Below are 485,061 nucleotides of genomic sequence, written 5' to 3' on the forward strand. Positions count from 1 at the left end.
ATGTTTCTTGGTTGTTTTGGCTGAGTGGTTAATTGCTTGGCTTCTGAACACGGTGTCTTGGACTCGAATCTCGGTGAAAACTCGGATTTTGTATTTTAGGATTGTTAAGGCGTCCTTTAGTCCAACAAATCCTAATGGGCACATGACTTTAGTTGGGAAAAGTAAAGGTCGTTGTGCTGGACACATGATACCCTTCTCGTTAACCGGTGGTCAAAGAAACAGATGATCTTAGCAGCATCTGCCCTATAAATCCCAAGGTCTGAAAGGGATACTGAAATCTTTTTGTTTTACTGTACACAAACCTGGGTTGCAGAATTCACCATGACATGTCCATGGAAAAGATGAAAAACATGTCTAAAGAAGGCTGTCTAAACGTTGATATACTAGGGAGGTCTACCACGCATGCACCCTGAGTATGACAGCAAGTAGACATGAAGTACAGCGTCAAATCAAGAGCTCAGATACAAATGTATTCCACGTGTGCTCTCTACGCCGTTTCACGAAGTCATAAGTTAGTCACAACATTGAGACACTGGCGTGAAATCGTCAACCCAATAGTTGACGGAGGATCTTTTGTCATGGAAAAAAAGTGATGAAAAAGTCTAAAAATGAGGTAGTGATGATCACATTCGAAAAAAAATCTGACGTGTAAAGAATGGACTAAATTGCGAAAAGTGATGTCCTTTCCAACTGTTCCAACAGTGTGTTACTACTGTGGTGTAAAGAATGAAAATTCAGTCAAAAGTCTATAAGGGAGAGAGTTTCTATGCAAGTAAGAAAAAAAAACGTGGGGGTCTGGAGAGAAAAAGAGAAAACGAGAATGAGAGAAAGTGAAGAAACATGAAATGGCAGGATGAAAAAAATCAGGAGAGAGAGAAAAGAGAAATGAGAAAGAGAAGGATAGAGAGAAATAGTCTATAAGAGTGGGATGTTCAAATGAAACATAACAGATGCTAGAATTCAAGGGCTAAAAAGTAGGCCATGTTAAGGGAGCGTTAACAAGTGAGCAGTTTATTGGATGTGAAAAAAGAAGAAGACAGGGAGCAAATGAACGTGCGTGACAGGTGGATATTTTAGTTTTCTAATATTTTTAACATTGGAGTTAACAGTATTAATAAATATTATTTTTGTTTATTTGAAGAGTCAAACTTTTGAATTGACTGTTTCTTTAATGTGTAGGTTGTATTTTTTATCTCCTCAGAATGAAGCTGAAGTTGATATTATTTGTTTCTTTTCTTGTCTTTCTAGAGTGTCAGGGGTAAGTGCTATTTAAATATTCAATGCATGTTTAGTGTATAGTTCTGGAAACAGGTCTACTTCAGTATTTACTATAATTCTAACTATATAACAGCTTTTCACCCAATGGAATGAATGTAGATCACTTAGATCATGCGTTTTTAATTCATTTTAATAAAGCTTATATCAATTCTCTCTCTCTGGTCAAACGTTTGTCGACACACACTCCCTCGGTTGGTTACCTAAGAGAAGGAAAACTCTGAATCCAAACATCCGCTGCCTTGCAGCTATACCCAAACATAGGAAAGGCTTCCCTAAGGAAAAACAACAAAAGCTGATGTCCCTTAGGCAGTTTGTGGCACGCTGTGCTACACGCTGGGTCTACTCTGAACTTTATCTTTGAGTGTTTGAAGTATTTCGAATCTTTATCTATTTTATCAGGGTGCTATCTTCTCAAATGATATTCCATCTTAGATGTTTTCATGGAGTAATTACTTAAAACTTTGTTGCATACAAGACCCACAGACAATGAAAAAAGGAATGAAGCTAAATTTAAAGTAACCAACACTGTACTGTCTAAATTTCCTAAATTTTAATGTTAGTTTCACGTAGACACTTAAGATACTTCAATAAGATGTTGACATAGGAAGAAATAAATTGACAGGGTTAAATTTCAAAGGATTAACTAAGATACAAATCATATATGTGTATAAGTTATTTCTTTTTTGGGGGAAATACAATTTTAAGTCTCGACAAGCTGAAATGATACCCTCTATAGTAGACCCCCATTTACATCTTAAAAACATTCAATTCATTATTTCACTCTCGATGACCCCTTGGAAGTCGCCTGGGGGTCTAGATAGACCACTTTGGGAATTACTGGTTAAGAGAGTGCCTCCATGTGCAGCAAAGTTAAATTGACCGGTTTGAACAAGACACTGATCTCCAAAAACCTTTATAAAAGAAAAACTACAAGGAGAGCTGCCTGATTTCGAAACCACTCCGCAATGGATCACGGATGTAGGACTGAACCTTCCAACATCATAACGAGATCTTGGGGAAAAAAGAGTGCTGAGTACATTGATTCATGTTTGTTGAATAAATTGGAATATTGTAAGATCTAGTACATCTATTCATTAGCTTAACAAGGATTCTTTCTCGGGGATGGGGGAGGAGAATGATTAGAATGGGGTGGGGTAAAAATGATCCATTGTTTTTTAATCTTACATTCATTAATTATTAAGAAACAAAAAATCGCTCTATTAGTTTAATTAAGGAGGTATCGTCTTTTCTATAAAAAAATAAAATTTTAATGTTTTTCTTTTTTTTTAGTTAAACTATGTATTCCCATTAGAAATATCTCAATGTCTTTTCTGATAAAATATTAGACACCATTAACTTACATGTAGGATTTCATCAATGGCAGTCAACCCTAACCCTAACCCTAACCGACTTATAAGAACACATTTTGTTGAGACATCGATAACATTTCACACACCTGTTTTCCTCAGGGGAAATTATTTTATTTCGGCGCCACGTAATGTTGTGAAGGGCACCACGTATGACATTAGTGTTGACATCTTGAAACAAAATATTGACAATGTGACAGTAGAAGCAATACTACAAGATCGTGGCAGCTACTATGAATCTAAGGACCCAAAAACGTTACTAACTGCAAATGGCAAATTTTCACCAGGTGAGAAACATGATGATGATTGAAAAAAAAAAGTGAAACAAATATCTGTAGCGCTTGTCCATACGTCTCCGCAACACATAGCCTCCAGAAAGTGAGAACTAAATTTTTTTTTCGGCTTAATAAAAAATGCGGAGGTGAACAGACTGTTTTCTGTTGTATTATATCATACCATTTTTATTCACAATAAACACCCTTGCATATGCAGTTTGGCCCATTACTGCGGAAGTATTATAGTTTAATTTCTTTTTTTAAATATTTTTTTTCAATAGGAGTTAGAGGGACTCTGTCAATGCCAGTAAGTTATTATTTTATTATTTATATTAGCTTTTAAATCTATATCTTATCTTTCAATTACATAAAAAACACATAAAAATAACTACGTTTCTAGACTCGATCACTAGATACTAGGTACTAGTTCCAGTAAGTTTATAATGTTACTTGAATGCATAATTAGAGCGTCTTTTATTTGCATTTCTGTTCTGTGAAAGGATTTGAAATGTACAGACACCTTCCCAAGAGTGTGCAAGCTGTGTCAGGCTGATAGAGGGCTCTCGATTGTTTTGTGTTTTGGTCATGAAATACATTCTTCGGCCGGACAAACAAGTCAAGATGGTTTTTATTTAAAACTGGGGCGGGCAACCTTTTTCTATGGAGGGCGCATTAAAAACAATATATATATATATATATATATATATATATATATATATATATATATATATATATATATATATATATATATATATATATATATATATATATCTTATCTTATATAAAACAGACGTTACTTTAAAAGAGAAGATGATTACGTCCTACGCGTCATGTATTTAGTCATGCGTATTAACCAATGACTTAAATTCTGTCAAGTCACTGGTTTTCCTGGCTAGCTCAGGCAACCCATTCCATGCTCTAATAGCACTAGGGAAGAAGGAGTATTTGTTCAAATTTGTCTTAGCATATGGGACGAGGAATGTGCCTTTATCTTTGTGTCTTTCAGAGTATTTTATTAAATTCTGTCTTTGTATTTGAAGATTATGGTTCAGTGTTTTATGTATTATTGCTACTTTACTTTTGAGTCTTCTGTCCTGAAGGCTTTCTAAATTTAGTGATTTTACTAAAGGTGTTACTCTAGTCAAATGTGAATATCCGTTTGTTATGAATCTCACTGCTCTATTTTGTGTCTGTTCCAGTTTCTTAATGTTTTCTTGAGTTGAGGAGTCCCAAACGGAGGATGCATATTCTATTATTGGCCTAACCAAGGTTAAATAACATTTTAGTTTTATGTTCTTATTTGATTTATAGAAATTTCTTTTAATAAACCCTAATGCTTTGTTTGATTTTTTTATAGTTTCATCAATATGTGGATTCCATGACAGTTTTTCATTTATTATAACACCTATGTATTTTGCGTTTTTAGTTTGTGTTACTAGTTTGCCATGAATAAGATAAGTGGAATTAATTTGTTTTAGTTTTTTTGTTACTCTTAACAACTGACATTTTTCTGGGTGGAAAGACATGCTCCAATTTGATTCCCATTTCTGTAATTTATCTAATTCTCTTTGTAAAATATCTGTGTCTTGTGTTGTTTTTATTGTTCTATATATTATGCAATCGTCTGCAAATAATCTGACTTTTGTTCCTGAACTAATGCAATTTGGTAAATCATTTATGTAGATTAAAAATAGTAGTGGACCCAAGACTGTTCCTTGAGGTACACCTGAGTTTACTGTTATCGGTGTTGATTTCGAGCCATTTATTATTTCAGTTTGTCCTCTCCCTATCAGAAAATCTTGAATCCACTGATGCAGTGGACCATTAATGCCAAAATATTTTAATTTTTTAAGCAAACTATGGAGGTGAACTTTGTCAAAAGCCTTAGAAAAATCTAGTAAAATAGCATCTATTTGTTCACTATTATCTAAACCTTTTGAAAAATCATCAATTATTCCTATTAATTGTGTTTCACATGATCTATCTATCTATCTATCTATATATATATTATGTTCTTACAAAAATACGCTAGTAAACTATGTATAATGTCTTTTAATTCCCATTTTTACAGTATTATACATTTAGATTTCATTTTTCACGCTCCCACTTAGGAAATACAAGAGCTCCACCGAAGAAGCGACTTGAACTTCTTTTTCAGGTCATAATTTCCTTTGCGACATATTCTGTGGAGCTGGATCAGCTTCTGTAATTAATGGTGAACTGAGGGTATTGAAAAACTGATTCCAAGTTTTTGGCGTCTTAAAATTCGCTTTAGGCTACAAATTCTACAATCAAGGAATCCAAATTATTATTGTACTTTTCAACCATTTCACTAGAAATGGTTTCACCTTTCGGAAAAAAAAAAAAAAATAGAATGACAATTCCTGTTTCTAATAGCTTGCCGGGAGAAATAGGAGAACTGTGTTTGATAAGAATTGAACATGCACATACATTTCATGGTTAAACATCTATGAGAATTTCGTACGTAAAAACATGAAGTATGTATTCCACTTTTAACTACAAAAATTAGTAAAGTCACAGTCAATGTCCTTCAAGGAACATAGCAATTTCTTCATAGAGATATTTTTCTCACTACTTTGCCATTGCTAAGCCAGAGGATACTACTGTGGTACGGAACTTTGGAATGTTTTGTTACTAAATTTCAAGTACTTCTCGGAACTGCCTGTGATTAAAAAAACTCTGAATCTGATAAGTTTCATCCCTTAAATAATTAGGTTACTAAATGCAGCTTTATTAAAGAACGAAACTTTTTAACAAATCAGGTTAACCCGTTTTTTTCAGTATTTTATATTTGACTAGCCGAATGACCCGCGGCCTGCATGTTTACTTACAGGTTTTATTTCATTGATTGCATTCTTTACTATGCATCTTTCAACTTAAATTACCAGATTGACTTCAACTTAGACTGTCGTTCCTGTTTGATTCTTCTAAGAGGATATAATCCACTGCAGTTTGAAGAGAAAATTAATATTCAAATATCTTCTGATATTTTATCAATATTGATCCAAACTGATAAAGCCATCTACAAACCTAAAGAGCGAGGTAGGCATTTACTAATTAGCTATTTTCAATATAGCCTATGTAATGTAGATCTTATAAAACTTACAGGCTACCAGCCGGATAGAAGAAAGAGTATAGATATGGAGAATAAATCTGGAAGATTCAGCCCCGTCGCTTCATCGTGGCGCCTCTGTTGAAACGTCTAGTAAAGTGGAACTGAAAGCGAACAAGGCCTTTTTCGGGCTACCTGGGTGAGCTTTTTATTAAATCTCACTCAGGGTGGGATGGAACAAATAGCCCGGTGACCCAGTCCAAAAAGTCTGCCCTTGCAGCGAATAGTAGCGGTTGCAGTATACTATAGAAATATAAGACAAACTCCCCATGGTTAGTGTAACGCTCGGTCGCTTAAAATTATAGCGAGTGGGTCAAGGACCGAAGCGCAGTCCGCTGTGTACACAGTTCACGGATGTTGTTCCCTTGATCAGTTCATGACCATTACTGTTGAGAGATCCCAGACAGGACTACGGAGAGTTCCCGTCCATGTCTGGATAAAAGCCTTTCAATCAATCAATCGATCGGGATAGTGGCGCCTTTGGATTTAATCGAAGGTAGAAGAATTCACTAAAATGTGATTTTTTTAAACTAATGAATTTTAAAATGCCGTATAAATAAAAGACATAAAAAATATAATTTGTAATTTTTTTTTTTTTCAAAACATGTTCACCATTAGACAAAAATGATTGAGTATTTAGAAGCTGATGATCCATGGAGAAAAACTTTTAGATCTTAATCGACTTTAAAAAAAACCTTTTGAATTTTATAACTTTTGAAAGATTATTAATAAAATAAGCATTTTAGATTTTATAAAGTAGCTTTTATTTTTTTTAATTGCATACATTATAACTTACCAGCCGAATATTACCCTCGGCCCGCGAGACTTAATTTTCGTATCACTGATATAGTCAATGATCTAGTGTATTAGAAACAATAAAACAAAATAATAATAAGTAAAGTGATAGAGTGAATGTGAAAGTATTACTAAAGTTATCAAAACATTCGACATCATATACACTATTACATAGATATCTATATTTAGATCTATACCTAGAGTCTAGAAACTATTTTAATAGATGTAGATCTAGATGTAAATTTATGTTTAATCATGATCTCTGATACTTTATAGTTTATATACCTACTTACTTACTTCTCAGATTTATAAAGATCTATATATATAGGCTATGGATTTTTTATAGGCTACTATAAGAAATATGCTTAGATGGTTTACCCAAGCAAAGAATGATCTTGTCTAGGTCTAGATTGTAGATGTAAAATCAACATGGGCGTAGCACTGCGATCTACTACTTGGCGCTATCGGCTCTACTTGCCTGCCTATTCGACAGCCCACCTGTCACATTATTAGACACGACGTCCCTATAGACTCCGTGTCTGTGCGAGACGTCATAGCTCCGCCAGATCCCCGCAACTCACTGGAATTATCCTGCTCACTACGCTGCCCACAGCAGATCAGCTCTGCCCGCAGTATACGCGTGCCCACGGTAGCCGGCCATCCACCCTACTGTGCCCACTACAGATATCAGAACTTTGGGACTCCACAAGAACTGTATCACCGGCGTCCCTCTACCCGCTAGAGCGCCACTTCCAGCTGCAGAATCTCAAGCCAGGACACAGCCAGCTGCGACCCAAGCAGGACAACCAGCTAAGTTCAGAAGACAAAGTGACATACTCTCTTATTAAGTGCAAGAGTGGTGATTAAATATAGTACTGATTAGAGATAGATGCAAACCCTCCAAACCTTTTTATTCTTCTATGTAAATATTTATGTAAATAAATATTCTTCAATTTTTAACTTTGTATCTCTCTTTCATTGCTTGTCTCGTTGCGTGCCTGCTCCCGATTTATATGCTGATAGTTCGGTGTGTGATAGCTTCAAAAATAATCATCCCCTAGACATTAAACAAGCTAAACACACGTCACACGCGAAAATCTGTCACAGGAGGTCCTCAGACTGCTGTGAAGAGGCTTCAGATTTTACCAGTTTAGAATTTTGTGGAAACAGCTTTCCGCCCACGGAGCCGAACGGTGCGGAAGGATCTAAGTTAGTAAAAATAGCACAAAAGGTTTTTAAAATAAAACTTTTGAATAGATAATAATATCTTTTTAAAAGATAATACATGTAGACATGGGCGTAGCCAGGATTTTTTTTCCGGGGGGGGGGGTTGGGGGGATTTTTCTACCCCCCGCACCCCCCCCCCGCAAAAATATATTTATATGTATGTATGTGTGTGTGTGTACATTATCTTTATTACATTCTGACACTTCATTCTTTTGGAAGACGTTTATTGTGCCCTAGAATTTCTTCCTGGAGTTAGTGGACAAATTGCAGACTCCCCGCCATTGGAAGCCAGTGGGTCTGGGGGAGCGCTAGGAGCTCCCCCAGCGCGGGGCGGAGCCCCGCCGCCAAGCACTATTTCTGGTATTGAAAGCCAACAAAATGCATATTCTGAGGTATCTATAGTGCATTTTCCTGCTATTAAAAAGTTTTTTTTCAAAAACCTAATGTGCTATTCTTACTGACTTAGACCCTCCCGCGCCGTTTGGCGCATTTGCCGTCAAGCTGTTTCCACAAAAATCTGTCACTGGTAATGTCTGAAGCCTCTTCCCACCTGCTCTGAGGATCTCCATGAATGTGTGGCGCCAAGTTGTACTTAATAGAATGCCATCGCAACTCTTATTATGCGTAATTCATTTTGTCGGAGAACATGTCCCGCAAATCTCATGCGACGCTCTGTCACAATCTTTCTAAGGGGTTGACTCCCAGTTCGGCAGAGGATTTCCTTGATTTAGACCCGATCTCTATAACTGACTCCTAAAATCTGTCTTAGCCATCTTTGTTGAGCGACATTTAGTGTTTTTCAATTTCGCAGATGAATATTCACTGCACTTTATTAATGGAGCCCCGCCACTTGTAGAAATGTTTAACCTCTCTAGAATACGCTCTTGGAATTAGGTAGCTCTTGGAACTGTAGTTTGCTTTAGATTTTATATCGAAAAGGGAAGTTTTATCGTCAAAATCATCTGTTGGAGGTTTTAAACTAAAAAATTTCTAGAGTTATTTTTTTTCTAATTCAAAAACACCATTTAGCTACGGTCATAGAATTTGGTAACTGTAGTTTGCTTTAAAAGTAAGTAAAGTAAAGTAAAGTTCCCCTTTCAGACCTTAAGGTCAATAGGGCAGATGATGTAAAGGTCATCTGTTTCTGTGGCCTACGGTTAACAAGGGTGTCATGTGCACAACGACCAACCGCCTTTACTTTTTCCTAACTAATGTCAGGTACCCATTAGAGCTGGGTGGACTCAGAGGCGCCCGAAGATCCCGAAATTTAAAATCCCAGTCTTCACCAGGATTCGAACCTCGGTCCCCGGGTTGGAAGCCAAGCGCTTTACCGCTCAGCCACAGCACAGAGTATCTTGGCGGCATCCTCGCTCCAAACACTGGCACCAACTAGACCTAATCATGGTAAGACAAAAGTGCTTAAAATTTGTCAAGCTTACCAGGTCCTATCACAGTGCAGACTGCGACACAGATCACTCCTTTGTATGTTGTAAGATCAATCTTATCCACCAAAAAATCCACCATACCAAGCAGATTGGAAGACCCCAATCGGATGTAAGCAAGATGTGTCACCCTGATCTCCAGATACAGTTTGCGGAATCTTTTGAATGTGAGTATAAAAATATCTCTGGAAATACAGCAACAGAAAAATGGGAACACCTTAAGTCCAACATACAGAAAACTTCCCTGAAAATCTTTGGAAGAAAAATTACAATACAAAATGATTGGTTCGACCCTAAAGCAGCTATTTTAGCACCTGTCATCAGAGCAAAGAGAGATGCACTCGCTACTTACAAGGCAAAACCCACCCAACACAACCTGTTAAGTCTGAAAGAAGCTAGAGCCAATGCACAGAGGACAGCAAGGATCTGTGCCAATGAATACTGGGTAGAGCTCAGTGAGAATATTCAGCTCGCAGCCCAAGTGGGCAACATAAGAGGGATGTACGAAGGAATCAAAAAGGCTCTCGGACCCTCCCAAAACAAGACAGCACCTCTTAAATCAACCACTGGGGAAATTATCACTGACAAGTGCCAACAAATGCACAGATCATTACTCTGAGCTCTACGCCACAACAAGCTCAGTCTCTGACTCAGCCCTTAAGGCCATCATACAATTACCCACAATGAACGAGCTAGATGAAACACCCACCCTGTCAGAGCTCAACAAAGCCATAGACAAAATTGCTGCCCTCAAAGCACCCGGATGCGATGGTATCCCCACAGATTTTCTAAAACAAAGCAAAACTACTCTAATTTAACCTCTACACGAACTGCTTTGAAAATGTTGGCAAGAAGGTGCTGTGCCACAAGACCTGCGGGATGCTAAAATCATTACACTGTATTAGAACAAAGGTGACAGAAGCGACTGCAACAATTACAGGGGAATCTCCCTCCTAAGTATTGTAGGCAAAGTCTTTGCTCGAGTGATACTTCCCAGGCTACAACAACTCGCTGATCGGGTCTATCCAGAATCACAATGCGGCTTTCGCTCAGGGAGATCCATGATTGACATGATTTTCTCCATCCGCCAACTCCAGGAAAAGTGCAGAGAACAAAGGATGCCTTTTTACATTGCGTTTATTAACCTGACAAAGACCTTCGATCTAGTTAGCAGAGATGGCCTCTTTACAGATAATAGGCTGTCCACCCAAGCTACTAAATGTAATCATATCTTTCCACCAAAATATGATGGGTACAGTGCAATTTAACGGTGCCAGCTCTGAAAGTTTCAGTATAAACAGCGGAGTTAAACAAGGATGTGTCCTGGCACCAACCCTCTTTGGAATCTATTTTCACTGCTAATCCACAACGCGTTTGACAAATCCACCGAAGGCATCTATCTCCATTCCAGATTTGATGGCAAACTCCTAAATATTGCCAGACTGAGGGTCAAAACTAAAATCAGAGCCTCCCTCCTAAGAGATATGCTATTCGCGGATGACGCAGCGGTAGTGGCACACAAACAATAGAACTTCAGTCACTAATGTCCCACTTCTCTCAGGCCTGTAAAGAATATGGCTTGACTATTAGCACGAAGAAAACAAATGTTATGGGACCACCTGCTAGAGCACCACCCTCCATCCTCATTGACGATAACAAGCTGGACGCCGTAAACGAATTCTGCTATCTGGGATCCACATTTACAGATGACCTGTCTCTAGAAGAAGAGATAAAAAAATGCACAGGGAAGGCTGCCTCGACCTTCGCTAGACTCAGGCCAAGAGTTTGGGAAAATCATAACTACGGTGACCAAAATGGAAGTAAACAAGGCATGCGTTATGAGTACACTGCTGTATGGCAGTGAATCATGGACCACCTACGCAAAGCAAGAGAGAAAACTGAACTCATTCCATTTGAGATGTCTCCGTAGGATCTTGAATGTCACATGGAAAGAAAAAGTGTGCAATACTGAGATCCTTGCGCGATCATGTATTCCCAGCATCTTTACAGCCCTCAGACAACGCCGTTTGTGCTGGCTTGGACATGTTCGCGGGATGGAGGACGAGCGCATCCCGAAAGTCATCCTCTATGGACAACTCGCGACTGGCACAAGAAAAACTGGTCGCCCCCACCTCCGTTACATAGATGTAATAAAACGTGACCTCAAATCAGTGAACATCAATACTGACAATTGGGAAGACATAGCTCTAGACCGCAACAGATGGAGAGAGACAGTGACCAAGAAAGCTATGGACAGTGAAAGTACATGGGTCTCAGCTCAGGAAGAAAAACGTACAATCCGAAAAACGGCCAGCTCCTGTACCACCGAAGCATAAGCCACCTTAACCTGCGCTATCTGTGGACGCTATCTGTGGACGGGAGTGTCTCTCCAAATAGGGCTCCACAGCCACATGAGGAAGTGTGCTCTGAGATGAACCATAGTCGTTCTACTACCGAAAGAGGCCAATGGAGTTTGCTTTAGAATAATATTGAAGATAGAGGTTTTCTACCTCAAAACGCTCTGTAAGGGGATTTTAAACTCAAAACCATCTTGAGGGGTTTTAAACTTTAAAAAAAAGCCATCTATAGGAGAGAGATTTAAACTCGAAACCCCCAATTGGCTTGGCTACGCTCAAATAATTTTAGTGTGTAATTTGATGTTTGTTTTATGTTGAAGAAGTATTTTTTAGCATCGAACCCCTCTGAAGGGAGGTTTAAACTCAAAACCCCTTTTGGCAACGCTCATAGCATTTTGAGTGTGTAATTTGCTTTTTATAATTTTAAAACCATCTGGAGGGTTAAAACAAATTGGAAAAAAAAACTCTGGAGGAAAGGGGGGAATTAAACTCAAACCCCCCTTTTTTTGACTTAGCTACGCTAAAAGAATTTTAGTGTATAATTTACTTTATTTTTATATTGAAGAGGTATTTTTTAGCATCAAACCCCGCTAAAGAGGGGTTTTAAACTCAAAACCTTCTTTGGCTACGCTAATAGCATTTTGAGTGCGTAATGTGCTTTTTATAATTGAAGAGGTATTTTATAGCTTCAAAAGCCGCTGAAGTGAGGTTTAAACTTAAAACCTCATTTTGAGTGCGTAATTTGCTTTTTCTTTTATAGATTGAAGAGGTATATTTTAGCTTCAAACCCCGCTGAAGGGAGGTTTAAACTCAAAACCCCTATGGCAACGCTCATAGCATATTGGGTGCGTAATTTGATATTTTTTTATATTGAAGAGGTATTTTTTAGCTTCAAACCCCTCAGAAGGGGGTTTAAACTCAAAATCCCTTTAGCAACGCTCATAGATTTTAGAGTTTGTAATTCGCTTTTTTTATGTTGAAAGGGTATTTTTTAGCTTTAAAATCCACTGGAGGGGAGTTTAAACTCAAAACCCCTTTGACTACACTAATAAATTTTTGAGTGTATAATTTGCTTTGTTTTTAATATTAAAGAGGTATTTTTTACCTTCAAACGCCGGTGAAGGGTAAAGGGTTAAACTCAAAATTGAATAAAAAAATCATTTAGCTACGCTCATAACACTTTGAGTGCGTAATTAGCTTTTTTTTTTATATTGAAGAGGTATTTTTTTAACTTCATACCCTACTGAAGAAGGGTAAACTCAAAACCCTTTAAAAATTTGAGTGTGTAATTTGCTTTTTTTAATATTGAAGAGGGGGTTTCTCGTAAATTTTGGAGGGGTTTTAAAATCAAAATTTGGAATTTGGGAATTGTTTTTTGCATTTATTTATTTTTTTTTGGTTTTGTTTTATAGAAGAGGGGGATTTAACTGCTAAAACCCCTGGTAGGGGTTTTAAACTCAAATCCCCCTGGTAGGGGTTTTAAACTCAAATCCCCCTGGTAGGGGGTTTTAAACTCAAAACCCCCTGGTAGGGGTTTTAAACTCAAAACCCTCTGGTTGGGGTTTTAAACTCAAAAACTTTTGGCTGTGCTGGGGCAAGTGATGGTTTAGTATTAAAATCTCACCTAAAATAAACAAAATCAAAGCAAAAAATCAGTCACTAAATTCCGATTCCCCCCCCCCCTGCGTAGGTGGGGGATTTCATTTCGGGGGGGTTTGAACCCCAAAACCCCCCCTGGCTACGCCCATGCATGTAGATACCTCATAACATGTATTTTGTTGGTTTTCTATACCGGAAATAGCGCTTGGCGGCGGGGCTCACAGCGCTCCCCCAGAGTCCCTTGCTGGCAAGAGCGGGTAGTCTACTCCTGGAAAAACCTATTGTAGGAAACAATAAACGTCTTCCGAAAGAATGAAGGGTAAGTATGTAATAAAGATTAATTATGTGTGTGTGTACGCACACATATATATTTTTACGGGATTATGCAGTGTAGATTCCTCAGAATATGCATTTTGTTGGCTTTCAATGCCGGAAATAGTGCTTGGGGGCGGGAGCTCATAGCCAGCAAGGGGGTGTGTACAATTTTTCCACTAACTCCAGGAAGAGCCTATTCTCGGGTACAATAAACATCTTCCGAAAGAATGAAGGGACAGAATGTATTAAGATTATATATACACACACAAATACACACACACACACACACACACACATATATATATATATATATATATATATATATATATATATATATTTTTTTTTTTTTTACGGAGGGAGAGAGAAAATACCCCCCCCCCCCAAAAAAAAAAATCCTTGCTACGCCCATGAAAATCAATGTTATTTTTATTTATCATGTATCCTATATGACTAAATAAAAGTCCCTACCAAAAGAAGTAAAAATATTTTCAGTAAAAAGTTTAAATCTATAATAGATCTAATTGTCTTGTTTACGTTTGATAAACTTTTGAAACCACTCCGCACTGAAACTGAAAAGTTATTTTTAGGAATATAAGAGACAGTTAGCATCCAATCAAAATATTACATATTGAACTCTCAATGATTTAAAATATCGTGAAATGGAGTTTATTTAGCAAATATTATTTCATTTTTTCAAGCTCTGCAAGTTCATGACCTTAAGACCAGTTGCCATAGGAAATATCGTAGGTGACGACAACGCGATGAAAAAAATGTTATAACTAAAGTGAAAACGCCAATCTTATTGTTGAAATAAAATTTAGTTGAATGTACATCTAGATTAATCTAGGATCTAAGAAATCAATGACTAAACATTTTGAATTCATCTTGCGATATTCTGACCTTTGACGATAATTTGATTTGTATCACTGAGTAGTTGTATCATTTAGTTTGGATCAGTCATGTCATTAAATTCGTAATAGATCTAGACTAACAATAATAAATCTGTGCAATTAGAAATATTTCTACTAATTGTTTTTGTTTAACGCAATGTCATGCTTCAAGCTTTCTCAATACGCTATGATACTATCACTTGTTTGGATCTGTTGGAAAAGGGTAGGGGGAGAAAGAATGGGGTATCTGAGTGATCGCTTTTAAAATGTATTTATTAAAAAAATGTGAACTACCTGATTTGAACTTGTAGACTAAAGCCTTCTCAGGCTTCTCAAGCCAACGCGGTAACCAATCTGCTTGTGAAGAGTTTATGAACATGATAGATTATAGAGTTATCTAAGCGTTTTTATCTCATGTTTGTGTTCACCAAGCCTCAGACAACGACCAATAAAGTGGAATAATTCAGCTTAAACCACAACTTCAATCAAGTACGAATTGATTCCCTTGTTTGAGATACCTAATTAATTACCAATAGTTAATTAAGTAATTGATACGTTATTTTGTATTGATCTTGTGTTGTCAGGTAGAAGAAATAATAGTGTAAAACGTCAGCTTGATCCTAGACTGGGTGTCGGAGAAATAACGTAGACAAACATTTTACCAGACAGACAGAGTCAATTAAAACTTTTATTAGACAGACAGAGTGAATTGATATAAGCTTTGTACAAATCTAAATCTAAAATAATAATGATTTTTTATTATGTTTAGATACCTTTAATGTTTCTGTCTGTTGTGTTTTTGTTTATATCTCAAAAAACTAAATGCTCATTACTAGTACATTTAATTACTGAAAACAAGTGTAACGTCTACTTTTGGTATTCTAATAGTACATACTTTGGTTTTCAAAGTAAGTATAGGGGCCTACACCATTTTTAAAACAATTAATTGAAAGTATAATATTATATGTATTACGGGAAGTGAATATCCAGAAACTGAAAGGTATTGCATTCTATCTACATAAAAAGAAAAAAAAAGTTTTAGGTGTTCTGAGGCACATTTATAATGATGATGCTAGTATATTGAATGAAAAAGACTGTTTAAACAGGTTGGATATATGTTTGAACCGGCAATAGTTTTTTTTACGGTCTTTTGAAAACGTAATTATCAATTTTGTTTGAACATTTAGTTCAAAAGATTTAAAATCTTCCACTTCAGATAAGCTAGCCTCATTTAAGTTAATAATAATAATGATAATAATCCTTATTATCCGTAAGGAAATTTGTCTTACAATTTGTGCATTACACTAAACAAAAAACATTATAACTATAAGAAACCAAAGTGTACATTCACACCAGACTCACTCATAATTTACATGTGACAAAGTTTATACCAGATTGTTATTATTTAATGATTTGATTGCCAGGGTAACAAAAGAGTGTTTGTGTCTGTTTGTCTTTGCTATCGGTGTCTTGTATCTCTTTTGTAATGGTAAAATCACAAAATCCTGACATAAAGGGTGATTCTTTATTTCGAGGATCTTGTTAGCTTTTTTATAGATGTTTGTCTCAAACAACTGCCCAAATGGGGTTTGTTTTTTGCCAATGATTTTGCCAGCAGCATTGAGGATTCTATTAAGTTTATTCCTATTTTTAATGCTCAGATTGCCATACCAGGCAGTGATATTGAAACTGAAAATATTGCAGATGTGAGCGTGATAAAACATAGCCAAGGCCTTTTCGCTAACATTAAACGAGGACAGTTTTCTTAGTAGTCGTAATCTTTGCTGCCCTTTTTTGCTGATATAATCAGTATTTGCAGTAAAATTTAGTTTATTGTCTAGGATAGTACCAAGGTATTTAAAGGTTTGCACAATTTCAATAGTCTCTCCAGCTACAGAAACAATATCATTTTCCTTCTTGTCCCTGCGAAAATCGATTATCATTTCTTTGGGGTTTTTTACATTTAATAATAAAAAATTATCTTTACAGTATTCCTCAATGTGTTCTAATTCTTTGAACTACTCATTTACGTCTGTGAACTAAATGATTTGTGTGAAAGTACGCCTGACCCTATTGTGTGGCCTACGAGCTCATATTTTTTTAAATATTATCAAACGTCCAAAACAAATAAAATTCTAAACGTTTAAATATTTTTTTTTCTCATTTCTATAGTTAACTTCAGAATCCTGGCAGTATATTACAACTTACAACTTTACACTGGAACATTTCATTATGAAATTCTGGTAAATTTTGTTTTGTTTCCCACATTGCATCTTGCTGTTGACGTTAATCAAATCAAAATAAATTGATGACTTTATTATTATGAAATGTGTGTTTAATCAAACTATTGCTTGCCTGTACTCTTTTATTTAGGATCCTTATGATAATAAAATCAATGTTTTGAGTGGAGTCAGCGGAACATTTGGTGTAGTGGAAGGTTTCTTTGATTTAAGTGATGAGCCTTCTTTTGGAACATGGAAAATAAATGTCAGAACTGAGGTGAATATTTCTCAAAGAGCATATTTTTAGCAGCCTTTGTTAGGGGAAAATCCGCTATTAGTTTTGTGTTCGCCCATCGAGCCATTAGTTTTGTGTAGACTCTAAAATGTTCGTCTATCAGGCCTTTAGTTTTGTGTAGACTCTAAAATGTTCGTCCTTCTAGCCACTAAAGGCGTGTTGATCTTATCTTATCTTATCTTATATAATACAGACGTTACTTCAAAAAAGAAGATGATTACGTCCTACGCGCCATTTTGACCATGTTGTGTCGATCTATGATTAGATGCAACGATTATTTTGTTATTTACCTAAAATGAAACATTTTTGTTTTTATAATAATTGAATATGCAGACCATTTATTCATCTAGACACACAATTAGGCTTTAACACACAGTTGTAGCATGATGTTGGCCTTAAATATTGCTACGTAGTTCAAAAATAGCAATATATATATTTTTTAATTTCCCCTTTTTTAAAATTACATCAATTTGATTCATATTCATATCACATAATGTCACATACGATACAATACTTTTACATTACTTTAATTCATATTCATATCACATACTATACTGGATGGCTGCCTGGTCGTGCGGTTTGATCGCTGGACTGTCGTTCGGATTTATCGACGGTCGAGAGTTTCAACCCAGCCCGCTCCCATCCCCCGTCGTCCTGCGGGAGGTTTGGACTAGGAAGTAAACTATCTTCAACTCTGAAGGAACATCCGAAACATATAAAACATTTTACAAACATTTATACAAAACTTTAAAGTATAAATTTTAAAAAATTGATGGGAAAGCGGATTGCACATTTAATTAAAAAAAAAACAACAACGTAGGAATTTCATTTCAGAAACTAGCCACTGCACTTAATTCTAACACGCTTAAGATTAGGGTAAAGTCGGATTTTCAATGGCGCTTTTAGTTTATGAGACCAGAACGTGACATGCCGACAGACGGACGACAAATAAACTACAGTGGCATTTTTAATTTGGGGGCGTCTAAAACATAAAGTAACTAGACATAATAAAGTGTAAAAACTTTATTGACCTTTGTTTCTTGTAATATTTTACAGACTGTTTCAGGAGAGAAGAGACAATCATTTGAAGTAGCAGAGTATGGTACGTACTTTTATAAATAATAAATGTACAATGGGCTTATATAATATAAAACCACATACCTATATATACTACAATAAATATGGGTATTTGCTCTCTATTTACAATTTATTTAGGTAGGTGCTGTTTTTCTATTACACACTAAGTATCATAGTTTAGAAATACCTAGGTTCGTTTTTTTTTTTTTTTGTTGTTGTTGTTGTTTTTTGCAACGCTATTTGCTAACAACGTATAGAGCTAAATTACAACTCTTTATTAATATAATTAAATCTACATATTAAATTCTGTATGAATGCATTGGTAAAATAGTAGATCTAGAGCTACTTATTATAAATGAGATTAATAGATTTATGTTAATAAATTAAGTGGAACAGATCTATTGTTCTAGAACTTTAGAATCTACATATTTTTTGGCATCTCGTACAGCACAGCAGACAAATTTACAAAAGCCGTCAAGTCGCAATAGGTTCTGCGTATATGTATACAGTTCACGCCATTCACGGTTCTGCGTAAGCCGTAGGCGTAGTCATATCACCACATGGGCACATGTGATTCGTAAAACATTAAAATACATAGTAAACACTTCATTCATCATTTATCTTCGGAATCACTGACATTGTCATTAAATAGACTCTATATCTAGATCTACATTTCAGATCGAATCTAGTTTAGAAATCTAGATGGTATCTTGAGGCTAGATAGGTCGATTAAGATTTTCTTTTCGCCGTCTGCGTCTGTCCTCGACAGCGGATTTCCTTTTGGTCTCCAATGTGCATTCCGCAGCCTTTGTGAGTGACCTCCAGCTGTTTGTCTCACTGACCAAAAGAGACTTGCTTTGGGCATACGTTCGTCCCACATACTTCTGCTTTCCCAAGATGAAGGGATAAACAGAAAGAAACGGGGACCGTATCTGGAGATCATGTTCATTGTGGGCTAGCAGGGGCTAGCGCAATCATCGGCATAGAGAAGCTCTGACCATTTCTTTTGATTGCCGTCCAAACGAAACGTGATGTTGATGACCCAGCATTACGCCAAATAAGATTGCGAATAGAGTTGGGGCAAGTACACAGCCTGCATCACGCCATTTTCTATTGGGAAATGATCAACATGTCACCATTATGCCTTTTTGTCCCACATGAAACTGCTTGAGAATGAATAGGAGCGTAGTTAAGCATCCGAGCCTGGCCGAAATCCTCAATTAATCATTGACCATTGACCATGTCGAAAGCCTTAGTGAGGTCCACGAAGGCAGCGTATATATATATAGGATTCTATAGTGTTCTAGACTTAAATTTAGTCTAAAATCAAGACTGTCTAAGACTCTAGATCTAGAATACCAGTAAAATCCGATTATCTTGGATTCTGTTTCTACTACATGTATATCCTAGATATATATTCTAGAAGTAGATCTTTACTGATTCTATAGTTACAATTGGAATTCAACTTGAATATTTATGATTATAAAGATTACAAATTATAAATTGATTGTATAGATCTATGACGATTGTGACAAGGTCTATGTCATGTGTGAAATCAATTTTTCAAAGCAACTATAATTAATGGACTAAAACAAGTTCATTCATATATTCACATGCGATTTTTTTAATATTTATAAGCTTAGTATTATTTTAAACCAATGTCTCACAACAACTGATAAGAAAAATCAGGTATAAACGTCAGGAGAAAAAACGACCCCTTAACTCAAGAAAACATTAAGAAATTAAAACAGACACAAAATAGACAGTGAGTTTCATAAGAAACGAATATTCACAATTGATTACAGTAACACCTTTTTAAAATAACCTTTTAAAAAATCATTGAAGGTTTTAAAATCATAATTTTTAGCGGCCCCCGTAAGGGGAAAAAGCCGCTATTAGGTTTGTGCAAAATGTCCGTCTGTCCATCTGTCACATTCAGATCTTGAAAACTAAAAGAGATATGAAAAATATTGTTTCAACATTAAATGCGGCTTGAAAAGTTTAAGTGCAACGACTACTTTTGGTTTTCTAAAAGCAAACCGTTTAATTTATAAAATTAATTATGCTAGCGATTTTTTCATTAAAATACATCAATTCTAAAACAATTACCCAAATGTAAGGGAGGTAATGTTACAATATGCTTACAACGTAGGACTATCTTTTGTGTATTTCCAGTAAAACTAAGTCTAATATATTTATAAAATGTACTAGAAGTGTTTACAACAGTGGCGTACCTAGAGTATATGATGCCTGGTGCGGTACCTCATCTTGATGCCCCCCCTCCCCCCCAAAAAAAAAACACAAAACAACTAACTAATTAATAACATTGCAAAACCTTACTTTTTTTTCAAAATAATATGTAGGCCTATTCATTAATCAAATATTGTTAATTCTTTCATGACCTTAATGACCTTTCATGACCGCAGCATTATCATAGCCTTTGTGTCGATGAAGTCAACAAAAGACTCACGAACCTGCACCCTGTCATGACAACATACCGTAAAATTTGAGAAATTTGATCCAGCTTTGAGATGTCAGGTGTACTATCAAAAATAATAGAGAAATATTTGGCTTGTTTTACTTGCTGTATGATTTGTTTTTTAGCGTGATCCCCCAATATTGTAATAAATTCATTTTGTATTTGTGGAGACATGTATATATTCGATATGGAACAAAGCTTAGTTCGAAGCACATGCTCCCTCAAGAGTGGATCGTACTTTGATAGTAATTTTACTAACTCTCCAGGTTTTCGTCTCTTGTATAATCAAATCTTGGGCCTTGTTGTCTATATTGTTCCCTACTCTCAGGCAAACTTCAAGTTCCCTCCAAGCAAGCGATGACTGAATGTGAGCTCTGCTGGTCTCATGTTTTTCTATTTTCGGGGATAACCTCCACCACTCATTGAATCCATCTTTGGATTTAAATGAAGATTTGGTACTTGATCTTGTTGAGAAGAGCATGCAGGGGAAGCAAAATAATATTTTTTTTTTGGCGAATAACACATCCACTTTCTAAGAACTTTCTCGCCGTTTGATATTTGCCGGAAAAACCAAGCCTTTGAAAGCTTTCTAGCCTTTCCTTTTGCTGATTCTTGATGTCTATACGCCTCTCTGAATTGACTGTCCATACGCTGAACTGTTTCAGATCCTTGAGTGAAAAGGTGTATGCGAATATTATCTGTGATGACATCAGGCCAATCTCCAATGTCGTTCAGTCTAGAGTTTATTATCCTGCTTTCTGTATTGTTTACACTGTCTGATGGTTCAGCTTCTTCAGTATGAATTTTTGAGGACATGCTTGTGTGCTGTCCTTTAGTCTCTATAACCTGCGGTATTGAAGTATTGATGTCGGCCTCATCCTTTTGTTCTGAATTCAATGATAACCGTCTCATCTTGCTTTGTTGCTTTTAATTGTTCAGTTAATTCATACCCATTAACAGCTCGCCTATAGTCGGTGGACTCTGGCAATGATGTGACTTGAAATTGTCTCGATGCATCTTTAGACTTAAGAAATTTAATTTATTTAATAAACGCACCTCACTGCGGTCAAAGAAACTGCTTTATGCGGATGACATTGTCCTCTGGTCAACCGGCAATAAAGCCGACCAAATACAGGCGGCATTACAAGCAGACCTCCAAACCATCTCCTCGTATTGCGACAAATGACAGATTCAGATAAACATTGCCAAAACGACCTGGTCCCTGTTCAGCCTATGGATCGACATTCTTAAGGCTCCATTCGAGCTTCAACTTAGTGGGCTGCGACTCCAACGTGAAAACACGCCAAAATATCTAGGGGTGACCCTGGATAGAAAGTTGTCAATGCTCCAGCACGTCCAGGAAGTTGAAAGAAAAGCCTCGGAGAAGTTAGTGTTACTAAGAAAGCTGGCCAGCACAAAGTGGGGTGCCAAAGCTTACATGCTACGCAAATTGTACTTAGGGGCAGTCAGATCACACATTGAGTACAGCTCAAGTATATGCTAGTAAAACTGCCCTCGAATCACTCGACCGAGTACAATCACAGGCACTAAGGTTCATTTGTGGCACCTTTCGGACAAGCCCAACAAACGCTGCTGAAATCTTAACAAACGAGGCCCCTTTACATTTAAAGAGGGAGAGGGCGGTACTTACAGCCTATGAGCGCTATAAAAGGGGCGACAACATGTACCGTGTGTCCGAAATAAATCTAGTAAATTAGAGTCAAACTGTTCTATAGCTTACATTGTATGGAAGAAATAGTCAAGGAGATGAAACAAAAGAGCGACATGACTAGTTTATAAATCGTTAGTTCATGTTTAAAATACAGTAGTTTAAGTTGGTTCGTGTCCATACAATTAGTCGTTTTTACTGAAAAGCTCACGGAAATAGGAAATTAATACACACTGGGGGAATCTTGGTGCCCCTCTCCACTTGGTGCCCTGTGCGGCCCGCACCACCCGCACATTGGTAGCTACGCCACTGGTTTACAACAAACATAAATAATAGTTAAAGGTGTTTTTTCTGGTCAACTAGCTGCTAAAAACATTTATTTAAAGGCTAAGAATGCACTTTGTATGTAAATATCACGCACAATTTTTTAAATGGACATTTTATGCTGCGACTTTCGTGTAGTAGCGTAAAGCCCAGCCATGACATGGTGCTAAACCAATTTCTTAAACTTGTTTTAAAAATCAGATTTTATTTACTTTTTGTTTAGTGCCCCCATCAGAATGAAAGAAGCTTATTTTTGTGCGTTTTGTCTGTTGGTCGGTCTGTCCGTCAGTCACGGTTAGATTAGAAAAAAAAATTGCACTAATTAAAATTTTTTAAACAAGCAGATTTTTTTTTTTTTGTTTAGTGCCCCATCAGGATAAAAGCCGCTTATTTTTGTGCGTTTTGTCTGTTGGTCGATCTGTTCGTCACGTTTAGATTTTAAAAAAATAAAACTAAAAAGAATTTAAAATCTTATTTAACCTTTAATGTTTCTTTCAAAACATTTATATAGTTTTAAGTATCTATAACAGGTTGTTGCGGATGGTTTTGTAGAAACAAATCAATGTCAACCAATGTATGTTTGCTCTTCTAATTTATATTATATATTTACTTTTTGTGCTTAAACGTTGCAAAACACTTTATCAATCATATGTTGTTCCGTTTTTTTTATGTAAATAGCATATAAATGCTATATGAAAATCTCTATACATTAAATATGAAGTTGTTCCTGAAACTATGTCAAATGATTGTTTGAAATCGTATTGTTTGAAAATACGTCAATATAGTTTAATTATCGATATCAAATCTTTCAGTATTTTCAACTTAAAACAAATTTATGTCAAATGACTTTTTTTTAAATATCGACAATAGGTCGTTCAGAATTATTAAGAAAGGAAGTAATTTATTAGAAACGATTATAAAAAAACACTTTTTAGACTTATTTTACATTGAATTTTCTTGCTGAAACATAACAGAGGTTTTTTTTGTATATGTTGACAATGTTCCGGATTTGATTTTGAAAAGAAATCAACCTACATTACTTAAATTTTTTTACCAATCGTCGCCAAAATTGTTCCGAATTTTATATAAAAACTCTACTAACACAAATATCTGTTTGAAATCCCTATTGTAATAAATAAAACAAATAATTTTCTTCTCATTTACGAATATCGGTTGTTCCGGATTTTTATGAAAAACATTCAAACTCTATTTATGTAAAATGTCACTTCTGTCGTACATTAAAGTTAATTTTCTAGGTAAAAGTTTTAAAATCTAATTAATATTATTTTCCGATTTTAAAGGAAAACAACTTTCTAACACCGAAATATAGTTTTAAAAAAATATCTCCGGAAGGCTATGGTATATCTAATTTTTTATACGAAACCATTCCAAAAATTTAATTAACAGTTTTAGATTTATCTAGAATTCTCTTTTTCTCTCACTATATATACAAACATCCGGAACAATCTATTATAGATACTTAAAACTATTGCGATGTTTCGGAAGGAAAATTTAAGGTTAATCAAATTTTCAATAGTTTTTGTTTTGTTTTTTTTATATTAACATGACGGACGGACAGACTGACAGACAAAATGCACAAAAAATGCGGCTATAATCTAAATAATAATTTTAATATCTTTAAATGAGTTCTATTAGAACTCTGTGAAACAGAGGTCATGCACCCTCAAGAAATATCTCTTGTTAAAAAACATTTTTTTTACTAGCCCATTGTGACATAATGGATTTTTTTTCTTTTAACGTCATATGAATGAATTCTTCAAAGTTAATTCTAAAAGAACTCACTCGGTGCACCGATGTCTATGATCCCTCGATAACTGGCTCGTATCGATGAAACCATTTTTTAGTCTAACTAGGCCGTGTGACGTAGGGGATGTTTCCTTTGACGTCATATAGAAAAATTTCTTTAAATGAAATGCTAAAGGAGTTTAATCCGTGCATTAATATCTATGATCCCTCGATATTGATGAGACATATTTTAGTCTAAGTAGGCCGTGTGACGTAATGGAATTGTTTTCCCTTTGACATCATATAAATGAATTCTTTAACTGCAATGCTAAAAGAACTCACTTGGTGCACCAATGTCTATAATCCCTCGATATATAGAATCAACATTTTGTAAAATTAATACCACCTCAACATCACTAATAATAGGCAGTATTTACAGACCACCAAATTCTAGTTTAGAATACATGCAGGAACTATGCAATCAGCTTACTACACTTAAAGAGACAAATAAAAATGCCGTTTTTTTATTATGGGTGTCACAGCTTTCCTGTTATATAACTCTATCTACTTATAACTCGATAGAATCTACCTCAGGTCTCGATACATCTAGGTGTCCCTGGTTCAGTTCTAGTTAACGAAATAAAACAATTAAACCACTAGATCAAACACATAAACTTTAATCAGCTTTACTGCATATCACACACACTGGTCTCTCTCTGACAAAACAACACACTTCGGGTCATTCGCGCAGATTGTAAAAATAGATTATACATACATACACACATTCATCAGTGACAATGGGTGATTTCAACCTACCTGATATAAACTGGAAAACACTAACCATAGATAAACACCAAAACCTTAAGGATATAAATGTGCTTTTCATAGAAACTTTACACAACCTAAGTTTAGATCAAATCATTAAAAAGCCAACTAGATTAAACAACACATTAGATCTCTACTTAACCAACAGACCTGGATTAGTAGTTGATTAAGATATTATCCCTGGTCTATTAGACCATGAGATCATAAAAATACACAGTCAGATAAAGGCAGTAGCCAATACAAAACCCAAAAGAAAAATCTTACTCTGGAATAAATGCAACCTACACAACTACAAAAATCTGCATTAAACTTTCAACAAACATTCTTATTAGAAAAAGACATTAACCAACCAGTCGATGACCTCTGAAATTTCATTTAAAACCATCTTAAAAGCATTATAGAAAATCATATACCAACTAACAAACACAAGAAATAAATGCTGGTTTAATAATACACTAAAGAAGCTTTGTAAACAGAAGGAAAACCTATATAGAAAATTTAAAGAAACTAAGGCAGAAAGAGTTTACAAAAAGTATATAAAAATTAAACACCTAACCCAAAAACAAAGCAGACAGTTGCAGAGTGAATACATAAACAATGTAATATCTAAAGAAAACAACAAAAACCTATGGTCATACATTAAGTCTAAGAAAATGGCAACAACAGGCATAGCGCCATTAAAAGATGAACATAACATAATATATAATGATAATGGAACTAAAGCAAACATCCTAAACAAATACTTTGCATCAGCATTTTCAGCCCCTGGAGACTAAAACATACTACTGAATTTGAACCAAGTAGACAACATAGAAGATATAGTAGTACAAGAAAATGGAATTCAAAAACTATTAGCCAACACCAAACGAAATAAAGCATCTGGACCTGATGGTATTCCAGCTAGATTACTCAAAGAACTAAGCTACTATTTTTAATTTACATAAATAATTTACCAAATTGCATTACTCCAGGAACAAAAGTCAGATTATTTGCAGACGATTGCATAATATATAGAACAAAAAACAACAACAACACAAGACACAGATATTTTACAAAGAGCATTAGATGAATTAAAGAAATGGGAATCACATTGGAGCATGTCTTTTCACCCAGAAAAATGTCAGTTGTTAGGAGTAGCAAAAAACCCAACTAAAACAATTTAATTTCACTTAACTTGTTCATGGTAAATTAGTAACACAGACTAAAAACGCAAAATACCTAGGTGTTATAATAAATGAAAAACTGTAATGAAATCCCCATATTGATGAAACTATCATAAAATCAAACAAAGCATTTGGGTTTATTAAATGAAATTTCTATAAATCAAATAAGAACATAAAACTAAAATGTTATTTAACCTTGGTTAGGCCAATAATAGAATATGCATCCTCTGTTTGAGACCCCTCAAGTCAAGAAAACATTAAGAAACTGGAACAGTCACACAATAGAGCAGTGAGATTCATAACAAACGAATATTCACATTTGACTAGAGTAATACCTTTAGTAAAATCACTAAATTTAGAAAGCCTTCAGGACAGAAGACTTAAAAGTAAAGAAGCAATTATACATAAAACACTGAACCAGAGCTATTAGAGCATGGAATGGGTTGCCTGAGGTAGTACCCAGCTGTAATGAGTACCTGACATTAGTTGGGGAAAAGTAAAGACGGTTGGTCGTTGTGCTGGCCACATGACACCCTAGTCAACCGTAGGCCAAAGACCTGGGGAGCTTTGCTTTATTTTTATATCTATATCTAACAATTGTAATTAAAATTAAGAAAACAAGTACCTGACAACTGGTAGCAAGAATTTTACAATAGAATTGATTATTTATATATCTTTTAATGGCATGACACTGTTGGTTAACAATATTATTATACTTATACAATATTATTATAAATATCTATTAGTGATACTTTATTTCATTTTCATCGGTAGGCTTGCGGTCTTTTATTATTCTATTCACAAATTGATATTGCTAAATAAAATGAGAAAGAATGCCTGTGACATCGATAACCCCAAACTGATGGATGGATAGATAGAATAGATAGATAGATAAATAGATAGATAGATAACATAAGTGTTTTTTTTAAATATGTTTCAAGGTAGAGTTCCAGGTCCCAAAGAAATATGTCTTAAACAGACGCAGAATATTCTCGTGAGATTGATAACAAATAAATATATACAAAATATACATAAAATATACACAAAATATATACACAATCACTAATTTTTAGGACAAACGACTAAAATTTAAACTACCAAAACATAGAACCATAAGTTTAAAAGAAAACAAAAACTCACGATATAATAGATTAATCAGAAATACACAAAGATAAAGGCGCATTCTTATACTGTACTGTAATAGCTTAAGGGAAGGCGACTCAACGAGACATATGTTTATTTACAGGACATCACAAATACATGTTGAACAACATGTCTTGATCACAACATCTTTAGCTCGGCTCTCAACTTGAGCGGAAATGGCAGAGTTATAACATTGCCCCATTCTTATGGCTTTTCGTCCCGAAAAGAAACAGTGCTGTGGGGGTTTGACAGTTCAGGTTGAGGTCGATCGGTGGGAACCACAGACAGTAGAGTGCTTGTTGCCCACGAAGCCATCTGCACAGTTTTCCGCGGCCGTCACTTTCTCTTCTTTCAGTTGGCCAGTCTCTGCTTGAGAAGACATCGTGGTCGCTGCTTCGACCTCATGACGATAGTCGCTGATGCCTTAAAGCTGACACAGGGAGAGCTAGTGGTTGCCAGTCACTTAACAATAATGGAGGTTGAGGCGATCACTGTAGATTCCGGGGTTGTTGTTCTAAGACGCTGAGTCATATGACCTTTTCCATGGACGTTTCGTGACACAGTTGTAGGCCCATTGGTAGCATATAGTCTTTATCAGCCTCATCTGTAAGGTATGCCCATGAAGCATCCTTGTAATGTTCATCCATCACTACTACATCAGGTTTCGCTGGAATTAATTCACCACCGTTCAAGTCACTCTTACTGATGTGAGCAGAAGTACAAATTTCTGTAACTGGGTTTCTTGGCATGGGTCCTGTCCCCGCAGGACGCCGCATTTACAGTTCATGTTAATCGCCTGGATGCAGTTGCCGCAGGCAAAGTCAAATTAGTTGTTTCTGTCTCGGCCATTGTTGGGGCCTGTATTCGCGATTTCACCCGACGACATCCAAGGACAGGAATTAGAAACGATCTTGAGGCTTTCATGGTTTGAGTTCTTATCAAAGGTACTGACAGATAAACAGAGATCTTTAAAGTCCACAGCAGCAAGCTTGGACGCAGACCCAACGTTGTTTTTGATCTGTTCGGCTCATTGAGGTAATCGTTGCAGATACATTAGGAACAAAATCTTCAGGCACATAACAGACTTCTCTTGTTTCTTCCTTTGTTTCTTTTGTTTCGATTTGAAACATCCCGTTGAGATCGTTGCAGCAATTGTCGTCAAGTTTCTCGTCTAGAAAGTCACGCCCACAAGACTTGCCCACAACACAGCCACAGACGGCGCTCCAATCCCCAGCGTCTCTGTCACCACTGTTTGTGCAGCCACAGTCCTCACCATGCAACTTCTTCACCAACGAGTCTACGGGCAACTGCTTCTTCACCAACAAGTCTATTCCTTCTTTAGCTTGAGACACCTTTATCTACCTTGTTCCTCATGCTGTTAATTTGTTCATACATTGCAACAATATCTTCATGCATCTTGCCAATGACCTCATAAAACTCCAGTTTAATTTCAAATAGGTAGGTATCCGGTTCTTCGTTCATCTTCAGGGCTCGCCTGAGACGCGTTGTAAGCACATCCTTGATACCACTAAGCTTTAGATATCGGTAACAGAGTTCCCGCCTTATCTCTGTAACTAAGAGTTGGTCTAGTTGTTTAAAAGATGCCATTGTGATCAAATCCTACCGCCTCTCGTTGAGTTGCCTATAATCCCACTTCAACACCAATGTAGTAACTTAAGGGAAGGCAACTCAACGAGACACCACAAGATGTTTATTTACAGGACATCACAAATACATGTAGAACAACATGTCTTGATCACAAAATATTCATCTCGGCTCTCAACTTGAGAGGAAATCGTTCTTCTTTCTCTGCACTAGCCTGGATGGCGGTGCGCATGGCGGATTTATAACAATACGATAGGACAAGCTGATACAAGTGTTTTCTCTTCCCTAGTGCCATTAAAACTTGGAGAGTGTTGCCTGAATCAGCTAGAATAAGCAATTACTTAACATTTTAAATTAACACAATGATGCGCGAAGGACTTATTATCTTCTCTTTTGAAGGAACGTCAGCAATTTATAAGATAACATAGCAGTAACTGAGTAAATGTAGACAAGTGATAGTGATTTGGCCTATAAACAAAGCTAGCCTGTTAACATTCTTATCTGAGTGAAACTATGACGTCAAATAATCGCGGATATAACTCGTTTGACGTTTCTACTTGTCGCCTTTTTAAAACAAATTTCTTCTTTGACTGGTTTACTTTAGTTATCTATCACTTTAACCTCTTCATAAGTGTGCTTCTAATGTTTTTCTCTATAAAATAACACTCAATGTCTTCATTTTTTCCCTTATTGCACAGTAGTGCACCTGTGTTTAAAGAAAATAAATGATAGTATTAATGTAGTGCTCTTTATACCCAGAATTAATTCCTTCACCATTGATTGATTCACTGCTTGCCCAGATAAATCAAACTAAAATGCATGTCTCTGTTTCCCTCAGATTTACCAAGATTTCAAGTGGATGTTGGGTTACCTCCTTTTGCTTTACTTTCTGATACAACACTATCAGGCTCAGTAGTGGCCAAGTGAGGGATTTTTATTACTTTAGCCTCGTTTTTGTAACGTTAACAAATATTAAATTTCACATTTCTCATTTACAAACTTTTTTTTTACTATAATCTAGTGTCACGAGTCACACGAGTAAGTCCATATAGATCTACACTTTTTAAAAATTTAGAGGATCTCCCTTATGGGAAAAGTCGCTATTAATAGTGTGTTGTTTGTCTGTCCGACAGTCTGCATGTCACTTTTTGATCTCAATAACTAGAAAATAAATTTAAAATCCGATTTCAACATATTTTGAAGTTTTAAAATGTTTGGGTACAAAAGAGACTTTTCATCTTCTAAAAGTCAGTTCGTTAAACCTTGAGATTTTTTTTTGTTCATAAAATACACCATTTTAAAAACTATTTAACATTAGTAGTGAAACGAGGTTTTATAGGGAAATATCAATTACATTGTTTATTATAATCCTGTACATGTAAACAGTTTTTCCAACAATAATGTTATATATAATTGTTATAATATATACCTTATAGCTCTAATAATTTGCCAAATATTTTTTTTAAAATAGAAAATAGAAAAGAAAACTTATTTTGTTTAGGAATAATTTTTATACACTTTTCAAAAATAAGATTTAATACGCAGTGATTAGTGTTATTTGCGGCTTGTGTACCAGTCTATATAGAAGTCAAAGGCCACGTCGACACTTGACCAAAGGGAAAGAACTCTTCCAGATGCCCTAAATGAGACAAAGGAAATTGATCAAAACAATTTATTCGTAGTTTAAACATCCATTAGATGATCCTTCGAGCTAGGCCAGACTGTGAATTATAGCTTCATAACTATAAGTTCATTGAATACATTAAGAATATTAACAATGTAATAATACTAGTTTTGTCAGCCTTCCAGACAATACAATTATGTCAACTAAACTTTAGCCCCACAATGTTTGGAGGGATGTAGGATTATGATACTTGATCGGTTATGGTGTACTTCAGAGCTACTGATATTCGTGCTGAAATAGAGAAACCTGCCGTTTTACGTGGTCGTTTACTAGTATATAACCCATGAATAGACCCTTCGGGGTAGTCTTTGAGTTTGTGTGAAAACCACAACTCTTTTTGCTATCTTGGTAATTAAATTTGTTTTAAAATTAGTTAATAAAATAGGTTTGGTGCCATAGTGAATTACATTTCATGATTAGGACTTGTTCATTTTGTATATCTTTTTTAGTTTGTATATAGTTACACCTTAGGCCAACACGATACCTTGGCAAGGCTCCAATACTAGAGTCAGAAGCAGAGGAAGCAATAATATCCTCTAAAGGTGGCAAGTCGCATGGAATTGATAACATACTATTAGAGCTTTTAAAAACATGTCGGCTCACATATAACTCAGTGTTTTTAGAAAATCTGCCAGAAAATATGGGACCAAATCATGGCCAAAAGAATGGACCCAATCTTTAATTATTCAACTGCACAAGAAAGGAAACTTGAGACCAAAACTAGAGAACGATAAGTCTGATTCGAGCAAGATAAAGAATAATTATCAAAAGACTTCAGAGAAAAGCCGAACGGGAAAGCTTCATAGAAGGTAAAAGTACTGCTGAAAAGTATTTAACATGAAAAATGCCTTTCAAAAGAAACTGGTTCACAACTTAGTAGTCTTAAAAAAAAATCTTATGACTAGATTTGGCAGGATGGCATGTAACAAGCGAGGAGGGAGGTTAATACAGATACAAAACAACACATCGTTTTTAAAGCCCCATACTGAAATGTTAATGGCTCAGTAATTCTGAAAAAAAAAAAAATTGAATAAAGTTTTATAACAAGCTTTCTTTTTTCCAGCTGGTTTTAACATATTTCTAGAGGATCTACTCGTAGATGACCCTAAACGTGCGGTCCTTTTCCCATCTCACGTTTGAAGATGATATAGACTTTAGTGGAGAAAATGGAGACCAGGTAAAGAATTACTTCAAAACTGAAATCTGTAGCTAGAGCTGTTGCCATGGAAATCATAGTACGAGATGTTGCATACAGTTGAATAGCCAATCGTTAGAAGAAGTTGACTCATATAAGGCTCCAACATAACAAAAGAGTGTGGATCAAAAAGAGGTAAAAACCTGTTTAAGCTTAGCATCCGTCGTCATGAGCAAACTGGAGAAATCTGTAAGAGCTACATCAGCTTTCAAGTCAAATTAAAACTAGTATTTGCTATTGGTCGCTGTACCGCTATATGTTTGTGAAAGTTGGACACTGAACGCTGAGGCAGAAAGAAGAATCCAAACTTTTGAGAGTAAAAGCTACAAAAAAATGCTGGGTATTAGATACCAGGAAACAATGAACATTTACAAGTCAATACTGGGAAAAATGAGAAACACCTCAATACTGTAACAAGACGAAAGCTGGTTCTATCATATTGTAAGACATGACTTACAGTCAAAAGTCATTCTTCAATGTACAGTGGAAGAAAAAGTCAACCAAAGAAAAGCTGGATGAACAAAAGAACGTGCCTTTCCACTCTCTTGAAATCCTGATAAAAAAAGCTGCTGACAGGGAAAATGGCGGGATTTGGTTACGCGAACTGTCACCAGGGCCGGTCCTACAGGTTGCGGGGCCCTATGCGAAAGGATAGCGCGGGGCCTAATTTGGGTTGTTATAAGGATAGTAAGTGAAAATTAAGATTTTGTATTAGAAAATAAATTCATCTTTGCATTTTATTTATACTTTACTAAGTACAAAAGCACTTTCAAGTTAACTTTACGAGCCATCTACAGTAGATAGTAGTTTTCAAACAAAAAGCCGATAAACATTCAGATCTGCCTTTTAGATTTACTATCGACTATCAAAATATCGCTTTTGCTTTTTTTTTTATATAAGAGGTCGAGATTGATTTAGATCAATACTTGTATGCCAATGACTATTGAAGTATATTAAGTATTTGAAGTTCTTGTTTTGGTTAAAATTCGGCTTATTATTACATTTTTATTAAATGAAAGCTGACAATGCCTTTTTTTTTAATCGCAAGTGTTTTTGGCGTTTTCCATATTGAATGACATCGAAATGACAAATTTGTCTGTTTTAATATTTGCATCAGTTTTCAGAAGATTTTTATAATCTCAGGACATTTTCGTGACTTTTTCTTAAATTTTATAATTTTGGAGAATTCCAGGAATCCTTTAATAATAAGTTAAAATGGTTTAATTTAATAATTTACACCTAGAATTCGCATCGCGCGGGGCCTATGAAAGTGCGGGGCCCACTGCGGCCGCATGGGTTGCAGTGGCCTAAGACCGGCCCTGACTGTCACAGCACCCTTATGACAAATGTCAAGGGACATATGGTGATCATGATTATGAAGATGTAATTTATTTATTATAATAATAATAAGGCTTGTCTTCGAGTCCAATTGTTAATTAAAAATGCAGTATTTCCCGTGGATACGCAGCCCCAGCTGTGACCTACATATTTTGCCACATTCAGGGCAAGCATAACCATTGTCCGCCTGTGTTTGATTATGATTTTCTTTTTGCCCATTAGTGTTCACTTTAGATGTTTCTTGAAACTTCGCCAGTCATCACTGTGGACCGTCGTAACTAATCACGGTTGACCACTCGTCTAGCGCTGGCCTGAGGCGATTGGCATCGGTTGACTACACACACACAAATACCCCTATCCACATCACCACCACCAAAATTATAAGAATATATACAAAGATATATATGTCTCATTTAGAATTTTATCATCCTGGAATACTTTAACTATGGGTGAAATACTTTTCAGATACACGTTCGGCCAGCCAGTATATGGTTTAGTGCTACTTCAAATTGGTGAAAATGTTGACACAATAGACAAATGCAATGTCAACAGAAAAGTGACAGAAATTAATTTTGAGGTGAATGAAATAAAAGCTAATGAATGATTTATAAATTATACATTTACAACTTTTAGTTAACGAAAAAATAACAAAATATACAAAAATATTCTTTTAATCAAAGCTTATGAAAGGGGAAGAGCACAAAAGCTATATTTCTCAATAATGTACTATTTATTTCCCTTTTTGACATCAAACAAAATATTTAATTACCTATAATTAATTGACTAATTGGTTAAATTTCTTTTTATTGATTCGTTTAATGTCTTCTGCAATGAATAATTGTGTAAAGTTTTAACTTTTTCCGACAATGGGTGTGAGACAAATCACGTGCTGAGGCTTCTGACCCGACAGACAGTGTGAGTTGATAGAAGTTTTATACAAATAAATTACTATATACTTAAGTGGTTTTTATTTTCTGTTCCTGGCTTAAGATCAAAGGAAAAGGAAACTTCAGTGTACCTTTGGAGGATATTCGGAGAAGCGTTGATCTCAATGAGAAAAAGAAAATTAAAATCACAGCTTTCGTTACTGAGGCATCAACTGGTAAAATAATTAGATTTGTTATGACTGATTATTTAATTTGTTTTAACTTTTTTTTTCCAAAACATATTTTGATCTAAATCTTTAGCATGTATATTTTCAAAGAAATCTTTAGTATGTATATCTTAAAATGTTATCTCTGAAAGGGGGTGAACTTTGGTAGGAAAATGTGATACTTAAAGAATTGGGGATTTTCATGATTAATGCTAATTTTATTCATTGTAAAGATTTGGTCAACATTCTTTAATCCTTAAATAGGGGGAAATATAGTCAAAGAATAGATATAAATATAGAGGAATGCCGGGGTCGAAATCATGAATTTAAAAAAAAGTATGAAAAAGAAGGGAGATATTGGAAGAGATTTGAAATAAATGAAGCAATTCCAGGAGCACTAAATGACAACATTTCTGTATTGATGCCAAATATGTATTTCAAAGGGTAACAGTTGATGTTTGTATAAACTATACTTTATTGTACTTCACTTTTTTGCAGGCATTAAGCTAAATGGCAGCTCGGTCATTACATACTATGGAAACAGATATCAGATCAAATTTTTAGAAATGACTCCAGCTGTTTTCAAGCCAGGTCTCCAATATACTGCATACGTAAGTACGACTGGAATTTTAAATTAAAGGACACACAAACTTTAAATACCATAATGAATGTATTTGTGACTAAAATAATACATTCTATTTCATAAAGCCTTAACATCTATTTGTACATTACAATTTAGCTAACGGAAAGCGTTCATGTATTAGACCAACAATGAGAAGCATTTAGCCAAACTATATAATTACTACTTATAACCTAATACAAGTGATACACACCATTTTAAAGAAGACTTTGTTACTTATCCATGTGTTAATCTAGTACTACACTTTATTAAAGATTAAAACTCTGCAAAGTATTTGATTAGTTCAGGCTCTAGCCATTTCTTGCACTAATAGCACTAGCAACGACGATCAGTTCCCTAGCATTATGGAATAAGAAATATGCCTTTACCTTTGTATCATTTAAAATATATAATTAGACGTATAAGATTCTGTGTAGTATGTGTTAGTTATGATTTAGTATTATTGCTACTTTACGTTTTGGCATTCTGTTCTTAAGTGTCTCTAAGTTAAGTAATTTTTTTAATGGTGTTACTCTATTCAAACCTGAGTAGGCCTTAGTCAATATAAAATCAGGGTTCTGGTCACTCATGCACTCACTAGTAGTTACTAATTCTCCAACTTGCTAAGGACAATAAAATAATGTTACGAATCTCACTATCCAGGCTCTCTGCAAACTACACCATACATCACCAACTTAAAGAACTTGACAACTCAGGGCTGCAAAGTAACGTAACACTTTAATAGTTGAATAAATAACAGCTAATACTGTACAATTGGCAACACGTACACTGTACAAATATCTCTCCGATAACACCGTACCGCCGTATCAACTCTTGCACTGGCCTCTCCGTCTCGTTCCGGGCTTGCACTGGGTTCAACAGTTCAGGACTGACTTCACACACTAGGCTCGTTGTGTCGGATCAAGATCAAGACGCCAGTCGTCTCAACTGTACTTGACAGTACTCCGCACTGAACCGTCGTAATGCTCCGTACAGAACCGCACCGTTGAACTGTGCTGTAGTCGACCGTGTTCTGCACCCCTATCGTGAACCGTCTCTCGTGTACCGTCTTGACTGCGACACCTCCACTCTTTATATAGGGTCCCTGTTGACCTTCTAGAACCGGGCAGAACGTCGCTCGACCATTCTGGGTGATCATATGACTACATCCCTCGTGACGCTCCTGAGCTCTGTTCACGACGCCGATCCTACTCGAACCTTCATGTTGATACTCGTCTCGGCTGACCGTCGTAACTCGTCACGGTTGACCGCTCGTCTAGCGCTGGCCTGGGGCGATTTGCGTCGGCTGACTACACTCACACCACTACCCCCATCTGTGCCACCACCAGGTTTATAACAGTACGAAAATTTAACCTGTTATTTCTTAACTTAAGCCTACAAGTCATTTTCACTATCGAGATCGCAGTGGTTAAATTTACCTAAATCGATTTTTTATTCGAAATTTTAACTCAGTATGTTTTTTATGCCAACATTGAAGTGTCTTTTAAAAGTATTTGCTTCTGCTTTAAGCAATTATTGTTACTTTATTTTGGTGCGTAACATTCTTTCGTTCCAGTTTTTTTTTTTATACTTATGTTTATTACTACACATATCTAGATTTAGACCTAGATTAGAATTAGGAATGATCCTTATATCTGTGTGTTTATCAAATATGTTTGTACAAAGAACACGGAAAATCTGTGGTTATGTGTATGTATGTGTGACTGGAGAAAATATCCACAGTTTGAAATGTAAAGAGTGTAGCTAATGATAATGTGTAGCAAAGCTTTAGAACCACTAGATTACAAGTAGGTCTCTATTCTACATTAAGTGTGTGTGTGTCTTTTTTTTTTCTAAATCTAGATTTACAATTAAGGATCTATGTTCATTATTTTCTAAACGGATGTCAACAATTGAAGCTATTTGGCTACAAAAATTAGCCCTTTTTAGCGCCCCCGAAAGGGGAAAAGACGCTATTACTTTTGTATGGCCTCTCTGTCCGTCCGTCCCATTTAGATCTCAGAAACTAGAGAAAATGAAAATCGGACATCATGATATTTTAGATCATTCAAAGTTCTGATGCAACGGTTACTTATTTCCTTTCCGAAAGTTAACCATCTAATTTTTTAAATTACATATGCAAACAGATTTTTCAAAATATTACACCACTTTTCAATGAAAAACTTCAGGGGAAGTAAGTCCTATTAAAAAGGTCCCAGGCTTCTTCATTAATAAATCAAACTTTATTCATAGATTCACGCATTGATAAAAAAAAAATTGAATCAAAGGTCGCAATGGAAAAATTATCAATGGATCCCTATAAAATATATTTTCCATTTATTAACTAACTCATGGAATAGAATACTAATTCAAATGTTGTTTTTAAAATTAAAAAAGAGTTTTAACACTTTCGTTTCAATTGTAATTAAAAAAAAATACTTTTTACCGCGCAGTTTTCACACATCCTCATTAGTCTATACACTTGGCAACAATCTGAATCTAAATTACAATAAATAGAGGCCAGATCTACATAGGTCTATATACGAGTTTTAGTCTTGATATAGTAGATTCTATATCAAGATTCTATATCTAGATCTAAAAGTCTTAGATCTAACCCTAGATATAGACTTAGTTGACTTACATCTAACTCTAGATCTAGACTTAGTTGACTTACATCTAACTCTAGATCTAGACTTAGTTGACTTACATCTAACTCTAGATATAGACTTAGTTGATTTACATCTAACTCTAGATATAGACTTAGTTGACTTACATCTAACTCTAGATCTAGACTTAGTTGACTTACATCTAACTCTAGATCTAGACTTATTTGACTTACATCTAACTCTAGATATAGACTTAGTTGACTTACATCTAACTCTAGATATAGACTTAGAAACTGAGATCTATTTCTATAAGGAAAGATTTCAAATATATTGTATATTTGATATGTGTTTCCGTAGTGTATTAGTTATCACAACTGCTTGACACGCAGAAGGTCTTGGGTTCGAAACCCAGCTTGAACACTATTTTGTTTTATTAGTTAATAAATATTTCAACATTTTTTTTGTGAGTCACATTTAGTAAAAATATCAGGTGACCGAGCCTCACTCGGATGAATAATATTCAATGAAGGATATATCCCCGAAGTCATGTTTGGAATATTGTAGTAATTCCGAAAATGAACGATCGGGTAAAGACTATCAATGCGAAGAGTTGCATTTTCGTTCTGTCAGTTCTCTATGTAATTGTACATGGCGATTAGAATAGAAAGTCCGCCCAGCAGTAGGCCTATAGAAAACCACAGCTCACGTCTTAACGTTTTACATTGCTTCTTTCGCGTAAAACTATTGGGCTACTATAGGCTTGGAAGAAAGTCTTTGCAGTGTAATTTCTAAAATTGTTACTTTCTGACATTTAATATTGCAATTACTATATTCATTATGGCTCTGAAACATGGACACTTTACAGAAAACAACTAAGACTTCTTGAGTGCTTTCACCAAAGATGCTTGCGCTCCATCATAGACATACGGTGGCAGGACCGCACTACAAACAGCGATGTCCTTGCCAAGGCCGGTATAGACAGTATACAGGGACTTCTTATGGTCCGACAGTTGCACTGGGTAGGGCAAGTATCCCGTATGGGAGACGAACGTATGCCAAAGGCCTTATTATTTTTTTTTTGGTGAGCTAAAAGGTGGTCGACGAAACAGAGGCGCCCCACGAAAACACTTCAAAGACCAGCTTAGGCGTCAACTTTCCTTGGCTGACATAAAAGAGAGCACCTGGTTGTATGCGGCCTCCGAACGAGACAGCTGGAGGTTACTCACAAAGACCACGGGATACACATTTGCTGGGGCTGCGCAGCCACGGGAAATACTGTATTCCTCGGACTCGAAGACAATGCACAATCTCTACGTTATAGTGTAAAACGTGCAACTAGTAACAAAGTAAAATCGCGCATTTTTTCCTTTGAGACTTAAAAACATCCGCGTTAGTATTATAAAGAAGCGTTATTGTGAGGAATCTCTGTTACTCCGACAACCTTTCAGCTTACTAAAAATAAAAAGATTGCCAAAAATATGTTTGTGGTCTTTAGTGAAGTCGTTCAAGAAGTCTTAGTTGCTTTCTATAAGGTACTCATGTCTCAGATCCACACAGAAGGGTTGAGAGAATCACTGGTTGACACTGATTTTTGTAGACAGGCGGAGCAATTTATTTCGCCACACTCTCGCTTGGAGGCGTCCAAAAGCACGACTATCCCTGATCACATATCAACCTCTATTTAAAGCAATGCGTCATTTGATACTATGCTTCCCAGATAATGTGAAGTTATCTACCACTTTAAGGGATGTCTATGCGCGGTAATCTTTGAGCTGAGTAAGATTTATTGGGTGGCTTCTGGAACATGACTTCTGTTTTACCGAGGTTTATAGGTTAACCAAAAAAAGCAGCAGCGTGATGAAAATTCGTTGACCGCGAGCTGGATATCATCAGGGCCAGCCTTAGGCCTATGCTGCCGCAGTGGACACCGAAGGTTCAAATGACCCGCGCTAATTCTAGGTGTAAATTATTAAATTAAACCATTATAATTTATAATAGGGTTCCCGTGGTCTCCTTGTTTTCAAGGAGCTCCTGGAAATCTGAAACTCATAAAAATGTCTTTAAAAAGACAAAATTGTCATTTTGGGGTGTCAATCAATATGGTAAACGCCAGTCCTACGCGTGATATAAAAAAAAACGGCATCGTCAGCTTTCATTTAATAAAAATGTAATGCAAATACGAATTTATTTTCTAATACAAAATCTTTATTTTCACTTATTATCCTTATCCCTACCCTTACTGGTCCGCGCGCAATCCATTTCACATAGGGCCCGTAAATGTTACGGCCGGCCCTAGTTGTGCAAGTAAGGCTGTGTTATGACCATTTCCTATGTTTTGGTATGGGACAGTAGACTTCGAAACTTAAACACATTGCAATAATTCACCAGCAAAATAACAAAGTAAAATCTACATACGGGTGCACGCAATTTAAATGTAAACAATTTATAAAGCCTACATACATACATAAAGATATTTAATTTCATTATTTTTCTTCCATAGTTTCATAATGAATCAATGTACAATAAGATGGTGCGCTAATGTTTATTTACGCCAATAGAATCATTAAAACTTTTTCTTGTTTGCGAAGAAATGTCTTAGTGTACTGCTGTGAGCCTAGTGACACAAGAGGTGTCAAGTTTTTTTCCCATTGACGTCATATAGAAAATTTCATTCCTAAAACATTCTAGCCAAAATTAATTTTTCGATAATGAGCCATTTTCAAACCGACATAACGGTCGACTTCGAGTTTTCCCGATGTGACCAATGAGTTGAGAATTTTTTTCTCACTATTATGCACATACCGTAAAATTTTAAAGAAAATCGTTAGAGCCGTTTTCGAAATAAAATTTATATATATATATATATATATATATATATATATATATATATATATATATATATATAGGCCTATATAGGGGAAGGTGGGGCTAGTTGTCACAGTTTTCAGATTTTGATGTTTTAAATATATTTAGAATTCATTGATTCTCACCAAACTTAACATGCTGTAACTTAAACATTCAGACAACAATTAGAGTAAATGAAATAAACTTTATCTCTTTATTTATCAAAGTTATACAACAAAAAAGTGGCTGGGTTGAGGTTGTGACAATTTGCCCCACACCGGGTTAAGTTGACACAGGCATGGGGTAAAATGTCACACATTTAAAAAATCACCATATCTTGCTATGTCTAAAAGAAATAGCATATTAAGTCAGGACTTTGTACTTGTTGTAGTTTCCTTGACTGGCCGTCGTGAAATAATGATATATATGTGGAGGTTCTGAAAAGTTTTGGACCTAACAAGGAAAGCTGTAGGTTTTTCTTCAAAATAATGTTTATTTTTTTCTATATAATATTTGTAAAATATCTGTTCACTTCTTTCAGCAATGCACCCACTTCCAACATATCTAAATAGTAGGGCTAGGTAACTTCTTTCCTAAAATAAATGTTGCGCTCGGAGGACATCTTTTCTGTATGTTGATGCTGGCATAACCTTTGTAAACAGCATTATTTAAAGAGAAAGTCGCTTAATACTATTTAGGTATCTATTTAGGTATCACCATAAAAAGGAATCAATAAAACAAAAAATTATTAATAAACAAATATTAATATTAAAATTTGTTTTCAAAATGCTTAATCTTCATTGGGGCAAGTTGTCACAACTGTGACAAATTACCCCAACCTGTGTGACAACTTGCCCCACAACAATTTTCAGAACATTTATTTTAATAACATTTTATTGGGTCGAGCTTTAAGAAGAAAACTAATTTCAATGTGTAACTAATACACAGGGATATGAAACAGTGTAATGTTAGACAATCATCTCAAAAGTATAAGTGTTTTTCAACAAAATTACACAAAAATAAAATTCCACTTTCCGAACAGTCAAAAGCAATGAATCATGATAATTATAAAATGCGAAAAGGTATCGACTTCATTTTATAACTATTTGTAAATGCTTCCGTAAACATCTCAGCTGTAGTTTCACATTTGTGATAGCGCATCACATTATATCGATATAGTGTTTGTGACAACTTACCCTTGTGACATTTCACCCCACCTTCCCCTATATATATATATATATATATATATATATATATATATATATATTTAAATATATATACAAGAATTGCTCGCTTAAGAGTATAGGATAACTAATCATACATCGGCACATTTAATTTCATTACTTTTCTTTTAAGTTCTATAATAAATCAAGTAAGATGGTGCGCAAATGTTTAATTAGGTCTAATGGTTCTTTAAAACTCGTTCTTGTTTGCAAAGAAATATTTTAGTGTACTGCGATAAGCCTAGTGACGTAAGCAGCGTTTTTCCCGTTTACGTCATGGAAAATTTTCATTCATAAAACATTCTAGCCAAAATTAATTTTTCGATAATGAGGCATTTTCAAACCAATATAACGGTCGACCTCGAGTTTTCCCTATGTGGCCAATGAATTGAGAATTTTTTTTTTCACTAATATGCACATACCTTGAAATTTTAAAGAAAATCGTTAGAGCCGTTTTTGAAATAAAATGTATTTATATATATATAAATATATCTACATACATACATACATACATACATACATACATACAAGAATTGCTCGCTTAAGAGTATAGGATATACAAGAATTGCTCGCTTAAGAGTATAGGATATACAAGAATTGCTCGCTTAAGAGTATAGGATATACAAGAATTGCTCGCTTAAGAGTATAGGATATACAAGAATTGCTCGCTTAAGAGTATAGGATATACAAGAATTGCTCGCTTAAGAGTATAGTATAGATACGTATTTTTTGATGATTTTTTTTAAGTATATTTTTTTTTACAGCCTAACATGTTCTCTCCGCTACCAATGTCTAGATCTGTCCGTCTGTCTCTAGGTGGACCATTTCGGGGGCCGATTTTAGTTTGTGTGTCCACATGAACTGTCTTTGTAAACTTGTTAATTTTACATTAGAATACCATTAAATTTAAAAACTAGATCTGGAAATGTATTAACAAGTTATAAATTAAAATATGAATTAGTGTGTGTGTGTCCGTATAAAATTACTACAGTTTGAAATGGAAAAACTGCAGATAATGAAAAAGTGTACCTGTGGCATTTTACGTCTAGAGAGTTGATCTTTTCCCTTTGCAACTTCTTGTGTGACTAAAGAGACCAATCCTTCATACAAAGCAGCGGCCACAGGTTGAGCATATGTATGTAGATACCATGCGCAGTTGCATTTTCACCCTTCTTTCTACTACTGTTGAGTATGGCATCTGCAATCCGGCGCCATTTCTTGATGCTCGTTCTTCATGTGGATCTATCCAGAGCCACTTTTCCCCAGCTGCTAGTGTCGATTTTGAAGAGCTTCGTATCGCGTTTAAATACATCAGTATAACGTAAAAGTGTACGACCAGTAACACACTTTTTAAATGACTAGATCAAGACCATAGACTATATGTAATATATAGTCTATGATCAAGACGTAGGCCTCTGTGGTAAATCTATATAAGCGTAAAAAAAAATCACTTTGAATGTAAGGGCATTATAAAACTGAGTGTGTTTTGTTTTTGAGAGGTGTATTATATGGTTTGTGGAGATGGGTTATCTCTAGACAAAGTGCGCCTCTAGGTAACAATTGGATGTTAAGTCTAGACTGTCTAGACCACTAAATGACAAAAGTAAAATATTAAAAAAAAGTCACGTATAAAGAGAGCGAGCAAAATTGCGAATTACGAGATACATTAAAAAAATGGGCGGCCAAAAAGTTCGTTGCTAAAGATGAGAGCATCTTCTTATCTTATATAATACAGACGTTACTTCAAAAAAGAAGATGATTGCGTCCTACGCGTCATGCATTTAGTCATGCATATTAACAAATGACTTAAATTCTGCCAAATCACTGGCTTTCCTGGCTACCCATTCCATGCTCTAATAGCGCTAGGGAAGAAGGAGAGTTTGTACAAATTTGTCCTAGCATATGGAACAAGGAATATGCCTTTATCTTTGTGTCTTTCTGAGTATTTTATTAAAATTAAATTTTGTTTTATGTATAATTGCTACTTTACTTTTGAGTCTTCTATCCTGAAAGCTTTCTAAATTTAGTGATTTTACTAAAGGTGTTACTCTAGTCAAATATGAATATTTGTTTGTTATGAATCTCTCTGCTCTATTTTGTGTCTGTTCCAGTTTCTTCATGTTTTCTTGAATTGAGGGGTCCCAAACAGAGGATGCATATTTTTATTATTGGCCTAACCAAGGTTAATTAACATTTTAGTTTTATGTTCTTATTTGATTTATAGAAATTTCTTCTAATAAACCCTAATGCTTTGTTTGATTTTATGATAGTTTCATCAATATGGGGATTCCATTACAGTTTTTCATTTATTATAACACCTAGGTATTTTGCGTTTTTAGTCTGTGTTACTAGTTTACCATTAACAAAATAAGTGAAATTAAATTGTTTTAGTTTTTGTTTTTGCTACTCTTAACAACTGACATTTTTCTGGGTGGAAGGACATGCTCTAATTTGATTTCCATTTCTGTAATTCATGTAAAGCTCTTTGTAAAATATCTGTGTCTTGTGTTGTTTTATTGTTCTATATATTATGCAATCGTCTGCAAATAATCTGACTTTTGTTCCTGAACTAATGCAATTTGGTAAATTATTTAAGTAAATTAAAAATAGTAGTGGACCTAAGACTTTTCCTTGTGGTACACCTGAGTTTACTGTTATTGGTGTTGATTTAGAGCCATTTATTATTTCAGTTTGTTCTCTCCCTATCAGAAAATCTTTAATCCACTGATGCAATGGACCATTAATGCCGAAATATTTTATTTTTTTAAGCAAACTATGGTGGTGAACTTTGTCAAAAGCCTTTGAAAAATCTAGTAAGATATCATCTATTTGTTCACTATTATCTAAACCTTTTGGAAAATCATCAATTGGTCCTATTTGTGGTGTTTCACATGATCTATATTTCCTAAAGTTATGTTGGTATGGAGTAAGGATACTATGTTTGTCTAAGTGGTTTCTAATGTTTCTACATATTATGTGTTATAGGATTTTTTTATGTGATGCTGGTAAGTGATACTGGTCTGTAGTTTCCTGGGTCAGATTTTTCTCCTTTTTTAAATAGGGAGGGGGGTGACATTAGCTTCTTTCCAGTCCCTTGGTTCTCTGCCCTGGTTAAGAGATGACTGAAAAAGTATTTTGAACACTGGTGCTATCTCATTGCTTAGTTCTTTGAGTAATCTAGCTTGAATGCCATCAGGTCCAGATTTTATTGAAGAATGACACAAAATTTTGCGACGCCATTGTAATGTTGGCTGTTACATCAAATAATTATTTAAAAAAAAATGCAGGTCAAACTAACTAAGGCTTTTGCGCAATTGGAATTCCAGGGCAGCTGTTCTATTGAAAGATACAATTAGGGCCACAAAAGTGTATTGTTGGAAAGGTATGTTTTATTCCAAATAGTATTGGGGAGATTATAATGTAGTCAGGTGAGCACTGATGAACACAGTGTTTGTACATACTCTATATTGGGTTTGCGGGCGGTTTGATTGAAGGATGCAAGAGACCAACAGGAACTTAAAGAATTTGGGAGCTGTGTTGGTGGATCACACTTTATATAGTGTTTCTCAGGTTTTAATACCATTCTAAATGTGTTACAGGTTCAAGTAACAACTCCAGATGGACTACCTCCAACAGAATCAAATCTTTCTCTCAGTGTATACACTACAGTCACTTATGAAATGACTGTACCAGATCAGGAGTTGTACAGTCCTTCCAGCTTCTCTGGATCTTATCCACTACCTGGACAGAACATGAGCCTGCCAGCTAATGGAATACTGTCTATTGATATAGATATCCCCTTGAATGCTACGTCTATTGATATCAAGGTAAATATGCTTACGAATATATAACACTTTTTTAGTGGCCACCGAAATGGGAAAAGACGTTATTAGTTTTGTGTGGCTTGTCTGTCCGTCCTTCCGTCCGTCCCGTTTAGATATCAGAAACTAGAAGAGAAAATGAAAATTGGACATCATGATATTTTAGATCATTCAAAGTTTTGATGCAACGGCTACTTTTTTCTTTTCCGAAAGTGAACTATCTAATTTTTAAAATTATATATGCAAGCAGATTTTTCAAAAAAAATTACACCACTTTTAAATGACAAACTTCAGGGGAAGTAAGTCTTATTAAAAAGGTCACAAGCTTCTTCATTAATAAATCAATCTTCATTCATATTATAGATTTGCGCATTGGTACAAAAAATGCATCTAAGATTTTAATGGAAAAAGCAACAATGGATCATTATAAAATAGATTTTCCATTTATTAACTAACTCATGGAATAGAATACTGATTCAAAAATTGTTTTTAAAAAGAATTTTAATACGAACTTTTGTAACTTTTGTAAAAGAAGAACTACTTTTATATGCGCAGTTTTCACATATCGTCATTAGGCTATACACTTGACAACAATCTAAATTACAATAAATTGAAGCCAGACATAGATTTAGATTTAGATTTAAATTTATTAAACGATTTGAACAAAATGTACATGTTTAATTCATTAAGGAAATAGTTAATCTTCTAATAGCTTAGGGGTGCAGATTTATTTATTATGTAAGCACTAGTATCACATCCACAAGTGAATCTGATGCGAACAGCACAAGTGCACTATAATCCAGTAGTTGGCCTCCTAATCCTGATCATAATATCTAGCTCTAATAGATCTACGTTCTATTTCTTGATTTCTAGATCTGTTTTAGATTCTAGTCTAGATTAGACTATAGATTTAATTCTAGATCTTGATCTAGAGCAGGGGTTCTCAACCTGTGGGTCACCACCCCATTAGGGGTCGAATGAGAAAATGCCAGGGGTCGCCTAAGGCTAATTAGAATTGTGTTTTTTCGACTGCCCATCCTAACGAGCTGTAACAAAATATTTGAACCATAGTTGGTATTCAAAATATTTCTAGTAACAAAACAATAGACACTACTTTCATCGCATTTCGCAACTATCGCCTAACGTCAATAAAATAAATAATAAGTGGGGGTGACATATATAAGAACACGGAAATGCTGCTAGAGCACACATAGGGTATTTTGAGTGAGTGTAGCATCATTGATGGAAGATACACATGTTTTTCTGTATAAATATTTGGAATTAATCATCATCGTACGTGCGGCGTATTGACTTTGCAAGACCAAATTATATTTATTTGTTGAAAATTTAAGCACATCGTGAAGTAATTGAAGTACGTTCGATGTTGTCCCCATGTAATAAAGCCGGGAATTTTCCGTGAAGTGTTTTTTCTTCCCGTTGGCGAATCTCATGCCCTACGTCGTCCAGGCCCACATTAACATCAACATTGTGTAGGTTCAGAGGGGTTGCATCGGAGTCGTATTTCCGTAGGAAGGAAATTAAATCATTGCTGGAGGCATGCAGTTTTGATCGTATTTTTGAAACTTGCGTCTTACACAGTTTGAAGATGTTCTGCAATCCACGCCCTCCATCCTTCCTAGGCAGGTATAACCTTATGGTGGAGGACTTGGGGTGTAAACATCGAAATTTGGTTAATAATTTTCTTGTGAGTCTGTCAATGTCATGTAGGTTGGTGTCAGTCCATTTGATGATACTAATGTTCTATGCAGCACTGGAGCACTGGGACGGCCCAGCTAGTTATTGCAGTGATGAGGTTACTACCAGACAGTTTTGTGTTGAGAATTTTATTTACTCTCTGCTTGTATTTACCAAGAAAGTCCTCTTTTAATTTTTATGGTTTATCGTGACATTCTGGTTTATTCCAATATATTTATAAAGAGAGGCAAAGTTCAGCTCTTCGATGCCTTCAAATGCAATGTTTGTGTTGGCTGCCTTGCCTTTTTATGCTTATAATACCACATTTATCTAAGCCAAAAGACATGCAGATATCGTCACTAAAGCGTTTTACCGTTTTAATTAAGGTGTGTAACTTTTGCTCGTTCTCTGCATATAGCTTTAAATCATCCATGTATAACAAGGTGAGACACATTACATCGCATAAATAATTAACAAACAATATCATTCTAATTGTAAATGTTTACAAGTTTATTTGTACACGTTTCAGGTCTCGTTAAACAAACAAACAACTGAAGAAAAAAGTGTTTCTAAATCTTATTCAATGAGTAACAATTATTTACAATTGTCTTTGCTGAGTAAACTGGTAAAAGTAAGTTTTTTATTTTTCCTTTGTTAAAGAATGAATTCTTCTAGGCAATATGCTAGTCGAATAGTTAAATGGGATTTAAAAACATTCTCTGACTACAAATAATATCATTAATTACGTTAACTTGTGTTTTTTTAAAACAAAGGAAACCAAGTGAAAAGGTTTAGACCATTCTTAAATCTTGTTTCTTATGATTTCTAGGCAGAATCAGATGTACTTATTAAAATAACATCAACAGAAGCAATCGATTCATTAGCATATGAGGTAAGGTTGATGACAATTTTATAGTAATTATGTTAATCATGATATGTGTTATATGTTATTAGAACTTTTTCTCGCACTAATTTCTGTAGGCTACGTAGTTGTGATACTAACTGACTCTAATAGACATTTGTTTTTAAAGGGGATTGAAGTACATTTGGACTGCATTTATTGTTACCTTGTCATGTCTTTTAATTTACTTAATACATTTCTTGATGCATGCATTCACTAATGATAATGATCACTAATCTTCCCACTTGCCGTGGACGATAAAATATGATAATTTAACCTCTTCTTACCGTTTGCAAGCCTCCATCCACTAAGGCTGAGATTTATCCCTTAGACTAGAGCATAGTTCAGATATCTGGCTGTGTTCTGTAGGATTCGCCTGTCTACAGGGCAAAACCCCGCATGCACCAGTTCTATCGGTTACAAGACTAGTGGTAACTTCTACTGTGTTTTTGAGCATCTTGCAGTGGTTGAGGATGTGTTCAACTATCTTGTTTTCCATCTGACAGTGTCGACATCTGGGATCGTGGTTCTCTCGGATCCTAGCGAAGTAGGCTTCTATCGAACAGAATCGACATCTGGGATCGTGGTTCTCTCGGATCCTAGCGAAGTAGGCTTCTATCGGACAGTGTCGACATCTGGGATCGTGGTTCTCTCGGATCCTAGCGAAGTAGGCTTCTATCGAACAGTGTCGACATCTGGGATCGTGGTTCTCTCGGATCCTAGCGAAGTAGGCTTCTATCGAACAGTGTGGACATCTGGGATCGTGGTTCTCTCGGATCCTAGCGAAGTAGGCTTCTATCGAACAGTGTCGACATCTGGGAACGTGGTTCTCTCTGATCCTAGCGAAGTAGGCTTCTATCGGACAGTGTCGACATCTGGGATCGTGGTTCTCTCGGATCCTAGCGAAGTAGGCTTCTATCGAACAGAGTCGACATCTGGGATCGTGGTTCTCTCGGATCCTAGCGAAGTAGGCTTCTATCGGACAGTGTCGACATCTGGGATCGTGGTTCTCTCGGATCCTAGCGAAGTAGGCTTCTATCGAACAGTGTCGACATCTGGGATCGTGGTTCTCTCGGATCCTAGCGAAGTAAACTTCTATCGAACAGTGTGGACATCTGGGATCGTGGTTCTCTCGGATCCTAGCGAAGTAGGCTTCTATCGAACAGTGTCGACATCTGGGATCGTGGTTCTCTCGGATCCTAGCGAGGTAGGCTTCTATCGGACAGTGTCGACATCTGGGATCGTGGTTCTCTCGGATCCTAGCGAAGTAGGCTTCTATCGGACAGTGTCGACATCTGGAATCGTGGTTCTCTCGGATCCTAGCGAAGTAGGCTTCTATCGAACAGTGTGGACATCTGGGATCGTAGTTCTCTCGGATCCTAGCGAAGTAGGCTTCTATCGAACAGTGTGGACATCTGGGATCGTGGTTCTCTCGGATCCTAGCGAAGTAGGCTTCTATCGAACAGTGTCGACATCTGGGAACGTGGTTCTCTCTGATCCTAGCGAAGTAGGCTTCTATCGGACAGTGTCGACATCTGGGATCGTGGTTCTCTCGGATCCTAGCGAAGTAGGCTTCTATCGAACAGTGTGGACATCTGGGATCGTGGTTCTCTCGGATCCTAGCGAAGTAGGCTTCTATCGAACAGTGTCGACATCTGGGATCGTGGTTCTCTCGGATCCTAGCGAAGTAGGCTTCTATCGGACAGTGTCCAGGAGTTGAGAGTTAGTACAAGCTCCGTAAGGCGAACTAGAATGTCAGTGGATATAGATTTGTGTTTGTTTTCTGGTATATCAAAAAAGTAACGGATGGCTTTAAGGCCGTCAGCATGTGGGATGGAAGTGTAAAGGGAGCTGACATCTAGGAGGAAGAGTAGGTATTCTTTGTCAGGTTGTAGTATGACTTTTGCTAGTGTTGACAGGGCGTGGTTGGTATCTTTAATGAATGTAGGTAACTTTTCGACTATAGGTTGAAAGATTGTGTCCAGAAAGCGGGAGATAAGTTCAGTGGGTCAGGAACAAGCGGAGACAATGGGTCTGCCGGGGTTGTTAAGTTTGTGAATCTTAGGTAAGAGGTAGAAATATGGTTTTCCTAATTCACTATCATGGAGTCGTAGTTTGTGGGCCGATCGTGGAAGTAGGTTATCAGTAATAATTTTATCTATTTCAACCTTAACTTTTTTATTATTAGAGATGGTTCCGTCAGTTTTTCTGGGTGCATAAAAATCTGAGGGCTAGAAAATTGTATGGGGAAAGCGTTATAATGCGGGTCGTTATATTGGGGGGGGGGGTCTAAGAGTGTTCCAGGCAAAATAAGCATATATACCAACTATTTAATTCATAGAGTAGTTCGGGTATCAGCTGGAATAATAGAGGCCTAAATACACATGTAACAAATTTTAATGTCTTATGATTATTTTTTTTTACTAATAAAATATTGAACACATTCAAGGAGGAGTAATGAGTAGATCCGTTATAATTAAAATACTGCTAGAGAACAAATGGTACTATACTCTAGCAGTCTACCTGCTTGTGCACACTGGGCCCTACAGTTAATACAATAAAGTGTCTACCTGCTAGTGCACACAGGGCCCTACAGTTAATAGAATAAAGTGTCTACCTGCTTGTGCACACAGGGCCCTACAGTTAATACAATAAAGTGTCTACCTGCTTGTGCACACTGGGCCCTACAGTTAATAGAATAAAGTGTCTACCTGCTAGTGCACACTGGGCCCTACAGTTAATAGAATAAAGTTTCTACCTGCTTGTGCACACTGGGCCCTACAGTTAATAGAATAAAGTGTCTACCTGCTAGTGCACACTGGGCCCTACAGTTAATACAATAAAGTGTCTACCTGCTAGTGCACACTGGGCCCTACAGTTAATAGAATAAAGTGTCTACCTACTAGTGCACACAGGGCCCTACAGTTAATAGAATAAAGTATCTACCTGCTAGTGCACACTGGGCCCTACAGATTAATAGAATAAAGTGTCTACCTGCTAGTGCACACTGGGCCCTACAGTTAATAGAATAAAGTGTCTACCTGCTAGTGCACACTGGGCCCTACAGTTAATAGAATAAAGTGTCTACCTGCTAGTGCACATCAACCAAGATGATTGGTGTATATTTTGATTCTTAAAAATGTAAAGATATTAATATTTACCAGTTTTATAAAATAATTGAACTTATTCATACATTATACTTGTTATTAGTTAATGATGATACTTTTATTGTATTGGTGAGTGTTGCATTATAATCATTCTAAGATCTTAGAAGCTGCGATTTGGACTTTTTCTAGTAGTATTTCTTTTTGTTATTCTTGTCCAGACCTGTGTATTCAAAGAAATGTTTAATATCTCAATCTAATATTACAATAGATCAGATCTAGGAGTGATCGTGTGAAGTCTGGAGTATTGGAGCTGAACGGTCAGAGAGAGTTTAACGCTACATTCAAAGTTGAGCCTAGCTGGGCTCCCATAGCACAGTTGTTGATGTATTACATTAGACGAGACTCCAATGAAGTTGTAACTGATAGTTTGGCTTTTAATGTGGAGGGAATGTTCGAGAACAAAGTAAGTAAACTTAGCATTTAATGAAAGACTATTTTTAAAGAAATGGTTCCGGTCATTTCATCCCCTGGTCATTTCATCCCCTGGTCATTTCATCCCCTGTTTTTTTCCTCATCTGATCATTTGATCTAACAAAGAGTCATTGTTGAAATCATGAAATAAGCAATATTTAATATATTCATTTTTATTTACATGACAAAAAGTGTAACACATAAGATAAGAATAGAATTAAATGACATTAAAAACTATTAAAATTTAACATGTATAAATGTATATGTACATAAAGTGTTTTTGTTTTCATCTCCATCACTATGGTAGTTAGGTTTATTGATTGTAAGTACAGAAGACGAAGACGATTCTCTTTGCCTACAACACAATTTGTAGCTTTCATGTTTAAAAGGAATTGAAGCTAAACTTATATAGGCGACATGATATCCTGAGCATGGGTGAAGTCAGCCATTATTATCTAAAATAAAACCTTATTTCAAGGCTAAAAGTGATGCGCCCGTTTTCAAGAAAGAGCGATTGAAAAAATAAAATTAAGTGAAAGATGGTCTTTTCAGGAGCTATCAGTGGCATGATCATAAGTATTCTAATCGTTCTCATCTCTTAAATATTTCCACCACACCTTGGCCCTTGATTATGAGGTCATGAGAAGGACAATATTACCTCCTCTTCCATCCAATAGAAGCGCTATTGCTAAGTACACTCCCAGATTTACAATATATTATAAGATTTCTTATCAAGAATGTAAAGTGGAAGGTGAAACACTATAAACACATTAATAACATGTCAAAAATTATCATAAAGCATTCTACATAATCATATTTATATATAAGATGCAAAGAGGGCTTAAAGTCAAAGCCTTAACAGCACGTTCAAACAATAAATAAGAAAAAATATTTACTTAGGGATGAAATGACCGGGGATGAGATGACCGATCACCAAAAAAAAAAACAAAAAAACAACAACACAGGTATACCATACTTTCTTAAATCACCTTCATTATGTTCTGTTTATACTTTGATTGAGAGGGATATTGTGTAGAAGAGCAGTTGGGGCTAGATCAGTGGGGGCGCAAACTTTGACTCTCAAATCGCATGTGTCTCTTTGACTTCTTGCAGACAAGGAAATAGTATTTATGTCAAGAGCGTGTGTGTGTAAGATGTGAGATTGTGTGTGTGTTTGTTTATTTTATTAGTTGGTGTGTGAATTGTTTTAATCACGGGATTTTCAAGGGGGGACAATAAGGTTTTCTAGCGGTCAGTCTAACAGATGGAGAGCTGACCTGGTCTGAGTAGGGTGCTGGTGTTTTGTGTATTTCATAAGAGTGATGTAATTGTGTGCTTTATCAAGTATTAAAGTATTATCGATATTCGTGAATATAAGGAGTTAGAGTTGATGTATACTAAGTGTTCGTATTTGAGTTCAGCAAGTATTGACAAGAGTAATTGAGAATCATACCCTAGATCATCGAGCCATATGTATGTATTAAAGAACTCACCCCGAGTTCCCTTACAGTTGGGGGCTCTTGTGAAAGAAAACCAGGACCTCTCGCCGCAGAAATTGTATAAGTAGAGCAGTTATAAATTGTTATTAATGTACTTAAACTTACAAATACATGTTACATGTTATATTGTTGTTAATTTGACACTCATTCTATTTTAAAACATTTTTCCTCATGTGTTATGCCCCTTGATTTGGCCTGAGGAACGGCGGTGGTTTGAAGTACCAGTACAGAGAGGACAGCGACAGCCCTAAGTTGCATCACGAGGACAGGTTGGATCACGTGCAGAGAGTGGAAGTTAAGTGATTTGTGTTACCTCTCGTGTAGCTGAACCCTCTACTCTCTAGTCTCTATTTTCTTGCTCTATTATAATTTGTTTCAATCTGACTATCATATATATTCCTGCTTTTTTTTTCTTTGCTGTCATACTAGCCTCTCAATTTAAGGCTTCAGTCATTTCATTCTGATTTTATCGTTGCCAATTTAAAAAGCAAGAGTCTTTAAATCAAATTATTCTAACTTCCTATCTGAATCTAATAATCTGATCATTTTTTTCAATTTGTATTTTTCTGTCTTGATCATTTACTTGCCTAATCTATTGTATAACTAAAAATATTCTTCAAAATTAGGATTGATTTTATTTTCTTATTGTATAGTATAGAGCACTATAATTATTCTTAAGGTAGTAATTTAAGGTAAAAGAAATACTAGGACTGTTATTTTAACATTTTCTGTAAAACTTAGTGTAGCAAACGTACTGAGTGCTGTGTATTATAAGGATTAGAAAGTGAAACATGGAAAAGAAAGTGAGGCAGAGAAACAAAGAAGAGAAAGATCTGAGAGGGTGGAAGAAAGAGAAATGTCCAAGCTGCAACAGATAAGATTAAAAGAACTGGAATTGGAGGAAAAAGAGAAAGAAAGACAGGAGAAAGAGAAAGAAAGGGAACACGAAAGAGAAATGAAGAAACTTGACTTACTAATTGCCCAGGAAAAAAATAAAACACAATCAAGCGCGACAACCGGAGTCACAGCCCAGAGACCAAGACTGAGTAAAGGTTTCCCTGCCATGACAACCGAAGATCTACCCTGTTACCTCGACACTTTCGAGATGGCAGCTAGGAGAGACAAGGTTTTAGAAGAAGACTGGGTGGCACAGTTGCAGGAGAAAATAACACCTAAACTAAGGCAATTCCTGACACAGAGAAGATTAGTGGACTGCACTGACTACGAGAAGATAAAAAAAGAACTCCTAGACTATGTGGGAATGACGGAGGAAGCCTGCAGGAAAAGATGGCATGAGACTGTCCCAATTGAAGACGGCCCAAGAGAATTTTTTGTAGCATTACAAAGGAACTTCCGACAGTGGTGCGAAGCGGCGAAAATAGAAAGGAACTTTGATCAGCTGGAGGAGTTAATATTGAAAGACTCTATACTCAGTGCCCTAAACGAGGAAGTAAGAGAAGAGATCCTAGATAAAGAACCTGAGTCATTGGAAAAGCTAGTTGATTTGTTGGAGAACAGAAAGATAATCTTCCCATAGAAAGCATTTTCAAGAAATCGAGAATTTATCAGGCCAACGCAGTGAGTGACAAAAATTTGAATAGGCAAGATTACCACTACCGAACCAGTCCTAGCAGACCAAACTACATCAGGCCAAACATTCAATACAATGAGCCCAGAAGAAATTTTATCAGACCCCGCTATAGCAATTCTTACAACAGAGCAAGAGGGAGAGGGACATAGGCCACATTACACATTTAGCAACCAAGTTAACAACAGAAGAAACAACTATGGAAATGTAGTGTACCAGAATAACCAAGGAAGGTATAGGAATGAGACAAGAAGGAACTACTCCAATCAAGCCGAATGTGCCGTGGTGCAATTGCCTGAAAGACAAGGGACTTGCAATCTGATTTACCATAATCCAGAAAGTGTGGCTAACTTCATTATGAACGACAAGTCCATTGGATCACTAAATATAGAAGGAAAACTGAATGGAAGAAAGGCGTCGAACCTGAGAGATAGCGGCTGTAGCGTTATCGCCGTAAGAGAGACACTTGTCAATAAAAAAGATATTTTGCCAGAGAAATGCTCTTTGTGCTTAGAAGACGGGCAAGTATTCAGATACAAAACCGCAAAGGCAATGCTTGACACACCATACCTTAAAGGAGAATTCATAGTTGTACTGTTTCCTCAGCCGGTCGCTGATGTGTTAATAGGAAATGTGAAAGGTCTGTTTGTGTCAGCCGTAGAGACGAGAGGAATGAAGGAGAGAAAAAGGGAAGAAACTCAAGTAAAGACTCCTATCATAGGAACAATAATAGAAGGGAGTCTAGAGAAGGAACAAAAAGAAGATGAAACTCTGGCACCACCGAGCAAACAACACAAGTTGTTAAGCCTAACAAATTACTAATTGGGTTCCAAACTATAACATTCCTAGGCCATAAGATTGGCCAAGGCTTTCTTCAGCCTGAAAATTCCAATGTCAGTAAGATTCTGCAGCTACGGTACCCTAAATCGAAGAAGGAAACCCGATCATTATTAGGTCTGCTCAATTATTATCTCTCCTTCATTCCAAACTTTTCAAGCTTGTTGTCTCCCTTTACTGAAATTCTTAAAAAAGGGCACCCTTCTAAAGTTGCTAAGACTGTTGAGGGGGAGGTTGCATTGGAGTGTATACAAAGATACTTGACGTCTCACCCCATTTTAATGTTGCCTGATCCGGATAAATGTTTTTATCTACAGTGTGATGCTTCGGACAAGGCTGTTGCAGTTGCTGCTCTACAGTACGTGGGAAACAAATTGCATCCTGTCCGTTTCCTCAGCAGAAAATTACTCCCACGTGAATGTAAATACAGCTTAATGGAGCGTGAGTTGTTAGCATTAACATGGGGAATTAAGAAGTTAGAACACTTCTTGTATTCACGTAAGTTCATTGTTTGGACTGATCACCTGAATCTCAAGTATCTCAAATCTGCAACCACCAATACTCGTATTGCTAGATGGATATTATACCTTATGGACTTTGAAATTCAGCATATAAAAGGTACAGACAACTTTTGGGCTGACCCATTGTCTAGGCTTACAGTTTGAACTCACATTATTGTCTCTGTCAGAAGCATACCTGGTATTGTAACGTTTTCAGACAGTGCACGTTTCAGCAATCCAGTATGTACGTTCAACTTTTTCAACTATGATCGTCTCGTCAGAGAAGTTACTACTATTACTACTACTACTACTATTATTATTGCTAAATGACATGGACTGAACTGTTCATCTCTTTTGTTTTCTAATTGTACTTTGAACAAGACGCGTCGTCTCATCCAGTATTGAGAAGCATCGGAAGTCAGACTTAAACTCTATATTTACAAACAATAAACAGTACATTGTAATCTGATGTCACAAGGGAAGGAACTGGACAAGTGGAACAGATGAAGATTAGTTTAGTTATATTATTAGTTTACTATTCCATATGCATTATTATTGATGAATTTGTATTGTTGTGTTAATGGAAATATGATTTGATTTTATTAATGTTGATGCATAGAAACAAAGTATTCATTATTCCATACTTAAACTCATGGGTGTAGTTTCTTGAATTGAAACAAATTACTTCCGTAAACATAGTAAGCTGTACTGTGTATTTGTAAGTAGTATTTTTTTTATCATGTTGTACTTCAACAATCAATGTCATTTTTTTTTTTAGTGTACATAATATATAATTAGATTTTTAGGGAAAATCTTGGGGAAGTAAGGGGGAGATGTCAAGAGCGTGTGTGTGTAAGATGTGAGATTGTGTGTGTGTTTGTTTATTTTATTAGTTGGTGTGTGAATTGTTTTAATCACGGGATTTTGAAGGGGGGACAATAAGGTTTTCTAGCGGTCAGTCTAACAGATGGAGAGCTGACCTGGTCTGAGTAGGGTGCTGGTGTTTTGTGTATTTCGTAAGAGTGATGTAATTGTGTGCTTTATTAAGTATTAAAGTATTATCGATATTCGTGAATATAAGGAGTTAGAGTTGATGTATACTAAGTGTTCGTATTTAAGTTTAGCAAGTATTGACAAGTGTAATTGAGAATCATACCCTAGATCATCGAGCCATATGTATGTATTTAAGAACTCACCCCGAGTTCCCTTACAATTTACTCCTTTGCGTGATAAGATAAGAAAAAACTTATTGAAACGCAAACCTACAGAAAAGAGAGATATTTTTTAGAAAGTAACAAAATCACAAATTGTAAATTATCGTTTTAAAATTATTCGATCGATTGAATGACCGGGGCGGTGTAGGGGAGGTGCATGCAATTCTAGTGTGAGTTATAAAACGGGTGCAAAAAGTGGGCATGTCGCTACTTTGAAAGAAAATATTTATCACATGATACGAGCATTGTAATCTTCATCAGGAAGCACCATGTGCACAGACATTTAATAAAGAAATGTGTAAAGTAATGGACTCGGTGGTTAAGATAATCCACTCAATTGTAGCTCTACCTTGTTGCTATCGCTAATTTAAAGAATTTCTACTTGATATTCTGCTGCTTAATCGTTGCTTATCGTGAGGAAAAGTTTTTAAGCCACAATCTAATTCTCTATATATAAAATACAAAGGGACTAGTTCAACTTATGTCACATCTTTCTAGTAAAATTTCTTTTCCTTGTTCGATACCAAACAGAATAATAAATGACCAATTGTTAATTAGCTAATTGGATATTTCTTTAAATTGATTCTTGTTTTGTCAGAAACAAGAAATAAGTGTGCAAAATTTCAGCTTGATTCGAGATTGGGAGAAATAGCGTGTACAAACTTTTGTCTAAACAGAGTGAATTGCAATAGATATAAAAGAAAATATCTCAAATATAAAATTAAAGATATAATATCTTCCTTTAATTAGTAGAAAAGTATTATATTAGTATTATTAGACAGTCATTTTATATCACTTAGGAATATACATAAAACAATCTTTAAAATGCTTCGAAATTTTAATTAATAAATGTACAACATATTTTTTCATGTAGGTCACCGTCTCTTTAAAAGAAAACCCATTCTTGACACCTGTCACACCTGGACCTGGAAATCAAACATCAAATATTTAGGTAACTTTCAGGCATACACTGTTTTAATGTAGAAAATGTTTATTTCACTACTATTTTAGTTTTGAATGAGTACACACTAATTCATTCATTACAAACGTGAATGTAAATACAGCTTAATGGAGCGTGAGTTGTTAGCATTAACATGGGGAATTAAGAAGTTAGAACACTTCTTGTATTCACGTAAGTTCATTGTTTGGACTGATCACCTGAATCTCAAGTATCTCAAATCTGCAACCACCAATACTCGTATTGCTAGATGGATATTATACCTTATGGACTTTGAAATTCAGCATATAAAAGGTACAGACAACTTTTGGGCTGACCCATTGTCTAGGCTTACAGTTTGAACTCACATTATTGTCTCTGTCAGAAGCATACCTGGTATTGTAACGTTTTCAGACAGTGCACGTTTCAGCAATCCAGTATGTACGTTCAACTTTTTCAACTATGATCGTCTCGTCAGAGAAGTTACTACTATTACTACTACTACTACTATTATTATTGCTAAATGACATGGACTGAACTGTTCATCTCTTTTGTTTTCTAATTGTACTTTGAACAAGACGCGTCGTCTCATCCAGTATTGAGAAGCATCGGAAGTCAGACTTAAACTCTATATTTACAAACAATAAACAGTACATTGTAATCTGATGTCACAAGGGAAGGAACTGGACAAGTGGAACAGATGAAGATTAGTTTAGTTATATTATTAGTTTACTATTCCATATGCATTATTATTGATGAATTTGTATTGTTGTGTTAATGGAAATATGATTTGATTTTATTAATGTTGATGCATAGAAACAAAGTATTCATTATTCCATACTTAAACTCATGGGTGTAGTTTCTTGAATTGAAACAAATTACTTCCGTAAACATAGTAAGCTGTACTGTGTATTTGTAAGTAGTATTTTTTTTATCATGTTGTACTTCAACAATCAATGTCATTTTTTTTTTTTAGTGTACATAATATATAATTAGATTTTTAGGGAAAATCTTGGGGAAGTAAGGGGGAGATGTCAAGAGCGTGTGTGTGTAAGATGTGAGATTGTGTGTGTGTTTGTTTATTTTATTAGTTGGTGTGTGAATTGTTTTAATCACGGGATTTTGAAGGGGGGACAATAAGGTTTTCTAGCGGTCAGTCTAACAGATGGAGAGCTGACCTGGTCTGAGTAGGGTGCTGGTGTTTTGTGTATTTCGTAAGAGTGATGTAATTGTGTGCTTTATTAAGTATTAAAGTATTATCGATATTCGTGAATATAAGGAGTTAGAGTTGATGTATACTAAGTGTTCGTATTTAAGTTTAGCAAGTATTGACAAGTGTAATTGAGAATCATACCCTAGATCATCGAGCCATATATATGTATTTAAGAACTCACCCCGAGTTCCCTTACAATTTACTCCTTTGCGTGATAAGATAAGAAAAAACTTATTGAAACGCAAACCTACAGAAAAGAGAGATATTTTTTAGAAAGTAACAAAATCACAAATTGTAAATTATCGTTTTAAAATTATTCGATCGATTGAATGACCGGGGCGGTGTAGGGGAGGTGCATGCAATTCTAGTGTGAGTTATAAAACGGGTGCAAAAAGTGGGCATGTCGCTACTTTGAAAGAAAATATTTATCACATGATACGAGCATTGTAATCTTCATCAGGAAGCACCATGTGCACAGACATTTAATAAAGAAATGTGTAAAGTAATGGACTCGGTGGTTAAGATAATCCACTCAATTGTAGCTCTACCTTGTTGCTATCGCTAATTTAAAGAATTTCTACTTGATATTCTGCTGCTTAATCGTTGCTTATCGTGAGGAAAAGTTTACAGTTGTCTTAACTGTTTACTGAAATCAAAGCATTTCTTCTTGATAATAGTGTTCACTATGCAGTGTTACTGATCTGTGGATCCGAACATTGTATTTCATGGTAGATATTACTTCTATACCAGCTGAATTATAAGTTACAAGAAATAAGGACACTTTTTTTTGCTAGAAGAAGTAATTTCAATTGAAAACAAATTTACACTTTTTTGAAAAGTGAAGCTCTAATAGTTCTGATTATTGGCAGCTTTGAAATGAGTTGCTGAGAAAAGAAATTTCTAATTCGAGCGTCTATGTGACGGCTTAGATTGGTCTGAAAGATCTGGACCGGGAGAATATGTTATTATCATGTAATTGGTACTCATTGCTTATAGTGTTTTTATATTGTCGATTTACTAGGTGTTAAGCCGAGTTTTTGTGTTAGATTGATGTATGTAATCTTGCTAAACACTTTTATAAAATATAGATCTGTCTTTGTTAGCAGGCATATACTTTTTGTTATGAAGCATTAGTTTATATTTATAGATTTAACTATTGTTTTGAAACTATAATCTCCAGGTCAGTGTAGCCTTCAAAGAAAATGAAACTGACATTAAAAAGAATGTTTCCCTTGAGCTGTCTGCTGACTCAGATTCACAAGTCTATGTCCTGGCTGTGGATCAGAGTGTCCTTCTTCTGAAGACAGGAAATGATTTAACACCAAATAAGGTGACTTTATTTCAGGAAGTAGTTTGTACAGCATTAGAACTAGACTTTTTGATTTAAAAAATAATTTTATATTAAATGGTCAAAAAGACTAAATTTATTTTTAGCTGGTTACAAAGCTTATATCTACTCACTTTGTCTGTCTGTCTGGTACTATGTATGTACACATTATTTCTCTTACACCTAATCTTGGAGGAAGCTTAAACTTTGCACAATTATTTCTTTACTTGCCAACACAAGAATCAATTAAAAAAAAACACCACAAACTAATTAATTATTTTGTTTGGTATCTCGAGAAAGGAAAGGAAATTTGACTTGTCTGATTAGTTGGTATAAGTTGAATTAGTCCCCTTTATTGTTTGTAGAAATAAAAGTTTGTAAATAACTATAAAACCTATTTTCATAAGCATCTCTCTGGCCCAGTGGTTAAAATATTGGCTTGAGGATGCTGAAGAGGCCTTAGCCCCAGAGATCGATTTCAGGTCGCTCACCTTTTTTTTCTATAAATTCACTTAAAAAGCGATCACTCAGAAACGATCTTCTTTCTCCCCCGAACCCTTTCTAACTGGCCAGACAAGAGATAGAAACATAGCGTAGTGACAAAGCTAAAAGCATGACATTGCGTTAAACAAAACTATCGTTAAAATATTTCTAATCCCACAGACTTATTATTGTTAGTCTAGATCTATTACAAATTTAATGACATGACTGATCCGAACAAATTCCACTTAATACAAGTTTATTAAAAAAAGTATTTTTTTATTGTACGTGTTGATTGAGTCCTAGAGTGTACCATTAGAACTGAGACACTGCTACACTACGAGTGCTCTCAAACCCAAACTGTTTTTAGAATATGAAGCCGAACATCCAAAGACCAAACTGTTTTAGAATATGAAGCCGAACATCCAAAGACCAAACTGTTTTAGAATATGAAGCCGAACATCCAAAGACCAAACTGTTTTAGAATATGAAGCTGAACATCCAAAGACCAAACTGTTTTAGAATATGAAGCTGAACATCCAAAGACCAAACTGTTTTAGAATATGAAGCTGAACATCCAAAGACCAAACTGTTTTAGAATATGAAGCTGAACATCCAAAGACCAAATTGTTTTAGAATATGAAGCTGAACATCCAATGACCAAATTGTTTTAGAATATGAAGCCGAACATCCAAAGACCAAATTGTTTTAGAATATGAAGCCGAACATCCAAAGACCAAACTGTTTTAGAATATGAAGCCGAACATCCAAAGACCAAACTGTTTTGTCACATGAGTTACATTTTGAGTTAGGCCTAACTCTCTGATGGACAAGCTAATATTCTAGCCATTATTTACAACTGTGTTCTAATTCAACTCACTTTCTATAGGTCAAAGATTCATTCATCTCCAAGTTTCACAAAGGAGAAATTCCTACAGATTCAAACTTTGCTCTTTCCTACAGTGGAAGTTCAATCAATGAAGTATTCTCAGTAAGTACATGACTACTACGCTTGACATTCATTCATTGTTCATAGTGGCCTATTGCAATAATTGTTAAATATATTTTGTTGAGTTATTTTTCAACACTGTTATGCTATAAATGATTTATTAAAACTTCTCTTGACAGAATATGGGCTTAGCGATTGCAACAGATTTTTACATTTTTGCTCCTCCTACGCTTATATCACGTAAGTTTCCGCAAAGATGGAAAGGAACTTATGTTAATATTTATTTTCATTGTTACAAATGTTTTTTTGAAAGAATTTGTTACATGTAAATAATACAAATCTAAAAGCAAAGAAAACGTTTAAAAATGTCATAAATTTGCAATCAGATCGCTACATTTTGTGAAGCTTTAGTCCATTAAAAACGTGCAGTAGCAGTTCTGTCAGATGAATGTCTGTAACAATCAAACAACGATTAGAAATAACCTATTTGTGTCTCTGTTGTTTTCTCTACAGCTAAAGTTGGAAGATTGTCCTCAAGTAACTTTGAAAGTTCACCCTATGCAAATGCATATAGAGCAGACAATGCAAAGCAAAGCACTTCATTTGAGATGGATGTAGCGACATCAACTAAGCCTGTTGAGAGAGTCAGAAGCTTTTTTCCAGAGAGTTGGCTCTGGACAAGTGTAAAGAGGTAGATAACTCGCTACCGAATGTCTAGTCTTAACAGCGTCACTGGGGTCGATGTCTGCCGGTTACTTCAGAGTTCTCCCTCCCAATGCCTCTCTCCCCCCTTTCCTAAACAAAATCTTTCATTAGCTAGTTTGTAAATGTCAAGTTGATTAGTACAAAACTATATATACATTGACTAATGTTTATGAGTAGTAATTATTAAAATGATAAATTATTACAATTATTTGTATGTTGTTCTAATTTGAGAAGAGCCTTCTCAATACCAATTTGAGATCACTTGTCCCTCTTGTTGATACGTGAAGCACATTTATCTCTTTATCAATAGTTCATTAGGCCATGGTTGGAAGGTAATTGTTTATATTTTGTTCATTTCTTCCATTAAATCTTCTTCATAAAAAGGTAAAGAAGTCCGTGCGTTTCTACACTTTCAGAATGATTGCAAAAAGCTTTAGTAGCCATCATATCAGTGTTTCTCAAACTTTTGTTTGTAAATTCTCCTCCAAAAAATGTTAGAAAGCACAAACCAAGGCCTCTGGTGAAAACGGTGGGAAATGATAATTAATACTTTTACTTTTTTTTTAGTTTGTTAAACCTCGTTTTACGTCATCGATTCTCAAGTTTGGAGTTATTACTAAATACACACATTTTTTTAGGGGGGGGGGATCGCCCTACTGGTTGAATAACACCAACATAGATCAACTGAATTGAGTACACGTAAGTTAAAACTGTTTTATTTAAAAAATCGAATGCCCTCTTCCATTGATTCCAGAAGAAGCTGAACTATTATATTCCTGAGCTAGACAAATGAACAAGCCCATTCTAATGCAGATCTTTTTAAAGCTCTCAGAACTGATCTCGTCAGCTCTCGTTTCCCAATTAAATGTGTTCTTTTAATGTATATTTTGTCGTCAATGTTGTTATGAATCGTCGACTTCTGCTTTGCTAGAAACAGTGTGATATCATGTAATATTTGCCTGATTTCTAAGAGGTCACACCATTTTCGCTTCTTGACTTTATCAATGCATTGACTTCAGTGTCAAATGTTTTCCTCTTTTCAAAACCGGATCAGTCTTTTTCAGTCTAGTTTTTTGTAAGCGAGACATTATTAACTACAATTTGTGTGTGTGTATATTGTGGCCTACAGTATAACGTTTTGGTGATTAATCATTTAGTTTCAATGAAATATATGCAGATTATGATTGGACATTTAGTTTCAATGAAATATATGCAGATTATGATTGGACATTTAGTTTCAATGAAATCTATACAGATTGTGATTGGACATTTAGTTTCAATGAAATATATGTAGATTGTGATTGGACATTTAGTTTCATTGAAATCTATACAGATTGTGATAGGACATTTAGTTTCAATGAAATCTATGTAGATTGTGATAGGACATTTAGTTTCAATGAAATCTATGTAGATTGTGATAGGACATTTAGTTTCAATGAAATCTATGTAGATTGTGATAGGACATTTAGTTTCAATGAAATCGTTGTAGATTGTGATAGGACATTTAGTTTCAATGAAATGTATGTAGACTGTGATAGGACATTTAGTTTCAATGAAATCTATGTAGATTGTGATAGGACATTTAGTTTCAATGAAATCTATGTAGATTGTGATAGGACATTTAGTTTCAATGAAATCTATGTAGATTGTGATAGGACATTTAGTTTCATTGAAATCTATGTAGATTGTGATAGGACATTTAGTTTCAATGAAATCTATGTAGATTGTGATAGGACATTTAGTTTCAATGAAATCGTTGTAGATTGCGATTGGACATTTAGTTTCAATGAAATCTATGTAGATTGTAAGATCATCAATTCTTTTGTGTTTTTTTAACGTGTTTGCTTTGGAACACATATTTTCCCTCTTGATTGTTGAGACCCAATACGATTCGCACTCCCATAGTGAGGCCACTGTCTTGTGTACATTTTAAATTATATCTCTAGGCTTCAAGATTATTCTCTTTTAATAAATATATGAGGCTCTGCTCTCTGTCTGTCTGTCTCTCTCTCTTGATTTATGCCGATTGCTGTCAGGCTTGTGGTTTAAGAAAAAAAATAGCTTACTTTTAAATTAGAAATCTATACAATGTAGTACGAGCATAGCCAGGTTTTTTTTTCGGGAGGGGGGTTTGGGGGATTTTTTCATTTTTTCTCCCCCCTCCCCGGCCAAATATATATATATATATAATATATATATATATATATATATATATATATATATTGTTAGAACTATGGAATTGCGAACTTGGGACGAACACATAAAGGTCTATAGGGTGCAATGGAAGACGCGGCAACAAAAACCAGGAGAGACCCTACAAGAGTTGATGGCTTATCCGACCTTGACCCAGGAGATCTTAGGCGTTCTTGTAACGGACGCGTTTATCAATGGTGTTCATGACCCCGAATTGAAGAAGGCCATCCGATTGAGTGGGAAACGAGAGGCAAGCGATGCTTTGATATACGCCTTATCTTTTGAGGCAGCTAAAGACACAGCGAAAACATACTATTTCAGTCGGGGTCTCCATGTGCAGAAGGAGGACCTCACCCATATTATCAGACAGGTGGTGGAAACTATAGAGGACCGGCGGTCTCAGCAGATATCCAGGCAGAACATATCGGTCTTTCGCTGCTGGAGTTGCGATGGTCCTGGCCATATTCAAAGGAACTGTACTCGAAGAACTGCAGGCCGTCTGAGAGGAAGAGATGGATTGGGTAACCAGCAAGCCACCGCCCAATCTCAGAACCAGGAAAACTAGATTCTGCCGGTCTCGTGGGGCAGAGACAGGCAGCAAGATTCACAGGAAGCCCTAAACTTATTATCCCAGTGGCCGGGTTAGGTAAAAATAGAAGTCTGAGTGTACAATGGAAAGTAGGAGTTCGTTTCTGCAGATTTCTGCAGATTTCTATTAGATCAATAATTCACCAATAATTCACCATAGTCTCGTAGAGAATCTCGTGATTCATGAAACAAGTGGCTATTCACTAAAAACAGCTAGTGGTGAACTGTTGCCGATTTTAGGACAGACCTTTGTAAAGTTTGAGATAGCTAACCAACCTTTTAGTCACGAATTCTTGGTCGCCAATATCATGGATGAGTATATTCTGGGACTAAACTTTATGCAATTATTTGGATTAACGTTGAACATTTGGGGTGGCACAGTACAATATGGAAATCTAGAAATTCCTTTGCTGGGGGACAACCTGGAAGAGGAACAGATTAAGAGGGTCTTGGTAACAGAAGACACCGTCATACCCCCACAGTCTGAAGCCATTATATGGGGAACAATAGAAGGTAACGATCCCATATCTATCACAAGCCTCATAGAGCAGTCAAAGGAAGCCTGCAGAAGGCTGCCTGTTGGGAGAATATTGGTGGTTAGCAGAGAAGACAGGAGAGTACCTGTTCGCGTTATGAACGTTGACACTCAAGCTTGCAACCTACAAAAGAATATTGTTATAGCCACCTGTTGTCCAGTGGAAAAAGAACGTGGCCGGGCTAATATGGTAACACTAGACAAATCCGGCAAACACCGCGGCGACTACCATTAGAAAAGCAACAAGAGGCCGCTCACATGTTGGAAAAAATTAAGGAACAAGGAATTATAGAGCCGTCTAACAGCCCATGGTGCTCGCCTGTTGTTCTAGTTCAGAAAAAAGATGTCTCTCTGCGTTTCTGCGTTGACTACAGGACTTGAAATAACTTGACACAAAAAGGCAACTATCCTCTGCCCCGTATCGATGACACATTAGACATTCTTTCTGGGGCTCATATATTTTCAAGCCTAGATTTCAAAAGCGGCTACTGGCAAGTAGGTTTACACCCTGATGATAAACAGAAAACAGCTTTCTCCACTGGAAACGGACTATGGCAATTTACGGTTATGCCTTTAGGGCTCTGCAATGCAGAGGCAACTTTTGAAAGACTGTTGAAACGAGTTTTGCGGGGTTTAAATTGGAATGCTTGCCATGTTTACCTAGATGACATTATAGTCTTCGGAAAGACATTTGATGAACACATACATACCTTGAGGGGAAGTGATGCAACGTATTCGAAGTGCGGGAATGAAACTAAATCCGTCCCATTCTTTAAGAGGAAAGTTAAATATCTGGGACATATTGTATTCAAAGACGGGGTAAGCACGGATCCAGAAAAAACGGAAGTCGTCAAGCACTGGCCTACACTGGCCTACACTTACTAATCTTCATGAGCTCAGAAGCTTCTTGGGTCTTTGCAGCTACTACAGACGCTAGCGCCCTTCACCAATTGACCGAGAGGAAGACGCAATTTCAATGAACGCCAGATTGCCAAGAAGCTTTTGAGAGATTGAAAGAGGCTCTCGTCTCATCGACCATGTTTTCTTATGCTCTACACGGATGCTAGCAATACAAGGATCGGTGCTGTTTTATCACAGGAAGTGGACGGTAGCGAGAGAGTGGTAGGCTACTTTAGCCGAAGTTTCACAAAAGCTGAACAAAATTATTGTGTGACTAGACGTGAGTTGTTAGCTGCGATGGACTACATTAAGCATTTTCACAAGTATCTCTGTGGACAAAGATTTAAGTTTAGAACAGACCATACGGCCCTCCAATGGCTGATTTCTTTCAAGAATCCGGAAGGTCAAGTAGCTAGATGGTTAGAAAGGTTACAGACTTATGATTTCGAAACACAACACAGGAAGTGGCAAGCCCATTTGAATGCTGACACTTTGTCACGACGACCTTGTAGCAGGAGTGTAAGCATTGCACAAAAGTAGAAGGAAAAACAAGAGCCCTGGATTGTGGAGCTAAGTGCATCGGAGTCTTGGTCTGAAGAAACGATACGCAGAGAACAAAAGGATGACAAAGATATAGCCCCAATTTTGCAATGGAAGGAAGTTGGACAACTCCTTGATTGGCATCAAATTTCTTGCACGGGAGAGATTACCAAGGCTTACTGGGCACAATGGGACTCTGATGATAGACAACGGCGTCCTAAAACGGATGTGGCAATCCACCGATGGGACCTCGACACGAGTACAACTAGTTTTACCAAAGATTAGAATCCCAGAAGTGCTACATGAAATGCTCAACGGCTCCACAGGTGGTCACTTAGGCGTTAACAAAACGTTAGATAAAAGTCAGACAAAGGTTTTATTGGTGTCGGTACAAGGAAGACGTAGAAGATTGGTGCCGGAAATGTGACCGGTGTGAGGCAACTAAAGGCCCGCAACGTCGAACTAGAGGACCCTTACAACAGTACAACGTAGGTGTACCATTTGAGAGAATCGCACTGGACGTAGATGGACCTTTTCCTGAGACTAACAAAGGGAACAAATACATTCTAGTGGTAATGGACTATTTTAGTAAATGGCCAGAAACTTTCGCGATGCCCAACCAGGAAACCACAACAATAGTTGATATTTTGGTAGGACATTGGATTAGTTTTTTTCGTGTCCCAATGGAACTACATTCAAATCAAGGACGCAACTTTGAATCTTATATTTTGGGAGATTTGTAAACTCTTAAATATTGAGAAGACGAGAACGACACCACTACGACCTCAATCGGATGGGATGGTAGAACGCTTCATCGGTACGTTGGTACAGCATCTGGCTAAAATGTCAGCAGAACAGCAAAATGATTGGGATGACTACATTCCCCTATTCCTCATGTCTTATAGAGGAGCAGTTCATGCAACTACAAGTTACACGCCAGCCAAATTATTGTTTGGTCGAGAACTTAGGATGCCAGCAGATCTCTTATTTGGACAGTTAGGACACCAATCAACAACAGCAAGGGAATATTTAACAGGACTTCGGAGGAGACTAGAAAAGGTTCATGCTATTGCACGGAGTAGGATAAACCAGATACGATAGAAGGGCCAACTCTGCGGGTTTTGTAGAACATGATCTTGTCTGGCTATATAACCCCAAGAGAAAGAAGGGAAAATCGCTTAATCAAAATTTCAGCAATTAAAACTATAAAATTGTACAAAACTTTTGAAAACTATGACTAAGACTTTGAATTTAAATAGAACATAAACATATACGACACTAACAAAAGAATATGTATCCTTTATTAAGTTTAGGGCGTGAGTGGAAGTGGTCATATATATAAGCCTTCACTACTGAGTCCAGCGGAACTGTTTTTACTAACAGGTTAAAGGGCGAAGGCGACTAACTGGCTTCGGGCAGGAGGGGCTCGTTAGCCATGACTGGCTTTGTAAAGGAAAACTGAATTATAACCTCTGCTGCCATTCAGCTTTACCCAATCATGGGAAAGGCTTCGGGAATCAACAATTTAAAAAAATCATGAGCCCAGCAGAGCCTGCTGCGCCACTGACCCTAAATTGTATCGGTACTTGCCTTTCCTTTGGATATATCAGCTGCATGGAGAGGGGGGGGGAACTGATGTGTATGCGACCTCGTTTCGACTACAGCTTATGCTCAGGCATTCATCTTATTTCCATGAGATGATCCTTCGCGACTGAAGGAGGCCATTAATTAATAATTAGCATAATAATTTTTTACTAAATATCTTTAAGTCCCCCCATTCACACACATACATATTGACTCGGCCTACATCATAGGGGGCAAGTATATGAGTATATGTGTGTTTTTCTAAAGCCCCCATATATATATATATTAAGTTATGCAATACATTTTGTATAAAACATACTCAAGACCACAGGAAATAATTAATTTGAATTTGTTTAGCATCAATGGTCATGCCACACTTACTACCACAGTACCAGACACCATGACTTCGTGGATTGTTAGTGCCTTTGCAACTAACCCGAACACAGGTCTCGGCGTGGCACCAACTACTTCAAAGGTTTGCAATAAACAAAAAGTTATTTACAACTTTTTGTTTTCTTTTCTAAATATTAGTTATTACTGTGTTTATCTGTATTTTTAATAAATATATATATTATACATCTGAATAACAGTTTAAATGTAAAAGTACTCTAGGTCTATCAATATAAAAATCGTACTTTCATTTAATCTACAGCTTCGTGTGTTCAGACCATTTTTTGTAAGTCTGACTTACCCTCGCTCAATCACACGGTATGAACAGTTTATTGTCCAGGCCACAGTTTTTAATTATCTTCCAGTGGATGTAATGGTAGGAAACAAAGAACATTTATAAATATCAATTTCTTTAGAACAAATGTCATTAAACTCGTAATAGATCTAGACCAACAACAATAAATCTGTGCTATTAGAAATAGTTTTACCCATTGATTTTGTTTAGCGATTACATGCTTTTAGCTTTCCCAAATACAGTATGATCTTATCGCTTGTCTGAACAAATTGGGAAAGGGGGAGGAGAATAAAGAAGGGGTTATCTCCCTCAATGCTATGGTGATCGCTTTTAAATGGATTTTATAAATTAAAAAAAATTGCGTGAAGAATTCGAACTCGAGGGCTCAATCCTCATCAGGTCAAAACACTAACTACTGTGCCAACGAAGTGCTTTTGATAATATTGTCAGTTTGAAACTTTTAAGCCACAATCTAATTCTCTCTATATAAAATACAAAGGGACTAGTTCAACTTATGTCACATCTTTCTAGTAAAATTTCTTTTCCTTGTTCGATACCAAACAGAATAATAAATGACCAATTGTTAATTAGCTAATTGGATATTTCTTTAAATTGATTCTTGTTTTGTCAGAAACAAGAAATAAGTGTGCAAAATTTCAGCTTGATTCGAGATTGGGAGAAATAGCGTGTACAAACTTTTGTCTAAACAGAGTGAATTGCAATAGATATAAAAGAAAATATCTCAAATATAAAATTAAAGATATAATATCTTCCTTTAATTAGTAGAAAAGTATTATATTAGTATTATTAGACAGTCATTTTATATCACTTAGGAATATACATAAAACAATCTTTAAAATGCTTCGAAATTTTAATTAATAAATGTACAACATATTTTTTCATGTAGGTCACCGTCTCTTTAAAAGAAAACCCATTCTTGACACCTGTCACACCTGGACCTGGAAATCAAACATCAAATATTTAGGTAACTTTCAGGCATACACTGTTTTAATGTAGAAAATGTTTATTTCACTACTATTTTAGTTTTGAATGAGTACACACTAATTCATTCATTACAAACGTTCTTACTCCCACTGTGGTCCGAGTCATGTTTGTGAGAATAAGCCCCACTGATATTTAACTCATTTATCCCCCTTAGTATTCCTCACAAAGACAAAAACTATACATTCAAGATCTGACCGTCCATCTATCTTCCCCTTTCAGAGTCATATTCCTATTTTATATTCACTGAACTAAAGCCAAGTTGTAAGTCAATATCCGACAAGAAAAAATGCAAACGATTTCACAGACCATCGTTCTATTTAACTATCCAATGTTTTTGACTAAATAGTCAAGCGGTCATTTCTTGTCCCTACGAAAGTCAGGTCACTACTTCTTCTTTGTCTATCATATTTATTTTCAATAACTTTCTGAGTTCACCTATTGCACTTACCACTTTCTGAGTTCACCTATTGCACTTACCACTTTCTGAGTTCACCTATTGCACTTACCACTTTCTGAGTTCACCTATTGCACTTACCACTTTCTGAGTTCACCTATTGCACTTACCACTTTCTGAGTTCACCTATTGCACTTACCACTTTCTGAGTTCACCTATTGCACTTACCACTTTCTGAGTTCACCTATTGCACTTGCCACTTTCTTATACATGTTGTGAACTCACAATGACTAGATTTAATTCTGAACATAGAAGTTGAACACTTTCAATCCTCTATTCCAATCTATTCTGTTTTTCTATTTGATTATATTCTAACTATTGACATTAGTCATCCAATATCTAAATGTGAGCATGCTAATTAATTAACATTTACCACATGATGACATTTACATACTTTCTATGATGTTTTATTGAACAAGATCTCTCATCAATGTATTTATTTATGCAAAACTTTTCCTTGTCCGATTTTCTATTATCGACTCTGCCGAACCTAACCTTACTCTAACGCATAACATACTAATACCATAAATAGAATGTATTAACACGTCCCCTTGCACGCAATATCATGCAAACTAAAATTCATTTCTTACAACAATTAGTTTCCTGAATATGTTTTATTATTTGTTGTTTGTTTGGTGAGTTCTTTACATTTATCTACATGTAACTTTGTATGTATAATGACATAACATGTAACTTTGTATGTATAATGACATAACATGTAACTTTGTATGTATAATGACATAACATGTAACTTTGTATGTATAATGACATAACATGTAACTTCCCTTTCCAAGTGTATGCCCCACCCGACGAAAAAAAATTCTTTTGCGCCTTAGCTCTCCTTTTATCCAGCTAAAGTCTCTGGAGGACGGTGTAAGTCGGGAGAGTCCTGAGGCTTTTTGAAAATATAATATAAAAAAAGAAATTTAAACATTTAGGGTCTAATTATAATAGCTATATTATATTTAGAAATGCCCTGACTGATTGATTCATTGACTCACCTTTCACTAATTTTCCCACTTCCATAAAGCGAAAATTTAACTTTATATTTCATACCTTGGAACTAGGAGAGCAGGATATATTCATTATCGAAACCGCAGCGGCTAAATTAACTATAGACAATTCTTTATTCGCAATTTTTACCCAATATGATTTTGTAAAAATTACCTCGTCCTGTTCGCTCTAGCTTATAGGCCAAAATTATATTCTAAACATTTACTACTTTCTAATAAGACTATCTTCTGTTAAAAGGAACGCCTGTATTTTGTAATAAAAGATTAGATCTAGATGGACATGTATTAGGCCTATACGTCTATAAATAACAAGCAAAAATATAAAAAAATACTTAAAAAGAAAGAGCTTATATTAAGTGCATTATTTAGTTTGGATCAGTCATATAATTAAATTTGTAATAAATCTAGACTCTAGATTAACAATAATATATCTTTGCGATTAGAAATATCTTTACCAATTGTTTTGTTTAGCGCACTTACATGCTACAAGCTTTCTAAATACGTAATAATATTTTCACTTGCATGGACCACCTGGAAAGTGGTGTTTGTGTGGGGGTGGGGGGTAGGGAGAAAGAACGGGGTATCTGGGTGATCGCTTTTTAAATGAATTTATAAAAAATAGGTGAACGACCTGAATTTGAACTCGTGGCGTAAAGCCTTCTCAAGTTTCTCAAGCCAGCACTAAGCCTCAAAACGGTACTAATTGAGCTTATACCCCAACTTCAGTACAATTTCTTTCTCTTGTTCGTGATACGAAACAAAATAATAAATTACCATAGTTAATTAAATAATTGGTAAGTTATTTGTATTGATCTTGTGTTGTCAGGTGAAAGAAATAATTGTGCAAAACTTCAGCTCCGAGATTGGGTGTCGAAGAAATGACGTGTAGAAACTTTTGAACCAGACAAACAGATTGAGTTGATGTAAGCTTTGGAAAAATTTTTTAAAAATTCACATTAAATATGAGGCATACTAATCTAAATAAAAACTTTTTTTGTATTGTAATGACCATGTTCTGTAGTGACTCTATGGTTGCGCACTAGCGCACGAGGATAGACTAAATGAATGGGGAGAGAAGAAGAGGAAGTACGAGAAGATTGAGATGGGCCCATAGACATAAATAAATATAGACTGGAAGTAGGAAGTTATTTTTATTTGGGGGAAGTCAAATATGTTTTATGTACTATATCTATGTGAAAAAAAATGGCGGCAATTGAGCTATAAATTTTTGGACCAACATTTCAGCCAATATATAATTATGATCTTTAGTTTTGAAAAGTACAAAACTGCCATATTCCCAATATTTTGCCTTTGTTTCATAATCATAGACATAGGCAAATATATATAGGTTTGTGATGTGGATCTATGTTTGTTGACATGGCTTCTTTATTAATGTATGGCGGTCGTCTTATCGATTCAAATTGTTAGAATTAGTTTTTAGTCAAAAAAGTCAAAGAAAATGAGCAGAACGTGCTCTAATGTTCGTAGTACGATAGGCCAAGGATAAATTCTAAAGGTTGAAAAAAAATGAATATTATACACAGTAACTTTCAGTTTCAGTAAGTCAAAATAATTCAGTATCACTGTGACTGACTAAGTTAATATTGATAGAATCTAAATCAAATAAATATGACTAATATTTGTAATAACTAGGTCTAATACTTTTCATACTTTTTACTACTAACTATTAAACTAGTCAGTCTATCATCTATGCATGCAGACTATAGACTAGATCTAGTATAAGTATAGATTATAGATCTAGTGACAATCTAGTCTAGACTATAGTATAGTAGTATAGTACTAGTAGTATAGTACTAGTAGTAAGTAGTATTTTTTTTTTACTATAGTATTTATATAGACTAGATCTAAATCTAGTATTTAAAACTATTTATAATTATTTTAATTATGTAAATTTAATAGTAAAAAAAAACATGGCATCTATTAACGGATCTTTTTTCAGCAGAAGACCCAAATAAGCTAAAATGAAAACATTTTATAACAAAAGATAATCAGAATGCTCGCCTGACATAGAGTCTAGATTTGGTAGGCACGATTAGAGATATAATAATACAGAAGGGGTTCTATCAATTGTATAGGTTATGGCTGAAAAAAAAAACCAACTATAAATACTTTTAATTTTACACTGCTCATAACTGCTGTATAGCTCATACAAACTTATCTTTTCCCAAATGTTTCCCATAATAATTTTTACTTTATCGTCCAGTCTATATATATATATGTCTATGGATGGGCCTTGTTTTTGGTGATCTATGTTGATTAAACTTTGTATTGACTTTGTTCCCATACCTCGTTGAGTTGCCTTCTTTAAATGTTGTAACATTGGTGTAGAAGTGGGATTGTAGGCGACTCAACGAACGGGAGGCAAGTTAGTAATGGCTTCCCCTATTATGAAACAACTAGACCAACTCTTGATTAAAGAATTAAAACAATAGCTTCGGTATCGAGGTCTAAAGCTTGGTGGTAGCTAGGAGACACTTACAGCTCGTCTCCGGCAAGCCCTGATTGAGGAAGAAGAAGACCCGGACAGTTATCAATTCGAAGTAGGGCCAGATATAACTGAACTCCTAGGTAAGATGCAGGAAAAGATGGAACTCCTAGGTAAGATGCAGGAAAAGATGGATACACTTGATATAGGGATTAGAACCATGCAGGACAAAATAGACACACTGGATTCAGGGATCAGGACTGAATTGGTATTGGTTAACCAGAAGATAACCACGATGGAGGTCACCATGAACCAGAGAGTCGATGTGGTTGAAAAAGACATAGAAGAACTGAAAGTTCAAGTTAGAGAAGGGCTCAGCAAGGCGCCGGTGAGTAATACAGGATCAATGTTACCCGAAGGGCTTGTAAAGATGAATACAGGATCAATGTTACCCGAAGGGCTTGTAAAGATGAAACCTCCTGTGTTTGATGGGTCCGTCTCCTGGTCAATCTACAGAAGACAGTTTGAGGCAGCTACTAAGGTCAACAAATGGGAAAGCGAGGAGGAAAAAGCGACCGCTTTAGTACTGGCCCTTAGAGGAAAGGCTTCCGAAGTACTCCAATCCATTCCAAACCAGCAGGATTATGCTGCTCTCGTCCACGAAGAAGGACGTTTTGTCGCCGCCGTTTTGGCGACGCCGTTTTGGCCCCGCCGTTTTGGCGCGAAGGTCGTTTTGACGCGAGCCGTTTTGGCGACGGGACGTTTTGGCGCGAAATACATTATGTACGTTTATTGTATTATTTATTTTAAAAGAATTATTCATATCTATGTTTTGCATGAGTGTTTGTGTTAAGACATATTTTTCACGTACTAAATGTAATTGTGTGTTTGTTTTTCACATCATTTTCTTTAATAAACATTTTGGCTTGTGTATGTGTGTTTATTAAGAGGCACACTTTTATTTTCAAAAAAAAGTTTTTTAAGATATTACTTTAAAATTAAAAACAAAAAAAAAAACAAAATGAAACGATGATAGACTAAAAATTGATGCAATTATTTGTTTACATTAACATTGGTTTATTTAATGACTGTATGGTATCTCCAGCTATACATACCAAACACTTGCTAATAATAAGTCTTCGTTTGTTCAACTCTACCTGCGTCAAAGCGAGATGTGTCACCCAAATCACCCCTACCCAATTTCTCAAAATATATCTTTTCAAAGTATCTTAGTGTCGTGAATTTGTTTCTATCTATTGTCGCCCAGAGTGTTTGTTTATATTTGTGGATTCACATTAGAGTTTGTACTGACCACATTCCGTGTCTTGATCTTTACTATGTGTGGAGTTATTGTCGTCATTCAGCGTAATAGAGCTTTAGATGTTAACATGGTTTTTGTTATACGAACTAGCTAAGTGTCACACTTTAATATATTACACTAATGTCAAATAGAAAAAAATATTTTGGAAAGAAATCGAAAAATGTCATCCAGTGCGATTAGCAGAACTCACATATAGCATGTCATTACCATTCAGGAATCTGACTTATTATAGGCCTATATTCATGAAATAAGCAAAACCTTTATAATTGAAAAAAAAAACAATTCGCTGAACGGTGTTAGAATTCATACTATACATACAATATTATGGTAGAGTGAAATGAACATTGTTATAAAAGCTACGTGCTTATTAAATTATCGTCAAATGATATCTCGCGCCAAAACGTCCCGTCGCCAAAACGGCTCGCGCCAAAACGTCCCGTCGCCAAAACGACGGCGCCAAAACGGCGTCGCCAAAACGGCGGCGCCAAAACGGCACGTACCGCTCGTCCAGGCTATGGAGCTTCGATACGGGACGAGCACTTACAGGAAGTTTATAGGGTCCAGCTGAAGACCAGACAACAGTGGGTCAGTGAAACCCTACAAGAGCTAAAGACGGACATTGCACGACTTGCCCATCTGGCATACCCCACAGCAGCACAGGAGTTCCTCGAAGTAATCGTCACTGATGCCTTCATCGATGCCGTTCGAGATCCAGAGCTAAAAAAAAGTTATTAGAGTTAGTGGCAAGCGTAAGGCCAGCGAAGCCCTTGTGTACGCTCTGTCCTATGAAGCCTCTAAGAACGCATCCATTAACAGTCATCATGGTCTTAGACTGGAAGTTCAGGAAGAAGATCTAACCCAAGTACTCAGACGGATGACGGAGGTTCTCGAAGAGTATAAGCCAAGCCGGTCACAGGGAGCTCATCGTGCGACCAGGATCCGTTGCTGGAACTGTGGTGAATCTGGGCATATATAAAGGATGTGTAGAAGAACACCTAATCAGCAAGAAGCGACTCAGCACAGATCAGAAACGGGTGCATGGCCTGGAGCCAATGGCTATCAGGAAAACTAACATTTGTCGGCTTCAAGGGGCTGAAACCGGCGATCCAGGAAATGGGAGCCCCTGTCAATGTCACTCCAATAGCTGTGCTGGGACGCTAAAATTCTAACATCAAAACGGGTGTGACATAAGGGTGTCTCGTATACCTTAATTAATGCTCTTACTTGTACTTATCGACGATGTCATAAAAACACATGAAACAGGCTGCTTTTGGGTTTCCATGACGTAAACCAGAGTTCGATTTTGCAGACGTCATAGAAGTATTTTGAAATAATATTTATGTAAATATGAGATGACAGATAAAGACGCCCATTTTGGCTGCAGGTGACCAAGTATCCCCATCACCATTGGTCTTATTGTTCTTGAACAAATAGAAAAGTTAATCTATTCAGACAGTGTTATCTCAAGCGACGGAGGTGCATGTCATGGTGCTGCATGTTGGATTTGAAAGACGGAGCAGTCAAACAATAAGTAGGGGAAGATGGGGCGAAAAGTCACAGGGGCAAGTTGTCACAAACACTATATCGGTATAATTTGATGCGCTATTAAAAATGTGAAACTACATTTGAGATGTTTACGGAAACATATACAAATAGTTATAAAATGAAGTTGATACCTTTTCACATTTTGAAGTTATCAGGAATCATTGTTTTGACTGTTCTGAAAGTGGAATTTTAATTTTGCGTAATTTTGTTTTAAAACACTTATACTGTTGAAATGATTGTCTAACATTACATTGTTTCATGTCTCTATGACATGTATTAGTTACACATTGAAATTAGTTTTTTTTTATTAAAGCTCGACCCAATAAAATGTTAATGGAATAAATGTTCTGAAAATTGTTGTGGGGCAAGTTGTCACACGGGTTGGGGTAATTGGTCAAAGTTGTGACAATTAGCCCCAATGAAGATTAAGCATTTTGAAACAAATTTGAATATTAATATTTGTTTATTAATAATAAATTTTTTTATTCTTTTTTGTGGATGCTACCTAAATAGTGTTCATCGACTTTCTCCGTAAAAAATGTTGTTTTCAAAGGTTGCATCAACATACAGAAAATATCTGTCCTCCGAGCACAACAATTAGTTTAAGAAAGAAGTTCTCTAGTCCTACTATTTAGAAAGGTTGGAGGTGGATGCATTTCTGGGAGAAGTGAACAGATAGTTTACAAATATTATATAGAAAAAAAAAATATTTTGAAGAAAAACCTACAGCTTTCCTTGTTTGGTCCAAAACATTTAAGAATTTCCACATATATATAATTCTTTCACAACGACAAGTCAAGGAAACTACTACAATAACCAAGTTTAGTAAAATAACTAAATTTAGAAAGCCTTCAGAACAGAAGACTCAAAAGTAAAATAGCAATTATACATAAAACACTGAACCATAATCTTCAAATACAAAAACAAAATTTAATAAAATACTCTGAAAGACACAAAGATAAAGGCACATTCCTCGTCCCATATGATAGGACAAATTTGTGCTAATACTCCTTCTTCCCTAGTGCTATTAGAGCATGGAATGGGTTGCCTGAGCTAGCCAGGAAAACCAGTGACTTGGCAGAATTTAAGTCATTGGTTAATATGCATGACTAAATACATTAAGCGTAGGACGTAATTATCTTCTTTTTTGAAGTAACGTCTGTATTATATAAGATAAGATAAGATAAGACAAAGCAAGATATGGCGATTTTTTTAATGTGACATTTTACCCCATGCCCTTTGTCAACTTATCCCAGTGTGGGGAAAGATGTCAAATCCTTAACCCAACCACGTTTCTTTTGTATAACTCTGATACATAAAGCGATAAAGTTAATTTCATTTGCTTTAGTTGTTGTCTGAATGTTTAAGTTACAACATGCTAAGTTTGGTGAGAATCAATGAATTCTAAATATGTTTAAAAGATAAAAATTTGAATATTGTGACAACTAGCCCCACCTTCCTGAACAGGCCTATCAGGCTGAAAAGAGGCTGAGCAGTGATGGCTGAGGAGAATCCTACAATCAAATACCGAGATAATGTTACCAATAGAGAAATCTTTTCCCGCAAAGGCTTTGTCGTCTAAAAGCTTAGTGTTGAAGTCAAAATTTTTTAAATCATCTTCTATACATATTCAACAATTTACTGCATGCTTTGCATTCTCTCTAATAGACAAGTGTTGTTGTTTTTTTTATTAATATTATATGACACTGTATTGTTTTCTGTTTGTCAGTTGTAATAATGACATTCAAACGACATTACCTAATAGACAAATCAATACAGACTATCTCTCCTATCTGACCATTAGGTAAGATATAATGAACAAAGAACAGTGTATTTCTCCTTATCAGCACTGATTGTGGGCGCTTTGGACATTGAAGTTTCAGCTAGAAGTAATATGGCAGCTGATGCTATTGTAAGGCAGATTCTCGTCAGAGTAAGTAGATCTAGTCAACACTAGAGTTTATTGAATGTTTTCATGGTAAATTAAAGGTTTATATATATATGTCAATGAATTTATAGAAATCACTCCTTTGTCCTTTAGACTTATATATTGATACTTTGAAATTGTTTTTAGCTTAACTAGGACCATCTGAACAAAATAAATTTCACACAACCACACTGCGCCCACCCTTATGAAACCGTAAACCATATCCCCTTTGAATGCCCCTTCCTAATCCACCTTAGGCAGACCCTACTTCCACTACAGCCCAACATAACCAACACCCTGTACAGCAAAGCTGAACAAATTAAGAAAACAGCACACTATTTTTCCTTGGCAAAGTCTGCAAAAGAACTCACAGCTCAGCAGCAATAAAGCTGGCTAGAAGAAGAAGAAAAAAAAGAAATTGAAGAAACAAGACAAAGTGTTACTAGAATTCACTTGCCCAAATTGTTTGCTTGGGCATACAATTCTAATACCTGCCCATTTCTCTGAGGGATAAAACAAAACAAGATGTTCATATCAGACAATTATAAGAAACTAAATAGTGTTTGAGTGTGGGGAAGGTATCATAATGCAGGCTGTTTCATTGAAGAATTTATTTTATTTATTTGTGTATTATTTTTATTTATTTTTGAATTTATTTATTTATATTTTCAAAAGTGCAAATAACTCACTATAAATTGTAAAATCAGAAAAATGTTCAATACCATGAGTATGACTGTAGGACTTAACTTGACCTCTATTTGTTGTTTCATGACAGCATGAAGGAGCTCCGGTTGTTTACAATAATCCTATTTTAATAAGCTTGTCCAACAACCAGTCTACTTTTGAAAAAAATATTGCCTTCACACTTCCTGACTCTTTGGTTCCAGAATCTCATAGAATTAGAGTTAAAGTGACAGGTAAGGAAATTACAACAGCAACAAAAAAAAATAATTACATGTTATTTACAGAATGTTATTTTTTCTTGATTTTCAAATTCTGTAGGAGTAGATATGATGCATAAATCACTTACTAAATCTATAACAGTACAATATGTTTTGCATTAATTGATTCAGTTCAGGGAAAAAAATTGAGGCTCTGCATTCCTAAAGTTGTTTACTTATTATCTCATAGACAACACAAAGTGTATTTCTTATTATCTCATAGACAGCACAAAGTATATTTCTTATTATCTCATAGACAGCACAAAGTGTATTTCTTATTATCTCATAGACAGCACAAAGTGTATTTCTTATTATTTCTAATTATCTCATAGACAGCACAAAGTATATTTCTTATTATCTCATAGACAGCACAAAGTGTATTTCTTATCTCATAGACAGCACAAGGTGTATTTCTTATTATCTCATAGACAGCACAAAGTGTATTTCTTATTATCTCATAGACAACACAAAGTGTATTTCTAATTATCTCATAGACAGCACAAAGTGTATTTCTTATTATCTCATAGACAGCACAAAGTATATTTCATATTATCTCATAGACAGCACAAAGTATATTTCTTATTATCTCATAGACAGCACAAAGTATATTTCTTATTATCTCATAGACAACACAAAGTGTATTTTTAATTATTTCATAGACAGCACAAAGTGTATTTCTAATTATCTCATAGACAGCACAAAGTATATTTCTTATTATCTCATAGACAGCACAAAGTGTATTTCTTATCTCATAGACAGCACAAGGTGTATTTCTTATTATCTCATAGATTGCACAAAGTGTATTTCTTATTATCTCATAGACAGCACAAAGTATATTTCTTATCTCATAGACAGCTAAAAGTGTATTTCTTATTATCTCATAGACAGCACAAAGTGTATTTTTTATTATCTCATAGACAGCACAAAGTGTATTTCTTATTATCTCATAGACAGCACAAAGTATATTTCTTATTATCTCATAGACAGCACAAAGTGTATTTCTTATCTCATAGACAGCACAAGGTGTATTTCTTATTATCTCATAGACAGCACAAAGTGTATTTCTTATTATCTCATAGACAGCACAAAGTGTATTTCTTATTATCTCATAGACAGCACAAAGTGTATTTCTTATTATCTCATAGACAGCACAAAGTGTATTTCTTATTATCTCATAGACAAAGTGTATTATGTATAAAAATATATAATAACATTTTGTCAAGAGCCTGATTCTTGTCCATCATGATTTAATCACCAAACTTTTCCTCTGTTTTTTAGGTGACCTAATTGGATCAACTGTACAAAGTCTCACATCTCTTTTAACATTACCAACTGGGTGTGGGGAACAAAGCCTGGTCAAGTTTACACCTAACATCCACATAGGCAGATATTTAAAGGCTACAAATCAACTATCTAAAGAACTGAATAAGAAGATCATTGATCTGTTAAATAATGGTAAATAATTTTTTTTATTTTGTCTCTTTTTGGAGCTCTTATAAAGACTGTGGAATTATTTAACAACAAAAAGTTAAATAAATTCAGACTAAGACTAAGACTGCTTTATTGATCCTTACGGAATTAATAAATTAATAAATTGATTAATAAATTCCAAGCAGACAAGAGTTTTTGTGTGTGTCATGTATTACAAATTATGTAGGTCATAGCTGGGTTTACACATCCATAAAAAATGCTATACTCTTCTTAGTCAGCGATTTCAGCAATTGTTACCACAGAATCGAATATGATATATGATTAAAAACTCCTTCTCCACACTGATATATATGTATATATGTGTATATATATATGTATATATGTATATATATATATATATTGCTATGACTCCGCCATGCGCACTGCCAACCAGGCTAGTGCAGAGGTGTGCACTTCTAGTAACCAGACTAGAAAAGGATGTTGATATTAGGAGACAAATGATTTCCGCCCAAGTAGAGAGCCACTATGGAGAGATTGTGCCTAAGATAGATGTTGTTTGTGTACCTGTGATGTCTTGTCAATAAATATCGATGTGCCTCGTTGAGTTGCCTCACTTAAGTTATTACAATATATATGACAATGGTAAAGTTAACCAAAAATAAATTTTAAAAAAATGACTAATATAGTTAAAAAGAAAGTTACGAGTATAGAAATAATATTTTGATATCAACATCAACAACATTTCTCATTTAAACAAATCAATTAAAGGGAAAAAAAAGATTGTTTGAAAAATTCTAATAATTAAAGACATGCTAATACTTTAATTTATTCTTTTAGACCTAATATTTATGAAAAATGAATTTTTAAAATGTATTTTAAAAAATCTACCCAATATTACTTTTAGTACCAGGTGACCGAGCCTCGCTCGGTTAAATAATTTTTAATGGAGGATGTATACCCGAAGTCATTTTGGGAATATTTTGTGTAATTACGAATATGAACGTTCGGGTAAAGACTATCAATCTGAAGAGTTGCTTTTTCGTTCTGTTAGTTCTCAATGTAAGTTTACATGGCAATTAGAATAGAAAGTTTTTTAATTCCCCCCCCCCAACAGTGAAGAAAAAACACAGCTCAGGTCGTAACGTTTTACATTGATCTTTTGAGCTAAACTATTGGAATATTATTGGCTTGGAGGAAAGCCTTTGCAGTGTAACTTCTAAAATGGTTACGTTTAAACATTTAATATTGCAATTAGTATTGTTATGACTTTTCCATGCGCACCACCATCCAGGCTAGTGCAGAGATGCGCACTTCTAGTAACCAAACCAGAACAGGATGTTGACATGAAGAGAGAACGATTTCCGCCCAAGTTGAGAGCCGAAGTGAAAAAACTGTGACTAAGATAGATGTTGTTTGTGTACCTTTGATGTCTTGTCAATAAATATCGATGTGCCTCGTTGAGTTGCCTCACTTAAGTTATTACAATTGGTGTCAGAAGTGGGATTATAGGCAACTCAACGAGAGGAGGTAGGCTTTGATTAGAATGACATATTTAAAGCTATTACATCAGCTCTCAATTAAAGAGCTACGACAAGAGCTTCGGGACCGAGGTTTAAAATCCCTCGGTAGCAGGCAAACGCTCACGGATCGTCTGCGGCAAGCCTTGGTCGATGAAGAAGAAGATCCTGAGACCTACAAATTTGAAATTGAACTTGGGATTGTTGAGTTCTTTGGCAGGATACAGTAAAAAATTGATACAATGCGTGAACAAATTAATAGGATGGGGAGTAAAGTAGATGAAAGTGTATTGCAAGTAGAAGGCCAAATAGACCAAAGTGATAAAATTGTGTCGCTAGCAAAAGGAGGAATAAACTCGTTAGGGAAGGAGCAGTTGCCTGGTCAGGACTGTGGCTGCACAAACAGTGGTGATGGAGGCGCTGGGGATTGGAGCGCTGTCTGTGACTGTGTTGTGGGCAAGTCTGGCGAGGATGACTTTCAGGGCGAGAAACGTGACAACGATTGCTAGACGATCTAAATGGGATATGCAGAATTGAAAGAAAAGAAGCAAATGAAGAAACTAGAGAAGTCTGTTATGTGCCTGAAACTTTTTTCCTGGTATACCTGCAACGAGCCGGACAGATCAATACAACGTTGGGTCTGCGTCCAAGCTGGCTGCTATGGACCTTAAAGACCTCTGATTATCTGTCAGTACCTTTGATAAGAACTCAAACCATGAAAGCCTCAAGACCATTTCTGATTCCTTGCTTTGGATGTCGTCGGGTGAAATTGCGAATACGGGCCCCAACAATGGCCGAGGCAGAAACAACGAATTTGACTTTGGCAGTGGCATAAGAGAGAACTCCATACTTGGCAACTGCATCCAGGCGATTGACATGAACTGTATATGCGGCGTCCTGCGGGGACAGTGCTCATGCCAAGAAACCCAGCTACAAGACCTGAACTTGACAGAAATGTGTACTTCTGCCAACATCAGTGAAAGTGACTTGAACGGTGGTGAATTAATCCTAGCGAAACCTGATGTAGTGGTGGATGAACATTACAAGGATGCTTTATGGGCATACCTTACAGATGAAGCTGAGAAAGACTATGTGCTTGAAACCATGGCTAGCTGAGGGCCTACAACTGTGTCACGACACGTCCATGGAAAAGGTCCGCTGACTCAGCGTCTTAGAACAACAAACCTGGAATCTACGGTGATCACCACAACATCCATTTGTGTTACGTGGCTGGCAACCCTGACCTCCACTAACTCTCCATGTGTCAGCTGGCTGGCATCAGCGACTTTCGTCATGAGGTCGAAGCAGCGACCACGATATCGCCTCAAGCGTAGACTGGCCAACTGGAAGAAGAGGAAGCGACGACCATGGGAAACTGTGCAGATGGCTTTGTGGGCAACAGACACCCTAACGTCTGTGGTTCCACCTGAACTGTCAAAGCTCCACTGCAGTGTTTCTTTTCGGGACGAAAAGTGCTAAGAGGGGGCAATGTTATGACTTTTCCATGCGCACCACCATCCAGGCTAGTGCAGAGATGCGCACTTCTAGTAACCAAACCAGAACAGGATGTTGACATGAAGAGAGAACGATTTCCGCCCAAGTTGAGAGCCGAAGTGAAAAGACTGTGACTAAGATAGATGTTGTTTGTGTACCTGTGATGTCTTGTCAATAAATATCGATGTGCCTCGTTGAGTTGCCTCACTTAAGTTATTACAGTATATTCATTATGGCTTTAGTACGGAGCATCAAGTGATACAAAAACTCTACGTTATATGGTAAAACGTGCACTTTGTAACAAAGTAAAATAGCGTTTTCCTAAGATACTTAAAAACATCGAGTTAGTATTCTTAAGAAGCGTTATTGTGGGGCATCTCTGTTACTCCGACAATTTCAGCTCACTAAAAAAAAGATTGCCTTTAGCATATGTTCGTCCAGGATACGGGATAAGTACCCTTCCCAGCGTGACTGTCGGACTATAAGAAGTTCATACCACTTCGCAAGAACATCGCTGTTTGTAGTGCGGTCTTGCCACCTTCCATAATGGTGTGCTTTCTATAAAGCACTTATCTTATCTTATCTTATATAATACAGACGTTACTTCAAAAAAGAAGATGATTACGTCCTACGCGTCATGCATTTAGTCATGCATATTAACCAATGACTTAAATTCTGCCAAGTCACTGGTTTTCCTGGCTAGCTCAGGCAACCCATTCCATGCTCTAATAGCACTAGGGAAGAAGGAGTATTTGTACAAATTTGTCCTAGCATATGGAACGAGGAATGTGCCTTTATCTTTGTGTCTTTCAGAGTATTTTATTAAATTTTGTTTTTGTATTTGAAGATTATGGTTCAGTGTTTTATGTATGATTGCTACTTTACTTTTGAGCCTTCTGTCCTGAAGGCTTTCTAAATTTAGTGATTTTACTAAAGGTGTTACTCTAGTCAAATGTGAATATTCGTTTGTTATGAATCTCACTGCTCTATTTTGTGTCTGTTCCAGTTTCTTAATGTTTTCTTGAGTTGAGGGGTCCCAAACGGAGGATGCATATTCTATTATTGGCCTAACCAAGGTTAAGTAACATTTTAGTTTTATGTTCTTATTTGATTTATAGAAATTTCTTTTAATAAATCCTAATGCTTTGTTTGATTTTTTTGTAGTTTCATCAATATGTGGATTCCATGATAGTTTTTCATTTATTATAACACCTAGGTATTTTGCGTTTTTAGTCTGTGATACTGGTTTGCCATGAATAAGATAAGTGGAATTAATTTGTTTTAGTTTTTTTGTTACTCTTAACAACTGACATTTTTCTGGGTGGAAAGACATGCTCCAATTTGATTCCCATTTCTGTAATTCATCTAATTCTCTTTGTAAAATATCTGTGTCTTGTGTTGTTTTTATTGTTCTATATATTATGCAATCGTCTGCAAATAATCTGACTTTTGTTCCTGAACTAATGCAATTTGGTAAATCATTTATGTAAATTAAAAATAGTAGTGGACCCAAGACTGTACCTTGAGGTACACCTGAGTTTACTGTTATCGGTGTTGATTTAGAGCCATTTATTATTACAGTTTGTTCTCTCCCTATCAGAAAGTCTTTAATCCACTGATGCAGTGGACCATTAATGCCGAAATATTTTAATTTTTTAAGCAAACTATGGTGGTGAACTTTGTCAAAAGCCTTAGAAAAATCTAGTAAGATAGCATCTATTTGTTCACTATTATCTAAACCTTTTGAAAAATCATCAATTAGTCCTATTAGTTGTGTTTCACATGATCTATATTTCCTAAAGCCATGTTGGTATGGTGTGAGGACATTATGTTTGTCTAAGTGGTTCATGATGTTGCTACATATTATGTGTTCTAGGATTTTACATGTGATGCTGGTAAGTGATACTGGTCTGTAGTTCCCTGGGTCAGATTTTTCTCCTTTTTTAAATAGGGGGGTGACATTAGCTTCTTTCCAGTCCTTTGGTACTCTGCTCTGGTTAAGTGAAGCCTGAAAGAGTATTTTGAACACTGGGGCTAGCTCATTACTTAGTTCTTTGAGTAATCTAGCTGGAATACCATCAGGTCCAGAAGCTTTATTTGGTTTGGTGTTGGCTAATAGTTTTTGAATTCCATTTTCTTGTACTACTATATCTTCTATGTTGTCTACTTGGTTCAAATTCAGTAATATGTCTTTGTCTCCTGACTTAGACTATGTCTCAGATCAACAAAGAGGATTTAGAGAACCATTGTTTGGTAGACACTGATTTTTTGTAGGCAGGCGGAGCAATTGATTTCGCCACACTCTCGCTTGAAGGCGTTCAAAAGCACGACTAACCCTGATCACATATTAACCTCCCTTTCAAGCAACACGTCATTTGATACTATGCTTCCCAGATATGTAAAGTTTTCTACCACGTTAAGGGATGCCTATTCGCGCTGATCTTTGGGGCTAAATAGATTTTATTGGGTGACTTCTGAAACATGACTTCAGTGACTTCCGTTTTTCCGAGGCCTATAGTTAAACCAAAAGAGGCGGCGGCGTAATGAAAATTCGTTGACCGTGAGCTGGATATCATCAGGGCCTTCCTTAGGCCACTGCAACCTATGCGGCCGCAGTGGGCTCCGAACTTTCATAAGCCCCGCGCTAATTATAGGTGTAAATTATTAAATGAAACCATTATAACTTATAATAGGGTACCGTAGTCTCTTTATTTTCAGGAGCTCCTGGAAATCTCCTGAAATAGCAAAATATAGTAGCGTCCTGGCAATCTCCTGAAATTATTAAAATCTCCTGAAAACTCATAAAAATGTCCTTAACATAGACAAAATTGTCATTTTAGGGTGTCAATCAATATGGTAAACGCCAATCCTAAGCGCGATAAAAAAAAAGTCATTGTCAGCTTTCATTAAATGAAAATGTAATGCAAAGACGAATTTATTTTCTATTACGAAATCTTAATTTTCACTTATCTTATTCCTACCCTGACTGGGCCGCGCGCAATCCATTTCACATAGGGCCCCGCAAATGTTAGGGCCGGTCCTTGGTATTATGTTCAGTGTGTGCAAGTAAGGCATAGATAAGCTGTGTTATGACCATTTCCTATATTTTGGTATGGGACAGTAGACTTCGAAGCTTGAACACATTGCAATAATTCACCAGCAAAATAATAACAAAGTAAAAGCTACCTACGGGTGTACGCAATTAAAGTGTAAACAATTTATAAAGCCTTAAAACACAATAACTAATCATAAATAAAGATATTTAATTTCATTATTTTTCTTCCATAGTTTCATAATGAATCAATGTACAATAAGATGGTGCGCAAATGTTTAATTACGCCAATTGAATCATTAAAACTTTTTCTTGTTTGCGAAGAAATGTCTTAGTGTAATGCTGTGAACCTAGTGACGTATGCGATGTCAAGTTTTTTCCCTTTGATGTCACAATGAAAAATGGAAAAAAACTTCATTCATAAAACATTTTAGCAAAAATTAATGTTTCGATAACGAGACATTTTCAAACCGTTATAACGGTCGACCTCGAGTTTTCCCGATGTGGCCAATGAGCTGAGAATTTTTTTCTCATTAATATTCACATTCCTTGAAATTTTAAAGAAAATCGTTAGAGCCGTTTTCGAAATATATATATATTGCTCGGTTAAGAGTATAGGAAATACATACATTTTACAATAATTGCTCGCTTAAGAGTATCGGATTATATGTTTTGTTAAATTTGTATACAAATAAGTAAATATTTTGTAAATGTATTTGTTATCATGTTTTTATTATTTATTTTAGGATATCAACGACAACTAACCTACAAGAGATATGATAATGGTTTTAGTGCATTTGGAGATTATGATTTAAGTTCCAGTACTTGGTAAGATTTTTAAAAACATTTTTTTTTGTAAAACATGCTTGGTGATTGCTACATATACATATACAAGTTAACTTAAGTATTAATAGTTTTCTAAGTTGTAACTAGTAAAAGTAAACAAACTGGAAACCATTTTGATCTTGAACAGCATTTGTATGTGAATAAAATTAGAATCACATTCCTCAGTTTTATAATCTTTTAGAGTCTCATTACCTAGTAGTCATCCCAGACAGTTGTAAATCAAATATGTATAGATTATATGTGTGTGCTGGTATGAAACCATGATGAATAATGTGCACATCTGCTGGAGTGATCATGTCTCCAACCAGGAAGTTTTGAAACTGGACAATATGCAGTTCACACAGAGAAAACTACATTGGCTAGGGCATGCCAAACAAAAAAAAATCTTAAGGACATATTCTATGCTAAGCTTGTGGAGAGAAGGAGACCCAAGAGGCGCCCAAAATTATAGGCGTAGTGAGGGGGCATGATATCCCGGCACCACTTTCAGAAGGGCGCCACATGCCACATTAGTCCCTTAAGAATCTGACCTGATTAAACAGCCAATTCTTGAGTGCGAAATTTGCCACAGTTTGTGCATGTGAATGCCCCAGTTTTAGGGCTATTTGGTGGAAAAAGTTTTCTTTCTCGTCCTCTGGTCTAAGGCTGCTTTATTCCATTTTCTCTTAGTGAGGTCTGTCTTCATGTTGTCCAATCTTGCACGATTTCCTCCCACATATTTTTACTGATGCCTTTAGTCCTCAGATCTTACTTGAAGACATCTCTGTAGGTTAATCTTTGGCAAAGACGTAGTGAGCATATCTGGAGCCCGATGCTTGGTACTTTATTGGCACCACTACTCACCAGTTTTCCAGAAACAGCACATAGGAATATAGATTGACATATAGAAAATGTATTTAATAATAAGAATACATAACAAACAACACTAAAATGTATTACCTACCTAAAATATCTACAATATACATGTACAATAAACAATCTCTACACTTTGCTTCTACAAAATACTAGACTGTTTTTCTTGACTGATGCTCCTCAGGCTTATATATCAACTCACTCTGTCTGTCTATCTAGTAAAAAGTTTGCACACGTTATTTCTCCCTCACCCATTCTCGGATAAGGCTGAAATTTTGCACAACTATTTCTATAATATACATTATAAATATATGTGTGTGTGTGTGTGTGTGTGCATGCGGCTGTGTGCGCATGTGAGTGTGCGTGCATGCATGTGTGTGTGTAGATGTGTTACTTTTCTGCTCTTGATAAAAAAAATATACATAGACTAATAATATGGATAGAAATATCCCTTTTTGATTAGAGAAACTGAATAAATTTGTGTGGAAATAGCTGGTTTCAGTTATAATTACAACCTAAGATAATGAAACTCCAATGCACTCTATTTTTTAAAACTATTATATTGTATGTTTATCTTATAAAATTCTTATACAAAAAGTCATTGCACTTTTTTTTTAGCATTTTTTATTAAACCAACCATTCAATGACCTCTGGAATTTCATTAACAGTATAGAAAATCATATATCAACTAGTTGCACATGAAACAAAATAAATAAATAATCTAGAAGCTTTATAAATAGAAGGAAAACCTATTTAGAAAATTTAAAGAAACTAAAGCAGAAAGAGTATATTAAAATTAAACCCCTAACCCAAAAAGCAAGCTGACAGTTGCAGAGTGAATACATAAACAATGTAATATATAAGGATATATAAGGATAACAACAAAACTTATGGTCATAAATTAAGTCTAAGAATATGGAAACAACAGGCATAGCACCATAAAAAGAAGATAACTTAACACATATTGATAATGAAACTAAAACTAACATCCTTAAAACAAACTTTGCTTCATTAGTTCTCTCCCACAAATCGATAGTAGTTATCCTTTCTGGCCACATAATTCCTAATATCCGGCGTATGCATCAGTTAACAAAAGTCTGGCGCTTTTCCATATTTGTTTTAGTGACTCTCCAAATTTCTGAAGGACAGACTTAACGTCTGTATTATAGATTCGTATTTTGTTATGTAGAGATAGTGCCTTAGAGCGCGAGATTGTATGAAGAGTTGAAAAGGCAGTGTCACCACCTCAAAGTTGGTTCCATAGTGTAGAAACCCTATTTCAATGTTGTGAATGTTATTTCAATATTGTGAATGTTATTCACAACTCATGTTGCCCTAAGGTGAACACTTTTGACCTTAAGTGAACCAGGGTTAAGGGCAGTCAATCAAAATAGGGAGTTGGTAGCAAGCACTTGATAGAGTCACTTGATATAGTCAGTTGAGTTAGTTGCTTAAAGGAGTTGATAATAGACAGTTGAGAGAAAGAGTTGTTAGAGTTACTTATTGGTAGACAGTTAATACAAGGAGTAAGAATAGTTACTAAGTTATTATTATATTCGCCATATTTCTATAGAGGATTAATACTGATCATTCCTAAATTGAATTGTGTATCATATTCACTATATGGTGTTATTGCTTATATTAAAATTATTATTTATGTCTGCTATATCAAGTGTCATTTCCTTATTCTGTGCAAGTGAAGTATGATCGCATTATAATATGAACCCAATGTCACCACCACGCCTACATCGATAAACCAACAGTAATATCCCAGTATCAAAATATAACTACCCGGTGACAGGCAGACCTAGCTTCATTGATCCGAATTAGTATATCATCATCAGCTCCGCCGTCTTTACTAACTCTACTTCCCAGATAAATAGTGAAGCGGTCCGTATCAAGCATGTTCTCTCACTGTAGCATGATTGGGTTCTCTTGTCTGTTGTTGTTCCTCATAACTTCTGTTTTCTTTTTGTTGATTAGAAGTCCAGTCTTTTTCGCTATTTCTGAGAGTCTGGTGAGTTTGGTCTGAACATTTTGTTGTGTATGGGAGAGGAGGCAGATGTCATCGGCGAAATCCAGGTCCTCTAAATGTTGTGTTAGTGTCCATTGTATGCAGCTTTGATTATCTAAGACTGTCTGTCTCATGACCCAATCAATCACCAGCAAAAATATCAAGGGCGAAAGCATATATCCCTGTCGTACTCCTGTTTTTACTTGAAAAGGGTTGGATAGCTTACCATTGTGTATTACTTGGCATGATGAGTCATCGTATAACTGTTTCATGATATTGGTGAATTTTGTTGGAATTCCGTAGTGATCTTATTTTATTCATGGTAAACCAGTACACAGACTAAAAACGCAAAATATTGTAATAATCTAAGGGAGGCAAATTAACGAGGCAACGATGTGTCTCGTAATACAGTTGTAGGCCCACAGGTAGCCATATTTTCAAACACATAGTCTTTCTTAGCTTCATCTGTAAGGTTTGTCCATGAAGAACTCTTGTAATGTTCCATAAGCGAATGTTCATCCACCACTGCATCAGGTTCTGCTGGAATCGATCCACCATCGTTCAAGTCACTCTCACTGATGTAGGCAGAAGTACAAATGTCTGCTAAGTTCAGACCTTGTTGCTGGGTTTCTTGGCATGGGCACTGTTCCCACTAGGCGCCGCATTTACAATTCTTGTCAATCGCCTGGATGCAGTTGTCAAGCATCGAGTTCTCTCTTATGCCGCAGGCAAAGTCAAATTCGTTGTTTCTGTCTCGACCATTGTTGGGGCCTGTATTCGCAATTTCACCCGACGACATCTAAGGCCAGGAATCAGAAACTGTCTTGGGGCTTTCATGGTTTGAGTTCTCATCAAAGGTACTGACAGATAAACAGAGGTCTTTAAAGTCCACAGCAGCAAGCTTGAACGCAAACCCAACGTTGTTTTTGATCTGTTCAGCTCATTGAGGTACTCGTTGTAGGTACACCAGGAACAAAAACTTCAGGCACATAGCAGACTTCTCTTGTTTCTTCATTTGTTTCTTTTGTTTCGATTCGAAATATACCGCTGAGATCGTCGCCTCCATCACCACTGTTCGTGCAGCCACAGTCCTGACCAGGTAACTGATCCTTCATTATTCCTTCTTTCGATTCCAAAACCAATTTATCACTTGGGTCTATTTGGCCTTCCTTTTTCAATACAATCTCATCCACCTTGTTCCCGATCATGTTCACCATCGTTTTCATTTTTTCATGTATCGAGTCGTATATGTCTTGTAGCGATTTCATAGTTTTCAGAAACTCACCGATATCTGGATAGACTGGATCCACCTCAAACAAATATGTTTCCAGATCCTCCCCTTCATCAGCCAGAGCTTGCCAAAGACGTGCTCTAAGAATGTCTCTATTCTTTTCAAAGCGTTTCAGACGCCTCCACTAGAGCTCTACTTTCAGATTCTTCAATTCCAGCTCGTCTAGCCGTTTCATAGATGTCATTTTAAATAATCTCCTACCTGAACCCTCCGTTGAGTCGCCCGATCCCACCTCTGACACCAACGTAACAATTTAAGGGAGGCAACTAATCAAGGCAACAATATTTATTTACAAGACATCACAAATACATTATAACAACATCTGCCTTAAGGCCAGTCTCTTCATATCGGCTCTCGACTTGGGCAGAAATCGTTCTTCTCCTAATATTGACATCTTTTTCAGTCTAGTTTCTAGAAGTGCGCACATTCTGCACTAGCCTGGATGGCGGTGCGCATGGCAGATTTATAACAATATTTAGGTGTTATAATAAATGAAAAACTGTCATGGAATCCCTATATTGATGAAACTATAAAAATCAAAACAAAGCAGTAGGGTTTATTTTAAAAAATTTCTATAAATCAAATAAGAACATAAAATTAATTTTTTTATAACCTTTGTTAGGCCAATAATAGAATATGCATCCTCTGTTTGGGACCTCTCAACTCAAGAAAACATTAAGAAACTGAAACAGACACAAAATAGAGCAGTGAGATTCATAACAAACGAATATTCACATTTGACTAGAGTAACATATTTAGTAAAATCACTAAATTTAGAAAGCCTTTAGGATAGAAGATGCAAAAGTAAAGAAGCAATTAAATATACAAAATCTTAAAATACCAAAAAAAATCTAACAAAATACATTAAAAGACACAAGGATAAAGGCACATTCCTCGTTCCATTTGTACAAATGCTTCTTCTTCCCTAGTGCTATAAGAGCATAGAATGGGTTGCCTGAGATAGCCAGGAAAACCAGTGACTTAGCATGACGCGTAGGACGTAATCATCTATTTTTTTGAAGTAACATCTGTATTATATAAGATAAAAAAAGATAAGATGATAGTGAAATAATTTTTTCAATAGCTTTTTTAGTTGTTTTTTTTTAAATCTGACTTTGACTTTCAAGCAGTCAACTCAAAACACAGTGATGCTTCATTCACAGGCTAACAGCTTTAGTGGTAACATCATTTGCTGAAGCTCAAGAGTTTATTTTTGTGGATAAAGAAATCATTCTTAAAGCATCAATGCTGTTAATAGACAGACAAAATCTTGATGGATCCTTTAATGAATTTGGTAAAGTTTTAGACAGAAATACTCAGGTAAGCACACAATTGTAAAATACATCAGAATAGATTTATTTTTTTTACTTATAAATAGTTTTATATTTATTAGTAAAGTATTCCCGACCCTCTTTAATTTTCGGACTCGAAGACAAGCCTTATTATTATTATTATGTATCTAAAAACAGTTTACATATTGTTTGTTAGGAAAAATTTTTTTTTATTATGAATATAATTTAAACTGTTTTTATGCTCAGGTTATTTCATAGTTGTTGGTACTGTGATAGTTATTATTTCTAGTTTGAGATTCAACCCTTGAAAATACAATTTTTTACCCACTCCTCAAATTTGATCTTATTATTATGATATTGCAAAAGATATTAATATTATTACATTATAACGATTGACTTAAGGTTGGGTTTTTAACTATGTGTGTGCAGTGGTGTTAGTATGGGTGGGTGTCAGCCGATGCAGTAAGTTCAGGGTGTCCCCCCAAGCTTTCTCCTCAAATCTTCCCAAATAAAAAGTTATTGTTTAGTTCTTTGTGTTGTGCCATAATACATTACCAATTACCATTAATTAATTAATTACTAATTACCAACATTCGTTGATAGTTGTTCTGAATGTTAAAAAGAGTGTCGAATTTTGTTTTTTTTCTAACATTTTAACATTAGTTACTAAAAGATAAAAATGTAAGATTTTAAATTAGAAAATATTAAACATCAAATGAACATGCTTTCCTTTATAGACTTTAAAGAGCTCCTTATTGAAATAGTTTAACATTATAGCGTTAGCTTTATATAGACGACTAATTAACTAATATGTACAAAATAATAATAATAATAATAATAATAATAATAAAATGTAATATTTAAAAGCATAAAAGAACTTTTCAGGATTTCAAACTTGAAAACTTATAAAGTCAATATTTTTTGTGATTTTTTTTTTAAATGGACAGAGGATTGCCTGATTTGAAATGTATGTCTGAAAAGTTCTCTATTAATACATCTTAATTATCTTTAGTTTTGAAAAGCTTCTTCATATGACGCCACGTTAACAAAATACATTTGGCAAGAAACAAAGGGCTAGGTTCCTTAAATCTCATCGACATTCCATTGGAAAAGTTATTGACATTTACAATAGTATGTTGTCTATGATAACTATGTACTAGAATATTAATTGATTTTATATACTTTATAATAAATGCAAGCTATCAATTAACTTACAATGTAAAATATGAATAAAAACATGTTGAACGGAATGCTATTTCTTCCATTTTCAAAAATTCTATTTGGTCTAGGGAACAACTGCTGGTCCAGCCTTAACTGCATTTGTATTAGTTGCACTGCTCAAAGCCACGGAGCTTGCTGATGTTCAGGTATTATTTGACATAAACAGAATAGAGTTTTTTTTATTCTGTTAACATTTACAACTTAAAAAGAAATCGAAACGATAGGCTTAACCTGAAGTAATGCATTTTAAATCCAAAAATAATGCTAAATTGAGAAATCGTATGGGACAATAAATATTCATTTATGAATTACTTATTTTACCACAAATAAAGCAAACAAAAGCTTTTAGGGCTATTCAGTGACAAAACATTCTACCTTTTGAAAGACACACATTAAGATTTTTTTAAAATGATTAGCTTTAATTTTTTATTGGATTATAAGTATTTAGCTTGATCACTTCAAAGCACAATTAAAAATTGTAATACCATTACAAAAATGAAAAAAATTAGCACATATATTTTGACACTTTAAGAGATTTTTTTTTAAAAATTGTAAACCTTTTCAAAGAAGTTCTGTTTTATCTTTATAGTATTGCAAAAACAATAACAAGTGTAGATACTATCTATTGGGTAATGCGACTCTAAATGCTACAAGAAATTTAGAAAGGCTGATGCTTGCTGATTCAATTGATGACCAGTTTTCTCTTGCTGTGACCAGTTATGCTTTAGCTGAAGCAAAAAGTCAACTTGCTCAATCAACATTTGAAAAGTTGTTGACATTTGTTAAACAAGAAGGTAATTGAATGCTTATATTTATTTCACTAGATCTATTTTTTAAAGGTTTAAGTTTGTAGTAGGCTTATTTATGAATGATTCCCTCTTATAATAAAAATAAAAACTTTATCTAGAAGCTATAGTACCAGTAAAGTAGGTTAGTAAATTTATTAATTAAATTGTTGAGTTATTTCGACATGCTTGTTATAAAATTTGGGTAAAGCGCTGGTATATAAATTGAGCAAGTGCAATTTTGATCGTATAAGTTCTATATCTGAATTTTATAAGACCTTATGTAATAATCAATTCATCAGGAGGTCTTGAGTACTGGAGTGCCAACAGCACAGTGAACAATGAAGAGTTAAACAGATTTATCAACTGGCGCCCTCCTCGTCTTCAGGCCAGACCCATTGACATTTTGATTACATCATATGCTATATTGACCTATAGTTCTCTGGGGCGTCTTGATGAGGCTCTTCCATCTGTTAGGTGGTTAACATTACAGAAAAATGCACAGGGAGGTTTTGTGTCTACTCAGGTAAATTTAGTTGGAGAATGCACACTTTGAACTATTTAGATAGCCATGTTATGTTTGCCTGTTTCCTCCCATGGAACACTTACTTTTCACTTTTGCTCTTTCTTTGGAATAGGCTGTTTATTTTGTTCACATTTTGTTAACTCCCTAACCCTAACCCAAACTTCCACACTTTGTCATCAGTTTATCTATAATTATGAAATGCCTTTGTACTTTAGTGACCTGATCAATCTAATATTCCCTAGAAAGCCCTGCACCCTACTGACTCATCCCTTCTTGTTGTTACCATGTTCAGGCTTTTTCAGTACACAAACCAAAAATTTGGAATGTGCTTCCCATTGATCTGACAAATGAAATGTTCTATTGAGAAAATCATCAAGAATTGCCAATTAAAAGCTCATTTTGATTTATTTGCTTTTTTAAACTCTTGTTTTATTTTTCAATGTCTGTTATAGAGCACCTTTGAGCCTAAATTACAGTTGCTAACAGTATTATAAGCCTATTATCAAATTATTATTATAATTTTAAAAAGCACTAAATGTCATTATCTGTATCTGCTGGATTTAAATTTATTTAAGGGAAACAAATTTATTGTAGTCTTATTATTATTATAATACATCTGCAACAAGTTGAAAACAAAGCAAAAATACTTTCTTGACTGTACTACTTCAGTGATCAGTGACTTTGATATAGCCAGTAGTTAAAGACAATATAGGCCTAACTGATTCATTAGCTTCTACCATACAATCCGCAGGACACAGTTGTAGGACTACAAGCACTTTCTTCTTATGGCAGCAAGTCATTCAGGCCTGATACTAACATTACCATTTATGTGTCAGACATGAACACACATCTGACAATGAATGTGAACAGTGAAAATGCTTTATCACTACAAATTCAAGAGGTATTGTGATATAGTAGACAAAAACATTTTCTGATATAAATTTCAAATTTTAATGATTTTTAAAGAATTATTGAATTACCAACAGCCAAGAATTTTTCTCTCAAATGTTATGTGTGAGCGGTGTTTATCTTAATGGGAAAAGCTACAAACCATTAATTAATTCTACAAAATTTATCTTGTATTTCAGTCATTTATTTTTGTTTCCAAAATTTGACACTTTTTGTTGTTTTTTTAAACTTTCTCTAGATTCAAAGCAATAGTCAAGATTTTAGTATCACTGCTTCTGGTTCAGGCCTTGCACTTTTAGATGTAAGTAAGATTCTATGTAATTATTATTTATTTATATATTATAAAAAAAACTAGATTGCAATATTGTAGCATGAATGCAATGTTCACATCTTAGTTTTTTTAATTAGACTAGGTAGACCTAAATGTAAATATTATAATAAAAACATGAGTATATTGCAGAATTCATTTTACATTAAATCTTGTTAAAATATCAAATAATTTTCTAGATTGAATACAGTTTTAATGTCCTGAAAGAATTGTCCAAGCCTGTTTTTGATGTGAACACAGTTCTGTTAGATGACAAGTTGGATTCTTTTAATATAATGGTCTGCACTAAGTAAGGAAGTTTTTTTTTTTAATTCATTTTCATTGAGCACAAAATATCTAGGTTTGTAGCTCCAGTGATATCCAAAAATGGTACATGCTAAGTTCCAAAGAGAGGTAAATAGTTATCCAAGTAGTTTACATAAAAATTATAGAACTAGATGGTCTGATGATTAATTTTACATCTATATTTTACTTTTATTTTCAAATTTAAAAAACTTTAGTTTTAGAATCATTCTCTCACTCCCTATTCCAATGCCAATTCTAAACATTTTTTGTGTAAAGTCAGAGAGAAAGTTTCATATCAAATTTGTAACTAACAATGTACCATTTATTAACAGCATTGCGTCAGGTACTGCATTAACACAGGTGCTACTTATCTTCAGTCATTACATTTATAGTTATAATGGCTGTCTGAAATTTGTTTCACTTGACTTTTTTGTGTGAAAATAACACTAACCATTTTGATACACGTCACTATGTCTACATTTTCATGTATAACCATTAGTGATGGGAACTAAACTAAATTTTAAAAGTTAAACTAAAACTAGTTTTCAACTAAAATAAAGTAGTTTAACTAAATGTTTATCATGAATTTCAAAATATAGTTAAAGTAAACTAAAAAAAATTAATTAAACTATAACAAACTTTTTATAACTTATTTTTTTTTCGGGGGGGGGGGGGGGTGGTGTTGAACTAGAAATTATTATCCATAATAAAATCAGTAATAAGGAATATATTTCTTACATAAAAGTTAATGCACAATAAAATAATAAAAAAAAAAGATGTCTCAATAAATATGTGTGCTTGTATTTTTGCCTTCAATTAAAACCTTTAGAAAAAAATGGTAGGCCAACTTAAAAAAAAAAATCTATTTATTATATTATTAATGGAAACTTTTAATTACTTATACCGGTAAAGTTTAAATCTCATTAAATAACATACAATTAAAGTTTACAAATGAGATCTAGTAACCAATAAAATAGAAACGAAATTGTTGGAGTTTTAAGAAACATTTTACTTGTATAACTATTTTATATTGTAAAATACATTTCATTTACATTTTCATTTGTCCACTATCTTTCAAGTTAGATCATAAGATCATTCTCATTGCAATGTATTTATAAAGCGATACTTAAATTAAAATAAATACAGAAAATGAAGTTTTAACATATCATTAGAAATAAAGGTATTCTTTAAGTACTATTACACCAAGACTCTTTTAACACATTTGAAAGACATAATTTGTTTTCTCTAAAATATCTTTAATAATAAAACAGTCAATATTTGTATAAAATTGTGTATTTGTGAAGGGTAAATAAAAAATTTGGTCAACAGTTATAAAATATCTTTGTTTTTAAAGTCTATGTATATTCATAATTTAAAATTTTAGTTAATTTAAGCATAATAAAAATATGAACGTTTTTGCAACTATTTTCCTTTAGGCACTAATGGTTTTGTTATAGCACAACCATTACAAGATTAAGCCAATATCTATCATTGTTTTAGTTTTAAATAACTAGCAAGATCTTTTAAAGCCACAGTGTTTTATTTCTAGATTTTTGCTGAAGCATGATACAGGCATGGTTGTCCAAGAAGTTAGCATTCCTTCAGGGTTTGTGCCAGACCTAAGTACTTTGGGACAAGTAGCAGGTGTAAAGAGATCAGAAAGAAAGGGCTCTATTGTAGCAATATACTTTGACAAGGTGAATTATATTCAAATTTTAAGTCAATTCCTTCCTTGGCCATAACCTTTTACCATAGGCGTAGCCATGATTTTAAAAATATTTTTGGTGGGGGCACTAGCAGATTCAGGGGAGACTATATATATACATAGCGTATGTTCTTTCTGGAGTTCAGGGAACGACACTCGCGAACAAAGCTACTCTGCCTTATCGTGGCCCTCGTGTGGAAACGACCATTAGAGGAAGTGGTTAGGCTAAATGGGTAGCAACACAAGACTCCTGTGGGGATGCTCACGGGTAGGCGAGAGTCGACCCATTGTAAAAGTTGTAAAAGAGTCCATTACATAAATGGCAAGTCCCCCATGGTTAGCTTGGTATAACGAAGGAAAATGGCGGAGGCTTCTGGTGGTCTCGGCCTTCGGCCATGACCAGCCAAGCATGCGTCCGAGGCCAAAGGCATCGAAAACAGCAATGCTTTATATAGGCATTGACTTGGGTCTCTCCCAGACAGAACAGTGGTTCAGACAGGTTGTTTTTTTTTACTGTTTGACGCTCAAACAGGCTTTTTTTCAAACTTAGAGCTCGAAGAGCCTTCGGCTCAGCTCTTGGACGATCAACAAGGGAACGACACTAGACATTCTTTCCTTGCTCCGGTTCTCCAAGAATTATTTCCTGTATTTGAAACTAAAAAAAAATCATATCCTGATGTGTCTACATTGCAATTCAGAGACTAAATATACTTCAGTTTTTCTATTTCAAAACCCCTTTGTAGCTTTTTTTATGCTATTTAGAGACTGTAGCATTGCTTTTCTTTTTATTGGAAGGGGCATTCAACCTGAAAAACTCCTTGGCTACATTTACAGAATTTATAGAGTGTAGTTTTCTTTTAGTTTTTATTGGTGGGATTTAAAAACTCAACCCTCCTCATGGCATTTGGTGACCGTTGTTTGCTTTAGTTTTTATCAAAGAGGGCTTCAAACCCCTGAAGAGGGTTTTTAATTCAAAACACCCTTTGGCTATGCTCATGGACTTTGGTGTCTATAGATTACTTTATATTTTTATTGAAGAGGGAGTTTTTAACATCAAAATTCCCTGAAGGGGTTGGGTGGGGGGGGGGGGGGTTAAACTTTTGGAATTTGGTGACTAAAGGTTGTTTTATAGTTCTTATTAAAGAGGGAGATTAAAACCTCAAAACTTCCAGAAAGGTGCCCCCCCCCACACACCCAAGCAACATTTATGGGATTTGGTGATTGTAATCGCTTTAGTTTTTTTTACTGAAGAGGGGATTAAACCTCAAAACCCACTGGAGGGGGGTTTAAACTCACAATTCTCTGGAGAGGGGTTAAAACTCGAAACCTCCTTTTGCTACTCTCATGGAATTTGGTGACTGTAGTTTGCTTTAATTTTTCATATTGAACCTCAAACCTCCTCTCAAAATCCTCTGGATGGTGATTTTGAGCCTAAAACCCTCATTGGCTACGTTAATGGAAGTTAGTGATTGTTCTTTGTTTTAGTTTTTTCATTGGAGTTTTTAACCTCAAATGCCCCAGGTATTGCTGGCTTAACATTAAAATATCCCCTCTAATAAAAAATAAAGCAAAACAACATTCACAAAATTATTTCATTTTGGAACGATAAATTGAACCATGAATCTCCCCCCCCCCTCCTCAGGCTACGCTCATGCTTTCAAAAAAAATGAGTGATTAATCAATTTGATATCAATACATTAACTCCAAAATATGTCATAATTTTGAACATTTGATGTCTGTCAATAACTTTGCATATGTTTTTCTTATATTTCTATGTTTTACAATGAAACAGATCAGTGGGTCTTCTCTGTGTTATAGTATTGTTATGACCCGTGAAGCTAAAGTAGCTAAGTCCCAGAAGAGCTATGTCAGAACCTATGATTATTATGAACCAGGTAAAGTGAACATTTTAGGGTTTGGCATTAAATTTACCTACATGTAAATATTCATAGAAAATAAGGCTTAATGTTCCTTGCATTAAAAAAGAATAATTATTTAGAAAAAAGAAAAATAAAAAACAAAACTTTATTTGTACCAAAAGAAAACAAAACTATCTATTCCCAACATTGTGTGAACATTGAGTAGTTTATATTCCATACTGTTCTGTGCTCTATGATACTTATTTAATATCAGTATTTTCTTTATTGGTCCCTTACATTAGCGCTAATCAGCAAAATTGAATAATTGTGTACTGAAATTGGCCGGTGAAACAAACTAAAATAAAATACCTCTTTATTGGAAGTTACATATTATCCTATAGATATTTAAAAATGATTTTATCACAATTTTTATAGTGGTCTTATTTTTATGTTGTTTTTTTTTTAAATAAAAGCTAATCAAGCAACAGTGTTCTATCAGCCCCGAACTTTAAGAGACTCAACTGTCTGTGATGTTTGCCTCAACTGTTGCCCATAGATGAAGAGGACACAATAGGACAAACTTCCAGCACTAATCATGCTAACTACTAAACAGAATAAATCATTATTAAACTGTATAGAGGTTGTTCTGTGTTATTTAATTTGAACCAACAATGTTTACAATGCACACTTCTGTAAGGTGTATATCAAGTGAAATAAATATAATATCATGAATATTAAATGCGAAATCATTATTTGTAATAAAAATATATATCCAATAAAATGAATACCTTCAAAGATTATGTCATTTATATATTGTGCCTGAGCATGTAATTTCATATACAAATATTGACATTTAAAATAATGACATTAAAAAAAAACTAAATTCAATTAAAAATAATGGGCACAGTAATAGATTGCACTAGATCAGCACTGGCCCATCACTAATTCTCCTACTTCCGGATGATTAAAAATTCGACATTTTTAACTATTATTTATTTATAATGAATGTGAAACAAAGTTAACACTTTTCTCATTCAAAATTATAATATAGACCTATATATATAAATCTTGTCTTCCGAAGATTGATGTGGAGTGCAGTACATCGTAGAAGATGGTGATTTTTAGAAATCAGTTCGCTGCTAGCACACATTGCACAACACTTTTTTTATGGGGAGGGGGGGAGTAGGCTATAGCATACTAGAATTTATGGGCCAAAAGTAGTGTGGGGAAGTGTTTGAATGCATGTGAAACATGAGTAACATGTAGCCTATGTCTAGTAGCTAAGAGTAGAATTCAGACCACTTCTAGAGTTTACTGATCCTATAATTCCACGTTTTTGAAAAGTGAAAGTAGATCTAATCCAATGGCATACACGTTTTGTAAAGTTTGTTTGAAACAATATCACAGTTCAAAGTATCACAAATAGTAATATCTATATAGAAATATTTATAAAATATAGACAATGTAATTTTGTATATAAACTGGTCAACACTGATGAAGCCTTAAAGAATCCAGTGTATCAAGAACTCCTTTTATTCTGTTTATTGTTTAGCTTCTCAGACAAAGCTACTGGCATAAAAGGAAGTTTTTCTGGTGCAACATACTGGACCTGAAGAGAAACAAATGTTACATTTTATGTACACAGCTTTTAGGCCTAATTGTTGTTGAGCTCTCTAATAGAACAAATATTTACAACTAGTCTGTCTTTATAAGGATGATATAATTTTGAAAAATCTGCAAACATTTATTTGTTTAAATAATAATAATAATTTAATTTAATTGTGTTGTTAAAAAACTTAATGAAGAATCAAAACGTTTTGACGGAGCAGCGCTGTTTTGAATTCACTGCAGCATGTTGACCTAGTCATTAAATGTAGGCCTACCAGCCATTGTAGAAATCAAGGTTGGATAACTGCCACAAGCTCGTTTAGATAACTCTGTGTACTCTCTTATCAACTACAAATGTTCCTTCCAACAAGAAATAATTACGTCCTACACGTATTTATGTTTTAATCTTGTTTTTTCACATTCATCTTTCCCTTAGTCTATTGGACTCTTGGGGCACTACGCCAGAATTGTCCACTGTCTTTCTCCACTACTCTGTCTTTTGCTTTTGATAGAACCTCTTTCAATGTCAGGCCCATCCATATTTTTAGGTTTTCTTCCCAAAGTTTTCTCTGTCTGCCTCTTCTTCTTTTCCCTGGTACTGTTCCCCGAAGGAAGGTCCTTGTAAGCTCCGAAGAGATGACCTTTTAATATAACCATAGAATTTTAGTTTCTGTATTTTAGTGGCCCCCGAAAGGAGAAAAGAAGCTATTATTAGTTTTGTGTGGAATGTCTGTCCGTCTGTCCTGTTTAGATCTCATAAACTAGAAAAGATAGTGAAAATCCGACATCATAATATTTTAGACCATTCAAAGTACTGATGCAATGGCTACTTTTTTTCTTTTCTGAAAGCAAAAAATCGAATTTTTTAAATCGCAAGTAGGTTTTTCATAAAAATAAAACAATTTTACAACTATTCACTATTAAACACTGGAGGCATTTAAGTAGGGGAGATGATTATTCACCATATTTTTAACACATTTATGCAAACGGTTGTAAATTTTTTATCAAAAAAATATTTTTTTAAAAAATGTATTGCTAAGTTAAGTAAGTTTTGTTATACTACTACATTTACACACAAAAATCTATTTAGTATGCATACAAGTAGGACACAATTTAAAACAGCAATTAATAAGTAGTTTTTCATATTATTGCATGAAGTGCAGAGCTGCACTATGGCTATATTTTTTTTTTCAGAAATGTTTTTTTTCTTAAGGAATAAGAGATTGACCATTTACAAAACAGTTAGATCAATTAGATATTCATTATAAGACATCAGATAGGCCAGATTCCCATCTAACTTCACATATACTTTCACCTATCCTTTGTTCTGCTGGACCACTGAGGCACCACACAAGATCTGTCAATCTTCTTTCTCCATTCTTCTCTGTCATTTGTCTTTGATAGAATTTCATTCTGATGTTCTTTCTGAAAATATTGAAACCTGCCTTTTTACCTGCTTGGGTGGACCACTTCTGGCGCCGATTTAGAGTTTTTGTGTTTCCACAGAAACTGTCTTTATAACCTTGTTTTTAATAGTTAGCATGTTTTTGTCATTTGTTTGTGATTCTTCTGTACCATTTCAATTCCATTGCTAGGATCCTCCTCACTAGCTCGAAGTGTTTACTAGAAACTCAAATACTGCTAAGATAATTGTATTCCTGCCTGATTTCATGTTCTATAATATCACTAAAGAAGAAGAACTTGTAGGTTGTTAGAACTGGCCTCATTTACGCAGCTGCAGACAGAGACTCTTTCAATGCCGACCACATTGTACGTCGGATCACTAAAGATTAAGAAAAGATAACTCCAGAAGTACAAATAATAATGATAATGTAAACCTGGCTATTTGTGATGAGAATTAAGGCTGGCATCTCAACCTTTGTTTCAAGTGCTGAATTCAATTAAAAGTGTGAGAATTAAGGCTGGCATCTCAACCTTTGTTTCAAGCGCTGAATTCCATTAAAAGTGTGTGACATGTTGTGTAATGTTTCAGAAACAAAATTGGATATCATTTATTAATTCAATATTAACTTCATAGTACTGATGGTTCATTAAATCAATTTTAACTTTTCAATATTAACTTCATAGTACTGATGATTTATTAGTTCAATATTAACTTCATAGTACTGATAATTTATTAGTTCAATAGTAACTTCATAGTGCTGATGATTTATTAGTTCCGTAATAACTTCATAGTGCTGATGATTTATTAGTTCAATAGTAACTTCATAGTACTGAAGATTTGTTAATTCAAAAGTAGCTTCATAGTACTGAAGATTTGTTAATTCAATAGTAACTTCATAGTACTGATGATTTATTAGTTCAATATTAACTTCATAGTACTGATGATTTATTAGTTCAATATATTAACATCATAGTACTGATGATTTATTAGTTCAATATATTAACATCATAGTACTTAAAGACTTTGCATGAAGAAAAGTTGGTTGTGAAGATGTAAAGAGGCCAAGCAGAGAGCATTAATCTGGACACAACTTAGCAGCACCCTTAAATCTAGGATTTAATAGTGATGATAATGCATTAATGTATTGGTTAGTGTAGGTATGCATTAGATAAGATAACACTAGACTAATGAATGAACTGACCTCTCTTTGGTGAATAATATCTGCTGCCTCACTGGGCAACATAAACCACCTGAGTTCATCGGCATCTCCCTTGTATTCCAATGTCTGATCACTAAGGTCATATTGATTGGGCTAAACAAAAATTAGGTTTATAATTGAAATCTTCAAATATAAAAATAGTTTAAGAAGACAAAATCAGCTTGAGTTCATTAAAGTTCAAACTAAATTTTATATTTTTCTACTTTAAAAAACCAAAACACATTTATGCATATAAAACAATCTCTATTATAAAACAATGTCTACTATAAAATCAATCTCTAATCTAAAACAATCTCTAATAAAAAAAACAACTTACTTTACTGACATCATTTAAAATGTATGTAGCTCTTTCAATAATCTCCTGTTGATTAAGAAAGAAATGTCATTCTTTTAATCAAAGTAAATGCCTGATCTAATTTGTTATAAGTATAGTATAATAATAGAGGCTGTCTCAGTATTTTTCAACGCTTTGCTAAGTCTTCTCACTGAGCACAGTCGACTTGTGCCATGCAATTTAATGCATTTTATGGATGGATTAAAAAGTCATAGCCAAAAGGTTGTTTTATTGTGACCAAGCGTCATGTGATTTTTGCTGAATATGCCCTCCAACAGAATGAATTATGCATACCAAGAGTAGCAGTAATACTGAGACCAGTACAAGGAAAGCTCAATTAGGAATGCCCTTGTTTAACATGCCTTCAAACCTTTATGGAGAACCTGCAAGAAAGAAAGCTTGCCGGCGATATCGGTTAACCACGCAGGAGGATCTAAGCCTAAGGAAGTAACTACAGCTGTCCTTTGTGTTAGTTATGATATTTACAAATTGTAAATTTTTCTTAAGTGAATTACAATTATACCTTTACAGTGAATTAAAAATTAAACCAAAGGCAAGATAAAACATATTTACATCATAATCCAATCCAGGGAATCTCTTAAATATTGGTGTATTTGTGTCTTTATATCTCTCTTGACTGCTTGATGATTTCATGCATGAAAATCCCTTAGTAAAGTTGATATCTTTAAGGCTTTTGTCTGGCTGAAATGTCTGTCAGTAAACAGAAAACAAATACAATTTACAAACAATAAAAGCACTGATATTTTCAGGGAGAATGTTGCTAGTTCTAAAATGATTGCTGAAACTCAATAGCCCCAAAATGGAAACTAATTAATAAAATCTTCAAACATACCTGCTCTTCTCTGTACCACCATTTACCAGTTTTTCTCTCAAAGTCAAACTGTAATGATGTAATTACACATTTTCTTTTTCATTTTAAAGAAGACAAAAAAAAACAAAAACAACAAAGAATAGTCATATTTCTTTGAACTTAATTATTTAAAGCATCAAACTTTTTAAAGATTGAAAACTTGCCAGTGGTAATAGTTTCCAGCCATGATCAGCCATCAGTAAAATGGCTTTCTTGATAAAATTAATGCATTTTGCTGAAGCAAAAAATGGAAGATTCAGACGAACAAATCCAGGTCTGGATAATAAAAAAAAATGCCCATTTCTAAATGTTCCACAATCTTTTAAGTTAATGTCTTGTACATTTGTTTTATAAGGTATCAGAAATGACCATGCATTTTGGTTTTTATTATCACATTTAGGGTTAGGGTTATTGTGCATATTAAATACCTTTACTACTTCTATTTTCAAACAACAGAAATGACAAGAGTGGTTGTTACTAAATTTAGAACTGAAAGGATGTTGCGGAGAACTTCTCACTTGAAACTAAAATAATAATAATAATAATAATAATCTTTATTATCCGTAATAAATAAATAGTTTCTTAAAAATAATTTTCCATTTTTGCTTTAAAATCCAAAGTTCTATAAAATTAAAAAAAAATCATCTTTAGGCAAGACTTACTGTTTTAAAAAATAAAAGTATCTACGAATTTACAAATGGACACAAAAGAAAGGTTCACTTTTTCCCCATTTTGAGCCAATCTCTTTAACATCATCCATATATCATTACACTCTGTCCTGATGTCCCCCTTCCCATAGTAGGCCTACTGTTTTGGTTTGTGGTATATATTTAGGCTTTAAAGTTATATTAGCAAGCTAAAACAAGTATCCTTCATTTTTATAGTTAAAATAATGGTTTCTAGATTATCTTCTCCTAAAGCAGAATGTAACCTTGTAAAAATAATAATAAATAAATAAATAGCATATAAAAGTTTTGAAATTTCTGTAAAATAAAACTGCCCCCTAAGTGTCAGTTGAGTGGGGGAATCGACCCAATTCTCCCCCTTTTTTATTCAAAGGATTCGCCAGTTAGTTTGAGACACAAATCTTACATTTTCCTGATCTTTTATCTCTTAATGAGTTATTGTATTACTTGCATATAATGAGTTAGTGTATTACTTGAATATAATGAGTTAGTGTATTACTTGAATATAATGAGTTAGTGTATTACTTGAATATAATGTTATCAAGTCCATCATAACTTTCAATGTTTGATTCACTGTTTTTTTCTCTATCTGCTGTCCTATTGGATTCTGTGATAAATTTTTCATATCTTTGGGCAACTTCTTCTGACATTCCCATCAGTTCCTGCAAGAAAATTAATTTGTTATGAGAATTTCATTTATGTATTGTTCCCGTCTTCTGTTGTGCATGTATATATGGTGTATATAAAGATTCTAGAAATAAAACATCACCCTTTGGGTCAGGATTTTGTGATTTTACCATAACAAAAGAGATATAAGACACCGATGCCAAAAACAAACAGACACAAACACTCTTTTAGTTCCCTGGCAATCAAATCATTAAATAGAAACAACCTGATATAAACTTTTCACTTCTAAATTATGAGCGAGTCAGGTGTGAATGTACATTTTTTTTTTTATAGTTACAATGTTTTGTTTGGTGTAATGCACAAATTGTAAAACAAATTTCCTTACGGACAATAAATATTATTATTATTATTATTATTATTATTATTATTATTATTATTAATAAATTAATGTTTAGGAATATTTTGCGCATCGTCTTCTAAGATACAGAAATTTTACAAAGAGAATTAGATAAATTACACAACTTTTACAAAGAGAATTAGATGAATTACAGAACTTTTACTAAGAGAATAAAGATGAATTACAGAAATTGTACAAAGAGCATTACATGAATTACAGAAATTTCACAAAGAGAATTTGATGAATTACAGAAATTTTACAATGAGAATTAGATGAATTACAGAAATTGTACAAAGAGAATAAGATGAATTACAGAAATTTTACAAAGAGAATTAGATGAATTACAGAAATTTTACAAAGAGAAATAGATGAATTACAGAAATTTTACAAAGAAAATTAGAAGAAATATGGAAATTGTACCAAGAGAATTAGATGAATTTCACAACTTTTACAAAGAGAATTAGATTAATTACAGAACTTTGACAAAGAAAATAAAGATGAATTATGGAAATTGTACCAAGATTATTAGATGAATTACAGAAATTTTACAAAGAGAATTAGATGAATTATGGAAATTGTACCAAGAGAATTAGATGAATTTCACAATTTTTACAAAGAGAAATAGATGAATTACAGAACTTTTACAAAGAGAATAAAGATGAATTACAGAAATTGTACAAAGAGAATTAGATGAATTACAGAAATTTTACAAACAGAATAAAGATGAATTACAGAAATTGTACAAAGAGAATTAGATGAATTACAAAAATTTTACAAAGAGAATTAGATGAATAACAGATATTGTACAAAGAGATTTAGATGAATTACAGAAATTTTACAAAAAAAATTAGATGAATTATGGAAATCGTACCAAGAGAATTAGATGAATTTCACAACTTTTACAAAGAGAATTAGATAAATTACAGAAATTGTACAAAGAAAATAAAGATGAATTACAGAAATTGTACAAAGAGAATTAGATGAATTACAGAAATTTTACAAAGAGAAATAGATGAATTACAGATATTGTACAATGAAAATTAGATGAATTACAGAAATTTTACAAAGAAAATTAGATGAATTATGGAAATCGTACCAAGAGAATTAGATGAATTACAGAACTTTTACAAAGACAATAAAGATGAATTACAGAAATTGTACAAAGAGAATTAGATGAATTACAGAAATTTTACAAAGAGAATTAGATGAATTACAGAAAATGTACAAAGGAAAGTAGATGAAATATGGAAATTGTACCAAGAGAATTAGATGAATTACACAACTTTTACAAAGAGAATTAGATGAATTACACAACTTTTACAAAGAGAATTAGATGAATTACACAACTATTACAAAGAGAATTAGATAAATTACACAACTTTTACAAAGAGAATTAGATGAATTACAGAACTTTTACTAAGAGAATAAAGATGAATTACAGAAATTGTACAAAGAGCATTACATGAATTACAGAAATTTCACAAAGAGAATTTGATGAATTACAGAAATTTTACAATGAGAATTAGATGAATTACAGAAATTGTACAAAGAGAGTAAGATGAATTACAGAAATTTTACAAAGAGAATTAGATGAATTACAGAAATTTTACAAAGAGAAATAGATGAATTACAGAAATTTTACAAAGAAAATTAGAAGAAATATGGAAATTATACCAAGAGAATTAGATGAATTTCACAACTTTTACAAAGAGAATTAGATTAATTACAGAACTTTGACAAAGAAAATAAAGATGAATTATGGAAATTGTACCAAGATTATTAGATGAATTACAGAAATTTTACAAAGAGAATTAGATGAATTATGGAAATTGTACCAAGAGAATTAGATGAATTTCACAATTTTTACAAAGAGAAATAGATGAATTACAGAACTTTTACAAAGAGAATAAAGATGAATTACAGAAATTGTACAAAGAGAATTAGATGAATTACAGAAATTTTACAAACAGAATAAAGATGAATTACAGAAATTGTACAAAGAGAATTAGATGAATTACAAAAATTTTACAAAGAGAATTAGATGAATAACAGATATTGTACAAAGAGATTTAGATGAATTACAGAAATTTTACAAAAAAAATTAGATGAATTATGGAAATCGTACCAAGAGAATTAGATGAATTTCACAACTTTTACAAAGAGAATTAGATAAATTACAGAAATTGTACAAAGAAAATAAAGATGAATTACAGAAATTGTACAAAGAGAATTAGATGAATTACAGAAATTTTACAAAGAGAAATAGATGAATTACAGATATTGTACAATGAGAATTAGATGAATTACAGAAATTTTACAAAGAAAATTAGATGAATTATGGAAATCGTACCAAGAGAATTAGATGAATTACAGAACTTTTACAAAGACAATAAAGATGAATTACAGAAATTGTACAAAGAGAATTAGATGAATTACAGAAATTTTACAAAGAGAATTAGATGAATTACAGAAAATGTACAAAGGAAAGTAGATGAAATATGGAAATTGTACCAAGAGAATTAGATGAATTACACAACTTTTACAAAGAGAATTAGATGAATTACACAACTTTTACAAAGAGAATTAGATGAATTACACAACTATTACAAAGAGAATTAGATGAATTACACAACTTTTACAAAGAGAATTAGATGAATTACACAACTTTTACAAAGAGAATAAAGATGAATTACAGAAATTGTAGAAAGAGAATTAGATGAATTACAGAAATTTTACAAAGAGAATTAGATGAATTACACAACTTTTACAAAGAGAATTAGATGAATTACAGAACTTTTACAAAGAGAATAAAGATGAATTACAGAAAATGTACAAAAAAATTAGATGAATTATGGAAATTGTACCAAGAGAATTAGATGAATAACACAACTTTTACAAAGAGAATTAGATGAATTACACAACTTTTACAAAGAGAATTAGATGAATTACACAACTTTTACAAACAGAATTAGATGAATTACACAACTTTTACAAAGAGAATAAAGATGAATTACAGAAATTGCAGAAAGAGAATTAGATGAATTACACAACTTTTACAAAGAGAATTAGATGAATTACAGAACTTTTACAAAGAGAATTAGATGAATTACAGAAATTGTACAAAGAGAATAAAGATGAATTACAGAAATTGTAGAAAGAGATTTAGATGAATTACACAACTTTTACAAAGAGAATTAGATGAATTTCAAATTTTTACAAAGAGAATTAGATGAATTACAGAAATTTTACAAAGAGAATTAGATGAATTACAGAAATTGTACAAAGAGAATTAGATGAATTTCAAATTTTTACAAAGAGAATTAGATGAATTACAGAAATTTTACAAAGAGAATTAGATGAATTACAGAAATTGTACAAAGAGAATAAAGATGAATTACAGAAATTGTAGAAAGAGATTTAGATGAATTACACAACTTTTACAAAGAGAATTAGATGAATTTCAAATTTTTACAAAGAGAATTAGATGAATTACAGAAATTTTACAAAGAGAATTAGATGAATTACAGAAATTGTACAAATAGAATTAGATGAATTACAGAAATTGTACAAAGACAATTAGATGAATTACAGAAATTTTACAAAGAGAGATGAATTACAGAAATTGTACAAAGACAATTAGATGAATTACAGAAATTTTACAAAGAGAATTAGATGAATTACAGAAATTGTACAAAGAGAATTAGATGAATTACAGAAATGGGATATGATTGAATAATAATAGTAATAATAATAATAATAATCTTTATTGTCCGTATGGAAGTTTGTCTTACAATTTGTCCATTACACCAAACAAAAAACATTATAACTATAAGAAACCAAAGTGTACATTCACACCAGACTCACTCATAATTTACATGCATGACGCAGAGGACGTAATCATCTTCTTTTTTAAAATAACGTCCGTATTATATAAGATAAGATAAGATAAGTCTGGATCTAAATGTCTATCATTGGAATATTATAAAACCTAGTAGGCCTATATCTATACTTTTTCTTAACCAGGATTCTCTCTCGGGGAGGAAAGGAGGATCTGATGGAGTAAAAAATGTTCCATATTTTAAAATCTAACATTCATTAGTTATTAAAAGAAAAAGTATCGCTGTATAAGTTGCACAAAGGCAGTATTGTCATTTTTTAAAAAGTTTTTTTTTTTAGTTGTTGTTTTTCTTGTAACTTGTTCTGTCCCTTTATTTACAGCAGAAGTTTTGTTAACTATGGATACACACATTATAGGTGGAATACAATATATATAAATCATGGGCGTAGCCAGGGGGGGGTTCTTGGGGTTCAAACCCCCCCGAAATGAAATCCCTCCCCCCGAAAGGGGAGGGGAACGGAATTAAGTGACTGATTTTTGCTTTTATTTGGTTTATTTTAGGTGAGATTTTAATACTAAATCATCACTTACCACAGCACAGCCGAGGCAGTTTTGAGTAAAAAACCCTCTACCAGGGGGTTTTGAGTTTAAATCCCCCTACCAGGGGGTTTTGAGATTTAAAAAAACCCTATCAGGGGGTTTTGAGATACAAATCCATCTACCAGGGGGCTTTGAGTTTAAAACCCCCTACAGGGGGTTTTGAATTTTAAACCCCCTACCAGAGGTTTATGCAGTTAAATCCCCCTCTTCTATAAAACAAAACAAAAAAAAAAGGAAACAACAATCCCCAAATTCCAACAGCACAGTTGAGGAAGATTTTAATTTTAAACCCCCCGCCAAAATTTACGATAAACCCCATCTTCAAAATAAAAAAAGCAAATTACACACTCAAAATTCTATGAGCGTAGCCAAAGGGGTTTTGAGTTTCAACCCCCCCCCTCCAGTTGGGGTTTGAAGCTAAAAAGTACCTCTTCAATATAAAAAAAAGAAAATTACACACTATAAAATCTATGAGCGTAGCCAAAGGGGTTTTGAGTGTAAATCCCCCTCCTCCAGATAATTTTGAGTTTAAAATTCCCCTACAGAGCGTTTAGAGTTGAAAACCTCTCTCTTCAATATTATTTTAAAGCAAACTACAGTCACCAAATTCTATGATCGTAGCTAAATGGGGTTTTGAATTAAAAACAAAACAAAAAAAAGTCTAGAGATTTCTTAGTTTAAAACCCTTTAACAGATGATTTGACGAAAAAACTTTCCTTTTCGATATAAAATCTAAAGCGAAATACAGGCATGTAATTCCAAGAGCGTAGTCAAGAAAGGTTACAAATTTTTACCAGTGGCTTGGGCTCCATTAATAAAGTGTGAATAGTCTTCTGCCGAAATTGAAAATCATTACATGTATCTCAACAAAGATGGCTAAGAAAGATTTTAAGAGTCAGTCATAGCGATCGGGTCTAAATCAAAGAAATCATATGCCGAACTGGGAGTCGAATCCTTAGTAATGTTGTGACAGAGCGTCGCATGAGGTTTTGCGGGACATGTTCTCACACAAAATGAATTACGCAAAATAAGAGTTGCGGATATAGCTTGCCGGAAAATACGCCGAACGGCGCGAGAGGGTCAGTAAGAATAGCACATTAGGTTTTTCAAATAAAACTTTTTAGTAGCAAGATAATGCACTGTAGATACCTCAGAATATGCATTTTGTTGGCTTTCAATACCAGAAATAGTGCCCGGCGGCGGGGCTTGGCCCCGCGCTGGGGGAGCGCTGCGAACTCCCCCAGAACCTCTTGCTAGCAAGGGCGGGGAGTCTACAATGCACAATAAACTTCCGAAAGGGTCAGATGTAATAAAGATTAATTATGTACACACACACACACATATATATATATATATATATATATATATATATATATATATATATATATATATATATATAAATTTTTCGCGGGGGGGGGGATTCCCCCAAAACCCTCCCCGAAAAAAAATCCTGGCTACGCCCATGATATAAATAGTTTGCTTTTGATGCCTTTGGTGAATTGATTATAGATATTGTTGATAAGCTATGTATTTTCAATGATATATGATTATTTTTTTTATATTTTTTTAGCACTATTAAGTTGGTAACTATGTTATTTAATTTATCGAGCTTATCATTGTTTATTTTACCATCTGTTCTCTTTTCATTGTTTACGATTTTCTAAAGGTTTTATTATATGAGCTCAATCAGCATTTGAAAAATCAAAATGTTAGCAAAGAGCAGATAACTTTCATAACAGTTATGTTTGAATCTATTAGGGACTTACACTTGTGAACCCGATTTTGTTTTTAACAGTGCTTGTAACATTAGCAAACTTACAGTATTCTTTATCCTGTCTTCTTTGTTTAACGCCTATCACTTGGGACTTTTTGTTTTATTTAACATTGTGATTTCTGATTGAACCAATCGCACGCATCCATCCTTGTCGTGGATTTCCCCCATTCAATATTCTCGGAATGAAGCATTAAGCCAGTTCCCCAACTAAAATGTGAGCGCTCCTTGTAAAATGACTTCCCTACTGGCTTCCATTAAATAATCAATGAGTGCATGTCATCTGTCTACCTATTTCCTCCCCCACTTTATTTAACTCAATGAGTGCATGTCATCTGTCTACCTATTTGCTCCACTTTATTTAACTCAATGAGTGCATGTCATCTGTCTACCTATTTGCTCCACTTTATTTAACTCAATGAGTGCATGTCATCTGTCTACCTATTTCCTCCCCCACTTTATTTAACTCAATGAGTGCATATCATCTGTCTACCTATATCCTCCACTTTATTTAAAATTGGTCAATGAATACTATTAGACCCCTAGATCTATTACATCTAAACCTCAATACAAAAAAACTAGTGTAAGTCAAAATCATAAAACAAAAATTGTAATCACTATTTATAAAATACTTACTAAGCCATACAAAGCTGCGCAAGCACACCCGCTGCGTACTTGAAGGCCAAACAATTGATTCAACACCAGGGCTACAAAGTCGTGGTGCAGTAGTCTGCCGGTGTGAGGGTTGCGAAACAATAAGGAAAAAATTGGAAGCCTCTCCACTTTGATACAGCCCAGTATTAGAAGGTCTGGATGTTTAGACCAGGCAGACAAGGCCTGTCTAAGGGAAAAGGAGATAACAATATAACTCATTCATATTGTTTATGTAGAGAAAAAAAATGTTCGCATTCCTAAAACCAAAAGTAGTCGTTCAACCTATTTTTAGCATGGTACAAAGTATAATGAAACCAAATTATAGGGGGGGGGGGGAGGGGGATCGCTAAAAACATCTACATCCACTGTCATCCAAAACTGAGGAGTCAAAGAATTTTCAGTTTTTACTTTCGTTAATATAATATTTTGGATAGTGGTGTTTTTGTTACAGCCTAAATTGAGGTCAACACTCTGGCTGGCAATACTGTGAGGAGACAAAATTTCTAAAAAGGCATCCTTCAAGCAAAGCTGGCTAAACAACGTAAAACAATGGAGCGGCCTCTCAGCTGCTGGCCAGGAGAAGTGGAGGGATTTGGTTAACGAACTTTCACAGCACATTTTTTATGTTTTGAAAAACAAAAAGAGAACGACTTTGAATGAGATGAGGTTCTGGGCCTTAGCTCTGGTAGTAACGTTGTTACCAACCAATCAGTTCATCCTTCCCCCAGAGTTGGCTCTAAAGTCTATATTATAGTCTTTAGGAAGGGTAACGATACAGTTTTAAATCAACACATTGCAGGTCAGCAGGAGTGTAGCACTCAGGAGCTGGGTGACCCTCTTATATATAAAGCGTTTCGTAATTCAACTGATTCAGGTCCTCTGAGATATTACTCGCCATATTGTTTTTAACAATTTTTAACAAAACATTCTTTCTAAATTTAATAATGACTTACTGGAAGTATTCTGTTTCTCTCTCCATAATAAATTGCGAGGTGAACGTATCCTTGAGTTTAAACACCAGACCAGCCCTAATAGATTCAATGATTGCAGGAGTGCCGCCTTCCTCTCTGTGCTCAGGCTCAGCATAGTATTTGTGATTTTGTCGGCGAACCTTGAATAGGTCAAATAAATAAAGAAGTTACAAAGCATTGATTAATTTAGTTCTATTTTAGTGGACGAAAACAAAAGTATACAAATTAAAATACATTAAAACATTTATTTAACATAATACTCATTTTTAAGGAATTCATAATTTTTATTAAATTAAAAAAAAACACTTTCTCAGAAAAGGTCAATAAAAAATTACTTACAAAAACAACTGTTCCTCCTCCAACACCATGGGGTACTTGATTTCTAAAGACCCATTTCTTGGCTATAAGAATCCCTGTCAATAATTTTAAGAAGATCATTAGTACACTATATCCGCCAACTGACGCTCCTACGCAAGTAAATTAGAAATAGTGGTAAACATTCCAACAACGATGAACATCAGAAAATGAGATTAAGAATGAAATAGAAAAGAATAAAAGCGATTCCCCAGGAAGACAGAAAAAGAAATTTGTCTCCAAACTATGTGTGTGTGTGTGTGTAAATCAAGTGTATGAAAGTTAATGAAGTCAATAAACTTGTTCAACGTGTTTAGTAGGGCATTTCATTTTATCTAGAGCTAGTTGTTTTCTAAATAATTGTGACTAAAAAGCGATGGTGGAGGACCTGAAGTCATTCTCCAGAAAACAAAAATGTAAATTTTATGGAATTTAAACCTAACAAGGTTACAAAGACAGTTTGTGTGGAAACGCAAACTCAAAATCGGCCCCGAAGTGGTCCACCTAGAGTTTTCACCAGGATTCGAACACGGGACTTCCGGTTCCAAGTGCTTTACCCCTCAGTCACAGCATCTCCATATTGAGTCCATATATTCATTTAGCGTACACTTATATTTTTAAAATAATAATTATTAACCTTATTCATACCTTCAAAATTAATAACATGTTACATGTAATAGAGAGAAACTAAAAAATATTTATTTTTCTAACAAAATTAGATACCTTGGCAACACGAAAAAAAAATTTCTTGACCTACTTTAAGCTACAATTGTGTACAAATGACTAAAGAAGACTTTCCCTCGAAAATAAAAATTAATATCTTCATTGATTGTCATTTGTCATACGAACTAGACAATGACTCATGGGCGTAGCCAGTCTCTCCCCCCCCCCCCGCGAATTTTTTTTTAGATGTATGTATGTGTGTGTACATAATCTTTATTGCATTCTGACCCTTCATTCTTTTGGAAGACGTTTATTGTGCCCTAGAAAAGGTTCTTCCATGAGTTAGTGGAAAAATTGTAGATTCCCCGCCACTACTAGCAATGGGGTCTGGGTAGTGCTAGCGCGGGGCGAAGCCCCGCCGCCAAGCACTATTTCTGATATTGAAATCCAACAAAATGCATATTCTTAGGTATCTACAGTGCATTTTCCTGCTATTAAAAAGTTTTATTTCAAAAACCTAATGTGCTATTCTTACTGACTTAGACCATCCCGCGCCATTCGGAGCATTTGACGTCAAGCTGTTTCCATAAAAATCTGTCACTGGTAATGTCTGAAGCCTCTTCCCAACTGCCATGAGGACCTCATTGAATGAGTGGCGTCAAGTTCTACTAGGATATCACTGCAACTCTTCTTATGCGTAATTCATTTTGTCGGAAAACATGTCCCGCAAACCTCATGCGTCGCTCTCTCACAATCTTACTAAAGGGTCGGCATAGGATTTCCTTGATTTAAACCCGATCTCTATAACTGACTCCTAAAATCTGTCTTAGCCATCTTTGTTGAGCCACATTTAGTGTTTTTCAATTTCGGCAATTTATTAAGGGAGCCCTGCCACTGGCAAAAATGTGTAACCTCTCTTGAATACGCTCTTGGAATTAAGTGACTGTAGTTTGCTTTAGATTTTATATCGAAAAGAGAAGTTTTATCGTCAAAATCATCTGTTGGGGGTTTTCCACCTCAAAATGCTCTGTAAGGGGGATCTTAAACTCAAAACCATCTGGAGGGGTTTTAAATTTAAAAAAAAACGCCATCTGTAGAAGAGGGGTTCAAACTCAAAACCCCCGATTGGATTGGCTACGCTCAAATAATTTTAGTTTGTAATAAAATAAACAAAATCAAAGCAAAAAATCATTCAATAAATTCCGATCCCCCCCCCCCCCAAGGGGAGGGGATTTCATTTCCGGGGGGGGGGTTGCTAGACATAGATCTAGCTAGATCTACACCTAGTTTTGGATCTAAATCTAGATTCAACATCTAAGTCTAGGTCTAGAACTTGATCTAAGTCAAGGTCTAGAACTAGATCTAGGTCTAGATCTAGAAATACATATACTGTCTAGAGTTAAGAGTACTCTTGAGTTAGATCTAAGACTAAGTCTATATCTAGATCTAAGCTAAGTCTAGATCTAGAATTAGATATAGAATCTTGATATAGAATCTACTATATCTAGACTAGAACTCGTATGAATTTACACGTTTAATCTTAAAATTACTAGACATAGGCCAATGTTATGATCATTTCCTCTTCTAGTTTCTGAGATCTAAACGGGATGGACGGACGGACAGACAGGCCACACAAAACTAATATCGTCTTTTCCCTTTTCGGGGGCCGCTAAAAATTGATTTTATTCAAATGTGATTTATGAACTCAGTAATATAATTTTTTAATTAAGAAAAGGCAGGAACGTAAAAAAAGAAACTAATTAAATTTCAGCTTATTTGTCCAAATCATTCTTAAATATTTCTTTTAAGTTCTAACAAAACATTCTCTCTTTATACTAAATATTTCAGTACATAGGAAGTGGACAAACTGATAGATCTAGCAGCCCATCAAACTCAAATATTTATTTACCACTGATTCCCTATTGTAGACCTGCTCGCCTTAATTAATTTATGATAGTTGTTGCGTGTGTGTGGATATAATATACAAAATCGGTGGAAAAAAATGATATATTTGAGTTGACCTAAAATAAATATGTTGTAATTTTGTTTATAAAAGTGTGTCCGCAACTCGAAGAGTTAGTGTCGGTCAAGCATGACTCGAGAGTTGGGAGAGAGTGTATTGACCAAATTCAATTCCTCCGGCTATCCGCCTGCACTATTATCGATATATTGGTTGTTGTTTTTTTTTTATTCATAAAACAGGTAGGCTTAGAGGTAGGGCCTATCTCTTTCTCTTCATTTGATATCTACTCATGATTCCAAGATTTCTAAATCTGTTGTCTACCTGCTTAGCATGGTGTGCGACAGAATACATATATGGATTTAAAGTATAAGAAAAAAGCAAATTATAGGCTTATTTAGATTTAGATTATTACGTCCTACACGTCCTACGCGTCTTCATAGGTCAATCTAGTCCTGCAAGTTTATCAATGACGTACTCTGCCAATGCATTCAAAAAAAAAAATGTAAAAAGCACAACGATAGGTGGACTGTGTTTGGGTGTGTAGACTCTACTGCTCTACCACACTGCCAGTGTCTTCTCATAGAGCATTCTAGTCAACTTATTTTTTAACAATCATACACTATTTAAAAATCAAAACAGTTGTATTAGGCAAATACTTCACAATGTTTATATTTACCTGGAGTCTGGGGACCTCCTAGAAATTTGTGAGTTGAAATAAAGATGGCATCTTTGTAAGCATCAGGCCTGAGAAAGAAAGACATTTGTCTAACAATCATTTGACAACAAAATAGAGAATTACAAACTCGATAATATTTTAACTATTGGAAACCAATAAGTGCTATAAATAAAACACAAGTTTATTCCATCTAGTGAACACTATCTTACCCGTCTTGGACGCAATTCATGTCTATCTCCACATATGGGGCTGCACAAGCAAAATCAAAGAACGCTAATCCTCCATATTTATGCATCATTTTAGAAATAGCTACAGTGTCTGTTAATATCCCTGTCACATTGGAGGCAGCTGAAAATGATCCTATTATGGTTCGTTTAGGACCATCCTGAATGTCCTGTAGAAAATAGTTTAGTACATTTGTTTAGTAGATTAAAAAAATCGAATTCTTGAATTTTCTTGCTTTAAAAATAATTTGTAAAGTGGTAACACCGACAGATATTTGTATAGAGAACCAGGACTGAGAGCCCATACACAGATGTTTGCTATAGAGCATCAGGACTTGAAGCCATACACAGATGTTTGCTATAGAGCATCAGGGCTTGAAGCCATACACAGATGTTTGCTATAGAGCATCAGGACTTGAAGCCATACACAGATGTTTGCTATAGAGCATCAGGACTTGAAGCCATACACAGATGTTTGCTATAGAGCATCAGGACTTGAAGCCATACACAGATGTTTGCTATAGAGCATCAGGACTTGAACCCATACAGAGATGTTTTCTATAGAGCAACAGAGCTTGAAGCCATACAGAATGGTTGTAAAAATACCAGATGTTTTGAGTACATGCTTATTTGGCCAGACACTCCTTGAAGGTAGCCAGAAGTTCTGCTGGCTCTAAACCAGACGGATTTCTATTCTCTCGATAGTGCTGCATGAATGGCGATGTGAACAGAGTAGAGGCACTAATTTTTGTCTGACAGCTGCACTGGTAATGTATTCCATGTGATAGATGACCAAAGTGTGTTTAAGAGGACGATATACACACTACACAGTGCTTTTTAACCGGATAACGGTTAAGACCAGCTAAGGCATCAGTTTGTCCACATTGAAACCAAGTGACAATATCTTCAGAGATAAACTTGTATACATCAGTCAGGTCTAAGTATAACCTAACAGCTATTCACTTCATAGTTATTTCTGGATTAAATTTCGATTTCAGACAAATTAAAATTTCAATACACAAAATTCTATTTATCACTAGAAAGTACACATTACACTCAGAAGAATGAAATGTTAACCTACCTTTAATTCTTGTTCTAAATGCTGCAAATTAATTAAACCCTCATGTGTTTGTTTGATGTGAATGACCTGAAGATATCATAAGATCAAAAATTTTATTGACTTTAAATTGATGAGCTACCCAGGCAAAAACTAAATTAACATGGTATAAATATTGAATATATTTGAACATTGATATATATATATATATATATATTACAACTACATGTAAAGAATTATTTGAGATGTGAAGAATTTTACTTAGAAAGAGAATTATTTGAATTGCCTTAGATGAATATGCTAGACTTCAGAAATTTGCCCTTGTATGAATTTTTTGGGGTTCAACAAATATTTTGTGTAACATTTTGTTATATTGAGAATCATTTTCCACGTATATTTATTTGAATTTTGTAGTTCTCTTTGAACTCTGCAATTGTACATTTCATAGATACCACTAAGCAATTAGATTTCAATTGATACCTACTTATGGCAATTATTTCGTCAAGCTGAAAATTTTTTTCAATTTTTTTTTTCAAAAGGGGGGTTATAGTTAATGTCACCACCTCAAAGTTGGTGACATATAGTTGATACAGTATTTTGATGTTGTGAGTGTGATTCACAACTCATGTTGCTATAAGGTGAACACTTTTAACCTGGAGTTAACCAGTGACTTGATAGCAATCAGTTAGAGACAGTCAGTCAGTTAGAAACAAGCAGTAAGAACAGTCACTTGATAGAGTTACTTGAGAGCAGTCAGAGAGAGTCAGTAAAGTTAGCTACATACATTAGGGTCTTCAGAGAGGAAGGACATATGTTTTGGAGAATTCTATTACATGGAGTAAAGAGTTAAGGAGTATCATTATGAAATGTATTTGATGTTGAATTTTACAAATAGTTCTGGAAGTTATTGTTTATTGATTCATTGAGCCATACGGCTGGATTGCCTATATATATATATATATATATATATATTATTTCATCTTACTAAATGTCTTGTCTGCTGACACGGTGTTAGTCTGTGAATTTCTATGTTCGTCATTATTTATAAGACTTAAAACACGCGCATAAGAATCCAAAGTAACATCCAATAATATGAACCCAATGTAACCACGCCTACATCTGAAACCAGCACAGTGACATTTATGGTGTCTAAAAATTCACATCGGTGACACAAGGTTATAAAGACAGTTTCTGTGGAAACACAAAAACTCAAAATCGGCGCCAGAAGTGGTCCACCCAGGCAGGTAAAATGGCAGGTTTCAATATTTTCAGAAAGAGCATCAGAATGAAATTCTATCAAAGACAAATGACAGAGAAGAATGAAGAATGTTGACAGAAGCGGTCCACCAGACCAAAGGATAGGTGAAAGTGAAGTTAGATGTGAACCTGGCCTAATTGATGTCTTATAATGAATATCTAATTGATCTAATTGTTTTGTAAAGGGTCAAATCTCATTTGTGGGGGAGGGGGTATCTAGGACAGTCTGCCTTTAGGAGCTCAGTAAACACAATTCTGCCCGAGTCGGGTGTCGAACCTCGAGCCCCCTTCTATGTAGCCAAGACAAGCCAAGTTGAAGCGCACTTAGCCTCTCGACCACGCTTCCCACGCAAATCCTCAAGAAAAAACAAGATTACAAAGAGAGTTTGTGTTACACAAACTCAGAGGCGGCCCCCGTCGAAGTCGGATCCCTGTCGGATCTGCATATTCGCAAATAATATTCAAGAGGTGATTTAATTTTGATGGTCAAAAGTAATAATGTTTCAAAGATTCATTTGCCGTAAATTTAAATTTAAATTAAATAAAAAATAGTAGATTAGTTTTAGTATATTAAAACATTGCAATATTGATCAAAACGTTTGCAAATGAAAATATACACTTTTTTTTACACTTTAAGTTTAGAAATTGAAATTCTACATTTTAATCTAGTCTATTTTAGTCTAAACTAGATGTAGAAATTCTAGATCTAGACTCTAAAATAATTTTAATTAGAATATAAATCCAGATCTAGATATACTGTAATAAAAATCTAGATCTATTTTAAAAAATCTAGATTAGATCTAAATCAAGATATCATTCCTTTTTTAAACGCGAGTCACATAACGAGGCTTAATAAACATTACTATACCGAGTTCTTTTTTCATTTCATTTGAAGAATTCATTCCATATGACGTCAAAGGAGAAAAAAAAACACTACGTCACACGGCCTAGCTAGACTAAAAATCGCCTTCATCATTACGAGCCATTTATCGAGTGTTCATAGACATTGGTGCACCGAGTGCGTTCTTTTAGCATTTCTTTTAAAGAATTCATTCCATATGACGTCAATGAAAAAAAAAACACCACGTCAAACTAAAAGTTATTAAAAATTGATTAACCTTTATTTTACGTTTCAAAACATCGCAATAATTTTTAGGTATGAACACAATTGAAAAGTTTATATAATACATTGTTCCGGATGTTTGTATAAATAGTAAAAGAAAAAGAGAATTTCAGATAAATGTAATACCGTTAATTAATTTTTTTGGATGGTCTCGTATAAAAATTAGATGTACTACAGCCATGTGGAGAGATTTTCATACCTTACTTTGGTGTTTGGATTCTGTTTTCCTTAAAAATAGGAACATAATATTAACGATAATTAGATTTTTTAATGTTTTAGGTAGAAAGTTAAATGTACTGTAAGAGAGTAGTGAGTTAAAATATTTTTCATAAAAATCCGTAAAAACATTTTTTCGTTAATGAGAAGATTATTTGTTTATTAATTAGAAGAGGGAGTTCAAACAATTATTTGGCGTTAGTAGATTTTCAAATAAATTCGGAAATTTCTGGCGACGATTTGTAAGAAACAAAATCCGGAACATTCTTTATCGATTACAAAACTTCTATGTTATGTTTCAGCAAGAAAATTAAATGTCTAAAAAGTAATTTTCAGTAATCAATTCTAGTAAATTACTTTTTTTTTAAAGCCCTGAACAACCTATTGTCGATATTTTTAAAATTTGTTTAAAGATGAAAATACGGAACAATTTGATATTGATAACCAAATTATAGTGACGCATTGTCAAATAATATAAGTGTAATATTAGTAAATTATGCGATTTCAAACAATCATTAGGCATAATTCATGTTTTATAAAACAATATCCGGAACATTTTTACACTTAATGAAATATAAGTCAGTATAGATATTTTGATTTAGCATTAATATGCTATTTACATAAAAAAACGGAACAACATATTATTGATAATGTGTTTTTGCAACGTTTAAGCATGGAAATTGAATGTAATATAAATTAGAAGAGCAAACAAACATTTGTTTGGGGTTGATTAGTTTTGCACAAAAAATCCGGAACAATCAATTTTTAGATACTTAAAACTATTGAGATGTTACGGGAGGAACATTAAAGGGTAAATCAGATTTTCAATAGCTTTTAGAGTTCTAGTTTTTTTAATCTAATCGTGACGAACAGACCGACCAACAGACAAAACGCACAAAAATAATATTCTTTTATTCGGATGGGGGCACTAAAAAAATAAAGTCTGATTTTAAAAAAAAGTTTAAAGGAATTGGTTTAGCACCTGATCATGTTGCGACGTTACGCTACTGCACGAAAATCGCTGCATAAAAAGTCCATTTAAAAAAATGTGCGTGATATTTACATACAAAGTGCATTATTAGCCTTTATAAACAAACAGAAATGTTTTCTTTTAATTTTAGCAGCTAGTTGACCAGAAAAAACATCTTTAACTATTATTTATATTTGTTGTAAACATTTCCTGTTCATTTTTAAAATATATTTGACTTAGTGATACTGAAAATACACAATAATTGTCCATCTTTGTTAGCATATTGTAACATTGCCTCCCTTACATTTACGTAATTGTTTTAGAATTGGTGTATTTTTATGAAAAAATCGCTTGCATAATTAATTTTATAAATTAAACGGTTTGCTTTTAGAAACCAAATGTAGCCGTTGCACCTAAACTTTTCAAGCCGCATTTAATGATGAAATAATATTTTTCATATCTCTTCTAGTTTTCGAGATCTGAGTGTGACAGACGGACAGACGGACATTTTGCACAAACCTAATAGCGGCTTTTTCTCCTTACGGGGGCCGCTAAAAACATTTCCGTAAAAAAAAAATTCCTTAAGATCTATGGCAGTAGTCCAGCACTGCAGTTCACGCGACAATATGAAAAACATTATTTTTGATGAAGTCACCAGTAAATGTAGTAGTTAGTAGGACAGAACTTACATAACGTAGCAATACAAAAAGTCTAAAACCATTTGCATAAATGTGTTAAAAACATGGTGAATAATTAATTTGCCCCCCCCCCCAACTAAGGAGCCTCTCGTGTTTGTTACTATTAATAGTGTGTAGTTGTAAAAGTGGTGTATTTTTATGAAAAACCTGCTTGCATAAGTGATTTTAAAAATTAGATTTTTCGCTTTCAGATAGAAAAGAAAAAAGTAGACGTTGCATCAGAACTTTGAATGGTCTAAAACACTATGGTGTCAGATTTTCACTATCTTTTCTAGTTTACTAGATCTAAACGGGACGGACGGACAGACGGACAAAACTAATAGCGTCTTTTCCCCTTTCGGTGGTCGCTAAAAAGTATAACCCCTAAACACAGAGTTTAGCTGCATGGACCTCACATTTTCAGATCATAGTGTTAGCTGCTATTACACTGCACTGGTGATTTACCTTTGCTTTGATTTCAATCCAAGGTAAAATATTGGAATGATGTTCATAAGGTCCCAAAAGTACAATCTAAAAAATAAAAAATATATAAAATGTTCCGTTTATTTGATATATATGAATTCGCAATTTTAAATGCACCAAAATATTTTCTAAGGACTTAACAAAAGTTACAATTAAGAACATTGAAATAGTGGCGATGCGTTACAACACACATGCCATAAAAATAATACTACATATATAATCTTATCTATATCCACTATTTCAAAATGTCCACAGATGTTACATATGGAGGCTATATGTAAATTATTAAAAAAAAACCAAATGTCTCGATTTTTTAAATATTAAAAGATATGTTGTTGATATGTCAATATTTCATCAGATCAATATGCATGATTCATATCTTACAAATCCAAATAGTTTTATCCATTTCGAGAAAGATGACTATACCACATCATTCTGTCTCCTGATATGACAATGACATTGAGATCCCATTTGAAAGGAAATCTTGACATTAGAACAAAAAATCTTTTGTGTATGTGTGTTTGTGTTAAAATAAACAGTATTTTAAATGTCTGTTTAGTACAGCCCAAATAACAGAGCTTTGCTTTCAAAACAATACTTGCCGGAGAAAGCATGTAGGTTGACTTTTTGAGATCCATTGCATGGATGACCTTATGAAAGGCTGAAGTAGAACCACTACCACAAAAAATAACTGCGTCATTTTCTGTCGCATGAACTGATTCCTTGATTATCTCCCTGTCAAGGACAAAATGAGTTAATTAAATCCGTTGCTTGCTGAATGTGTTGATTGTATGCAATCTAGTGTCTTATCTTATCAATTAGGCCTACATTGTCTTATCTTATCAATTAGGCCTACATTGTCTTATCTTATCAATTACATTGTCTTATCTTATCAATTAGGCCTACATTGTCTTATCTTATCAATTAGGCCTACATTGTCTTATCTTATCAATTACATTGTCTTATCTTATTAATTACATTGTCTTATCTTATCAATTACATTGTCTTATCTTATCAATTACGTTGTCTTATCTTATCAATTACATTGTCTTATCTTATCAATTACGTTGTCTTATCTTATCAATTACATTGTCTTATCTTATCAATTACGTTGTCTTATCTTATCAATTACATTGTCTTATCTTATCAATTACATTGTCTTATCTTATCAATTACATTGTCTTATCTTATCAATTACTGACGTTACTTCAAAAGAGGAAGATAATTACATTCTACTCATTTCTTGTGTCAAACTAGACATACATGTTCATCACTAACTTAAACTCTGCTGGGTCGATGGTTGTCCTGGCTGACTCAGGCAGCCCATTTCATGCTCTAACAGCACTATGGAAGATGGAACATGTAGGAACTACTAACCGCGGTAGAGTCATGCTCGAAGGTCATTCAAAAGTAAACCCTAGTGTAGACTCTGCATGTAAAAATGAGTGTGTTGTATCTACGTTGCTCTTTCTTTGATGATACTCATTATGCTGAATTCTTAATTGTCTGCTTATTATTCTTATCAGCTTAAGTTTGACATGTGGTTGAGAGTTGTTTTTTTGGGGGGGCTTTTGGAAATTTTCATTTTAGTCTTGAGCTGACCGTGTCATTATGTAGGCCTATCTGTTATGTTTGTGTTGACCGTGTCATTATGTAGAGGCCTATCTGTTATGTTTGTGTTGACCGTGTCATTATGTAGAGGCCTATCTGTTATGTTTGTGTTGACCGTGTCATTATGTAGAGGCCTATCTGTTATGTTTGTGTTGACCGTGTCATTATGTAGAGGCCTATCTGTTATGTTTGTGTTGACCGTGTCATTATGTAGAGGCCTATCTGTTATGTTAGTATTGACCGTGTCATTATGTAGAGGCCTATCTGTTATGTTAGTGTTGACCGTGTCATTATGTAGAGGCCTATCTGTTATGTTTGTGTTGACCGTGTTCTCTTGGCAGCAATGCAAAGTGTTAGTTTGCGTGCAGCAGCAGAGCGTCAGTGAAATGGGAGAGGTAGAAACACAAAATAAAAATAGACTGTTAGTGAAGAGAATTCCAAGGAAAGTGGACCGACCTTATTTTCCAGCCTGTGCTTGCTTTGCAATGAAAGTGTGGCTGTTTATTTGTAAGAAGATAACCTTCAACGCTATTAGGAAACAAAACTCAAAACAAGAATAACGCTATTCTAGTTTCGGATCGAGTAGTGAAGATTGTCAAGAAATTAGAGATGTAAGGTAAGTGTAAGGTAAGTGTAAGAGGTAAGTGTAAGGCATGTGTAATGTAAATGTAAGAGGTAAGTGTAAAGTAAGTGTACGGTAAGTGTAAAGTAAGTGTAAGGTAAGTGTAGAGTAAGTGTTAGGTAAGCTACAGAGTTGCAAAGAAGTAAAGTCATTTTCCGACGTAGAATGAGTAAATAAAAAAAAAGCAATTGTGACAGAAATTTCAGCCATCATAGAGAGTCTAGTTCTTACATAGCAAATATTAGCGAGACTGACTAGTGACTACTTATGATTCTAGAAGTATGGCTGAATGCGCTTGCAGACTGCCAGCAAAATATATTAGAAAAGATGTCGAATCCAAGTCTATAAGGTTTTATTACATTTTTGGGGCAAGTTATTGAATCTGGACAATGTGATGATAATTTGTGGCAGGTTATTGAATCTGGACAATGTGATGATAACTTGTGGCAGGTTATTGAATCTGGACAATGTGATGATAATTTGTGGCAGGTTATTGAATCTGAACAATGTGATGATAATTTGTGGCAGGTTATTGAATCTGGACAATGTGATGATAATTTGTGGCAAGTTATTGAATCTGGACAATGTGATGATAATTTGTGGCAGGTTATTGAATCTGGACAATGTGATGATAATTTGTGGCAGGTTATTGAATCTGAACAATGTGATGATAATTTGTAGCAAGTTATTGAATCTGGACAATGTGATGATAATTTGTGGCAAGTTATTGAATCTGGACAATGTGATGATAATTTGTGGCAGGTTATTGAATCTGGACAATGTGATGATAATTTGTGGCTAGTTATTGAATCTGGACAATGTGATGGTAATTTGTGGCTAGTTATTGAATCTGGACAATGTGATGATAATTTGTGGCTAGTTATTGAATCTGGACAATATGATGATTATTTGTGGCAGGTTATTGAATCTGGACAATGTGATGATAATTTGTGGCTAGTTATTGAATCTGGATAATGTGATGATAATTTGTGGCTAGTTATTGAATCTGGACAATGTGATGATAATTTGTGGCAGGTTATTGAATCTGGACAATGTGATGATAATTTGTGGCTAGTTATTGAATCTGGACAATGTGATGATAATTTGTGGCAGGTTATTGAATCTGGACAATGTGATGATAATTTGTGGCTAGTTATTGAATCTGGACAATGTGATGATAATTTGTGGCTAGTTATTGAATCTGGACAATGTGATGATAATTTGTGGCAGGTTATTGAATCTGGACAATGTGATGATAATTTGTGGCTAGTTATTGAATCTGGACAATGTGATGATAATTTGTGGCAGGTTATTGAATCTGGACAATGTGATGATAATTTGTGGCAGGTTATTGAATCTGGACAATGTGATGATAATTTGTGGCAGGTTATTGAATCTGGACAATGTGATGATAATTTGTGGCAGGTTATTGAATCTGGACAATGTGATGATAATTTGTGGCAGGTTATTGAATCTGGACAATGTGATGATAATTTGTGGCAGGTTATTGAATCTGGACAATGTGATGATAATTTGTGGCAAGTTATTGAATCTGGACAATGTGATGATAATTTGTGGCTAGTTTTAAGTTGGGCCTTCTCTAACGTTTTTTTTTAAATTGACTAGAGTAACAACAAGTCTCTGTGGGGTTAAACAAGTCTCTGTGGGGTTGAACAAGTCTCTGTGGGGTTGAACAAGTCTCTGTGGGGTTGAACAAGTCTCTGTGGGGTTGAACAAGTCTCTGTGGGGTTAAACAAGTCTCTGTGGGGTTGAACAAGTCTCTGTGGGGTTAAACAAGTCTCTGTGGGGTTGAACAAGTCCCTGTGGGGTTGAACAAGTCTCTGTGGGGTTAAACAAGTCTCTGTGGGGTTGAACAAGTCTATGTGGGGTTAAACAAGTCTCTGTGGGGTTAAACAAGTCTCTGTGGGGTTGAACAAGTCTCTGTGGGGTTGAACAAGTCTCTGTGGGGGTTGAACACATTTCTTTGGGGTTGAACACGTCTCTGTGGGGTTGAACAAGTCTCTGTGGGGTTGAACAAGTCTCTGTGGGGTTGAACAAGTCTCTGTGGGGCTGAACAAGTCTCTGTGGGGTTGAACAAGTCTCTGTGGGGTTGAACACGTCTCTGTGGGGTTAAACAAGTCTCTGTGGGGTTAAACAAGTCTCTGTGGGGTTGAACGAGTCTCTGTGGGGTTAAACAATCTCTGTGGGGTTGAACGAGTCTCTATGGGGTTGAACAAGTTTCTATGGGGTAGGATATTTTATTCGAAACCACTTAATAAGTATTATTTTCGTTGAAACACTAATTAGTTGAACGAATACTCACCTGGCTTCTTCTCTAAACTTGGTGGTCTGCGCAGCGTAGTAACTGACCTCTGTGTGTGTGTTGGCGTAGTTGGGCATTACATGCTGGCGTATAAAATTTTCGATACTTCTAAGAGGTCTGAAAAATATATGCTAGTACTATTTTATTTGAACAGAATTGTATCTACTCGTTCGTTTTATCTGAAGAGTAAGAAAGTCAGTACAGAAACTAATCTTGGACATAGTGATAATAGCAAGCTTCTTCATGTTTTCATGAGTCGACGTGTGCGAGAATCTATCAATCAAATCATAAAGGATTTGCTTGCCTATAATAAACATATAGGCATTCTCATTATAGAAGAGACGTGCTCATCGACTTTGTTTCAACTCAACCATAAGCCTGAAGACCACAACCTCCACTAGAAGATTTATGTTAAATATAGTTATTCTGTGACTGTCATACAAAGTATTTACGATTGCCTCATAATTAGTATTTGTAGGGCTCTTTCTGTTTGGAACGACATATGAATTACAATGTCAGTCTTTCCTAAAATGGACACAGAATCTGCTGAGAACAAACAAGCCGAGCCCAAACTTTGCCACAGTTCATGCATTTGAATGCATCGTTTTTTATGGAACCCGGATAGGGCAGCTTACTTCCTAGTTTGTCTTTCAAAGGTATTTTGGTCTCGACGAGGTTCGTACCAGCCTGCACGTGCTGTCTCCATGTTGTCTGATCTTGTGCCATTTCCTCTGATGTACTTTCCTTGATATCTGTAGTCCCAGATCACTCTTGGGTCTTCCTTGACAAGCTTAGTAGAGTGGCTGTCTTTGGGAATGTTTCCCTCTGCCCAAGCCAACGTAAACTTCTCTGTGTCAATAGATACTTGAATCTACGTATTGGCCTAATTTCTTAAATTCCATATTGGAGACACGACCTCTCCAGGAGATGCACTGGGAGTGCGAGTAAAAACCTTTAAATCTACGATCTACTTGCACGTTGACCAGCGTCACTACTATTAAGTATAATGCTCACTACCCAGGCGTTTTAGAAAAGCCTTTTAGTCGCCATGGTCAATTTGAAATCATCCCAGACTCGTTTAGAATCTTAGATACTTTTGCCATGGCTGCAGAAGCCTTTCTATTTCTTTTTCTCACCGCAGTGTCTAGATTTTGATTGTTTGCGATAGTTGATCTCATGTAGGTCAATTCTTGCACCGCCAAGAAGGATCTCGGATATTTCTGTGGCGTCTTGAACTAGAGTATCTTGTTGAGACTTACTGTAAGACTCTAAGACAGAATACTTGAGGTACAGCTTACAAAGCATTCACTAGCCTAGGTGAGCTTTACGTCTTTAACATCTTATATGCTTCCACTTTTGTCTGTTATATCCACAGTCTCCGACACTGTCAGTCTTATTACTTTACAAGCTAGAGCAAGCGCTCAATACTGATAGTCTTATTACTTCATATGCTAGATCCGTCTCCAGTACGCAGAGCCTCAACATTTGAGGTCAAAATCCAAGTATTCCCAGATAGAACTACAAAAAAAGTTCGATGAAGCCTCTAAACAAAACAAGCCCGAGTTCCAGATACAATTTCTAATGACATGCTACTTTACTTGGGTTCTCGAGACAAAAACAAACTGCTTCAAATCTTTATGGCGATCTTGAAATCAGGCGGAATCCCAAAAATCTGGGAAGAAGACATCAGGATCCCCAAACTAAAGCATGGCAAACAAAGAACGAAGAAGATGTTTACCAGCGGTGTGCATGTCAATTATATCCTTTATGGTGAACAAGACAAATAACATTTACAATTTCTCAACTCGCGACAGTCACAAATAAAGTTGCAAAACATGTAACCAAATCCTTTTCATGTGCCTGCTGCTTTTCAGGCTGACACAAAGACTCACACGGCTCTGCTGTAGTCAATGGAAAAATTGGTCAAAAGATTGGATATATCAAATAAAAATATGGCCCAAAAACTATTGACCTTGACATGTCTTCTTATGCATGTACGTAGGGAATAAAAAAAAAACTGTTGATCTAAGAATGATATTGTCGTCATTAAAAAAAAGTTTAGTATTGAAAGAAAAAAAGGTTGTTGTTTTTTTTTTCCGCTAGTGGGATGAACTTGGAAAACATTCTGTTGGAAAACATTCTGTTGACTATTAGAATGGAACATCTTAAAGTTTAAATCTCAAGTTTACATTTTTGGGATTCCGCCTGATTTCAAGATCGCCATAAAGATTTGAAGCAGTTTGTTTTTGTCTCGAGAACCCAAGTAAAGTAGCATGTCATTAGAAATTGTATCTGGAACTCGGGCTTGTTTTGTTTAGAGGCTTCATCGAACTTTTTTTGTAGTTCTATTTGGGAATACTTGGATTTTGACCTCAAATGTTGAGGCTCTGCGTACTGGAGACGGATCTAGCATATATTTATCTAGATAGATTTAGGTTCAGATACAAAATGAGAAACCCACCCAATGGAAGCTACAAGTTGTTATCAATGAACCCTTCCTTTCTTTAAAATAAATTTGCATATCCCATAACTCATGACTCATTTGTGTAGTGTATTTTACAAAACTTGTCATGGCACGATTAGGAATTTGTTATTTATTTCGTAAATAGGAGACGTTTTGACTTAGAGACAATGGTGCGACCAGTAACAACTAGACTAGGTTTTGAGGAAGAATACCGAACCATAAACCGATGTAAGCAGACGACTTTTGACGGCTTTAGAGAGGGCAGCTTTTTATGAACGTAGAGATTTAGCTTGACGACATTTGACGGTTCCCTTTGTTATGACTAAACTTGTTCGACATTCACCACCATCTTCGACTATCTTATCTTATTGGCCTTTCGCCTGTGATATGGGATTGTGTTATTTGAGTGTTGCCTTCGTTTGGCTTAGATGCATAATAGGCAGCGCGGAAGCGCCTAACAACCTGCATGCTAGTATTCAAAACAATAAGTTATAGTAGGTTTAAGTAATAACTGGTTAAAATGGATTATAGATATTAATATGACTAGTTGCACTATAGAATTCAATTCGGGATTGGGAACTAGACTTTAATACAGCCTAATGCAGTATGTTCTAATACTGCCTAGTAAAGTTAGTGAAATAGTAACACATCAGAAAACATTTACTCGTTCGACTTAGTGTAGTCCTTAACACTTAATGTCTTTTGCGTTCCATTATTTCAATACTTAATTACGTTCATTGTTTAACATATAATATGGTGAAATCAGTTGAAGGTTAAAAAATCATACCTTCCAGAAGCAACATAATCCAAATAAGTTACTGAAATATACAAAAAAATGATTTTACAAAATTATTGAGATAGTGTCTATGTCTTATTTAAAAAACTAGTCAACGTTTAATGCACAAACAGCATGCATATATATAAACACGTAACACTACAGACATTAACAACGGAAAACTGTTCTCACCTGTGGCGTAGCAAGGTACTCGTGGGTCCGGGTTCAAGAAAATGTTGATGGGCCCCACCCCCCAAATGACAGAATCATTGAAGACCATGTTGAAGTACTATTTAGCACACTGAACATGATGCTCCCGTGGGTGCTTTTGTTGAAACAATAACTGAAGGCTATTGTACTGTCCACTCATATTGGAGAACCATCATGGTCTTAGCATCGTAAGTAATTTAAAGAAAGATGGTGATATTTTATTAATTAAGAGTATTTGTTCAGTCAAACCTGAAGACTTCTGGTTCGGACAAATATGAAAACCTACAAATGACTCTCTGATTTCAATTTCTTTGGGTAGTTCGTCATTGGAGTTCGCAAAACATTTTCAGAAAATGCAATTTTAATAAATTTGTAATTCTCTTTAAGGGCTGTAAATCATGATATCAAATTGGATCTCCTTTAGTATTTTTTTCTAAAAAAGCATTGCCCAACAGGTCTATTATATCTTTGAATCTGTGGGTTCAGGTAAAGGCTTATGTTTTTGATTTCTTAAGAATTTATGTACTGCTAAGACATTGTCGTTGTTACTTTTGTCACCAAAACGATACTCTTCGCGATGACCACTAAATGAAAGATTGTTGCTAAAGTTAAAACTAACATTCACTATGCGATTAATTACTTTCAGCCAGCAATTATCAACTTCTTCAATGTGCTCATTGTTTGCATCATCCACCGTTCTCAGTCTTTCATGTTGTCTGTATGTTTGGCAAGCTTGTTGCTGAAGTTAAGTCATTATTAGGCCTATCATTTTATTGACGATATGGTTGAAAAACAAACAACATTGATGCTGTGTCAAGGTCCGAGACCATCCGAACGACTGTCCAGTGCACATACTAGACGACAAGGCAGCCATTCAAGGGAAAGACACTGTTCCATGATAAATGTAATTATCACTCTATCTTAATTTTGTTTGTTTGTTGTAAGCCTCCTCCCTAATTCAGTCATGGTAATTAGCTTAAAAGTCAACAGTTTTAACGTTTCCGTAAGTAACTGGATATGATGTCTCTTTGCATGTTTAATATCTAATTATAAGTCTAGGCCAATGTATAGATTTCTGGTAATAGAAAAATGAAAACAAAAAGGATGTTTACTTTCTAAAAAAAAAAGCACTAAAACGGTAAAGCTATCAATGGTTTAATTAACATAGAGGAACAAAAAGAAATAATGGGAGTATGGGACCCAACGGTCACCACCAACGCACCGTCACCTACAATAAACCTGATGAAGGCAGTTCCTTACAACACGGGTTAATGTTTTGAAGCTAATATGATGTTTGATATGAGGTTTAGGATATTTTAAGGAGACTTTTAAATTTTGAACCATTTGTTACAAAATTACAGTGTAGGACAGGCCACATTAGTCATGGGACCAAGTGATATGAAACCCCTACGCGCCATGCAGTGCCGTATTTAGAGCTGAAAAAGTCTTAACCTATTTGAGATATTATTATTATAGCTTTTATATATATTATAACTTTCATGCTTAAAGCATGCTCAGAGCGCTTTTGGTCCAATCTCATTTGTGGACCAGTGGGGGGGGGGGGGGGGTATCTAGGAGTTGGTTTTCCGTGCTGCCTTAAGGCGCTCAGTAAACACAACTCTGCCCGAGTTGGGTGTCAAACCTCGAGCCCCCTTCTAGGTAGCTAAGCCAAGCCCCATATAAGTTTAAATATTGTATGTATCTGCTAAATATTTCTTGGAGGCCCTAAGCTAGAGTTTATGTTGCATAGAGGTAAATCCGACCCAGGCCCATGGTTTTTACACCATCGGGTGTGAGCCCCTAAATGGTTGTGGGCCCGGGTTCATTGAACCCCTTCGCGCCATGGATGCTACGCCACTGGTTATTACCCAAACTCCTAAGTGGCCCAGGTGGCTCGATTGTTGAGTACGCATTGCATATGAAAGAGCAGGCTTTGATTTAAACCGTAAAAGTATGAAGGCACAAATACAAATGAATGTCGGCACTAGTGATCTAGTCTTGTACATTTCAATCTAAAACATTGAGTGTACTTTGGGGTTAAAAAAAAATAGTTCAACAGAAACACTGTTTTACAAACAATCAATTATCATATTCCTTTCTTCATACTAATAAGTCGGAATAACGATTTACATACAGCGCATATCTGCAGATCTCTTCCTCAATACAAATGTACACCATAAGTGCACTCTCACTAAATGCATGAGGAATTTTGTACCGATCCGAAATCAGTCATGCGACAAGCATCTAGACAAGCGTAGAGATCTACATATTGATAGCTATTAGCGTTAGCTCACATACTTCTTTTAAATAACACTCATGTCAGACAGGACTACAGATTAACTCATGTCAGACTGGGCTACAGATTAGCTCATGCCAGACAGGACTACGGATTAACTCATGTCAGACAGAAGTTCATATTAACTTTTGGGTATTAGTTTACGTGACTAGAAACGCTAAATCAGATTTCTCTTATATTCTAAGAATATGCAGAAAAAAATGCAGATTACAAATATGTAATTTGATTTCCTCGGAGATAAATAGTTTTTAAAATATAAATTTTTAAGTTTTATTTCTTATTACCATATATTGTCATTGGAAATACGCCATTTTGGTTTTAAGGCTTAATACTAGACTATCTCCCTTGAATTACCAACATTTTTCTGTTGCTGTTTTGTCTTTCTTTCTAGCAGCTATTAGATCTAATATTAAAATTCATTTAAAATGATAGCATAAGAACAAAAAACTCTCTTAAAAAAAGTTATTGAAAAAAGAAGAAACAACTTCATCAATTTATTATTAACATTTTTTTTAGACCTTCATTTCAGTAAATACACTTAAAAATGCATAAGTTGACAGCATAAGAACAGAAATCACTTTTTAAAAAGTTATTGAAAAAAGAAGAAACATTAAAATCAACATGGTGGTCAGTAAAGGTATCTGGGCATCTAAACTATTACCAACTTTTGAGAGAGAGGCAGGTGACACCCAGTGCTGTTCGGCCCCCGAACCCCCTAGTGATGTCATTGTTTAGACATAATTGATATATTGATACATTTTAAATATTAATATATAATTAATCAATAGTTGCAATTTTGGGTTATAATTTATAATTATTGATTACTATCATACACCTGTATTTGTTAGGTATTTCTTAAAAGCATACAATAATGACAAGGCACTTACTTTTGGTGGGTCCAAACCCCATTGTCCTGACTTCATCACCTCCTATAATATCCTGCTCTACGAAATCACAAAGTTCTAACTTGTGATGAGTGGGTTGGTCGAGAACATGTCTATGGGTTACGTCCCTTCTCTCTGCTCTAGTGACAGAAGTTTTAGCAAGAGCCTTCCCGCCTTTGGTGGTTCTCTCGTGCCCAGGTCGATTGGACAAAGTGTTACGTGCTTGTGGAATGTTGGAGTCTGCAGTTCTATTTCTGATCAGATTAGGTACTTTCAATTTAGTAGAAAATTTAGAAGTTTTGTCTCCATTCTGATCCTGTTTATTTTCCACATTTTCTTTACGGTCGCTTAGTAAGTTATTGTTCTTCACTTTGTTTTGTTTCGTTCGAAAAGCTTTTGTTTCTTTTGAACTTGTCAGATTTACATCGTGAAGATAGTTCACTGAGTGGTCAGTTCTAACACTATGCCCTGGTCTCAGAGCAATGTTAGGTAGCTCCACTGCTTGAGGATTGGTTTCCTGTTTTCTGATGTTGCAGCCATAAGGTTGATTGTCCACTGACATACAACTTCTGTTCTCAGCACTGGAAGATTTGGAGCTATCCTCACTGTTTGTTTTCTTATAGCTAATAAGTTGTATTGTTTGAAGTTGATCATTACTTTTAGTCAAATGTTTGAACACTTTCAGGCCATTATGTTTTCCAAGATGGAGTTTTTGTTCCGTAGTACCATCCATTTTCAACAACAAGCTATTTAAAAGAAACGTTTCTTAATACTAAGTAGTGCAGAGGAATTGTTTCCCTACTTTCTGGTATCAAAATACTTTAAGAGTAGAATGAAAACATCAAATCTTAAAATTTCTTCTATGGAAATATTCAATCGTACATTAACTATATCGCTGAATGAAATAATCGCAAAAAAAAAAAAGAATAATAACTTGAGTTAGCGTTACATAAGGTTTTTTTTCTGCTAAAATATATTATTGAAACATATATAGTCTTCTTATGATTAACAAAATCTACTACAACACACAATGAAAAGTTGAAAAGGTGTGCTGTCTTCACTTGGCGGGCAGAGATTGGTAGACAATTAGGAAACACCGTCCTCGTGGCTAAGTTCATATAGTAAGGTTGGTGATTATTTGGATCCTTCTGATTGGTTGACATGTGCTAGTGGGAGAGGCTAATGTTTAAACTGGGTCTAAGTCTTCTTTGCTCGAGTTGGCCGAATACTGTAGTGACGCAAAGGACCAGGAACTAGAAGGGATTAAAACACCCACACCCGTCGCCTGGTCACTTATTACTTGAACTGTCTGTGGACCCAATGTAGGTTCAGCAGAAGTGTACAAGCATTGTAAACGTACATTTCTGTGACTAAAAACAACAACTTAAGATTACAATGAAGGCTTCCTGTGGAGCGAAGATTCATGATATTTTTGTCCAGGCCTTCCATTGACCTACTTAAAAATGTTTTTGTCGTTAAGTGGATCATTGGATGCACTCTACGTCAGCTAACTGGAAACTGCTGTTGACCCTATGTCATGTGAAAGACTACTTAGATGTCGTTGTCCGTCTCCAGTGCTACATTAGCTACAAGTGGAGGGGAGGGCACATTGGGAGACTGGTAACTTCATAAGAACAATTAGTTAGTGTCGTTAGGGCTATTCGCTTGTCTTTACTTTGAGGTGGTTACTGGCAGTGCTGAGAATGTGTGGGGTACAGAGGGGAAATCAAATCAAATTATAATTATTCTAATCGCACTTCTATCTCTCAAAAGATTCCCACTACTTGCACCACACCTTGGCCTTTGATCATTACGCTATAGATAAGTACACATCTAGATTTCGTGTCTCGAAACTTAAGCCAATGATAAAACTCCTGTCCACTTTCCTAGATGGAAGCATTCTTTTTGGTCTGTGAGGATTTCAATTGGATACAACTATGTTGTACCGCGTTTGATGGACTACTCCAAACCTTGACCACTTCAAAGTCTAGAGAGCGTGAACGAAAAATCAGCACGCGGCATCTCATTTGTATTCTCTATACCACCAATGCTGTGGGAGATGGGTGATTGTGAAAACAGCCCATAAGAAACGTAGAGTTGGATACTGATAGAAAGATGAGACTTTCATCCCCGTCAAGTGATGTGATCAGTTTCACTTTCCCTTCACTTGAAATGTTAAGGCTTAGACAATCGTTGCTTGGAGTGAGGGGAGTGAACTCTAGTCAAACATAAGACGTAATAAGAACAACAGTTTAACAAAATACTGACAAAGAAAAAAGCTTTTACGAAGTGTAATGGTATCAATTAATTTGGATCAGTCATGTCTAGACCAACAACAATGCAAATATTTTAACCAATTGATTTTGTTTCGCGCTATTTCATGTTTTTAGCTTTCTCAATGCTCTACGATCCTATCACTTATCTAGGAGGGGGGGGGGGGAAAGAAAGGGATATATGTGTGAATTTTACTGTAAATGATTTTTTAAAAGCAATTATAAAAAAAAACAACTCACAGCTCAAGCCTCTTCAGGCAAACATATAAACCACTCTGCTGGTGAGGTGCTTTTGACTATAGAATATTGTATAGTTATTTGTTGTAGGTTTCAAACCTACATTAAAGCGGCGAACTATAAAGGGGACTAATTCAGCTTATACGACTACTTCAGTCAAGTACTGACTAATGAAAATAACGAATTACCAATTTTAAATATTTTTTTTTTCATCGATCTATGTGTTGTCATGTAATAGAAAAAAATTGCCTAAAATTTCAACCTGTTCCGAGATTGGGTGTCGGAGAAATAACGCGTACAAACTTTGTACCAGACAGACAGGATAAGTTGATATAAGCATTGTAAAAAGAATGTGTAGATAGCTGATATAAGCAGTACAAATAAGAAAAAAACATGCATTGAAATATAAGGTTTCAGTAATCACAGTAAAATGTAAAAACAAACTATGTACCATTCTCTTTCGTTCACATTTGTCTTATTCTGAAAACTGGGTCACTCGGTACATCTGAAGAGCTCGTTCATTTACCACTAAAACAAAGCATGTGTTCTAAAAATACATATCCTGGACTTCATACGTATACTGTGAACATTAGAAACTGTAGTTCAAGTACACTTACTGCAGAAACGCACGTACACGGTTCACAAATATTTCAACACATTAAAAACAGGGGTATTCAACCATCTTAATGGGTCAAACTGATGTTTACAAAACATGCTAAAATATCTATCTTATAAGTCAAACTGTAGACCTATAGCACAGGCTTACTGAGATACCATGGTGACACATATTGGAAAACTATCGCACAGCCTTTACTTTTCAAACTAAAGTCAGTACCCATCAGAATTGGGTGTATTCAGGGGTGTCCTAAAAATCCCGAAATTCAAATTCCATGTCTTCACCGAGATTTGAACTCCAAACCCTGTCTTTATGGAATTCAAGTGCTTTACCACTCAGTCCCCACGCCCCCTTAACCATCACGTGACCTTAGAAATAAAAGGAGCAATCTATCTATCTATCTATTTATCAATCTATCTATCTCTATCTCTATATATTATACATTTAGTGGCCAACTGACTCTGACTCATTACATAGTCTAAATTTGTCACTCTAAACGATGTAGCCCACAAAGTAGTTCCCCCCCCCCACTTCCACGTAGTGATGGGCCAAAGTTAACTAAAAGCTCGAAACTTTTTGTTGAACTAAAATAATTTAATAAGATTAAAGTTTCATTAAAAAATGTTTAGTTAAAATCGTAGTTCAAATAATTTTTAGCGGCCCCCGAAAGGGGAAAAGACGCTATTAATTTTGTGTGAAATGTCTGTCCGTCTGTCCATCTGTCCGTCTGTCCGTCCGTCCAGTTTAGATCCCGTAAACTAGAAAAGATAGTGAACATCCGACATCAGAATATTTTAGACCATTCAAAGTTCTGATGCAACGGCTACTTTTTGTTTTCTGAAAGCGAAAAATCTAATTTTTTAAATCAGTTATGCAAGCAGTTTTTTAAAGAGAAAAAGCTATTTAGTATACATTATAAGCTATACCTAATTTAAAACGAATAGTAATCTTGTAAACTACATTTTCACTAAAAAAAATTGATTGCAACAATAAAAATTACTTTTTTTTTTTCTGGGGGATTCGAATTAGAGATTGAGCCTTTTCAAAACAATTACATCAATTATAACACTTCAGTTAGGCCACGGGAGGCGCGGTAGGGTAGCTGAGCGGTAAAGCGCTTGGCTTCCGAACTGGGGGTCCCAGGTTCGAATCCTGGTGAAGACTGATATTTTCAACTTCGGAATCCTTTGTCGCCTCTGAGTCCACTCAGCTCTAATGGGTACCTGACATTAGTTGGGGAAAAGTAAAGGTGGTTGGTCGTTCTGCTTGTGACAAGTCAAAAACTCGCTGTCAGAGTCACTCTAAATTATCACAGCATTAATTATTATTTTTCATTATTTGTTTATTTTATTTTTAATTATTTGTCCATCCTACCCCTAAATCATTCACCCGCACCACCTTTTCCGCTCCAGGCTAGACTTAGTTGACCACCTTGGAGATAGCTAAGGCGCGTCCTTTCATTTATCTGCCCTTGATCGGGGAAAGGTAAACACACAATCTCTTTTGTCTTGCCCGCCGGATGTCTGAAGGACGGTCGCGGTTGACACCACCTTGGTTTGAATGCAAGCTAATCCTTCTCCCCACCCCCTTTCTCACGTCTCTCTTTGATCTAAGAGATTACACTGGTCAACACACCGCGTGATATTCCAAGGTGCGGCTCCCACCTCGAGTCAAATCCACCCACGCCTAAGATAATTCTTAGCCTAGGACATTTCCTGTGTCCGCCCACATTCTCCAGGCCGGTATATAAGTAGATTCAAATCAAGCCAGTCCCTTTCACTCCTCTATCGCTGTCGATCGAGTCTGGACTATATCATTTATTCTCCCTCCTAGAGGAATACCTGGTGGTAAGCCGAACTTAATCACAAGTTCCATCTTAGTTACTTTGTGCTATTTCCACTGGATATCATCATGTGTACTTTGCTTAGTTCATTTATATTTAATTAGTGCATTGTGTATTTCTCACTGGCGTAAGTAGAAAACATAAACATGTGCTATGTATATATTTTAGTATTGCATTAATCTATTAATGCTACGTTGCTCAATTGATCATTGATGCAACCATGTATATATTTGTACACCTTATTTTATTTCCTTTATCTCGGTTGACAGCCTTGATAATTTTACTATCGCACTAATACTGCGCTTAGAAAGGAGATATGAGTTATCTCCCCTGTATTGAATTAACTCCCCTTTACTCATTTTACTCTAATGAGGGTTGCGCCGCTTGAACGGACACACCATTCAAGCGCGCTCCATTGTTCTCGACCCACGGTCATATGTAAACAAATCGTCTGGGTCGCTGACCACCGTCCATTCCCCCCCCTCTCTCTTTCTCTATCCACCTCTGTTGTTTATTTGAGACTATTATTTCCCCTTCTATGTACATTTTATATTATTATTTCCCCTTTTATGTACATTTCTATATTGCTACTATCTGCCATCTATTTTCCCAAATCCCATTTGTCATCATCTCCTCATTGTGCTCTAAAGCAATTTCCCCAATCTGACGAATGCACCTCAGTCGAGGGCATCGATAAGATGCATGAGAGACATGTCCTAACTTGTCTTTATTTATCCGCAGCCTCCCTCAGGTGTCTGCCTATTTATCGGATCACTTACCTGCCTATTTGCCTACTGGCCTATCTATGTGCTTAGTGCTAATCAGCGCTGCACTTGCCTAGTTGCTATCAAGAATCACCTATTGCCTATTTACCTGCCTATTTATTTGCTATCGAGAACCGCCTCCTATTGGTGTGCTTAGTGCTATTCAGCACTGCACTTGCCTACTGAGATCTACTCAACTCTACCACTTGGCGCTATCGGCATTGCCCGCCTATTCGACAGCCCACCTGTCAAGCTATTAGGTGCGACGTCCCTATAGGTTCAGATCTGTGTGAGACGTCATAGCTACGCCAACCCTCTGCAACTCACTGGACATATCCTGTCAACTACGCTGCCCACGGCAGATCAGCTCTGCCCGCAGTAACCTTGTGCCCACGGTAGCCGGCCACCCGCCCTACTGTGCCCACTACAGATATTAGATTTTGGGGATTGAGACTCCACAAGAACTATATCACCGGCGTCCCTCTATCCGCTAGAGCGCCACCTCCAGCTGCAGAACCTCAAGCCAGGACACAGCCAGCTGCGACATCAACAGGAATACCAGCTAAGTCAGAGGACAAAGTGACATACTCTCTTAATAGGTGCAAGAGTGATGATCAAAATACCTTACTAATTAGAGATAGATGCAAACCCTCCCTCTTTTTATTCTTATATGTATATTTATGTAAATAAATATTCTTCATTTTTAACTTTTGTATCTATCTTTCATTGCTTTGTCTCGTTGCGTGCCTGCTCCCGATTCATATGCTGATAAGTGGGGGTGTGATAGCTTTAAAAATAATCATCCCCTAGACATTAAACGCGCCAAACACACGTCACATTTCCCCACCTGTCACACTGCTGGCTACATGACACCCTCGTTAACCGTAGGCCACAAAAACAGATGAACCTTATATCATCTGCCCTATAGACCACAAGGTCTGAAAGGGGAACTAGTTAGGCCAGGTTCACATCTAACTTTGCATTCACTTGCACCTATCCTTTGATCTGCTGGACCGTTGGGGCACTACACAAGATCTGTCAACCTTCTTTTTCCATTCTTATCTCTTATTTGTCTTTGATAGAATTTCATTCGGATGTTGAAGCCTGCCTGGGTGGACCACTTCGGGGGCCGATTTTGAGTTTGGGTTTCCACACAAACTGTCTTTGTAACCTTGTTTAAAGTTACAAACTAGAAAGTTGAATTGAAATTTGTAAAACTTTTCAACATGTGGTAGCGGTTGAAACCGTGAAATGCACATCCATGGTTATGTGATATCAACAACTTTGATTATTAAATAATGATGCAATTAACAACTATTTTGTCAGTCTGCAGATAAAGAGGAACTCGTAAAGTAAGATGATGGTAGAAATTACTGAGTCAATAGCTACACTTGAATGTAGCAGCATTATAAATGTTGTATATTTCGAATGGGGTTGCACCTTTTTTTTTCTGAGTCACGTGGTGGTGTTTAATTTATGTTACTTTAGTGTGGGAATCTGATAAGCATGTAAGATCAATATTGAATGGTTTTAATCAATTCATTTGCGGCAAACGATAATTTATTTAACTGAAGGAACATTAAGTACACACTTTCTTTAGTTTAAACCTTAGATGAAGCTGATGCGTATAACAGATTCTAGTGTTTAAACCTTTAGACTAGGTCGATACACTTTCAGATTGGCGGCGTGTCAGGCTCAGCACTGGAACATATTTAAGATTGAACTAGTTGTTCTAACCTGAGTCTCAAAGCTGCCCAAAAATATATGAAGACTTAGAAATAATTGAAAAATACATGGCAGTTAAAATAATTACATCTGCAAGTATGGTTTCCTAATTTTAAAGGCATAATGAAAATATCTACTTTTCTACATTTAATTTGATCACGTGACAGATAAAATCTGGGAAAAAAGCAATTAAGAAAGCCACGCCGAATCTTCAAATATATCCCGTTCCGCAGTCCAAGTCTCTTCATGTAAGAAATAAATTACTTTTCAGTTCTTAAACTTGCTTGAAGACGTCTCTTGCATTTAGTTATGTTACTTTCGTGTAGTAAATCTCAACAGAGTGTTCACATACAATGTTATGTAAGCATTTACAAGTTTCACTATTACACCTGTGACCTGTATATATTGGGCAGGGCACTTATCCCGTAAGGGGGGCGAACGTGTGCTAAAAGCAGTCTTTTTTTGGATAGCTGAAAGGTGGTGGATGTAACAGAGGTGCCCCACGGACACGCTTTAAGGGCCAGCTTAGGCGCTAACTTGCCTTAGCAGACATAGAAGAGCGCGCCTGGTTGCATGCGGCTTCAGTACGAGACAGCTGGAGGTCACTTACAAAGGCCGCGGATCGCGGGATCTACATTTGAGACCAAAAGAAAATCTGCTGCCGAGGACAGACGCAGACGACGAAATGAAAATCTTAATGGACCACCGGCGGACAATGGTTGTGCTTGTCACGGATTGTCAAGACTCCTTTCCTCTCCAATATACGTATGTGTACTCCAATACTGATTACTAAATGTACCCAAGTCCTGGGCAATACCCTAACGACACATACAACGACAGAATAAAGGCTCAGAACGCCAATTCACAGACATTCAACATGTTTATTATATACGCTGTACTATAATACAGGCTCAGTTCAGACAATTGAAATATCCAGTATCAATTAAAATATAACAGCTTAATATTCCATAGACTGAATAGTGACAACACAGAAAAATAATTAGAGTCTACACTTCGACTCTATCTATATCCAAAAAGTCCAACTGTCCTGGACTAGGAACAAAATCACACTGCCTTATTATGAGTTACATTATATTCAACAAAAACATCTCACAAAGTAAAACAATCCAAAACAAGAACAGTTTTAAAGTCAACAACCTGAATTGCACCCCTTCTCCTCTACAGTAAACAGGAGACCCAGGCTGACCAGAACTCAGTCCTGACACGGATGTGGCTAAATATGTAGGTCACAGCTGGGGCTGCGTGGCCAAGGGAAATACTGTATTCCTCATTAATCTTCCGACTCGAACACAAGCCTTACGATTATTATTATTGTATATTTAAAGTACTTTAAAATAAGATATTTTGATACATCATTTTAATAACTTCTAAACTCAGGAGTAATGCCCCCAGCTGATTTATCATGCTTTTGATTATTTATCCCCCTTTCTTTTCCTTGTACACCACATGGATACCCCGCACCCATGTTGATCATCTGGACTGATATACCCTGGAACGACAGTCTTTGTCTTTGTCGCCCACAGATCGGTGATTAGTGCGCTGTCCATTTTTTGCTAATCTGTTGAATCTTAAGGGTGCGGCCAGGTTTTTCGATCTATGGACACACTTCCTTTGTCTAAGCCCTGGGCGCACTTGTCGCATGACCCTCATATCTTCCGCCCAGGTGGGTTATAAGATCCACCTTTATCTCCTTATAGTCCACTGGCGGATCCAGGGGGGGGGCGGTAGGGGCGATCGCCCCCCCCCCACTCGGCCGACAAATTTTAGTATAGAATTCACACAATTTGTATACAAATTTATTACTTATGTTAATAATATATACTAATTATTTATATTTCAACCTATTTTTGTATTATTTCGCCCCCTCCTCTAGTATGTTGACCGATTTGGTGGGGTCGGGAGGGGGCGACGGTATCAATCCCGCCCCCCCCCATACACTTTCGAGTGGGGGGGGCGGTCCAATTTATTTGTAGAAATCACAGCTTGCTAACAGAATCAATTAAATATCTATATGATTAAAACTTGTTATTGATATTTTAACCGATCTTTATATTATGTCGTTCCCTGTTTACCGAGGGGGGGGGGGGGCGAATACCTCTACTGCCCTTCCCACCTAAACCATTTGAGTGGGGGGGGGCGGTCCTACTTTTATGGAGAAATCATAGTTTGTGAACAAAATTAGTTGAATTAATCTATAAATTTTATATTATGTCGCTCCCTTTCTGGTATCTTGGTCGATTCGGTGGGTTTGGGGGGAGGGCGATTGCAAGTACTGCCCTTCCCACTCTAGCCCTCTGAGTGGGGGGGGGGCGGTCCTATTTTTATGGAGAATCATAGTTTATGAACAAAATTAGTTGAATATCTATATAATATAAACTACGTATTGATATGTGAACCCATTGTATATATGTCGTACCATACTCTAATCTCAAATTTTATCATTAGTAAATTTAAATGAAAAAAGGTTGCAATAGGTGGGAAGGGCGATATATGCAATTGCATTTCCCCCATCGGACAAACCAATACTTTTTCTTTTAGTATTATAGTTTGGAAATTACAAAATGTAAAAAATCTGCCACTAATATAATTTATATATACTATAAATTAAATTCTTATATCGAGTCGCCTTACTTTTTTTTTTTATTCTTTAATGTCAAATGCAATCTTTAGCAGAAATTATTAAAGGAGCGAGGATTAATCGTTTTCATTCTACCGCCCCTCCCATTTCCAGAGTTTATGTAATTTCACATGAATTTATCATAATTATTGTAAGAAAGACTTTGCATTGGAAAAGTTAGAATTCAAACGAAATTTATTTTTCAGTATAAGAATCATGATTGAGATGAGTTCTAAACCGAAAAAAATACATTTATAGTCGCCTTTTCCCAACCTTTACTCAATCGGATATTTTTCTAGTTAAATAAATTTGGGACTATAACTCACAACTTATACTACAATATTATTCAAAAGGTCCTTTTTTTAAAATATTATGAATAATGAGCTTTAGGTCAGGAGAATGCGTTTCTGCAGTGAAGAATACAAGAAAACTCTTTTGTCGTCGGGGCTTCGCCCCGAACTCCATTGATGAATAATAAGCGTAGATGTCAGGAGAATGCGTTTCTGCAGTGAAGAATGCAAGAAAACGCTTTTGTCGTCGGGGCTTCGCCCCGAACTCCATTGATGAATAATAAGCGTAGATGTCAGGAGAATGCGTTTCTGCAGTAAAGAATACAAGAAAATGCTTTTAGCGTCGGGGCTTCGCCCCGAACTTCATTGATGGATAATAAGCTTTAGATGTCAGGAGAATGCGTTTCTGCAGTGTAGAATACAAGAATATGCTTTTGTCGTCGGGGCTTTGCCCCAAACCCCACTAGGGGGTAAGAAATGCTGCTTATATATATATATATATATATATATATATATATAATAATAATAATAATAATAATAATAATCTTTATTATCCGTAAGGAAATTTGCCTTACAATTTGTGCATTACACCAAACAAAAAACATTATAACTATAAGAAACACACTATATATATATGTGTGTGTGTGTATGTGTGTGTGTTCTGTACACACGTTTATGCATAGGGTTAGGGTTTACTGGGCGTTAGGGTTAGGGTTTGGAAAAAAATCTCCCCCCCCCACTCCAAAGTTCTGGAACCGCTAGTGTTATAGTCAGTGTGCAGTTTTAAATTCTCCTTATCCGTTCTAATATTTTCGAAACAAGTGCACATAACCGTGAGGCTCTGTGTACAAATGGTGTCTAATGTATACTATGCTTTTACGCCCTGCTCCCCTTTAGCTTCTACGCTCATAATCTAGGCTCTTTATCAGGTCATAGATTCTCAATAGATCTTATTTTTTTAAGAACACCATTCTCAGCTAATTGACTAGATGACTCACTTCAATCTTTGCATTCACCGAATGTTTTCCGGGTCTTCTAGCTCTGCACCTGAAGTTAGTGGCCAGTTTTACATAACTGCAACCGTCAAGCGGACCCTCTATCAGCCACCATGAGATGTTAGATGGCAATATCATCTCCCGCCATACTTGCTTCGCTTGCACCTAAAAGGGCGCTAAGTAGTTTGCTGTGGCTCTAACAGCGAGACCACATCACGTCTCAGACTACAACGTATTGAATGTGTAGCCTGTCTCCAACGTTGTACCTCTTCTAACAGGCTTGGACTCACCCAAACAGGCTTGGACTCACCCAAACAGGCTTGACAAACCTACAGCATCCAAGGCATCAAGAATCGACTCTTTAAGAGCAATACTGGACACTGAAACAATCGAGCAGCAGCAGTCCTGTAAAAATTGTGTTTTCTGATCTATTTATGCATATATAAATTACTTTAAGTTGTTCATTTTTCAAAGCTATTGATTTGCCTCCCACACTTATATTTGTTTCCTTCATAAAATCTTTTATTTATTTGAAAATAAAGTAATTCTACTTTAAATGTCGTAAGTGTGCCTGCTTCCTTAAGTTTGAATGTGCGCTTTGTCTATGGCTCATTGCTAGAACAGCCTAAACCTAACAGTGCTTTCACCATCTCTATTTAAATAACGAATTAGTTAAATTATGATGCAGTTCTAGGAATGCAGTATAAAAAAAATTTTTTTTTGGTTTGTTTCAATTGAAGATTCAGATATTTTCTGATCTTACTGAGAGCTTCAGATATTTCCTTGGTAAGCGTATGTTTATTCTTTTGTGCGTATTCAACATTTTAGACCTTTCACAAATGAATACTAAAAGTCTGTCATCTAACACAGACTGATTGCTAATGAGACATGGTGGTTTGTCTAAAAAATGCACGAAAAAGGACACAGTTTAAAAAAAACACGACATTTTGATTTTTTTTTATTTGACATTTGGAATTTGTATACAGCATTTAGAATTTTTCATTCAACATTTTAGAGTTGAAATATTTTACAAACATTGGCAATGAAATGAAGAACAACTAAACCAAAAAAACTCAACATTCTTTTGTTTGAACAACTTTTTAGCTCACCTGTACCGACATTGTGTTGACGACGTTTGTGTGACTTTCACATCAGAAGATGCACCAAAGAGTCAGTAGTGTGTCACAAAAATCTAATTCGCAATGTTACTTCAATATTTGTTTTACCGTATTAATAGACTTGAAATTTTTACACTTAGTAAAATAAGTTTTAATAGTGTATCACCCAGTTTTAACATATCACTATTTAATACCCATCTCAAAGGCTAGGAGTGTGGTACTATTAGACCACCCCTCACTGATCCTAACTCCTAGAGGAGAGCCGCTTATCCAAGAGTAAAAAAAAATAAGGTACTAATCTTTGATCAATACTGTACTTATTACTTAATTATTACGCCCACATCTCTCTAAAGCTCAATGGAAATGTAAGTCTGTTTTATTTCTGTTTTTTAAATGTTTATTTTGTTTATGTAAATGCTTGTCTGTTTTGTTTCAGTTTATATAAATGTATTTTTTTGGTTTCTGTTTATGTAAATGTTTGTCTGATTTGTCTCTGTTTATGTAAATGTTTATCTTTCTGCTTGACAGATTCTGTTTGAACTATTTTGGTGTTGACGAACTAAAGAAATCATGTAAACGCCTTTGTCAATTGTGTTTGAAATCAATTCAAGACAGAACAACAAACTCTTATATAAAACACGTCTCACCTACTTTGTGATCAAAGTTAAAGTCGTAATGGTCAGAGCAATCAATGGAAATAATTAGTTTGTTCTAAATACGTGACTATCTGCAATGTCAAGGACACTTGTATATATATATTTATATATATGCACTTTGTGAAATGTTACCACGTGTGACTGTGTCTGTGACTGTGTGTGTGTGTTCATTGTGTATGGCAACATTTTCCGAATCAACACTTCGAGTCAAAAAGTTTGATTCCCTTCCAAAGAAATCCAAGTTTCCAAGACATGTTAATGTGTTCAGGGCCTCGAGAGACTCATTCGACCGTTACTATCTCTCCAATCACGACATTATCAGCAAGCAGACTGGAACCAAATGGAATGCTCAGGAAAGCTTTATGTTCTAGGCATTTCGCTATGGCGTTGTCAGATTTAGGACAGGTTGACAAATGTATTCATAAAGTGTATCAATGATGCATTTAGCCCCAAAACGAAATGGCATTGAATCAGATTGACAAGATCCCGTAGGACTCCTGCAGAGAAACAAGCTGATACAAACAAACACAAAGTAAAGTTGTCCAAGTGACTTAAATTTAGGGCGGCTCCTATCTTGAAACTTGTTCTAGCATTCCAACCTGAATTGTGTATAGATATTATTTAGATATATATTTCTTGTTCAATAGCAGGATAATAAAGCATACAAATACATGCATGGGATCTGTTAAGCTAAACATTGCTCTTTTGACCACTTTATCCTTGAATATTCGCCTTAAAAAATAAGATAACATAAGATAACTTTTGGACAAATATCCAACATTTAACAGTTTTCGTAACAAAATAACAGCATATAGATACGGATGAATAAATTGATTTATCTATTTATATATATATATATATATATATATATATATATATATATATATATATATATATATATATATATATATATATATATATATATATATATATATATAAGCCCTTTTTGTAGAATAAATATAGCCACTTTTGCATGGTTATTCCTTAAAAAAGAACTTATTACACCAGTGGCGTAACTAGGGGGGGGGATGGGGAGGGAGAATTTTAAAATCCCCCCGGGCCCCCACCAAGAGGGTCCCCTAAATGGGTGTCCGAAATTTATTTGTAAATACATAAATTAATATATTTGATTGACAAATAGTGTCAACGGGTGTCTTTTCTTAATCAACATTTATGGATTAAATTTATCACAAAGACTAAACCTAGATATTTTAAAAATATTTTTGCTGCACAGATCAGTTTTTATAGTATGGGTGGATTTGCTATTTTAAACTTTGTTGCCACGAATAAAACTGCATGATATACAGCGAATTCCAGGTATCTTGTTACCTTTACTAATAATAGATCTAAATGGCGAGTATTATATGGCTACACTAATTAACCTTGAAGCAAAATTTACAGAATCGAGTATAACTAAAAGTTATTCTTAACAATGCTAAAATTGTCCATTATTCGGGTTTGGCGTCTATAATTTCAGAATTAAACTTCACACTCGAGTTATTACCCCTTTATTCATCTTTCCTCAATCCAATGGAAACTCTCTCTCTTTATTTACATCTAATGATCTAATCCTTTTGCTTTCGCACAAAACATAAACAAAAAATAATGACGTAATATCATATAATATTAATACATCCTTCCTATTGAAGTTATTATCACACTCTTCCTTTTAAAGTTCTTAATAGTGATATCTACTAGCAGGGCCGGCCCTAGCATTTGCGGGGCCCTATGCGAAACAGATCGCGCGGGGCCTAGTCTGGGTAGGGATAAGCATAATGTCAAAATTATTATTTTTTGAATTAGAAAATAGGCCTACTTTCGTCTTTGCAATAAATTTTTATCAAATGAAAGCTCACAATGCCACTTTTTATTTATTGGCACCCCAAAACGTCAATTTCATCTATTCTTCAGGAGATTTGAATAAATTTTAAAAAAGTTCAGGACTTTATCGTATATTTTGCCTTTTCATGAGATTTCCTGGAGGCCCTGAAAAATCAGGAGGTCGCGAAAACCCTGTTATTTTATATACGTTATAATTGTTTAATTTAATAATGTACACTTGGAATTAGCGCGGGGGCTATGAAAGCGCGGCGCCCACTGCGACCGGCACTGTCTACTAGGAACTTTAACAATTCGTCCACTTCTGGTTGTCTTGATTGAACAAGTTCTCTAGACGTTAGTCTATAACTGTCTGTTTCGTTTGTAGCAACAGTTTGCAGTTTATTGTCTTCATCGGTATCATAGTACCCAGAGATGTCTTCATCGAAACTCTTAATGAAAAAGCGTTGATTTCTTCTGTATGTTATTCCATTGTTTGTCTTTATGATGTAAGATCTGGGTGCTGAATTTTTTTTAATGACAACTGCTTTCTGCCATGTTTGACCTAGACGAACTCTCCGACAGAATAATCTTTAGGTAGTCTTGCGTTTGCATCGTATATCACTTAGCTTTTCATCTGTCGTTCGTTGAGTAATGTCTCTGCATTTTCAGCTACCAATGGTTTCAATAGTTTGTGATCAGTTGGAATGATTCCCTGAGTCTTCTACTCGTCAGCAGTTGTGATGGTGAATACGGCAGTTCACTTATCGGAGTATTTCTATACTCGAGCATAACGAGATATGGATCTTTCCCACTTTTGTATACTCTGAATCCTTTTGCTTTCGCACAAAACATAAACAGCCAACAATGACGTAATGCCATATAATATTAGCACAGAATTTTCTTCATGCTTTGGAAAATTACGAATTTTTTGCCTATCTTGGTCAAAGCTCCTGTGCCCAATTAATATAGTTCGGAAGAAACTACAAAAGTCTGGACTGCATATACGGGAATCTGCTAAAGAAATTAGAACCCTTTCATGCTTTCTGCAAAATGATGAGAAACTAATGTGGTGGGTTTGTCACAGAACAAACTAAATGACATGACGAACTCGTATGACGATTCCAAACTGTTTATTATATACTAAAAACCTGCAGCCATCCATAAACACATGGTGTAGAACCAGGCACAAACATTGAATGGAGACGACGTAGGTCCAGTAACGTACGGACACTACAGCGACAAGAGATGCCGGTCGAATGGACAGTGCCCACGTTGGTCTGCCTTGTTATGCGCGGACACAAGGTGCCATCTAGGGGGAAGGGTCACGTGGATATCGGGGTGGCCTGTGTTTTCTGAAAAGGTATCTCCACTACACTGACAAAAACCCAATCCATCGAAAAAGCAAAAGAAGGTAGTGAATACTATGGATTCCCTGTAATCAAAACAACCATATGAAAGAAAAGACTTGATGGGAAGTTGAGTTCTAATGTAGGACTGTCAATACAACTGCAATTCAAACGTGTTGCGACAGAAGTACTGGACAGATTTCATATGGAGATGAAGGACAGATTCCAAAGGCTGGAAAGAAAATGGATACCTTTGGGTTTCTTCTTGAACCAAGACACCTGTTAGAAGACACGCTTGTGACAAACTGTGCTACTTTTCCTGTTTGTATGATGAAATAAATGGAAAATCGCTTTTTCAATGATGTCATAGATGCACGAGCACTTTTCATCAACAAACCAGTAATACAATCACCAATAGACATATTGAGGAAACAGGCTTCATATGGGAATTACGTGTGCTCAAACCTTGCAACCTCCTCCGAATACCGCTAACTCAGGCCACTTCCATTACGTCATGTCAGAGATCATTCTCAAAGCTCAAGCTCATCAAAAAATATCTCAGGAGCACAATGACACAAGAAAGGCTTAGCAGCATGGCATTAATGTCAGTGAAGTCACAAATACTAGAAAGTATCGATGTAGTTGATGTTATAGATGTCTTTGCTGCACAGAATGCACGACGTGAAGCGATATCAATTAAGATTTGTCACTTGTGCATTATTTAACTAATAAACAACGGTATTATTCATTAAAAGAGTCTTGATGATTACTTTTTGTTAAGTTTACTGATATACTGAACCAATTTGATTTGGGGCTTATATATTTTTGCGTACATCATCTCATGTCATATGTCGAATGTCAAAATGCAAGGGGCCCCCAAAGAGGTCAATCCCCCCGGGCCCCCAAATCCCTAGTTACGCCCCTGAATTACACTACTTCTATTCAAGTCAGAACTTCATGGAAGCTGAAGGGTGGGTGGAGGGTGTGGAGGCTGATCTCATAAACGATGTTCCTAGAAAGTGAACAGTGAATGTAGAGTGCTGAGATAAGAAAGACTAGCTCGTTATTCACTTGGGGGAAAAAAATATAATCTGACCGTTATCATTTTTTAAAGTATACACAAAAATTACATTTGACTAGAGAAATAGACCTAGATCTAGATCCAGCATCGGTTTAAAAAAAAACTATCGCGTTCTTGAAAGGACTATCGGGTCCGAGTGTAAGGCATTTTTTAGTCAAGAGTTTAATAAAAGAATGTTCAGGAAAATTGTGCGACTCATCTTGTAAGTCTAGATCTGAAGCACTAGGATTGAAATATTAGAAAGTCTCGTAGATCTATACATTCAATACATACAAACAGGTCTTTTGGCTCAGGGAAAGGAGGGGGTTATTGGGTGGGTTAAACTATGTTTCATGTTTTTTTTTTCACTAACATTTATTAGTTATAAAGATAAAAACAATCAATTTATAAGCAGTCTAAAAGAGGTATTGTCATTTTGTAGGGAGCACTTTTGTATGTTTTGTTTTTGGCTTTTACTCTATGTTTTTTGTTGTTTTTTTAGTTGAGAGCAAACAATCCGTTTTACTGAAGGAGCATTACTAGGTAATTATTTTTTCTATATACCGTCTACTTAATGACAGTCTGACGATACGAAACTTGCATGCAAAAGTTCATTTGAATTTTTCCCAGCAAATCGTGGGAAACTTTTATTTAACTTAAAACAATTATTTTCCTGTCCACCCATAACTAAATTCTTATAGAATTTATCTCCCCTTGCACTGCTTCTCACGGGACGAATCTCGACGTAAAACATTAACTAGCTTCTCTAGGGCTAACTTTTCATTTTTGACCTCTGTACAGATGACCAGCACACAATGGCGCTACACGCAGCGGCTTAATAACTTTTCACACCTATCCCCCCCCCTTCCCCCCCCCCCCCCGCAGTATACGCATCGCTCTAAGAATAGCGTTGCACTCGGGCTGGACAGATACATATTCGGCCTTAGTCCCTACTCTCACGGTACAGGCCATAAATCGGACATGACGCCTGACATGTCCAGTACATAGATACATGTGAGAAAATCCCCTAGCTTTCTTCCCCACCCGTTAAACAAAATGCCCCATCTATATATATAGAGAGACCAAAGCATTCTAAGTTAGGCCCACTAGAATTCATTCAGTCTCCTCTGTTAGGAAGTAAATTTGTGAGGTTTCATTAGGGACAAACGGGTGAGTGTAAATATTTTACTATACTTATTTTATCTTATAGGAATGTGTGAGTACACATTAGTACACAACCACGTTCCCCGTCATTACATTGTGACTTTATTATGTATGTACCTTGTACTATTTTATGTCGATGCTATATCTCCATATAGTATTACTAATGCCACTATGGTTGTCTACATTTGAAACCATAGTTATTATATTTGATTTGTTATGTTTCATCCATTCCTGTATCTTAGTGATTGATGTAAACAATAACCTTTCGTGAATCTAAGTACTGTCTAAGAACTTAGATCACAGTGTTCTAAACTTACAGAGCCCATGTGAAATTAATCATTTCACATTTCTATTATATCCCTCATACATATTATTATGTCTCACACACTTGTGAACTTATAGTTCCTTGGATGAGTTTAATTTTGATTAATTATATCAAACCCTTATTATTGTATCTCGATCCCTAGAATTTTATTTTCATCTTATCCTTTAGTATACTATGCTCATTCCCATTTTACTATAACTGATTACTTATCGTCGTAATCAAATTTAATGGATGAATCTTGACTAGTATCACCCTACATTGTATGATGACACATTTATTGTGGTTATCTTACTTGTATCTTTTTGTTATTGAGTTATATGCATGCTTTAAGATTTTATACTTAATTGTCTTAAATGCCTTATTGGGATCGATACCAATGCCTACATCTGATTGATTGCAAGGCATTTGGGAATCCCTGCTCAATGCCTTTAAGAGGTTCCTAATTGTCTGTCTTATCCCCAGCCTGGTTGCTACCCCTGGTTGATTCACACGATTGCTACACCCGATTGCTACAACTACCAGATCTCCACCCAAAGATGTAACCGGAGAAGACCATACCAGATAACCCCCCCCCCACAATTATATACCTGTTAGCAAGAAGGCATTTGCCTACTGTCCTTGGCCTTAACATATTGCCCAGTGTCCACAGTATCATCTGCCCAGTACCCGGCCCAAACTGTCCACTGCCCAATAGCTAGTGCTTAATGCCGACTGATTAGAGCAACCTTCGCTACAGAAGATAAACTGGTGTTGAGTTAGCACGGCTCTAGCACTAGAGATCACAGCTGAGAGATCACCCCACTACAACTTAGTCTGCAGCCAGCACCAACCCTCTCTACTGCTAAACAGGCAGCGGCCTCACCCTAAAGCCAGCTTACCTAAAGCATAGAGAGTATCCCGAGCCGACGTCCTAAGACAGAGTCGGATGACTCATCCTTCTGAGTGCCAGTCCTTCGACCGCCAGAAGACGACCCACGGGCTAGCAGCTAAGAATATAAGTAGCCAGGCATAGGAACATTCTTCTCTTCCAATCACTCACCAATTAGCAATCCATGATGAGCAGTTATGTTAGATATTAGCACCTTCATTTCATTTCTCGATTATAATTTTATTTGATCATTTTCTTTTGTAAACTTTCATTCATTAAATTATTTTTATTTATGAACTTATAATATTGGTCTGTTCTTACTGTTAGTTGCGGTGTGCCTGTACAAAATCTTGTATGTGAGCGGGATAAAATTAATACAATTTCACCTAGACTTAACTAAACTAGCAAAATATTAACTAATTAAACATCTCGTCATAGACAGAACCTTTTTAGTGTTTATAGAGTATATTACGATTGGAGAGACAATGGTAGCTACATTCGAAACATATTTCTTGATTACTAGAACATGAGCTGAAACCTAACAGGCTTTTAAAAGAAGGATAACAAAGCAACTTGGTGATTTCAAAGCCTACCAGCGTTGTTTACAAGAACATGTCTTTAGCACGTCAAGTATAATTTCAAGGAAAAAATGCTTGTATTGAATGCATAGATTGTGGCAGTGATACCGCCATATTTGTTTATTTAAACCGTTTATATGTTGTTGTTGTTTTTTTTAAACAGCTATACATTCCTTATAAACCAACATGTAGGCTTACTATCATGCTCCACAAATTAGGATCCGTTCAATTTACCTGGTAGATTTTACATTCAGAAATGTTAAAGGTCAGAAAACCAATCCATTCGATAAAAATTGAGGGCCCTAATTTTAGGTAAAGATACATTTTTCACCTTTTTTTTTTTTGGAAAGATTTTCTACACTTTGTGCAGACGTTTCGGCGGGCCGGATGGAACTACTTCTCGAGCCGGATTAGGCCCGCGGGCGTATTTTGGGCATCACTGGATTATGGCATTGTTTTCGATTCCTTCCAAATATTACGGATTAGTGCAGTGTTTCACAGTTGCGACCTGTATATTTTTCCGCATCTCGTGCAGACAAAGTTGTCCGCCGACGGTCTATTTAAGTTTTCTTTTCACCTTTAAGAACATTTTTGAAATGGTCTCCGCTAGCACAATTCTACCGATTTTATCACATCAAAACGTCAGAGTTTCTCAGGTACAGAGTTTAGATGATGACTTTTACATGATAATTAAAACTAAAAACAAACGAAGTCATCTACTCTATACGAAGAAGACTTTACAACGATCGCGCCCAGACTTGCGTGTGTACGCCTAATGTCCATCGCATTTCAGTCCCATTTCTTTTCACTTTCTCTTTATTCCCCAGCGCTCTTTTTACTATGCCTGGAGCCCGCTGGGAAGTTTGCAGGTTAGTGTAGGCTTTGTAAAACTATAGCTCACTGTTGGAAATTCAGTGACAATCGGGCCGTCCTCGAGTTTTGGCCCCACCAAAAATAATGAACGTGGGTACAAGCAGGCCCAAACAGTTTCCGTAGGCGGCGGACAGTAGGCTTGGCAGCGAGATAAAATTTATATTTTTTTCCTTCGTTACTTAGGTCTCGACTAGTGGGGAAGACGTGTCCATTCTCTGCCAATTTCTCTCTCAGATTTCTCTTGGAGTTGAGTGCCTTTACTTACAGGTATCTATTAGTGTACACTACCAACTGCAAATCGACCAGTGTCAAGAGCCCGATGACCACAGCCGTGCTCTCGCAGTCCTCTACCAGATAGAGGCCTGATTCGCCAGAGCAAACATCTACATCCAACCAGACAATCGCTGATTGTAACACAATCAAATTTTATGATGAAAACCTATGCCAGTTTTTTATCTAAATACATACACCACCTTTTCACTTACACTTTTTATATTTTGTTTATTTATTTTATATTGAGCATGTATCTCTCGAAAGTTTGGTCATTGCCTGTATTGTGGTGTCTGGAAATGTAGGCACCCAGAAATTTAGGCACCCAGAAATTTAGGCACCGATAAATTGGGCCTTTTTTGACCAGGCGGAAAATTTTGCATCGGAAAATTAGGTACTCTGTATTAGCGACCTTAATTTTGAACATAATTGTACAATTTTAACGTCTATTTTATCCTTAGCCAATAGTTTATTGGTGATGCTATTAAAAATACTTACTAGAATCATTTTTACGTGCATTTTCATGATAGGAAAGAAAATGTAACAAAACGGAAAAAAAATGACAATCATGAGAATGTGGAGAAAAAATGGCTAAAAGTCATAATATATAACAGATATTACTGGATTCAGGGGAGGGGCGGTACAAATGATTCCTCGCCAATTCCTAAGGTTGACGGGTGATTTTTGGTATTAATAATTACGAATGTGTGTATATATTTAGTTACTAATGTTAATACCTTAGATTAAATATTAATACTATAAAATATTTATTATATATTTTGTTGGTACCCTTTCTAATGTAAAATTTAGCAACTTATTAAACCCTTAAATGAAAAAGCTAAGTATGAGTGTAGTACAGTAAATATTATCAGGACAGCCCCCAACCCCCACCTTCAACTATAAAGCAAAAGAGTATGATGATAGATGAAAACTGGACTCTTCATCGAGCGGGTACCATAGGACAACGACAATGACCTGCCCTTCCTTCAATACGAAGCAACAGGAGAGTTGCCCATCATACCTTAGGCTATATAACTATGTTCAAGCCTGGGGAGGTCCGGTCATTAGTTGCTCTCACTTCCGCGGGCCTTGTGGGACTTGTCCTAGTCTTTAAACAATGTTTTCTACTTTTCTTGTTTGGATAAAGTGTAGGCTACTTCTAGCTGATGGACGAGGCTCCAACAGTTCATCTCTTAGTCCTAATTATTAGAAGAAATCTTTTATTTTTTAAAATAAAGGTTCAAATGGGTTTTAACCAGACCTTCATTGAGCAGTACAATAATCCTAGTGTATTATGTCACAAGTTTAATTAACGAGAGAGCCCATTTGGTCAATCAATACAAATGATTAAAACTGTAATGGTTTTGTATGCAATGGAATGAATGTGTGGACAATAACTTTGAATGGCCGATGAATCGTGCAATGAATAATTACTGGCTGTAGCTCTAATTACCACGACAATATTTTAATTCATATAGTAACAACGCGACTGATTTAAAGGGCGTGTTTATTTTCAAGAAATTCAATCTTCAAACATAGACAAATGACTAGAAAATGAAAAACGTGGCTAGGCTTACATAAACTATTGACATCTTACATTCTAGCCCCACCAGCTCTGTATGCGAGATTTACGAAGCAGTCCTACATTCAACTAATCTCACTCTACGTGCATGGATAGATTTCAGAAATGTGTGAACAAATGTCACGATAACACCAAATAACACTGGTAGTAGCAGACGAATCGAATACACAAGTAGAGGGAACATATATCAATGCTTTTATTGCTAAATATTTGAATACTTAGGTTTAGGCCTGTTTCTCCACGTGATTAAACACCTGTTGGATTTATAAATAACTCGGAGGTCATATATATATAAAGTAAGGCGTATGTATGTATGTATGTATGTATGTATGTATGTATGTATGTATGTATTTATGTATGTATGTTACGAATAGGAATCAAAACCGTTTGACCAACCTTGATAAAACTAGGCATAAATGCTCCTTGGGTACTAACTGGGACCGTAGTGTAGCCCTAAAACAAACTTCAGACCCTCAAAATAAAAGTTTACCAACTCTATAAATGTATTATAATTTCATCGATCTAGGCATGTTTACCATTTATAAATAGAAAGGATCTAGATCTAGATCTAATTTTTAAAACTACTCTTTGCACATATAGTTTTTACTTTGACACATGAAAATTAAAAATATATTCTATTGATTTCACTATTTAATACAATTAACCCTCAAATTTGTGTTTCAAAAGAATTTTTACTTAAATTTGTTCCTTATATCTGCGAATTTAGAATTCCTGACGTACATTCATTCATTAGACAATATTCGAAATGTTACACATCTTTCTATTCCTAGGTCTAAAATTCTAATTTAACTCTAAGATGATAGAACTTCTCTTCGCAAAGATAGTTTTATACATTAACACATGAACATACTAATTATAGTCCTTTCATTTCATATTTTAATCAAATTAACATTCAAATTTGTTTTTCTAAATCATTTTTCATACATTTGTTCGCTATAGCTGCGAAGCCGTGTTGACATTCATTTTAATAGTTCCATTCATGAGTCGCGTAAATCTAATAAAAACAAGATTACAAAGAGAGTTTGTGTTACACAAACTCAGAGGCGGCCCCCGTCGAAGTCGGATCCCTGTCGGATCTGCATACTCGCAAATAATATTCAAGAGGTGATTTAATTTTGATGTAAAATGTTTTACACGTTTCGGATGTTCCTTCAGAGTTGAAGATAATTACTTCCTAGTCCAAACCTCCCGCAGGACGACGGGGGATGGGAGCGGGCAGGGTTTGAACCCTGGGCCATCCATAAATCTGAACGACAGTCCAGCGCGCAAACCGCACGACCAGGCAGCCATCCGATGGTCAAAAGTAATAATGTTTCAAAGATTCATTTGCCGTAAATTTAAATTTAAATTTAATAAAAAAATAGTAGATTAGTTTTAGTATATTAAAACATTACAATATTGATCAAAACGTTTGGAAATGAAAATCTACACTTTTTTTTTACACTTTAAGTTTAGAAATTGAAATTCTACATCTTAATCTAGTCTATTTTAGTCTAAACTAGATCTAGAAATTCTAGATCTAGACTCTAAAATAATTTTAATAAGAATATAAATCCAGATATAGATATACTGTAATAAAAATCTAGATCTAGTTTAAAAAATCTAGATTAGATCTAAATCAAGATATCATTCCTTTTTTAAACGCGAGTCACATAACGAGGCTTAATAAACATTACTATACCGAGTTCTTTTTTCATTTCATTTGAAGAATTCATTCCATATAACGTCAGAGGGAAAAAAAACACTACGTCACACGGCCTAGCTAGACTAAAAATCGACTTCATCTATAATAGCCATTTATCGAGTGTTCATAGACTTTGGTGCACCGAGTGCGTTCTTTAAGCATTTCATTTAAAGAATTCATTCCATATGACGTCAAAGGAAAAAAAACACTACGTCACACGGAATAGCTAGAATAAAAATCGCCTTCATCATTACGAGCCTTTTATCGAGTGTTCATAGACATTGGTGCACCGATTGCGTTCTTTTAGCATTTCATTTAAAGAATTCATTCCATATGACGTCAAAGGAAAAAAAACACTACGTCACAAGGCCTAGCTAGACTAAAAATCACCTTTATCAACACGAGCCATTTCTCGAGTGTTCATAGACATTGGTGCACCGAGTGCGTTCTTTTAGCATTTCATTTAAAGAATTCATTCCATGTGACGTCAAAGGAAAAAAAAACACTACGTCACACGGCTTAGTTAGACTAAAATATGTTTTCATTAATACAATCAATTTTTTCGAGGGTTAATAGACATTGGTGCACCGAGTGCGTTCTTTTAACATTACATTTAAAGAGTCCATTCATATGACGTCAAAGAAAAAAAATTCCATTACCTCACAATAGGCTAGTACCGGTACCATAAAAAAAAATGTCTTTATTTACACGAGATATTTAACGAGGGTTCATAGACATTGGTGCACTGAGTTCTAATAGATATTATTTAAAAAGGATCAAAGCCACATTGTTTTTGCGTTTTGTCTGTCAGTCGGTCTGTCCGTTATCTTGATATAAAAAAAAACAACTAAAAGTTATTAAAAATTGATTAACCTTTATTTTACGTTTCAAAACATCGCAATAATTTTTAGGTATGAACACAATTGAAAAGTTTATATAATAGATTGTTCCGGATGTTTGTATAAATAGTAAAAGAAAAAGAGAATTTCAGATAAATGTAATACCGTTAATTAAATTTTTTGGATGGTCTCGTATAAAAATTAGATGTACTACAGCCACGTGGAGAGATTTTCATACCTTACTTTGGTGTTTGGATTCTGTTTTCCTTAAAAATCGGAACATAATATTAACGATATTTAGATTTTTTAATGTTTTAGGTAGAAAGTTAAATGTATTGTAAGAGAGTAGTGAGTTAAAATATTTTTCATAAAAATCCGTAAAAACATTATTTCGTAAATGAGAAGATTATTTGTTTATTAATTAGAAGAGGGAGTTCAAACAATTATTTGGCGTTAGTAGATTTTTAAATAAATTCGGAAATTTCTGGCGACGATTTGTAAGAAACAAAATCCGGAACTTTCTTTATCGATTACAAAACTTCTATGTTATGTTTTACAAGAAAATTAAATGTCTAAAAAGTAATTTTCAGTAATCAATTCTAGTAAATTACTTTTTTTGAAAGCATTATGCGATTTCAAACAATCATTAGGCATAATTCATGTTTTATAAAACAATATCCGGAACATTTTTACACTTAATGAAATATAAGTCAGTATAGAGATTATGATTTAGCATTAATATGCTATTTACATAAAAAACGGAACAACATATTATTGATAATGTGTTTTTGCAACGTTTAAGCATGGAAATTGAATGTAATATAAGTTAGAAGAGCAAACAAACATTTGTTGGCGTTGATTAGTTTTGCACAAATAAAATCCGGAACAATCAATTTTAGATACTTAAAACTATTGAGATGTTATGGGAGGAACATTAAAGGGTAAATCAGATTTTCAATAGCTTTTAGAGTTCTAGTTTTTTAAATCTAATCGTGACGGACAGACCGACCAACAGACAAAACGCACAAAAATAATCTTCTTTTATTCGGATGGGGGCACTAAACAAAAAATAAATAAAATCTGATTTTTAAAAAAAGTTTAAGGAATTGGTTTAGCACCTGATCATGTTGCGACGTTACGCTACTGCACGAAAATCGCTGCATAAAAAGTCCATTTAAAAAAATGTGCGTGATATTTACATACAAAGTGCATTATTAGCCTTTATAAACAAACAGAAATGTTTTCTTTTAATTTTAGCAGCTAGTTGACCAGAAAAAACGTCTTTAACTATTATTTGTATTTGTTGTAAACATTTCCTGTACATTTCAAAAATATATTTGACTTAGTGATACTGAAAATACACAAAAATTGTCCATCTTTGTTAGCATATTGTAACATTTAATTCTAGATTAGTCTAGAAATCTAGATCTAGATCTATCTCTAACTCAAGATCTAAATCTAATTCAAAGATGTTAGATCTACTTTATACTTTAACACATGAACATACAAAATTAAGTCTATTCATTTCAAATTTTAATCAAATATATGTAGACTCACAAGTAAATGTTATCACATGACTGCAGCCCTCGTGACGCTCCTGAGCTCTGTTCAAGACGCCGATCCTTCCCGAACCGTCATGCTGACACTCGACTCGGCTAACCGTCGTAATTCGTCACGTTTGACCGCTCGTCTAGCACTGGCCTGGGGCGATTTGCGTCGGCTGACTACACACACCACTACCCCCATCTGTGCCACCACCAGGTTTATAACAATATATATATATGTTATACATTATATATATATAATAAGGCTTGTCTTCGAGTCCGAAGATAAATGAGGAATGCAGTATTTCCCGTAGCAACGCAGCCTCAGCTGTAACCTAAATATTTTGCCATATATATCTATAATATATATATATGTTGCTGGCAAAATTCAAAATTCTATAGAATGCCGGGCGTTTTTAGGCAAAGTACAAAATGATTCTTCATTTCTACTTTGCCTTGGTATTCTATATAAGGCAAAAAAAAAATTGTCTCATTTAAAAAGCTATTATACATTATATATAAATGAGTGAAAAAGAACAACAACAAAGAAACAACAGGACTTCTTAAGACCAAAATTAACTTTGAAGACCCATGTTTTTATACCCTATGTTTAGTGCAATTTCAATTTTTAAATAATTTAAAGAAATTAAAAGACAGAAAAAGCGATGGGAGGACAACATTAAAGAATGGACAAGCCTGCCATTGAGAGAGGTTCTGAACAAGGCAAAAAAAAGGGGGAATGGAGAAAGACGGTCGACAAATCTTGCCTGGTGCCCCAACGGTCCAACAGACTAAGGGATAGGTAAAGGTAAAGGTAAAGGTAATCTACACATCGTCTTTAAAAATAGTAATACACATTAATAAATACAAATTCCTTAGTGTTTTCTAAAGTAGACTAAAATGATAGATAAAAGAAGCCAAAACAATGAGCGGGTAAAACTGTCTACACGTAACGGCAAAAGAGAATCAAAGTCATTTCTAAACTGTTAAAAGCTGCTCTCATTCTTACAAGCACTTTTTTTTTACAAAGCTTATATCAATTAACTCTGTTCGTGTGTGTGTGTTTTTCTGTCTGTCTGTCTGGCCAAAAGTTTGTACACGTTATTTCTCAGACACCTGATCTCGGATCAAGCTTAAATTGTGCACAATTATTTCTTTTACCTGACAACACAAGAATCGATTTAAAAAATTAAACAATTAGTTCATTAACTATTGGTAATAAATTACTTTGTTCGGTATCTCAAACAAAGGAAAGAAATAGTACTTGACTGAAGTGTTGGTATAAGCTGAATAAGTACCCTTTATAGATTGTCTTGTGAGTCTTAGGCTTAGTGAACACAAACAGGAAATAGAAACAATGGATAGCTCTACAATCTTCCATGTTCATAGACTCTTAGCTAGTACAGTGCTTACCGAGTTGGCCTGAGAAGACTTTAGCTCGAAAGTTCGAATTCAGATGGTTCCTTTTTTTTTAAATTTATTTTTATAAATCCTTTTTTATTGTTAGTCTAGATATATTACAAATTTATGTACATGACTGATTCAAAATAATTGATACAAGTAGGCTTAATATATTTTTAAAAAAATGTTTTTCATGGTTTTCAATGCCCTGAAGCCTTAATTAACATGATAAATTAACTAATGTTTTCCCCGATCATCACAAAAAAGTCTTATTAGCTTTGTCGATATCAATTCAAGTGGTTCCTTCTAAGTAGCCGTATTAGCCTTGATTAAATAATAGATCTATTTTCTTTCACCTTTTATACAAGACAATAAGACACATCTTTTATCTTATCTTATATAATACAACCGTTACTTCAAAAAAGAAGATAATTACGTCCTACGCGTCATGCATTCAGTCATGCATATTAACCAATGACTTAAATTCTGCCAAGTCACTGGTTTTCCTGGCTAGCTCAGGCAACCCATTCCATGCTCTAATAGCACTAGGGAAGAAGGAGCACTTGTACAAATTTGTCCTAGCATATGGAACGAGGAATGTGCCTTTATCTTTGTGTCTTTCTGAGTATTTTATTATTTATTTTATATCAGTTTTCTACCTAGTACTATTAAATAAAGTTGTAGAAAGCATGCACACTTAGACAGTCGTAATTAAACAAACTTCACATCTTAAAAACAAGACTAAATTATTTAGACTAATGGCGAATATAAATATTATTCCGAGAAATGTATATTATTAATGAAATACTTTAGGGTTTAGATCATCATAGAACACTTTACCTAAAGCAGCTGTAGTCATGCCGGTTTTCGCACTTTGCCCGTAATATGTATGGGAAGCGTGGTCGAGAGGCTAAGTTTTCAAACGTGGCTTGTCTTGGCTACCTATGAAGGGGGCTGGAGGTTCAACACCCGACTCGAGCAGAGTTGTGTTTACTGAGCACCTAAAGGCGGCACGGAAAACCTTCTCCCAGATACCCCTTCCCCTCACCGGTCCACAAATGAGTTTGGACCCTAGCGCTCTGAGCATGCTATAGGCATGAAAGTAGCGCTATATAAAAGCTATAAAAATATTATATATATATATATATATATATATATATATATATATATATATATATATTAAAACCGGAGTATAGCGAAAAGAAAAATGATACTACTCTTACGTAAATTTCGAACGAGAAACTACTTCTATTCCCATAATTATGTTGACTTACGTTTGAGAGTAGATTAAAACATTTCATATCAATTTATATCGCAGGTTCCGGGTTCGAATCTCGGTGGAGACAGGGATATTTTATATTGGGCATTTTTAGGACGCCCCTGAGTCTACCTACCCAACTTCAATAAGTACACGACTTAAAAGCAAAGGCGTTTAAACACTGTGCTGGCTCACGACACCCTCGTTAGACGTTGTCCATTCAAGCAGATGAGATTTACATCGCAAGGTCTAAAATGGGAACTTAACTCTTTTCCTTTTAGCTCTCGGTAAACATTTTAAAAGATTAGAGTTCTGCCTTCATGGAGGCCTCAAAGATTGGACTAAAGATGAAACATAAAATGTGTTAAACTCTCTAGGCTGCCTATTATTAGGTATCCAATTGACTCTCAAACTTTTACTAGGGGTGACACCTAAAAGAAAAAAAAACTCGTTTGCCCCTCCCCCCCTCCTTAAGCCAGTTGGGAATCCTGTGGAGCGCTGCTGATCGTTACAATGGGGCCCGGAAGGTTTTTAAGACTGTAATGATCTAGTTGTAAGGTTTGGTTTCCAATACATTTACATTTTGAATGTGTAATGAGGCTTGTCCGATTTTGGTTTTTTTTTCGGAAAAAATGTTCAGTTGATAATTTTTAAGACTTTTGTATACCGGTCGACAAATCTTGCGTGGTGCCCCAACGGTCCAGCAGACTAAGGGATAAGTCAAGGTAAAGTTAAAAAGGTTTCCTTACGGCGCCATGCGTTTTCCTGTGTTCGGACTTCAGAAATTCATTTTTTTGTGTGTTAAGAAAAACTCATGTAAAAAAAAAAGTGGAACTGGCTCATCAGTGTGGAAAGTAAGGTCTGATACAAGAGGAGGCAGCACTGGTCAATACTGCTACAGGACATTCGAGCTACAGCGTGATCATCTTCAAGTACGACGTCTTGTGTTAAGTAAAACGTCTTGTGTTAATTAAAACGTCTTGTGTTAAGTAAAACGTCTTGTGTTAAGTAAAACGTCTTGTGTTAAGTAAAACGTCTTGTGTTAAGTAAAACGTCTTGTGTTAATTAAAACGTCTTGTGTTAAGTAAAACGTCTTGTGTTAAGTAAAACGTCTTGTGTTAAGTAAAACGTCTTGTGTTAAGTAAAACGTCTTGTGTTAAGTAAAACGTCTTGTGTTAATTAAAACGTCTTGTGTTAAGTAAAACGTCTTGTGTTAAGTAAAACGTCTTGTGTTAAGTAAAACGTCTTGTGTTAATTAAAACGTCTTGTGTTAATTAAAACGTCTTGTGTTAATTAAAACGTCTTGTGTTAATTAAAACGTCTTGTGTTAAGTAAAACGTCTTGTGTTAAGTAAAACGTCTTGTGTTAAGTAAAACGTCTTGTGTTAAGTAAAACGTCTTGTGTTAAGTAAAACGTCTTGTGTTAAGTAAAACGTCTTGTGTTAATTAAAACGTCTTGTGTTAAGTAAAACGTCTTGTGTTAAGTAAAACGTCTTGTGTTAAGTAAAACGTCTTGTGTTAATTAAAACGTCTTGTGTTAATTAAAACGTCTTGTGTTAATTAAAACGTCTTGTGTTAATTAAAACGTCTTGTGTTAAGTAAAACGTCTTGTGTTAAGTAAAACGTCTTGTGTTAAGTAAAACGTCTTGTGTTAAGTAAAACGTATTGTGTTAATTAAAACGTCTTGTGTTAAGTAAAACGTCTTGTGTTAAGTAAAACGTCTTGTGTTAATTAAAACGTCTTGTGTTAAGTAAAACGTCTTGTGTTAATTAAAACGTCTTGTGTTAAGTAAAACGTCTTGTGTTAAGTAAAACGTCTTGTGTTAAGTAAAACGTCTTGTGTTAATTAAAACGTCTTGTGTTAATTAAAACGTCTTGTGTTAATTAAAACGTCTTGTGTTAAGTAAAACGTCTTGTGTTAAGTAAAACGTCTTGTGTTAAGTAAAACGTCTTGTGTTAAGTAAAACGTCTTGTGTTAAGTAAAACGTCTTGTGTTAATTAAAACGTCTTGTGTTAAGTAAAACGTCTTGTGTTAAGTAAAACGTCTTGTGTTAAGTAAAACGTCTTGTGTTAATTAAAACGTCTTGTGTTAATTAAAACGTCTTGTGTTAATTAAAACGTCTTGTGTTAATTAAAACGTCTTGTGTTAAGTAAAACGTCTTGTGTTAAGTAAAACGTCTTGTGTTAAGTAAAACGTCTTGTGTTAAGTAAAACGTCTTGTGTTAAGTAAAACGTCTTGTGTTAAGTAAAACGTCTTGTGTTAAGTAAAACGTCTTGTGTTAAGTAAAACGTCTTGTGTTAAGTAAAACGTCTTGTGTTAAGTAAAACGTCTTGTGTTAAGTAAAACGTCTTGTGTTAAGTAAAACGTCTTGTGTTAAGTAAAACGTCTTGTGTTAAGTAAAACGTCTTGTGTTAATTAAAACGTCTTGTGTTAAGTAAAACGTCTTGTGTTAAGTAAAACGTCTTGTGTTAAGTAAAACGTCTTGTGTTAAGTAAAACGTCTTGTGTTAAGTAAAACGTCTTGTGTTAAGTAAAACGTCTTGTGTTAAGTAAAACGTATTGTGTTAAGTAAAACGTCTTGTGTTAAGTAAAACGTCTTGTGTTAAGTAAAACGTCTTGTGTTAAGTAAAACGTCTTGTGTTAAGTAAAACGTCTTGTGTTAAGTAAAACGTCTTGTGTTAATTAAAACGTCTTGTGTTAAGTAAAACGTCTTGTGTTAATTAAAACGTCTTGTGTTAAGTAAAACGTCTTGTGTTAAATAAAACGTCTTGTGTTAATTAAAACGTCTTGTGTTAATTAAGCAAGCATTTGTTTACGCAAACGTCGTCAACATAATTTGAAACAGTCGGGAAACATTCGACCCTTCAGATATTAGTCGAACAAAAATCAAGTAATCAGAGACGTTTTGAGATGTCTTCTTCAAACAGATTTCACTCACTATTTCTGAAGACGACTCATACAAAAAATGGTATACATTTGAAAAAGTCATACTAAAAAGATGAAACAAAGTCTTACTTAAAGTAAATGGTTGAAACTTGGTAATAATGTACTTTTATTTGATTTAACAAACAAATTTAAAACTACAATAAAAATGCTTTTTTTTTTATTGAAAAAATAAATCCCCCCCCCCCTCGAATGTAGTCAGAACGTTGGCCGTCTATTTGGGCAGTTTGAGAAACGCTGATCTAGATAGTATTGTTATTTCATCTGGGTTTTCCTTGAGATATCAAATTCAATCTGGGTATTATTTGTAGATATAAAATTTAATCTGGGTATTACATGGTTTATTAAATTTAAGGCATTATTTTACATTTTTGACACTAAATAGAACTACCTCTATTTCAATGAAGGTATTAACTTGTCAAAACAAAAAATTGTATTATGAAAAAGACTTTTTTATTTCAATAACTTTATTATTACACGATGAAATGTCTGAAATAACAATGAAAAAATACACAAAGGGAAACATTGCAATGTTAGTGACATCAAACGTGTGCTTACAGATATGCGAGGGGAACCAAGGAACATACAATTGTGTTTGTTTTTTTGAAAACCAATCCCTCATTTATGGGGCTGATAACTTTATGTAAAAGCGACTATTTCGCTCTCAATAACTAATGAATGACTGATTTAAAAAAAAAAAGGGAAAATTTTTAACCCCAAACTAATTCCTACCCTGCACCCCCCCTCCCCCCGAAAAAATCCTGGTTACGCCTATGTATAAATCTTCTCAGAATGTAGAAAATTATTGTATGATATGGAACCAGACTTGAAAACATTATAAGACAGTATGTTAAAGTCAACAACACCAAATCCTCAACTCGAGTACTATGTACGGGTGCTCCACAAGGTTGTGTACTTTCTCCTGTACTGTACACTCTTTACACTAATGACATAAGAAGCATCTATGACTCAGTTAAACTCATTAAATTCGCTGATGATACTGCCATAGTCGGTCTTATTTAAGGAGACGAAACTCAGTATGGAAGCTCGATAGAAGAGTTTACAAACTGGTGCACCGACAACTTTCTAGAACTGAATGTCACAAAAACTAAAGAACTTAAAATAGATTTCAGAAAGAAAAAACAAACTATACGTGAACTGCAAATTATTGTATGATATGGAACCAGACTTGAAAACATTATAAGACAGTATGTTCTATAGAACAAGTGAAGGCATATAAATATCTAGGCGTCATAATTAACAACAAGCTTTCATGGGAAGACCACCTTGGAACTCTGACAAAGAAAACAGCCCAGCGACTTATTTTTCTATACAAACTCAATAGCTTTAAACTAAACAAGAAGATCCTTGAGACTTTTTACGGTGCGACTATACAAATTCTACTAACATACGGAATAACTTGTTGGCAAGGCAACGCCTCATCTAAACTGTTGCGACGTTTAGAAATATCATTAGTAAAGCATCAAAAATTACACTCACAACATGACCACATTTAAAGGAACTTTTTGAACAAAAGACAACGGCCACCCGCTCCATCAGAACTACGTCAGGTCGACGCGAAGTGGGCGACTGCTATCAATCAAAACAAGAACGGAGCGGTACAAAAACTCGTTCGTACCTCACTCGGTCAGACTCTATCACCGCCACTCATTGATCAGGGAACATGAAATGCACCAAGATACCTGTGTGTTGTCGCTGAATGAACTCTTTATGTTGTGTCTGTTGTATTTATGTGTATTTTTCTTTTGTGTTGTCTTTATATGAGAAAATAGTCCTTGTAATCACAACAAATTTCCGTAAGGATCAATAAAGCAGTCTTAGTCTTAGTCTTAAGACTTTAATCTAGACTAGAAATCTGAATCTAGCTACAGATATTGATCTAGTATTAATATTGTGTATTGATAAATTGTACAAGTATTAAATACATATTATAGTGTCACAAACTATTTCTAGCTAAATACGACGACGCCTGGTGATTACAGATGCCCAACCTGTAACCGCAGCTGTGTATCAAGGATTGGCCTCCTTAGTCACACAAGAAGTTGCAAAGGGAAAAGATTGTCTATCGATGCGTAAAATGCCACAGACAGATTTCTAGCTAATGATTTGTACATAAAATTATGCGCAAAATCTTCATATTTGTCTATTTATTTAACTCTTTAATGAATACCAAGAAACAATTGAGTCGAGTGCGAAAATACCCGCTGAATGCGTGTTAACAATAAACATAATGTGCGTCAAGTGCGGGAGTGACCTCTGACACATGTTCAAAATAGAATAAATTGAATTTTAAAATGATTCTATTTTGCAAATTGTAATGGTCATACAAAATTTCATATTTCTGGGAAAATCTTTCGAGCCTTTTTATGAAATCCGTATTTCAAAATGTCATATTTCTGGGAAAATCTTTCGAGCCGTTTTATGAAATCCGTATCTGCGTATCTACCCATCCAGAGTCCTGCTTCCCACACTCACAGATTGCAAGCTAATAATAGAAGACTTGTTAGAAAGAGAAAGTTGTATAGACTAGAAACAATTCAAATCTCCCTGTGTTCTTGTTGTTGTATTTCCACTTCATAGTAAGACATATTTACAAGTAATGTTTTCTAAATTTTAGTATATATCTCTATTATCTAGACATATTGTATTAGTTTAAATATAGAGGGCCTTTTTGAAATGTGCAAGGAGAATCAGCATTCTAGAAAAATAACCGCAAGATCTAACGTCACAGGATACATGAAACGTGTATTTTTTTTTATAATAGTGCTTCCACTTCCACGTAGATTTGTTGCAGAGATAGTGTTGATGATCAAATAGTTGTGATTCTAGACTTAGAGCCCGGTACATGCAAGTTGTACAGAACTGATCGCGCAGACTCTATCTACGATGTTGTTCAAACTTAATTAACATATAATTTTTTTTTTGAAATATTTCAAGTTACATTTTTTTAATATATTTTTTTTTGCAATAAATTTTAAACATAAAAAAGTAGGTCTGAAGTTGAACAAGTCACATAGTAGATGATAATACTTATCTGAGACAAAATGTACAATGAAATAAAATGTCCATAAAAACTACGTCAGGATTTTTTAAAATTCAGAGACTCCACATAGTACACCAAGTATTTGAAATGTAGATTGATAAAGACAAACAACAAAATAAAATAATAAAATCAATATCATTGAAAAGAAATAAATACCCTAAAGAATGAAATATCCTAAAGAAAAAAAAATCCTTAAGAAATAAATATCCTAGAGAAATATGATCTCGATAGAAAAGTAGAAAATAAACAACAGTGTGCGAAAAACAAACTAATTGCCACTTTTAATTTTGTTTAAAAAATCATTTAAACGAATGTCATACTTTTGTTTTTTACGCACACTTCTAGAAGATCTGAAGTAGCCGTTTTGGCACTAATTTAGTCTCAGTTAAAGAAAGATTTTCCAGGAAAGAAAGATGAACAGCAGAAATGAAAGTAATTACTTTGTTTTGGTTCCTACTTACATAAAAGTTGTAAAGTTGTCAACAATAGAGAGAGTTACATTCCTACAATTGAAATGACTAGACATTCTTGTCCGTAGTGCAAACTTTAAACTCTAATTTACTTCTTGCAATACTTAGATAAGGTCAGACAAATCAGAAAATAAGACATATAATCTACCAATACAAATTAATATGACTTATTATACATACATTTGAAATATCCATATAGTTCTTCTATTCATGTATATATATATATATATATATAATGTAAAAAGACAAAAAAAAACCCCAACAACAAACAAACCAAAGCACCAAGAAGAAGTATAAATATTACATTCAATAAGCTCTCATACAACGTTGCCATTTGTGTGTGTGTGTGTGTGTGTGTGAGGATGTACTGAAAACATAAACACACTCTTCTGTTTCACAGAGCACAAAACAAACTTTAAAACCTTCTTCGATATCTATGGTCTGAAATATAAATTCCTTGATTTGTTCTGAGTGAAGGTTCACAGGTACATGGCAGGACGTGGTCAATCTTGTACAGGACTCCGTTGGACGTTAGGATATCATTACTGACTGCCACTGCATGCTTATTGACATGCAAGCGGCGGGAGCGCTGGTGGAACTCAAAATCTGTTGGATCTGTTTGCATGGATCGAGTCGAGTAGATGCCGTGTTCAGGGATGTTACACTTTAGTATCAGTGAAGAAATGATATGTCGGCCAACGAACTGAAATACAGCAAGAGAAAGAAATAAATGTTGTAATAAAACTCTACGAAGTTCTACAGCAAACTGTTAGGCGTGCTTATTTACCAAGGCAAAACACAGACATCTATCATCAAAGAGTCTTATGTCTATTTCCAGCAGTCCTTTCCCCAACAAACCTAAATACGAACCAACGACAGCCTTCCCCGCGTCGCTACAGGTCCCCACTACAGTCTTTAGACAGCACAAAGGACGGCTCCTTAGTTCCAAACTCCGGCTCTTCCCAATCTACTGATGTATATATAATAAACACTGTTCTTTCTGTCTCAGCGTCTTCCTGTTTTTTGTCCCATTGAGCGCTCTTACGCACCACAACGACCGGTGCAAACAGGGTTACAACAATATTAATATTGTAATTGTTGTAGAAGGAATCTTTTTAATACTTTTTTCTACATCTATGTCTACACTAGTTTTCGTCAATAGCTCGTAATTGTCCTTAGAGTTAATTTTAAAACTGTTGGAAGTCTAAACCTATGAAAACTTGCCAGCATTTGTATCTCTGAACAAACTTCTGTCTGGGAAAGATCCAAGCAGATGTAAATTACTACATCCCTATTACGTATTTCATATACCTAGAGTCAAAAGCACACTGGGGAAACTTCCCATTTTCTTCTTCTCTGTATCACATCAGCTCTGCAGGTACCCTCCATAACAAACGGCCCTTGAGGAAAGGTGTGAGGATAGTGACTTTTTGTTACCCCCCAAAAAAGGGTTATTTTTTTTTTTTTTGCTTTAGTAAGCGTTACCTCTAACGATCGTTTCCAACCGAGCGCAACGTTAAGGCTGAAAGGAGCCCGGGACACCGAGCAATAAAGTGCTGACGAACATAAGTCTTGGGCTGATAGATCTATTTCAAAAGGATGGAAATTTAACGTACAAATATGAGGTCGTCATAGTGCAAATGTTGGTGAAAGAAAATCATGAATTGGAGTGCTATTTGTCGCCCCAATAAACTATTGGTCCATGGAAAAGAGAAACATCAAAGTCCTCCTCATAAATTTCTACGGACAATTTATTCGGAGTTGGTGTAAATAGTCATCGTGGTACTATTAAGCAAACAAAATATATGTAATTAAAAACTATGATACTTAGTATTTGAGATATTTAATACTTGTATAATTAGATATGTTTATAGTTAACATATGAATGTATATAAATCTGTTTTTTGTGTGTAGTCAATGAGCTAACATACTTGGTGTCAATGAGCTAACATACTTGGTGTCAATGAGCTAACATACTTGGTGTCAATGAGCTAACATACTTGGTGTCAATGAGCTAACATACTTGGTGTCAATGAGCTAACATACTTGGTGTCAATGAGCTAACATACTTGGTGCTTATCGAAGCATGAGGGGAACAAGTGGAACGTTTGTAGGCTAGTAAAAACGAATAGTCTCAATTTAAAGTGACGTTGTAGATAGAGAACAAATACATTGTTTTATCCATACGATCAAACAAAATTTTAATTTAAAGGATCAACATCTAGTTCAGAGTAAATACATATATAGCAGACCTAACACCCGAGTGAAGGATTGAAGGTAGAGATTTGAACCCTTACCACCTGACATTTTTCAGGACCAAACTAAAACCTTACCACTCAATACCTCACAGAAAAACTGAACCCTCACCACAGAGTAAGTAGATATACAATCTCCTAAGAAACATTTTGAAATGTATACAAACGTGATACTCAATTGAAGTCTACATAGAAGATATGACTGTTTTAAAAATAAAGACATTTATTGTTGTTTTTACAAAATTCCTCTTATCTGATTGAAAATTATTCTTTGGTTAAAAAAAAAAAAAATTAATTCACACAACTCCTTCTTTACGAGGCTGATGACTGTTTCGTAAGAGCGAACATTTTACTCTTAATGAAGCATTGATATAAAAAAAAATGGAACATTAAGTCCCTATTCCCCATCCCACAGCACCCCAAGAAAAACATCTTGGTAAAGCGTATACGTATAGATTTTAAGACAGAGTATACACACTTCTAAATGTTAGGCTTATAGATCTAGAAACAGAGTATATACACTTCTAAATGTTAGGCTTATAGATCTAGAGACAATATATACACTTTGAATGTTTGACTTATATAGACCTAAAGGACGGTGCGCAAAATGTTCCTGAACGTCTATTAATGTATTAAACTCTTTAATACATGCAGAAATACTCAGTTCAAGATGAAGATAGTCTGTAGAAAATTTATTTATTTATTTCTACATTTACTTATGAAATTTTAACGGTCAAACTAGAAATTTCTAAGTGTGGCCTAAATAGCGTGTAATTCTTTTCACACATATAAACATGAACTGTAAAAATTTTAGAAAAATCGTAAGAGCCGTTTTTGAATCCATGAATTTGCAAGTTGAATAGAAGAATTGTATAAAAATGCACCTTTTTTAATCTGACGGGATCTTCAATGATCTTCTGAAGCAGTTTTTTATCGAGCATTGAGAACGCTTTATTTGTTGGTGCAAGAACTGTATAGGATCCACTGGGCAGTAGCATTTCCGTCACTCCTGATTGATGCAGCATGTCCAAAAATCCACTGCAAGTAAAGAAATAGGTTTAGAGCAATGTACATTGGATACCAAGGACAATCTTTATGCAATACGAGGCTAGGATACAATAACAACATTTTACGACTTTGGATTCATCTCGAGACACAACGAGATGGGGGCTCTGGATGAAAGGATCAAGAATCTCCAATGCATCGCGGGCCCTTCTCACGACCTATCGATTACACTTGACACAAGCTTACAGAACAAAATACAATAGTTGATTTTTGTAACCAGTTCGTATTTCTCCTCAATCTTGACTTCTGAAGTCTTAGCACTACAACGCAGCAGGTCATCAATGTACCCATGATAAATGACTAAAAAGCTCCTAATGCCTGAAGTTCCCGGTTTTAATGGAGCCTTAAACTCTTTACCTACATTTTTGTGGGGCCTAGTGTCCAAGCAACACGGTCTCAACTTTGTTGTCAGAGGTTATGTCAGACACATGCGGTTTAGAAGTAATGCATAGACAATGGAAGCTTAAGAAAGAAAATAATAAGTACAAAATTAACATCGAATTCATCATCATCATATGTCCCTTGACTTTCGTCGGTGTTGTTACAGTTCGTCATAGGGGGTGTTGTTACAGTTCGTCATAGGGGTGTTGTGACAGTTTGTCGTAGGGGGGTGTTGTTACAGGGGGTGTTGAGACAGTTCGTCATAGGGGTGTTGTGACGAGTTCGTCGAATGGTGTTGTGATAGTTCGACGTAGGGGTGACAGTTCGTGTGACCAAATCCCTCCACTTTCCCGGTCATCAGCTGTTCTTAGCAGGATAGCAAGAGGTAGGCCGGTCCATTCTTTATGTTAGCAAGCCGACTTTTCTTTTGACGACCATTTCTTCCTGCTCCATCCACTGTACCTTGAGGAATGTCTTTTGATAGTGAGTTCTGGTCATGTCTTACACTAGGACCAAACCACCTCCGTTTTTGTTCTTCACAGTATTTAAGAATTCCTCCTTTTGTCAGCCAGAGTGTTGGCTTGTAAAAGTACAATTTCATTTTTCCTCTTTTCCTGGTATCTGATACCCAGCATTTTTCTGTAGCAATTGCTCTCAAAGGCTTGAATTCTTCTTTCATCCTTATCGTTCCGTGTTTAAGTTCCACAACCATACAGGAGTACAGTGTTTTAATTTTAATGGGAAGCTGATGTTACTCTTCCAGATTTTCCATGACAGTGGATGTCATGCTTAAACTGGTTTTTATCCATTTCATTCATCCGCCGTCTCATGTTATGTTTGACCCTAGGTCAACTTCTTGTAACGTTTAGCCTTTCAACTGTATGCAACATCTCGAATTATCTCCGCCTTCTTAATCCATCGTAATTCCCAGCTAATTAATAACGAACTGGATTTGTAGTTGAGCGAAATAATAATGAAACCTGATGAAACTTTAATTTTTACCTTAATTCTGTGTCTCTAGATATTTCGTTCACGAGAGAATTCTGATTTGGTACCAATACTTGATCAATTTTGTGAATGATAGCGTCTTGACATTCTCTCGTTTCCTCGTCCACAGTCGCCTTGTCCACAGTAACACCCTGCAGAAAGTCAATACCTAAAGCTTCAATGAGGAAAGAATCGACGAAAAGTGGGATGGGTCACGGAGGATCAACTATCTCTCGGCTACCTAGCAAGGGGGCTTGAGTTTGAAACACGACTCGAGCAGAGTTGTGTTTCCTTAGCGCCTAAAGGCAGCACGGAATACGTCCTCCAGATACCCCCTCCCCCCTCCACCTGGTCCACAAAATAGACTGGACCTTAGGACTCTGAGCATGCTTTAAACATTAAAGTTGCGCTATACAAAGCATTTTTTTAAAGGTAAGATCTAACTATTTTGAACAGAGTTATTCCAAGTCACAGAACTCTTAAGCAACAAGCCAAAAGGTCCTGGGTTCAAAAAGTCGTAGAAATAGGACTATTTAACTCATGATTTGAATACATCTTTAGTACGAGCCATTCTAGTAGGTACATGAGATATAGCGAGCCAAGTGAATCGCAGTTATTATTTGCTAACATTGCTCTAAGGACCTTATGTTGTTCTTTAGGCAAAACTTGACATAGAGACTATTTGGTATGATAAGGTACACATTTACGTGATTTCTGTTTGAACTCATCAGCCATAGAACATTTGCTGAATCTTTAGTTGATCACGTCTGGTATAGGCCTACATTGAACTTGACTGAAAGTAGGGCCTACAACGTCTCTGACAGCCTGTAAACACCATTCTCTAAAGTTTGAACAACATCTGATTGTCTGTTTGTGTGAGTCATTTCCTGCTATTATTTTTTCTGCTGTAGTTCAGTGCATTATTACATGATACTCATTAGTGCATTAAAATAAACTAACCTTCCTGGAGATCATGATCTTAATTTTGACCGCCAAAGGTGACAAGGTGTCTAATTGATGTTCACCAACTATATTGTCGTTAGTAATTTTTCCCGGAACCATGTGATATTTAATTAATGTCTGCAAATCTTCTTTGGGCAAAGCTGAAAGATACCCTCGAGGTAGATCTACAATGGAACAAGAAAAATGCCATTCAAAACGTGTAAGTTTTAGCTGGTGTTCCAGACCCAAACTACAACTACAAACTATTCCGACATTTTAAAATGCCTTTCGTCATAATATGCATAGATTGAACAAAGACTAGAATAGATTCTAAATACATTGTTGGAATTCATTATGCTAAGTATTGCAAGTACTTGCCTTTAATAGCTTTATCAGTTGGCGTAAAAATAGTGTAGTTACTGCCCTGTAGAGTTTCGTTCAGACCAGCCATGTCCACCAAAGTGAGAAAATCATTGAGAGACATTTCTTTCATCAGATCTTCGGCTGTTTTCACTGGTAACAACAGAACCAAGAAAAAATAGAGCATGAAATAGACTACATATGTTTTAGATATTGCCCATGAATGTTTTAGATATTGTCCATGTATGTTTTAGATATTGCCCATGTATGTTTTAGATATTGCCCATGTATGTTTTAGATATTGCCCATGTATGATTTAGATCTTGCCCATTTATGTTTTAGATATTGACCATGTATGTGTGCCTAATGTTTCGCCTTGTCAAAAAGTGCCCAATTATCGGGTGCCTAAATTTCCGGGTGCCTAAACATCCTGTGCCTAAATATCCAGTGCCTAAATTACCAGTGCAACATTTCCTAGATTCAGTGTACATAATTACTTGTTTTATCGTCTTGGAATATTGCTCTATTGCAGTCGAGTCAGACTCTATTTAGCTACTTTAGTTACACATCTCTAAATAGGCCATATAGCTATACTTGATACTAGCCTCAACAGAATTTTGTCTTTAAATAGACCATATAGCTATACTTGATACTAGCCTCAACAGAATATAGTCTCTAAATAGGCCCTATAGCTATACTTGATACTAGCCTCAACAGAATTTAGTCTCTAAATAGGCCCTATAGCTATACTTGATACTAGCCTCAACAGAATTTAGCTTCATTTCAGACTAGTGTAAATCAAACTCCACATTTACACATATGTATATATATATATATATATGGCTCCTTTTGTCTATATAGATAGATAGATAGATAGATAGATAGATAGATAGATAGATAGATAGATAGATAGATAGATAGATAGATATAGATATAGATAGATAGGTAGATACATAGATACATAGATAGATACATAGATAGATACATAGATAGATACATAGATAGATACATATAGATATATATTGTAAGATTAATTTCCCTTTTCGATATCAAACCAAATTAATTATTATTATTAGGGTAACTAGTTTGATAATAATTTTATTGATTCCAGTTTAGTTAGGAACAATGAATAAATGTACAAACAAAGTTTCACATTGATCCAAGAATAGGAAGTGAGAGAAATAATGAATTCAATAGTTGTACCAGACAGACAGACAGAGTGACTTGATATAAGCTTTTTAAAAAAACAAAAACAAACAATAACAATTGGAATAATCCAATCAACTGAGTCAGCGTTCTGTAACTTGAGTGTAGATAAAGCAAAGAAACCCATTTAGTTATCAGTGACGTCGCTGTGTTCGTAGATGTTTTGTTTTCCGGTGAAATAGTTTCACTTTTCTTTTATACAAGTCTTTATGCATTGTACATTTTTTTAGGTAATACATAGTAACCTTTATTTAATGATTTGGGTCCTTCATTTAGGTTTTGAAGTGTTAAACAAATAAGTAATCTTAGATCTTTAGGGCACCTATGAATCCACCAATATCTACTGGGTACACGACATTAATTGGGGAAAAATAAAGGCTCTAGTTGTGCCGGCCGAAAGATACCCTAGTTAACCATGGGCCACAGATGACCTTTCGTCCCTCAACTGCCCTATAGACCGCATGGTCTGAAAGGAGAACTTTAATTACTTCTTTCTTAGATTTAAGACAAACAAAATAGTAAAAAACACAAACTCAAAATCGGCCCCCGAGGTAGTCCACCCAGGCAGATAAAAAGGCAGGTTTCAATATTTTCAGAAAGAACATCAGAATGAAATTCTACCAAAAACAAAAGACAGAGAAGAATGGAGAAAGAAGGTTGACGTATCTAGTGTGGTGCCCCAGCGGTCCAAAGACCAAAAAATAGGTAAAAGTGAATGTGAAAGATGTGAACCTTCCCAACTAATGTCTTATAATGAATATATGATTGATGTAATTGTTTTGTAAAGGGACAATCTCTTAATCCTCAAGAAAAAAACATTTCGGTTAAAAAAAAAAAAAAAAAAAAAAAATCCATTAGTTCAGTGTTTTATTAAGTTAAAGAGGGATCAGTTGGGGAACTGTTGGGAGAGGGGAGGGGAAGAAGAGGGTATCTGTGTAAAGGTTACCGTGATATCTTTTCAAATGCAATGTATAAGAAAAAAGTTGTACTACTTAAATTCGAACTCGAGAGTTCAAGCCTCCTCAAGTCATGACACTAACCACCGTGTCAGCGAAGTGCATAAGAAAATAAAAGATTTCGTAACAATCTATTGTTAATTTCAACCTTTTTCAGCGCCGAGCTAATTCTCTACTAGAAGTACATAGGGAACTAATTCCACGTACACCGTTACATCACCCGCTATTTCAGTCCCTAATTGGTGAATTGTTTCTAGTGATGAATGTTTTGTGAGGAACAATAAGTAATTGCGTGCAAGTTCTCCACTTTTTCGTAGAAAGTAAAGTGGAAGAAATAACTTGGTGGAAATGTGTACGAGCCAGTCAGACCAACCGGCGCCTTCGACATAGACGGAGGTCACGGACCAACAGACAAGAGTTCCTTTCATATAAGCTTTGATAGACATTCAGCAGTGTGGCAATGAGACTTTACACAGAGAGAGCATTGAATTTGATCTTCATTGTATCTGCATTGTATCTGCATTGTATCTTCATTGTATCTGCATTGTATCTTCATTGTATCTGCATTGTATCTGCATTGTATCTGCATTGTATCTTCATTGTATCTGCATTGTATCTGCATTGTATCTTCATTGTATCTGCATTGTATCTGCATTGTATCTGAATTGTATCTGCATTGTATCTTCATTGTATCTGCATTGTATCTGCATTGCATCTGCATTGTATCTGCGTTGTATCTGCATTGTATCTGCATTGTATCTGCGTTGTATCTGCATTGTATCTTCATTGTATCTTCATTGTATCTTCATTGTATCTGCATTGTATCTGCATTGTATCTGCATTGTATCTGCATTGTATCTGCATTGTATCTTCATTGTATCTGCATTGTATCTTCATTGTATCTTCATTGTATCTTCATTGTATCTACATTGTATCTTCATTGTATCTACATTATATCTTCATTGTATCTTCATTGTATCTACATTGTATCTTCATTGGTTGACGGATCTAGTGTGGTGCCCCAGCGGTCCAAAGACCAAAAAATAGGTAAAAGTGAATGTGAAAGATGTGAACCTGGCCCAACTAATGTCTTATAATGAATATATGATTGATGTAATTGTTTTGTAAAGGGACAATCTCTTAATCCTCAAGAAAAAAACATTTCGGTTAAAAAAAATAAAAAAATAAAAAAATCCATTAGTTCAGTGTTTTATTGAGTTAAAGAGGGATCAGTTGGGGAACTGTTGGGTGAGGGGAGGGGAAGAAGAGGGTATCTGTGTAAAGGTTACCGTGATATCTTTTTAAATGCAATGTATAAGAAAAAAGTTGTACTACTTAAATTCGAACTCGAGAGTTCAAGCCTCCTCAAGTCATGACACTAACCACCGTGTCAGCGAAGTGCATAAGAAAATAAAAGATTTCGTAACAATCTATTGTTAATTTCAACCTTTTTCAGCGCCGAGCTAATTCTCTACTAGAAGTACATAGGGAACTAATTCCACGTACACCGTTACATCACCCGCTATTTCAGTCCCTAATTGGTGAATTGTTTCTAGTGATGAATGTTTTGTGAGGAACAATAAGTAATTGCGTGCAAGTTCTCCACTTTTTCGTAGAAAGTAAAGTGGAAGAAATAACTTGGTGGAAATGTGTACGAGCCAGTCAGACCAACAGACAAGAGTTCCTTTGATATACGCTTTGATAGACATTCAGCAGTGTGGCAATGAGACTTTACACAGAGAGAGCATTGAATTTGATCTGCATTGTATCTGCATTGTATCTGCATTGTATCTTCATTGTATCTACATTGTATCTTCATTGTATCTTCATTGTATCGGCATTGTATCTGCATTGTATCTTCATTGTATGTGCATTGTATCTTCATTGTATCTTCATTGTATCTGCATTGTATCTTCATTGTATCTGCGTAGTATCTGCATTGTATCTGCATTGTATCTGCATTGAATCTTAACTGTATCTTCATTGTATCTTCATTGTATCTGCATTGTATCTTCATTGTATCTGCATTGTATCTGCATTGTATCTGCATTGTATCTGCATTGTATCTTCATTGTATCTTCATTGCATCTGCATTGTTTCTTCATTGTATCTGCATTGTATCTGCATTGTATCTTCATTGTATCTGCATTGTATCTGCATTGTATCTTCATTGTATCTGCATTGTATCTGCATTGTATCTTCATTGTATCTACATTGTATCTACATTGAATCTGCATTGTATCTGCGTTGTATCTGCATTGTATCTTCATTGTATCTTATTTGTATCTGCGTTTTATCTTTATTGTATCTTCATTGTATCTGCGTTGTATCTGCGTTGTATCTTCATTGTATCTTCATTGTATCTGCGTTGTATCTTCATTGTATCTTCATTGTATCTGCGTTGTATCTGCGTTGTATCTTCATTGTATCTTCATTGTATCTGCATTGTATCTTCATTGTATCTTCATTGCATCTGCGTTGTATCTTCATTGTATCTGCGTTGTATATGCGTTGTATCTTCATTGTATCTTCATTGTATCTGCGTTGTATCTTCATTGTATCTTCATTGTATCTGCGTTGTATCTGCGTTGTATCTTCATTGTATCTTCATTGTATCTGCGTTGTATCTGCGTTGTATCTACATTGTATCTTCGTTGTATCTGCATTGTATCTTCATTGTATCTGCGTTGTATCTTTATTGTATCTTCATTGTATCTGCGTTGTATCTTCATTGTATCTTCGTTGTATCTTCATTGTATCTGCGTTGTATCTTCATTGTATCTTGGTTGTATCTGCATTGTATCTTCGTTGTATCTGCATTGTATCTTCATTGTATCTGCGTTGTATCTTCATTGTATCTTCATTGTATCTGCGTTGTATCTGCGTTGTATCTTCATTGTATCTTCATTGTATCTGCGTTGTATCTTCATTGTATCTTCATTGTATCTTCATTGTATCTGCGTTGTATCTGCGTTGTATCTGTATTGTATCTTCGTTGTATCTGCATTGTATCTGCGTTGTATCTGCGTTGTATCTCCGTTGTATCTTCGTTGTATCTGCGTTGTATCTGCATTGTATCTGCATTGTATCTGCTTTGTATCTGCATTGTATCTGCGTTGCATACTTTTCACCTTAACGTTTTTTATTTAGTATTTCATTTTTGTTTAACAAACGTCATCATCATCATCTGTCTTAATCATTTGTCTTAATCATCTGTTCTTATCAGTTGTCTTAATCATTTGTCTTAATCATCTGTCCTAGATATATCTCTTCTCCGTTTCTTCTGTTCCTAATGTCAATCCCTATTAGATATGCATGCATGAACACACAGACACAAAGAAGTATCAATTTTTTTTAATTTTTTAAATGAAATGGAAACAGCCCCCCCCCCCCCCCCCCGCGTTTGTAAACAATGAAGTATAAGTAGGTCACAGATATAATTATAGGCTGTAAACTATTTACAAGTTATTAACTATTTAAAAATAATTTTTAATCATGGCAATTTTAATCATCAAATTTAATCAGACAAACTTGAGTCTTAATTTCATTTGTATATATAATATATCGTAGACAATAGAATCAAAATGAGAAAAAGACAAGAGAAACAGAATCTCAGGCTAAAAATCAACGAGTAAGCCTAACTATCAAAAGGTCTACAGGTGTATGTGACTAATCTGATCACAAGGGAGACAGTTCCATGTGACTAATCTGATCACAATGGAGACAGTTCCATGTGACTAATCTGATCACAATGGAGAAAGTTCCATGTAACTAATCTGATCACAATGGAGAAAGTTCCATGTAACTAATCTGATCACAATGGAGAAAGTTCCATGTAACTAATCTGATCACAATGGAGACAGTTCCATGTGACTAATCTGATCACAATGGAGAAAGTTCCATGTGACTAATCTGATCACAATGGAGAAAGTTCCATGTGACTAATCTGATCACAATGGAGAAAGTTCCATGTAACTAATCTGATCACAATGGAGACAGTTCCATGTGACTAATCTGATCACAATGGAGAAAGTTCCATGTAACTAATCTGATCACAATGGAGAAAGTTCCATGTAACTAATCTGATCACAATGGAGAAAGTTCCGGGGGTGGAGCGCTTACTTTCTATCTTTTGCCATTTAGAACACGAAACTGTGATTATGTCAATTAGTTCAAACTAACATCTCAAGAAAATAAATCAGATTTTTCGGCTTCGTATCCGTGTTGGTAGAGAAAGTGGGGCGGGGAGGAGTGGCTGTCAGACCACGGAAAGAAGGCACATAGTAATGAAGGAGACCCAGCTAGCACACAAAGCTGTGACTATACCGTGTTGAATACATCAACTCTTGTGGTGTGTTCAGTCTAGAAGGTAATGATTGACTAAATGATTCTGATTGACTGAATGATTCTGATTGACTGAGTGATTCTGATTGACTAAATGATTCTGACTGACTAAATGATTCTGATTGACTGAGTGATTCTGATTGACTAAATGATTCTGATTGACTGAGTGATTCTGATTGACTGAATGATTCTAATTGACTAAATGATTCTGATTGACTGGATGATTCTGATTGACTGGATGATTCTGATTGACTGAATGATTCTGATTGACTGGATGATTCTGATTGACTGGATGATTCTGATTGACTGAATGATTCTGATTGACTGAATGATTCTGATTGACTGAATGATTCTGATTGACTGAATGATTCTTATTTCCTGTTTAGAATATGTGTACCTTTAAAGATAAAGATAACTTGTTAGAAAATATACACATGCTCAAACACTGACAACTCTTGTCATTGCCATGTCTCTCAAGACTTCTCCTTTTCTCTATACAAATAAACATTGAATGAAAAAAGTATTCATAAGTGGAGAATAATTAACCAGAAAGGAATGACAAAGACAAAAATATTAATCAGAGGCGTATCTCTACATGTCCAGAAACTTAATACACGTACCTTTGTAAAAATAAAAGTCCACATTTGTATTTTCCATATGCCGGTCAACATGGGCGTAGCTAGGATTTTTTTTTTGGAGGTGGGGTTTGGGGGGTAGTTAGTGATTAGGTGCCGGTACTCAGTAGTTGATTGCCTAACTTTTAACTACTAAAAATTAATAATATACGTTAAAATACAAGAAAAGTAATAATTTTTTAAAAGGTGTCAATAAGTCGTCACAAAAAAAAAAACCTGTACCATGGGCGTAGCCAAAGGGGGGGGGGGTTGGGGTTCAACCCCCCCCCAAATGAAATCCCCCTCCCCCCTGCGGGGGAGGGATCGGAATTTAGTGACTGATTTTTTGCTTTGATTTTGTTTATTTTAGGTGAGATTTTAATACTAAACTATCACTTGCCCTAGCAGAGCAAAAGAGGTTTTGAGTTTAACCCCCCCCCACCAGGGGTTTTTGAGTTTTTAACCCTTACCAGGGGGGTTTTGAGTTTAAAACCCCCTACCAGGGGGTTTGAGTTTAAAACCCCCTACCAAGGGGGTTCAAGTTTAAAACCCCCCTACCAGGGGTTTTCGCAGTTTAATTTCCCTCTTCCATAACACAAATAAAAAAAAATGCAAACGACAATTCCCCAAATTTCACGCACACAGTTAAGGAAGATTTTGATTTTTAAACCCCCTCCAAAATTTACGATAAACCCCCTTTGCAATATAAAAAAATTACACACTCAAATTCAATGAGCGTAGCCAAAGGGGTTTTGAGTTAGCTAAAAAATACTTCTTCAATACCCGGTATAAAAAAACGGGATTTGAAGCTAAAAATACCTTTTCAATATGAAAAAAATGCAAATTATACACTCAAAATGTTATGAGCGTAACTAAATAGGTTTTGACTCAGTTTTGAGTTTAAACCGCCCTTCAGCGGGGTTTGAAGGTAAAAAATACCTCTTTAATATTAAAAACAAAGCAAATTATACACTCATCATGTTATGAGTGTATTCAAAGGGGTTTTGAGTTTAAACTCCCTTCCAGTGAACTTTGAAACTAATATAAAAAAAAAAAGAAAATTACAAACTCAGAAATCTATGAGCGTTGCCAAAAGGAGTTTTGAGTTTAAATCCCCCTTCAGAGTGGTTTGATGCTAATAAATACTGTAATAATAATAAAAATAATGTAATAAAGATTATATACACACACACACATACATACATATAAACATATTTTTTCGCCGGGAGGGGGGGAGCAAAGATCCCATCCTAAGCCCTCCCCGAAAAAAAATCCTGGCTACGCCCATGCCCTGTATATATATATATATTTGTGTGTGTGTGTGTATGTACATAATTTATCCTTATTATTTTCTGACCCTTCATTCTTTCCGAAGACGTTTATTGTACCCAAGAATCGGTTCTTCCTGGAGTTAGTGGAAACATTTTAGACTCCCCGCCCTTGCCAGCACTATTTCTGGTATTGAAAGCCAACAAAATGCATATTCTGAGGTATCTACAGTGCATTATCCTGCTATTAAAAAGTTTATTTTCAAAAACCTAATCTGCTTTTTTTTCTTTCTGAGATCCTCCCGCGCCGCTGGACGGCAAGCTGCTTCCACAAAAATCTGTCACTGGCAATATCTTAAGCCTCTTCCCACCTACTCTGAGAACCTCCATGACAGTGAGGCGCCAAGTTGTACTAGAATGTTCCTGTTTGCGCTTTCCTCGTAATTGCCTCAATGTCAACGTAACTATTATGAGTAATTCATTTTGTCGGAGAACATGTCCAGCTGGGGCGAGTGATGGTTTAGTATTAAAATCTTACCTAAAATAAACAAAATCAAAGCAAAAAATCAGTCACTAACTTCAACCCCCCCCCCAACTGAGGGGAGGGGGGAGGGGAGAATTCCTGCTGTTCAACGTTCCAACGTAAGGGAGATGATATTTTTCTGTTTCTCCTTTCCCATCCCGCTTCTACTGTCTAAATATCAAAGTTTGTGATCAGGTCTAGTTCACACTGTAGCCTACATTGAACGCTATATTTAATTCTGACTTCTTAAATATGATTGATTAAATTCTAGATTTTGTATGAAGATTCTCTGAATGGTCAAATAAATCTCTAAACTGTATGATACATCCTGCAAACTATGTAATAGCCTACATCATTCTGTAAGCTTTATAATAATACATCAGTCTATCCAACTTTGAGTTTCAGACCGACATCTAAATATAGAACTAGACTAAAGAAACACGAAAATGAAGTGACCATTTAGAAAGCACAGTACACACACACACACACAAAATTGCGTCATGCTTGCGTGTCAGTTGTACTAAACATTACGTAGCCCCACGTTTGATCTCACGCGAGTAGCATATCAACATGAAGTACCAATTAAATCTTGTTGGAAATATTCAAACGAATGTGCATATATAATATAGTATGTCTATACAACACTTGCGTGCACGCTATCAGTCACTGTTGCACGAATGCATATTTAACTTTTCTGCCCTTTTTTTGACATATATATTTATTACAAAATACAAAAACAATTATTCCAATAACATTATATAATAATTATACACTATTAGAATTCTAAGTTTTGTAATAAGAAATAGTAAATAGTATAAGCAAAAAAGAAAGTTTGATATATAACTTATAGACAAAGTAGTTTGGTTTTAAGACCTTATAGATTATTTACCTATTTGAATCACATTATAGGTGAAGGTGAGATCGTTTGTTCAGTAATGTATATGATTTGCGGTAGAGTGATTCTACTGTTAGAACAAACAGTTGCCGAGCATCGGTAAGGTAGAACACTTATCTAGGGCAGCCAAGGTGCTGGAAAACAGTGCGCACACCATGAAAACAGTGCGGACACTATGAAAACAACGCGGACACTATGATATTATCATAGATGTAAGCAAAAAGTTTACGAGTAAATTTTGTTCATACTTTTCAATTTCTCTCTCTTGTCTTGTTATTTCGTTGTACTATTGCAGTCTATATTTTCTTCTTTTTTTCTTCGGCTTTTTTTTTTAGGAGTGAGCCATTCTTCTTTCCTACATCGCCTACGCCTCTGTCTGTCCAAGTCTGACCATGTTCTATCTGTTGCTGAGATAGAAGGCTTCACGTTTTGTTTCGTCCTTGGGTAAGGAGACTTTGACCTTGTCCGTGCCATTTCTGTGACACCGTCTTGCTTCATTAGTCTTCAGCCTCAAATCAAAAAGTACCCAAGAAGTATTTCTATTTATACACCATAAATTTTTAAGGTCAGATTTATTGGTTCATAAAATTAACCTACATCTAATAGAATACCTATTGGATCTACCTATTAAATGACTATCATAAAACACGGTACATACATAGTGAACAAAAAAAAAAAAAACATCTACCAGATATGTCAATAATTGATCACAAGATTCGACCAAAAGTGACTGCCTGACGAGAAAGAAGTTGACAAAGCTTATATCAAAACAGTGGCGTAACATCCATGGGGCTAAGGGGTTCAATGTATTTGTATACATTACTATACAATCAACTAAAGTCATAAGCACCTCATTAGCAGAGTGGTTAGAATGTCGGCTTGATGAGGCGTGAGACATGAGTTAGAATTCAGGTCGTCCCCAACCCTCCGCCCTTTTTAAAAATGTTTTTAAAAACCGATTACGGTCAAAACGACCCAGATATCCCTTTTTTTAATCCCCCTTTTGTCCTTTATCCCTAGAGGTCCAGACAAGTGATAGGATCCTAGCGTACCGAGATAAGCTCCAGACAAGTGATAGGATCCTAGCGTATCGAGATAAGCTCCAGACAAGTGATAGGATCCTAGCGTACCGAGATAAGCTCCAGACAAGTTATAGGATCCTAGCGTACCGAGATAAGCTCCAGACAAGTGATAGGATCCTAGCGTAGGCCTATCGAGATAAGCTCCAGACAAGTGATAGGATCCTAGCGTACCGAGATAAGCTCCAGACAAGTGATAGGATCCTAGCGTACCGAGATAAGCTCCAGACAAGTGATAGGATCCTAGCGTACCGAGATAAGCTCCAGACAAGTGATAGGATCCTAGCGTACCGAGATAAGGATAAGCTCCAGACAAGTTATAGGATCCTAGCGTACCGAGATAAGGATAAGCTCCAGACAAGTGATAGGATCCTAGCGTACCGAGATAAGCTCCAGACAAGTGATAGGATCCTAGCGTACCGAGATAAGCTCCAGACAAGTTATAGGATCCTAGCGTACCGAGATAAGCTCCAGACAAGTGATAGGATCCTAGCGTAGGCCTATCGAGATAAGCTCCAGACAAGTGATAGGATCCTAGCGTACCGAGATAAGCTCCAGACAAGTGATAGGATCCTAGCGTACCGAGATAAGCTCCAGACAAGTGATAGGATCCTAGCGTACCGAGATAAGCTCCAGACAAGTGATAGGATCCTAGCGTACCGAGATAAGGATAAGCTCCAGACAAGTTATAGGATCCTAGCGTACCGAGATAAGGATAAGCTCCAGACAAGTGATAGGATCCTAGCGTACCGAGATAAGCTCCAGACAAGTGATAGGATCCTAGCGTACCGAGATAAGCTCCAGACAAGTGATAGGATCCTAGCGTACCGAGATAAGCTCCAGACACGTGATAGGATCCTAGCGTACCGAGATAAGCTCCAGACAAGTGATAGGATCCTAGCGTATCGAGATAAGCTCCAGACAAGTGATAGGATCCTAGCGTACCGAGATAAGCTCCAGACAAGTGATAGGATCCTAGCGTATCGAGATAAGCTCCAGACAAGTGATAGGATCCTAGCGTACCGAGATAAGCTCCAGACAAGTGATAGGATCCTAGCGTACCAAGATAAGCTCCAGACAAGTGATAGGATCCTAGCGTTCCGAGATTAGCTCCAGACAAATGATAGGATCATAGCGTACCAAGATAAGCTCCAGACAAGTGATAGGATCATAGCGTACCGAGATAAGCTCCAGACAAGTGATAGGATCATAGCGTACCAAGATAAGCTCCAGACAAGTGATAGGAACTTAGCGTACCAAGATAAGCTCCAGACAAGTGATAGGATCCTAGCGTACCGAGATAAGCTCCAGACAAGTGATAGGATCCTAGCGTACCGAGATAAGCTCCAGACAAGTGATAGGATCCTAGCGTACCGAGATAAGGATAAGCTCCAGACAAGTTATAGGATCCTAGCGTACCGAGATAAGGATAAGCTCCAGACAAGTGATAGGATCCTAGCGTACCGACATAAGCTCCAGACAAGTGATAGGATCCTAGCGTACCGAGATAAGCTCCAGACAAGTGATAGGATCCTAGCGTACCGAGATAAGCTCCAGACACGTGATAGGATCCTAGCGTACCGAGATAAGCTCCAGACAAGTGATAGGATCCTAGCGTATCGAGATAAGCTCCAGACAAGTGATAGGATCCTAGCGTACCGAGATAAGCTCCAGACAAGTGATAGGATCCTAGCGTATCGAGATAAGCTCCAGACAAGTGATAGGATCCTAGCGTACCGAGATAAGCTCCAGACAAGTGATAGGATCATAGCGTACCAAGATAAGCTCCAGACAAGTGATAGGATCCTAGCGTTCCGAGATTAGCTCCAGACAAATGATAGGATCATAGCGTACCAAGATAAGCTCCAGACAAGTGATAGGATCATAGCGTACCGAGATAAGCTCCAGACAAGTGATAGGATCATAGCGTACCAAGATAAGCTCCAGACAAGTGATAGGAACTTAGCGTACCAAGATAAGCTCCAGACAAGTGATAGGCTTTTGGCGTACCGAGATAAGCTCCAGACAAGTGATAGGATCATAGCGTACCGAGAAAGTTTAAAGCTTGAAATAGCGCTAAACAAAAACAATTGTTAAATATGTATATCTAATGTCTATGGCATCTGAGACTGTTTATTTCTCCATTGTATTTATGCTTTGACTATCTCTTCTTGTGATATATGCATAAAATTTAAATGTGAATTTGTTTGTTTATATCGATTGTCACCCCTAGTTTTTGTTTACATTGCTGAGATGGTGAACTGACTATTTTCCGTGTCTTGACCTATACTGTGTTTAATTATTTTCTTCATTCAGTATAATAAAGCTGTAGATGTTAATACTGTTTTTTTCCTATAGTGCAACAAGTACAAACAGGTAACAAAATTCGTAAACAATAGGTCACTATCCAGGTATCGAAAGTGAAAGTTCTTTGTTTTTTTTTCTAAATCCTACTTTATCAGCAAACAGGTGAACTACGGGGTATTATGATCAAGTCCTAAATCAGGAACAGGAAATAACGTCAACACTGAGTTACAGTCAAGGTCGTGTTTTGAAATGAACAGGACAGGCGTGAACTGAAGCTCATTAACCTACTAAGTTGTTACACTTGATTGACAAGGTAAACAACTAGGTATACCAATAAATCTAGGCTAATTTTGTGGTAGCCTCCCTTGGTAAGCTATTAAACAAAAACAAGAAATAATAATAAAGAAAAGCTTGCTTTAGCATTTATCTTTTAGACAGAGTCACCTAGGAGAGGGTTGTGTGGGCCACAAGCTACAAAGGGGCATCAACATTTTACATAATAATAATAATATTTTGATGTAGTATATGAAATTCATCGAACTGATTATTAAAAGACCATGCCCTATCAGATTAGGCATCACTACATCCGTGATGAAGAATTGAAATTTCAAGGTATATCTTCTAGAACTAGTCGAATAGTTTAGAAATTTGATCCAGCCCTGAAAAAACATATGCTTCGAAATAAGATTGATAGAAAGCCGACTTTGCATAAAATGTTGAGCGTGGGCGACTTTTTTAAAAATCAAGAACAAAAAAAGGTTTTATTTGCATTTGTATATGAATATTATCAAGAAAAAGTAGACTTCAATCAACACTCTCTGTACCAACAGGATAATCATCGTTTCATGTCACAATTATATTATTTGTTCAGTGCCTAGCTATCGTTCTGTTGAAGTCTTGAACGTATCCAAAAACAAAAAAAAAACAAAACAGGTCTACTACTGGGTGCCTGGCTTTACACGCAATGATAGGACGATGAGAAAGCCTACCGCTATTACAAGACAAACGCTATCTCCTTGAGCTCTGAATGTCCCTCACACAACAACATCAGCAGTACCGGTGTTTCGAGGATGAATTGCGGGCTATAGAGGTCAGAGTGCTCGGTGCTGGGAAAAGACAGATTTGATCTTCTGATGCTCAACTAGACCTCCTAGCTGCCTCAGAGTGTCACAGGCAAAAGTTTGCTGTTTTGAAACAATTTTGTTTAGTGCTTTATTTCGTCTTTTGGAAGGCATCAAAGGAGCTGCAGCACTGAGCCTCAAATACTTGAGGTATGCCTCTGCTATTAGGGCTACATTTAGCGGTTCTCAAAAGTTTTAATGCGACTATCGCTTTAAAAAAAAAGATTATTAGTGCGCATTAAACGACTGTAGAGTGCATTTCAGCAGCTACGAAGGCAAGAAAAATTGAGACCACTAGATAAGGACGTGAAAGAAGATTTGTTTTGACTTAACAACGTGAGTGGTAAAGGTTTGAAAATCCCTAATGTAGAGAGAGATATAAAGATCTGATGTCCAACTTTTTAGAGATATCATTAGAATCTCTATGTTACAGATTTAGGAAAAGAATATCTTTTTTGAGACCCCCCTAAGTGTGGGAGTAAAAATTGACATATCACTTGATATCAACTATGATCATAAATGTCAGGATAAGGTTAATTAGATTAGATGTTGGCGTCTCTAAGACATGCTTACATACATAAATCATTGGCCTCCTTCAGTCGTGAAACGACTATGGTTCATCTCGAACACTTTTTCATATGGCTGTTGAGCCATATTTTGGAGAGACACTCCCGTCCACATATATTGCATGTCAAGTGGCTTTCGTATTGGCCATTTTCCGTGTGGCACGCTTTTTTTTTTCAAGAATCGAGGCCCATGTTTTCTCGTTGTCTATAGCTTTCTTGGTCACCGTCTCTCTCCAACTAGTGCGGTCTAAGGATATGTCTTCCCAATGGTCAGTATCAATGATTTTAAATCCCTTTTTATCACATTCACGTAACGAATGTGGGGTGACCAGTTTTTCTTGAGCCAGACGCAAGTTGTCCGTACAGAATGATTTTTGGGATGCAATTGTCCACCATCCGTCGAACATGTCCGAGCCAGCGCAGGCGGCGTTGCCTGAGGAACGTACAGATGCTGGGAAGGCCCGTTCTTGCGAGGATCTCCGTATTACACACTCTTTCTTTCCATGTTATTTTTAAGATCATTCGAAGGCAGCGCAAGTGGAATGAGTTTAGTTTTCTCTCTTGTTTTGTGTAGGTTATCCACGACTCACTGCCATACAGTAGCGCGCTAAGAATGCATGCCTTGTAGACCTCCATTTTGGTCGCTGTAGTGAGCTTCTGGTTTTCTCAAACTCTTGGTCGGAGTCTAACGAAGGTTGATGCGTTTTTTGATCTCCTCTTCTAGTGACAGGTCACCTTGGATTGTAGATCAGAGGTAGCAGAATTCGTTTACGGCATCTAGCTTGTTATCGTCAATGAGGATGGATGGTTGTGCTGTAGCAGGTGGTACCATATCATTAATTTTCTTTGTGCTAATGGTTAGGGCATACTCTTTGCAAGCCTTAGAGAAGCTGGACATTAGTGACTGAAGCGCCTATTGTGAGTGCCACTACCGCTGAGTCGTCCGCGAAGAACATATCTCTTAGGGTGGTTCTGGTTTTAGTTTTGGCCCTCAGTCTGGCAATATTTAGAAGTTTGCCATCAAATCTGGAAATCGGTGGATTTGTCGAACGCGTGGTGGATTAGCATTGAAAAGAGTATTCCAAAGAGGGTTGGGGGCCAGGATATATACTTGTTTGACTCCACTGTTTATACTGAAACTTTCGGAGCAGGCGCCATAGAACTGTACTGTACCCATCATAATTTGGTGGAAAGAGACAATAATATTTAGTAGCTTGGGTGGACAGCCTATTAACTGTAAGATTTTAAAGAGACCTACTCTGCTGACTAGATCAAAGGCCTTTGTTCTTTGCTCTCTGCACTTTTCCTGAAGTTGATGGATGGAGAAATTAATGTCAATTGTGGATCTCCCTGAGCGAAAGCCGCATTGTGATTCTGGATAGACTTACCAGTTGCTCGCCTTTGCCCCTTCTCCTGTTGGGAATAATAGTTCCGCCGGGCTCAGTATCTGAACCAGAAGTGAAGGCCAGGTGTTGGACTGGTTGTCAGAGGCTATTTGAGACGCGTGCCATTAGAAGCCTAAACCAGTAAGCTTCTGGCAGGAGGGGCTCGTTAGCCTTGGTTGGCTACCCATCCAGGAGAAGGAAAACTCTGAATCCAAACCTCCGCTGCCGTGCGGCTGTACCCAAACATGAGAAAGGCTTCGGGAGACAACCCTGGGGAAAAATCAGGAGATGGTGACCCTTAGGCAGATTGATGCACATTGTGCTACAGCCTGACAGAGCCTGTGGCGCTACTGATCCCAAACTGTTTCAGATATTCCGTTCCTTTGGTCTCATCACCTTCGCGGAGAGGGGGAAATGCTGTGTGGACGACATAACTCAGACCATAGACAATGTCCAGACTTTCATGGTTCCACAGGGTTTTTAACGCCGGAAGTGGTAATGGTTCTAGGCCCAACATTATCTATACATACTGTCACCACTGTTGGTCAAAGTTGGTGCCATAGAGTAGAAACCCTAATTCTATATTGTAAATGTTAATTCCATATTGTGAATCTTATTCACAACTCATTTTGCCCTAGGGTGAACACTTTTGACCTTAGGTGAACCAGAGAGTTAAAGGCAGTCAGTCAACATAGATATCTTGTAGCAAGCACTTGATAGAGTCACTTAATATATAAGCAGTAGAGTTAGATGTTTAAAGTAGTTGGTTATAGAATAGTTACTAAGTTGTTATATTGGTGATATTTCTGTTGGATTAATACTGACCATTCCTGGGTCGAATTGTATACGGTATTCACCATGTGATGTTATATTAAACTTATTTGTATATAAACTTATCCAGATATCAATAACACTTAAAACGTGTATCAATAGGAAACACGACAGAAGTTTAAGATATCTTTGATAGTTTGACTTTTAAAAACACGACAGAAGTTTAAGGTATATCTTATAGTTTAGCTCATGGGCGTAGCCAGGATTTTTTTTCGGGGGGGTGGGATTTCCCCCCCCCCCGCCCTCCCTCCTGCGGAAAAAAATTATATATGTATATATATGTGTGTGTGTGTGTATGTACATAATTAATCTTTATTACATTCTGACCCTTTCGGAAGACGTTTATTGTTTATTGTAGACTCCCCGCCCTGGCTAACAAGGGGGTCTGGGGGAGTTCGCAGCGCTCCCCCAGCGCGGGGCGAAGACCCGCCGCCGCGCACCCTTTCTGGTATTGAAAGCCAACAAAATGCATATTCTGAGGTATCTACAGTGCATTATCTTGCTATTAAAAAGTTTTATTTCAAAAACCTAATGTGCTATTCTTACTGACATAGACCTTCTCGCACCGTTCGGCGCATTTTCCGTCAAGCTGTTTCCGCAACTCTTATTTTGCGTAATTCATTTTGTCGGAGAACATGTCCCGCAAAACATCATGCGACGCTCTGTCACAACCTTACTAAGGATTCGACTCCCAGTTCGGCATATGATTTCTTTGATTTAGACCCGATCTCTATGACGGACTCCTAAAATCTGTCTTAGCCATCTTTGTTTTTCAATTTCGGCAGAAGACTATTCACACTTTATTAATGGAGCCCAAGCCACTGGTAGAAATTTGTAACCTTTCTTGGCTAGGCTCTTGGAATTACATGCCTGTATTTCGCTTTAGATTTTATATCGAAAAGGAAAGTTTTTTCGTCAAATTATCTGTTGAGGGGTTTTAAACTAAAAAAATCTCTGGAGTATTTTTTTTTTAATTCAAAACCCCATTTAGCTACGATCATAGAATTTGGTGACTGTAGTTTGCTTTAAAATAATATTGAAGAGAGAGGTTTTCAACTCTAAACGCTCTGTATGGGAATTTTAAACTCAAAACCATCTGGAGGGGTTTTAAACTTTAAAAAAAAAGCCATCTGGAGGAGGGGGATTTAAACTCAAAACCCCTTTGGCTACGCTCATAGATTTTATAGTGTGTAATTTGCTTTTTTTTATATTGAAGAGGTACTTTTTAGCTTCCAACCCCAACTGGAGGGGGGGGGGGGTTAAACTCAAAACCCCTTTGGCTAGCTCATAGAATTTTGAGAGTGTAATTTTTTTTTATATTGAAGAGGAGGTTTATCGTAAATTTTGGAGGGGGTTTTAAAATCAAAATCTTCCTTAACTGTGCTGTTGGAATTTGGGGATTGTTGATTGCATTTTTTTTTGTTTTGTTTTATAGAAGAGGGGGATTTAACTGCAAAAACCTCTGGTAGGGGGTTTAAAATTCAAAACCCCCTATAGGGGGGTTTAAACTCAAAGCCCCCTGGTAGAGGGATTTGTATCTCAAAACCCCCTGATAGGGTTTTTTTTAAATCCTAAAACCCCCTGGTAGGGGGATTTAAACTCAAAACCCCCTGGTAGAGGGTTTTTAACTCAAAACCCCCTCTGCTGTGCTGTGGTAAGTGATGATTTAGTATTAAAATCTCACCTAAAATAAACAAAATGAAAGCAAAAATCAGTCACTTAATTCCGTTCCCCCCCCCCCCCGCCGCGGATTTCATTTGGGGGGGGGGTTGAACCCCATGCTACGCCCATGGAGGCTAGCTTTTGAAATAAAAAAAACAAGATCTTTGTCCGCCAGTGTCGCAAAGAGAGACAGTTTTAGACTAGATTTCTCCTAATGATGGAAACACGTGGTTAAAGTTTTCTGTTATCTGGGTTAAAACTGTTGTTTTTTTATTTACAGGAGGGACAGGTTAGGGTTAATATAATACAATCTAAAATAAAGTGAGAAAATCAAACATTACATACCCACGTCTGGTAGAAGTACTTTGTCTATTCCATGAATAACTCCATTGGATCCAACTATGTCTGGGTATAAAACCTTAGCCTCATTTACCAGGAGACCATCTCTCTTACATCGAAAGAGCAGACGAGTATCATCCAGTGTTTTAAGTCCCACAGAAACGACAATGGCATCTGCACAGAACACGCCCCTGACTACGTGTCTTTGAAGTACTTCTAGAAACAAATAGAAATGTAGCCACTTGTGACCTTTTGTCCAGTACAACAGGAAAGAAAAAGAACAAGTATTATCTCACTACATGTAAGGCCAAGAATTTTAGACTGCTACGGGGGTCCCTACGAATTTTAGACTGCTACGGGGTCCATACGAATTTTAGACTGCTACGGGGGTCCCTACAAACTTTAGACTGCTATGGGGGTCCCTACAAATTTTAGACTGCTACGGGGGTCCCTACAAATTTTAGACTGCTACGGGGTCCATACGAATTTTAGACTGCTACGGGGGTCCCTACAAACTTTAGACTGCTACGGGGTTCCCTACAAATTTTACACTGCTATGGGGTTCCCTACAAATTTTAGACTGTTACGGGGTTCCCTACAAATTTTACACTGCTATGTAGTTCCCTACAAATTTTAGACTGTTACGGGGTTCCCTAAAAATTTTAGACTGCTACGGGGTTCCCTACAAATTTTAGACTGTTACTAGGGTCCCTACAAACTTTAGACTGCTACAAGCGAACAAAACACGAACGTCTTTTTCTCGTTATTAATCTTTCTCCAATTTTAATGTCTACACTGTGATGTGAGACTTTTGTTTAGAGCCAACAGAGGCCAGCTTGTGATGCGAGACTTTTGTTTAGAGCCAACAAAGACCAGCTCTGTGATGTGAGACTTTTGTTTAGAGCCAATAGAGGCCAGCTCTCTGATGCGAGACTTTTGTTTAGAGCAAACAGGGGCCAGCTCTGTGATGCGAGACTTTTGTTTAGAGCCAACAGAGGCCAGCTCTGTGATGCGAGACTTTTGTTTAGAGCCAATAGATGCCACATCTGTGATGCAAGACTTTTGTTTAGAGCCAATAGAGGCCAGCTCTGTGATGCGAGACTTTTGTTTAGAGCCAATAGAGGCCAGCTCTGTGATATGTGGCTCTTGTTTAGAGCCAATAGAGGGTAGCTCTGTGATGCGTGACTCTTTTTTAGAGCCAACAGAGGCCAGCTCTGTGATATGTGGCTCTTGTTTAGAGCCAATAGAGGGTAGCTCTGTGATGCGTGACTCTTTTTTAGAGCCAATAGAGGCCAGCTCTGTGATGCGAGACTTTTGTTTAGAGTCAACAGAGGCCAGCTCTGTGATGCGAGACTTTTGTTTAGAGCCTATAGAGGCCAGCTCTGTGATGCGAGACTTTTGTTTAGAGCCAATAGAGGCCAGCTCTGTGATGGGTGACTCTTGTTTAGTGCCAATAGAGGCCAGCTCTGTGATGCGAGACTTTTGTTTAGAGCCAATAGAGGCCAGTTCTGTGATGCGACACTTTTGTTTAGAGCCAATAGAGGCCAGTTCTGTGATGCGAGACTTTTGTTTAGAGCCAATAGAGGCCAGCTCTGTGATGCAAGACTTTTGTTTAGAGCCAGTAGAGGCCAGCTCTGTGATGCAAGACTTTTGTTTACAACCAATAGAGGCCAGTTCTGTGATGCGAGACTTTTGTTTAGAGCCAATAGAGGCCACCTCTGTGATGCGAGACTTTTGTTTAGAGCCAATAGAGGCCAGCTCTGTGATGCGAGACTTTTGTTTAGAGCCAATAGAGGCCAGCTCTGTGATGCGAGACTTTTGTTTAGAGCCAATAGAGGCCAGCTCTGTGATATGTGGCTCTTGTTTAGAGCCAATAGAGGGTAGCTCTGTGATGCGTGACTCTTTTTTAGAGCCAACAGAGGCCAGCTCTGTGATATGTGGCTCTTGTTTAGAGCCAATAGAGGGTAGCTCTGTGATGCGTGACTCTTTTTTAGAGCCAATAGAGGCCAGTTCTGTGATGCGAGACTTTTGTTTAGAACCAACAGAGGCCAGCTCTGTGATGCGAGACTTTTGTTTAGAGCCAACAGAGGCCAGCTCTGTGATGTGAGACTTTTGTTTAGAGCCAATAGAGGCCAGCTCTTTGATGCGAGACTTTTGTTTAGAGCCAACAGAGGCCAGCTCTGTGATGCGAGACTTTTGTTTAGAGCCAATAGAGGCCACCTCTGTGATGCGAGACTTTTGTTTAGAGCCAATAGAGGCCAGCTCTGTGATTCGTGACTCTTGTTTAGAGCCAATAGAGGCCAGCTCTGTGATGCGAGACTTTTGTTTAGAGCCAATAGAGGCCAGCTCTGTGATGCGAGACTTTTGTTTAGAGCCAATAGAGGCCAGCTCTGTCATGCGAGACTTTTGTTTAGAGCCAATAGAGGCCAGTTCTGTGATGCGAGACTTTTGTTTAGAGCCAAAAGAGGCCAGTTCTGTGATGCGAGACTTTTGTTTAGAGCCAATAGAGGCCACATCTGTGATGCAAGACTTTTGTTTAGAGCCAGTAGAGGCCAGCACTATGAAGCGAGACTTTTGTTTAGAACCAATAGAGGCCAGATTTGTGATGCGAGACTTTTGTTTAGAGCCAATAGAGGCCAGCTCTGTCATGCGAGACTTTTGTTTAGAGCCAATAGAGGCCAGCTCTGTGATGCAGGACTTTTGTTTAGAGCCAATAGAGGCCACCTCTGTGATGCAAGACTTTTGTTTAGAGCCAATAGAGGCCACATCTGTGATGCGTGACTCTTTTTTAGAGCCAACAGAGGCCAGCTCTGTGATATGTGGCTCTTGTTTAGAGCCAATAGAGGGTAGCTCTGTGATGCGTGACTCTTTTTTAGAGCCAATAGAGGCCAGCTCTGTGATGCGAGACTTTTGTTTAGAGCCAATAGATGTCAGCTCTGTGATGCGAGACTTTTGTTTAGAGCCAATAGAGGCCAGTTCTGTGATGCGACACTTTTGTTTAGAGCCAATAGAGGCCAGCTCTGTGATGCGAGACTTTTGTTTAGAGCCAATAGATGCCAGTTCTGTGATGCGAGACTTTTGTTTAGAGCCAATAGATGTCAGCTCTGTGATGCGAGACTTTTGTTTAGAGCGAAATGAGGCCAGCTCTGTGATGCGAGACTTTTGTTTAGAGCCAATAGAGGCCAGCTCTGTGATGCGAGACTTTTGTTTAGAGCCAATAGATGTCAGCTCTGTGATGCGAGACTTTTGTTTAGAGCGAAAAGAGGCCAGCTCTGTGATGCGAGACTTTTGTTTAGAGCCAATAGAGGCCAGCTCTGTGATGCGAGACTTTTGTTTAGAGCCAATAGAGGCCAGCTCTGTGATGCGAGACTTTTGTTTAGAGCCAATAGAGGCCAGCTCTGTGATGCGAGACTTTTGTTTAGAGCCAATAGAGGCCAGCTCTGTGATGCGAGACTTTTGTTTAGAGCCAATAGAGGCCAGCTCTGTGATGCGAGACTTTTGTTTAGAGCCAATAGAGGCCAGCTCTGTGATGCGAGACTTTTGTTTAGAGCCAATAGATGCCAGCTCTGTGATGCAAGACTTTTGTTTAGAGCCAGTAGAGGCCAGCTCTGTGATGCAAGACTTTTGTTTACAACCAATAGAGGCCAGTTCTGTGATTCGAGACTTTTGTTTAGACACAATAGAGGGTAGCTCTGTGATGCGTGACTTTTGTTTAGAGCCAATAGATGCCAGCTCTGTGATGCGAGACTTTTGTTTAGAGCCAATAGAGGCCAGCTCTGTGATATGTGGCTCTTGTTTAGAGCCAATAGAGGGTAGCTCTGTGATGCGTGACTTTTGTTTAGAGCCAATAGATGCCAGCTCTGTGATGCGAGACTTTTGTTTAGAGCCAATAGAGGCCAGCTCTGTGATATGTGGCTCTTGTTTAGAGCCAATAGAGGGTAGCTCTGTGATGCGTGACTGTTTTTTTAGAGCCAACAGAGGCCAGCTCTGTGATATGTGGCTCTTGTTTATAGCCAATAGAGGCCAGGTCTGTGATGCGCGGCTCTTGTTTAGAGCCAACAGAGGCCAACTCTATGATGCGTGACTCTTTAGAGCCAATAGAGGCCACCTTTGTGATACGTGGCTCTTATTTAGAGCCAATAGAGGCCAGTTGTGTGATACGTGGCCTTTGTTTAAAGCCAATATAGAGGCCATCTCTGTGATACGTGGCCTTTGTTTAAAGCCAATATAGAGGCCATCTCTGTGATACGTGGCTCTTGTTTACAACCAATAGAGGCCAACTCCAAAATTTTATAGTCTGATAGACTTCAACAAAAAGTCAAGAAAATTATATTTCGTATACTTAAATTAGTGGATTATTTTTATCGTGAAATTAAAGTTATATTTTTCAAATATTTTTCAAAACTTGTGTATTTTGATTCATATAATGATTCATTAATCTGAATCTTGTTCCTGAATAAAGAACGAATAAATTCACGTTTCAAAGACACGTGTTACACATTTGTCTGATTCAATTATGGTTTTGATTCTAGTATCATGCATGTTTCTGGTTAAAATGAAAAAAGTTGTATAAAACCTGCTTTTTTTTTAAAAATTGTTTTAAATCGTTTTTTTCCTTTTCGACTACTCCATTATTTCCACCCAACAGTTCTATGTCAGTACTGAACGGTGACATCAGATTGGAATTTGTTGTCTATTGGAAACTTTTAATCCTGAACTATTCACGCAGAATTAGTGTTGGATTATTTTATTTTCGAGCATATAACTTGCCGGTCATACACGCTTTTAAAAACGCATGGCGGCTTTGCGTGTATACAAAGGTGCGCTGTTTACCTATTTGACTAATAAACCTATCATAATGGAAACTATGGAAATACCGGGGAGTAGTTATTACTTCCTCTAGTTCACTGTGTGGTTGGGAAGCGTACATTGGAAAGGTTTAGAGTAATCTCATTATAAACCTGAAGAAAAGAAATAGTACCAATGATAGTACTTTAGGTACTTTACGGCAAGTCACGCTTTGAACATGTGGGGGTTTATAAGAGTGCGGGTTGCAGGAGTTTGTTTTTACTTTTTTTGTAATTCGTGTGGGGTATACGTGTGTGCGGGCTACATGCGCGAAAATACGGTAGCCAACTGAGGAAAATTGATTAATTTAGCCAATTCTCAAGGAACATTGATAGTTAGAGACATTATATCCTAACTAGTCGACCCACGGCGTAGTATACGCCGCTATTTTGCAGGGCTGGCCTTAGGCCACTGCAATCTATGCGACCGCAGTGGGCACCGCACTTTCATAGGACCCGCGCTAATTCTTATTGTAAATTATTAAAATTAAACCATTTTATAACTTATAACAGATTTCCCTCGGAGCTCCTGGAAATCTCCTGAAATTGCAAAATCTTTTAAAAACTTATTAAAATCTCCTGCAATATATAGACAAAATTGTTATTTTGGGATGTCATTCAATATGGAAAACGCCAATCATACTCGCGATTTTAAAAAAAAACGGCATTATGCAATACCCATACTTGTGGAATCTGGTGAAAGAAGCTTCTCGCGCCTCAAACTAATGAAGAATTACTTGAGGTCAACAATTCTCGTAGATAGATTGAAACATTTGGTAATTCTTGCTATTAAGCCGGATCTATGTAGGAAACAGAATTTTCGCTATACGCAAGGCTCATAAAGTAATTCTGTACGTAGTAAAGAATTAATAAAATGCAAAGACAAATTAATTTTCTAATACTAACACTTAATTTTCACTTATTATCCGTATCCCTACCCAAACTGGGCCCTGCCCAATTCGTTTCGCATAGGACCCCGCAATGGTTAAGTCCGCTCCTGCTATTTAGTAACGGGTGAATACTACTTGTTATCCCCTCCCCCCCCCCCGGCTTCTTTTTTTTCGCCGCGAAAGTTACGTGGGGTAACTTTAGTCCGACTTGCAGAAATATAAGAATGATCTTTCCATGACTTCTTGGTGGTGTCAGGAATGGTTGAGCCATGAAGAGAATTATATAGAGAGATTTTACAGTAAATACTAAATTGTAAACATTTGAACACTAATGTTCTCCAATTATCTGATAGATTTCTCACTTTCTGCTGTGTCAGCATCTGTTAAAATTCGGTTCAGGAGATCTACAGGCAGCTTGGCAAAGGCCTGGTCAGTAGGCGCAAGGACAGTAAAGCTTCCCTTTTTAGTCTTGAGTTTCTTGGACATATCCGAGACTAACATGGCCAGATTGAACTGGGAGAAGCGCTCATCAGCTGCGAGTCTCTCGGCCACAGTCCCATGAACGTCCAGTGGAGTTATGACCTTTAGAATGGATAGACACATTGAACAGTGTATGCAATGATTTGTCTTCATAAGGAAATGTATACACAAGTATACACTGGGCAAGACACAGACACTGGGCAAGACACAGACACTGGGCAAGACACAGACACTGGGCAAGACAGACACTGGGCAAGACACAGACACTGGGCAAGACACAGACACTGGGCAAGACACAGACACTGTACATAAAGCATAAATCCCATGTAAATATAGGTTTTTATATAGGTGTACATCGTACAGAACTTTCGCGAATAAAATATATATATAGTAGTTCCAAAAAATTAAATATATTTGTAGGTATAATATTTACTAGAGCTTTCTTGTTACTAAGAGTAACACTGCACGTCAAAATGTCATAAGAAAATTCCTGAGCTATTTTAATCTTATTAGGAACTGCTAGAAAACATGATGAAGTGAAATCACACTCATTCAAATATTCACTCTAAACATTTTATTTGTCACGTGTTGGGAGCGGGGATGTTATATATTTGTTCCCTTTTCAAGAGTGACTTATTGAAAAATGTATTTTGATTTAAAGACGCAGTAAGGATGTGACTCTATTATAGATGCAAGTTTTTTTAGCGGCCCCCGAAAGGGGAAAAGACGCTATTAGTTTTGTGTGAAATGTCTGTCCGTCTGTCCGTCCGTCCCGTTTAGATCTCGTAAACTAGAAAAGATAGTCAAAATCCGACATCACAATATTTTACACCATTCAAAATTCTGATGCAACGGCTACTTTTTTCTTTTCTGAAAGCGAAAAATCTAATTTTTTAAATCACTTATGCAAGCAGTTTTTTTTTTTCATAAAAATACACCGCTTTTACAACTATTAACTATTTAACAATCAAACACTCGATGCTCTTTTTTTAGGGTAGACTACTGTTTTCCACATTTCTAACACATTTATGCCAACAGTTGTAGTATTTTTGTCAAAATGTTTTGTTTTTATATTTGTATTGTTAAGTTATGCATGTTCTGTTATACTAAGTACTATATTTACACACAAACAAATGTTTACTATTTTTTTAAAGAGAAAAAATCTATTTAGTATGCATTATAAAGTAGACATAATTTAAAATAAATAGTTATCTTGTAAAATGCATTATCTTATCCGTTTTTATGTGTCATAGGAAGTATCGAAATATTCGAACAAGATATTGATCCTTTTCAAAACAATTAGCACACTAGTATGAGATCAGTTAGGCCAGGGGAAGCGCTGTGGCTGAGCGGCATATCGCTTGGCCTCCGAACCGGGGGTCCCGGGTTCGAATCCTGGTGAAGTCTGGGACTTTAAAATTCGTAATCTTTGGGCACCTCTGAGTCCACCCAGCTCTAATGGGTACCTGACATACGTTGGTGAAAAGTAAAGGCGGTTGGTCGTTGTGCTGGCTACATGACACCCTCGTTAACCATAGGCCACAAAAACAGATGAACTTTACATCATCTGCCCTATAGACCACAAGGTCTGAAAGGGGAACTAGTTAGGCCAGGTTCACATCTAACTTTACATTCACTTTCACCTATTCTTTGATCTGCTTTACCGTTGGGGCACTACACAAGATCTGTCAACCTTCCTTTTTCATTCTTATCTGTCATTTGTCTTTTGTTCCCCTGGCAATCAAATCATTAAATAAGAACAATCTGGTATAAACTTTGTCACATGTAAATTATGAGTGAGTCTGGTGTGAATGTACACTTTGGTTTCTTATAGTTATAATGTTTTTTGTTTGGTGTAATGCACAAATTGTAAGACAAATTTCCTTACGGATAATAAAGATTATTATTATTATTATTATTATATAATTTCATTCGGATGTTCTTTCTGAAAAATTGAAGCCTCTCTGGGTGGGCCACTTCGGGGGCCGATTTTGAGTTTGTGTTTCCACACAAACTGTCTTTGTAACCTTGTTAAATATTGATTTTCTAGGTTCCAGTGTTAGGGGGGAAGTCCTTGTAAAGTTGAGAAGTTTTCCTTTGTTGAGAGGACATTTTGTTTAGAGGACGTAGTTCGTTGAGAGGACGTAGTTTGTTGAGAGGTCGTACTTTGTTGAGAGGACGTACTTTGTTCAGAGGACATATTTTGTTGAGAGGACGTAGTTTATTGAGAGGACATACCTTGTTGCGAGGACGTACTTTGTTAAGAGGACGTACTTTGTTGAGAGGACATATTTTGTTGAGAGGACGTACTTTGTTGAGAGGACATACTTTGTTGAAAGGACGTACTTTGTTGAGAGGACATATTTTGTTGAGAGGACGTACTTTGTTGAGAGGACGTACTTTATTGAGAGGACATATTTTGTTGAGAGGACGTACTTTGTATAGAGGACATACTTTGTCAAAAGGACGTACTTTGTTGAGAGGACATACTTTGTTGAGAGGACATATTTTGTTGAGTGGACGTACTTTGTTGAGAGGACATATTTTGTTGAGTGGACGTACTTTGTTGAGAGGACGTACTTTGTTGAGAGGACATATTTTGTTGAGAGAACGTACTTTGTTGAGAGGACATACTTTGTTGAGAGGACATATTTTGTTGAGTGGACGTACTTTGTTGGGAGGTACGTTGTTGAGAGGATGTACTTTGTTGAGAGGATATATTTTGTTGAGAGAACGTACTTTGTTGAGAGGACGTACTCTGTTGAGAGGACGTACTTTGTTGAGAGGACGTACTCTGTTGAGAGGATATATTTTGTTGAGAGGACGTACTTTGATGAGAGGATGTTCTCTGCTATGCTCCAGAAAAGTGTACTCTATCAACTGCATTCTTGTACTAACTGAGATGTTTTGACTGCATTGTACACTAGACTACATACGTAAACTAAGAGTTTATATTTTAAACCCAAATGGTTTGTAGAGAGTTTGTTGTAAATAAATATTTATATCAATTTCATGAGTTGTCCGGTAATATTTTTACATTATAGAACCTTTATACTGATATTTAAAACAAGTTAGTATTTCTCAAGCAAAAGGTTTTATGTTCAACCGTTTGAATTTTGATAAAAAGGTTGTTGGGTAATATCTTTGGACAGCTAATATCCACATTAATTCTCTACGTCTATAAATTAATTTTGAAACGAAATTAGTAAAACCGCTAAATCTTCTTTTCACAACGCAATAAACTTTTTTTGTTTCTGTCCTAGCGAATTCTTACCGGCTTTCAGTCTGAGTGTTTAAATAGACCAAATAGAACTGAAATGACAAGGGTTAGGACAAGGTTCCAAACTAGCTGTCTCTAAACTCAGAGAACAATGTCCTCGGTATTCAACATTCACTTCTGTCTGTTTCATCATCTCTTCACCTTCTTCTATGTAACATGTCCTCAATCCTTCTCACCATTACATCAGCCAATACATACAGATAGATACACTTGATAAAACAAAAGTTTCCCATTGTCCTAACTGCCTCTGGATACATACACATATACTTGATAAAACAAAAGTTTCCCATTGTCCTAACTGCCTCTGGATACAGACACATATACTTGATAAAACAAAAGTTTCCCATTGTCCTAACTGCCTCTGGATACATACACATATACTTGATAAAACAAAAGTTTCCCATTGTCCTAACTGCCTCTGGATACAGACACATATACTTGATAAAACAAAAGTTTCCCATTGTCCTAACTGCCTCTGGATACATACACATATACTTGATAAAACAAAAGTTTCCCATTGTCCTAACTGCCTCTGGATACAGACACATATACTTGATAAAACAAAAGTTTCCCATTGTCCTAACTGCCTCTGGATACATACACATATACTTGATAAAACAAAAGTTTCCCATTGTCCTAACTGCCTCTGGATACAAACATAAAAAGATAAAAAATAAGACGTAGACTGAAATCATGCCGGATATCACGTGACTAGAATCGAAATGCATTTTGGTTATATAAATTATATAATTATGTAAATTGGTTATATAGTCAAACTTTCTATGACTTTCATTTCTATGACTTTCATAGCCAAATAATGTAAACACTCTTATTTTAAATTAACGCTCCAACCTTGACCTAGATATCTAGTGACCTACGTTTCTCCTGGAACAGTCTAATGTTGATTACCTTGTCTATAACGTGGACAATGCCATTAGTTGCGAGCTCATCAGGTCTGGTAATTCTGGCACAATTGACTGTTGCTACCTGACAGTGGGAGGGGATAGAATGTAACGTTTGGGTAATAACTTCATTAACACACACAAGCAAGAAAACACACACGCTAATACATCTTTTTAAGGAAAATTTATAGGAGACAGAGACAGTGAGACAGAGACAATAAGACAGAGACAGTGAGACAGAGACAATAAGACAGAGACAGTGAGACAGAGACAATAAGACAGACAATAAGACAAACAATAAGACAGAGACAATAAGACAGAGAATAAGACAGACAATAAGACAGAGACAATAAGACAGAGAATAAGACAGAGACAAAAAGACAGAGGCAATAAGACAGAGACAATAAGACAGAGACAATAAGACAGAGACAATAAAACAGAGAAAATAAGACAGAGACAATAAGACAGAGACAATAAGACAGAGACAATAAGACAGAGAATAAGACAGAGACAGTGAGACATAGACAATATGACAGAGACAATAATACAGAGACAATAATACAGAGACAATAAGACAGAGACAATGAGACAAACAATAAGACAGAGACAATAAGACAGAGAATAAGACAGACAATAAGACAGAGACAATAAGACAGAGACAATAAGACAGAGAATAAGACAGACAATAAGACAGAGACAATAAGACAGAGAAAATAAGACAGAGAATAAGACAGAGACAGTGAGACAGGGACATTATGACAGAGACAATAAGACAGAGACAATAAGACAGAGACAATAAGACAGAGACAATAAGACAGAGACAATAATACAGAGAATAAGACAGAGACAATAAGACAGAGACAATAAGACAGAGACAATAAGACAGAGACAATAAGACAGAGAATAAGACAGAGACAGTGAGACATAGACAATATGACAGAGACAATATGACAGAGACAATAAGACAGAGACAGTAAGACAGAGACAATAAGACAGAGACAATAAGACAGAGACAATAAGACAGAGACAATAAGACAGAGACAATAAGACAGAGACAGTGAGACATAGACAATATGACAGAGACAATATGACAGAGACAATAAGACAGAGACAATATGACAGAGACAATAAGACAGAGACAGTAAGACAGAGACAATAAGACAGAGACAATAAGACAGAGAATAAGACAGAGACAATATGACAGAGACAATAAGACAGAGACAATAAGACAGAGAGAATAAGACAGAGAATAAGACAGAGACAGTGAGACAGAGACAATATGACAGAGACAATTAGACAGAGACACTAAGACAGAGACAATAAGACAGAGACAGTAAGACAGAGACAGTAAGATAAAGACAATAAGACAGAGAATAAGACAATAAGGCAGAGACAATAAGACAGAGACCTTAAGACAGAGACAATTAGACAGAGACAATAAGACAGAGACAATTAGACAAACAATAAGACAGTGACAATAAGACAGAGACAGTAAGACAGAGACAATAAGACAGAGAATAAGACAGAGAATAAGACAGAGAATAAGACAGAGACAATTAGACAGAGACAATTAGACAGAGACAATTAGACAGAGACAATAAGACAGAGACAGTGAGACAGAGACAGTGAGACAGAGACAGTGAGACAGAGACAATAAGACAGAGACAATAAGACAAACAATAAGACAGAGACAATTAGACATAGACAATAAGACAGAGACAGTGAGACAGAGACAATATGACAGAGACAATTAGACAGAGACAATAAGACAGAGACAGTGAGACAGAGACAATATGACAGAGACAATTAGACAGAGACAATTAGACAGAGACAGTAAGACAGAGACAGTAAGACAGAGAGAGTAAGACAGAGAATTAGACAGAGAGAGTAAGACAGAGAATTAGACAGAGAATTAGACAGAGACAGTGAGACAGAGACAATATGACAGAGACAATTAGACAGAGACAATAAGACAGAAACAGTGAGACTGAGACAATGATTATAGCGAAAAGAGCTTTATGAGTGTCAGACGAATTCGGTGAAAAAATAAAGCACCAAACACACACACATCTACACATGCCCAGAAGGAGTAAACAGAGAGAGAGAGGAGAGCAGTGGTAGACAGACAGACAGAAACTAGATAAATAGTGTGAAAAGGGAAACTGAGAGCCATAGTCGTCGCTGAGAAAGAAAAGAAAGTAGACAAAACACATGATCATAGGGACAGAGAAGTGTCGCTGAGAAAGAAAAGAAAGTAGACAAAACACATGATCATAGGGACAGAGAAGTGTCGCTGAGAAAGAAAAGAAAGTAGACAAAACACATGATCATAGGAACAGAGAAGTGTCGCTGAGAAAGGAAAGAAAATAGACAAAACACACGATCATAGGGACAGAGAAGTGTCGCTGAGAAAGGAAAGAATTGACAGAACACATGATCATTAGGACAGAGAAGTGTCGCTGAGAAAGGAAAGAATTGACAGAACACATAATCATTAAAGCAGAGAAGTGTCGCTGAGAAAGAAAAGAAAATAGACAAAACACACGATCATAGGGACAGAGAAGTGTCGCTGAGAAAGGAAAGAATTGACAGAACACATGATCATTAGGACAGAGAAGTGTCGCTGAGAAAGGAAAGAATTGACAGAACACATGATCATTAGGACAGAGAAGTGTCGCTGAGAAAGGAAAGAAAATAGACAGAACATATGATCATTAGGACATAGAAGTGTCGCTGAGAAAGGAAAGAAAATAGACAGAACATATGATCATTAGGACAGAGAAGTGTCGCTGAGAAATAAAAGAAAATAGACAAAACACACGATCATAGGGACAGAGAAGTGTCGCTGAGAAAGGAAAGAAAATAGACAGAACATATGATCATTAGGACAGAGAAGTGTCGCTGAGAAAGGAAAGAATTGACAGAACACATAATCATTAAAGCAGAGAAGTGTCGCTGAGAAAGGAAAGAAAATAGACAGAACATATGATCATTAGGACAGAGAAGTGTCGCTGAGAAATAAAAGAAAATAGACAAAACACACGATCATAGGGACAGAGAAGTGTCGCTGAGAAAGGAAAGAAAATAGACAGAACATATGATCATTAGGACAGAGAAGTGTCGCTGAGAAATAAAAGAAAATAGACAAAACACACGATCATAGGGACAGAGAAGTGTCGCTGAGAAAGGAAAGAAAATAGACAGAACATATGATCATTAGGACAGAGAAGTGTCGCTGAGAAAGGAAAGAAAATAGACAGAACATATGATCATTAGGACAGAGTAGTGTCGCTGAGAAAGGAAAGAAAATAGACAGAACATATGATCATTAGGACAGAGAAGTGTCGCTGAGAAAGGAAAGAAAATAGACAGAACATATGATCATTAGGACAGAGAAGTGTCGCTGAGAAAGGAAAGAAAATAGACAGAACATATGATCATTAGGACAGAGAAGTGTCGCTGAGAAAGGAAAGAAAATAGACAGAACATATGATCATTAGGACAGAGAAGTGTCGCTGAGAAAGGAAAGAATTGACAGAACACATGATCATTAGGACAGAGAAGTGTCGCTGAGAAAGGAAAGAAAATAGACAGAACATATGATCATTAGGACATAGAAGTGTCGCTGAGAAAGGAAAGAAAATAGACAGAACATATGATCATTAGGACAGAGAAGTGTCGCTGAGAAATAAAAGAAAATAGACAAAACACACGATCATAGGGACAGAGAAGTGTCGCTGAGAAAGGAAAGAAAATAGACAGAACATATGATCATTAGGACAGAGAAGTGTCGCTGAGAAAGGAAAGAATTGACAGAACACATAATCATTAAAGCAGAGAAGTGTCGCTGAGAAAGGAAAGAAAATAGACAGAACATATGATCATTAGGACAGAGAAGTGTCGCTGAGAAATAAAAGAAAATAGACAAAACACACGATCATAGGGACAGAGAAGTGTCGCTGAGAAAGGAAAGAAAATAGACAGAACATATGATCATTAGGACAGAGAAGTGTCGCTGAGAAATAAAAGAAAATAGACAAAACACACGATCATAGGGACAGAGAAGTGTCGCTGAGAAAGGAAAGAAAATAGACAGAACATATGATCATTAGGACAGAGAAGTGTCGCTGAGAAAGGAAAGAAAATAGACAGAACATATGATCATTAGGACAGAGTAGTGTCGCTGAGAAAGGAAAGAAAATAGACAGAACATATGATCATTAGGACAGAGAAGTGTCGCTGAGAAAGGAAAGAAAATAGACAGAACATATGATCATTAGGACAGAGAAGTGTCGCTGAGAAAGGAAAGAAAATAGACAGAACATATGATCATTAGGACAGAGTAGTGTCGCTGAGAAAGGAAAGAAAATAGACAGAACATATGATCATTAGGACAGAGAAGTGTCGCTGAGAAAGGAAAGAAAATAGACAGAACATATGATCATTAGGACAGAGAAGTGTCGCTGAGAAAGGAAAGAAAATAGACAGAACATATGATCATTAGGACAGAGAAGTGTCGCTGAGAAAGGAAAGAAAATAGACAGAACATATGATCATTAGGACAGAGAAGTGTCGCTGAGAAAGGAAAGAATTGACAGAACACATGATCATTAGGACAGAGAAGTGTCACTGAGAAAGGAGCAAAAACTAAGGAAGAGAAAGAGTAAATGAAAGAAACAGTTCAACAGAGTGCAGGAAAAAGAAAGTCAAACACATGAAAGAAACACTTCAACAGAGTGCAGGAAAAAGAAAGTCAAACACAAAGTGAAAGAAACACTTCAACAGAGTGCAGGAAAAAGAAAGTCAAACACAAAGTGAAAGAAACACTTCAACAGAGTGCAGGAAAAAGAAAGTCAAACACAAAGTGAAATCCATAGGATAATGTAACTTTTAATCTGCGCGTGCACAACTGATCTAAAACAAACAATGTGGATTTACTTACACCATACGCATACTTGTTAACCCTAACCCTGGAGCCATCATGAAGAGTGACCAGTTCTTGGTCACGTTCTTTGAAGTTAGAAATGTTCAGACGACCTGGAGCAATGTGGTAGCGTATCAAGGGACTTCCTCCTTTAGTATCACTCAAGGAGGACCTTGAAAAACAAAGTGTGAGCAATACTAACAGTTACAAAAGTATCGAGTCACTATTATATTGATCTTTTCAAGCTTTTGCTTGTACTATATAATCCTTGACCAAGAGGCTGCCAAGTGCATAGCGAGGATGTTTCAATTTAAATTTGGTCTATGTAAAGTAATACAGCGTTGTATGCGAGGGGGCGAATCAAAGTCAAGTACATCCTAAAAGCTTGAATAGACGTGATGCAACACAGACTTGGAAGAACTAAACATGGTAATAGATTGATAGTCTAGTCTCGAAGAAAGTTAGAAGAAAGGAATCAAAGTACACAAATAGGATCAAGAGGCACGCCTAAACAGTTCACAGCAAAAAAGATCACAATAAAAATAGACACAACTACAGTAAGCTTTAAACAGTATAATTGATCCTCCCCCCCCCCATTAAGACTGTACGACATACAAGGGAAAGAGAAGGAAGTCAATTGAAAGAAAATGAGTGTATTGAACGTTTCAGAAGACTCAAAGCTCTATGATGGGCACATAATGGACATTCTAAAATCTATTCTTAGTCTCGATTGAATACAGCAAAACAAAACAAAAATTATATAATGTCATTAATTTTATTAATCTCTATAGGTTATCAACTATGCGTTTAAATACTACTACTACTAATGACAATGTTTTCTATTGCAAACATTAAGTGCAGCAAAGCCAGTTGGGACCTGAATATTTTCACGCATCTTATGCAGACAAAGCTGTTGTCTGCCGGCGATCTATTCCAGTTTTCATTTGGTCTTCTGCCGCTGTCCTCAATAAGGAAAATAATTTAAATTCAATGGCATGAAAATAAAAACTCACACAAGAGCTGGAGCCGCGTCAGCTATTGCTTCATCTGAAGGAACAAATGCCGTGTAGGGTCCATACTGCATCAGGTCTGTAGTTAGACGTGCTTTCTCAGCTAGAGCAATAAACTTGTTCAGTTTCAGCTCGCGAGCTGTGCCTATGATATTATCGAGTGGCTTCTCTGAAGTAGAAACATCCAAGGACATTAGACAATATGGACACACACACACACACACACACAAACACACACACACTTTCTAGCTAGATTAACATGTGAATACATAAAATCAGGTTATAAACAATCACAATATTTGTTTTTTGTTGTTTTTCAAGATAAATGAATAAAATGTAATAAACAAGATTAAACCTACAACAATAACAAATCATAGGTGACACTTATAGATTCACACAAAGGTGACACTTATAGATTCACACAAAGGTGACACTTATAGATTCACACAAAGGTGACACTTATAGATTCACACAAAGGTGACACTTATAGATTCACACAAAGGTGACACTTATAGATTCACACAAAGGTGACACTTATAGATTCACACAAAGGTGACACTTATAGATTCACACAAAAGTCTGCCGTTTAATAACTAGTGCAGATAAAAGGACAGCTTTCAACAATCACAACTATCGATAACGTCAACCCTCTGTATAAAGTAAATATTTGAAGCCTAATTGCCTGCTATCTCTAGCACCCAATGCACGCGGTCCTGCTTGTTGATTGTTTGAATACCGCCTGCATGACAAGGGTTAATTTAATGAACCCATTTACTCTATTTAATCAAGCACATTTAGTGTATAATGTGCTGATTTGTATGTCCATCTCATTAGTAACTATAGAGTGAGATGTAACTAACCAATGGTACAACCAAGTTCTCTGCTTCTCTTGGCAAATCCAGGACAGCAGTCCCATCTCTCATATCTGTAAGATCATTCAAAAATGTATTGCTACATTAAGAGCAACGGTTTTAGAATTCGGTCATCTTGTAGTCTGTCTTGTAGTCTGTCTTGTAGTCAGTCTTGTAGTCTGTCTTGCTGTCTTGTAGTCTGTCTTGTAATCTGTCTTGTAGTCAGTCTTGTAGTCTGTCTTGTAGTCTGTCTTGTAGTCTGTCTTGTAGTCTGTCTTGTAGTCTGTCTTGTAGTCTGTCTTGTAGTCAGTCTTGCTGTCTTATAGTCTGTTTTGCTGTCTTGTAGTCTGTCTTGTAGTCTGTCTTGTAGTCTGTCTTGTAGTCTGTCTTGTGGTCTGTCTTGTAGTCTATCTTGCTGTCTTGTAGTCTGTCTTGTAGTCTGTCTTGCTGTCTTGTAGTCTGTCGTGTAGTCCGTCTTGTAGTCTGTCTTGTAGTCTGTCTTGTAGTCTGTCTTGTAGTCTGTCTTGTAGTCTGTCGTGTAGTCTGTCTTGTAGTCTGTCTTGTAGTCTGTCTTGTAGTCTGTCTTGCTGTCTTGTAGTCTGTCTTACTGTCTTGTAGTCTGTCTTGTAGTCTGTCTTGTAGTCTGTCAGCATCACATTAGGAACAATATTCAAGATTTTCAGAAGTGCGTTTGAAAGGAAGATATGCCAATGAATTACAAAGTAAATATTTAGCAAGCCCGAGCTTTAGGGAGAATCAAACTATGAACTATGAAATCTGACATTAAATAGCAAAGTATAAAAAAAAGGAAAACATCATAATTAGGAATACTAGAAGTTTTGACGACCTAATGCTCTGAGGTCATTGAGTTCATTAATATTTAGTTTTAAGAACAAATAATCCTGTTCACATATGTATACAAATTTGATACATGGATGTTTTGTGTTTTATGAATTTTAAATAAATTCTTGTTTCAGTAAGTCAATTCAATAGTCATACAAACAAAGGAGTAATTGTATATTTTTTGTTTAGATGACACTAGAAGTCAATACCTATATCTATATTACAAGCACAAAGAGCTCTGACTGACGCATCAATATTTCTGCCACTTGCCACGGACGAAAAAAAAACACGAAAATGTAACCAGTATTGGCGTGTGCCTGTAACAACTAAGAATCATTTACGATCGAAACCGCAGCATTTAGATTTACCGAAAACGATTTTCTATAAGTAACTTTTTTAAGTAAATCCACCATTTTAGTTTTTGTGCGTAATTTTCAGATTTTTAAAAAATAGTGTATTTGCACAATTTAATTGAGTAATTCTATCTACAAAGAAGTTGAAACGGAATTGATAACCTCGAGACGAAGATAAGTTGTAACATGATGGTGTTGGACAGCCTTTCAATTAGTTCAATAAAATAATGAGAAGTCGAAGAAAATAAATATATTGTCTTTTGTATGGGATTTATAAGGCTCAGAATTGGGTGTGGGGAATACGTGATATTGGTAATCGAATTCACAGGTTTAACAAAAATATGTGTTTGCGAGGGATAGCGTGATAATAGTAGATATTAGATACAAAAATTTAAGTGTTTTGAGGGGCGCTGAAAGGGGGAGGGTGAAAAAAGGGAGGGGTTGAAAAGTAATATAGAATTCACAGATCAGAAGAGAGCTGTTTGGGAGAAATATTTAAAGTAGGTCATTCCAATTAAACGTAATATATACTATTATTATACTTTTATATACTTACCAAACGGGGCAGTTTTGTGGGGATACGACCAAAGTATTATGTGAGGATTTGCAGGGTGTAATAAGCAAATAAACAATTTATAGAATTGGGACAGATCAATGTGAAAGTTTAGATAGATAGATAGATAGATAGATAGATAGATAGATAGATACTTTTCTGGTGCTATTTAAAGCTTTCTCTTGAGCTCTAAGCTAAAGTAGGCCAACAAATATTTAATGAAATGTTTACTTTAAATAAATGTAAATAAAAATGGCGTAGCCCTAAATAAAATGTCAACCCTTTTTTAAACTTCTATTGGCTAAAATATTAACGTTTTTTTTAACGGAAAGTTATTTCACATAAGCTAATGTATTGCTTCCCCTTTCTATAACCAGGAAATGTGAGGAGTATCACACTAGTGCAGCTATCAACTGGCATGGCTCACATCTGCAGCATACAACTGTTTAAACACAGTTTCAAAAATCTCAGATCATTAAATTTCAAAATCAAGTTCTTGTTTTTTTAAATTCATTAAGTTATCTTTTTTTTTAAATTAAATGCTGAGTTCTTTTGTAAACCAAAAATTAACACTGCATACAAAATAAAAAAATTCCAAAAAGTTTATGTTTATTTATTTTAGAATGAATCCTAGTATGTTGCTATGGTCTTTTTCAGGTAATTTATTTTGAATAGAAACTTCAACAGGAGTTTAAGATCCTGAGCATCAAATTTGTATGTCTTGTATGAATAACTAATCACATTATAGATCTATTTAATCACTCAAAAGCTAAAATAACTCATATAAAGATCTAGAAACTATTATCGTAAAAGGTCTAGCTGGTACTCATGTAAAGTGTCTAGTAAGCACTCATGTAAAGTGTCTAGCAAGTACTCATGTAAAGTGTCTAGCAAGTACTCATGTAAATTGTCTAGCAAGCACTCACGTAAAAGATCTAGCAAGTACTCATGTAAATTGTCTAGCAAGTACTCGTGTAAAGTGTCTAGCAAGTACTCATGTAAAGTGTCTAGCAAGTACTCATGTAAAGTGTCTAGCAAGTACTCATGTAAAGTGTCTAGCAAGTACTCATGTAAAGTGTCTAGCAAGTAATAACGTAAAAGATCTAGCTGGTACTCATGTAAAGTGTCTAGCAAGTACTCATGTAATAAGTAAAGTTTCTAGCAAGTACTCAAGTAAAAGATCTAGCTGGTACTCATGTAAAGTGTCTAGCAAGTACTCATGTAATAAGTAAAGTTTCTAGCAAGTACTCACGTAAAAGATCTAGCTGGTACTAATGTCAAGTGTCTAGCAAGTACTCATGTAATGAGTAAAGTGTCTAGCAAGTACTCACGTAAAAGATCTAGCTGGTACTCATGTCAAGTGTCTAGCAAGTACTCATGTAATGAGTAAAGTGTCTAGCAAGTACTCACGTAAAAGATCTAGCTGGTACTCATGTCAAGTGTCTAGCAAGTACTCATGTAATGAGTAAAGTGTCTAGCAAGTACTCATGTAATGAGTAAAGTTTCTAGCAAGTACTCATGTAAAAGATCTACCTGGTACTCATGTAAAGCGTCTAGCAAGTACTCATGTAATGAGTAAAGTGTCTAGCAAGTACTCATATTAAGTGTCTAGCAAGTACTCATGTAATGAGTAAAGTGTCTAGCAAGTACTCATATAAAGTGTCTAGCAAATACTCATGTAATGAGTAAAGTGTCTAGCAAGTACTCATATAAGTGTCTAGCACAGTGTTTCTCAAACTTTTTTGTCTGCCGGCACAGTAAACAAACTACAAAAATGTCGCGGCACACCAAGAAGAGCAACAGTTGTTTTATAATAAAAAGAATAAAAGATTTAACCTGTTTTTAAGTATTACATTTAATGTGAAGGGTGTGCCTGTTTTTGAGTGCAAATACGATCTAATATAGGCTCCAAAGTCGACAAACAAACTCGCATTTCATCGTCTATTGTAAGAAATCTCTCTCTTTTCTTAGACTTGATTTCAGTCAGTGCTGAAAATTCAAACTCACAAAACCATGAAGATGCAAATGGAATAATTATTTTGATTGCTTTTAAACTGATTGCAGGATATAACTTGTTGATTGAATCCAAAACACATCCAGGCTTTCTCGGCAAAACGTGACTTAAGAACTGCATCGTTTTTTAAATCAATGAGCTGCTCTTCTTCTTCAGTTGTCAGATTTGTAGCTTCATTGTTTCCAAATGGAGAGCTGACCCATCCATATTCATTGAGAGCATCTCTGCGGATCATGCAGTGAACAACTAATACATTTGGATTTTCTTGACGCACAAGAGTGACGAATCCCTTACTATTTCCCTGCATGGAAGGACAGCCATCGGTGCAAACGCTGACACAGTTTTTCCACTGTAGTTTCAATAGCAAAATGTTTTCGTTCACCACTTTGAAAATATCTTCGTCTTTGGTCGTAGTTGGTAATTCTTTGCAAAATAATAATTCGTTGACACATTTTTCATCCTTTATGAACCGAATAAAAGCTAGCAGCTGGGCTTTGCTGCTAACATCAGTGGATTCATCAACTTGAAGAGACCACAGGAGAGACACTTCATCGTCAGTCACGTCGAAGTGTTCGCAGATTTGATCTCGTAAATCTGACGATAAGTCTTCAATTCTGCGCAAGATAGTACCATTTGACAAAGGAACTTTTTTAACTTTTTCGGCGGCATCGGGTCCAAGGATAGTTTCAACAACTATTGCTAAAGATGGTGCAATGGCTGATTCAGCCTCTGTGTGTGCTTTCTTGCGTTTTCCTAATAACTGAGCAACCTTATAACTTCCAATTAATCCATTTCTGGCAGCTTTAGGTAGTTCGTAAGTTTCTTAGCTTGTTTATTTTGTTGAGCCCTGACGTTTTCCAAGTATTCCTTCGGTTGCGCTTTTACAGCTGGATGTTTTGTTTCCAAGTGTCTCTTCAATTGGCTTGAAACAAGCGCCTCAGAGTTGCATTGCAGATCAGACAGAATGGAAATGGAGCATCTTCAGGTCTAGAAGATATGAAACCATATCCGATGCAATCTTCTTTGTACCTTCGATTGGTTCCTTGCTTTTCATTGAACGCTTTCGCAGTTTCATTTTTGCTAACGTATTTCTCCATGGATAACAATGAATAAGGCTTAGTGATAATTTGTTATTAGTAGCATACACCTAAACAATTTACAAGAAACACATCGCTTATTATTATCGTTACCAATTCAAGAACTGCTGTGCGTCTGCTAAGGTGGCCTAAATTTGAGTCATTATAATAATATATGTATAGTGGACAATTCCATAACCTGAATAGCTAACACCCCTTTCCGTCACTATGGAGCAATCCACTACTATTACTGGTCGTTGCAAGTGGAGATGTCGTTGCAACGTAAAATAAAAATTTAATATTATGCAGACCTGTGTAACGCTGCACGTGTGGCGTTCTGAAAACTCCCGCGGCACACCTGCAAATCTTCGGCGGCACACTAGTGTGCCGCGGCACACAGTTTGAGAAACACTGGTCTAGCAAGTACTCATATAAGTGTCTAGCAAGTACTCATATAAAGTGTCTAGCAAGTACTCGTGTAATGAGTAAAGTGTCTAGCAAGAACTCATATAAAGTGTCTAGCAAGTACTCATGTAATGAGTAAAGTGTCTAGCAAGTACTCATATAAAGTGTCTAGCAAGTACTCATGTAAAGTGTCTAGCAAGTACTCATGTAAAGTGTCTAGCAAATACTCATGTAATGAGTAAAGTGTCTAGCAAGAACTCATATAAAGTGTCTAGCAAGTACTCATGTAATGAGTAAAGTGTCTAGCAAGTACTCATATAAAGTGTCTAGCAAGTACTCATATAAAGTGTCTAGCAAGTACTCATATAAAGTGTCTAGCAAGTACTCATATAAAGTGTCCAGCAAGTACTCATGTAAAGTGTCTAGCAAGTACTCATGTAATGAGTAAAGTGTCTAGCAAGTACTCATATAAAGTGTCTAGCAAGTACTCATATAAAGTGTCTAGCAAGTACTCATGTAAAGTGTCTAGCAAGTACTCATGTAATGAGTAAAGTGTCTAGCAAGTACTCATGTAAAGTGTCTAGCAAGTACTCATGTAAAGTGTCTAGCAAGTACTCATATAAAGTGTCTAGCAAGTACTCATGTAAAGTGTCTAGCAAGTACTCATGTAATGAGTAAAGTGTCTAGCAAGTACTCATATAAAGTGTCTAGCAAGTACTCATATAAAGTGTCTAGCAAGTACTCATATAAAGTGTCTAGCAAGTACTCATGTAATGAGTAAAGTGTCTAGCAAGTACTCATATAAAGTGTCTAGCAAGTACTCATATTAAGTGTCTAGCATGTACTCATGTAAAGTGTCTAGCAAGTACTCATATAAAGTGTCTAGCAAGTACTCATGTAATGAGTAAAGTGTCTAGCAAGTACTCACGTAAAAGATCTAGCTGGTACTCATGTCAAGTGTCTAGCAAGTACTCATGTAATGATTAAAGTGTCTAGCAAGTACTCATGTAATGAGTAAAGTGTCTAGCAAGTACTCACGTAAAAGATGAAGCAACTACTCACGTTGGTCGCTCACAAATCATCTTCAGATGGTCAGCAACACAATGAGTGAAGTATTTATCTTGCCTCCCGTAGACTTGCAGGACTTTACACATGTTTGGTCTGAAAGAATACACAGATCAATATCATTACAGGCTCACTTCACTTGGATTTTTTTCGAATGCACGAATTATCTTATCTTATCTAATATAATACAGACGTTACTTCACAAAAAAAGATGATTACGTCCTACGCGTCATGCATTAAGTTATGCATATTAACCAATGACTTAAATTCTTAAATTTTTTAAGTCACTGGTTTTCCTGGCTAGCTCAGGCTCTAATAGTACCAGGGAAGAAGGAGTATTTGTACACATTTTTCCTAGCATATGGGACGAAGAATGTGCCTTTATCTTTGTGTCTTTCTGAGTATTTTATTAAATTTTGTTTTCGTATTTGAAGATTATGGTTCAGTGTTTTATGTATACTACTTTACTTTTGAGTCTTCTGTCCTGAAGGCTTTCTAAATTTAGTGATTTTACTAAAGGTGTTACTCTAGTCAAATGTGAATATTCGTCCGTAACGAATCTCACTTCTATATTTTGTGTCTGTTCTAGTTTCTTAATGTTTTCTTGAGTTGAGGGGTCCCAAACAGAGGATGCATATTCTATTATTGGCCTAACCAAGGTTAAATTCTCCTTTTAATGGCGCTATTCATGTTGTATACATTTTCTTAGACTTAATGCATGACCATAGGTTTTTGTTGTTATCTTTAGATATTATATTGTTTATGTATTCACACTGCAGCTGTCTGCTTATTTTTTGGGTGTTTAATTTTTATATAATTTTTATAAACTCTTTTTGCCTTAGTTTCTTTAAATTTTCTATATAGGTTTTCCTTCTGTTTACAAAGCTTCTGTAATCTATTGTTAAAAGAGCATAAAATAAAATTTTGTTTGACTAAAATTGTGTTCATCTGGACTGCTAAATACTTCACGCTTTCTCTTTGTTGGTTTTACTTACTTTACTTAATCCTGTGTACTCCCAGGAGAGCATAAGGCCGCAACCACACCTCTCCATCGAACTCGGCTCTGAGCAGTTCGTTTTGATGAGTTCTTCTTATATCTTAGTCTAGTTTGGTGTCTTCTTATTATATACTTGTCTAGTTTAATGACTTCTTATTATATCCTAGTCTAGTTTAGTGACTTCTTATAATATCTTAGTCTAGTTTGGTGTCTTCTTATTATATCTTAGTCTAGTTTAATGACTTCTTATTATATCTTAGTCTAGTTTGATGACTTCTTATTATATCTTAGTCTAGTTTGATGACTTCTTATTATATCTTAGTCTAGTTTAATGACTTTTTATTATATCTTAGTCTAGTTTAATGACTTCTTATTATATCTTAGTCTAGTTTGATGACTTCTTATTATATCTTAGTCTAGTTTGATGACTTCTTATTATATCCTAGTCTAGTTGGATTTAAGTAAATAACAAAAAGCTACGTTTTTTAACCGTTACTATTTGATTATTGGTTTGTAACTCCGGATATGGTCAAATTGACTAATTGAATTGTCAACTTTGATTTTGTGCATATGTTAATATTTATATATTTTTTTTCTTCTATATATATATATATATATAGAACTTGATTCAAATTCAAAGAAACTTCTAAAAAATGAATGTAACTTTTATTTACAATAAATACGCAGATTTCAACTTCAATGTAGATGTATGTAAAAAAAAATGAAATGTTCAGCAATTGAATCTAGCCAACAACTTATTTTAAACTACACTCCTTATTGCACCTCGTCTCCCACGCTCATCTTCTCTACCCTCTTTATAAGCTCAACTGCAATGGGCTTACTCGTGGTTACATTAGAATCTATTCAACCTTTACAAATTATCCGCTACATCAGAATATAACGGCTCACACACTGTACTTCAAAATAATGTTATAACCCTGCCATGCACACCGCCATCCAAGATAGTGCAGAAGGTGCGCACTATTAGTGACTAGACTAGGAAGGAGGTTGGCATTAGACAGAAGAGAAGGATTTCCGCCTAAGTCTAGAACCGATATGAAGATGCTGTGTTCAAGGCAGACGTGATGTCCTCGTGTAGATAAGCATCTTTATCTCGTTGAGCTGTCTCCCTTCAGTTACTGCATTGGTGTCTGCCTTGAGCTCAGCATTTATTTTCATATCGTCTGTAGCATCTCAATTCCATTGCTAGGATCCCCCTCTCTAGCTCTGCAGTCAGCGTCCAAGACTCATAAGTATATAAAAATGTGGCCATGACCAGGGAGAACATCAATCTGATTTAGGTGCCGAGGGCCAAGCCCTTGTCTTTCCAAATTATTTTCAGTTTTGAAAGGACTGCTGCGGACTGTGCTTTTCGGGCGAGAAAGACAGTCGACAAATCTTGCTTGGTGTCCCAACGGTCCAACAGACTAAGGGATAGGTAAAGGTAAGGTAAAAAGCTGCTGTCAGGTTTAATCAGTCGTCTGCTTTTGCTAAAGGAGATTATTACCACTTTGGTGTCACCCCTGATGGGTGTCACCCGGTGCAGGCAGCACCCCCCTTGTGATGCCACTGCGGTATAGTCTGATTATTTCACACTCAACTAATAGCGACGTAGTTCCTTATCATTATTTCGTTTTATCTATTATCTTGTAGATTGTTTTTTTTTTTAGTGTGTATTAGCGGTATACATCTCCTTCATTGATTTTCCCATGCAGAAAGCGACAAGTGTACAGGTTTGTGTGGTTTAATTAAATGAATGTAAGTGATATCTTCATACAGGTTTCCTTTGAACTAATAATTAGTTAATGCCTTGTGTAAATGTAAATAACTTACATCTAAGACACGTTTAATTGCCACACATGCTTTCATGCTCAAGGACTATAATTTATATTAGAACTCGAGGTCTCGAGCCTCCAAAAGAGAAGGCCACAGAGCAAGTCAAGTACTTATTAAATAAAAGGATTTATAGGCTTTTATTAGTTTTAATTTTTTAGCAAACGACCTAATTCTCTACACAGGGCTTATCTCCCCTAAGCTTTGTACATTTTGTAAATAAAACCAAATGAATTCATTACGACTTTCAAGTGGATAAATCTCATCAAATCTCATCAAATCTCTCGGGTGACTTTGATGTCTCGGTAACATGCGTGCACTTTAAATGTTTTATAACTGACTGACTGATTGCCGTGATTGTAAAGTAGAGATGCAATAGAATCATTTTGCAGACGATAGTTTATTAAAGTATTCCACTCTTCAAGAATGTGGACCATAGCAAAAATTATTAGACATTCGCAGATATATATTGTTACCAGTCACAAAAATTATGAGATAAAAAGACATATAGGAAGTAGTTATTGTTGAACGTTACATCGAAGGACTTTATCTGTTTCTGCAGCAAAAATAAAAGTTGACAAGATTCGAACTATGTCGATAGTTTGAACAGATGCATATAGTCTTACAAAGACGTTCGATTTGAAATATTGTTGTAACTGTATTGGCGGAGTGATGAGTTAATTTTCATGTGACCAACTGACATATGCAACACAATGTCACGTGCTGAATGGCAGTCAACTGTGTCAATGGACAAGGGACAGTACTAGTATGGCCATTACAAGCAAAAATCGCACGTGATTGGTCATTTGATCGAAAACCTTCAGGAAAAAAACAGAGGCTGAGTGTGTAAGGCAGTTCATTTCAGACAGCGAGGAGACTGGACTGTTTAAGAAGTCAGTCCGGGTGGAGTGAGTCCTCCAATGAAGCAGTACGAGTCCTGGACGAGATAGAGAGACAGAAGAGTTAAGTACGGCAGTACTGTGATGTACAGTGTAGTCAGTTGATTGTGTAGCCAATTGTGTCGTATTGGCTGTTATTGGTTTATTTACTCCTTCAACACAAGCTGCTCATATCAAACACTATATTCAGACTCTCAACGTGAAAGGAACTTCCTGGATGCATCCCCCGCTCAAGACATTGACACCTTAAAGACTAGTGTTTCACAAACTTTTGACCTATGTGTACACCTTTTATAATTTTTGTGATGCTAAGTACCCTCGCCCAGCCCCCACCCTCGCCCAGCCCCCACCCTCCCAATGTACTTGCATCTATGAGAAGAATGAAATTGTTTGTGTTGATAAGACGCTAAAGGAAACCAAGCTTGTCATTCAACAGCTAGCAAGGAGAAAAGCCTCAGGAGTTAACTCCATTCCCGCAGAACTCTACAAAAAGGGTGGATTAGCCCTGATTGAAAGACTTCATGAGCTGTTCTTAATTATGTGAAAGCAAGAGTCAATAGCACAAGACTTTAAAGGTGCTACAAGTGTTCATCTATACAAGCCAAAAGGAAACCACCAAATCTGCGACAACCACAGAGGAATATCTCTTCTCTATTGCTAGGAAAATTCTCGCACGCATCCTACTAAATCGGCTCATGCATCATCTAGAACATGGTCTACTACCAGAAAGCCAATGCGGCTTCTGAAAGGAGCATGGAACCATTTCGTGATCTTTGCGGCAAGGCAGCGCCAGGAAAAATGCCAAGAACATATTGCTGACCTCTTCTCAATATATGTCGACCTAACAAAGGCATTTGACACTGTTAGCAGAGAAGGAATCTGGAAGATCATGTCTAAGTATGGATGTCCACAAAAGTTCATAATCATAGTGAGACTTATTCATGATGGCATGAAGTCTCGTTTCCAGGAAAGTGGAGAACCATCAGAGCCATTCGAAGTATCAAACAAGGCTGTGTCCTAGCACCCAAACTGTTCAGTATTATGTTCTCTGCTATGCTGATAGGTGCATTCACAAACAGAGATAATAACGGGATAAATCTAACATACAGAGTTGATGGTGGCCTATTCAACCCGAGGCAGCTCAAAGCAAAAAACAACAACAAAATCAGCAGTAATCATGGACCTGCTATTTGCTGACGATTGTGCCCTAAATGCCTACTCTGAAAATGATCTTCAGAGCATCGTCAGGGATTTTTCAAGAGCACGTTCAGACTTTGGCCTAACTATAAACACAAAAAAGACTGAAGTCTTATATTTGCCTGCTCCAGGTAAAGCCTACTCGGATCCAAGTATCTAGATAAATGGACATGATATAAATGCAGTGATAGGGGTCTATCGAGCTGTCATCCTTCCTACATTGCTCTATGCCTCAGAAATGTGGACGTTAAAAATACTGAATGTTTATTGGCAAGACAAAATACCAGATACTGAAGTCCTTCCAAGTGCGAGCATGCAAAGCATCCTCATAATCCTGATACAGTCCCAGCTGCGATGGGCAGGACACGTCTGTAGAATGGAAGACCGCCGCATCCCTAAACGACTCATGTATGGCCAATTAAGTGAAGGAAAGTGCTCACAAGGTGGACAAAGAAAACGCTTCAGGGACACCCTCAAAGCTTTCCTGACCGCCTTCAGCATCAACCCAGCCACCTGGGAGACAGAAGCACATGGCAAAGCATCATGGCGTCGTGCTGTGAAAACTGGCGCATAAAATGCTGAGGACAAGAGAACAGCGCTGGCAGAAGAAAAGCGTCAGAGAAACAATGTTACAAAGACAGCTTGTGTGAAACACAAACTCAAAATCGGCCCCCTGAAGTGGTCCACCAAGGCAGGTAAAAAGGCAGTTTTCAATATATTCAGAAAGAATATCAGAATGAAATTCTATCAAAGGCAAATGACAGAGGAAAATAGAAAAAGAAAGCTGACCGATTGTGTGGTACCCCAGCGGTCCAGCAGACCAAGGGATAGGTGATGATTTGAAGGTGAGGTTAGATATGAAACTGGCCTGATTTCTTATAATGATTATAATGATTGTCTAATTCTACTTGTTTTGTAAAGAGTCAACCTCTGATTTTGTAAAGAGTTAATCTCTGATTCAAAGCCTCAAGAAAACGAAAACATTTCCGTAAAAAACAAGATTACAAAGAGAGTTTGTGTTACACAAACTCAGAGGCGGCCCCCGTCGAAGTCGGATCCCTGTCGGATCTGCATATTCGCAAATAATATTCAAGAGGTGATTTAATTTTGATGGTCAAAAGTAATAATGTTTCAAAGATTCATTTGCCGTAAATTTAAATTACATAAAAAATAGTAGATTAGTTTTAGTATATTAAAACATTACAATATTGATCAAAACGTTTGGAAATGAAAATCTACACTTTTTTTTTTACACTTTAAGTTTAGAAATTGAAATTCTACATCTTAATCTAGTCTATTTTAGTCTAAACTAGATCTAGAAATTCTAGATCTAGACTCTAAAATAATTTTAATTAGAATATAAATCCAGATCTAGATATACTGTAATAAAAATCTAGATCTAGTTTAAAAAAATCTAGATTAGATCTAAATCAAGATATCATTCCTTTTTTAAACGCGAGTCACATAACGAGGCTTAATAAACATTACTATACCGAGTTCTTTTTTCATTTCATTTGAAGAATTCATTCCATATGACGTCAGAGGGAAAAAAAACCCACTACGTCACACGGCCTAGCTAGACTAAAAATCGCCTTCATCATTACGAGCCATTTATCGAGTGTTCATAGACTTTGGTGCGCCGAGTGCGTTCTTTAAGCATTTCATTTAAAGAATTCATTCCATATGACGTCAAAGGAAAAAAAACACACTACGTCCCACGGCCTAGCTAGAATAAAAATCGCCTTCATCATTACGAGCCATTTATCGAGTGTTCATAGCCATTGGTGCACCGAGTGCGTTCTTTTAGCATTTCATTTAAAGAATTCATTCCATATGACGTCAAAGGAAAAAAAAACACTACGTCACACGGCTTAGTTAGACTAAAATATATTTTCATTAATACGTGCACTTTTTCGAGTGTTAATAGACATTGGTGCACCGAGTGCGTTATTTTAACATTAAATTTAAAGAGTCCATTCATATGACGTCAAAGAAAAAAAATTCCATTACCTCACAATAGGCTAGTACCGGTACCATAAAAAAAATGTCTTTATTTACACGAGATATTTAACAAGGGTTCATAGACATTGGTGCACTGAGTTCTAATAGAATTTATTTAAAAAGGATCAAAGCCGCATTGTTTTTGCGTTTTGTCTGTCAGTCGGTCTGTCCGTCATCTTGATATAAAAAAAGAACCACTAAAAGTTATTAAAAATTGATTAACCTTTATTTTACGTTTCAAAACATCGCAATAATTTTTAGGTATGAACACAATTGAAAAGTTTATATAATAGATTGTTCCGGATGTTTGTATAAATAGTAAAAGAAAAAGAGAATTTCAGATAAATGTAATACCGTTAATTAATTTTTTGGATGGTCTCGTATAAAAATTAGATGTACTACAGCCACGTGGAGAGATTTTTATACCTTACTTTGGAGTTTGGATTCTGTTTTCCTTAAAAATCGGAACATAATATTAACGATAATTAGATTTTTACATGTTTTAGGTAGAAAGTAAAATGTACTGTAAGAGAGTAGTGAGTTAAAATATTTTTCATAAAAATCCGTAAAAACATTATTTCGTAAATGAGAATTCTCGACCTGTATGGCGACATTCATGCACTACGCAAGACAGCAGGGTTTCTGTCCAGGGCTTTTGCAAGAGAGGATTTAAGCCTCTCAAGCCCTCACTCTAATGGAGTTTGATGATGATGATGATGATGAGTAAATTACTTTTTTTTAAAGCCCCGAACAACCTATTGTCGATATTTTTAAAATTTGTTTAAAGATGAAAATACGGAACAATTTGATATTGATAACCAAATTATAGAGACGCATTGTCAAATAATATAAGTGTAATATTAGTAAATTATGCGATTTCAAACAATTATTAGGCATAATTCATGTTTTATAAAACAATATCCGGAACATTTTTACACTTAATGAAATATAAGTCAGTATAGAGATTTTGATTTACCATTAATATGCTATTTACATAAAAAACGGAACAACATATTATTGATAATGTGTTTTTGCAACGTTTAAGCATGGAAATTGAATGAAATATAAGTTAGAAGAGCAAACAAACATTTGTTGGCGTTTATTAGTTTTGCACAAAAAAATCCGGAACACTCAATTTTAGATACTTAAAACTATTGAGATGTTACGGGAGGAACATTAAAGGGTAAATCAGATTTTCAATAGCTTTTAGAGTTCTAGTTTTTTTAACCTTATCTTGACGGACAGACCGACCAACAGACAAAACGCACAAAAATAATCTTCTTTTATTCGGATGGGGGCACTAAACAAAAAATAAATAAAATTTGATTTTTAAAAAAAGGTTTAAGGAATTGGTTTAGCACCTGATCATGTTTCGACGTTACGCTACTGCACGAAAATCGCTGCATAAAAAGTCCATTAAAAAAAATGTGCGTGATATTTACATACAAAGTGCATTATTAGCCTTTATAAACAAACAGAAATGTTTTCTTTTAATTTTAGCAGCTAGTTGACCAGAAAAAACGTCTTTAACTATTATTTATATTTGTTGTAAACATTTCCTGTACATTTTATAAATATATTTGACTTAGTGATACTGAAAATACACAGAAATTGTCAATCTTTGTTAGCATATTGTAACATTGCCTCCCTTACATTTACGTAATTGTTTTAGAATTGGTGTATTTTTATGAAAAAATCGCTTGCATAATTAATTTTATAAATTAAACCTTTTGCTTTTAGAAAACCAAAAGTAGCCGTTGCACCTAAACTTTTGAAGCCGCATTTAATGATGAAATAATATTTTTCATATCTCTTCTAGTTTTCGAGATCTGAGTGTGACAGACGGACAGACGGACATTTTGCACAAACCTAATAGCGGCTTTTTCCCCTTACGGGGGCCGCTAAAAAAAATAATTCTTAAGTCGCAGTGTTCTATGTGACTGCCGGGGCATGATGACCTCTTGCCCTTCCCCCTCTCTACACCTTTCCCCGACATTCCTTGTTGTTATTTTTCTTTAGTCATAAACTGTAGTACCAACCCTATCTTCTTAATATCAACCATCTCCGTCATTCATCAACTATCTTCCTACAAAATGAACAATTTACATAATTCTATTTTGTAACTGTTCCCAATTTTTTGTTAGGGAAAAATGTCAGGCAAGTATTAAATCTATCCAACGTTTTACCTGTTTCCCTTTTCACAAAGTTCTAGACAGTTTCTCTGACAATTATTCAATTTCTTTTTGTAATCAAGATACATTTATCTTTTAATTTCTCTGGTGTGGGAACAACAAATGTCACTGTCCCAGACTGAATAACACTGACTTCACCCGAAACTCCAAGTTCATTTGTCAAGAGGTCAAGAGATCACAGTTTGACCCTAAAGTATTTAGGTGCCATAGCGAACTTTTGCAAGTTTCATTAGATGAAAGGTAAAAAGGAAACAGGTGTTGTCAATATCGATCTAGCCCTGAAATTAACTGTTTCTCTAGGTGGGGGGAAAGAAAAGAGGAGGGGGGCGTTCAGGGGGAAAACAAAGTGCAAAGTCTATAATGGAGGGGAGATTGGGTGCCAGGCGAAGATGTGTGGATGAGTGTTGTCAGCTACATAAAGGGCGCCAGTTTGAGCAGCACACAGACTGCCGGCAGGGGAGAGAGAGGAGGGTGTCTACTGGAAAAGGATTACAGTTGGGGAAGCAGACAAAGGGTGGCGGTGTACAAGGTAGAAAAGAAGACTGCAGTGTAAATACATTTTAACCCATAGAGTTCTGGCATTTTTTCCCAAGGTTCAGAAAACGATTTGCTTTATGCCCAGCGGGTTCTCGAGACAAAGCAACCAGCATCATGTGTTCTGTTTGTTGTGACGTTCATATAGATTTAACCTTTCACCAAATAGCTGCATCCTTCAGCTCACAGAGCAAAAACAAAAAGAGAAAAAAAAACCAGCATGAAAAGGTAATGACTCTTTAACATTCCAGCCTCTTTCTTAACCCAAACAATGATCAATTAGGAGATGTAATGATGTAGTGATGGTAGATTGAGGATGGAATATAATTTATATTATCAACAGAACTCAGCTAAAAGCATTCATTATGGGTGCAGTGGCGTAGCTAGGGATTAGGGGGCCCGGGGGGGGGGAGGGGGGGCTTGACCTCTTTAGAAGCCAGGGCATTTTGACATTTGACATCATGACAGGAGGTAATGTACTAATTGAAATTCGGAGAAGTCTCAGGGGAAATTATCCTCGAGCACGGCCTCCCCCAGGGCTCCGTCCTGTCATGCGTCCTTTTCACGGCCTTCATAAATGACCTACCGGCTCAGCTAAAATGCCAAAAGCTGCTATATGCTGATGATATTGTCCTTAAGAAATCCGGAAGGAGCGCAACCACTACACAAAAAGTGTTGCAAGAAAATCTCCTCACGCTCTGCTCATATACACAAAAAATGGAGGCTAGAAATAAGCACCTTCAAGACGGCCTATTCTCTGTTCGTGCTCGGGACTGGCATTCTAGAGCAACCTTTCCGACTCTCTCCCTTAACGGAGTATCTCTCAGCGTGGAGCAGCTACCCAAGTACCTTGGTGTCACTTTAGATCGCAAACTAAAAATGTGTGAGCACATCCAGGATGTTGTAAGAAAGGCCTCAGGGAAACTTTGCATTGTGCGGAAGCTGGCATCCACGAAGTGGGGAGCCCGAGCAAACATTCTTCGATCACTGTATTTAGCAGCAGTCCAATCACAGATTAACTACAGTCTACCTGTGCCAATCTATAGCTCTAGGACAGCTCTTGAACAGCTTGATAAGATACAGTCCCAAACACTAAGCCCAGTAAATACAGCTGAAATAATGGCTAATGTATGTCCAATAAACCTTAGGAGGGAACGGTCGATACTGACTTTTTTGAGCGGTATAAAAGGCTGGATGAATACCTCCCAGCAAAAAAAAAACTAGTGGATGGTTGGAGATGCAGAAGACGTATCAAGATGCAGTCTTTTGTGCATCATGCCGATAAACTATCTGATAAAGCTGGCCTCTCTACCAATCGACAAAACATTCAACGTTTTCATTGCCTTCTTCCATGGTGTCATCCAACAACATACGCTGGAAACTATTAGACCCTAACGTCAATAAGCTAAGTCATTCCCCTAACGACCTTCAAATTATAGCACTGGAGACCATCAATGTTTTCAAACCCAGTGCAATTTTTGCATATACTGATGGCTCGGCGTTGATAGATTCTGGAAGAGCAGGCTATGGAGCCTTCATCGAGTTTCTTCGCTAGAACTCAGTTAAAATCGTTGGGCCATGTGGTAGTGTTTGCAGTTTTGATGGCAGTCTGTGAAGCCTTAAAAGTCATTGACTCGGCGAGGAACATTTGAGGGCAACACAGATTGTTGCGGTTATTGACTCTAGATCTGTACTACAGGCTTTGTAAAGCCCTGGACCATGGCCTCCCAATTTCGACACTGTCATCATGACTTCACACAACACAAGAAATGCTATAGCACCCCTGCAATAATGCAGTGGGCACCGAGTCACATAGGTGTGACTGGCAACACCATTGCAGACTCCTCTGTCCACCAGGGAGGGCCAACACCACCCACCGAACAAGGTTGTAAGTTTTCATCATTCTCTGGCTATAATAAAAAAAAAGGCCTGAGCAAGCCATAATAGCACAGTACAGGACAGGCCACTGTCTTGTTAGCTCATATTTCTCACGGCTATGGCCAAACTTTGACTCACGGTGCCCCCGCTTTGGGGAAGAAGATGAAACCGTGTCTCATATTCTGTTTGACTGCCACAGACTTGCTGATCTCCGTCTCAACCGGTCTGGGAAACCAAAAATTCTCAACCTGTATTGGTGACATGTATGCAAAACAGCAGGGTTTCTGTCCAGGGCTTTTGCAAGAAAGGATTTGAGCCTCTCAAGAAGAGATGGGAATCGAACCCAACCCAAGTTCTCAGTCAAATGGAGTTTGATGATGATGATTAAATTTGTAATAAATCTAGAGTTCTAGACTAATAACAATAAATCTCTGCGAATACACAATAGAATAGAATAGAAATATTTTTAGCGGCCCCCGTAAGGGGAAAAAGCCGCTATTAGGTTTGTGCAAAATGTCCGTCAGTCCGTCTGTCCGTCTGTCACACTCAGATCTCGAAAACTAGAAAAGGTATGAAAAATATTATTTCATCATTAAATGCGGCTTGAAACGTTTAGGTGCAACAGCTACTTTTGGTTTTCTAAAAGCAAACCGTTTAATTTATAAAATTAATTATGCAAGCGATTTTTTCATAAAAATACACCAATTCTAAAACAATTACGTAAATGTAAGGGAGGCAATGTTACAATATGCTAACAAGGATAGACAATTATGTGTATTTTCAGTATTACTAAGTTAAATATATTTATAAAATGTACAGGAAATGTTTACAATGCTCTTCTAACTTATATTAGATTTTATTTCCATGCTTAAACGTTGCAAGAAACACATGATCTTTAATATATTGTTCCGTTTTTTTATGTAAATAGCATATAAATGCTAAATAAAAATATCTATACTGATTTATATTTCATTAACTATAAAGTTGTTCCGGATATTGTTTTATAAAAAATAAACACATCCAGATAATGTCAAATCACATAATTGACTAATATTACACTTATATTCTTTGACGCTACGTCACTATAGTTTATTTATCAATATCAATTGTTCCGAATTTTTAATTTAAAACAAATGTATGTCAAAAATATCGACAATAGGTTATTCAGGATTTTAAAATAAGAAAGTAATTTACTAGAAACGATTATTGAAAATCAATTTTTAGACTTATATTACAGTTAATTTTCTTGCCGAAACATAATAAAAGTTGTTTAATCGGTAAAGAATGTTCCGGATTTTGCTTCGAAAAAGAAATCGACCTACATTACCTTAATTTTCTTACAAATCGTCGCCAAAAATGATCCAAATTTTATATGAAAAATCTAAAAACGCTAATAAATGTTTGAAATCCCTTCTAATAATGTGATGCCTGGTCGTGCGGTTTGCGCGCTGGACTGTCGTTCGGATTTATCGACGGTCGAGGGTTCAAACCCTGCCCGCTCCCATCCCCCGTCGTCCTGCGGGAGGTTTGGACTAGGAAGTAAACTATCTTCAACTCTGAAGGAAAATCCGAATTATGTAAAACAATTTACAAAACATTTTACAAACAATAAATAAAACAAATAATTTTCTCATTTACGAAAATTGGTTGTTCCGGATTTTTTATAAAAAAATAGTTTAACTCTATTTATGTAAAATCGCACTTCTCTCTTACACTACACTTAACTCTTTCTCTCCGTTGTTATTTAACACGTTATGATGGAATCAACGTTGGTGTCGTCAGTTAGGAGAGAAAGAGTTAACTTTCTAGCTAAAACGTTAGAAAATCTAATTATCGTTAATATTATGCTCCGATTTTTAAGGAAAACAACTTCCTAACACCAAAGTATGGTTTGAAAAATCTCCATAAGGCTATGGTACATCTAATTTTCATAACAGACCATCCCACAAATTTAATTAACGGCATTTGATTAATCTGGAATTCTTCTTTTCTCTCACTATAAATATATAAACATCTGGAACAATCTATTATAGAAACTTAAAAGTAATGCGATGTTTCGGAAGGGAAATTAAATTTTAATCAGATTTTCAATAGCTTTTAGTCTTTTTTTTCTCGCTATTAACATAACGGACAGACAGACTAACAGACAAAACCAAAAAAAAAAAGCGTCTTTAATCCTTGTATATATGTATATTAAGTCTAACTAGCCCATCAAATGAAATGCTAAAAGAACAAACTCGGTGCACCAATGTCTATGAATCCTCGAGAAGCTGCTCGTATAGATGACATTTTTTAGTCTAACTAGGATGTGTGACGTAATGGAATTTTTTTTCCTTTGATTTCATATGGAGTTAATTCTTTAAATGAAATGCTAAAAGAAATCACTCGGTGCACCAATGTCCATGAACCCTCAACAAGCTGCTGTATAGATGATATTTGTTAGTCTAACTAGACCGTGTGACGTAGTGGATTTTTTTCCTTTGACGTCATATGGAATAAATTCTTTAAATGCTAAAACAACTCGGTATAGTAATGTTTATTAAACCTCGTAATGTCACTCGCATTTTAAAAAGACAAAATAGCTAGATTAAGATCTTTTCTAGATTTTTTACACTAGAGCTAGATGTTTTAGAATGAAGTTTAATGTACATAGTGATGTTTTAGAATGAAGTTTAATGTACACAGTGATGTTGTTATAGAATGAATTTTAATGTACATAGTGATGTTTTAGAATGAATTTTAATGTACATAGTGATGTTTTAGAATGAAGTTTAATGTGTATAGTGATGTTTTAGAATGAATTTTAATGTACATAGTGATGTTTTAGAATGAATTTTAATGTACACAGTGATGTTTTAGAATGAATTTTAATGTACATAGTGATGTTTTAGAATGAAGTTTAATGTGTATAGTGATGTTTTAGAATGAAGTTTAATGTGTATAGTGATGTTTTAGAAGAAGTTTAATGTACATAGTGATGTTTTAGAATGAAGTTTAATGTGTATAGTGATGTTTTAGAATGAAGTTTAATGTACATAGTGATGTTTTAGAATGAAGTTTAATGTACATTGTGATGTTTTAGAATGAAGTTTAATGTGTATAGTGATGTTTTAGAATGAAGTTTAATGTACATAGTGATGTTTTAGAATGAAGTTTAATGTACATAGTGATGTTTTAGAATGATGTTTAATGTGTATAGTGATGTTTTAGAATGAAGTTTAATGTACATAGTGATGTTTTAGAATGAAGTTTAATGTGTATAGTGATGTTTTAGAATGAAGTTTAATGTGTATAGTGATGTTTTAGAATGAATTTTAATGTACATAGTGATGTTTTAGAATGAAGTTTAATGTACATTGTGATGTTTTAGAATGAAGTTTAATGTGTACAATGATGTTTTAGAATGAATTTTAATGTACATAGTGATGTTTTAGAATGAAGTTTAATGTACATTGTGATGTTTTAGAATGAAGTTTAATGTACATAGTGATGTTTTAGAATGAAGTTTAATGTGTATAGTGATGTTTTAGAATGAAGTTTAATGTGTATAGTGATGTTTTAGAATGAAGTTTAATGTGTATAGTGATGTTTTAGAATGAAGTTTAATGTGTATAGTGATGTTGTTATAGAGTAGAGTCCGTTACTTAGAAGAGCAAGCACACGTTTTCGTTTCGCATTTACTCAGGAATACATTCATATCTAGGTCTACTAGTTAATTACCCCAATAGTTACAGAACACTAATAGTCCAAGGACAACAGTCTGGGAAACACTGATCATTATTATTACTGGAAATCTATGTCTGACCACTTCTCTAAGAAACAAATTCTATTTTAAAAATGAAGCCATCGCCTTATTTGTTTTACAAATTTGATTGTTATTTAATATTTTACAACACACCCCGTAAAATATCTAAAATATATATATATATGTATATGGCGTGACCTTACAGAACTCATTCCCACACCAAACACACATAAACATACACATCCCCAAACACATTAACCCTAGCCTGCGAACTAACGGTTTCCGGACTAGAAAGATCAAACTTTTACTGCCCCAGGGAATACTTAACACTATCAAAATACCAAGTTCCGATGTTTCCATCAGACCAATGTCAATCATGTTAAGAGAGAGACTAGGAATGTACTTAAAACAATCTGACTCTTCCAAACATGGCCCATTCTCCTTCACGCATTCTTTGACTTCCACAATGCACATACAGCAAGGGAAATGTATTTACATTCCTTTGACATTTAAGTCTGTTCTCTGACACAGTAAGATAATGTCACACGGCCAGTACAAGTAAATACACAAATAAGTATATATATATATATATATATATATGTGCGTATGTGTTCATGAATTTATGTATGTATGCATGTATTATGAATTATGTGTTAGGTATTGTGACTAAATGTTTAGAAAACATGACAATGTCATGCTTACATCTGCAGTATTTTAAATTTTAATATCACTGTCTGATATGGCAATCTGAACATTGGAAATAAAAAATAAACTTCCTAAAATTCTAAATGCTGCTAGTATGATCTTTGGTACAAAAAATCAACAACAGCATTTGGGCAACTGTGTGAAAGAAACATTCATAAGGAAGCTAAAAAGATTTTAAAAAGAAAACACACCCACACTTAGGATCACGATATAAAGATTTGACCATCACAATACACCGTTTACAAAAACAGAAACATTTACTCCTTTGTTCCACAGGTAATTATATATTTAAATAAAATTTATCTATTGGATATAAAGTTTATAGAGATTTTGCATGGGTGACTTTAGTGCAAATGTGCACTTTGTTTTTTTTTTTTATAGTTATTTATGCTTTGTTTGGTATAATGCACACATTGTAAGACACATTTCTGTATGAATTATAAAAGATTATTATTGTTTGAAAAACGAAATCACATTCCTTCTCTGGCACTGCCTAGTATTATTATTATTATGTATGTATACATTTACTAATAGTTTCCATTTCATTTTACTTAGTATCTATAAAGACGAGTGTTATTTGCGTTAATTCCATCGAGTACATTGTTATATCCCCTTCCGCCCCTACCCCCCTATTCAAACATGTTTCTACTGAAGTGTACAACTAACCTGGGTCTAGTTACATATTTCTACTGAAGTGTACAACTAACCTGGGTCTAGTTACATGTTTATACATAAGTGCACAACTAACCTGGGTCTAGTTACTACGTGCTATCTGTGCCAGACTTTTAATGCATAATCTTGGTAATGGAGCTGCATAATAGAATAGACATGCACAATTCTTCATTTTAAACATGTTTTGAGTTTAATGAATTAGTTTCTATTGTAAACGTGGAATAGGACTTTATTTAAGTCCTACTATATCTACATATATTCAAACTAATTCATAAGAGCATACATACAGCTCCTTTTATATTTACATCTAGAAAACGTTTCAAATGTTTCCAGGAAGTGGTCAAACTAAAAAAGCAGTTCTCAACTATTTTCTGTCTCCCTTGTTTTGTTGCAGGATTGGTTCTTAATAATAAATTGAACAGCAAGTATCCCAGCATTCCACTTTGAATGGTGAGCAGAAATGGCCAAGAAGTGAGCTCACATTACACGTACATTCCTGCAGACAAAACAAGGGGGAGGGGGTGGGAGGATGTGTCTGGGATCATCATGACATGGCATTGTACATAGGTAATGTCTGCATTGACCTTTACCTTGGTTCATGATAACAAAGTCCAGATCTCAGGGGTAGTTAGTTAAATACGTTTAAACTTGAATAAAACACCCACAGCAGAAAGAAAGGCTCACGATGTTAGTGCGCGAGTACATGCCTCGTTTGATAATGTATGCAATCGTATAATTGTTAGTTTCAGTTGAACTATGACCTTATTGTATACGCAGGTTTCCAATGTACGTTTGAATGTCAGGGAAAGAAAGAAGGAAAATGACTAAATACTTTTTTTCTTTCATGTTAACTACATTAGGAGTTGACCAATTGATGTGTGTGTGTGTGATAGAGCAGGCTGTCATATCAGGAGAGAAGACTAAGAAAGGGAAATTATAAAGATACATACATACATCCATACTTACATACATACATACATACATACATAAATACATACTTACATACATGCATACATACATACATACATACATGCATACATACATACATACATACATACATACATGCATACATACATACATACATACATACATACATACATACATACTTACATACATACATATATACATACATACATACATACATCCAAACACTAAACACAATCTATTATATATAAAAAAAAATGTAAACTTTCCCTTTCAGACCTTGCGACCTATGTGTCTCTATGGCCAACGATTAACAAGCAGGGTGTCATGTGGCCAGCACAACGACCAACCGCCTTTACTTTACCCAACTAAAGTCAGGTACCCACTAGAGTTGGGTGGACTCTGGCCCTAAAAATCTCGAAATTCAAAATCCCAGCCTTCACCGAGATTCGAACCCAGGACCTCATGTTCGGAGGCACCGCGCCCCTACAAATACAAATGTTCATTTAGTTTGATCGATTATTGAAATTTCGACTACGATTAAGCACCAAAGAACAGTAACAGGGAAAGCCGGGTAACGACCATCGACTTGTCTGTTCTTCCAGCCCCACGACCCCGCCAAGTGCAATGCATCCGGCATGCTAAAGGTTAAGGTCGTTTCCGAGTAAGTCAATTCATTTCTCCTTTGCCTGCGCTGGATGTGACAAAATATGTGCGGATAACCATGGTAAATACTGCATTGCACATTAATCTTCGAACTCGAAGACAAGCCTTAGTACTATTTCCATTTCCATTAGGACAGCCATGCTGTGTTCAGGAAAAAATGTATCCGTGGTCTTTCTCCCACTAAACTTAAGTCCAAACTTTCTTACCGCACCATTCATCACCCTCTGTCTCTTCTCTAAGCCTCTTCAATGTTTTTTTTTATTGTCTGACAATGTTTGATCAGATTCACCTTTACCCCTCTGTTTAAAAGACTTGCTGACTGAGTAGATGAGAACGTGCCATTGTTCAGTTACGACACAATCTTTTCGAGGTAAAATTAGAGCGAGGTAAAAACCCAGAGAGAGGTAAAAACTTAGAGTGAGGTAAAAACCTAAAGAGAGGTAAAAACCCAGAGCGAGGTAAAAACTTAGAGGAAAAAAAAAGCAACAGCCACAACGTTGTAAAATATATACCGAATTTGATTGACTTAGAGAATGTAGTGTTATTAATAAATGTCATTTGATTTGAATTCTTCAGAGACACACCCGTGTCTGACCAATGACTAAATAACACAAATACAAGAAGGTCAGATCGGACCAATGACTAAATAACACAAATAAAAGCAGGTCATATCGGACCAATGACTAAATAACACAAATAAAAGCAGGTCAGATCTGGCCAATGACTAAGTAACACAAATACAAGCAGGTCAGATCTGACCAATGACTAAATAACACAAATACAAGCAGATCAGATCTGACCAATGACTAAATAACACAAATAAAAGCAGGTCAGATCTGACCAATGACTAAATAACACAAATACAAGCAGGTCAGATCTGACCAATGACTAAATAACACAAATAAAAGCAGGTCAGATCTGACCAATGACAAAGTAACACAAATAAAAGCAGGTCAGATCTGACCAATGACTAAATAACACAAATAAAAGCAGGTCAGATCTGACCAATGACAAAGTAACACAAATAAAAGCAGGTCAGATCTGACCAATGACAAAGTAACACAAATACAAGCAGGTCAGATCTGACCAATGACAAAGTAACACAAATAAAAGCAGGTCAGATCTGACCAATGACAAAGTAACACAAATACAAGCAGGTCAGATCTGACCAATGACAAAGTAACACAAATAAAAGCAGGTCAGATCTGACCAATGACAAAGTAACACAAATACAAGCAGGTCAGATCTGACCAATGACAAAGTAACACAAATACAAGCAGGTCAGATCTGACCAATGACAAAGTAACACAAATAAAAGCAGGTCAGATCTGACCAATGACAAAGTAACACAAATACAAGCAGGTCAGATCTGACCAATGACAAAGTAACACAAATAAAAGCAGGTCAGATCTGACCAATGACAAAGTAACACAAATAAAAGCAGGTCAGATCTGACCAATGACAAAGTAACACAAATACAAGCAGGTCAGATCTGACCAATGACAAAGTAACACAAATACAAGCAGGTCAGATCTGACCAATGACAAAGTAACACAAATACAAGCAGGTCAGATCTGACCAATGACAAAGTAACACAAATACAAGCAGGTTAGATCTGACCAATGACAAAGTAACACAAATAAAAGCAGGTCAGATCTGACCAATGACAAAGTAACACAAATAAAAGCAGGTCAGATCTGACCAATGACAAAGTAACACAAATACAAGCAGGTCAGATCTGACCAATGACAAAGTAACACAAATACAAGCAGGTCAGATCTGACCAATGACAAAGTAACACAAATACAAGCAGGTCAGATCTGACCAATGACAAAGTAACACAAATACAAGCAGGTCAGATCTGACCAATGACAAAGTAACACAAATAAAAGCAGGTCAGATCTGACCAATGACAAAGTAACACAAATACAAGCAGGTCAGATCTGACCAATGACAAAGTAACACAAATACAAGCAGGTCAGATCTGACCAATGACAAAGTAACACAAATAAAAGCAGGTCAGATCTGACCAATGACAAAGTAACACAAATACAAGCAGGTCAGATCTGACCAATGACAAAGTAACACAAATACAAGCAGGTCAGATCTGACCAATGACAAAGTAACACAAATACAAGCAGGTCAGATCTGACAAATGACAAAGTAACACAAATAAAAGCAGGTCAGATCTGACCAATGACAAAGTAACACAAATACAAGCAGGTCAGATCTGACCAATGACAAAGTAACACAAATACAAGCAGGTCAGATCTGACCAATGACAAAGTAACACAAATAAAAGCAGGTCAGATCTGACCAATGACAAAGTAACACAAATACAAGCAGGTCAGATCTGACCAATGACAAAGTAACACAAATACAAGCAGGTCAGATCTGACCAATGACAAAGTAACACAAATACAAGCAGGTCAGATCTGACCAATGACAAAGTAACACAAATACAAGCAGGTCAGATCTGACCAATGACAAAGTAACACAAATACAAGCAGGTCAGATCTGACCAATGACAAAGTAACACAAATACAAGCAGGTCAGATCTGACCAATGACAAAGTAACACAAATAAAACCCGGATACTACTTTTGGTGTTTCTGAATGTTAAATCCATTTTCTCTAAAAATACAATATGAAGCAAAAATCTATTGCAACTTATATTAACCTGCATAAAGTATAGGATTCTACAATTCTGTCTCTAAATGTAAAAGGAGATTAAAACCTGAACTTGGTTGGCCTATCTTGTCACTTCTATCAATTCATCTTTTCAATGTCATGGTACAGTCAAAAACTAATCATACTTACAACCACTATCTCAAAACGGGTTTGTTCACCTTCTGGGATCCACATAGAAAACACTTTATAAGTGGCACTAAATGAATAAAATTAGGAACTTTATTTGACTCGACCTATGTTATCTCTTATCGAAAGTAAAGGTCAAAAGTCTTTAGCTATGAAGATATTGTTTTTTCACTTAGGAATCGATTTTGGGGATTTATTGACCTACACTCTAAAGATTTCATTGTCGGTCGTTTCGGAAGATGAATTATGAGTGCAATGTTTCAGATGTTTACGTAGACCCAGTTGCGACCAACATATTTTTGTGCAGGTGATCAAACTAAAGTCTTTGTACGCTAGGGGTCTAATTAGGTTTACTTAACGTCTGCGCCTGTCTTCTACTAAGACTTTGTTCTGGGCCTTAAATGTGACTCGTCGTGCGCCTTCGTGAGAGTTCTACAACTGTCTCTTTTAGAGACAATCTGCTGACAGCTACTTTCCACTATGCCATGAGTGTAAAATGGCGCCTGAGTTGTTCTGGATAAGGCTTACAAGGAGTATCTCTGTTACGTCTAAAGAGTGGTTCTAGTCTGCACAGTCCAAAGTACACCTCACGCAGACTGGTAGTATAAGCATTGATCATATCCTTTTATTTGACTCACACTCAAATCTGGATTATAACTACATTGTTCTTGAGAAAAAAGATAAAACTAACATAGCACCCCTTTGACAGCACCCTAAGAGGCGAGGGGGGATCGCCCCACAGTTTGAGAAACACTGGCCTAAGAAATTGAACAACTCACAAAAAGAAAAACTTACATTATTTTAAACTGAAAAATATTTGATTGTTGATCAAGATGAAACGAAAAATTATATTTTTATTGTCCATCAAATTATTTTAGTGAACTCTTATAAGTTTGACTTCTCTACTGTCCATCAAATTATTTTAGTGAACTCTTATAAGTTTGACTTCTCTACTGATCATTGAATTATTCTCTATAATAAGATTTGATATTTTATTGAAAATGAGATTATTATTGTAGATGCCAATAGACATATTTGTATAAACAAATCGCATTGTAGCCAACACTGGCGAATACATCAGATTTATCGCGAGTGGAAGTCTATTGTAGAATTTAAATAAGCATTACGATAACTTGTAAGACAGATCAAGTCGTGCAGAAGTAATTATTTCTATGCTAAAATGTTTGTTAGTTAAAATAATTTATAATTTTGAATACATGGACGCAGCAGTTCAAGAGATAATATGAAATACTACTTGTGAATTGTTGTTTTAAATTATGTCCAACTTATATGCATACTAATTAGAATTTTTCTCTAAAAGAAAGAAAACATTTTTGTGTAAATGTAGTAGTTAGTATGACAGAACTTACATAACTTAGCAATACAAATGTAAAAAAAATAAATTATTTTGACAAAAAAAGCTAAAACCGTTTGCATAGATATGTTATAAATATGGTATACTACCATCGCCCCTACTAAATAGTCTCCCGTGTTTGTTACTATTAATAATGAATAGTTGTAAAAGTGGTGTATTTTTATGAAAAAAACTGCTTGCATAAGTGATTTTAAAAAATTAGATTTTTCGCTTTCAGAAAAGAAAAAAAGTAGCCGTTGCATCAGAACTTTGAATGATCTAAAATATTATGGTGTCAGATTTTCACTATCTTTTCTAGTTTAAGAGATCTAAATGGGACGGACGGAAAGACGGACAGACATACCACACAAAACTAATAGCGTCTTTTCCCCTCTCGGGGCCGCTAAGAAAACGAAGACAAACTGAAAAAAAAATCTTTGGCCTCCTTCAATCGGAATCGACTATGGATTGTCTCATAGAAATGTGGTGAATACCTGGGCATTAGCTATGGTCGGAACGATGTCGCCTACACAATATTCCTCCCCCCTTCCGCAGGCTCTGCTAGGGTGTTTTACTGTGTGCTACAAGCTACCTAAGAGTCACCAGCTCCAGATTTTCCCCCTGGGTTGACTCCCGAAGCCTTTCCCATGATTGGGTATAGCTGCAAGGCAGCAGAGGTTTGAATTCAGAGTTTTCCTTCTCCTAGGTGTGTAGCCAGCCACGGCTAGCGACCTTCTCGTGCCTGTAGCTTACTGTTTTAGGAGTCAGTTATTCCCCTTTGCCACTTCTGCTAGTGAAACCAGTTCCGTCAAAGCCAATACCTAAAGCACACTTGAAGGTCAGAAATTGGACTGGTTGTCAGAGGCTAGATGAGACGCAAGTCATTGGAAACATTTTATAAGTAGTGGAGTAGTTACATCCATTACAACATCCTGTTCAGATAACTCTGACAACTTACCCCTCAGCACCGTTACGTGTTGACCGCCGTTGTCTTCGTTTACCAGACTTTGTTTGACAATCTGTCAGGAGGAGGAGGTTTACAAGCATGACTGACAGAGTCAGCTGGGATAAGAAAGATGTCATTGTTGTGGAGACAATCTCAGAATAGTTGCTTTTTCTTCAAATAAATCCAAAACTAGAAAGTAAATGAGATCTGAAATGAAAGAAAAAAGGTTGAACTCTGAAAACTTTACTGTCTACAATTGTGTATGTGTTTCAATGTTTTGAAAACTTTACAGTCTACAATTGTGTATGTTTCAATGTTTTGTGTTTCAAAAAAATCGTAAACGTTCTTATTGACATCTCTTACAGAACTTTTTTTTTGTAATAAGATTCGTTTATTTGTTCATTGTATTTTTTTTCTCCAATACATAAAACTGTTCTAATGGGATGGTTTCATGACATCAAACATCTTATACATTGGCACTACATTTGTAATGTATAAATAGTTATCAGGGCAGCTCATAAGAGACATGTGACTTGATGTAATTAAAGGTATGGCCTACTAAAAGTCTCGCTGTTGGAGGGACACGCAGCTTCTAGGACATCCCTAATCTAATTACGATTTAGGATTAAGTCCCCCTCGGAGGATCCGCCAATCTCAATCTCAAAAGTTAACATTTAAAGAATTTAGCAAGCTACGTTAAAAGCCTAAAAAAATATTAGAATTTTAAAATCTCTTCCTTCGGATCCAAGAGGCAGGAAGTTGTAGATATTTTTAGCAATTCTCGTGGGCGACCAACATGGATTCAAAATCGAAATGTCTTTCCCATTTCTCATTACGTTTTGACATTTCAAACCCAAGCAGAGTCCTGAAGAGATGACCTGTAATGAGTCAATACCACTAGTTATAAGTGTTGTACAGCAGTGGCCACGGAGTGTTTAGATGTAGATTTAGCAATGTCAAAATCACAAGAAGGTCAGTTAAAATCATCTAAAATGTATTTTCTTCACACAGAGTCCAGAAAGGGCAGGTATTTATAAATATGTCTGAAGTTATAGACTATCAGCTGTTTCTATCTCCCAAGGCGTATCCACAGAATTCCTTTGAAGGCATGCTTTTATTTTGTATTATTATCTTGTTTAGGCTTGAACACTTTTATTTATAAACATAAACAAATAAAAAAAAAAAGTTGTCATAGCAACTGTTATCGTTTGTTTAAAATCCTCACAAATATAACAAGTTTGTTGCTATTACCAGGTAAACACAACAATTATCAGGTCATATTTCAGCGTTGTAAGACCGTTGACCAGACTGAGTAGACTCCACCCGTTACAAACTTGAACTCTATTGTCTGCAGAGATAACATTTTTTTAAAATTGTTACGCTTGTTTCTCTTGTTGTTTGAGTACTTTAAAACCAAAGGAAACGTACGAGTTTCTATTTCTTGACGTCATCTATTCTTAGAGAGCATATTTTAATGACAATAGAATAAACAGACTAATGAGTTTTGTGTGTGGAATATCTTTATAACTGCTTTTCCATAAGATGCCAATCTTTACTTCTCAAACCAAGTGGATCTATAATTTTAAGTTGTTGGAAAGTTGCTTGAACATATTTACCCCAAAATATCTGAACTTGAATATTCATGTGCAGGTAAAAAAAATCAAAAGAAGTTCTGCAAGCGCCATGCCAAATTATGATCATAAGGCAGACAGAAAAAGACGTCACCAAGTGGGTTGATCTGTTCTTGTCAGACTTAAGATAGACAGAAGAAGACGTCACCAAGTGGGTTGATCTGTTCTTGTCAGACTTAAGGCAGACAGAAGAAGACGTCACCAAGTGATTTGATCTGTTCTTGTCAGACTTAAGATAGACAGAAGTAGACGTCACCAAGTGATTTGATCTGTTCTTGTCAGACTTAAGGCAGACAGAAGAAGACGTCACCAAGTGGGTTGATCTGTTCTTGTCAGACTTAAGATAGACAAAAGAAGACGTCACCAAGTGGGTTGATCTGTTCTTGTCAGACTTAAGATAGACAAAAGAAGACGTCACCAAGTGATTTGATCTGTTCTTGTCAGACTTAAGGCAGACAAAAGAAGACGTCACCAAGTGGTTTGATCTGTTCTTGTCAGACTTAAGGCAGACAGAAGAAGACGTCACTAAGTGGGTTGATCTGTTCTTGTCAGACTTAAGATAGACAGAAGTAGACGTCACCAAGTGGGTTGATCTGTTCTTGTCAGACTTAAGGCAGACAGAAGAAGACGTCACCAAGTGATTTGATCTGTTCTTGTCAGACTTAAGATAGACAGAAGTAGACGTCACCAAGTGATTTGGTCTGTTCTTGTCAGACTTAATGCAGACAGAAGAAGACGTCACCAAGTGGGTTGATCTGTTCTTGTCAGACTTAAGATAGACAAAAGAAGACGTCACCAAGTGGGTTGATCTGTTCTTGTCAGACTTAAGATAGACAAAAGAAGACGTCACCAAGTGATTTGATCTGTTCTTGTCAGACTTAAGGCAGACAGAAGAAGACGTCACTAAGTGGGTTGATCTGTTCTTGTCAGACTTAAAGCAGACAGAAGAAGACGTCACCAAGTGATTTGATCTGTTCTTGTCAGACTTAAGGCAGACAAAAGAAGACGTCGCCAAGTGGGTTGATCTGTTCTTGTCAGACTTAAGGCAGACAGAAGAAGACGTCACCAAGTGGTTTGATCTGATCTTGTCAGACTTAAGGCAGACACAGACCACAAAAAGAACTTTTAAAAAAAATAACTTGACGAAATATAGAATAAAAAATATAAATCCGCACGCACTTAAAAGACCTTTTTTGAGCATCATACATGTTTTACAGTTTAGGTAACTAAGAACTATTTAAGAGAAAAACATCGTAGAATATTCATAGAAAATATTTTTAAAATATCTATTACCTAAGTTTATTAATATATAAATGCCATTTAAATATTCAGGATACAGACAGTATTTAAAAATAGCGCTAAAATAAAAACTTTAAATTCTGAAACAATTTTTTTCCTTTTTTTCCCAATAAGAACGTATAATGAAACAAACTTGATAATAAACTGATACGATTCTTGGAATGTTAATATTCGAACAATTAATTTGTACCCTATAAGTAAAAGTACCAGACCTTGAGATCTATTGAGCAGATGTCACATAGTCAGTAGAACGGCAAACACCTTTAATTTCTTCAACTAATTTCAGGTTGAGTTGGTTGGACTCAGGGGCGCCCGAAAACTCCCGAAATTCAAAATCCATGTCTTCACGGATATAAGAGTCCAAGACCCTTCGGTTCTGAAGCCGAGCGCTTATCCCTCAGCCAGCACGCCCCTCGTGTAGTCTATGTATATACATAATTTTAGGTTGTTGTTTTTTTTTTAAAAAGGACTATGAATCGTTTCTAATTCACCTAAATGAAGTCTTTCAGTCAGTTTTAAAACTCAAATGTTCCAAACTTCTTAGATTTAAATACAACAAGAAAACATTCTAAAAGCAAATTAGAAAAAAAAAAAAGAAGCTTTATCTTGCGAGGTATAAATACTTTACGAGCACAGTGCTTAAGAGCATTGCTTCGCTACAGAGTTTATCTGTAAAAATGTTTATTCTTGATACAGTGCACCATAATGAGAGAAACTGAGTCAAACATTTATCGTTCTGGTTACATTAGAAGAAAAATTGGGAAACACACACACACCTCTTAAACATTTCTAAGAAATAGGTTTTCTAAAGAACACTTCAACAAAAGAATGCTTTCTAACTCGTGGAAAAGGTTCCATTGGTTCACAAACAAAACATGATTTAAAAATAGAAATGAAATTTTTTTTATTAATTTACCAGTTCGTTTGTGTACGTATAATGAAAGTCCTTACAAAACACAACTTCTTTTAGTCCTTATAACCAAATTCACAATTGACCAGTCCAAATCCAATGTCTATTTCTAAGGGCAAGCTCTTAGAAAAACGCAAATATATTTTTATCCTATACGATGAACTGACGTCATTAAGTTGGCACATTGAGCGTATGTACAAGAAAAATATACTCCCGACGAAATTCCAAAATCATTGTCTCTATATCAACTTATAGGTCTGCATTGTAACGAACGGTAACCCAAAAATTGCATTTATACTGTTTCCTGCTCACAGGTCTTTAACGTGCACGTGGCTTTGCCAGATTTATTCCCCTCTCTAGACCACAATCACGCGAGAGATTATAATAGATCCACTTTCGTTTTCTAGTTGTTTCTATAACCTTTGTCATGGTCAGCAATTTGATCGAGATGTAAAATGCATTTTAGCGGCCCACGAAAGGGGAAATGCAGCTATTACTTTTGTGTAGTCGGTCCGTCCATCCATCCGTCCGTCTGTCATGTTTAAATTGCAAAACTTGAAATCCGATATCATAAAATGAAAACAAAAACCATGGCTTGAATATTCCTTGAGCTTGTATAACACACATTCTCTTTGTAGTCTTGTTGTTTCAAATCATTAAGTACAAAAGAAGTAGGAACTGAGTGAGGGCTGATGGCTGGCTGGCTCTATGGCTTGCACTTCATCTCATGAACGTGATGTTTTTCGGTTCAAGTCTCTTCCTCTCGTCTGAAGAGAAACTATAGACACAATTGTAGCCTAGATATCAATGAGTTCTTTGTACACGACAGCTCGGGGACTTATTATATTAAACCTCTTGTCTTATAAAGTTCTATATATCACGGTCTTAATATAATAGTTGAATTAATACGGATATTTCAATTATGTTTTTGTATTTGCCAACGTGACAGCTGCTGTATATATATATTTAGAATGTCACCAACATTGACTAGCTAGCTTGGTCTTGATAGTTTGTTGTTATAATTAGTTAGGTTTATGTTTATTATGTTTATTCATGCACTACAATATTTTAGTCATTTCGGGTACTTTCAAAGGGCAATAAAACTACTGTACACTAGGTTCAACTCTTGTACTTTCAAGATGTTCACATTATAAACGAATTCGTTAGTGAACTAATTCAATGCTCTAGCTGTCCGACTCGCTCGTTCGTTTTATTTCAACGCTAAGACATGGAAGAAAAGAAGAAAACCAAAAGCTGACTCTAGCAGATGATGAAGTCACGATAAGTCATGAATGGAATTTCTGAAACTACTTTTTTTACAAGGCTTTTATCAACTTACTGTCTGTCTGGCCAAAAATGTGTACACGTTATTTCTCCGACACCCAATCTCGGATCAAGCTGAAATTTCGCACAATTATTTCTTTTACCTGACAACACCTGAATCAAATAAAAAATTAACCAATTATTTAATTAACTATTGGTAATACAATATTTTGTTTGTTATGTCAAACAAGGGAAAGAAATAGTACTTGACTGAAGTGTTGGTATAAGCTGAATTAGTCCCCTTTATAGATTGTTACAAATTTAATAACATGACTGATCAAAACTAATTCATACACTTAATATAAGCTTTGTTTTTCTTTTTAAGTATTTTTTTTATATTTTCCTTGTTTAAATTCTTTCCTTACTATAAGAAATAAAGATGAAAAAAAAAGAAGAACGTTCTGCAATGGTATACAGAGAACTGAATGGAGTGTAAGCGTAAGAAATGATCATTTTGAACCCAATGTTTCTCTTACATCTGTTGAGATTTAGAGCGAGGTTTTCTAGATTTGTTTTCAATCATGTAGCAGAATGTGTTCATTGAGGGTCCTCTATTCTAAACAATATTTGTATGTTTGGTAAGAAAGTTACCTGAAGTCTACTACATGACCAGTTAGAAGAGCAGCATCAGAAATAGTGTACAGCCTTGTAACATCAATAGTGAGAAGAGCAGTATCAGAAATAGTGTACAGCCTGTAACATCAATAGTGAGAAGAGCAGCATCAGAAATAGTATACAGCCTGTAACATCAATAGTGAGAAGAGCAGCATCAGAAATAGTGTACAGCCTGTAACATCAATAGTGAGAAGAGCAGCATCAGAAATAGTGTACAGCCTGTAACATCAATAGTGAGAAGAGCAGCATCAGAAATAGTGTACAGCCTGTAACATCAATAGTGAGAAGAGCAGCATCAGAAATAGTGTACAGCCTGTAACATCAATAGTGAGAAGAGCAGCATCAGAAATAGTGTACAGCCTGTAACATCAATAGTGAGAAGAGCAGCATCAGAAATAGTGTACAGCCTGTAACATCAATAGTGAGAAGAGCAGCATCAGAAATAGTGTACAGCCTGCAACATCAATACTTTCATCCTGACAGTAGGTTCAACTTACAAACGCACAATTACGCATGCAAACAAACAAACAAAGATTCTAGATTAAATAGATATTTATTTTGAAACCTTTTATTTCTGCTAACTTGTTGATGTTTTTTAGAAAGCTTACACCAACTGACTCTGTTTGTCTGGTAAACAAAAAAGTCTGTACACGTTATTTCTCCCACACCCATTCTCGAACCAAGCTGAAGTTTTACACAATTATTTCTTTTACCTGACAAAATAAGAATCAAAAGCAACAAAAAAAAATTGTTAATTAACTATTGGAAATTAAATATTTTGTTTAGTATCGAACAATGTAAAGAAATTGTACTAGACAGATGTGGTAGTATAAGTTGAACTCTTTGTATGCGTAATTCATTTTGACAGAGAACATGTCCCGCACTCCTCATGCGACGCTCTGTCACAACCTCACTAAGTGTTCGACTCCCAGTTCGGTACAGGATTTCCTTGATTGAGATCCGATCTCTATAACTGACCCCTAAAATTAGTCTTAGTCATCTTTGTTGAGCCACATTTAGTCTTTTTTTCAATTTCGGCAGATGACTTCCTTGCTATTCACTGCACTTTATTAATGGAGCCCAGCCACTGGTAAAAAATAGTAACCTCTCTTGGCTACGCTCTTGGAATTAAGTGATTGTAATTTGCTTTAGATTGTATATTGAAAAGGAAGTTTTATCGTCAAAATCATTTTTTTTGGGGGGGGGGGGTGTAAACTAAAAAATCTGTGGAGTTTTTTTTTTGTAAATTCAATACCCCCCTAAGCTACGCTCATAGAATTTGGGAACTGCAGCTTGCTTTAGAATAAAATTGATGAGAGAGTTCAACCTCAAAACTCTCTGTATGGGGGTCTTTAAACTCAAAACCATCAGGAGGGGTTTTAAACTTAAATCCCTCTGGAGGAGGGGGGATTAAACTCAAAACCCCTTTGGCTACGCTCGTGGAATTGTAAATGTGTCATTTGTTTTTATTTATATTGTAGAAGTGGTTTTTAGCTTCTAATCCCGCTGGGGGGAGGGGTATTTTAAACTCGAAACCCTCTGGATGGGGTTTTAACACAAAACCCCTCTTGTCTACGCTCATAGAATCTGGTGACTGATGTATGCTTTCGTCTTATATTGAAGAGGGAATTTTATCGTAAAAAAAATTCGGAGGGGGGTAACATTAAAATCCCCTTTGGTATGCTCTTGGAAATAGGGGATTTATGTTTGCTTTATTTTTGTTTTATATAAGAGGAGGGTTTAATCACAAAACCCCCTTGGAAGGGGATTTGAAACTCAAAACCCCAATTGGCTGCGCTGGGACAAGTGATGGTTTACTATTTAAATCTCACCTAAAATAAACATAATCATAGCAAAAAATTAGTCACAAAATCCCACCCCCACCCTTGCGGAAGGGGAATCTCTTTTCGAGGGGGATTTTGAACCCCAAGAACCTCCCTCTGGCTACGCCCATGATATTAAAATATATAAAATTTAACTAGTTGGCGTTATTTCGAATTGAAAAAAAAAAAGACTCTAATCCAATGTAAAGAAATATACTAGATTAACACAGTCAAGCCCTACCAAATAATTCATTAGCTTACATTAGAATGCCATATCTTGAACCCTTGCCCTGCCTGGAAGTATCCACTGCTCCAGGACGTGATATCTTCTTGTTAGCTGACGTCATTTAAAAGATATCTTAGCATGTCGGCTAAATATAACTTCTTAGTTTGATGCCAATGTTTTTATTTGTCCAGACCTGGTTACATTTGGTCGCGACAACTCGTCCAAAAAATAAAAGTTATATAAAAGGATTGAGTCATGGCTCTTGGCTTTAAAACCTCACTTAAAAGAGGATAACAGTTCAACACTGTGGACTATCTGTCGTGAAATGTGTGGCCTCATTGTATTGACTAGTTAGTTCAATGTTTCTTAGATTATCTCTTTCTCTCATGTTTCAGGGTGGGACGTGAGTTCCATTGAAGATCCTGGCGGAACATGGGGCCCTTCACCTAAGTTTGCAAGTATTTGTGGCTTACAGGAGTATAATGTGACTAGCAGAATGTTCCGTCCTTTCTTCAACTAATGTTAAGTACCCTAAAAGTTTGTCATACAAATCTCTGGTGCCACCGTGACATGTGTTCAGTTATAAACTCTGTTATAAATATTACAATTGCTTTGTACACAAGACTTCATTGTTTGATGACGTATGTTTGTCAGGAGACTTCATTGTTTGATGACGTATGTTTGTCAGGAGACGGTGCTATCATGTGTATTTACGACTTGTGTTTTTAGAGTGAGGGGGAGGGCTTGGTAAAAGTGCACTGAGAAAAAAAAAATACTATCACAAAATGAAAACTATAAGAGAGAAGTTCTGAGGTGAAAAGAAAATGTTCTATTGTTAAAGTCAACTAAGCCATTCGTTTTGTCCTGGTTGAAAGATGTGTTGAACCAATGTGTATGTGTACTCAAGTCCTCCTTGAGTTTAGACTAAGAGCTTGATGGGTTGAAGACTTGAAGTACACGTGTACTTTTCTATGAGCATTGGATTAAGAAACAAGGAGTTAAAATAATAATAAAAATAATAATTGTATAACTTTTAAATAATTCATATCCTTTTCTTTTACACAATATTTCATATTTAATGTATTAATTTGGTAACGAATATCTGCTCAAGTTTCTATTTCAATGACAATATTCAAACTAATACAATTCTCAACACAAGTATTAGAACACGAAGCATGTTGACCAACAGATTGACTAACTTCACTTATTAGGTCTGCTTTTGTTGTTACAGATGTCGTTATATGGTGACATTAAAAGTATTTATCAAGCTCATTAGAAAGGTCACAGAGAATTGTTTTTTTTTTTTAATTAAAGCTTATATTGAATGAAATTACAGCAATTATTTTGAATCAATCATGTAATTGGTTTATTACGAATCTAGACTAACAATAATTAATTTATGCGATTGGAAATATTTTAATGATTGTTTTTGTTTAGTTTTCAATCATTTTTGTGGACCAGTCTGGGGGGGGGGGGGATAGGTTTGAAAAGCTGCTTTACAAAAACAAATACAAAGTTGTTCGAGTCTCAATTCGAACTCAAGCCTCCACGATGGAAAGCCGACTTGTTAACCACTGAGTTATCCAAGTACTTATAAAAGTAGAAGGTTTTATAGTCTATTGTTAGTTTTACCATTTAAGCGAACGACCAAGTTCTCTACACAAGGCTCTAAATAAAACAAAACTAATTAATTACAACTCATTGACTAATTAATTGTTTCATTTTTTTGATTGATTCCTGTGTTATCATCGACAATCTGAATTTGTCCGAAATTTCAACTTGATCTGAGCCTTGGAAGTAGTTCAAATAACCTGGACATGATTCCACCCAGACAGACTGAGTTGATATAATATGGAATAGTGTTTCAATTAGGGCATTACAAAAATGGAGATTATTTTTAAACTTACGAAAAAAAAAAGCTAAAATATCTCTTGTTTTTAGACTCAGTGTTTCCATTGAGTTGAATCTATCAACTCGGGCTTCAGAGAGACTAAGGCTGTGGAACACTCACACATCAAGGTTCAAGTAGACCCAAAACAAAACCTGTTGATTTTTTTCATTCAGTTCTGAAGAGGTAACTTTCAATGTTTAGGTGAGGGGAAAAGTCGGTGTGGAGAGAGAGAGAGAGGGGGGGGGGGAAGGTCAAGGCTATGAAGAATTAGGCGGGAGCAAAAAAAAAGGTAAGGGTAGAGATAGGTCAAGGTCATACACAGTTTGTCTCCACCCGTCTGAGTAAATCCTGTTTCCGTTCAGGACATTGTTATAACCTAAAGGTAAAGAGTGAATGTTTTATGGAAGAAATACAACTTGAGCTTTTAATATAATTTTAATTCTGGCTTCTAATACTCAGTGTATTTAATAAAGAAAACAAATGATTAACAAAACATGCCAGAAATATCTAGAATCCAACACTAACAGGCTTATATGTATACACCGCCAACATTCTTTACTTAGACACCATTACATATGTTTTTACCACTTTGAGAGTAGAATGAATCGTTCGAATGTTCTATTGGAATGTGATCATAAATGTTCCTGTTATCGTTTTGCCAAGAGTGATAGAGAAATGTGTTGAATAGATTGTGAAACTGACAAAAACAAAAAGTGTGGGGAAAAAACCTGGCACAATAGCTAAAGAAAGAAAGACATCTGCTACATAAAACTGAACGTCTAAAATCAAGCCTTTGGATAGATCTCTATTGCCTTCCTTTGGTTTCACTGTCAGATCTAGCTTAGAGAGTGCGTTTCTTTCCAATCACTTTTCCTTGAGTTTCTCTAATGTTGGAGTTCAAAGTAATCTAAAGATTTTGTTTCTAGTTATTCTAGATGCAAGACTCGGATGAAAAAGTCAAAGATCTTGCAGCCCATGTCAACAGATCACGTTGTTAGTTGTGTCAACATTGTTTCAGTGTTCAACTAAGATCTGTCTTAGACACCAGAATGAAACATTTGTCAAATTATTGTATTTTCCTCAAATAAATACAATTTCACACACAATAGTTGTTCTCAAGCTATGGAACAGAGCTCTAAGCTCTTTCAGTATTTATCAGCGAATATATTCTCTTCATGCTCAGTACATCAGGATTAGCGGAAAAGATGTTAAGCTGGAAATAAAGCTAGTTGTAAAGCTGTATTTAAAGCTGGGTGTAAAGCCTGGCGCAAAGCTCGGAGTAAAGCTGTTTGTAAAGCTGTTTGTAAAGCTGTGTGTAAAGCTGTGTGTAAAGCTGTGTGTAAAGCTGTGTGTAAAGCTGTGTGTAAAGCTGGGTGTAAAGCTGGGTGTAAAGTTTGCGAGGGTGACCAGCACAACGAGTGGCTACATCAAAACTTGTCCTTGTAAAGACAGAGATTCAAACTCAAGTGCTTTATTAAGAATCTAAGTGTCTGACTACTCAGCTATTTTGTGCTTAGTTCATTTTTTTTGTTGTTGTTGTTGTACCAGAGATGTTTAGATCTTGTATTATAAAATAAAATTATATTTATGACTAAAAAAGAGAACAAAGTGAGATCCCTGTGGCTACACAGCCATTACATTCAAACGTTCTTACACACACGTGGTGGCGAAGTAATCGCTTTTTAATTCTAATATCAGGTGACCGAGCCTCGCTCGGATGAATAATTTGTTAAGGAAGGATATATACCCGAAGTCATTTTGAGAATATTTTTGTACCAGGTGGCCGAACCTCGCTCTGTTAAATAATTTCGGAAGGTTATATACCCGAAGTCATTTTGGGAATATTCTTGTAATTACGAAAATGAACGATCGGATAAAGACTACTAATCTGAAGAGTTGTTTTAGTGTTCTGTTAGTTCTAATTGTAGGCCTAATTGTACATGTCGATTAAATTTAAAGTCTTTTAAGTCCTCCTACAGTCTAGACAAACTACAGCTCACGTCCGTCTTATAGTTTTACAATCTATCTTTTGCGTAAAACTATTGTAGGCTTACTATTATTGGCTTGGAAGAAAGTCTTTGCAATGTAACTTCTCTACGTTATAGGGTAAAACATGCACTTAGTGACAAAGTAAAATGGCGCATTTTTTCTTATTAGACTTAAATCATGGCATTAGTTTTCTAAAGAAACGTTTCCGTGGGGCACCTCTGTTACGCCAAACAATATGCTCGTTACCCATACGGGATACGTGCCCTGCCCAGCCTGACTGTCGGACTATAGGAAGTTCATACCGGCTTTTGCCATCCATCCATCCTTGTGGTACTATGGCCTGCTTTTACACATCCATCCATTCAGATCTCTCCTGGCCCTAACTCCAAGCTTTTTACCGAGGTTTATAGTTAAATCAAAAGAGGCTGCAGTGTACTCAAACTCGTTGACCGCTAGATGGATATCATGTTTAGTGTGAGCAAGTAAGGCGTAGAGAAGCTGTGTTATGACCAGTTCCTTTGTTTTGGTACAGGAGAGGTAGACACTGAAGCATGAACACATGGTAATAATTCACCAGCAAAATAATAATAATAATAAGGCTTGTCTTAGAGTCCGAAAATTAATGAGGATTGCAGCTGTGACCTACATATCTTGCCACATCCAGGGCAAGCATAACCATTGTCCGCGATGCTCGATTAAGATTTTCTTTTAGCGTCTGCGTCTGTCCTCGGCAGCAAATTTTCTTTTGGTCTCAAATGTGTATCCGCGGCCTTTGTATAGAGGGAATTCTTTAAGTCCGACAGTTACGCTGGACAGAGCAGTATCCTATATGGGAGACGAATCTTAGACGAACGCATGCCAAAGGCAGTGTTTTTTTTGGTGAGCTAAAAAGTGGTCGACGTAACACCGAAACCCTTAAAAGACCAGCTTATGGCGCAAACTTGACTTAGCTGACATAGAAGAGAGCACATGGTTGCATGCAACCTCAGAACGAGACAGCTGGAGGTCACCAGCAAAATAAACAACAAAGTAAAAGGTATCTACACCGCTCTACACAATTAAAGTGTAAACAACTTATTAAGCACTTAAAACACAATAACTAATCATATATCGGCACATTTAATTTCATTACTTTTCTTTCATAGTTCTATAATAAATCAATCTACATTAAGATGGTGCGCAAATGTTTCATTAGGTCTATTGATTCTTTAGAACTCGTTATTGTTTGCAAAGAAATATTTTAGTGTACTGCGGTAAGCCTAGTGACGTAAGCAGCGTTTTTCCCGTTTACGTCATGGAAAATTTTCATTCATAAAACATTCTAGCCAAAACTAATTTTTCGATAATGAGGCATTTTCAAACCGATATAACGGTCGACCTCGAGTTTTCCCGATGTGGCCAATGAGTTGAGAATTTTTTTCTCACTAATATGCACATACCTTGAAATTTTAAAGAAAATCGTTAGAGCCGTTTTTGAAATAAAATTTATATATATATATATATATATATATATATATATATATATATATATATATATAAATATATATACATACATACAAGAATTGCTCGCTTAAGAGTATAGGATTTATTCTACATGTGTGCATTCAACATACAAACTTAGTTTGTAAACTAGCAAACAGTCACACACGCATTCAGAAAGTTAGACATAATTGTGTGGTGATAGATGAGAGAATTAAGGACATAGTTAGAATGTTTTTTTTTTTATTCAATGATCTTCTTATATGTTGTATAAATACAGACGTGACTTAAAAAAGATGATTACGCCCTACGAGTGTTCCTAGATCAATCTAGTCATGCATGTTACTAATGACTTAAACTCTGCAAGTTATTGGTTTTCCTGGCTGACTCAGGCAACCCATTCCATGCTCTAATAGCACTAGGGAAGAAAGAGCGTTTGTACAAATTTGTCCTAGCATATGGAAAGAGGAATGTGCCTTTACCTTTGTGTCTTTCTGAGTATTTTCTTAGCAACAAACAGTTTTGAAGAAGCTGTTCACTAAGTCAACGTAGTAATACCTTGTGATGGAATGTCTGATGTTCTATTTAGCTCAGTAATACCTTCTCATGGAATGTCTGATGTTCTATTTGGCTCAGTAATACCTTGTGATGGAATGTCTGATGTTCTATTTGGCTCAGTAATACCTTGTGATGGAATGTCTGATGTTCTATTTAGCTCATTAATACCTTGTGATGGAATGTCTGATGTTCTATTTAGCTCAGTAATACCTTGTGATGGAATGTCTGATGTTCTATTTAGCTCAGTAATACCTTGTGATGGAATGTCTGATGTTCTATTTGGCTCAGTAATACCTTGTGATGGAATGTCTGATGTTCTATTTAGCTCAGTAATACCTTGTGATGGAATGTCTGATGTTCTATTTGGCTCAGTAATACCTTGTGATGGAATGTCTGATGTTCTATTTAGCTCAGTAATACCTTGTGATGGAATGTCTGATGTTCTATTTAGCTCAGTAATACCTTGTGATGGAATGTCTGATGTTCTATTTAGCTCAGTAATACCTTGTGATGGAATGTCTGATGTTCTATTTGGCTCAGTAATACCTTGTGATGGAATGTCTGATGTTCTATTTGGCTCAGTAATACCTTGTGATGGAATGTCTGATGTTCTATTTAGCTCAGTAATACCTTGTGATGGAATGTCTGATGTTCTATTTGGCTCAGTAATACCTTGTGATGGAATGTCTGATGTTCTATTTGGCTCAGTAATACCTTGTGATGGAATGTCTGATGTTCTATTTAGCTCATTAATACCTTGTGATGGAATGTCTGATGTTCTATTTAGCTCAGTAATACCTTGTGATGGAATGTCTGATGTTCTATTTAGCTCAGTAATACCTTGTGATGGAATGTCTGATGTTCTATTTGGCTCAGTAATACCTTGTGATGGAATGTCTGATGTTCTATTTAGCTCAGTAATACCATGTGATGGAATGTCTGATGTTCTATTTGGCTCAGTAATACCTTGTGATGGAATGTCTGATGTTCTATTTAGCTCAGTAATACCTTGTGATGGAATGTATGATGTTCTATTTAGTTCAGTAATACCTTGTGATGGAATGTCTGATGTTCTATTTGGCTCAGTAATACCTTGTGATGGAATGTCTGATGTTCTATTTAGCTCAGTAATACCTTGTGATGGAATGTCTGATGTTCTATTTGGCTCAGTAATACCTTGTGATGGAATGCCTGATGTACTATTTGGCACAGTTCAGTTTGTTTAAATACTTTGCATATTTGATTATATATAATATATATTAATGGCATAGAGTTCACTTTCAGAAGGCCAAGAGGAATCCAGTGCACATACTTCCAACACAATAGAGTGGTGAGTGTTCAATCAGACAATCAATGGCTGTTGTTAGGGTTTGAGATCTAAACAGACGGACTCATACAAAAACAATAGTCTCTAGCTTGCCAGGTAAGAAAGAGTTTTTATTTTTTGTTTAAGTGTGATGTAAACAATCCGTTCTAAAGTAATACTTTTGTCACTTTAAATTATTGTTTTCTAAGCCATAAACATCGTCAATCATAATGTTGTCATAAAAGCTGCACTCTCACAACTTCCGGCCTGTTCAAGAAAAGGGGAAAGCACCTTAACAATACGTTTATCAATGAGGTCAGTAAAACATTTACAAATATAAATGAGACTTTTTTTTTTGTTAACTTGTGAAGAAAATAAAATAATTTTGTTCATCCATAATGTCTTGGTTGTGATTTTCACTTTAAAAAAAAAATACAAGCAAAACAACATTACAAAGAGAGTTTGTGTTGCCACACAAACTCAGAGGCGGCCCCCGTGGGAGACGGATCCCGACCAGACATTGCTCTTAATCTAATGACAAACTGCCTACACATCACGGAATGACAACTACCGAATATGTACAATATGTCAGAAGAGCGATTTTAGATAATCTTTTGGTATTGAGCATTTTCATTTAAATGGAACTAGAATGAGGATGTAGATCTACCTAAATTAAACTTCTAATTTAGCACTCTCATTATCTATATCTACTAGATCTAGATCTAAAATATATATATTTGGGATAATGTAGATGCAATTTAGATAAGATTTATATAAAAAAACACTAGATAATCAATTAATAGTCTAATTGCAATATTAATTTTTAAAATAGTTGATTAGTTTTAGTATTTTATATTGCAATATTTACATATTGACAATCTAGACTTTAGAAATAAAAATCTACACTTTAAGTCTAGAAATTAAAATTATAGATCTTGATCTAGTCTAAATCATGGCTGTTTGGTAGTGCGGTTTGCTCGCTGGACTTTCGTTTGGATTCATCGATGGTCCCAGGTTCAAACCCTGCCCGCTCCCATCCCCGGTCATCCTGCAGGAGGTTTGGACTACAACTCTGAAGGACCATCCGAAACATGTCAAACAACAAACATTATAAACTAGACCAAGAAATTCTAGATCTAGATTCTACAATGATTTTAATTAGAACCTAAATCTAAATCTAGGTTAAAAAATTCAGCTCTAGTGTAAAAAAAAATCTAGATCTAAAACAAACCAAAGACCCTAAAAAAAAAAAAAGTTGTCCGACTCTATTACAGCTATAGTATTTTATGGATCTAGGCCATGACTACAATGTTGACATGAGAAAAGATCGAAAGGATTTAGACCTAGATCTAATTTTAAGAAATACACTTTGCGCAAATAGTTTTTTACTTTGACACATGAAAATACAAAAGAAGATCCATTGATTTCATTATATAATAAAATTAACCTACAATTTTGTGTTTCAAAAGCATTTTTTACATAAATTAGTTACTGATATCTGTGACTACAGATTTCCTGGCGAACATTCTTTCATTAGACAATACCGTAATGAATCGCGTACTAACAATTAATTCGTTTAATTGTTTACTTTATAATCCCATCCCTAGATCTAAAACTCTAATTCAACTCTAAGATGATAAAACTTCTCTTCGCACAGATAGTTTTATACTTTAACACATGAACATACTAATTATAGTCCATTCATTTCATATTTTGATCAAATAAACATTCAAATTTGGTTTTCTAAAGCATTTTTAAGAGACTACATTCTACATTCGTTTACGAAAGCTGCGAAGCCGAGTTGAGATAGGCCTAGATCTATATTCATTCATGAATCGCGTACTAAAAATTATTTCGTTTAATTGTTCACTTTACAATCCGATTCATTTAACAAAGCTGTCGCTCTTTTCGTTTTTAATAGATATGAATGTATCGGCTTCGGGTAAACCTATTTTCGTAAACGTAATTTTATCTTCGTAGCGAAAGAGGAAAAACTTGAAAGAATCATTAGCTAAGTTTAACATACATCTAAATCCAATCCACTAGATTAGTAAACACAAACTTAGACCCGCAGGCCGCGGGTAATGTCAGGCTAGTAGCCTATATAAATATAAATATAAATAAATATATATATATATATATATATATATATATATATATATATATAAATATATATAAAAGGATTAAAGGATTTTTTTTGTTTTGTCTGTCAGTCTGTCTATCCGTCATGTTAATAGCGAGAAAAAAAAGACTAAAAGCTATAGAAAATTGATTAAAATTTAATTTCCCTTCCGAAACATCGCATTAGTTTTAAGTTTCTATAATAGATTGTTCCGGATGTTTATATATTTATAGTGAGAGAGAAAAAGAATTCCAGATTAATCAAATACCGTTAATTTAATTTGTGGGACGGTTTGTTATGAAAATTAGATGTACCAAAGCCTTATGGAGAGATTTTCAAACCATACTTTGGTGTTATGAAGTTGTTTTCCTTAAAAATCGGAGCATTATATTAACGATAATTAGATTTTCTAATGTTTAAGCTAGAAAGTTAAATGTAGTGTAAGAGAGAAGTGCGATTTTACATAAATAGAGTTAAAATATTTTTCATAAAAAATGCTATCAACCAATTTTCGTAAATGAGAAAATTATGTGTTTTATTTATTAGAATAGGGATTTCAAACATTTATTTGCTCTATTAGATTTTTTATATAAAATTCGGATCATTTTTTGGCGAGGATTTTGTAAGAAAGTTAAGGTAAAATTAAGGTCGATTTCTTTTTGGAAACAAAATCTGGAACATTCTTTACCGATTAAACAACTTTTATTATGTTTCGGCAAGAAAATTAACTGTAAAATTATTCTAAAAAGTGATTTTCACTAATCGTTTCTTGTAAATTACTTATTTTAAAATCCTGAACAACCTATTGTCGATATTTTTGAAAAAAAAATTATTTGACATACATTTGTTTTAAGTTAACAATTCGGAACAATTGATATTGATAAATAAACTATAGTGACGTAGTGTCAAATAACATAAATGTAATATTAGTCAATTATGCGATTTCAAACAATCATTTGACATAATTTAATTTTTATAAAACAATATCCGGAACAACCTTATAGTTAATGAAATATAAATCAGTATAGATATTTTTATTTAGCATTTATATGCTATTTACATTAAAAAACCAGAACATTATATTAAAGATCATGTGTTTATTGCAACGTTTAAGCATGCAAATAAAATCTAATATAAGTTAGAAGAGCAAACAAATATTCGTTGGCATTGATTTGTTTTTCACAAAACATCTGAACAATCTATTATAGATACTTAAAACTATTGCAATATTTCTAAATGAAAAATTAAAGGTTAAATCAGATTTACAATAGCCTATAGTGTTATTTGTTAATCTAATCGTGACGGACAGACCGACCAACAGACAAAACGCACAAAAATAAGCTTCTTTTATTTGGATGGGGGCACTAAACAAAAAATAAATAAAATCTGATTTTTTAAAAAAGTTTAAGGTATTGGTTTAGCACCATGGCATGTTGCGACGTTACGCTACTGCACGAAAGTAGCTGCATAAAAAGTCCATTTTAAAAAATGTGCGTGATATTTACATACAAAGTGCATTATTAGCCTTAATAAACAAACATAAATGTTTTCTTTTAATTTTAGCAGCTTATTGACCAGAAAAAACACTTTTAACTGTTATTTATATTTTTTGTAAACATTTCCTGTATATTTTATAAATATATTTCACTTAGTGATACCGAAAATACACAGAAATTGCCAATCATTGTTAGCATATTGTAACATTGCCTCCCTTACATTTACGTACTTGTTTTAGAATCGATGTAGTTTTTATGAAAAAATCGCTTGCATAATTAATTTTATAAATTAAACGGTTTGCTTTTAGAAAACCAAAAGTAGCCGTTGCACCTAAACTTTTCAAGCCGGATTTAATGATGAAATAATATTTTTCATATCTCTTCTAGTTTTCGAGATCTGAGTGTGACAGACGGACATTTTGCACAAACCTAATAGCGGCTTTTTCCCCTTACGGGGACCGCTAATAATTAAAAAAATCCTTTTTAGAGCAAAAGCCAATCGAAGAACTCCGCATTTACAGATATATCTCTCAAGAATATATTCCTTTTTTCGATATCAGTTCCAATTACCAATAGTTAATTGACTAATTGGTAAATTGCGAGATTCGGTGTTGAAGAAATATCGTGTACAAACTTATACCAGACAGACAGATTGAATTGAAATACGTTTGGTAATAAATATTGTTAATTATCTCCCTTGTCTAGTCAGTGTGGAATCTCAATTAAGACAATCTGCTACGTAGTTTATTTGATTGAACACAAGTCGAGACCATCTGGCCTACCTAAACAGATTGGGTCCAGACAGAGTCTGTTGATATAATCTTTGTAAAACAAATAAATGGTGATTTGTTTACACTTTTTAGCGAACGACCTAATTGTCTAGCTTAGTAAGTACATTTTGTAAAGAAAACAAACTAATCAATTACAAATAAATGAAAATAAATAATTGTGCAAAGTTTCAACTTGATCCAAGAATGAGAAATGTGTGCAAGATTCCACCCAGACAGACGGAGAGAGTTAATAATTTGTAATAAAGATATATTTATTCGAATGAAATGTAAAAATATATTTCAAATCAAATTTACCTGAACACTTTTGAGTGAAAACCTAAAACTTCTTTCTTTGTGTCTCTGACTATTTCATTTCTCATTTGGTCTTTCGAATGAGAGTCTACTGGTAAATGTATGGCCCTGTAAACCAAATCATTTTAAAACCTTTTCTTTCTTTAGTTTGTGTTCAGTGCATTGGTACAGATACAACGAGAAAACATGTTCATTGATCTGACAGGACTTATACATCTTAAGTACATGAAGTACATTATAAGTACATTAAGTACATTATTGGAATCGATGAAGAACTTTTCAAAGAACAACTTCAACTTTAATGTGAATCTCTGGGAGACCTTTTCTTTTTCTGACAACTTTCAATCAACTGTTCTCTCCCTTTGAAAAGACAAAGGAGAGTCGCGTCAGAAAAATATTTTGTGTTGAGTCGCCATGGTTGAGATGTCATTTATGAAGTCATGTCAGAATGTAGGCTAATGTTGGGTAGTCATATTGATGTGTCATGTTGTATTCTAATTGTGTGCTATGATGTTGGATGTCTTTACTTCTATACCATCTTGTCCATCAGTCCATGCATTGCTGGTATTAGTTGGGGAGAGAGATCTCTGTGGTGGTCCCATTAAAAGCTTACGCCATTGCCTTCTATAGTATACTAGTCGATCCTCGGCATAGCATACGCCGCTATTTTGCAGGGCCAGCATAAGGCCACTGCAACCTATACGACCGCAGTGGGCCAAGCTCTTTCATAGGACACGCGCTAATTCAAGGTGTAATTTATTAAATTAAAACATTTTATATTTTATAACATATTTCCCGAAGCCGCCTGATTTAACAGGAGCTCCTGGAAATCTCCTAAAATTGCAAAATATACGAAAATATCCTGGAAATCTCCGGAAATTATTAAAATCTTTTGAAAACACATATAAATCTTCTGAAATCTATAAACAAAAAAAAATGACTCATTCAATATGGAAAACGCCAATCCTACGCGCGATAAAAAAAACGGCATTATGCAATACCCGTATTTGTGGAATATGGTGAAAGAAGCTACTCGCGCCTCAAACTAATGAAGAATTATTTAAGGTCAACAATTCTCGTAGATAGATTGAAACATTTGGTAATTCTTGCTATTGAGCGTGATCTATGTAGGAAATAGAATTATTATGATGTATTGTATGACTTCGCTACACGCAAGGCTCGTGTAGTTATTAGGTGCGTAGTAAAGAAAGAATAAAATGCAAAGACGAATATATTTTCTAATACAAACTCTTAATTTTCACTCTTATTATCCGTATCCCTACCGGCAACTCGGAACTCGCATGTAACGATTTAAGAGACAACTGTAGTAAGTTAATCTCCATAACCAATCACTTTCCGTTATAGACATTTGTTTGTTTACTTTAGACCAAGCAGTAAACTCATAAAGTATAGTTTGAGAAAATGAACTATCCATTGATTAGCTTAGAAGTGTTGACGTCACGTGACTGATAGCCATAACTATAAGACGCGATCTTTCAATGCTGTCCCATTCTATTGACACTTCAGCCTGGCACAGTAAGTGGAAGTATTACATTTCCTTTACTTTATTTTCTTTCCCTTATATTAAGACCATCCCGTGAGCATCTTCTGCTGGTGAATGGAAAGATTTGTGCAATACAGTAGGCATGATATAGCCTCGTTTTCATCCGTTCATTTATCCAGTTTCGGCCTTTCCCTTGGACTAAATATTGAATTGGTCAGCACTCTGACAAGTTCTCATGACATGAATCATTGGGTACCGTTGAGGCAACGTTTGATTAGACATCTCATTTCAGAAGTACTTCGTTTCTTCTCTTGTATTGGTTAATACGTCTCTCTCTCTCTCTCTCTTTAAACGCATCTAATTTATTTCACTTCTATTACATTTTTGTAATTCTAAATTTTCTAAAACAAAGTCTTTATTTTAATAATTATGACAAATTTATGCCGTAGAATAAAACATTTTAGATGGCCTGAAGGATGGTATGGAGACTGTCACAATATTGGACTATCTATCATGTTGTACACTTTTTTGTCGGAAAGAAACTGGTGGCGGTAGAGTGAATACTATTGATTAGGTTAGGGCCCTTTCTCCATTTTATATTTACTCAATGTTTGCATTTGACTTTAAAGAGATGGAGGCGACGTGTGATGTAAATGTGTAATATATAGCATTTATAAATTTAAATTATATTAGTGATATTTTTTTTACACGAATTGTGTAATTTCTATACGCCCGTGTCCCCGCCAATAAGGCTCGGGACTGTCAGTGGAGGGAGCGACACTATAACAAGAAATGGTTAAAACATAAATAAGTATTATATAGTATCTAGATATGTACATTTTTTTTTTTACACAAATAATGTAATTTCTCTAAAACAGTTTTTCGAGGGGGGGGGGGAGGCGGCGAACGACTACTGCACCCCATTATTTCCTGGATCTACCAGCATCCTATTCTCTTTAACATGCGCTCTTCTTACTACGATAAAAGTGCCTTATAGACGCATGGAGACAGAATGTTGAGGAACTTCCTACACTTCTTCAGACCCTCTTGTAAGTTGGAGTCTGCTGCCTCTATAAAACTTGAGTCCAAAACGTATCTAGCAAACAAAACACATCAAAATGTACAAAACAATCTTTCCTAAAAAGACCAAGCAACTTTAATGACGTTTGTATTCCGAACATATCGTAAATATTTATGAAAAACATCATAGGGGATGCCACTAGTAAACATGAGAGAAACACTGCAGTAGATGTAGACTTCAAGTTTGTGTCCACAAAACAACGCGGTCAGCAATGTCTTCCTAATGTCCAGGAACCTACACTAGACTATAAAATGAAACTTTGTTTTAGATTATATTAATTAAAAACACCATTAAGTGATTCTTAACTTTGTTTTTCCCCAATAGATGAATCTCTGGATCTCTGGTGTGTTTCTCCTGGGCTCACTCACTCTATGTTTTAGTTTTATTTTCAAGACTTCCCACGACACGGTCAGCGTTGGTGGTACAAGAGCAGTCGAACTAGAATGTGACTATCTAGGTGGTTCTAACACCACTCTAACTTCCATCAACAGGATCAGAATAGATAGACTTGTCAATGGAGCCTGGACTCTGGTCTCGGAGATAGTGGACGTCAATAACCACATTAATAACGTCGACCCCGCGGTTACATCTTCGGGCGACATTAGCACGCAAGGTAACCCGTACTTAAAAGTGGCTTGGGATGTTGCTACTGCGAATACCCCAGGCACGTACCGCTGTGATATTGTCGGCATGGACGCAGCGTTAGACATTTCTGTGCAGAAGTCAGATCCAGTGGTCATCAGTGAAATTGTTACCACTTCTGCTCCGGCTATTGCTGGAGATCCTAACCTGGCTCAGATTATACAGAATCAGATCTCCATGCAAACTCAGATCGACCATCTGAGAGACCACACTGCTCAAGAACTGAGTGATATTTTAAACTTGATCAGAGAGAATCAGCTAGCTGAGTTTCAGCTTTTTAACAGCATTCACAACCAACTAGACTCCATAGCACACAAACAATCCGAGATGGACAACAGACTGACCATACTAGAGGGAGGAACAGTCACTTCTCCTCCTTCCTTTACTTCAACGGTTGGCTTAACAAATGCCCAAACGTCTGGTCCAACAAACTCTCCAACCTCTCCTATCCCCGTCACATTTGATGGTCAGTGGCCGAGTGGAAGCTATGGGCTATTTCGACCAGCGACCGGGTGCCCATCCAATAGCCCATTCGTTACATGGACAGTGGGTACACGCAGACATCAGACATCGACCCAGTACAATGACGTGTCTTTGAATAATCACATGGTCTACCCAGCAATGGAAAACATCAATGAAACTTTCTTCATCAATGAGAGATTCTGCATGGTGGATTCCCCAGCATTTGGCAGCGCTTGGCCCAAGGGAAGCTACTGCATCAACCGGAAAGGTGGAGTATGTCCCTCTGGTTTCCGCTCGGGCTATATCAATATGGAGGACATTGGTACCAATGAAAATGTGTTTGGCTCTGTACCAGATGGCATCTACAACGCAGGCTCACTTATTTATTACTGTTGTCGCAATGACAGCCCTCCCACGGCTCCCATTTCTCTGCCCACTGCTGTTCCATTCTACTTGTACAAATATGGAGACTCGTGTCAGACAGTGGCTGGCATGTCTGTTGAAAGCGAGTGGTTTCTGATCGACACAGAAGACGCTAACAATCAGGATCATTATGAAAACGAATGGCATCCATCCGGAAGTGTGAATGACGTCAGAGTATTGCTGTGTTACTATTTTAGAAATTGACTTTGAAAATTGTGAAAAAAAATGTCTTCAATGCATTCTGTATGTGTCAGTGTATTCTTCGGCCATGGTATAGGAGTAGAATGAGTTTTAGTCAATAGGGGTTTCCAATCAATATATAGATGTGCGATTTTGTTTTCTTTACTAACCCTAAATCTATAGAACTAGCCGATTCATTGATTTCAAATCTTTTGTGTAAAACTCAAAGTTGAACTAACAAATAAAATTAAAATGTCAGCTGTTACTAAAAATAGTTTTTTTTTTTTTTTGTTAACCTTTCAGTTTTCTGACTGATAAGAATTTATTGTTCTCTGTTTCTTATCTTAATCACAAGTCAGTTCTCTACAGTCCGATTTAGTCACGAGTTGCTTCAAGTCAAGGGTACAGTTTATCGGATGAGACTTGGAGAGAGACTAATGAAACGACTGCGCTACACTCTAAGATGCTATCTATCCAATGACTGATCAGTTACAGATTCTTCTTTGAAATACATTTACCCTTTATCTTTATACTGGGAAGTGGGTAGGGAAGTGGGGTGGGGAGTTCTGGTCATTTACAACTAAACACAATATTAATAACACAGAAGATAAAGACGAAGCTTGAGGGGGCGAGGGTGTTAGAGCACTATTCATTACAATATTTAACTTCTTAGATATAAGGAAATATATAATATATAAAAGCAACAATAATAACAACCACAACAAACCAAGGTTTCTGTTATAGATACAATTCTTGTAGTAAAGAAGTTTCTCGGTAAACAAACATTTGTTTCAATGTAGGTCTAAATCGTCTAATAAATCTTGTGTAAGTTGTTAAAACATGCACTAGGAATATTAAACAAATGTTAATCCTGTTTGATGATATTTAGTTTTCTAAAGATAAGGCAGACTTGAAAGGACATAGAGTTCCCAGACACAGCTACAATTTAGAATTCAGGTCAGATAAGTAAATTCTTGGCTACAGGTTGTCTCTCTTCTAATGTCCGTTTTTGTTCTCTGGAAATTAGACAAACACAAGCAGAAACAAAAGAAGTGAGTGTAGACTTCAGAACACGGCATTGGATCAAACAAAATGGCAGCTAGTTCACGAGTCCGGACGAGAGTTCACGAGTCCTGACGATATTTTTTTTCTAGAACTCTTTTTCTTGGGTCTTACTGCATTTTTGTTTCAAGAGGTGCTTTATGAACGGTTCTCAAACTTCAGAAATGTTTTCTAGTTTCAATGTTTTTGTTTACCTTTTTTTCTCTCATTATCTTGTGCACTATTTAAATCTCTAAGGGATAATGGTGGCAGGACCACTAAGTAAAGGGAGTACATTTCCCATTTCAGACCTTGCGATCTATAGGGCTGATGATGTTAAGGTCATTTGTTTCTTTGGCCAACGGTTAACAAGTTTGGTGTTATGTGGCCAGCACAACGACCAACCGCCAGTTAAAGTCAGGTACATTTTAGAGTTATCATTTTTTGATTCAATAAAATTAGGTTTATATACTATTACTTTCTAGGATTTGCTTTGCTCAGGATAATTTTTGTAATAAATAACAGCCATCTATGTCCTCTTAGTTACTCGAAACTACGTGTACAAACCGCTGGCAATTCGGAAATAAATAATTTATTCTAATAGTAAGAAAAAAAAAAAAGAAAGTGAATTGTTTAAATTAAATGGAAACCTTCATTTCTTTCTGATGATTTCAATTTTAGGTTGGTAGACAGAGAGAGAGAGAGAGAGAGAGACAGACAGACAGAGAGAGGGAGAGAGAGAGAGACGAGACAGACAGACAGACAGAGAGAGGGAGAGAGACAGACAGACAGACAGAGAGAGGGAGAGAGAGACAGACAGACAGACAGAGCGAGTAAACAATGTAACACTTGTAACCATCTAGCTAGTACACACATAGATCTATCTAGCGATTACACACGTGTAACAATGTAGCGGGTATACATTTGTAACAATCAAGAGAATACACATGTAACAATGTAGCGAGTACACACTTGTATCAATCTAGCGATTACATACTTGTAACAATGTAGCGGGTATACATTTGTAACAATCAAGAGAGTACATAGATGTCACAATGGAGTACATTGTGACATTTAAACCTCGTTCAGTTTTGTTTGTGTAAAATATTTATTTTGAACCTATTTAAATGTCACTCTGTTCTGTGGTCGTGTCAAGGTCATGATAAAGTGCAACTGTAAAACCTGAATCTACCATAAAAGATTGTAGCTCGTCTATCAATTCTAAGACTTTATAGACATTATAAAAAAACCCACGTAGAAATGTATTTGTAGAACTATTTGTTGGAAGTCAACAAGCTGAAGTGTTCTGTACATTGGATGGAAACCTTGTAAGGCACCAACATTGGGGGTGAGTTGTAACTGAAGAGCTCTACTACACACTGAGAGGATAACGAAACCGGATTGAACATTTTATTTCAAGATAGAACTTTCTGAGAATAATGAACAGCAATGTTAAATTAGACCCAACTATGTTTGAGTTTTCAAAGTAAAATATAAGGTATGCATAGTCTAGTTGGTTGATTGTTTGAAGTCCGCTAGCCTCCCTTGATATCAAGAATAAAAAACAATTATAGAGAGACTGGTGCTATCCAATGTAATCACTATTATTATTTCCTATTCATTTGCTCTTATTAGGACTGTATCTGAAAGTACTCCGATAACAAACACAAACTGTAAGAGACAGTCTGGTCCAGAGTTGATTCATCACCTACGCCAGGCGTACAATTGAAACAAGTTTATTGAAAATGAATATACAACGATTGCATCAACTAAACCTAAACATGTTAAGTCTCGGCCTATCATTGACATTATCCTAGTCTCGGCCTATCATTGACATTATCCTAGTCTCGGCCTATCATTGACATTATCCTAGTCTCGGCCTATCATTGACATTATCCTAGTCTCGGCCTATCATTGACATTATCCTAGTCTCGGCCTATCATTGACGTTATCCTAGTCTCGGCCTATCATTGACATTATCCTAGTCTCGGCCTATCATTGACATTATCCTAGTCTCGGCCTATCATTGACGTTATCCTAGTCTCGGCCTATCATTGACATTATCCTAGTCTCGGCCTATCATTGACATTATCCTAGTCTCGGCCTATCATTGACGTTATCCTAGTCTCGGCCTATCATTGACATTATCCTAGTCTCGGCCTATCATTGACATTATCCTAGTCTCGGCCTATCATTGACGTTATCCTAGTCTCGGCCTATCATTGACATTATCCTAGTCTCGGCCTATCATTGACGTTATCATAGCTCGGCCTATCATTGACATTATCCTAGTCTCGGCCTATCATTGACATTATCCTAGTCTCGGCCTATCATTGACATTATCCTAGTCTCGGCCTATCATTGACATTATCCTAGTCTCGGCCTATCATTGACATTATCCTAGTCTCGGCCTATCATTGACGTTATCCTAGTCTCGGCCTATCATTGACATTATCCTAGTCTCGGCCTATCATTGACGTTATCATAGCTCGGCCTATCATTGACGTTATCATAGCTCGGCCTATCATTGACGTTATCATAGCTCGGCCTATCATTGACGTTATCATAGCTCGGCCTATCATTAACATTATCATAGCTCGGCCTATCATTGACATTATCATAGCTCAGCCTATCATTGACATTATCCTAGTCTCGGCCTATCATTGACATTTTCATAGCTCGGCCTATCAATGACATTATCATAGCTCGGCCTATCATTGACATTATCATAGCTCGGCCTATCAATGACATTATCATAGCTCGGCCTATCAATGACATTATCATAGCTCGGCCTATCATTGACATTTTCATAGCTTGGTGTATCTCTGACATTAGCATAGCTCGTCCAATCATTGACATTATCCTAGTCTCGGCCTATCATTGACATTATCCTAGTCTCGGCCTATCATTGACATTATCATAGCTCGGCCTATCATTGACATTATCATAGCTCGGCCTATCATTGACATTAGCATAGCTCGGCCTATCATTGACATTATCCTAGTCTCGGCCTATCATTGACATTATCATAGCTCGGCGTATCATTGACATTAGCATAGCTCGGCCTATCATTGACATTATCCTAGTCTCGGCCTTTCATTGACATTATCCTAGTCTAGGCTTACGATTCACCAACTGATCGTATAATGGTGACTACAAATATTTGTAGCATTCTCTTGAGTACGGAAGACCTACATCCAAGGGCACTAACTATCCAGAGCTATCACTGAACCATCTTTTTTTTTAACAGTTGAAAACTTTCCCGCTCAGCCTGTTAGATTCATCGCATTTTCGTTGGGATTTAATGGGGTCATGTGACACCAGTAACGTCACTTGGGTAGGTGTAAGCTCGTGGTGGTACACAGCTACTACATTCCATAAGCGTAGCCATAAGAGGTTCGTGGTTAAAACCGCCTCTAATTAAAAAAATCAAAACACTAAAGATAAAAAAAAACTACAATTAACAAGGGGGAGGGGTTGTGGTAAAACCCCTTTAAAATAAAAAGAAAAGGAAAACTACAATGCAAATTTCCATGAGCGTAATCAAAAGGTGGATACCCCCCCCCCTTCCAATAAAAAAAACCTAATGTTATAGTTACCTTGGGTCTTGAGGCTAGCAATATTTTTCTGCCAGTTGCTGGAACTCATTCATAAAGTAAATCAACGAGAATTTAGGCCATAGACTTAAAAAAACTAAAGCAAACTAAAAGTCATTTCAGGTTCAACCCTTCTCCAAATAAAACATTGTACACATTGATATGTTTTTCTTCCACTCAGTGGACTCGTAGATTTGTATGCGACGTACACTTGGTTTAAAAGAAGAGTAACAGGATCTCGTGAGGCCTGGAATGAAATATTGGCCATTTACAAAATAATTAAATCAATTCGATAGTCATTCAATAACATCAATTAGGCCAGGTTCACATTGTACTATTTCCTCATAACTATCAGTTCATTGAATACATATGAATAAAAAAAATAATAAGATCAATAAATCTCCGTACCCTGTGGTATCAAATCGTCAGTCTGACTAACAATACAAAGGCATCGGCAGTTGCAAAACTTACATGTCTCTTCTTGACGGAAACAGGGTTAGGGTTGTTGATAGTTTATAGTTCATAGTTTCTAGTATTCATGCTGAAAATATTGATACCTGCCTTTTTACCTCGACCACCTCGTTGGCCAATTCTGAACAAATTGTCTTTGTAACTTTATTTACTTTGATTACACTTGATGTTATTTCGGATGGGCAGGGGGTTTGAGCCCCACACCTGGCTACCCTGAAGGTCAAAGTGTAAACCATAGTTTCCAAAATTAAATTATTTGTTAGTATTCAAAATGTTTCAAATTAACATTGTTAGGAATCAAGACTGCACGAAACTATTTCATTAGCTACACGTGGCTTAGTGTATCACGTGACCAAAGCCGAGATGTCAAATTAGAATAAATTAAATTGTGCGTTAGAAAACTAGACAATACGTTGTGATAGAAAGAAAGAGATGCAGAGGAAGATTTCAAAGTTTAGAAGAAGAAAAGTTAAATCGAGAGAGAAGACAAAGTGTAACGAAAGATAAAAGTAGCTCACACACTCACACACAATAGAAGCCAACACACACACACACACACTCACGCACACAAACACACACGCGCACACACACACACAAACAAGTTATATAGGCAAAAAGAAAAAAAAATATTTCAAACTATTTCTCCAAATGATGGTGAGAGAACAAAAATCCCGATAGGAAAGATAAACTCAACTAAAAGATATTTTTAAAACGAGGTGAAGAAATACTTAAATGTCAAGATGTAAGGAGACAACAGACACATTATCAGAGAAAATGGGAGAGAGACAGAGAGAGACAGAGAGAGAGACAGAGAGAGAGACAGAGAGAGAGAGAGAGGTCAGTAGCTCTAGGTAGCATGTCAGTTATCGCTTCTGATGACGCTATATTTATATCTATTTAGTTCAGTGGTTCTCACTGCAGAGGTAAACTGGTCACACAAACTCGTTGAGCACAGTCAAATAAATCACAATTCATTCTATGAAATAGCAATAAAGCAAAAGTCTCTACAATACAGTAGAATCAATGAAGTACTACTGGTATCTGAGTGTTTGCGTAAATCATAAACATGACATCACAAAAATCTTGGCGGGTCTAAAACTTTGCAGGAGTGACAGCCAGAAAGTGCTGGAGATTCAAATAAAATTCTAGGAAGTCCATGAGTCTGTGCAAACATCCAAACCCATTGAAAATGATATTTTAGGAAGAAACATTTGAGCAGATAACTTTAAAGGCTGTTGGGATCTTCTTCATCCTATATTATGTAGGTCAGTTCAAAACTTCAAGCTACTATTGTGATCCACTATTTGTAAATCATGTAACAAAGAGCATAGAATAATAGCTTTTGTTTCTGCACTTATTCTATTGGATATTTTCATTCTAAACCTTATTCATAAAATCTGCTTTTTGTGAGCTAATTTGTTTTTAATTTGATTCTACAGTGCTTACAAAAGGACACAGATTATTATAATGTTTTACAAATGTATAGCATATCAAGAAATCCCTCTGTAGCCCGGAGACACCACAGGGCTTTCTATTTATGGAGTCTCCTCCATTTTAGGAATTTCTCCTTTGAAAACAATTGCGCGCTCAAATAAAGATGTGCGAATGTTAATACTTTGGTGCTGTCTAGATAAGTTGAATGTAGTCTATGATAGTCTAATGGTTTTATTGGTAAATGTTATGTCACAAAAAAAGGTAACCTTCTCAGACTTAATGGTATGTACTAAGAGACCTTTAAGGGTCAACTCATCCCAAACACATGACGGGAAGTAGCTGATAAGACAATCGCCAAACCTGCCCATGACTTCAACCAGTTAGGGGACAAAACTCTTGGTAAGTGCCTCTAACGTTCACGAGATTTGTTTGTGTCATTGATGGGTATGTTTCATGTAGACTTTGTATTTGCACCTTTGTGAATTGTTCACTGTTACCTTTTAAGATGTTCATTTCAGTTCTCTTCTTTATGACTTATTTATTGATCATGTTAAACTTGATACATTAGTTACAATCCAGTTCAGAATACATTATATTTGAGTGTTACATCAACTAAACGGTGTAGAATGTTAGTTACCACTACTGTATGTACCAATCAGGGCAAATAAAACATCTTTAGGTTTGTTAGTAACAATACAAAGGCGGCACGCCAGGTGACCCAATTAGTGTTCACGATGAAAAACTCGTCCAAAGTTTTGTTTTGATAACCCAAATATTGAACACGGGGCAAAGTTAACATTTAATTGAATATGAAACTATGAAACGTGATAATGAAAGTAATATTTACTATATTCAAACGATTTGAGCTAATATCAAATGATCATTTAATACCATTATGAAAAGGCATAGGATTGATTAGATGTACAAATGTATTTTAATCTTTCTTTCACTATAGAATTAACTCAAGCAACATGTTGATCAAGTTGATTCTAGTCTCACTGGTCTGCAAGATTACTCACTCATTCTGGTTAAGTTCCGACCCTGAAAGTATCAACTTTAACTCCCCTGGACCACTTCGACTCGAGTGTAAATACAGTTCCAATGTCGGCACTACGTTCGTCAGTGTCCAGCGCATTAGGATAGACAAGCAAGTGAATGGAGTCTGGTCACTCATAGCAGAACTAGTGGACAATAACCAGTGGTCTGTCATCTCTGGAGCGACAGCTCTCGGCTCTCTGGCATCTCCAACTAGCACATATTTGGAAGTGACATGGAACACGGTCACCCCTGACCTCCTAGGTATCTATAGGTGTGAACTGATTGGGCTCAACTCAATTAATGACTTCATTGTAGAGAAGACGCCATCCGTCACGGTTGCAGAGACACCAGTCTCAACTGCTACTGTCTCAGAAATTGTTAAGAATGAGACAGACGCAATAAGACAAGAGTTTGAAGCTTATAAGACTCGCACTGACCAAGAGTTGTCGGACATCCTTAACCTGATCAGAGAGAATCAATTATCACAGCTCAATTACTTGGAAGAATTGAGCGGGAATTTTACGAACCAGATCAGCTCTCTTTCTAACAATTACGACTCGTTGAATGCACGAGTGACTGCCCTTGAGAACTCTGGTTGTGGGTGTAGTGCAGGAGAGTCTACCACACAGGCACCCCCGGCGTTGATTGGTCAGCAATGGCCAGTTGGAACTTACGGGCTTTATCAACCTCAGGCCGGTTGCCCACAGGACACTTCTACTACCCAGTGGACGACAGGTTACAGAAGACACCACACAGTATCTGGAGCCAACATGGATGAAGTCTCCCCAGGATCTCACTTTGCGCAGCCTGTCTTGTCCACTGTAGGAAGTAATCATTACTTCTTTCAGCGCTTCTGTATGGTGGACAGCCTCTCCACAGGCCCATCCTGGCCCATCGGCTCGTACTGTATCAACAGGAAGGGTGGAGCTTGCCCTGGTGGTTTCAACTCGGGCTACATCGAGATAGACGACAACGGCACCGACCAAGACATAGTGTCCGGTTCTTTACCGGACGGTACATATAGCACCATTACAAGAATCTATTATTGCTGCCGTGTCGATGGCAACGCCGAGACGCCCATATCTCTTCCCAACACACGACCTTTCTACTTGTATAGAATAGGCGTGGTCTGTCAGAAGGTCGCCAACATGACTGTCTCACAGGAGTGGTTCTTGATCGACACGTCCAACGCTAACAATCTAGATAGATTCGAGAACGTCTGGCATCCGGATGCCGCATTGAACGATATCCGTATTCAGCTGTGTTATTACAGCCCAGTTTAACCCATTGATGTTCAGTGTAACCCATTGATGTCCAGTTTAACTCATTGAAGTCCAGCGGCTATTACCTCATATCCTAGAAATGTATTCCGTTTTCTTTCAAATTATATGTTCTCTTTTTATATGCAAAAGACATGACACATTGTTTTCAAATAAATTATTTGCTTTCAAAATAATATTTCTTGAGTTAATAGAAAACAACAACAGTTTAACAGAATTTTAAAAAAAAAACAGCATACAAAATATAAAATCGAAAAAAAATATTTTCAAGAAACATTTTCAGACCAATAAGAAACTAAAGCAAGGAAAATACTCGGAATGATCTGTTTAAAAAAAGGCGACTGAAGTAAGTAGATCTTTGACTTTGTTTTTCCTTTTCCCAATTTTTTTGTTCATTTTGTTTATTACATAAACGAAAAGATTTTGTCTCTGTCAATGTCCTTTGTCAAACTGGGAGTCGAACACTTAGTGAGGTTGTGACAGAGCGTCGCATAAGGTTTGCGGGACATGTTCTACGACAAAATGAACTACGCACACCAAGAGTTGCGATGACATGGAGGCCCACACGAGGAAAGCGCAAACAGGGACGTCCTCGTATTACTTGGCGCAACGCCTTAATGAAGGACCTCAGAACAGTGGACACCAGGTGGGAGGAGGCTTCAGACATTGCCAACGACAGATCTTTATGGAGACAGCTTGCTGCCCAATGCGCCGAACGGTGCGGGAGGACCTAAGTAAGTTTAAGTCTAAGTCATTGTCAGGGGGGGGGGGCGGACTGGGTGTCAATATTGGCCATGGCTTTAAAATTCAATCCAGTCCATAAATTGAGAATCTATTCGACCATGTCGACATCTGTAAAGTTTGATAATGCTTTCGAGATACAGGTTTATAACAATTGCAAGTTTAGTCTTTAAGCTAAATACAGCTCTTAGTTCTAAAATATAGTAATTTCTATAAACAATGTTTGTGTTTCACTCCAATACTTTCTCGTTAGAAGAGAATATTACTTCTGCTTCCAGAAATGTATTTCGGTCATTTTATCACTAAACGTTGATCAGAGTTATCTTCCCTCTGTTTACATTTTGATTTGTAAGATCACGTTTAGGTTGTTTCAGCAATAAGAGAGGAAAAGAAGACAAAGCGATATAAAACACCTTGGTGGAGACATAATGGAAATAAAAGAAACAGTAAAAGAAAAAGTATAAATAAAGATCTGAAGAGAATTTGAGATCAAATGATAAACTAATATCAAGGTCGCCAAATTGAAAAAAAAACAACAACTTTATGCTACAAGAGAAAACCTAGAAACTTAAATCTACAGTGCCGAATAGTGCACACAAATTATTGAATTATTCAATATTTAATGTAAAAATTTCACCCCCCCCCATGAAGTGGAGGCCCGAGGGGTATTTTCAACTTTGGACCCCCCCTCCCCCCAATACGCCACTGAATACATCATAAGTCTACTATGTATGGCAATGTATGCTTCGTACTTTTTAAATGTTTAAGACAACAAGATAAACTATACGGAATAAACAAAAGTTTATTTCTACTAATTCCAAACAAACTCTTAATGACCTAGCACTTTGAAAATCTCAATACTGTTACAAATGAACAGTGATAGGTAGAGGTCAACGTATGACCCCGGCGAGATGACACAGCAGCAAGTGTTCTCTGGAATCTACATGTATAAACAAAGACAGGTCCTCACATGTTTTTCCAGGGGACGAACAGATCTAAGAAGGGGGCAGTTACTAATGAACAGTGACATATAGAGGTCACTACGTGTGACCCCGGCTTGATGACACTGCAGCGGGTGTTCTCTGGAATCTACATGTATACATAAAGACAGGATGTGACGTTTCCTCACATGTTATTCCAGAAGATACTAGGAGTGTTTGTACAACTTTGGAGGAGCGATTAGGGACTCTATATAAGCCAGAGAGTTAATGTGAAAGTCAGTCGTGAGTGAGTCGTCGGTACTGTTGTCTACTGTGCGAGACAGTAGAAGAGAGAAGTGTACGACTCGATGCAAGTTAACTAGGGTAGAGTTAACTGAAGTGGACTACTGTCGTTAAAGTCTATACAGCGTACTACAGTGGACTTGAGCCGTTACAGTCGATACAGACGATGTAAGACGTGTACGGCTCTGATGCGGTAGACTTTGAGTACGACTTGGTTCAGCTTTGGGAGACCTGGAGCGACACTGGGAAGTGTGTCGTTGGTCTGTTCTGTGGAATACGACTCGATGCAAGTTGAGAAGACATGAATTGCAACGAAGTGAGGAGATGAATTGCAACGAAGTATAGCTAACTGTAAACTGACGGATATTGTACAGTCTTCTACGCTACATGTTACAGTAACAAATTGTTAGATTTAATAGTCAATAAAGTTATATGAAGCTGAGAGTTTAGTCGTCAAGTTCTTTGCAGTGTTTTTATGTGTGTGCCTACTAGTACATTTAGCCAGAAGATTCAGAAATATGTAACAATACATTTCAGAAACTGACAATAATTTTCTAAAATATGGCTTTATTGTTTAACTTTTTTTTGTGTCCAAAGCTAACTGCTGTATTCACTTGATATAGATTTTTTTTTAAAAGCTTGCCCACTTCAAACTATTTAATAAACAGATCTAGACATTAAATCTTGTACTAAAATAAAGATAAAATCAACGAGGAAAGATGCTTGACTGAGGGTAAGAGACTCCAGCACTTCTGAAGCGTCACTTGACTGTCAGGACAATGTTTTGGATGATCTTATCGAATTGGAGCATTGGATCTTATCTTATCTTATATAATACAGACGTTACTTCAAAAAAGAAGATGATTACGTCCTACGCGTCATGCATTTAGTCATGCATATTAACCAATGACTTAAATTCTGCCAAGTCACTGGTTTTCCTGGCTAGCTCAGGCAACCCATTCCATGCTCTAATAGCACTAGGGAAGAAGGAGTATTTGTACAAATTTGTCCTAGCATATGGGACGAGGAATGTGCCTTTATCTTTGTGTCTTTCAGAGTATTTTATTAAATTTTGTTTTTGTATTTGAAGATTATGGTTCAGTGTTTTATGTATGATTGCTACTTTACTTTTGAGCCTTCTGTCCTGAAGGCTTTCTAAATTTAGTGATTTTACTAAAGGTGTTACTCTAGTCAAATGTGAATATTCGTTTGTTATGAATCTCACTGCTCTATTTTGTGTCTGTTCCAGTTTCTTAATGTTTTCTTGAGTTGAGGGGTCCCAAACGGAGGATGCATATTCTATTATTGGCCTAACCAAGGTTAAGTAACATTTTAGTTTTATGTTCTTATTTGATTTATAGAAATTTCTTTTAATAAATCCTAATGCTTTGTTTGATTTTTTTGTAGTTTCATCAATATGTGGATTCCATGATAGTTTTTCATTTATTATAACACCTAGGTATTTTGCGTTTTTAGTCTGTGATACTGGTTTGCCATGAATAAGATAAGTGGAATTAATTTGTTTTAGTTTTTTTGTTACTCTTAACAACTGACATTTTTCTGGGTGGAAAGACATGCTCCAATTTGATTCCCATTTCTGTAATTCATCTAATTCTCTTTGTAAAATATCTGTGTCTTGTGTTGTTTTTATTGTTCTATATATTATGCAATCGTCTGCAAATAATCTGACTTTTGTTCCTGAACTAATGCAATTTGGTAAATCATTTATGTAAATTAAAAATAGTAGTGGACCCAAGACTGTACCTTGAGGTACACCTGAGTTTACTGTTATCGGTGTTGATTTAGAGCCATTTATTATTACAGTTTGTTCTCTCCCTATCAGAAAGTCTTTAATCCACTGATGCAGTGGACCATTAATGCCGAAATATTTTAATTTTTTAAGCAAACTATGGTGGTGAACTTTGTCAAAAGCCTTAGAAAAATCTAGTAAGATAGCATCTATTTGTTCACTATTATCTAAACCTTTTGAAAAATCATCAATTAGTCCTATTAGTTGTGTTTCACATGATCTATATTTCCTAAAGCCATGTTGGTATGGTGTGAGGACATTATGTTTGTCTAAGTGGTTTATGATGTTGCTACATATTATGTGTTCTAGGATTTTACATGTGATGCTGGTAAGTGATACTGGTCTGTAGTTCCCTGGGTCAGATTTTTCTCCTTTTTTAAATAGGGGGGTGACATTAGCTTCTTTCCAGTCCTTTGGTACTCTGCCCTGGTTAAGTGAAGCCTGAAAGAGTATTTTGAACACTGGGGCTAGCTCATTACTTAGTTCTTTGAGTAATCTAGCTGGAATACCATCAGGTCCAGAAGCTTTATTTGGTTTGGTGTTGGCTAATAGTTTTTGAATTCCATTTTCTTGTACTACTATATCTTCTATGTTGTCTACTTGGTTCAAATTCAGTAATATGTCTTTGTCTCCTGGGGCTGAGAATGCTGATGCAAAGTATTTGTTTAGAATGTTTGCTTTAGTTTCATTATCATTATGTATTATGTTATGTTCATCTTTTAATGGCGCTACGCCTGTTGTTTCCATTTTCTTAGACTTAATGTATGACCATAGGTTTTTGTTGTTATCTTTAGATATTACATTGTTTATGTATTCACTCTGCAGCTGTCTGCTTACTTTTTGGGTTAAGTGTTTAATTTTTATATACTTTTTGTAAACTCTTTCTGCATTAGTTTCTTTAAATTTTCTATAGAGGTTTTCCTTCTGTTTACAAAGCTTCTTTAGTCTATTATTAAACCAGCATTTATTTATTTTGTTTGATGTGTATTTAGTTGGTATATGATTTTCTATTATGCTTTTAAGATGGTTTTTAATGAAATTCCAGAGGTCATCGACTGGTTGGTTAATGTCTTTTTCTAATAAGAATGTTTGTTGAAAGTTTAGTGCAGCTTGGTGTAGTTGTGTTAGGTTACATTTATTCCAGAGTAAGATTTTTCTTTTGGGTTTTGTATTGGCTACTGCTTTTATCTGACTGTGTATTTTTATGATCTCATGGTCTGATAGACCAGGGATAATTTCATAATCAACTACTAATCCAGGTCTGTTGGTTAAGAAGAGATCTAATGTGTTGTTTAATCTAGTTGGCTTTTTAATGATTTGATCTAAACTTAGGTTGTGTAAAGTTTCTATGAAAAGCTCATTTATGTCCTTAAGGTTTTGGTGTTTATCTATGGTTAGTGTTTTCCAATTTATATCAGGTAGGTTGAAATCACCCATAATCCAAAAAACTGCATTTTTATTTGTCTCTTTAAGTGTAGTAATCTGATTACATAGTTCCTGCATGTATTCTAAACTAGAATTTGGTGGTCTGTAAATGCTGCCTATTATTAGGGATGTTGAGGTGGTATTAATTTTACAAAATGTTGATTCTACATTTTTTGAGTTAGGTAAGGTAATTTCTTCTGCTATAAGAGTGTTTTTTATTGCTAAAAGAACTCCTCCATGATTATCAGCCCTATCTTTTCTAAAAATTTCATAATTACTATTGAAAATTTCTGCATTATAAATTTCAGGATGCAGCCAAGTTTCTGTTCCTGCAATTATGTCTGGTTTCTCACATTCTAATAAAATTTCTAAGTCTGCTGTTTTGTTCCTAATGCTTTGAAAATTTATAACTAAGGTTTTAAGGTATTTTGGTATTACTTCTTTAGTAGGTTTGTTTAGTGAGGCTGTTGTATTAATTTTAGTAGATTTAGGTTTAACAGGAGTGGATCTGGCTAGTGGTTGGTGAGTTTGGTTCGGGATGGTGTTTAGGATGTTGTATGGGTTAGAAGTGTCCGCATCAAAGGAATCAAACAGTCCTGATGTAAACTGAGGTAACCCACACGGTACACAGTGCCATGATGCGTCTTTGTTGCCTAAGGCATAATACACAGGTGTATTCATATGGAGACATGATGCATGGTACCATTCATCGCAGGTGTCACATTGAATGGCTTTCTGTTTCAGGGTGCATATTTTTTTGCAGATGTTGCATCTATCTTTAGATCTAGGCCCTGGATTTGACTCTACATCTCCTGCCATTAATATTAACAGTGATAGGTATTTATTTCTGCTGTGTCTGATTGAGAACTTCCATTTGTGATGGGTAATCTTCTTTAATGTTATAGATGTGTATGTTAGGTTATTTTTGAAGTTGCATTGTTCTAAAGTGTGATGATTGATTATGACTGTTGTTTCCTTTTTAAGTTTAGTGTTGACAAAGGTAGATCTAGTTCTGTGTTCAGCTAGTGTGCATTTGGTGATTATTAGGATAAATAGCCAGAGCAATTTCATGATGACTGTTCTTGATTTTAGTTTTTAAAGGAGTCTAGTCTAAATCTAGTTTAAGGTTTACAATGCCTAAGTTAAGGTTAGGGTTAAATTAAATTAAATCAAATCAAATGGTTTATTAAATTCAAAATGTGGACCTAGACTAGATCTAGATTCTAGATCTAATTCTAGATCAATATATTTACGTGTATAACTAACTACATAGAATATTACTATTAGTTATTATTAGTAGTATTAGTAGATGATTAGTAGATCTAAAGCCTTAATTAAAGTCTAAGTCTAACACTAGACATAGATCTAAAATCTAAGGATATAATAATAAATATAGACTAGATCTAGATCTAATAAATTATAAGGATTAGTGAGACAAAATAGTCCTAAGCTAAGAATTGTTAATTTGAATTAATTAGTAGAAAAAATGCTGAATTAAGTTAAATATATAATTTAAAGATATTAGTTTATTAGTTAAATAGCTTTTTTAATGAATTTGGTTTGATTTAATACAACAAAACGAAAAATTTAACTCATCTCTGATTACAGTAAACAGGGAGCAGCCATCTTGCCAAGAGCGCGTAACTCAAAGTAACTCAATCTGATCTGATCAATTGTTAGGATTTCACTTCCCAGGGGAATGTTGTTGTTTTTTCTGCACGATACATGCAGTTATGACGTTATCTTTATCAATATGTCTGTAACTTAAATGTAACAAAACTATACGTATCAAGTACATTTTCTTTTGGTTGAAATGAGAGCCGAAATTCTTCACAATAAATATGTGAATATGTTGAATCTTGTACTCAATCAAATCGTGGCGTCTAAGTGGGCTCTGCCCCATCATGCCCACCATTAAGTCTTACTGTATCACTCTAGCAATGACGTCATTCCAGACACAACAGAGCGACTGTCTACAAGCAAGTATGTCCAACGAAAGTTCTGTTTGATAGCATGTCTGTCCGACAGAACTTTTGTCTAATAGCAAGTCTGACAAGTTCAAGTTCTAAATTTGCGAAACACTCTGACATTGCCGTGATAGTTGTAGAACCTACCTGTGTTAGCGCAGCTCCCAATAGTTCCAGTTCTAAAGATTATATATCTCATATGTCAGTAGAAGGTAAAGATTACGTCAAAGCACATGCAACTTTCCAGAAAGAATCGCGGAGTTATTTGAAATATTAAGCCAAGACACACACACACACACAGAGTATAAAACACTCATCTTGAATGAACTCGTCTAGAACAAGTCAATGTGCCTAGTTAGTTTGTCTAGCTAAACACTCTAGAAGACAATGAAATGTGTAGAACTTAATCTTTCTGCTATTCACCACGTCGTACAAACATTCTATGAAATTGTTCTCAGGCTTGAGAGTTTATTCAAGAGGGGGTGAGGGCTGTGATGTAGCACGGGAGAGGGGAGGGGTAGATAATGTTGACTTATGCAAGAGAGCGAGAATGAGTGCAAATACCGATGAAATTGGAGGCGGGGATTGCCAAGAGTCACCAAATGAGGACACTGTTCGAGCAGAGTGGATGTCCATTAGGGCGTTGACAGCAGCAGCGACTTTGAAAAAGAGTTACACAAGAGATTGTGAACTTAGATTACACGATGGCTCATGACTTCAGGTTCACACCCTAAATGTAAGCTAGAAATTCTTCAGTTAATTAACACGATTGATATTGAATCTCATAGCTAGCAATTCTTCAGCTAATTAAAACATGTCTGATATTGAATCTCATAGCTAGCAATTCTTCAGCTAATTAAAACATGTCTGATATTGAATCTCATGGCTAAAAACAAGTTAAACATAAATAATCATAAAAACAAAGGGGAAGAACTCTGCACTTACGACTATCTCTCTAACTAATGTAGACGTTATTTCCTTTATTCGATATGAAAAACAAATTAATTAATTACCAATAATTAATTGACTGATCGGTCAATTTTTTGTATTGATTCATGGTTTATTATATATAGATTGTTTAAAAATACAACTTGATACGACAATGGGTGTGGGAGATATAATGTGAAGAACTAAATAAGGGGGCCAAACCCTACACATTTAGCCATATCTGTTAATATTGCAGGATTCATTTCCCTTGTCAGCATCAAACAAAATAATTAATTACCAGTAGTTAATTGACTAAGCGTTTATTTTTTCTTTTATTGATTCATATCTTGTCTATGCCAATGATTGTTTGTACAAAGTTTCAGCTTGATCCGAGAACGGGTGTAGGAGAAATAACGTGTAAAAAGGTTTTACCAGACAGACAGACAGAGTGAGTTGATATCAACTTTGTACCAGACAGACAGAGTGAGTTGATATCAACTTTGTACCAGACAGACAGAGTGAGTTGATATCAACTTTGTAATAAGCTCCAAGGTAGAACTAAATCACTAGTGAGCAAAAAGACAAAACAAACAAAGCAAAACTTTCTACAGGCAGGGGGAAGGAGAGTTACATAAGGAAGACATCGGAAGATACAGACCTAGAGATGCGATTAATTTCTGTACGTCTGTCGTTAAGAAATAAAATGACTGCCATTAAAAGTATTATGCAAAGGAACAATTGCAAATCAATATGAAAAGGATCTTTCTTTAAAAAAGGTCCCTTCCCTTCTCTATCTCCCTCTATCTTAATGCAAACTTTATGTAAACAAAAAAAAAATATTTCATAGCAGGTATCACTCTATAGTCCATGTGCTTACTATATGCGCATTCACTGAACTATATGAACTAAGTTTCAGCTACACCAAAACTAGAACACAATTTTTAAACAAGGTTACAAAGACAGTTTGTGTGAAAACACAAACTCAAAATCGGCACCCGAAGTGGTCCACCCAGGCAGGTAAAAAGGCAGATTTCAATATTTTCAGAAAGAACATCTGAATGAAAATCTCTTATTCAAATCCTCAAGAAAAAAACATTTCTGTAAATAATAAAAAGAAAAAAAAATCCTTTGGTTAAGTGTTCTATAGTTTTTGGCCTCATTGCAGTTCACGCGATAATATGAAAAACTACTTATTAATTGTTGTTTTAAATTATACACAACTTATATGCATACTAAATAGATTTTTTCTCTTTAAAAAATAGTTATAAATTTGTGTGTGTAAATGTAGTAGTTAGTATGACAGAAGTTACGTAACTTAGCAATACAAATGTAAAAAAAAAATGACAAAAAAATCTTAAACCATTTGCATAAATATGTTTAAAAATATGGTAAACAAATACCCCCCTTTTAAAGAGCCTCCCGTGTTTGATACTGTTAATAATGAATAGTTTTAAAAGGTGTTTATTTTTATTGAAAAAAAACTGCTTGCATAAAGTGATTTTAAAAATTAGATTTTTCGCTTTCAGAAAAGAAAAAAGTAGCCATTGCATCAGAACTTTAAATGGTCCAAAATATTATAATGTCGAATTTTCACTATCTTCTCTTCTTTACGAGATCTAAACGGGACGGACGGAAGGACGGACGGACGGACAGAGTTTCCACACAAAACCAATAGCGTCTTTTCCCCTTTCGGGGGCCGCTAAAAATGACTAAAACTGTATGGATGTATAATATCTCAAGATAGAAGGATTAACATCATTAGTGGTGGGAACAGGTCAACGAAAGAAGTGATGGACAAATGATTCGTAGATTTACTGTTACGGATAAAGAAGATTTTGTGGGAAAAGAAAATTCATTATTAAAATATGGCGACTTACGTAGAAAACAAGATAGCTGAGTTCGATACATTTGTTCTGGCATGTTGACGTTAGCTCGCCAGTCGGTAACCACTGGAATCTCCCCCCCCCCTTTTTTTCCATGATTATGTGTATTCTTGTAATATGTTTAAATTACTCGCCAGGTAGAGACTCTCGTGTAGAGAGATCACATGGCTGATTTCTATACATGTTTGTTCTTAAAGTGCTTGTAATTGTTCTATGACTTTCCCCCCTCTAGTGCAGCATTATAATAGCAGAAGACTATTGCGTTTCGATAATGATGACTATGTCAAGGTTGTTCTCATAAAATAGTGTGTCTGAAGTGTTTACAACAAACAACAAGGTTACAAAGACGGTGTGGAAACACAAACTGAAAATCGGCCCCCTAAGTGGTCCATGTAGAGTCTTTACCAGGATTCGAACACGGGATTCTGGTTTCAGCTTCTTCATATATTCATTTAGCGTAAACTTATATCTTTTAAAATAATAATTATTAACCTTATCCATACATTCAAAATTATTAACATGTTACAATAATAAAAAGAAACTAAAAAGATTTATTTTTCTTACAAAATTAGATAAATTGGCAACACGAAAAAAAAATCTTGACCTACTTTAGCACTTTAGGTAGTGAGCCAGATGTATACAAATGACTTGACAAGCAAGACTTTCCATTGGCAAATAAAAATTAATATCTCCAATGTCATTTGTCATACAAACTAGACATAGGTCTAGCTAGATCTAGACCTAGTTTTAGATCTAAATCTAGATTCAAGATCTAAGTAGAACTAGATCTAGAACTAGATCTAATTTAATGAAACTAATGCAGAAAGAGTTTATAAAAAGTATATAAAAGTTAAACACCTAACCCAAAAAGTAAAAAAAAACAGCTGCAGAGTGAATACATAAAAATGTAATACCTAAAGATAACAACAAACACCTATGGTCATATATTTGGTCTAAGAAAATGGAAACAACCGGCATAGCGCCATTAAAAGGAGAAGATAACATGATACATAGTGATAATGAAGCTAAAGCTTACATCCTAAACAAATACTTTGCAACAGCATTCTCAGCCCCAGAAAACAAAGACATATTACTTAATTTGAACAAAGTAGACAACATAGGAGATATAGTAGTACAAGTAAAGGGAATCCAAAAACCATTAGCCAATATTAAACCGAATAAAGCGTCTGTACCTGATGGTATTCCAGCTAAGTTACTCAAAGAAGTAAGCAATGAGCTAGCACCAGTGTTCAAAATACTTTTTCAAGCATTTCATAACCGGGGCAGAGTACGGAGTGACTGGAAAGAAGCTAATGTCACCCCCCTATTTAAAAAAGGAGAAAAATCTGACCCAGGAAACTACAGACCAGTATCACTCACCAGCATCACATGTAAAATCCTAGAACATATAATATGTAGCAACATCGTGAACCACTTAGACAAACATAATGTCCTCACACCATACCAACATGGCTTTAGGAAATATAGATCATGTGAAACTAATTGATGATTTCCCAAAAGGTTTAGATAATAGTGAGCAAATAGATGCTATCTTACTTATTTCAGCATTATTGGTCCATTGCATCGGTTGATTAAAGATTTTCTGATAGGGAAAGAACAAACTGTAATAATAAAGGCCCTAAATCAACACCATCAACAGTAAACTCAGGTGTACCACAAGGAACAGTCTTAGGTCCACTACTATTTTTAATTTACTTAAATGATTTACCAAATTGCATTAGTTCAGGAACAAAAGTCAGATTATTTGCAGACGATTGTCTAATATATAGAACAATAAAAACAACACAAGACACAGAAATTTTACAAAGAGAATTAGATGAATTACAGAAATTGGAGCACGTCTTTCCAGAAAAAGTCAGTTATTAAGAGTAACAAAAAAAAAACAAACTAAAACAAATTAATTAACACAGACTAAAAACGCAAAACGCAAAATACCTAGGTGTTATAATAAATGAAAAACTGTCATGAAATCCCCATATTGATGAAACTATTGAAAAATCAAACAAAGCATTAGGGTTTATTAGAAGAAATTTCTATAAAGCATATAAAAATATAAAACTAAAATGTTATTTTGCCATTTCGGGAGATTTACAGGAGCTCCTGTTAAATCGACAGGAGGGCGCGGGAAATCTGTTTTAAGTTATAAAATGGTTTTAATTTAATAATTTATAACCCTTGAATTAGTGCGGGTCCTATGAAAGTGCGTGTCTTATAAAAGTGCGGGACCCACTGCAGTCGCGTTGCATTGGCCTAAGGCCGGCCCTGCAAAAAAAGCGGCGTATGCTACTCCGCCGGTCGATTAGTATACTGTAATAGGCTCAAAGTTTTAGTTATTGACTAGACTACTGTGGCATTCAAATTGTTAAGATTCTAGATCTAGATCTACAAAAAAAAAAAAAACAACTAACAATGTTATATAAACAATTACATTCGCCCGTTCGATTTGATTATAAAATATATTTTTGTCACCTACACAGAGGCAATACGTCTAGAGGTCATGAACTTTCGGCTCTAAATAAAATTAAAAACAGATGTTGGCTTTTGACTATATAATAAATTGAATAAACTCTATTTTGCGTTATATTTAGATTATTGAGAGTTCAATATTTTACTCTCTTAAATATACGTTTGACTATACTTTTAATTAAGAATACATACACATTTTAAAAATAGCTCTAAAATCTACTTTCGTTTTATAAAACGTAAACAAGACAGCGAGATTTATACTAGATCTATACCTTTACTTATTATAGATCTACACTATTATACAGTAAACAGTTCAATTTCTATTGGTAGGTACTATTTGTCTACATATAGCTTACATAATTAAAACAAAAACAAAAAAAACGTAATTATTTTATAAGTAGATCTAGCATGGGAGTAGCGAGGATTTTTTTTTTTTGGGGGGGGGGCTGGGTGGGGGAAGATATTTTCTCCGGGGGAAAAAATACCTCTTTGTGTTTGTGTACAGTATTAATCTTTATTACATTCTGACCCTTCATTCTTTCGAAGGACGTTTATTGTACCCTAGAATAGGTTCCTTGAGGTAGTGGAAAAATTGTAGACTTCCTGGCATTGCGACAAAGCGCTTTCGGAGCCCCGCCGCCAGCAATATTTCCGGTATTAAAAGCCAACGAAATGCATATTCTGAGGTATCTGCAGTGCATTATCCTGCTATTAAAAAAGTTTTATTTTGAAAAACCTTATCTACTATTCTTGCTGACTTAGATCCTCCCGCGTCGTTCGGCGCATTGGGCTGCAAGATGCTTCCACAAAAATTTGTCACTGGCAATGTCTTAAGCTTCTTCTCACATGCTCTGAGGACCTCCATGAAAATGTAGCGCCAACTTGTACTAGGATGTCCCTGTTTGCGCTTTCCTCGTAATGCCCCCATATCATCGCAACTCTTATTATGCGTAATTCATTTTGTCGGAGAACATGTCCCGCAAAGCTCATGCGTAACTTTCATTTCAACTCGTGTCGAGATCTAAATTGTAAACGATCTTGACCGGAAATCTGCATACGTCAGTTATTTAAACGACGGGCGGAAGATTCTCGTGCTATGATTTAAAAAAATGAGTTAAACTTGAGACAGGTCTGGGTTAAAACTAGAGACAGGTCCTGGTTAAAACTAGAGACAGGTCTGGGTTAAAACTAGAGACAGGTCTGGGTTAAAACTAGAGACAGGTCTTGGTTAAAACTAGATCAGGGAACATGTTTTTCTATCGCATATAAAAAAAAATCATTATTTGGCACTTCCGAATGGCTGGATGTTTGGTAAGGGCTTTAAAATATCGACACGACAGCCTGTGATGAAATTCAGCTACCTTGGTTCCGATTGGAGAGTTTGGACGGTATAAACTCTCTATGTATAAAATGAAAGTCTGTTTCATTCAATTGCTAAAGGCTTACGTTTGTTACATATCTTGAGTGTAGAGTTGTTAGCTTCAAGAAACGTGCAGAAAGTAGAAACTACAAACTGAAATCAATTTGCACATGACTAAATATGACTAGCATTGGTATTTAGGTCTATGTTCCTACCTTTAATTAGACTTACGATATTTTGATGCCTAATCTAATTAATCTATACTAGTCGACCGGCGCCGTAGCATACACCGCTATTTTGCATGGCCGGCCTTAGGCCACTGTAACCTATGCGATCTCAATGGGCCCCTCCATTTTAATAGGTGTAAAAATTATGAAATTAAACCATTTTATAACTTAAAACAGATATCCCGCGCCCTCCTGTCGATTTACCAAGAGCTCCTAGAAATCTTCCTAAATTGCAAAATGTACGAAAAAGTCCTTAAAATATATGGAAATATATAGACAAAAATTGTCATTTTGGGGTGTCATTCAATATGGAAAACGCCAATCCTACGCGCGATAAATAAAAACGGCATTATGCATTAGCCGTAATTGTGTAATCTGGTGAAAGAAGCTTCTCGCGCCTCAAACTAATGAAGAATTACTTGAGGTCAACAATTCTCAAAGATAGATTGAAACATTTGGTAATTCTTGCCATTGAGCGTGATCTATGTAGGAAACAAAAGTATTATTATATACTGTATGACTTTGCTACAGGCAATGCTCGTAAAGTAATTCTGTACGTAGTAAAGAATGAATAAAATGCATTGACGAATTTATTTTCTAATATAAACTCTTAAATTTTACTTATTATCCGCTTCTCTACCCAAATTTGGCCCAGCGAAATCCGTTTCGCATAGGGCCCCACAATGGTAAAGTCCGGCCCTGCTATTTAGTGACGGGTGAATATACATAGTAGATTACTTGTTCTCTTTCCATGACTTCTTGGTCACAATGGTTTAGTCCGGCTCTTTTATTTAGTTTTTGTAAAATGTTTGCTTGTAAAATGTTTTACATGTTTCGGATGTTTCTTCAGAGTTGACGATAGTTTACTTGCTAGTCCAAACCTCCCGCAGGACAAAGGGGGATGGGAGCAGGCAGGGTTTGATAAATTTAAACGACAGTCCAGCGCGCAGGCAAGCATCCGTAGTGTGAATACTACTCTTGTTTTTTCGTGGGGTGACTATCCGCAGAAATAAGAGAGTGATCTTTACTTTACTTCATGCTCGTCCAAACTGTTGAGGGAAGAAGAGAATTATATATATATATATATATATATATATATATATATATATATATATATATATATATATATATATATATATATATATATATATATATATACATATATATATGTATATATATATATATCATGGGCGTAGCCAGGGGGGGGGTTGGGGTTCAAACCCCCCCCCCCGAAATGAAATCTCCCCCCTTGGGGGGGGGGGGGATCGGAATTTAGTGAATGATTTTTTGCTTTGATTTTGTTTATTTAAGTTGAGATTTTAATACTAAACCATCAATTGCCCCAGCACAACCAATGGGGTATTGAGTTTAAAACCCCTTACCAAGGGGTTTTGAGTTTAAAACCCCCTACCAGGGGGGGTTCGAATTTAAAAACCCCTACTAGGGGTTTTGTGTTTAAAACCCCCTACTAAGGGTTTTGATTTTTAAACCCCCTACTTGGGGTTTTTGCAGTTACCCCCCCCCTCTTCTATAAAACAAAACAAAACAAAAATGCAAACGAAAATCCCCTAATTCCAAGAGCACAGTTAAGGGAGATTTTGACTTTAAAACCCCCTCCAAAATTTACGATAAACCCTCTCTTCAATATAAAAAAAAAGTTAATTACGCACTTAAAATGTTATGAGCGTAGCTAAATGGGTTTTGACTTAGTTTTTAGTTTAAACCCCACTTCAGCGGGGTTTGAAGGTAAAAAATACCTCTTTAATAATAAAAACAAAGCAAATTATACACTCAAAATGTTTTGAGTGTAGTCAAAGGGGTTTTGAGTTTAAACTCCCCTCCAGTAGAGTTTTAAGCTAAAAAGTACCTCTTCAATATAAATAAAAGCAAATTACTCACACTAAAATCTATGAACGCAGCTAAAGGGGTTTTGAGTTTAAACCCCCCGCCGGGGGGGGGGGGTTTGAGGCTAAAAAATACATCTTCAGTGTAAGAAAAAAAGCAAATTACGCACTCAAAATGCTATGAGCGTTGCCAAAAGGGGTTTTGAGTTTAAACCCCCATTCAGAGGGGTTTAATGCTAAAAATACCTCTTCAATATTAAAAAAAAAAGCAAATTACACACTAAAATTATTTGAGCGTAGCCAATCCAATCGGGGGTTTTGAGTTTAAACCCCTCTTCTACAGATGGCGTTTGTTTAAAGTTTAAAACCCCTCCAGATGGTTTTGAGTTTAAGATCCCCCTACAGAGCATTTTGAGGTGGAAAACCCCCAACAGATGATTTTGACGACAAAACTTCTCTTTTCGATATAAAATCTAAAGCAAACTACAGTCACTTAATTCCAAGAGCGTATTCAAGAGTGGTTACACATTTTACCAGTGGCAGGGCTCCCTTAATAAACTGTAGTGAATAGTCATCTGCCGAAATTGAAAAACACTAAATGTGGCTCAACAAAGATGGCTAAGATAGATTTTAGTAGTCAGTTATAGAGATCGGGTTTAAATCAAGGAAATCCTATGCCGAACTGGGAGTCGACCCTTTAGTAAGATTGTGAGAGAGCGACGCATGAGGTTTGCGGGACATGTTCTCCGACAAAATGAATTACGCATAAGAAGAGTTGCAATGATATCCTAGTACAACTTGACGCCACTCATTCATTGAGGTCCTCATGTCAGGTGGGAAGAGGCTTCAGACATTACCAGTGACAGATTTTTATGGAAACAGCTTGACGTCAAATGCTCCGAACGGCGCGGTAGGGTCTAAGTCACTAAGAATAGCACATTAGGTTTTTAAAATAAAACTTTTTAATAGTAGGAAAATGCACTGTAGATACCTCAGAATATGCATTTTGTTGGCTTTCAATACCAGAAATAGTGCTTGGCGGCGGGGCTTCGCCCCGCGCTGGGGAACTCCTAGCGCTCCCCCAGACCCCCTTGCTAGTTTTGGCGGCGGGGAATCTACAATTTTTCCACTAACTCATGGAAGAACCTATTCTAGGGCACAATAAACGTCTTCCGAAAGAATGAAGGGCCAGAATGCAATAAAGATTATTTACACACACACACACACACACACATAAATACATATAAAAAAAAAATTCGCGGGGGGGGGGGGGGGTCGGGGGGGGGAGAAAAAGCCCCCCCCCCCCAAAACCCCCCCCCGAAAAAAATCCTGGCTACGCCCATGATATATATATATATATATATATGTATATATATATATATATATGTATATATGTATATATATATATATATATACTAGTCGACCGGCGGCGTAGCATACGCCGCTATTTTGCAGGCCGGCCTTAGGCAATTGCAACTTATGCGACCGCATTGGGCCCCGCACTTTCATAGGACCCGCATTTTCACAGGACCCGCGCTAGTTCTAGGTGTATAAATTATTGAATTAAACCATATTATAACTTAAAATAGATTTCCCTAGTCGACCGGCGGCTTAGCATACGCCGCTATTTTGCAGGGCCGGCCTTAGGTGACCGCAGTGGGCTCCGCACTTTTGCGACCGCAGTGGGCCCCGCACTTTCATAGGACCCGCGCTAATTCTAGGTGTATAAATTATTAAATTAAACCATTGTATAACTTATAACAGATTTCCCACGGCTTCCTGTCGATTTACCAGGAGTTCCTGAAAATCTCCTGAAATTGCAAAATATACGAAGAAGTCCTGGAAATATCCAGAAATTATTAAAATCTTTAGAAAACTCATACGAATCTCCTGATATATTCAGACAAAAATTGTCATTTTGGGGTGCCATTCAATAAGGAAAATGCCAATCCTACGCGCGAAAAAAACAAACAAACGGCATTATCCCGTAATTTTGGAATCTGGTGAAAGAAGCTTCTCTCGCTTCAGACTAATCAAGAATGACTTTAGTTCAACAATTCTCGTAGATAGATTAAAACATCTGTTAATTCTTGCTATTGAGCGTGATCTATGTAGGAAATAGAATTTTTATGATATACTGTATGACTTTGCTACACGCAAGGCTCGTAAAGTTCGTGGGATAACTCTATCCGCAGAAATAAAAGATTGATCTCTCCTCTTCTTCTCATGCAAACTCCTAAGCGAAGAAGAGAATTATATAAAGATAGATGATAGATTCTACAGTTACACAGACTTCAATATAGTAGGAATTAATGTTTTATATTAAGGTTTATATATTTTAAAAAAATCTCAATAGCTCTGAAGCTTCCAAAGTTAAAACTTAATAATAGTAATTTATCTCAATAAACAATAACATGTCAAATAATATCAATGATATCATCATTGCCAGTACTTTGATAGAGTTGAACGTCTGCGAGTTAAATTGGTCAGTTAAGATGAGATGTGGTAGACCAGGGTGTAACCTATTTTGTTTCCCAGAGACAACAACTCCCTTCCCCAAACCACCACGCCTTGATAACTCACGTACACACGTGGTGAGTAATAACAAATGTTACTCCTATCACTTCAAAATGAAAGTGTGGAGACAGCGCCCTCTAGCGTTTGTTTTGTATAGAAGGGAAATGTTAACTGCTAAGTCTGGGCTAGTTAATTCATTCAATGGGTTTCGCAATCTTTTTGTTGCAGTTTAAATTTGCTAAAAGAGAAATGTGTGTAATGCATTTTGAAGTGTACAAGGTGAATTTTCTAGAAATCCATCTGATGTTAGAAGAACATTTACCTAGCATTAATCACAAAACTAAGTAATGTGTAAGAGTTGTCTCCTCAGGGCCGTGTTTTAGCTCCTCACTCAGCCTGTAGATTGAAATCTATCATTGAATTCATTTATTATTTTAGGGAAGATATAGTTAATGGTATTATGAAAATATGGCTGAGCTAAAACTGACTGAACGGATGGTTCTATTTACTTAAGCTCTCAACCTTTATCATGCTCGGTGTGGGGGAACTAGGCCAACTTAAAGAAGTAGGTAGATCTAGACTAGAGTTTGAGTACTGTCCAACAGGTAAAGCATTTTACTTATTAACACTTCTTGTTAACATTCTGAATTGAAAAGATGAGTTAATTATTTAAATCGTTTTAATAATTCAATCAATTCGTCATTGTATTTGTGTTATTGGAGCTAATGTAATGGTAGCTCTCATAGTAAAATAGACTAGCTAATGTAATGGTAGATCTCATAGTAAACTAGACTAGCTAATGTAATTGTAGCTTTCATAGTAAACTAGACTAGCTAATGTAATGGTAGCTCTCACTAGATCAGCCAATGTAATGGTTGCTCTCATAGACCAGCTCTCATAGTAAGCTCTCACTAGATCAGCCAATGTAATGGATGCTCTCATAGTAAACTAGACTAGCAAATGTAATGGTAGCTGTCATAGTAAACTAGACCAGCCAAGCAAATGATACCTCTCATAGTAAACTAGACCAGCCAAGCAAATAGTAGCTCTCATAGTAAACTAGACCAGCCAAGCAAATGGTAGCTCTCATAGTAAACTAGACCAGCCAAGCAAATGGTAGCTCTCATAGTAAACTAGACCAGCCAAGCAAATGGTAGCTCTCGTAGTAAACTAGACCAGCCAAGCAAATGGTAGCTCTCATAGTAAACCAGACCAGCCAAGCAAATGGTAGCTCTCATAGTAAACCAGACCAGCCAAGCAAATGGTAGCTCTCATAGTAAACTAGACCAGCCAAGCAAATGGTAGCTCTCATAGTAAACCAGGCCAGCCAAGTAAATGGTAGCTCTCATAGTAAACCAGACCAGCCAAGCAAATGGTAGCTCTCATAGTAAACTAGACCAGCCAAGCAAATGGTAGCTCTCATAGTAAACTAGACCAGCCAAGCAAATGGTAGCTCTCATAGTAAACTAGACTAGCTCTCATAGTAAACCAGACCAGCCAAGCAAATGGTAGCTCTCATAGTAAACTAGACCAGCCAAGCAAATGGTAGCTCTCATAGTAAACTAGACTAGGTAATGTTAATCCATTTATTAGCATCACCTATAGCCTACACCGGAAATGAGTTGAATGATTGCTAAGTCGTGTGGTGCGCGCTGTGACGATACGTAAACGCTTGCGTATAAAAGTTTCATTTGCGCTTTAAAACGTTCGAGAGAAAGCTTTGCTGTTAGAATTTTGTTTTTCATTAATAGAAGTTCATGAACTTGTCCCGTATGGCCTTCCTCCAATTACCCCCCCCCCACCCCGCGTCCAGCGATGGCGTCAACGAAATCTGCTCCCTCCGCCCACATGAAGAATAATGCCCGCTTAACAATAGAGTCAGTTAGTGACATCTTCTCTTTCCAAGTAGTTACTATAATAGGGAAAAGATAACTTTTCAAATTGCCACCTTAGTTAATTCCTGACCTGGTCACGAGTTTAAATGGGGCCCCTTTTGGTTAGCTTTAAAAAACTCAAGGTTCAATTATACTGGACGCGGGTAAGTTAGGAATTAGAAAGCTTTAATTTCATTGGGCCCAGCATGAAGGTTATTTTAACATAAAATTCAAAATACCCCAAATCTATTGGATCCGTCACTAGTGGCTATGTTCAAAAGTTTTAGGCTGAATCTAAATAAGAGTGGGGTTCAACTCAAACAGGCGCTCACACCCGCTAAATAGATTTCTTCAGTAAGCAGGCAAAGCTAACACTTTGTTCTATCTTTGTAACCACCGTGGTAGGTTGCTCTTGTTTATACTGTTATGACCCTATTGGCGGCGCAAAAGGGTTAACTATAGGCTCAGCTGACACACACGTGAATCACTCAGGTCAGCGGGGCCATGGACAAGGGACAGTACTACGATTACACGATTACACGCAAATATGACCAATGTTATGGTCATGTGATCGAAAGCCTGCGTGTACGACGACACAGTGTGTAGGAAAGCGGCAGTTCAAGACCGGAGAGCGTCGAGACCGGGACTGTTAGTCGGCCATGAAGTCGGTCCTGGTTGAGTCCTCATGTGTTGATGTACAAGTCCAGAAAGAGAGACAGTAGAGTTTTGTACGGTGATGTACAGAGTGACATTTTAGTTGTTGATGTGTTTGATGCCAATTGTCTAGTATTGGCTGTTATCTACTTATTCACTCATTATTAAAGTACCAGATTATTTGGAGCCTTGTTGTCAAGTTCTTGATGTGTTGTGTTGTGTTTAGCAGTGTTTACAAAAGGCCTGATTAGGAAGAGAGATCGTAACAATACAAATCATTTATAGGTGTATTATTTTGAGTATTCGTTAATGCTATGTAAGTATGCAACATTTTATCTACAACACATTGATTATTATTAACGGGCTATGTTTACGCCTACGTTAATTAGTTTCCTCAACCACGCGTTGAGATGATTTAATCTAGATCTACTGTAGCGATAGGATCTTTTACAAAAGATCCAGAATCATCTGCTCACCTACTAGATCTGTGCATATATTTTACATTATAGCATGCCAATTTATTTTAGTGACAGCAAGTGATATACCACACCAGCCTAATCTTACTGACATTCAACATTACTATGTAGTATGTAATGAATAAAAGGTTTGATCTATAATCACTTCATCCCACTTCCCTTTAGTTCTACCTATTTGCCTCTTTAATCATAAATGATTTATATAACGTTGCCCACGAGAGAGAAATATGTATCACTCTTCCTTTATGTTGGTTTCATTACTATGTATACATTTTTTCTTCAAGTTTAAACATTTTATTTTTTGAATGACGTTTCTAAATACGTCGTGTCATATGTGAACTTTATTTCTCTTTTATTGTTTTATGTAGTGTGTAAGTCCCAAGTTTAAACCTGTGCTTTACTTGTATGATTTTAACATCATGGCTTATAGGTATAGCTTAATATATTAATTCCCCCTGTTTCACATTTCGTTAAGTGTATTAATTAAACGGAATGAGCTCTATGCCTCACATGCACAATCTGAATGATTGCATGGTATATGAGAGTTCTTACCTATTGCCATGAGGAAGTTTCTGCTTCATTCTTTTCAGCCTGGTTGTGGTGCATATCTATGCACACTAGACTCACAGCTCTTATCACCACTAGATCTGAGCTGTCTATACCTGCTAGATCTTCAGCAACGACTAGGTCTACAGGATCACAAAACCTAAGCCGACAACGCCAGACCCCTCCCCCTCCTTGTCAGCGAGAAGGAATCTCTGTAGTGCCCACTACAAACGGCCTAAAGCCCAGTGCTCACTACCTATTGCCTACGGTCCAGTGCCCAGATACTGCCCAGTATCAATTGCACAGTCCCTGGCTCCAGCTGCCCACTACCGAGCAAACCCTTCCCATCTTTCACTGCAGACGATGAGCTTCTATGAGTCAACCTAATCCCTCTACAAGTTAAAGAAGATCAGCCCTCAGTCCATCCTGCATCTACTACACAGACGAGTCTAGCGGCCAATCAACCAGCAGTGAAAGATAAAAAACTAAAAATAGAGACACTTATCCACTCCTCCATATGCAATCTAGGATGAAATTAATCCATCAAACTAATTTCCATTGTTAACCCATTACCCAAGCTATTTTTTTAATAAATTAAATGATTCCTATATTGAATACTAGCCTGGAATTACCCGCGGCCTGCGGGTCTAAGTTTGTGTTTACTAATGTAGTGGATTGGATTTAGATGTATGTTAAACTTAGCTAATGATCCTTTCACGTTATTTCTCTTTCGCTACGAAAATAAAATTAGTTTTGCGAAAATGGGTTTACCCGAAGTCGATACATTCGTATCTATTAAAAACGAAAAGAGCGATAGCTTTGTTAAATGAATGGGATTATAAAGTGAACAATTAAACGAAATAGTTTTTTGTACGCGATTCATGAATGAATATAGATCTAGGCCTATCTCAACTCGGCTTCGCAGCTTTTGTAAACGAATGTAGTCTCTTAAAAATAATGCTTTAGAAAACCAAATTTGAATGTTTATTTGATCAATATATGAAATTAATGGACTATAATTAGTATGTTCATGTGTTAAAGTATAAAACTATCTGTGCGAACAGAAGTTTTATAATCTTAGAGTTGAATTAGAGTTTTAGATCTAGGGATGGGATTATAAAGTAAACAATTAAACGAATTAATTTTTAGTACGCGATTCATTAAGGTATTGTCTAATGAAAGAATGTTCGTCAGGAAATCTGTAGTTACATATATAAGGAACTAATTAATGTAAAAATGCTTTTGAAACACAAAATTGAAGGTTAATTTTATTATATAATGAAATCAAAGGATCTTCTTTTGTATTTTCAAGTGTCAAAGTAAAAAACTATATGCACAAAGTGTATTTCTTAAAATTAGATCTAGGTCTAAATCCTTTCGATCTTTTCTCATGTCAACATTGTAGACATGGCCTAGATCCATAAAATACAATAGCTTTAATAGAGTCGGACAACTTTATTTTTTTTTAGGGTCTTAAGTAATTTTTAGGGCTACAATACATAACTAAGGTCTAAAAAAGTTGGTACCCAAGAAACATTCCTGCCAAGTTTTATCAAGATTGGTCAAGCGGTTTTGATGTCTATAATTAACATACATACACCTCACATTCTACTTTATAGTATAGATATATTTTGTTCATTTTGTTCTCATTGTCAGCTCGTAGTGTGCCTGTTCAACATTTCTTATGTGAGCGGGGAAAACATTAACTTCCCCTAGAGTTAACGAACCATAATCTTTTAAAATAGTAAAAACCTCGCCACACCCGCTCCCGACGGTATCCATGGTTCGAACCCTCAGGAACGTTGTTTTATTTTCATGTTTGAAGAGCGCCTGAAAGTGTGAGATATATACGAAAGAAGCAAATGCAGGCGGAGGAATTATGGGAACCTATCTCATTTTGTGTGTGTATCCAATGAGTATCAAGCACTGGTGGCACTTCTGTGAGTATCTTTGTGTCTTTGCCCCCTCCAAAAAAAAAAAAAAAAAAAAGACAACAACACTAAAATACCTGATGACCATGCATACAGACTACATGTCCTTCTTTTCGTTGTTGGATACTGTTAATCTTTGATGAGATTGAGTCTGGTATGTGATTACACAAATTCACATGATGTAGAGATGTAGTGTAGGTTAGTAGCTGTTTGATGTGTCGGGGGATATAGGTCTATATCTTGATAAAAAGGAGGAATGGCAACACTGAAGACCTTCATCTACGTTGAAATGCCGAGTTCTTCGAGTCTTGCTAAAGACTGCACTAGCACACGGAAGTCTACCTCGTCGCCTTATAGGATTGATATGGTACTTGCTAAATAGACACATTTTTGGTACTTTCACTTGTTTCTGGCTGTAAGTAGATAGATAACTGAGGAGGCTGGTGCAGAACTTAGTCTTTTGAATGTTAATAGTCAGGCCAAAATTTGTCTTCCATGTATTTGTATTATCAAAGTCAACAGTTACTAATAATATTGTTACATAATGCACGCGTCAAGGTTTCACAGTTTAAAATAAATAAAATCACAACAAGAGTTCGAGAAGATACGGTAATTTCCGTAATTAGGCATCAAGGTCTTATTCTTGACAATAATGTAAATGGCTCCTTCTGTCTCGGAAGACACACACACACACACATAAGCACATCTTTGTTTTATTTTGCAAAGTATGTAAGAAACATTTTCCTTAATATAGGTGTACTAATTTTTTCGTGGTTTTTTTAAATAAAAGAGCACGTTATAAATAAGGCTACGGGTGTCAGGTGTGTAAAAAGTCGTCCTGGACTGATACACAGTGGCTAAGTACGCATAGTAAGTAAAAAACAACCCAGTAATAACGAGGAGTTATTTGACACTCTCAAATTATTAAGAATATCGTTATCAAATCAAGACAGTTTACACAGGAGCAATATTGAAGTTAACACGTTAGGAAAAGTAATTCAACCGTAATATTTATTGACAGTGTCAGTATACTGTCTTAGCGTATTGCGTTTATCCATTCTGGCTTACAAATGGTCAATGTCTATCAATACATTGAGTGTCAAGGACTAAATAAATAAAATAAGGAGTAGGGGGGGTGTTTAGCTCTCCCTTAACATTAAATAGAGACCTGGTCGTGTCTTGTATGCTAATAGACACACACATCTAAACCTTGTAATTTCTTTGTCTACAAAATACCGAGTTCCTGGCTTACTGGGGAAAGGGGGGGGGGATCGGTTTGTGTTCTATGTAACAAAAGTTCACTCGTTTAGCTGTGTGATCTTTAGTCCAGCTTACTAATGGAGATTTATATCCAAGTAAGGAAACTCGGTACGGTACTCGTGTACCCCCAATTAAGATTTAACTAACTCAATTCCCTCGTTAGGTGTGACCTCTAGAGAGTGTCAATATTCTCACATTGTGGTCACCTGTCTATCAATGTGACGGACTAAACAAAAAAAAAAGGGGGCGGGATTTGTTTATCTCTACCTCTGGAGATATATCCGCACAGCTAGACAGACGTCTGGTCAGCGTGACGTAGTCAAGGAATATAACATGTTAACTAACCCACTCAATGGTCATGACAAAATGAAAAAAAGTGTCAGCAATTGTATGTAAAGTGCATTTATAATGTTAAGTTTCATTTCTATTTATATCAACACGCCTTGTCTTTATAATAAAAGGTGCATATTCGTATAGATCCTATATTTTTTTTAGCAGATTATTATGTTTTAATATAGCCTAAACGTTAATACATTCTATAACAGACATTAATGGAACGAGGTCCACTTTATGCATATTAAATAGGTACAAGGTGTACTTTTTACTGTATTCGGAGCCTAATAGTGAAAAAAGGCCGAATATTTGGTCGGAGCTAGAGCACCCCTAATATATATTTACATATATATTTTTTTTTTCTTTTGTACCTATGCTACTGTGTATTTACAATTGAACTTTGATTGTATTTGTATTTGTGAAGTCTGTTTAATATTTTTGTGATTCCAAGCTGTAGGAAAAAAAATACATTTTATTGACTCAAAAGTATTTCTGTTCTGCTTCTTCCTCTAACTAATTCTCCCCGCCAATAAGGAGCTGCAGTTTGGATGCTCAGACATAGCTTTGAAGTAACAGGAACACAAATTGCGATACCACAATCTGTCTACGCCATTGGTCTAAAAACAATGAAGAAGTCAAGACTTGAGTACCATGTACAATACAAACTAGACTTTTATTATGTCCTCTAGCATTGTCTGCTCTAAGTGACAACACAAGTTTCTGTACACATAATCCTAGAAACAGCCATGACATACAACTAGCACACATTCTACTGATAGAGTTTTCTGAATGTGATCCACTCACTTTGTGCAGCTAGTTTTATCTACTGGTGAGTACATCAACCCACAGACTGAATGAAGAGTACATCAAATCAGATTTATGATTTCTTTTAAACTGGATACTCCAGACCCAGGTGACAGGACAATTATTATAACGTTAAGAGCTCTGAAAACCTTGTAATGTATTGCAGTAACAGAGTGTCAGAATAAAAAGACAACACTTAGGTAGAAAAATCAAAAGTCTTTTGTACAAAAGATATGCATAGATCAATTCATTGTTATGGTGGACTCTTGTTCAATATCTCCCTATCTCCTTTGCAATAGAGATTAAATACTAGCAACAGAACACTTAAAGGAGTCAGCTCTAGCAAACAAATATAATCATTTCCTGGTACTTTAAACATTCCAAATAGTTTTCTTTCTTTCTAAAAAAAAAAAACCCAACTAGTTAAATGTCTAGACAATAAAGCCATATTTGTTTTACAGGCCAAGTGGTACATACACATTTTTTTTTTTTAATTGATATTTTATCATTAGTGTACTTTTAAAGAAAAAAAAAGACAAAACTGATTTCCGCCTATGTTTGTTCATAAGAAGTAGCCATTTGTGTAGACATTTAATAGCAAAGTTTACAAATGGAGAAAAAAAGATCTCTTGTTTAACAGAACTATTAAATCAAAGTTATGTACCTTTAGTTTTGTCTTTAAAAAACACCATATAAGCTTACAATAACATGTCTCAAATCAGTTAATACTACAAAGCAATCCCCAAATGATCAAAAAAGGCTGAAATAAAAAGCTTTGAACTTGTTAAGAAGCAATGAAGATCAATGAACAAAGGGAAAGATCAACAAACACTTTGGGTAAAATAAAGACCACATTACTATTGGTAGAAGCACTTATTTCTCAAACTATCAAAATGATTGTATTATACTAGTCTTTCAGATGTTGATAGGAAACAAATCTGAACTAATTGTTGTTATGTGGCCAGCACGATGTCCGACTGCCCTTACTTTCCCCAAATGAAATCAGTCACCCACTAGAGTTGGGTGGACTTAGGTTCACCTCAAAATCTTGAAATTAAAAATTCCAGTCTTCACTGAAATTAAAATCCATGACCCTAGGTTTGGAAGCCAAGCGCTTAACCACTCAGCCACCGAACCCCCTCAGTAAAAGGTCCAGCCCAACTTTAAAGCTACCCTAAATACATTTATGAAAAAGTCTTGAGGTTCTGAAAGAAATCACGTAACATTTCGTCAAATGATAAAACAAAAGTTTTACAAAGACCAAGATATTGTGATTAAAATATAATTTCAATGTGACTAGATATTCATTATTAACCATTCGGAAATAAAGAATAAACCATACTTTCTGTAAACTAGAAGACTCATTATCTTCAAGCACCGTCACATCAAATGTTTCAAATTAGGATTAAATAGCAACTAATAAACTTTTGAAAAAGTAAGTTTGGAAATGGAGATTTTCTTTCATTAAAAAAAAAAAGAAAAATAATTTTTTCTTTAGTTAAGCTTAGCCATCAGATGACAGCAAAAATATTAATTAGTATATAGTGTTACATTTCTATTAGAGCAGTGTTAAACTATGCTAAGAATAATGCATAACTAATAGATGAAAGCATGAAAGAAGGCAGAGCCAACAAAAAGCAGGCCTATCTGCAGCAGACACAACTTACCCATGCCATGTGTTTGGCCAGCTTTTTAAAGTGAGGATTGGACTATACAGTCATCTTCAAATTCATTGGAAATGAGAAATGTGTGAGGAGCTATATACTAATAGATGTCATAAATGCACTACCTCTATTAACCAATCATTACAAGGACCAGTTCAGTTCCAAATATACAAGAAACATACAGAATAACTTAATATAAATACCGGTATTGTAAATATAAAAAAAAAGAAGTCTATTTATTGGTAAAACTTAATGTCAAATCTAGTATAGCTTTTGTGAGACGTCTGTGTGTAGTCACTCAATGAACTCTTTACGTTAGTGTCTAATCTATTTATGTGAATGGCTTCTGATTTTGGGGTTCTGATTCGAATCTCTGTGATGACTTGGATTTTGAATTTCTGGATTTTCACGGCACCCCTGAGTCCACACAACCCTAATAGGTACCTGACTTTAGCTGGGGAAAGTAAAGGCGGTTGGTCATTGTGCTTGCCACATGACACCCTGCTCATTAACCATTGGCCACAGAATAAGATGACCTTAACATCATTAGCACAATAGCTCACACAAGGTCTGAAAGGGGAACTTTTTTTTCTTTTCAATTCTCAATACTAACAAACAAAAAAAATGTCTCAACTAAGAATATGTGTATCATTGCTTTTTCAAAACATTTGCAAACATTCAAGCCAAGATATAAATAATTGCCCAAACATAGCAATAGTAGGCTATCATCTAGCACAGATCATAGGAGAAGTTAGATACTTAAGACCAAATGAGGCTTTATTCAAATTAGTTTTCCTTGAAAAAAGTGTGGCATAGGTTTTTTTTTCACAAACCATACTGCAATAAATGTACAATAGCTTATCATCTACAAAATGTTTGAAAAGTCATGTATTGAGTTTACATTTAAATATTAGTTCAAAAGTTAGACAGTATTACATTACAATAGGCCTGAGAAATGAATGCTGAGAAATGTACGATGATTAATTGGTTGATTTCAGATTCAATAGAAATGACTGCATCAATAAAACAAGTACAAATTCTTTTTGTCTGAATCTCTGTACTAACAGATATGAGTGAGGGCAAAATGACATCAGCTTTGCAGGTCATTGAAGCAAAAATACAATGTAAAAATAAAGAAGTTCAGTAAATAAGATCATTAGAAATATAAGATATGTAGCCAGAACATAGAGGGTCATAAAAATATAAAGTCACATAGTAATAGATAATTTGAACATAAAATGGTGTCATATTGCTACATACAAGAAACAGCCTTTGGTGAGGACATGTTTCATAGAAGTATTATACAGCTTAACAATAGCCCAGAGAACACTTGCCTAGACTACAACAATGAACGCATACATTCAATCTCAGAACTATAAACAAATAGAAACAACTCAAATGCAAATGAATGGAAGTCACAGCCAAAGAAAAAACTCAAAAATACTTTGACAAACTATAAGAATAGATATATACATAAAATGTAGTCCTACATCAGCATTTCTGAAACTGTGGAGTGTGTACCCCTAGAGGGCTTGATATGCTGTAAAATGGGGTGCAAAGATTGTTTTATTTTTGTCAAGGACAGAAACTCTTGTATTTCCATAGTTGAGTACTTATGTACTAATGACCAAAGCTTCAAAATGTCAATTAAGTGAAAAAGTTTGAGAGACACCATCCTACAGTCTATGCTAACTAGAGAAATACAACAGATGGGACAATGTTATCAAAAAAAAACACATTCTTTTAAAATCTCTTTATGTAATTGCAGTACTTATCATTATTATGTGATCCATACAGCATTTTTTTTTGTTTCATTAAACTTGTTGCAAGACAGTTACAATATTTATATAAACAACAATTAAGCTTAGTTCTGCAAAAATGTTTTTACTAATGTTCCCTTTAACAAGAAAATTACTTCATCCTCATTAACTTATTGTCATGAAAATGTAAAATTTCAAAACTTTTTAATTATACTTCTGTAACCAGAAACCCCATAAAAAAAAAAAAAAAAAAAGAAACAAGATCTTGAAATATTGCAAAGAACATAACAAAAACATTTTCTAGATAAATTCAAGTAACATTGTAAGGAAGGTCAACATAAAGTCCAACATTTCAGCTGGAGTACATACATTATGGCAGCCATACATTATGTCTTGGAACCAAGAGTTTTGTAATAGTGGGACTCACTAGCTGCCCAGTGAAACATAGTCAATAACATAAGTAAAAAATAACCAAAAAAATAATGCAGTCAAAACACAACTAAATGTATGAATCACCGTGTACATGAGGTCTATGTAATACTGCACTAAAATACAACAACGATACATTGAAATGAACAAAATGTTCACACAAAATCTTAAATTAACACATTTATTTACAAACATAATTTTGTTGACATTTTTCACAAAATAAATAAACAATCTTTAGCCCTATACTAATACATATGATCTATGTATGGATTCCATTTTTTAAAATACAATATAATATTATTGCCAGGTTTCTAGTTAGACAAATACCTTTTGGTATTCAAATATGCACATCTTTGTCAGCAAGAAAACAAGAAACTCAAATACTCTAATCCAATATTCATGAACAAATAAAAAGATTGTGTAATCAGGTGGAGGTGTGTATCAAAGCAGATCTACCATGCTGTTTAAAACAAAACTACTTTAGCAGACACAACAGATTAACTAATCAACTAACCACTGATACCCTGTGGTAATAACATAGACTTGATACAACAATGGTAGCTGGTAAGAGCTGTGCTAGACTAGAGATTCCTCTCCTTCCTCCCAGTCATCATCTGTGGTATCATCTGTTGCCTCAACGTAGCACACTAGTTTCTCATTAGTGTGGGCAGCTCGTGAAACTTGGCAATACTGCTGTTGTAAGACATAGTACTCTGACTGCAGAGGTCTTGTGTTGGGATAGTTCTGAGATTTAGGAGCTGTCAAGTTTCCTGGGTGATGTGTGTCTGTTGTAAATTGAACAGTTTTCTGTGGAGAGGAAAAGAGCTGCCTATGAGATACATTGTTTACACAGCTCAGAGTGTTTCTCAGGCTGCAACATCCTCTGCCATTGGGACTTTTGGATTCCTGTAACCTGCCTAGCATATGTGTTGAATCTGGGCTGGAACATCCTCTGCCATAGGGACTTTTGGATTCCTGTAACCTGCCTAGCATATGTGTTGAATCTGGGCTGGAACATCCTCTGCCATAGGGACTTTTGGAGTCCTGTAACCTGCCTAGCATATGTGTTGAATAGTTATCTGGGCTGGAAATGTGTTGCTGAATAGGGTGATTGTTGGGAGGTGGTAAGGCATACTTCTCTAAAAGCTGTTGCCTATGATGGGACAACTGTTTCTGGGGACTATCTGGTCTTGAGTTTTGGTGAATGTAGTTCTGCAAATGACCAGTATCCTCTTTTAGTGGGCTGCTTAAAGGGCTGTTGGGGTAAGAATAGCTACGTTGCTGTTCTGATACAACAGAGTTGTTTGTTATGTTCAGTAGTAGATTTTGAGGCACACTGTTTCTGGAAGTGCCCCCATTGACAGCTGATGGTTCTGAAGGATAATGTTGAAGTTGCTGCTGCTGAAGGTGCCTTTGCTGAAGAATCAGTCTGCGGGATGGGGGCGGGGTTCTAATAAGTGAGGTCATAAGATGTGGCTGGCTTTGGCTGATGTCATGATGTTGATGCATGCGTCGTACCGATTGTGGTGACTGAGGTGAACAAGGGTGCACCTTCTCTGGACAAAGGTCATCTTCAGATCTGACAGTATGACTGACGTCGTTTTCTTTATCCAAATTGCTTGGAAGGGATTTATGCCTCATAATTGGACTTGGTTCAGTTTTTAGCTCTTGGAGTGGCTGTACTGGATGTATTGGACGAACATGATGGTGATGACCATCACCTTCATTGACTTGACCCTGAGTCTGTTCCATTTTAAATACCTGACCTTGTTTTTGTTGTGGAAAGTTTTCTTTAATCTTCTGGTGTTTGGCTGGTGAATTTGTTTGGTACTTGGGACTAACATGAGCAGTAATGTGACTAGCTTGATTTGTCTCTACAGCTGTTAGGTGTGTGCCATTATCTCTACTGTGTTGCTTAGCAACTAAAGTTTGTTGTGCGCCTTCCTGCAAGAGTGAGATGTCTTTCTGTGAGTGATGACTGGGCCTGCTAGTAAACCTCACTTTTTTCTGCAGCTGGAAATAGAAATGTAAAATGGTGAACATTATATCTATACATCTTTGCAACACTAAACTCATGCTGTTGAGACCAATTAAACACATCAAATAAAAGACTACACCAAGATGACCAAGCAAGATAAAATAAGCAATATACCCAGAGATAATACTGAATATGTTGGATGTGATTTGAAGAGAAACAAAAAGAGAACAATTACTCATAACAGATAAAAATACTAATGAAACTTTTTTTTTCTAAATCAAGAGCCTTACAAAGAAGAAAAAACAAAAAAGCTAGAAATAATAGGAATCAGACCTGAAAAAAAAATATATTTGGTAATAATTTTCTTTGTTTTGTTTAGAATATAGAAACAAAATTAGATACATTAAATATATATATCTATATATTATTTTTACAATTAAGAAGACAAATTGTTATTATTATTCTAATAGAAAATATTTTTTAATAGAAAATAACATGCTGGTCATAAAAAAAACAGTTAAATGTGTGCTTTTAAACTATAGGTCTATGTTTGGTGCACAAATAATAATGCAGGACATTGTGAGCGCGTATTATGTTGATCCATAATCTCAATCCATCTTAACCTAAACTTCTCTGGATCAAACTCATTTCAAGATAGAGCAAAGACATAAAGTTTATATTGACTCCTATGATAAAAATTTAATTCAGAAAATAAATGAAGCTTTTAAATACATTTAACATGCCAGAGAATTCAGGTTGAAATCTAGATGTAGACCAGGAATTTTTTTAATTTGAGATTTGACTCAAAGCAAAGATGTGTTTGCTGTGCACCCAAAGGCAGCAATGAATACATTCCTCCAGGTCCTCCCACATGACAATCAAAGTGTGCACTGAAAAATCTAGACATGCTCTGCACAAGAATTAAAACAGCACAAACAAAACAAATAGTTGTTCTAAAGACACTTAATCAAACACTTCAAGTTTCAGTCGCAACAGAGGTCTAAATTGAATGCCAAGAAAACAACTGACCCATGTTTGGGAAAAAAGAGTTATTGCATTAAGTACTAATTTTTAAAAAAAGTGTATAAAATGAATTTTTTTTTTTTGATAAAAAAAAATTAAACTGTTATTAAACAAAACTCACATTATTAAGGTTATATATATATATATAAAAGGACTAGTTACTTAAAAAGAAAGATTATAAGACAAAAAAATTGACATTCTTTAAAGTGAAGGCATATCTCAACACTTCCAACAGAGTGTTACATTGGTGCAGGAGAACTAATAAAGTGCTGGACTACAACAATGCTACAAATATTTCTGTGTCTAAAATAAAACAGACTTTTGGGGGTTTTGTTCCATTTCAATGATAAAGATATTTTTTGACTTGTAAAACATTTGGTATTATTAGCATTTGGCATACAAATACCGTTAGTTAAGAATTCAACAAAATCAGTTATAGTATAAATCAAATGTTAAGAGTTATTTTGTATAGTCTAAAAGTAATTTCAAGCAATGGATTGATAATGTTAGGATGAGAAGATAACCCAAAAATCAAAGAGCACTCACCTGACTAACATTCACTCTGATAGCATGGGTGTGAGTAATAAAAGAAAGTAGGTCATAAATAGAACATAAAGTAGACACACACTAACAAACAACTAAGTAATGGAGCAACATTGGTCCAGTAAAGGAAAAGATACAACCATGCTTGTTAGTGTTCACAAACATCAGATGCTTGGAAACACATTAGACAAACATGAACATTAGTAGTAATAGTCTAAAATTGAACAACCTTTCTTTATCAATGATGTCAGTTGTATTACTTTAAGTACAATTCTTTAATGATCAAAAGACCTTACAAACATAAAAAAAAAAAAAAATCAAGTGACTCTATGTGTATTACCAATCATACAATGTAGATCTTTTAGCCTAACAGTTCAACTTTTGTTTTACAAGAGTTTAACAACAGAAACATTTACATTGATAGTTGGAAAATCCTTTTGACAGTCAGCTGATCAGGAGAAGTTATTTATAATATATAATAAGATTTAACACAAATCACCATCAGCCAAAATGGATCCCTTATTGATGCATCATTACATATATGAAAACTATATACTAGGGGAATTAATGTATATTTCTTTCAAACCCTAGTTCTTTATTGAGAGTTTTAAGCCTATTGATTGAATCCTGTTGATCTATTTCAGTGACATGATGTCAGCACAACATTTGTATATGCCCTGAAACATGTCCCCATCAGCACAAAGAGGAGTCATGAACATTTCATAGTTTTTTGTGGATGTACTATAGATGTATACATCAATTTATAGGTTGCATATTTCTGTTATCAAGGTATGGGTTAAGCCCTTCATGAAAAGTATTTTGCTAGGCCATTATCCAATTATAAATATAGCTGATTTGATATGAACACTTCCTCAAGGGACAATAGATGTGCCTAGATAGCATTGACAGTTATCTGTTTTACAGCCAAACCAGAATTTCAGGGTTAATTACTGGTTCCAAATAGAAGGCTCATGTGTGAATGTTCTTCTCTGTCTTGTTGGCAAGCTCTAAAGTAATGCTATGCAAGTTGCAAGAGGTCACAAAAGAAAAACCCGCAAGTAGTCAGGACATTCAAGTGGCTTCACTGCTTATTTTCTTCATGGGTGACTCATAAAGCATTATAAACACAATCAGCATTCATTAGAAGTATTCTTTCTTCTCATGCTGACAAAGTTTCAGATGCACTCCATAATATATTCAGTAATGCAATGCTTGAGTGGCCATTTTCTGATCTATTTAGTCCCCTAAAAGCTCTAAACACTAATGCCCTAATTTCCATTTTATTTTATCTATCTTAGTAGTACTAACAGTTACAATTAAAAATGACTAGTACAAACTTTTTTTTTTATTTTACAGGCTCTATAAAAAAGACAAAACAAAAGAAAACCAAACATCAACATTAGAAAAGTCAACATCAACTCACCTGGTCAGCAGTGGAACATGGAACTGGATTTGAATCTAAAAAAATAGAACAAAGTAATGTCAACAGTCAACTTGTCCAAAAATAACCCTAGATAACTTCTCCCTCATTTCTGTTGAGTTTAATGTATTGAAATCACTTTTGAAGTGCTTTAGTTTATAATGATTCCAAAATGGAATTTCTTTGTTCACACAATAATTGTGAGAAAAAGTTGTGCTTAATCTAGTCCAACATTTCTTCATAAATTTATGTCTTATTTTTATGTAACTGAGAGAGAATATTTCTCCGCATCCTAATGTTTCATAAACAATTTAGTCATGCATTAATATTTATATATATATTTTTAACAGAACTTCTTTTATCTACATAATATCCAAATAATAATATACAAATCTCTATAGTATGTGAGTTTTGTTGCTGTTAGCATTGAAATGCACTACAGCATCAGAATATATAAATAAACCAAGAAACAAAGAAATGTGTTATTCTTGTTTGAACTGATGCAAACAAAGCAATATTTTTAATGAACAGTAATATTTTGTCTAAGATGCAGTTAATATGTGTGCGCTCAAGATACATAGTGACTACAGAAGAAATAACAGCTAGCTAACAAAATAATAGGTACACAGACAACCAATGGGATAATCTATTATAATCTATAAGCACAGCCTAGGTGAATGGCAAGACATTTCAACATCTGTGTAGAGTGCATGTATCTGTGTAAAGTGCATGTATCTGTGTAAAGTGCACAGCTCTATGTATAGTGTATGTTTCAGTCTAGCTGAGTGCTACGAGTCTACTGATACCATCAAATTTTATGCTACAACTTTATGGGCACAAGAAGACGTCCAGACTATAATGTTTGGCTGAACATTAAAAAATGCTTGTATCACACAGGAAACATTTGTAAGTAAAGAGAAACTTGAAAAGATGTCACTTTATTATTTAAGAGTTTGATTTTTGTTAGGTGCAAAGAAATTAGATGGCTTTCAGTCAAGAGTTATAAAGATACAATACAGGTATTATTAATAGTTTGAGTTAGTGCAAGGTTATATTTGACAAACTATACATGCGGCGAGGGCGGCCAAACCCTGATGACGGTGTTGGATCAAAGCCAACTGGAAGTCCAATACCCGATACATGGCAAGCCTTTCAACGCAAGGAAACCGACTCTTATAGGCACGTGGAATGTAAGAACCCTGAATCAATGCGGTAAACTGGCCCAACTTTTAAGAGAGTTTGACTCTTATCGGCTAAACATCCTTGGGATCTGCGAGATGCGGTGGACGTCAAGTGGAAAAATTATCAATGATGGCAAGACAATAATATATTCAGGACATGACAAGGAGCACATTGGTGGTGTAAGAATCATCATGTCTAAAATAGCAGCTTCAGCGCTAATTGCTTGGAAGCCGATCAGTGACCGCATCATTACAGCTCGACTCCAAACAAAGCAAATTAAAGTCACTACCATCCAAGCTTATGCCCCTACAGAGGATGCAGAAGATACCATCAAAGATCAGTTCTATAATCAACTACAAACCACTCTTGATGAAACACCTACTCACGACCTAATTCTACTGATGGGAGATTTTAATGCCAAAATCAATCCCAACCGAACTGGCTTTGAATATGTAATGGGACCATATGGCTCTGCAGAAAACATCAGTGATAATGGCGAGCGTTTGATTTCTCTCTGCGCATCCAACAGCCTTTCAATTGGAAACACATATTTTAAGCACAAACAAATACACAAAAAAACATGGCGATCACCAAATGGGGAAACCTTCAACGAGATAGATTACATTTGCATCTCCAAACGATGGAGGTCATCTCTGTTAGACGTGCGGACCCGCAGAGGAGCTGATATCGGCTCAGACCACTACCTTGTCAGTGGCAAATGTAAGCTCCGATTGAAACGCCAACCAAAACGAGCCACACGACCCCGCCCATTTAATGTAGAGAAGCTTAAAGACGGCAATACTGCAGCACAGTTCCAATTGAAACTAACGAACCGCTTTGAGGCTCTTGCAGATATATTGACCCTTGAAGAAGAGTGGGCCAACTTCAAAGATACCACTATTGGGTGCGCAGAAGAAGTTATCGGAAGGAGGCGAGGTTCATACAAGGAACGGTGGATACAAGACAGAACATGGAAATTGATAGATGAGAGGAAAGAGGCCAAACGTAGACGAGATCAGAAAAATGAAACACAGGATCGCAGCCTAGCGGAAGAAGCCTATAGGGAAGCAGATCTGAAAGTAAAGAGAAGCTGTCGGCAAGATAAACGGGACTGGATTGAGCAGAAGGGACAAGAGGCACAAGCAGCTGCAAGCAGAAATGACACAAAAACCCTCCATCGTATTGTCCGAGATCTCACTGGAGCAAAGAGTGGACATGGGGCACCAATAAAAGACAAGCAAGGCAAAACTTTGTTAACGAAAGAAGAACAGGATGCAAGATGGGTAGAGCACTTTAAAGAGACCCTTAACCAACTGTCGCCAGACATAACTTACATATTCAAGGACCCCTCTCCAGACAATGATCTCAAGGTCAAGACAGACCCAATAACTGCTGAGGAGGTTACCATGGCCATTGCAGTGCTAAATAATAACAAAGCACCAGGACTAGACATGATATCAGCAGAAATGCTAAAATATGGGGGACAGTGCATTGTTAACAGAATGACTGATCTCTTAAATCTCTGTTGGCGAACTTCAAAAGTCCCAGAGGACTGGCAAAAGGGAGTGATTGTAAAGCTTCCAAAAAAGGGCAACTTGGCAGACTGTAACAACTGGAGGGGCATTACTCTCCTCTCTGTCCCAGGCAAAGTTTTCAGCACTGTTTTGTTGAGACGGCTTCAACAGTCTGTAGATGAAAGGCTCAGAGAAGAACAAGCAGGTTTCCGAAGAGGCAGATCATGTACAGAGCAGATTTTCGTTTTACGAAATATCATAGAACAAAGTTTTGAGTACCAACAACGGCTAACGATCAGTTTCGTGGACTTCAAAAAAGCGTTTGATAGTGTCCACCGAGAATCACTATGGAAAATAGTTAGAGAATACGGTATACCAGAAAAATTCGTCCAGATCCTACGACACCTTTACAGTCAGTCTAGTTGCTGCATTAAAACAGAAGAGGGAACAACAGAGTTTTTTACAATCGAGACAGGTGTGAGACAGGGGTGCATCTTATCTCCCTTCCTTTTCCTCCTAGCCATCGACTACATAATGAGGAGAGCAATGAACCAGACTGCCTTTGGCATTCCATGGCATGAACAACTCCGATTGACGGACTTGGACTTTGCTGATGATGTTGCACTACTCGGGGCTACAAATAAATGCATTCAAGAAATGACGGAGAGCCTAGACAGAGAGGCACCCAAAATTGGCCTCCGCATAAACTTGGATAAGACTAAAATTATGCGAGTGGGATATAAGGCAAAGGGTGTCCCCGTCAGACTTGGCGAGTCAAAGCTTGAAGAGCTGGACAAGTTCACGTACCTTGGCAGCATCATAACAAATGATGGAGATGCTTACCATGATGTAGCGTGCCGAATAGGAAAGGCAGGGAGCATTTTCCAAAGGCTGCAGCCTATTTGGACTAGCCAAGCCATTGGACTCGAGACAAAAATACACCTTCTCAACACAATCGTCATTCCAACTGCTACATATGCATGTGAGACGTGGAAGTCATCTGTCAAAATTGAGAAAAGACTAAATGTGGCTCAACAGAGATGGCTGAGACGGATTTTAGGAGTCAGTTACACAGACCGGATCTCAAACAAGGAAATCCTTTGCCGAACTGGGAGTCGAACACTTAGTGAGGTTGTGACTGAGCGTCGCATGAGGTTTGCGGGACATGTTCTACGTCAAAATGAATTACGCACACCAAGAGTTGCGATAACATGGAAGCCAAAACGAGGAAAGCGCAAACAGGGACGTCCTCGTATTACCTGGCGACACACCTTCATGGAGGACCTCAGAACAGTGGACACCAGATGGGAAGAGGCTTCAGACATTGCCAGTGACAGATCATTATGGAGACAGCTTGCCGCCCAATGCGCCGAACGGCGCGGGAGGACCTAAGTCTAAGTAAGTAAGTAAGTATATTTGACAAAAGCAGTCTACTTAAATTCTCACTGTTAATCTCTTTTAGCCCTAGTATTTTATTAACTCTGTGCCAACTTATTATTCCTTCATTGTTACCAACAGTTCCATAAGGTTGTTTTGGCCAGGATATAAGCAATCCACTGCCTATAAAATGTTTCCATTGGCATATATCTCAATTAAACTCTGACAAGCAGTTCATCTCCTGGCCTTCACATGTGCTCAGATATTGGGTCAGGCAGTACTGTTATCACGGATAGAGGGGCAAAGCTGAGCAACTGGTACCTAAATCAGTCAGCTTCAGGCAGGTCAATAGCACAATATTAGTAATGCAGCATTAGTAAAATTACCATATAAGTCAATAATCTGAATGTTAGCAGTTCCACTAAGCCCTACTACAAGGAATGACATATAATGGACTGCCATAATACCTAAGCAGCTAAACATCAGACTCATAAGACTGTGGGTTGATAGATCCTAGCTGAAGGAGAATTGCTATTTTCTTATTATTGTGGGCTGATGTTTGATGGGATAGGACCCTTGAAGGAGTCTGGCTTATGCTAGATACTGGGGAATAATTGTGTGAGGAACTGGTAGGCAAGGGTCGTGGACAGTGAATGATCTTGGAAGGAAAGAGGTACACTAGAGCTGTGGAAGCAAATATCAACAGTAAATCATCAAACCTCATGGCTCTTTTTTAATGAAGACTACAATATGCTGTAAAAAAACAACTTATGTTTCTATGTGTACATAGTGTACTGAATAAAAAAATGTGTTTCTATGTGTAAATACAATGTGCTGTAGCAAGCAGTATATGTGGGATGCTAAGATTATAATGTTATTTTAAGAAGTTTGTAGGAGCTGCTAACTTAATACAAATTGTATGTTTAAAGAAAACTACTAAGTATTTAAAATAATGTAGATTTTCTCCCTGTAGAGGGTGTCTTGTGAAGTAAAATGTCATATTAATTAAAATATAAAACACTAAAGCTTTTTTTTTTAAAGTAAAATGTAGCAGTCAATTAACTTTTAATAAGTGTAATCCATTAGTTTTGTTTTTATTGGAACATTTTAAAGCCAAGTTAGTTTAAATGTAAGTAATTTTCTATTAGAGGAGCTGTTTATATTTGTAAGTAGTTACAGAGATATACAGGTTTTAGGATGTGTCTGGAGTAAGGATAAAATGATGTATACACTTGATGTGACACAGACACACACATTATAAGCTGTATAAAAGTGTGAAACAAACTGTGGTAGCAACTGGCAACACATTAGCACAGAGACACATATCTAACACTTACACAACTCCTGGAAGATCATGCAGTCTAAAAGTGAAAGCAACATTGAATCATTTCTTAACATTAACTTTGACCCTTTCAAAAGAACTGATCATTTAGCAATGCTTACACATAAGAACAAGATGGTAAGACAATGTGATAGAAAACTGAGATTCAAACAAAGCCACAGTTTGTAAATAAAAAAGAAAAGTTGAATGTTCAACTTAATGATGCAGTGAATACTGGCTATAAATGAAATAGGCTATACTAAGAATGTTTCAATTCTTCCAATGTTTGTGTCTAGAATTTGTATCAAGAGAACAGCCTAATTATTATGACCAAAAAAGCTAAAATGGTTAAAGCCTTGAGGGGGGAAAAAAAGCTAAAAATACAACAATACAACTATACATTATGCATATCTCTGAAAGCTACAGTGTATGGCAATATTAATAATAATAATGTAAATAATCACCTTCACAACATTATGTGAAAAGTACAGTTATCAAGCACTGACCAACAATGTAAAAAGTACTCCATGATTGAAAACAACATTGGATTGTTAGTAAATGTAGGAACAAAATCTTGTGCCAACAATAATTGATAGAAAACAAATAGCTCTTCAGTGATTCACCACTCAATGAGGCTATCCAGACAACAAAACACAGTGATGAGAAATGGGACAATTTGAATGGACATCATTTCATGTCATGTGGACAAGAAACATCTTCACAACACCGTCACAAAACAAGGTCAGCTACCTTCATCTTCATCAGAAAGCACTTTAAATGGCGGAGGCGGTGGAGGCAATGGATCATCACTGTCTGGATCTCATAAATGAAACAAAATGGGTCAGTAGTCTACCAGCAGTCACCAAAGTTTAAATCATTCACTAGTCTGATCATAGAGATTGTATGTCTCCTAAACTTAAATAACTGCTTGTTCAATAAAGTGAAATGTCATAGTCAGCTACTGTTATTTGTTAGTTGCTGTTCCCTAATAACAAAATATTTACTGGCAGCCTACAATTTTACAATCTCAATACCTGGGAACTTCAAGATACATTGAAAGAAAAAAGATTGTATATTCCATAAAATTCAATGTAAATTTAATGTGTGTGACTACATTTAATACTCTGTTATTATATAGAACAAAACTAATTCAGGAGAAGACTAAATTGAAATCAGACTGAAATAACATTTATCTAGAAATGTAGTATGCTACATCTATTTGCAATCTAGCTTGTTTAAATGATAACCATTGTTCCATTGTTTAAATCTATCATTCATTAGTTATTAAGATCAAAATAATCGCTCTTACAAAGATTGGTCAGCTCTATAAAAATAGTTTTTATATTTTACTTTTTTTTGTTAGAAACTGACATCCCAAATATGTTCTATTTATAATTTCTTGACAAACAAAAGTTGTGGTAAATCCCTGTGAAGTTAGAAACTGACATCCCAAATATGTTCTATTTATAATTTCTTGACAAACAAAAGTTGTGGTAAATCCCTGTGAAGTTAGAAACTGACATCCCAAATATGTTCTATTTATAATTTCTTGACAAACAAAAGTTGTGGTAAATCCCTGTGAAGTTAGAAACTGACATCCCAAATATGTTCTATTTATAATTTCTTGACAAACAAAAGTTGTGGTAAATCCCTGTGAAGTTAGAAACTGACATCCCAAATATGTTCTATTTATAATTTCTTGACAAACAAAAGTGTGGTAAATCCCTGTGAAGTTAGAAACAAGGCAAGAGACAACTGTAAGAAGATCTAAAAAAAAAAAAAAAAAAAAACAGCAAATAGAAAGCAGCACATTCTAAGTAAACAGAAACTAACAAGTTGAAACCATCCTACTTTAATCAGCAACCAATGGATCACATTGATCCTCATGCAATGTTTTTGTGAAACACACAATGCCAATGTAAATAAATATCAACAGAGAGTTCACTGAACTAAGTCACTATAGAAACATCCAAGTTAGGTTAGACTAGCTTTAGCAATCACTAAAAATGTTACTCCTGGTGATTTGTTTTTACATTTAGTTTACAAATCTTTGAAACTTGTATGTGAACAAATAGATATAACAAATATCATATCCTGTATGTGAACAAATAGATCTAACACATATCATATCCTGTATGTGAACAAATAGATCTAATGCATATCATATCCTGTTTGTGTGGTGTGTATGTTTAAACTAAGTATCTACCTTCTCCATTCACCATAACAGGGGGCGGTGGAGGCTCAGCATCAGGAGTAGGAAGAGTGATTTGAACTGGTGGAGGAATAGAAAAGTCTGGCACTGATGGCATGACTGGTGGGGACAACGGATCCTGAGAAACAAACTTGACATTATTAACATATTTAGTTTCACTTTATTTGACTTATTCTATTGTTTTGTTTAAATGACAACTTAAATTAGACAGTCCTGTGACTAAACAGGCTCAAAAAGGTTTTGTAACTAGTAGACTTACATTATTAAGATATGGATCAGGTATCTCTTCCACAACTAAAGATGGGAAGACTCCAATATTTCCATTGCACTCTCCCTCCCAGAAGCCATCGTCCACACCTCTGTCATCTTTGCGTAGTACTCGAATCAATGCACCCTCCAAGAAAGATAACTCTTCTTCAGTCTGACCCTCATAGTCATAGAGAGCTCTGGCCCAGGATATTTCTACCAGTCGAACAACAAATAAAAGTAGGAAAAAAAAGGGTACAAAACCCCTTGTCCCGAAAAAAAAAAAAACAACTCCAAATCATTACTAAACAATAGATATTTTACAAAATGACATTTAATTTAATAACAAATCCTTGATTTTATAATTTCTTGCCAGTAAATCCAGAGCCAGCTCTTAAAATTAGCTACTGCAAATCAAGCTAATGAATAGCTTTTAAAATACTCCCCTGCCACTCACTATATCAAGTGCTTAGCTTTTCAAATTTGATGAAATAAAATCTATAAATTTGTTTTCAATAATATTAAGGTAAATAAAAACACTTTAAGACAACATAAATCTTCATTTTCTGTTCATTTGTCATACATAATTAGCATAATTTTAAGTTGAGTATTAACATTTGAATTTATATAATAAATAGTTAAACATGAGCAGCAGTCCAGAACTAATAAAAAGAAACTAACCACTGTTTGTTACAACTGTCATTGGAACAGGATGTTCATCAGAATCCATGACCTCTGTAGTCTGCTGAACTTCCAGGTCACCTGAAGAATAGGATGAAGTGGTGTCCTGTTGAAGGTCAGGAGACTGTAGGTCAGGTGTGGTGGTAGGGACAGTGTAGCTATTCTGTGCTGGGCTGTTCATACTTGTGTTGATAGCATTCAAGGCCTCCACGCCCAGAGGAGTAGGAGCAGTGGACAGTCCACCAAGATCAACATAGGTTTCTGGGATGTAACCCTCCTGACCTAAAGAGTTTTTGGCCTAAAACAAAATACAATTTTAGTTTTCAAGTAAAAATTTTTACAGGTAATGGAAAACTATAAAATTCAGATGCACATATGATACAAGAAAACTGTTACATAACTAAAAAAAAATAGGGACATTACTAGTTACCATAAAAGCATCTAGATAGTTCTGTCATAGTAAGATGATAACAATACTTTTGAAGTGTTTCTTTTTTTATATTTAAATGAAAACATTGCTATTTGATGCATTCATTATGTTCTCATTTTAAACAACAATGTAAGCTAGTGATGGCAAGATTAAATACACAATATTAATGGAAAATAAAAAACATAACAAGAAAATAATAAAGATATATGAGTTTCATGATGCTCAAATTGCCCATGTAGATCAATTCTTTACATCACAGAAAAACTCATGCCTCAATGCCATTCACAACAGTAGCCAAACTGACCAATAACAAATCATGTTTCACATTAACAACAGACTTTCAAGAGGAAATTCAATTGTTTTGTCGGCGTGCGTGTGTGGTGTCCCGTATAGTTCAGAGAGGTAGAGAATTATGTATACAGAAAAGATTACTTGTTCTCTCCCCCCCCCCTCTTTTTTTTTCCTGTGTAGCGCTCTCTGTCACCACGAAAGTTAGGTGGGGTGACTCTAATCCGACTTGCAGAAATAAAAGAAGTAATCTTTCCATGACATTTTCGGGGGTTGGAGAGTCGGCGTGAGTGCATGCGTGGTGTACCGCATGGTTGGGTGATGTAGTGAATTACAGATTAATGTGTAAGTAATTAGAATAATGCATGAAGAGAATGAAATGGCCCCTATTCTCCCTTAGACCCTATTATCTCAAGAACTATTTTAACCAACATTTAAAAGGCAGTGCCAAGCAGTTGAAGAGGTTGTCATTGACTGTCAATGAACCTAAAGCTCAGCTGTAACAAACATCTGTGCATGTTGCTTGTAGGAACAGTTTAGATCATTGCCTATCATACAGTCAGATTTAGATTTTCAATGATGCTTTTAGTTTTTGAGATCAATAGAAGAGAGATGCTGGAACACAATCTTAACTTTGCCCTACTTGTCCTCCTACAAATCTATATTTCAAGTTTATAGCACTCAACTACTTCTAAAGCAATAAGTGCAAGATCATTTAAACTATGACTGGATTAGAAATCTTTTCAAATGTTTCACTCATTTTGGAATGCTCATTTCTCTTCAAGTCCAAATAGTCAAATCAACTGACATGTTGAATACAAACAACAAATGAATGAAACTCTCTACCTTGACCCAACCTTCTCCATCACCATCAGCAATCAGTTCCAGGTCTTCCTCAGCTTTGATTGTCATTTCATCATAATTGCTGGCCTGAACAAAACAACAATAAAGTTTTAGGCTAAAATGAATTAACTATTTTTCAAAACTAATACTATTCATGGCAAAAATTAAAGCAACACTTGCCACAAAGTCATAGAGAGCCTTGCAATAAATGGGATAGGCCCTCCCAGATCTGTTTCCGCCTGCTGATGTGAATGTGTCATCTATAAAGTCATCATCTTCATCATAATGAGTGTAAGTTTGCTCTTGTTCATCTGTACCACTTTGCTGAGGAAGAAATACAAGACAGTGAGTTCTGTTATATTACTATGAAAAGCTATCAAGAGCCTCCAGACTTGGTTGATTTGCAAGCTCAAAAAAAGATGGCCAGGCAAAAGCAAATCACTTTGAACCTTCCCATTCACAAACTTGGTGGTCTGTTTCACCTAGCTATCCAGTAAAAGTCTTTAGTGAAAAGTTCAGTGAAAGCAGAATAAGATAACAAAGCAGTTAATGCCCTCAGTAAGTTGCAACTGAGGACCTGTCTGGGTACATCAGAAATCAAAGACATGAGCCTACAAATGAGAACAAGACATAACTACTTATGGTTGAAGTTAAAAACAAATATCTAAAAGAAAGAAAAAAAAAAACTAGGAATGAAGATATTCACCCCTCCAGAACTCTCTGTTCTAAGTGAAGCTTGACTGGGTGTCCTTGCCAGTCCACTTTCCTCAGCAGCCAAAGACTCCATCTGGGCTTGGTTGATCCATTCATCAACATTGACTGGACAGTGAAACAACAATGGACTTATAAAGTAGAACATTTCAGTAATAATGATTTATGGGTATGTAGTAAAATATCACACAGATTTCCAAAGAACTCCCTTGAGTTGTAAGATACTGTATAGAAGAAAGTTTGCAACTAAAACAACTCCACACACACATGATTCACAAAGTAAACACAATTATGATGTTTTAGACTAGACTAGTTGCATGCTGAAAAACATACCTCCTCCTAGCCTTAGAGCTTCAAGTCTTGCTTCAGCTTTCAATTTGGCTGTCTACAAACAATTAATATTCAAATTTATATTCAAAGTTGTCTTTACATACTATTTTTTTTATATCTATGCAATAATTTTGATATAATTATCAATCAATGAACCATACATTACCTCTGCTTTTCGTAAATTAACCTTGATCTCTTCTAATTTAACTTCTGGGTCAACTGTTGAAGATTCCTGGCTGCCAGTATCAGATGTCTACAAGTTAGAAAAGATTTTCAATGATAAATAGTTAGATCAATACAAATGTGTACTTTACAAATTACACATTGTTGAAATCTTATCAGTAGCTGTTAAATCAAAACTCCATTTTGTACAATTAACACATACAAAACCTTCCCAATCCAACAATAAGGTCATAAAACATTAATCACAAAATTTATAGCAAGGAAACTGGCAAGATTCTTTGGAAGCTTAATAAAGAAATGTTGGAATTGACTACTGCAATCAAGAAAGCAAAATTAAAAATGAAATATTTTTATTGTATTTATCTTTAGTCTTTCAGGACACTGGGACACATGTATATACAAAATAAAAAGTATATACAGATTTTCACTAGTGATTGTTCGCGAAGATGAAAAAAAAAAATTTTTATGTGCAAGAAAATGAGAATCTTTTTTTTTTTTTACCATTTGTATGTTCAACACCCTTGGTCATCTGAAAGCACACACCTACAAGAAAAATGGACCATCATGTGAGTTATTTAATGAAAAGCTGTTGTGTTCCCTTACCTTGTCACCTGTCTTTGCATTCTGAAGCACTGTTATCTGTCTGTAATAATCCCGGATAGCTCTTGTTTCTTTAGCTACCTTTGTTGACCATTTTCTCGCTTCTTTTTCAAGATCTGGTCCTGCTCCATGTTCACTAGATATTTTATTGCACTGGAAACAGATTAAGAGAGAACATAGATTGAAGGGTAAACGTATTCATCTACAATGTTTTAACAACCAAACTAATCAGCATAAACTATGATATAAAAAAAAAAAATATATATATATCGTAAATAATCTTTTTATTACCAAATCCCCATTGGATGGTTCAAAATGATATTGAACTAAATTAGTGAATACTGGATTCTGAAACAAATAACACTGTAGACTGAAAGCTCGACAAATCTGAAAGACCAAAAAAAAAAAAAACAAATGTTACTGAATATTTCAGTAAAAAGTTGAGGTCTTAAAAAGTTAAGTCAACAATATCCTATACTCTTAAGTAAGCAATTCTTGTATATATATACATATATATATATATATATCTAAATTTTATTTCGAAAACGGCTCTAACGATTTTCTTTAAAATTTCTCGGTATGTGCATAATAGTGAGAAAAAAATTCTAAACTCATTCGCCACATCTGGAAAACTCGAAATCGACCGTTATATCGGTTTGAAAATGGCTCATTATCGAAAAATTAATTTTGGCTAGAATGTTTTATGAATGAAATTTTCTATACGACGTCAATGGGAAAAAAACTTGACACCACTTACGTCACTAGGCTCACAGCAGTACACTAAGACATTTCTTCGCAAACAAGAAAAAGTTTTATTTATTCAATTGGCGTAATTAAACATTTGCGCACCATCTTATTGTACATTGATCCATTATGAAACTATGGAAGAAAAATAATGAAATTAAATATCTTTATGTATGATTAGTTATTGTGTTTTAAAGGCTTTATAAATTGTTTACACTTTAATTGCGTACACCCGTAGGTAGCTTTTACTTTGTTATTTTTTTGCTGGTGAATTATTGCAATGTGTTTAAGCTTCGAAGTCTACTGACTGTCCCATTATCTATGCCTTACTTGCACAACCAGGGCAGGCCCTAACATTTGCGGGGCCCTATGTGAAATGGATTGCGCGCAGACCAGAAAGGGTAAGGATAAGGACTATTAGTGAAAATAAAGATTTTGTATTATAAAATAAATTCATATTTGCATTACATTTTTATTAAATGAAAGTTGACGATGCCGTTTTGTTATATCACACCTAGGACTGGCGTTTACCATATTGATTGACACCCCAAAATGACAATTTTGTCTATTTTAAGAACATGAGTTTCAGGAGATTTCAAAAGAAGGAGACCACGGGAACCCTATTATAAATTATAATGGTTTAATTTAATAATTTACACCTAGAATCAGTGTGGGGTTTTTAAACCTTCGGGGTCCACTGTGGCAGCATAGGCCTAGGGCTGGCTCTGATGATATCCAGTTCGCAATCAATGAATTTTCATCACGCTGCAGCTTTTATTTTTTTGTTAACCTTTAAACCTCGGTAAAACAGAAGTCATTTTCCAGAAGTCACCCAATAAAACCTACTCAGCCCAAAGATCACCGCGCATAGACTTCCCTTAAAGTGGTAGATAAATTCACATATCTGGGAAGCATAGTATCAAATGATGAGAGGTTGATATGTGATCAGGGATAGTCGTGCTTCTGGACACCTCCAAGCGAGAGTGTGGCGAAATAAATCGCTCCGCCTGTCTACAAAAATCAGTGTCAACCACCGATTCTCTCAACCCCTCTATGTGGATCTGAGATATGAGTACTTTATAGAAAGCAACTAAGACTTCTTGAACGACTTCACCAAAGACCGCAATACAAACAGCGATATTCTTGCAAAATGGTATGAACTTCTTAAAATTCGACAGTCACGCTTTGCAGGGCACTTATTCCGTATGGGAGACGAACATATTTTTAGCAATCTTTTCTTTTTAGTAAACTGAAAGGTTGTCGGAGTAACAGAGATGCCTCACAATACAGCTTTTTTAGAATACTAAACTGATTTTACTTTGTTACAAGGTGCACGTTTTACACTATAACGTAGAGATTTTGCATCACTTGATGATTCTTACTAAAGCCATAATAATAAGGCTTGTCTTCGAGTCCGAAAATTAGTGAGGAATGCATTAATTCCCGTGGTTGCGCAGCCCCAGCTGTGACCTACATATTTTGCCACATCCAGGGCAAGCATAACCATTGTCCGCAGGTGGTCGATTTAGATTTTCTTTTCACCGTCTGCGTTTGTCCTCGGCAGCAGATTTTCTTTTGGTCTCAAATGTGTATCCCGCGGCCTTCGTGAGTGATCTCCAGCTGTCTCGTTCGGAGGCCGCATACAACCAGATGCTCTCTTCTATGTCAGCCAAGGAAAGTTGTCGCCTAAGCTGATCTTTGAAGCGTTTCCGTGGGGCGCCTCTGTTACGTCGACCACCTTTTAGCTCACCAAAAAAGACTGCCTTTGGCATACGTTCGTCTCCCATACGGGATACGTGCCCTACCCAGTGCAACTATCGGACCATAAGAAGTCCCTCTATACTGTCCATACCGGCGTTGGCAAGGACATCGCTGTTTGTAATGCGGTCCTGCCATCGTATGTCCATGATGGAGCGCAAGCATCTTTGGTGAAAGCACTCAAGAAGTCTTAGTTGTTTTCTGTAAAGTGTGCATGTCTCAGAGCTATAATAAATATATTAATTGCAATATTAAATGTCAGAAAGTAACCATTTTAGAAGTTTCACTGCAAAGACTTTCTTCCAAGCCTATAATAGCCCAATAGTTTTAAGCAAAAGAAGCAATGCAAACCGTTAAGACGTGAGCTGTGGTTTTCTATAGGCCTACTGTTGGGGGGACTTTCCAGTCTAATCCCCATGTACAATAACATTGAGAACTGACAGAACGAAAAAGCAACTCTTGGGATTGATAGTCTTTACCCGATCGTTCATTTTCGTAATTACAACAATATTCCCAAAATGACTTCAGGTATATATCCTTCCTTAACAAATAATTCATCCGAGCGAGGCTCGGTCACCTATTTGATTCTAACATGGAACATCCTATACTATTTAGATGTCACTTAACATTTATTTTCTAAGCTAGAAATATTAGAGCTCATAGATTTTTTTTTCAAATGTTCCAACCTTTGCTGCTTCTATAGCTATTTTATTAAAGCTTGTTGTTTCCGCCTGAGCCAAATCTGCAGCTGTTTGACCAGCTATTGTCAGTGATTCTTGGATTTTTTCATAAATATCACAGTCCAAGGTCTGGAGAACAAATTTTAAAATAAAAATGGTTACCGTTAACTATTGATTTATCACAATAGTTTTTTTTTAGCTATCAGATTTAAATTTTGCATTAAAAAGTATTATTTTTTAAAACTATTTTATATGTATATTTTTGTTTCAATACAAATCAATTAATTATTTTAATAGCATAGAAGAACTGTACCTTCATGACATCAGGTAAGTCAGTACTGTAGTACCGCATGTGATGGGCATTGGCTGCTGCTAGGGCTAAAAGATACTCATTGCGAGCAGCAGTCTCTTTGGTCTCACTTACTTCTGTCCTGCTGCGCAGCTAGACCAATGGTAAGAAAAAAAACATGATTAATGGAAACAAATTTCTTTTCAATTCATATAAAGCTAATGCTAAGATTTAAAAAATTCATAGTGCAATGCATTGATGAAGATATGTTTTTTAAAAAGTCCAAGAATGCACTGAATATTTATGCCAATATTTGTGTATTCATTTGAGCATGGTTTCACAAGATTGTTATTGCCAGTGGTGGTAATGGTTTCAAGCACCCTATTGCCTATAAAATGTTTCCAAAGGCAAGAGTCTCACAAATCCTCTGACAACTAGAACAACTAGTGGAATTGTTATCTAACAGGAGGCAATTTTCTGGTACATAAACCAGTAAGCTTTGGGTAGGAGGGGCTTGTTAACCGTAGCTGGCTACCTAGGAGAAAGAAAACCTTAAATTCAAAACTCTGCAACCTTGCGTCTATATCCAAAAAATGGAAATGCTTCAAAAGTCAACAAAATATCAAGAGCTGGTGACCCTTAGGCAGCTTGCAACACAAATAAACTACATCCTGGCAAACTGTATTGGGTATTTGATCATTTCAACACAAGGTAGCTTAGAGGTAGGTACTGCTGAGACCATAGCTAATGCCTCTATGAGATGAACCAGCAGCCGTGATGGGCAAACTATGGCCAGACCATGGAAAAGTTTAATCTGGCTTGCCAAAGTTTTGAAACAATAATTGAAAATAACTGCTTCACAATGTAAAAAAATTGTAATAGACTTCTAGAATCATTGGAGCAATTATGCAAATTTTAATTTGTTTCGATTTACTAATAGTCTAGTGGCATCAGCTGATTTAAATTTTTCACAAGTACAGTCAACAAAATTCCAGTGTATGTTTAATGTTATTCAAACCAAGGATTATTGAGTTGATGTTTATTGTTCAATGTGCATATTTGTAAACCATTTAAACTTTAACATGTTAAAAGAAGAAAGTAGAGTAGATTCAAAATGTCATGTTTGTAAAGAGGAGTCTAAGAGACTTTTTTTAACAAAGACAAACCACTGTGTCTTATTTGTAATGGAAACATTTATAAGGAAGAGCTTCACGTCAAAACAAACAAAAATAAATTTTCTTTATGTATTCACAACCAAGGACAAAAGCAGAAGATTTCCAAAAAGAATTATTAGGCCAACAAAATCTTGTTCTAAAAGTTGATAGTTCTAAGAAAATATGTATCATACAATATTGCTAAAAGTAATAAACACTTTCTGGAGGAGAATTTTTTAAACAATTTATAATTCAAGGTTGCAAAATCTTAAGTCCAGAAAAGAAATGGGATTTTAAAACAAGTTAGTTTATCCAATACCTGGAATTAAATCGATATGAAAACATTTTACATCGGTTTGGTTAGAGATTAGTAACATTAATTTCTGCTATGAACGAAGGTAACAATTGTGAAAGATAATGGGCAATTAGTATTATTAAAAGAAAAGATTAGAATCTTTTCAGTCGGCTTTTTAATATGGATTGTGAAACCTGCTGTTTGAATTCATTGAAATACAATCTAAGATCAACTGATTCAATGTAAATGTTAAAAAAAAAAATCAGAGTTCTACAGGGGGGCTAGTGGAAACCCAATTTTCCAAATTTAATTTCTTATGCTAAAAGAATGTGCACAATGTTTGATTCTTCATATATTTTTGAGTCAGTTCATCGTTAAGAAGAATTCCTTCCCAATTGGAACTAAATTATGATGAACTATTATCCAAACACAGCTTCATACAATCGCATAAGTTTAATTAGGATATCATAAAATCTATTAATAAATTTCAAGTTTTTGACCCACTCTCATCCTTCTAGGCAAAAGTTAGATGGACAGAAAAACAAAAGTAAAAGTTACTAAATAAATGACTACAGCTTCTTTTAGTTTCTATTCAACCAAAAAGTTCTGGAGACATTTATTGCATCACAACTTTTTGTTCTATGAGCCAAAAGTAATAAAAAATAGAATGACTACAATCTAGTCTGAGACAAAAATATTCAAGAAAAAAAATACCTTAGCACAGCTCTTTTGAAGACCTGAGAGAGACTGAAAGATACCTGTGGATTTCCGTTTCAACCTATCAACATAAAACAAAAATGATTGTATGTTTTGAGCAAAGCTTAAAACTTCTTAGACACTATTGATTGGCTTGTTATGAAGCCAACAACTCAATTCTAATTAATTTTTCTCTTAGGATACAGTTCTTGTTTTTTTTTTAAAGAATTTGTATGTTTAACTCTGATGTTTAAAATGGACCTATATGGTTTTCTTTTTTTTTTTTTTAATTTTTAAAACAAATGGACATTTCTTGGATCTCCTTGAAAATAGTAGTACAATCTTTTCAAATACTTTAAAGCATGACAAGAATTGATATACTTAGTGTCAAGACTGATAATCTAATGTCAATGTTGATTTAACTTTTTGCTACTGTGGATACTAAGACAGATAATCTAATGTCAATGTTGATTCAACTTTTTGCTACAATGGATACTAACTTATCTTCAGCTTCTGATACTTTAGTTCTTGCTTCATGGGCCATTCCTCCTTCTGTCAAATACAACTTCTGTGTCTTGACCAGCTCCATCACACACTGAGCCACTTCTGATTGGACGACACTCAGTTGTGGCATTACCTGACACAAAAGATACACCCAAATTATCATGGGATCTATCATCTATCATGGATATTGTTTGAATTTCTACAATGTCACATCTTAAATCTGCTGTGAGATCATTATGTAGAATGGTCCAAAAAAAATGGATTCAAATATTATTATTGAAGAAAAATATTAAGAAAATTTGGAAGTACATTTATAAATGGGGGATTAAAGGACTTTTGGGTAGGGTTTCTTAAAATACTAACAATATCTATAAAACCAATGTCATTAAGCCAAAAGTTTTGAGTTCTTATTGGGAAAGAGTGTACAAAGCGTTGAGGGGTACAATTTTTCAGAGCACTACCTTGTTAACAAGTGTTAGCTGCCCTAATGAACTGTTGCTTTCAGGAGGAAAGAAATGTACTCAATGTTAGTATGAAACAGAATGTTTACAGATATTTTCTACATACTGTCTGAAACTCTTAGGACTTTTTATTATGAAGAATGACTAGAACACTTTCTTGAAGAACAAACAATTATCAGTAAGATTGTAGATGTGGAAAAGTGTCTTTTTGAAAGTGTCATTCAGTATAAGTACTAAAGAACAAAAATACCACTATATTATTAACATAAGTATGCCTAAATAATTACTTTTTTAAATAATTGCATTTTTGCTGCCCTAACAGGTTTAAGAGGTTCCGCTGCCTTCTCGAAATACACCTCTGCTGCCTGAAGTCTGGCTTTAGCCAGTTTGTCTGATTCTTCCAAGATGGACCTCCATACAGCAGTGACAGTCCTTGAATAAAATATTTTAAAAGTTAAGGCATAAAAAATCATTGTTTATCATTGTAATGAAATAAATGACAATATTTAAACTCTTAAGGCATTCAATGTCAGTTTTAAAAAATTATTATAAATAAAAGAAATATATAATCATATCTTAAAAATTAAACTGTTTTATATTTTTTAGTACAAACAAATAAACAAGTCCTGAGCAAAATGTATGTCCATTTAATAAACGCATTGCAATAGTCATTGTGATTTTTTCATTGTGAATGCTTCCATTAAGCAAGTAACATAAAACACTGTGGATGCAAACACTACATATCTAAAATTTATTAGTGTTTGAACTGGGGGAGGGGATGGGAAAGACATTCAGAAAAAACAAACAAATAAACTAGAAATGATTAGTCTTGAGGATTTTCAAACTGACAATTTAAAAAAAAGCAAAGCCAATGATATGTAGTAAGTAAAGCCAACATTAAACACTAATTGACAATCCAACAAACGTTTAATGGACATATGGAATGAATATATTCTAATAACATCTGTTTACAATTAACTCAAATTACATTCAAAATTGAAAGAAAAAAAAAACGTACAAAAAAATGAAAACATTATAAGACACAAGCCAAACAATGAATACAATGAATATACTTCACACAAGTCTAAACAGGTGACAGAAAGTTAGTCAAATGACTAAAGATTTTTTAAACAGCTATTCTGTGATGATGGGAATTTTCTGTCATTGCTATCCAGATTTTATTGTTTGGGAATGAAACAGAATTTGAAGATTTAAACAAAAATAACTAGTTAAACAAACAAAAAAAAGACTAAAAAAACTTACTTAGGTTGTTAGCATTATACACCATGACTAGATAAAAAAGGGAAATCATACACGTAGCAACATCAGTACATATCTATCATTTACAATACTTACGTCCCTTCGCCCAAACTGATGATGAAAGGTGCAGAAAGAATGAAAGAGAATGGATGTAATAGAGATATAAATGTAAGTAGGCCAAAGTCTCCACAGTTCTTAGGAAATTTCAAACCAAGACACTGAACATTTTAAAAACATACTAGCTCTGGACCATCTTATCTATGACTCTTAATGCAGTGTTACAAAAGTACAGTAAAAGAAAAAAAAGGGGGAGGGGGGTACTTCTGTTGACTAAGAGCATACAAAACACTTCTCTCATTAAACATTAAATGTAATTACCAACTGCTAAATTAGATAGAAGATTTGGTAGATAATGATAGAATAGACTGTAACAAATGGGATAGGGAAGTTGACTAAGAAGGCAGACAAGTTGTTTCCTTATCCAGAGAAAGAGTTGAATACAATCCACTAACATGGACTTGTCAAGAGAACACACAAACAAAGCAGCCTATAAAGAGCAAGGATGTGTGGCCATGACATGTCAAGTGCTCAATAGAGCATGAAGAAGAAAGAGATGTGCTATTTATAGGATGACATAGTACGACTCACTTCCAAAGACATACAGAGCCTTGCAGCACTATTGTGTCTACATATATTTACATAACACTCAAAGCAATAAGCCTTTTTTGTTTTCTAAGACTGGATATGTGAATGAATTTTTTGTATAAGTTATGTAGTACACACAAGTGTCTTAAATTTAAAGAATTTTTTTTTTGAATTCTCTAGTTGACTTGGATATTTTAGACCAAGCATCTACTAATTAAACTTTTGAAATAGTTTTCTTTGTAAAAATGTCCCAGAAATTGCCACTGAAATAAAGCCCAATACTAGATAGAAGCAAAGTTAAAAAAAAAAAAGAGATTCATTGTTGTCATCCAATACTTTCTTCAATTGTTAAAAAGACTGTATTTAGTAAATTATTTAAATATTCCTATTCTTCATTTTAATCCTTACAATAGCTATGTAAGTTATTTTTACAATTCTTTGATGCTTGTATCTAATCATTTCATTTGAAACTAGTTGTCGACATATAAATAAGTAAAACTGTTATAAAAACATTAACAAAACAAAACTCAAGTCTGTCATTTCCTAACTCAATATCTAGTTCTAAAACTTGGTGCCAGTATGATAATGTTTCTATTCACTTGTTAGAGTGTTTCTTTCCTAATGCAGTTCTAGGAACTGAACAAATAGCTCTGACTTACTTGTGTTCTTGACCATCTTCACTGTTAAGGTCTGGCTGTGCTGGGAAATCTCTTTTTAGTAACTGACTGGTAATTTTTTGCAAGCCCTGAAAAACCAAAGATAGAGTTTTGAGAGTTGAGTGTATTTAGATTCAAATCAACATCTAGTACATTATAGATGACTCATTCAAACTATGTAAGAACATAGTGAAGACACTTCAACTCTAAGGACTAAGGACATATATAAATAATTTCATATTCAAAAGCTACAGTGTAAATGTCCTGCCAAAAACTTCTAGAAGTGCAAATGAGAAGGGTCCACGGATTAAATCCCAGAATATGTGATTTGCTAACAAAATACTTGTACAATGAAGATGTAACACAGTAATACAGTCATAAAATAAGTATTCATATTGAAGTAATGACATTTAACTGAAGCAATAACTAAAACAAGACAATGAATGAAACCTATGGAGCTGAAGCCAGATTTATCAGTCAAGGATTCTTTTCTCAGCCACAGCATGGCACCATGTGGAAACAGCCTTTAGAGGAGAGTCTTAACAGATCCATAAAATCAAGTCCATTTTCATTAGATTTATCCTTAGTGAACAAACATTGCATGTGGACAGGATGTAAAAAGACTCTTGATACACAACATGCTAAGACAACAAAGCAACATTCATCATTCATATATATATATATTTATGAGAGAGAGAGAGAGAGAGAGAAAGAAGGGGGATTGAAACACAGCATCATTGATCTTAAGTAGAAACAATCCTGTCAGGATTTAATGCAGCTTCAGATATCCACTTGAAAACTTTGACTTTTTGTTAACCCTAAGTTACCTTTACTTCTTACTATTTCTACTAGTATATCACAGTCACAACTCACACCCATCTACTCATCTGCCAAAAAAATAATTTTTGCCTTCATGCCAGTAGATTTCATAATCTCAAAACCTGCAGTAGGACCTGCACTACTTACAGGTTTGTGTGAAACTCTATTGTTAGGTTTTAGTAATTTAAGTCAACAAATCACTGTATTTAGGTTCTATTGGTTGGACTTAAAAGAATTTAGGTCAACAAATCACTGTATTTAGGTTCTATTGGTTGGACTTAAAAGAATTTAAGTCAACAAATCATTATCTGGCGCTAAAACCATTGAAAGCATAGAAAAGATGGTAGCTGTCCTTATCTCACTTCTAAATTCCACTTTCAGATACTTACTAGCCAACCACTGGCCTAACTGACCAAAAAGGATGGGTGCACTCCTCTACCAGTCATCATTAATGAAATTAAAGGAGCTCGACGAGAGGAGTCTAGAACAAGGTAGTTGACCCATAAAGATTGGAAAGAAGCCCCTCACGCCCACTCCCACTGTGTAGCCCACTCCCACTGTGTAGCGAGTTTCAACATCCTGAAGTATGGAGATCGATACAATATGAACATCTTTGATGACCACACCTTACACAAACAACATGCACACACAGTGCAGGCAAACACATACAGTGGTTCTGAAAACTAAAAACAAAGTCTGGGTGTCATAAAGCGACAATATACCGGCATTGATTTAGTGCTATTTTTACACAAAGTATGAGACAAAATAACCAATGGGTCAAACAAGACAAAAAAAAAGCTAACCTAAAAAGAAATCCCTGAAAGTCACACATCTAAACATGCACACATTATCAGGAGCAGACTGAGACATTGTAACCTCCTTTTCAAACTTCTTAGAGGAATACGCCTTCATACAATTACATGTTAGCAACAGGAACAGGAAATACATGTAGTAGATGTATAACCTGAATGAACGAATGGGATTATGTCTACTGAACAAAGGAAGGAAGTCAGGTTTAGTTTATTTATTTGACGTAAGTTCTCAACTATAACCTTAGATCCATCCATTAGCTAGGCATGTACAATTGTGAGACGCTAACCTAATAAGATGGAGACAAGTGTTATAGGCATGAATGAACGCCCTCCACCTCCCCACAGTGTGTAGGTGTGTACAGACTAAGAAACCTTCGATTTCCAATGTTTCTCATGTCCACTGTGGATCCACAGAGTTGATCTTCCAAATGTTTCTTCTGGCGCCCAATACGCCCACGGCCATCAGTCATGACAAAATGCTATTTATTACCCAATGTTAAATCGAAGTTAATGTAGACTGCATTGTGTAATCTCTTGAATCCTAATACTTTCACATAATGCTGCTAACAGAAGGATGGAGCAGAGAAGACACTTATACTAGAGTGGTATCCAAATCATTTTGTTATAGTTAACGGTTTAAACTAGGTAGAAATGTAAGGTTATCCCACAGAAATAGAAGATTTTATCTCAAGGAAATGCTCATTGTCATAATACACTTGGCATTCAGTTCTTAAAACCGCCCAATAACTGGAAGATGAAAACTTTGGTTCTCCTCCGCTATCTGCTAGGGAATGTTCTGTTAGGTTCATAAATAATGAAACCTAGCTAGTCGCTAGTGACTATAACAGTAGCCCTTGATCTAACACTGAAGATACGTTCTGCAAGTCAGGGAACATCAGTTTGATTCCCTTTATCATGCTACGAGATAGAGATTAAGCGCAACCACTATTTCTTCTTTAGGCCTAATAAAACCTCTGTCATCATTCACATACAGTCGTACATAGAGCGCGCTGGAGTGTCGTTTGGATTCATCGATGGTCCCAGGTTCAAACCCTCCCCGCGCCCATCCCCCGTTGTTCTACAAGAGGTTTGGACTACAACTCTGAAGGAACATCCGAAACATGTCAAACAACAAACATTCTAAACTAGACCAAGAAATTCTAGATCTAGATTCTACAATGATTTTAATTAGAACTTAAATCTAAATCTAGTTTTAAAAATCTAGCTCTAGTGTAAGAAAAAAAAATCTAAATCTAGTGTAAAAAATCTAGCTCTAGTGTAAAACAAAATCTAGATCTAGTGTAAAATATCTACATTAGATCTAAATCTAGCTATTATGTCTTTAAATGCGAGTCACATTACGAGGTTTAATAAACATTACTAGACCAACTTAAATCTAAATCTAGTTTTAAAAATCTAGCTCTAGTGTAAGAAAAAAAAATCTAAATCTAGTGTAAAAAATCTAGCTCTAGTGTAAAACAAAATCTAGATCTAGTGTAAAATATCTACATTAGATCTAAATCTAGCTATTATGTCTTTAAATGCGAGTCACATTACGAGGTTTAATAAACATTACTAGACCAACTTAAATCTAAATCTAGTTTTAAAAATCTAGCTCTAGTGTAAGAAAAAAATCTAGCTCTAGTGTAAGAAAAAAATCTAGGTCTAGTGTAAAAAATCTAGCTCTAGTGTAAAACAAAATCTAGATCTAGTGTAAAAAATCTACATTAATCTAAATCTAGCTATTATGTATTTTTAAAATGCGAGTCACAATACGAGATTCAATAAACATTACTATACCGAGTTGTTTTAGCATTTCATTTAAAGAATTTATTCCATATGACGTCAAAGGAAAAAAATCCACTACGTCACACGGTCTAGTTAGACTAACAAATATCATCTATACGAGCAGCTTGTTGAGGGTTCATAGACATTGGTGCACCGAGTGATTTCTTTTAGCATTTCATTTAAAGAATTAACTCCATATGACGTCAAAGGGAAAAAATCCAATACGTCACACGGCCTAGTTAGACTAAAAAATGTCATCTATACGAGCAGCTTCTCGAGTGTTCATAGACATTGGTGCACCGAGTTTGTTCTTTTAGCATTTCATTTCATGGGCTAGTTAGACTTAATATATATATATATATATATATAAAAGGATTAAAGACGCTTTTTTTTTTTGTTTTGTCTGTCAGTCTGTCTGTCCATCATGTTAATAGCGACAGAAAAAAAAAGACTAAAAGCTATTGAAAATCTGATTAAAATTTAATTCCCCTTCCGAAACATCGCATTAGTTTTAAGTTTCTATAATAGATAGTTCCGGATGTTTATATATTTATAGTGAGAGAAAATAAGAATTCCAGATTCCGTTAATTAAATTTGTGGCATGGTCTGTTATGAAAATTAGATTCACCATAGCCTATTGGAGATTTTTTCAAACCATACTTTGGTGTTAGGAAGTTGTTTTCCTTAAAAAATCGAGCATAATATTAACGATAATTAGATTTTCTAACGTTTTAGCTAGAAAGTTAAATGTAGTGTAAGAGAGAAGTGCGATTTTACATAAATAGAGTTAAACTATTTTTCATTAAAAATCCGGAACAATTTCGTAAATGAGAAAATTATGTGTTTTATTTATTAGAAGAGGGATTTCAAACATTTATTAGCGTTTTTAGATTGTTTATATAAACTTCGGATCATTTTTGGCGAAGATTTATAAGAAAATTAAGGCAATGTAGGTCGATTTCTTTTTGGAAACAAAATCTGGAACATTCTTTACCGATTAAACAACTTTTATTATCTTTCGGCAAGAAAATTAACTGTAAAATAAGTCTAAAAGTGATTTTCAATAATCGTTTCTAGTAAATTACTTTCTTTTTTTAAAATCCTGAATAACCTATTGTCGATATTTTTGAAAAAAATAAAATTATTTGACATAAATTTGTTTTAAATTAAAAATTCGGAACAATTGATATTGATAAATAAACTATAGGGACGTAGTGTCAAAGAATATAAGTGTAATATTAGTCAATTATGCGATTTCAAACAATCATTTGACATAATTTATTTTTTATAAAACAATATCTGGAACAACTTTATAGTTAATGAAATATAAATCAGTATAGATATTTTTATTTAGCATTTATATGCTATTTACATTAAAAAAAAACCGGAACAATATATTAAAGATCATGTGTTTCTTGCAACGTTTAAGCATGGAAATAAAATCTAATATAAGTTAGAAGAGTCTCTAGTGTTATTTGTTTATCTAATCATGACGGACAAACCGACCAACAGACAAACGCACAAAAATAAATCTTTTTTTATTCAGATGGGGGCACTAAACAAAAAATAAATAAAATCTGATTTTTTAAAAAAGTTTAAGGAACTGGTCTAGCACCACGTCATGTTGCAACGTTACGCTACTGCACGAAAGTCGCTGCATAAAAAGTCCATTTTAAAAAATGTGCATGATATTTACATACAAAGTGCATTATTAGCCTTTATAAACAAGCAAAATGTTTTATTTTTACTTTAGCAGCTAGTTGACTAGAAAAAACATCTTTAACTATTATTTATATTTGTTGTAAACATTTCCTGTACATTTTATAAATATATTTGACTTAGTGATACTGAAAATACACAACAATCTATCATCTTTGTTAGCATATTGTAACATTGCCTCCCTTACATTTACGTAATTGTTTTAGAATTGGTGTATTTTTTTGAAAAAATCGCTTGCATAATTAATTTTATAAATTAAACGGTTTGCTTTTAGAAAACCAAAAGTAGCCGTTGCACCTAAACTTTTCAAGCCACATTTAATGATGAAATAATATTTTTCATATCTCTTCTAGTTTTCGAGATCTGAGTGTGACAGACGGACATTTTGCACAAACCTAATAGCGGCTTTTTCCTCTTACGGGGGCCGCTAAAAATTATGAATTTAATTGTATGATACGTATATATGTATATGTACAATGAGAATGATAGAATGACGGGAAACTAATTATTCAGTATTCACAGATAATGTTGAATTTAGTCCTCTTAAATAATTGTTAACGCTATTTCTCCCTCGCGCATTCTCAGATCATGTTGATACTAAAACAATTATTTATTGTTGAACCGCGGGACCTTAATTTCGTTCAGCTATTGAACAACATATAAATAAATCTAAAACCTGACAGGGGGGAGTGGGAGGATTGTGTATGATATAGAAACAAATAAAAGATGTCAACATTGATTATTTTACAATTGTATCATTTTAAGTACAAAATATTACTATTAATACTACTAATTAGGGGAAAAAGAATGTTTCTGTAAGCTATGATTTAATGTCATGCTCTAACATGAGATGAATAGTTCATCTAGTCCTGCCTTTAACCAAATGAAATGTTCAATAGTAGACAAAACAATTAAAGTTACAATAATTAAAAGAGAAACGCTAGGTCTTATCTGATTCAGTTATTCAATAGTAAAATAGTGTAAAATAGTACTCGTGACCTATAAATGTTCAAAAACTCAGAAAGTCCATTATCTATTAAGAAAATGGCAGACAGATAACATTAATGAACACTCTTTAGGGGCTTCATCCTAAACCCACTACAGAGTGCTGATTATGTGTGTGTACATACTAGGCCGAGATGATGAAGTCATAAAAGATAGAATTGAAAAACAACCTAATGTAATGAAGTGCCGGGAGATCGATACGCTGCTGCAATGTGGGCTTCAAGTCCATCTCAGGACTGAGCTAGGGTGGACTTTTTCATTGAATGTCATAAGCAATTAACATTATTTCAGCAGGACAGTAATTCAAGAATACATGGAAAACATTTGAAAGATAATATGGATTACTAACATCAACAAAAGGTAGTTAAAGGGGGGGGGGGATAAGTGTGACTAGTGTTTGTACAGCGATTTGATAAAGATAACTCAATTTCCTAACAGTCTTTCTTCGCATTAAAGCCAGTCAAATGTAATGAGTTACAATCACTCCAGAGTAACGTAGGACGTTTTCTACCTTGAATATTAGGAAATGTTGACGCGTACACAATAGGATGTGTCTACCTTACAACATTCATTGGTTGATGTAGATTATGCACGAGTTGGGCTTGAGGCTAAGAGATTAGAGAAGATTGGAATGTATAATTTGTCAATGTATTTCAATGTGTTTCAAAGTCCACTACGACTAGATGTATAGTGACAAAATCAAGTCTAATTGAATCTGAGGAAACAGAAAGTCTAATTGAATCTGAGGAAACAGAAAGTCTAATTCAATCTGAGGAAAAAGAAAGTCTAATTGAATTTGAAGAAACAGAAAGTCTAATTGAATTTGAGGAAACAGAAAGTCTAATTGAATCTGAGGAAACAGAAAGTCTAATTGAATCTGAGGAAACAGAAAGTCTAATTGAATCTGAGGAAACAGAAAGTCTAATTGAATCTGAGGAAACAGAAAGTCTAATTGAATCTGAGGAAACAGAAAGTCTAATTGAATCTGAGGAAACAGACAGTCTAATTGAATCTGAAGAAACAGAAAGTCTAATTGAATCTGAGGAAACAGAAAGTCTTATTGAATCTGAGGAAACAGAAAGTCTAATTGAATCTGAGGAAACAAAGTCTAATCGACACAAAAGTGCAGATGATTGAACTTCTCGTCTAGAAGCAGTTCATTCAATTATCTCAACATCACAGAAGTTATTAGAAATAGTTTCTGTTTAGATTGTGAAATAGATCGTAGAATGCGCACATATCAAACATTTATTTCTCATGCCAATAGTCAATGTGGAAAAGTTTGTTTTCGTGAGTGAGCAGCAAAGTGACAAAGTTCAATCTTTACACTGGTAATTGTAGTTTTCGCGATGTATTTTTATACTGTGATAGTTTCTTAGTTCAGAAATGGAAGCTATTTCATACATAATAATAACTACTTTTGAGTGGTCTAGAAATGAGAAATCAAATAAAATGGAAGTGTTAATGAGGGTTGTACTTTGTGGTATGGAGACAGTTCTCTCAGACTATTCCATGGGAGAAAACGGGTCGAAGGAGAATGTAATAAGCAATAGAAAAAACAAAACATTTAAAAATAAAATCTCATCTAAGGGAAGGAACCGCTAAGTACTGCCATATACATGAAAATTGTGGGGTTGTCTCCCTTTTTTTAATTATAAAACAACGTTAATTAATTAGTACTAATTGATTAACTAATTGGTTGATTTTTGGATTGATTCGTGTAATGTTAACGATTACTGAATAATTATGCAAAATTTCAACTTTATCCGAGAATGGGAAGTGGGAGAAAAAACGTTTCAAAATGTAATAAGGGGACTAAATCCATATATATATATATATATATATATATATATATATATATATATCATTAAGTAGCTATTATTTCCCTTATTTTGATTAATTAACTAATTGTTTATTTTTTCTTATTGATTCATGTCCTGTCAGGTTTAATTAATGAATGGTTGTGCAAAGGTTTTACTTGATCCGAGAATGGGAAAAGGAGAAAAAAAACATGTTCAAACTTTTTACCAGACAGACGAAATACAGACAGAGTGAGTTGATATAAGCTTTGTAAAAAGGACAAAACTTGTAGAAAGAAGCATCCCTTTTGGACTAATTTGTAGGAGGAGAGAGGTCCAAATAAATCATGTATGCCAAGTTTTGTAATGTTGCAAAGAACGGGAATCAGCTTCAGCTGGACAGCAACGAAAGAGTCTGTTAGAAAAAAAAAATTGTGGGACAATGTTATCTCAGCCTTTAATGGACTAAATGAGAAGGTAAGTCGTTATAATGAAGGGGGAAACAAACAAGACACAGGTCGGTTTGTCGGTTGATAGACAGTCAGATAGACAGATAGATAGCATAAAAATGGTTTTGACTATTTAAACAATTTCGTTAAGTATTGTATTCAAGATACTACACTTGTCTTAAGAGATCCGTGGTCGATATAAACTTCACCGGGTAATAGTTTGAACCATGAAAAGTGTCTGCATCACAAGGCAACTTTTACTTTCGTCATACAATTAAAGTTATTCAGCCTTTTATTATTGCCTTCATGAGCGCCAGCCACAATTGTTGACCGTTTACTTAAGACCCAGTTTAGTCCTGGGCGATGTAGACCGACGACTATAATCGTCACTGGAACCAGAGGCCATCAAGCAATAATGGGACCCGATCGATTCGCTTCCGACCTTCAGCGTTATCTGGCCCATCGGCTGACTGAGCTCCCCACTTGCCCTGCTCAAGACAATCTTTGTTCATCTAGGAGGCAGCAATCATTTCATTGACAGAGTACGTCTCTTCTTTCTCTTCTTGTGAAAACATGGACACACTGGAGTAGAAACACGCCTAGTGGTTAGTGTGTAAGCACACGCAATATTAGAAACAATAGTATTACAAAATTGAAACTTCAGCTACACAGTGTAGACTAAGTCTATAGTTTATACTTGCACTTTAATGAGCAGCCTGTAGATTAAACATCTATTTGCTCTTTGACTGTCTGGAAATGTTCCATTTATACAATAGCGTGCTAAGTTGTACACATTAATGCCAGTTTACAAAGCTTATATTAACTCACTCTGTCTGTCTGGTCAAAAGTTTGTACACGCTATTTCTCTTACACCCATTTTTGCATCATGTTTAAACTTTGAACAAATATTCATTGGCAAAGACAATACATGAATCTATAATATATATAAATAGTCAATCAATTACCGGTGATGTGTTTTTATGTATATAACAACAAGAGAAATTAATTCCTCAGTATTCAGAGATATGGCTAAATATTTAGAGTTTTGAAAACGTTATTTCTCCCACGTCCATTCTTGGATCAAATTGAAACTTTAAACAATTATTAATTGTATCCAATCAGGAATTTGTTTTTTTTTAAAATCAAACAATTGATCAATTAATTACTGGTAATTAATTATTTTGTTTGATATCGAAGAAGGGAAATATATTCTCTATTATTGAGATATATAGTTGTAGGACGTAATCATCTTCTTTTTTGAAGTAACGTCTGTATTATATAAGATAAGATAAGAAGATGCGGATGCGGAGTTCAGCTAAAAAAGGTGAAAAAGTCAAAGCTTTGTCCTTGAAAACACCTGCCCTACAGAGTGTCCCAGTGACCGGATGTATTGGCTTCCTTTCACTTGCAGAAAACACTGAGTGTCCAAGCATTGTCCCAGTTGGTTCTGTTCACTTTCATCATTGTTGGCGGTACTACAACTGTGTAGGGGGGTATACCTTGTTATGACATGATTAGGAAGTAGTTAGGAATTAGTTATTTGTTTCGGGAATAGGGTAAAGTTTTAATTAGCGACAAGTGACGTGACAGATCTTTTAAAAACAAGAACGCTCTAAACGACGCTAGAAGGAGGACGCTTATTGTAAAGTAGTAGACTTGAGTACGACATTATTGACATCGGACGATTCCCTTTTGAGTATTAAACATATTGTTAGAACAACATATCAGCGTCGACTACCTATTTGATTGTTTCGGCCTTTCGCCGGTGTTACTGACGTGTTGAGTTCAGCGTTACCTACAGTCAGATCTACACTAGACAGATTGTCAAGAATCAACACCGCGCAGAGGTCTTAACAACGTGGCGACCCCAGACTCGGAGCTCACTGGCATCAACATCCAGAAGGATAGAAGCCCTCTGTTAGGAGGAGGCAGAAGTTAACGTCATCGGCCTAGTCTGCAGCTAGACCCTGATTGTACAGCCACGTCGGCGAAGGAAAGCCAGTGAGATCCTGGACTCGGAGACCTAGGAGGTAACGAAATATAGATCTAGATCTACGTTTGTAATGTGTAAACGCCCATACGTTGGGGCATCGTATTGAAGCCTGTAGTTCGGTATCGAGAAGGCTACAGTTTGCTGAAGGGAAGAAAACCGTCCTGTCGAAGCCGTACTGAAGAGATATCGCCTGCCCTGCATCTTGAGAACGAACGTGAAGGTCACCTCTGCAAGGCCAAGATCGACCGTTGAGGTCACGCCAAAGAACTTTTGACGTAGGAGTCATCTTACTGCCTACGGAACTTAAGTACAGTAGTGCTAATTTGATCTACGGCTCGGCTGAATCTGTGCTACACGGTAGATAGCCAGATAGCCGGTATTTTAGCACTGGACTTTGACTTTGTCGCTGGGTCAACTGTTGGACCGTTCCAGTTTCACTTTGGACAGACGACCACCTGGAACCACCGTACCTGCCTTGGAACCAGCAACCGGAACCAGACTCTACGTCACCGACGAACCGGAGCCAGACGACAGATCACCGTGAACCAGAACCAGACGCCGTACCACCGAAGAACCGGAGCCGTTGCAGACCAGTACCGAAGGACCTTGGAGAGCCGAAACGTTCGCTGTCCTTATCTCACCGCTAGGGAAGACATCGCCGTGAGCCTTGCCGCCGGGACAGACATTAGCGTAGGAAGAGTGGACCCGAGACTGACTGTGGAGTTATCGCCGCTTCTTAGACAGATAAGTCAAGTGTTATTTAACTACTTTCTCCTTTTATTACTTAGAGTCTGTAGGGAAGTGACCACTCGCTAGATTATCACTACCAGGTTAAATCGTGGTGGATTGGGGATATCCTTAAAATTAGGTGTAATCTAGCAAGAGGTCCAGATATACGTTTAGCTGTTAATTCGTCCTGTATGTGAATGTGAATCATTTAGTTAATCATTTTTAGTAACGTCATGTATTAATTGTTTGTAATACTCCCGTCTTAAGTCTTACTGTCAGACGAAAGTCTCATTCATTAGAACTAGAGCTATAGTTTGGTGTTTATCGTATTTAGGTTTAATTTCATAGTTTATTGGTATGAGTAAGTTATATACACTCCTGGCTGTGAAAGCAGGTAAGAAGTAACTAAGATCTAGCGTAATCTAGACTAGATCTGGGGAACAATCGAGGTGAAGCCTGATTGCCCATTTGTAAATTTTAGTAGTTGTAAATAGACAGGTTGGTCTATTTACCGGCGACTCGTGTGAGTAACACGTAGTCGGCTGAGTGTGCGTGTGTCACACAGCGTATTCAGTCGGGTCAGAGTGTAGCCTACACACTGGTACCAAGGATACTAAGTGTATCTTGGAAAGTACAGAAGTTATTATAAGTCGGAGTTGGTAGTCTAGACTCCAAGGGTAGAGTGACGAATTTAATTCATTTGAATTAAGAGATATCAGGAAGCCGCGGAGCGAGGGTACGCTCAAAAGATAATTTGATTTATAGAACATAGGTAATAGAAGCTATTAGGCTTTTGTGGAAGACAATTTAAATAAAAAGCGAGGTAAAGTAACAAATAAGTAATATGGCAACTGCTCCAGGGTACGACCTAGAAGAGTTTAGGAAAAAGCTAATCCAAGAGGCCAAGACAGAACTGGAACTACGCGGCAAAGAACTGGCCGCCTATGTGCAGCAGATGGTGGCGGCAGAAACAGAACGCTTAGAGAAAGAGAGGATAAGAGAAACAGACCGCAGAGAGCGGGAACGAGTCAGAGAAGCTGAAAGAGCCAGAGAAAAAGAAAAAGAAGAGGCAGACCGCAGAGAGCGGGAACGAGTCAGAGAAGCTGAGAGAGCCAGAGAAAAAGAAAAAGAAGAGGCAGACCGTGTAGAACGGGAAAAGGTTAGAGAGGCGGAACGGGTAGAGAGGGAGAAGAAAGAAGAGGCGGACAGAAAAGTGAGAATTCAAGTTGAACAGATGAGGATAGAGGCTGGTGTAAGTGTGCCCACCGAAGGAAACAGCAACAATAGTGCCAACATAGAAAGCCATAGTAGCGCCGCATGGATGAAGAAGAAAATTCAACCTTTTGCGGAAGACAAGGACGACATCGGCGACTATCTGAAACGCTTTGAAATTAAACTTGCAAAGTTTAATGTCCAGGAGAAGGAGTGGTCCGAAATCTTGTTGGACTTCGTACATGGGAAAGCCCTCACGATTTGCCAAAACCACGACCACTCCATGCAAAACAGCTATCAGGTGCTAAAGAAGGAACTGCTAAACGCATACGGGCACAACGCGGCAACATTCCGAAAGAAGTATTACGAAAACACCCCATCCAGCCAAGTTGATCCGCAGACAACCATCAACTCAGAGAAGGACTTCTTCACTAAATGGCTCGCATTCGAGAATGTAGAGAACACCTACGAGGGGTTGAAGAACTTCATTCTGATTGATAATTTTATCAATAAGTGCGACCCTCCGCTACAGTCCTTTGTAAAAGAAAGAAACCCTAAGGTAATTGAAGACTTGGTAGAAATTATTAGGATCTTTAAGAATGCTTACCCAAACAACCCACTTTCAGGTAGCGACCATAAAAAAGTTATTGACCTGGTAAATTATGTAAAGAAAAATGATGGTAATGATAGGGATTATGGTAGGAGAAATGATAGGTCCAGGGAACGTGGAAACAGTTGTCGGGATAGTTATGAAGGCTTAAATGATAGACCTTGGGAAAATGAAAACAATGGCAGGGAAAGTTATGATAGGAGAATAGATAGACCTAAAGCGGGTGATAGAAACCTTAGGGATGTTACATGTTTTAACTGTCAGGAAAAGGGACACATGGCATACCAGTGTAAGAAACATAGAGGGAATGGAGCTGGCAATAGAAATGCACAGGGTAATAGTGGCACTAGTGATAGGAGAGGTAATCGAGAAAACCGTAGACAAGAGAGGGATAATCGGCCACCGGATAGGGTTAATTTTGTAAGGAGCATCCAAGACAGGGATCGTGATAGTGGACATAGTGAACCAGATGAAGAAATTAATTACGTTGATTGTGGGGAAGATAGATTTAAACTATATCCAGGCATGATAAATAATAAACAGGTAAATGTGATCCGGGACACAGCTAGCAGTACACTCGCAGTTCGAGGGGGATTAGTGAAATCTAAGGATTATTTAGGCTATACCAAATCAGTCAGGTTGGCAGACGGCGCAGTTAAGAGATTCGAAGCGTGCAAAGTGTTCCTTCGATCTCCATTATACACAGGGTATTGCGAAGGAGTAGCCATGCCGAGGTTATCTAGAGATGTTTTACTTGGAAATGTAGCAGGTGTCAGCGCCGCTTCTGACAAACAGGTTAGAAGTTGGAAAAGCAGGTATGGCAACATGAGGCGAAATAAACCTAGAAATGACAGAATTTGTTTTAACTGCCATAAACATGGGCACATCGCTAAAGACTGTTGGAGTAGGGCAGAACAGTCTGAGCAGAAGATTGCGAGTTCGGATAGGAGGCGCTGGTCTGTACCCGATAGTGATAGAAGAGATGACTGTGGTAGCGGTAATCACAAGTCATACAGAGGTAGAAGGCCACACGCGGGCTATAGTGGCGTAAGAAGAGATGTAAACTCCAGTTGGAGAGAACAAATGTATGAGTCGTGTACATAGCCTGTGAAACATAGCACTATGAGACTGTAGTGTGTAAATAAGTTGGATTTTATTTAATTGCTTATTCTTAATTAATTGACTTAACTAGTAGTCATAACTAGATGGGTATTAGGTTGTTTAATGTATCTTTGAATAGTATATTTATGTTATAATATACATGTAATTTGGTTATCATTAGATTGACTCATGTTAATTATGTAATTTCGGGTAGTATGTATGCATTGCATGTATGTGTGTATGAATAGAAAGGGCATTTATAAGGCGACGATGTAGTTACATCAAGGAAAAGTAAGTTTTATAATTTATTCTTTGTATTTGATCATGATCATACATCAGTCAAGAGTTAGGTCGTGTGGGGACAAGTAAGTGGAGAGAGGAAATAAAATACACTTGTAGATGCCCGAAAGAACGTTAGGTGTATAGTGGGAGAACGAGCATTGATAAATGTCAATTTGTCATATTAGGTAAATTGTCTGTCCTGACGTGTGAGGGAAAGCGGTGTAACCTCTGGAACGTGATGTGATGAAGTATAGATAGACACACCTATAGTGTCAGCGCAAACGAACTATGTCTGCGGTCACCTATGGCACATCACATTGGACAGTATCAGTTAGTGACACTTGAGGGAAATAGGTGTTCAGAGGAACTTGATTGTGGACACAGAAAGAGAAGTTGAAATCGCAATCAAGACTCAAGTTGTGTTGTCTTTTATGTTTCCCTACATTTTGGCCCTTGCACATTGTAAGACTAAGACAGTAGATTTAAAAAATTGACAGGCAATTTTTTTTAGCGGGAGTGGGAGGAGTTGTTATGACATGATTAGGAAGTAGTTAGGAATTAGTTATTTGTTTCGGGAATAGGGTAAAGTTTTAATTAGCGACAAGTGACGTGACAGATCTTTTAAAAACAAGAACGCTCTAAACGACGCTAGAAGGAGGACGCTTATTGTAAAGTAGTAGACTTGAGTACGACATTATTGACATCGGACGATTCCCTTTTGAGTATTAAACATATTGTTAGAACAACATATCAGCGTCGACTACCTATTTGATTGTTTCGGCCTTTCGCCGGTGTTACTGACGTGTTGAGTTCAGCGTTACCTACAGTCAGATCTACACTAGACAGATTGTCAAGAATCAACACCGCGCAGAGGTCTTAACAACCTTCAATCAGTGCGTGTTGCTAGTCACAATATATGTTTTAGAGGGAAAAGGTTTTGAACCAGTGATAATAGGTTGTGCTGTGCAGTGGCAAAGTAATTTCAATTGTAACTTTGAAAGTAGCTTGTAGAGTGGGGCGAGACAATAACTGCAAGTGAAGTCTGCTTGTTGTGGGCATGTCTTACCAACAGTTGGACCAAATATGTTGTTCTCACGTCTCAATGGCACTAACAAGCAGACCAGACGGCTTTTGATTCCTTCGATCAATGAGATGTCCACAGGTCATACTAAAAAAAACCATCTACCAATTCAACCAAATACCCCTCCAACACATTACCTATAGCAGTATACGCTCCAACACAATGTAATCAACAAGACTACTGTAACGGTTACTTTGACGTCAAACGTCTTGGTAAACTGAGAATGTTTGGGGAAGATGTCAGTGACGTAACTAGGTCTCAAGTTTTTCTTTTTAATTTCATTAACTTTCTACCAGGATGCGCGGTGGCTGAGTGGTAGAGCGATTGGTTTCCCAATCCTGGTGTGGATTTGGACTATTTATTTTGTTTGCTCTTAGCACCCAGTTCAGTATTGGGTGATGTAGGGCGCCTCTGAGTCCACCCAGCTCTAATGGGTACCTGAAATTAATGGGGGGGGGGAGCAAAGGCGGTTGGTCATTGTGCTGGCCACATGGCACCCTCGTTAACCAATAAAAAAAGAAGTAGCATCTGTCCCGTAAATCGCAAGGTAGTCCAGAAAAATTCCAACATAATAGATCTAGATCTACTTGAGACTGAGGTTTGGGGCTAAAAGTTGAACCTTTTCAAAACTAGTTGAGGTAAGTTTATCTTTGAAGCCATTGTATGTTATTTTCTCAAAGCGTCTCAAACCTTCGTCATGTTGATTAACAGCGGCTTCATAAATGTCATTATAAGTGTAATTTAAAAACAAAACATTTCGCTGCATAACAACATACAAATAGAAAATAATTCCTATGTAATTTAAAAAAAAATATATATACTGAATTCATTTACATGTATTCTGTACCGTGGTTGTAAACTAAAAAGTAACTAAAGTGCAATCTCACTGAAATAATGATGTAGTGTGTAATGTGAAGAAAACTAGGTCAAAAGAAAACAACAATAAGCTAATGAATCCTAGCAAGGCCTGAAACAAACACATGGGAAGTACATAAACAGAACTAGTTTTCAACAAAACAATCCTTAACTTGAACTAAGAAAGTATTTAATCTATTGTGACTCAGTAGACGTAACTTCCTTCTAAACAAACCCCAAGGTGGCCCACCTCTATAATGACGAAGATACTAGGTGTGAATGAAAATATAATCCAATGACATCATATCCTGATGTTTTACCTGTTCATTTGTTTCCGTCAATGGTTCCTCAACAAGTCTACCACCAAGACCTAGAGAACAACCACCTGACTTCCCAGTGACCTAGATGTGTACCCTGACATTAGTTGTGTCTGGTCTACATTCATGAAATAGACATTGTCAGGAAGCTAAGCGTTACACAACACACTTAGTCAATTGAAGAAACTAGGTAAGCAAGGAACGCCATGTGGGATACATACACAAAATACCATATTCACATGACGTCAGCCAGACCCAAACAATGTTTGTATTATATCTGGCCTACAACAAGATAGCAATTAGAAGAAACAACTCCAGCAATAAATGGAGAGCTACAAATAAAATTAATTTTACATTTGTTCAAACGCTGAGACTTTGAGGGTAGAATAAACACTAAAGTACCCATGCTACGATTATGACAATCGATTTCTATCGGTTTAGTGTTTCCAAGATATTGCTATAAAGATCAAAGTTTCGTGATGTTCGTAGTTAAAATGTCTTCACCATATATCTGTTAGGGCAAAAACCAACAAATCTTTAAAGTAAATATGGCCTTAAAAGGCCGCAATGCCTTTTATTTTATCTTTTTTCACACATTTCAAATCTATTCAATTAAATCAATGAATAAAATATGAACTTTGATTCTATTTCATTGAAACATTGGTCATGACTATTCAAACCTCCAATGAAACAAACAGAGAAAAGGTGAGCAATCTAAACACGATGTACAGGATACAGGAAGTGAACTGATACACGAAACAGGCTGCAATCTAGACTTTTTGAGGAAATGACCTCGCCAAGTCCAATACAATTCCACCAAGCAATGCACCTTTTGACAAACAAGACAACAGAGGAAGAATCAGATGAACAGGTAGGTAACGGATACGGGTACATTGTAACTCAGTGTGCCTAGCAAAAGGTTTGTTCTTGGATACCTGCGTCATGCAGTGCAGTCAATTGAAAACTGTTTTTTTTTTTATAGGTCAAAGTTCTAAACGAAATAACGTCATACCGTATGTACAAAAAGATGATTAACTTTCTATGTATTTCAAACCAAACAATATTTATCAGGCCTCCAATTATAGCATCAATGTAAGTGCAACATGTCTATGCTAATATGCTAACACACAGTGTGCAGTCCAATGATCAGACAAATGTTCTTAAGTGTATCTATTGTGTTCACAAGAAACTTAGGTTCTTTCTAGAATTTCTCAGGATTCAACAGGTAAAAAATAACTGGGAAAAAAACAACAACGTGTTATCAGATTTAAAAAACAAAACAAACAAAAAAACTCTTCCCTTGTTGAACCTTTTTTTTTAAAAATATCTTCGCCTCTCTCATATTGGGCCTAATTCGGGTCAAGTATACGGATAGTGAAGAAACTACTTAGACTAACCAAGTTGGCACTTTTTATGCGCTTTGATCAATTAAACAAGGGGCATAACTTTAAAATGCATGGACAGAAAACGGGAGGAATACCAAGGGGAGCATGACTGACTTTTTTTTCCAAAGCTTATATCAACTCTGTCTGTCTGCCTGTAAAAAAGCTTGCACGTTATTTCTCCCACACCCAATCTCGGATCAAGTTCAAATTTCACATAATTTTTTTTTACCTGACAAATCAAGAATCAATTTAAAAAAACAACAGTTAAATAACTATTGGTAATTAATTATTTTGTCTGGTATCCAACACGGGAAAGAAAATGTACTTGAAAAATATGGTGGTATAAGTTGTATTAGTTCCCTTGAGGAGGCTTGAGTTCGAATTCAAGTGTGCAACTTTATTTTTTAAGCATTTAAAAAACGATCCTGGTAACATATAACACCTCGATCCCCCCCCCCCCCGGCCAGACAAGTGATAGTTATTATAGCCCATTGAAACAAAAAAAATAATAATGAAATTATGCTAGACAAAAAATAGTTGGTATAACTATTTCTAATAGCACAGATGTATTATTTTAAGTCTAGATTTAAAATGTAATGACATGACTGATCCAAACTAATGGATACAATGTCACATTAGTATCAGCTTTGTTGTTTCTTTTTTTTTTTTAAAAGTATTTCACTTTTTTATTTTAAATAAACAACAAAATTGACATTGATAAATAGTAAAACTTCGTACAAGTTTGAAAGTAAAGAGTGACAATAGAATGTCAGACAATGGGCAACGAAATGTTGAGACAAAGTTGGCAAAGAAAAATGTTTTTAAAAATCATGAATTGGAGTCTTGGGGAGACACTGTGATATTTATAAAGATAGAGCTTAGACAAACTTCCCAATCATCTCTGTTCTACAGTTGTCAAATACGATCATAGTAATGTATTCTTGTTTTTCTACCGGACTCGGGATTTCCTGTAGCCCACATCAGAACCCAGACATCCTGCATCTCTCCATTGAACTCACCTGAGCGTATTCCTTCTCCAGCACTGACTTTCTGGCAAAGTAAGTTCTGTGGGAGAAAAAGAAAAAGTCAGATGAGCTTTTCATTCTCTACTTCTTGTACTAGTCAACAAATCAAGAACTACTGGATGCAATCTTGTCTCATCAAGTCTTTAGGTGAACTGATAGAGCTCATCTAGAAAAATACATGTTTGTTTTTCTATTTGTAAAGTGTGGTTCAGTGTTTTATGTAGCATAGCTACTTTACTTTTTATTCTTCTGTCCTGAAGTGTCTCTAAGTTTAGTGATTAGACTAATGGTGTTACTCTAATCAAATTTGATTATTCGTTTGTTATAAATCTCACTGCTCTATTTTGTATTTGTTCTGTTTCTTAATATGTTTTATTGAGCATATTCTAATATTGGCCAAACTAAGGATAAATAGCATTTTAGTTTTATGTTCTTGTTTGATTTGCAATTTTTTTTTCAATTAACCCTAATATTTTGCTTGATTTTTTAAAATAATTTCATCAAAATGGGGATTCAAGGATAACTTATCATTTATTATTTTAAAAAAAAAGTATCTTAAACAAGCTTGGAGTAAAAACGAAAGTTGAAACTCTCCAAGTTCAGACAAATAAATGTGACGTCACGACAAGAGGAACAAGTGAAGTGACACACATTTCAATGACATCATTCAGAATTGCATTCTTGTTGAGTTAGTCCCCTAGACTTGGTCAACACAAGTGTCTGGCGGAGAAGGAACACAGAAGTGTGTGTGTGTGTCTAGCACATTAGTCTGTCCTTAATAAATACTTAAGTTTTATTGCCATTAAAGTAACTGCACTAGACTGGAGACACTTGAGTGTACACTTGAAGTAAGCTACATAACCACACTGTCAGGTAGGTGTGAGCGGCGATGACTCAACATTTCAACAGGTGACCCTATGCTCAGGTGCTACTACAAGTGGGAAAAGGGAAGGGGAGAGAATATACCTGGTAAAAACGTGTGTTTTTAGGTTGTACAGAGCAACCTGCAGTAAACAAGATGTATAAAACTAGATTGAAATCTATACAAAATATCTTAAGAATGGAACTAACATAATGTAAAGTGTGTATGTTAGGGTGTGACGCACATATCTTTCACGCTATCTAATAGAAGCAACAAAACATTCAGTGTTCGGTAAGCTTCTTTCACGCTATCTAATAGAAGCAACAAAACATTCAGTGTTCGGTAAGCTTCTTTCACGCTATCTAATAGAAGCAACAAAACATTCAGTGTTCGGTAAGCTTCTTTCACGCTAATAGAATCAACAAAACATAAAAGTCGATAAAGAGTAAGAAGACAAGCGCAAGGACAGAGACACAGAGAGAGAAAGAGAACAGAATAAAGATATAGAGAAAAAGAGAAATGCAACAATTAGCTAGGGCATGCTTGCTATGACATGTGACAAGTAAATGTCTAAACAGGAAATGCATGTTGGCCTAAACATGTCCAAATAACCATCTGGCAGGCACGTTTTATATCGAAATGCTCACTACCCAATTCAATAGCCCTTTCCACAACTGACGCCACACACAGTTCCACTAAAAAAATTTGAACAAAGAGATGGTCGTAGCTAATGACCAGCCATTGGCGGAACTGACAGTTCTTCCTGTCTAAGCACTCATCACACTCAGTATCGGAGACTTAGGCAAATAGTGTTGGGATTTTGTTAGAGAAATTGTGTTCACTAGTTCATTCTGTCACACTATTGCGTTCATCCATTGCAGACAAAACGGCCAGAAGTGGTGAAAGCTTAACAAATAACAAAATATACAATTTGGTTTCTTTCCTCTTGACAAAGTCGAGATTATCAACAACTAAAGGTGGAAACATACAAGTGTTGAAATAAGGCGAAAAGTGGAGCACTCACTGAAGACCGGGGGAAACAAATGTCTCACTAGACGTAAACCCGCCACAAACGGGGGAACTAAGAGAGTTGCACTAGTTTCTTATTGACATTTTTTTGTGTGGACATTTTAATGGATCAATTAGTTTTTTGTTTGTTTGTTTTAACTAATCGACACACTTAAAAGTAGAAGCGAGAATGTGTTAATTTTATAAAAGATAAAACCGTTGCGTAAATAGACATTTGTTGCTGCTATTATTCTGAAACCTGGTCCACAGTTAACAGATAATGCGAAAGCCAAAAGAAATACTAGTCACAAGACGGAGTACGGTGTGTTGGCGAGCATGATTCAGTGCCCTCCCAGACAAAGAATTCAATGGTCAGTCAGACGGGGTGAACCAAGACGTGACCGAGGGAAACATTGCGCGCTTCATATGGCCTGAACAGAAAAACACATTCTGTGTATGTCCAGCTCACCCCCGCCCCACGCGAACCAGTTCAAGGACAAAGACTTACAAATGTATTTCAGAACTAAAAGAGGAGCTGTAACCATCTAGGAAAGAAGATGTCTAGAGAAGAGAAGATATTACCTTATATAAGAGTTCAAGAATATAGATATAACTGTTCGGGTAATGGTGGAGTTAGGAGGGTAAATGAGAGTACCATGAGACAGAGCCTCGCTCGGCTGAAAGATTTGGCAAGGAAAGGTGATATTTATCCAAACTCATTTTGAGAACATTTTTGTAATGAAGACATTGGGCGATCGGGAAGCGACTTTCAATCCCAAGGATTACCTCTAAGTTATGTAATTGTGCAAAGCGATTTAGTGTCCCTACAGTCTATACCAACCCGTTACTCACGTTTAGTGGTTTTGTATTCAGCTTTAACGTAAAAAAAAACAACAACCAATGGCCTATTATTGGCTTGGAAGAAAGTCTTTGCAGTGTCACTTCTCCAATGGTTACGCTCAGACGTTTAATATTGTAGTCAGTGCATGAAATCAAGGAATATTTAAGCAGAACTTTTGCTATGCTCTGTATTCATAATGGCTTTTATGCGACAGAGATGGACTTGTTTCAATGTTTAATGCATCACTTTTCCCTATTTGACTTGAAAGAAGGTTCTATGAAATCCATTTTTGGACATAACAGTTGGAGCAGAAAAGTTTAAATATAAATGTAAAATATATTTTAAAGTTTCGATATATAGTGTAATAAGTTAATAGCAAAATATAATATAAAGCTATATAAAAGGACTATGTAAATTATACAAAGATATCTAAATATTTGCAGAGAAAAATACTTGACATAGATTTATAATTGACACATATGTACTTTACATACAATCACATTAAATTTTGATAAGAGGCCTAACTCAATTGAAACGTTTATCGACTGCATTGGACGGTTCGTACATAAAGATGAAGGGAGTCACCAATTAGCACATTTTAAGACCATTTTTAAAAATATATAAGATTATTTTTTATATATATATACACACACACACATATATATTTCTATATATATATATATATTGCTGGTTTAAGAGTATAAGATATGTTCATCTATTAGATAGTTGAAGACTATCCAAGTTATTCTGAAAAAGAAATGAAGTGAGATGAAAGGTTTCGACTAGATTGTGGTACGTATTAATCAACGACAATTCAACTAATGATTGGTACTTAGAACCCAAGCATTCACTTCCTGACACAAAGTTTCGTTTCGAGTTCCTGCTATGAAAGATTTACCAGTTCAATGGAGCATCCAGTCCAAGAATAGGAGAACATTGTTCTTGACTTCTTAACCAAAATGAAATCATTGAAATTAAAGTAGCAACGACCAATTGGGTCTATGCATACAATGAAAGGATTAGAACAAAGTCATGCAGTTTGCAGCAGTTGTTTAACAAATATGTATTAGGAGAAGTCAACATAGTTTTCTCTACTAAATGTTTTGGAACAAAGGTTTCTCATTTCTAAATATCAAGATAGTACCTCAGTGTATATATATATATATAGGATTCAAGGCGTATTGGAGTTAGCAGTGCAACTCTAATAAAATTGTAAGATCAGTAAACAGTAATGAAAGCAGGTAAAAATGAAGCAATGTCGATCAAAAGAGAAAATGAGAGGGAGATGAGAGGGAGCAGCCGAGAGAAAAAAAAAGGACATGATTTATCTTATCTTATGTAATACAGACGTTACTTCAAAAAAGAAGATGATTACGTCCTACGCGTCATGCATTTAGTCATGCATATTAACCAATGACTTAACTTCAGCCAAGTCACTGGTTTTCCTGGCTAGCTCAGGCAACCCATTCCATGCTCTAATAGCACTAGGGAAGAAGGAGTGTTTGTACAAATTTGTCCTAGCATATGGGACGAGGAATGTGCCTTTATCCTTGTGTCTTTCAGAGTATTTTATTAAATTTTGTTTTTGTATTTAAAGATTATGGTTCAGTGTTTTATGTATGATTGCTACTTTACTTTTGAGCCTTCTGTCCTGAAGGCTTTCTAAATTTAGTGATTTTACTAAAGGTGTTACTCTAGTCAAATGTGAATATTCGTTTGTTATGAATCTCACTGCTCTATTTTGTGTCTGTTCCAGTTTTTTAATGTTTTCTTGAGTTAAGGGGTCCCAAACGGAGGATGCATATTCAATTATTGGCCTATTATTGGCCTAACCAAGGTTAGGTTAGATTTACATCAAAATGGTCAGAAAATACTTATAAAAATGAATAATGTAGAAAGTAGTCAACAAACATAATATATAAAAGAAGGCACCCAACAGACAACAGTGGATGTTCACTCAATAGATAACTTGGCTGAGCAGTCAATAGACAAAATGAGTGAGTAAATAAATATAAATATGGGTGACCAGTGAACTGTTGGTGATGTGTGTGAGCAGTGAACTGTTGGTGCTGTGTGTGAGCAGTGAACTGTTGGTGCTGTGTGTGAGCAGTGAACTGTTGGTGCTGTGTGTGAGCAGTGAACTGTTGGTGCTGTGGGTGAGCAGTGAACTGTTGGTGCTGTGTGTGAGCAGTGAACTGTTGGTGATGTGTGTGAGCAGTGAACTGTTGGTGATGTGTGTGAGCAGTGAACTGTTGGTGCTGTGTGTGAGCAGTCAACTGTTGGTGCTGTGGGTGAGTAGTCAACTGTTGGTGAAAAGTTTATAGATGTAATGTGTGTAGCTGAGTGGGTTAAACCGGTTGAATACTTAATAAACTATAAATCATGATTTCCATTCGAGATTTGACTCAAGTGTCAGTTGAACGCCTAGAGGCAGCACTCCCAGATCCCCAATCCCCCTCTGACTTGCAAGGAGGTGTAAGATTTCTTATTTTGATGTTGCATAACCATTAAAAAAAAGAGGGATCTTTATTTCCCCTGCACAAAAGAAGACCCGTTCAATAAGTCAAATAGTAATGTGGCTTGACTGAGGGACGAAATCACGACCTTTGTGTATGTGAGGCTTCAACCATTCCAAATGTAAACAGTACCAATAACACCCCAACCATCACATCAATCAAAAGTTGGGCAGACGTCGATCTCGTGTAACGGTTTCCAAGCCTAATACAGCAAGCACTCTCGGACTATTTCTGTCGGCCTTCAAAAGAAATCAATTCTTTGAGGGGAGGGTACACTATTGGTAGGACACGATCTGAAGAGGGAGTGTAAGGAAGAATACAATGCTCATTCGAAGCGTTGGTAAAGATTGTTCTAGACAGTTCTATTGTTGATAAGTCTTTAGTGAGGGTTGCTCGAAATTACAACACACAATATAAAAAAAGCTATTGTATCTAAAAGTGACTTCTATCAACCCCATCGGATTACAAATGATCTGGTCCAGGGACGATGTGTAGGTGTTACACTTGGTTGCCTCAATCCATAGATTGCGTTAAGCTAAAACAATCGATGAGAGCTCATTGATCAGAGGAGAGGGGAGGAAGAGAGAAATCAAAGTGTAACAGTTGTCCAAATACTGACAGGAAATCGCGTTTTATGCTATATTTAGTAACAAGATTACATTACTCGTGTTTTATGTTTATTCAGTCTAAATGATTACATTAAAAACAAATAACATCGTATCATATTTTTTTAATTGACCTTCTTTAAAGTCACTAACATGATAAAATGTACACACATGTAAACGTACGTTACACAAACTGTAATCAAACTGGTCTAACAAATCAAACTGAATGTTAGCGTCTGGGCAATACTTTCAACTTGGTGAATAAAATTAAAAAGCAAAGTAAAACAAATAGGAACAAAAGATATGATCCTACTAATTTTTGTCTCAAAACTGTACCCGAATATGTTGAAAAAATGTACAAGTGAACAAGAATTTAAAAAAATAAAAAGAATCTACGATCTAGATCTAGTATTTTCTGACTCTACATGACCATCAAACTGACTGCAATTAAAAACACGTGGTATCAGTGCCTCAAGAGGGTGAAAGGAGGTGCTTACATGCCAGAAATCATACTCTAGGTTTGTCAGGCGACTCTAGAAAGACATTTTAAGTTTAATATATATATATAGACATGACATGAACAAATGGATCTCACAGTTGGAATATGGGAAAGAAGAATTTCCCACAAGAAAATGATCTTGTACTTCAGCATGACTGTTTCTTCACTAAGCCTAAACACTATAAAAAGGTTGAACTTGTTTGTTTAAACCAATGTCTTGAAAAGTTCTAGGAAATGAAAACTGTTCTTAAGCTACTTAATAGATGAAACATAAAGAAAACAATATGTAATAAAGTTGACATTTTGTTTTCTAAGTATCTAGCTTGTTTTGTAGCCTATAGGTCTGTAGATCTGTATTGTTTAGGTCAGGAACTAGATCTGTATGTTTAGGTCAGGCGTGAAATGAAATACTAAGCTTGTAGATCTGTATTGTTTAGGTCAGGCGTGAAATGAAATATTAAGTTGGTAGATCTGAATTGTTTAGGTCAGGAACTAGATCTGTATTGTTTAGGTCAGGCTGAAATGAAATACTAAGCTAAGACAAATGAAAGCTAATCAAACAGTGAAATCACTTCTTGTCAACAGAAAACAGAATTTTGAGGAGAACACATGAGATTAGCTATTCAAATCCTTATATTTCTTATTTTTATAATGATCTAATAAAAGTTAGTATTTGGAATAAGCAGCAACCAGTGCTATTAGGAGACTTGTGAGAATACAGGAGATTGTTGTGAGGAGAATACAGGAGATTGTTGTGAGGAGAATACAAGAGATTGTTGTGAGAAGAATACAGGAGATTGTTGTGAGGAGAATACAGGAGATTGTTGTGAGGAGAATACAGGAGATTGTTGTGAGGAGAATACACAAGATTGTTGTGAGGAGAATACAGGAGATTGTTGTGAGGAGAATACACGAGATTGTTGTGAGGAGAATACACGAGATTGTTGTGAGGAGAATACAGGAGATTGTTGTGAGGAGAATACAGGAGATTGTTGTGAGGAGAATACAGGAGATTGTTGTGAGGAGAATACAGGAGATTGTTGTGAGGAGAATACACAAGATTGTTGTGAGGAGAATACAGGAGATTGTTGTGAGGAGAATACAGGAGACTGATGTGAGGAGAATACAGGAGACTGATGTCTTGAGAATACAGGATACTGATGTCTTGAGAATACAGGAGATTTTGTTGTGAGGAGAATACAGGAGATTGTTGTGAGGAGAATACATGAAAGTGCTAATACATGAGACTGTTGTGAGGAGAATACAGGAGATTGAGAATACAGAAGACTGATGTCTTGAGAATACAGGAGATTGTTGTGAGGAGAATACAGAAGATTGAGAATACAGAAGACTGATGTCTTGAGAATACAGGAGATTGTTGTGAGAAAACAAGAGATTGTTGTGAGATTATTGTACTGCTAAATATTACCCCAAGTCAAGCATAATTAGCACTAAAAATCTTTTCCATCACCAAGTATACAGACATCTGGCAGACCAGACTCTTTTTATAATGATCTAATAAAGGTAAGTATTTGGAATAAGCAGCAATCAGTGCTAATAAGCAGGTTGCACAGGTGAAAAAAAAATCCCATTAAGAAATGATAAAAACAAGCTTTTGGGGGAAACTCTTAGATTTATGGGTGTTATTTATAGCTTTAAACACTTGTCTGTAGTTTGAAGTCTGGATGGAAGCTAGAAACAGAAACATTTATTAAATACAAGAATACTGTAAGACATGACCAGCATACAGTCATATGGGCATCTAAAAAATAGGCTTAAGGCTCCATGATCACTTGGAACAAAGCAGCTTTGTTTATGAAGCTTTTAATGGAAACATCCTTTCTTGATACTAATAGAAACATATTTTCTAGATACTAACAGAAACATCCTTTCCTGACACTATGTAATGTGAAAATATGATAGCAGGGGTAAAACAACAAAGATAAGCAGCACTTAAATTAACCAGGTCATGATAACTCAATTGGTGTAGCTTGTAACATAAGTCTGTTTTGTTTTTTCTGCATAATTAGGACAAGTAGAATTAAGATATTTCTACACAGCATTGGGCAGCCTATCCAAAGAGCTGGGATTGAACTCATAGGGCATGACTATTTTTCACCTTTTATTTTACAGTCAAAATATAATGAGCAGATTATTAGTAACAGCCATTAATTAAGCACAACCTCTTCATATCTGTTCTAGACATGGGCAAAACTCCATTAGCTTCTTCCTAATGTCAACATCCTTATGTCTAGTCTTTAATAGTGTTCACCTTCTGCACTATCTTGGATGGTGGTGAGCATGGCAGGGTTATAACAATATATATTGTATACATTTTGCCTCTTTGACTGCCTGAGTGCTAGATAGTGTAACTGACTCAAAATTTGCTGGACATGCCTTCTGTATAGGTCAAATATAAATTCTTTACATTTAGGTCTTACAAAATAGTTGTCATATTGATCTTCTGATGTTTACTGTCATGTATGCATTGTCTATTTTTAGCTCAATGTTCGCAGGCAAGATTTCAGCTAGCTCGGGAAAATCCAAGTATACAGCAACCTTTTATTAGAGTAATTGTGATTGGTCAGAAATGTTAACTATTGTACATTAAGTTGTATTTTATTGGTCAGATTGGTTGGCCATGCAACAAAGAGATATTAGTCACGTGGTAACGCCGTAAGGTCTGGAAAGATTCTAGATTACCTCCAGTCTCGAGTTGGAATTTAAAGGAAGAAGACGTAATTTATTATATTGTGTAGATCATCTAATCAAGTAGAAATACATTAACCATTTTATTTAATTACAGTTTACCATTGTAATTATTGTGAATAGCTGTTCCAAGTTTTGAATTTAAGTTTTTGTATTTGATGAGAAGAAGTTTTTCATTGAATATATATTAGTAATATACTTAGATCATCTTATCAACTAGCAACTTTTAAATGATCATCTTATCAACTGACGATTTCTAGATCCTCGGCAATCATGATCATTGGTTGTGCAACTCAGGTCAAGATCATCTTCAACAAGACAGTAGTAAGAGGCATATAAGTGATTGTGACATCTAGCACATCATATGATTGTGACATTTACCAAACATTCCAGACTAACACTATGTCTAATCACTTTATAACATGGTTTATGTAATAGATGAAGTAATGTTTATCCAGTTCAGTAAGCCAAGATTAGCACATCAATCAACTGCCTTTATTCACCACCAACAAACATTGAGTACTCATTAGGGAACATTCAGATCACTCTGGGAAAAATTCTTGCCTTTGACTTGAGGATGCACCTTTTAATCACCTATCACCTTTTACATGAGATGATTAATGTATATATCTTGAATGTTGTCAAGTGATATGCACTCATCAACATGATGGTCCTGGGTTCAAGCCCTGCTCTGTGAGTTTGGGCTAGGATGTAATAATCTAATAATTCTGAAGGAACATCAGAAACATTTATGAAAAAGATGCAGTGGCAATAATAAACAAATAATACAGCTGGATATGGTTATAAAATGTATGAATACTGGGTAAAAGATGGCAAACCAAAACTAATATGTCCCACTTTATTCCAAAAAACTTCTTTACCTGATATCTTCAAGTAAATCACATTCCTGTTGATGTTTAGCTTGTAATTTAGACAACTGGTCTGCATGTGTGTTCTTTAAGGCAATATTAGGTTTCACCTGCAAAACAAATATGTTACATTACATAAGCTGTTGTTTTTTTTTAATCAAATCTAGATAATATTAAGATTTTTTTCTGCCTGACTTGTTTGCGATAGTCCCAAGAATCATAATAAATAATGGAATTGGTGGAATATGTTTTAATAGAAAAAAAATCTTGGAACAAGAGGTGGTGTGAAATGCCTTCTCAATGGATTCCTGTCATAGCATTAAAACAATATTCAGATCTAGATCTAGCCTAGACTAGACCTAGAAATTATATATATATATACAGTGCTTTTTTGTAAAAAAATAGGTGCCGGTACTCAGTGATTAGGTGCCGTTACTCAGTGATGATTGCCAAACTTTTAACTACTAATAAATTAATAATAAACATTAAAATACAAGAAAAGTAATAATTTTTTCCCCAAATAGAAAAAGGTGCTGGTACGCTGTACAGGTGCGTATCGTCACAAAAACAAAGCCCTGTATATATATACATATATATATATATAGATAGATAGATTCTAATATATATAATATAAATTAGATCTAAGATTAAGCTACCAAATGACTCCTTATCATTTAGATATCTAACAGAAGATATGGTTTTAAAAATGTAGATCTTGATGTATCTATACTACTATTTTCTATACAGATCTATTTCTAATCTATAAAGTTACTAAGTAAATCTAATTTAGAAACTAGATATAGAACAATAAGTCATAACTTGTCATATAACAAGTGTTTCAGGTGTAAGATCTCTAGAATTTGGATGTCTATTGTCTTTTATCACTGCATTAGGAATCGAATCTAATATACCATAATATTAAAAAAAAATTATAGATCTAGAATCTAGATCTAGATCTAAAATCTTAGACTAATAGTAATAGATTTTAATAGATCTAGAACGAGATCTATAATATTTTTAATAAATAGATCTAGAATCTAGATCTAATATATATATCTAGTCACTCTAGTTAATTTAAAAATGGGGTAAAATAAAGTCACTTTTATTACTTTTAATACAAAATACAAAGTTAATTTATATAAAGTTAAACTCTTTAACTTTAACTCACACTTTAAGTCTTTAGAGTTTAAAGAAGAAGATTAAAGTTATAAGTAAGTCACTACTCAAACAAGATCTTATGAATGATAGTCTAAATTAATTGATAGATCTAGACCTAGATCTATCTAGATAGATCTATATACAATCTAGTAGGCTTCTATATAGACATAGACTATATATAGTAAATTTTTTTATTTATAGTAGTATATAGATAGTCTAGAATAGTCTAGATTAGATAAAATAATAGTTATTATTAAAATAATTAAGGCTAGATCTAATTAACTAGATCTAGAATCTAGGTCTATATTTTATTAAGACAGTTAAGTCAGTTAAGATTAATAAGATTGAGACTGTGAGAGTCTTGACTGTCAAAAGTCAGAGTGTTAAATTTGTTATTGTTACACATCATGATCACATTCATTTGATTCATCAGACAAAATCATGGAAATGAGATTTTAGATCTAGATCTCTATATCATTAATTATGATTATCACTGTCTCAGTCACACTCACAGACTCAGTCAGTGTCTCACAGTGACAGTCTGTGACTGTGTGCTTGTCTCAGAGACAAGACAGCCTACAAAAAAATAAAACAAAAATTTTAGAAAAACAAAATCGCCACGTTTAAACTAAATAAGGAAAACAAAAGTCCTTAGTGTACAAATTATTTTACCTTTCGCGGTGGTGGCTGCATCTTGACTTGAACTACACTATTGTTGGGAAACACCCCCTTATCATTACGATGTTCAGCCCAAGGAATCGGCCATGTTTTGCAATGTACCGCAGTTATTTTTACCTCCCTCTGTTACACTAGCAGAAGATGTGTGGCACTGGTTGGGAGGGGGAATAATTTTTTTTTTTTTAAATTGGATCAAACTCAAGGGCTACTACTGCTATTATTAAAAAGCATGAAATATTTCCGAGTTGCATCCCATAGATTTTGATGTTGCACGGAAGGATTTACTTTTAATATTTGTATGTAGACTTCTAGAAGCTGATCTATTAAACTTTTATTAAAGTATATTGTACAGATCTATATTGGTCTTATTGGAGCATATCCTTCCAAACAGAAACTAATAAGAGCAACTAAAAATATATAAATAACAAACAAGGCATCCGAAACTATATATTTGCTATGACAATATTTGACAATACTTTTTTTGACGAGTCTTAACTTACTCTTAACCCATAATCTGTTATTTTGTTTATTTTATTTATATTTTTTTTAGTAATAGGCTAATTTATTTTAAGTAGGCTACTCTGCCTTTTCATATACACAATTTTACACAAACAAATATTCTAAAATTGATAATAAAATTATATCATTTTTAAGTAAATAATATTAGGCCTAACCCGATAATTCGTAGGCCTAATATTTGAAATATATAAGATAATATTAAACAATATAACTCATGTCATGGAAACCCCATATTAATGAAAATATTAACAAATATTAGGGTTTATTAAAAGAAATTTCTACAAATCAAATAAGAACATGCAACTCAAATGTTATTTAACCATGGTTAGGCCAAATAGAATATGCATCCACAATTAAAAACCCTCAAGTCAAGAAAACATTAAGAAACTAGAACAGGCACAAAACAAAGCTTTGGGATTCATAACAAACGATCTTTTTTGTGAGGGTAAAATTCTGAACCAAAGGGTGATTTTTTATTTGTAGAATCGTTTTACCTTTTTTATGGATATAGGTCTAATGGGCTCAAACAGCTGCCCAAATGTTGTTGTTGTTTTTTTTGCAAATGACTTTACTAGTAAAATCACTAAATTTAGAAAGCCTTCAGGAGAGAAGACTGAAAAGTAAAGAAGAAATTATACATAAAACACTAAACCATAATCTTCAAATATATAAACAAACCCTAATCAAATAGCCTACTCAGAAAGACAGAGATAAAGGCATACTCGTCGTTCCATATGCTAGGACAGATGTACACAAATGCTCCTTCTTCCCTAGTGCTAATAGAACATGGAACCGGTTGCCTGAGCCAGCTAGGAAAACCAATGACTTGGCAGAATTCCTAGGATAGTTGACCAGTGGTCAGTACAATATCTCTGTCTGTGACAGGTTATGATCTTTGTGATCTTGCATGTAATTGTTTTAAAATATTCTTTGCCTGAGACTGCCTGCTGTTTCTGCTGCTGCAGTGTTTGATACTGCTGCCTTGGTCTGTTCTTAGTTTCGTAGTAAAGCGTGTTAGTGTTACGTGTTTTATTGTTACGGTTTCATTGTGGAATATTATAGATCAAGACTAATTATAAGTTTATTGTTGGGATGATAGTATAGATATAGGTAGCGTCTTTTAGAATTGTGCAATTTAGATAGTTGGTTTGGTTAGTTTGTTAATGTTTGTACTATGCTAGCATAGGTCAAGAGGGTTTTGATTAATTGTTTGGGTTTAATGTAGGCCTACGTATATTTTATTATTGATTTATTTTCCTTCATGTAAATAAAATATCTTTTTTTGTATTTATTCTCAATTTAATTTGTTTCTTGATTTTTAGTAGTTTAGATTAGTTTAATTTAGTTGTGCTGTCTGGTTGCTTAGGCGACTCTAGCCCCATGGTCACAGACTGAGGTGCAAAGATACGACCAACTCAGTAGAGTTACCATCTGGCTACTGTGTAACTCCCCGTTAGCCGAAGTCTATCTTCGCCTCACGCTAACATTGAGTCTTGTTTTGTCAGGTAAAAGAAAAGAGAGAAAAGCGTGTACAAACATTTAGTAGATAGACAGACAGAGTGAGTTAATAATAAGTAATGAACTATAAACTTCCAAAGTACTGAGTACAACAAACAGACAGAGTGAGTTAATACTAAGTAATGAACTATAAACTTCCAAAGTACTGAGTACAACAAACAGACAGAGTGAGTTAATACTAAGTAATGAACTATAAACTTCCAAAGTACTGAGTACAACAAATAGACAGAGTGAGTTAATACTAAGTAATGAACTATAAACTTCCAAAGTACTGAGTACAACAAACAGACAGAGTGAGTTAATACTAAGTAATGAACTATAAACTTCCAAAGTACTGAGTACAACAAACAGACAGAGTGAGTTAATACTAAGTAATGAACTATAAACTTCCAAAGTACTGAATGGCTCGTTGTAAAGAACGTCTTGCTAACCCTTTGCCACGCCGTTAATTGCGAGCGTCGACGATGTTACGAGAGCTTCCTCGGGTTTTGTTGCAATTCATTGGGGGAAATATGAAGGAATCCCTTGTGACCCCGCAAAAACGATTGGATTCAATATTTATATGAGGACATTTCAATTCAACCTCTCAATCCTTACCTAGACATCCTTGCATCTTAATTATGTGTTTGACACAAGCCGGCATGCTACTAATAAAGAACACTGACTATTTAATCTTGTGTTTTGAGTTTTAAACCCCCTACCAAAGGGGTTGACTAAAACCCCCTACCAGGGGGGTTTTGAGTTTAAACCCCCTACCAGAGGCTTTTGTAGTTAAATCCCCCTCTTCTATAAAACAAAACAAAAAATGCAAACGACCATCCCCAAAGTCCAAGAGCACAGTTAATTAAATATTTGATTTTAACACCCCCTCTAAAATTTACGATAAACCCCCTCTTCAATTTAAATAAAGCAAATTACACTTTCAAAATTCTATGAGCGTAGCTAAATGGGTTTTGACTCAGTTTTGAGTTTAAACCCCCCTTCAGCGGGGTTTGAAGGTAAAAAATACCTCTTTAATATTAAAAACAAAGCAAATTATACACTCAAAATTCTGTGAGTGTAGTCAAAGGGGTTTTGAGTTAAAACTTCCCTCCAGTGAAGTTTGAAGCTAAAAAATACATCTTCAATGTAAACAAAAAATGCAAATTACGCACTCAAAATGCTATAAGCGTTGCCAAAAGGGGTTTTTGAGTTTAAACCCCCCTTCAGAAAGGTTTGATGCTAAAAAAATACCTCTTCAATATAAAAAAAGCAAATTACACACTAAAATCTTTTGAGCGTAGCCAAGCAAATTGGGAGTTTTGAGTTTAAACTCCTCTCCTACCGATGATTTTTTTTTAAAGTTTAAAACCCCTCCAGATGGTTTTGAGTTTAAAATCCTCTTACAGAGCGTTTTGAGGTGGAAAACCTCTATCTTCATATATTATTCTAAAGCAAACTACAGTTATCAAATTCTATGACCGTAGCTAAATGGGGTTTTGAATTTAAAAAAAAGAAAAAATAACTCCAGAGAATTTTTAGTTTAAAACAGATGATTTTGACGATAAAACTTTCCTTTTCGATATAAAATCTAAAGCAAACTACAGTCACCTAATTCCAAGAACCTATTCAAGAGAGTTTACACATTTCTATCAGTGGCGGTTCTCCATAAATAAAGTGCAGTGAATAGACATCTGCCAAAATTGAAAAACACTAAATGTGGCTCAACAAAGATGGCTAAGACAGATTATATATATATATATAAGGATTAAAGCCGCATTTTGTCTGTCATTCTGTCTGTCCGTCATATTAATATAAAATAAGATTACAAAGAGAGTTTGTGTTACACAAACTTAGAGGCGGCCCCCGTCGAAGTCGGATCCCTGTCGGATCTGCATATTCGCAAATAATATTCAAGAGGTGATTTAATTTTGATGTAAAATGTTTTACATGTTTCAGATGTTCCTTCAGAGTTGAAGATAATTACTTCCTAGTCCAAACCTCCCGCAGGACGACGGGGGATGGGAGTGGGCAGGGTTTGAACCCTGGACCATCCATAAAACCGCACGACCAGGCAGCCATCCGATGGTCAAAAGTAATAAAGTTTCAAAGATTCATTTGCCGTAAATTTAAATCAAATAAAAAATAGTAGATTAGTTTTAGTATATTAAAACATTACAATATTGATCAAAACGTTTGGAAATGAAAATCTACACTTTTTTTTACACTTTAAGTTTAGAAATTGAAATTCTACATCTTAATTTAGTCTATTTTAGTCTAAACTAGATCTAGAAATTCTAGATCTAGACTCTAAAATAATTTTAATTAGAATATAAATCCAGATCTAGATATACTGTAATAAAAATCTAGATCTAGTTTAAAAAATCTAGGTTAGATCTAAATCAAGATATCATTCCTTTTTTAAACGCGAGTCACATAACGAGGCTTAAAAAACATTACTATACCGAGTTCTTTTTTCATTTCATTTGAAGAATTAATTCCATATAACGTCAGAGGAAAAAAAAAACACTACGTCACACGGCCTAGCTAGACTAAAAATCGCCTTTATCGATACGAGCCATTTATCGAGTGTTCATAGACATTGGTGCACCGAGTGCGTTCTTTAAGCATTTCATTTAAAGAATTCATTTCATATGACGTTAAAGGAAAAAAAAACACTACGTCACACGGCTAAGTTAGACTAAAATATGTTTTCATTAATACAAGCAATTTTTCGAGGGTTAATAGACATTGGTGCACCGAGTGCGTTCTTTTAACATTACATTTAAAGAGTCCATTCATATGACGTCAAAGAAAAAAAATTCCATTACCTCACAATAGGCTAGTACCATAAAAAAATGTCTTTATTTACACGAGATATTTAACGAGGGTTCATAGACATTGGTGCACTGAGTTCTATTAGAATTTATTTAAAAAGGATCAAAGCCGCATTGTTTTTGCGTTTTGTCTGTTAGCCGGTCTGTCCGTCATCTTGATATAAAAAAAACAACAACTAAAAGTTATTAAAAATTGATTAACCTTTATTCTACGTTTCAAAACATCGCAATAATTTTTAGATATGAACATAATTGATAAGTTTATATAATAGATTGTTCCGGATGTTTGCATAAATAGTAAAAGAAAAAGAGAATTTCAGATAAATGTAATACCGTTAATTAAATTTTTTGGATGGTCTCTTATAAAAATTAGATGTACTACAGCCATGTGGAGAGATTTTCATACCTTACTTTGGTGTTTGGATACTGTTTTCCTTAAAAATTGGAACATAATATTAACGATAATTAGATTTTTTAATGTTTTAGGTAGATTAAGTTAAATGTACTGAAAGAGAGTAGTGAGTTAAAATATTTTTCATAAAAATCCGTAAAAACATTATTTCGTAAATGAGAAGATTATTTGTTTATTAATTAGAAGAGGGAGTTCAAACAATTATTTGGCGTTAGTAGATTTTTAAATAAATTTGGAAATTTCTGGCGACGATTTGTAAGATACAAAATCCGGAACTTTCTTTATCGATTACAAAACTTCTATGTTATGTTTTAGCAAAAAAAATAAATGTCTGAAAAGTAATTTTCAGTAATCAATTCTAGTAAATTCCTTTTTTTTAAAGCCCTGAACAACCTAGTGTTGATATTTGTAATTTTTTTTTAAAGATGAAAATACGGAACAATTTGAAATTGATAACCAAATTATAGTGACGCATTGTCAAATAATATAAGTGTAATATTAGTAAATTATGCGATTTCAAACAATCATTAGGCATAATTCATGTTTTCTAAAACAATATCCGGAACATTTTTACACTTAATGAAATATAAGTCAGTATAGAGATTTTGATTTAACATTAATATGCTATTTACATATTATTAATAATGTGTTTTTGCAACGTTTAAGCATACACATTGAATGTAATATAAGTTAGAAGATCAAACAAACATTTGTTGGGGTTGATTAGTTTTGCACAAATCAATCAATTTTTAGATACTTAAAACTATTGAGATGTTACGGGAGGAACATTAAAGTGTAAATCATATTTTCAATAGCTTTTAGAGTTCTAGTTTTTTTAATCTAATCGTGACGGACAGACCGACCAACAGACAAAACGCACAAAAATAATCTTCTTTTATTCGGATGGGGGCACTAAAGAAAAAGTAAATAAAATCTGATTTTTAAAAAAAGTTTAAGGAATTGGTTTAGCACCTGGTCATGTAGCGACGTTACGCTACTGCACGAAAATCGCTGCATAAAAAGTCCATTAAAAAAAATGTGCGTGATTTTTACATACAAAATGCATTATTAGCCTTTATAAACAAACAGAAATGTTTTCTTTTAATTTTAGCAGCTAGTTGACCAGAAAAAACATCTTTAACTATTATTTATATTTGTTGTAAACATTTCCTGTACATTTTTTAAATATATTTGACTTAGTGATACTGAAAATACACAATAAATGGCCATCTTTGTTAGCATATTGTAACATTGCCTCCCTTACATTTAGGTAATTGTTTTAGAATTGGTGTATTTTTTTGAAAAAATCGCTTGCATAATTAATTTTATAAATTAAACGGTTTGTTTTTAGAAAACCAAAAGTAGCCGTTGCACCTAAACTTTTCAAGCCGCATTTAATGATGAAATAATATTTTTCATATCTCTTCTAGTTTTCGAGATCTGAGTGTGACAGACGGACAGACGGACATTTTGCACAAACCTAATAGCGGCTTTTTCCCCTTACGGGGGCCGCTAAAAAAAACTAAAAGCTATTGAAAATCTGATTAACTTTTAATTTCCATTCCGAAACATCACAATAGTTTTAAGTATATATAGGCCTAATAGATTGTTCCGAATATTTATATATATATATAGTGAGAGAAAAAGAGAATTTCAGATAAAACTAATACCGTTAATTAAACTTTTGGGTGGTCTCGTATGAAAATTATATGTACCATAGCCTTGTGAAGAGATTTTCATACCATACTTTGGAGTTAGGAAGTTATTTTCCTTAAAAATAGGAACATAATATTAACGATACATATACATGGGCGTAGCCGGGGCCCCCTCTCTCGAAATAAAATCCCCCCCCCCCGCAGGGAATTTCAAGACTGATTTTTTGCTTGATTTTGCTTATTTTAGGTAAGATTTTAATACTAAGCCATCACTTGTCCCAGCACAGCCAAGGGGGTTATGATTTTAAAACCCCATACCAAGGGGTTTTGCAGTTAAATCCCCCTCTTCTATAAAACAATTATTTTAAAAAAATGCAAACGACAATCCCCAAATTCCAAAAACACAGCTAAGGAAGATTTTGATTTAGAACCCCCTCCAAAATTTACGATAAACCCCTCTTCAATATAAACAAGATTACAAAGAGAGTTTGTGTTACACAAACTCAGAGGCGGCCCCCGTCGAAGTCGGATCCCTGTCGGATCTGCATATTCGCAAATAATATTCAAGAGGTGATTTAATTTTGATGTAAAATGTTTTACACGTTTCGGATGTTCCTTCAGAGTTGAAGATAATTACTTCCTAGTCCAAACCTCCCGCAGGACGACGGGGGATGGGAGCGGGCAGGGTTTGAACCCTAGGCCATCCATAAATCTGAACGACAGTCCAGCGCGCAAACCGCACGACCAGGCAGCCATCCGATGGTCAAAAGTAATAATGTTTCAAAGATTCATTTGCCGTAAATTTAAATTTAATAAAAAATAGTAGATTAGTTTTAGTATATTAAAACATTACAATATTGATCAAAACGTTTGGAAATGAAAATCTACACTTATTTTTACACTTTAAGTTTAGAAATTGAAATTCTACATCTTAATCTAGTCTATTTTAGTCTAAACTAGATCTAGAAATTCTAGATCTAGACTCTAAAATAATTTTAATTAGAATATAAATCCAGATCTAGATATACTGTAATAAAAATCTAGATCTAGTTTAAAAAATCTAGATTAGATCTAAATCAAGATATCATTCCTTTTTTAAACACGAGTCACATAACGAGGCTCAATAAACATTACTATACCGAGTTTTTTTTTCATTTCATTTGAAGAATTAATTCCATATAACGTCAGAGGGAAAAAAAAACACTACGTCACACGGCCTAGCTAGACTAAAAATCGCCTTCATCTATAAGAGCCATTTATCGAGTGTTCATATACTTTGGTGCACCGAGTGCGTTCTTTAAGCATTTCATTTAAAGAATTCATTCCATATGACGTCAAAGGAAAAAAAACACTACGTCACACGGCCTAGCTAGACTAAAAATCGCCTTCATCTATAAGAGCCATTTCTCGAGTGTTCATAGACATTGGTGCACCGAGTGCGTTCTTTTAGCATTTCATTTAAAGAATTCATTCCATGTGACGTCAAAGGAAAAAAAAAACACTACGTCACACGGCTTAGTTAGACTAAAATATGTTTTCATACAAGCAATTTTTTCGAGGGTTAATAGACATTGGTGCACCGAGTGCGTTCTTTTAACATTACATTTAAAGAGTCCATTCATATGACGTCAAAGAAAAAAAAATCCATTACCTCACAATAGGCTAGTACCGGTACCATAAAAAAAAATGTCTTTATTTACACGAGATATTTAACGAGGGTTCATAGACATTGGTGCACTGAGTTCTAATAGATATTATTTAAAAAGGATCAAAGCCACATTGTTTTTGCGTTTTGTCTGTTAGCCGGTCTGTCCGTTATCTTGATATAAAAAAACAACTAAAAGTTATTAAAAATTGATTAACCTTTATTTTACGTTTCAAAACATCGCAATAATTTTTAGGTATGAACACAATTGAAAAGTTTATATAATAGATTGTTCCGGATGTTTGTATAAATAGTAAAATAAAAAGAGAATTTCAGATAAATGTAATACCGTTAATTAAATTTTTTGGATGGTCTCGTATAAAAATTAGATGTACTACAGCCACGTGGAGAGATTTTCATACCTTACTTTGGTGTTTGGATTCTGTTTTCCTTAAAAATCGGAACATAATATTAACGATAATTAGATTTTTTAATGTTTAAGGTAGAAAGTTAAATGTACTGTAAGAGAGTAGTGAGTTAAAATATTTTTCATAAAAATCCGTAAAAACATTATTTCGTAAATGAGAAGATTATTTGTTTATTAATTAGAAGAGGGAGTTCAAACAATTATTTGGCGTTAGTAGATTTTTAAATAAATTCGGAAATTTCTGGCGACGATTTGTAAGAAACAAAATCCGGAACTTTCTTTATCGATTACAAAACTTCTATGTTATGTTTTACAAGAAAATTAAATGTCTAAAAAGTAATTTTCAGTAATCAATTCTAGTAAATTACTTTTTTTAAAAGCCTTATGCGATTTCAAACAATCATTAGGCATAATTCATGTTTTATAAAACAATATCCGGAACATTTTTACACTTAATGAAATATAAGTCAGTATAGAGATTATGATTTAGCATTAATATGCTATTTACATAAAAAACGGAACAACATATTATTGATAATGTGTTTTTGCAACGTTTAAGCATGGAAATTGAATGTAATATAAGTTAGAAGAGCAAACAAACATTTGTTGGCGTTGATTAGTTTTGCACAAAAAATTCCGGAACAATCAATTTTAGATACTTAAAACTATTGAGATGTTATGGGAGGAACATTAAAGGGTAAATCAGATTTTCAATAGCTTTTAGAGTTCTAGTTTTTTAAATCTAATCGTGACGGACAGACCGACCAACAGACAAAACGCACAAAAATAAGCTTCTTTTATTCGGATGGGGGCACTAAACAAAAAATAAATAAAATCTGATTTTTAAAAAAAGTTTAAGGAATTGGTTTAGCACCTGATCATGTTGCGACGTTACGCTACTGCACGAAAATCGCTGCATAAAAAGTCCATTTAAAAAAATGTGCGTGATATTTACATACAAAGTGCATTAATAGCCTTTATAAACAAACAGAAATGTTTTCTTTTAATTTTAGCAGCTAGTTGACCAGAAAAAACGTCTTTAACTATTATTTGTATTTGTTGTAAACATTTCCTGTACATTTTAAAAATACATTTGACTTAGTGATACTGAAAATACACAAAAATTGTCCATCTTTGTTAGCATATTGTAACATTGCCTCCCTTACATTTACGTAATTGTTTTAGAATTGGTGTATTTTTATGAAAAAATCGCTTGCATAATTAATTTTATAAATTAAACGGTTTGCTTTTAGAAAACCAAAAGTAGCCGTTGCACCTAAACTTTTCAAGCCGGATTTAATGATGAAATAATATTTTTCATATCTCTTCTAGTTTTCGAGATCTGAGTGTGACAGACGGACAGACGGACATTTTGCACAAACCTAATAGCGGCTTTTTCCCCTTACGGGGGCCGCTAAAAATGGCTGCCTAATCGTGCGGTTTGTGCGCTGGACCGTCGTTTGGATTTATTGATGGTCCCGGGTTCAAACCCTGCCCGCTCCCATCCCCCGTCGTCCTGCGGGAGGTTTGGACTAGGAACTAAACTATCCTCAACTCTGGAGGAACATCCGAAACATGTAAAACATTTTACAAACAAAAAAAGCAAATTACAAACTCAAAATTCTATGAGCGTAGCCATAAGGGTTTTGAGTTTAAACCCACCTTCAGCGGAGTTTGAAGCTAAAAAATATAAGAAAAAGCAAATTATGCACTCAAAATGCTATGAGTATAGCCAAATGGATTTTGAATTTAAACACCCCTCCAGCAGGGTTTGAAGCTAAAACAATATCTCTTCAATATAAAAAAAAGCAAATTACACACTTTAAAATGCTATGAGCGTTTAAACCCCTCTCCAGAGGAGATTGATGTTAAAAAAAACTCTTCAAAATAAGAACAAAAAGCAAATTACACACTAAAAATCTTTCAGTGTAGCCATTTTAAACCAATGTGGGGCTGAGGGGGAGGGGAATCCCCGTAACCACCCCCCGAAATATATATATATATATATATATATATATATATATATATATATCAATAATAATATATACGATAATTAAATTTTATAACCTTTTAGCTAGAAATTTAATTTAATGTAAGACAGAAGTGCGATTTTACATAAATAGAGTTAAAATGTTTGTCATAAAAATCCGGAACAACCGATTTTCGTAAATGAGAACAAAATTATTTGTTTTATTTTTTAGAAGAAGGATTTTAAACAGTTATTGACATTTGTTAGGAACTTATCACCGGTAACTACCACTCTCCGTGGTTTCTTTTCTGAGACAATACTGTCAGAGATGTAGTGACCTTTCCATTGCTGGGGGAAAGCTTGGGCGGTAAAATTGCAAGTCCTGGGCTGCCCACACGTCAGCACACCATACTGACCGGGTCCAAAGGGATGGCAAGCCATCACAATTTGGGGTGAGGTGGCTGCAAGAGTTTGCCAGAGAGCAGTAGTCTTACTACTGTCAAAGCAAGACTAGGATACTAGTTCAGAGCACAAATACTGCACCTCAAGTAAACATTAATGGCCAACCAGTAGAAATTGTTGATCACTTTTGCTATCTTGGCTCCATCATATCCAACAATACTCTACAGGATAAAGACATTAACAACAGGATAAGCCAAAGCAAACCATGTCACGGTTGCAGAAAAAAAGTGTGGGACAACATATTGCTGACTAACAATACTAAAGCCTTAGTCTACTGGACCTTTCTGTTGAGCACTTTGCTATATGGTAGTGAAACATGGTCAACCTACTCATGGCAGGAAAAAAAAGTTGAATGTCTTCCAGCTCCGATGCCTAAGGCAGATCTTTAAAATAAGGTGGCAAGATAAAATAACCAATGAGACAGTGCTACGAAGAGCAGGGTGCCATGACATCGGCTCTGTTATCAGCAGCAAATGCCTTGGCTGGCTTGACCAAGTTGGTAGAATACCAGTAGGTCGACTTCAATAAGATATTCTCTATGGCGATCTAATAGAAGGCAGATGAGCCGCTGGTCGCCCACTTTTACGGTATACAGATGTATGCAAATGCGACATGAAGCTCTTCAAAATCTACACTAGCAGCTGGGAAAAAGTAGCACTGGATAGATCCACACGGAGAGACAGCATAAAGGAAAGGTCTCGGTTTGCAGATGCCATACACAACAGAAGCAGAAAGAAGGGTGAAAATGCAACGACGCCTGGTGATTACATATGTCCAACCTGCGACCGCAGCTGTGTATCAAGGATTGGCCTCCTTAGTCACACAAGAAGTTGCAAAGGGAAAAGATCGTCACTCGAGACGTAAAATGACACATTGGCATTAGTAGACTTTTATATAAAATTCGGAACAGCTTTGGCGATGATTTGTAAGAAAATTAATAAAAGTAATGTAGGCCGATTTCTTCTTCAAAACAAAATCCGAAACATTCTTAACCAATAATTTTTTGTTTTGCTATGTTTCAGCAAGAAAATTTAATGTAAAATAAGTCTAAAAAATTATTGTCAATAATCGATTCTATTAAGATAATTCCTTTTTTTTTTAAATCCTGAAAAACCTAGTGTCGATATTTTTGGAAAAAAAAGTAATTTGACATAAATTTGTTTTAATATGAAAATACGGAACAATTTGATATCGATAATTAAACTATAGTGACGTATTGTCCAAGAATATAAGTGTAATGTAAGTCAAATATGCGATTTTAAAGAATCATTTGGCATAATTTATTTTTTATAAAACAATACTAGGAACAACTTTATAGTTAATGAAATATAAGTCAGTATGGAGATTTTCATTTAGCATTTATATGCCATTTAATTTAAAAAAACCGGAACCAAATATGATTGATCATGTGTTTTAGCAACGTTTAAGCAAGGAAATTAAATGTAATATAAGTTAGAAGAGCAAATAAACATTCGTTGGCATTGATTAGTTTTTACAACAAAAAAAAAAATCCGGTACATTCTATTATAAATCCTATTGCGACGTTTTGGAAGGAACATTAAAGGTTAAATCAGATTTCAATAGCTTTTAGTGTTTTTTTTTTAATTTAAATGTGACGGACAGGCCGACCAACAGAGAAAACGCACAGAAATAGGTGGCTTTTATCCTGATGAGTGCACTAAACAAAAATTAAATAAAAATCTGATTATTTAAAAATTTTGAGGGAATTAGTTTTGTGTATGTTGGCTATGTACATGTCACGCCACTGCACGCTACTGCACGAAATTCGCTGCATAAAAAGTCCATTTTAAAAAATGTGCGTGATATTTACATACGAAGGGCATTCTTAGCCTTTTATAAACAATAATAAATGTTGTTTTTTTAATTTTAGAAGCTACTAGACATATGTTACCCGCGACCCGCGGGTCTTTATTTGCGCATTACTGTGGATATAGTCACTGAGAGTGTTTTGTAAACAATTAAACGAAATAATAATGTAATAAGTAAAGCGAATGTGTCAATGTAAAAATAGTGTGAATGAAGCTATCAAATCAAAGTAGCTAATAGGCTTAAATCCATTTTTTCAAATTAAAACATTTGCTTGTAGGCCTACATACATTTGATTAAAATTTGAGATGAAAAAACTAAATTTTGTATGTTCATGTGTTAAAGTATAAAGTAGATCTTGAGGTAGACATAGATCTAAATCTACACTAATCTAGAGGCTTTTATAGAGTTCATTCTGTGTTGCGCATGCGTGACCTTTTTTCATGAATGAATATAGGCCTATCTCAACACGGCTACGCAGCTTTATTTAGTGAACAGCGAACGAATGTATTAAAAATGCTTTAGAAAAACAATTAATTTGATTAAAATATGAAATGAATGTACAATAATTAGTATGTTTATGTGTTAAAGCATAAAACTATCTTTGCGAAAAGATGTTTTATCATCTTAGAGTTCAATAAGAGTTTTAGACCTAGGCCTAGGAATAGACTCAGTAGAGAGATGTGTTAATCACTGTTAATGTGAAACCATTTGGTAAAGGATGTTCGCCAGACATTATCTTATCTTATCTTATATAATACAGACGTTACTTCAAAAAAGAAGATGATTACGTCCTACGCGTCATGCATTTAGTCATGCATATTAACCAATGACTTAAATTCTGCCAAGTCACTGGTTTTCCTGGCTAGCTCAGGCAACCCATTCCATGCGCACCCGCGGCCTACGGGTCTTAGTTTGTGTTTACTAATCTAGTGGATTTGATTTAGATGTATGTTAAACTTAACTAATGATCCTTTCAAGTTTTTTTCTCTTTTTTCTCTTTCGCTACGAAAATAAAATTAGGTTTGCGAAAATGGGTTTACCCGAAGTCGATACATTCTTATCTATTAAAAACGAAAAGAACGATAGCTTTGTCCAATGAATGGGATTATAAAGGGAACAATTAAACGAAATAATGTTTAGTACGCGATTCATGAATGAATATAGATCTAGGCCTATCTCAACTCGGCTTCGCAGCTTTCGTAAACGAATGTAGCTTTAAAAACCAAATTTGAATGTTTATTTGATCAAAATATGAAATGAATGGACTTTAATTAATATGTTTATGTGTTAAAGTATAAAACTATCTGTTCGAAGAGAAGTTTTATCATCTTAGAGTTGAATTAGATTTTTAGATCTAGGGATGGGATTATAAAGTAAACAATTAAACGAATTAATATTTAGTACGCGATTCATTACGGAATTGTCTAATGAAAGAATGTTCGTCAGGAAATCTGTAATCACAGGTATAAGGAACTAATTAATGTAAAAAATGCTTTTGAAACACAAAATTGAAGGTTAATTTTATTATATAATGAAATCAACGGACCTTCTTTTGTATTTTCATGTGTCAAAGTAAAAAACTATGTGCGCAAAGTGTATTTCTTAAAATTAGATCTAGGTCTAAATCCTTTCGATCTTTTCTCATGTCAACACTGTAGACATGGCCTAGATCCATAAAATACTATAGCTGTAATAGAGTCGGACAACATTATTTTTTTTTAGGGTCTTACATTTGTTTTAGGGCTACAATGCATACACTATGGTCTAAGTTGGTACCCAAGAAACATCCCTGCCAAGTTTTATCAAGATTGGTCAAGAGGTTTTGATGTATATAAGTAACATACATACATACACCTCACATTCTACTTTATAATATAGATTTAACCAGAAAGACACAGTTAACTAATATTTATATTTGTTGTTAACATTTCATATACATTTTATAAATATATTTGACTTAGTAATACTAAAGATACACAAAAGATTATCTTTCTTTGTTAACATATTTTACATTATCTCCCTTACATTTATGTATTGTTTTAGAATTGGAATATTTTTTATGAAAAAAATTGCTTGCTTAATTAATTTTATAAACGTAACGGTTTGCTTTTAGAAAAAAAAAAGGAGCACCTAAACTTTGGAAGCCGCATCGCATGGTGAAATAATATTTTTTATTTCTCTTCTAGTTTTTGAGATCTGAGTGTGACTGACGGACTAACCTAATAGCGGCTTTTCTCCTTAGGGGGGCCACTAAAAATACTGCATTAAATTGTCGATCTATTTACCTGTTGAAAAATTCAAAATAGGTTTCAGTCATGTCAAAAATTCTAATTGATTCAGGTAGAGTATATGTCTTCAATTGATTGTATCTTGAACTAAGTGCATCTTATTGTGTATGTTTGTGTTGTACTTCCCTATGGGATTGTCCACACGTTGAAGCATGAGCCTGGTTTGATGACGATCTTATTTCACATAGCCTCTTTTTTTTTCTAGGTCATTATTAATTTAATGGTAATGTGTTGTTTGAAAAAATAAATGAAAGATATTACCATTCAATAGTTTAAGATAACAATACAATACACAGAACCTATTCCCTTTACCTCAGTTATGTTTGTTATTACAAAACTTATCATAGGTTGCAAACTCTTCATGCGTTATTACAAACACATATGGACATGCATTTTAAAAACGACTCTATCAATTCTCCTAGATATTTGATAGTTTCTGTGTTTCTTAGGGAAACAATAACTAGCTTATTGGCCACACAGGGAAAACTCTGATTTAGTCGTTATAATTTTTAAAAAGGTAATCATCTTAAAATTAACTTGGGCTTACTCCTTTTTATTCTGAATTCTCACAGAGGCCTAAGTAGGCCTATAAACTAGTCTTCTTTGTTCATCTCACACAGAACATCTAAGTAGGCCTATAAACTAGTCTTCTTTGTTCATCTCACAGAACATCTAAGTAGGCCTATAAACTAGTCTTCTTTGTTCATCTCACAGAACATCTAAGTAGGCCTATAAACTAGTCTTCTTTGTTCATCTCACAGAACATCTAAGTAGGCCTATAAACTAGTCTTCTTTGTTCATCTCACACAGAACATCTAAGTAGGCCTATAAACTAGTCTTCTTTGTTCATCTCACACAGAACATCTAAGTAGGCCTATAAACTAGTCTTCTTTGTTCATCTCACACAGAACACCTAAGTAAGAGTCGATACATTAATTGGCTCGTTCTTTGTGTAAACGCCTTGTCAAATTTTGAAATAAATTAGTGTTACATTGTATTTGATCAAAGTGATCATTGATTTGAGACTCTTTTGGGACATGCACAATCGTCCTCATCATCTTGGTGTAGTGATGTCAAGACACAGGAAACTACCAAACTAAGACTCTACACTACCACCAGCAGGAAGTCATCAGCATTACTGTGTTAAGAACATCCCATGTCTATGGTTCAGAAACTTATTGCCATTGTTCACATTTTGTTCTGTCGAATGTCTTATTACGTGCTTCTTTTTCAAAGAAGTTTTTTGTTCAGCTCAGGAAGTTGTATGTACTTCTTAAACTGTTCTAAACATTTATTACAGATCGCAATCAGTTTTTCAATGTCAACAACCTGTTATTCAACATTTGTGTTTCAAGGTTATGCTCTTTTCCTTGATTGATCATTATAATTTGGTCGAAAATAAGGAATACCTGGCAACATCGATTATCAAGAGTTAGATTTAAAGTTTACTCGAGAATATCCAGATGTTCTACTGCTGGATCAAAAGAGAAAGTATTTTATCATCAAAGTTTAAACCACAGATCTATATCTATATGTATATTATATTTTACATTGTCCTTTCAACCTTAAGCACCGCATAAATATTGAGGGAACCAATTTAAACATGGCAGCCAGCTTGAACTGTGCCAATGAAGAATGGTAAGAGAGAACAAATCCTGTCCATATTGAGAAGCCCCATTGGTTCCCCAAGAGGATTAGAATGGACAGCAAAAAGGGATACAAAGGATGGGTTAAAAAGTGACTAGATTTTTAATGGAGGGGAGAGGACCAAGTTGGTGAATGTCTGTTTCGGACTATTCATTTAGAGAACGCAAAACCAAATAAGACTATTAGTTACTAGAACTGGTGAATCAGATTTATGATGTTGGGGTGCATTACTTGGGCACGTTATCTTGCAGGAATTTTACACAAGTACAATAGGAAGTAGTCAGTCACTCGAGCATAAAGCATGTCCATGTGACTCGTCATATTATTTTGAGCGGTTCTCCAAATGGGGGAAAGCCGCAATTAGTTTTGTGAAGTGTGTCAGGTGCAAAGGGAAAAGATCGTCTCTTGAGACGTAACATGCCACATTGGCATTAGTAGACTTTTCATATTAGATTATATTACTTGAAAAGATAATGAAAATCCAATTAATCATATTGTTGTAACTCTCTAAGGCAGGCACTCAACGAAAGACAGGTTGACAAGAGTAAATGATGTATTTATTTAGTATAACTAGTATAAGCATCAACAAATAGTAATAGTTACTAGTTAGACTTGAACGTCTGCTATAAAGTCACAGGGAGTAATCTGTCTTTAGTTCTAAGAGTCCTACTTCATACCAGAACACAGAACAGACCACCGACACACTTCCCAGTGTCGCTCCAGGTCTCCTAAACACAGTTCCCTAGTATCACACAGGACAGCACTCAGCACCAGACTGTTCAAACTCCCATGACTTTTAGCCGGCTTACCACAGTCCTTCTTCCTGTCTCTATTTGTCTTTCACTAGTCGTGTTCAGTAGTGCTCAGATGCGCACCATTAGTGTAGCGCGGGAGCGGGGTTACAACAATATTTTGAATCCTGCAACGTTCAGTCGCAATGGCAGCTATATGTCTTCTGAAAGCGAAACGTATTGTTTTTTTTAAATCAATTTGCAAGTCATTGATTCATAAAACAAAATTACAAAGAAAGTTTGTGTAAATACATAAATTCAGAATTGGTCTCCGTAGGACCCAAGCAAGTTAAAAGGCAGGTTCTGGCATCATTTAGAGATTCATGTGCTTTTTTTGTAACTTCTCATTAAGAAAAACAATATTAACCTCAAACTCTTAAACTTTGTTAATTGATTGGTTTAAATGTACTTTTACTCAGACTCTAGCTCTTGAGTTGAATGATGAAGAACTGAAGTCTAAACATATCAGGACACTAGCGCAGCACTCCGCCCATACAATTTCTCATGTGACTTCGATACTTTTCTACAAGGAAGAGCCTGTGATTTTTTTTTTTACACTAAGTTACCTGAAGATAGCATCTGATGAATAATAGGTAAATGACAAATGACAAAATGCCACAGTTAAACATTAAATAGTGACGCAGGTGATCCGTGACAGGTTGAAAGTATATAAGGTCAAGACTGACCAACAAAAAACAATTGTCGTTCTAAGTCTTCTAGGAACACCATCAAGAAGAAGATATTCAGGTAAGTTTTCAAATCTGTTCAATGTGTAGACAATTTCTACTGTACGAATTCAATACGTCGCTTTCTTTTTTTGGAAGAGAGGCAAAACGCTTTTTGACAGAATACTTGTTGAACAGAGCATACTTAACTTAACACTGAATTTTGTTGTACTGTTCCCGTTTTGTTTTTAATAATGATGAAAAGAAATACACAATAAACCAGTGTTTCTCAAACTGTGTTCCGCGGAACCCTAGTGTTTCGCGAGGTCTGACTAGGTGTTCCACGAACTACTGGAATAATTAACTAGTAAGCCATCACGTAAATTAACCTCTCTCTAAAAAATTAGCAAAGTGTTCAGCTAAATACTCAGAATGTGCCAAGTGTTCAGCTAAATACTCAGAATGTGCCAAGTGTTCAGCTAAATACTCAGAATGTGCCAAGTGTTCAGCTAAATACTCAGAATGTGCCAAGTGTTCCGTTAAGAAAAAAAAAGCTTGGGAAACACTGCAGTAAACGAAACAAGCATTCGAGACTTAGCTTTAAAATATTAATCAATATTGTTTAAATATGAGGAGGGAAAACCAAATAAGAGTATTGGTTACTAGAACTAGTGTATATAGCCGCTCCATGGTACTTTGGCAGACAAAGAAAGCAATTATTAAACAAGGTTACAAAGACAGTTTGTGTGGAAACACAAACTCAAATCGGACCCCGAAGACCTAGTCTTGGCCAGGATTCGAACACGGACTTCCGGTTCCAAGTGCTTTACCCCTCAGCCACAGCATCTCCATATATTCATTTAGCGTACACTTATATTTTTTAAAATAATAATTATTAAAATTATCCATGCATTCAAAATTAATAACATGTTACATGTAATAAAGAGAAACTAAAAATGATTTAATATGCTTACAAAATTAGATAAGCTGGCAACAACAAAAAATAATTTTTGACCTACTTTATGCTTTAGGCTTAGGTAGTGAGCTAGCTTAGAAATGACTTGCACAAGACTTTCCCCTCTTAAATAAAAATTAATATCTCCATTGCCATTTGTCATACAAACTAGATCTCGATCTAGCTAGATCTTGACCTAGTTCTAGATCTTTAATCTAAGGACTAATGAGGATATGTCAAAACTGTGCGCTACAGTAGTAGATTTTAAATTTATAGTTAAAACGAAGTTCGTATCAAAATTCTGTTTTAAAAACAACATTTCAATCAGTATTCCATTCAATGAGTTAGTTAATAAATGCAAAATATATTTTATAATGATCCATTCACACCTTTTCCATTATGACCTTAGATGCATTTTTTCGTTTCAAATGCGCCAATCCATGAATGAAGCTTGAGTTATTAATGAATAAGTCTGTGACCTTTTTAAATAACTTACCTCCCCTGAAGTTTTACATTTAAAAGTGGTGTTTTTTTTAGCGGCCCCCGAAAGGGGAAAAGACGTTATTAGTTTTGTGCGAAATGTCTGTCCGTCTGTCCGTCTGTCCGTCCGTCCTGTTTAGATCTCGTAAACTAGAAAAGATATTGAAAATCCGACATCACAATATTTTAGACCATTCAAAGTTCTGATGCAACGGCTACTTTTTTTTTTCTGAAAGCGAAAAATCTAATTTTTAAAATCAGTTATGCAAGCAGTTTTTTAAAAAGAAAAAGCTAATTAGTATGTATTATAAGTTAGACCTAATTTGAAATGAATAGCAATCTTATAAACTTCATTTTTCTGAACATTTTTTTTATTGCGGAATTTTTTAATTTTTTTTTGAGGATTCGAATAAAAGATTGAGCCTTTTTAAAACAATTAGATCAATTAAAAGACATCAGTTAGGCCAGGGGAGGTGTGGTGGCTGAGCGGTAAAGCGCTTGGCTTCCGAACCGGGGGTCCCGGGTTCGAATCATGGTGAAACTGGGATTTTCAACTTTGGAATCTTTGGGCGCCTCTTGAGTCCACTCAGCTCTAATGGGTACCTGACATTAGTTGGGGAAAAGTATAGGCGGTTGGTCGTTGTGCTGGCTACACGACACCCTCGCTAACCGTAGGCCACAAAAAGAGATGAACTTTACATAATCTGCCCACAAGGTCTAAAAGGGGAACTAGTTAAGCCAGGTTCACATCTAACTTTACATTCACTTACACCTATTCTTTGATCTGCGGGACCGTTGGGGCACTACACAAGATCTGTTAAACTTCTTTCTCCATTCTTATATCTCATTTGTCTTTGATATAATTTCATTTGGATGTTCTTTCTGAAAATATTGAAGCCTGCCTGGGTGGACCTCTTCGGGGGCCGATTTTGAGTTTGTGTTTCCACACAAACTGTCTTTTGTAACCTTGTTTTTTATCTGCTTGCACATGCAATTTAAAAAATTAAATGGTTCACTTTCAGAAAAGAAAAAAATTAGCCGTTGGATCAGAACTTTGAATGATCTAAAATATCATGATGTCCGATTTCATTTTCTCTTCTAGTTTTTGAGATCTAAACGGGACGGACGGACGGACGGACAGACATTCCACACAAAACTAATAGCGTCTTTTCCCCTTTCGGGGGCCGCTAAAAATATATGACAGTGTATAAAATTATTATAAAAAACTAACTCGTGTATTGTGTACGTGTTTAAGTTGCTAGCCTTTAAAACTTCTTGCTTTTTATTCGCTGGTAAACTGAAAACTGTTTTCTATTGAACTTGTTTGATGTGCTCTTCACCTACAGACAATACATTGGTCCGTAACTAAAGAGGCAAAGCAACAAGTTCAATAATGCATTTAACTCCTATTTAATTGTGAAATAAAAGAGGAAACTAAACATTCATTGAAAATAAAAAGAAAAGAAAAATTGGGGAGTGAAACCAAAGTAGCTAACCAGCCAAGCCATTCTACTGTAGGCGAAATGTTGGTTTGAAATAAATGATTCAACTTTTTTTACTTGAATTTTTTACTTGTGCTTTTGATCACGTTCCTCCTGCCTTCCACGTTTTGATTATGAGGTCAATGTCAGCTAATTTTGAGCTAATTGTGAGCTATTTCGGCTAGAATTTCGTTTCAGTTTTAATTTGATGTCAACCTATGAAATAACACAGTAACAAAATTATATGATTTTAGTTAGTACGAAACAGCTACGTAAACCTGTGTATATTCAGCCCAACTTAAAGTAAGCCATGTATTCTACTTTACACCTAAATAAAATAAAAATACGGGTAATCTACCTTAGAAATAACACACGTAGTTTACAGAACCTTTAAACGTGTTTACACAAACTTCACTGTACACGTAGTTCACCGTAAACATAGCCCACTGAAAAATTCAGTCCACAGTAAAACATAGTCCACTTAATATTTCAGTCCACAGTAAACATAGCCCGACATGAAATTCCCTCCGGCAGCTTCTGCAACTGAGTTGGTGCCAAATGTAATGCGATGCGTTCCTTTGGATCACATCAGCAAGGTCGAGAGAGGGATCATGACGCATGGGCCACCCATGACCCCTTTATCCAAGGCCCAGGAATGCGTCCCGGAGAGGAAACTCTGGTGCTGCTGCAAAGCGGCTAAAACAACACGGGAGACAACAGGATAAACATAGCCCATTGAACACTTCAGTCCACAGTAAACCTAGCCCACTTAACTCTTCAGTATTCTTACTCGTAGACCTCTACACGGATTCCTAAAACGAAGTCGCCTGTTCACTAGGTTCACTAAATGGTGTAAGACAACTAGCGAATACATGATTTGAAACAGACACCTAAGTATCACCAAGCTGCAGCCAATATTGTTTGGTCTGCATTTATGTTTAGGATCACTAGATCTATGACAATAGAGAAAAGACAGATTTGTGAGAAATGGCTCACAAATACTTGTTACTCTAATAAGTAGTTAATGAAATGTTTCTTTGTTCTGTAGAATTATAAAAATGTGACTTGTACTTAGCGTTGAAACAGATTCCAATCAAGAAAAAAAATCGATCTGCTTTCTTACTTCATAGAACCTGTGAAATGAAATGAACGAGAGAAAGAGAACAATAGAGAAAAAGGCAGAAACAGAAGGCAGTACTATCTAATTGACTGATATTTCATTGAATTTTTAAATGCATACGATTTAAACAGATTATAAGACTTTCTAAATCATTACCTTGTACACAGAGATGACTCAGAAACATGAAGTCAATTTTTTTTCTTTCCTTTTCAGAAACATTAGGATCCAACAGTAAACCATGATTTCTCAACATTTAATTCTAGGACTGGTTGTGCTGACCTTAACTAACACAGATTATACATCAGGGCAATATACATATAAGTCTAATGTACCTTCCAGCAACACAGTTTATGTTCCGTCCTCAAGCAGTCAATATGTGCCTAGCAAAGTTAACCAGTACTCTCCAAGCACAGTAAGCCAATATGTACCAATCTCAAACAGTCAATATGTAGCGCCAAGCAAGGATCAGTATGCTGCTCCAAGCTCTAATCCGTACTATGAACCAAGCAACAATCAGTATGTAGCTCCAAGCAAAGATCAGTATGTTGTTCCAAGCAAAGACCAGTATCTTGTTCCAAGTAAGGACCAGTATGTTGCTCCAAGCAAAGATCAGTATGTTGCTCCAAGCTCTAACCAGTACAATGCACCAAGCAAGGATCAATACGTCGTCCCAAACAAGGTCCAATATATTGTTCCAAGCAAAGACCAGTATGTTGCTCCAAGCAAGGACCAGTATGCTGCTTCAAGCAAGGACAAGTATGTTGCTCCAAGTAAAGATCAGTATGTTGCTCCAAGCAAAGATCTGTATGTAGCTCCAAGCACTAATCCGTACTATGAACCAAATAACAATCAGTATATTGCTCCAAGTAAAGATCAGTATGTTGCCCCAAGCAAAGATCAGTATGGTGTTCCAAGCAAAGATCAGTATGTTGCTCCAAGCAAGGACCAGTATGTTGCTCCAAGCAAGGATCAGTATGTTGCTCCAAGCAAGGACCGGTATATTGCTCCAAGTAAAGATCAGTATGTTGCCCCAAGCAAAGATCAGTATGGTGTTCCAAGCAAAGATCAGTATGTTGCTCCAAGCAAGGACCAGTATGCTGCACCAAGCAAAGATCAGTATATTGCTCCAAGTAAAGATCAGTATGTTGCCCCAAGCAAAGATCAGTATGGTGTTCCAAGCAAAGATCAGTATGTTGCTCCAAGCAAGGACCAGTATGTTGCTCCAAGCAAGGATCAGTATGTTGCTCCAAGCAAGGACCAGTATATTGCTCCAAGTAAAGATCAGTATGTTGCCCCAAGCAAAGATCAGTATGGTGTTCCAAGCAAAGATCAGTATGTTGCTCCAAGCAAGGACCAGTATGCTGCACCAAGCAAAGATCAGTATATTGCTCCAAGTAAAGATCAGTATGTTGCCCCAAGCAAAGATCAGTATGGTGTTCCAAGCAAAGATCAGTATGTTGCTCCAAGCAAGGACCAGTATGTTGCTCCAAGCTCTAACCAGTACAATACACCAAGCAAGGACCAATATGTTCTCCCAAGCAAAATCCAATATGTTGCTCCAAGTAAAGGTCAGTATGTTGCTCCAAGCAAAGATCAGTATGCTGCACCAAGCAAGGACCAGTATGTTGCTCCAAGCAAGGACCAGTATGTTGCTCCAAGCAAAGATCTATATGTTGCTTCAAGTAAAGATCAGTACGTTGCTTCAAGCTCTAACCAGTACAATGCACCAAGCAAGGACCAATATGTTATCCCAAACAAAATCCAATACGTTGCTCCAAGCAAAAATCAGTATGTTGCTCCAAGTAAAGGTCAGTATGTTGCTCCAAGTAAAGGTCAGTATGCTGCACCAAGCACTAATCCGTACTACGAACCTAATAACAATCAATATGTTGCTCCAAGCAAAGACCAATATGTATCTCCAAGCAATAATCAATATGTTGCTCCAAGCAAAGACCAGTATGTTGCTCCAAGCAAAGACCAGTATGTTGCTCCAAGCAAAGACCAATATGTCTCTCCAAGCAATAATCAATATGTTGCTCCAAGCAAAGACCAGTATGTTGCTCCAAGCAAAGACCAATATGTATCTCCAAGCAATAATCAATATGTTGCTCCAAGCAAAGACCAGTATGTTGCTCCAAGCAAAGACCAATATGTTGCTCCAAGCAAAGACCAATATGTCGCTCCAAGCAATAACCAATATGTTGCACCAAGCAAGAACACTTACTATGTGCCTAGTTTTGTTCAATCTGCTGTTCCCAGCAACACTCAGTACTTTATAGCAAGCAACAGTCAGTACGTAGCACCAAGCAGCAATCAATACGTAGCACCAAGCAGCAATCAGTACGTAGCACCAAGCAGCAATCAATATGTAGCACCAAGCAGCAATCAATATGTAGCACCAAGCAGCAATCAATATGTAGCACCAAGCAGCAATCAATATGTAGCACCAAGCAGCAATCAATATGTAGCACCAAGCAGCAATCAATATGTAGCACCAAGCAGCAATCAATATGTAGCACCAAGCAGCAATCAATATGTAGCACCAAGCAGCAATCAATATGTAGCACCAAGCAGCAATCAATATGTAGCACCAAGCAGCAATCAGTATGTAGCACCAAGCAGCAATCAATATGTAGCACAAAGCAACCAGTACGTAGCACCAAGCAACAACCAATATGTTGCCCCAATTACTAAACCATATGTAGCAGCAACAACCGCTAAGCCTTATGCAGTACCAAGCAAACAAAGCGGCTATTAATTATTATAGTAAGATAAACTACTGAAGATACACAACCACTAACAAAAAAAAGAACAAAATAGAACGACTTACGACCCAATACAATTTCAAAAGAACTAAAAGAAAAATAAATATTCAAGAACGAAACTACTCCAAATAAAAACGCAATGAAAACATTTTGCATGTTGTATTCTTTATTGTATACAGTATGTACAAATACTTTAGAGATGCTATTGATACAGTCCTAGATTGCTGGTTCAACCTCTGAGTCTTTGAACAGTTCCAGATAACATTTAAAATGTCATTAAAAGGATCAATGAATTAATAAAAGTACTAATGACTTTACATAATTCATGTAAAACTAAAATGTTATTTAACCTTGGTAGGCCAGTAATATAATATGCATCCTCTGTTTGGCCTATCAACATTAAGCACACAAAATAGAGCAGTGAGATTCATAACAAACGAATATTCACATAAGACTAGAGTAACACCTTTAGTAAAATCACTAAATTTAGAAAGCCTTCAGGAAAGAAGGCTCAAAAGTAAAGTAGCAATTATACATAAAACACTTAACCATAATCTTCAAATACAAATACAAAATTTAATAAAATACTCAGAAAGACATAAAGATAAAGGCACATTCCTCGTTCTATATGCTATAACAAATGTGTACTAATGCTCCTTCTTCTCTAGCGCTATTAGAGCATGGAATGGGTTGCCTGAGCCAGCCAGGAAAACCAATGACTTGGCAGAGGTTATGTCATTGGTTAACATGCATGACTAGATTCATGGACGCGTAGGACGTAATCATCTTCTTTTGAAGGAACGTCTGTATTATATAAGATAAGTTAAGAATATTGCAAATATTTTCTAGCTCAAAATTAGCAAATGAGCGCAGTCTTTTACGTAGCTACTGACACCAATTGCTAATTAATATATTGTCTCACAGAACACGGCCATCTTTAGAAAAAATACAGTTTAAAACACAAATGTGCAATTAACATCTGGTTTGAAACAGATGCAAAGCCTAAAGATTGTCAATCAATTCCATTCAGTATGCAGATTTATGCAAACAATAATAATTTAATGCATATATTAATGCATAACCCAGTCAGCGACCGCATTATTTAAGCTCGACTCCAATCAAACCATATCAAAATCACTGCCATCCAAGTAGGCCTATATGCCCCTCAGAAGATGCAGAAGAAACCATCAAAGATAATTTTTATAATCAACTTCAAACCACACTTGATGAAACACCCAGCCATGACCTATTTTACTGATGGGAGACACTTACGCCAAAATCAATCCCAACCAAACTGTATAGGGAACATATGGCTCTACAGAAAACATCAGTGGTAATGGTGAGCACTTGATTTCTCTCTGAGCATCCAATAGCCTTTCAATTGGAAACACATATTTTAAGCACAAACAAAAGGGGCGTAACTAGGGATTTGGGGGCCCGGGGGGATTGACCTCTTTGGGGGCCCCTTTGACATTCGACATATGACATGGGATAATGTACGCAAAAATATATAAGCCCCAAATCAAATTGGTTCAGTATATCAGTAAACTTAACAAAAAGTAATCAAGACTCTTTTAATGAAAAATACCTTTATTTATTAGTTAAATAATGCACAAGTGACAAATCTAAATTGATATCGCTTCACGTCGTGCATTCTGTGGCCTGAGTTAGCGGTATTCGGAGGAGGTTGCAAAGTTTGAGCACACGTAATTCCTATATGAAGCCTGTTTACTCAATTGGTGATTGTATTACTGGTTTGTTGATGAAAAGTGCTCGTGCATCAATGACATCATTGAAAAAGCGATTTGCCATTTATTTCATCATACAAACAGGAAAAGTAGCACAGTTGGTCATAAGCGGGTCTTCATCTAACAGGTGTCTTGGTTCAAGAAGAAACCAAAAGGTATCCATTTTCTTTACAGCCTTTGAAATCTGCCCTTCATCTCCATATGAAATCTGTCCAGCACTTCTGTCGCAACACGTTTGAATTGCAGTTCTATTGACAGTCCTACATTAGAACTCAACTTCCCATCAAGTCTTTTCTTTCTTCTGGTTGTTTTGATTACAGGGATTCAATACCTTCTTTTGCTTTTTCGATGGATTGGGTTTTTGTCAGTTTCTCATCATTTTGCAGAAAGCATGAAAGGGTACTAATTTCTACTAATTTCAAATATATTAATTTATGTATTTACAAATAAATTTCGGACACCCATTTGCGCCCCCCCCCTAGGTGGGGGCCCGGGGGGATTTTAAAATTCTCCCCCCACCCCCCCCCTTAGTTACGCCACTGCAAACAAATCCACAAAAAAACCTTCAACGATGGAGGTTATCTCTTGTAGACCAATAGATTCTTCTCTTTTGTGGAGGCTTCTTTTTTGTGAATGCACACAGGAGCTGTAGCCCGCATGCCTCCCTTAAATCTGGCCCTGTTTAGATCTCCTAACTTTCTCAAATTACTTTGGTCATTCGCTCAACTTCTTTGCTGCTTCTATGAGTTCTGGATGAGACTTACATGCATTTATTAGACCCTATAGTGCAAGCTTAGTCTGTTTGTCTGTTAGGTTATTGAACCCACTTACCCGAACACTTCTGTGCCCAATCAAGTTAATAAGAAAAAGCCAGATAGGAGAAATTATTGACAATTAAATTTAGTTGATTTCGATATTTTTTTTTCTTTTAAGTAACTAAAAGTTTTCCGAACCATTTCCTACATTTATAAGGTAAGTATGTTTGTGTATCATAAAATAAGAATCAGATAAGAAGGCTTCTGGATATCACCAGAGAAAAGTGCTTCTGTATTTCATTCATTGATTTTATAATTCTACAGTCAGCTGTCTAAATCTAAAATTAAATGTCCCAAGGTCTTTCCGTAATAGACACATACTTTTAAGAATTCATTCAAATAGTTTTTGAATATGTTGTATACATTTCAGTAATCGATATAGAATCCAATACAAAAACTATGAAATCTAAAAATAGTTTTATTAGAAATTTTTATTTTTGGCTTATCCACTTTCCCATTTTCCACCTGACTGAAGCATTAGCTGAAAGGGGAGGGGGAACACTTAATGACGTCATAACAATAATAAAGAAATAGATTTTGTTCCTTTGGTGGCTCAGTCATGCAATACTTTCTTTTAAGTTTATAATGGTCACATTTTCGTACAGACCTTTTGTTGTATCTATTGAAGACAACCTTGATCAGAATGAAAGCTCATGTTGTTGTCTCAAGTTCAATTGTAGACGTAGTGGTTAGTTGTGATGGCCACACAACATTCTAGTCAACTCCTGGCTACAGAAACAGAAGTGACTGTGGGTGTAACCAGAGCATGAAGTACATTGCACGAAGTAGGAAGAGAGAGAGACACGTTGACACATAGACCAGTGACACAACGGACCTCACTTACGGTAACTAAACAGAATTGTCTGTTCTTATTTATAAGATGGATGTTTCTCATGAGTTCTTCTTATTCAGTCTTACCTAATACAGCAGTGATGCCCAACCTAATTCGTCCAGCGGGCCCTTTTAATTTCCAACACTCGTGTCGCGGGCCACATTACCGAAATGTTACAAATAAGAAACGAAATCGACCTCAAACTAATTTTATGAGAAACCCGTGGATCCAGTACTTACATTCATTAATGTGATATTTTCATAGACATAAATAAAAATAGACTGGCCGATTAAAGAGTTTTATGAAACGAAAATTTTTGACTTGCAATTTTGTGTACTTTATTATACAGCATTTATGAGCAGTATAAATGTTAAGTATTCATATCTATTTCAGCCATAACCTATATAAGTATTACAATATTTTCACTTGTGTTTTTTTAAATCTCTAAGACTGAAGATCATGCAACTTTTCAGAATTCGGAAATCCGACAACAATAGATGTACATGTTTCCAAGTTACATGAAGTCCTTTTACCAGTCTATATTTTATATGTCTATGGATATTTTAAATTCCTTTTTTTTAATTACGTGTCGAAAAATGGCTTCGATTCTCTACATAATGATGTCTTTTTATTGATGTTTTTTAAGCCATATTTTGTTTATGTAACAAATATGTTGACTTATTACAATGTTCCATAAAAAAGTTCACTTTTCCTGGTAGATTTTACATCAAAGTGTTTAAAGTCTTGATGCCAATTCATCAGAGAAAAATTGAGGGCCCTAACATAGGAAATGATACATTTTTCTACCTTTCTTTTTCTAGGTTGCAGTGACATTTGAGACTAGGTTTAAGGAGATGAAGAAATGGAAGAATTAATTCTCAATACGCTATGATCCTATCTTTTATCTGATCCTATCTTTTACCTGGACCAGTGGGGCAAATTGGAGGGGGGGGGGAAAGAAAGAGATATCTGGGTGAATTTTACCGTAATCGTTTTTTAAAAAACCGACATTCTAACCACTCTGCTATTGGGGTGTTTATGAAAATTGAACATTGTATTGTTTGTTTCCAACTTACTTTAAATAGGCGCCCTATAAAGGGGAATAATTCAGCTTATACCACCACCTCAGTCAAGTACAATTTCTTTCCCTTGTTTGAAACCTAACCAAATAATTAATTACCAATAGTTAATTAATTAATTGGTTAATTTGTTTTTATTGATTCATTTGTTGAAATAATTGTGCAACATTTCAGCTTGATCCGAGATTGGTTGTGGGAGAAATATCATATACAAACTTTTTACCAGACAGAGTGATTTGATATAACTTTTGTAAAAAGATGGGAAAGAGCTGGACTGGTTTGGTCCTATTGTAAAACATAGCTCACTTTCAAGAGTCAACCTTCAAGGTACACAATGGAGGGAACACGAAGAACGGGTCGTCTGAAAAAAGCTGGCTGGACAACGTGAAGAATAAACCGGCCTCTTGGTTTTTTGGTTGTTTGTTGTTGTTGTTTTTTTCTAAAAACACTGCTGACCAGACAGAGTTAGGCGAAATGTCACAGCACCCCTACGACGAAAGTCAAGTGACATAATGAAATGAGATTTTCTCTTGCAGTTTTCATACAGCGTGCTCTACAAACCTCCACCAAACATTGACAGTTTCAAGATGGAATGGTGAAGGAGAACAGAATATTAATCTACTAACCAACTCGAAGAACAAATATTGATGTGAACATCTGTTGATCATGTTGTGATGTGAACATCTGTTGATCATGTTGTGATTGAACATCTGTTGATCATGTTGTGATTGAACATCTGTTGATCATGTTGTAATATGAACATATTATGATTATATTGTGATGTGAATATATGTTGATCATGTTGTGATGTGAACATATTATGATTATATTGTGATGTGAATATATGTTGATCATGTTGTGGTGTAAACATACGTTGATCATGTTGTGGTGTGAACATATGTTGATCATATTGTGATGTGAACATATGCTGATCATTTTGTGATGTGTTGATCTTGTTGTGATGTGTTGATCATGTTGTGATGTGTTGATCGAGCTGTGATCATAACAAGATCTGCTCTATCTTGTTAAATATTTACGACTGACAAACAAATGCTCTAAGCAAAACTTTATCTGATAAGCTTTACATTTGTCAGCTTGAATGTATAAAATGTTTGAGTGAATTGGATGCTGGAAAAGTTTTAGATTGGCGTAATTTTACACAAAGGTAAGTTATTGGTAAGGGTGTGATAGTAATCATATGACATAGAATGAATAATAACAATAATGATAAAGAATCACTATTACTCTTTTGTGATCCTAGACAGTAATAAACTAAAGTGATGTCTGTAGAAAGTAAAATCGAATCACTTTACTAGCCCCAAGAACAGTTAGACTTGAACTGACCTACTTTAGTGAAAATAAAGCTTGCTCTATTGTTTAGAGAACCCAAGCAATATCTACCTGTCTAATGAAAACAATCTCTAAGGTAATGGGGGCACAGGTAGACACAAACATTTGACAACAAGCCACTGGCTGATCATGGGGGGTGGGGAGGCGGTAGGCCTGAACGCCTCCCCTTGTCCTTTTCATTTAAAAAAATCCCACAATTTGTGTTTCATTTTCTTTGTCATAAGAATATATTCTAATTATTTATATTTTTAACTAATGTAACCAATTTTTATAGTATGCCCCACCTATTCTGGTAGTGAAGGGCAGTTTGTGCAGACATCACAGTTTGTGCAGACATCACAGCTTGTGAACAAAGTCAAATATCGATAGGATAGATCCTCCTACGTATGTAGGGGGAGTTTGTGCAGACATCACATTGTGATCAAAGTTAAATATCGATAGAAAGATCCTCCTATGTATTTATGTTTTAACCCGTTTTTTTATGTCTCCCCCCCCTCCCCATTATGGCATGTTGACCGATCGGAGGGACACGATTTCATCTACCACCCCCCTCTCACAGACTGTAACCTTAGGTTGGGGTGGGTCTGTTTGATTTTTGCAGAAATCACAGTTTCAGAACAAAACTAATCAAATATCTCCATCTATATATTAATATTTTAACCCATAGATTAGCCGATTTGTAGTTAGCAGGTTGGACCATGAGAGAGGCAGTAGACCTACTCATCCCCTCTCAGGCAGGTCTTTTCATTAGGGAGTGTGGGATGATCGTACTTTAATACAGAAATCAAATCATTTCTGTTACAAAATATTTGTCACTAATATAAGTTATATGTGCTCTATATTACAGTATTATATTGAGGCCCCTTCCTTAAACACTAATGTCAAATACAATCATCAGCAATCAATAAATATAGACTAAGAGAAGACTTTCATTGTTTACATTCTACCTTCCCCTTCCCTGTTTTTGGCAGCTCAAATGACTTTAAAAAATGGATAGTCAAAGACTTGATTAGTGGGATGTGTGGTTGAGTAACATAATCTGCTGATCTTAGGATAGTCCTATTTGACAATAAAAAATGTGTTCACTTTATTAACAGATAGCCTACACTTAGAATGCCAGTATGAATATACACGACAAAAGTGCACTGATAACTACACGATGTTGTCAGATTGTCGCTTCTGCTTCCACGCACTCATCTCTACTTGCCCTGTGGCCCATTCTAGTCTTTGTAGTTTGTCCACATCTTCCATCATCTTCCTATGTCTACCCACACAAACAGGTCAAACAAAACTTTTTTTTTCCAATTGCAAACTCTTAAAGCAACAAAATTTCATCGTTTGAATAATGCCAAACACAAGATTTACTATTGCTTATAAACTTTGTATTAAATTTAATAATTTGATTTACGGATTTTACATAAGCAGATTTATGAGGAGTCACCATCCTCAATGATTTCTTCTTAGTTTCCTACATCTAGAATTATCTAGGTCAGTGGATTAACAATGATAACTAGCAGCAATAAAAAGGATAGGCAGCGTGTAAGATTTAATGATTCTGACTAGGGGGCTCCATATACCTAAATCCAACCTAGCAAAAAACGACTAACTATAAAAATTTGTCTTTTTTTTCAGAAATTACGTAAGTATTACTTACTTTGTTTGTCTAGGCAGGCATAAATCATTCAAGGCTGAAGCTATATTTAAAGATTTTGTCAGCACAAAGTATTCTAGGAACACAGTCATATCGATAAGCTATATTATTTTTCTCAGAAACTGATCAGATACCATGAAATTAATATATTTTTATTTATGTTAGTAAACAGCGCTTTCTAACCGTTTCACTTCCGGGTACATGCAGAAGGATTCAATAATACTTTCCTCAGCTGTTTAAACTTTTTGCGTCTCAACTACCCCCCTCCCAACACCAACACCCTGTAGTATCCCATACGTATCCCATACTTCCCCCTGTAGTATCCCATACGTATCCCATACTACCACCTGTAGCATCCCATACTACCCCCTGTAGTATCCCATACTTCCCCCTGTAGTATCCCATACTACCCCCTGTAGTATCCCATACTACCCCCTGTAGTATCCCATACGTATCCCATACTACCCCCTGTAGTATCCCATACTTCCTCCTGTAGTATCCCATACTTCCCCCTGTAGTATCCCATACTTCCCCCTGTAGTATCCCATACGTATCCCATACTACCCCCTGTAGTATCCCATACGTATCCCATACTTCCCCCTGTAGTATCCCATACTTCCCCCTGTAGTATCCCATACTTCCCCCTGTAGTATCCCATACTTCCCCCTGTAGTATCCCATACGTATCCCATACTTCCCCCTGTAGTATCCCATACGTATCCCATACTTCCCCCTGTAGTATCCCATACTTCCCCCTGTAGTATCCCATACGTATCCCATACTACCCCCTGTAGTATCCCATACGTATCCCATACTACCCCCTGTAGTATCCCATACTTCCCCCTGTAGTATCCCATACGTATCCCATACTACCCCCTGTAGTATCCCATACTTCCCCCTGTAGTATCCCATACTTCCCCCTGTAGTATCCCATACTACCACCTGTAGTATTCCATACTACCCCCTGTAGTATCCCATACTACCCTCACCCTTTAACAACAATTTTAACAATTAAACAATTTCATTTGTTTTGCCGTAAAGCTCAAGTGCTCAAATAAACTTACAAATAATAACTCTATAACACTATATTTGTAACACTATACACATAATGACCCTTGCCTGCCTCTTCCTGTTCTTCCATTGCTTACCTTTCACCGCTTCCCTTGCATACAGTTGCTGGTAACAGAAAGTGAAACAGCAATACAAATACTACTTAATATAAGACTATAGTTTCCTTACCTCCCTCTCTTGTATCCAGAATGGCGGCAAACTCTTTCCGGCTCATCCACTTTTTCTCTCACGTGTCTTTCTCTATTGTCCGCACATCTGTCCGCTAGGCCTCCTTTGAAGTCTTTGTCTCCTGTCCATATTCCCAGACTCTATATCTCCCTCTCTGTACTACAACGTAATTCTTATTGGTACCTCACCTTTTGACCTCTACTGATTAGGTTGAAATAAGATGTCAAATAATTTAGTTTTTGAAGATCTAAACGCCACAGACAGACTTAACAAAACCAATAGGGGCTTTTCCTCTTACAAGGGCTAAAAACTGATACATTTCATTCAGGAAACTATAGATCCATTTAAACTTACAGCTATCATATGTAAAATAGTAAAACACATAATAAGTTGGGACACGGTCAGCAATCAATACTGTGAACTCTACAATTTTAATGTAAAACTCAATGAAATGGTTCAATTAGTTTTTGTTTACATATCAGCTCCAAAATAAATGTCGTAAACATAAAGAAATTAAACTTCTTGAGCATTTCCTACTGTACACTATATGAAGGATGTCGTAATAGGTAGAGCACAAACAGTAATCCTATGGCTTTTAATTCAATGACCAGGTGTTTAAGTGATGGGGAATAAATGAAAAGGGATTATATAAATGGGGATTGAGTGGAAGTAAAATAAGGCAGGAACAAACTTTGTTGTGACATGCGGCTTGATCTAGTTTCAAATCTGTATACTTTATTTGTGGGATGTGTGTATGAGTAGCCTAAATGCATCTACCACCTAACTAAGCAGTTTGAGTTTGAATCTCAATGTAGACGCTAGCTAGGTTGTGTTTGCAGCAACAGAAACCTTTTACGAGATTACTTCAACATGTCTACACTGAGAGGTCTACCAGAGAGTATACAAAAGTACAGGAATATATTTTTTCAGTCACATCTTAAAATAGAGCTGACAACAAAAATAACGAGATATAAAAGTAATGGAATCCAAACTATTACTAGTTTTTATACCTGTTTCAATAGTTCTTGAATTCAATAGCACGCTTGACTCGATCAATCAGTTCCCTGTATCTCTTCAGGTCTTTCAGGTAAGAACATCGGCATCAATTACAATGATTGTATTAGAGATAATAGAACTATCACTTTCTTTTTCTCGCCTTATCTTTAATATTTACATATACGTTCTCTTTCTCACTACCTTTACTCGGGCACACTGACCTTCTCTTTCACTCTCTCTCCCAACTTTTTGTCAAGAACAGATCTATCTTGAGTATATATTTTATTATCATCCAGTTATGTTCGTAGATAAATCAAAATAATTGTACTTTAAGTATCGCAATGTCTACATCAGTGGTTCTCCAACTTTTTTGACGCAGGGACCCTTTATATAGCCAAACCTTTCCCCATCTCCTAAATGAACAAAACTACATCTCACTCCACACAGTGTATTCCTTACAAAAGTAAAAGGAGAAAACAACATATGGTTATAGTGTTCATTGAGATCTCAACTTTAGTTTAACATAACCTTTTACAAAATGTAATGACTTGGACAATGTTGATGAGATGGAATGAATATATTTATGTCCAGCTCAAAGATTGTGAGTAGCAACCGCAACTCTCCACAGGCAACTACACCAGATTTTCTCAAACTGTAAGGAGCGCTTCCCTTCGAAAGCATGTTGGTGGAGGTCGGGGTGAAGAGTCAATGTATTGTTACGAATCTCACTATCTAGGCTCTCTGCAAACTGCACCATACACCACCAACTTAAAGAACTTGACAACTCAGGGCTCCAAAGTAACGTAACACTTTACAAATATCCCTGTACAATATCCCTCCGATAACACCGTACCGCCGTATCAACTCTTGCACTGGCCTCTCCGTTTCGTTCCGGGCTTTCACTGGGTTCAACAGTTCAGGACTGACTTCACACACTAGGCTCGTTGTGTCGGACTCGATCACAGACCAAGATCAAGACGCCGTTCGTCTCAACTGTACTTGATAGTACTCCGCACTGAACCATCGTAATGCTCCGTACAGAACCACATCGCTGAACTGTGCTATAGTCGACCGGACTGTAGTGAACCGGGCTCTGAACCGTCTTGACTGCGTCACCTCCGATCTTATATAGGGTCCCTACTGGCCTTCTCGAACCGGACAGAACGCCGCTCGACGTTTCTAGGTGGTCAGATGACTATAACTCTCTTGACGCTCCTGAGCACTGTTCACGACGGCGATCCTTCCCGAACTGTCCTGTTGACACTCGACTCGGCTGACAGTCGTAACTCGTCACGGTTGACCGCTCGTCTAGCGCTGGCCTGGGGCGATTTGCCTAGGCTGACTACACACACACCACTACCCCTCTCTGTGCCACCACCAAGTTTATAACAGTATTATTCAAGGAAATATTTAAAAGCCTCTCACACCCCAGTTACTTTGACTTTATTTCACTACGGGAACAAGTGGGAACAAAGGGTATGCATTTCAGGGAAAAAAATTCGAATTATCTCAAAAATTTGAGAAACACTGTTGTACACATTTAGTATAAAAGTCATAGATTTGTTGAATGGTCTATAGTGTGCCATTGCCATGTTCATGCTTCACTACATTGAAAATTCTTCAAACTTTTAATACTTGGCGATCTAGGGCTACAGAGAATCAATACAAAAATAATGTTCTACAAATAGCTTTAAATGGAAAGTGTTGTAGTATTTCCAAGAAAATATTACAGGAGAGAAAAGTAACAATAGAAGGGAAAATCTTATGTCATCTATAAATATAAAACAAGTTTATTTTTACTCAATTTAAAGATCATTAAAGTAATTCGACTGTTTCGTAATAGATTTCATTTTCATATTGGACCTCTTTAATTAATACATTCTTTAGACGCTTTATAATAGGGTAAAAAAAATCTTATAAAAACAACCTCTTGTAAAAAGATAATGTACAAATGTTACGTTATGTTAATTTTAGATTCATCTTTTTGTTGTTGTTTTTTTCTGAACAGACATGTTGCGGAATCGACGTTGAAAAAAACACAAAAATTTGGATGACCATTTCCTTTGTCATAAAAAAACCTTGTGTTCCAATGATCAACTTAAAAAAAAATCTTAAAATGCCAAATATTATTGATTTTATAAATCGATTGAGCTACAAGACTTCCGAAGATACGATACGGGACATGATCAAACTGTTATCTGACGCAACAGCTGACTATAATCTTTCTTTCAATGCAGAGCTATCAATATCGTCTGTTTTAGAAAAGCAGATCCAAGAAATTGTATCAAAGCATGGCGCCAACATTAATGTAGCTATTGAAATCAATGGTCGGATGCATACTCTGCTGTCTGTTGTGTTAAATAACTACTTCCCTGCTTACCCTGACTCACAGAAACTCGCGGAATGGCTCCTGGATCACGGGGCATCTATAGAGCATACACATCCATCTGCTTTGCACAAGGCAATTCTAATGAGATGTTGGAGTTTAGTTGTGAAACTCTACATTTTAGGTCTTCAACCCCTGGACATACAAGTTCACTTGTTTGGAGCGTTATCACCTTTCAAGACCGCTCTATTGATGAAACAAGACAAACTTGCCCAGCTGTTTGTAACAAGCAACTTTTTAACTCCAACGGACATTTCTGATTGTAGGTCTAACACGTTAGGAGAACTACTTCGTCGTTATCATGTTCAAGTAGACGTGAGCAGTTGGAAAGATATTCAATTATCTCCTAATTCTCTCTTGCATATCACAAAACAATCCATTTTAGCCAATATTCGCTTACATAATAGTGAACTACATAGACTGCCTAAACCTATCAGGGATGAGTTAGAATGGGACTCACAAGATAAATATTTAAGTTACTTTCAGCAGACAGAAGAAGATTTTACACTGGCAGACATTATTATCGTAAAACTATACAAAAGTGTTCCATACAAGATATGGCGTAACCCAATATTGTAAACATTAGCAATTTGACAAATTCTAATTAGAGACTGGTTTATCTAGTACATTGAAACTGTTTTGTGCTGCGTTGGAAGATTCCTGGATGACCTTTATTTTGTACATTCTACTTTTTAAGGTAACTATTCTTTGTACATTCTACTTTGTAAGGTAACTAATCTTTGTACATTCTACTTTGTAAGGTAACTAATCTTTGTACATTCTTCTTTGTAAGGTAACTATTCTTTGTACATTCTTCTTAACTATTCTTTGTACATTTTGCTTTGTAACATAACTATTCTTTGTTCATTTTGCTCTCTAAGATAACTTTCCTTTGCAGATGTCATACACAACAGGAGTAGAAAGGGTGAAATTGCAACAGCCCCTAGGATTACAGAAGCCCAACCTGTGACCGCAGCTGTGTATCAAAGATTGGCCTCTTCAGTCACACAAGAAGTTGCAAAAGGGAATAGTTTGTCTCTCGAGACGTAAAATGCCACAGCTCTATTCTTTTTATATTTTACCTTTTTGTTGGCTATACGCTGTACATTCTACTTTGTAAGATAACTACTTTGTAAATTCTACATTGTAAGATAACTATACTTCGACATCATGATTTGAGATAATATTTAATATTTAATGTAAAAACAAATTTTGGTCACATATTTGGGGATTTTCAAATTTGGACCCTACTCCCCCCCCCCCCACTACGCCGTTGATCAAATGTATGCTATGTGTTAAAATCAATGTCTTATTCTAGCCTATTTAATTTGCTTAATTTGTTCAGTTAATCGGTGTGTGATAATCTAAAGATAACAAAAGATTTATAACAAATATACATGCTTTGATTCTAGTTTAACTAAACCATAGACCTAAAGCACGTAATGTGTCTATTTATATAGTTTTAAGATGCAGACAAAACAGGTTGAAATGAGCATTATAATTGCTAGAAAAGCGAAACGTTAATGAAGAAATTAACGAATGAAGATACGAAATGTAAAGCTGTGTTCTGTAAGAACTCTTAAAATTTTAGCCTGTAGTGTTTGCTCGCTGTGTTTCTCGACTGCTAAGTCTCAGCGTCACCAACTCAATACCAAGTTTATCAGCAAATGGTTTCGGCTTATTCAGGGTATCAAGCCTGAAGTTTTCCTCGGTATGGTCAAGTTAACTTTTTATTATGTCAATGAGTCTACTGATGTACTGTTAAGCAGCCACTATGATAATTTGTATGGGTGCCCATGAATAGGACTTATATACTGTATCTCTACACTTAGTATAGAACAGTGTTTCATAGGTTTGAAAGTCTACATTTATCAATTTATTTTATATTAGGAATAAAACAAGAGAACACTCTAGATTTGCAAATATTTTGATTGATTTTGTTTTTACGATAACTTTGTATAATAATAACAATAATCTTTATTATATAGAAGGAAAGTGGTCTTACAATTTGTGCATTAAACGAAATCATACAAAAGTTAATGTTCAAAAACCCCGAAAGTAAGTCATGTATAGAGCAACTGAAGCAAAGGCGCAGCTAGCCATGTGCGGGTGGGGCGGGCAGCACTAGGGATCAAGCGGTGAGGGGCATCAAACTAAAGATAAACTTTCTCAGTAAAAAAAAAAACATATTACACAAACATAAACGAACCAAACTACTATATTTTAATAATATTTGAATAATCAAATTGAATACTTTTGCTACTTTGTTAATCTTATAGTTTCTTTCTTTAATGGAATGTAAGTTGTGGACCAGGTTGTATCAAGTTTAATAGATTTGTTTAAATCTTTCAAGGCAACGCAATTTTACATGTTCACTTACTTCTGGGGCACATGGTACATGCTGTGACTGCATTGCTCAGTACGCTGCTTTCATCTAGATCTAGAGCTTATAAATAAGTTGAAGAAGAATTGCAATGTCAAAATCAAGGTTGTGATATTACTATCCGTGTACCATCTACTAATGAGAAAACCTGTGCTCCGAAACAAGCTGGATAGAGCCCGAATACATACATGTTCCCAAAAAATACACAATGAACGAATGGCAATATTGATTTCAAGCCTAATATTTATCGATTATTTTGATAGTACACCTGAGATGTCAAAACTAGATCCATTTTACCTAATAATGTTACGTTGCCAAATATAATGACTGGGTACACACTGTTTGTGACAAGTCAAAAGCTTGCTGTCAGAGTCACTCAATTTTGTCACAGCATTTATTATTATTTATTTATTTTATTTTAATTATTTTCCCGTCCTATCCCCAATTTCATCACCCACCCCACCTTTTCCTCTCCAGGCTAGACTCAGTCCACCACCTTGGAGATAGCTAGGCCGCGTCATTTCACTTATCTCCCCTTGATCGGGGAAAGATAAGTGCTCACAGTCTCTTTGGTCTTACCCGCCGGATGTCTGACGGTCGCAGTTGACACCACCTTGGGTGGAATGCGAGTCAATCTTTCTCCCCCCCCCTCTCCCACGTCTCTCTTTGATCAAAGAGATTACTCGGGTCAACACGCCTCGTGACACTTCAAGGTGCGACTCTTGTCGGACTTCACCCACGTGAGAGATAATTCTTAGCCTAGGACATTTCCTGTTTCCGCCCACCTCTTTCAGGACCTTTATAAGGTAGACTAAGTCAAACCTGACCCGCTCATTTCTCTATCGCTGAACAGTCGAGTCTGGACTATCTCATTTATTCTTACTCTTAGAGGAATACCTGGTGGTAAGCCGAACTTCATCACAGTTCCACTTAATTACTTTGTGTATATTTCTCACTGGATACTATCATGTGTATTTTATTATTTCATTTATATTTACTTAGTGCATTGTGTATTTCTCACTGTCGTAAGTAGAAAACATAAACATGGCATATGTATATATTTATGTATTGCATTAATCTATTGGATTTTGGATTTGGATTTTTGGATTTGAGGCACATCGGCACAATTTAGGCCATGTCGTGCCTGCAGTCCCTTAAGGACTACTCTCTCTCTAAACAACAAGGGCCAGATTCTATACAGTCATATAATTAAAAGCAAGGTCTATTCACAGTTAAAATAGTAAAGGTAGTAAAAATTTAAATATTTGGTAAAAATCTAATGTAAATAGTGCATGTTGACAAATTCAGAAATCAGATCTTCGTAGATAGCCCCACTTCCCGAATAAAGCCCAGTACCTTCCCAGGGTCGACATTATTAAATAGTGTTTTTAGATTAGTGGCTCTAAAATATTTCGCCCTGACATCCTGGTATCTGGGGCAATCAACGAGGATATGTTCCACGGTGAGGCGAGAGTCACAGTACTCGCAAAGTGGGGGCTCCTCTCTCTTCAGTACAAAAGAGTGCGTGATGTAGGTGTGGCCAATCCTAAGTCTGGACATGGTTGTGCTACCACGCCTTGTCAGACCCTTAGATGTGGGCCGCCACCTGACATCCGCCACAATCTGCCTGAGTTTACTGTGAGTCTCAGCCTCCCATCGGTTCTGCCACTCTCGATAGGTGGCAGAGGCAATACTTTGTCTCAGGCCGGGTTTTAACCCGGCCGTAAAGATGGAGCAGCCATCGGGGAGTCTACGGGAGATTGTTTTGTTCCGAAAGGAGCAGGCACACGCGACCTTTCCCTCCATTTTGGATCCGTCTGTGTAGATGATGCCACAATCTCCGTAGCTCTCCTGCAATTCCCTAAAGTGGACTTGTAGTATGCTTGGGTCTGTATTTTCTTTTTTGAAATTAAGGAGGGATAAATTTAATTTGGGTTTATTCATTAGCCAAGGAGGATTCTGAGAGGTTTCTATTTTAGAGATTTGGTCAATGGGTGGGGTTAAATTTTGGATGGGTTCTCTCATTCGAAGGCCCAACGGCTGTATGACGTTAGGCCTTCGATTGTATAATTCTACCTCTGTGGGGTTAAATATGGAGTCAAAAGCAGGGTTCGTGGGGTTGGATTTTAGCTGGACTAGTTTAGTTGGACTATATACTGCATTGCAAGCTTTTTCATTCTTATATCCATGGGGAGTTCTCCAGCCTCCACATGGAGACTTGGGATAGGTGATGTACGAAACGCGCCGAGACAGAGACGCAGGGCAGCATTTTGTATTGGTTCCAGTATTTTTAGGTACGACTTCCTTGCTGCTCCATATATTATGGATCCGTAGTCTAGCTTGGATCGAATTAGACTCCGATAGAGCAGCAGCAAGGTATCTCTGTCAGCTCCCCAGTCCGTATGGCTGAGTACTCTTAGTATGTTTAATGACTTTTGGCATTTCTTCTTAAGTTCCTTAATGTGGGGGAGAAAATTAAATTTGGAATCTAAGGTGAGGCCTAAAAATTTTGTAGTTTTCACGACAGGGATCTTCTTTTTGTGTATAAATAGTTCAGGGTCTGGGTGGAGTCCCCTTAGATTACAAAAATGCATACTAACTGTTTTGGAGTCTGAGAATTTGAAACCATTATAGTTTGCCCAACCCTGAATTTTGTTTAAACATAACTGTAATTTTCTTTCTAAGGTGTTCATGCTTTTCCCATAAGTAAGAATGACAAAGTCATCAACATACAAAGAGCACTCTATGCCAGGGGACAGCGCATTTATGATGCTATTTATTTTAATGTTGAACAGGGTGACTGACAGAATGCTGCCCTGGGGTACACCCATTTCCTGGTCATGAGTGTCAGAAGCGGAGTTGCCCACTCGAACCTGAAATTTTCGATCTTTCAGGAATTCCTCCACAAAACGGGGGAGGTGTCCCTTAAGCCCCATAAGCGCCAGGTCACGTAGAATGCCATGTTTCCAGGTTGTGTCATAAGCCTTTTCTATATCGAAGAATACAGCTACTAGATGTTCTCTTCTGAGTAATGCATTTCTAATATAAGCTTCCAGCCTTACCAGGTGGTCAGTTGTTGTCCGCCCCTGCCGGAATCCGCACTGGTAGTTTGAGATCACTTTATTCCTTTCCAGGTACCAGACCAGCCTACTGTTAATCATTCTTTCCATGGTTTTGCAGATGCAGCTTGTTAGTGCTATTGGTCGATAGTTAGCTGGGTCAGAGCCGTCTCTTCCCGGTTTAGGTATCGGTATAACTGTGGCTTTCCTCCAGCTGTTTGGGAAAGCGCCTGTTTGCCACACACAGTTATAGACCCCTAGCAGGACTGCCAATGAGGGTTCGGGAAGGTGCTTGAGGAACTGGTAATGGATTTCGTCTTCTCCAGGCGCTGTGTCATGTGACTTGTCCAGCGATTCCCTCAGTTCCTCAAGCGAGAACGGTTTGTTGTAGTCTTCATTGTTCTCTGACCTGAAATCAATGGGGTGTCTTTCCTCCCTGGTTTTGACTTTTTGGAACTCTGGCGTGTAGTGTGCAGTGGATGATTTTTCTGCTATTGAGGATGCAAGGCAGTCAGCTATTTCTCTGGGGGACGTGACAGTTCGTCCTTGGTTTTTCAAATGCCCTATTGCATTTGATTCTTTCCCTTTGATTCGCCTTACTGCCTTCCAAACCGCTCTAGCAGAAGTTTTGGCATCCAGACTGCCGACAAAACTTCTCCAGGAATTCCTTTTGGCTGACCGTATGGTTTGTCTAGCCTTTGCTCTAGCTATCCTGAATAGCTTTAGGTTTTCCTGGGAAGGATTCTTTATAAATGCAGCCAGTCGTTTTTTCCTATCACCAATAGCACTTTTGCAAGCTGTATCAAACCATGGTTTGCTAGGCCGTTTTGGATTTGCAGAGGTTAGGGGTACAACTTTCCTGGCTATACTTAGTAGCTTGCTAGCAAAGGTATCAGCTGGGTTCTGTTCATGGAGGATATTTTCTGTGATATCCTCAGAGCATCTTTTTTGGAATTGTTCCCAATCGGCCTTATTCAGTTTCTACCGCTTGTTTCTACCGATTGTTAGTAATGATGATTGGGAAGTGATCACTTCCCCGTAGATCATTGCTAACTGACCATTTAAAATCGTCCAGAAGTCCGGGGACGCATACGGTGAGGTCAATGCATGTGAATGATCCAGTTCCTGGGTGCAAGTAGGTCGGTGATGCATCATTAAGTATGCATAAATCATGTTGGAGGAAGATATCCTCCAGCATACGACCTCTTGTGTCGGTATTGTTGATCCCCACATGGTGTTATGGGCATTGAAATCCCCAAGGATTAAATAAGGCCGGGGGAGTTGTTTCAATAGGTCCTCCATGTCTGTTCGGTTTAATGGAGCGCCTGGTGGTAGATACAGGCTGCAGCAAGTGATAACCTTGTGAAGGGTTATCCTAGCTGCTACGGCCTGTAGTGTGGTCTGTAGTTCTACCCTCTCATGGGGGATGCTATCCTTCACAAGGATACAGACTCCACCTGATGCTCTCTCTGCATCCTTAACATTCTTGGTGTAAGCACGGTAGCTTCGGAAGCTGATGCAATCTTTCAGAAATGTTTCCTGTAAGCAGACAGCTACAGGAGTCTCAGAGTCCATCAGTAGCTGCATTTCCTCGTAATTGGCCTTGAGGCCTCTACAATTCCACTGTACAATTCTGGAATCCATGGCTTATTCTAGATGACCTACTTGGAGCTATTTGGCCTTGGGAGGCCCCCGGAGGGGTTTCCCTTTATTCCAGTGACTTTGGTATTTTTATTCTTGGGTTTGGATGGAGAGGAGGACAACCCCCTTTTGGGGGAAGTCTTTCTCTCTGGAGAGGGGAGATCCCTCTGGTTAGAGCGGAGGTTATTTCCTCCTCTCTCACCTCGGGCATCCTCTCCGCTTTGATTTCTCCCCTTAGGGAGTTGGTCAACCTCTAACTCGGTAGAGGTTGGGGTGTCTGGCTGGGTTCTCTGAGGAGAACCTGTGTCAGACATGATGTCTCCGGGTTCTCCCGGAGTATTGGTTTTGACATGCTGCTCAGTCTCCATGCTCTCATCAGCGAGCACAGAGAACCTGTTCTTTAGCATGACAACAGGGCTTTCTTGTTTCTTCAGAGGTGTGTTCTTTGGCGGTGTTTTCTTCTGAGTTGGGGGAGGAGGAGGGGGTGGTGGGGTCAATGTGTCCGTCTGTGTGGCTATGGATCTTCCTTTCTTAGCAACAGCCTGGGCGTAGGTCTTTGTCAAGCCGAATTGGCCCTTGGGTAGGGCCAGTACAGCTGATTTCGCCTGGCTAAAGGTACATCCGTTTCTTTCCTTGTACTCCTGCACGGCAACCTCCTGTTTCCACACAGGGCAGTTATTGGAGTAGGCTGAGTGGCCAGCTTGACAGTTTGGGCATTTGAACTGGGCTGTGCAGCCCTTGTCCTCATGACCCTCTCCAGCACATCTGGCACACACAGTGTTCCTCTTGCAGACTGCCGCGCCGTGTCCATAACCCTGGCACTTGAAGCACCTCATGGGGTTAGGTATGTAGGGCCTCACTGGAACTCGTAGGTATCCTGACTTCGCATACTCTGGCGGTGTCCTAGTTCCGAATGTGAGGATAATAGTGGCGGTTTTGACCTCCTCACCCTCCCTGCGCCTGGTAATGCGCCGGGCATGGGTGATTCCTTCAATGCCCTCCACTATTTCCTTCTCGGAACATTCCAGTAGGTCCCTAGAGCTGATTACACCTCTGCTGGTGTTCAGACTCTTGTGTGGCATGACTTCCACTTGGAGATCACAGAGTCTTCTGCATCTTAAAAGCCCATCAGAGTGTGTCTTGCTGTCTACTTCTACAAGGAGTTCCATTGTTTTGTGTAGCTTAGACACACTCTTGGGCTCTCCCACTACTGACTTAAGTCCCTTATAGATAATAAAAGGGCTCAACTTTGTCAGGCTTTTTCCCTCCTCTGTGCACCTAACCACCAGAAATGATGGCCAGGTGGCACAGCTTTTTGGGACCTCCTCTTTTTTATCGTCAATTCGACGTTTCTTGCCCAGACATAGGTCTGGGGCAAGTAGTTTTGTGTGTGTTTTTTTGTCCATATATATTTTGGTTAATTCGGCACCTGTGCTCCCCACCCGCCATCGAGTCCAACAAGGGGACGGGCCATTCGGATGTCCAGAGTGAGCCCGCCAGGGCTACACAGGTGCTATACTCAGTCAGCTGCTACATCGGACATGTGTCCGATACAGCAGCTCCCTGATTGACCCTCCAGCCACCGCCCTCCAGCATAGGTCGACGACCTATGCTGGTAGCTCGGCATGACCAGCCGGTTGACCCAGAGCGGGCCATCTGGGTCTCAGGTCTAGGGGAACTTGGAGCCAAAGTATTGTGTTGTTGTGGTTTATCCTCAGATAGCCACCACTCAAACACCAGGATCTTTTTATCCCCCCTTACCCGTCGCAGTCCACGGCAAACGGACTGGTCTAGGACGTTGTGAGAATTTAAAGTTAAGGAGACAGTGTGATGATCAATGAAGGCAGACTTGGGAAAAAAGGAGGCAGACACAATGATAGAAAAGAAGTAGGGCACTTTTGAGCTCCAAAAGTGCTAAGGAAAGAGGAGCGCAGTTTAACGTCATGTCTCGGGACGAGCATTAATCTATTAATGCTACGTTGCTCAATTGATCGTTGATGCAACCATGTATGTATTTGTACATCTTATTTTATTTCCTTTATCTCGGCTGACCGCCTTGATAATTTTACTTACGCATTAATGCTGCGCTTAGAAAAGGGATATGAATTATCTCCCCTGTATTCATTCGACTTTGACGAGAGTTGCGCCCCTTGAACGGACGCTCTCCCCATTCAAGCTCGCTCCTTTGTTTATGGCCGACGGCCATGTGTAAACAATAGCGTCGTGGTCGCTGACCAGTGTCCATTCCCCCCCCCCCGTTCTCTTTCCACTTGTGTTGTTTATTTGAGATTATTATTTCCCCTTTTATGTACATATTTTATATTGCTACTATCAGCCATCTATTTTTCCAATCCCCTTTGTCATCATCTCCCAAATGTACTCTAAAGCAATTTTACCTATCTGACGAATGCACCTCAGTCGAGGGCATCGATAAGATGCATGAGAGACATGTCCTAACTTGTCTTTATGTGAGCTGGTCAGGCAGGCGCGAGTGGTAGAGGACCTATTCTCTGCTGCTCAACATTAAATTTTACCTAACAGTAGGCAGATGTTTGCGCTTCTGGGTGGGCTTAATCTGTGCACCTCGGTATGGTGACCAAGGGGCTAGAGTCACCTAAGTAACCAGACAACTAACTTATACTAACTTAACTAAATGGAAACAAGATAACAAACTTTAGTTTACGATAAATAAAACAAAAAGAAACTTTATTTACATGCAAAAATAAATCAATAATAAAATATAATATATACACTAAACACTACAACTGAACTCAGCTACTAACTTAAACCCTCTGAATCTACGCTACTACAAACACCAACAAACTAAACAAACCAACTATCTAACACAAACTGATCAAACCAACTAATGAACTACAGTATACTATCGAACTAACTAAATCACTACAATAAACTAGTCTAGATCTACAATATTCTACTACTACACTCAATCTCAACCAATAATTCTAACCCTAAAACAAGAACACCTTAAGTCTTAGTACCTTACTAACTAGAGTAAACTAATTACTAACTAGCTAAAGCAAGAAACAGACTATAACTAAGCCACTTAGGCAACACTACACTAGTCACTACAGAAACAAAATAACACTAGCTTCGATAGAATTAGAATAGATCTAATGAAACAATAACAAAACTTTAAAACTAGATCTATCAATAGCAGAAACAAAACACTAGATTCTAGATTCCCTAGAATTAGAATAGATCTACAACAGCAGTTATAAACAGCAGTTATCTCAGCAGAGTAATTGCAGCAGCTAAAAGCAGCAAAACTATATTATAAAATATTATATTAGGACTGATGGACGCCGCCATCTTCAACACAGCATGTTGCCAACTATTATGACAAATAGTCCAAGTAGAAAATAAAATAACTACCTTACACATAGTATAGATCTAGTAAAAAATATAAAATATTTCTACACTTACAGGCCGTCCCAGGTACAGGAATAAAAATATAATTAGACGACAGACCACAAAGATATTCAGCTGTCACACAGACAGATATGGTACTGACCACTGGTCAACTGTACACTGAACAGTTTTAAAACAGCGTGGCATCACTTTTTATGCAAAAAAAGCGGAAGTACAAATAATAAGTTTGACACTAGCCTATAAAAATAAAATATATAAAAATATAGCTCTGGGAGCGCAAGCTCACATTTATTTATCCGCAGCCTCCCTCAGGTGTCTGCCTATTTATCGGATCAATTGCCTATTGCCTTTGTACCTTGTGCTATTCAGCACTGCACTCCTGCCTATTTGCTACTGAGTATCATCCACTGCCTACTTAGATCTACTCAACTATTTACTTGGTGCTATCGGCTCTACTTGCCTGCCTATTTGTAAACCCATTAGGCACGACGTCCCTATAGACCCAGAGTCTGTGCGAGACGTCATAGCTACGCCTGAACTTCGTAACTCACTGGACTACTGCCCACGGCGGATCCGCTCTGTCCCCAGTACCCTTGTGCCCACGGTAGCCGGCCACCCGTCTTACTGTGCCCACTACAGATATCAGAACTTTGGATTGAGACTCCACAAGAACTGTATCACCGGCAACCCTCTACCCGCTAGAGCGCCACCTACAGCTGCAGAACCTCATGCCAGGACACAGCCAGCTGTGACACAAACAGGACAACCAGCTAAGTTCAAAAGACAAAGTGACATGCTCTCTTATTAAGTGCAAGAGTGATGATTAAATATAGTATTGATTAGAGATAGATGCAAACCCTTCCCCTTTTTATTCTTCTATGTAAATATTTATGTAAATAAATATTCATTTTTAACTTTGTATCTTTCTTTCATTGCTTGTCTCGTTGCGTGCCTGCTCCCGATTTATATGCTGACGGGTTGGTGTGTGACAATTTCAAAAATAATCATCCCCTAGACATTAAACAAGCTAAACACACGTCACTTTCGCTAACCTGTCACACTATTTAGTCTTTCATTGACATCATCTCCATTTATTGCTTGAACCATTCTCTGAGTTTGGCAGGAAGTCGGTCTGCTGAAGCTGAAATCAATTCACTACAATGTCTCGATACACTAGACCGTTTGCACATCTTTTCCTCAACTTGAGCACACCGCTAGGAAGTCCTTACCAAAATAACTGGATCTAACCTTAAGCGCTTAGTTGATGAAAATTCTTCTTCTAGATTTGAATCAGGCGGATTGTTAGTTGCTATGCAGTGTTTATTTTCTCACATACATTGGGTATTAAGTAGTATTGACTTAAAAAAGGACGCGTAAGTCTTCCTTCAAAAACAAAAATTGTCAATTTGAGATTGAAACGGAAAACATTCAAAAACGTTTTTAACTAGTAGTCGAGACATGACATCAAGCAAGGATGTGCTGAACTCTGGGGATTACTGCAGAACAAGAAAAGCATGCCAGGCGAAAAAGGTGAAGCTTTTGTATTAATACGCAAGAAAAAGCTACGGATGTAAATTTAATCTTTCTTGGACGAGATAGTTCAAGAACTAATCACACGATATGAGCAATATCATGATGTGGTGGAAAATATGAGTTTTCCTCGCCATCCCCAACTATTGAATTATCAGATCGAAGTCAAAGTGCTCATAGCGACATCCCCAACTATTGAATGATCAGATCGAAGTCAAAGTGCTCATAGCGACATCGCCAACTATTGAATGATCAGATCGAAGTCAAAGTGCTCATAGCGACATCCCCAACTATTGAATTATCAGATCGAAGTCAAAGTGCTCATAGCGACATCCCCAACTATTGAATTATCAGATCGAAGTCAAAGTGCTCATAGCGACATCCCCAACTATTGAATTATCAGATCGAAGTCAAAGTGCTCATAGCGACATCCCCAACTATTGAATTATCAGATCGAAGTCAAAGTGCTCATAGCGACATCGCCAACTATTGAATTATCAGATCGAAGTCAAAGTGCTCATAGCGACATCGCCAAAAACGTATTACGTCTGGAGCGAAAGAGGCTTCATCGATATGTCACAGTTTTTTCAGAAGCCTTGGAACGTATGAAACAAATGTGAGCAGGTCAGGAGGCGCGAGAAATGACCTTTTCTCTGCTCAACATTAAATTTTAACAGTAGGCAGATGTTAGCGCTACTGGGTGGGTTTCATTTGTGACATCTCAGTCTACGACCAAGGGGCTAGTGTCGCCTAAGTAACCAGACATACTAACCTAAACTAAATGAAAGCAAGATAACGAAACTTTAGTTTAGGATAAATAAACAAAACGAAACTTTATTTACATATACAAAAATAAATCAATAATAAAATAATATATACACTAACCACTACAACTAATACTAACCCCCCTGCTACTAAACCTACACTACTACAAACACCAACAAACTAACCAAACCAACTATGTAACACAAACTGATAAAACCAACTATCTAACTAAATCACTACAACTAGTACACTAAACCTAGAACTACACAAACACACTACAATAAACTAGTCTAGATCTACAATATTCTACTATTACAACCAACACATAACTAAAACTAAAACAAGAATATCTTAGCCTTAGTACCTTACTATTAGTATTCACTAAGAACAGAAACAGACTATAACTAAGCCACTAGGGCAACACTACAGAGACAAAATAAATCTACAGCAGCAGCTTTAAAGCAGCAATATTAGATACAGCAGCATGTTCAGCAGCTATGTTCAGCAGTTACATTCAGCAGTAACAATAGCAGGCCGGACAGGTACAGAAATATGGAAATGATTAAATAAATATACGCCAGGTCACTAAGATCATCAACTGTCACACAGACAGAGATATACTTTACTGACCACTGGTCAACTGCCCACTCAACTGTTTTAAGACAGCATGTACATAGCAATATATACTATCCCGCACTAACCCATATAAAAATATGCTGAAGTACAATTATAAAATCTGACACTAACCTATAAAAAAAGAATATACAGAACAGCAATAGCCTATGAAAATACACATTAAAAAAATAGCTCTGGGAGCGCAAGCTCACACAAGGGATCTTGAGATCTTGAGTTTTATATCTATTTCTCTATGCCGCACTGGGCATCATACACCCTAGCTACGCCACTGAACTGAAGTTATGCAAAGTGGCATTTTGATTTATGACATATCTGATTATCATCTAGAATTAGATTAACTGTTCACTTTTTTTTTTAAATTATGATATTTTCTAAACTTAGTTTAGATTAATGGTGGATCAGAAGAGTTAATTTAACAATTAATCAACTGTTAATCTTTTCTTCAGTCCCAGAATAATCTTCAACAGCCGAAGGGTTGCAATATTAAAACGCTACGTGTTTGTACCATATTAAATTCTGCTACGGGTTTTGGCTTTCGCAGTCTCGCTTTACACTACTTGCTAGCTTTTTACCTCCTGGTTTGGTAATATACTTGACCTAGGTGTTTCAAGTTGACCTAAATGAAAGATAAGACAAATCTATTTTCATTTCTCCAACCTCGGGCACAAATAAGAATAGAAAGAATAGATTTGTTACAAAAAACGTAAACAAGAAAAACATTTAAAAGAAAAAAGACAATACCTCCATTATACATGGTAGTCATGGAAGAGGGAGGTTTTAATACCGAAAATACTTGGAGGAGGGCTTTAAACGAAAATAAAACATCTGGAGGGGGTATTAAAATTGAAAACTCCCGTAGGCTACGCTTATAGAATTTTTGTGCTGTAGTTTTCAAATATTTTTTAGTGAAAGGGGTGTTTTAAACTCCAAACCCCACTTGAGTAAGGTCATGGACTTTGGTAACTGTGATTTTCTTTAATTTTTTTTTTCTGAAGAGGCTTCAATTAACGTCAAACCCCAGTTGACAACGCTGGGGAAAGTGGTGGCTTAACATTAAAATCTCCCCTGCAAAAAAAAAAAAAAAAAAACAGCAGTTAAAAGTTTCCCCTTCCTTAGGGAGAGGGGTTGAACCCCTGAAGAGAAGATTGACTAAAAGTGTTATTATATGTTTGAAGTGGTGTATGATTAAAATTATAAGTTACAAATGTTGTTTGATTGAAAGGATCTATAATTTACATTACAAATAAACAAAAAAATAAAATGCAGAATTCTGGATACAACAAAATACGGAAACCTGAAGTGATTTTAAACCCAGTTGTGTTTGGTATAGTGTTATTTGCTTTATTGGGTACAGTGCTGTACAGTGTACAGTGCTGTTAGCATCAAGGCAACATAATGTTAGATCGTTTCAAGAAAGATGGGAGTTAAATTATTTCTGCACATTGAAATCTAATAAGATTCACTGCTTAAAATGCAATTCCTGCATTAGTGTGCCCAAAGAGTATACAATGTCAAACGACATTACGTTAATCACAAAAAGGCGTATGATGCTTACACCTAGAAAATGAGAGATGACAAGCTATTTGAATTGAAAAATAGTTTTAAAAGGCAACAAACAGTATTAAATATTTGTTAAACTGAACAACGAGACTGAGTCTGCAGCGAAAGCCAGCTACATTTTGTCAAACTTAATTGAAAGAAATAGCTAATCATTTAATTAAGGAGTGTGTCGTTAAAGCTGCGAAAGTAATTTGTTCATAAAAAGTAAAAGCATTCAAAGAAACAACTAGGGACACTGTAGCAGACAGAATAAATTGAATGTCAGTCAGGTTGCGTGAACAATTAAAGAACATAATAGCTGATTTTGATTGGCTCTCGATGAGTCAAATGGGTGTAAACGGGTGTAAAGCAGTTGGCTATATTCATATGAGCCAGTGACTGGCATTTTGAGATACATGAAGAACTACTTGAGCTCTGTTCTATGCATAACACCACAATAAGCGAGGATATTTTTGAGAAATTACAGGAGGAGATATTGCAGTACAATTTACCTTTGGTAAATCTAGCTAGTCTACCAACCATGATTGGGGTTAGAAATGGTTTTGGTGACAGCTGCTTACAAAAATAAGGGAGACTGATGCTAATTTTAAACTTGCTCATTGTTAGTGCATCCTTCACCAAACATTCTGTGCAGAACTTCCAACATGTTTCCAACCAGTTTCAGTCTCTTATCATTTTGTATTCGTTCCCCTGGCTTAAAGCATCGCCAATTTTAAATGTTCCTGGATGTCATTGGACACAAATTTGATTGTGTTCCCTACTACACAGAAGTCCACTGGCTCTCCTGTCAGAAAGTATTGAAGAGATTTTTGCACTGCGTGAGGAAATTGTATTGTTTCTGAACAAGAAAGGTGAACCTGTTGAACCATACAACATTTTTTCATGATCTCACTGGTCACCTGCAAGACTTGAATTTGAAACTTCAAGGTAAAGACTAAATTGTCACAACTGCGTGCGATGATGTTAGGTGCTTTCAAGCAAAGTTACAATATATATAATATATGAGGCTAGTCTTCAAGTCCGAAGATTAATGAGGAATGCAGTATCTCCCGTTGCTACGCAGCCCCAGCTGTGACCTACATAATTTAGTTTCTTTGTTGAGATCGAAGTATATATAGAAGTGGCTGTGCCAAAATTTTACAGTTAATTTACCTGAACGGTACTTTGAATTACAGGAATTTGCAGCCATAATTCTTGCTTATCTCTGTGAGCAGTTCTTTTCCATAATGGAAGCTAAAAAAACACCATTCGAGATTATCTGATCAAAATCTGTCATCAGTGATGAAAGTGTCAGTGGCAAACAAACTTCAACCTAACATTAATAAACTTGTATCCCAGAAATGATGTCAAGCATCAAGACAACGAAATAATGCATAATCATAGTAATTTTTAATATACAAAATAGTACTACAAATTTAGCTAACAAACGGACAGGTATTCCATTCATCATTGTATTCTTTTGTATTGTTTCTAATTGAAATAAAACTAGTAGTCTATTATTTCAACAGATTTTGGCTGCGGCCCTTCTGGTCATAGTAAGTTTTTTGTGGCCCATACACCTTAATGAATTTGACATGCCTGCTCTATGTGCTTGCATTATATAAGGATTATTTAGAATAAACACGTGGAACTATTTAAATTAAATTCTATAAGCACTTAATAACTGTAAGAACAAGGTTTAGATCTTCTTTGATTTCCATATTTTTATTTCCATAAACATTTCTGCCACAATGTTACCAATACAAATAAAACGTCTGTGTGAAGTAGCGCGTTTCAGTTCTCATTAAGTAAGCTAAAAACTAAGCTGAACAATGACTAAATGTCAATGAAATATTCAAATTCATTCATCAACAAAGCGAAAAGCAAAATATTCAAGAAGTTGTATACCAGTTAAATATAACTTATATGTTCAATACATGTATTACATTCTCTATCGTAGGGATCTGCACCGACCACAGAGGGAGGGTACACAAATTGGCTTGAGTAACCAAAATTGTGTACAAGTGGTACAACTCAAGTTAATGTTGAAGCGATGCCCTTTTTAATGTGCATACTTTCCTTTTTAGACATTGAGTCGACTGCATATAAAATAACGTAGAACTGAAGAAGTCAATAGAACAACGAGCTGATAAATCTTACATGTTATGAGACAGTCCTTCACTGCTAGTATCAAGCCTTTCTTCTAAGTAGTAGGATGTATTAACAAATAGACTGAGACAGCCTTAAACTCTCTGTTACTTCAATAGATTAGTTCGTTGTAAGAATACAATTCTACATGTTCACGCAAAATGCATAGTGCTATAATGTATAAGAAAATATTCGAAAATAAAATAAAATCTTGATCAACAATGTAATTCTCTAGTATCAAATTCATTTGACATTTATAACAATAAATTGTATAGTTTAAAAAAACAACAACTGAAAGAGTGACATTAGTAACATAGCGTACAATTAGCTGCACTAGGAACTGAAGAAATATTTGTAAAACATTGAGAAACAAGAAGAACCCAGAACAATATAACAATAAAATGCTACAAGTCTTACAAGGTATAATCTTGTCTCACAGTGAAATGCCTCAAATAAATGTAATAGAATCATAAAATAAAGGATAATACAGAATCTTACATTCAGGAAAAAATCCACTAACTTAATGTTGGGGATCATGTATAGAACATTCAACACTAAATCACACAAGCCAAAAGAAAAACCTGTCTACTTTCTGTATATATAAATACTTGTAGCAGGAAGATAATCCAAAACATTTTCATTGACAGTTACTCAAAACTGAACTCTATCCCAGAGTATCAACATGTTGAACATTTATGGTTTGTAATAAGTATATTCTGACTTCTATATTATCTAACAGTTTAGGAACGAAAGGGCACTCTGTCCATTGATTTGTTTCTAGTTGGGTGTACGGTTAATGACGGGTATTCCATTCATGTAAAACATGTTTAGTTTCGAGATGTATATCTACTTGCGACCCATGTTTTGACCACTTTGTGTTGACCAATTGTTTTGTGAGCTTTAAATGTCCAACACGTCAATCAATTTGTGTCTGTATGAGCGAACATGACAACAAGCGGTACCTGGGGCTGCAAGGCTGCCGGGGTAGTGCGCCGATACTGTGGGGGTGATCCCTGCTGCTGATTCTGCTGATACGAAGGTGGTGGAGGTTCGTAGCGTGACCTGACTTTCTCTAGTGGCTCCATATCTATTACCACCTTGTTGGGGTCAAAGTAGCCAGGCATCATTCTATCTCTCTCAGTAGAGAGGCTTTCATTGGAACCAGACAGGGACCAGCCTCCTGTGTCAGCAACGCTAAAGTCTATAAACAGATCTACATCGTACTCTGTTTTGGGAACAACATTTTCTAGCAAGTCGCCATTGTCTTTGGCAAACTCATCATGCTTTGCAATGGTGTCACTTTTCTCGTCCTTGACCTTGTCTAGTTTGCTATCGTCATTGTTTCCGCTGTCATGTTTGTCCTTTTCAATGTTGTTATTTTTCTTAGAGTCCTCCTCTCGTGAATCTGGTCGAGGACTGTCCTGTTTATCACCTTCTTTTTTTTCCTCTTCTGCGTCATCCTCACCTGGAACCTGTCGCTGGATGAGGAGGTCAACTACTGGCCAGTACTGCTTGTACTCTTCAATGATTTCGTCTATTTGACCCTTGAAGCTCACAGTCTTAAGGCTCAGCCTTGTTCCCTTGGAGGAGAGGACATTCTTGAGCAACATTGGAACAAAACCTCCAGCTAGTGTAGCCAGAGTGGTGTTAGCTGAAGACATCTGCAAAGTAGAAACATACCAGCATTAAGAACACTAAATCTATATTGTCCTGTGATGTAAGAATGTTTTGTTTCGGCTAACATTTCTTTGACTTGAGCTGCGAGATTTTAGGAACATGATTTCTGATTTGGCCCAATAAAATGTTCATGATAACCTTATCTATATAAAGTTCATTGAAGGCAAATTTGACAAAAGCCACCATTATCTCCGGAAAGGAAACAGGCATAAACCGTATGCCCGCTTTTATAATGTAAAAACTTAATTAGCTTTTACTAATGTGTAATAGCTATAAGTCTATTGACTTTTAAACACTTTCAAAACTGTTTCTGTTGCCTTTTAATGTAATGTTAACATTGTACTTCCCACGTAAGAACTCTAAAGTACAAAACAGAAGATGATGTACAAACTCACTGCGTGGACATTTCCAAAAGCCATGACTACGATCATGACAAACATCAAGAAAATAACAATGATCATGAACTTGCCAGTGGCTGCTAACAAGTTGATGTACACAGGACCTGGAGCTCCATGGACCCTGACCTACATGGAAACAAAGGACATAATAGTAAGGTTAACTTAATTGATGTGCTTGTATTGATGTTAAGTAGCACTGATTCGTTGAGATGCTGTGGTCGTGTTTCGTAATGTAGGCGCCTACCACTAAAGTTTCTTGAGGCTTACAAAATAACAAAGCTCCTTGACTTGCTCCAGCACGTTCAGTAGACTGGAGTTCGCTTCTTTACTAATGATCTACTGCAATGATGCCCAACCAAATTTGACCTGAGGGCCATTTCAATTTCCAATGTCGCGGGCTACATGACCGAAAAGATACAGAAGCGAAATGACATTGACTTGAAACTATAAGAAACCCGTGGATCTAGTACTTACAATAATTAATGAGAAATTAAATTTGAAGTATATTTTTTCACGCTTAGGAAAATGGCCTCATTTCTCTACTTAAAAAGTGAGCAACACTGTAGCTAGCTTTACCACCAACTCATTTTCGTCTCTTGGTTGGTTACTATTCCCATAAATCCACCAATCTCTAGACTCTAGACGTAGTTGAACAATCTTTTATTCGCAGTTCAAACCAAGAATGTCACCATTTTTGTTTGATGAAGACGTTTTATGTTGTTGTTTTTTAAACAGCCACACTTTCTTTATAAAACAAATATGTTAATTGCTTATCATTATGTTCCACAAATAAAGTAAGTATCACTTAAGATTCTACAGAGTTCTATTTTATAAATCACAAATGTTAAAGTTCATGGTCCATCAGAGAAAAAGTGAGATTCTAACATAGGGAAAAATATATTTTTCAGCTTCATTTTTTAAAATTTTTGTGTACGATTTTCTACACGTTGTGACGAAGATTCGGCGGGGCGGATGAATTTTAATAATACTTTTATCTTTCTCTATTGCCTGTTGCGTGCCTGTTTCCGATGTATGAAATTTAAGTTTAGGTCTACAAAGGCAAATTCAAAAGATGTTAGGAATTTGACATGGATGTGTTCGAGTTACTATATGACTAAAGTGACTTCATGGCTTGATTTATTTTACGTGCGATTAAATGGAAACTAACAAGCATGAACAACTCACTAGACATTATTGAACAGGTTTTGTCTCTCCCTTACCTGGCATAGTTTCTGAAACATTCTTAATGGGATTCTGGGAGTGTCATAACAATCTAAAAATAGTAATAACTGGCCGATCTTCCAACGAATTTCTTTCTTGTCAAAATTAAGTGAAGGAATCAACTCTTTTGTTTCATCAACACAGCGTACCTGATGAAACAAAGCAACAAATATAAGTTTTTTATACATGTAGATCAAATTATTAGTTAAACTGCGTTCATTAAAATGTACGATAGTCTTAGTTCTCATTGTCTTTTTCTCTTTCTTTTGTGTTTGAGTTTTTTTTTTATACCTTTATTCAAGTCAGAACTTCAACTTCACCGTTGAACTGTGCCGCGGATAAAAGAATTTCTAGCTCGTTGGCCACACGGGAAAGTCTCAATTTACCCGTTATAATTTTTCAAGTAAAAATGAAAAAAAAAAGTCAATTTGGCTAAAGAACTACACTTAGGTCTAGATCCAACATGGGTTTTGAAAGAACTATCGCGTTTGGAAATTTCCGAATGTAAGGCATTAAGGATTCAAGAGTTTAATAAATTAATGTTCATGAAAATTTTGTGCATCGTCTTCTAATTCTAGATCTAAATGCCTATCATCAATGGAATCTTATGTTAAATTACTTTTCATTCAATCTAATGTGGCTTTAAATTTATTGATATATTATTTAAGATCTCCTTATATTTTTTACGTAAATCTAATATAAATTATATCTACATACTAGATATAGAAGTAGATCTAGATTTAGATATAAGTATAGATCTAGTAGTAGTGCTAGATTTCTAGATGTTTATACTATTACATTAACACTAAATGATTACTTAATTAAACAATGGCCGCTGTGCTAGAGGGTAGATACAAGGAGCTGACGGTATAAAAATCACGAGTTCAATACCTGTTTTAAGCTTTTATTTTGTGTAATATTGTTCATTAATTTTTAAAAGTTTTTGTTTCAACTTTTATTACAGTTACCTAATAGAGGTATTGTGTTTTAAAAAATGTTTTTTTTTCTTTTTCTTTTCCGTAAATTGAAAGTTAATTCACGGAACCATTTCTCGTAGTTCACACTCGACCTACATATCAATAATTAGATGACCATCTACCCCTCCATCAGTCTTTCCTGTAACTAAAGTTGTTCTTATCCATAGACTTGATTTACCTGAAAAGCTGTGTTGGCCTGTTGACTGGACGGCATGCTGGCTATTTTCCTGAGGTCAGTGGTGGTCCTCTCGATGATCTCATCCATGATGGCCTTATTAAAGGTCAGGTAATTCTCGTACACGTTGCTATAGCAATCATTCATGTAAACAAAGACCAGGAGAACCATGGTCACATACTTCAGCACGCTACCAGCGTTCACTATAATACCCATCATGGTGAAGGCCATCACCTGGACACCATATAATACTTAACATTAGGCATGATAGTTGGATAAATATTACATCAGAATGGGAGAGTTTTGTATACCAACAAGATATTGACCAATGTCATTGAGAAGGCTGATTCAGTATTAGGAATATTAATTAAATGCTAATAATTTCCAATCGCATTTTAACATGAAAGAACACATATACTGGAATAAATATAGATTTAGTTGAGATAAAACCAACTTTGTATCGTAAAATTAAATTTGAAAAACAAATTAATTTTTATTAATGCTATTATGCAATTGTGGGTAGAGAGAGAGAGAGAGAGAGAGAGAGAGAAACAGTTATTCTAGAAAGGTGCAGTCGTGTTCAGTCGCCTGTCTAGACTGCAGACTGCGTAGCTCTAATTGAAGTGCAATATATAATGTGTAGTCTAGAGCTTACCTCAACAAATAATCCGATGGACTCTGAAAAGACTAAGGCTATAGAGTAAAGAATACACAAACAAAAAACTGCGGTGATAATTTGCAGGAAAACACTTTTGATTGACGTAAATCCTTGAAAGTCATATTCATCCGGGCAACAATAATTGTCGGCTGTATGTGTCATGTCCGGCTCGTGTGCGGACTTATCAATCTTGGACAGTTTCTTCCCGAGTTTCTGCATTTTGATAATCCTTTTGTTTTTTTCTGCTTCTTCCAGTGCTGCAGACTCGTTGGCCAGCTTTCTGGCGTGATATGGGAGCCGAATAGATAAATAGACTGTAGGCACACAATATAAGACAAATATCACCATGCAAGCTGGCATGATGAACACGAGGTAAATAGGAGCTAGTAAAAAGCCCAACAGTCCACATCGTTTGAAAGGGAAGAGGATGAGGCGAATGATGATGCCAAGGACACCAGTCTGTGAGACTGAGTTCATATCCTGCAAGGCGGCCCTGCAAATGTCTTTCAGCTTCTCTCTGAAGTTCTGGTCAGAGAAGCCGATGATGAGGCCGATAAGGAAGTAGAAGACGTACGTGGCAATGAAAACTCCGTGAGTTGGGGAGAAGTACTGGATGACGTTACTTCTGTAAAAGTTGAAGGAAGTGGTCAACCCATTGGCGTCCACGGCAGCCTGTCTCAATGACAGTTCCTCTTCTTCAAACATGAAGTAGATGAGGAGTCGAATATAATAAGGGACAGGGATCAGTATTAGCATGAATGTCTTCACCGTCAGCTGGGAAAGAAAAAACAAAAGACAGACCATAAAGTGATCGATCTCAAAGCATTGAGTCTCACATTTAGTGCATTATCAAACAAAACATTTCTTCTACCTGTACAAATTTATGCCATGTAATTTTATGCCTAAACTTTGGCTCCATGCTGGCATAGATACTTGTCTCACAACAGTCTTTGAAAGGATCTAAGTTTTTCATTTTACATCGTATCAAATTGTCGTAAATAGTTCTCATCAGTCCTGTAGGAGGGTCATTCTCTGGGAGGATTCGTTTCCCCTTCACCTGTAGACACAATAGTAAAGAGATTACTGACATAATACATTAAAACATTTATACTTCCTATTTGTTAATATAGAAAGTAGCTTCAGTTGAAGCTTCAATGTCTCCAATATGCTACGAGAATGAAGCTTCATTATAAGAGTGTCCAAAATCAATCAATATAATCATACACGAGTATGTTAAAACTCCACCTTTATCTATTCGATGATATACTTTCAGACCAGACACAGGGAGAGATATAGTTGGGAAAAGAGAGAAAGAGAGAGAGAGAGAGAGAGAGGAGATAAATTAGTGATGGCAATACAATATATAAACTCTTACTTTAATTTTGAGTTTTGAAATCTTGATGGGGATGGTCTCATCAAAGGGCATTTGATCGATTGTTTCCCTTAGCTTCTTCCAGTTACTGATTTGTTCCAATGTCAATCGATGTTTATACGTGATATTCGTATCATTCTAAACACAAACAAGATCTCAATAGAGAGTCTATAGATACACAACGTGTTTACATTCTATACACAAACAAGATCTCAATAGAGAGTCTATAGATACACAACGTGTTTACATTCTATACACAAACAAGATCTCAATAGAGAGTCTATAGATACACAACGTGTTTACATTCTATACACAAACAAGATCTCAATAGAGAGTCTATAGATACACAACGTGTTTACACTCACATTTCATCTTTCACTACTGAAGTTAACTAAAACTAAAGTTGACATGGAACAATACAAAGTCAAACTGAACATCTCAGACGTTAAATTTGTTCTTACTTTCTCAGATATAAACAGTTTCATCTTGATTGTCTTTTTCAAATCTATAACATATTCTGATGCGACATATGCGGCACTATAAACATTGTTTGGTAGAAACTTGGGACAAAACAGAAACATCATGATCTGAAAACAAAGTGATGACAAAACAGAAACATCATGATCTGAAAACAAAGTGATGACAAAACAGAAACATCATGATCTGAAAACAAAGTGATGACAAAACAGAAACATCATGATCCAAAAAGACCGAAGAAAAGGGAAACTATCTCTTGAACAATGGTTTCTCTTACCTTTATAGACGTTATTGCTAAATATAAAATATTGATCCAGAAATCATCCCCTTTAGTGGTGCACATAATGTTCTTGCCATCTGGATCATTTAAATCTCTATAGCAACAGTTATAAACAAAGTCTGCACTTCCGGAACGATCTTCAATGACTTGGTTACAAGCGAAGTCCTGACTGAAAGTCACAAGTCATTTGGTTTTAGTTTGAGAAACTATGAAAACACTGATAACAATAAGATACTGTCAATGTGAAACTAACATGGAACTATATGTATATGTATGTTTAACCTACATTTTTTTAGAAATAAGAACATAAACAATGTTTATACTAAATTGATTTATAATTCATAATAAATATTATTTATAATTAGCGTATTATTTCTTCAATTATTAAACTCATCACAATGAATACATTTGAAAGTTAATTATATAACATTTGTTACATATATAGACATCGAAAATAAAAGCAAATTATTTTCATAGATGTAGTATTAATTTAAAAACACACAAGTATTACACTTTACAAAGAAGAGCAACTCTGGTAATTTACGCTGTTATTCAAACCATTGGTTATTTTTCTTATTTCATTATACAAAATGTGTATGCTGTGTCTATTACTTAAGGGCACAACAGTAGAAGCAGTAAGATTTATCAAGAAAATTGGATATATATTTTGTTTTGTTTTGTAATAATGCACTTTGTTCTTAAAACAATTATCGTCTTTACAGACAACTGTCATTGATATTATGGTTTTGATTGTATGATTAAATGTTGCTTCATACATATGTTATTTAAACGTCACGATCGCCAAAATAAGATTAATAAACATGTAGGCTATATAATGCATGGTATATTGTATAATTTTGTGACATTTCTAAACATATTTGTTGTTTTTTTAATTGCGATGTGGTGACAAAAAGATGAGGAAAATAAAATATAATATCTCAATAATCTAATCTTTTAATCTAATGTATAATGTAGGCCTACTTGATACAGTGCATTAAGTACTTGACATCTAATTTAATGCATTAAGTACTTGACATCTAATTTAATGCATTAAGTACTTGACATCTAATTTAATGTATTAAGTACTTGACATCTAACTCAGTGTATTTAAGTACTTGACATACATTTCACTGTATTGCCAACCTTAAATTGATTAAATCTTGTGGGCATGTTAAGACGATCGCTTTGAAGGCAACAGAGGCAACAACATTTTCACATTTCCCCATCTACTCATTGTGTGCTCATCTCTTGTCATAGAGGATCTATTCATTATTCTCCCACACCAAGTTGGCCTATCATGTGCTTTTAACTTGCAGCTGTTGATATCAAAGTTGAAAATTTCATGGCACGCCTGCATTCGTACTTCGTAGGTAGATATACATCAGAAAGTCCAGCGATTCTACTGTCCTCTGTATTCAGGTTGTCTTGTGGGAGTCGGTCCTGTGGTATTTGGTGAACAGGTTCAAGCCAGCGTTTATTGTTCAAATGTTCTGGTACCCAAGTCTTCACAAGATTTCTCACCAGGGAATTCGTTTTGTTAACTTATTTTTCAGGATTTCTCTAGGTCCAATCTAGGAGATCAGAATCGGAAAGTGACGAGTTTCTTTTCTTGTTAAGAATCTCACTTCTATGTCACAAAATACTTAGCTCTCCAGTTCAGAGAATGCAAAGTGTATTGAATTCTTGTCATTTCTATCAATACTACTACTTGCCATCTAACTAATTGCACTAAATACTTGTCATATAGCTTGAGCTCAATGTAGCCCTACTCTCTAACTCTACTCTCTAACTCTACTCTCTAGGTCTACTCTCTAGGTCTACTCTCTAACTCTACTCTCTAGGTCTACTCACTAACTCTACTCTCTAGGTCTACTCTCTAACTCTACTCTCTAGGTCTACTCTCTAGGTCTACTCTCTAGGTCTATTCTCTAGCTCTACACTTAAGCCGTCTGTCTCAATGTAGTGACTACTTGCTGATGGTAACTATGCTGGTCTCTTACCGCAGACCCTTAAAAGACAAGACTACTTCTATACAAATCCTATCGATAGGTCTGGGCTTAGTATGGTGAAAATTTTAATTTAAGGTTATATAGTGTATCTGAATTGACTTAAAACACATTGTCTTTTAAATATTAATTTGTCCTAATGAAATATATATAGACGATAGGTTTAGATGGGCATTAGAGTCTAAAGTATGAATATAATTATAAACTGAGAGACAGAATAGTATGTTTTAATTAGCATATGGCTTAATAAATCACAGATATAAAATATACTAATAGATCAGTTAATAATGCTATGAGGTTTGACAAAGAGTTAAATATCTCTAGCCATGACATTAAAGATACATTGGAAGCCAAGTGACACCTGTCCACATCAAGCGTGTACTTTAGGTTATAGAATAACATATGTGCAATGATACAAAGATTTCAACATCTACAAGGAACTAGCGCCAATATGTGTACACAAAAAGAAAACAAGAATGTAAAGGAAAACCTTGACTGCATTGAACTTGTAGTAAACTTCTTTGAGTATATACAATAAGAGTGTCAATATAAAGACAATAACACACACAGGAGATGGCCAAATGGAAGCTCTACAATAGTCTAGTTCATATGGATGAATTAAATTTACATTTGTAATAAACTATTTAATTTTTTGTTATCTGAACTATAATTGTTACCTATATTGGGCATATATATATATATATATATATATATATATATATATATATATATATATATATATATATATATATATATATATATATATATATATATATATATATATATTCCTATATATTTGACATATATGATTGCTTATAGTATTGCTATGAACAGTTTGTAATAAGATAAATGCTGATAAACAAAATATTTGTGTAATGAGAGACTGCCAACCCAAAAGTTGCGGGTACAGGTGCTTCTAAGGTGACGACTTTGTGGTCTAACTATTGGTAAATAGTGGGCAATTTTTAATATAGGTTTCTTTGGGCAATTTGATATTGTTTTATTTTGCAGGTTATATACAGTCCAATGTAATACATTGAAACTAGTAAGTTGATTTTTATATACTTGCAACTAGTAAAGAAACATCGATAACAATCTAGTCTTATCCTGAAAAAAGTATTTATATTTTTTTTTCAAGAATAAAAATGTTGTTTATTGTACTTATGACAATTAGTCTATATTATTACTTTAGTTTCTATGTTTTTATCTATCAAAGTTAGTCACCTCAGTTAGTCACCTCAGTTAGTCACCTGTATGAAAATAACCCTCCCCATCCCTTTACCCCAATGTCTTGCCTGTCGGGGTTCAGCACCCACCTTGATGAGCCTTTGTCTTTTCCTTTTCTGTTGAGCAGCAGACCTCGGACAGCACTGACCTGAGAACTGGTCACAAGTTGACCTTGGAGAAACACAGGATATTTTGTTTTATATTATTACTACGATTAACAAGACCAATGTATCAAACATAGCAAGTTTTGTAATATACTTGATAAGTCAAGTTTCTAGGAATAAATACTTAATATAACTGCATTTAGTGTTGGCCCTAGCAGAGTGTAGTTTTTGAGGCCAACTCGATACGCGGGATATTTCTAAGGAATATTGAACATTAAGTAATGAATCTAATGACAGTAAAATTTCATTGGCGCCTGAGTTAAACCTACACGACACATGTAACAGGTGAAAGCTGCCCAGACAAATGTATCGAGCTAAACTACACAGTATAATGTAATGAGTTAAACTTACATACACAAATGTGTGAGTTAACCTACCCAGTCAAATGTAATGAGTTAAACTTACATACACAAATGTGTGAGTTAACCTACACAGTCAAATATAATGGGTTAAACTTACACACACAAATGTGTGAGTTAACCTACACAGTCAAATATAATGAGTTAAACTTACATACACAAATGTGTGAGTTAACCTACACAGTCAAATGTAATGAGTTAAATTTACATACACAAATGTGTGAGTTAACCTACCCAGTCAAATGTAATGATTTAAACTTACATACACAAATGTGTGAGTTAACCTATCCAGTCAAATGTAATGAGTTAAACTTACATACACAAATGTGTGAGTTAACCTATCCAGTCAAATGTAATGAATTAACACAAATGTACTAATGCATTGTGAGGTAAAGCTAGAGACAAATCGATCAATCAAGAGATTTACCAAAACAACCAAACGGTGAGTCTGTGAGGACAAGGTCACTTTCTTTCACACCAATGGTCAGTATGTTCATAGAGAGGACATCGTAATGGAAGGACAACATCAGCAATGTCCTGCCGTGCTGGCTTTTTGTCAGGTACCATAACCACGGCTGTCAGGGGAGACAAGGCGAGATAAGAATGAGCTCAATAAATCAACATATTATTATGTTATAATGAGATCTGGTATTGTTGAACTATACACGGGCTGGTCGCTTTTGATAAATATTTCAGTAACACTTTAAAAATCTTACAATCGAACGACCCACATTATGGTTCCGTTCCCACACACTTATGATAAGTGAATTCGAGTAGCCCTTTGTCTTTTTCACTTTAGAACAATTATCTCTAGATACGTGTTGTATGGTAAGTAATCATGGGCGTAGCCAGGATTTTTTTTCAGGGGGGGGGGTTTGGGGTGGGATTTTTTTCTCCCCCCCCCCCCGCGAATTTTTTTTTATATGTATTTATGTGTGTGTGTGTGTACATAGTCTTTATTGCATTCTGACTCTTCATTCTTTTGGAGGACGTTTATTGTGCCCTAGAATAGGTTCTTCCATGAGTTAGTGGAAAAATTGTAGATTCCCCGCCAATACTAGCAAGGGGGTCTGGGGGAGCGCTAGCGCGGGGCGAAGCCCCGTCGCCAAGCACTATTTCTGATATTGAAAGCCAACAAAATGCATATTCTGAGGTATCTACAGTGCATTTTCCTGCTATTAAAAAGTTTTATTTCAAAAACCTAATGTGCTATTCTTACTGACTTAGACCCTCCCGCGCCGTTTGGCGCATTTGGCGTCAAGCTGTTTCCATAAAATTGTAGATTCCCTGCCATTACTAGCAATGGGGTCTGGGGAGCGCTAGCGCGGGGCGAAGCCCCGTCGCCAAGCACTATTTCTGGTATTGAAAGCCAACAAAATGCATATTCTGAGGTATCTACAGTGCATTTTCCTGCTATTAAAAAGTTTTATTTCAAAAACCTAATGTGCTATTCTTACTGACTTAGACCCTACCGCGCCGTTCGGAGCATTTGACGTCAAGCTGTTTGCATAAAAATCTGTCACTGGTAATGTCTGAAGCCTCTTCCCACCTGCCATGAGGACCTCAATGAAAGAGTGGCGTCTAGTTGTACTAGGATATCATTGCAACTCTTCTTATGCGTAATTCATTTTGTCGGAGATGTTGTCCCGCAAACCTCATGCTTCGCTCTCTCACAATCTTACTAAAGGGTCGACTCCCAGTTCGGCATAGGATTTCCTTGATTTAAACCCGATCTCTATAACTGACTCCTAAAATCTGTCTTAGCCATCTTTGTTGAGCCACATTTAGTGTTTTTCAATTTCGGCAGATGACTATTCACTGCATTTTATTAAGGGAGCCCTGCCACAGGTAAAAATGTGTAACCACTCTTGAATACGCTCTTGGAATTAAGTGACTGTAGTTTGCTTTAGATTTTATATCGAAAGGGGAACTTTTATCGTCAAAATCATCTGTTGGGGGTTTTCCACCTCAAAATGCTCTGTAGGGGGATCTTAAACTCAAAACCACCTGGAGGGGTTTTAAACTTTAAACAAACGCCATCTGTAGAAGAGGGATTTAAGCTCAAAACCCCCGATTGGATTGGCTACGCTCAAATAATTTTAGTGTGTAATTTGCTTTTTTTTTATATTGAAGAGGTATTTTTAGCATTAAACCCCTCTGAATGGGGGTTTAAACTCAAAACCCCTTTTGGCAACGCTCATAGCATTTTGAGTGCGTAATTTGTTTTTTTTCTTACACTGAAGATGTATTTTTTAGCCTCAAACCTCCCTGGCGGGGGGTTTAAACTCAAAACCCCTTTGGCTGCGTTCATAGATTTTAGTGTGAGTAATTTGCTTTTATTTATATTGAAGACGTACTTTTTAGCTTCAAACTCCACTGGAGGGGAGTTTAAACTCAAAACCCCTATGACTACACTCAAAACATTTTGAGTGTATAATTTGCTTTGTTTTTAATATTAAATAGGTATTTTTTACCAACAAACCCCGCTAAAGTGGGGTTTAAACTAAAAATTAAGTCAAAACCCATTTAGCTACGCTCATAACATTTTGAGTGCGTAATTTACTTTTTTTATATTGAAGAGGGGGTTTATCGTAAATTTTGGAGGGGGTTTTAAAATCAAAATCTCCCTTAACTGTGCTCTTGGAATTATGGGATTTTCGTTTGCATTTTTGTTTTGTTTTGTTTAATAGAAGAGGGGGGGGGTTAACTGCAAAAACCCCAAGTAGGGGTTTTAAACTCAAAACCCCTGGTAGGTTTTTTTTTTACTGGAACCCCCCCCCCTGGTAGGGGGTTTTAAACTCAAAATTCCCTGGTAAGGGATTTTAAACTCAAAACCCCATAGGTTGTGCTGGGGCAATTGATGGTTTAGTATTAAAATCTCACCTAAAATAAACAAAATCAAAGCAAAAAATCAGTCACTAAATTCCGATCCCCCCCCAAGGGGGGGATTTCATTTCGGGGGGGTTTGAACCCCAAACCCCCCCCCCTGGCTACGCCCATGTAAGTAATAATTGGTTTTATTTGTTTATATTGAAACCAAGTGGAAGTCTCTATGAGAAATACACCTAACAAGATTACTTCTAGCAAATAAACCTCACATAGATGATCTAGTTACAAAGATACAAAAGACATTCTCTGGGTCAGTATTTTAACTGTTTACCTTCACATAGGAGATACAAAACACGGATCACAAAAGCACACACACACAAAGTAACTCCTTTGCTCACTTAGCAATTCAATCATTGACTAAGTTTTAATTTTCAGATGTTAATTTCAAATGGAATGTTAAAGAAAAACTGGGTTATAGTAGGAACGTACATTTTGTGTGCCCCAAACATCCACAAAAAAGTTAAATGTGTTTTTGAAATAAAATCATTAAATAGCAACAATCTGATATTAACTTTTCACATGTAAATTATGAGTGAGTCTGGTGTGAATGTACATTTTTTTTTAAAGTTATAATTTTTTATTTGGTACAATGCACAAATTGTAAGACAAATTTCCTTACGGACAATAAAGATTATTATTTATATTATCATTATTATTACTTTGCACTTATGTGTAATTCACAATCGTAAGATATATTTTTATAACTAGTGTCGACGCGGAGAGAGGTAATCGTGTGATTAACCGAGACCAATCATCATAGAAGGTCTGAACACTGACCTGCAACGTCGCAACCTGTGGGCAGTAAAGACCAATAGCTCCTTGCTACATCGTACATATTTATTAGTCCCCATCGCCCACAGGCTGTGACGTCACAGGTCAGTGTTGAGGCCTACTATAACGACTAGTCTCGGATTAGCTGACGTAGATTATAAAGGCCAGCGCTAGGCGAGCGTTCATCCATGACGAATGACGTGTAGCGATGCAGCGACGCTTCAGGACATATGTGTGTTGTGAACCTACTCAGGCCATTCACGTTAAGAGAAGACCCTAAATAAAGAACGAAGGTGTCAGAGTAAAGTCGCTTCACAACCTCACAGCTCACGATCTATTCTCTCTCTTTCTCTCAACTAAATATCTATTCATCATTCTTGACTTTTCCTTTTGAAACTTATTTTGGACTGAACAGTCAAAGTCATTTGTTCTACTTATCTACCCCACAATGAAAGCTACCAACTTTAAAGTGCAATCCTGTCACGTTACTGAACGGGTTGAACGTGTAGTTCCTGAGTGTAATATGGAACTCAAACAACGTGGCCTTCTCTCTATCTTCACTCTGAAACAAAAGAACAAGTTGTTAGTTGTAGCAATGGTCCACGTTCATCATATTGTTCTAACATTAGATTATAGTTCACCATGGACTTTGGTAGTCTGCAAATACACAAGTTCTATCAAAATCATTCGAAATATAGATTTTGGGAACAAAGTATTGTACTATAGTTATTGTTTGAATGAATCATATTTTTTAAAATTTAGCTCTTATCGGGTAGAGAAAATGAAATTACATGAAAGTTGATTGTTTAGCCCATAGATGTGAGAAGCTGAAATGTTAACATTAAGGTTTTGGTTCAAATAGTCACTTGTTAATTGCAAGACCTAGATCACATCTTTAAAGGCCCTGTATTAATTAGATTCAGTTTAGGTTATATTATGTTAATCATATGATTTCATTGCATAAAACTGTGCAGTACATCCAGATAGCGAGATTCCCCATTTGGTAAAGTATGCACATATAAATCAACATAGCGTTAGATAACATACATATCCAAAGTTACAGTACATTATGTTGTGGACTGTTCTCAGTATTAAGCTGTTTCTTTCATGCAGGTAGCAAGTGAAAGATTTACAAGTCGTAATACATGGCGTAAATCATTTCCGTTGACGCTAGTCAGTGTGTAATACAATCTAGCGTTTCAAGTGTGCATGCTAGTGTCGCTAGATTATCTTACACAACTGACACTTGAGGTGAAAACATATTGACACAAAGTCTGGTACAGTTCGCTCTACGAGATCTTTGATTTGCTTTTAGGCTAAACACAAATTTGACTGTAGGCCTAATCATTACTGGATTCTCATATTGCAATGTAATGTGAAAGTCATGGGCACATACAATACTGAGCACAACTTTCTCAAGACAAAATAAGACAATGGTGCATCCTATTGTATAGAAATCATTTAATGAACTATTTAGATTCTATGTTTATTTAGCTCGTAATGTTGAACTTAATGAACAAACAAGTTATATGTTTTACTATATAGGTTCATGGGACTAGCCGGGCTTCAATCTCCTCCCCTCTGAAATAGAAGTGGAATTTTGTGACTTTAGTTTTGTTTAATTGCTTAATTTTTCATATTGGACGTTGGATTTTAATGCTTATCCATCATTTCTACCATCGCTGCAGAAGGAGTGGAAAGGTTGAGGTTAAAAATCCCTTCTTCAATAAAAAAACTAAAGCAAACTACAGTCAAAGAATTTCATGAACGCAGCCAATAGGGGTTTCCAGTTTAAAACCCCCCTTCAGAAGGTTTTGAGTTTAAAATCCCCCTCCATGGGGTTTTCATGTTAAAACCCTCTCTTCAATAAAAAAAAAACACGCAAGGCCAATGACAGTCACCTAATGCTATGTGCGTAGCCTGGGGGGAGTTATGAGTTTAAGCCCCCCCTCCAGAAGTTTTGTAGTTTAAAATCCGCTCTAGAGGGTTTTAAGAGTTTTAAACGTCATCTTTCATATAAAACTAAAGCGAACGATAGTCACAAAAATCTATGAGAGACGCTTTTGAGTTTAAACCCCCTACATAGTGTTTTGAGTTTAAAGGTTAGTTAAAGGGTGGTTAGTTAAAAATAAAGCAAATTGCAGTCATCTAATTCCATGAGTGTATAGCCATGGGGGGGGGGTGAATTTAACCCTCACACCCTCCACGATAATACAAACTTAGAGGAAAACTTCATTAACTGAACTGTACAAAGTAGCCGAAAGGATTGTGAGGTTAAAACCCATTCCAATAAAAAGAAAAGCAAAGCTAAAGTCACTAAATATCATGAAAGTAGCTAAATAGGTGTTTCGAGTTTACCCCTCATTCCACACTTACATATCTTTTTCAAATAAATACTGAGAGATAACTAGCCACAAAATTCCACTAAATGTTAAAATCCCCTTTCCAATACAAACAAAGCTACGGTTTGACATACAGCCATTCCAAGAGAGTAGACAAAGTGGCTTTGAGGCTGGAGAGGCAGTAACAGTACATTGGTTTCTATTTCTTCAGCTTTTATGGCTAGGGTTGTCTAAAATTCTTTAATAATCTTTACCTAGGTAGATATCTTGAATTAGGCTACTATTATTTTTATAAAGAACCTGGACAGTATTTAGTATGTGGGGATTCACTGGAGATATGATGCGGCGACGCTTCAGGACATATCTGTGTTGTGAACACTACTCAGGCCATTTTATTTTGAAGTATACATTTCATAGGCGTAGCCAGGGGGGGGGGTTCTTGGGGTTCAAACCCCTCCCGAAATGAAATCCCCCCCCCCTCGCAGTGGGGGGACGGAATTAAGTGACTGATTTTTGCTTTCATTTTGTTTATTTTAGGTGAGATTTTAATACTAAATCATCACTTACCACAGCACAGCCGAGGCAGTTTTGAGTTAAAAACCCTCTTCCAGCGGGTTTTGAGTTTAAATCCCCCTACCATGGGGTTTTGAGATTTTAAAAACCCCTATCAGTGGGTTTTGAGATTTTAAAAACCCCTATCAGGGGGTTTTGAGATACAGATCCCTCTACCAGGGGGCTTTGAGTTTAAAACCCCCTTCAATATCAAAAAAGCAAATTACACACTCAAAATTCTATGAGCGTAGCAAAAGGGGTTTTGAGTTTAACCCCCCTCCCCCTTCCAGTTGTGGTTTGAAGCTAAAAAGTACCTCTTCAATGTAAAAAAAAAGCAAATTACACACTATAAAATCTATGAGCGTAGCCAAAGGGGTTTTGAGTTTAAATCCCCCTCCTCCAGATGGCTTTTTCTTTAAAGTTTAAAACCCCTCCAGATGGTTTTGAGTTTAAAATTTCCCTACAGAGCGTTTAGAGTTGAAAACCTCTCTCTTCAATATTATTTTAAAGCAAACTACAGTCACCAAATTCTATGATCGTAGCTTAATGGGGTTTTAAATTAAAAACAAAACAAACAAAAAAAAACAGAGATTTTTTAGTTTAAAACCCCTCAACAGATGATTTGACGAAAAAACTTTCCTTTTCGATATAAAATCTAAAGCGAAGTACAGGCATGTAATTCCAAGAGCGTAATCAAGAGAGGTTACATATTTCTACCAGTGGCTTGGGCTCCATTAATTAAATGTGAATAGTCTTCTGCCGAAATTGAAAATCATTAAATGTGTCTCAACAAAGATGGCTAAGACAGATTTTAGGAGTCAGTCATGGAGATCGGGTCTAAATCAAAGATATCATATGCCGAACTGGGAGTCGAATCCTTAGTAAGGTTGTGACAGAGCGTCGCATGAGGTTTTGCAGGACATGTTTTCCGACAAAATGAATTACGCAAAATAAGAGTTGCGGAAACAGCTTGCCGGAAAATGCGCCGAACGGCGCGAGAGGGTCTAAGTCAGTAAGAATAGCACATTAGGCTTGTGAAATAAAACTTTTTAATAGCAAGATAATGCACTGTAGATACCTCAGAATATGCATTTTGTTGGCTTTCAATACCAGAAATAGTGCTCGGCGGCGGGGCTTTGCCCCGCGCTGGGGGAGCATTGCGAACTCCCCCAGACCCCCTTGCTAGCAAGGGCGGGGAGTCTACAATACACAATAAACGTCTTCCGAAAGGGTCAGAATGTAATAAAGATTAATTATGTACACACACACACACACATATATATATATATATAATTTATTTTCGCGGGGGGGGGGGGGGATCGGGGGGGGGAATCCCCCCCCAAAACCCTCCCCGAAAAAAAATCCTGGCTACGCCCATGATACATTTTATACATTTCTTGATCATATCGACATTATTGACAGTTTTAAAATGTTTTATGAAATGTTGTCCTTTGCTGTGTAAAATTATTATTATTAATATCATCAACCATACACATCTTAATCTGATTCAGTCACAAGAAGTTTTCACTTCATTGGCCAAATAATTGTGGGTTGCCAGTTAGTACAACCACCCTAGAGTTATTCATATCTAAGAAGTTTATGGATTTATACACTTAAATTCCTACTAACAAATGTTTTCGATGTCAATGACCAACCTACCACACCAATAAATGACTACACCTACCATATCAATAAATTCATGGAGATCTTCCTGTGTAGAAACAGTACATATCAATGGATGCCCCATTTTATCCGTCCCGGATTCCAACCATGCTGTTCCTAAAGGTTTACCTCCGTCTGTTTCAGATGCATTCCTAAACCAAATAAATGATCAATTAAAAGACACGGACACTTGTTTAATCAAACTGTTTTCTAGAAAGTTTAGTTTCGAGAGTTTTACTATGGATTATTAAGTGAATTTATTTTCATTTTCTAATAAACCATTTGATAATTTCTTGAAATTCTAATTAAAACGCTCACATCTAAAATTACCTTGCTGGTTACATCTGAACTAGAAATGACAATTATAAGGTTTTATTGCTTTGTATATGACATCAGAAACACGTAAGCATTTTATATGTATCAACAATCAAATCAAAGATTCATGATTAAATTACAATTTTAAAATATTAATGCAAAATTGAGAAAAAAGATTTCTGCTAACGACAAGAAACATGTGTGTCTAAATCTCAACAATTAAATGTAATGCATCCTATTGAAAACATGCACAGGTAAAGTAGTGAAACAAATAACAAGTTTCTATATCTTTACCTGACAGCCACTGTCTGTCTTGTTGAGAGACACAATGCAGACAACAACAGAATAATACTTGTCAATCTTTGTAATGCCATGATTTGTCAGCTTGAATCTAGTGCAGTCACTGAGTCACCTCATTGTGTTCTAGCCTGAAATAGAGGAAATGCAAGTATCTGTAGAGGAACATACTGTACTCCCAAATATATCCAAAGATAAATAAATGTGCAATCTAATTGCTTTTGACCTATAATATAGATAAAAATCTTAATAAAAGAAAAACACACACGCTCACACATACATACACATATTTTTATGTTGGACGCATCCAAACTTCTGAGGTGTGAATTTTAATATCAACTTCTCTGTTTCTCAGTAACATTTGTTTTGAAACCACTTGTACTCACACAACCACGTTCAGGGGCACAATTGTTTGTAGCCTACAATAGAATATTTCTGAAGTTAGTAAAATGTCAGATTGACAAACCCCTGCCATGGAATTTGGTGACGATAGTTTGAACATCAAACCCCTGCCATGGAATTTGGTGACGGTAGTTTAAACATCAAACCCTTGCCATGGAATTTGGTGACAATAGTTTGAACATCAAACCCTTGCCATGGAATTTGGTGACCGTAGTTTGAACATCAAACCCTTGCCATGGAATTTGGTGACGGTAGTTTGAACATCAAACCCTTGCCATGGAATTTGGTGACGGTAGTTTGAACATCAAACCACTGTCATTGAATTTGGTGACGGTAGTTTGAACATCAAACCCTTGCCATGGACTTTGGTGACGGTAGTTTGAACATCAAACCCTTGCCATGGACTTTGGTGACGGTAGTTTGAACATCAAACCCCTGCCATGGAATTTGGTGACAATAGTTTGAACATCAAACCCCTGCCATGGAATTTGGTGACGGTAGTTTGAACATCAAACCCCTGCCATGGAATTTGGTGACGGTAGTTTGAACATCAAATCCTTGCCATGGAATTTGGTGACAATAGTTTGAACATCAAACCCCTGCCATGGAATTTGGTGACGATAGTTTAAACATCAAACCCCTGCCATGGAATTTGGTGACGATAGTTTAAACATCAAACCCCTGCCATGGAATTTGGTGACGGTAGTTTAAACATCAAACCCTTGCCATGGAATTTGGTGACGATAGTTTGAACATCAAACCCTTGCCATGGAATTTGGTGACCGTAGTTTGAACATCAAACCCTTGCAATGGACTTCGGTGACGATAGTTTGAACATCAAACCCTTGCCATGGAATTTGGTGACGGTAGTTTAAACATCAAACCCTTTCCATGGACTTTGGTGACGGTAGTTTGAACATCAAACCCTTGCCATGGAATTTGGTGACGATAGTTTAAACATCAAACCCTTGTCATGGACTTTGGTGACGATAGTTTGAACATCAAACCCTTGCCATGGACTTTGGTGACGGTAGTTTGAACATCAAACCCTTGCCATGGACTTTGGTGACGGTAGTTTGAACATCAAACCCTTGCCATGGACTTTGGTGACGGTAGTTTGAACATCAAACCCCTGCCATGGAATTTGGTGACAATAGTTTGAACATCAAACCCCTGCCATGGAATTTGGTGACGGTAGTTTGAACATCAAACCCCTGCCATGGAATTTGGTGACGGTAGTTTGAACATCAAATCCTTGCCATGGAATTTGGTGACAATAGTTTGAACATCAAACCCCTGCCATGGAATTTGGTGACGATAGTTTAAACATCAAACCCCTGCCATGGAATTTGGTGACGATAGTTTAAACATCAAACCCCTGCCATGGAATTTGGTGACGGTAGTTTAAACATCAAACCCTTGCCATGGAATTTGGTGACGATAGTTTGAACATCAAACCCTTGCCATGGAATTTGGTGACCGTAGTTTGAACATCAAACCCTTGCAATGGACTTCGGTGACGATAGTTTGAACATCAAACCCTTGCCATGGAATTTGGTGACGGTAGTTTAAACATCAAACCCTTTCCATGGACTTTGGTGACGGTAGTTTGAACATCAAACCCTTGCCATGGAATTTGGTGACGATAGTTTAAACATCAAACCCTTGTCATGGACTTTGGTGACGATAGTTTGAACATCAAACCCTTGCCATGGACTTTGGTGACGGTAGTTTGAACATCAAACCACTGTCATTGAATTTGGTAACGGTAGTTTGAACATCAAACCACTGTCATTGAATTTGGTGACGGTAGTTTGAACATCAAACTACTGTCATTGAATTTGGTGACGGTAGTTTAAACATCAAACCCTTGCGAAGGACTTTGGTGACGGTACTTTGAACATCAAACCACTGTCATTGAATTTGGTGACGGTAGTTTGAACATCAAATCCCTGCCATGGACTTTGGTGACGGTAGTTTGAACATCAAACCACTGTCATTGAATTTGGTGACGGTAGTTTGAACATCAAACCCCTGCCATGGAATTTGGTGACGGTAGTTTGCTTTTTTCTTAGTCTTTTGCTTGAATTCTCGTAGATTTACTTGAATAGTAGATCTCAGCGACTTTAGTTGGGGTATAGGTTAAACCACAACCCCCCCCCCGTATTGCTCATGGAATTCTGTTATTGTAATTTTGCTTTAGTATTCTTAAGGGGGTGGTTGAACCTCAAAACTCCCCTGATGTGTATATGGTCTCAAGCTTCTGCTTTAGATTTTATCAGGCTGTTGCTGCTTTTCTCGTAGAGTTACTTTATACATGGAGCCTAGAAGGGTTCAACCCCGACCCCCTCCCTTGGCTACGCACATGTCAGACACTCATGCATTATCCGCATTCAGAAAAAATCATTAGCATTTTCTTCTTTTTTGGAAAATGCAAGTAGGTCTACTCACACGTTTATTTATAAAATAGAAGGCAATTTTTTTTTTTTGATAAACAAGACAAACGTAACCAAAACTACATGTTTCAAAAGACAATCCCGGGACCATTGTAGAACTTCAAATAGAATACATTAGTCAAACAATTAATTTTAAAAATGTTTAGTTCAAACCGGGTATCGAACCATTTAGAACTCTTAAGATTCAGTCTAGATCTACAAGTAGTTCTAGCTCTAGTATCTAGATGTAGTTCTAGATCTACTATCTAGATGTAATCTATATTAGATTTACCTAAAAATTAAGCAAAGCTTACATCATCTTTCAATAAATTTATTAAACTCATGAATCAATAAAGCCATACATCTGGAAAATCTCGAAAGCGATAGTCCTTTTAAGAACGCGATAGTCCTTTCAAAACCGATGTTGGCTCTAGATCTACGTCTAGTTCTCAAGCTTAATTTACATTTACTTATTGTTTTTTTTACTTTTAAAAAATATAACGTTCAAACTAGAATTTTCTAATGTGGCCAACGAGCTAGTAATTCTTGTTCTCAGCGATAAACTGTTTTCTCAACTGTTAAATTTCTAGGAAAATCGTTTGAGCCGTTTCTGGGATCAGCGTCTCCCCAGGTTCCTTCACCCTCCATGAAGTTCTGACTTGAATAAATGTTTTGTCAAAACAAACAAATATGAACGCTGATAAAATAAACATTAAAGAAATACAATGTACAAAATACTTTTTGTTGAGCGCAACTTAGAGAAGGCTTAGTGAGCTGCTTGAAGACGTTCAACAAACTGGTGTCGGGATTCGAACTCAAGCTCCCTTGTTATGTGACCTAGCCTTATATAAGCGGTTTTGGCCTCTCAACTACAAAACCCAGTTTAAAAATACTGCACAAGATCTAATCTTCTATGGCAACCAAAGGATCTATTTCATCTTTTAGTCAATACGACGAGACAGAAATACTGCGGCAGAAGTCACTTGACTGTGATCATCTGACAGTGGTCATGTGGCAGTGATGACGTGACATAAAAAAAGGTTGTCACTTTAAATGATGTTTGGAAACCTCGAACATCTAATATAGATTTTTATCATGTCAACTTTATAGACCGTCTCGTTTTTAGACTCCATGTATATTCATGAGGGCATGTACGAGATATCTAGACAGTAAGTCTGGCTACACTAAGTCAACAGGTAGCAATGTAGACTATGTGTGTGTGTATGTGTGTGTGATAGTTGGACTTAATGCTCCACTCTGTGTATACCAGCCATGACATCTTTACTCTTGTGGAGGATTCTGTCAATAACATGAAAGTGAAACTTAACTGAGACTTAGACTCAAACTTTATACTAACGGTACATACAACGGACGTAGCACTGCCATGTTTTAGTGGTACGTTATACAAGTAAATAGTCAAATCTAAGTTTGTCGACAGAACGGATGTAACGCCTATAACCAGTAATCTTATTTTTCCTATATAGTACATAAAGACTGTGTCATGGTCAGTTTTCAATTTATTTATTTATTTTTTTAATATGGAAGATGAAATGATTTTAAAACAGCTAAACATTTTTGTAATTACCAGACAATTTTTTTATTTGGATGAGTTAAATATCTTCACCTTCATCTCTTCACCTATCCCTTAGTCTGTTAGACACAAGATCTGTCAACCGTCTTTCTCCATTCCTCTATGTCAATTGCTTTGAATAGAATCTCTTTCAATGACTGGCTCATCTATTATTTTATGTTGTGCTCCCCTCGCTTTGCCTGTCTACTTCTTTTTCTTTTTTCTTGAACTTTTCCCTAGAAGAAGGTCTTTGCGAGCCCTAAAGACCTTGTGTTATGACCTTAGAGTTTTATTTTGCGTTTTTTTTGACAGTAGTTAGCAGGTCATCGTGGGGTCCATTCACTGTACTAATCCTGTCTCTAATCTTTTCGTCTGATGTGGTCTTTGTATGTGATACCTAGAATTTTTCTGTAGCATCTCAATTCCATTGCTAGGATCTTACTCTCTAACTCTGCATTCAGCGTCCAAGACATTGCAAGCATGCAAGAAGGTGGCCATGACCAGGGAGCGCATCAGCCTGATTTTAGTGTCGAGAGCTATGCTTTTATCTTTCCATATTGTAGTAATTCAGGTTTGGTTCCTTCACGTGAGACGTAAGCTAAATCCTTGTTTTCTGTTGGTCATATTTTTTTTCGGCATTGATTTGAATAGCGGCGGAAATCTATGCGCATCACTAAGTCAGCTACCTCTTTTCGGTTCCTGCCAGACCATAATGAGATTAATGTACTTCGCAAATTCTAATTGTGGTAGACCTCGCTCAATAGTTGACAGATTACTGTATCTTCCATGTTCCTTGCCAGGTTTTGTAGGAGTCGCTTCCTACTTAGCATTCCAGGCTCCTAGTACAAGAATGTCCTTATTTAAAGGTAAGGAAATGAGACTTGATTTAGGGTAACAGTTTGCAACACAGTAGTTACTGCGTACAAGAAACCCGAATCCTTGTTCGTGAACATCTTGTAGTCCGCTGTAGTACATGACCCTCTTCGGTTGTTATTTCATCTATGTTGACAGTTCAATATATTCTTCAAAAAGATGAGTTTTTTACAATTATACAATTTATACAAGAAAATGTAGGAACCAGGTAGCCAGACATCTTTCAATCCTCTTTCAAATCCAAGTGTCTACGTCAACCAAAAATACAAATGTCTTTACGTGTAGATGTGAAGGTAACAAGACACCAGTGAAAGAAATGTCAGGTAACTTAACACTAGTGACATAAGTCAACAATACTTGGGAATGCGATTGGTGGATAGATAGACGGACGCAGTGTTTAATCTGAGTACTAGATCTAAATTTAGTCAAAAGACCATAGTAGTCGACTTCTTTGTAAGAATGGCTTTGTAACAGGTAAACCTAATGGGTAATAAGCAATGTTATAGTGATTGTTTTTTATGTTAAAAGTATTAAAAGACAATGACCATTAGCAATGCCTAATTTTAATGGATCCACTGAACATAGTTAATAGTCTTATTGGAACGAAACATTCTATGGATCGATTTAATTTTATAATCAAATGTTTTTAATGCTAGTTCTTGAATGACATTTTTTGAAAAAAAAAAAAGAGTTTTGATTTTGAAATTATTGATAATTATTTTTAGCGGCCCCTGAAAAGTAAACAGTTGTTATTAGTTTTGCGTGGTCTGTCTGTTCGTCCGTCCGTTTAGATTGTAAAATCTAAAAAAGATATGAAAATGCAATATCATGATAATTTAGATCTTTGAAATTCTGACTCAACGTCCAATTTATTTTCTTTCTGAAAGAGTAACTTTCTTTTAATAAACTATAAAAGCAGTTGTTGTTTTTTTTCATAAAAATACACCATTTTTACAACTATTAACAGTAGAGAAAAGCAAAACAGGAGAGACTATATGAACAGGAGAATTCACAATAAATTTGGCTACAGAACTAGAAAATATCTTGAACGGACTTCGGGTATTTCCGCATTCCTTCAAGAATTAATCTTTATAAATACTTTGCGCATCGTCTTCTAACACGAGATCTATAAGGCCTAACATTGAGATATTATAAAGTCAAGTAGACCTATACATCCTGTTAACTTTTAAATTCTAACATTCATTTTCGAAGAGAAGAAAGTGGTGTAAAGGAGGTATTGTCTATTTGTAAAGGAGGTATTGTCTATTTGTAAAGGAGGTATTGTCTATTTGTAAAGGAGGTATTGTCTATTTGTAAAGGAGGTATTGTCTATTTGTAAAGGAGGTATTGTCTATTTGTAAAGGAGGTATTGTCTATTTGTAAAGGAGGTATTGTCTATTCGTAAAGAGCTATTGTCTATTTGTAAAAAAAATTCATTTATTTCTTGTTAATGTTTTAGTTTTACAGATCTAAACATGACATACAGACAGACATCTTAGAAACCAACTTCGACCTTTCTCAAAGAATATCTCAAAACATTTGATACAATAATAGGCTACATCTTAGTGGGACACACATTTGTTTTGTTTAATTATTTCTCTTTATTACGTTGTATTTGAATTAGCCAGGTTTTTTTCTCTTTGCCATAAGGTATTAGTTGGCCAATACATTTTTTATTTGTTTTTAATATTCAAACTTTGATGTAATTCAAAATTTTACCATGCCATTTTTTAATGAATTAAAGAAATTACCGATTTAATTCAAACCTATATATAATGACTCAAATGAAATAGGATTTAAAATGACCTGTCACGCCTACACTAAATGAGATTTTGTTTTCTGTCTCTAGCAGTGCTATCACCAACACTGTCAAGTGCAAGACTAAACGAATAGGACAAAGAAGGGACTGACTGAAGAAGATTATTAGTGACGGAGGAAGGAATCAGAAGTGAAACTGTCAGGCTTTAGGCGAGGCCAAAATTATGTTCCTTTCAAACTACAGGGGCATCTGGGTGCAGGAAATCCTTCTTGAATAGACTCTAGGAGCGCTGTGTAGAGAATATAGCATGGACAAAAAAAGTGGGAGGTGGAAGTTTCTTGAATCAACGAGGAGTCTAAGAGCAGTGAGTAGGGAGAGGAAGGCGGACTACTGGACAAACATTTGTTTTCTGACTTAAACTTCATCCCTTCACTAATGTACTCAAAAAAAGTGTAAATTTTTAAGTCTAATCTCCCGAACAACACGAACAAGATGTCGATGTTATTTTGTGTTATCTCAGCTCGTAGGCGGCCTCTGCTACAATACTGATCATGAATTGACCGATTGGAAACTTGAGCTGTCAATCTGTCTGATTTTGAGGACATGCTAGAAATGATTTGTTGTTGTTGTTGTTTTTGCTTGCCAAGATAGATAGATACCCGGATGGAACTAGAAATTGTTTATTAATTTTTTTTACATTATTTTTATTATGTTGAAGTTTAGTAACGGAGGTTTTGTTTGTTTGTTTTTAAATATAATTTATAAAATATTTTTCTTGTTAAAAATGTATTTTTTTTTGTTTTTCTTGTTTTTCCTTTTCCTATAAAGGTTAACTGAGATCAGTATTTCGCAAACCCAGTTGCGACCTGCATATTATGCCACATCTTATGCAGATCTAGCCATTGTATTTCGGATGTCTATTACAACACGAGGTTTAAATGAGTCTGCTGCAGCACGAGGTTAAGCTGAGTTTACTTTAACACAAGATTAAAGTGGGTCTACTACAACACAGGGTTTAACGAGTCTTTTACAACACAAAGTTCAGCTGAGTCTATTGCAACACGAGATTAAACTAAGTCTATAACAACACGAGGCTGAGTCTATTAAAACACAAAGTTAATCAAAGTCTATTGCAACACTAGGTTAAACTTAGTCTATTACAACACGAGGTTTGACTGAGTCTATTACAACACGAGGTTTGACTGAGTCTATTACAACACGAGGTTTGTCTGTCTATTATAACACGAGGTTTGACTGAGTCTATTACAACTTCTTTTGTGTCTTAATATACTGTGTACATTTGTGGCATGCGTATTTATTTGCTAGAGAAGTATCACGTGATTTCATGCCGTTTATGTGACAGTGAGACGTTCGTTCTTATGTCACGAAACAAATACATTGTCACAACGGAACACATATACACACACACAAAGATACATACGCATACATAATATGATACATATGCTCCGATACACTCACACTAAATAAATACTTAGTGAAAAGTAAATACGCATACCTCCACATAAATATGACACACATCAACATGACACAGATGAACAGACATATACCTACTAAATAAAAAACCCACCAACAATTAAAACCAAAACACATAGATGACATTATGTGATCATGCCAACAGAAATTCATGACATTATGTGATCATGCCAACAGAAACTCATGACATTATGTGATCATGCCAACAGAAACTCATGACATTATGTGATCATGCCAACAGAAACTCATGACATTATGTGATCATGAAAACAGAAACTCATGACATTATGTGATCATGCCAACAGAAACTCATGACATTACGTGATCATGCCAACAGAAACTCATGACATTACGTGATCATGCCAACAGAAACTCATGACATTACGTGATCATGCCAACAGAAACTCATGACATTACGTGATCATGCCAACAGAAACTCATGACATTATGTGATCATGCCAACAGAAACTCATGACATTACGTGATCATGCCAACAGAAACTCATGACATTACATGATCATGCCAACAGAAACTCATGACATTATGTGATCATGCCAACAGAAACTCATGACATTATGTGATCATGCCAACAGAAACTCATGACATTACGTGATCATGCCAACAGAAACTCATGACATTATGTGATCATGCCAACAGAAACTCATGACATTACGTGATCATGCCAACAGAAACTCATGACATTACGTGATCATGCCAACAGAAACTCATGACTTTCTAATTCTCTATGGAATAAGAAACAATTTAAAATACGTTTTACAAAAGACAATACCTCACTTAACCAACTTATAGAGTGGCTGTTTTTCTCTTCAATAAGGAATGTTAGATTATTACAAAACTGAAACATTTTCTACTCTCCCCATACCCATTCTCCACGAGAAGGAATCCTGGTTAAACGATGGTATAGATTTAGTACACGTCATAATAGTCTAGTCATAAATATATATATCTAGACTTGGAAGACGATGCGCAAATATATCCTGAACATTATATTACTAAACTCTTGAATCATGCTTGAATCAATAAACCCTTACATTTGGAAATTCCTTTAAAAAACGGGGTAGTTCTTTTTCAAAACCGATGTTGGATATATACCTAAATCTAGATTTCTAGTCAAAATTTCAATTTATTATTTTTTTCTTGAAAAATGATAGCTGTCAAATTCGATTTTTAACCTGTGGGGAAGATAGTAATTCTTTTCTGTTAAATTTTCTAGAAAATGTTTAGAGCTTTTTTTTAACATCAGCGTCCAGGTTCCTACATGAGGTTGTTAGTTGAATAGAGGCAATGTAAAAAAAAATAATCCGTAATTCAGGTGCCAGAACAAAAATTCAATAAAGCGACTCACAGAAATGACTCAATACATATAACTCGTTACCAATGACTTCAAAGGAATCACTGGATGATCTAATTAAAAGCAATGTGTATGTTTAAATGTAAAGACAATGTGCATCTCTGAATATAAAGACAATATGTATCTAAATGTTTTGTAACTGTTTTTTTTCTATTCAGAAAATAAATCTTAAACTTAAAATTGAATTGAAGTTGATATACTATGTTAAAATCTGAAACTCGACTTTGTACACACATTCACACTAAATGAGTACAATTGTTTTCCCTTCAATGAAACTCCCCAGCCCTGCCCCCTTTCATCGTGTACCTTCCAACTCTTCCACTTTTCCTAGCAGTAAGTCCTTCAATGCAATGATTGTAAATTTTAAAGGACTGAAAACACACACACACAAACACAATTTCCTGGTGTGTGAACTGAATGGCAGTGAAGCTTAGTAGTTTCTTTGTCCGTGTGCAGAGTGCATGTAGAAGTGTGTGTATGTGTGTGTGTTTATCTGTCGTGTGTTGACCTCCAATATATTTTATATTTAAAAAACACATAAATATACCATCAAGTACAGCCATTTTAAGGAACAGATATAGACGGCTATTATCTTTTCTCCACCCTTTAAATCTATACACCGACACGCAGACCAATCTATATTAGTAGCAGTTGCCTGGAGCTGATCAGAGGTCATGTATTGAACACGCTTTGGATTGAACCTATAGATCAACAAACTTTGAAGCCAAAGCCTTTTCGTATACAAGTAACAAGCTAATGGTGTTTTAATGTGTTGGAGGGGAAAAAAGACTGTCCCACGATTAGAGTCAGAAGTGTATTTTGATAAAGTAACGTCTGTATTATTTATATATCGAATATAAATACTAGACCTACTATGATGACATACCAAAAAAAAAAAAAAAGACAACAACCGTCCCATGTTATAAAGATCAATTAAAACATAAATGGGTAATAATCAAATAGAATAATATTTATAATTAAAAAGGCAATATTATAACTGACACTCTTGCCATTTGAAAATTGAAAGTTACGTTACAATGACCCAGTTGCAAACAAGGTGGTAAAGAATGACAGAATAATAAATACAATCAACAGGAAATCATTGTGCATTAATCTCCTTGAGATTTTATCCTAAATTTTGGTCTACGCCTAAAAGCTTTAATACATTTGGTGTTAGATTTATTATTTCTAATTTAAACTTTGAACTTTGTACAGAAATATCTTATAGCTATTTAACGTGTTCTCCTTAAGACAGGGGGAATTTTTTTTTTTAATAGAATTTCCTCTTTATTTGCATTGAGCGATGGTGGTGTTCTTTTTTTTTTCCGTTGTTTTATATGTTGGTATATATATATATATATTGGTAATCAAGTTTTATTTCTTAAAGTTGCCTTTAACTTTATATACATGGGCTGTGCTGAATGGGCTGCCTAATTTAGATTGCCTAGAATTAACGTTAGAAGTTATTTAGGTTGGCATCGTGAAAAGAACCGACGAGGAAGGATTTGTGGGAAAAGAAAGTTGTTCATTCTTTTGGTTGTTTCTGCTAGCGTTGGTTGCTAACAGGTTGCCTAGAATATAAAGGCATGGAAAAAATTGAATTGTCTGCCTGGAATAGGTTGCCTGCAACAGGTTGTCTGGAATATAAGTGCATGGAAACAAACTGCCTGAATTCTCAGTGCCTGGAATAGGTTGCCCGGAATAAGCTGCCTGAAACAGGTTGTCTGGAATCCTGTGCATGGAATAGGTTGCTATTAAGTAGGCTGCATGAAATAGGCAATGGTATATTACTGTTGGAATAGGTTGTTAGTTCTAGTATAAAAAATGTTAAATTTTCTATTTTCAAATAGCAGCAAATGCAAAGTTAGAAAATTAAGGTCTAATATGAACATCTAGGTGCCACTTTCAAAATAAGATCTCAGGGAAATAGTCACGTTGAAAGTATTTCTAGACTAAATGAAGTTAAAGTACGTTTGAACTTACCCTAGATAGTTCTGATACACATTCCGTCTTCCCTTGTCCATAGTAAACTGTGTTAGGAGATCCTGTGTCAAATATTAAGTATCAATGAAACTTACACATGGGAGTGTACGTGTGTTTGAGGGGGGGGGTATATGCTGGTGCCGCCTACTAAGTAATGTCTACACCGCCTACACTCTACAGATAAAGAACTTACTTCCAGTTCTCTTAGTTGTCTACCTTTTTTCTAGCCCCCTTTCTGCATCTCTCTCTCTCTCTCTCTCTCTCTCTCTGTGACGGAAGTACGCATGACAAAACTCGTATCCCCTTCCACCTGTTTAAAAAGTTGGCCTGAAGACCCGCGACCTAATTTAACGGTTTTTCAGAAGACACTTATTGAATGTCGTAAAATGGCGGTTACGTGCGGTAAAGTGGAAAAAGAAAATACCTATGTAGACTCATTCAGGAGGAGGCAGGGGGCTAACTCTGACTGAGATATTATAACCAAACATTATATTTGAATATTGTTATGATGACACTGGCATGGCGCAGAAAGTGTGCACGACCCAACTGCACCAATCCATAGCTGACAAGAGTTTTGGTGCGTTAACAATTCCCTCCCAACTGTTACGACAGAAAAATAAACCAACAAAAAAAAGACTAAAAATACTTTTAAAAAAAGAATACCTCCTTAATAACATTTATAGAGCTTTCGTTTTTCTTTTAATAACTAATGAAAATTAGATTAACAAAGGCCCATTTTTAACATTCGGCCCGAGAAAGAATCCTGATTAAGCGAATGTATAAATCCACAACACTTTAATATCTTCCAATGACAGGCCTTTAGATCTCAAGTTAGAAGACGTTGCGTCAAATGTTTCTGAACATCAAATTTATAAGACACTTTAAAAAATGCTAAAAACCTGAAAACTTATCTACATTGAAGATAAATGTTTTTTGTCTTTCTCTGGTCAAATTTAATTTTATCTATTTTTTTTACTTTGAAAAATTATAACGGTTAAACTAGAGTTTTTCCAGTGTGGCTAAATAGCTAGTAATTCTTTTCCCATACCATCTGGCATTTTACGTCTCGAGAGACGATCTTTTCCCTTTGCAACTTCTGGTGTGACTAAAGAGGCCAATCCTTGATACACAGCTGTGATCGCAGGTTGGGCATATATAATCCCCAGGCGCCGTTGCATTTTCACCCTTCTTTCTGCTTCTGTTGTGTATGACACCTGCAATCCGTGAACCTTCCTGTATGCTCTTTCTCCATGTGGATCTATCCAGTGCCACTTTTTTCCAGCTGGAAATGTCAAATTTGTAGGAAATTCGTTAGGACCGTTTATTTTAAATTAGTTTCAAAAGCACAATCCCTGATTTCCATCATGGACATCGAGTAGACTGCAGTAAAGGTCTAGAAAATGATGACAGAAAGAGCCAGAAATTGATGCTAAAGTCAATTGACATACACGTTGAAAGTTTTTACTCAAGTCAATGTACATACATGTTGAAAGTTTTTACTCAAGTCAAATATTCTCGACAAGACTACCTTTTTTTTTTTTTGACTAATGAAAATATAGATGAATGTATCTAGAAAAAATTGAATAAGTGAAAGAACAAGGTTAATGCCATAAAATTATAAAATCTCCCTTTCTTGACAATTTCGTATTGTCTCCCTTAAGACCGGGGATACTATTTCCTAGGTGACAATCATTTCTGGTAGAGTCAGAATTTGCATAAATATGTTTAAAATATGGTAGACGTTGTCGCCTACTAAAGAGCCTCCCGTGTTTGTTACTATTAATAGTGAATAGTTGTAAAAGTGGTGTATTTTTATGAAAAAAACTGCTTGCATAAGTGATTTAACTCTTTCTCTCCGTAATTATTTTTCCACGTTTTGAAGGATTTCTTCATTTGCTCATTACTATTTCACTACCCTGTTATGATTGGGCTTCAATAGCTTTGTTGTTTGTTATCAGAAAATGTTGTATTTGGTATAGAATTAAAGGAAAATGCATGCTCTTTTTATATAATTCAAAGTCAAGTTAAAAAAATTAAACATCAATTAAATTTAATGAGGTCAAAATCAACGATGGTATCATCGATTAGGAGAGAAAGAGTTAAAAAAATTAGATTTTTGCATTCAGAAAAGAAAAAAGTAGCCGTTACATCAGAACTTTGATGGTGTAAAATATTATGATATCGGATTTTCACTATCTTTCACTATCGCTAATTAATATATTAGTCAATAAATTTTTAGCAAATAACTATTGCATTTGTTATCGAATAAGGGAAATAACTTTCACATTATTGAGAGATATAGTTGTAAATGCGCTTAAATTAAAAAAAAATAGATTTTTCATACTTAACTTTATATTAATTGTTATCTACTCCTAGCACTTACAAAACATAAATATTGAACATCTATATTTAGTTACACCACACGTTCTCCATTTTAAAACAAAATTTAAATCATTGAATGTGTTCTATATAACACTTGACCTCATCAATCATGGGACAATAGAAACAAAAAATGATTATAATAACTCTGCCTTTAAACTAGTCTGATAGTCTTCTCTTATCTTATATAATACAGACGTTACTTCAAAAAAAGAATATGATTACGTCCTACGCGTAATGCATTCAGTCATGCATATTAACCAATAACCTAAATTCTGCTGCCACTGGTTTTCCTGGCTAGCTCAGGTAACCCATTCCATGCTCTAATAGCACTAGGGAAGAAGGAGCATTTGTACACTTTTGTCCTGGCATATGGAATAAGGAATGTGCCCTTATATTTTTGTCTTTCTGAGTATTTTATTAAATTTTGCTTTTGAATATTATGGTTCAGTGTTTTATGTATAATTGCTACTTTATATTTGAGTCTTCTACCATGAAGGCTTTTTAAATTTAGTGATTTAACTAAAGGTGTTACTTTATTCAAATGTGAATATTCGTTTATTATGAACCTCACTGCCCTATTTTGTGTCTGTTCCAGTTTCTTAATGTTTTCTTGAGTTGAGAGGTCCCAAATAGACTGCGTATACTCTATTATTGGCCTAACCAAGGTTAAATAACATTTTAGTTTTATGTTCTTATTTGAGTTATAGAAATTTCTTTTAATAAACCCTAATGCTTTGTTTGATTTTTTTATAGTTTCATCAATATGGGGATTTCATTACAGTTTTTCATTTATTATTACACATAAGTATTTTGCGTTTTTAGTCTGTGTTACTGGTTTACCATGAATAAGATAAGTGGAATTAATTTGTTTTAGTTGTTTTTTTTACTCTTAATAACTGGCATTTTTCTGGGTGATGAAAGTTGCCTCAAAGTTTCCCAATACTCTCAACATTTTATCTCTATAGAAAGTCAGACTTCCTTATTACCACGCTTGGTATTAGATTAATTCGCTCTTTATCTTTCTTAGATGTTTGGATTGTTGCGATTGAATTTTTTGACCACTTCTACTCATTCAATCATCATTAAATTTTACATATAAGCTCATGCAGGATCAATAAAAAGATCAAATACTTATTTAATTAATCTTATTTTTAGATAGAAAATGTAATAAGCTAAAGGAAGATAAGCCTTGTAATTAATATCTTTTATTTTTATAACATAAATGTACTAGGCTAAGGGGTGATAAGCCTTGTGTAGAGAATTAGATGATTGGAAAATAAAATAAAAAACAATACATGGGCAACAAAGAGAAAGAGAGAATCAGCCAAATATGCAAGAGTTGAGGATTCAAAGACAAAGTGAAGGCACCAATGAGTGGTCAACAATGATTGGACCTCACTGAGTTATCTTTCGTTCTGTTTTAGTCTTTACCTTTGAATGTCAGCGTTGTTTTCATTATTTCAACAATGTGCACATTATTCCTTGTCCTCTGGTGTCAAAGTATTGCTAGTAACAGTTGAAAACAACGAACGTATTTGTGAAGGATGTGCCATCTGAAGGGAAAGATGGAAGCATTATGTTGTGGTGAGTAGCACATTCACCTGGCTTTGCTCACCAGAGTGTCTCAGTGTTTAACCAGACTGTCAGGTGGATCCACTCCTGTCAAATATTTACTTCTGTGCCGCACATCTACTTTAGTTCTTTGGTTGGGAACTATGTGTGTGTGAATGTGTATGTGTTTGACTGTGCATGTATGTACTCCTAGAGAGAAAGAGAGAGAGAAAGAACTAAAGAAAGAGAGAGAGAGAGACCTTGATTATAAATAAGGATTATCCTGCTTCATAAACCCTATAAGTGATTGTCAATTAGCATTTAGTTATTCAATGAAAGAATATTCGAGACTGAGCTTCTTTTCAATTTTTAACTCGATGAGACATCCAAAACTAGATGAACACATGTTCGTCATACAGCTGAGATGAAGCAGCAATTGTTCTCAGTCTCCTCAAGTTGGAAGCCTCAATGAACACATGTTCGTCATACAGCTGAGATGAAGCAGCAATTGTTCTCAGTCTCCTCAAGTTGGAAGCCTCAGTGAACACATGTTCGTCATACAGCTGAGATGAAGCAGCAATTGTTCTCAGTCTCCTCAAGTTGGAAGCCTCAGTGAACACATGTTCGTCATACAGCTGAGATGAAGCAGCAATTGTTCTCAGTCTCCTCAAGTTGGAAGCCTCAGTGAACACATGTTCGTCATACAGATGAGATGAAGCAGCAATTGTTCTCAGTCTCCTCAAGTTGGAAGCCTCAATGAACACATGTTCGTCATACAGCTGAGATGAAGCAGCAATTGTTCTCTGTCTCCTCAAGTTGGAAGTCAAGTCTCAATGAACACATGTTGGTCATACAGCTGAGATGAATTAGCAATTGTTCTCTGTCTCCTCAAGTTAGAAGTCTCAATGAACACAAGTCAATGTATCATGGGCGTAGCCAGGGGGGGGGTTGGGGTTCAAACCCCCCCCCCCCGAAATGAAATCCGGGGGAGTCGGAATTTAATGACTGATTTTTTGCTTTGATTTTGTTTATTTTAGGTGAGTTTTTAATATTAAACCATCACTTGCCCCAGCACAACCAATGGGGTTTTGAGTTTAAAACCCCCTAACAGGGGGTTCTGAGTTTAAAACTCCCTACCAGGGGGGTTCGAGTTTAAAAACCCCTACCAGGGGGTTCGAGTTTATAACCCCTACCAGAGGAGTTCGAGTTTAAAAACCCCTAACAGGGGTTTTGAGTTTAAAACCCCCTACCAGGGGTTTTGAGTTTTAAACCCTCTACCTGGGGTTTTTGCAGTTAACTCCCCCTCTTCTTTAAAACAAAACAAAAAAAATGCAAACGAAAATCCCCTAATTGCAAGAGCACAGTTAAGGAAGATTTTGATTTTAAAACCCCCTCTAAAATTTACGATAAACACCCTCTTCAATATAAAAAAAAGCTAATTACACACTCTAAATGTTATGAGCGTAGCTAAATGGGTTTTGACTCAGATTTGAGTTTAAACCCCACTTCAGCTGGGTTTGAAGGTAAAAAAAATACCTCTTTAATAATAAAACAAAGCAAATTATGCATTCAAAATGTTATGAGTGTAGTCAAAGGGGTTTTGAGTTTAAACTCCCATCCAGTGGAGTTTGAAGCTAAAAAGTACCTCTTCAATATAAATAAAAGCAAATTACTCACTCTAAAATCTACGAGCGTAGCCAAAGGGGTTTTGAGTTTAAACCCCCCGCCAGGGGGGTTTGAGGATAAAAAATACATCTTCAGTGTAAGAAAAAAAGCAAATTACGGACTCAAAATGCTATGAGCGTTGCCAAAAGGGGTTTTGAGTTTGAACCCCCATTCAGAGGGGTTTGATGCTAAAAAGACCTCTTCAATATAAAAAAAAAGCAAATTACACACTAAAATTATTTGAGCGTAGCCAATTTTGAGTTTAAACCCCTCTTCTACAGATGGCTTTTTTTAAAGTTTAAAACCCTTCCAGATGGTTTTGAGTTTAAGATCCCCCTATAGGGCATTTTGAGGTGGAAAACCCCCAACAGATGATTTTGACGATAAAACTTCTCTTTTCGATATAAAATATAAAGCAAACTACAGTCACTTAATTCCAAGAGCGTATTCAAGAGAGGTTACACATTTTTACCAGTGGCAGGGCTCCATTAATAAACTGCAGTGAATAGTCATCTGCCGAAATTGAAAAACACAAAATGTGGCTCAACAAAGATGGCTAAGACAGATTTTAGGAGTTAGTTATAGAGATCGGGTCTAAATCAAGGAAATCCTATGCCGAACTGGGAGTCGACCCATTAGTAAGATTGTGAGAGAGCGATGCATGAGGTTTGCTGGACATGTTCTTCGACAAAATAAATTACGCATAAGAAGAGTTGCAATGATATCCTAGTACAACTTGACGCCACTCATTCATGGAGGTCCTCATGGCAGGTGGGAAGAGGCTTCAGACATTATCAGTGACAGATTTTTATGGAAACAGCTTGACGCCAAATGCTCCGAACGGCGCAGTAAGAATAGCACATTAGGTTTTTGAAATAAAACTTTTTAATAGCAGGAAAATGCAGTGTAGATACCTCAGAATAGGCATTTTGTTGGCTTTCAATACCGGAAATAGTGCTTGGCAGCGGGGCTTCGCTCCGCGCTTGGGGAGCTACATGCGCTCCCCCCAGACCCCCTTGTTAATAATGGCGGGGAATCTACAATTTTATGGAAACAGCTTAACAGCAAATGCGCCGAACGGCGCGGGAGGGTTTCAATATCAGAAATAGTGCTTGGCGGCGGGGCTTCGCCCCGCGCTGGGGGAGCTCCTAGCTAGTAATGGCGGGGAATCTACAATTTTTCCACTAACTCATGGAAAAACCTATTCTAGGTCACAATAAACGTCTTCCGAAAGAATGAAGGGTCAGAATGTAATAAAAATTATGTACACACACACATAAATACATATAATTTTTTTTTCGCGGGGGTGGGGGGGGGGAGAGAAAAAAAATCCCCCCCAAACCCCCCCCCCCGAAAAAAAATCCTGGCTACGCCCATGCAATGTATCTAAGGTTGCTAGCTTCATATTAAGTGTCATCCAAACCTCGAGAGTCAGTTTCTGAGTTTAGTCTTATTCCTGTACTGCTTGGAACTATTGCACTAGGTCCTAGGAAATAGTCTCTAGCAATGGGAGGTTGTGTTACACACACTATAAAGACATTTGTCTTTTTGCCTTCTGTCCATGCTTTCCGGTCCACTGGACACAGACTGGACACATTTGTTGTATTCTCTTCTAGATGTAAAGTTGTACCACGTGCTAAAACAAGAATGGGCAATACGAGACAGGCGTCTCAGAAAATGGAATTACCTTAATTTGATAAAGATTCAAACAATATTTCAGAAACATTTTTGTTTCAAACAATAGGCCACGAATACTTTAGTTGCAATAAAGATATGAAAGAGGGAGGGGGGGATGCCATATGCCATCTTTTTTTTTTTCAATCCACCCCACATCAAACCATAGTATGATAACTTGTTGATCTTAGAACGGCTATACTGTCAAGTGTTCAGTTTCATTTCTGTGTATGTTGACTAAAGAAGTTAAAAACTAAAGAATCAGCAGAACAGTTTCTGTCACGAAAGTGTTGCCAAATTAATTGTAAACTCTATTGTTTCACCAGCTATTATTGGCCTACTAAATTGGTGATATGAATTGATTGCTATAAGAATATAATTCATACTGAACCACTATCGAATCACGTGGTGTAATCCTCATTGTATATAGGCTTACCTCAATGCATTACATAATTATTTGCATCTTCACTCATCATTTATTAGTTGTTTTTTGACTGTTTGTAAAAATTCTAAAAATAGGTGCTAGTGTCTTTCTGGACCCAGCAGACTGTAGGGTGAATACTGTTAAATACAACTATTTAAATAGAACCTGACAATGTAGTTATATGTAATCTTCTATCCCCTCATTATTGCGGCCTTTCCCCGGTTAACTGCGGTAGGCCTATATGGTGTTTGGCCTTCAGTCTTGCTACGGGCAACGACCAAAGGAGCGTGAATACAAACAACAAAAAACGTAGGTCTATGTATACTTGTAGCACAACCTTTTAATTTTTGGATGTAAAATATACTATGGGCCAACGCTCATTGCGATGTGCTTTCTTTATTAGAAACAAAAAAAAAAAGAAAAACGATCACGTTCAATTAGAAGTTGCTCATGCAACAGACAAACAAATGAGTGACATCTACAAATACAAATACGTTGATGACGATTAGGAAAGTGTTTTTATAAATGTTATGAAGATTGTACAAACAATTTTTTTTCCTTTAATAGCATAAAAATCCCTGTTATTATCACTGATAGTAAATACCATATAAGCATTTTAAAATATTGACTTAAAAATCCTATATTATAATAAAAAAGTGGGGTTTAAAACAAAATGGTTTGCTTTTAGAAAACAAATATTACCTAAACAATGCCAAACTTTGCTAGTTTACAAAATGTCATGAAATAGAAATGTTATGAGCTTTTCTAGTTTTTGAGATAGGGCCTATATACGTGACAGACGGACAGACAACACCAAACTAATAACGTCTATTGCCCTTTCATGGGGCTTCTAAAAATAAATAGGCCTACTTCGATAACAAGTAACGTACATAGTTGGCCCACTTAGAGAATGCTATATCTCTCTAGTAAAAGTTGGGCCCTATACCTACTTTGTCATGCTAGTGGTCATGTAGAACAAATAAATTTAAAGAAACTGATCTCTCGTGGCATATCGATACAAGACAAAAATGTGGCGTCTAGTGGGCGCTGGGAAAACTGAAGAGATTAGAATGAATTTTAAATCATTAACGGCTTCAACTAACACAGAACTTCAAAAAGTTTTTTTTTTTTAAAGATGAATCAATCAGGAAAGTGGGCAATGTGAAAGTTGTTAACTCCCCTTACCCCCCCCCCCCCCAGTTGACAGACTCAAACGTGTGGGTGGTGTGTGATGTTAGCACAGATAAAGTTTGGTCGACAGATAGGGAGCTTTGGTAGACAAACAGAGACTTTTTCTGGTTCTACTTCTGGCTCAACTTTTTTTTTTTATTGAGAGGGGAACTAAAACTTAAAGAAGCTTTCTTATTATATAATGGGGGGGGGGAGGGGGCATTTAACCCATTGTTATGGGCTTGCATTAGTTAATATACTGTATTGCAACATTCACAAGACGTTGGGAGGGGTGGTCTTTTAACATGATATATGTCAATGTTTCTTTACATTGTCACAGTAAATATTAGTGCTTTTTAAATGTGTTCTTTTTTTTTTGTTGTTGTTTAGGAAGAGGTGTATAATACGATTAGTACAGATGAGTTATTCTAAATAAAATGCCTCTCTAGATATAGATTTAGGACTGACCAAATACATGTAAACTAAGTTGTGAATGTGATGTTTCTTCTTTCGAACTGTGTCGCGGAAAGGGGCGTTTCATTTGGAAATATTCTGTATAAATGTTGGGGGGGGGGGGGGGGGGAAGCATTACAGTGCAGGGCATGGGCGTGGCCAGGATTATTTTTCGGGGGGGGGGTGTTGGGGTGATTTTCTCACCCCCCTACCGCTAAAAATAAATTATATATATATATATATATATATATATATATATATATATATATATATATATATATATATATATATATATATATATATATAAAGTTTTTGTTTGGTGTAATGCACAAATTGTAAGACAAATTTCCTTACGGATAATAAAGATTATTATTATTATTATTATTATTATTATTATTATTATTATTATATATATATATATATATATATATATATATATATATATATATATATATATATATATATATATATATATATATATATATATATATGTTTGTGTGTGTATCTATAATTAATTAATCTTCTGACCCTTCATTCGTTCGGAATATGTTTATTGAACCCTATGTACCCGAGAACAGGTTCTTCCTGAAGTTAGTGGAAAAATTGTAGACTCCCCCTTGCCGGCAATGGGGTCTGGGGGAGCGCTGTGAGCCCCACCGCCAAGCACTATTTCCGGTATTGAAAGCCAACAAAATACATATTCTGATGTATCTACAAGCATTATCCTGCTATTAAAAAGTTTTATTTCAAAAACCTAATGTGCTCTTCTTACTGACTCAGATCCTCCCGCGCCGTTCGGCGCATTGTGCGGAAATCTGTTTCCAAAAAATCTCTCAATGGTAATGTCTAAAGCCTCTTCCCAACTGCTCTGAGGTCCTCCATGAATTTTGTACTAGTATGTCCCTGTTTGCGCTTTCCTCGTAATGTCTTCCATGTCATAGCAACTCTTTGTATGCGTAATTTATTTTGTTGGAGAACATGTCCAGCAAACCTCATTTCTACGCTCTGTCACAACCTTACAAAGGGTCCACTCCCAGTTCGGCATAGGATTTCCTTGATTGAGAACCGAACTCTATAACTGACTCCTAAAATCCGTCTTAGCTATCTTTGTTAAGCCACATTTGGTCTTGTCCAATTTTGGCAGACTATTTATTGCACTTTATTAGTGGAGACCAGCCACTGGTAGAAATGTGTAACCTCTCTTGCCTACGCTCTAGGAATTAGGTGACTGTAGTTTGCTTTAGATTTTATATCGAAAAGGAAAGTTTTATAGTTAAAATCATCTATTTAGGGGTTTAAAACTAAACAAATATCTGGAGTACTTTTTTTAAACAAATTCAAAACCCCATTTAGCTACGCTCATAAAATTTGGTGAGAGTAGTTTGCTTTAGAATAAAATTGAAGAGGGGGTTTTCAACCTTAAAACCCTCTGTGGGGGAGATTTTAAACTCAAAACCATCTTGAAGGGTTTTTAACTTTTAAAAAAGCCATCTGGAGGAGGGGGGCTAAACTTAAAATCCTATTCCTTTCTTTCTCACACCTCTGGCTACGCCCATGGTGCAGGGAGATACAACTGAAGGGCCTAAGAAATGTTTGTCCTGACTTAAATCCTAAAAGATACAAAAAGGAGATTAGAATTCGAGGGCTAGAAACATTTGTTAGGGGTGGGGGAGTGCTGTCGTGCGAACCGTTTTATTGATGGGTTTAAGAGTGTTCCGGTCAAAATGAGCATATTTAGCCAGAAATGCGCTCATTAAGCAAATAACTAATCGGTGTTTTTAAATTTTTAGGTATACAAACACTGGACTGAGGAAATCCCTACCAAAATTTAGTGAGAGGATAAACAGAGACAGGATTGAAACTAAGAAATAGACAGCCACAGGGTGGGAACTAAGACAGTATACAGAGACAGGGTGGGAACTAAGACAGTATACAGAGACAGGGTGGGAACTAAGAAAGAGACAGAGTGGGAACTAAGAAATAGACAGACTGGGAACTAAGAAAGAGACATGGTGGGAACTAAGAAAGAGACAGTATGAAAACTAAGACATGGAGATATGATGGAAACTAAGACATTTCCCACACCCAATCTCGGATCAAGCTGAAATTTTGCCCAATTAAGGCTTTTACCTGACAAAACAAGAATCACTTTTTTTATAAATAACAAATGAAATAATTAACTTATGGTAATTAATTATTTTGTTTGGTATCTCGAACAAGGAAAAGTAATTGTACTTGACAGATAAGGTGGTATAAGCTGAATTAGTCCCTTTTATACTTTGTAGAGAGAAAAGTTTAAAACTAACAATAGATAACTATAAGAACATCTATTTTCATAAGCACTTCCCTTGCAAAGTGATTAGAGTACCAGATTGAGGAGACAGAAAGGTTTAGCCCTGGAGTTCGAATTTAGGTCGTTAACCTTTCTTTTATTAAGGCATTTATTACCCTTTCTTTCTCGTCCTAACCCTTTTTTTTTTGTATTTTAGTGCCCCCGTCAGGGTATAAGCCGCTTATATGTTTGCATTTTGTCTCCCGGTCTGTCTACCCGTCTGTCTCCCGGTCTGTCTACCCGTATGTCTCCCGGTCTGTCTACCCGTCTGCTCTACCGGTCTGTCTACCCGTCTGTCTCCCGGTCTGTCTACCCGTCTGTCTACCCGTCTGTCTCCCGGTCTGTCTACCGGTCTGTCTCCCGGTCTGTCTACCCGTATGTCTACCCGTCTGTCTCCCGGTCTGTCTACCCGTCTGTCTACCCGTCTGTCTCCCGGTCTGTCTACCGGTCTGTCTACCGGTCTGTCTACCCGTCTGTCTCCCGTCTGTCTACCCGTCTGTCTCCCGGTCTGTCTACCCGTCTGTCTCCCGGTCTGTCTACCCGTCTGTCTCCCGGTCTGTCTACCCGTCTGTCTCCCGGTCTATCTACCCATCTGTCTCCCGGTCTGTCTACCCGTCTGTCTACCCGTCTGTCTCCCGGTCTGTCTACCCGTCATGTTTAGATTGCAAATGAAAAGCTATTGAAAATCTGATTTCACCTTTAATTTTCCTTTCAAAACACTGCAAAAAATGTTAGCAACTATAGTCCATTATTTCAAATCTTTTTGTTTTGTAAAAAGAACATTCACGCCAATGAATGTTTGGTATTATTGTTTTTGCCTATATTACATTTAATTTTTTTGCTTAAGCGTCGTAAATACTCATGATAAAGAAGCTCACCCAAATTTGTAAAATAAATAGCATATAAACGTTAAATGTTTACGGTCTACCTCTTTACTGACATATTTTATTACCGATATAAATTGTTTCAAATATTGTTTTATAAATGGTCAAATTGAAGTCAAATGATTGTTTGAGATCGCAATTCCGACTTGAATTACACTTAATATTTTTGCACAAAACGTCAATAAAGTTTAATTATCGATAATAAATTGTTCCGGATGTTTAACTGAAAACAATGTATGTCAAATGACATAGTCTACAAAATAGATGACGGTACTCAGTGATTAGGTGACGGTACTCAGTGATTAGGTGCCCGTTCTCAGTGATTAGGTGCCCGTACTCAGTGATTAGGGGACGGTACTCAGTGATTAGGTGCCGGTACTCAGTGATTAGGTGCCGGTACTCAGTGATTAGGTGACGGTACTCAGTGATTAGGTGACGGTACTCAGTGATTAGGTAACGGTACTCAGTGATTAGGTGACGGTACTCAGTGATTAGGTGCCGGTACTCAGTGATTAGGTGACGGTACTCAGTGATTAGATGACGGTACTCAGTAAGTAGTTGATTGCCTAACTTTTAACTACTAAAAATTAATAATATACGTTAAAATACAAGAAAAGTAAATTTGTTTTTCAAAAAGGTGCCGTACGCGTACCTGTGCGCACCGTCTCAAAAAAAAAGCCCTGTCTACTCCAAACGATTGTTGGAAATGACTCTTGGACTTATTTGACATTTAATTTTCTTACCAAATTATCGCAAAATTCTTTTTATCGATGAAAGACTTCACAATTTTGTTTTGAAAAACAAATTGACGCTAAAACGAGAGTTGAAATTGCTCCATTAATTTACTTCAATTTTAGTGCCAGACTTTACCAAAATTTAATTGACAAAGTAAGATTGTTCTAATTTTTATGAGAATGGCTGTTTAAAATCGCTCTTCTAATTTATATAACAATTCTGCATTTATAAAGAATCCTTCCCAGGAAAACCTACAGCTATTCAGGATAGCTAGAGCAAAGGCTAGACAAACCATACGGTCAGCCAAAAGGAATTCCTGGAGAAGCTTTGTCGGCAGTCTGGATGCCAAAACTTCTGCTAGAGCGGTTTGGAAGGCAGTAAGGCGAATCAAAGGGAAAGAATCAAATGCAATAGGGCATTTGAAAAACCAAGGACGAACTGTCACGTCCCCCAGAGAAATAGCTGACTGCCTTGCATCCTCAATAGCAGAAAAATCATCCACTGCACACTACACGCCAGAGTTCCAAAAAGTCAAAACCAGGGAGGAAAGACACCCCATTGATTTCAGGTCAGAGAACAATGAAGACTACAACAAACCGTTCTCGCTTGAGGAACTGAGGGAATCGCTGGACAAGTCACATGACACAGCGACTAGAGAAGACGAAATCCATTACCAGTTCCTCAAGCACCTTCCCGAACCCTCATTGGCAGTCCTGCTAGGGGTCTATAACTGTGTGTGGCAAACAGGCGCTTTCCCAAACAGCTGGAGGAAAGCCACAGTTATACCGATACCTAAACCGGGAAGAGACGGCTCTGACCCAGCTAACTATCGACCAATAGCACTAACAAGCTGCATCTGCAAAACCATGGAAAGAATGATTAACAGTAGGCTGGTCTGGTACCTGGAAAGGAATAAAGTGATCTCAAACTACCAGTGCGGATTCCGGCAGGGGCGGACAACAACTGACCACCCGGTAAGGCTGGAAGCTTATATTAGAAATGCATTACTCAGAAGAGAACATCTAGTAGCTGTATTCTTCGATATAGAAAAGGCCTATGACACAACCTGGAAACATGGCATCCTACGTGACCTGGCGCTTATGGGGCTTAAGGGACACCTCCCCCGTTTTGTGGAGGAATTCCTGAAAGATCGAAAATTTCAGGTTCGAGTGGGCAACTCCGCTTCTGACACTCATGACCAGGAAATGGGTGTACCCCAGGGCAGCATTCTGTCAGTCACCCTGTTCAACATTAAAATAAATAGCATCATAAATGCGCTGTCCCCTGGCATAGAGTGCTCTTTGTATGTTGATGACTTTGTCATTCTTACTTATGGGAAAAACATGAACACCTTAGAAAGAAAATTACAGTTATGTTTAAACAAAATTCAGGGTTGGGCAAACTATAATGGTTTCAAATTCTCAGACTCCAAAACAGTTAGTATGCATTTTTGTAATCTAAGGGGACTCCACCCAGACCCTGAACTATTTACACACAAAAAGAAGATCCCTGTCGTGAAAACTACAAAATTTTTAGGCCTCACCTTAGATTCCAAATTTAATTTTCTCCCCCACATTAAGGAACTTAAGAAGAAATGCCAAAAGTCATTAAACATACTAAGAGTACTCAGCCATACGGACTGGGGAGCTGACAGAGATACCTTGCTGCTCTATCGGAGTCTAATTCGATCCAAGCTAGACTACGGATCCATAATATATGGAGCAGCAAGGAAGTCGTACCTAAAAATACTACTGGAACCAATACAAAATGCTGCCCTGCGTCTCTGTCTCGGCGCGTTTCGTACATCACCTATCCCAAGTCTCCATGTGGAGGCTGGAGAACTCCCCATGGATATAAGAATGAAAAAGCTTGCAATGCAGTATATAGTCAAGCTAAAATCCAACCCCACGAACCCTGCTTTTGACTCCATATTTAACCCCACAGAGGTAGAATTATACAATCGAAGGCCTAACGTCATACAGCCGTTGGGCCTTCGAATGAGAGAACCCATCCAAAATTTAACCCCACCCATTGACCAAATCTCTAAAATATAAACCCCTCAGAACCCTCCTTGGCTAATGAATAAACCCAAATTAAATTTATCCCTCCTTAATTTCAAAAAAGAAAATACAGACCCAAGCATACCACAAGTCCACTTTAGGGAACTGCAGGAGAGCTACGGAGATTGTGGCACCATCTACACAGACGGATCCAAAATGGAGGGAAAGGTCGCGTGTGCCTGCTCCTTTCGGAACAAAAAAATCTCCCGTAGACTCCCCGATGGCTGCTCCATCTTTACGGCCGAATTGCACGCAATATTGCTTGCACTTATGGCCGTAAAAGCATCAGAAAGGAGGAAATTTATAATCTGCTCCGACTCCAAATCTGCATTGCAAGCTTTGGGGCGGATGAAGACTGACATCCCTTTGGTACATAAGAGCCTGAAGCTGTTGGACTAAATAACAGCCGACCGTAGGGATGTCACCTTCATCTGGGTCCCTCCCATGTTGGCATTGAGGGAAACGAAGCCGCAGACAGAGAAGCAAAGAGAGCCCTAAATCATGCGGTGGCAGGAACCCAAATTCCCTACTCGGACCTGAGACAAAGTATTGCCTCTGCCACCTATCGAGAGTGGCAGAACCGATGGGAGGCTGAGACTCACAGTAAACTCAGGCAGATTGTGGCGGATGTCAGGTGGCGGCCCACATCTAAGGGTCTGACAAGGCGTGGTAGCACGACCATGTCCAGACTTAGGATTGGCCACACCTACATCACGCACTCTTTTGTACTGAAGAGAGAGGAGCCCCCACTTTGTGAGTACTGTGACTCTCGCCTCACCGTGGAACATATCCTCGTTGATTGCCCCAGATACCAGGATGTCAGGGCGAAATATTTTAGAGCCACTAATTTAAGAGCACTATTTGATAATGTCGACCCTGGGAAGGTACTGGGCTTTATCCGGGAAGTGGGGCTATCTACGAAGATCTGATTTATGAATTTGTGAATATGCACTATTTACATTAGATTTTTACCAAATATTTAAATTTTTACTACCTTTACTATTTTAACTGTGAATAGACCTTGATTTTAATGATATGACTGTATAGAATCTGGCCCTTGTTGTTTAGAGAGAGAGTAGTCCTTAAGGGACTGCAGGCACGACATGGCCTAAATTGTGCCGATGTGCCTCAAATCACAAATCACAAATCTTAACAGAACATAGTTTCGTGTTTCTATTCAACCATTTCATTTTCAACAGCATTTTTAAAGACGTTTATTTTTATTTATAATTTAATTTTTGAATGAAAGTTGATGTTTTACAAAGCTTTTAGCATCTCTATCTATCTGTCTGTCTGTCTGTCTGGTACAAATTTTGGTACACGTTACATCTTCTATATCCATTCTCGGATCAAGTACCTAACAAAAAAGGGAATCAATCAAACAATTAACCAAATAGTGGTAATCAATAATTTCGTTAAACATAGAAAAAGGGAGCTTGTTACTGCAGTATGGAGATACGCAATGATTTTGCAGTTCTTCCCCTTTGATAAGCTTTTTTTTTTTTTTTTTAAGATTCTTTATGCTTGTTAATATTTTTTGTTATATTAACTTTAGAGCTTTATATGTCACCCGATAGAAGTATTATTATTATAAAAAGTGAAGCTTCTTCTTGTTTCCAGACTTTAGGTCTGTATAACATCAATCCAATGAATAATTTTCGCTTATAATTGATACATTAAGTATGTGTGTGTGTGTGTATTTTGTAAAACATTTTTATTTTAGTTTCGTATCAATCATCTTGTTCATAATTTTTAAATATAAACTGGAACGTAATATAACCATTAAAATTCTTAGAAATGTGCGTTACAATGTAGTGGTTATCAAAGTTTTGTAGTTCTTTCATTTTAATATGGAAAGTTAGTGGAACTTACTAAATGTCGAATAAGTTTGAATCCAGACAACAAGAACTGAATAGAAATATCCTGTCAGTGTACATTCTTGAAGATGATTTGTTAATGCCTCTGTACTAGTCTACAAACTTTGTTCTTGAAGAGACTTTACTTAATGATCATTGACAATTGCCCAGAGAGCTGGAGGAACGTGTGGCGGGTTACGTAAACTGGTGCCATCTCATGAATGATGCCGCAGAGCTGTCTAAAAATAAACTGGTATTTGCATGACTCCAGTTACCAGCTGGAAGTAAACAGGTAATTGTCTTGGAGATATTGATCATTAACTCCTGCTATCTCATGGTCCTGATTGCGATTGATTGAGCCAGGAGTGAACTAACATAAACTTGTAGACGTGGCTTTGGTCTGATAGAACTGGAACTTTGACAGAACTGGAAGCTATCTGTTTGAACAGACGATTCATGCGTTTTTAATAAGTCTTAATTGGCTCCAGGATGATTTAATTCAATGACGTGCTGCACATCGCAAGTTTTATTTGCTGATAGTTTCAAAGTTGACATTTTGTATTTTGTAAGGTTGATCTAAAAATCTTAATTTATGTTGCTAAATAAAGATACTTTTAAGCGTTAGCAGAAATTAATTCATGGACGTGGCAAGTTATTTTAAATAAATAATTTACTTACATTTTCTATTTCCTGCTCATTTTTATACAGGGGCAATACAGAATAAACTAAGAAGAATGTCATGCAGCAAAACTATTAGATATTCTCAGAAGAATGAATTAAAACATGTAACAAAACAGTTGTAAACCAATTCCTCCTTTATGAAGCTGATGGTGGTCTATGAGACTGATGGTGGTCTATGAGACTGGTGGTGGTCTATGAGACTGATGGTGGTCTATGAGACTGATGGTGGTCTATGACACTGATGGTGGTCTATGAGACTAGTGGTGGTCTATGAGACTGATGGTGGTCTATGAGACTGATGGTGGTCTATGAGGCTGATGGTGGTCTATGAGACTGATGTTGGTCTATGAGACTGATGTTGGTCTATGAGACTGGTGGTGGTCTATGAGACTGGTGGTGGTCTATGAGACTGATGGTGGTATATGAAAGATGGTGGTCTATGCGACTGATGTTGGTCTATGAGACTGATGGTGGTCTATGAGACTGATTGTGGTCTATGAGACTGATGGTGGTCTATGAGACTGATGGTGATCTATGAGACTGATGGTGGTCTATGAAGCTGATTGTGGTCTATGAGACTGATGGTGGTCTATGAGGCTGATGGTGGTCTATGAGACTGGTGGTGGTCTATGAGACTGATGGTGGTCTATAATTTCTCATTCTATTTATTTCTTGTAATGCTTCCAATACAGCAAGAAGTCTTTCCTTGCACAGTCTTTATTCTATTACAGTCCAGCCAATTTATACGCCTTGCAAAAGGTCCATTATCGTTTATTTGTTTCTTGATTGAACTATTTACTGAAGACACAAATCAAAACATCTGAAGTGAGGGAATTCCCCCTGAAGCCTATTGGAAATAGATCTAGACCAAATTTACTGTTAAGATGATTATATTTCAAAAACGCCAGAACAAAATAACAGTAAAATAATAGAGAAAGGTATTTAAAATAAGAGAAAAAAAAACAAAGTTTATCTCATGGAAGGAACCGCTAAGTAATGCCATTTATCTGAAAATTACAATAAAAAAATTAATGATTAACTAATTGGTTAATTTTTTGATTAATTCGCGTATTGTCATCGACTATAAATACTTACGCAAATTTTTAACTTGTCAAAACGTAATAATGGGTAAAAATCAATTTTTGCATCCACATATCTCATAAAGTTTAGTAGCATTTATTCCCCTTATTTCGAAATCAAAGAAAACAATTTATCACCAGTAATTAAATTATAAGTTAATATTTTTTACTAATTCATGTCGCTTCAGGCTCAATAAATAATCCAGTAAAGTTTTAACTTGATCCGAGAATGGGAAATGGGAGAAAAACATTTTAAAACTTTTTACCCGACAGATAGATAGACAGACAGACCGAGAGAGTTGATAAAAGCTTTGTAATCATATCGGTTAAACGTTTTCATTGTGTAGCCAGTTAGGTAGCCTTTTAATTTTTTCCTAAAGATATACATAAATTTAATTTCTAGAACAATAGTAAGAGCCGTTTTAGAAATCCCTGATCCGCCTGAGATGAAATCCTATTAAAAAATCAGAACAGGAAGGACTCAATCCTCCCATAGTTCTCTGGCAAGAAACTGGGCCGTTTTGCGTGATGCCTCGTAGCTACCATACATGTCGAGTGACTGCTCAGACACGACCCCCATTAGCTCTCGGAGCTGGGGACACTCGTACAAGATATGCGACACTGTTTCGACGCTCTATCCACAGTGACTGCAATGTTCCGTCCTACACTGTGCAATGCTTGCTTGTTCTGACCTCCTTAACCGCTACCACGGATCGTCGCGATCTGGGTGACGCATATGCTGCCAGACACTACGTGCTCTATCGGATTCCTCCTAGGACTTTTACCACTTCTCATAAATGAGTGCTCGGATTTCTGCCGTTTCTTATAAAAACGTCCTTCGTGCTTTGAGGTGAATGGCTGCCAAAGCTCCTTCTCTTACAAGGGCATCTGCTGTCTCATTGTCCCTCATTGTCCCTCACGCCGCAATGTGTGGGCGCCCACTGCATGAAAACGACAGCTCAAATGGCTAGGCAGATGTTATCTGCGGCGCAGACTGCCTCTTCTATTACACAGAGAGAGAGGAACCATATTAAAATGCGCTACATATTGTGGCCAATTTGTCTAAATCAGCTCAAATAGAATTCCGATTAAAAGGATAAGTATTTGCCCTCCGTGGAGGAGATTGCCAGCCCCACAAATTAACATGTCCCTTATAGGGCAGGAGGGAGCCACCAAGAGGCGATTAACACCTGCCATACTCCAAAATTTGACATCAGCTACAATAAAGTCCTACCCATCAGATGCCACATTCTGTTATACCGATGGGTCGGTATTGAGGGACCCCGATAGATCTGGGTATGGGACCCTTATAGTCTACCCAGACCGGCCAGAATCAGACCGGCTCTCTGGTCAATGCGGTTTCGCTGCATATTTAATGGACGCCGAACTCACAGGGATAACTTGGACATTCAAGGCTATTAGAGCCCAAATGATCCAAAATGAAACTAGCGCAACTACTCTAGTGCTAGTCACCGACTCTTGCTTTAGTCTCCTAGCTATGGGTGACACTCCACATATGCAGATTTGACTGGTTCCAATTTTAAGCTTCCGGTACATATGTTGTCTCTAATCTTTCGACTCAGAACTGGACACAACAGAATGAGATGTGAAGTCAGTAATAATATGCTCTCAGGCTGATGTGGCAATAGGATATAGTGTTCTTCTAATCAAAGTATTTTGGTATTGATATTTTGATCCTTTTTAGCACTGCCCTCCCCCCATAAGGTGAAAGACTGCTATAAGTTTTGTGATTTTTTTTCCTTCCGTCCGTCTGCACTTTCGTGTTTAGAGCTTTTAAAAAAAAGGTTATTGACCCTTCTATTTCAAGATGTTTTGTTGTTCCCCTTGATTTGAACGTATATCTGGCAGACCTGTAGGACGACTGGAAGGAATCATGACGTGACCCCGTGATTGAGTCAATATTGCCTGATTGACTAAACTGACCAAACTTGGAAGTGACTGTGATATTTTAACCTTTCGTAGAAAATTTAGTTTTACCGGTCAGTCTTGCTGGTCAGTTTTATCAAACATTTGTTCATGTATCTATAGTCTGTCTACTTTCTTTGTCATCGTCTCGAATGGTATCGAAACAAGCTCAGAACTCAAGCATGACAGAAATAGGCCTATATATACAAGAACCGAAGCTATACCTTTACACTGCCTTTATGGACCTCATCTAGGCTTTCGACAGGGTCAGTCTCGATGGCTTATGGAAGATTTTGACCAGGCTCGGATGTCCATCTACCTTCCTATCCATTCTCAAAAAAATGCAGATTAGACACAATACAGAAAGCAACTAAGGCTACTTAAACGCTTTCACCAAAGATGGTTGCGCTCCATCATGGACACACGCAAGACCGCACTAAAAACATCGATGTCCTTGCGAACGCCAGTATGGACAGTAGGCCTATAGAGGGAATTCTTATGGTCCGATGCTGGGCAGGGCTAGTATTCCGTATGAGGGACGAACGTATGTCAAAAGCAGTAATTTTTTTGTGAGTTGAAATTTGGTCGGCGTAACAGAGATGCCCCACGGAAACGCTTCAAAGACCAGCTTAGGCGACAACTTTATATAACTGACATAGAAGAGAGCACCTGGTTGCATGCGGCTTCAGAACAAGACAGCAGGAGGTCACTTATAAAGATCGCTGAATACACATATAAAACCATGGACAGACGTAGACGGCCAAAAGAAAATCTAAATCGACTACCGGCAGACAATCGTTATGCCTGCGCTAGATGTGGCAAAATATGTAGGTCACAGCTGGGGTTGATAAGCCACGGGAAATAGTGCTTTCCTTATTAACCTTCGGACTCGAAGACAAGCCTTATATATATATATATATATATATATATATATATATATATATATATATATATATATTATATATATATATATATATATATGTGTGTATATCTGTGGCATTTTACGTCTCGCGAGACGATCTTTTCCCTTTGCAACTTCTTGTGTGACTAAAGAGGCCAATCCTTGATACACAGCTGCGATCACAGGTTGGGCATATAAAATCACCAGGCGCCATTGCATTTTCACCCTTCTTTCTGCTTCTGTTGTGTATGACATCTGCAATCTGTGACCCTTCCTTTATGCTCTCTCTCCATGTGGATCTGTCCAGTGCCACCTCTTCCCAGTTGCCAGTGTCGATTTTGAAGAGCTTCATGTCGCGTTTGCATACATCCGTATAACGTAAAAGTGGGCGACCAGCGGCTCTCCTGCCTTCAATTAGATCGCCATACAGGATGTCCTGTGGAAGTCGACCTACTGGCATTCTACGAACGTGGCCAAGCCAGCCAAGGCGTCTGCTGCTGATAACAGAGCGGATGTCCTGGCATCCTGCTCTATGTAGCACTTCCTCATTTGTTATCTTATCTTGCCACCTTATTTTAAAGATCCGCCTTAGGCATCGGAGGTGGAAGACATTCAGCTTTTTTTCCTGCCATGAGTAGGTTGACCATGTTTCACTTCCGTACAGCAAGGTGCTCAACACACAGGTCCGGTAGACTAGGGCTTTAGTCCTGCTAGTCAGCAATATGTTGTCCCAGACTCTTTTCTGCAACCGTGACATGGTGGCCATTGCCTTGGCTATCCTGTTGTTTATGTCTTTATCCAGTAGAGTGTTGTTGGATATGATGGAGCCAAGGTAACAAAAGTGATCAACAATTTCTAGTGGTTGGCCATTAATGCTTACTTGAGGTGCAGTGTTTGTGTTTTGGACAAGTATCTTAGTCTTGCTTTGACTGATGTTTAAGCCGAACTTCTGGCAAGCAGCAGATAGTTTGTCAACCATGGACTGTAGCTGAATATCAGAATCAGCCACAATAGCTGCATCATCGGCATACAGGAGTTCCCTGACGAGTAGCTTCCTAACCTTGGTTTTTGCCCGCAGCCTTGATACATTAAATAGTTTTCCAGAGGATCTTGTATGGAGAAACACACCTTCGTTCATGTCGCTGTACGCATAATGCAGTAGACAGGAGAAGAATATGCCAAACAGAGTAGGTGCGAGCACACATCCCTGCTTGACACCACTGCAAACCTCAAAAGGTGCTGATTGGGCTCCATTGAATTTGACAGTACATTTAGTTTCCTCGTGAAAACACTCAATTAACTTCAGTAGTTTGGGAGGGCAACCTATTTTCCTCAGGAGTTTGAAAAGGCCACTTCTGCTGACCATGTCAAAAGCTTTAGTCAGATCGACAAAAACAATGTAAAGGGGTCTGTCTCTCTCTCTCTAAATTTCTCCTGCAGTAGTCGTAGAGAAGATATCATGTCTATAGTGGACCTACCACTCCTGAATCCACACTGAGACTCTGGGTAGACTCTAGAAGCTATCACTTGCAGCCTGGATAGTGCCACTCTAGCAAAGATTTTGCCCACTATACTGAGGAGAGAGATACCCCTATAGTTGTTGCAATCACTCCGATCCCCTTTGTTCTTGTATATTGTGACTATAGTTGCGTCACGCATGTCCTGTGGGACATGACCTGTTTCCCAACAGCGGCAGAGGAGAATATAGAGTTCAGGGAGCAGGAGTGATTGGTTGACTTTCACTACTTCCACTGGGATACCATCACTCCCAAGGGATTTTCTATTTTTTAAGCAGTTAATTGCTTTTTTGAGGTCACTAAGGCTCGGAAGCTCATCTAGGCATTCCAGTACTGGAAGATCTGGTAGAGAAGCCAGGGCGACATCGTCTACTGTATTCTGTGTGGCATAGACTTCGAGGTAGTGTTCTGTCCATCGTTCTAGCTGCTTGGTTTGATCTGTAATTTTTTCTCCTGATTTGGATAGAAGGGGGGCAGGCTTAGACACTGCTGGACCCAGGGCCGCTTTAATGACATCAAATAGAGCTTTGCTATTTCCTGAGTGGAGACTGTCTTGGATTCTGTTGCAGGTATCCCTCCAAAAGTTGTTAGCACATTTTCTAGCCATTTGTTTTGCCTCTTTATTAGCACTTTTGAAGGCCTCCAAAGATTTTGGATTAGGCTTTGTCTTGTGAGCGAGGTGTGCAGATCGTTATATATATATTGTTACAAATGAACAGTGATAGGTAGAGGTCAACGTATGACCCTCGCGAGATGACACAGCACCGAATGTTCTCTGGAATCTATGCGTGTAAACAAAGACAGGATGTGACGTGCCCTCACGTGTTGTTCCAGGGGACAAACAGATCTACGAAGGGGGACAGTGTTACAAATGAACAGTGACAGTTAGAGGTCACTACGTGTGAGATGGCACTGCAGCAGGTGTTCTCTGGAATCGACATGTATAAACAACGACAGGATGTGATGTTTCCTCCCGTGTTGTTCCAGAGGATACTAGCAGTGTTTTTGCAATATTGGACAAGCGATTAGGGACTCTATATAAGCCAGAGAGTTAATGTGAAAGTCAGTCGTGAGTGAGTCGTCGGTACTGTTGTCTACTGTGCGAGACAGTAGAAGAGAGATGTGTACGACTCGATGCAAGTTAACTAGGGTAGAGTTAACTGTAGTGGACTACTGTCGTTAAAGTCTATACAGCGAACTACAGTGGACTTGAGCCGTTACAGTCGATACAGTCGATGTGTGCGGCTCTGATTCGGTAGACTTGAGTACGACTTGGTTCAGTTTTGGGAGACCTAGAGCGACACTGGGAAGTGTGTCGTTGGTCTGTTCCGTGGAATACGGCTCGATGCAAGTTGAGAAGAGATGAATTGCAACGAAGTATAGCTAACTGTAAACTGACAGATATTGTACAGTCTTCTACGTTCTTTACAGTGTTTTTATTTGTGTGCCTACTAATACATTTAGCCAGAAGATTCAGAAATACATAACAATATATATATATATATATATATATATTTATATATTACTCTTTTATATAGTTAAAACATGAATATAATCTTCAAACAGTTCATGTGGGTGCGTAGTTATGTCTAATGGTATTCTTAGCTCCAGCAGCAAATAACAACATTCATTCCTACAACGAAACCGGAGATGTCATAGAAAGCTATTGTTGCGTCCATAATAAAACTGAAATTCTATCTATGTTGACTATACGTCTAGTAAGGAAACGTGACCAAGTTTCTCTCTTCCAGCTATCCAGCAGTCCTGACTACAACAGATCCTGGATAGAATGACACGCCACACTTCTTGAACCTTCCTTAAGATGTTTCTATGTGTTGAGATCAGAGCATGAGGTGGTGGGGGGAGGGAGAGGTATCACCACTTCACTCTTTCTTCACTTTGAAATCTTGAACTCAATAAACAAAAAAACAAGGTGACAAAGACAGTTTGTGTGGAAACGTAGACTCAATATCGGCCCCCGATGTGGTCCACCCAGGCAGGTAAAAAAGGCAGGTATCAATACTTTCTGAAAGAACATCAGAATTAAATTCTATCAAAGACAAATGACAGAGAATGGGTGTGGGAGAAATAACGTGTTCAAAATTTGTACCAGACAGACAGACAGAGTGAGTTGACATAAGTGAAAAGTAGAAATGTTGTACAATTCAATACATTGTACGGCTAAAGATTTCAATATTTACGGAACAATAGAAATGGACTTTATATCCTTTTTTAAAATATTCTTTTTTGTTAGAATTTTGATACTCTTTTATTTTCCTGCATAAATCGGGAACCGCCAGGTATTTTGAATGAGGACAATAAACCTTTGGATTCCAAAAAATGTAGGAAACAAAATAAGAACAAACTATTTCCCCTTAGCTTTAAGACTTTTCTGACTACGTCATGCGACAAATTAGAAAAAAGACTGGGGCAGAAGTGAAGTTTGTTTTCTTCTTTTCTGAACTAGAATTGAATCGCTGGCTGGGGGCGGATCAAGAGAAGTGTACACAGGTGAATTCTGGGACACATCTAAGCTTTTCCGTCAATGAATAGAGTTGCGTCACTTTGTGACAATGTCACGTTGTCAAAGTTAAGGCTCAACGTGTGAATATGAATTGTTTTGTCTGTCAAGGTTCGAACAATTCTAATTGTAAAGCCATTTGTACAAAGAAGCCAAGACGAAGAGGAATGAGCTGAATGTGTTCTTAACAAACAAGAGCTTAAGAACTGCTGTTGCTTACGAACTTTGCACATTGAACAAAACATTTCTATTTTTTCGAATCGAGCTACAACACAGTGTATGTATCATGATAAGTACTCAGTACGCGATACATCAAAAGTTTCTACTCAATTCCAGCCAATGTCTAATCCAGTGTACTTTGAAGCATTCTCTTGATGGACTGAACCTGAACAAGTATCTAGCGGAGGCCCCTCATTATTTTCCGAATGAAAGAAAAACGCCAAAAAATTATTTTTTTTCAACAAAGAATATATTAATTTTATAAAATCAATCATGTGTGACTAATCAAGCCAATTCTGGAGCGGCAGAGTTTGCCACAGTTCATGCATGTATATGCATCTCTCCTAGGGCTAGCTGATTGGGCAGCTTTCTTTTTCATTCTTTTAACTAAGGCAGCTTCGTTTCTTTTGCTCTCGGCGAGGTTCATACCAGCACGCACATGCTGTTTGCAATGCTGTCCGGCCATGGGCTATCTCCTCCAAAATAATTTTCGTTGATGTCTGTGGTTCTCATGTTTCGCTTGCAGACATCTCCATAGGTTAGTCTTTGGCGGCCATTGGGTCAGTCTCCCTACGCAAGCTTAGCATATAGGATGTCTTTAGGGATTCTTCCATCTGGCATGCGGGTGACCTATCAGAGCCAGCGTAGTCTACTCTGTGTCAAAAGAACATAGATGCCTGCAACGCATAATGTGCAGGGATCGTGTCTCCAAGCTGGATGTTTTGAAACTGGCCAATCAAATAAAATAGAATTTTTTAAAACCTAAGCTACTGCGTTATTGGAGGGAAGTTTGTTTTATTCCCTGCTACACGAGCTAAAGGTTGAACTACCACAGTGTTGCCGATAGCAAGATTTCAAGGAGTGTTGGTAAAAATGCGAAAAAAAAAAGTTTGAAAAACAAAAAATTACAAAGAAAGTTTGTGTGGAAACACAAACTCAAAATCGGCCCCCGAAGTGATCCACTCAGACAGGCTTCAATATTTTCAAAAAGAATATCAGAAAATATGAACTGTAAACCTTAGATACAAAACAAAAAAAAAAAGAGACGTGCTCATGTCGAAAATGTTGCCGCTACTATTTGTATTGTTAGTACGACTAACGACTTGATACCACAGGATACAGTGATTTTTTAATGTTATTATTAATATTCATATTTCTTCAATGAACTGACAGTTATGAAAATATAGCTAAATGTGAACCTAGCCTAACTAATGATATTCAATTTTTTCAACTTTTAAGTAGTTGATCTAATTGTTTTCTATAGAACCAATCGTTCATTCAAAGCCTCAACAAATAAACTTTTCTCTTTAGTTCAGAGTCCTGGTGCTGTACGCATGCTGCACTCTACGTGTAAAGCACGAAGCACTGCTTGTTAATTGTTATTTTACATTATATTCGACTTATATGCATTCTACATAGATTTTCTTTTTTAGAAAAAAGTAAACTGTAATTTTAAAAATCTAATTAGCTAGTATGAAATAGAGTACTTTATTTAGCAATTTTTTTTTCTTTTTTAGTTGTAAAAAGAAATCTAAAACTGCATATTAATAGTGAATTTAAAGTTGTGTATTTTTATGAAAAACTGCTTGCATAGTTGATTTTAATATAATTAAATTTTTCGCTTTCAGAAAAGAAAAAAAGTAGCAGTTGCATCGAAATTTTAAAAGACCTAAAATAGCATGCTGTGGGACTTTCTATATCTTTAACAGATCTAAACGGGACGGACAGACAGACAAACCACACAAAACTAATAGCAGTTATTCCCTTTTCGGGGGGGGGGCGCTAAAAAAAAAGATGATGACCCGTCTAAATTTGTATATCTTTTTTAATCGCTATTGTCGGGGCGTCTTTTTAATGAATGACAATAATTAAATACATTAATGTCACAGTGACATTTGAGTCTACCCAAAATATTCCGGTCGAGTTACACGATTATTCGATGCAAATAGTCAAACATTAAAAAAATTGTATGCATAATTACACCAGGATTAGGGAGGATCTAGCACATCACACAACAGCATACTGTTCAAATAAGTGTAGTGTTGGTTTTTTTAGATCATAGATTAAGACATTCAGCTTGTCTATAGGGAACCATTTCTTACGTGGGAAGATATAAGACAGCCTGGCGTGAACTCGTGTGTGCATTAAGTTAGCCCGAGTTACATGACATCAGGAAAAGACTTCAAGACACCCAAGTTTGTTCAATGTCAACATGGGCATGTTGATTCGAGTGTAGACACAGGAAATAGTCGGAAATCAGTTTTACAGGCTTTAAATGACAAATATTGAACAGTTGTAAACGAAAACAGTGTTTAGAGTGTAGGTGACATCAACGCTAAAGTTATCAGGCGAGGTCAAATCTACATGAATTAAACGAGACATGGTAGTCAGACTATATACAATTTTCTCTAACAGGCCTTCTGTAAACACAACACAGCACATCTAATACAACAACCTGACAACAAGAACTTCAATAAACAATGTGGCGTTTTAATCACAATTACATCGACAGACAATTCAACACAATTGGCTACACTAACTTCAAATGCTTTCTGCCTAACTAAACACTACAAGTCTCTCTAGCTCGTACAACTACATTCTCGAGGACTCAAAAGGTACCGCACAGTCCTTACTGCCTTGTTGTCCTGGACTCAACTGTCCTTTCTTACACATTGTCGTATTCTATGAAGGCTTTCGATCACATGACCACAACACGGGTCATACTTGAGTGAACTAGCAGTATTGTTCCTTGTCCATCGACAGCCATTGACCCGTTGACCTGTGTGATTGGCCCTAGTCGTGTGTATCAGTAGGCCGCACACACATTAACCCTTTCAGTCCGCCTCTGGAGTTACTTCAATATATTGTTACGAATCTCACTATCCAGGCTTTCTGCAAACTGCACCATACACCACCAACTTAAAGAACTTGACAACTCAGTGCTCTAAAGTAACGTAACACTTTAATAGTTGAATAAATCTGAGCTAATACTGTACAATTGGCAACACGTACACTGTACAAATATCTCTCCGATAACACCGTACCGCCGTATAAACTCTTGCACTGGCCTCTACGTCTCGTTCCGGGCTTGCACTGGGTTCAACAGTTCAGGACTGACTTCACACACTAAGCTCGTTGTGTCGGACTCGATCACAGACCAAGATCAAGACGCCGGTCGTCTCAACTGTACTTGAACGTGAACCGTCTTGACTGCGACACCTCCGCTCTTTATATAGGGTACCTGCTGGCCTTCTAAAACCGGACGGAACATCGCTCGACGTTTCTAGCTTCGTCACAGACTACATCCCTCGTGACGCTCCTGAGCTCTGTTCACGACGGCGATCCTTCCCGAACCGTCATGTTGACACTCGTGTCGGCTGACCGTCGTAGCTCGTCACGGTTGACCGCTCGTCTAGCGCTGGCCTGGGGCGATTTGCGTCGGCTGACTACACACACACCACAACCCCCATCTGTGCCACCACCAGGCTTATAACAATATATATATGTATATAACAATATGTATATCATTAGCATATTCTAGACTGGACATGATGCCCACTGTACCAATTCTAGACGAAGTAAACAATTTCTGTTAGCAGGTCATTTTTTAAATCAATTGTACTTCCTAAATATTTGAAAGTTTGGACATTTTCGAATTTGTGGTCTTTGATTTTAATATATTGTCCCTCTGTTTGAGCGTCTCTTGTCATTGTGGTGTATTTGGTTTTACTGTCATTGACATCAAATCCTGCTGGTCGAGATGCCTCTTCTAATTGTGTGAAACTCAATCTTTACCCAATTAGACTATGTCATCGGCATAAGCAAGGTATTGTAGGGGTTGGCTGTATATCGTCCGTGTTGGTTGTGGACACATGTTTTCTCTCCTGAAGTATTTAGTAATAAGTTATTAGATAACAAATAGATTTTTGTCTTATCTTATATATTACAGACGTTACTTTAAAGAAAAAAAAAGAAGATAATTACGTTCTACGCATTTCATGTCACGCATGTTAATCAATGACTTAGGCTCTGCTAGGTCGTTGGTTTTCGGCTGTTACAGGCAACCCATTTCATTCTCTTATGGCGCTTGGGAAGAGGGAGCACTTGTATGAATTAGTTCTAGCGTATAGAATAAGAAATGTGCCTCTATCTTTGCACCCAAACTAGTCCCCGGACGTCTTGACCAAATCTTGCTTCCGAAAAGGAATGGGCTTTGGGGCGAGAGAGTGAGGTCGGCGTGTTGCGCGAATCCTCCTCACTTAAATCCAAATTCCAGCGCAAGTTACTAGTCATCCCCCCCCCCTTTTTGGAATATCTCATTAGGTTTTGTCAAAAGACGTGGATCTCTACTGTATAGATGCAAGGCGATTCATTGTATATCGGTTTTATATATAGTTAATTTCGGTGCATGAAGATTAATAAAGAAATTAAGTAATTACAATTGCACAGTTTTAGAGTTAGTAAAATAGAAATCATTTTTGTAATATATGTACAATATATGAACCATATTTTTTCCTTGACTATCCTTTGAATCAGGCTAGTGCAATAAATAGCTATTTATTCTTAACTGTTAAACCGTAATGCACATTTGATTTAATTTAATAATATATATACTACCAACGTATAAATAACGATTTTGTGAGATTGTCTGCCTTACACATTCCTTTGATTTCATTGTGCAATATACTTAAAGGCTATATATATACACACATACACAGTGGTTTGTTGTTGTTTTTTTGTAAAAATAAAAATAGGTGCCGGTACTCAGTGATGGATTGCCTTACTTTTAACTACTAATAAATTAATAATAAACGTTAAAATACAAGAAAAGTAATATTTTTTTCCCCACATTGAAAAAGGTGCAGGTACGCAACCGTCACAAAAAAAACCCTGTATATATATATATATATATATATATATATATATATATATAGTAGGCCTATGTATGTATGTATGTGTGTGTAGATATATATATATATATATATATATATATATATATATATATATATATATATATATCTGTGTGTGTGTGTATTTCAGATTCCTGAGCTTTCATCTGTGTTCTGAACATTCAGAGATGCACTAGATGTCGCGTAGTATAGACAAGTGTCTATTTCTTTCTCCTAACTCTGTTTTTTTTATTTCCTCTACTGGTAGTACGTGTACGGGGCGAGAGTGTCTTGTATTTTTTTTGTTGTTTTTTTTTTTTTGCTACGTCACAAAGTCCGGTGACATCTATGGGTCATTCTTTGTCATGAGGCAGTTCACCCTCTGAGTTTGGTTGTAGCGGACGGTGTGTTGGCCCGTAAAACGTTATTTGTCTGTACCAGTTTCTCGGACTTATTATTCAGTTGGATTTTTGGGACCCCTGTTTAGGGTGAGTTATTCGTTTGTGATATCTATTATTGTATGTTGTATGAGGTTGTCACTATTTCTATTTTTAGTGTAGAAGTTGAGAGTATTGTGTTTATTTCGTTTATAGGGTGCCAGTGTTGGAGTTGTGGGCATCGCTTGCCGTCTCAGAAATATATATTACAGTTTTTCAGTGTCATTGTCAAATTGGCGATTATCTGAGGTCTACCTTTACTATTACCGAGGTTGGCAGTTTTGTGACGCCCGTCGGTCAGAGTCTGGTGGACCATAAAACCAGGGTGACAAGTTGATAACAGTAGCAAAGGTGCTTAAATTAATTATTGTATAATATCTTTATATATACCTATTATATATATATATATATATATATATTGTCTATTTATCATCCTCATTGTACATACACATATATGTTTCATAGTATTAAATTCATTTATTTTTGTTGTTATTTAAACTATTCACCTAGTTGGTTACTGTATGTACGACTGTGTGTGAGTGATGTTCTTGTCAGGTTGAACCCCGGGACCTTAATAGTGTACAACCCAAATAAATCCTAAACCTGACACTAGACTAAAGAGACATGATAACACATGTCAATGGTAAAGCCCAAAACATCGGATGCTTATGAGTTCTTTTTGACAGACTCCCTCAAATCAATAACAGCGGCGTTTCTCTATGGGGGCGGCTAAAAATGTTTTAATATTTTATACACACGTTTATTTTTTTTTTCATCCTATTTGAAAACAAAATGATAGTTTTTAGCTTGAAAGTCTCTGCTGTCCAAATAGAAAGACTAAAGGGAGTTCACTTCAACAGACTGAGTGACCTGATGTTCATGTAGGTTTGGGTTGTCTAACTCCAACAAAAGTTTGCTCACTATAATGGCAGACTTGATTTCTAAGACAGACATGATCTATAAGACAGATATGATGTATCTGTTTCAGACGTGACGTTTTTATCGCAGACATGATGTCTCAATGAAAGACATGATATCTATAGCAGACATGATCTCTCTATGACAGAGATTATCTCCATGACATAATGTCTCTATGACAGAGATTATCTCCATGACATAATGTCTCTATGACAGAGATTATCTCCATGACATAATGTCTCTATGATAGAGATTATCTCCATGACATAATGTCTCTATGAAAAAATGATTTCTAAGACAGACATGATGTCTCTATTACAGACCTGATCTCTAAAATAGACATGATGTCTAAGACAGATATAATGTCTCAATGACAAATATTATGTTTCAATGACAGTTATAATGTTTCTTTCACGTACTATTTTAGTTTTAATTACTCTTCAGTGATCAAACTCACAGACCCTATTC

At 36.0% G+C, this 485,061-nt stretch overlaps 9 protein-coding genes, 1 long non-coding RNA gene and 1 pseudogene across 30 annotated transcripts; 6 read left to right on the plus strand and 5 right to left on the minus strand.

Annotated features, from left to right (window-relative positions):
* The first annotated feature begins 793 nt into the window (after positions 1 to 793).
* On the plus strand, positions 794 to 102,791 carry LOC106052417 (CD109 antigen-like; annotated as a pseudogene).
* Positions 102,792 to 102,905: 114 nt separating this feature from the next.
* LOC106050548 (uncharacterized) lies at positions 102,906 to 139,199 on the minus strand. 2 transcript variants are annotated; one of them, XM_056039608.1, is made up of 18 exons: positions 137,989 to 139,195; positions 134,608 to 134,638; positions 131,357 to 131,473; positions 127,403 to 127,535; positions 126,783 to 126,848; positions 122,099 to 122,164; positions 121,003 to 121,187; positions 120,794 to 120,861; positions 117,477 to 117,550; positions 117,120 to 117,277; positions 116,149 to 116,353; positions 108,805 to 108,941; positions 107,758 to 107,869; positions 107,576 to 107,623; positions 107,296 to 107,433; positions 106,705 to 106,749; positions 106,371 to 106,481; positions 102,906 to 103,765 (listed from the first exon to the last, which is right to left on the minus strand). In XM_056039608.1, exons 1-18 carry the CDS (start codon positions 138,716 to 138,718, stop codon positions 103,676 to 103,678), a joined length of 2,514 nt encoding a protein of 837 aa, XP_055895583.1. In that variant the 5' UTR covers positions 138,719 to 139,195; the 3' UTR covers positions 102,906 to 103,675. The 2 variants fall into 2 exon arrangements, with proteins under 2 accessions (XP_055895583.1, XP_055895582.1); XM_056039607.1 differs by lacking the exon at positions 102,906 to 103,765 and adding an exon at positions 103,774 to 105,189 and having other exon boundaries at positions 137,989 to 139,199.
* A 31,947-nt stretch (positions 139,200 to 171,146) lies between these two features.
* Positions 171,147 to 286,703, minus strand: LOC106051776 (transforming growth factor-beta-induced protein ig-h3-like). 6 transcript variants are annotated; one of them, XM_056038286.1, is made up of 14 exons: positions 286,403 to 286,703; positions 246,200 to 246,394; positions 222,826 to 222,924; positions 216,529 to 216,593; positions 215,672 to 215,837; positions 214,677 to 214,830; positions 209,742 to 209,819; positions 205,435 to 205,654; positions 199,342 to 199,551; positions 180,258 to 180,392; positions 179,898 to 180,064; positions 178,953 to 179,089; positions 177,389 to 177,542; positions 171,147 to 174,952 (listed from the first exon to the last, which is right to left on the minus strand). In XM_056038286.1, the coding sequence occupies exons 2-14, from the start codon at positions 246,322 to 246,324 to the stop codon at positions 174,665 to 174,667; spliced, it is 1,998 nt and encodes a 665-aa protein (XP_055894261.1). In that variant the 5' UTR covers positions 246,325 to 246,394; positions 286,403 to 286,703; the 3' UTR covers positions 171,147 to 174,664. The 6 variants fall into 6 exon arrangements, with proteins under 6 accessions (XP_055894261.1, XP_055894262.1, XP_055894264.1 ...); XM_056038287.1 differs by lacking the exon at positions 286,403 to 286,703 and adding an exon at positions 274,870 to 275,090; XM_056038289.1 differs by lacking the exon at positions 286,403 to 286,703 and adding an exon at positions 250,069 to 250,364.
* On the minus strand, positions 259,978 to 266,005 carry LOC129927733 (zonadhesin-like). The gene is made up of 2 exons (XM_056038148.1): positions 265,941 to 266,005; positions 259,978 to 261,130 (listed from the first exon to the last, which is right to left on the minus strand). The coding sequence occupies exons 1-2, from the start codon at positions 266,003 to 266,005 to the stop codon at positions 259,978 to 259,980; spliced, it is 1,218 nt and encodes a 405-aa protein (XP_055894123.1).
* LOC106079802 (uncharacterized) lies at positions 267,333 to 270,501 on the plus strand. Of its 2 annotated transcripts, none has more exons than XM_013241006.2 (2): positions 267,333 to 267,473; positions 268,847 to 270,501. In XM_013241006.2, the coding sequence occupies exon 2, from the start codon at positions 268,847 to 268,849 to the stop codon at positions 270,251 to 270,253; it is 1,407 nt and encodes a 468-aa protein (XP_013096460.2). In that variant the 5' UTR covers positions 267,333 to 267,473; the 3' UTR covers positions 270,254 to 270,501. The 2 variants fall into 2 exon arrangements, with proteins under 2 accessions (XP_013096460.2, XP_055894266.1); XM_056038291.1 differs by lacking the exon at positions 267,333 to 267,473 and adding an exon at positions 267,667 to 267,735.
* On the plus strand, positions 277,015 to 279,265 carry LOC129927743 (uncharacterized). 2 transcript variants are annotated; one of them, XM_056038292.1, is made up of 2 exons: positions 277,015 to 277,170; positions 277,727 to 279,265. In XM_056038292.1, exon 2 carries the CDS (start codon positions 277,743 to 277,745, stop codon positions 279,090 to 279,092), a length of 1,350 nt encoding a protein of 449 aa, XP_055894267.1. In that variant the 5' UTR covers positions 277,015 to 277,170; positions 277,727 to 277,742; the 3' UTR covers positions 279,093 to 279,265. The 2 variants fall into 2 exon arrangements, with proteins under 2 accessions (XP_055894267.1, XP_055894269.1); XM_056038294.1 differs by having other exon boundaries at positions 277,084 to 277,215.
* Positions 286,704 to 299,782: 13,079 nt separating the features above from the next.
* Positions 299,783 to 314,705, plus strand: LOC129927744 (uncharacterized). Its single transcript, XR_008779370.1, has 3 exons — positions 299,783 to 300,344; positions 313,420 to 313,564; positions 314,132 to 314,705. It is a non-coding gene; the product is annotated as an uncharacterized LOC129927744 (long non-coding RNA).
* Positions 305,222 to 366,135, minus strand: LOC106078990 (F-BAR and double SH3 domains protein 2-like). 7 transcript variants are annotated; one of them, XM_013240089.2, is made up of 24 exons: positions 365,976 to 366,134; positions 364,158 to 364,255; positions 354,231 to 354,276; positions 335,259 to 335,344; positions 334,051 to 334,065; positions 332,982 to 333,126; positions 332,230 to 332,366; positions 331,748 to 331,811; positions 329,609 to 329,737; positions 329,302 to 329,424; positions 326,405 to 326,500; positions 326,117 to 326,266; positions 325,497 to 325,583; positions 325,334 to 325,385; positions 324,996 to 325,108; positions 324,470 to 324,613; positions 324,293 to 324,376; positions 322,729 to 323,026; positions 322,061 to 322,263; positions 321,796 to 321,919; positions 320,340 to 320,408; positions 314,199 to 314,233; positions 312,779 to 312,794; positions 311,108 to 311,244 (listed from the first exon to the last, which is right to left on the minus strand). In XM_013240089.2, exons 1-23 carry the CDS (start codon positions 365,994 to 365,996, stop codon positions 312,783 to 312,785), a joined length of 2,331 nt encoding a protein of 776 aa, XP_013095543.2. In that variant the 5' UTR covers positions 365,997 to 366,134; the 3' UTR covers positions 311,108 to 311,244; positions 312,779 to 312,782. The 7 variants fall into 7 exon arrangements, with proteins under 7 accessions (XP_013095539.2, XP_013095541.2, XP_013095540.2 ...); XM_013240090.2 differs by lacking the exon at positions 320,340 to 320,408 and adding an exon at positions 319,606 to 319,629 and having other exon boundaries at positions 365,976 to 366,133; XM_013240085.2 differs by lacking the exon at positions 312,779 to 312,794 and having other exon boundaries at positions 305,222 to 311,244; positions 365,976 to 366,135.
* An 18,412-nt stretch (positions 366,136 to 384,547) lies between these two features.
* Positions 384,548 to 391,574, plus strand: LOC106068587 (uncharacterized). Its single transcript, XM_056038418.1, has 2 exons — positions 384,548 to 384,707; positions 388,875 to 391,574. The coding sequence occupies exon 2, from the start codon at positions 388,900 to 388,902 to the stop codon at positions 391,417 to 391,419; it is 2,520 nt and encodes an 839-aa protein (XP_055894393.1). The 5' UTR covers positions 384,548 to 384,707; positions 388,875 to 388,899; the 3' UTR covers positions 391,420 to 391,574.
* Positions 391,575 to 394,595: 3,021 nt separating this feature from the next.
* On the plus strand, positions 394,596 to 405,434 carry LOC106075828 (uncharacterized). Of its 3 annotated transcripts, XR_008779391.1 has the most exons (3): positions 401,069 to 401,226; positions 403,144 to 404,218; positions 404,420 to 405,434. XR_008779391.1 is itself a non-coding variant. In XM_056038425.1 (2 exons), exon 2 carries the CDS (start codon positions 403,186 to 403,188, stop codon positions 404,098 to 404,100), a length of 915 nt encoding a protein of 304 aa, XP_055894400.1. In that variant the 5' UTR covers positions 394,596 to 394,834; positions 403,144 to 403,185; the 3' UTR covers positions 404,101 to 404,406. The 3 variants fall into 3 exon arrangements, 2 of the variants coding, with proteins under 2 accessions (XP_055894400.1, XP_055894399.1); XM_056038425.1 differs by lacking the exons at positions 401,069 to 401,226; positions 404,420 to 405,434 and adding an exon at positions 394,596 to 394,834 and having other exon boundaries at positions 403,144 to 404,406; XM_056038424.1 differs by lacking the exon at positions 404,420 to 405,434 and having other exon boundaries at positions 403,144 to 404,407.
* A 14,736-nt stretch (positions 405,435 to 420,170) lies between these two features.
* Positions 420,171 to 469,642, minus strand: LOC106079075 (uncharacterized). Of its 5 annotated transcripts, none has more exons than XM_056038416.1 (16): positions 469,522 to 469,642; positions 452,320 to 452,381; positions 440,429 to 440,557; positions 439,842 to 439,971; positions 435,727 to 435,825; positions 432,031 to 432,178; positions 431,149 to 431,251; positions 427,845 to 428,016; positions 427,552 to 427,677; positions 427,094 to 427,228; positions 426,590 to 426,775; positions 425,716 to 426,492; positions 425,064 to 425,294; positions 423,908 to 424,057; positions 422,685 to 422,813; positions 420,171 to 422,273 (listed from the first exon to the last, which is right to left on the minus strand). In XM_056038416.1, the coding sequence occupies exons 3-16, from the start codon at positions 440,506 to 440,508 to the stop codon at positions 421,533 to 421,535; spliced, it is 3,207 nt and encodes a 1,068-aa protein (XP_055894391.1). In that variant the 5' UTR covers positions 440,509 to 440,557; positions 452,320 to 452,381; positions 469,522 to 469,642; the 3' UTR covers positions 420,171 to 421,532. The 5 variants fall into 5 exon arrangements, with proteins under 5 accessions (XP_055894391.1, XP_055894388.1, XP_055894387.1 ...); XM_056038413.1 differs by having other exon boundaries at positions 440,429 to 440,562; positions 469,522 to 469,641; XM_056038412.1 differs by lacking the exon at positions 469,522 to 469,642 and adding an exon at positions 452,513 to 452,604 and having other exon boundaries at positions 440,429 to 440,562.
* Between the last annotated feature and the right edge of the window lie 15,419 nt (positions 469,643 to 485,061).

This window comes from Biomphalaria glabrata, chromosome 8 (assembly GCF_947242115.1).
Source record: "Biomphalaria glabrata chromosome 8, xgBioGlab47.1, whole genome shotgun sequence".
Lineage (NCBI taxonomy): Eukaryota > Metazoa > Mollusca > Gastropoda > Planorbidae > Biomphalaria > Biomphalaria glabrata.

Coding starts and splice junctions, on each gene's coding strand:
- LOC129927743 (XM_056038292.1), top strand. CDS start 277,743: ATGTTGATCAAGTTGATTCTAGTCTCACTGGTCTGCAAGATTACTCAC.
- LOC106050548 (XM_056039607.1), bottom strand. CDS start 138,718: ATGGATGGTACTACGGAACAAAAACTCCATCTTGGAAAACATAATGGC. Junction 134,639..137,988: donor GGGGTTTGGACCCACCAAAA/GTAAGTGCCTTG, acceptor TGTATATTTCAG/TAACTTATTTGGATTATGTT. Junction 107,624..107,757: donor GCTGGAAACTATTACCACTG/GCAAGTTTTCAA, acceptor ACATCATTACAG/TTTGACTTTGAGAGAAAAAC.
- LOC106051776 (XM_056038286.1), bottom strand. CDS start 246,324: ATGACATCTTTCTTATCCCAGCTGACTCTGTCAGTCATGCTTGTAAAC. Junction 216,594..222,825: donor ATGATTTGTGAGCGACCAAC/GTGAGTAGTTGC, acceptor ATGATCTTACAG/ATATGAGAGATGGGACTGCT. Junction 199,552..205,434: donor AGATGCTGACACAGCAGAAA/GTGAGAAATCTA, acceptor ATTTGTTTCTAG/AAGTACTTCAAAGACACGTA.
- LOC106078990 (XM_013240085.2), bottom strand. CDS start 365,996: ATGCAGCCACCACCGCGAAAG. Junction 329,425..329,608: donor ACTTACCTGATGTCATGAAG/GTACAGTTCTTC, acceptor TTTGTTCTCCAG/ACCTTGGACTGTGATATTTA. Junction 326,501..329,301: donor TAGCTATAGAAGCAGCAAAG/GTTGGAACATTT, acceptor TTGGTCTTTCAG/ATTTGTCGAGCTTTCAGTCT.
- LOC129927733 (XM_056038148.1), bottom strand. CDS start 266,005: ATGAGAAATGAAATAGTCAGAGACACAAAGAAAGAAGTTTTAGGTTTT. Junction 261,131..265,940: donor TTTCACTCAAAAGTGTTCAG/GTAAATTTGATT, acceptor TGTGCCAAATAG/TACATCAGGCATTCCATCAC.
- LOC106075828 (XM_056038424.1), top strand. CDS start 401,119: ATGGAATCCAAACTATTACTAGTTTTTATACCTGTTTCAATAGTTCTT. Junction 401,227..403,143: donor TATCTCTTCAGGTCTTTCAG/GTAAGAACATCG, acceptor TTTTCTGAACAG/ACATGTTGCGGAATCGACGT.
- LOC106068587 (XM_056038418.1), top strand. CDS start 388,900: ATGATTTCTCAACATTTAATTCTAGGACTGGTTGTGCTGACCTTAACT.
- LOC106079802 (XM_056038291.1), top strand. CDS start 267,682: ATGAATCATTGGGTACCGTTGAGGCAACGTTTGATTAGACATCTCATT. Junction 267,736..268,846: donor TTAGACATCTCATTTCAGAA/GTACTTCGTTTC, acceptor TTTCCCCAATAG/ATGAATCTCTGGATCTCTGG.
- LOC106079075 (XM_056038416.1), bottom strand. CDS start 440,508: ATGGCATTACAAAGATTGACAAGTATTATTCTGTTGTTGTCTGCATTG. Junction 428,017..431,148: donor TGGGTGCTGAACCCCGACAG/GCAAGACATTGG, acceptor TGTGACTTTCAG/TCAGGACTTCGCTTGTAACC. Junction 424,058..425,063: donor AGGCCAACACAGCTTTTCAG/GTAAATCAAGTC, acceptor TTGTTTCATCAG/GTACGCTGTGTTGATGAAAC.